Source organism: Chrysemys picta, chromosome 3 (assembly GCF_011386835.1).
Source record: "Chrysemys picta bellii isolate R12L10 chromosome 3, ASM1138683v2, whole genome shotgun sequence".
Lineage (NCBI taxonomy): Eukaryota > Metazoa > Chordata > Testudines > Emydidae > Chrysemys > Chrysemys picta.
This window is the reverse complement of record NC_088793.1, coordinates 88,444,314-88,998,922: the sequence shown is the minus strand read 5'-3', so window position 1 is coordinate 88,998,922 and position 554,609 is coordinate 88,444,314. Positions and strand designations below refer to the sequence as shown.

At 42.2% G+C, this 554,609-nt stretch overlaps 2 protein-coding genes and 2 long non-coding RNA genes across 28 annotated transcripts; 3 read left to right on the top strand and 1 right to left on the bottom strand.

Moving 5' to 3' along the window:
• Positions 1 to 12,198: 12,198 nt before the first annotated feature.
• Positions 12,199 to 25,647, top strand: LOC135982310 (uncharacterized). The gene is made up of 3 exons (XR_010599582.1): positions 12,199 to 12,335; positions 14,246 to 14,313; positions 18,404 to 25,647. It is a non-coding gene; the product is annotated as an uncharacterized LOC135982310 (long non-coding RNA).
• A 68,651-nt stretch (positions 25,648 to 94,298) lies between these two features.
• On the top strand, positions 94,299 to 357,705 carry HS3ST5 (heparan sulfate-glucosamine 3-sulfotransferase 5). Of its 23 annotated transcripts, none has more exons than XM_065588339.1 (6): positions 94,432 to 95,056; positions 124,376 to 124,410; positions 215,891 to 216,092; positions 279,271 to 279,359; positions 351,402 to 351,540; positions 355,937 to 357,705. In XM_065588339.1, the coding sequence occupies exons 5-6, from the start codon at positions 351,434 to 351,436 to the stop codon at positions 356,865 to 356,867; spliced, it is 1,038 nt and encodes a 345-aa protein (XP_065444411.1). In that variant the 5' UTR covers positions 94,432 to 95,056; positions 124,376 to 124,410; positions 215,891 to 216,092; positions 279,271 to 279,359; positions 351,402 to 351,433; the 3' UTR covers positions 356,868 to 357,705. The 23 variants fall into 23 exon arrangements, with proteins under 23 accessions (XP_065444405.1, XP_065444411.1, XP_065444408.1 ...); XM_065588347.1 differs by lacking the exon at positions 279,271 to 279,359 and adding an exon at positions 127,665 to 127,888 and having other exon boundaries at positions 94,586 to 94,912; XM_065588348.1 differs by lacking the exon at positions 279,271 to 279,359 and adding an exon at positions 127,665 to 127,821 and having other exon boundaries at positions 94,710 to 94,912.
• A 67,552-nt stretch (positions 357,706 to 425,257) lies between these two features.
• Positions 425,258 to 429,081, bottom strand: LOC122174435 (uncharacterized). Its single transcript, XR_006176225.2, has 2 exons — positions 428,921 to 429,081; positions 425,258 to 425,927 (listed from the first exon to the last, which is right to left on the bottom strand). It is a non-coding gene; the product is annotated as an uncharacterized LOC122174435 (long non-coding RNA).
• On the top strand, positions 428,021 to 475,590 carry HDAC2 (histone deacetylase 2). 3 transcript variants are annotated; one of them, XM_065588330.1, is made up of 15 exons: positions 428,189 to 428,194; positions 428,435 to 428,644; positions 440,636 to 440,748; positions 441,366 to 441,483; positions 443,220 to 443,294; positions 443,739 to 443,877; positions 448,378 to 448,519; positions 453,897 to 453,989; positions 454,079 to 454,187; positions 456,938 to 457,078; positions 468,087 to 468,195; positions 469,600 to 469,730; positions 470,836 to 470,991; positions 474,875 to 474,932; positions 475,206 to 475,590. In XM_065588330.1, exons 2-15 carry the CDS (start codon positions 428,593 to 428,595, stop codon positions 475,234 to 475,236), a joined length of 1,467 nt encoding a protein of 488 aa, XP_065444402.1. In that variant the 5' UTR covers positions 428,189 to 428,194; positions 428,435 to 428,592; the 3' UTR covers positions 475,237 to 475,590. The 3 variants fall into 3 exon arrangements, with proteins under 3 accessions (XP_042713639.1, XP_065444402.1, XP_005287640.3); XM_042857705.2 differs by lacking the exon at positions 428,435 to 428,644 and having other exon boundaries at positions 428,021 to 428,342; XM_005287583.5 differs by lacking the exon at positions 428,189 to 428,194 and having other exon boundaries at positions 428,374 to 428,644.
• Positions 475,591 to 554,609: the final 79,019 nt, after the last annotated feature.

Genomic DNA, 554,609 nt, shown 5'->3' with positions numbered 1-554,609 from the left:
TTCCTATCCTTCTCCAAGGTTCTTTTTTTTTTCTTTTTTGTGAATAGAATGTTGACCCATAGGGAGTGTGACGAAGTGTCTCGCTGCTTCTCTCTGGGGATTTGAAAAGAAATAACATCTTATTTTTATTACTATTATTTCACTAGCACACACTTGGTTTGGGGGTTCTCAGAAACTTGTTAGTTGAGATTTCAAGTTCTGTAACAGAGAGATTGTAGCCCACCCCACATAGCTGGACAGAGAGTGAAGGAGAGTAAGACTCCCTCTACTGGCAAGGGCTGCTACCATGTTACTCCCTTCCTCTTTCACCTGGGAAAGTAAGTTAAGGAATTGAGTCTTTTAGGGGCATAATTCCTTCCCTGGGCTGCTCCTTATGTAGTGTAGCTATGTGCTGCCCCTTACTGTGAGCTAGAGGTAGACGGACTACTTAGACCTAAGTAATTTTAAATTAACATATGAAAGATCTCCTTTATTAAGGAGAAATCATCATGCAGGTGTCACTTGCACCTCAACTTTTTGGGATTTAGTGGGTTACAAAATCTAATAGAGTGGAGGTAAGGAGAGAAAAATACTGTACAAGAGTCAGCTTCTTCTGGTGTCCGAATACCTTGCTGCTGGATTCTCCAGGCCCAAGGGAGGAAGAGGAAACGGGCCATTCTGTCTGTTTCTTCTGGGCCTTTTAGCAGTTCTCCTAATGGGTTCTTTGGGGAGGAGACCCCAAAACTCTGTAATAGTATCTAGAACATTTCAAAATGTAGCCAAGGAAAACATGTGGCTGTTTGGTTTTGCTTGGGGTATATTTGCTTGAGACATATTTGTGAGTGATCTAGTGCTAATGAAATCAAGGGACCATTAGCATTGACTTGATCCAGACAGAGTGTGAACTGGCCAGGTTCTGTACAAGATTCCCCACACTTCTGTGCTAAGCCTTGTCAGTCAAAATATGGAACACACTCCTGTTTCAGGATTAAGCCTCTTTAGCACAGACTCCAAACCATACCAATGCTAGTTTTGTGCACAAAAGAATAACTAGGATGAGACCACACTTATTTTCAGAAAAAAAGTAAGATTCTAATCCAGCTCACTAGAGGCGAAAACCCTAGTACTAACCCATGGTGTCACTTGCCCACGTTGTTTAAATAATTTTGATCACTCCTGGAGATGGAGGGAAATTGTTTTGCTTGAAAAAACAAAACAAGGCTGCCTGGGGGGGGGGGCAAGTGGGGCAATTTGCCCCAGGCCCCGAGCCCCGTAGGGGCCCCCACGAGAGTTTTTCGGGGCCCCTGGAGCAGGGTCCTTCATTCACTCCGGGGGCCCCAAAAAACTCTCGTGGGGCCCGGGCCCCCGGAGCTTCTTCCACTCTGGGTCTTCGGCAGCAATTCGGCGGCAGGGGGTCCTTCTGTTCCGGGACCCACCGCCAAAGTGCCCTGAAGACCCACGGCGGGGGGTCCTCCCGCCCCGGGACCCGCCGCCAAAGTGCCGGGTCTTCGGCGGCAAGAGGCCCCCGCCGCCAAAGACCCCAGGCCCCCTGAATCCTCTGGGCGGCCCTGAAACAAAAGCAGTCCCTGTGTGAAATAAAACATACCAAATAGCCAATAACTCACTAGCTGCAGTTAACCCAGAAGTTTCGCAATGTGCTATAACAGCTGTGTTGCAGAGCAAGAGGGAATTTATGTAACCTTTTAAGCAAAGAAACAACTCAGTGGGTTTTGTATCTTAATAGTATTTATATGTAAAGTAAAAATCTCAAACAAATGGATACTAGCTTTCAAAACAGTATGTAACTGGTCCTCTTCAAGAAAATATATGATATATCAGATCCTAAACTGGTGCAAGTCTACATAGCTAAATTGACTCTAATGGCAATATGCTCATTTACACTTACTGAGGATCTGGCCCATCATTTTATCGACATCATAGCAAAGAAACAGTACTATTAAAGTCAGGTGCTGAAGTACTACATTCAGCCATCAGTCATTCAAGCCTGAGAACTAAAAAATGTGATATAACATGGTAGTAATTCCAAACAAAACAAAACAGAAAATTAGTGTAATTGTCACTGAAGCAAATCAAATGTTTTTCAAACAAAATATGTAATAAAGAAGGAAGAATACAAAATATGGCTACTAATATTTCAATATTATGGAGGAAGGGGTAGTAACTAAAGCTGAGTAAGGCCAGGTCTACACTACAGACTTATATCAGTATACCTACGTCACTCAGGGGAATGAAAAATCCACACACCTGAGCCCAGTGTAGACAGCGCTATGTCAGTGCGTGGCTTCTCTTGTCAACATAGCTACCACCTCTTGCAGAGGTGGATTAACTATGCCAAAAGGAGAAACTCTTCTGTCAGCGAAGGTGTATCTTCACTTAAGCAATACAGAACAGGAGTACTTGTGGCACCTTAGAGACTAACAAATTTATTTGAGCATAAGCTTTTGTGGGCTACAGCCCACTTCTTTGGATGCATAGCTATCTACACTAGCTATGCATCCAAAGAAGTGGGCTGTAGCCCACGAAAGCTTATGCTCAAATAAGTTTGTTAATCTCTAAGGTACCACAAGTACTCCTGTTCTTTTTGCGGATACAGACTAACACGGCTGCTACTCTGAAACCTGTCATTAAACAATACAGTGGGTAGCCGTGTTAGTCTGTATCTACAAAAACAACAAGGAGTCTGGTGGCACTTTAAAGACTAACAGATTTATTTGGGCATAAGCTTTCGTGAGTAAAAACCTCACTTCTTCGGATGCATAGAGTGAAAGTTACAAATGCAGGCATTATATACTGACACATGGAGAGCAGGGAGTTACTTCGGACTTGCGAAGTAACTCCCTGCTCTCCATATGTCAGTATATAATGCCTGCATCTGTAACTTTCACTCTATGCATCCGAAGAAGTGAGGTTTTTACTCACGAAAGCTTATGCCCAAATAAATCTGTTAGTCTTTAAGGTGCCACCAGACTCCTTGTTGTTTTTATTAAACAATACAGGGGCATATCTGCATCAACGTAGCTGTGTCGATGCAGCATTTTAAGAATAGACCTGCCCTTAGATTTTGCTGGTTAAAAGGAGAAAAAAAACCTTTTGATCTTTGAACACAGTGCCTCTTAGTGTCTGCATATGAGCTCTTACAAACTGACTAGTTCTTAAAGCAATTACCAAAGGACTGACTTGTGTCTTAAGGTGTGATCTTTAACTTCTAGTATTGCAAATTCCCCGAAAATCAAAAATCATGAGTCAGACCATCATGATTGGTCCAAAAAGCATTGTTAAAGACAAGGTGATGTCATCGTGTTGGTTTTTTTAATTTTTAAACTCCCCTCACTCATCGTGTGTGTGAGTACACAGTTACTGTTGTGGACTCTGCCATGTTTGTAGAGTAAGGTGAATTTGTCCTCTACTGCAGGAGCTTTTGCTGGAAGACCCAGTGAGATCAAATTACAGAGATCTGTACAAAATGCTGCCAGGGGGTGCAGAGCTCCCAGCTTCTCCGCCAGCCCCAAAGCTTTAATTAATTAATTCTGTCTCCTCCCAGCCCAGCAATTCATTATGCACATCTGTTCTGTCCCCTGTCAGTCATCTGCCCCTTGTTCCTCTGTACACCTCTGCCCTTCCTGCGGCTGTGGGGACTCTTCACCTCCTCATAGGCTTGGGACTCCAGGGCTGGAAAAGGGAGGGAGGTGAACCCATGAGGCGTTAACCTGTTGATGACATGGAGTGGGGAGAAGAGGGAACACAACCATCCTCAGTAGAATCATAGAAAATTAGGGTTTGAAAAGACCTCAGGAAGTCATCTGGTCCAACCCCCTGCTCAAAGCAGGACCAACCCCAACTAAATCATCCTAGCCAGGCCTTTGCCAGCCTCTAAGGATGGAGATTCCACCACCTCCGTAGGTAACCCATTCCAGTGCTTCACCACCCTCCTAGTGAAATAGTGTTTCCTAATATCCAACCTAGATCTCCCTCACTGCAATTTGAGACCCTTGCTCCTTGTTCTGTCATCTGCCACCACTGAGAACAGCTGAGCTCCATCCTCTTTGGAACTCCCCTTCACGTAGTTAATGGCTGTTATCAAAACCCCTCTCACTCTTCTCTTCTGCAGACTAAACAAGCCCAGTTCCCTCAGCCTCTCCTCATAAGTCATGTGCCCCAGCCCCCTGATCATTTCCGTTGCCCTATGTTGGACTCTCTCCAATTTGTCCACAATCTTTCTGTAGTGGGGGGGTCCAAAATGGAACACAATACTCCAGATGTGGCCTCACCAGTGCTGAATAGAGGGGAATAATCACTTCCCTCGATCTGCTGGCAATGCTCCTACTAATGCAGCCCAATATGCCATTAGCCTTCTTAGCAACAAGGGCACACTGTTGGCTTCTCATCCACTGTAATCCCCAGGTCCTTTTCTGCAGAACTGCTGCTTAGCCAGTTGGTCCCCAGCCTGTAGCAGTGCATGGGATTCTTCCTTCCTAAATGCAGGACTCTGCACTTGTCCTTGTTGAACCTTATCAGATTTCTTTTGGCCCAATCCTCCAATTTGTCTATGTCACTCTTGACTCTATCCCTACTCTCCAGCGTATCTACTTCTCCCCGCAGCTTAGTGTCATCCGTGAACTTGCTGAGGGTGCAATCCATCCCATCATCCATTTCAATAATGAAGATGTTTAACAAAACCGGCCCCAGGACAGACCCCTTGGGCATGCCGCTTGATACTGGCTGCCATCTAGACATTGAGTTGTCAATCACTACCCATTGAACCCAACAACCTAGCCAGGTTTCTATCCATTTTATAGTCCATTCATCCAATGCATACTTTTTTAACTTGCTGGCAAGAATACTGTGGTAGACTGTATCAAAAGCTTTGCTAAATTCAAGGTATATCATGCCCACTGCTTTCCACAGAGCCAGTTACCTCATCATAGAAGGCAATCAGGTTGGTCAGGCATGACTTGCCCTTGGTGAATCCATGTTGACTGTTCCTGATCAACTTCCTCTCCTCCAACTGCTTCCAAAATGGTTTCCATGATTTTTCCAGGGACTGAGGGGAGGCTCACCAGGCTGTTGTTCCCCGGATTCTCCTTCTTCCCTTTTTTAAAGATGGGCACTATATTTGCCTTTTTCCAATCATCTGGGATCTTCCCCGATCGCCACAAATTTTCAAAGATAATGGCCAATGGCTCTGCAATCACATCAGCCAATTCCCTCAGCACCCTCGGATGCATTAGAACTGGACCCATGGACTTGTGCATGTCCAGCTTTTCTAAATAGTCCTTAACCTGTTCTTTCATCACTGAGGGCTGCTCACCTCCTCCCCATACTGTGTTGCCCAGTGCTGCAGTCTGGGAGCTGACCTTGTCTGTGAAGACCAAGGCAAAAAAAAGCATTGAGTACTTCAGCTTTTTCCACATCATCTGTCACTATGTTGCCTCCCCCATTCAGTAAGGATCCCACACTTTCCCTGACTTTTTCTTGTTGCTAACATACCTGTAGAAATTCTGCTTGTTACTCTACACATCCCTTTAGCTGCAACTCCAGTTGTGTTTTGGCCTTCCTGATTACACCCCTGCATGCTCGAGCAATATTTTTATACTCCTCCCTAGTCATCTGTCCAAGTTTCCACTTCTTGTAAGCTTCCTTTTTGTGTTTAAGCTCATCGAAGATTTCAGTGTTAAGCCAAGCTGATGGCCTTCCATAGTTGCTATTCTTTCTGCACATTGGGATGGTTTGTTCCTGCGCCCTCAATAAGGCTTCTTTAAAATAGAGCCCGCTTTCCTGGACTCCTTTCCCCCTCATATTAGCCTGCCAGGGAATCCTGCCCATCAAATCCCTAAGGGAGTCAAAGTCTGCTTTTCTGAAATCCATGGTCTGTATTTTGCTACTCTGCTTTCTTTCTTTTTGTCAGGATCCTTAACTCAATCATCTCATGGTCACTGCTGCCCAGGTTGCTACCCACTTCTACTTCCCCTACCAATTCTTCCCTGTTTGTAAGCAGCAGGTCAAGAGGAGAATGGCCCCTGGTTGGTTCCTCCAGTAGTTGCACCAGGAAGTTGTCCCCAACACTCTCCAAAAACTTCCTGGATTTTCTGTGCACTGCTGTATTGCTCTCCCAGAAGATGTCAGGGTGATTTAAGTCCCCCATTAGAACCTGGCCCTGTGTTCTGGAAACTTCTGTTGTCTGAAGAAAGCCTTGTCTACTTCATCCTACTGGTCCGGTGGCCTATAGCACATGCACACCACAACATCACCCTTGTTGCTTTCACTTCTAAACTTAACCCAAAGACTCTCAACAAGTTTTTCTCCAGTTTCATACTGGAGTGCTGAGCAATCATATTGCTCTCTTACATACAGTGCAACTCCTCCACCTTTTCTCCCCCGCCTGTCCTTCCTGAACAGTTTATACCCATCCATGACAGTGCTCCAGTCATGTGAGTAACCCCCCAAGTCTCTGTTATTCCAATCACATCATAGTTCATTGACTGTGTCAGGACTTCCATTTCTTCCTGCTTGTTTCCCAGGCTTCTTGCATTCGTGTACATGCACCTAAGATAACTAGCCAATTGCCCTACTTTCTCAGTATGAATCAGGAGCCCTCCACCCTCCCTCACCCTGTTGCAGTAGCTGGACTCTTTCTGCTTCCTCTTGTGAAAATAGTATACACTTCTTTCCTCCCTCCCTCCCCAGGAGCCAAAAAGGAGATTGTGCAGAGGGGAGGGGGAAATCTCTGCTTCCCTCCTGGAGAAGCTCTGATTGGCTGCTCTTACCCAGAACATGAGAAAGTGGGCAACCAATCCAAGGGCATTTATGCATAAGCAGGGCTCAAAATTGCTTGAGGTCTGTACCCTTTTCTGTCTAGCTTCAGCAGGGCTAAAATCCTGTTATTTCCAATTAAATCTAGAACTGATAACACTGGGCTTCTATCTTCCAGAAAAATCTCTCAACAGCTACGAACATGAGACAAATGGCAACATAGCCATCATGTGGATGGACTTGGTGGGCACCATAGTATATAGAGAATATTGTGGTAGGCCCTACAACCACTTTTCCCATAATTTCACCTGGGATCAAGGTGCATGCACACTCTGTCCCTTTTGCATGACTTCTAATCCCTCTGCCAATACTTTGTATGTTGAACCATGGTGAAGATTTGCATAAATTTCCTTGGAAGATGATATTGTGAATCTGGCTGTTCAGTCTTCCAGGTACTTACATTCGGTTGTCTGCTTTCAACATTAAACCAGGGAGTAAGGTTTAATAGGCACTTACTATAAAATAAACTCTAATATTAGGAAAAGTTATGGCTACATTTGAAACATATTTCAGTGCTCACATTTCTGTATTCCTGCATCTACACTAACCAAAGTGAGCACTTTCAATAAGATATGTTTATAGTGATTCTTGGAAGTGATGCAGCTATAAAAGGGTAATATTATTTGGGCCATTCAAAATTTACTCTGTGATATCTCCTCAGTATATTATAGAATCAGTTACAGCTGTAATACAACCAAGATATGATTTGAGTTTAAATGAGAAGAGTTGAACTGAGTAGCTTACTCCATTCCATCCCACACAGCGTCTTGGTAGGATCTCCTCTGAGGGAATCTCAGACAAGAGTGTTACCATATAACATAAATGTAATGAATTCAGACTTTTCAAGAATCACTTCCGTCACCTCTTGGGTGGAACACAGCAGCTATTTAACAATGCCTAATGCAGTTTAAGAGAGGAAATGAAGAATATCTTCTGATTTGAAATTAAAGGGGTGGTAGGGTAGGTAGAACGTAAACATCAGATATTGCCCTGGCCAACATTCTTACACTTTCATGGGATATTTAAGTTCCATAAGGACATTGTTTTTACATAAATGATTCACTTTCATAAGCTAAATGTTTTCCCTGTTCAGATAAACCACGGGGCCTGATTTTCCACTGTGCTGCTCTTGTTGTACACCAGCATAGCCCCACTACAGTCAGTGGAGTTCCACCAGCATAAAACTGGTGTAGAAGTGGAGAATTAGGCCAACAGTGTTTGAACATTGGTTCAATACTATCTCTGAGGGAATATCACCTAATGAACTACCAGCCCCACTTTTTGTAACACTTTGGGTCACATCCTCAGCTGGGGTACGCAAGCAAATGTACATCATCAGATCTGGCCCTCCATGTTTCCCATGGTGGTCTCCTATGCAGGTACTGATTAGATCCAAACTTTCTTAGCTTGTGAAAGCTGATGAGATCATAGCCTAAGAGGGTCTGGCTGCAGGTCATCAATAAATACTATTTACACTGATTACATGGTCATCAGGTTTAGTATCGTTTTCATAATCATGACTATACTGGAACTCAATAACTTAATCATATGTTTTCAGAAAAATGTGTGTCCAGTTGTGTGGTCATCTGCATGTGCAATTACTGCAACTGGGCAATCAGACAAGGTACATGTGGTACACATTTTTTTTTTCTGTAAATGTAGGCCTTGGCATCCTTCACAAAGCATTTAATATAATCCTTGCTGAAGGCACCATAAGTTGAAAATGAGATTGAACAGACAAATTCTGTTCATTATTAGGCTAGATTTGCTTTTGACAAGTTTCACTGTTACGGTAGGTTTCTACCCTCGTGTAAACCTTATGAACCATTACAAGATCTACATACTCATCTGATTTTATCCAGCAGGAATATTATTGGGAGGACCTGAAAGTGATGCACTCCTTTGACAGAGACTGAGTGGCTTCATAGAGAGTTTGGTTTCTCTGATGTTGCAAGACAAATTACAGGATTTTGTTTTCATTTAGATGTTCTTTTCTGAATTTAGTGATGGAAATTAATAGTGGACAAGCAAAACAAAAAAATCCACCAAACAGACATATACATTTTGAGCTGAATTCTCTGCTTGTGTGAACTGATGCAGCTCCAGGCATTTGGCCCTTTGTTTTTATGTAGCAATTATATTATATGAAGCTCGGTGTAAATATGTTCCTACTTTTTTTTTCTTTTTGGCACAAAGACAATATTAAGCTGACTTAGGGCAAGCTACAACTCTATGGCAATCTAAATGGGATATGTAAATAAAACATGATTCTGAATCTTATACAGTCTTTACTTTTTATGTTTGAGTGTCATTATTATGTTTATGGAAAATGGGTGTATTAAAACACTGTGAAGATACAAAAAAATCTGCTGCCATTTTTCATATATTTGTTATGATACTGCTCTTGGTTTCCTCTAAACTTGGTACTTTTGTTTAATATCTTTATTAATGATCTGGAGGATGGTGTGGACTGCACTCTCAGCAAGTTTGCAGATGACACTAAACTAGGAGGCGTGGTAGATACACTAGAGGGTAGGGATCAGATACAGAGGGACCTAGACAAATTAGAGGATTGGGCCAAAAAAAACCTGATGAGGTTCAACAAGGACAAGTGCAGAGTCCTGCACTTACGACGGAAGAATCCCATGCACTGCTACAGACTAGGGACCGAATGGCTAGGTAGCAGTTCTGCAGAAAAGGACCTTGGGGTCACAGTGGACAAGAAGCTGGATATGAGTCAACAATGTGCTCTTGTTGCCAAGAAGGCTAACAGCATTTTGGGCTGTATAAGTAGGGGCATTGCCAGCAGATCGAGGAACGTGATCGTTCCCCTTTATTCGACATTGGTGAGGCCTCATCTGGAATACTGTGTCCAGTTTTGGGCCCCACACTACAAGAAGGATGTGGAAAAATTGGAAAGAGTCCAACGGAGGGCAACAAAAATGATTAGGGGTCTGGAGCACATGACTTATGAGGAGAGGCTGAGGGAACTGGGATTGTTGAGTCTCCAGAAGAGAAGAATGAGGGGGGATTTGATAGCAGCCTTCAACTACCTGAAGGGGGGTTCCAAAGAGGGTGGAGCTCGGCTGTTCTCAGTGGTGGCAGACGACAGAACAAGGAGCAATGGTCTCAAGTTGCAGTGGGGGAGGTCCAGGTTGGATATTAGGAAAAACTATTTCACTAGGAGGGTGGTGAAACACTGGAATGCGTTACCTAGGGAGGTGGTGGAGTCTCCTTCCTTGGAGGTTTTTAAGGCCCGGCTTGATAAAGCCCTGGCTGGGATGATTTAGTTGGGAATTGGTCCTGCTTTGAGCAGGGGGTTGGACTAGATGACCTCTTGAGGTCCCTTCCAACCCTGATATTCTATGATTCTATGATTCATGTGTATAAGCTAACTGAAGCTATTGCATTCTTACTGTACCTTGATCATACTATTTCAGTACAAATAAATGTGGGAAGGAGAGAAGGAAAGATAGGGTTTTACTGAGATGAGATATAGGGTGCAAAAATTACTTCAGAAGCATGAGAAAGCGATCTAGATTAAACAAAGGAATGCAAGTGAGAGAGTCCTTCCACCCCTATTTTAACTGTGGTGTCTCCTGGGGAAGGGTACTGAGAAGGGCAATATTGGAGGTGTGGATTTAGCAGGCTTTGTTAGAGAGGCAGTCTTAGTAGTTGTACTTCCATTGCTTCCAGGTTTTCTTGGTAAAAGTAACAGCACAGCATGTACAGACCTGTAATAGCTTTCAAAGGCTCCATTGTTTATGACTCATCTGAGAAAGGATGAGCAGCTTCTGAAGGGAACCACAAAATGAATATCTTAAAATTGTAATGGGATGGCCTGTACCATTTCTTCTCTTTGTTACTGGCTGCCAGGAGAGTGGATTAATGTTAGCTTATTTTCTACTCTTGTTGCAATCTTTGCTATAATAATAAAATATCAGAATTTGAATGTCTAGTATGTCCTTGGAGTCTGGTAGCATTTGACATTTTCACGTTTAGTACTTAGCCATTCCTTGCCTTCCTCAGAAATGGGTAAAGCTTAAATAGGAAGGAATAGGATGACTAGCCAACCAAAATAAAGAATATTATAAAGGTCAAAGTAATTTACCACTACCATTCTTAAGATATTGTATTCTAGGCATTAAATTCTGATACTTCATTCCCTTCACAAAGTCTGTTACAAGAAAATAGCACCGTTTTTCTTGACAAAGATGATGCTGATGCTGATGATAGCAAATAGAGGAAAATCAACCCACTTTCCTTACAGTCAATAGATTGTAATCATATAGTCTTTTTTGGATACAGTGCTGGAGAACAGCTTCCATTTCCTTTATATGCTAGCAGTTTCAGATGTGGAGCACAGCTGAATGATATTTAAGTCATACAAAAGCATCCAAAGCTAAAGACCTGGGACTGGAAATCCTGATAAAACAAAGCTATTCTGTCTGCAGCACTTCATTTTAATATTGCAGGGGGTGTTTAGTTTTTATTTGTTTGCTTCACACAGCATCAGAATGGAAAGTTTAATGTAACTGCAGCATCCCAAGGAGGAATGTAGAAATGATATTTGTCAAGCTCGCAAAAAACCGTTGCAGAGAACTTGTGTAGGTTCCCACAAACTCAGTGGTGATATTTGCCATAAACTGGATTGAATCCAAACTGTTACATATAGTTTTAATGACAAAATGCTAACCACTCCTTAAAGCTTACGCAAAAGCATGATTGCCTAAAACATTTTGTTCTCATCAAACCAGACGAAACAGCTAGATGTCTCTGGACAAAGCTTTTTATTACTTGATCTAATCTGTCTACCCATTCCACATTCATTGCTGTGCTGCCTGAGCAGTCCAAAATGGTTTGAGACAGATTTTTTTTTATAATAGAAGTATTTATTGACACACAGGACTGGGAAAAGCCTTTAAAAACAGTGTGCGATTGCAAAAGAGAGGCATACTTCAGATAAGGTGTGGATCATTGAAGTTCCCACTTTGACATTCTCCTGCAAAGAGAAAATCTCAGTCTTGGCATGCTATGATTTTAGACTATGCAACAAATAAAAATTGAAAGTCAGCTCATCCCCCCACCCCAGCCCCGCTATTACAATTAACTTACCAAACCATTTCCAAAGCCAATAATGTATTTCTGAAAGAATATTAAATATTTGATATGAGGCCTTAGGATAAATGGTACTTGTGATGGGGTGAATAAGACCCTGAGGCCCCCTGCTAGAGGCCTTGTGGCCTTACCACACCCTGCCCCAGAAAGGACAGTAGAGAGGTCCTCCAAGCTGGCAAGAGTTGCTGTGTGGGAAGCAGCCAATCAGGGCCCAGCAGGTCTGTATAAGAAGAGCTGCAAGGCCAGAGTGAGTTTAGTTCCTTTGTGGAGCTGGAGGAGAGTGGATGGTTAGCTGGCTGAGGGAGTTGCAGGTCCTTGGTTGAGATAGTGCTGCCAGAAGCCAGGGAGAGTGGGAAGGAGCCCTGAGCTAGTTGTGGGGACTCCATGAGGACAAGGCCCTGCCTGAGGTAAGGGTGAAGACAGTACAGGGCTGTGGGGAAGTGGCCCAGGGAATTAGAGCAGCAGTGTGATTTAGATAAAGGGACCCAGCAGACAGCTGCTATCTACAGGGGCCCTAGGCTGGGACCTGGAGTAGTGAGTGGGCCTGGGTCCCCCCTGTGCCCCTTCATTAGTCACAGTGGGGAAGTGGCTGGAACATTGAGGCATGCCCAGAGCAGGGGGGAACTGAACTGTAGTGGCCCAGCTGGAGAGTTGTGGCCAGAGAGGCCCTAAGATTGTGAAAATATTGCCTCCAGGGAAGAAGCCCTGGGGCACTGCTCTAGTCTGGAGTAGGGACAAACTGAGAGAAGCATTACAGAGGGCACTTAGAGGCCCCTGTTGGACTTGTACCCCAAAAGGGGTTTGCTTGTCTTTTATCACAGACAGACTGTATGACTTGGCCAAGGGCTGAGTCAGCAAAGACCCACCACAAACTGGTAGAGAGAGAGCGAAGGCGCACACACACCGCCAGGGATCACTCGTGAGAGGTGAATGCACCCCTGTTACAATAACATTCTGAGCTGTGCTCAACTGTACATACTAACAACCTTTTAAAATTAAGAATTAAAGCCCATTTATCTTTTTACAACAAAAAATGGTCTTACTATACAGTATTTAGTGATTTCTCATTAATGTTCCACTGAGAATAGACTGAGTAGGTTTTTATTAAGTTTATACAAAGGTTGAATTGTTTTAGATGTGAATAACAACCTCAGACAATATTATACAGGTTCAGGCCCAACTTTCTGCTAGATCATGTCTTTGTTTTAATTGAGCAGTGTTCTATTCAAAATTGGTATAGAAGACAATGCTAGCAAATTTAATTTGTGTTTATACAAATAAGACTTTGTGGAGGTCAGATAATTATTGCAAACAAATATTACCTAAATAAATGATGTTGTGTTGTGGAGAGAGAATGCAAAAGAGTCCAATTTAGCACCAGTTTTGTGCTGGCCAGGCATGTGAGAGAACAGGTAACTGTCCAGAGAGGTCATTTTGAAACATCTAACATATTCCCTATTAAAAGCCATGAAAGGATTTGGCATAGGGATAAAAAATATAGACCTTTTCTCAAGAGAAAACATATGATACTGTACTAACAATTGCCCTGTACTGTAATTCATAGACCTTCATTAAGATTGTGTATGAACAATAAAATGTTCATACATCTGTTGTGACCAAAATTACAAATACCTACATAAGTGTATGTAAATTGGGGAACTGTATTCCTTAGCTGCCTGTCTGAACCTACAGTTCCTATATATGTGTGCAATCAGTGAAGGATTTCCAGGAACAAACAACTTATCTAAAATTTGATAGCCTTGCTCTTCTGAGCCTCGCAAGATGTTTTTATGGAAACAAAGTACATGCGTTCCAGTCCTTAGAGGCATTTTGTTTGTGGAGCACACAGGCAAGGATAATGCTTCTGCAGCACTGGAATGATTATGTTGAGAGATGGCTTCACCATTTCCTTTCTTTGAAAGTGTAGCATGTGTCCCCATTGATATGACTATACTCCACCATGATTTTGCAAGTCTTCTATTACCTATGGGATATTAGTGACAGGTGCTAGTATTGACACCCCTCTAGCCTTTGAGTTGAAGGAGGATGAGGACCAGGAGAATTGCTTTCTTGTTCCAGTTCTCCCTAATTGAATGAACACCCATGCAGAATCTGTCCTTAAAGAAATAGAAGCTTGTGAAGGAAAGGGTGGTTTTGTGTCCAACTTATTAACATCTGAGTTCAGGTCACCAGGTTTCGTGTAATGGTTGCTACATTAAAATGGCCTGATCCAACTCCCACTGACTTTAGTGGGAACTGGATCAGGACCAAACATCTCATTCAGTGCAAAGAACTATTTCCTGTGTTCTTTCCACAGGTTCTCATTGTCTTCAGGTGTAGCAAAGAAAATATAGAAGCCTGAGGGCTGAACTCAAGACTTTGAAGGTCAGTGAACAGATGGAAGTCAACCTTAAACAATTTGATTTGCAAATTTATATTCAATTAAAGTGTAGTTGTAGCCATGTGGGTTCTAGGGCATTAGAGAGACAAGGTAGTTGAAGGTAACTTCTGTTGGTGTGGGAGAGACCAGCTTTCAAGTTACACAGAGCTCTTCCTCAGGTCTGGGAAAGGTCTTCTCAGCAACATGGCAGGTAGAACAGATTGTTTAGCATAAGTAGTTAGTACGTATTGTAAGGGACTATTCAAAGTAGAATGGTCTGTTAACAGACACTAAATTTATATCTTATTACAACAGTCAGTAACCCCCTCTTTTTCTCCTATGACTGCAGAGGTGTTAACCTTGCATTTTGCGGTGATGTTGGGAATACCTTTTCCAGACCTGAAAAAGAGCTCTGTGCAGCTTGAAAGCTTGTGTCTCGTACCAAGAGAAGTTGATATAATAAAAAATGCTACCTCACCCACCTTGTCTATTCAATTGAATATATTCAATTTTTTAAAAATATTAACATGAAATGCAAATATAAATAATACAGTATTAAAACACATATTTGGGTTTCTGGAAAAAAAATCATGTAGATAAACTTAACATGCTTACCATCTATTTTGGACAGAGATGGAGCCAGTCTGAACTCCCCAAAGTACAAGGCCTGGTGCTCAGCTCCAAGGGTTAGGTTAGTCCCATTATAGAAGTAGGATGCACACCTCAAAGTTTTGATCACCTCATATTTTAGAGCCTTCCGTAATTAGGTGAAAACATTGTGCTTAAACCATATAATCAAGCATTAAACTATAGTATGACCAAAAGTAAACAAAAGAAAACTATAATATATAAAACATTTGGTAGGGAAAGACTTTATATAAAGTATGTTCTTCAAGTCTCAGCCTTAGTCAGGATGGCAAAACTTCAACCGATGTCTACACTACTAATGTTGACAAAACTTGTGTTGCTTAGGGGTGTGAATATTCCATCCCCCTCAGCAACATAAGTTACACTAGCAAAAGTGCTAGTGTGCACAGCACTATGTTGGCAGAAGGGTCTCCTGCTGACATAGTTTCCGCTGCTTGTGGTGGTGGGGTTTTTATGCCAATGGGAGAGCTTTCTCCTGTCGGCATAGTGTCTTCACCAGCTGTACCAGTACAACTACACCACTGAGCACTGTAAGTGTAGACATGTCCTTAGACTGAGTAGTACCTTACTATGTGGTTGATCACACATTTAATGACAAAACTCGGATTGGTCAGAATCAGAGCCTGTGTGAGGAGACCCAATGGGACTACTTACAGAATAAGACCTTACTCCACCTGAATAAGGGTGACAAAATTGGATCTTCAAGGATTTGGGATCTACAATTGTCTTTATTTACACATTTAGTTTTGTAAAGTATTTTAGTTCCTTAAGTAGGATGGTGGTCAGCAAAAAGTAGCAGGTATGGGTAGGAAGAAGCATAAATATGGGAAGGAGTTCCAGATCTATCATATCTTCTCCTTGATCCCAAGCCTTGTGGAAGAAGGGCAAAGGAATATATTTGCTTTCTGGAACATCCGCTCATCCTCAAACCTGCAGGAATACTGAAGTTAATGTTGATCCTGCCACTTCTTACCTACATGGGTTCCCCCACAACAAGGTTCATTGTCCATACCTGAAGAGATTTTCAGAGGTAGTGGACTCCAGAAACATTCATTTGAACATGTCTTCTGCAGAAACTATACTGCCATGAGTCTAAAAGCAGTGTGAAAGCACAGGAGTCATGTGACATTCTCCTCAGGGCAGCCCGGAACAGTAATCCACTGTGTTAACCAACTGCCTTAGCAAGAGTGAACTTTGCTAGAGATTACACTGTGTCAGCTCCCTGCCACATCAGTCTATCTGCTTCACCAGCAAACTCCTCAAGACTGTCAGTCTTAACCTGGCCTTGCAGATAATAATCTGTGAACCCCTGTTTCCCAGAGATTTGTCTCTGCAGTGTCCAGTCCTTCTCGCTGGACACTCACAGAAATAATTAGGTTTGCTGCTTCCAAAGAGACAATGCACACTGCAGCCTATCGGGTTAAACTGAGGACTTGCACTTAATTCAATATAATAGCACCGAGATGGTTTATAGTAAAACAAAAAAAAGGTTTATTAAGAACATAAATGTAAGTGACAGTAAGCAGAGATTGTAACCAATTTCTGTTTCAGCTATCAAAATAAAACGCTTTCCAGTGCCTACGACTTAACTTTAGCAAGATTTGCCTAAGCGGTTTTCTCACTTACATCAAGACACCAGCACCTACAGCCCTTCCAGCAAGAGGATCCAGTATTCACAGAATGAGGGTGCTATCCCCTCAATGATGGATAACTGTGGGTGTCTCTCTCCTTATTTTTTATAATCCAGTAAACCTTTGAAATGTAGTCTCTGCAAAGTAGACCTAGACAAAGTTCCTCACCCCTGCTGGGAAGCAGAGGCCATGCTGTCTTCCTCATCCTCTGGTCAATTTGCCTTTTTGATTACCTTAGTCAGTCTTTTTACCTTGGATATAAATGTACTTCCACTGTCTCTGGCCATACCTTGCTTAAGTTACATTGGAGACACAGGCAAACAGATAAACAAATTTTTCAACAAAGGAATGTTGTTTCATCTGCTCTACTCAGATTGCTTGGTCAGAACATATTTTAAGAACACAATTCTTTATACAATGACCATACATTCATTGTGCAATAATCTTAATTATCAGTGTGTCTGTATTCTTATGATACCTTACAAGACACTGTTTGGCTAAATATCTGTAGTCCTGTAATGAATGCAGGGACCTGGACTAGATGACCTCTCAAGGTCCTTTCCAGTCCTATGATTCTATGACTCTATATTCTGATAACAGAATATGTGCTGTGCTGGGTGTGCCCTTTTCCAGTTGGCATAAAAGGGGGCTCTTAGGATCAGAGTCCAATACAGATGATCCTGGCATTTAAACATGAGGGGAGGGTAAATTTAGCTTGTCCAAGGGAATGATCAACTTAAAATCCTGTGAATCCAAATTCATCATTTTAATGGACCATAGGAAGAAATAGCCCATGCTGGTAGGGGACAGTTTGTCTCCTAGTTTGAGTGATTTAGTATCCTTTGGTGTGAAAATAAAACTGTAAAAAATAATTATCATTCATTACTATTACATTCTATGCTATCACATTTTCCTTTCCCAAAGAGCATAGTGATGGCTATGCTGGTATTTCTTTCACTAATCTGCCCCCTTTCGGGGGCTACAAATGGAGAATTACAGAATTTGGGAGACTCAGGAATTAATGTATAAACACTTTTCTCTCTCTCTCTCTCAGCTCTAGAGAGGGGTACACAGACATCTTTCTTAATATACTTTGATTAATTCTGTGCCATACTCCTTTATATTAATCTTCCTATTTGTGCATAATAGTAGGATGCAATTTGTAATGTTCTTTGTATATGACAAGAGTAGAGTTTTGGAGTGTAAACCACTCATAGTTCCTTTATTGAAAAGGGAAGGGGCAGAAGGTAAGCTTTTTTGTTTTTTCCTCCGCCTCTCTCTCTCCCCCATCCCCTGTTCCTTTTTTTCCTTTCTTTCTCTTTTTCTATTGCCTACTGTTGTACATAGTCCTTGGTATTTTCCTACAGCAGAGATGTTTAAATGTGGTAATTGTGTTTCTAAAGTCAGGATATATCACTTTCTGCTTAAGATGCAGAGAGGATCTGGGAGATAAGTAGTCATAAATGGATATTTCATTTCTTTTATTTGAAATCCTGATAGGCTCTTCTTTTTGACAACCTTGCTAATGGCTTTTTGGATGCAAGGGGGGGAACCTTACTTTTAATATCATCCATACCTACTGAAGGTTGACATAATCTGCACTCTTTCAGCCTGCAATGTACTGTGCTGCTTACAATAGCGGTGTGATATTTAAAAATGTTACCCCTGCCACATTTTGGATAAGCATTTAAAAAATGGTTTTTTGTTTTGCTGACATGAAAGGAAGAGAGAAATTACAGGAGGGTGATGATTGAGGACAGAGGATATGTTTATATAACTTCTCATTGAGGTCCGATTTTCCTTCACCTCTTCATAGATGCTGGAAGGAGGTACAGGAGAAGGGCTTCTTCATTTGGATAACCAATCTACTTTAACCACATCTTTAGCTAGAAGAGAAGAGTGTGCAGCATCAACCAAGCAGGAAGGGAAGCTGCAAAGAAGTGCTGTTGATTTTAGCCCAGGAAAGGAAGAGGAGCTCTTCTCCTTTAAGCAGAAATCAACTCTCCCATTTCCCTTTACGTTAACTCTCTTGCTATCAGTGAAGGCACCAGACTATAACATTTCTTTTTTCGTCTTGTGTAACCAAAAATTGTACATTGAGTTGGCTAGCACTACTGAGAAGACAGAACAATGAAATGAATCCAACCTACTAGACTAATTTACAGTTACAATAGGAATTCTCAATCAAATATGGGCTATCAAGTAAGATAATTTATACTACAGTATTTTGCTTGTCTATTAACAATGGCCTGGATACACAATACTGGGGATTTTTACGGGGAGAGCAACATGACAGTTGAAGTGACAGTAGTAGTCAGAGTTCTCCACTATTTGGAGCATTTTGTCAGGGATTTAGATTCTATTTCAGACTCTGCCATTGATTGCACTGTCTGACGCTAGTCATGTCACTTTAATTCTCTGTGCCTCGATTTTTCCTTTTCTCAACAGGAGGTAATAGCTATCCACCTTCATAAACCACATTGAGATCCTCAGATGAAAAGAGCTGTACAATTATAGAGTATTATAAATTTAGACTATTGATTCTATTTACCAATATTCATACAAAAACACGTCTTTAAAGATAGCAGTGAAACAAAACTTGTGAAACAACTGAATTTGGCCCCTAATGAATCAGTAGCCAATTTGTTTCTTGTGTTTGATTTATGGTTACAGTGATACAGGGCTCCTTGGGAGGAGTCTAACAATTTTTTTCTATAATGATTTTAGCAGGGCCAGCAGCAATTCGGCGGCAGGTCCTTCCCTCCAAGAGGGGCTGAGGGACCCGCCGCCAAAGAGCTGGACGTGCTGCCCCTTTCCATTGGCCGCCCCAAGCACCTGCTTGCTGCGCTGGTGCCTGGAGCCAGTTCTGGATTTCAGACAACTTGGGGGAAATGACATTGGATTGCAGCCTTACGCAGTACTGTTTGCTGTTCCCCCCTCCCCCCAATTGCATCCTCCCAATTTCCTCTCTGTTCCCTGTCATCTTTGTAGTAAATAACACCAGTTCAGATCCCTAACTACCCCCCTCTTACCCCTCTACAATTTTGTTTTGGAAAGATATAAAAGTTTGTGTAACAAATTATGGGCCAGTTTCTGACTCTCTACTCATGCTTATGAAACAAAAAGGGATACTCATGGAATAAGGCTCTACACAATGAAAGAATGAGTGGAAGAACTGGGATTTTCAAAAAGTACAGTGCTGGCCTAAGTCTGCTCTCTTTGACATCAACAGTAAAATTGCCCCTGACATAAAAAGCAGTTAGGCCATTGCTGAACATTCTGATCCCACCCTAATGTTTACTAGTAATAAGTCAAATGTATTTAAAAAAAAAAATCAGGTCCCCAGTCAGTTGTTTTTTTTAATAGTGAATGGTGCCATTATGGTTCAGGTATCATCCTGCACTTACTATAACACAAAATAGCAATTCTTCATATGTAGTACCACAAACCTGGATTTTTTTTCAGTTAAATGGTTTCTTATTGAAAAATTCTGATTCATCAAATCCAAAACTGTACAGTAAAGGGTTGGTTTCTGACCAATTTTTCAATTTGAAAAAAAGTTTTGAAATTGAAATGTTTCATTTCAACATTTTCTGAATGAAAAAAAATCACTTTGGAGGTTGTTTTTAAATTTCAGCTTTTTATGGTCAAACATATTACAAAATATAAATCATCAAAACAAAACATTTCAACTCATCTCAACTTTTTTTTTCAATTTTCAGTTCATAGAAATGTAAAAGATTTTGACTTTTCAGCCCAATTTGGGATGACAAAAATGCTTTACATTGAAAATATTCATGGAAGGAGAAAAGTGTATCCTATCCAGCTATAATGTTATGCATGAGAATATACTGCAGTACTACAGATATTCTTATTACTTATACTGACTTTTAAATGACAACCTACTGCACTTAAATAGGCAGGCATTCTGACCACGGCTACTTAGTATGTCTAAAATTCTTGGAAGATATGGATCCAGTGGTCTCAGTGGGTAATGGATATTAAATATTTTGATTATGTCTAGTACTCTAGGCCTGTGGGTTCTCCCAAGTTCTCACCTATCATCACTAATGACACCATAATTATGAAATGCTCTCCTTGATTCTAACTTAGAGTGAGTATCACCTCATCACTGACTGGGGAAAAATGGCTTTAGCGATTGAAAAGTTGACCTGCTCCTGAAAATATTGTATAAAAAAATCATAGAAACTGCTGGCTTTCCCCCCCCCCACCCACCCACCCTCCCAGCCCCAAAACATGGAGCAAGATCAGTAAGTCTCAGGCCTTTTGTTTCTCTGGCACTTTGGATGACACCCAGTACCACATCACATGCTTTTCTATCATGCATGCTAAGCACCTGTGTATTCTACTGAACCTTTTGTCTTCTCCCTTTTTTTTTTAACATGCTGATAATCAGAACAAATTGATTTTTGTTTCTTGGATTGCTAAAATCCTCCCAACACTTTCTTCAGCACCAGTGCTGAATAAATCATTGTAATGTTCCCCTGAAGTGAATTGAAAATTAATTTACACAGCCAAGATGATCCTCCTAATAACAGGGTACATGGAATGGGGAAATTGGAAATCATTACCCAGCAAACATTATCTGCATTATTTTTGTAGCTGCTTTAGATTGCATTGTAATAGAAAATTAGGAGACTCTGTGAAGAAGTTTAAGAGGGTCCCCTGAAGAGCTTCTGCTTCAAAATTGATTCTTTAAGAAAGCATTAAAAAGCTATTGGAATTGATTGTCTGCTAATATAAAGGAAAAACTCTTTGCCACCATTTGAGTTAAAAAAGAGCATCTTCATTCATGCATGTTATTAAAACTACTGGCCTGAAAGCCCCTGTAGAAAGATAAAGGATATGGATGAGATATTAAAACAGCAATCTTTACCTTATCTGGGATTTAAAGTTAATATGTCGCTTTTATTAATTTAGCAGGAACCATTAGTTAGGATGTCAAAGAGTGGATTTACAATTAAAATGCCATAGGATAGACGTGTCTTTAATAAACAATGAACCAAGAATTCTTCATTAATCTTCCAAGCATGAGGTACACCCCTGCAAAGAATAAATCCTGAATTTACAGTTTTCTTTATTGCTAAGTTTGCTATGCAGCAGCAATAAAAGTCATAGCTGATAACACCCCTGATCAGCTCTAGCAGCTTCCAGTGAAATGGGATGATGGCCAATCAGATTGTCAGCAAGCGGCAAGATGGGGAAACAACATTCCCTGGTTTAAGGGGAAGTCAGATGAATGACCTTTAGAAGATGTCACTGTATTTAACATGGGTGCTATTGTTTTTAAAAATGAATATAGAAATGTAATTGTTTCCTGACATTAGACTATTTCAAGTTTGTCTTTCTGCTTTCAAACACATTTGGAACAAAATTGCCTTGTCTCTTTTTTCATTTGTGATAAAGGTGAATATTTAAGAGCAATGAATAATGAGCAGAAAGAACAATAGTGACCCTATTTTTAATAATATTTTAGCAGCTTTCATACTTTAAAAAAATTACCGAACACAGCAATTTAGCTGCATATGTTCTTTTCAAAACTTCTTTAAATTGAGAGAGAGGGTGGGTGTGGGATTGTGGGTTGAGAAATTTCCCCAAGATAATTAATGAGGTGAAATCTACTTAGGTAGTACTGCAACAGGCTACAAGTTGATGAAACTTCATGTTAATTGCAGATGTGGGCAGAGAGGGGATGGAAAAAGAAGAGCGACAGACTAAATGAGCAGACAATATGGAGATAAAAGCAATAACTCTGGCAGTGAAGTGGCAAGCCAGCAATAGTGCTAGGGCACCCAGTTGATAAGCCAGTGTTTTGTTTATTTTGGATTTTAAATGCCAATGAATGAGAAAATAATCTAATGAAATAAAGGAAAAGACACAGGATGAACTAGCTAAAATAGGGGAAAAGAAGAAGAATCAGGGCAGATATTGTTTCAGTATACAGTAGCAATGGCAGCATTATACTTCTCATACATGGTGTTAACCCATACCATATATGTGGGAGCAGGCACTACTCTACAGTTCTTTCCTCCTCTGGGCAGTAGTAACTCTTCCACTGAGTAGCGCCAAAGAGGGAAACAAGAAGGCTAAGAGGGTCTATAGAGGGTGAAAGCATCTGTAACTTCAGCTGAAGTCAGTGGGAGCCGTTGGTGCTCAGCACTTCTGAACATCTGGTCCCATATAAATGGAGAGTGAAAAAAGAGATATAATGAAATGCTGTGTGACTGAATGGATATGTTTAGAACATGGCATAGTAGTTATTGGGACTGGTTAAAATTCAGAATTTCCATCCTGAAATTCTGAGATCTCAAAACTTGGTTTCATCCTGAATTGGGACAAAAGTCAGTCTTGGAATTTTTCACAAAATTAAATATTTATTTAATTGTCATCTGAATGAAATGCTTCATTTCAATAGCCAAAATGAAATTTTTCAACCTTTATATAAACATTTTGATAATTTTGACAATCTGTTTCCATAAAACGTTTCAAATTTGTCAAATCAGCACTCTGATGAAAAACTGTTCAGTCCGAAAATTTTTATCTGGCTCTAGCAGTTACATTATTTTTATTCACCATTTATTTTTCATTTTTTTCTTATTTCTCAGAAGGGAGAACTGCAACTTATAGGAGCTGAGGAAGGGATATGTTATAAGGAGGGAATTGAAGGAAGAGGTATATTGAGGCCTAATAGAGACAGGGAAAGCCTTCTATACCCAAAGTGGCCAAAAAAGAAACTGCCAGTCCGGAATCTTAAATGGTCAAGGACTATGTGCAAGAGCTGTGTTATCCCCTACAACATTATAAATACTGCTCTATTGGCAGGACCAGAGGCAGATACAGCCAGTTCTGAACATTCTTAAAATGTAACAAAATAGCTGCTCACCCTCAAGCACTTAATCTAAGCGTTTTTTTTCCAGTGCTGAGGTTGCTGTCACTGACTGAAGGATTCACCTGTTAAGATTAATGTTAAAAAACTGACATTCATTGATTAGCAAACACGTTACCTGCAGGATACACCTTGAGGTGAGCTTGCCATTCACGAATGTGGAGTAGGATGACAATGAGGAAAAGGCAGGCTCTCTGTCACCCGTGATAGTTACAAATTAAAAATAGTAGCTAATCATCTGTAGCATTTGCTGTGTAAATATGGATAGGGAGACCAAATTGCTGGGTTTGTTTTGTTTTTAAATTCTTAACCTGTTGTATTTCCTGTTTAAAACAAACCACACCTGCACTGTAGATGTTATAAACATTGGGAAGTAAATCAAGTAGCTTTCGAGTAAAAAGAAACTGGGTAGTGTGTTATATTGTTAACAGGTGATACAGTATAATAAATACCTAGAGTCCCCAACCACGAATGGGGCTCTGGTATGCTAGGCACAGTGAGAAACAGTTCCTGTCCCAAACACTTACACCGTAAAGAGAAAAAACTACTTTTCTTCTATCCTTGGTTTTATCGTTCCCATTTTACAGATGGGGGAACTGATTCAAAGAGATTAAATTACTTGCCCAGGGACACACATGAAGTCTGTCACAGAGCTGGGTCTTAAATCCAGATCTGTTGACTTCCAGATCTCCAGTGTATTAACCACAAGACCATTCTTTCTCTCCTCACATGTACAGCTCCCTTTAACATACATCCTCAGCAGGTGTGCTATAAATTTGCCCTAGCAGGTTCACTTTGGACAATACTGTAATTCTGTGATGGTCCTGTATTTAATGTTGAAAAGTTAATTAAATTGATGGTCACAAGTATGTCCAAGTTCAAGGACATCATAAGATCATTGTGAGAGGGTTTAGGGACACTACCTGGTCCCTTATGAACAAGTGGTTAATTCTGGATCAGCTTTCCCCTGCAAGCAAGAGGATGCTGCATCAGTATGTGAACTGCAAGTGGAATATGACTATTTCCAGTGTATATTTCAAATATTAATTCTATGCAATGTTAATCCAAAATTTACAATTGTATCTGCACAGACACTTCAATGAGAGTTGGTGTGGGCACAGGTCTCATCCCACATAGATCATATTGCATGGTTAGGGCTGTTTTTGTAACATCCCTGTGTTTAGTCATATTTGTATAAAAAGAATTAAGTTTCTGATTGTTCTGGGTTGCTAGTAGAATTAGTGCATATTGAAACTTAGGGGACTAAAGTTATGGGTGTGGTTTTGTTCTGGTCATGTAAAGAGCCACTGCACTGGGGCAAAGATTGTTCCCTAATACCTTGCCTATGGTCAGCATGCATATTTTCCTGATACATATTTGGTTGGTATTCTGTAAATCAACAGTAAAATGCCCAAACTGCAAGAACTTGCAAAACAACCCAACATAATACCATTCTTTTTCTTTAAATCAGGCCCCAGGCATCTACTACATTTGCTATTGTTTTATGGCATTGGGGGGAGGGGAACTTTTAAACACTTAGTATCTGTATATTTTCTCTTAACCCCCCCTCCTGTGTTTAAAAAAATATTTTTATCACAAAGTGATCTGTGTTAAGTTATTATGGCACATACCCTAGGAAAGTGATTTTACAGCTTTCTGCTTCCCTTCCTGTGTCTTTTATTCTTGTGGCTTAGTTAACTTGGTGGAGGTGGATCTAGGTCTTCCAAAATTATAGGAAGAAGTCATCACTGTTCTCTTCTCCTCCTCTGTTTGGGGTGTCTAAACAGCCCTCTTGTTGGCAGCCTCCACTTCTATTGAAAACTTACATCCAGAGTGTCTTTCCATGCATATCTTGGACTTTCAACAACAATGTAGCTTTGCAATTACAAAGCAAATCAGCACCCCCATGTAATTAAAATAATAACATAGCATTGCCTCTTGCTGGTTCCTAATGCCTATCTCTCTCTCTCTCTCTCGCTTCCTCTTTTTTCTTCAGTTATCACTGTGAACAGCTGTGGTCATACATAGGATACACCTGGCAGCTATAAGTATCCAGATGCCAAGCTCATCTTCCCAGCTCTGGCATTCATTTCTGAGAGTAACTGTTATTCAGAGTGGGGGTTTTGCCTAGGAAAAATGCTTCAAGAGTTGATGGTGGGAGAGGGGGCTTTGCAGGAATAACTAATGTCCCATGTGGAATCTATTTGTGAGAGGTGACAGGTGTCCTGATTAAAAGTGCATGTGAATTATTGGACTAAGGGATTCCTTGCCTCTCTGGAATCCACTGATGAAGTCTTTATTAGTTAGCATACCTCACTTGAGAGAACCTTCAAGCTGAGTTTTATTCCTCCTCCCAACAAACAGAAATGACACCCTGATCAAATCTTTACTAGTGGTCAATAGGTAGGAGTGGAATAACTGAAGAGGTAATAATAATGTTTTCTTTTCCATAGCATTTTCCTTCTTAAGGCACTTTTAAGCCTCATAACACTTCTGTGGGGTAGACAGATATTACCCCATTAGAGAGAGAAGTAGGCAAAGAGAAGTTAAGTTCCTTGCCCATGGACACAGAGGAAGCCTTTGGCAGAGGTAGAAATAAAACATACATCTCCTAACACCCAACCTGTGCGTGGCATCAGGACCATTCAACAAAACTCAAACTTCATATAATTTAGCAATGAGGAGAACATGACAGTAAGTGTTCTGTGCACCACTAAAACCAGGAAGTTTTGCACCTCTTGAGCCAAAAATGACAGTATCTGATAAGTAGCTGAGTAGTTCTGAAATTTTTTGAATAGTTCTGAAATTCTTCAGTTTTATAACTATCAAGCACTGCTCATTAATACATTATATAAAATTATATATGTACTGTATGACTGAAGAATTGAACAATATGTAAACTGCAAAGATATAGTTCAAGTTGTTTATAATGGCTATGAACTTCATGATTGAATTATAGCAAAAGTATGGTATATATAATCTAATGACTGTGGTGTGCATTTTTCTTCTGGCCAGCTTACATCTGATTTTTTCCCTGTGAGATATCCTAATTTTAGCAAAAAAGAGAATGTAGTCCATTCAAATTATGTCACCTTCAAGAACATGGTGTTCATTCACAGGAACTCTGCACAGAAAATGGTCGGGGTGCACCCATTGATTTATTGAAATGGATTATAAAACTATTAAAAGTAACTTGTCCAAAAGAAAGGCAGACAGTGACTTTTATCCTCCAGGTTTCCCAGAGGACTTTAAAAAGTAAAGCTAAGCAAAATTCCCCTTTATTGCTTTACAAATATCAGAAACTTTCATGAAAAATTATGACTGATGATGACATCATGACAGGGCAACTTTCTGCACTATCTGTATATTAAGTGTGTGAATGGTTTATGTATTATGGTCCAGGGATTTTATGCAGTCCATGTGTGGGGAGGGTTACCACAGCTCCTCCAGGAAGTGAAAACAGCAGGGGATCATTTAGGCAAATCACTCGGGTTATAACTGCTCCAGAGAGAGCTGTTATATTCTGGCTCATACATGATTCTCTGTAGGCTAGCAGACAAAAAGAGGACCTTTGGATAAATAACCCAAGCTTTAACTGACTTGGGGTCTTTGTCCTGGTTTCTGCTTTAAACACTTACATGAACTTGTAACCACAAGGAAAACCTAGGTGTGGGTTATGAAGGACTGATGCCTTCCAGAGCTCGAAGTTCGGAGTGATCTCTGATAATCTTTTTAGCATGTGTATAGGTTCTTGTATTGTTTCTATATGCTTTCTCTGTAATGCTTAACCTTAAGGGTAAATGTGCTTCCTTAGAAGGAACTGTGTGAAGGAGCCTTATAACTACAGGCAATACACTGGTCATAGACCCTGGAGAGAAAGCAAACTACAGGTACTGGCCTTTTATGCAGACTGGCTTGCTGAGGTTATCGCAGTATAACGCAGGGAGTTGTGCAGCCTTTAAATTCCTGGTCAGAAGGAGTGAGACTTGGGTTTATGCTGGGAAGAGGTGATGGCTAGGAGCCAGAAAACTTTGAGTGTCCTTGAGGGGCCATGGAGGAGGAAATACAGGTGCAGTTACCCTGAAAAGGTGACAGACATTGCCTTTAATTCTCTTTCCCATCATCTCTTACACATTTTACCTAACTGTCAGAAGACAAATATGGGGCTGTGACTTCTTTGCACCTCATCTGCCTGCCAACATAAGGGAGCCATAAAGCCAGCAGTCCAGCAGCAGGGGAAATCCCTGAGAGTAAGAGGAGTATCTGGATGATGTAGAACTATCTTAACAGCTCTATGCCATGTTGTATAGTAGCCATTGCAATAGAGATGTGTCAGAAGCTTTCCCAGGGAAATAGGACGTGGCTGGAGCAATGGGCTATAGACAGATGGGTGCAAGTTAGGGCAGTGCTGCAGTTACTCTAAACTACACCCAGGAACATATTGGATCCCAGTCACTCCTAAAATAGGAGAGGGGCAAATGTGGCATGAAGCAACCTTTGTACCCCTGCTACATCTCTCTAGAGCCCTGGCACTTGCATCATGCTCAGCTTGGGAGCAGAGATGAACCTGGCCCAGAATAGGAGGATTTGTAAGCCTGGCTCTAAATAAATAAAACTCCTTCTCTGAAGGCCTCTTTCTAGGATTTTACCTTGCCCTTTTTGAAGCCTAAACTACCTGACAGGGCACACTGGGATATCTTTCCAGCTGGTATTCTTCCAGGGATATTCCAGCAACTATTCCAACCTCTGGTCAAAAAGACAGCTCACCACAGGAGCGGGTTTAGCTGCATTGTGTTCCATCTATTCCCATGTAATGTATAAGTTGTAGGCTTCATATTCTGCTGAATGGGAATATGTCATCACTGCTTGAAGACTAAGGTCAACTCCTGTGGTAGACAGCTGCTAAGGGTCGTGCACTGTGTTGCCAACTCTCATGAATTTATTGTGAGCCTTGTAATATTTGATGTGCTCCTTCCCCCCACAATTAACGTTTTTGCACTAGATTTCGTGCTGGGTGTATGAAGTACAGAATGTCTCCTGGGCCTGGCTGTTGTGGAATTTTATGCTCACAAAAGATGAGGGGATGCTGAAGACAAATATCACTATTTTTGCCAATTAAATGGTGACATTGCGCCATAAGCCAATTCAGGCAAAAAATGTGTATTTCACCAGAAGAACTTTGTTCAAACAAAAATGGGGGATTCAGCATAACTGTAAGTAACTCATTGCTTTTTTTTAAAACCCTTCAGTAAGGGAGGTGCTGTAGAAGACCAAATTCTGTTCTAATTCTTCAGGCCAGCTCCTCCCCTTCAAAACTTTTTTTCCCAAACTTCTGGTGATGTTTACTTTCCGCATGCCCCATGCAAGGTTCTGGACTGTTTTTCATATGGGAAAGAATGTATGTGTAATTTGAATGATGGCTAAATTGTTAGATATATGTGTGTGTGTGTGTGTGTGTGTGTATTCATTTTCAGCTGTATGTCAGATTCTAAGCTAAGCCACACAGAAAGAAACACTAACATTTTTGCTGTAATGAAGCTTGGCATTTGACTGCCGTTATAAAATATGTGAACTGTAATGCCTCTATGCCATGTTGGTCCCTCTAATAGTGCCTCTAGACATTTTTACCTTGTGAATCTGGCATTGATATAGCAGATTACTAGAGCTCTTGCTGACCTTGGTAGCTCTGAAGGGTACATACTGTATTTTCATTTAGCTGAGTTGATTTTAAACAATATCCCACCTATGCACATCCATATCAGGGCAAAGTTCAGCATGGCTCCTGCCATTATGATAAGGGGTTTAATCGGAATTTCATTATGCTTTCACAAAAGCAGATTTGCAAGGGTGTGACATTAGCCAGCAAGTCTGTTTAAATGCCCTATGTTACAAACCTGCAAACACTTACAGCATGTCAGTACTTTAGGCACATTGTTGGGTTCATTGGGAGTATTCGTGTGAGTAACTTGCTGCATGTACTTAAGGGATGACAAAAAAAACAATTAACTAGCTCTAAAAAATAAAAAAAAATGTTAACCAGGTTTTGCTCATTGAGCATGTATAATTCTGACTGCCAAGCACAGAATGCGCCTTCTAGTCAGTTCATTACCTGAAATTATGACCATCTTCTTGATATGGAATAGTGTTCACAGCTGAGGATTCCCCCTAATGCAAGAGAATCTTCAAATAATGCAAAGTTGGCATTCCTGCTGTACTACCCATCCTCTCCTCTCTCCTCAGAAGGGTTATGTGAGGGTGAGGAGACAGGGAGGAGATGTGCTAGAGGTGGGAGGAGGCAGGTCAGAATGCACAGTTGTCACCAGATTCTAGGCTTCTGGGAATGTAACTTAGAGCAGCCCTAAGGCTATTTAATTACACTGGAGACATTTTTGGCCCTTGGCCAGCCCAGAATTGGAGGAGTAGAAAGGTAGCTTAGAGCCATTTACTCCCCATCTGTCTTCTCAGCTATACCAAAAGCCTGAAGCTTCACTGTTTGCTAACACCACCCACTGGTGTCCAAGATACCACAGTTTTCCTTTATCCTAAGAATAAGAAAGAAATGTAACTGCATGAGCTCTGTGTTAACAAATGTTTCATTATTCAATGGCAATCAATGTAGCACTATCTGAAGCAAATGTGTTTTTCTGCTCAAGGACTAATCTCCCAATGGCTAACCCAAAAAACCCTAGGCCATATTTTGCAGAAATTTCACATATGACAGGTAGATCAAATATTCCTAATTCTTTTGCTGGCTCCTGAAATGTCATGTTTACTGACCTCAAAGAAATAGACTCAAAAAGAAATTGATAGGAGTTGCAAAATTTTATAATATGCATGTCAAAATATAAAGACTGCCACGTGCCTGCATAATAGCTGTGGCATGTAACCATGATGTGCTGTGTCGGTGATGCCAAAGCTGAAAGGCAGCTATGTGACATGCCTTTCAATTCAACAGCAGGCATGTTACATGCTGCAAAATGCTGCAGTCATCCTCCTTACTCCCCTCACACTGTAGATAAGTCATTCCATCCTATTTTGATTTGCACATGAAGTTACCTCTTGGAAGTAAATTTGCACCTATTTCTCTAATCTGTCTAACGTATAACATTTCAAAGGATGCCAGTTTCTTTTCATACATATTTTCAAGTTTATGCATGCTAAGTGACGGTTCTGATCTTTTGTGACTTCAGAATGTTTTTCTCAGGCAACTTTAGACATAATTAATCACACAGAAGTATGATAATATGTTTAATAACTTTATTTGATTTTTGATCACTCAAATCCTCCAGAGATTGCCCTATTTTCAGTTTAGAAACATTTTACATAGGAAAACTTCTTATATTAGTGCAAACACATATAGTCATCCAGCTCCTCATCAGCTCCATAACACAGAAGAATGGAATGTAGCTCCACTGAAGCACACTTCAATTGAGCAGGTTTTAGATGATAGAAATGGAATGAGTGATTCTGTTTGCTAACACCTCATTATGGCTCAACTACACTATATTGCTAGAGAGAAGCATGCAGTGTGCCTAATTCATAGTGTACCAAATGGTATTTACCGTGACCATAAAAAGACAAAATTTAGCCTTTATCTGTGTCTGTCCTTTTGCCCATCCCCAGCCTCCTTCAGAAGTTCTTTGTTCTTGAGGAGCTCCGAGTACGTATTCTTGCAATTCCTGTTAAATTGACACATCTGGAGCTCTGCTTTCATGCTCTCTACATAGAATCATAGAAGATTAGGGTTGGAAGAGACCTCAGGAGATCATCTAGTCCAACCCCCTGCTCAAAGCAGGACCAACCCCAACTAAATCAACCCAGCCAGGGCTTTGTCAACCTGGGCCTTAAAAACCTCTAAGGATGGAGATTCCACCATCTTCCTAGGTAACCCATTCCAGTGCTTCACCACCCTCCTAGTGAAATGATGTTTCCTAATATGCAACCTAGATCTCCCCCACTGCAATTGATACCATTGTTGCTTGTTCTATCATCTGCAACCACTGAGAACAGCTGAGCTCTGACCTCTTCAGGTAGTTGAAGGCTGCTATCAAATTCCCCCCTCACTCTTCTGCAGACTAGATAACCCCAGTTCCCTCAGCCTCTCCTCCTAAGTCATGTGCCCCAACCCCCTAATCATTTTCGTTGCCCTACGCTGGACTCTCTCCAATTTGTCCACATCCCTCCAGTATTGAGGAGACCAAAACTGGACACAATACTCCAGGTGTGGCCTCACCAGTGCCGAATAGAGGGGAATAATCACTTCCCTCGATCTGCTGGCAATGCTCATACTAATACAGCCCAATATGCCATTGGCCGCCTTGGCAACAAGGGAACAATGCTAATTCATATCCAGCTTCTCATCCACTGTAATCCCCAGGTACTTTTTTGCACAACTGCTGCTTAGCTGGTTGGTCCCCAGCCTGTAGCAGTGCATGTGATTCTTCCTTCCTAAATGCAGGACTCTGCACTTGTCCTTGTTGAACCTCATCAGATTTCTTTTGGCCCAATCCTCCAATTTGTCTATGTCACTCTTGACTCTATCCCTACTCTCCAGCGTATCTACTTCTCTCACCTCTAAACTTAACCCAAAGACTCTCAGCAGGCTTTTCTCTAGTTTCATACTGGAGCTCTGAGCATACAATGCAACTCTTCCACCTTTCCTCCTGTACCTGTCCTTCCTGAACAGTTTATACCCATCCATGACAGTGCTTCAGTCATGTGAACTGCCCCACCAAGTTTCTGTTGTTCCAATCCCATCATAGTTCCTTGAATGTGCCAGGACTTCCAATTCTACCTGCTTGTTTCCCAGGCTTCTGGCCTATTTTTTTTCATTGCTCCAAATTGTGGTCATCAGAGAGAAAACCTTCTTTGTGTGAGTAGTGCTGCACATTATTGAAAAGGCGTAAGAGCTGATTTTCTTGAAGTTGCCCTGTGCTTTGGTGAAAATTTTCAGGTACCTCTCCTCATTAGTCAGGCAATCCTTTAATGTAGGAGAAGAAATTGGGCTTTTTACAGTGCCAGATTCTTCATAGAGTTCATCCATGTCCACTTCTTTCATGCTGCAAGCATGAACAGCTTCAGAAACTTTTCAAAGCTGATGGGCTTTTCAAGAGTTGACTTGGACACTTTGCAGTGTGAAAGTTGTCTTCAGAGAAGTCATACTTGTCATGAAGATACTTCTTTGCTTTTTCATAAAAGGTCACAAAGTCCTTTTTTTACATTCCAGCAATACCCTGAGAGAATTTCCTGAGTTTACAATTCACGGTGTAGCCAAAGGACTAGCCCCTAATCCTTCTCTCCTGTTTCATAGTCAGTCCATTCATGAGCTCACTTGCTGACAGAACGCTATAGCACATGGTTTCCAAAGCCTCAATACAATCCATGAGTAGCTTCAGAGCTTGGCTCTTTGGGGGAATAGGCCTGGCTGGCCTCCCTTGCACCGATCAGAACATCGGCGAAGACTCGTCATATAGGCCTGCCCTGCAGGCCACAAGCCTGAACTAGGCTAAGTGACACAGCCTCCTGCCAAACTCGGTCAAGGGTCATGACCAGAGGAGGCGGGGGGGGAGGGCAAGGAGGGAAAGAATAAAAAGTCCCACCAGCAGCACTAATGAAATATGTTCATGGCTGTTGAAATATGATAACCGCTTGTGTGAAGAAATTAGTTCTAGCTAAATGTTAACTTCTCCTGTAATTCCAGCTAAATGCAAAACTAGCCAATTAGATACCTTCTTTAGGCATCCTGTCAACCCCTCACTGATCATAACACCCCAGAAGGTACCATGCACTCTTCCGAGAATGTACCCTAGCTGGTGCCAAGTTTTGACCACATCAGATTTCTTGAGAAGCCTCCCCCCCCCCCACACACACACACCCAATATGCACCCAATTCTTGGAAAAATAATGAGGAAGGTACTGAGAAAGGGAACAGACCCCAACTCTTTTATTTTTGTAAATGACGTACTATGTTTGCGGTTTGTAAGAATAAAGGCAGCTTGCGAGCTGTGATCGGGTGTGGTAGTTTTCAGACTTACTCCAACACATTGGTATGTATTGCAATAAACGGGCCTTAGGCTTGAGTCTGTGAACTAAAATTAATGTGCGGATGACTTTTTCCACAACAGTTCAGAAAGAGAAAATATAGTTCAGTCATCTCACTGGCAGTCCCCTCATCCCCCAAAGTATTTTCAAATTACTTTTGGATACTCTTCCTTTCCTAAACTTCTGAAATAGCTAATTAGTCATTTCTGGAACTTCAGTAACCTATTGATTTCTGGAAAAAGCAACACCGACTTGGTAACAACATGTCTCAACGGATGATACTCTTCTACCTCAAGGAACTCACAAATTTCCTTTAATTGTTCTATTCCGGAAGCAGAAACACTAAGGTGGGAATAAATCTTTAGAATTAAATATTCTACATCAAGTTTCCCTGTAGCATACTTCATTGTGTTATGAAGAACATGTGCTAACCAGTTGGTTACTATGATGTCTCTGGCATTTTTAGGCTTCTGGCAAACACTGTTATGCTTCCTGTAATTTACACTGGCATAATCAGCTGTATCTCCAAACTAAGGTCACAAGCCTTGAGTTTCCCAAGCATTTCCATGGGAATGACTTGCACATTTTCCTGACTATCACTGTAAGAAACCAAGAGAAAGTGCTGAATCTCTTTTTCAAAATGTAAAGACCTTAAGACTAATGGAAAACACTTTTTTGCTTCCTTATTTGAAGCATCAATAGCCAAAGAGAAATACTGATAATTAGCCTTAATATAGTCTATGCGTTTCTGAACTGAATATGGGACTAAAACATTCTCACTCAATGTTTTTGCCTTGGTTTCTCCGCAAGTCTTTAGCCACAGATGAGTCATAGTAAATATTCTTATCAATATTTATGCTACATTTGATGCTTCAGTAAGAATGTTGATGTGTAACAGCATGGAATACTTTGCAAAGTTCCGCAGCAGTCACATTATTGTCATGAGGCAACACACTAGCTTTGAAGAAATTCTGTATATTAATTGAAGCATCTGCACTGAATTCTGTTTGTGCTTTTCAGAAGAAACATGGTGATTCAAATCCCGTTTTCTACATTACATATACACCTGCTGCAGAATGCATGGTGCTCTCCTTTCCTACTTTTATCAATGAACTCATATTCTTTTGACCTTTCGGGATTGAACAATGTCTTGCATTTTTATAATCATGGTGACTATAAACAAATTCCAATACGATGTTGACTTTAGAGAATCATAGGACTGGAAGAGACCTTGAGAGGTCATCTACTCCAGTCCCTGCACTCAAGACAGGACTAAGTATTATCTAGACCATTCCTGACAGGCGTTTGTCTAACCTGCTCTTAAAAATCTCCAACGATGGACATTCCACAACCTCCCTGGACAATTTATTCCAGTGCTTAACTATCCTGACAGTTAGGAAGTTTTTCCTAATGTCCAACCTAAACTGCCCTGGCTGCAATTTAAGCCCCTTGTTTCTTGTCCTGTCCTCAGAGGTTAAGGAGAACAATTTTTCTCCCTCCTCCTTGTAACAACCTTTTATCAGTCACAGTGCAGAATAGTTTTATCACGGTTTGAGGGAACACTTTATCTGTATGAGAAGTGGTGGAATCCTGAATGAGAAAAGTACTGGTACTTCTAGAACAGCATGGGGCTGCTCTGGCCTGTGAGATCCCAAGCCTGCTGGAGTGACCTCAGAGGACGTCATTTTGCAAAGGTTTAACATTCCTATCCAATAATAGTGAGGGGGAGAGAGAGACATGAGTAATCACTAGCAGTGGCAATGGCTAAGTACTCATACTCTTATGGAGGAAAAAGCACGTCCTTTTTAAGACTTTTGGACGAAGAGGAATTATTTAATGAAATAAATGGCTCTAACTAGAAACAAAGGGGTTAAGCTAAGGAAGAGAGAAGCTAGACTGAATATCTAGAATAGGTGACCTTAAGTCTCTTCCATCTCTAGATTTTATGGTCTATACCCAAAACAAATAAAAATGCTTTTTCAAACCGTTGCAATCTCACATGCAGCCCCCATGCTCCTTTTATTTGCAAATGCTCCACTTTGAAATGAAACCACAAAAGTGTTAATATCACCCACACTGAGGTGTAAATTTCTTCTGATAAAAGATTACTATCCACAGCCACAATTACTCACTTAGTGGCCCAGTTCTATAGTCCTCATTCATGGGGTTAGACCTGCATTGAAGTTTGACTTTGTTAGGGATTGCAGGATGTCATTTGTGGAGGAAGTAATTTTGTTTTTCCAGGTTATTATATGTAGCAGTTTAGCTTTCCACTAACTTATCATAGAATTCTACAGACCACATGTCATCTATGTATTTTGCAGATCTTTGGAAAACCTTCTGCATGTTTCCAGATGGTGTTTGGCACTCTGTACCTCAGAGTAGCATCCTGGCACCCCCATATTCACCATAGTGATATGATCATGATATGGTTTGTACAAAGTATGCCTTGGGAGGTATCGTTTTAAAAGTCTTGATCTATTGAACATTAATATCCTGTTGGTTTGTATGGGCTGTCATTGTATGTGGAGTTATGAAGTTTTGCTATGTGTGTTTTACTGAAATATGTGGTGAGGTTGGACATGCACAACTAGCCTTTCAGGTACAACAATGGAGTAACCAGACATGCTGATGGCCCATTAAAGAGAATCCACTATCCCAGGAACTGTATACAATGGACACTTTTCATAGAGGGCATGTAGACAGTGGAGCCTGCTTGACCCACATCATAGCAAAAGATCTTTCCAGCAAGCTGGAAGAAATCTCACTCCCCCCACAACTCAACCCCTGGAAAGACATCTGGAGGACAAAGATTTTGAAGCGGGATGAGTGGTCCCAGGCTGGAGGAGAGTTCCAATCTGTCTATTGAAGATTTGTGACCTGTTTGTGCTATCTATCAGGGTGAAGCACTGCTTGATACAAATCCTGTTTAGTTTATAGGACTCAGATTGCACATTTAATTAAATTTCTTAGGTAACCAACTTTGCTCTCTATGCCTGCTACTTATAATCACTTAAAATCTATCTTTCTGTAGTTTATGCATCTGTTTTATATTTTACATAAAACAGTGTGTTTTGGTTGGAGAGCTTGAGAAATCTCACCTCAGTGTACGAAAGCTGTGTGTCCTCTCCACATCGATGGAGTGGTGGACTGGGTAATGAACTTACACTGGTCCAGCTTCTGATCAGGGCAAGATGGTATATTCTGGGGATGCAAGTCTGGAGAGCTGGGGGAATTGGCTGGAGCTTCTCTATTGTTGGTTCATAAGTGGCTGGGAGAAGCATTCATGTAACTCAGTTGGGTGTGTCCCTGCCTGTGGATGTCTGTGTAAGTGCAGTACCTGCCAGAGGTTTGTAGCTTGTCACAGCATCACACCATCGGAGGATTACCTCAGGTTGGTGGGACAGAGGGTTCAGTGGTCCCACAGTTCAGGTTGCACCCTGTAAGCCCCTCCACAGTGTGGATGTTATGGATGGCAGCACACCAAGAAGAATTTTAGGCTTGTGGTTTTGAGGCTCTTTTTATCATTTAGTATGATATCCCCCCCCCCACACACACACACACACAGTTTCTGGCCCCTTAGTCACGTGGGAGCCTAAGACCTATAAATCACACTTCTGAAATAGGCATGGGACAATCTAACACAATGTTGACTTAGTTAATTTGGGCCTTAAAGGGGAGCACAGTAAACTGGGTACCATGGGAGATATATGAAAAATCATTGTATCATTTTAAAAATTATTTTTTTCAGCAAGAACACCTAAATACTCTTTAGAAACAGTGACAACATAATGGATTAGTTTCCCATGTGACTTAGTTACTGTGACCAACTCCTGCCTTTCCTAAAAAAAAAAAAAAAAAAATCTTCCCATCATGAAGTTCTTTAAGTCTCACACACATGAACTTAAAAGTCTGTGGGTGTGGGTGTGGGTGTGAGAGAGAGAGAGAGGAGGACTTTGTCTTTACATCTTAATTACAGCTGACTTTTTCTTCTCAGCTCTGAGCCAAGCTATACCTAGAGAGTGGGGAGATAAATGTGTGAGCTGTAAGTTTGACGTCTAATATCTGCTACTGAAGTTTTGGGATTTGATTTAGTGCCTCTATTGGAGGGTTTGAAAAACCTAAGTCTTTCATCTTCTTTTAATAAATTCATTTTCAGCTGCACAATTTACCTTTTTGGCAGTTTTATGATTTAGAACAATGGGCTTTTTTTACTTGTATAAGTTTTTTGGAGCTGTTTCCCTTTTCTTTCACATTTATAAACACCATGCTGCTGTTCAGTAATTTGCAGAGTGGTGAAGCAGGAGTCATTCATAGCTCCCAAGTCGAGTAAGTGCCACCATGATTCCTGATTACAGTGAAGGAGACTATTTGACTTTTTGAATGTGATAAACTGCAACTTGAGCATTACCCAGTCACATTATATTATATGTAATATACTTCTACTACATACTGAAGTTTCTTTAGAATTACTAGTTGTAGAATTATGTATTGTTGTACTGTAAAAGGTATAGCACTAAAGAACTGGCAATAGAGAGAAGGTAGAAACTCTCTAAAGAGGAATAATGAAGTATGACTTTACCTTTATTCAAAAATAATTTAAAAATAAGAGGCCTTGAGCAGGAAACACAAACCTCATGAACAGAGAATTTACTTCTATTATTTAATGGAATGAGCGTTTAATGAGACTGGTGTCAATCTACCTACAGCAAAATATACCAAGAGTCTATACTATAACTTTTTGTCAACACCTGGGTATATCAAAGGAAATGTATCTTTCTGACAGCCAAGCATAATTCAGAAAAGGTATCAGCTTATCTTGATTTCAAATATTTCAGATTCTTTAATTAGTCAGTTACCTTCATGTTTTGCAAGCTGTTGCAAGTTGAAGGAAGCTGGTTTTATCTAGGATGTACTCACTCCTTTGTTCTTCCAAGGCTAGATCTATTCAGGTACTTCCGTGTCTCTCTCTATTCTACAGTAGGCTGGAATCTGGATTCTGAAAACGTCTTGTTACCTTTAGATACCACAAAACAAGTGTGGTCAAGAGTGGTGCATATCAAGTAGTGTACACCCACAGTCACAGATCTGGTCAAGCTTCCCATTCTGGACCATCACCTGACTGCTGTGTTTGGGTCCTACACACTTGACCTGTGTGCTTTTAAGCTTTCTTGAGTCAGAGCAGAGTCCAGGTATTGCCTTTAGCTCTGGGTTTCTAGGCACATTCTCTTTCTAATACCTCCTGAGAACTGAGACCCCCATGGTCCAACTGCTTAAACTAGTGTGGGTTCCCATGACTCCCCCTGTCGCTTAAGCAAACCCTTCCAAATTGCCCACAGAACTGGAATACAAGGTTTACAGTTTACCCCATCAGGGATACATGATAGTTGAAGCAAATAGACATAGGTTTTGAAAAATGGGTTTCTAAAACAATTACTCTTTACTGTAGACAGCAGAGATATGGAAATCTAGGTAAAAAAACAACACTTATATGCTAACCCCTTGCCTCAGTTTGCCCTCAAGTCTTAAGTGTTCTTTGGGATTTGGTCAAAGTCTAGGAGGTCCAGGATGCACCTCCTGAAGCTTATGGCTTCTCCTCTGACCATACGAAGTCTGTCTCTCTCGTGCAGCCAGCTTCCTTCAAAATGTCTCCTTTCCCTCCAAAAGCCTGTCCCTTTGTTCTTCTCTCCTGCCCCAAGCTTCCTTTGTCTCCGTGACCCACCCAGTCTCTGTGTTTAAAGGCCTGTACTAATATCTCCTCCCTTTGTTCCCTCTTCTGGGAGAATTCTGTTCCTTAACCCTAGAACTCTGCAGAGAAGTTGGAAGAAGCTGGTTTTACTAGGATGAATTTACTCCTTTGTTCTGCCAGGGCAAGATCTAATAAGATGCTGATAGTCCGTTAATAATTATCTTATTCATAGATGGCCACTCCAGCACCAGTGCCCCAATCCCACCCCTTCACACAAGGAATGTGAGATAAGAATAGAGTGAAAGACAAACATAAGGATATAGAAAGTTCATAAAATCAAACTGGAATTCATAATTGATACCTAGACAGAGTCCCTAAATTGTCACATACAATCTGTGTTTAAAAAAGAGTTGTTTGACCCAGAAACTAAGAATTAACAATTGCTTCTGAAACACCTCAGTGTGAACTAATGTGATATCTTTTAGCCTCTTTCCTCTGAACATGTTGTGCACATGGTATATCTAATCATTATACATTGTTGTTGTTTTTTAAAAGATAAACTGTAAAGGAAGAGGAAATGGTCTTTATTCTGTACTGCTACTTTATGGTATATAAAGATAATGTCATGTATTCTCTTTCCTCACAACCAAAAGAAAACAAAAAAAACTACTGCGCCTGATTAGATGAATCAAATCGAAATAACAGAACACCATAGTGAACCAGGAACCTTATGTTTGCTTGCTATACTAGAAATTTCAAACTCTGGGTACTCTGTTGCTAGAGGACACTTCCCAGGACTTTGATGAGCATTGATGATGTTACTTTAGGTTGAAACCTTCCCTTCAACTTCAGTCTTCTATTAAGCTTTACATAGTCCAAAACACCTTTAAATGTCTATATTCTCTGTGGTTTCAAAACAAGAAGATTTTTAGTTAGAGTGAATGTGTGTGTTTGTGTGTGTGTGTGTGTGTGTTTATGAGGAGGAATTATCTTCAGTGTAAAAGAACTAGTGGTGGGAATAAAACTCTGATATTTTTTTTAAATTCAAATTGCCTGTGGGCCCATGAATCGAATGTATCACTAACTATAAAATGGATTTATTTCCAGAGATCATTTTAGTTTTAGCTGGAGGAATTTTGGACTGATACAGTGCTTAGCAAAAGCTAAATCAAATCATGTTTCATATAATAAAACATTTCTCTGCACTTTTCCCACATTTCTACTGTAGTTCACCACATATGTAGCAGGGCAGCATAATCACACTCATATTTAAGGTTCTATTCATTAACAATTAGACTTAGGGTAGTATTTTGACCTTCAGTTTTTGTACTAGGCTTCCATTATAGTAAATGACACCACCACAGGGCATCCATGGGTGAAATTAAGAACTCACTATACAAATATTTCTCAACTAATAAGAGTGGAAGATTTACTCCTGTCTAAAAAATTAATCTAATTCTAAGCAACATAATGAGGACTTTTAGGGGTCTACTCTCCAGTCAATGCACATGCATAACTCCAGTAAATGTTATTGGGAAATATGTACTCAGACTGGAGAATAGGTCCTTTAATCTTAGAGAACATTGCCCTTTTAGATGAATGAAAACTTTTTTAAAAAATCACATTTAAGTTTATCCCACAGCAGCTATTTTCTCTTTAACCACATATTTGAAGCTATTTTAGGCTTAGGTACTGTAGGAGAAATAAAATCTAGGCACAAAATTCCCTACTGAATTTGAATCTCAAGTTTAAAGAATATCCTGAAAGTAATTGCTAGACATGTAACTATTTCTGTGTTGTTCCACGCATACTGATGTAAAGTAGATTGCATGGATGTAACAGAGGACAGAGTTTGACCCATTATGCTCCCTAACACAACTTCACACAGGTATGCTCTGGGAGAAAAAGGGCTGGCAGAAATGTAGGAAGTATTTTTATCCCTTTGTTTTCTAAAGTGCCTCTTCATGTTTAAGAATTAATCTACATATTGTTTCCATGTCTGTGTTTTATCTTATTTTCCTAAATAAATAAAATAAAAACAACAAATCTATATCCAGGGGAGTGAGTGAGAAAAGAGGCATGTATAGAAGCTTGGAAATGAGCCACTTTTCTTCTCTTATGAGAGAGGATTCCTAGCTTAGCAAACTGCGTACTGCAACAATCTCAAAAAACTATTTCATTAGCTTACATCCCTCATATCAAGTGACAAGGAAAATAAAATGAGGTTTTGCAGCCTCAGCAATTTTTGTGGGCAAAATGGTATGCCTCCCTCATAATATACCATCATGCAGTCCTGCTCGCAAAAACACTTTAAGCAGGAAAGTGCTAGAAGGCCAATTAAGTTCCATATCTCTGTGTAGCTAGCACATTCTGAACAGTTCTCTCTTCTATGCTGGTAGAATACATAGATATTTGTAGCTTACTGCATACACTTGAAGGCCATTGAGTTAAAAAAAGACACATTTCTGCACATACCCAGAGAGACTTTCCATTGATTAGATACTAGACTCTGTAATTCAATTGTGTATTTACAGTTCAATATCTCTTGTATAGCTCTGTATGGAGTCTGTTATCTCTTCACTAAAAATAAATGTGCCAAATGCTGATAGAATATGATATTGTATAGAAAGTTTGCTGAGAAAAGAAAGTGATTGAATAATGGGAGTGAAGGCTAGAAAGGCTAATATACTCTATAGTCGTCTTCCAGAAACAAGGGTCTGAGCCAAAGCCCAATGAAGTCAATAGGAGTTATTCTCTACAGTTAGGTTTTGTTTGTTTTTTTTAGTTTGTTTGTTTTTTAAGGCCGGAAGGGAACAGATAATCTATTTGTACATCACAGGCCATTCATTTTTCATTCACTTTCCCTTGTGTTGAGTCCAATACTTCGTATTTGAAAAAAAGTATATCTTCAAGAAAGGCATCCAGTCTTGATCTGAAGACATCAAGAGATGAAGAATCCACCACTTTTCATGGCAGTTTGTTCCAATGATTAATCACCCTCACTGTTAAAACATTGTTTCTGATTTCTAATTTGAATTTGTCTGGATTCAGCTTCCAGCCATTGGTTCTTGTTATGCCTTTCTCTGTTATATTAATCTTTTCATGAAGTGACTTATACATTGAATGATGACTGGATTACAATCTTCTTTTTCCTAAACTAAACAGAATGAGCTCTTTGAGTCTCTCACTGTAAGGCATTTTCTCCCTCCTTCAGATCATTTTTGTGTCTGTTTTCTGCCCCCACTACAATTTTATCAATTTCCTTTTTATAATGTGTACACCAGCGCTGTACTCAGTAATCCAGTAGTGGTCTCATGAATGCTGCATTCAGAGGTGGAATCACCTCCCTACTCCTCCTTACTGCTCCCCTTTTTAAACATTCAATTAATGCATTAGCCGTTTTTGCCACAGCGTCACACTGGGAGCTCATGTTCAGTTGTTTGTTCACTAAGGCTGTTATAACATGAAATATATGCAGAATGCAGGTAAAAGAGCAGGAGACATACAATTCTCCCCTCAAGGAGTACAGTCACAAATTTAATTGACGCATTATATTTTTTAACGATCATCATCAGCATGGAAGGATGTCCTCTGGAATGGTGGCCGAAGCATGAAGGGATATACGAATGTTTAGCATATCTGGCATGTAAATGCCTTGCAACGCCGGCTACAAAAGTGCCATGCAAACGCCAGTTCTCACTTTCAGGTGACATTGTAAATAAGAAGCAGGCAGCCATATCTCCCATCAATGTAAACAAACTTGTTTATCTTAGCATTGGGCAGAATTAGAAGTGGGACTGAGTAGATGTGTAGGCTTTAATGTTTTACACTGTTTTGTTTTTGAGTGCAGTTATGTAATAAAAAAATCTGCATTTGTAAGTTACTTTCACAATAAAGAGATTGCACTTCTGTACTTGTATGAGGTGAATTGAAAAATATTATTTCTTTTTATCATTTTTACAGTGCATATATTTGTAATAAGAAATAATATAAAGTGAGCACTGAGCACTTTGTATTCTGTGTTGTAATTGAAATCAATATTGTAAATGTAGAAAAACATCCAAAAATATTTAATAAATTTCCATTGGTGTTCTATTGTTATAAGTGTGATTAACCGCGATTAATTTTTTGAGTTAATTGCGTGAGTTAACTGCAATTAATTGACAGCCCTACTAAAAATATTAAGAAGCAATGTAGTAGATGATATATGACTTCATTGTCAAATGTACAGTGCCAGCAGCAGCTGGGAAGAGAACAGGGTTCTAATTACAGATTTCGTCAGTCTGTGCTAAGCAGAAGCAAGCCTCATTCCCAGCTTTGAGAGCTGCAGCTTGTTTGGAAGAACATAATGAATTAGGGTGGCAGCAAGACATTATATGATGCAAGCAGATGTTGCACGTTAAGGCGTTCATCAAATGCACTTTAGCTTTTGACATGTTCATGTGGAAACATCAAAACTTTGAATCTCTAGTGTGACTCTTCACAGAGCGATGCATGTGCATAATCAGACTTGTCTTTTCTTGGCATGTATAACCTATAGGAAGAATCTCTCAGTTCTCATCTTCCTTCCTCTGTAGAATTATTAGGATTTTAGACTAGATACTGCTTTTTTAAAGGAGTGATAAGCATACCTTTTTGCACTCGGTTACAAACCAAAAAATGACGACTGGTATATACCAAGTGAAAGTGTAAGATTGGAATATTAGCAATTTATTTGTTACAATCCATAACATTCTTCTTGATTGCTTGTCTATATTTAAAAGACCATATTTTGGGGGATGGGAGGGTTATACAAATTCTGGTATCCGTAGGTGGAGCCCCAAGAAAAGGCAACACTATTTTAGTTTCTTGTCCTGATCTGGAAATTCCTCTTTTCCTCTCTACTGAGGACCTGTTCTGTTGTTTTACCTGATGGGCCATGGAAATAATAAGCATCACCGTTAGGCAGCCCTAACCTTCCACAAAGTTTAAGGTGTTATAATACAAAGCTTTTGTTCAAGTCCATCTCTAATTATTGTTTTATTGTTGCTACTGCTCTAGCATCATCACCTGATATCTCCGAGAAATTCAGATTTTTCATCAGTTTTTAGAAGTTTCTGCAAAAGCCCATCTACTCTTCTCTAAGTGATATATAAAATCAATCCAGGAGGTAAAGTGGAAGTTGTCTCCTTTTCCATTACCTTGCTTCCATTGTTTTAAAGCTTAATGCAGGTATGTGTGTCTCAGTGCTACTGGTGAACATCTCCAGGTGTTCTATAGTCTATGCACAGTTTTGACTGCTGGTAGCCAGGCAGATGTTTTAGGAGTATAGGACCAGATTCTTAAGCCAGGTTACAACCCTTTCACTCCCCTCAGATGATGTAAATGGGACATATGCAATAAGAACTGCCTAGCAGAAAGTATAAATAGCATGAGGACTGGCCTACGGAATCAGAGATAAATTAAATAAATTTAAATTAAAATTTAAACTTTTTTTATAAATAAATAAATTGTTTTTATAATTTATAATCAGAGATCCATAATCATTTCCTCTCTCTCCTGTGCAGAGTGGAGCTCTGCTGCAAGGGAGAGTCTGTCTCATAGACCATATGAAACATTTCCTGCTTGTTTAGTTTGTAAATTAAATTGTGTTTTTGGAGCAATAAAGCGAAGCGCACAAAACATGAAGACCTCTTGCTTGCTGTGTTCTGTGGGAGGAGCTGGAAGGAAGCAGAGAACATCTTAGTTGCCATATTAGAATCGGTTTGTGATGCAAGACTATCTGCCATGGTCCATGATTAATATGCCTTCTCTTTCAGGAGAAAAGATTTTTTAAATAAGGAGTCATAACTTAAAAATCAAATTTAAAAGTTACAAACAAAACCTTTAAAAATAAAACATTTAAAAATATTTGGAAACAAAAGCCCTTAGCGTGGTTTTATGGTACACTGTAGTATGCTGTATAAAAACCTCTTTTTTTTAATCCGAGACAATGCAGATGAACACTGAATGCTCTAACCACCTATTAGTTTCTTCAGCAATTACAGGCAGCTATCTATCTATTCCTTGTAGAACAGTCTGAGTCGTGGAGTGCTCCTCTAGCTACTAATAACAAATTCCCAGGGTGCCTCCTGATACTGCACTTGCAGGTTACAGATGGGGGGAAAAAACTAATTAATGAAAATCAAATTGATATAGTTTTTTTTAAAGAGATGGTTCCTGAATCTTTATTAAAAAAACAAAACAAAAAGAAAAACCTTAAGATGATGCATCCAGTATTTGCTGTTTCTTGGGATTCATGTACCAAACAATTGCTTTAGTGTATTTTGAGATGGAGATACTTAAAAGCTGTGCTGTTCAGATGCATGTAGATTTTGATTAACAAGGATTTTTTTTAATTTAAATAAGTGTAACATGTTTATCCTTGGAGTTGGGTGAAACTAGTTCAGTGACATTCATTTATTTATGGTCTGACTGCCCCTTCTGTAGAAATAACCAGGAAATACCAAGGAAAACTCTGAGGATTACTCTGTGGAGGTCTGCTAGGATCATTATATTGGAGGGGAAGGATTTGCCCACCCCTAACTATTCCTAGTATGGGCAATGGATTTGAGCTACAAGACACACAGGAGGCCCTGTGTGTCCCTGATGGCTCTAGGGCCCACTGTTTACCACACACAAACACCTGCTCCCCAGCAGCATGGCTGTATCCTTACAGATGGTCCCCAGGTGTGTTCTTTTCCTTATTAAGTCATGGAGAGCTTGTATTTAATGCTAAAATTATTTTTATTTAAACACTACATAACTCAAGCAATAAGAGAATGGTGGTGACGCCAGTTTGCATACCAGAGATCTGCCATCCAAAAATGGAGGATGATCCTTTGTCCCTGAAGCCACCTCCAACCCCCTTACATAAAAATAACAGCTACTTTATAGAATCATAGAAATGTAGGACTGGACGGGAACTCAATAGATCATCTAGTCCAGTTCCCTGCAGGACTAAGTATTTTCTAGACCATCCCTGACAGGTGTTTGTCTAACCTGCTCTTAAAAACCTCCAGTGATAGAGAGTCCACAACCTCCCTAGGTAATTTGTTCTGGTGCTTAACGACCCTTACAGTTAGGAAGATTTTCCTAATGTCTAACCTAAACCTTCCTTGCTTCAATTTAAGCTTGTTGCTTCCTTTCCAGTCCTCAGTACTTAAGGAGAACAATTTATCACCCTCCTCTTTATAATAACTGTTTACATACCTGAAGACTTTATGTCCCCCCCTCAGTCGTCTCCAGACTAAACAAACCCAATGTTTTCAATCTTTCCTCATAGGTCATGTTTTCTAGACCTTTAATTATTTTTGTTGCTCTACTCTGGACTTTCTCTAAATCTTTCCTGAAAGTGTGATGCCCAGAACTGGACACAGTACTGCTGTTGATGCCTTATCAGTGCTGAGTAGAGAATTACTTCTCATGTCTTGCTTACAACACTTCTGCTAATACATCCCAGAATGATGCTCACTTTTTTTGGGAACAGTATTACACTGACTCAAATTTAGTTTGCGATCCACTATAATCCCCAGATACTTTTCTGCACTGCTCCTTACTAGGCCCTCATTTTGTATTTGTGTAGTACTTTGCGTTTTTCTTTATTGAATTTCATCCTATTTATTTCAGACCATTTCTTCAGTTTGTCAAGATCATTTTGAATTCTAATCACTGTCCCTTGGCTAGTGCACACAGCTCAGCGAGAGTCCCAAATATGGTGAGTTCGACTGCAGGGGAGGAGGGTTGGGAAGGGGGAATGGGCAAGAAGGGACAAAGGGTCTGGGTGGTTTGTGAAGAGGGTCACAGCAGAGCCTAGGGAGAATATTCTGAATATTGGAAATCTTTTCCACAGGCTGGGGTAACTGAACCCAATATCTCACTCCTGAGGGTAACCCAGGATTCAAGGGTGCATCTCCTGCATGTGTGTGGCTTCAGATTGGGTCTGTATGCTGCTTGCCTGTGTACTGCTTTGGCCCTTGCAGAAATAATTGTTGGTTGGCATGGCAAAGTTTACTACAGTGGGGGAAGAAACAAGGCAGCTCTGCCAAGGAACAGAGGATTGCAGAGTACCTACATGAAAGTTTTCTAGAGATCTCTATGGAGCATTCCCAGATCATCCCGGTGTACATTAACAAACTTTTCTGCAATATCAATATGCAATATCAAGGCAACATGCCTGCTTACCAGAGTTTACCTCTCCTGCTTCACGTGTGCCAGAGCCAGAGTGCTGGAACTGGCTAGACCCCCTCTAGAGTCAAAAATAGGTCTTAGCTTGCCATACCACTAGATGACCTTGTCACATGTCCCAAATCCTCCTTCAACTCCACTTCCTCATCCACCAGTTGGCCCTCAGGGTTGACTCCACTGGTCACTGCCTCCAGTCCCCCCAAAGTATCTACGGAGCTCTTGGTGGTGTGGTCACTGCCAAGGATGGTGTTCAGCTCCTCATAGAAACGGCATGTCTTTGGTGCCACATAGAGGACGGTTGGCTTCCCTTGCCTTCTGGTATGCTTGCCTCAGCTCCCTGATATTAGCATGGCATTGCAGTGTGTCCCTTTCACGTCCTTCCTGCTGCATGCCACAGACCCAGCAGATCTAACAACTCTGGTGTGCTCCACGTGGGAGAGCATCTGCTGCGGAAAGCCGGCATGGATAACTAGGAAGATACTGTGTGAACAGTCCATGTCGAGCAAACAGGAAGAGGAATTTCAAAAATTCCCAGGCCTTTAAACGTGGAAGGGCCACATACCTGTGTACCTGCATGGCACCAGAGTTCAAACTGTTGACCAAAGTGGTCACAATGGGCATTGTGGGATACCTCCTGGAGGCTATTTAGGGTGACATAGAATCATAGAATATCAGGGTTGGAAGGGACCTCAGGAGGTCATCTAGTCCAACCCCCTGCTCAAAGCAGGACCACACAGTCTACACTGATGCTGCCTCGCTCTAACTACATCACAAAAATCTCTATGCTGAGATTGTCGAGGTGGTTTTATTTTGTCAGCATAGCAGGGGAGTTACATTAGCGGGAGGAGCATTTCAGTGTGTACACCTCCCCTGTTTTGTTGATGAAAGCTGAATTTTGTCAGCAAAACTGTGTAGTGTAGACAAGGCTTTATTTTTGTGGGAATGTGGGGAGGGACTACATAAGGTGAGTCTTTCCCTCCCCATTCACACAGTTTGGACAGAGGTCAGGAAAAATTGCAGTCCCAGCACTTGGACGAGCACAGACACTTCTCCCACTGGGGCTCTTTACTGGCACTGTGGTGGGAGTAGGATGGTTTAGGCTGCCCTGTCCCTCCATGTAGCATGGAGCTTGGATGGATCATGTCTACCTGAGGCTCATTGCCTCAGGGAACATTTCGTGAGGGAATGTGACTCCATCCTGCTCTCTTTGCAGCAGAGTGCCTAAAAGGCATGATCTACCTCTGGAAATTTGTCGTCTTCCTCTAGCTGCTGTAACTTATCTTACAAAGCCTATCTCTCTTTATTCCTCTCTGCAAATACTCCTTTTGTCTACTATTAGTTTATTTTCTGTCCTTTTTCACAGTCTTGTCACCCTTGATACAAGAGCCTTCGCCACTGTGGCCACCCCCGTCAGGAACAATATTCTTCTCTATCAGCTCCTCATCTATTTTCATACCTTATCTAAAACCATCTCTCTTTTCCATTCTCTATTCTACTTAGGGTAATCTCCCCGCCCACCTGCCCTGAACCCATGTTATGCTTGGTTTTCCAATTGTTTGACTGAGTTCTGTTTACCTCTGTGGTGCTCTTTAGGATTCAGCGTGAGTTAAAGATGCGATGCAAAATAACATTTCATTGCACTGGATTTTCAATGTTATTTGTTGCCTGCCTTCTTATGTCAAACTTGTCCCTTTTAAAAGCAGCTAATCCAGTAACCCGCTAGTCAAGAGGGTTTCTTGTTCTCCCATTGAATTGATTCTATCATACTGCCAACCTTATAGCAGCAATGCCTGGTTGCACAACTCTACTTAAAGGTCAGTCAGTATTTCCATTATAAATCCCATTTTTCTTGTAACTCAACCATTTCAAATTGCATTGGGCTGAAATTTGGCACACAAGTACTGGCCCACTTGCATTTGTTTTATTCATTTATAAAAGGAACATATTTAAGGAGTTCTCATTATTCCAAAGCCAAATAAAAGACTGACACAGTAATGGCTAGATACCAGCTGTTACCTGCCACTTCTCTCCTTTCCTATACAAAGATATTACTATTCCACATAACAAGCACAGCACTGTTTTGAAACCTCATCCTTAATTCAGAACTGCCTCGAATTTGTCATCTTAAGTCAGAGCTTCCACATTATTTTTATGCACCTTTTTTTTTTTCGTATTTAACGACAAGACAATCCATTGTGCTGGAGAGAAGTAAACAAGCTCACTGCAAGATGCCAGTTGGGAATCGCAATGGGAAATAACTGATCTCTAGTGTGACATTAACTAAAATGATGTGTCCTACAGTCAACCTTGAGACTTGGTAAAACAATGTTTTGTGACAGATTATCACACATGAAAGCATATTACTATAATACAAACTGCAGCAAAAACTCATACATTATCAGATGATCCGTATTTTAGAACAAGTTTAATTTGTTTTTTCAAACAAGCAAGCATATGTAACTATTCATAAATATGTGTGTGTAATATATGAAAAGTACAACACTCAACCCAGCATTAACTATAGAGCTGCAACGGGTGCATTGGTTAATTTAAAGAGAATATACAGGGCCAAATTCACCAGTATGCTCTGATAGCTTTTAAGTCTGACAATATAAAACAGCTACAAATGAGATTGTGTCCATCTTTTGTTTGCAGATGAAAAGGTATAAGAAAAATACCTCCGCTTAAATTTAATAGCCAACAAACTAAGCTATTTAATCTTTGTTGTTTTTGTTTTCTCAGGCTGTAGAGGAGGGATACAAAGATAATGCAACACAGGCAAAACAAAATAAGAAAGAACCCTGACTTATAGTGTCTGAGTAACAGTTCTCGTGTAAATAGGTTAGTTGGGGTCTGTTGATTCACCAGTAAATTGCACTTTCTTCAGCAGATAGGAATTGCTAAATTTTTGGAATTGCTAAGTTTCAGCCCTATGCAATTTGAAATGGTAGCATTGCAAGAAAAATGGGATTTATAATAGTTATTGTGGACAGATGCATTGCTAAGGAGGAGTGCAAAAATAACACAAACATGTAGGGACAAAATTAGAAAGGGTAAGGCACAAAATGAGTTGCACCTAGCAAGGGACATAAAGGGGAATAATAGGAGGCTCTTTAAATACCTGAAGTGGTAGTGGAGCACCAGGTAGCAGCCTGACTTTACTGTCTCCGACACTGATTTATACAAGAATAAGGTCAGGATCAGGCTCTTGACCCTGCTTATTTGCCAGAATGAACCATTCTGATTAGCACACTTTTTTCACATAGCTCCAGACCAAAGGCAGTGCCATATACTCTGCCATCATGTTACATGTATATAACTCCACTGAGTCCAATGATTCCTTCAATCTGTATCAGTAATAAGCGTTCCCTTTCACCCTTGCATGAGCTACCCACTTCACAGATTACAGTGTGGGAGAGAAAACGGGCTGTGTGAGGCCTCTACCTGCCCATATGGGCAGTTGAACAAACAGGGCAAGGGAATGGGTAGGGCAAGCACAGCTGCATCTGTACAGAGGGAAAAGTAATCTGTGCCAGACAACGGGCTAACACAGATTACTTCCCACAGCAGCCAGGGAGAAACCAGCAACCTGGCCTGCTCTTGGGGCAGCACAACTATTCACCACCTCTTACCGAGGTCTTGTGGTAACTCCACAGTTGAGGACTGTGTTGCTGTTGTTTTCCTCCAGTAGTGCTCAAAATATGGCAGACTCTGAATGAACATAGAGGAAGGAACTGCCCCTTATGCCACTGTATGCTGAGGTTTTCTTTCTTCAGTAGCACGCATCAATCCCATCAGTTTGGGGCAATGGTGTAAAAATAATGTTGCTAATGGAGCAGTGTGATCCCACAAGGCTCTGAAGACCCCAGCCAGACACAAAAAAACCTTCTTTCATCCAACAATCTTTAAAAGAAAGCGGTGTCCCCCAACCTCATTATTTTATATGAAGTAATCAAATATGCTTTACATGTAAATTATTAGCTGGGACACATCATGGGAAGTATCAGAGGGGTAGCCGTGTTAGTCTGGATCTGTAAAAAGCAACAGAGGGTCCTGTGGCACCTTTAAGACTAACAGATGTATTGGAGCATAAGCTTTCGTGGGTGAATACCCACTTCGTCAGACGCATGTCATGGGAAGTATTGCTTACTTTCCATTACTGAGCTTCTATTTGGAGGGAAGGAGAGGTTCATTACCCTCTTCTGTGTCTTATACACTGAATGATGTATGCTGAGAAAAGAAGGGGTCTAAAGTGTATATCTGTACATTCATGAGTTCCAATGATATTAAGAGTGCTGCAGCAAAATGCCCTGGCTATTGAGTGCTCACACTATCTAACCTCTTAGAGTTAATCCAGTAAACTCTTAAAACCAAACTGAAGTTCAGAGGGGAGTCTTTGAAATAGGAGATTCCTGGTAAAAAATGCAAGGATTTGCATGGTTCAAGTCAAGCATTGTAATAAAATAAGGTCAAATAATGCTGAGAACTGTTATTGACCTTTCGGTGGTTTCTCTGAGTAAGCACTGGGTAGCTCACAGGAGCTGGTAATTAAAGTTTGTACATATTGTACAGCTTTCCAATATCAATATGATTTTCCTTTTTCTGCTCAGTTACAGCCAGAGGCAGCATGTTAAAGGTTGTATCTACCTTACATTTGAACTTATCAGTAAATATTTGCACTTGAGCAGGTTATGGGACTGGCAGCCTTGTAATAAGTGGGCTTTCCCCCCCCTCATTGAATACAAGTCACATATTGTACGGAGGAGCCAGCCAGAGTTCAAGCTCATATCCAACCCAACTCTGGCATATTGCTGTTATCTGATCTGAAGGACTATCTGACTCATTTGTATGTTGCTTGAGCGAGGGCTTTCCCTCAGCAGATACTCGAGTACTTCCAATTGTCCTGATCATTCAGATGGTATTTGTGGTATTTTTGTGCCATGATAAGGACTATTGTAAATATTGCACACTGCCAACACCCCTGGCTCATTTCTCTTGAGCTGCTAAATATAATCACACCAGGAAGCGGAGGGACATGACCAATCTTCTTGTCCCCAACGATATCATATCTCAAGTTGTTGTAGTAGTAATATGTGGTAATGCCTAAGAGGTATGATTACACTGATGCTGGTAGTGTACCACCCAGCCCCCATAGACACCCACTCACTCTGCTGGAGCTAGCATACTAAAACTAGCAGTGTGGATGTTGCGGCCTGGGTAAAGGCACGGGCTAGCTGCCCAAGTACGAGCTTGCCTGACCCCTTGGGTCTGTACTCAGCCAGTTAGCCCATGCCACCACCTGTGCTGCAGCATCCACACTGCTATTTTTAGTGCTCTGGCTCGAGCAGAGCTAGCTTATGTCTGTCTGTCCACCCTGGGAGGCACGCTCCCAGCTGCAGCATAGACGTTCTCTTAAGTCTCTAATCAGGGCCTCAATGTGCTAGGCACTGTACAGACGCATAATAAAAAAGTCAGACACAACCCCAACGAGCTTACATTGTAAACATATGATGAGAAAAAAAAAACAGGTAGAGAAATGCAACAAACAGAAGAGGCAAACGGTGAAATAATCACGTCTGGTAGGGAAAGCAGCAGTCCTGGCACACACACTGCCCAATGAAGTACATTTCAACAGTGTCTCTAGTGGTTAGATTAACAAAGGCGAAATGAGAAAAGGAGCATAGAGTTGGGATTCAATTGTGTTTTAAATCTGTCTTGCCTCATTGCATAGCTTTGGACCAGCCACTTCCAGTCTCTACCTCCCTTCCCCCATCTGCTAAGTGTGGATAATAATAGTTACCTTACTTCAGAAGAGTGATATTAAGAACAAGTTAACTGATATCTATATTGAACTTTAAGAAACTTAAGAATGGAACAGGTAGGTACAGCAATGCTGAAGTGAAAGTAGGCAATTATATTCAGTCTAGGGGAGGGAAATCAATTCCCACATGATAGGGAAGAAGCAACACTCCTCTGGGTCTGATTCTAATCTGCTTTACATGAGTATAACAAAAGCATAATCACATTTACTTCAGTGGAGTTACTCCTAAATTATGCCAGTCTGTGAGAGCATATTCGGGCCTAATGAGTCCATGACCAGGAGCGGTGCCAGGGTTTTTGCCACCCTAGGCGGCAGCGCTCCTCCTCAAAGCATTTGGCGACGGGGGTCCTTCCGCTCCATGTCTTCGGGGCGCTTCGGCGGCAGGTCCCGGAGAAAGTGAAGGACCCACCGCCGAAGCACCCCAAAGACGCAGATCGGAAGGACCCCTGCCTCTGAATTGCCGCCCCCCAAATCCTGCCGCCCTAGGCGATCGCCTAGGGTCACCTAGTGGAAGCGCCGGCTCTGTCCATGACTATGTGGGTCCACTAGTTAAAATACTCTATCTGGGGTGGGAAGAGACAGTGGAGGATGGCAATCGATACGGAGGTAGTAGCATCTGAACTGGTACTCTATATCTTGTGATGGGAAGAATTCTAGTCCTCCCCTTTCCCGTGTTTCATTGGATTTCTAACAAAGATCCACAATTGTACCTTTCAGGACAGATGTGTGTAAAAATTTCACCACAAAACTGAAAATACTGACAATGTGAGTGTGTTGCATTTCATTACAGAATCCAAATTTGCCCAGCTTTTGGACCAGCTCCTGAAGCATTCTCTCAGTCATTGACTTCTGTTAAAGTTCTGCCTGAATAAAAACAGAATAGAAATGCATAAATTGGCCTTTCAAAAACAATTCACAGATTCTTCACTGGAAAATAGGGTTTTTGTTTTTGTTTTGTTTTGTTTTTTTTTCAGGGAAAGTGTACTTATTTTGTGGCAAAAAGTGTAGAATTCACTTTGATTCTATTTTGAAAAAATCTTAGACCCATGCAAAAGCAAAGGCAGATTTGCAATGAAACATGCAAAAACTGTGGATTTCCACATTTTTTATGGGAGTGGGAAGATATCTCTGACATTTTATGAAAATTCATATTTTTGCAAATATGAAATTGTCTAAAATGAAATTCAATCTGGACTTATTTTCATTGATAGGGCCCACTTTTTCAGTCCATTTCAGTTTCTTTGTTTCACTCTGGATGTACAAAGGGGCTCTTGACTTGTGGCACCCACAAGTTTTTTGTATTAGTTAATGTACAAATACAAAATAAGCCTTGAAAAATTGTTGGCGCCCGCCACACTCTTCTGAAAACATGAATGTGCTACTGGCCACAAAAAGTTTGGGGACCACTGCCCTAAAGCATATGGTCATCTTTGCTCCTCTCAGATCTTGTGTCAAACACATCTCATCTGGACCCATGAATTGGGCCTATGCTGTTCAACATACAGTATTACTATTAACAGATTTCTTCATGGATAAAGGTGCGTACAAAGCTGTGTGCACGTATGTTCTGACAAACAAGGCTATTGGGAATTACTAGATAATACTTCATGTCAAGGCCAACACACACAAAAAGATCCATTCTCAAATTTAATCTGATCACTAACAGAATCTGTGGACCTGCACCAATAATGAAATAACACATTGTAAATGTGTTAGAATGCAGGTAATAGTATGACAGGATAAAAAAGAGGCTACTCATTTCATGTAAATGATCTTTTGATTTCATTGTGAATAATCTAACTGAGATTTCTATTTTGTTGCTTCTCCTTTTGCTGTTGTTGGATACCAGGACTTGCAATTAAATGTTAAGTGAAAGTTTTTGTTTATTTTGCAGCAGTGTTCTTAAATATTTATGACAAATCTTAAGTCTACCTTGCCTTGAGGAAATATAGATGAATTAATAATGTATGTGGTTGCTTTACAGAAAATTAAAGGTGTTTAAAAATTAAATCAACCACAATCTAAGATAGCAGATGTTATTTAGTTAAAATCTTGCAGACAAAAAAGGACCATGAGGTGTGTTCTTCTCTGTGGTCCAAGTGAAATCTTAATGAGCCATTACAATTGCACAGATTCTAAAGCCTGAGGGTAGCTAATGTTGGGATAATAAAGAGGAACTTCCATTACACAGTTAGAACGTTTTGCTGTTTGTTTGCTTGTTGGTCCCTGCATTGAGGGAGCCTGTGAATCTGAACATTAGAATATTGACTTGTAAAATGTTGCAGCAAGTAAAAATCCTTTTGCATGTTTCAGTAGAACTCCTGGATTGGAAACCTTTCCTATGAAAGCGTGTGTGTGTGTTTTAGAAAGAAAAATATATCTAGATTGTTATTGATGCTTTTATTAGTATTAAATTATGTATTTGTATTGCAGTGGCAGTCAAAGGCCCCCATCGGTTTCAGGGTCCCTTTGTGCTAGATCCTATTCTAATCTACGGGAGGACATGGTTACTGTCCTAAAAAGCTTCCAATCTAATCTGAAATAAGATTGAACAAGACAATGTACCAAGCAATAGGAGGGAAGATTATAAAGTCATGCAGGTACGTAGCCTAACAGTCTATATAGTTTGATGGTTCTGAATTATTTTTAAGGTATTTTTTTATTTTTATAAACAAATGTCCGTTATCTCTGATTCCCACTCAGCCCAGAGTCATTAGTGGTCGATGACTTGTGGGTGCCACAAGTCAAGAGACTATGCAGGTTGGCCTTCATGCTACGTCTCTAGTGCATAATGGCTTTCCTTTTTTGGTGGAAAACTCTGGTTCTGGACCTGTACAGCAGATATGTTAACAAAATTCACTTTTATGTGCATCCCCATTGAAGTCAAAGCTGAACAGGTGTAAATAAGAACAAAATGTGTCTCACTTCAATTAAGTTCTGCTATGCAGCCCTATGTCTTTTGGGATTCTTGTTTAGGGTAAAATTTTCTTCACAACCAGTGCGGATTTCTGAATCACAGTCTAGATCTCTATTCCATACTAGATTTGTTCCCTATATAAAATGTCTATTAAGATAAGTGGAAAACACATACACAATGAGTTCACAGTATTTAGTAGTGATCCATTCTGCAGATTAGAGTTCCACCAGAGGATCTGAGCAGAGATTTTTGCTCTAAACAAGGATCCAACGAGACCAAGGGCAGAATTCTCCTCTCATTTTGACCCATGGTATCTTGACTTCAAAATAATGCTCTCTCTCAATTGCGTGTGTAAAACGTGGGCACTCTAGCAATGTAGAAAGAGCAGAGTATCCGTTTATAACCACAGTGCAGGTCTAAGAGGAGAATGTGGCACTGCACGTAAGAGTCTGCACCATGGATCATCTGAGAGAATTTTGTGCTTATATTCCATCTAATAAGAATCCAAAAGAGTCAGGTTTTTACCGTCATTCGTAAAGTAAGTTAAACAGCAATATCAGGTTAAATGAAAAGTGCATCCTACGAAGAGTAAAATCACTAAGGGGTGCTCTTTCAAAGTACTGTACAGCAATTTAGCTATGCGACTCCCATCATGTGAATAGAAGCAGAGGGTGGGTCTACACTGCAATTAAAATCCTGCGACTGGCCCCTGCCAGCTGACTTGGGCTCGCAGGACTTGGGCTAAGGGACTCTTTAATTGTAGATGTTTGGGTTTGGGCTGCAGCCCACCTTGCAGAGTCCTAGAGCCTGGGCTCCAGCCTGAGCTTGAATGTCTACACGGCAGTTAAACAGACCCTTAGCCTGAGCCCTGCGAGCCCGAGGCAGCTGGCACAGGCCAGCCGCGGGTATCTAATTGCAGTGTAGAAATACTCAGTGTCTAAATCTCTGTGTGTTGCTTTGATAACATAATTCAGTTCAGCAGTTTCTTTCTGTTGCAGAGAAGCCAAGTATTGGCAATTCATCTATGCTGATACTAAATTACAGTTGGTTATAGAAACTGAAGATTGTAATTGCAGAGTAGTAATATATGGAAAACTTTACACAGAGACTACATATATAGCAGTATATACACTCAGTCAGTTCTATTTTCTTTCTAAATATTCAGCTTCAATTAAGGGTCACAGTTGGGGAAATCAATCTTTTTTGTTTGTCCTGTTCAGTTTATAAGTTGCTGTTTATGGGATTGGATGTTCTTGGTGATTTCAGAGGGATTTAGCACACACATTTTAATAATACGGCAGCACCACTCTGCACAACCTGAGTGCTTGAAAGTAGAATTAGTTTTCTAAATATTAAGTGCAAGGGACATAATGTGCAGATTGATTTGATAGTTTTAGGAGCTCATGTCTGGTGGAATTCTCTAAATGTGCATTTCCATATATGTGATCTTTCCTTTTCTTAATGTTCTTTTGCTGGGCAAATCAATCCAACATTCCTACTTCTAGAATTCTTTTAATCATTTATGGTGGCACTGTTCTCAACACAGCCAAAACATGAATCTAATATCTTGTTTGTAAAGGTCCATTATGTGATGTAAACATTTTGTCCTCCCTTTTCAGACTCAAACTGCAATTTATGCATATAATCAAGTTCTAGATGCTCCCTGTGCAATGCAATACAACACTGTGACAAGTACTGGTTTTATATAGTAAATTAAATAACCAGATATGGCATCAAAACAGATGGCCTGATTCATCACTACATTATTCCATTTTTATGCCAGGGTAACTGTATTGATTACAGAAGAGTTAGACCATTATAAAACCGGAGTAAACCTGGCCAAAGACCAAATCTTCTATTAGTGTAGAGTGTTCCAAATCTTCTATTAGTGTAGAGTGTTGTGGTTCCATGACTTCAATGGTGCTATACCCATTCAGACCAGCTGAAGATCTTGTGCTCAGAGCCTCCATAAAAAGAAGAGTTTCATATTTAATTATCATGAATTGAAAATGTTTTAAGACTACATACTAGAAAAGTAAGGATGTGTCCGTTCTAGCAATGTTTTGAAAAGTTTAGAACATTCCTGTCAATACTTTACTTTCCAAATGATTCAGAATTCACAAACAGCTGGCTTGCATACTATCTACCAGCATTTCAGATTAGATACAAGCTATCACATTAGACAAGGGTAGCCAATCTGAAAATGTGTTCTCCTTTACATTTTAGCAGTCATGTCTCATTACACAGTTAATGTTCTATTACTCTGTCTAATGTAACATGACATGAGTGGTAAAATTTGAGAAAGAAAACAATTTTTCATATTAGATACCCACTCTCAGTTTTGGTAGCAGATTCCATTCCATACTGAATGCACCAAACAGTAGCTTTGCCTAAATCATCTGCATGTGTGAGCTAGCTAACATAGTAGCTAGCTTATTAATGGGACAAAAACTGAACAGCTTGGCACATCACTTTTTTTAAAAAGTGCATGACATATGATGTTTTATTGCTTTCAAACTACTTTGAAAGACTCTTATTCTAGAATACCAGTTTTTTTCCCCACTGTTTATATATACCACCACCTACATGCAGAAAATATAATCAGGTTGTTCTTATTTAATTAAGATACCTATTCATCACATAGATATTAAGGAAAACATGTTGCAAAGATTGATTCTCTTTATAAACAAGTCAAATGCTGAAAGGTGAGTTCAAATGGAAGTACCCCAGTCTGTTATATGTTAAATGCATGGGGCCAAATTCTGTGGTCCTTAGTCAAATAAAACTCTCATTCTCTTCAACAAGAGATGTACTTGAGTAAAGACTGCAAAATTTGCCCCATAATGAACATGTAGGGGGGTTTTACCACAATTTGGGAAGTGCTATGAACTAAGTAAATCGCAAGGTTACAAGTAAGCATAATGGGCCAGATACTCAGCTGGTATAATTTGAGGTAGCTTATTAATTTCAACAGATCTATTGTGCTTTCCATCAGTAGTGGATCTGTCCCAATTTCTTATTTATGTCTTCTAATGAATGAGGGGACATGGTTTTTGACAAGGTTTTTACTCCTGCTTGCACTGCACAGCCAGTGGCTCCAGCCCTAAGCATGAGAAATGCTCATGGGGTTGGGTCTACAAGTTTTCTAATTGATCACAGCAATTTCCTATTCTACACAAGTGTTGTAGATAGAAAAGTTATCTATTTATTTATAAACTCAGCCACTTTGATATGGGAGTTGTTCTCAATGACAGACAAACACAGAACCCCATAGTGCTGTGTTTTAGAGTAACTTTTCAGTGTAACTAAACATTAATGACCCAGAAGTAGGCCTTTCCCAGAATATTTCCTATACCAGCAACCACTATGGCATAATGCTTTGTGTAGCATGGGAGAGTATGCTCATAATCTCAAGGTAGCCCCTTCTGACTCTGGTCAGTTACTACAGTAGGTAAAGAGATCACATGATTAGTCATGGCTAATCACAAGTACCTATTATTTACCATTGTCACCTGCCAATGAAGCAAAAGTAGGAGCAGTGGCCCCCTTTCAAAAGTAGATTCCAATAAGTAAGGCAAACATAGATATGGCTAGATATTAAAATGTCATGCCCTGGTAAGAAAAGCACAAGCAGTACTCATCTACAGTTTTCAGCGAACAGCAGCTGTTAACAACAGTGTTCCATGCCCACAACAGAGTTCTATTTCAGGGCTTTATAGTCCATACCAAAATGGATTTATGCTCTACCTGTGATGCCTAATACCTCCTCCTCGCATTATTTATTTGTCTACTAACACACCATCAGTCACAAGCATTTGGAGGCTTGGTTGGATGACACTTGGGCAACATCATCTAGTGTGTGAGAAGCCAGTTTGGATTTGGTGTATTAAAATTGCTCAGTAGTTAGAGTGGGGCACAACCTCTCTCTTTCCATATACATGTTAAATCCTGAAGAATTTGGAAATTATTGGTAGTAAAATAAAAACACATTTCTTTTCTTATTGATTGACTTTTTTGTTGGTGGGGGGAGGTGGTTCTTTGCTCCATACTTCTTCCCCTGTCTATCGATCAGTGATTGTCTCGCTTCTCTGTTTAAGAAATGCAGTTCAAAGGGTGGAGACAGTTTTCCACCTTAAGTGTACCCCATGGCTCACTATGCTAATTGCTGTGTTTTTGTTTTTAGAGGAACTATCATTACACCCCCCTCCGCTGCATAATTAGATACCCAGAGGAAAGCCACTCATGTCCCAGTCCTACAATGAGTGCCACATAAGCTGACTTCTTCATGTTCCTATTGACTTCACAGTGGCCCCACATGGTTGCAAAATCTGCCCGCTCAGAGCCTTAGTCTTATGCTAACTCTCTCTACTTACAAAAAATATATATTTTTTTTCTGTTACTAAAACATCCCTTCCCTCCTCTTACAGGATGCTAAATTGAAACAAAATGCATGGGAAAACAGAAAAAGCTAGGAAATTTCACACTGTGCCTTCATTTTCATATTCAGCTTTTATTGCGTGTTTTCTCATCCACTTTAGAATATATATTTTAAATAACTATTACTAGAACATACATTGTTCTTGCACCACATTCTAGGAAAGCTTTATTTATTGATCTTCCTATTCATTGCCTTGTTAGAAAAACAAAATGTAGGGTACCTTCCAATATCTTCTATGTAAAGACTATTTTTCAGTGGATCAAAATGACCTTTTCAGTAAGGCAACAGATATGACTGCATACTGTAAATACACAGTATTTTAATAGCTAGAAGGCTGTCAACCTTTCTAAGATGTCAGGTTCAATATACTGTACTTCACAAAATTATTAGTCAATTGTACATTTTGATGAAAAATAGGGGAAGAGTCATACCAATCAGATGAGTCTTAATCAGAAGCGTAGTTAATATTTTATATGCAAAATGATACTCGCTTCTATTGATTGTCCATATATAAACTGCTAATAACAAGAAGTCATGTTTCTAGACTTTGCCTTTCTGTAAATATGTGTCATCTTTCACTTTTAACAAATTTTTCACACAGGAAAGTTGCCTATCTACACGTAATGTGTCTTTTCACACTTAAAATAGAGAAGAAAATAAATAGCATCATTGGCAGAAACTTGTATAAGTCACCCTGCAACCTTGTTAGTTTGGGGAAAATATGGGAGGGGTGAGGAGAGAAGAAAGAAAGAAAAGAGAGAAAGTTTGATGGTGGTTATGCCTAAAGTATTCTCTTTAGCAATGTGTGACAGGGTGACTTGCCCCATAGCCTAGAGATCCTGGGTCTAACCATATCACTAACCATATCAAAATCTTTGCTAAAGTCAAGGAATAACGCATCCACTGCTTTCCTCTCATCCACAAAGCCAGTTATCTCCTCATAGAAGGCAGTTAGGTTAGTCAGGCATGATTTGCCCTTGGTGAATCCATGCTGACTGTTCCTGATCACTTTCCTCTCCTCAAATTGCTTCAAAATTGATTCCTTGAGGACCTGCTTCATGATTTTTCCAGGGACTGAGGAGAGGCTCACCGAGCTGTAGTTCCCCGGATACTCCTCCTCCTCCCTTTTAAAGATGGGCACTACATTAGCCTTTTTCCAGTCATCTGGGACCTCCCTCAATCGTCATGAGTTTTCAAAGATAATGGCCAATGGCTCTGCAATCACATCAGCCAACTCCTGTAGCACCCTCAGATGCAGTGCATCCGGCCCATGGACTTGTGCTCGTCCAGCTTTTCTAAATAGTTAAGCCAAGCTGGTCGCCTGCCATATTTACTATTCTTTCTATGCATCGGGATGGCTTGCTCCTGCAACCTCAATAAGGATTCTTTAAAATACAGCCAGCTCTCCTGGACTCCTTTCCAGGGCCAGCTCCAGGCACCAGCTTACCAAGCAGGTGCTTGGGGCGGCCACTTCAGAGAAGGGCGGCAGATCCAGCTGTTCGGCGTCAATTCGGCAGACGGTCCCTCACTCCTGCTCGGAGTGAAGGACCTTCTGCCGAATTGCCGCTGCAGATCGTGATCGCGGCTTTTTTGTTTGTTTGTTTGGCTGCTTGGAGCGGCCAAAACCCTGGAGCCGGCCCTGCTCCTTTCCCCCTCATGTTATTCTCCCAGGGGATCCTGCCCATCAGTTCCCCGAGGGAGTCAAAGTCTGCTTTTCTGAAGTCTGGGGTCCATATTCTGCTGCTCTCCTGTCTTCCTTTTGTCAGGATTCTGAACTCGACCATCTCGTGGTCACTGCCTCCCAGGTTTCCATCCACTTTTGCTTCCCCTACTAATTCTTCCCTGTTTGTGAGCAGCAGGTCAAGAAGAACTCTGCCCCTCGTTGGTTCCTCCAGCACTTGCACCAGGAAATTGTCCCCTACGCTTTCCAAAAACTTCCTGATTTGTCTGTACACTGCTGTATTGCTCTCCCAGGAGCTATCAGGACGATCGAAGTCCCCCTTGAGAACCAGGGCCTGTGATCTAGTAACTTCTGTTAGTTGCTTAAAGAAAGCCTCGTCCACCTCATCCCCTGGTCTGGTGGTTTATACCAACTTTGAGCCTCACCTAAGAGGAAGCACTATAAAAAGAGCAGGAAGTTGCAGTGAAGGGGGAAAGCTCAGGAAGTTGTGGCAGAGTCTGCAGAGAGTGAGGAAAGCTCTCTGGGAAGGGAGTAGGGTGACCAGACATCCCGATATTTAGGTGTTTGTCCCACGAAGATCAGTTGGGACGCAATTTGTCCTGATATTTCGCTCTGGCAGCACTCCTTTTTTTGTTGTTGTTGTTTTTTTTGGGGGGGGGGGGGTTGGTTTTTGCTCTGCTGGCAGCACTCAGCTGTTTTTTTTTTTGTTTGTTTGTTCCGCCGGCGACCCCTACCACCACCACCCCATGTGTCCCAATATTTTCTTCCTCTCATCTGGTCACCCTACCAGGGAGTCCTGGGAGAGACCCTGTCTGCACAGGGGAGAGACTGCAAAGGAATGGAGGCCAAGGAGGAGAAGGAGAAACCTTGGGTTGTGTGGATTTATGAATGGACTTTGTTTTGGTGTTTTAAGTTTCATTTACAATTTATTTATATTAATAAACCCAGTCCCCAAGGAGAGGTCTTTTTGACCAGAAAAAAACTTGAATTAAAATATATTTGAACAGTCCAAAGGGGGAAATTGAAGCAGGCTGCCTGTAGTGTGAACCTGGACTATGAGGGTGACCAAAGGAGTCATCTGGCCCAGTTAGGCAATGGAAGAAGCCTTCTTTACTTAGCCATTGATATACACTATAAAGTTTCACATAACCAAATAATACTGACGAGAACTGGTCAAATAAATAAATAAATAAATTACATTAAATTACTTTTGCTCTGCTGGCTTTTTGAAACTGACCAATTTTCTATTTTTCTAAACTTTCTATAGATTTTTAAATTTGTTTTCCTACTTTTGATCATCATTTTTGAAAATGGAATTTTTCCATTTCAGAATCTAACCTTTGACATTTTTACATTTGGAAAAATCCTACCCACTGGCTAAACCTGAGAAATCAAAATCGGTAATAGGAACAATCAACCCAAAAGAACTCTCAAACCTGGAAAATGAAAACAAAAAAGTTTGGAAAAGAAAGTACTTTGAAAAATTTAAAATGACTACCTTAAACATAAGTTTTGTTTTCAACTGCTTCCTAAGGGTTGCAGAATCAGATCTGAAATTAGGAGGACTGTTGGAAATGAAACTGTCTGTTAGCTGAAGAACTTGTCTACACTGGGAATTTGCCCCAGTTCCAGCAATTGTTGCTACTAATGCAGTTGCACAAATCCCAAGCCTAGTCAAGGAAAGATGAATGCTCACCCTCTGAAAATCAACCCCATATTTCAAGTTGGGCACCCAAAAATTGAGGCATCCAAAATCACTACTCGCTTTTGTAAATCTTGGCCTTTATCTGTTTTTTTTTTTCACCTCAAAGTGCAGAATTCAATATCCCAATAAGACTGCTGTTAGTCTCCTAAAAGTGTACACACACGGACAATGGGTTCTTTACAAATGACAAGAAGATGTCTGTTCCTCAAATCAGTGGAGAGCAGGCACATGGTGGAGTTATTAAAGCACAACCTGTTTGGTACAAGACGTTCTGATCACTCCAATCTTTCAGCTTCGCCTGTTGGTCCATACATGGCATGGCATGAAGCTGTGCTTTTTGCCCTCACAGATTTTGGGCAGGACACTATTATAGGGGGAACCTGCAAGAGAAAGAGAAGCAAATGAGTGTGAAAAGGCATTTTCAGATGGAGTGATAATCACTGCAGTTCACTGGGGAGTGTTATCATCAGAAACTTTTTTTTTCTTTAAAAAGAAACTTTTATCTTCAATCTTTTTGGATCCATTTCTCTATTTTTACCTTCCTCTTCCAGAAACAGTCATAGAGTTAAAGGCCAGAAGGTACCGCTAAATCATCTAAATTGACCACCTGTATAACTCATACCACCAACACACCCAGTACCAGCACACTAACCCAACAACCAAAATGAATTATTACAGCTCCAGTAGCCTTGTGCATTTACCAATTTCATGTTTCTTATTCTTAATAGCTTTCTAACCTCATAGATTTAGTTATTTCAAACATTCGAACACTGAAGAAAATATCCTTGACATGGTGTCAGTGTGCCAGCTGAACAGTATTCATTCTTTGGAGCCAGGACTGTTACAATGAAATTGTCTCCACTTGTGATCTCACATTATAAAGCGTTCTGCAGCTCTAACAATTCATGACATTATGATATACTCCTCTTACACTGTTAAAGCAGACAGGGAGAGCAGAGTTCTCTGTAGAGCATAAGTAAAGATTTATAGACATGGCAAAAGAACACTTCCCCAGCTCCCTTCTTTAAATAATTATGGCTTTACATGAATCTCTTTCTAAATCAAGTGCAGAATGACAAAGATCTGGGCCAAAAAAATAAGCCACCAATATCATTCACAGTAAGCTGCAGCAGATTTTTTTCCCAGCAGCACAATACCAAATCCTATGTTGAAAATTCTGTGTATAATTCACTATGGAAGACATCCTGTACCTTTATATGTAAAGTATGTAATTATTGGGCCTCCAATTATGCTTCAAATACCTTCTTCTTGTATCTAAAGCCTTCAATTCCTATAACACAAGTGTCTGACCTCTATGAACCACCCAAAGAGTGCATAGGGGTAAAATGATGGACAGCCAGGCAAAAAAAGGGAATTGTATTATGCAATGTAAACCTAATATACTGAGAGCTTTCAAAAGTTATTAAGAAGCACTCATTTTTTTTGAAAAAAATGTCACTTAAATCAATATAGCCCTTAATTTCAAAGAGACATTTGATTATTAGCTCACTCTAGAAGAAAAAGCTATTGTGTCTGACCTGTCAGCAGCCGTGGTGCTATGCAGCAAGATACACATGGATAGGTAGCAACATCCATATTTTGGAGTACCCCAATTTTTTAGAATCCATTTTATAATAATATATATTTATTATAAATGTACATGCCATTTCAAGGGTCCCCTATTGTATTATCAACTTAACATACTGGGAACATGGCAGAGATTCTATAGTGGCTTTTCATTCTAAGTCCTATTTTGATTCCCTCTCCTCCAACTTCCTCAAAATATTCCTTTCTGCCTGAAATCTGGCAAGCTGGGACTCTGGTCTCTAATTAGGGTACAATCACAGATGATAAATATCCTAGAGAGTAGACTTTGAAATATGAGGTACCATTAATTCATTTTGGAAAAGCCTTCAAACATTATTTTCACAAACTGGCATTTCAAAAAGAGTTCATCTTGAACTCTTAGACTTGTTTGGTACATGAATCTTTTATAAGGACATTATTTTGAAAGATAGGCGTCACATATTAGGAATTATCTGATACTTTAATCCCAAAATGCTGGATCAAGACTAGGCACAATTTACACAGTTTGCCAAACATTTAGAGACATTTAGAAGCTCTGCTTGCATATGATTATTCCAACTGCACTTGTAAACCTGGTCATACTTTCTGGAATGGCTCACAACTGAGAGTGCCAATCTCTGGTCAAAAAGAACGAGGAGTACTTGTGGCACCTTAGAGACTAACAAAGTTATTTGAGCATAAACTTTCTGGGGCTTAAACACACTTCATCAGATGCATGCATCCTGATTATGACTACAAAAGTTTTTTCCTCCTGCTGATAATAGCCAACCTTAATTGATTACTCTCGTTACAGTTGGTATGGCAACACCCATTTTTTCATGTTCTCTGTGTATATATATCTTCCTACTGTATTTTCCACTGCATGCATCTGATGAACTGGGTTTAAGCCCATGAAAGCTTATGCTCAAATAAATTTGTTAGTCTCTAAGGTGTCACAAGTACTCCTCATTCTTTTTGCTGATACAGACTAACACAGCTACCACTCTGAAACCAATCTCAGGTCAGATTGTCAGAAAATGGGGCAGAACCCCCAAATTGGTGGTATATTCGTTAATTAGATTTCACCAAGCCAGTAATAAATATGAACTCCTGGCTCACTAAATCAATCTTAGCATGGAGTCACAGATAGGCCCCTTAGGCTCCAGCCTATCTTGCCACCCAGACAAACTGGACTTAGTGATTATTGTCACATAAACCAAAAATCACACCACATCTGATTGCTCCCAGTCCTAAAGGACTAGCCATTTATGCCAGATCAATTGGTACAATGCTGGTAGCCAATTCTATAATAAACTAACTACAGATTTATTAGCTAAGAAAAGGAAATGAGTTATTTAGAGGTTAAAGCAGGTAAATTTTATATGCACAGATGAGTCACAGTTTGTAATTCCAAATGGTAACATTACTGCCTATTTACCAAAAGTCATTCAGGGTACCTAGATTGTCTCTGGAGATCTCAGCTTTGTATCTGGTACCTTCCCTGTAAGAGTCCAAGCAGTCAGAGAGGATGGATCACTTCTTGAATCCATATTTATAGCTCCTTTACACAGAAAGCAAGCTGACAGTGTCTGTACCCATGTGGGTTCTTTCTCTGATGATGGATAGTGAGGAATGCACTTAGAGTCTTTGACCTCGACCATCACACACAATGACCATTTGCTTTGAAATTAGCATTTTCTGTTAAAATCCTTCATTAACAGTTCACGGGAGTTCTTTGATGGGTAATTTAGTTACAGGCTATGGACAATATGGATGTTTGCTGTTACATTATAATATGAATAGATATGTAATAACAATGCAAGTAATAACCCATTAGTTTTAATGAACTTTAAACACCTGAATACACACTTATACATTAACAATCACTTTGATCTACATTAACACAAGTGAATTGGCTTGTGGCCCTGAATGCACCTGGTGTGCCAGCATCACAAACCCTATCTGCTGAGTCACTCAGTTGCTAGGAAGTTGTGGGCTCTGCTGGCACAGCTGGCCTGGCAGTGGTTTGTAAACTTTATCAGCAGAACTACTCAGCTCCAAAGAGGTTGCAACTGCTGGCACATTTTTGGCTGTAGTACATTCTGGAAATAACAAAAAAGACTATACTGCAGAAAAAAGATCTACAAATACCATCCTCAAATATAAGATCCACCTGTCTCAACACAAACTCTCCTTTAATACTTGATATTGACAACAAATTCCTGTACCAATATTCCTCCACCTTTTATCCCTCCATAAACAATCCAGAAACACTTGTCTCATAAAAAGCCTCACTTGCCTTACATTCACCACTAACATACAGCTTCAGGGATGGAACATACCCACTGTCTGGAATTGCACAGGAATACTACACGGCAGCTTAGAGTAAGGAGTAAAGAAGAATACTGCAACCAACTGAAATAGCCGGGGGGAATTAAGGTAGACAGAATAGTTGCCCAAAATGCATTTTGGCCTGTATCTTGAAGATCACTTCTCCATCCTTGAAAAAACTGTCATGGGATCTTTAATGACCGTTAAATGGTCAGGACAATGCCCATTTTACATCTACCCAAACACTCAGCACCTCTACCACACAAGCGATGTAATTGTCAATCAATTCCTTTTATAACTTTAGTTGTACTTTCTAAGAGCACATCTTCACTACCCGCCGGATCGGCGGGTAGCAATCGATCTATTGGGGATTGACTTATCGCGTCTAGTGAAGACGCGATAAAATCGATCCCCGATGGCTCTGCCGTCGACTCTGGAAATCCACCGCGGCAAGAGGCGGAAGGAGAGTCGATGGCGGCGCAGCAGCGGTCAACTCGCTGCCGTCCTCACAGCCAGGTAAGTCAACCTAAAATACGCAACTTCAGCTACGCTATTCACGTAGCTGAAGTTGCGTATCTTAGGTCGATCCCCCTCCCCAGTGTAGACCTAGCCTTAGTGGCCTTTCTGAATTGTGGGGGTTTAAAATACAGTTGTTTATTTAGGGCCCATGCTCTCTCCAAAGTGTGACACTCTTTGTGACATCTGCAGGCCTCCTGCGTTTTGCAGTACTGGAGAAGATTTGGAATCTTAAGTGACCCGCTGCCCCTTCATCAATTGTTATGTGACTACTTAAAACCCAGCCACCCCTTCTCCTTGTACGGCAGTCATGGTGCCAGTGAATGCTGATGAGTAAGAGTGTTTCTTCTGAAGTCCCAGCTGGGGAGATGAGAACTCTCCAGCTGAGTAAGAGACAGGAAGATACTACACAGACTGAAGTTTGAAATGGAATAGTGAGTCAGGAAAGAGGGGACGTAGAACCACTTTCCTCCCTATACCACAAGGCAATGAAGGGGGAAGGCTGATTCATACTTGAAGCACCATGAGGACAAAATCAAAGAGGGAAAAAGGGTTGAGCCCCTGTGTGAGACTGCACCCCATATTCATCATAGTAATATTATTATGATTTGATTATAGCATTTCCAGTGTTTATGTACCTGAGAAACAGACACAACAGTAATTCATTTCTTGTGTATATGCAATCAACTAAAAGTGCAGTACCCAAAGGATGCTGAACTGCAAATTTAAAGTGATTTGAGTAAAACACTAGTCCAAAGCATCACAACAACAATTGTCCCATAGTGCTAGTTTACATGTAAGGCCACACGTTTTCCTAAGAAAGAACTGTGAAATTTCATGAAATTCAACCCACAAGACTTCAACTGTCTCTATTGCAAAAAGTTTGTAGTTTAAATTCCATTTCTTCCTGGCAAGTGTTTGGGCCAATTTCTCTTTTGTTATACTCACTTTGGCAGGGTGGAGAAGGAGAGGAGGAAGGAGAACACAGATTGGAAGTCTGAATAAGCCAATGCTGGTCTGATGTGGGGAAACCTTGCAAGGGAATAATGCTTAAGAAAGCGATTCCCAGATTTGCAAAGCATGAGATGTGCAAAGATTCTGCACAGGGGTTTTGGTGAAAACAGAAGAAGGCAAGGTATGCCCTGTTGACTTGATATCCTTTTACTCACTCGCTTCGAACAATATTTGCAGCAAAGAAGCTGGTTTCTTGGTCCTTTCATACACTCTGTGGCAAATGAATAAATGGAAGGAAGATTCTGGACCATTGTCTTGATTGTAAATACCATAAAATCCATCTAGTCGATGCATGGATTATTGCAGCACATTAACATGTGTTGGTTCTCACAAGTAGTTTCAAGTGTTTGGGGGAGCATGGCTTTTTAATATTAAAATGTCGATTAACTATCCTCTTAGCATTTAATTGTCCTTTTGTAGTTTTATCGCTTGTCACTAGAACTTGTTGGAAAATGGAATTTCTGTCCCACAGGAAATTCAGACATTTCAAAATTGCTTTTCATACTAAATCAGGACAAATATCACAATATTTAGCAGAATAGAAATTCTGAAATATTTCAATTCAGAAACATCAAAGCAATCATCAAAATATTTTGGTTCAATAATGTTGAAACATATTAAATAGATAAATATAAAACAATAACTAGCATATACAGATACTTTAATATTAAAAATAATAATATACTGTAGTATGAAATATAAGTAGAAAACCGAAATAAATCATTTCAAAATTTTTATTTCAAAATCAACATGTTCCCATGAAACATTTTAATTTCATGGAAACAGCTATACATATAGTTAAAATATGAAGAAATGTTGCCGTGCATGAATACACAATCTGTAATTATATTTCACATAAACTTAATTGAGTTTATTTATTTATTGTTCCATAGTACATCTCAGTGTAATTTTATTTTCTCAGATGGCTTCATTGCATTACTAATGTTAATTTTTACTTCCTTCTGGGATGCACTACTGTAAGAATTATATCACACTCAATCAAATCAGATAAATGTATAGTAAGCATGCTTTACCAAAGGAAATCTTTTATGCACCTTTGATCCAATTCTATTTAGGCTTACTGATGTATGACAGATATAAAGTACCCCTAAATGCATGTCCAGTGCTAATAATTATACATATTTTACCATAATTTATAAATCTGAAGCTATATATAAAGATTTTACTACTGAATAAACATAACTGTTAATAATTGTCACTTTTCTTTCAACAAAGTGACATTGTACTAAATATGTGATCAGAGGCCTCATTGTAGGCATCCATAAATGAAAACATAAAGTACCCTGGGCCAAATTCATCCCTGGATTAGCTCCTTTGATTTCAGTGGAGTTGCATCAGCTATGACTTTTGCCCATTGTACAAAATGAATTCTCTACACATTTATAATGGCAGCAATAAGGCTGACCCCAGGGGAAAAGGAAAAACAAAGTCTCCATTTTTGTCCATTCCCTTTTTCAGCAAAAGTTAATTTTAGTTTATTTTCAGAGAACGCATCAACTTTTGCATAGATTTACTCTTAAAATGCAGACTTGTGCTTCCCCTTTGATATTTTACTCATTCATATGCAGGCTTAGGGTAGTCTTCTAGCACATTTTCTACTATGTTCCATATTAAATTCACAACACATGACTCTGATGGCTTTTGTGTAATTAAACTTGCTACTCTTGACACTCATGCAGAACCCATTCAAATTTTAATGGTAAGTGTTGTGTGGATGAAAAAGACCTATTTGTCATCATTCATTATGTCAATTCAGACATAATAAATTAACAGGGATGGAGTATTCTCCATATTTCCACTATACTGTCCAGAACTCCCACACTTAAGCTCTACAACTAGCATGTTGAGAGATGGTGCTCTTTAGGGAAATGGTGTGTATAATGTGGGAATACTTAAAAGCACTTTGCAATCTGGTGCCAGAGTGGCAGTGATCTGACTCATCTTCATGTCAACTTTGTTTGGGATGGGACTAATATGCAATTTTGTTTTGAAATGAATCTTCAAAACTTACACCTGTAAAAATGCATATTTAGGTTAGGCATGAAAATATTTATCTCATTGTGAAACACAAGTATGTTAAGCTACAAAAGAAATTTTGGACTAAACAAAAAATAAACTTGGTGATTTAGTTAATTTATATTATTGTGTACAAAACCAAGAGTGCAACATACACAATTGTTTTAATAAACCATTCCAAAACTTTGGCACTGGTTGCTTTTGTTTACAAACAAGTCCATTCCCACAATAAACATTGATTTTAATTAGGTTGATATTTTTCTTGTATTCAATATAGGATATGGAAAAATTATTCCATTAAACAAAAGAAATAGTATTTTAAGCCAATGCTAAGGTTATGTGATTGATCATTTGCAGGTGTAATCTTAACCCTGCCAGCATGTGAAGATCCATTATGATAGTCTTCAAAAGCATGACCACTACTATTTTTCAAATACAATTTTGTAGTACTGTATCTACCACACGTTTCATAAAAGCCAGCTAATAACAAAATGCATAATGAATTAGTGAAAGGACGCCATGTAAGATTTGCCTGATTAATTTGCCAATGCATTGTACAGGACTTTGGAGAAAAGTTTTATGAGATTAATACATATTGTATGAGAGCTTTAGAGAGGCAACAATCTATTTCCATGCAAGATTACAGCTACCTACAGGTGCTTCAGTGATAGAACTCTTAAAAAAAGGCAAGATTTTTGTTTGTTTGTTTGTTCTTCCCTCATTCCTCTCTCTTCATATCCAGGAATGGCTGGATTGTTTTTGTTCACATTTTCAAAAACAAAATTTCCTCTTTGGGTAGAAACCATGAGTGAAATCGTGGTTGCCATTGACTTAAACAGATATTGAGATTTCACCCTAGATCTGGAAAATTTCAGCCCTGAAAGGTAACATTTTAAATAAATTATGAACAGTTGAAGATGGGGCTTTAGAATGGACAAGTTTAGGCAATCTTAGATTCACAGATTTTAAGGCAAGAAGGGATCATTAGGATCATCTAATTTGAACTGCTGTATAACACAGGCCATATACTTGTGCTAGCTAACTAACAACTTTTAGTTCAGTTCTTAACTATAGTTGTGATAGCATTCTCATTATAATAAAGCCCGTGTGAAAACATTGGCTACCCTTGTGTCCCCATGGGAAATTATTCTAAGGCTTTTTCTCATCCAGAAACTGAATATAATCTTCAAAATGTTCTACAGGGTTCTAAATTGGAGAGTTCATGAAGTTATCAGTGATTCTTAATTACGAATTTGTCCTGAATATTAAGGAACTGAACCCAGATCCTTGGTGATGTATTTACATATGTGAAGGTGAAGATTGAATGCCTAGCCTATAGGGACCAATTCGAGGGGGATGTGGGGTGAATCTGTTAGGATTCAACATTGCAGAAGATCACTTTACACTGGATGTTGGATCACACTTTATAATAAGGGTACTGTGATTACAGCGTAGTTACATTGTAATTAAACTGTGATTATGGCTTTATTTTTTATACCTGTGACTTCATGTAACCAGAAAGTTCACTACATGATTGAGAATAATTCTAGTGTAAATATAATGCTGTTAATATATATGGGTTCCAAAAGCATATATGAGAAGAAGAAGAATATTAAAGCAGCAATAACTAAATCAGTCATGTAGTTAATCTTCCTAGTGTATGAATTAGTGGTAATTATATAGTGAAAATCAAAAACACATTGTAACTACTCTGAAATTTCAGTATAATACAATGTGCCTATATTTATTAGCAATTATAAAAAATAATTTCTTACATAAATATTTTTAGACATTTGCTTGAATAAAATTTCCTAGTTTCTATAGGGTCTCTACTATTTTTATCTAGACGATTTCCTGAAATGTTGGCATAGTACTAAACTATTTATTATTTCTAGAGAATGCATATTTTAAGTGTTTGAATTGTATTAGATGTTCATGTCTCATCTGTGGCCTCACTGTAAAAGCAATTCAATTTCCCACATGTTCAAGATAATAGGATCCTACCATAGTTGCTTTAAAGAATAGGGCGTTAACTGCTGTATTTGACTGACAACACCACAGTATCCAGGATATAAAATGTGTCTCTCTACTATTAGATAAGAATACTTGTAGAAAATAGAAATGTTTCCAATTCTGTGCAAAGGTTATTAATTTTAAGTAAGGTGATCTATTCTCCTGATTCAAAGTATAATCAACAGCCAACTTACACTTGTGAAGATTTCTATACTAGTAGTAGATCCTTTGTAGATCCAAGGGCCAGATTGGCAAGTATGAAACCTAAGGCCTGAGTCTAATTTTCACATGTACATGTTAACTAGTGACAATTTTAATTAGAGATAAATATGGACTCTTATTTTATCTATACAGTGCTGTGACTACATACAGTACAATACAAAATGTACAGAAGGATAGAGTATGTTTTAAGGGCTTCGGAGAAATAATATCACTTCGAAGACAGGCACTGGTTTCCAGAGACCAGCTTCTCTATGGGTATGTCTACACTGCGAATACAGGTTGTGCTGTTAATTCTAGAAGCATTCACAAACTTGGGTTAAAATAGCAGTGAAGACAAGACAACCCAGCTTTTAATTCAGGTTAGCTGCTCGAGTTCAACTCCAGGCTCTCCTATGGGCTTTAACTCAAGTAAAAGGTGAGCCACCCTGTTTGTACCTGAGTTAGCTAACCCTGAGTTAAGAGCACACATTTTTTTTCGCAAGGCAGATATAACGTCAGTCCAGTTTTATCTCTGATGTGTCCACATACATAATAGAGCATAGGTTTGAGTATATGAGGTGATTGTGGGTGTTTTGACTTGTTTGGATTCATTATAGAAATGGTCTACTAAAAATATACCGTAAGTACTTTTTAATAGATGGTAACAAATAGCAGCCCTCTTATGTAACTCTATCAGTGATTTTCAACCCAGGGGCCGCAGGCCACTTGTGGCCAATCAGCACACAGTTGCAGCCCATGTGACATCATGAGAGCCATACGGTTAGTATATATATTGTGTGGATGAGGCCCACATAATACATAGAGACTACATATGCGTCCCAAAATGGTAAATAGATTATGAGATGTACCACTGCGAGATGTATAACTCAGCATGCATGTATAGAAATTCAATGTTTCCTTCACAAAGCCTTGTAGCCCCTTGGTCTGTAGATCCCATTGTGGAGTCTCTGCTTTTTCAGGTTCAGTGGAAAATGAGTCTGCAAATAACTGGACCATTTTTTTGTTGATGTTGTTCCTTTGAAAGCTTCTGAACACTTAATCTAGCAAAAGAAGTTTCTGGATCCATTCAGCAAGAATAGTCACACTTTTCTATTTCTTTAGTATTTGTTCTGAGTCAGAAAATAGGAAAGGTCACAAGGTTACAGTCACAAGCAAAAACTTCTACCCCTAGCAGTTATAAGCAAAGATTTAAACTCTCCCTACCTCCACTGGTATCTGAAAACAGATGTCTACCCCCTGAATATTTTTAAATACATAAAAATAATACACCTCTACCCTGATATAACGCTGTCCTTGGGACCCAAAAAATCTTACCACGTTATAGGTGAAACCGCTTTATATTGATCCGCCGGAGTGCGCAGCCCCACCCCCCTAGACCGCTGCTTTACCGCGTTATATCCGAATTCGTGTTATATCGGGTTGCATTATATCGGGGTAGAGGTGTAATTTGGCAACTATCAAGAGTGAAGAAGTGATTTCAGATTTGTCAAGTGTGGAGATTTTACAGATTCTTGCAGTGAATAGTGAGCCTTGCAGAGCTCATTATAAAATGAGCCCTCAACAAACTTCTGAGGAGCAGACCATTCCAGAATTTAGATCTTTCACCATCCCTTGAAGCTCTAGCAACCAATTAGGGGTCTAGGTCTAAGGTACAGATAAGCCTAGATTTAAAGCCTGATTTTCCAGAAAGTGAGCTCTCAAAGCCAATAGCTCATTGGTAATATAATTACAAAATATATTATACATAAATATATATAATTACGTTATAGGTGAAACCGCTTTATATTGATCCGCCGGAGTGCGCAGCCCCACCCCCCTAGACCGCTGCTTTACCGCGTTATATCCGAATTCGTGTTATATCGGGTTGCATTATATCGGGGTAGAGGTGTAATTTGGCAACTATCAAGAGTGAAGAAGTGATTTCAGATTTGTCAAGTGTGGAGATTTTACAGATTCTTGCAGTGAATAGTGAGCCTTGCAGAGCTCATTATAAAATGAGCCCTCAACAAACTTCTGAGGAGCAGACCATTCCAGAATTTAGATCTTTCACCATCCCTTGAAGCTCTAGCAACCAATTAGGGGTCTAGGTCTAAGGTACAGATAAGCCTAGATTTAAAGCCTGATTTTCCAGAAAGTCAGCTCTCAAAGCCAATAGCTCATTGGTAATATAATTACAAAATATATATGTCCACTAAGATCATTACAGTATGTGTATAACTCCCACTTACGGAAGCTTGATCAATAAATCTCCTAATCTTGAAAGGAAGAGGAAATCTGCAAGATAGTTTCTATTTCCTTAAATATTCTTTTGACTTTAGTAGAAGTAACACAGAGGTTTGATAAACTTGAAGAGAGAAGATAGGTATAAAAAACTTCAACACTTCCCCAATATTTTCATATTCTTCTTTTGCTATTCTTCAAGGCCTTTATGTTTCGTATGGGCTTCGTCTGCTTCAGTCTGCAGTTAACTCCTAATCTTAAATTTATGAGATAAAACTGTTGCTATGTAAATTCTGATGATGTCTTAGTTCCACCAACATGCTTCTACTGACATATCAAATAGAAAATGGGCTGTGAAGTAGATGCCTACTTTAAAGCACAAATACTAATTCGTATTTACATAGCTTCAAAAGTGTGCCTGGTGCTTCACAAACAAATAGGAATGCCCTAAAAAGTTTATAATCCTACAAGGTGAAGACTGTCTTCTGCATGCTGCTCAGCATCTTCAAATCCCATTGAAGTCAATGGGAGTTGAGAGCACAGAGTAACTCACAGAAGTAAGCTTCAAATAACAGACACTTTATAAATTACTGTATATACTCGTTCATAAGCCAGATTTTTTTAGTAAAAAAGGGAAGCACCAGAGAAGGGGGTTGGCTTATGAACAGGTATAGAGAGGGAGAGGTGGGACACAGCCCCTCCCCCCAACAGAGGGAGCAAGGAGAGGCAGCAGAGCCAGAAGGGAAGAGGCGGGGCCAGAGTCTCTCTGCTTCTGGCCACTCTGCTCTCCCCCCAACTTCCGAAGTAGCTGCAGCCGTGCCACTTGGCCCTGCCCCCCAGAGCAGGCTGTGGCCGCGCTGCCTGGCCCGCCGGAGCACGCTGTGGCTATGCCGCCCGGCCCAGCCCACTGGAACTTGCTGGGGCCGCGCTGCCCGGTCTAGTCCACCGGAGCAAGCTGTGGCTACGCTGCCCAGCCTGCCGAAGCAGCTCCAGCCAGGCCAGAGACATCCTCCCTTGGCCCTCCCCAGATAAGGTGGGAAGGGATGGGATGGGGAGAGTGTGGGGGTCCCATGCTAGGGGTGGGGTCATGTGGGGGGTGGTCACAGGGGTTACTCCCCTGACTCCCAGCTTCTCCCCCCCCAAAAAAAATTTCCCCACCAGTTGCTGTCCCGGCCCATCAGGGTAAGTAGCTGGCATGCCGGGACACTTTGTTTACTTAGGTTTACCTCCGTGCCTACAGACTCTCGAGGTAAACAAACCATCTCCGCCCACCAGTGGCTTATCCTGATGGCCCAGGAGCCAAAGTTTGCTGACCCCTGAATTATAGGGTCGGCTTATGAACGGGTTATAAAAAATTTCCATTTTTACTTATCCATCTTGGGGGGGTCGGCTTATAAACGAACTGGCTTATGATCAAGTATATATGTATACACTGAAAACTATGTTAAAAGAACAATAAGGTTGCAAAGTCAAGCACACTGCAGTTAGGAAAAGCCAGAATTAAGATTAACCTTAATTCAACCCCATTTGTGCATATGGATTTGTGACACTGGCAGACTAGGTACCAGCTCATGCCAAGGCTCCTAGGTCTCAACTGAACACTAACAAATACATAGCTGGAGACCAGTCCGCTCACCTGTGAGTTAGCATTGTTAAGAGGTATTAAAAAGTTATAAAAATACGTTTAGTGTTTAGACTTTATGAAACACTTGTAGGATGCTGCATGTATTGATCTTACTTTTAACATCTGTACCCTCTTTAATTAATTCTCTATAATTGTGTAAGTCATCAAACAGGAAAGAACCATTAATTAATGCAAAATGCTGACTTACTACAGAAAGTATTAGGTCTTGCCCACCAAGAAGTCCCATGGAAATCAAATGAGACATTGTGAAACATCAAAGAACAAACACTTTGTTAATTGCACTTCTTCCCCGCCCACAAACAGGGTGTGTGTGTGTGTGTGTGTGTGTGTGTGTGTGTGTGTGAGTGATTGAGAGAGAGAGAGAGAGAGAATTCATCACATCAGCTTGACAAAACTGTATCTCTATGCTGCTTTGACTTCGGGAGGGCAAGATTTTTAAGCATAAGCAAGGGGGCCGCAGTTGCCTTGGCTGGCTTAGCCCTAAAGGACAGATAGAACTTGCATATTACAGCAGCTTCTATCACCTGTTGGAGCATAAGAAAATAACTCATTTGTGTGTGTATGTTCACCTGCTTTAACCTTATAAATTTCCTTTTCCTAGTTAATACATCTTTAGATAGTTTATTATAGGATTGGCTACAGTGTTGTCTTTGGCATGAGATCTAAGGTGCAACTGACCTGGGGTAAGTGACTGGTCCTTTGGGATTGGGAGTAACCTGAATATTGTTGTGATTTTTGGTGTAAGGGATCATCTATCACAAAAGCAAAGTTACGTGGGTGGTAAGATAGACCCGAGTAAACAAGGGGACTGTTGGTGACTCCATGTTAAGGCTGTTATAGTTCTCAAGGAGTTCACACTTGATACTTGGTTGGTGAAATCTTAGTATATAATTCACAAACAGTTTGGGGTTTGTGCCCTACTTCGTGACAGTCTGCCCTGAGGATGGCACTCATGATCTTGAGCCAGTGCAGGACAGCTTGACTGTATTATGATACAGTCTTTAATTAAATGATCTCATGCCCACCTTGAACATCCCCTTTTGTGTTCTCCAGGAGTTGAGGGCAGCCTTGCCTCCTGCTTCTCTTGCTTTTCTCAAGCAGGCCCTGCAGGGTGATGCTTCCCACCCACACCTCACCCCGGCCCTCCACAACTCTGCATCAGGCCCTGCCCTGTGAGCCTCCCTGACAACCCATGACATGCCACCTGAGCCAGCTTCATAACATCCAACCAGTCAGCCTCTGAACTGCATGCCAAGAACATCTGTATGCATTGGTGCTTCATACCATCTACCTTCTCATCCTTGTGACCTGCCCCAACACCAGGTGGTGGGATCTGTCACCATCTGCGGAGGGTGAGGAACCCTGGTGGGCCAGTCTGTACTTTACGCTGGTTCCATGGCCCACCAGGGATGTTAGTTGGTGGCTCCTCCATGGAGCTGTGAGCACAGGCACGTACTTGGCGCAGTTCATGAACTCCTCCAACACCTCTCCCTTTTGCACTGAGGAGACCTTGGTGCGCCTTTTCTGGCTCCTCCAGGACCTCTTAATGAGATTCTGGCTGCACTTCTTCCCCATCCCCTAATTCTTGCACCCCCCCATCCATAGCCACACAAAGTCACAGAACCCCCTCGTCAACCTCCTCCTGGTGCTGGCCAAGATGGCCATCCATCATATTTGGAGGAAGCTGGATGGGGATAGCTCTGCAACTGTAGGGCCTATTTCCAGTCCCTCATCTGATCGTGCCTTCTGGGCAGCGTCCAGTGACTCCTTAGCCACCTTTGAGGAGTCATGGGTGCTGCTGGGGGTTCTCTGCTCAATGACCCCCTCTGCCTTCCTTATTTTTAACCTTTGACCTCATTCCCATTCCTGTTTTCTCTTTCAGTGTCCCGCATACTCAATTGGGGAACTGTGGGCTTAGTGGTTCCTCCCCCGAAGTTGAGGGGGTGGAAGCATGGCCAGTGCTACCATTAAGGCAAACTAGGCGGTTGCCTAGGGCGCCAAGATTTGGGGGTGCCAAAAAGCAGTGCCCCACATTTTTTTTTACAGCGTTCCTGGGCTGGGCTGCCGGCGGCGCGCTGACTCGTGCGGCTCAGACTCCCTCTCTCAGCGCAGTGGCCGCTGCACTTCTCCCGCCTCCCAGGCTTGCAGCGCCAATCAGCTGTTTGGCGCCGCAAGCCTGGGAGGGGAGAAGAATTAGAGCAGGGGCGGCGTGCTCGGGGGGAGATGGAGCAGAGGTGAGCTGGGGTGGGGAGCTGCCGCATGGCTCCCCGGGCGGGGGGGAACTGCCACGGCGGGGTGGGGCTCAGGGCGGGGGAGCTGCCGCGGGTGGGGGGGGCGCCTCAGAGCAGAGGAGGGGGAGAGGGGCGCAAGGTGGAAGTTTCGCCTAGGGCGCGAAACTTCCTTGCACCGGCCCTGGGTGGAAGTTAAGTTTTGGGTTAGCCTAGACCCTCCTGCGCCAGTCCTGCCAATAGTACACACCTTCCAAATTCTGTAACAAATGATACAGGGGTCCTACAGAAAATGGTTTCCTTAATTACACAATCCTGATTCATCCTCAGATCACCATCCATCTTGAGCATTGAATGACATAGGAAAAAATAGTAGTGATCATGTAATTAAAGACTTTATCATAATGCAGGTGCACAGACAACCTGAATTCTGGCATTTCCTAACTTCTGAGTGCTTGACTTTGCAACCTTAATAATGTTCTTTTAATGTTGTGTGTTTTATGTGTAATTTTCTAGGTTTTTAATAAAGAAGACTGGAAAAATCAGAAATTCCATCATATGGCATCATATTGACACCCACATGGGTCATCTGCAGAGTTGACATCATTAAATCCACAGCACATACCCCTGCCACTTGAGCTAACAGAGTAATTTACAGAAGTTGCAGGTGTCTCACACTGTGTGGACCAGTAGTTGAGGGGAATGAGACACATCCTTTAACAACTGGTTTCACAGATATTTGCTTGCAGCAGAGGAATGGTTGCATAGGTTAAATTCCAGGTTCTGGAAGTTAATGTGCTCTGTGAGTACAGACTCTTCGGTTCCTGTTCCCCACAATCATGACCTCTTCTGTCCCATCTTTTCCAGCCTGTTTCTGTCCCAGTCCTGTCTTTTCCCACCTAGGGCTCAGCCCAGTAATGGCCTCTCTATCAGCTTCTCATCTCAGTCCCTATCTCAGCACCGAGCCAGTCACAGTCTCCACCCACCAGATGCCTCTTCCTAGTCCATGTCTCTTTGCCCAACCATTCCTAGTCTCCCTCTTGAGGCTTCTCATCTGAGTTCTAGTTTTCCCTCAACCTTGGCTTCCAGGCCAGGTCAACCTCCTCAGGTTCCTCATCCCAGTCTCTGCCTTTGTATCCTTCACCACCCTGCCCTCCCAGTCTCCTTGCCCAATCATTCTCAGTCCATTCCCTCAATTCCTCATCCAATCTTAACATCCTCTCCCCCTGCCCCAACTCCCAGTCCCAGTCTCTTTGCCTGGTCCATCCTAGTCTCTCTCTACCACCACAGCACCTGGTCCCTGTGTCTCTCTCCCTGATCCTTCACCACTTCCTTGTCCCAGTCTTTCTCTCCACACACACCCAGGTCTTGTTCTTGTCCACACTGCATTCGAGTCAGGCAGCTGCCTGGATGACAGCTTGTGAAGCACTGAAAGCATAGGAAAGACAGGCTCCATGTTCTCAGTCCCCATGCTCCACAGAGGCTAGCAGCAATCTGGAGTAACAATTGCAGGGAAACACTTGCTTAAAGCCCCTGCAGCCCCAGATTGGAGCATACTGAGGGTAGATGGAATCTTTGGAGAATTCTACAAAACTCTAACCAGTCTCAGAGCATGTGAGAACTGAGATTTTTTCAAAGGCTTATATTTGGGTGAATTTTCATGAGGATGGCAAAAGGCCCTTCCTTGATGCAAAGGCCACCACCCTGCCAAATTCAAGTATGTGCCTCAATGCATGGAGTTCCTAGAGCTTTAAATAAACACAACCAATTTAACATGAGCAAAGCAATGTATTTCCCCCTAATCTTGTTCTGAGAAGCAGTTGGATCATTTGTGCTGAGCTTTCCAAAAATATTCAGCCTGAGGCAAACACCTGGCATGGAAAATTTCAGCCCAAACATCTTATGTGTAGCAAAAATATAAGCAACTGACAATAGGGTCTTATTATGGGAAGTGTCAGGCAGTCTTCAATATAGGTGCTATCTGTGCCATTCATAAGGAAGTGAAATACATTGAAATTTTATATACATCTTGTTAGATATACACACACACACACACACAAGCTATTTTTTATACTTATTTGAGGAAAGGACTAGGGTTTGTAGGCTTCATACAATAGTTTGACATTTAGTAAAGAATTTAGAAAATCATAAATACATGTAAAGGGCAAGTGGATCTGTGTTTAATGGCCAAATTCTGCCATTGGGTACACAAAGATGAGGGATCCCATTAAAGTCAGCATTAAGTCTCTGCACATCTGATTTTTCTCCAAGTTGGAGCCATTTATGGACACCTGAGGGCAGAATTTGGTCCAAAGCCTAATACCTTTGAAAGTTTTTTTTTTATCCCCAATATGAAACTCTCTCTTTAACATGCTAGTCACATTTCACCATGGTTTTAAATTAACTAGTCCTCCACCTATTATAGTGTAGCATAGTTGTTTTCCTATATTTTTAAAAAGAGTTTTCAGAACTCCCAGGTGTTGTAGATGAACCTGGAAAGCACAGTCTCAAAAGGATAAAGAAATACATGCTGTAAAATGTATGAATGTAAGATTACCCTTTTTGCTTTATTGTATGTCTAGGATTTGAATTGATTTTTTTTCTAGTACCCAAACAAAAAATAAGGGAGAAGCCAGAAAAGTCGATAATATACAGACAGCTCAAAAATATATTATTTACCAGTTTCACTGAAGCATGTTGTTAGCCAGTTATGACGGCAAGCTCTAACCAAACAGAAGTATATTAGCTAGGTTAATTATGAATTATAGCTAATTTTATATAATAGCTTAAAGAATCCTTTAGGATCATAAAGCACCTTGCTAAACAAATAGAAATAAATACTGATTTTTGTGAAGTTCTTTAGGGACACCCAAAACTTTTGTAAATAGAGATAGCATACAATAGAATCTATAGACTAATATCAGGGCTGGGTGCATGGAGATGTTTTGGATTAAACAGAATTTTACAAAATTGGAGTTTGTAATATTGATGTATAAAAACCCACCTCTGTGATGGAGCAGGTGTTTAACAGAACACAGCAGTACTGCACAGCAGTCACCAAAACTGTTAAGAAAAATACAATGTCAAACTGAAAATTCAGGAAGTCTTTAAAGTAGGCAATGTAATTACCCACACAGGCCTTTTTGCCAGTACAGAGGAGCTATCACTTCTACTTGTGCAAAAAGTGGCTTGAATCTTTAAAGATCATAGTTCAGATACACCCAGATTTTCAAAGGTACATAGGCACCTAAGTCTGGGGTTTAGGTGCCTAAGTCCCAGCTTTAGGATCCACAGAACTCCTGCCAAACCCTGTAGGTGCCTAACTCTCAGGGTACGTCTTCACTACCCGCCGTATCGGCAGGTAGCAATCGATTTATCCGGGATCGATATATCTCTAACTCCTGAGCTAAAAGGATGTGGCACCACTTCTCCTTTGGCTATGCTGTGTGGTGTGAGCCAAACTGATTTAGGCATCTTAGCACTAGTTCCAGGAGAGGCTTTCTGGTTGTGGATTGCTAAGCAGAGCTAGGCTCCTCCCTGTAGCTGGCACTTAAGTGCCTAACTCTATGAAAGGGATGGGGCATAGGCCACACCCCTTTTGTCAGCAGCTCCCATTGACTAGCTCAGATGGGGAGCCATGTTGCATGCTGGCTTTTGTGGATTACATTCTTAGGCATCCATTTCTTTCCATGCTTTGTATAGGAAGCTTAGGTGCCTAACTCAGGCTTTGTAGATCATGTTGTGTCTGTGATTTTCTAGGTGCCTAAAAAGTTAGGTGTTACAATATTCAGTGTGTCAATGCCTAAGTCACTTTGTGGTTCTGGGAACTCAATTTCACCCCAGATGCCATTATTCAGGTTACAGTGTGTCTGCCTTCTCACCATGGTGGGGCATTCGTTCCTTACTGTTTCAGAGGCAACAGTAGTAACTGCTTAGTCACCAGCACCATTTCCTGACTTTCCTATCAAATATAGCTCAACCCTTCTTAGCTTGAAAGAGCCAATGTTTCATAAGCCAAGATAACTTTGTTGCAGACATTATCAAAATACGTGGTTTTAAATATAGTTCCTTTAAACATACAAATACTAGGCATGTAGTATTTGTGTGTGGGGTGCAAGATTTTTAGGTGAAATAGTTAGAAATGAGTAACCAATACAAATCTTTATAAAATGGGATGTTCCAATATGAAGATATTCAGAGGAAAACTTAAAATTCCACATTTTATTTTCTTAAAACAATCCACGGCTACCAAATACCAGCTGTTTTTTGTTTGTTTTTTGTTTTACCAGATGGCAGATAAAGAATCTGAATAGCCAGTGACATCACAATCTTGCATTACCAAGTAACAATGTGATGCCATCCAGACCAAATGTGCTTTTGTAACGCTGACAGACCCTGGTCGTCAGTGGGCAGGATTGAACCGGGGACCTCTGGAGCTTAGTGCATGAGCCTCTATAGTAGGGGTATGCAACCTATGGCACACATGCCAAAGGCGGCACGTGAGCTGATTTTCAGTGGCACTCACACTGCCCGGGTCCCGGCCACTGGTCCAGGGGGCTCTGCATTTTAATTTAATTTTAAATGAAGCTTCTTAAACATTTTAAAAACCTTATTTACTTTACATACAACAATAATTTAGTTATATATTATAGACTTATAGAAAGAGACCTTCTTAAAACGTTCAAATGTATTACTGGCACGCAAAACCTTAAATCAGAGTGAATAAATGAAGACTCAGCACACCACTTCTGAAAGGTTGCTGACCCCTGCTCTATAGCATGGGCTAAAAGCTAACTGTCTGTTAGCTAAGGCTGTAGAGCAGACTCATATAACTCTCTCTAAGTGGTCTCGGTGCCACTAGATGGGACAGAACACCACACCCGAGAAGTGTGTGGGTTACACTTCCACCAGTAAACAAGGATACCAGAGTACAGGAGGAAAGTCAGCTAACTTGAAGCCTCTTCAAGTGCAGAAATACTTATGACTTATTGAAGGTCTTATGATAAAGAAAGCAGCCAAGTGAAATTTGCTGGTGTCCATTTGAAAATGGTGATGTATTTAGGGTTACCATACGTCCGGATTTTCCCGGACATGTCCGGCTTTTTGGGCTCCAAATCCCCGTCCGGGGGGAAATCCCAAAAAGCCGGACATGTCCGGGAAAATCGGGACATGCGGGGCCGGCCGTGCGGGTGCTCGGGGGCCGGGCCGGCGGGGCCGGGCCGGGCCGGGGGCTCCGGGGCCGGGATGGCGGTGCCTGGCCGGGGGCTCGGGGGCCGGGCCAGGCCAGGGGCTCCGGGGCCGGGACGGCGGTGCCGGGCCGGGGGCTCGGGGGACGGGCCGGCGGTGCCGGGCCGGGGGCTCGGGGGACAGGACGGCGGTGCCGGGACAGCGGTGCAGTGCCGAGGGCCGGGCTGGGGACCGGCGGTGCGGTGCCGGGGGCCGGGGGTGCTCGGCCAGGCCCGGGGCTGGCACCCCAGGGCTGGAAACGCCGGGGGGGCCAGCCTGGGCCGCGTCTCCTCCCCCCACAACCCCCCTTACCTGCTTCAGGCTTCCCGCGAATCAAATGTTCGCGGGAAGCAGGGGAGGGGGCGGAGTTGGGGAGGGGGCATGGGCGGGGCTGGGGGCGGGGCCGGGGCCCCGTGGAGTGTCCTCCTTTCGGAAGCACTAAATATGGTAACCCTAGATGTATTTCTATAAACTACAAGCTCTTCCTTACTTTATTACTAATGGCTGTTTTTTCTCTGGAAAGATCAATAGATAACAAGGTAACTTTCTCACAATGATGATTTGCACCTATTCTCCCATTCCAGCTGTCTACCCTTCAACCAAATGTCCCACCTTTAATCAACTAATGCTCTCCCTGGACCTTGATCTGTACACTACAGTAATGTAGAATATTTATTTATTGTGTTACATTTGCAACTGGAGGCCACAACTGAGACTGGGGCCCCATTGTGCTGGCTGTTGTACTAACACATAGTAAAAGATAGTCCCCATATGCCTAGACCTTAAATTCAAAAAGAGAAAACAGATGGGGGGGGGGAGACTGGCTATGATATTAGCCCCCTTTTACAGAAGGGGAACTGAGGCATAGTGAGAATAAGTGACTTGCCCAAGTTCACATGAGAAATCTGTGGTAGTGTTAGGAATGTGTCTCTGGGCAGCCTGTGAGCACAGCGGAGCCACCTAACTGACCAATTGGTCTGATTGTCTGAGGAAATCAGCTAGCCTCCTTTTAAACCCAACAATAAAAACTGATCTCTGGCTGCTCAACTCACACACCTACAGCTGTGATCTCTCCTGTGCCTTCCTTGTTCATAGCTTTTCTCCAACCTGATGCCAGCTCTGACCTTCAAGTCTGTTCCTGTACTATGGTGCCAGCTCCAGCCACTAGGCATGACTGCACATGTGCAGTCAGTGAGAGTAGCTTAAGGAGGGCTCTCTATATGCACTTTGGCCCACTGGAACACACTTACAAACTGGGGCATTAACCAGCTAACAAGGGGATTCAGCTTGTCAGCTGGGGGCTGTTAAATGGAAGACAGGAAGGGAGAGGTGGAAGGCTGGAGGGAAGGGCAAAGAAGCTCAGGATATAAGACAAGTAAGACCCCTCTCCTTCATCATTCTGTGCCGAGGAGGTACATTACAGCTGGGAAAAGCCTTAGGGTGATGGGACAAGAAGCCTGCATAAGATACTGTAAATATAGTACGTTGAGGTGAATTTACATGTCTGTGAGGACTGCTTGCAAAGAGAAATCCAGAGTGAGTGCCTACCCTGTGACACGTGGGGTCTCAACTGGATTTCCCATTCCAATGTAGGCAAATGACCAGAGAGGGGAGCTGCTGAGATGATGTGGTGGACTGAACAATATGGAAGAACTCCTGTGCTGGGTGGTTGAGCAGAAAAAGGAGTTACAGAAAAGCCCTCCAGGAGATATGACAGACACTGCACACACACAGCCAATCCTTGTTATCCTGGTAAAAAGAACAACAATGCCTACAACAATTTATTGCAGGCCAGGTCCAGCAACTGCCCTTGGGACTCATCTGCTTCTCATTGATAAGGAGTCATAACTGAGTGGTGCTGGGCAAAATGGGCCTGACAGATGACCCTGATGCTCTTTTGTTGATGTTTGAGAGGACCGCTTTCAAGATCCCAGTGGAAAAAAGAGGGTATGGACCCTCTGATTTCCCCCCTTCGTCTCAGGAGAAGCTTAAGCTGCTTGTATGGCACTAAGCGACGAACAAGCCATGGATTATGATACCATAGTGACAGCCATTTTAGATCAGATGTCTGTCACAGAACAATAGGAAAATATTTCAAGCAGCAAGGTGGTTGGAGGGGCATGACTTAGGGCCTTTGCACAAAAGTTATCTCACTGAGTCACTAGGTGGCTGAGCTCAGATGACCAAAGAGTTGCGGGAGATCATGGACTCCATTATTTTGGAACAGCTGTTGCAGAGTCTCCCAAGGTTATTAGGGTTTTGGTGCTGTTTTAGTTTGTCAGTAAGATACTGAAATCCCGGAGGCTTTTCAATAACAGATCTTTATTTCATATGAGACATTACAAACAGGGCTGCAGCACTGACTGCTTCCTTGTCACTGTGACCTGCCTGTGACCTGGTGCTGACTGTTCTATGTCCTGTTGTTCAAGATATTGCACAGCTCAGGCCCTTGGAGGTTCTAGCTGCAGCTCCCTCTTGTGGGTGAGAAGCTGTTGCTCATAACATCCCCTTTACTATGTTTGTTTAAGACCATATACCTGAGTAACAAAATGTGGTTCTGTAATGTCACAACACAGTACTAGAACAGTACTTAACAATTTATGTAGCAACAGTTGATGTAGTTTGAGAGGGTCAATGATTTACTGTTCACTAAGTCTTTGCATCTGGATGATGGTTTGATGTCCATTCGTGTGCAAGTACTCTTTTATGGTGCCAGGAAAGGCTACTGTTTAGCTTGTTATTGGTCCTGGTTTTGCTTGTCCTTTCCCATTGTTGGGTGGCGTGTTCAATTGGTTCCATGTCTGTCATGTGTTAAGGAGTGAATTCATTGCATTCTATTGATCTTTATTCGGAGGGATCTTGCAGTTCCTCACCCTGCATTGGGTTTCCATTGGCTGTAAGATATTGTATTTGAATGGATTAATTTATGGTGCTGGAGATATGTAGGTCCATCAACCACAACAATATGGGAGAGTATGTTTATCTGCTCCATCATGTTGCCCCTTTCCATGTGTAGGATTTGTCTTGAAGAAATAATCACACTTTACTGGCTATCCAGGTTGTGTATCTGGACTGTCTGCCATAGTTGGTTGTAGCTTTGTTGCACTTCTCTAACTGATCTGTGATTCCTTCAACTACTTCAGGTTTTAGTAGCACATTGGCTGTACCCATGTGAGTGTCTGAACATTAGAGGCTGCACAGGGCTGCTGGTCAGGCCTTCAGTGGTAGTGGTGGTGGTGGGGGAGGCGGTATTTCTTCACAGTAGGATGGCTTGCCATGTGTTTTTTCTTCTTTAAAGTTTTATTTAAGAGAATTTTTGTGGGTGTTTTTTTTATAATGGCTGATTTAGCTTTGCCATTGGGTTGACTCTTGTAGGTGGGGGCTGTGATATGGTTAAATTCCAAGTCTTTGGCAAAGTGTGCAAATTCTATTATCTGAGATGACACAATCTGGTATGCCATGCCTACTTAAGTGTCCCATTGCTTTGTCTATTACTACTGCTGCATGAACTGTCAACTAGTTCATCAGTGTGGGTGCTTAGGACATCTGAAAAGGGGTTGCCCTTATATGGACTGTAATCTTGCTGAGCTCTGTGGGAGGACAGAAACCTTTGGGAAGCAGTTAAAGCAAACACGCCTGGTCTCTGAAGGTTGGGTGGAAACAAGGGATGGGCCTTGTTGACTCTACCATCAGTTGTCATTGGTTAAGACTAGGTGAAGCCCTACTACATGGTTGTGGGGCAAGACTGAGACCCAGGTGCTTCTAGAAATTTGGGGAACACTTGGTGGAAGTGGGTTGAGGTAGTCAGGTCATTGCCCCAACCTGTATTAACTGATGGATTGGAGCCTTTTTCCTTTGAGGATACTGAGAAATGCCTACAGAACCAAACCTCTAGAGAGGGAAGGAGCAGAGCAGATGAGGCCACAAGGAAAAAGGCCAAGAAGTCAAAGGGGGGTTAGAAAAGGGAGAAATGGAATAGACTATACAAGAGACAAAAAACCCAAAGGTATAGGGAAATGAAAAAGGGGGCAGAAGTAGAATAAGCTTTGACAGAGGAGGAAGGCAAAGGAGGTATGTAAAAAGGTTGAGAGAGCCAGAGCAAGGATAACAGTGTACTGAAATCCAAGGTAACCTGAGTGAGATAGTAGAAAGGGAGACTAAAGGAATGGAAGAAGTCCAATGATGTAAAAGGTTGCCCTGGTGTGAAGACAGGTGGGCAGAAACAAATATGGGAGTTATCCCCTCCCCCATTTCCCACCAAATGGTGCATTCTGATGAAGGCTCCTACAGGGATTTTAGAGAGCCAGTTTAAAGACACCTTGCTAGTGGGAGGGGATGGCAGTCCCCAGAGGAAAGACACAGTGCAAGGCAGGAGAGAAAAGGTCCTGGAAGGAAGCAAAACAAGAGAAAAGAGGAGGAGGTGTGTGATAGTGGGAGTAGCCTAAGTCTTTGTAAGCAACCTGCCCTCATTGGTCAAACTGGGAGATAAGACTAGATAGTTAATCAATTAATAAGTGGATTCAGCTTGTCAGCTGGGGGCTGTTAAATGGGAGAGAGGAAGGGCAAAGAGGCTTAGGATCTCAGAGGTGAGACCTTTTCTCCTTGGGGAAAGCCTTATGGTGAGGGGACATGAAGCTTGCATAAGACTTTGTAAATAAAGTATACTGTAAACATACATAAGAGTGCGAGAGTACTGCTTGCAAAGAGAAATCCAGGGTGAGGGAGTCTCCCCTGTGACATGTCCTGGTTTGACCAGTAGAGATCCATACTTGAATTCAGTTCTCCTGAATCCCAATCCAGCGTGTAAATGGACTATAAAATCTCCCAGGCAAGCACCATCATCTCTTTTATGCTATGTCTAGCACAAATAGGCTCTGGACTCAAGGTGCTACTCTAGTACAAATAATAAACAATAACAGTGCCTGAGCCATGTGACCATCTTAATCTTTGTAGAATCTTTGTGGTTTTCTTAGTCTTCCTGTCAGTAGAGTCAAAACAATCATAGTCATTCTTGCTGATGTGTGCACTATTTCTACTCTGTAGCATTCCTGGGTTCTTTCCTTTCCTGTCTCTAATTGCAATATAATGTATCAGTAAAACTCCCATTCGTATTTAGAGTTGTCTTTCAAATTGAAGGCCAAATCCTGGACCGATGTTACATAGGGATAAGAAGCAGCCTTATTCCTGTTTTTGTTACAGCTTTTCACTAGTTTGAGCGATCCTGAGGACATTCAATATAGTACCTGGACCTCAAGAACTGTGCTCTGACACAAGAAACTTATGCAAATCAGATCACTGGGCATCCATGGACTTTGGTCCATCTCTCCCTCTGGGCAAAGGCCACCAAGTTAGTTGCAGTTTTAAAGTTGCATTAATCCTCTCGGAAAGGTGAATTAGGGAATAGCAGGTCGAAGGGTGAAGACAGGTCCCTAAGAATTTTCCAAAACTAGAAAATACTTTTGCAGACAGATGTCCCAGAGATTTTGATGGATGTCATCATTGTCGTGCCTCCTGTTACCTGTCTGCTCTGTGTTCTTGGGGAACCAGAGTGAAGTATCCAGCCTGTCTGACTCACGAAGGACACCCCCTTTCCCCCAGCCTCTGATTGAACCAAAGCCAATCAGAAGAAAGACTTACAAAAAGCAATGAAAAGCCAGGGAGAGACACACTTAAACCCCTCTGGACAAGGATGACAGGATTAAGGCAACTCCCTTAGCCTCATTTGCATCAAAGATGGGACAAGGAGACATCTCTGTTAACATACGGAATGGAGAACAGGGATTCCAAGGCAAGAACCACACTGAACTACGGGGCCAGAAAAGCAGAAAAGCACTGCATGATGTGGGATCTCTGCTCAAGATGTTAATGAACCCATGCCTGCACACACCCAGCTTAGTAGTTATCAGACCAATTCTAGTAAAATCTTTTATTGGTATCCAAAATACTGAAGCTGCCTAATTGCATTGTGAGCTATCTCGAAGGAACACCGCCCATAGCCAGGAATGATCAGTTCCTATTGTCTAGCCTGAACAAAACAACTTTGGTATACTCTCTTGAGCCATCAGTTTGCCCATAAACAAATCTAGTGTCCTTCCTTGAACCATTGTTGTTTCCCTACAAAAATCCCTACCCGTGCTCAAGTAAGTGTTCTGATGCCTGGATCCAAAATCTGCATCAGTTCCATTGGGACTTCATCTTCTCCTGACTGTGCACAGGGCTCTGCCTGTCTCCAGCACTCTGGACTCTCAGCTACCACCACCACCTGGGAACCCTGACCGGCTCAAGCTTCTCAGAGTTGTGAGAACCCAACTCTCTCTCTCTCTCATTTTTTTTTCTACTCTAGGTATAGCTTTCTAACCCTGACTTGTGTGATCAGGTATAGTTTTCTAAACCTGACTTTTGTAATCAAATTTAAGCTAGATTTAATATTGTAACTTTTTTGTTTGTCTCTCCTTATGTGGTTACCTGGCAATAAATAACTTTTTTTATGGTTAAGCTGGTTGCTTCCCTCCCTCCCTTTCTCTTGTGTTTTCGCTTCCCCATTTGCTCTGCAGCAACATTCATCTTACCTAAGCAAAAGATCCCTGTAGTGCCCAAAAATCCTGTGGAGTTTGCTCATCAAGTGGGTTACTACCAGAACAATTGTAACGTGAAAGTGGGGATAGGGACATGCTCAATCTGTGGCATAGGAGGGTGCTGTTTGACCCAGCCTGCTGAGTCTAGGGGAATATAAGGGTGGCACCTTGGAAGTGCTGCTCGACCCAGCCTGCTCAGTTGTACTGTATTCCAGTGTGGTGCCCATGGCATATGAGTGTGGCAGCTGGGAAGTGCCGATTGACCCTGTTCACTCAGACACGGTATGTATGTGGGTTTGTGTGTGTTCATCTGATTCTGGGGCTGGAGGAACCCAGCCCTGGGGAACCTAGGTCCTGCAGGATAGCTCCATTGGGAGGGAACTTGCAGAAGGGAGAAGTAGAGCTCCATATGAAAACACAAGTGACACAAGCAGTACATTGATATAATTACAGACACTCCCCTCCCCAGAAGAGTAACCCTAATAAATGCGTGTACCCCAAAATAATGGGCAAATCTGGTAACACTCCCCAGTGTTCAGTGTTCTTCCTTATATTTTTTTTCTCCTGTTTTACTTAAATGCAATCCCAAAGGGCCTGTAAGGGAGGAAAATTATTCACACATCTGTAGCACCCACTGAGCAGTGGGAGGGGTTTGGCAGTACTTGGCTACACCTGGGAAAAGCCCCTCTCTTAGGATTTGATCAAATGTTCAGAAAAGATTCCAGATGTCTCCAATGAGAGCGATGGAATTTGCCCGTTAGAATACAGACCTTCTAAGATGGACACTTCAATCCATGACAGCCATGTTTGGATGGAGACATAGTATCCCTATCAATGATTTTTTCCTTAAGTCCAGACACCAATTTGTTACTGTTGTGTTGAGTGCTGTACTTCTAGTACTGATTATTCTTACTTATTCGGGGGGGGGGAGAAATCTTTGAAGTATATGAATAACATTCTCTGTGTGTGCAATATAATAGATATGGAATAAAAAGGAAGGTAGTGAGGGAAAAATAGATACATGTTCTATTTGCATATTTTAATTAGCAAAACGTTTTCTACCACATTGGGCTTCATTTCATATCTCTGTATAAACAGAACTACAAATAAAACTGATAACATAAATATAAGTTTTAGTGCTGAATATTAAATTAGCTAAAAGGTTTGATGTAAAGTATGAATTTTTCATACACTATCATTCACCTTTGCTGAATATATTATCATATCGGACAAGCAATATTTTTTTTTATCCCTGGGAAACAGTGTAAACTACTTGCATCATTTGTTCAGAAAAATGCACTGTATTCCTTCCTTATTGCTGGTATTGTTAAAGGCTTCTCTTAATCTGTTATGCGTGGATTTTAGTGAAGGGGAAAAAAAAAGACTTGTCTTTAAAATATAAGAATTTGATTGTGTGCTATTGTTGCCTGCCAACAATGAGCTAAAGAGGTTAATGGATCATAGATTTGGCAAACAGCCACATTTCTTCCTGCTCAGTACATTTAACAACATAATTTTGTTTAACTTTTAGCATTGAAGGAGTTGTTGGTAAATAGAAATCGGATTTTTATACAATTTTTCCCAGAAATCCTGCAGCTTTTTCAGTCATTCATGGTGAACATTTGAGTCCTATAGTTGGATGGGTGAGGAATGAAAAATAGCAGGCTCCTGAATCTCTTGTGCCCAGCACCTTGTGTAGTCTTACACTTGTGTAAAGTGGATATAAATTGTTATCAATCTGAATGGTAGCAGGCTCTTGCTGTTTTTCATTTATCATTCTTCATACTCTGGGACTCATGTCACTATGAATGGCAAATATATATGCATTGTAGCAGACTGGTAGCATTTTTACAACCACTTTCTACTGGTGCAAATAACTATACAAGTAAAGGACCAGGAAGAATCAGGCCCTCAGTTGGTATTTTCTGCTACTTGAGTTACTTTGGGCCCAATTCTTTCCTCAGTGAAGTGATTGGCCACCAGCCTGCTCACATATGTATGAACCAGTTCATACCTGGAACTATTCTTCATGAGACCACTTTCCAACTTTTCATTTGCAAGTATCCAGTTTACCCTAGTTCCCTTCACCTTCCCTCAGAGACAATAGTTGAAGCTCCTAAATGTTGTAGTATTTAAAAAAACAAAACAAAACAAAACAAAAAAAGCTCAGCAATTCAATCTGAAACTTGCATTCAAAAGCCCAACCCCTTCCCAATCTCAAGGGTGGGACACCTTTAGAGCAGGTTTTCTGGCGAAAACGCCAGTTAGACCAGGTATAGCTGCCTCTCTCCAGCCTGGTATATCCGCTGGGGAACACTAGTGAGACTCCACAATAGGACAGGCAGCAGCAGTCGAGCTTAAAATGCAAATCAACAAGGAAACAACTTGACTATTTTTTCCTCTCCTGAGAACGGGGGTGGCTGGGGTTTTTAATGTGTCAGTAAGTAAATCATGGCACCTAACTCCCGAGCCGATCATTCCGTTTGGGAAGAAGGTGAGCTGGGGGTGGGGGGACGGTGCAGGCATCAAATCAGGTATTGCAAAGCTGTCTCGGCGATGCTGCTGCTGCTTCCTTACTCTGCAGTGGAAATATTCGGCAACAGTTCAGAGAAGCAAGCAGCAGCGCCCCGGCCGCTCCTTCCCCGCCTGCTGAGCCGCGCTCCCCTCCCCGCTCGGGTCCCCTAGGGCATCCTTGCACCTTCCACATGGTGCCCAGTGCGTGGCTGAGCCAGGCCGGGGCCCCGCGGTGGCGGCCCGGTGCTCAGAGGGACCCTGCTGCTCTTAGGCTGTGTATCTGCGCAGGGGACACCTGCGCTGCGCTTCCCAGCCCGCGCGGCTGCGACCTCGGGGCGGGGCGGGGGGCTTCTCCGTGCTCCCGGCAAAGAGACTCTCGCGCGCAGCTGGGCACATCCCCAGGCAGCAGCAGCTGCGGGGCGCTCCGCACTGGCGGGAGGGAGGGGGGCGCTCCGGGAGCGGGAGCGGCGCCGTGTCTCTCCCTCACAGCCACCGAGGCTGGACCTCCTCTGCTAGTCCGGCCTCCCGCAGCAGCAGGGGGAAGGCAGGGGAGTGGGGCTCTTCTGTGGGAAGCGACTCCTAGCTCGCAGCTGGGGAGCGCGAGAGAGTTTGTGTGTGAGAGACTGGAGGGGGCGGGGGTGCATCTGCTGCTGCCGCTCCCGGGCACAGGGGACTGGCAGTGCAGGGACTGGGGCTGCTGCTGCTGTGCCCGCGCCGCGGGAGCGCGCCCTGCTGCACCTGGCCCCAGCCTCTCTGGGATGTGCAGAAAACGCGTCCTGAACTCCGCGACTTCTCCCCGTCTCCAGCAGTGCGTGTGAGTCTCTCTCCCACACGCAGCAGATCCACTCACTCTAGAGTCTCCTGCGCGGGGCTGAGCCGCCCTGTGTGCCCTGGCTGCTGAACGGCGAAACCCGACCCGCTGCCCCCGCCTCACCCCTCCTGCTTTTCAGGATGCCCGGTAAGTGGTGGTGACGATCAGGAAGTCTGCCCGTGCCATCATCTGCTGGGCTAGCGATAGCAGTGCCCGGTCTTACCGCACGCGCGGCGAGGCGGAGGGGGAGAGGAAGCGGCTGATGTGATGCTAAGGTGAAGCTTTAGAGAAGGACTTTTCAGCTGCCGGGCTGGATCTCTCTGAAATCGCTCCGGGTACAGTAGGAGGGTTTTTCTGTGCATTGCTGGGGCTCCTGCTGTGAGGATTGTGCATTTCTTTGGGGACACTTTGGGGTTTCTGTGAGCGTGCTACCTGCCACACCACAGTGAGTGCAGTGTGGGGGCTACTCTGTTCATTGCTGAGGGGCTTCCCTGCTTGTTCTGGGTACAGTGGGGGCATTGTGGGAGTTGCCCGGGTGCAGTTTTTTGGGGGGTTGGTTCTGTGCATTGCTCTGGTACAGGTGTAGGGGGGCTGCGTTGCTGAAGACTATGTGCCTTGCTCTGGTACAGTTGTGGGGATGGTCTTATGCATCAGGGTACAATTGGGGGTGGGGTTGGTTCCGTGCATTGCTGAAGGGATGGTTCTGTGCCTTGCTGGGGTAAGGCTGGAGCTGGGCACGGGGTTCTGTATTGCTGAGGGCACGCTGGAGTTGTTGCTAGAAATTAGCCCATAACTGGCTGCCAGAGGCTTGTCGTTTATACGTTACTGTTAAAGTGGCCCCTATTTAGTGATGATGCGATTCAGGGCTGTAGAAGGGGAGTGAGAGGGTCTGTTCTCCCGCCAGCCGCTGTAACCTGCGGTGGGAGAGGCTCCGCTAATGGGGTAGGTGGCATCGCGCCTCCTGTCGCCTGAGTCCCAGCTTGGGTCTTCCCCACTCCCACCACGGGCAATTCAGCTCTTACTCAAGGAAGCCGCCTATGGAGTTGATCAACTACTATCCCTTCTTCCTGCCAGCCCATCTCTTTTCATCATGTGCTTCATAGAGGGTTCTGGCTGCAAAAATATTGTTCCCGTAGGGGAGGTTTAATATTTGCAAAATGGTTGATATAAAATTAGTGCATGGCTGCATTGAACTAGAGATTTGTGCCTGGTGACTCCTCTCAGATGGCTGGTACCTCCGGCTGTCAGATGTCAGACTCTCTAGAGCAAGGGGGCTGTTTGTTCTTTCCCACAAATCAGGCAAAGCAGTGGGAAACAGATAAAGCTGGTGATTGCTGGAGAGTTTTAAATGAATTCTTGCTACACGATTTCAACATTTTTCCTGGTTTTAGAGGCACACTATGACGAGCATATCTTGTCTCCGTTTATTTGAAATGCTGGGTCTGATCCTGCTCCCATTGAAGTCAATGGCAAAACTCCCATTGACTTCAGTGAAAGAAGGGTAGGGGTCATATTGAATTCTGTTCAAAGGAAAAGGATAAGAGAGAGCAGGCTGAAAGAGGTACAGTAGCAGAGATTAGTGAAAGAAGTTCATTCTAAGAAGATAAGAATAGCTGTTACCAAAGAGATTTTTAGCTGCATTGTGTCAGAATTATCTTGTAGATTTCCATTTGGACTGAGCGAAGAAAAATCTAAATGATTGTCTTCTCTTCAAATGTTTGCTAACAAAAGAAAGACCGAGTCACTTTATACACAGACTTCCTCAAAATATCCAGGGGGTCAGAATGGTGTGGGGTTTTTTTTCTAATGCTCTACTTTCCCCTGCCCTTCCCCTACTATAAAGTTGTTAACCAGAGAGGGGCCTGATCCAAAGCTCACTGAGCTCAGTGCAAAGGCTCCCATTGAGTTCAATAGCCTATGGATCAGACCCTAAGAGTAAGCAGTGGGAACAGAAGATTAACAAGAGAAATGTAATATCCATAAGGAAAGGTGTTGCATAATATTCAATTCATGAACAGTTCCCCCTTCCCCTTGGGAAAACATAGTACATGTTGTATATTTTTTATTTCTTCTTCCATTTTAAGAACTCCTGCACAACATACACACAAAGAAAAATGAACAGGAGTATGCATCCGAAGAAGTGGGCTGTAGTCCACGAAAGCTTATGCTTTAATAAATTTGTTAGTCTCTAAGGTGCCACAAGTACTCCTGTTCTTTTTGCTGATACAGACTAACACGGCTGCTACTCTGAAACAAAGAAAAATGCATCTTAATAATTAAAATGAACATCATATAGATTACAAAGCATATTTTATGCAAAAAATAGTAGATGGAAGTTTTAGTTCATAGAACGTTGTCTGCATCATGGAGTATCAGGGTTAGAAGCAGTTCAATATAGTAATGGGACCCCAAATCTTTAATAAACCTTTAAGGAAAAAACCTCTCATTTGCATATTCTAACCACTTTTTAATCCTCTCCACCTACTCTAAAAGGATAGAATGTTATTTGTACTTTATAGATATATTTGTCAATTCTCATCCAAAAGAATAATTTGCGCAAGCTCTGTAAATAGTGACCTTACTAACTTTTCTACAAAGTGTTAAAAAAACTCCAAAACACTTAATATCCTTATACAAATATCTAACTACTACTATCAGGGTCATGCCAGTAATCCAATATGCTTACAGATATTTAATTGTTAGAAATAGGATGCTTCATAGCAAAGAATAATAATAATAAAAAAGTCACGTTAATATGTGCTGTACATACAATTCAAGGTACTGGACCTAGCTGTCAGTTTTTTTCTATTCTTCCAGCAGAATTGTTGTTAAATTGAATGTTTCCATAATATTTATTTATGGACAGATGTTCCTATTAGAGCTGAGAGTGGGGGGAAAACAAGGCTTTAAAGAAGATAAATGCTTTTCTTTTTATCACTTTTTCTCCTTTCTCTTGCAACCTTCATATTATGGGGAGGAGGGTCAGACTTAAATGTCACACTGCAGTTTCTACCCCTAACTTTACTGAAACATCCTGAATTTAAATTGTTTTAAATCAGGTACTATAAATTTGGGGCTCAGTTAGACAGAATTTTGTTGAGGTTTTTCTTGTCTTATCTAATAGTTACTGATAGGCATCATAATAAGCTATTTTTACTATTTTACTTTTCATTTAGATAATGAATATTTTTCCATATTAAAAACTTTGGCCTGATTTTTTCCCCCAAAGCTGCCAAGCAACTGCAGTTCCTGTTGATTTCATCTGGAGTTGTGGATATTCCGCAACTCTGAAAACAAGGACATTTATTTGCACAAATCTTAGCATAAGCCCTGTAAGCCATCAGCTATGCTGTGTTGTACACCTTTTTAGATTTTGTCCCAATGACTTCTCACATATACATTAAGAAATCCAAGTGATACTTGAAACATTTGTGTATTCTGAAATTAGGAAGTGTATACTCATTGTTGGCATTTTAGTTTATCTATAAATGAAGTGTGTGTGATTTGGGGAGCAGGGATGGGGGGACAGGGGTTCCTAGATCAGAGATTGTAGGGAGTGGGACAGGAAATTAGCAAATGAAGAATCTACATTTGAACCTCCTTTAATCACTTTTAACCTTCTTGTCAGTATGATCTGCTGAGGAAAAAGTGTTGCTTGATCCAGATATTATTCTTGTCTAAATTTTTCATTTAGGCTTCTGAAAATGTACTATAAAGTATGTTAATTTGAAACGTATTTATAAAGTCTTGTAATCTTCCAGTGTGTTTATCATACGAATGATACTGACAGATTACTGGGCTCATATAATTAGACTGTTCTTACCAGGATTCCAGCAAACAGACCCTTTACTTTTTTCTGACTTCTTGTCATGTTTATATTTTAAAATCAATTGTATGGTGTCATATCTTAATCTGTAGAGCAAATTCTTAGAAATAGAAGAATATAGTTCTTAACTCATAACCCATCAATTTAAGAACAAAAACATCCATAGTATCTCAAATCCATCAAAATATTGTATTCAGGTTATGCATTCTACATATGGAATATGACATGTAAAACAGATGGTATATAAAATTATGCATAGCATGGCTGGAGAACTACATTATCTAAATTCAGTGCAACAGAACAAGGAAGGACTGTCATATGTAACTTAATGTTTTAGTGGCTTGTGTGTACTGGCTTAGTGTTTATTCCTGGTTTAATTCATGAATTTTGTTTTCCTTTGTTTTAATCATGACTCTCTAGAGACAACAATCTGGGTAGCCGCATTAGTTTGTATCCACAAAAACAACAAGGAGTCTGGTGGCACCTTAAAGACTAACAGATTTATTTGGGCATAAGCTTTCATGAGTCCACTTCTTCAGATGCATCTGAAGAAGTGGTTTTTTTACTCATGAAAGCTTATGCCCAAATAAATCTGTTAGTCTTTAAGGTGACACCAGATTCCCTGTTGTTTTTTTAGAGAGAACAATCTCTCTTAGAAATGTATGAGTTTACCACATAATAGAGTCTAGTGTCTAAATAACATGAAAACATACATCAAGGGAAATACTGTTATATCAACTTTAGTCCAAAATGTAAATTATGTAAAGACAAGCTTTCACAAAATTCAAGATTAATAGAAACACTCTTGTGTATTTAAAAAAACAACAACAGTTTTTTAACCAAATAAACTGCCCCTGCTATATTGCAACCCAGATAATGTTTATTTGGAATTTTGTTACTCATCCATACTGTTTACCTAACAAAGTAGCTGGCAATGGATGACTAATGAAGTCATTTTGGTCTGTGTAAATACTGTGCTAGTACCAAATCCTAGCTTTCTTTCTCAGGCATTGGGAGTTTTGCCTCAGTAAAGACTGCAGGATTTGGCCCTGAATCAAGGGTTTGTAACTATGCAAAATAGTGCTTATTTTAAAATCAAATAAAATGGTTATAACAGAAAGACTCACATTCAGGAAAACACTAAGCCCATACATATTTTTAAGCATGTACTTAAGTTCCATTGAAGTCACTGGGACTTAGGCATGTTCTTAAGAGCTTTGCTGGATAGGGACATTTTCTTGAAGCAGGGCCACAAATATCGACAGTGGTTGGGCTATACTATGTAATGACTGCTTGATACATTTTATTAACTTTTTGGGGGGGGAGGTAGAGGGGGGAAGCACCTTAAACAAAAATCTACCTTTTTTTTTAGTTATGAATCTTTTTTTTAAATGTTCAAATGCATTTTAATTACATAAAACTATATAATGATTCTGTAGAGCTGAGACATCTTATACTCAAACCCAAGTGAATTTTCAAAGATGAAGTATGAAAGAACAGACTTTATAATTAAAGTAGCACAAGATGAACTTTAGTAATACTAACAGACACCAATTTAACATAATACAAAACAATCTTGTTTAAAGCTTATAAGATCCAGCTATTATTGAATAGGTAAATTAAGGAAAGGTGCCACACTTAAACTATTTAATAACCCAGAGACCCTTTAAGATATTTGAGGTGACACACTATGCTTCACATTGCAAAAACGGATAATGTTAGCTCACTGGTACCTGTGGTCATGATGCATCTTGTTGCTAGCAATGGGATGCTTCTTGAGAAGATCTGACTTTCTATTCAGAGGGATTAAGATAACATGTCTGTCATGGTGTGGTATATAACAGTAGTGTCCAATCCAATTTTTTTCTGCATGATATCAAGTTTATCTATTCAAGTTGCTGTACTAGTACAGTATCTTGTATTATTATGTCTTGAATAATCTTGATTGTGTGCATTTGTTAGAGTCTCCAAAGGACTATCATAAATAAAACTGTTAGCCTGCATTATAGTAGAGACTTTTGGAGACTACCAATGGATAATTGAATATTACATTTAGGCAAACTTATTTAAAAAACAGGAATACTTGTGGCACCTTAGAGACTAACAAATTTATTAGAGCATAAGCTTTCGTGGACTACAGCCCACTTCTTCGAATGCATACAGAGGAGAGAAGTGGGCTGTAGTCCACGAAAGCTTATGCTCTAATAAATTTGTTAGTCTCTAAGGTGCCACAAGTACTCCTGTTCTTTTTGCGGATACAGACTAACACGGCTGCTACTCTGAAACCTGTCGTCATTTAAAAAAGAAAACTAAATACCAAAATGATTGGTTAGAGGTCTTTATGGTCTTTGACTCAATGTATAAACAAAGGGTATATACTCTTGCTTTTAAAAGTCATAAAGGCAATGCCAATATTGGTTTAATCCTGCATAGGATTAACTGTGACATGAGTTGAAGAATAGGAGTTTGTCCTCCAAAGCAGGTGCTTAAACTTGCTCAGCAGATATATAAGCTTTCTGCACAAGCTGGATTTAGTGTACATCCACAATGCCTCCCACTAACTAGCTTTGCTACTATGATGATACCTTAAAAAGTGACATCTCTGACAACTACAGTGGGCTTGTCTTAATGGCAATAGCCTTGTACAGCATCCTGGGTCTTGTGCAAATGGGCAACTTTTGTTTTTTGGTCTTACGGCTATTATGTTATACATAATACATAAAAACAAATAGCACAGAATTTGTTTAAATAAACAAACCCAAACCATTTGCCAGTATTTTTCAACTTGAGACAGATGCTGTTTTAATAGAAGTTTACTTAGTGGAATAACATGAGACAACAGAACAGGCCACTTTAGTCTACTACTCTTTTACTCCTGCTTCTCAGAACTAAATTTACAACAGATTTGGGATTGACTAACACAGGAAAAACAAGCAGAAATGTATGAGGATGCACTTTCTCTTCAGACAGAGATAAAGTTTGTTCTCTTAAGTCTTGATAGGACTATTCACATGTGTAGAATTATGCATTTGCTTAAGACTTTTCAGGATCAGGGCCTTCCTAGATACAATTTTGCAGAAATCTCACTGTTTCATTGGATAGATAACACTTTCTGACCATGCATCAGTGACTATACTTTTTGTTTTGTGAATTCACAAAACACCAGACCAATACATTTTTTTATTTTGTTTGTATTTATTTAACAATAAGATCCAGTCTGTGTCTATACCTTGCTGCTGTTGCTTCCTACATTACAACTAAGATCTATCTTTCCTCTCCATCCACACATCTAAAACTCTCATCCCGTTTCTCAACTACTGCAACCTCCTCCTCTCTGGCTCTGACAAATCCCATCTTGTTCCACTGAATCCATCCAAAAAGTTGCTGCAAGGATCCTTTTTACTAGCTCACCACTTGAGCCGTGTCACTCCTCTCTTTGTGTCCCTCCATCGTCTCCTTTTTGCCACTGCATCAAACAAACTCCTTGTCTTCATTTTCAAGGCATTTTCAGAGTCTATCCCCATCCTACCTATCATCTCTAAAACATTTAATTGACACGTCGACAACAATGCCAAACTTTATTGTCTACAGTATGTGGTAAACTTTCAAACAAGCATCTTCATCCTTTGTCCCATGCTGTCCATTATGGAGTACCTCATAAACATGTGCAAAGCCACCTTCTTCATTCTACTTTAAATTCTCCTCTGCCATGATGCCTACAATATCCTGACAATGGTTTGGCAGTTGCTTTTCTAAGACCCCCCTGCTTATTACCCTGGCAAGTATGACCTTACTGTTTCCTTGTGCTCCCTGGGTCTGTTTGTTCTGTCCACCGGGTGCCTCTGATTTTATACACAGATTATAAGATTGTTCAGGAAGGAATCATTTATGTGTTTATACAGCACAATGGGGCTCTGGTCCACGATTAAACCCCCTAGACACTAATTTAATAATAACATTTAATAAATGTGCTGGGCATTTCACAGTGCAGTCTAGAATAGAGAGAAAGGCAAGATGCACTGGGAGAGACAGAAAATGGTTACCTTAAATATCTATATATAAATTTCTGAACTAATTATTTTTCAGTTGTGTTGAGTGTAGACCACACAGAAGTGATGGTGAAATCCTTGTCCCCTTGAAGTCAATGGGAATTTAGCCACTAGCATTGATGGGGCCAGGATTTCACACTCCTTTAGGAATTATGTAGAGGAGGAGAAGATTGGTGACCTAGCAAACTCAGCTTTGCAGGTAGATCTTTGCTTAGGGATCAACACTGCAGAAGGTTTGGAGAAAGGAGTGTGGGAGAAGGAAACAAAGGAGGTGTTGATGCTAGCAAAACTGGCAGACCAAGAGGGTGAGTGGAACATGATGTATGTAGGCCAGAGGTAAATTGTACTGGGCCTCAAAGGTGAGACCAAGAATTTTAAAAATGATAGTGACGGGAAGCCAATAGAGCTAATAGAGCTATTCAAAGAGCATTTGATATTGTTTGACTATCAAGGAAGATAACTTCGGCTGTGACACTCTGGATTAGCAGGAAAAGGGTTTGGGGAAGGATTTTGATTAAGGGTTTGGGGAAGACCTGAAATTAAATAGTTGAGATGGCAAATAATAAGGGCATGGACAAGAGTTTTTGCTTCCAGGACAAAAGAAGGCTTCAGGGGGGGTGAGGAGGGGCTTGGTTTTTTGTTTTGTTTTTTAATCTTGTAGAAAAGAAGTGAAAAGGTTTAGCGATGGCCTGGATATGAGGCAAGAATGAGAGGAAGGAGTCAAACATGATTCTGAGATTGTAAACCTGAGAGATGCAGATTAAATGAAGCTGATACTTTCTTACTAACAAATGAACTCCCTAATACTGATGTTAATCCATGGGACACAATGAAACCTGTATCAAAAGGCAAATGAATATCAATTGTCTTGTCTTGCTTTAAAAAAAAAAACACTTTAAGAACAGCTAAGATTATAGTTAGGAGCTTTGCTACTACAGCATAAACTATATAAAAATGAGAATAATCAGGATGAAATAAATTTAACTGAGATCAACAAAACAATACAAAAGTTATCTAAAATGTTTCTACTGTTAAGTAAACAATAAATCTGATGCATTGCTGGAATGAATGCTTAAAAGAATAAAGTTAGAAGGGACAATTAGCGGATTAAAAATCCAGATCGACAGTAATTAACACAGATTATATTTTTAAAGTATTTTTTGTATCAAAATCTAAAATGGTTTCTACTTTGACCTTTTCTGGTTTCCCTGTCACTAGTAGGGATCTGCTTATTGTCAGACAGGAAAAACAATGAAGATAAAGGAAGATATGACAGCACAATAAATAATTTACTATAACTTTTTCCTGAAGGTAAAACAAAACAGCAGGGCCCAGTGGTTTTTCTGAAGAATGTTTTAAACCTATAACCAGAAATTAGCTCCTGTACTGACAAACTGTAGATTGACAAAAGGGAAAAAAAATCCTTCACCTCAGAGTTTGAGGCAAACATTGTATTATATCCTAAAGAAGAGAAGCCTGAAGGTTGTTTTGTCAGCAACAAACCGATGTCACTATCATATACTGACTTTAAAAATCCTGCCAGTAAGACTTGGATCAGCAACCCAATATCTTATACCTAAGCACCAGGGGCCTGATCCAAAGATTAGTGAACTCAGTGAAAAGTCTCTCACTGAATTCAGTAGGGTTGAGTCAGATCCCGGGCCCAGGGGTAATGTCCATAGAGCATTAGGAGTGAGCCGTTTGATGAAACCATCAGATAAACTGCATCTAATATAGCCTCTTGATGCTGAAAAGGTAGTTGACTGGATCGAGTGGATCCTTTCTTTGGCAAGATGTCCGAAATGGAATTTACTTGGAATTTATTTTAGCTGAATCATTGCCATGCATTCTCATCTATGTGCTGCTATAAAATTATTAAGCATGGTAGAAGATGGGGTGGTAAGCATTTTCTACCACTTAATTTCATATTAGTGCCTGTAGCAAAAGGATTGATATCAAGTGCAAAATCAGATTTGCAATTAACACTCTCCATCTATCCAAACAACAAACATGCTTTTATTTATACTCTAGGCAGAAGAGTCTGTTCCAGAATTATGATTCAAAATCTAATTTCAAAGCAAATATTAAAATACCTGCTGTTGTGAACTTGCAAATTATTCTGAAAAATAAAAAAAAAAGTCTGAGTGTGGCTTTCAAATATTCCAAAGAGGTTACACCTAAGCAGAAGAGACTTTGAGTAAATCCTGCCTCTAGGGTGACCAGACAGCAAATGTGAAAAATCGGGACAGGGGGTGGGGGGTAATAGGAGCCTATATAAGAAAAAGACCCCAAAGTCGGGACTGTCCCTATAAAATCGGGACATCTGGTCACCCTACCTGCCTCATTGAAGTCGGTGGCAAAACTCCCATTGACTTCAGTGGGGCCAGATAACTGTTGTAATAAACTGTATTTAGCAGGTGACATCACTAGCCCACATTTAAAAACTATTAATTGGTTTGCTTCTTCTCCAAGGGAGGAATTCACTCCACTGGCATGAAGTGCAACTGTCCAGGCTCCATGTGGGTGGAGTGCAGAGTGCTTGGGCAGATGAAATCTACTCTACCTCCAACCCTGGATCAGAATGTGGGGCTGCTGTTTAAACCCAACCTCCTTTTCTAAACTGGAAGAAAAAATCCAATAGGGGAAAAAAGGAATATTTTTGTTTTTTCATTACAAACATTTAGTTTATTTGAAAAACTGCAGTTTTGGATGAAATTTTCCATATATTTTAGGTTTTTTTTTTTTAAATAAAACTAGTCTTTTGAAAAACTTTTGACCAGGTATAATGGCATGCATTAAAGCTGAACAGGAATTTTTGACTAAACATTTCTTTGTTGGAAAGTGCTGGTTGTCAAAACCAAAACTGTTCCCTTGTTGAAAATTTTTGCCATATCCTGTTTGAGGTTTTTTTTTTTTTTTTTTTTAAGAAAATGTTTTTGTTTAAAAAAAAAACTTTAAATTTAAAATTAATATATAGTAAAAGATATGAATGTTTAATTTTAAAGTTATGAAAACAACATGTTACAGTTGACCTGATCTAAATTATTTTTTTCAGATTATCAATCCATGAACATTTGAGAGAAACTTTTTGTTTCAATTCGAGATTGGAAAATTGTCATGGGATGGGGAAAATGTTTCCCGCCAAGCTCTACTAAGCACCTAGTGACAGAGCATATGAGCTCTTCCCAATTCCTTACTGAGGTATAATTTTATCCTAAGTCTTCCTCCATAGCAGAAAGGAAGAAGTGGATGCTTGGGGCCCCACACAACAGCTGGGGAAAGAGGAATAACTAAACGATCCCTCTAGGTTGCTTTTTGGCTGCATATGAGTTGATTAATCCTTTCACTTGGCTCTGTTTCTGACCAACTTTCAAAGCCAGAGGGTGAGTGGACTTCTTATTGCTGAACTGGATTTAATCTATGGGAAGGCAAGACCTGATGCTAAATGGTAATTGGAAGGTAGCTTGAATGGAGCCAGGGTAACTTACTCTTCCAACAATATAAGATGTAATATTTGTTCTTTGTTTGTCTCTGTCCTTAGGGTGCACCAATAAGAGCTGTCTATGAACTAGACATCTTGCCTTCTGGATTCTGTTACCCAGAACCCACAAGGCATGGTATATGCCCCACAATCAGTGCATTGGATCAATATGGAAAGTTAAGAATCAAGTTACAATAATATCCAAATATGCCGTAAAACTGTAGCTGTCCAGTCATTGCTGGTGACTCTAGCCATTGGGGATAAAATCCACGAGAAAGAGGACCTGCAGGAATTGTTTTCTTATTTCAACAGATAATCATAGCTTAATGTGTGCCCTAATTCTAAGGTCTGATCTGCACTGAAGTTCTGTACTGGTACAAATATACTGATTAGGGATGTGATTTTTTTTTTAACCAATATACCAATAAAACCCATTACAGTGGATGCAGTTCTACTAGTGTAAAGCTGCCATATCCTGGGATCCACATTAGTTGTGGGGTAGTACTGCTATAACTATGCTGCTACCATTAAAGCAGCCCAACTCTCGTGAGTAGACCAGCCCTAATTGTCTGAAACCAAACAGCGTTCTGAAAATGTGAGCCATTCATAGAGGATTGCTGATGAAGATATACAAAAACAGTAGTCATTTCTTGCCCATTTTTCAATACCTACAGTTATGTTGCTCAGTGAATGCAACAAAGGTCAGTCTGCACTAACTGTTAAAATCCTAGGACTGTTTATTTACAAGTTCATTTTCAAGCGTTTATAAATAATTGAAATCTGTATTAAAATAAAGGGCACGAGTTCCAACATTTGTGCTCAGATAGAATGCAAACATGTACATACATAATCTTATATGGTGAAATGTATTTTGACACACATGGCACTGAACATGTCAGGGTTTTGTCTTAGTTCATACTCCTGCAAACTTTCCAGGTACATAAATCTACTCTGAGATTATTAGAAATTCCGCTTTTATAAGGTTGGCAGAATGGACTAATAATAGGAATATACATAACACTGGGCTGATTGTTTATATTACACAAAGATCTTTCAGCTCATCATCATGGGGAAGAAGAAAATGTGTTCAATTATGATGTTATTATACATGAGGTGTCAATTTTGGGTATTGTTTAAAGTTAGCATCAATGAACTTGTAGCTTCTATTTCTCTTTGGAGCTTATCTACAAATTCTAATGGTGAACTATTACTAGGGTCTTTAATCATCCCATTCAGACTGACAGAAACACTCTACAAGTGAAAATGAATGGCTACCTAGGATTTGGTTAATAAGAACATATACAAACGCATGTTATGTATGAAATTTATATAAACTATAGGAATGGTTCTGCTTCCCACTCTGATCCTTGTACACTGCTCTAGTGACTTATGAGGTCTGTAAAAAGATGGCAAAATGATTGGGGAGAATTCCCCTGGCACAGGCCTTATGCTGGGTTGTCTTAAGAAGCCCTGCACTGTCCATCTTCACAAACTGGCATAGGGATTGGGTTCTGGGAGGGCCAGGAGTGGGGCCATAGAGAATGTTGGGGTGGATGCCCTTACTTAGAGCAGTCCCTTTAAGTTAGACTGGTTTCAGCCCCTTTAGCAGGAACCTTTGCCCTACCTTCCTTTGCACTCTACTTTCTGACCATGCCACTGTTTATACACACATGGAAAGAACTAGGATGGGCCCAAGGTGCAAAATTTAGATCTGACTCTGAACTTCCCCAAATTTGGACAGTATGTGAAGTCTGGCTGTGGTGGAGGGAAGCATTTGTTGGAAAATTCCAGCCTTTATTCAGTACAGGGGTGTCTGGAGTTTCCTCTAGATAGTGCAGGCTGAGATGAAGGCTGACATAAAAGAAGTTCAATCAGACCCATTCTTGTAAAACTGAGCATTGCCTGTTATAACTCATCATGTTTGCAAAATAATGTGCAGTATGCTAGACCAGACCATAGTAATGTATAATAGATGTTGCAAGACACTTGAGAATAATCTGAGAATGGTATTGAGTGATCAATATATTATATACCTCCATGTATAGATTTCTAATTTGTTCTATTAATTTTATATTACATGCACTTTCCCCACAGTGTATATTTGAGTTTATTTTGAAAAGTATAAACATAAGGAAAAATTATGCTGCAAAGCTGAACTACTGTATTATTATAAATAACTATATATAAAAATAAATAACTCTGAACCTATCCTTATAGTTCCTTTCATGTGAGGGAAGCATATTAACTAACAAGTTACACGATTGGGGTATGGGGCAGGGGAGAATCTTATTCCTACTCTGGAATCGTGCATGCCTCTGCCCCATCATCCTTTCCCCCTGTTCCTGACTGTTTTGTGGATTTTATTAGATTTACTAGTATCTTTTGATGCCATGAGTCCACTACAGGGCATGATATCCAGAAGTACAAGGAAATTGCTCAGCCACTGTAAACTTGTGGCCAGCCTCAAATCTGGTGACTTCTGCACAATTCACACATACTGGGATAGTAAGTGTTCTTCCGATGGTTTACAAACCTTCCGTCACAGACTCCAGTCTCAGATGGTCTCAACTTCCTATCTGGTCAAGATTTAGCCATATGCAAACTAAATCTTTAATAGGTCTCCAAAGTTATGTCATAGTGCTGCAAAACTCTCTGCAGCTTGTCTTGATTTTAAAACATTGTCCATTGTGGTGAACTATGCACATCAATTAAATCATAGAAATGTAGGGCTAGAAGGGACTTCAAAGTCATCAAGTCCAACCTCTGCCCTGAGGAAGGACCAAGTAAACCAAGGCCATCCCAACAAGCATTTATCCAACTTATTTTTAAAAACCTCCAATGATGGAGATTCCACAACCATCTTTGAAAGCCTATTCCAGACCTTAGCTATCCTTATAGTTAGAAAGTTTTTCCCAATAACTAACCTAAATCTCCCTTCCTACAGATTAAACCCATTACTACTTGTCCTACCTTCAATAGATGTGGAGAACAATTGATCACAGTTCTCTTTACAACAGCCCTTAACATATTTGAGGACTATTATCAGGTCCCTCCTCACTCTTCTTTTCTCAAGACTAAACATGCCCCTTTTTTAACCTTTCCTCATTAAATCACGTTTTCTAAACCTTATCACTTTTGTTGCTCTTCTCTGGACTCTCTCCAATTTGTCCACATCTTTCCTAAAGTGTGGCACCCAGACTTGGACACACTACTCCAGCTGAAGTCTCACCAGTGCCAAGTAGATCAGGACAGTTACATTCTGTGTCTTACATACAACACTTCAATAAAGATTTCAGACTAACTCTCTAACTTGTCCAGGTCATTTTGAATTATAATCTTGTCCTTCCAAAGTGTTTGCAAACCCTTCCAGCTTGATGTCATCTACAAAGTTTTATAAGCATACCGTCCCCTCTGTTATCCAAGTCACTAATGAAAATGTTGAATAATACTGGATGCAGGACTGGATGGGGAGGAGGGATAGCTCAGTGGTTTGAGCATTGGCCTGCTAAACCCAGGGTTGTGAATTCAATCCGTGATGGGGCCATTTAGGGATCTGGGGCAAAAATCAGTACTTGGTCCTGCTAGTGAAGGCAGGGGGCTGTACTCAATGACCTTTCAGGGTCCCTTCCAGCTCTATGAGATAGGTATATTTACATATGCCCTCCAGTTTGACAGCAAACCATTGACAACTCTGCTCTGAGCATGGGTTTTTCAACCAGTTAAGCATTCATGTTATGTTAATGTTCTGGCCACTGTTTCATCTTCCTCTCTCTACTGCTTTCCATGTGCAGTAGGCCTGACAGTGACCTCAGTTAACTAACCTTGTGGCTTCTGCTGTACCATCTATTAGCCAAATTCTAAAATAATCTGGGAACAACTTTGCAAAGTTGCTTCAGCCTGCATGTTTCAAATGTGTAGAAGGAGTCTTGGGCATCAGTGGCACCTGGGTGTCCCTGTAGCACAATTTCTCCTGAAGACTGAAATGCTTTAGTCTATCTCAAGTCAGAGGTATCTGGATTAAATTTAATGGAGGTCAGACTTGATGATCTGATGGTTCCTTCTGGCCTTCAACTTTACGAAATTATGGAGTGTTGAAAAGTGGTAGCATTAACCCTTTCCATCTACTTATCTCTATGCTCCAGCATATCAATGTCCACTTCAATATGTTTCATGAGATGCCGTCTTACTCTACTAATATTTTAGTCTGTGGGTCCCTGGGGTCAGGTAAAATGTTACAGTAAAGCTCAATTTACTTCCTGATATTCTGGACAATCACCTGCATTTTAAATGGTGCATCCTCATAAAGCCAAATTTTAGAAACATGATACCTAATTTTGCACCCACAATTTTGGGTTCAGTCACAATTGTGTTTATAACTTGAGTCTGCACTTAACTGTGAAATCTAGGGGCCAGATCCTTTCAAATGATGGGAAAATGGCATAGCTCCATTGACTTAAATGCAGGTACGCTGATTTCTACCAATTACAGATCTGGTCAGTGGATAACAAACTATCTGACATTTGGGCTCAGTCTGCTAGTTAGAAGTGCTAACTGTGACTTCTTGGACACCTTAAGTGTGCCTTTAACTGGACTTACATTTGACTGCTGACCCAATATCCTAGGGTGTTTGGAAGCTATTATAGAAAATGTCCAACTTCAGACTGTAAGGGGAAAAAGTGAAAAGTGCAGACCCATATTCCCACACAATGGTACTTCCTCATTTGTTCATAGGTATTCAGGAAGGAAGCAAGGTTACCTCCCTCTAGCACAAGGAAAACAATTTAGAATATTCTCACTACCCTTTGCATAATACCAATGGCACAGCTGCTTTGGTTACAGCTTTTGTTGCTTCTCCTGCTGCTTTAGTATGATGATGATGCTGCTTCTCATTGTGCTGCCCCTGCTCTTCATGCTACACTCCCTGCTTTGTCTGCTTCTCATACTTCAGCTTCTTCCATTCCAGGATTCAGTGCAATACTGGGTTGTCTGGCCTGACCTGTCTGTTTCCTCAGGCCCTCTGCCTTGTCATCTAATTTGATGTTGTCTTTACCCTCTGATTCTCTCCAACCTACAGATTGCAGTGGGCACCCAGCCATGGAATGGAACCAGCTACTGGGCACAGAATATACCCCACTGCTTCTGGGCATGGATTGCAACCCATTAGCCATCTGTTTGCCTGATCATTATGAATAAAGGCTGCCCTGAGCTAGTCCTTAGCGAGGCCTTTAACATCCTTACCTCTGTCTTCACACAGCCTTACTAACAGAGCTTTCCTGAACTCCCTGCAATTAATTGGCACCGTGCCACTCTGAATTTAACCTTCCTTATCTTGAAACTAGACTTTGAAAGGAACTAAACAGTTCTTTGTTCATTGAACATCTTCTGGTTCAGTCTGACTGCTCTTTTTGTATGTGTGTCAGAGAGCAGGGTGTATGTGGGGGATACATTCTCTAGTTCACCAGCTGCCACTAAGTGTATCACTTCTCTCTTGGGCACCACAAATCCATGCCAGTTCAGCGTTCACCCCATTGAGACAGCCTGACATGTTTCTTCATGTGGTGCAAAACCACATGTTTTGTTTCACTTGAACTTAAAATGAAGAGATTGGCATAGGTTAATGGTGCTCTAATACAAACACTGTTCTTTTTATCCCACCTAATGAAGGCTGATATAACTGACATGTTTTGGGAACATGTTTTTAAGAGATGTACACTACAGGCAAAGAGCACTACAATACAATCATAGGGTGAAATCCTACACTATGCTATGTGTGAGTACTGCAAGGTGAAGAAGCCGCCTCTTCTCTCTCTCCCATGTAAGCAGAAGGGAAGGGTCTCTGCATAGCATACTAGTAAGCAGTCGGAAGAGGGCCTATCACCAGCACTCCCATCACACTGTAGAAGAGGCATAGTCTACTAACTAGAGTGTGTCTCCAGCCCTTTAGCCAGCTAGCACGTGCTACTGCTGCTCCTGTTAACATCACTGCTCCTTTTAAAATAAGCTGTCAAGTGTGCCTGGCAGTATTTTCTCCTAGCCAACCGTGAGCTAGTCGGTCCTGCAGCTGTAGGATGGCTTTTGTGCTAGATGCATGTCTGCTCCATCTGGAGCCCTCTGACTCCACTCTTTGACTAAAATAATGGCAGGATGTTGTCATTAGAATTTATTTTATTGTACAAACTTAGATTGTCAGCTCTTTGGACCAGGGACTTTTTTGTTCTTGTACAGTGCATTGCACAGTTGGGCCCTGGTCTATGATGGGGGTGGGGGAAGGCTTCCAAGTGCTATCGCAGTACAAAAAATAAATTATTTTACAATAGTTGCAGGCCAAAATATTAGTGGAAACATGAAGATAATTCATTTATGTGTGTAAATTTGTTTGATTTGAATGAATGTATTAAAAGGTTTTGTTAATGCCCACAAATGTTTTCCTAAAAGATAAGTAAAGATGTATTTATTAAACTTACATGGTGTCAAGTATCAGGAGGTAGCCGTTTTAGTCTGTATCCACAAAAACAACAAAGAGTCTGGTGGAGGTGCTACCGGACTCCTTGTTGTTTTTATTAAACTTAGTTTCTTTTGAGATCACATCCAGCCCACTGTTTCCAGAGATCAGGTCCTTCATGTAGGAATCTACATAAAGACACCCTTTAAGTCTATTCTGCTTAATTAGTTGTCCATTACCTTGTCTTGAGACCCACCCTTAATGCAATAAGGATCAAAGTGACACTTAATTGGAGAGAAGGGCTCTTCCTTCCTTCTGGGAGTTGCATGTGGACTGTATCACTCTTGCAGTGACTGCAAATGTTGTTCAATAGATTAAGGCCTTGCCTTAATGAAGGACTATATTACTAGCTCTCCTCACTTTGAGTGATCCCTCTCAATTCTTTGCTTAGTCCAACCTCTCAAGGATAAAGATAAAGCATAAGCCATGCTGCAAACTCTCTCTCTCCCTAGTTTCATTTGGAATTTCATAAGAAGAAAATAACAAAATTACAAGTAACTCCATTCAAAAATATTCACCCTATCACAAATTGGTCTGTTACAGCATACAATCACCCATCTCAAAATTAGATACATCAGTAACTTGGTATTTGTTCCATTCATAGTGAGGAAACCCTGACTAATTACAAAGTGAAATATTGCCCTTTTTGTGACTGAAATTTGCAAATACTAATGAGATTATATAATTGTGCTGTCAATTAATTAACAACTGTTTATGTATGGTTTTTGGCATGTATTTAGAGAGATGTTGCAGTGTCACTATGAGTCTGTTAGAATTCTGACTGAGTTTGGCTAATTAACTCAAATCCACTCGAACCTCACATAAAATGCACTTGAGTACAAAATTTAAAACTGTTGCTTGACAGACAGAGAAGCCATTCTGACACCATTGTTGCCCCTCTGCTAAGCAGTAGCAGAAGACTAGGACATTGCAGGTTAGAGTCCCAATTGTAAAGAAATGAGTGGCACTGAGCCACAGTGTATTCTAAATGTAACTCGTTTTTATTTACGTGTGTATATCAATCCTAGAACAGAGATGGTCAAACAGCATTCGTGGCAATATATCCTTTTGGGAATCTCAGCACAACAATGCCTGGGTCACAATGAGCAACTCTTCCTTGACAATTGACTCTAATCAGACAGCAAACTCTCCTGCTACTCATGCAGGTACTCCTTTCAAGGACCACTGCCTCTACATAGTTTTTGTTGTATAAAGCCATGTCTTCTCAAGACAGAACATACATGCTAAGAGACCATGGAATGCTGTATCATAATGCCACCTGATAACACCTACCATAATATTGGTTCAGCTAAATTCAAATATATGTTCTACCTCTGTCTTCCATGGTTTGTAACTTTCTGAAACATTGACCTGCTGGACTGAAATTTTCCAAGCTTGGTCTCTGCCTGAAGGAGAGCTTGGTTGGAAAGTTTGACGAAAAATGATCAAGTCATTACTTTTAGTATAAGGAAAATTGAAAATGTTTTTGCTCACTATAAAAATAAAATACTTCCAACCTTTTTTAATAGGAGTTCCATCTCTGAGGCACAAAAAACTAGGACATTTGGAATGATCCTGAGCCCATAAAACTAGCCAGCTGACAGTGTTTAATGAGCACCCTTACAAATTTCCCAGGAGAGCTACCTCAAAAAAGGGACAATCCTGGGGAAATCTGGATAGGTAGCAACCCATTTTTTTTTTTTTGAATAGGCATGTAACCAGAATGTCTGGGTATAGAAAGCTGAAATTTGGTATCCAAATAATCCTCACTTGAAGTGCTTTTGAGTAGTCTAGTGAAATCTTGGTTTTGGTTTGACTGAGTTATGACCTGTAAAAAATTGTATGCTGGGCATCTGTCCGTATTTTGTATATCTTTTTGTGTATCTAAATGAAGGCTGTGTTGCACTTGCTGTGTGACTAATTTATAAGTTTATTGAGTATGCAAAGGGGTGAGATAAGGCTGCTCACAATTTGTACAATATGCATGATGCTCTGATGTACCTTATCAGCTCTTCATTGGAGATGGGTATTCTGTGGGTCTCCTAAGGAAAATGGGATAGTACATTTCAGTGGTTTGTAATCCAATAGTTCCAAATCATGGAGTTCACATACTCTATCACCACTTTGTTTCAACTTGACAAATCTCCAGAGTTCTAAAGAGGTGAAGCTCCTTGTCATTTCATTGCTTTTCCCCATATTTTTTTCTTTTTTTAACAAACATACAAACAAAGAAACAAAAAAAAAACACCTAGGAAATCCCATATAAAATCTGTTAGAAGGTTAAGGTCCTGATCTTGCAAAGCCTTATGCATAGGAAGAATAATTCCCTCTACTGAAGGAATTACTGTTTGAAATTCTGCGGTCTTTGTTATGCAGAGGTCAGACTAGATTACGGTCCTTTCTTCTGTCCTTAGAATCTATTAATCTATGTATTTAGCTTTCAGCACATGAGGAATCCCCATTGAAATCCAGCACCTGGCATCTCTCCACCACCTCTCTGAAACTACTATCGTGTTCTCCAGAATTTCATCTTTTATTTAAATAGAAAAAGTAAATCTCTAGCCATTATGATTTTGACAAAAACCTCAAATGTGAATGAAGGGTATGTCTTCACTGCAGTGTGATAGGCACTTGGGCTAGCCTAGCTCAGATGTGAGCAGCTGCAGTGTAGAGCCACCCCTGACCACTTTCACATTGTGTCTGTACTCATCTGTGTGAGGTGGTAGGACTTTTGCAGGCATGTCCCATGGTTTTTAGCACTCCATGTTTTTCCCAGTGGATTGTGGGAGAACTTGTCTCTTCTGGGCATGCAGGGGAACTGTGGGAAGGCATTGGAGGGTTATCCTCACTGGAGTGATTTAATATGTGTCCTCACAAAGGGGGTGGGTTACAGCACTTGGGCTTTAACATGTAGGCCAGGACAGGACAGTTAGCCTGGGTTGAAAGCACTGATGCATCTGGGAAAGGCTTTGTTTGTGGATGGGTGTCAGCTTAGCAGCATGGTCTGGGTTGACTGAAGTGAAGATAAGCCCTGAGTGTAGCCAATACAGGGATATCTATGTGACTCTGCCAGGAGCCTACAGCAATATCTCAGAGGGGTGAGAATTGCACCATTCATCACAGTGAGGTGTTGTTTCAGATGCCCAGTGATGACTTACATTTGACACTTAACGGTTTCATTCTTTGTGTAATAAAGGAAAGGGTAAGTCACACTTCTACACAGTTTACTGTGAGGTCTCATTTTTTTAGTGTCAAGAGTAGGTGGTGGTTGTGTAAGCTTAATCACTTGTCTTTTCCCCAACTGAGGAGTCGAGTCCAAAGAACATAGCAGAGCCCATGGATATACACCTCTACCCCGATATAACGCGGGCCTCGGGAGACAAAAAATCTCACCGTGTTATAGGTGAGACCGTTATATCAAACTTCCTTTGGCCTTCCCTGTTCCTTGTTCCTGACCGTCCCCTCCAAAGACCCCCATCCCGCCGTGTCGCTTGGGGGAGGGTGGGCGCTGGGGAAAGGTCCTGCACTCACCTGCGGCGGGAAGCGGAGCACTGGGACTGGGAGCTGGCAGAGTGGAGCTGGCTGAAGCTGGGCTGCTCCGCTTTCTGCCACCAGTGAGTGCAGAGAAGTTGGGTAAAGGCCCCCCCACCCCCCCGCATTCACCTGCAGCGGGAAGCGGAGCGATGCGGCCCCAGCCCGCTCCACTCTGCCAGTTCCTAGCCGCGGCGCTCTGCTTCCCGCCACAGGTGAGTGTGGGGAGGTTGGGGAAAGGACGGCCCCCGTACTCACCTGCGGCGGGAAGCGGAGCGCCATGGCTGGAAGGTTGCAGAGTGGAGCTGGCTGGGGCCGGGCTGCTCCGCTTCCGCTGCTGCCAGTGAGTGCGGGGGGGAGATCCCTTCCCCCAAACCCCCTCCCCCAAACGACACGGCTGGGGAAGCAGAGCAGGCTGCTCCCAGCCCCCCGCTAATCCCCAGGGTCCACTCTGGGACTGCGGGGCCCCCAAAAGTGCCCCCCACACAGCTCTTGCCTCCCAGACTCTGGCGGGGGAGCCTCTGACCACCCCCGAGACCCTCTACCCCTTATCCAACCCCTCGGCCCCGGCCTGGCCTGGCACCCTTAACACGCTGTTCAGAGCAGCGTGTCAGAGCTTTGCCACCTTGTATGCGAACCCGCATTATATCGGGACGCGTTATATCGGGATAGAGGTGTATTCAGGTCCCATCAAGGGGAAGTCCAGTAAAGCTCAGAATATGGATGATGATCTTTGTGCAAATAATCAAATCTACAGCAAGTGGTGTATTGTGTTAGAAATGTGGGTGGTGCTTATTTTGGGATGGAACTTGGAAGAGGACCACAACCTTTCCTCTGCCCCCAGTCTGAGTCTGTCTAGAAGGAATGTTAAAATAAAGTTTTTGGGAAGCCCTGATCTGGACCACAGTAAAACTATAATGTTCAAGAAAAAAGGGGGATGGCAGGAAATACCTGATTTTTTTTTTCAATTTATTTTTTAACTGATTATTTTCATATTTGTGCATCTGAAAGGACTGATATTTGGAAGAGGAACTCTTTAGGGACAGTTCCTTAGGTCAGATATAATGTAGAAATATTTCCCAGGTCTGGAAACTTCTGCGGATGAGCTGGGGCAAAATCTTGGATATAATAATTCAGATTTTGTACTAAGAACCATGATACAACTTTATAAAGTGCTCCCTAAATTTAATCCAGAAAATAATTTAGTATGTGGAATGGCTGGGATCTTCCCACCTTTTCCCTTATTTAAATACCATTAATCTGGCCTACCTCATTTTCTGGCAATGATGCATGAATGCAACTAGCTGGAGCCTGTCAATATATCTTCAGAGTTGCTGAGTCTGTTAATTAGTTTGACTTTAAAATAGGAACTTTAAGTATTCCCAGTGTATGACCTTTTCTTTGGAACCCTTTTGCTAACTAATGGCTGGTTTGTTATATTTCAAAGTTTCCATCTGGTTAAAACTTATTGAATTATATTTTTGAGTGTTTATATGAAGTATCTAATAGTAATCTAATAACATTATTTTTTTCCTGTCCTTTATGTCTATAACTTTCCTTTATTTGGAATGTCTACCATTTCCCATGATTTGCAATGGGACATAAGTTGCCTAGTGGGATTGAAGGTGTTCATGTCTTGGGTAAAAAATCACCATTACATCAATAGTAGGAAGGAGAAATCCCCACTAGAGATGGCTGCTGTCTCCTGATGTTTTTAATGGGACTGAAGCCACAGGCTTCCCTCTGAGAAGATGGATACCAATTCACACAGCCATCCTCAAACCTACCAACATGTGACACAAGCGATTGAAATGTGTGAGCAGTGATTAAAATGTGGAACACCTGTTTTTTGTTGTGCATAGCATAGTAATTGACAAAGTATAAAGTGTTAAGGATTTTGTTCACAATGTGAATTAAATCTTTTTTTATTAAAGAAAACTGGAAAAACAGGGACTTTATCATCCAACATTAAGGACCCCACATTCCCCAGGTCATCCACAGGACTCCTCAGCCCAGGCATATACCTCTTGAGGAATAATCATTAACCCTCCTGTAGACTAGCCATTAGAATGGGATGCACACTTAGTTGTTTACTAGACAACAGTAGGACACCAGATCTCATGTTTGTTTTCCAGCTCTGGGGGAGGAGTGTGGGATAGTGATTATAGCAAGGTGGTGGGTCCTATTCCTGGCTTTTGGAGGAGAGTATGGTCTAGAAGTGTCCCATAGCTTGGCATTTCCTTGCCATTTTAGACTTTGCATTTGATATCACACTTAGCCAATCTTATTTCTTTTAAAATGAAGCTTTTGTTTATAGGAAATAGGTTATTTTGTGTGTGTAATATTTCCCTGACAGATCCACCAACTGACTCTTTAAGGATCTATAAGCATACTTGAGTAACTTCTCACATGTGGGTAGTCCTTCTTAGTCACTTGGGTGAGTGTTTGCAGTATCAGGCACTAATTTTGTAATACATGTATGACTTCTGATTATCATTTAAATGTATATTTATAATTAAACATGACTATTATGATAGTGCCTAAGCACCACCCAAGGATGGGGTCCCATTGTGCTAGGCACTGTACAAACAGTAGTAGATGGTCCCAAAAGCTTACAATCTAAATAGGCAAGACAGACACAGGGTAGGTGAAGGGATAGAACACACCGACAGAATGTGATGGTGGTAAGCATCATGTTAGTTTCATGATTTAATTGATTTCCTGGTTTAGTTCGGAGGGGATCAGCTAAATGGAGAGGGAAGGGTGACAGGTCAGGGGAGACAAGGATAAAAGGGGCAGGTGTTGAGTAAAGAGATTGAGGAAGGGGGAGGGGAAAGGTTGGAACAAACAGCCAATCAGCATGGGGAGGAGAAAATCCTGTTCTATTAATCTGACATACCATTAAATTTGATATTTTAACTATGACCAACCCATGAAATATAATTATATCAAAATATTGTCCCTGTCATTCTGTATAAAGAAGAAATATACATGCCCACTTACATATTAACCATGATAAATTTATTAGGAGAGATCATAAACCATCACATTACATTTTGGTTTAGTGGTCTTCTTCACAGCATAACAGGAGTAATTTAAAGGGAGTTCTGAAGCTGTCAGTTGAATCACTTAGTAAACTAATTTTGGTTCTCTTAATCTTTTTTTGTATTGTGTTTAAATAAATATTTCTTTTTTTTTTACAGTGATGTGAAGTACAAAACATTTTATGAAATACTTTGCCAGTTGCGCTACCTGCTTGTCTCCGTAATGTAAGCATTTCAGCCAAATTTTCAGAAGCACTTTGTAAGTGCTCAAACCTCAGTTAGGCACCCAAAAATTGAGGTAACCAAGATCAGTGTCCATTATTTGAAACTCTTGACTTGTCTTTTAACTAAACTCGAAGAAAGTGTTTATGTAATTCTTGTTGTATAGGGGGAAATATAGCTACATTAAAAGAAAATTGTCAGGGTTGCTAAGTAAAGACCTCAAAAGTTAGGAAACGCCAACATATAGGTTACCTGTGCAACATTAATTTGCCCCCCTGGTGCACATGCATCATTATACAGTTTTTAATCAGATAATCACATACTGTTTTTCCCCCATAGGCCCCCTGCCTCGTTCAGTGCATAGAATGGACAGTGCTCTATTAATGAGCATCTCTTCAGTATTTTGTTTTCTTCTTTGAGTTGGAGGCCTCATGCCTTATTTACTTCACACTATTCTAAGCTGTGAAGACAGAATTATTAATTTCCTCCTGAGCTTCTCTATGGCACTTCTCATTATAGTATTTCAGTGCTTCATGAAAATTAATGAATTTATTTTCACAGAACCTGTGAATGTGGGGGGTGCTTATTATCCCTGTTACAGTTTGGAACTGAGGCAGAGGGATATTAAGCTCAAAAGTACCCACTGATTTTGGGTGTCTAATTTGAATACCTATTAGAGGGTCACAGAAGAGGAAGTTGGAGAAGGGTGATTTGAGCCTGTTGGTTTATGTAGGAAGAAGGAAGTCCATTATCAGAACCATTCCATAGTTTTGTAAGCTCAGGTCCAGTGCAGTGATGGGGTTCACTTTCAAGCTGATGATTTTTTATTAAGAACAAAAACAAATAACTGGTTTGCCTATCTTTGCCACAAACCAAGAATGAACTATGACTCTCTCTGGCAGGGTGTGAATGGCAGAAAAGTTGAAGGGCACTTCTTTCATAATGTCACAACCAGTCCAGTAAATCTGTTTTTATATATATCCCATTAGTTATACTTAAACTTCTGTAAAGCGTTTGACTAGGTAAGGCACTACATTTTGATGAAAAAATTAGAATATGAAATTAATATTGTACACATTACGTGGTTTAAAAACCAGCTACGTGATATACCTATCTCATTGGGCTGGAAGGGACCCTGAAAAGTCATTGAGTCCAGCTCCCTGCCTTCACTAGCAGGACCAAGTACTGATTTTGCCCTAGATCCCTAAGTGGCCCCCCTCAAGGATTGAACTCATAACTCTAGATGTAGTAGGCCAATGCTCAAACCCCTGAGCTATCCCTCCCCAATCTCAAAATATAACTGTAAATGGGGAATCGTCATCAAGCATGTGTTTCCCGCAGGGATTGATTCTTGGTCCTATGCTATTTAACATTTTGTCAATGACCTGGAAGAAGACATAAAATAATCACTGAAAGCTTGCAGATGACCTAGAAATTGGGTGAGTGGTAGATAATGAAGAGGAAAGTTCACTGAGAGCAATCTGGATCACTTGGTAAACTGGGCACAAGCAACCAACTTGTGGTTTTAATATGGTTAAATGTATACAGCCCATACTTATAGGATGGGGGGCTCTATCCTGGGAAGCAGTGACTCTGAAAAAGATTTGGGAGTCATGGTGAATAATCAGCAGAATATGAGCTCCTGGTGCAACACTTTGGCCAAAAGAGCTACTGGGATGCATACATGGGAATCTCAAGTAGTAGTAGAGAGGTTATTTTACTGCTTTATTTGGTACTGGTGCAACTGCTGCTGGAGTACTGTGTCCAGTTCTGGTGCCCACAAATCAAGAGGATGTTGATATATTGTAGAGGGGGGCAGAAAAGAGCTGTGAGAATGATTTAAAGGATTTAAAAACATGCCTTATAGAGAGAGCTTGAGCTCTTCAACCTATTTAGCTTAACAAAAAGAAGGCTAAGGGGTGACTTGATTAATCTAAAAGTATCTACATGAGGAACAAATATTTAATAATGGGATCTTTAATTTAGTAGAGAAAGGTGTAACATGATCCAATAGTTGGAAGTTGAAGTGAAGCAAATTCAGGCTGGCAATAAGCACTAAATTTTTAGCAGTGAGGATAATTAACCATTAGATCAACTTACCAAGGGTCGTGGTGGATTCTTCATCTCTAATCATTTTAAAATAGAGATTGGATCTCTTTCTAAAAGATGTGCTCTGGGAAACATTTTGGGGAAGTCCTATTGCCTGTGTTACACAGGAGGGCACACTAGATGATCCCAGTGGTCCCTTCTGACTTTGGAATGTATGAATCTAAGAAGTGGTAGCATAATGTTTTAAAATATGGATTGAGTCATTAAATTTTGTGACTTACTGCGAGTCCATAAAAGTCATAACTAAAGAACTTGCCATGATAAAGTATATCAAAGCAAATATGTCCATCACCAATCTTTGTCATGTTTTATTTTCATATTAGTGACATGGCTTAGAGGTTATCTATGGAGTAGATGTAATCACTTCTCTGCTACCAAGGAGCCCAGGTCCCACTGTCTCTTATCTCTTTCTCACTTCTGTCTAGACCAGGGGTCAGCAACATTCGGCACGCGGCTCGCCAGAGTAAGCACCCTGGCGGGCCGGGCCAGTTTTATTTACCTGCTGACGCGGCAGGTTCGGCCGATCGTGGCCATGGTTCGGTGTCCCGGGCCAATGGGGGCGGCGGGAAGCGGCGTGGGCGAGCGATGTGCTGGCAGCGGCTTCTCGCCGCCCCCATTGGCCCAGGATGGCGAACCACGGCCAGTGGGGCCCGCGATCGGCCGAACCTGCCGCGTCAGCAGGTAAATAAAACTGGCCCGGCCCTCCAGGGTGCTTACCCTGGTGAGCCGCGTGCCGAACGTTGCCGACCCCTGGTCTAGATTCATTGGTCTCTTATTAGTCATCCGGTTTGCAAGGAGTGTCCCTCTTGGTTTACAGTAGTGACAGCCTAGATATTAAGAGAGCTATACTTCTCCATTCTCTGACATGCTTTAGGCACCTTGAATATTCAAATTTCTTTTCAAAATTTGGTGTTTCGACGGAGGCTGTAGCTAGCTTCCGCTCTCCCTACTGCAGGAAACTTCCTTGTCAGTGATAGTGGTCCTTAGCCTGTTTCCCTCAGCTTTCCTTGCTCCCCCATTATCCTTTGTCATGTCATAAGTAACAAGTATTTCTACTCCTAACAATAAAATAGCATTACATTTTTATTATTCAACTTAAGAGGAACCTGAGTGACTGTTTCAGATACAATGCCACCAAAGAAACCTGGCTGAGAGTAAATTAACTCCTGTCATGTATGGAATATGATTAGTTTCCCAGGTTCAGCTTCCTTCATCAAGCCCACCTGGTCACTCCATGGTATAAAATGTTACAATCTCAATGTTCTTTAAAATGTTTGCAACACTTTTTTCCTTCTTCATATGTTGAAGGAGTATCTCCTTGATGCAATTCATGATTACAATAAACATTTTATAATTTTTGTCTCCATATGTTGTTTCATTGAAATAGCTATTGTATTAATCCTTTCCACCCTAAAATGTACTTGGCCTTCATGGAGCATTTTATCATACTATTTTAATTTCCAGTTATTACTCGCTTTTCTTCTAATTCAGAATTCAAAAATAGATGCTGCAAAAAGTTTAATGGTGATAGTTCAATATGTGGCAATTTTTGGTTTTGGTTTTAAACGGGCATTGAATCAATATATACTAGTTGTATGGTACTTTATGTCACTGCTTAGCCTGAAGTGCTGGCTTTTGGTTGGGGCACTAAATTGAAACTAAGGTTCTGACCTCTTAATTTCATTGGAAAAAAGATGGTATGGCACTCTTTGCAAGGGTAGGGATGTTAATTCCGGTGTCCTGGCCAGATTTCAATTTGAATAAATATATTCTGCCTACAATTCCTGCTGAAGTTTCAAATGAAGAAATTATTGCTTTACTTCCCCTCCTAAGAACTGTTGTACAGTGTTGTAGGCACAGAATGAGTGCTGCATGGCACCTCACAGAAGACACCTTTGTGTGTTGGGAGCTTGATCCTGTACTTTGTACTGTCAGTAAAGCACTTTATGATCTTTGGGGATGAAAGCAACTGTATAAACATCATATTATTTGGTCACAAGACTGGGGTAATTCGTTGAGTAATATTGGCCAGTTGGAAGATGCGTAGGATGCAGTAGTGCATGATCAGTGCAGGTGTGAATTGCACCCTCAGAGCTAAGATGTGTGGGTTGCTATTATTAGTGTCCTCAATTACTGAAGTATGCAAGCAAGAGATGACTAAAAATCATGCTACACATTTTTTTGGCCTTTGGTTGCCACTGTCTCGAAGAAGATAAATAAAATGGTATTTGATGTAAAAAGCCAAAATGTCAGTATGGTGGAAATATATAAATAATTTCCATTAGAAAGACACCCCAACCTATACTGACCCCATGTAAGAGCCAGGAACAATCACAGTACTTGAGTACTGATGAGGTTAGTGATTAGGTGGGGAGGAAACCGCAGAGCTGGCCAGTGCAGATGAGAACACATGCTACTTTCTCTGAAAGGGTGTCACAATAGTCACATTGTGTCTGTGTGATATGGAGCTCTGAGAGGCATTATGTCTGACACACAATGCTTCCCAGAGCTGGCACTTGGTTAGTGTACCTTTGGACTGCCCCAAGGCAGGGCAGCAATTCCAAAATACAAACCAAACCCATGAGTTAGGCTGATATACTTCTTATTGCTTTACAATCAAAGGAGTCTGTTAGTTACCAATGTACAAGTAGAGCTCAGATTTAAAAGAAAAAAAAACAGATTTATTTTATTTTGTATTGTAGGAGACAACAAAGAATAGGTGCACCTTCAAAAAAAAGTAAGTGGTCCTCTTTTTTTACACATAATTGTTCAATGTAAATATGCATTCATTTAATTGTGATAAATTTTAAGGTTGTTGTTGGACCAAAAGTGTATTTTCAGTTATTGGCACTTATTCTGGGATGCAAGTGGGAGGTAGGCATCCATGGGAGCTTTAGAGGGGCACTGGCAAAATGTGATTGAGCATGCAAATGGGTTAGGTTCTGGTTGTAGTGCTAGGGGATAGGTGCTTTCAGCTTATTTTCAGAATTGTGCAAAGTGCAACCATGCCCAAATAATCAGGGCCATCTCGAGTGAGAGCGAGGTGGTGTGAGGAGTAAGATAGTGGGGGCACTGGCCTCACCCATGCTTAGTGGGCTTGGATGGGGATCAGATTGGGGTACCCTCACCAGTCAGTGTGGCGTTCTCAGCTTTTTAGCAGAGGACGAGGACAAGGAATCCTATCACTTTTTATAGTCAAGTCATGCTGTTGCAGCCTGTTATGCTTTTTAGTGGGTGTTTTTGTGCCTGTAGGACCAATTAGAATATACTAATACGAGAGCAGATGGTGAGGCCATGCAGCCTAGGGCTTCCTGCTTCTTGGTTTTGAGAATTACTTTCTCAAGTGGCCTTACTGGTTTGTCTGATTCATCTCCAAATGCAAAAAGATTATTTTTAAATCATCATTATGCAAGCCCAGGGTCCTTCCAGCTCACCTATGTTAGCACAAACAATTACATGGCCTCCAACTCATCCTCCAGCTCCCCTCGGAACCACCCCAAACCCCCGTCAGTTTTACTCTTACCCCTTTCACTAAACATCCCCTAAAGAAATGTCATTTGCAGGACAGCGGCTTGCTGGAGAAAGAAAGAAGGGTAAGGAAATCAGGACATGGCATGGTACCAAAGCTCACCAGGAGCTAATTGCTGCTCTTATTGGAAAATGAAACCTAGAGTCAGTTGGGAAAGGTATAGGTTGTTTCATAGAACAGCTCTGGGTTTTTAATGTTTTTGTGTTGCTCTGGAGGGTGGGGAAGCCATACTAGTGCAGCAAAACTGGCCTCACTGAGCACCACCATATTTGTTCTGGTCATGATATAGTTAACAGTCAGGGTGCAAGGTGCCCAGCATTCTACACACCCATTGCCTGCAACAGCTGACTGGGACTAGCCTCCAAAGCAGCGCTCATGAACAGCACAGTTAAGAACATGTTTCACGTACAGTATACTGTTCTTTGAAAGGAGGGTTCAATTGCAACAACTGTCTTGGCTTTTATCTCCCTCCCTTCTTTCTGTCAGGATAGGAAAATGCTCTGCAATGTGCTCCTCTAGCATAGTTCTGAGGACCCTATGCAGTCCAAACTTGATATAGTCACTGGTATAGCTGATCCAGCTGATTCACAGCTCAAGGGTATCAACAGGAATGATGGTGGGTGGTGTCTACACAGGGTCCTCATTCAGATCACAGAACCTATTTGACTAGCATGAGAAATAATGTGTTATAACATGACTGGGTCCTGGTCCCCATTAATCTTTTTCTCCCCCAGATAAAACAATAAATACAGTTGAAGTTCAAAAAGCATATTTAATATAATTTTCAGGCATAGTTAGATTGTAAGCTCTTTGGGGATCTCCCCTTTTATGTGTTGCTGTAATGCGTATATGTTCACCTAGTATTCTCTTGGGCACTGTAATCCAATAACAGATACCGGTATCACTGTGCAGCAGCCATGGCTCGTTGTCTAGTTCGGAACTCAGGGCCTTATCTATGGGAGTAGTAGTAAAAGAAATTCAGTATAATATAGCCAACACTTACAGCCTGACTCAGCCCACTGAGGACCCTACTACAGGGTAAATAACCCTTCCTTATTGATTTTCTCCACACCATTCATGATTTTATAGACCTCTATAATCTCTCCTCAGTTGTTTTTATTCCATCAAGACCCAGAAAAACTGACTACCATTTTGAAGGGTAATAACATACACATTTATAATATCCTTTTTCATATTATGCCTAGTTTATAGGAATCTCATAAGTAGTTTTAATAGTAACTAGGATCACTTTATTGCATTATGTATTCAGTAACTGTTATGGATTACTGTGTGCTGAATAACTTAAATCTGAATGATGCATTATGAAAGTACTTAATATGAAGCAAATAAAATTGTAGATGCGCTCATGTACCCTTTCAGGTTAATCTGTGACAGGGTAATCTACAAAACAATTCTAAGACACTTGACAAATTTGAGTACCCGGTATATTACTTCACTTCTTACACCTATGTAAAGTTTGGATCTTTGTTTTTACAGAATTTCCCCTCATTTCAAAAACAAAAACCCTGCTGTGTAATGGCCTCTCTATCCAAATATGAATTTTAAAAGTGGGCAGAGAAGTTCCTCCTCTTTCTGAATGGATACAACGACTGTTTGAAACTTAACGCTGTACTCTGCATTCATCAATAGAAAAGCAAGCTCTATCATTTTGTAACGAACAGGAGCAGATTGGTTAAAAACCATAGTAAGGTCAGAATTTGTTACAATGTAGAATGATGTCATTAGCTCTCCATTTTCTCTTGTATAATTATGGAGTGTAAAAAGGAAAGCACTCTAGTTCTTCCACTGTTTAGACACCAAGAAGTGAGGATGAGTAGTGAAGCATATGGATCTGTATTGGCAATGTACAAGAGCTAGACTTACTGATAAGTATCCTTCTTTCTCTTAGTAATACTGTCAGAACAGATCTGCATTCTAGGGTGATAGCCTGAGTGAATCAAACTTTCTTTACAGATCTGTTGTAACCTTGCTGGTATCACAGTACTTGAAGATTGAGCACAGCCTACCATCATCAAAGTAGCTTCTACAGTGTGTTTCGGGAATGTTTGCATTATTGAGATATGCAAAGCTGCTGTCTGGGACTTTATTCACACAATTACAAAGTTGTTTCTTGACTTGGCTTCTTGACCAAATACCTGTTCAATCCTGCTATCTAACATCCCAACTATGGATCTTCACACGCTAGATGTGAAAAACATATTTTCTTTCTGAAAAGTTGGTCTCTCTGATGTAACAAGACATTAATCACTAGAAATTGCTTTATATTACTGCTGTCTTGAAGACTGATTTTTTTTTAACAACAACAAAGAGGTACTGCTTCTATGGTTAATGCATAAGATTGGAGTGAAGGAAACCTGGGTTTAGTTCCCAGCTGTACCACAGACTTCCTGTTTGACCCTGGGAAAATACTTTTCTCTTTCTCTTTTGTCTTGTGTATTTAGATTTTTAAGATCTTCAGGGCAGTGACTGTCTCTGGCTGTGTGTTTGACTCCCCAAAGTCTCGACCCCCTCCCCTGCTTCCCGCGAACATTTGATTCCCGCCGGACAGGGATTTGGAGCCCAAAAAGCCGGACATGTCCGGGAAAATCCGGACATATGGTAACCCTACTTTGGTAGTTCCTAAAGACTTTGAAGAGTGCACACCGGAGAGGCAAGGCGTGAAGTGGTGAGGCTGTAGAACTAAGTTGGGGAAGACTGCTTTGGAGCTAGGGAACAAAGACACTTACAGGGCTCCCTGCTTCCCAGTGCCCTTTGGAGTTTAAGCTCTCTGCATGATCCTCTTATTTCATTGCTGCTCCCTTTAATTAGCACGCCTGTGTACATACTGAAGTCTGTAGAACAATGCCTCCAGTCTGAACTGGGTCCAGCAAAACTTTCACTTTTTATAAAGTGAGCATGATTGATCATTATTACTGTGAACTTTAAGAAATCCACCAGGATGGCAATTTTTTCAGGAGACTCACAAGCCATGGGGCTAGAAATAAAGTGGGAAGCTGTGAAATTGGAAAGACTGATTGGGAGCTAAAGTAGGGTTACCATACGTCCGGATTTTCCCGGACATGTCCGGCTTTTGGGGGCTCAAATCCCCGTCCGGGGGGAAATCTCCCAAAGCCGGGCATGTCCGGGAAAATCGGGAGGCTCGGCCGGGGCCTCTTTGTCCGGGGTCGGGGGCATGGTGCTGGGCCGGGAGCGCGGTGCCGGGCCGGGCCCGCGGGGCCGGGAGCCGGTCCGGGGAGCCGGTCCGGGCCCGTGGGGCCGGGTCGGGGAGCCGGGCCGGGGGTGCGCCGGGCCCGCGGGGCCGGCAGCCGGGGTCGGGGTCGGTGCGCCGGGGCCGGGGCTGGGAGCCGGGGGGTCCGCCGGGCCCGCGGGGCCGGGAGCCGGGCAGGGGTCGGTGCGCCGGGCCCGCGGGGCGGGGAGCCGGGGGGTGCGCCGGGCCCGCGGGGGGTGGTCGGTCGGGGCCGGCACCCCAGGGCCCGAGCCAACCCAGGCTGGAGCCGCCGGGGGGCCAGCCTGGGCCGCGCCTCCTCCCCCCCGCCCCCCTTACCTGCTTCAGGCTTCCCGCCAATTAAATGTTCGCGGGAAGCAGGGGAGGGGGCGGAGACTTTGGGAGGGGGCGGAGTTGGGGCGGGGGCGTGGGCGGGGCTGGGGGCGGGGCCAGGGCCCCGGGGAGTGTCCTCCATTTGGAGGCACAAAATATGGTAACCCTAGCTAAAGGGCAAGGGATTTTGCAGGCCTATGTCTTGATTTTCAGTAGAGCTAAGCCATTGAAGTCAATGGGAACTGTGGGTGCCCAGTATCTTTGAAAATCAGGCTATATGAGCTCAGGAGGGTTCCTTTCTTCTCTTCTTCTCCTGGTCCCCAGTGTCATGCAGACCTCAAGCTCCACAGGGTATTTGTTTGCCTCCCACTAGTTCTTGGTGTCTTATGCACTTTCTCCTCCTGAAATGTGCATTCTCACTGGTTTGGAGAATGCCACCTCATTTAGTGGTGGTGTGTAAGCAGCTGCTGTTGAGTTTATCCAGCAACGTGCACATGTCTGTACAAACTTCAGCCTCCTTCATTCAGCATCTTGAAATGCTTATGAAAAACTTTAACAGATGCAGCATAACTTGCTGTGCCAGCTCCAGAAAGCCATGCTTGCTCCACTCACTGTTTGCGTGGAAAAGATTCTTTGAACATTTTATCCAGCATCTGTTATTTCTTCTGTTGGTTAGAATGGTGACAATTTATGCGTGAATTAAGAATTTTGGGCCAGATTAACTTGTTGTTTAAGATTTATTTATGGCTGCTTTGCTTCACCAGAGTGACTCAAAGCAATTGAAGCATACCAGTGAATCTGGCCCATTCCTAATCATTTATTTGCTTTTTTGTTTTTTGCTAGAAATGATTTTTGTTCACCAAGTTGTAATGGAGACTAAGTAAGTGTGATCCTATTTTGAATAATGACAGTATAAATAATGTCTCCAAACTCAACAGACTTTCTCTTTGTTTGCATTCAGAGTCACATCAGTTTACTTGATTAACAAAATTAAGTTTCAACTACTTTTTACTTCTGCTAGTTCTTCAGAGCCAACAGCTGATATTGAATTAGCTGGATTCTGTGTCTACTTTGTTCATCACCAACAGAACTGTTTATTTAAGTTCCAGTCAATTGCACCTGAGCAGTCCCATTGAGGGCTTAATTTAAAGACAGTGGGGTGCCACACTATTAACTGAGGGCTTCATTTGGCCTTCAGAATATCTACTATTGGTGGTGATGTGTGAAAAGGAAACACAGCTTGGCTTTCAGATCCAAAAAAAGTTTGGAAAGAGAAAGGTGTATGGAAGGCTGTTTTGCTAAACTATATGACATATGTTTTAGAGGTAGCATAGTGGAACCAAGATATAGTTTATTTTGCAGATGATAAAAGGAAAACCTTTTTACATTTATTCTTTCCACAAATGAATCTTACCTTACAATTGTGGCAAATTGTTGAGTGTCTGTGAAGAAACCTCTCAAAAGCCACAGTGTGAAATTCCTGGTTGTTTTTTTTTTCTTAAAACAAACATATCTACATTTTAATAGGTTGAAAAAATTCTTAAAATAAAGCAAAAAAAAAAAGTTTAAATGAATGTTCCCCATGAAAAAGTAGAAAGAAGTTCAGCATTTTTGTTTAAAACAAATAATTTTAAGAAATAATTCTATTCCTTAAAGTGATATTTACAGCAGACTCTTTAACTTATTGTACTTTAGAAAAATCAGCTGTTACAGTCCTGTTAAAGAGCAGCTTTCCTATGAAACCATTTTATGCTTGTCTCCTGAGTGGTCACTTATTGCACATATACATTCATTCAATAAATATGTGCCATCTAGTTGAAAATGTGTCAATATTTTACCACTTCCCCTCTTCACTTCTACCTAGTACTGTGAAACTATTTAATAATTTCCGGTATATTGTTTTGCAGGGCCGCCCAGAGGATTCAGGGGGCCTGGGGTCTTCGGCGGCGGGGGTCCTTCTGCTCCGGGTCTTCGGTGCACTTTGGCGGCAGGTCCTTCAAACGCTCCGGGTGTGTTCAGCAGCACTGAAGGACCTGCCACCGAAGACCCACTGAAAACTCTCGTGGGGGGCCCTGAAAACTGTCATGCGGGGCCCGGGGCAAATTGCCCCACTTGCCCCACCCTCTGGTCGGCCCTGTTGTTTTGTCACTTTGTATGACTTGACAGTATCTAGACATACATCCCACACTACCTCTTTTTCCCTCTTTGCAGTGGATGGGAGCAAGTCAATTACTTATCAGGATACTGTCATGTTTAATTCTTGTGGATATTTAGCATCATGCTATGTTAAGGTCTTCCATAGATGGTAGGTAGGTAATATATTGGTAAGAATCATAGACATGACTCAAATTTGAATCTGAGAGGGCCCTAATGCAGGGACTGGCACACAGTGCGTCAGGGAAATCCGCTGGTGGGCCGGGACGGTTTGTTTACCAGCAGCGTCCGCAGGTTCGGCCGATCGCAGCTCCCACTGGCCACGGTTCGCCGTTCCAGGCCAATGGGGGCTGCGGGAAGTGGCGGCCAGCACATCCCTTGGCTCTCTTAGGGCTTGTCTACATGGGGAAATTATACCAGTATAAGTTAGGATGTGAATTTAAACAGCTGTAACTCCCTATGTGGACACTCTCTTATTCTGGTATAAGAGCTTGTCTAAACAATAAGTTACTGCATGGCAAGCCAGGAATGTGAATGTACAAAGCACAAGCTTCATGCACAGTAAAATCCCATGTGGACACTGCTACAGCACAGTAAAAGTCCCAGAGTGCAGCTTGTCAGTTACTTCTTGGAAGTGTAATAAGACAAGCCTCACTTCAGGGACTTTTATTGCACTGTAGCAGTATCCACATTGTGCTGTGGGTTCACATCCTGGCTTGCTACCCAATGACTCGCTGTATAGACAAGCTCTCAGAGTATCTTTTTCCAGTGCAGCTTCTGTTGCTTAGAAAGTGGGTTAAACTAAGCTGAAAAAAGCTACTTTTATTCCAGAATAAGTGTCCACACAGAGGAGTCATACTGATATAAATATAGCAGTTTAACAATACCAGTGTAATGATAGTGGTATAACTGGATAAATTTCCTGCTGGTACTGTATGTATTTGAAGAGGAGTTCCATCTTGCTGTCTAGCCCTGATCCATTAGGAGGTGTTTCTTGGGCAGTTGTGGCCCACTGGCATTGTGGCCCACTGAAGCACACTGGAAGTTGTTGTATTAATTTAGATGGAATATATGGGCTAAAGATTTTAATATAACCCAGTCACTGCCCAACATTAAACGGGTTGAACAAGGTTTGGGGTTTGATTTACGGAGACCTTAGCCTGCTTAGTACCCTGGCAAACATAGTTTTTAATAAAGGGTTGAAAGGATTTTTAAGGATACAGAAAAGAAGGAAAAACAGTTAAAGCATTTGCAATGTAAAGAAAAAAGGCTTTTATTTTAACACCCCTTGTTCCCTTTCCCTTTAGCTGGAGAGAGTTTTAAGCAACATGCTCTACCCCAGTTTGACAGTCTCTTTGATACATCTAAGATGGTAAAAACTGCCCTTCTGGTTAGAGAAAAGAAGTTAGCTTAGATGGGTTGGAGCTGTTGCTGCTGCTGTCAAGACCAATCTTGATTAATCTCGGGTGGTATTTAGGAGTCAGCTGGAACTGGTAGGGGTGGCAGTAGAGTTGCCAACTTTCTAATTGCAGAAAACCAAACACCCTTGTCCCGCCCTTGCCCTGAGGCCCTTCCCCGAAGCCCCACCTCCTGCTCACTCCATCCCCCTCCCTCCATCGCTCTCTCCCCCACCCTCACTCACTCATTTTCATTGGGCTGGGGCAGGGGAGTTGGGTGCAGGAGGGGGTGCAGGGTGCAAGCTCCAGGAGGGAGTTTGAGTGTGGGAGGGGGTTCCAAGCTGAAGCAAGGGGTTGGAGCACAGAAGGGGGTTTGGGGTGCGGACTCCAGGCGGCACTGACCTCAGGCGACTCCCAGAAAGTGGTGACATGTCTCTCTGGCTCCCAGGTGGAGGGGTGGCCAGGGGGCTCAGCACTGCCACCGCCTGCAGGCGTTGCCCCTGCAGCTCCCATTGGCTGTGTTTCCTGGCCAATGGGAGCTGCAGAGCTGGCGCTTGGGGTGGCGCCTGCAGACAGATGCAGCACGAGGAACCGCCTGGCCACCCCTCTGCTTAGCTGCTTCCTGGGAGCCATGTGGTGCTGGGCACGGAGCCTACCTGCCTGCCCCGCTGGCACTGCGGCCAACTGGACTTTTAGTGGCCCACTCAGATGTCCTGACCAGAGCTGCCAGGGTCCCTTTTTGACTGTGCATTCTGATTGGAAACTGGATGCCTGGCAACCCTAGGTCGCAGCGTCATCTGGCTCCCTCTCTCTGATGGTCAGGACATCTCTCAAGGTCCCAGGAAATGGTTGGGGTGGCAGCCATGATGTATCCTCTCTGTTCTTCCCTATTTTCTCCCCCGAAGTCTTTCTGTAAGGACCCACAAAGGGAATGTGGAATAGCCCATCCTCTCCTTTTGTCTGTCAATTATGCCTAGTTTCCAACACACCAATTTTGATTCTTTAGTTTTTGGTTCCAATCTTCTGCTTCTATCAAGCATGATTTCAGCATAGTCCTCAGACTATATTAGTAGGCCTTTCTGTTTAAACTACTTCAGTCTGTCTCTTTTGTATCTCTTCCTATCAATGTTTGTTGCTATAGGTTATTGTGGCATCATGTGAAAGTTAACACATTTACAGTTGATCTTACAATTAGGGTAAATATGCCAACCCAATTATCACAAGTGTGTGTGGATTTAGAATTAACATGGAGGCACAGCAGATCCAGCTAGTCCTCTAAGATTTGCATATATGTCAGGGGAACCAAAAATGTTGGGGTATAAACCTAGTGCTCCTTCCATGGACCATAGGGGGGAAGAAAAGTCTTACACATGACAGAGTGATGTGGTATAAATCCAATAAAGGTCATTTATTAAGTTCTCTCTTCTAGCTGTCTCCTGCACATTTTTTCTGTGAGGGGTGGGAAAATGACCTTCAGCTGAGCCCTGTCCCTTAATGCTAGTTGGGAATTTGACTATCATTACCAAACATTGAAACGTTCATATATATTTTTAGTGGACCTATTCTTTGCAATCCAACACCTAAACATATAGCAGATTCCTCCCACCTTCATCCTTATTTCACCTGTTTTCACTGTGTTAACTCTTTTATGTATGATAATGTTTCCTACAGAGGTAGTTATTGATTACTAAAGTTACTAACAGCATGACTCCAAAATATTATTGTTACTAATCTAGCAACCCAGCGAGTCTGAGGAACTTATTCTTGGACACATTGGAGCGAGTAATGAGAATTGCTGAAGTTAAAAATGTGTATGTATTAATCTGAGATGGAAGGTTGGCTTACCTCTAACTCTATTGCACAGAAGAATAGCTGTACAAACATCAGATATCTGCTATGTTGGTGCTGGCTAGAAAAACGGAGAACAGAAGTCTTGCAGCAGCCAGTGTTATGTCTTGGCCTGTGGTGCTTTTATTAGTCAGTAGACTGAATTCATGAGATCAGACCACAAGAGGAGACTGCTCTGATTCTCTCATTCTTGTGGATAAAAAAAAGTTAAGGAAGTCCAGGTAGGTGCTTGTGACTTTTTTCAGTACACAATAGTAGGCCTATTTTTTTTTTCAGATTAACCTGAACTTTTTATACTGCATTATGGCACACTTAATTGCAGAATAGTGCTTTCTGTGGCAGTTGTTTAGGAAGGTACACTTGCTATTAAACACAAATGTGTTCCTATTTGTGCAGTCAGTCTGCAAAGGCAGTTACCCTATAATTGCACACACAAGTAGCCATTTCTACATTCAGCTGATCATTTTCTGCATGCACTTGCTGTGATTAAGCTATTTTGTCAACTGGGTTTTGGCTCTTTAAGCAAGTTCTTAAACTGCTTTTGAAAGAAACAATAGTTAAGCCCTTGCCTAAGAATTCATCACTTAACATTAGGAATCCCAGCTAATTATCATCAATCTGTACTTCCTTCTTTTGAAAGGGAAGCTTATAGAATGAGTGGTGGTGAGGCAAACTTGGCAATAACTGAGTTCTTAGGTTTATTTAAAATTTGTCAAATGGTTTTAGAACTTGGAATGGCACTTGGCACAGATGCTGCACCGGTCTTAATAACTGATCTTCCGGTGGATGATGATCAAATGCCCATGCTGGTGAGGGGCTTGTGTGTGTGTGTGTGTGTGTGGTTTTTTTTACAGCTTTTGCCATTTGATATTGTTAATCATGAGATTTTTCACATGGCTATGAACCCTCATGAGATTGCTCTTGTGTGGCTCGGCTGTTCTCTGAGAGGACCTAGAGAATACTGTTAAATGATCATCCACTGTAAATACTATTGAGGGGCAACACCTAAGAACAAAACTGTCCGTTGATACTAATACCTCTCTCTTCCTATTGTATTTTTTCTCATTTACACTTGAACACAGGGGTTGCAAAAGTCTGCCATAACTGATATGCCAATTGCTACTAAGGTGAAAAGTGAATGCAAAACTGGTTGTAAAATGCTGTTATATCAGAACAGCAGACTTTTGCAACCACTTTGCTCTAGATTGCTTGGTAAACTGGGCAAACAAACAATATGCATTTTTAATATGGCTAAAGGTATACACCCAGGCCAACATTCTTTGTTCCTTACTTACAAAATGGGGGACTGTATCCTCTGAAGCCACGACTGAAAAAGATTTGGGGTTGTGGTGGATAATCAATTTGAACATGAGCTCCCAGGGCAACACTGTCAAGAAGGCAAATACGATCCTCGGATGCATAGAGGGGAATCTTGAGTAGAAATAGAGATATTATTTTACCCTTGTATTTGTTATTAGTGCAATTTCTGCTGGAATACTGTGCTTCCCCCTTCTTTGTGTCTATAGTCGCTTATGCCCCCTCCCCACAATTACATATACCGCCACCAAGCTCTGAAGGCAGACCAGAGAGCAGCAGCGGCTGCTGGCTGGGCGCCCAGCTCTGAAGGCTGTGCTGCATAGGGTTGCCAATTTTCTAATTGCACAAAACAAACACCCTTGCCCTGCCCCTTCCTTGAGGCTCTGCCCCTGCCCTGCTCCTTCCTGGAGGCCTCGCCCCCTTGCTCAGTCCCTCCCTTCTCCCTCTGTTGCTCACTCTCCCCCACCCTCACTCACTTGCTCAGTTTCAACAGGCTGGGGCAAGGGGTTGGCATGTGGGAGGGGGTGAGGGCTCTGGCTGGGGGTGCCAACTCCGGGGTGGGGCCAGAAATGAGGGGTTCAGGGTGCTGGAGGAGTCTTGGGTTCCAGGGGGGTGAGGGCCTGGCTGAGGGCATGGGCTCTGGGGTGGGGCCAAGGATGAGGGGTTTGGGGTGCAGGAGGGGCCTCCGGGCTGGGGTAGAGGGTTGGGGCATGGGAGGTGGTGAGGGGTGTGGGTTCTGGGCTACGTTTACCTCGGGTGGCTCCCTGGAAGTGGCAACATGTCCCTCGGCTCCAAGGTGGAGGCATCGCCAGGCAGCTCTGTGCGGTGCGCACTGCCTCCGCCCACCAGGGCCTGCTCCAGGCACCAGCCCACCAAGCTTGTGCTTGGGGCGGCACCTGGAGTGTGGCGGCGTGGCGCTCCGGCTCCCGCCACTGGGAAGAGCGGAGCCGCAGTGGGCTCACCACCCTCCCCGCCGCGTTCTGGCCGCCGGGGAGAGCGGAGCCCCGGCCGGGCTCTCCGCCCTCCTCCTGGGGCTCCGGCCGCCAGCGGAGCTGTGGCAGGCTTGCCGCCCTCCCCACGGCACTCCGGCTGGTTGGGGAGAGCGGCCCGCGGCTGGGCTCGGCGCTCTCCCCTGCCGCGCTCCGGAGGGGGAGGGGGCTGTGCGCGGCGGGAGGCTTTTTTGCCTTGGGCTGCAAAAAAGCCAGAGCCGGCCCTGCCACCCACAGGCACAGCCCCCGCAGCTCCCATTGTCCAAGTGACATGTCTCCGCTTCCAGGGAGTTGCGCAAAGCCATGGCAGGCAGGCAGCCTGCCTGCCTTAGCCCCACTGTGCTGCTGACTGGACTTTTAACGGCCTGATCAGTGGTGCTACTGAGAACTACCAGGGTCCCTTTTCGACACCTGACAACTCTAGCACCACCAGCAACAGCGCAGAAGTAAGGGTGACAATGTGAAAAGTGAAATTTGTCAATATAACTTTTCACAGCAGATTTAGCATGCACCTCATTGCCTCCCTTACTTCTGTGCTGCTGCTGCCATCCCATGGCTGACAGCTGGAGCCCTGGTGCCTCCTCCTGGTGAGGAATTGGTGTGGGGGGAGAGCCTGAGAGTGGGGCTCTGCTGTCAGCTCCAGGGCAACAGGGATCCAGCAGTCCCCTTTATCCCATCTCCCGAATGTGCATGGCCAAGCTCCAACTGCCTGGGACTGATGGCCAGATTCTTTTTAAAAAACAAACAACAAAAAGTCAACCCCCCCCCCACCCCATATAGCTTGTGCCTCCCTTGACACATTCCCACACGTCTCTTGGGAGGCTCACCCCATAGTTTGAGAACCACTGCCTTATAGTGATAGACTCAAGGAGCTCAGTCGATTTAGCTTAAGAAAGAGAAGGTTAAGAGGGACTTGATTACAGTCTTATAAGTACCTAGATGCAGAACAAATATTTGATGGGCTCTTCAATCTAGCAGAGAAAGGTATAACATGATCCAATGGCTGTAAATTGAAGTTAGACAAAATGACAGGAAATAAGCTGTAAAATTTTAAATAGAATTGGAACAGTTTACCAAGGGTCATGGTGGATTCTCTGGCAATTAATTACTGGTAATTTTAAAATCAAGATTAAAGCATCTCTTTGAAAAACCTCCAGAAGTTATTCTGGGGAAGTTCTATGGCCGGTTAAGCAGCAGGTCAGACTAGATGATTGCAATGGTCCCTCCTGGCCTTTGAATCTATGAATCTATTAAATTCATCTTATTTCTTTTGGGCATCCTATGGAATGAGAGCAAATGTTTATCTGTAAAAGTGCACATGTAAGTATTACATATATCATTACCCACTGATGAATGGAGAGTTAAAGCAGAAATTTGTTATAGTTCGACTCTTTAATCTTATTGCAGAAAATATTTACAGGGTTTTTTTTTTGTTTTTTTGGGGTTTTTTTTTTGATGAACATTACTAGATGGTTAATATATCAGATGCTGGCTCCTGGTAGTTAGGCCTAATGATTGGAGTGGAAGTCTAAGCCGGATGCAGGGTTGGGACTGGGCTGAGGGCAGCACTGAAACCAGGATCTGGGGACAGGCCGGGGTCAGAACCAAGATCAGTCTGTAGACAAGCCAAATCAATACTGTAGCTGGAGTCCAGGTGTAGATTGAAGCCAGGTGGTCAGAATCTGAGGGTCCAGGGAGTTGGGAGGCAGGGAAAGAGCATGTCTGTAATTGGGCTGGAGCAAGGTCAGAGTAGGACAAGCCTGGAGCAGGAACCAGATCATGAGCAGACTGGGAGTCTTGAGAGCCTGATATGCTGTGAGGCAGTAGGAAGGTTCCTGGCTTCATAGTGGTGATGCACAGACTGACTTGCAGCTCTGCTGAAGTTGAGGAGATGCTGAGCTTAGGGGTCATTTGATCCAGGCTCTGCTTGGGGATAGGCTTCTGCCACATGGCTAAAGTCTGAGTCACTGGAGGTGTAACACATGCTTGCTTGGTGTGGTGCTCTGTCTCCTTCTAGTGGCACTTAGCCTAGCTAGAGATTGAGTCTGCTACAGCCTTTAGCTAGCAGCCCTGGGGCTTTTAACTCATGCAGTAGCAGCTCATACACTATTCTGGAGGTCCCAGCTTCAATCCCACCCACAGGCGCCAACTTTTTTCTGTGCCGGTGGGTGCTCATGCCCCCCGCTCCACCTGACTCCGCCCCTCCCTGCCCCTATAGGACCCCTCCCCAAATCCCTGCCCTGGCCCCACCTCCTCCCCCAAGCGCCCGCATTCCCCTTTCTACCCCCTCCCTCCCAGGCTTGTTGCATGAAACAGCTGTTTTGCGGTGCAAGCGCTGGGAGGGAGTAGGGAGAAGCAGGATGTGGCGGCACGCTCAGGGGAGGAAGCGGAGGTGAGCTGGGGCGGGGAGCTGCTGGTGGGTGCAGAGTACCCACCAATTTTTCCCCGCAGGTGCTCCAGCCCCAGAGCACCCACAGAGTCAGCGCCTATGATCCCACCCACCAGCAGAGTTACACAGGCTCTGTTAGAAGGGTAAGTCCCTCAAGATTTTCTAAAGTGAGGCACCTTAAAAAATACACTACTCACTTTTTGCATGCCCACCTTGAAATATCATTCCGAATGTGACATTTCAGAAAATGCCAAGTATTCACCCTCTAAAAATAGAGCTCCTTTAAGGTGTTTCAGTTTAGGCACCCAAAATCATTTATCACTTTTGAAAATCTGGAGCTATAAATGCAAAAAGAGTTTGTCCCAAGTAAAGAAGATTATATTTCTGCTTTTTTGTCATGCAAAGTTTAAAGTGCTCTAACTTCTGGTCATAATTTCAATCTTGGTTCAGGGCTTTTAACATCCCTGAAAAGAAGTCCCTTCTTCAATATTAAAAATACTGCAATCTTATCTACTTTTGAAAACTACAGACCTACTAGCATGAGCAAACTTCACTTTCCTCTTGATATGTACAATGCATGAAGTGTGCAGCTGGTGCTCCAAGGGGACATTAAGAGCATATCATATGCTTTAAAATGCCTGCTTTATTCATTTATTTATGGATGTAAATGACTTATTTTTATAGCAGTGTTTATTAATTTAAAGTGAAGATGTACATGTTGTGCTGTACTAGCTCTGACAGTTCTTTCTGAATCCCTACAGAAGTTATTGCATATTTCATTACTTAAGCCACTCCACTTCTCTTCTGTTCAATGTTCCTCCATCAGTCTGAGAATTCATGATGTCTCTGGTGTATTAACTTGAATACAGGAATCTTTTTCTCTAAAGGGGGTCTTCTCCACCTTTTCTTGCTGATCACAAATATGGGCCCAACTCCAGAACTGGTGTAAAGTAGCCCCATTGAAATCAATGGAGCCAGGCCAAGTTACACCAGCTGAGGATCTGACTCGCGATTTTTCCTGTTCACCACAGTTTCATCTTTAATAAGTACAAACAAATCCATCAGTTAACCCCCTTCCAACCAAAATCCATTGTAAGTTTGGATAATTAAATAAACAATACCACCTAGATGATGAGGTAGGGTTACCATTCGTCCGGATTTACCCGGACATGTCCTCCTTTTCGTGCTAAAAATAGCGTCCGGGGGGAATTTGTAAATAACTCACAATGTCCGGGATTTCCCCCCTCCCCCCCCCCCCCGGCAGAGCAGAGCGAGCGGCTGGGAGGGCTGCAGAAAAGTCCCGGGCTGGATTCCGGAGCAGCTTCCTCCTCCCTGCATTCTGAGCCGGCAGCTCCTCCTCCTGCAGCCCAGTCCGGCAGCACTGTGCAGGGCCAGGGACCGGGTTTTGTTGTGCTGGGGAGCTCAGCCATGTGTCCGGCTGGCACAGAGCCCAACACCCTGTTCTGAGCAGCAGGGTAAGGGGGCCAGGGAGGTTCTGGAGGGGGCAGTCAAGAAACGGGGGGGGGGCTTTTTGGGGGGAGTGGAGAAAGTTTTGGGCAGTCAGGGTACAGGTAGGGGGTAGGGTCCTGGGGGGCAGTTGGGGGGGGTCTTAGGAGGGGGCAGTTAGGGGACAAGGAACAGGGAGTCTTAGGTAGGGGGTGGGGTTCTGGAGGGCAGTTAGGAGCAGGTTTCCCAGGAGGGGGCAGTCAGGGGACAAGGAGCCGGGGGGGGGGGGGGTAGGGGGCTGGGAGTTCTGGGGGGGAGCTGTCAGGGGGCAGGAGTGGGGAGAGGGATCGGAGCAGTCAGGGGACAGGGAGCAGAGGGGTTTAGATGGGTTGGGAGTTCTGGGGGGAGCTGTCAGGGGGCAGGAGTGGGGAGAGGGATCGGAGCAGTCAGGGGACAGGGAGCAGAGGGGTTTAGATGGGTTGGGAGTTCTGGGGGGGGGGCTGTCAGGGGGTGGGGAGTGGTTGGATGGGGCGTGGGAGTCCCAGGGGTCTGTCTGGGGGTGTGGGTGTGGGTAAGGGTTGGGGCAGTCAGGGGACAAGAGGCAAGGAGGCTTAGATAGGGAGTGGAGTCCTGGGGGGCAGTTAGGGGCAGGGGTCCCAGGAGGGGGCAGTCAGGGGACAAGGAACGGGGGGAGGGTTGGGGGTTCTGGGGGGGCGGGAAGTGGGAGGGGCTAGGGCGGGGCTCCTCCCGTCCTCTTTTTTGCTTGTTGAAATATGGTAACCCTATGATGAGGAGAAGGTAAAGATACCTTTTTCCCCTCCCTCTCATTTGCCAAAACGCTTCCTTGTGCATGCTTCTGAACCCTTACCCCTTTCCGACCCTTGTCACCCTTCCCACTGAGTTTTGTTTTTCACTTTGACATTCTGGATATGCTGTCTCTATGTGACCTTTGCAGCTCCGGCTTATCTCTGCTCCATAGCAGCAGACAAGCTAATTTGTTTGTTTCCATTTTCAGTTGCTTAGGCTGTTATAATGTTCTAGATTTGATAGTCAAAAGCCTGAATTTTACTGAATTCAAAATGAGCAATGGACAGTGTTTGTAGGGATTCTAAATAGTAGCACTGATTAAAATGTTGTTTGTTCAGTGCCTTCATTGTTTAAGTATCAATCTTTTATAAGGTATTTAAAATAAACTGCAGTTCTTGGTAAAATGCAAATTCATTTTTGTTTTTAAATATAAATGCAAATTTCTTCTTTCCACTTACCTAAGAGGGCAACTTAACATGTGATTGTTACCTACAAGCCTTCCATCACCTGTTGTCTTTGTCTACGCAGGAATGTTGCACCGATGTAACTTAGTGTGAATTTGAACTGATATCGTTAAACTGATATACATGCCTATGTGGACACTGATTTCAAGTTTGAGTGGCTTTTTGTCAGCTTAGCTGAAGTCCATTTGGAACAGGTTTTAAGTCAAACTAAAATAAGCTGCTCCTACATAGATGTAAGGCCATATTCACACTGCAAACTTATGTTGACCTAAGTTATGTTGGCAAACAGCACAGTTAGTAAATCACTTGTGCATGTGCATACTTGGCTCCTTGTGTTGGTGGTGTGTGTACTCACCAGGATCACTTGCATGATGCAGAGCGCAGTGCATCATGGGTAGGTATCCCACAGTGCAACTCACCACTATCCAACGCAGTCTCTTTTGGGAAGCTTCTTTGCAATGCCTGACAGGGCCAAAACAAGTGTCACAAGGATGACTTGGGAGCATGGGGTCCGTTTCCCTTAATAAAGTGATCTCCATCCCATAATTTCATCTGCATCCCATAATTTTCACTCCTTTTTAAAATCCCACAAACCCACGCACCCCCCCTTGCTGTTCGCCATCTGTGACAGAAGCACGGAGCCTGTATAGCTCAGCACGGTTGTCATGAACATTGCAAGCACAGAGTGCATGGTCCTGCAGTACTGGCAGAGGCACAAGAGGAGCTGCAGGGAACATGAGGATTCCTTGGAGGCCATTTTGCTACGGGGCATAGAAAGAAACTATTCGTGGCTGTTGTTGTTCACGGAACAGCTGGAGATGGTGGAGCACTGGTTCTGGGCCTGAGAAACAAGCAGTGTCTGGTGGGATCACGGCATCATGCACGTTTGGAAGGATGAGCAGTATCTGCAGAAGTTTCGGATGCACAAGGCCACATTCCTGAATCTGTAGCAAACTCGTCCAGGCCCTCCAGTGCAGGGACAGCAAATGAGAGCTGCACTGGCAGTGGAGAAGTGGCAATTGGACTGTGGAAACTTGCAATGCCAGATTGCTACCAGTCAGTCAGGAATCATTTTGGAGTTGAGAAATCCACTGTGGGGGGCCATTGTCGTGCAAGTGTGCAGAGACATTAATTGCCTCGTGCTGTGCAGGACTGTGACCCTCAGCAATGTGCAGAACGTAGTGGATGGATTTGCAACAGTGGGGTTCCCAACCTATGGTGGGGTGATAAATGGCACAGGGGTAAGGGGGTAATGGGGCTGAGGCTGGGGCCATAGCTGGGGGTGGGAATGGAGCCTCGGCTGGGGCCCCCAGGCATGGGATGGGTGGCCGGGGGCCATGGAGCTGGGCGGCGCTCCTTCCCTGCCCCTTCCCTGGAGGCTAGCCTGGGTCCCAGCTGCGCTCCCTGTGAACGTTCCTCTGCACCCCCGTAAGGGACCTCGAACATTAGTGGCAGCACACTCTCTCCTGTTCTCTTCCTGTAGCACATACAAACTTCGTCTTCAGACGACTGAAATATTTTAATCTAACACAAGTTATTGGGCTCAACATAGGGTGAAGTGTAATGATCTGCTATACAGAAAGTCAAATTGGTCTAACTGTCCCCTCTGGCTTTAAACTATATACAATATGAGACCAAATAGGTAGCAACATAACAGTGAGTGGGTAACCTGAGTCGCACTTTTAATAAAAGTAATACAAAAAATGTTCCCATTGTCCAGTGATACAATTCAAGGAAGGTATAGATTTTTAAAACCTGTGAGAATTATGTCCTCTTTAATTCAAATTACATAAAATTTAACTGCAAGATAATTTGTGAGCCCAAGTAAAGGTAAAACATAACCTTTAATCTCTTAAGAATGTTTTCAACAGTTTAATGGTATATTCTGCCCTCTACTATTTCTGCTCATCCAAATACTTAACCTGCTTTTTGGCCATATTCGTCAATTTTATAATAATGGTAATGGCGGCCGGGGGTGGGGGGGCTGTCCTTTTTATTGTTGGGTACTGAGCTATTAGTCTTGTAAAAAGCCAAGATGCCACTACTATAGAAAGTCTTTTTTAAATCATATTGATGTACTTTTCATATAATACGGTACTCAGAAATTATTTTTGGCTGGTTGCATCACCAGGAAAAAAAATGCTCAGATATAAACATGCAGAAGTGAACTGCTGATCATCTTTTAAGATCAGTCATCTTAGACCAAAGAAGTGGAAAAGAAGTCACAAGCTCAACCTGTTCAAAGCAACTACAGTTTTTGAGATGACAAGAAAAAAGGTCTTACATAGAGGTCAATAGGACTTTTGTGATCAGACAGCCATAATTTGGAAGGATACAATTCACCAGTTGAACCTTTTTCTCATAGACTACTCAATTTATGGTAACCTCTTTTTACTGTTCAAAGGTAGTAAAGTCTGTCATTGCAAAATACTTACATGTTTCTCAACTTTTAACCATGATATTACTGGGTAATGGGGCAGATCATTAGTTTCAAAGGAGGCAGGCTGATTTTCTAAGAAGTCATCTGATTTATGGCACCACTACTTATGGTTTCTTACTTTCCAACTTATGTAAGTGTAAAAATTCTTGTAGCTCACATAGTGGTGAGATCAATTGACTTTCAAGACACCAATGTGATATAAGACATCACGACACATCTGTTACTTCAGTTTACTCAATGGGCATTGCACACAACAGATCACGATACCGTGTATCATATTATGAAATAACTTGGAAGTTATGCTTTTGGGATTGGCCACTTTACCACATGCTAAAAAACATCCCTATACTTGATTAGTCACTAGACTGCATTAATTAGTAAATAACTGGAAATGTATCCCTGCCAGGTATGGAAAGGAGGGACATAATTAGGACAAGGTGCCCATTCCTTTTGAAATGTTTTTCTGATTTCTGCTGTGGACTACCATTACATACCTGATGCCTTGAAGTTTTGAAATATATATACTTTACAACCTTAATGTTCTTTTAATGTAGTTTTGTGTAATTTTACAGATTTTGCCGTTTGTTTTGTTCCTAAATTTTTAATTCTATCACATGGTATTATATTGACACTCACATGGTTCATCAGCAGGGCAGGAACCTTTAGATCCCTCATATAGACTTTTGCCACTAGAGCTAACAGAGTAATTGATAGCAGTAGTAGGTTGCCATCCTCTGTGGACCAGCACTGGAGGGGGGATAGGACACAGTTTGCCAGTGGGTTTCACAGATATTTGCTGATAGCAGAAGAATGATGACTCAGGATTCCTGGGTTCCATTTCAGGCTCTAGGGGCACAAATAGTTCTGCCCATTCCACCTCCCCTCCCTCCCACAAACTTGACCCCTTTTGTCCCATTCCCTCCAGTCCTGTCACTTCCCCACCTGTGGCAGCTCCTCCAGTCTGATTCTCCTTACTTAGGGTACGTCTACACTACCCGCCGGATTGGCGGGTAGTGATCAATCTATCGGGGATCGACTTATCCTGTCTAGTGTAGACGCGATAAATCGATCCCCGATCGATCTGCCGTCAACTCCTGTACTGCTCCGCGGCGAGAGGTGGAAGCAGAGTCGATGGGGGAGCGGCAGCAGTCGATCCCACGCCGTGAGGATGCAAGGTAAGTCGACCTAAGATACGTCGACTTCAGATACGCTATTCTCGTAGCTGAAGTTGCGTATCTTAGGTTGATTTCCGCCCCCCCCTCCAGTGTAGACCAGGCCTTAGACAGTCCCTGTGCTTCCTCCCTCACAAACTCCTAGCTCCTTGTTACCAGTTTCCTTGCCCAGTCCCAGTACCCCCCACTCTCAGTTCTTCATCCTATCTGCCTCTCTCTCACACTCTCTCTCACATTCACTCTCTCACACACTCTTTCTGTCTGTGCCCACATTTCCTGGCTACTAGCATTGTAGGAGTATAGGCCCACATTAGACCTAGATGAATTATGATTTTAAACTGAGTTTGGATGTTAATATGAGTGATAGGCCCAAAGCATGTGACCAAAAAGAATGAGATCATTAGAAAGGGGGATTGTTTGTTTTAAACTTGTGATGAACCTGGAAATACCAGTGTTATCTCATTTTAGGTTTGGGTTTAAGAAACAGAAATAAAGAATGGTTAATTGGGCACCAGGTGCAATAAATAATTGGTTTGTTTAATGTGTAGTGAGATAGTTTAAGAGAAATATGGCCAAATAAGATCAGTGACTGGGCCTCTCTTCAAGATTTCCTTATCTTGTCTTGACTTGGCAGAGGGCATGGTTCAACCCTGGCTGCTTCATCTGGCCTTAGCTAAGGTCTGACAACAAACAGGTGATGTCATTGTTAGTTACAGTGTAGAAGAAAGCAAGATTTCCTAGGTGGTCTTTGTCAGAGCTCTTCCTTACCCCTCTGGAGAATGCCATGATACCTCCTGTTGGTTAGTAAGATACCTCCTGGCCATGATCCTGTTGTTAATATTCTGGCCAGTACGTATAAATATATTGCTATTGGGTATAGAATATAGGTATATATGCTCATGTTTGTACATTGTGTGTAATTATCACCAAGAGGCCTTTGAATTAATAAGGGAATGCTTGTGTGGAAACTGAGTCATGGTAAATCTTAAACTTATTAGGAAAATAAATTTCCAACAGATTTTCAGTTGCCATCCTGGGTTCCTCTTCCATCTCTGCCTGGCTCCTTGTCCTAGTCCCTTTGTCCAGCCAATCCCAGTTCTACTACTAATAGATCTGTCTCCCCTCCCCCTCATATTGTTTTCCCCCCACCCTATTGGTACTCAGACTCCTTGCCCAGACTGTCCCAGTCCCCACCCCTCCAGCTACTCATCCAAGCTCAGTCTCCACTACACCTTCTGACTCCCAGTTGTCTCCTCCACCAATTTTGCCCTGTGCCTGCCAGTCTCCTTGCCCAGTCAGTCCCTGGTCTCCCCTGTGGCTCCCAGAGCCAGTTTCCTTTTTCACCCAGTCCCACCCTCCTGGTCTGGTTCTTGTCCCCTTCTGCATTTGAATTAGGCAGCTTCCTCCTCCATGCTACTTGGGTGCAACAAGAGCGTTTTGAGACACAGAAGAGTCTCCCTGCTCTCGGTTCAGGAGTGTAGCCCAGCTCCAGCATGGCTCTCAGCAGCCAGGAACTGGAGTAATCCTTGGAGAACTTAGCTGCTAAAATCTAATATCTCTACTGAGCATGTGTGAATTGAGACTTTTCCAAAAGCTTATAACTTGCCCAAATTTGAGCAGATTTCCATGGGGTCAGGAAAAGGCAAATCCTTGACACAAAAACCATGCGTCTGCCAAATTTCAAGTTCCTGTTCCAAAGCATGGGGGCACTAGAGTTTTCAAAGAAAAGGTCACCAGAATTTTTTAACATGGGCAAAACAGTATATTTTCCCCTAGCCTTGTTCATGGAAATGACTGAACCATTGTGGCAGAAATTAACCAAAACAATTCAGCCTGAGACACTTGCCCTGGATGGAAAATTAAATGGTCTTATAATGGGAAATGTCAGTCACCCTTAATAAATAGATGGTGTTACCAGCCCTGCCCATAATATTGTTGTGTGACCTCTTACTACTGTAAAAGGATAGAGGCAGCTCCCCTCTGGCTACAGGTGCTGCTGCCCAAGCCCTTCTCTCCCCCAGCCAGGAAGCATATCCTCTGATCTTCCTGTCGGGTTACTTCCTAATTCTAGAGTTGTCCTCATCTGGGAGGAGCTATGTTCTTTAGGGCCTCACTGGATGTGCCCCCCACACAATTAGCCAGCCCTGGGACCCCGTTACGATGTTCTGCTAGAAGAGAAATCACATATTCTTTATTTTTCTCCTACCTGCCCCCATCCACAACACGGATATCTGTGAAAAGTTCTCTTTTGTTTTTAAGAATTCATCTGTTCCTGGTCTTTTTCTTCACTCTCTAACTTAATGAATAATACTATGTTTGGAATATCACAATGTAATTTGTTGCCATAAAAATGACTATGATATCACAAATGAAGAGCTGTGATTTCAAGCAAAAGATAAGCAATAGCAACAGAGAACAAAAGTGTCTCTCTTTCAAAGACTGAAAATATGGAGGGTGTGTGTGTGTGTGTGTGTGTGTGTGTGTGTGTGTGTGTGTGTGTGTGTGTGTGTGTGTGTGTATAATTGATTACAAATGATTTATAAAATATAAATGGACATGATTTGTCATCTCCTGGCTGATCAATAATACCTTATTGCTTGTCCTTTTGGTGACACTCTTAATAGCCAAAAGACACTAAACTGCATCCATTAATGTTTATATATGAGGACCATTGTTTCATAGCTGCATGACCAATTTGGCATTCAGAAATGACTTTTGGATATACAGTACTGCTGAAACAATGACTTCAGTATTCAAAGTAGCATTAAGTGATCAAATTTGTTTCACCTGCAAAATAAGTCAGTCATATAAAGATTTGCTATCAAGAAAAACAGTCAAGTTAGAAATGGATTAGCTATTTAAGCAAGACGCAATTAAGGCTAAATTGGAGGTTCTTCTATAGTTCATCAACCCACATGCAAGAGCTATGAATTGGAGAGTGGGTGATCAAATTAGTACTGATTTCATCATCTTTAGCTTAAACATCTAAAATCTAACTCTTTCATAATCTGGCTGGTTTTTATAACTTTTCCAGCCCATAATCATGTTGAGTGCCTCAATTGTTGGAATTGCTAACCGCCTTACTTTCTGAAACTCAGGGCCTGTGCAGGGTGTACCATTGGTGCCCAAAAATCAGTCTCTTTTAATGCTCTTAGCCTTCATTTTTATTCGAATGAATAGTTCTTCTAGACTGGCTTTTTTAACATCTGAAGGTATATGTTGTCCACTCCAAGTTACACTTGTCTTATACCAGTGAAACTCCAGTGAGTAGAATCAAACTGGAGTAAATCTATTCAAGAATCAGGCTCAAATATTTTGGATTCTTTTTTCTTAAAGATGAAGTACAAATTAATTATGATTCTGTTATCCAATGGTTGGTAAAAGTTAGAAATCTAAATAAAAACAAAGGACTAACCAGAATGGCAGAAAATTGTAGCACTAAAAATCATATATCAGATATTTTTCTATTTTGTTCATATAAAATTCTAACAAATTGTTAATGTATATGTAATCATAGAAATGAAGCACTGGAAGGCACTTCAAGAGGTCATCTAATCCAGCCCCCTGTCCTGAGGCAAGATGATTAAGTCTACCTAACCATCCCTGACAAGTGTTTGTGTCATCTGTTTTTAAAAACCTCCAATGATGGGAATTCTACAACCACTGGCAACTTATTCTAATGTTTAATGTTATAGTTAGTTTTTTCCCTAATATCTAACCTAATCTCCTTTGCTGCAGATTTAGCCTATTACTTCTTATTGTACCTTCAGTGGACATGGAAAACAATTGATCACCATCATCTTTATAACAGCCCTGAACATGTTATCGGGTCTCCCCTCAGTCATCTTTTCTCAGGGCTAAACATACCCTTTTGCATTCTTTGTTTATTTTGGGGAGCAGGGGCATAGGTGCTGACTTTTATTTTTACCGGAGGGTGCTCCACACCCCAACGCCCTGCCCCCACTCTGCACCCTCCCCTGAGGCTCCGCCCTCACTCCACTCCCTACGCAAGGCCCCCACCCACATGCCGCTCGCTGTTCTCCGACCTCCCCCAAGCTCCTCCTGCAGCCGCCGAACAGTTGTTCTGGCAAGGCCCCACCGAACAGCTGTAGCTGATGGGTGCTGAGCACCCACTTTTTTTTGTTTGTTTTTTTGTTTTTTGTTTTTTTTTTGGTGGATGCTCCAGCCCTGGAGCACCCATGGAGTCGGCGCCTATGGACAGCGGGGCTAAGTTTAGAATTTGTTAGGTGCATCTGACTCTCACAATCCCTCTCTCTAAACTGCCTTGTAACACTTCCCTGTTTGCTAGCTCCTCTGGTTGCTTAAGAGCTGACTCTTTAATCACATGTTCTACCTGATTTAGCCTCACCCTTTTGTCAAGGAATCTTAAAGGCATTAAGAATCAAAGGATAGCAGGCTAGATCCTTGTTAGGAAGCTATCAGCCTAGCCTAGCCTAGCAGGCCAGGTAGGTCAGCGCACAGCCCCCCAAACACACCACACTATACATTTGACAGGCAAGCAAGCACACAACAAACTCCTCACCCCAACGATCACTTAGTCGCTCATCCTTAACCTGAAGAACTCCCTTACAAAACTCCTGTTTGCTGCGCCTGTTCACAAGTATGCTCTCCATTGTTCCACTCCATTGTTGCATGTCTGAATTCATTATGATTCAAGATTGTCAAATAACAGGGTCCATTAAATAAATGGAATTATTTAATCAAAGATTTTCAATCAGACATTAGTACATCACTATACAGAAAGAATAGATATATTACTACCCTTTGATGTGGCGGTGTGGTGGTGGTGGTGATTATGATGATAAAGAGCTGTGTGTGTGTGTGTGTGCGCGTGTGCACATACATATAGGGTTTTCAAACAAAGAAAATTTCTTTCCCACAAAAAACATGTTTTGATGTCATTTCTATACATTCTCAGTTTACCTGATTTATATGTGAAGGCATGATTATCTACAACTGAGAGGAATAACAAGATATATTTCAGTGGGTCTTTCTTCCCCCATAATTATTATTTTCTACCTGCTGTAATAATTATCCCTTATCAGTTTCCCAGGTTTCTATATGCATATGTAAGCAATATATATATATATATATATATATATATATATATATATATATATATATATATATATATATATATATATATTCTGGGAATGGTTTCCCAGATTCTCTGGAGTTCTATGGACATAGAGCCACCCAGGATTATTAAATACAGTCAAACACACAATTTCTGAATAGGGTTCTTATCAGTCAAGGACCAGTCTCTGGGGCCTTAGAATTCCACATACTCTTTGTTAATATCCTAAAGATTCTAAAGAACAGTTAATATATAAATGAATCAAATATACAGAAGGTAAAGAACTAAAAGGGTTAATATTTACTAACAGGTACTAACACCATTATCCAGGTAATTAATGAAAATGTTAAATAGTACTGGAACCAACACAGACCGCTGCAGGACCCCACTAAATACCTCCTTCCAGTTTGACAGGGAATCTTTGAGAACTACGCTTGGAGTATGGTCTTTCAACCAGTCCTGCACCCATCTTATACTAATTCTGTCTAGACCAGTGGTTCTCAACCAGGGGTACGTGTACCTATGGGGGTATGCAGAGGTCTTCCAGGAGATACATCAACTCATCTAGATATTTGGCTAGGTTTACAGCAGGCTACATAAAAAGCACTAGCAAAGTCAGAACAAACTAAAATTTCATATGGACAATGACTTGTTGATACTGCTCTATATACTATACACTGAAATATAAGTACAATGTTTATATTGCAAATAATTTTATAATTATATGGTAAAAATGAGAAAGTAAGCAATTTTTCAGTAATAGTGTGCTGCAACATGTATTTTTATGTCAGATTTTGTAAGCAAGTAGTTTTTAAGTGTGGTGTAACCTGGGGGAACGCGAGACAAATCAGACTCCTGAAAAGAGTACAGATGTCTGAAAAGGTTGAAAGCCACTGTTCCAGACCACATTTCCCTAGTTTGCTTATGAGAACATCATGTGGAACAGTGTTAAAAGCTAAGTTCCCTGTAAGCTGCGCAGCTGGGTGGCCGCCCAGCAGGCTATCAAGTGCTGCACAGTTCAGGTGTCCCTCTCCCCACTGCCATGTGCTGCTTCTGCCCTGTGCCTTGGAGCTGCTCCTGGGAGCCTCTTCTTGCTGTGCAGAGCTGGGGGAGTTGGGGGGCAGGGGTGCTGATGTCAAGGTGTCCCCATCCCCAGAGCAGAGGCGGAGGGGACACGACAGTGCTCAGGACAGAGGGAGTTTGCTGGCAGCTGCTGCTATGTCTGAACTTGCTGATCTACTTAAAAGGGCAGCGTACTTAAAGTGGGATCAGTGTACTTAAAGGGGAAACGCACACCTCTGTCTCTCTCACACACACAGTCTTGTTTGTTATTTCTTGATACTTCTTTCAACATGTTTTAGTTTTTTGACTGATCTATGCATTTCATAATTTTTATTTCTCTCTTATGCTTAAATTTAATTCTTTGAGTAGTGAGTTCTAAAATGCCTAACCTGTCCTGGCTGGAGTAATTATCCCTATGGTAACTTTTAAAAGATATATATTATATCTAGGTTTTTGGTATCCACTGGTGATGCACATCTGCACATTATCTCCATATGGTGCACATAACAAAATTCATTCCACACATGGATGGAAAAAATTAGAGGGAACACTGGTCAAAAGCCTTACTAAACTCAAGATAACTCATGTCTACTGTTCCCCACCTCCCCATCCACTAGGCTAGTAATATTACATATATACTCATTCATAAGCTGAATTTTTTTAGTAAAAAAGGGAAGCACCAGAGAAGGGGATCAGCTTATGAACGGGGATAGAGAGGGAGAGGTGGGACCCAGCCCCTCCCCCCAACAGAGGGAGCAAGGAGAGGCAGCACAGCCAGCAGAGCCAGAAGGGAAGAGGAGGGACCAGAGTCTCTCCTCTTCTGGCCACGCTGCTCTCCCCCAGCCTTGGAAGCAGCTGCAGCTCCAGGGCTGGTAGGCTGCAGCCATGCTGCTCGGCCCCGCCCCCCAGAGCAGGCTGTGGCCGTGCCCCACTGCCTGGCCCGCCGGCCCAGCCCACTGGAACATGCTGTGGCCGCACCACTCGATCTGGCCCACCGGAGCAAGCTGCGGCCACGCTGCCCAGCCTGCCAGAGCAGCTCCAACCAGGCCAGAGACATCCTCCCCTGGCCCTCCCCAGATAAGGGGGGGAAGAGATGGGATGGGGAGAGTGTGGGGGGCCCGGGTTAGGGGTGGGGTCATGTGGGGGTGGTCACAGGGGTTACTCCCCTGACTCCCAGCTTCTCCCCCCCAAAAAAATGTCCCCACTAGTTGCTGTCCCAGCCCGTCAGGGTAAGCAGCTGTCGCACCAGGACACTTTGTTTACTTAGGTTTACCTCCGTGCCTGCAGACGCTTGAGGTAAACAAACCATCTCGGCCCGCCAGTGGCTTATCCTTATAGAGTTTGCTGACCTCTGAATTATAGGGTCGGCTTATGAACGGGTTATAAAATTTTTCCATTTTTACTTATCCATCTTGGGGAGGTCGGCTTATAAACGAACCGGCTTATGATCGAGTATATATGGTAGATAAGGCTGACAGAACATACCTAGAAGTTGCATCCATTCCAGACTGAATCAACCTCCATCCAGAGCAGAACAGCTAGATGAAAATACATCCCTGTCTCCTCATTCAGTCAAGGATCCAATTCTTTCTCCTTTTCCAAGCCATCAAAAAATGCTGCCTCCTTTCCACTGTCAGTAGAGCATTATGACCAACAGGTATAATAAAGCTGTTAGTGCCAGGGAAACTGATAGCACTAGAGACCAGGTTTAATTGCTGAAGGGTATGTTCCTGGAATTCTGACAGGGAAAATCAGAATGATCTCATGTCTCCTTCAAGGTGCAGTACAAGAGTCACTTTCTTGCACTAACAATTCCTTATAATAAAATAAAATAATAATTAATAGAGATATCCTATCTCTTAGAAGAGACCTTGAAAGGTCATTGAGTCCAGCCGCTGCCTTCACTAACAGGACCAAGTACTGATTTTGCCCCAGATCCTTAAGTGGCCCCCCCAAGGATTGAACTCATAACCTGGGGTTTAGTTGGCCAATGCTCAAACCACTGAGCTATCCCTCCCCCTTAGTAAAAGTGGCCACACAGACTCTGAAACAAAAAAAATATCTTTGAGTGAGCAGTCACCAAAGGGTGAGAACTTAGTTCTAACCACAACCAGGCTGAGAATTCCTGTATGTGGTGCCAAGATACTACGCAAATGGCATGATATATTTATGTAGATAAAATGAGAGACTGGTGATCATGGGGAAATTGCACTTAAGGCATTTTCTCACAATATGATGAGCCAGGCTTTATTAGTGATTGTTTTGTTTGTTGCTTAAATCCTCACGGGAAATATATAATGTGACAAAAATGTCATTACAATTTAAAGATTCAGTTCATACATGTATTCATTTACCATTATTTTATTAAGCTTTTTTTATACTGAAAAGATTAAAATCTGTCTCTGATGTGTGACTTGCTCGCCAAGCCCCATGTTGCCTAACAATTTCATGAACCGAAATCCAAAAGCTAAACTCTACCCATGGATGCTCATATGGCTCCCACTGAATTCAAAGGGAGCTACCCACCTACATCCAAGGGCCAAGTTTTACTATGTGTTTAACCATTCATTAACCAAAGGATTGTTCCATTTATTTCATCTACTTTAAAATGCACAAAAACATCAATCAATGGAAGATCATCTTACTGGGAATAGTGTTAATTTATAGGTTCATTTAATAGAAGTACCCAACAGGATATCAATGCATGCCTCTGTTTGCTCCATAAGATTTAAACAACTATTAATATCTTTCAAAGGAAACTTGACTTTGTGTTTCATGCTGTCACTCTTTTTCTAGAAGACTATTGAGAAGTTGCAAAAGTAATGATACTCAGTAATTCTGACTAACTGGTTTAGAAATAAAAATGGATTACCAATGAGCCTGTACAACGAAAGAAAGCTTTCACATTCGTTAAGATACACCATATGGCATTAGTTAAGGGATGCCATCTGGCACTGCGAATACCTTTAATTATTAAAATGAAGTGCCAGGTACATTTTTCATAGGTTTATAGATGTACAACCATGTATATCAGTGAGGTATTCAACAGACTGGCTTAAAAGAAATCCTTTCATGCTTACTGTCTCCTATCTGATACATTCTAGTAAAAGGAACACATTGGTCCAGTTTTCCACTGCTATTGAGGTGAAATGTATAATTTGTAGAAGTTACTTAGAATGTGACTTTATTCACATAATAGTGCTTTTATAATTATGTCTAGAAAAAGCTCTGAATTCTCCTTTTTAAATGTAATCAACTGCTCATTATTCTGAGGCTGCAAAAAGAACAATGAATTGAACTATTTGTCTTTTTAAGCTTGCAGTACTGTATGCAGCAGTGATTGTATTTGGTACATTGGACACTTTTTTAAAAGCTGATTCATGCTGTGTTTAGTGCATCTTTCAGGACATTTTTTGTATGATAATTAATGTGAATCTAAAATTTACTAGTAATAGCAAATTTCAGGAGAAATTATATGCATTTTTTTCATCATGTTGAGAGTGTAGACATGTATGCAAGAGAGAAGGGCAGGAATGGAAAAGTGAAGGATGATTTGCATTTAGCTATTGTATTTCAGTAACAAAGGTTTTTTAATAAGATCAGAAGCCACACTCTGCTACGCTGAAATTATGTAATCATAGTGACTTTATCAAGAAGTTTATCATTTATCTTTTTTAACATAAGTACTGAGAGATCTTTGCAACTTCAAAGTGATAGCCAAAAGTCTGTCTGTTCTGAGCACAAACTAATGAAAATAGCAAATTTTGAGTTTTACAAAAGGAATTCAAAAGCTCAGGAGAAGAACAGGAAATTTCAGTTGTAGTCCATTTAGTCTAATACTCATATTTAATTCAGCTAGCTCTTGGCTAGTTACTACTTGCAAAAGAGGTCATTTTGCTCTAGTACAGTGAGCTCAGCAGCATGACTAGACTCTGGTGGACTAAGGAGGAAATGCTTTCCATGGTTAAGGGCCCCTCTCCAAGAATTTCTTGCTGCTTTTCACTCTTACTTTCAGCTAATTCCAACTGTTGCAGTATTTCACAAGAAAGTAGTAGTCTTGAAGTAGCCAGGACCCAAACTACTTATTTCCTTAAAGTCCAAACTAAGCCCCTTGAACTTCACCCAGAAGTCAACTAGTAGCTTGCGAAATTATGGCGCCTGGAGATATTATGGTTCCTATAGGAAGTACCACTTAAGAGACTGTCAGCCACTTGCTGTACTGGCTGCATTTTCGGAGTTATTTTAAGATGTAGCCCAGTGTTGGGGCACATTACAATAATCCATGCTAGAGAATTTCATTTGAATCAAATGCAATTAAAGTTTCAAAAGTCTTTGACACTTTTTTGGCTCATTCAGACAGAATGCTAGGCTTGATTATTATTACCACTCTCCAATATAGCTGAAATAAAAAAAAAAGTCCCAGCAGTCTGAGTAAGAAGGATATCTACAGGGATATTCAGGGAATTATGAAACTGTAGAAGTAAAAGGTTTGGAAGACACTAGAATAAAGAAAATAGAGGAGGTGTCATCTATTAATTATTAATACTCACTCAAGGGGTAACTTTCCCTTTAAATTCCAGTTCTGCTTCTGTTGAACATATTGGGAGCAGGACCTGAAGGCGTGATTTCATTGTATTGAAGATCACTGGTTTATAGTTGAGTCAAATCCTGAACTCCCCTCTGTCTTTAGTTACACAAAATTCCTATTGGCTTCAGCGTGAGTTTTGCCTGAATGAAAACTACGTAAAGACTTCCAAATCTGGCCCATGGTTCGTGAAACAAAAATCATCACTACAAGCGGTTGTCTGATGTTGCTGTTTGATAATACTATACTGGTGTTTTTAATGTGTGACAGAGCATATGTTAGAGTCTTCAAAACTCTTCATACTGCTTTCCTATGGTATCCCATCATATTTTATGACTGTATTGTGTTTGTCAGTGCAAGAATGTGGGTCTATTTTAATATTTCAAGTTGTCAATACTAATACGAGTTGTATTGGTCAATATGTTCATTAATGACCCGATGAACAGGGAGTTGATACTGAATTTTTTGACAGGAGTTTGTGATGAACACCAGTCAAAAAGATGGACAGTATAATTAGAGGCAGTGCAACATAGACACTTGTTTGCTCTCTTTGCATGGGTGAAGGGTATGGGAGCATCCCACCCATAAATATATTCAAATGACACTATATATAATTTGTGATATCTTATAACCTTGAATCATGTTCAGTTTTGATTATCAGAAATAACACACTATAAGAGAGTGGAAATGTACAATTTTCTAACAAGAGCAGCACAAATTAATGGTAGTAGGGGTAGGTGGAGGGTACGTAGGGATGAGCCTCTATATGAAATATTTAAAAGTTCAGGACTATTTTATTTGGGGGGAGCGGGGAGTGTAGGAGGAGCTATAATAGAGGTGTGCATAATGTTAGATGATACAGACATGGTCATTTGGACGCTCCTAGTTACAGTTTTCCATATTAAAAGAAGAAGAGGGCAATTGGTAAAATCAAAAGGCAATAAATTTTGAGTGGGAAGCAGAATACTCTTTTAAAGATAGAAAATCTGTGCAACTCACTGCTACAGGATTTTACTGAAGCAAATACCCTAATGAGAATCCAAAAATAGACACAATAATATCTATTTACACCAGCTAAAATAAAATTACCAGGGCTATCATTCTGATTATTTTAGGCATAAAGTAATCCAAAGCTCAAGGTGTGAAGAGGAAATGTATCCTGTATTATTGCACAAGAATGCATTGTTGAAGTCTAATATCTTCCTCCTAAGTATTTAGGATTGATCACTATCTAGGATACTGATCTGTTCCAGTACAGCAGCTCCTATCAGTATGTTCTTAGAAAGCACATTGATGGTTTGAGTTGGATGGTTTCTGTTGTTTGTGTTCACTTCCTAAGTATTACTATAGAGGGTACAGCAGTCCAAATACTGCTATTTTTTTCTACTGAAAAGACAAAACATCACTTATCTAGTCTCTTATCAGAGATACCTGGTATATAGAGATGACTTGAGACTTGTCTGATGGTGTATAACTCCAGTCATTAATGACCCCTAACATCCTCTCCAAACAAACCTCTTGATCTCTTTTTCTGTGACTCAGGTTCTTATTCCAATCTCCAGAAGTAAGATGCAAGGAGTTAAGATCAAGATTTCTAAGACTTTCTTTCTACATTAGATCATATAATTTATTTGTTCTTTGTTGTTGGTGAAGTTAAAGTCTAGCCATCATAAAGTCTAATTTTGTTCCTCTTCGTTTTTGGCTGCCCTCTCTCTCAGGTCATTATTCTGATTTTTAGATATCTGTCACAGGTTACAAAACAAGAAAGAAAATACAAAATTATTTGTAGTATTTGACAGAATAGTAAGTTGTGCTGTAGTACTAGCCATGGTGGAAAATTCTTTCAATAACTGGAAAACAATTATTGGAGGGTGGTGCTTTTGGAGGTACATTTTCCTTTTTTTTTTCTCCCCTGCACATTCAGATCACAGTTCAGAGAAAAAGCAAAACAACTAAAAATACATAGAATTTTCTTTTTGATTTTCCTGTCACTTGGATATTCAGTAACAAACGGCACTGTCTTTACCACTGCTCACTTCTCAATACTCATATAACTTACAGAGATGAGTCACAGTGGAATGTGGAATGCAGACAGTTCTGTGTAGTGTTTATGGTGGAAGGAGTTGCAGGGAAAAAGGGCTGGAATAATAAGAAACCCCAGGAGAAGCAATTTGACTTCCTTGTTGATCCTGTTCACTTGTTACAATTTATTTAATTTGGTATATACAAATGAGATTTAAATTAAATTACCTGTAGCCTGAAGCAATAAGCATTTATTTTAATTAGTAAAAGGGTAAACCATATTTGGCTGTCTGCTTAGTGCTGTATTATCTGATTTTTGGTAAAGTATTGACTGATGAAAGCATTTCAATCCATTTTAGTCCTCCCCGCTCCATCCCTTTTCTTTACTGCAGGTCCCCAGCTTCCCCCTTCTAACCTGGCTAGGGCTAAAATAATATCAATCATTTTACCTTGTTTTCAAAATCTAATCTATGGTTCAGTGTTCACTAGCTGCATATAGAAAATTGCCTATTGGTGATTTGCTTTGTAATTTAGTTTCTACAAGCTAAGTCCCAATTACACTAGAGAAGTCTAGTTTGCAACTGTCAGGAATTTGGATTGATATTCTACTTACAAAAATGATGTGGACATGATTTACTTCATTTTGGAATAGAAAGCAACAATATATTACCATCCAAGGAGGCAGTAATACAGAAGTAAAGTTGCATATTTGTTCCAGTGAAAGAGACTAGAGCTATTGTTGTGACATAGAATCATAGAATATCAGGGTTGGAAGGGACCTCAGGAGGTCATCTAGTCCAACCCCCTGCTCAAAACAGGACCAATCCCCAGCTAAATCATCCCAGTCAGGGCTTTGTCAAGCCTGACCTTAAAAACCTCTAAGGAAGGAGATTCCACCACCTCCCTAGGTAACCCATTCCAGTGCTTCACCACTCTCCTAATGAAAACGTTTTTTCCTAATATCCAACCTAAACCTCCCCCACTGCAACTTGAGACCATTACTCCTTGTTCTGTCATCTGCTACCACTGAGAACAGTCTAGATCCATCCTCTTTGGAACCCCCTTTCAGGTAACTGAAAGCAGCTATCAAATCCTCCCTCATTCTTCTCTTCTGCAGACTAAACAATCTCAGTTCCCTCCGCCGCTCCTCATAAGTCATGTGCTCCAGCCCCCTAATCATTTTTGTTGCCCTCCGCTGGACTCTTTCCAATTTTTCCATATCCTTCTTGTAGTATGGGGCCCAAAAGTGGACACACTACTCCAGCTTCTTAAGGGGGGGAGGGATAGCTCAGTGGTTTGAGCATTGGCCTGCTAAACCCAGGGTTGCGAGTTCAATCCTTGAGGGGGCCACTTAGGGATCTGGGGCAAAATCAGTACTTGGTCCTGCTAGTGAAGGCAGGGGGCTGGACTCAATGACCCCACACCCCAAGGTCCCTTCCAGTTCTAGGAGATGGGATATCTCCATTAATTTAATTTAGATGAGGCCTCACCAATGTCAAATAGAAGGGAATGATCACATCCCTTGATCTGCTGGCAATGCCCTTACTTATATGGCCCAAATGCCGTTAGCCTTCTTGGCAACAAAGGCACACTGTCGACTCATATTCAGCTTCTCGTCCACTGTAACCCCTGGACAGAATGGTGTAGGTTCTCAGTATTCTACTAAGATAGTGAGCAACCTATTGGTGCTTGACATGCTCTATTCAAAGAAAAGGAGAGCTCCTTCATGGAGGCAAGAAAAAAATATGTGCCTACATGTCCATAGGATACTAAATACAAATTTGTAATAGGAGAACAGTTGGAAAGTTCATCATAACTAAATATACAATGCACTTCTAATTATTTAGAGGAAATACACTGTAGGACACAAGGCAGAAGCTTACAAGTATTGTAAGAAACAAGGAGCAATAATGGAGACTTCATACTCTACTACACAATGTAGTAGGTAGTAGAACTCTGAACTGTTCAACTTAAATTTCAAGTACACAAAATCAGCCTATGTTTACATATAAAATGCTGCCATAAACAAGCAGTGGTTTGCTCATATTTGTTTAGTGTGCCCAATGTAGGCCCCAATCAGCCAAAACTCTTGACCATATGTATAACTTTCAGCACATAAAAAGCCCTACTGAAGACATATGAACAGTTCACAAAACTCTACTACCTTCTATACTGCCTCTATCAACTGCCTGCAAATATCATACTCCTCCTACTTACTCTTGCGTTTTTACCAACCATCGTCCTGCTGCTCATGACCTTGAAGTAGTGGACAGAGAAAAGCTGTGAATCTGCTACTCAGGAGGTTCATTACTAGAGTTGGTCAACATTTTTTCATCATAATTTTTTTCCCTTCAAAAATGGCTTTTTGCCCAAAATGCATATTTTTATGGCAAAATATTGTTTTGGGGAAAAAATCAGTAAAAATGTTCAGTCTTTGGTTGAAAAGAATCATTTTTTGAAAACTAAAACCCAAAAACTCTTACTGAAATGCTTTCAGTTTCCAGTTTTTCAACAAAATTTATCAGCATGTCCAAGCAGATATGTTCTGAAGGCCACGACTATAACAAGGTTCAAAAAATCAAACACCTCTCCTTCAAGGATCCACAAAGCTTTGCCTCAGAGGTCCCAATCGTGCAATTAGTTTATGTGAAAGTCTTCATGGATTATTTTATATAACTAAAATTCCTCAGATGTTTCTGTGTCAGAGAATCATCAAGATGCAATGCCTGAAAGTAGCAGTTACAAAGATTCAAACTGAAAATAAGCCACAACTTTTGAAAAGGTAATTAAGTGTTAGACCAGATTACCAAGATAAGTGGGTAGTTGAGCATTGGACCAATATTGCATATCTCTCTAAAATATATACTTTAATTATCTCACATGTTATTGAGCTTGATCATGTTCACGTGAATAGTAGGGAAGAATAATTCCCTCCACTGGAAAAATCTGGGCTTGGGTGGTGTGAAAGGAGGAATGAGTTGAGGACCCCTAATATAGAACACTCTGCCAGCAGGCTCCTTCACCATAAACTGAGGAGAATTGAACATCTTAGCTCAGGGGTGGGCAAACTTTTTGGCTCGAGGGCCACATCTGGGTGGGGAAATTGCATGCAGGGCCATGAATGTAGAGTTGGGGCAGGGGTTGGGGTGCGGGAGGGAGGGAGTGCGGGGTATGGGAGGGAGTGCAGTGTGCAGGAAGGGGCTCAGGGCAAGGGATTGGGGCAGAGGAGGGTGCGGGGTGTATGAGGGGGCTCAGGGCAGGAGGTCGGGGTGCAGGAGGAGGTGCAAAGTTTGGGAGGAGGCTCAAGGCAGGGGGTTGGGGTGCAGGAGGGGTGCGGGGTGTGGCAGGGGGCTCAGGGCAGGGAGTTGAGGTGCAGGAGGGGTGAGGAGGGGGTTGGGGTGCAGGAGGGGTGCAGGATGAGTGCGGCAGGGGGCTCAGGGCAGGGGATTGGGGTGTGGGATGCAGGAGGGGTTCGGAGTGCAGGCTCCGGCTCTCAGCGCTGCTTACTTGGAGTGGCTCCGGGATGGCAGTGGTGCGCAGCAAGGCTAAGGCAGGCTCCCTGCCTACCCTGGCCCCGCTCTGCTCCCGGAAGCGGCCAGCACCACGTCCCTGTGGCCCCTGGGGGTGGGGCACAGGGCTCTGCGCGCTGATGTCCCCCTGTGGGTACCTCCCCCGAAGCGCCCATTGTCCACAGTCTCCCCCCCCCCCCGTCCCCAGGAGCTGAAGGGACGTGGTGCCAGCCACTTCCGACAGCAGCGCGGGGCCTGCAGCACCATGGGGGTGGCAATCCTGCGGGCCGGATCCAAAACCCTGATGGGCTAGCCACAGGCCGTAGTTTGCTCATGCCGTCTTAGCTGATCACAGCTGTTATGGAGGGAGAAAGGCAGTTTCTCTAGTAATCTAGCCCCAAACCTTTTTAAAGCTTTAAGAGTTAAAACCAACATCTTCAAATTCGATGCAGAAACTAACAGGCAGCCAGTGCAGACTATCACTGTTATGTAATGACACTGCATCACCACATAAAATGAGGGAAGCAACATTATGCACTTAGTTCAGCTTCCAACTGTTCTCAAGATGTAGTCCCACATAGAGTACATTGTGGCAGGCCACTCTCAAGATGACAAAGGCATGGATAACTGAAGCAGAGCTCACATTTGAAAGAAAATTTTGCCCTTTCCTCACCAGGCAAAGATGGAAAAAAGTGTTCTCAGCTAGTTACCTTTGCTGCCACCTGAGCACTTAGGGAGCAGTAAAAGGTCTAAAAAGATCCCCTGAGTTGCAAATCTATGTTATAAATGAGAACTGCACAACCAGAGAGTGCAGATATCATGTTAGTCAACTCTTCCCGTTGCTTCCTCCATTCTACCAACATTACTTCAGGCTAGCCTAGCCCTCATCCAAGACCCAATTTCCAGAATCCCTAGGTCATCATCCATGTTATGGTCACAGCATACAAATAGAGAAATTAGATAAAAACATAAAATATCCTTTCTGGAAGACTGCAACATTAAACTACTTTATATTTTAGAATCCAGCACTTCGATAAACCTCATGTACATATGTGCTAGAACTAAGGATGCAGGGGATGCTGCAGCACCCCTTAACTTGAAGTGGTTTCCATTATATACAGGGTTTACAATTTGATTCAATGGCTCTCAGTATCCCCACTATAAAAACTGTTCCAGCACCCCTGCTCATATATACTTTGAACAGGAGGGGAACTCAATTTATAGTGGAGGTTCTACAACTAACTTTAAGGTTGATTTTACCATATTATTAAGACACCCTTCATCTATATCCCTAAAATATTTTTACATCCATGCTCCTGTACCTCTTCAGCATTTCCAATATAAGCTACATACTCAGAACACAATTCCACAGTCTACATACTAATGTACAAAACCACAAACCTTCTGATTTACCTTCCCTTTATAAGTTAGCTACACTAACATCACCTCTGATTCTCCATACACCCATGGAAGATCTACTCCTTCCTTATTACAATATCCCCAGCAGTCAATACACCATAGCGTTTTCACAGTTTACCCACTACATATAATCCACAAACAACACTTTCCCCTACCAACCATGTTATTACAAGCCACAAAGTCCTATTTATCTCACTGTGTCTACAGACTAAAAATGTTTACAGACTATTCTCATCTTAATCACACTTCCAAAGCAATTCTCAGATTACAGGCAGGTGGGTCATCAGCTAAAGGCAAGTCATCTATCCACATTGAGCCAGCCCATTTGACAATTATGAGCTGCAAATCCCAGAGTATTTCCTTCTTCAAAGCAGGATAGATAGGCTATGAACTTGTCTGTGCCACATACAGAACAGAGAGAAATTGATGTGAAAACAAAATATGGCTGTTTTGACTGCTGTTAATAAACAACTGAAAGTCATAATACTTAACATACTGTCCCATTTCTGGATTGTGCAGTGTGGAAAAGTAGTAGTGGGCAGAGTTAAGGTTGTTTGTGGAGATTTGAGACCGATCCTTAACTGGTGCAAATTGTCATGGCTCCTTTGGAGTCAATGGTGCTGAGGACCTGCCTCTTTAAGTCTGAGTGTCAAATATTTGGGGGGAAATTTTGAATCACAATATTTTAATAATATTCTTTGTGCCTCATCCAGAGCTCACTGAAGTCTTGGAACGTTTAGCTGTTGCCTGCAATGTGCTTTGGATCAGACCCTTCATATTTAAGTTATCTACACTGCAATTCAAACCATAACTCTCTCATAATGAAGGTTTTTGTTTGGAAATATACCAGGTTCTAGGATGTACAAAGAGATGCTGCTGATTAACAGATTTTACATCATCTTATATGTTCATATGTCTGAGACTTTCTCAAATGTCCTCATCTAGCCTTCAAAATGTTGGTATCACCTTACTCAAACCTTGTTACTTTTCTGGTCACCATTTTTGATAGAAAATGCCTATTTTTCCTTTCTATCTAATACTGTGCCAGTATTTTGTTGACAACTCCTCCATTTTCTTCAGTGAAGATGCTAATTGATATACTTCTATTTTTTATTTTTTTATTTTTTGCTGTGTTTTCAGTAACATGGCATATTGGTAATACATAGTTGTGTCTCACTGGGAGGAAAATAAAGCTTAAGGCTCCCTGCGGGATTTCCCATCCTGCCTGGGTTATGGATTGTGGGAAAGACCTAGCATAACATGATCAGTTCTTTCTACATCCCTCTTGCCCTTCTACTGATAACAGAGTTAAAAGCCTGCCCCATTCCCTTCCCTCCTGGAAAGGGCGGGGAGTTGCGGGGGAAGGGTTTATTGCACTGAGCTGTTTAAAGGCTGCCTAGACCTCTGCTTTGGTCTTTCAGGGAGACTATTTACCCTTTTGTTGACAACTTTTAAAAACACATTAAACTATAAAAGTGCAATATAAAAGCTAGTCATAGTGCCACTTCTGAAATGTGGTTGTATTTTGTATATAATATAAAGGTTTGGGACTAATTTCTAAGGCTGTCAATTAATTGCAGTTAACTCACGTGATTAAATCAAGAAAATTAACTGTGATTAAAAAAATTAATCACACTGTTAAACAATAGAATACCAATTGAAATTTATTTAACTATTATTTTTGGATGTTTTCTACATTTTAAAATATTGATTTCTATTATAACACAGAATAAAATGTGTACAGTGCTCACTTTATATTATTTTGATTACTAATATTTGCACTATAAAAATGATAAACAAAAGAAATACTATTTTTCAATTCACTTCATACAAGTACTGCAGTGCAATCTCTTTATCGTTAAAGTGTAACTTTAAAATGTACTTTTTTTTGTTATATAACTGCACTCAGAAACAAAACAATGTAAAACTTTAGAGCCTACAAGTCCACTCAGTCCTACTTCTTGTTCAGCCAATTGCTAAGATAAATAAGTTTGTTTACATTTATGGGAGATACTGCTGACTGCTTCTTATTTACAATGTTAGGCATTCACATGGCACTTTCGTAGCTGGCATTGCAAGGTATTTATGTGCAAGATATGATAAACATTCATATGCCCCTTCATGCTTTGGCCACCATTCCAGAGGACATGCTTCCATGCTGATGATGCTCATTTAAAAAAAATGTGTTAATTAAATTTGTGACTGAACTCCTTGTGGGAGAATTATATGTCTCCTGTTCCATATTACCCACATTCTGCCAAATATTTGATGTTATAGCAGTCTCGGATGATGCGCCAGCACATATTCGTTTTAAGAACACTTTCACAGCAGATTTAACGAAACGCAAAGAAGGTACCAATGTCAGATTTCTAAGGATAGATACAGCACTCGAACCAAGGTTTAAGAATCTGAAGTGCCATCCAAAATCTGAGAGGGATGAGGTGTGGAGAATGCTTTCAGCTGTCTTAATAAAGCAACACTCAAATGCGGAAACTACAGAATTCAAACCACCAAAAAAGAAAATCAACCTTCTGCTGGTGGTATCTGACTCAGAGGATGAAAATGATCATGCATCGGTCTGCTCTGCTTTGGATCGTTATTGAGCAGAACTCATCATCAGCATGGACACATGTCCCCTGCAATGGTGGTTGAAGCATGAAGAGACATATGAATCTTTAGCACATCTGGCACATAGATATCTTACGATGTCGGCTACAACAGTGCCATGTGAAAGCCTGTTCTCACTTTCAGATGACATTTTAAACAAGATGTGGACAGCATTATCTCCTGCAAATTGTAACCAAACTTGTTTGTCTGAGCAATTAGCTGAAGAAGGACTGAGTGGACTTATAGGTTCTAAAGTTTTACATTGTTTTATTTTTGAAAGCAGTTATTTTTTGTACATAATTCTACATTTGAAAGTTTAACTTTCAATATAAAGAAACTGCACTACAGTACTTGTATTAGTTTGTAATCAAAAATAAATATAAAATGAGCAATGTACACTTTATATTCTGTTTTCTAATTGAATCAATATATTTGAAAATGTAGAAAACATCAAAAAATATTTAAATAAATGGTATTCTATTATTGTTTAACAGTGCAATTAATCACTATTAATTTTTTTAATTGCTTGACAGCCATACTAATTTCATAATAAGTATCTGAGTAATAAAATGAACAGAACTGGAGCTTATTAATGCTGATACATTTTTAAACTTAGCATGAAGGTGACACTGACACTTATATTAGAAGTGGTTGCAAACTACTCTCTTAACATTATTTCAGTTATTGCCAAATTTAATATGAATTAAGGTTTTTAGAACTTCAAAAAGCAACTCTGAAAAGTCCCTCTTCTGATAAAGGAAATCTACTGTGGCAGCTGTGATTGTCCTCTGAACCAGCTTTGAAACTAGAATATCTTCAGTGTTATTTCTAAAAAAACCTCTTTGAGTATAAAGAAAAGAGAACATTTGAAGTTTCTAAACTCAGTGGGACTCTTCACATCCACAGAGGTTTTCAGGAGTGGGGTGATAGTCTACCCCTGAGGTAGGATTGTGAAGTAAGTCTGCTATAGTTGCCTGATTTCAGCATACTGGTAAAATTCTGTGTTTCAGAAGTAACATTTGTAGGCAATTCTGCTTAGTTGTACACTGCTTTAAATAGAGCTTGACCGTTTGTAACCCATAGTTTATTGACCCACATGGCAATATTTTTCAAATACATTCTTTGACTTTTTCCCACTCTGATTCACCCAATTTTAAAGAACATTATTTAATTTGAAAATATGTTCATTGAATACATGGGGAAAGAGACAGGAAACAATAGTCCTTGTTCCCAGTGCATTTTCTCTTTTGGTATTAAGTAAGGCATAGCATAAATTCTACAGGTAGGAACATAACCTCATCCTCGTTATGTTCAATCCAAAAGGAATCCTCATAAATGGATCTGACCCATTGGTAGTCCTTCGTATTGCCTGCAGGCGACCAGATGTGATTTTCTTTCCTGGGCACTCAGTCCTTGTACCAACAGAGTTTGGTGGTTTCCTCAGCCCATACAGAATGAATTACGCTTTTAACAATACTCTTTTCAACTCTTTAAGATGATGAGTTACCAGGCTTTGAAGGAATTTCAATCTAGTCCCTCTTAGCTGGAAGGATTGAAAGGAGGAGGGCAGGCACTGAGAGTGTGATAAGTGAATGGGGGGGTAGCTCCCTTTTATAGACACCCAAATAGGCAGTTAACTATAAAGTCCCTTTTGGTGGCTGTTCTCTGCTTGCTTTGTTAACCCTTTGCAGGTAAAGTCCCCCAGGTAAAGGAAAAGGAGTGGGCACCTGACCAAAAGAGCCAACGGGAGGGCTAGAACTTTTTAAAACTGGAGGGAAAACTTCCCTTTGTCTGTGTGTTGTGGTTCTCTGGGAAAGAGAGGAGTCACAGAGCAGCAATGCTGTAAGCAGCTTTAAAACGAGGTATGAAACCCCAAATATGTAAGTAATCAGGGAATGTCTAGGAAGACGCTATGAGGGTTATTTCTTATTGACTTGTGGACTCCTCTGTGCTATCCCCAGATGCTTTTGTTTGTTTGTAACCTTTAAGCTAAACCCCCAAGAAAGTTATTTTGGGTGCTTAATTTTTAGAATTGCTCTTTTAAAATCTAGCAAAAGCCTAAGTTCCAGTTGTATTTCCTTTTTTCCCTCCCGTTTTTAATAAAACTTACCTTTTTTTAAGAACAGGATTGGATTTTTGGTGTCCTAAGAGGTTTGTGCATATGTTGTTTAATTACCTGGTGACAGTAGCTAATTTCCTTTGTTTTCTTTCTCATCTCTTTCCCGAAGGGGGGCGTGAAAGGGCTTATGGGTACCCCACAGGAAGGAATTTCCAAGTGCATCTTCCTGGGTACTAAAAGGGTTTTTGCATTTGGGTGGTGGCAGCGTTTACCAAGCCAAGGTCAGAGAGAAGCTGTAACCTTGGGAGTTTAATACAAGCCTGGAGTGGCAAGTATTAATTTTTAAAATCCTTGCGGGCCCCCACCTTCTGCACTCAAAGTGCCAGAGTGGGGAATCAGCCTTGACAGAGAGTAATGGGTATGACAATCAGGGTAAACCTGAAAGATCTTTAATACTCCAACTGGGGGACACAAGACAATCTCTCCCCTGCCTAAATCTGCCTACTCCAGGAGAAGAGGAACCACCAGAATTATGGCTGTGATTTTCAGAAATCGGTCCAGAGACTGATTTGAGCCAGCCACTCTAACCTGTGCCATCTGGCTACAGTCTCCATGGAATTGTATGCAAGCTGGAGACTGCCAAAGTACTACGACCACGTCCCCTTCCCTCCAGCATGCCCCCTTAAACCAGTGGCTGCAGAAGGATTTGGGAGAAGGTGTAAGTGTTAGCTCTGTGTTAGTGAGCTAAGGACTCTGTCTTACTGGGGAAATCCTCAACGGGGGGTTTCTCTTCACGTTGTCCAGCAGTAGTGGTGCAAAGATAGTGAAGGGGAAGGGACAACAAATATGGCCCTGGATGTCTTTTACAATATTTGACAATTTCAGTATCATCAAAACCGTAGCCCAACACAGTTACAAATCTGGGATTTATCCTTTGCACTCTTGCCAGTTTAGCAGTTAACACAGGATCAAAGCAGAGTCACTGTGCTGTTTGTTTTGCCAAATGTTAGAAATCTGATCCCCTAGCTAAACCTGAGATCCCATTACTATTCAAACCCTGTATGTATGATTTTTTCTCATGCCTTGATCCTCTGAGTTTCGCAATGCAAGAATAAGGGGAATAATTGCTTTTGTGTATTTCCTGAATGAGCAGCTTCATATTCTAACATTATAGCATATGCAATCTGATTTCCATTTCACCTGATAGTAATGTGTGAAAACTAGCAAGGGGATATAACCATTCCATACTCCTCCTCATCATTATACACAACACTACATACTCTGCAGTAAAGAGTAGGGCTAGATTTTGACCCCTGAGGGGTGATTCATAAGCTGCTCCTCCTGAGAGGCATTTCTGCTTCCTCCTTGGAGGTGAGAATTAGGAAGTATTTACTACTGGGAGGTTAGTTCTTCCTCCCTTGCATGGGTCCATAGCTCAATTACAATCTAACCCCAATTATGGTAAAAATTTTCCTACACAGAGGAAACTGCAACTTCTTCTTTCATATGGCAAGAGGTGATGAGCAACGTTCAAATAGTCAAATCCAGATTAGTAAAATAATGGGTAGTTTTGGAAGTGTCTTGGCATAAGCCTGAGATGCCACTGGCAAATGAAACCATGCCTCAACAATCTATTAGAATCCTTTGAGGGTGTCAACAAGCATGTGGATGAGGGTGATAGTGTACTTGGACTTTCAGAAAGCTTTTGACAGGGTCTCACATCAAAGGCTCTTAGGCAAAGTAAGCAGTCATGGGATAAGAGGGAAGGTCCTCTCATGGATCAATACCTAGTTAAAAGATAGGAAACAAAGGATAGGAATAAAGGTCAGCTTTCACAATGGAGAGAGGTAAACAGCAGCGTCCCCCATGGATCTGTACTGGGACCAGTGCTGTTCAACATATTCATAAATCATCTGGACAAGGGGGTAAACTGTGAGGTGGCAAAGTTTGCAGACAATATTATATTACTCAAGATAACGTCCAAAGTTGACTGTTCAGAGTTACAAAGGGATCTCACAAAACTGGTTGACTGCGCAAAAAAATGGCAGATGAAATTCAATGCTGATAGATGCAAAGTAATGCATGTTGGGAAAAAATTATCCCAATGATATATATAAAATGATGTATTTAATTTAGCTGTTACCATCACAGATAGTTCTCTGAAAACATCTGCTCAATGTGCAGCAGCAGTCAAAAAAGCTAACCAAATGTTAGGAACCATTAGGAAAGGGGTAGCTAATAAGACTAAAAATACCATAATGCCACTATATAAATGCATGGTATGCCCACATCTTCAATACTGCATGCAGTTCTGGTTGGCCTATATCAGAAGAGATTTATTAGAATTGGAAAAGGTAGCGAGAAGGGCAAGAAAAATGATTAGGGGAATGGAACAGCCTCCAAATGTGAAGAGATTAAAAAGACTGGAACTGTTCATCTTAGAGAAGAGATGACTAAATTGGGGGGAGGGGAGGAGAGAGATACAATAGAGGTCTCTAAAATCATGAATAGTGTGGAGAAAGTGAATAAGGAAGTGTTGTTTACCCCTTCACATAGCACAAGAACCTGGGGTCACACAATGACCTTAATAGGCACCGGGTTTAAAAAAAAAAATACAAAATTACTTCTTCACACAATGCACAGTCAACCTATAGAACTCTTTGCCAGGGGATGTCTGAAGGCCAAAAGGATAACTGTGTTCAGAAAAGAATTAGGTAAGTTAATGAAGGATAAGTGCATCAATGGCTATTTTCCAAGATGGTCTGGGACAAAACCCTATGCTCTGAGTGTCTCTAAGCCTCTGAATGCCAGAAGTTGGACTGGATGAAAGGGGGTGGATTACTTGATAATTGCCCCATTCGGTTCATTCCCTCTGAAGCATCTGGCACTGGCTATTGTTCGGACACAGGATACTGGGCTAATTAAATGGACCATTGGTCTGAGCCAGTATGGACATTTTTATGTTCTTATGGCATTATACATTTTTGGAGGCATTGGGATGGAGCTTCCAATATTGAAAGTACAGACGCTCCCTGGGTTACGCAAATCCGACATACACAAATCCGCACTTACGGAAAAAGTTTTGTAAGCTTCTTTTTTTTTTTGCGTAATTGTCGGGTATACGTTCCCAACTTACGCAAAATTCGACTTACGCAAGGCGTTCCGGAACAGAACGCTTGCGTAAGTTGGGGAGCATCTGTATTCCACCATTACCTTCATGTTGGTGGAGAGGATGTTGCTGATGGTCAAAGTCTGTGTTTTGTACTGCAAAAGCAGTGTTATCAATGACAAGCAAAAATGTGTCAGATGAGTCACTAATGCAGGTGTTGAATAATGAAGGAATCAGCACAGATCCTTGAGAAAAATAATTGAACATATCTGCTCATTCGAAGTCTCCGTATCTGTTTGGTTGCTCAGCATTGTGGCCAGGAGTCGTGTAGTGCTACCACATTTGATGCCTTGAGCAATAGCCCATATCTCTATACCATGTCACAGGCAGTGGATAATTCTGTCAATAATGTTCAATTTTTTAGATTTCACTGGAAGCCAGCCTCAATGTGGCTGCAACTAAAGCTGCAGTACGCAAAATGGGGGGAGAAAATTGATAGCAAGTCTCCACCATGGCAACACATGCATTTTGCCCTGAATTGGAGGGCACTAGTTTAAAAGGGGCATAACTGACTTTGAAAGTAGCAAGGGTGTATGCTACCACTCAGAGCAATACTAATTAGAGGTTTGTGAGTAACTGATTTTTCAACTCTTTGTCTGTTCTGAAAAATTGGTTTGGGTCAATAATGAATAATTAAATATTAACTGTCTCAAGGACTGGAACCTAGAGAGGTATATGAGGTATCCCTTATCAGTGCCCTAATCACATGAGTCATTTTCATGCTCTCTGGCCTAATGAATACTGTAGTACAGCTTGAACAGGCTGCAAGACACCCACCTTGGAATACCCTATAACCTGGTGGTTAGAACAGTGTAATGAGGTTAGCCGGAGCTCATCTCTCTCTGGGGCGGCAGGGACCCCCACCGCCTCACTAAGTTCAGGAGGAGGTCTAGCAGGGAATTAGTCCGGCCACAGGAGTCTTCCTCCATGGCCTTTGTGAGGGCAAAAACAACACAGTTAGTCATCAGCCAGGGCCCTAGATCAGGGCGGGGCAATGTTGAGTCAGGTGCTCAGGCCCTCAAGCAGGGGCGGAACAAGAACAGTATATACACAGTGGGCCCAGGCCCTGGGTCCGAAGGCCTGGGAGAGGGGGAGACTGTCACCTGCAAGTTGGGTGGCAGGGGGGACGCAGGCCCTCCCACTTCACGCCATCCCAGCCCAGAGCCCTAGCAGCAGCAGAAGACCTGCTGTGGTATCAGTGGGGATCCTGGCCGCAACACATTGACATGGGTTCTGGCAATGCTGCAGCCAGACTAGGGTCAGCTGCCCCTGGCTACTTTGACTCCCCCTCTTGAGGTACCTGGGTCAGGGTGGTGTCCTCAAGGGGCTCCAACACCATGGGTTCCTCGGGATAGCTGGCATAGGGCAAGCTCGGCAACTCCTCTGGTTAGCTGGTCTGGGGTAGGCCCGGCCAGCCCTTGGGTCCACAGGTGGTCACTGGGGCTTTCCAACCAGGAGGTAGACCAGAGGCGTCTGGTCTTCCTGGCAGCTGCTCTCTCAGTGAGCTCTGGGGTTGGGCCTTTATATTTCCTGTGCCATGCCTGACCCCCTGGGGGGAAGGTTCAAAGCTCCCTGGCCCCGCCCACTCTGGTGTCCGGAAGGACTCATCTCTCTCTGGAGCGGCGGGGACCCACGCTGCCTCACTACAGGCAGTCACCCAGGAAAGAGTAGACTGGTTCAAGTCCCTGCTCCAGAAGAGGGATTCAAACGCAGGTCTCCTCCACCCCAGGTGAGCAACCTAACTAGTGAACTAAAGATTATAACGGGGTCACCACTTCCTGCTCTGCCAGTGGTTTTGTGATGGTGCCTAAATCCCCTTGCGATCCTAGGCTGAAAAATCAAAATATTTCATTTTGGTAATGTCCAAATGGTTTGATTCAACATTTCCAACATTACTTTCTTTTTTCGTTTTGGTGGAGACAATTAGCTGAAATCAGCATGAATTCACAAAATGTTTCAGTCAACCTGAACCCACATCTTTCAGGGGGTGGGGGGGGGGAAGGAATGGTTTGCCTGAAAAAATTTCTCCCAGCCGAAGTGCTAGTCAGGCTCAGCAGCACTGATGTGTTCCACAAGAGAGCAACAGCAACCTGCGCCCCACTGAGCCTGCCCCATGCTGTGGCACCTGCCCAGTGACACTATATTCGCTCGGTTAGTACATCTGTGCATTTGCTGCTGCTTGTGACATGTGACTGCTTTTGCTGATGGCTGGAATTTTCTGAGGTGGTGTATTCTCAAAATACTTTAGGATGGTGTTTCAAGACAAGGGGCCATGTAAATAAGCTTGGTCTCTGATACAGGTCTCATAGTAATTAACTGTTCATTATCCCAAACACAGTCAGATTGTGGTACTCTCCCATTTCATACCTCTCTTTCTCCTCCTCTTCGTATGGGTAAAAGAAGCAAATTAAATGTCAAACAAAATATATTTTTGCAATAACTTTTGGCTTTCTCACAAGTTGTGAGCTTTTTCCATGACTGCTAAGCTACTGGTGAGCTATTTGGATTGCCTTGTTCTCTGCAGGCTGTTTCCTATTTCTTCACCTTTCATTTTGAGAAATATGAAAACTTCCATCTGTTTCTTGAACAGAATCCTTCTGAGAGGTATGTATGCAAGAGCTTTCATGCTGAAGAGGCATGTTTCCCAAGACCATGCCTTTTTTATGTAAATGTGTTTTGACATTAACTCTCTACCTCCATATATTCATCCCACCTGAACATAGTGGGGTATTTTTGGTGCCACTCAATGAAATCATGAAGTTTCTATAGTGTTTATCATTCCAGTTGACAGCAATGTTACGCACTAGTGAGAGCAGAGCTGATCAACAATAAAATCTCAGGTTGCTGTATTCAACCAAGGCAAGACTCCATAGCAGATGTTTCTGCCTTTAAGGCAATTGCAGTACTGGGTTATTTGAAAGGCAGATTATTCCACATGAACAACTAAAATTATTATTAATTCTACTTTCAACTTTTCAAGATTGTTTTTGCCATTGACAATAAACAAACCAAAATTCCTAAAAGTGAAATCTATAGATATTTATATCATTCTTTGTTCATCTGACAGCCTTTCAGTAGTATTAAAGCAATTCACACAGCAGAAAGTGACTGTCTGGGTGATTATTAAATGGCCCTATCAGGTAGTATGTGAGATAGGAAACTGAAGACTTTATTTTAAAACTCAGGAAATTCAAGTCTAACCTTCCCATATATCACTCCAGAAATATGCTGCTTAGAAAATCTTCTTGTTGTTCTCTCTCCCTCTGTATCCCCCCAGACTGAGATTAGCTTGATTCTCTTTTTTTTTTTTTTTTTTTTTCTCTGCACAATGAGGTTCTGAATTGAGGAACAAGATCTTCTTAGTTCAGGGACCCTGTCCATGGAATTCCCATTCTGGGCTTGTCTGCCAAATACCCTCTGTAGCTGTCTTAGGGTATGTGTTAACTCAGGTGGTCAGCACCCAGGTCTGATTATCCAGGTTCTCCTGCCTCAGGTCTGAACAGCCTCCCTGCCAAGGCATACCCGAGTTATCGTGTCCTCACTGGTGCTGTACTCACCCGTGTGTGTTGCTAGGACTTCTGGGACCATATCCCATGTTGTTTTGTGCTGCAGTAAGCTGAGCTGTCCTATGACTTTTCCTAGTGAATTACAGGAAAACTTCTCTGTCCTTCTGGCACATGAGGGAATTGTGGGAAGTCATTGGAGGGTTTATCAGCATTTGTATGGTTTAGCCTACATCCTCATTGCAAAGTGGGTGCATTACCATCCTGAGTGAAAACCTCATTTGGGCTTTGGCCTATATCATCAGAAGAGCTAACTAGCCTGGGTTTAAAGCACCACCACTTTGGGTGAGATGGTTTTGTGTGGACACATGCGGGGTTAGAATCATAGAATGTCAGGGTTGGACTAACTATTCAGTTAGTCCAACCCCCTGCTCAGAGCAGGACCAATCCCCAGACAGATTTTTGCCCCAGATCCCTCAATGGCCCTCTCAAGAATTGAACTCACAATGCCAGGTTTAGCAAGCAAATGCTCAAACCACTGAGCTATCCCTCCCCCGCAACTAAGGGACAACACCCAACTAAGGATGTGTCTACACTGCAACTGGGCGGTTTAACTCCCAGCTCGGGTAGACATACATGTGCTAACTCTGACTGAGCTAGCATACTCAAAATAGACATGGCCACACTGCTATTTTTAGTGTCCTAGTTCTATCAGAGTTACCATGTGTACATTTATATGAGCTGGAAATTACACTTCCCCGCTGCAGTGTAGACATATCCTCAAAGCCTGGATTAACTCTGCAGAGAAGACACTTAAAGGCTTGATGCCAGGCACTTCTATTCAGGTCTGCACGTTTGTCAACATTTATCTGTTCATTTTCACAAGTTCTGTCCTTTTGGATTATTTTCTTTTTTGTCTAGTTTTAGGAATTAGAGTGACCTTTTTTTCTTTTTAAGGGCTATTGGGCCAATCTAAGCTTAATTATTATTTTAAATTTTGTACAGAAAACCAGATGGGCCTAGGATGGGCATGTTAGAAACTTACTCTCGCTCACTGGGTAATGTCTACAGATTAGACTGTTAGCACCTCAGGGCAGGGATCATGTTATTTTTTTTCCTGTGAGGTGCATAATACAGTTGCAGATATGAGCTTTTATGCTTCAGGGCATAAACCAAATGCTAACTGACAGTGATTAGAAAAAAACTTACCGTATGAGAAGGTTATCCCATAAGTGTCCCCTATCTGGAATTTATTTTTTGCATGTCCCTCTGTATCATTCAGTACTGCCCACTGTCAGAGATAGGATATCAAAATAGATGGTATGGCACTTCCTATGCTCCTTTGTACTCTGCTGATCAGTGTTTCAGTAACTAGTAGTAATAATACTAAAAGAAAAACTCTGATTAGAGCATTTACTGGATATTAACATGGGAGTGAAAAGAGTGGCAGTCAGTCCAGAGGTCCTGTTTACGTCCTGAGTTCTGAAAATATTTCAGATACAACTTTTGAAACACTATGTAATAACACAGTTTATTCTTCACTCAGCCTGGACCAGAGGAATGCAAAATTAAAATCTTTGCAGCAAATTTGGATGTTTTGACCTGAATGGGGTGGGTAGGTGGAGAATTAGCTTTTGTCACTATCTCACCTTAGGATACTATTGCAAAAGAAGAATACCTCATAGCACTCAATTCTGTGATCTTCATATAGGCCTATGTGCAGCTTTACAGGGATGAGCAGCAACCTCCAACCTCCTTGCTTGGCTGTATATAACTGCTCCTATGTCCCCTGGAACAAAAGGGCTGCTTGCTCCTGCCCCACCCAGGGAATGTTGCCATACCTCATGATTTTGTGTATGATATTTGGTGTGGGGGTTTTCCCACTTAAGTTCCTGAATCTAGAATTAAGTGAGTTTCTCAGTTTTCACTTAAAAAAAAAAAAACTTTGTAGCTCTCATGGTTGCAAAGAAAAGCTTGGAAAAGCCTGAGTGCACCCTAAAGGCTAAACCCCAGGAGTTAAATTATTTTTTTTTTAATGTCACAATTTTTAATCCTGTCCGAGGATTTTGGGGGCCTGACTCATGATTTTTTGAACATTTGAGATTGGCAATGCTGAAAGTTCTCCTAAAGGACACTGGAAGGAGGTAGGGTCATGGACCTGCCTCTCGCTGAACTGGCCTGGAGTGAGGCTAGCACATACCAGGGGGAGCAATATGCTTTATTGAACAGATGCTGTAGATTGCACCCACCTCTACCCCCGTGAAAGGAGCAGCACTGGGAAAGATTGTGCTTCGCAGTCTTGGAGCACTACGTTTGCGCCACAGCTCAACTCTCTTGCTCATAGGCTTTAAGGCCAGAAGAGACCATCATGATCAGGAGCGTCGCCAGCTTTTCTGCTGCCCTAGGTGGCAGAAGATCCCGCCCCAAAATGCCGCCCCCCACAGAGGCGGCGGAAGGTCCCGCCGCCGAAATACCGCCGCGGTCACCGCCCCCCAAATTGTAGTGTCCTAGGCGACCGCCTAGGTCGCCTAATGGGTTGCGCCAGCCCTGATCATGATAATCTAGTCCAGGGATTGACAACCTTCGGCACCTGGCCCATCAAGGTAATCTGCTGGCGGGCCACGAGACAGTTTGTTTACCTTGACCGTCCGCAGGCACAGCCCCCCGCAGCTCCCAGTGGCCATGGTTCGCCCTTCCTGGCCAATGGGAGCTGCGGGAAGTGGCGCGGGCCACAGGGACGTGCTGGACGCCGCTTCCCGCAGCCCCCATTGGCCGAGAATGGCAAACCGTGGCCACTGGGAGCAGCAGGGGGCCATGTCTGCAGATGGTCAACATAAATAAAATGCCTTGCAGCCCGCCAGTGGATTACCCTGATGGGCCGCGTGCCAAAGGTTGCCGACCCCTGATCTGTTCTGACCTCCTGCACATTGCAGGCCACAGAACCTCACCCACCCACTCCTATAATAGACCCCTAACCTCTGGCTGAGTTACCTAAGTCCTCAAATCATGATTTAAAGACTTCAAAATACAGAGAATCCACCATTTACACTAGTTTAAACCTACAAGAGACCTGCACCCCATGCTGCAGAGGCAGGTGAAAATCTCCCAAGGTCTCAGCCCTGGCTCAGAACTCCCATTCACTTTAGAAAGCCTTTTGCGTGGGTAAAGAAGAGACTAAATAAATATTCCACAAGTTTACACTGAAGTGTAGTTAAATATATTTCTTCACGTTTCACTGTATTCTTTGTTATGTAGAAGAATGAGGTTTCATGCCACACAATTCATCACTACAATAAGTTGTTTCCTCACTCTTTGGCTTGAATGACAGATCATTGCTCTCAAATAATAACATAAATGCTATTTTTTTACAATGATTATCTCCAAAGCATAGTAAATAACTTATACCTAATTTAGAATGGCATATTTAATCTAATGAAGTATCTGAGGGGGACTAACCCAGGAACCTAGTTGATATACAGCATACTTCCAAACAGGGCAATTTAAGCTTCAGGTCTTGAAATTGATTCTTCTTTTGCTGGGTCAGCAGGGGCTAGTGGTGCTGCAGAGTCTGAAAAAGCAGCCTCTAAGGAAGGTAGAAAACTTTACTTATGCTGACAACAGGAGCAATTGCTCCGCATGACCTAAAATTGATTGATGTAAAAGTCTAACTGTTTTCTTGCTCCAATTTTTTACAATGTAAGCATTCCTGAAAAATCTATGCTTTGGAGCAAAGCTACATTTTTGAATTATGAAAAAAGATATTTTTGTCTTCTGCAGCCAAAGCATAAAACCTCATGTACCATCATGGAAACATAAGTGGAATATAGCTGTTTCTGAGACACATGTATATGTTTTAATTTTTTTTTCATCTTTCACAGTGATTACTGATGAAACTTTATGTCTAAAGGCTATAGGAAGGGGTAAAAAATAGAAATACATTATCAGGTGTTAGTCCAACTTTTTTGTGTGTGTCAAACATGTCTGCTCACAGATGTGTTGTACATCTTTAGCTGCCCTAGCTAGTAGGGGATTTCGTCCCAATATATACAAATAAGGGGAAAAGCAATTAATTTATAGGACATAGCTAATGTTATGCTGGCCACAGCTTCCTTCCTCTCTGTCAACTTTATTGTAGACTAGAAGTTAACAAGGAGACTGAAAGGGAAAAAAGAAGCAAAAGTATTTTTTGAAAATGGGACCTGCGTGTCTGTTCATCTGTAAGCCTGGAAGTGAAAATTACACCATATTTTATTAAATTTGTGCTGTAGAGAACAAAGCAGAAAATGTCATACTTAAATCAACCAAAGTATATCACTCAGAACACTTTACAACAGTCTAATAGTCTTTGCTTTCTATTTTAGAAACCTGCTGTGACAGCCCATGGGCTAATCCACTAAAGCATCCATTTGCCCAAATGAAATCTGTAATAATAAAATGAATGATTTTCAATCCTTAGGAGCTGAAATGCAGAAAAGAGTGTATGGACTCCTTTCATAGAATCATAGCTAAACATTGTAAACGCTATGTTTTGAGAGCAGCAATTTGACCTTTGGGTTTCTTGTTTATTTCTCTTATTTTTTATTTTCCTTTCTTTATTTTGGCTTATATTAAATGCATTGACAAAAATATCCTGTGCAGAATACATTGGGAACAGTATTGGGTAAAATTGACAGGTATTCCAAAAGCACTTACTCCACTCCAAGTCATGTTTTCCTCACTGCTGTTATGTCTATTAAAAAATTGAACACCATAGGTTGCATTTCATAACTAATAATGAACCTTCTTCACAGGTATATAAACTGTCAAAAATGGAAGAACATTATACAAAATCTCTACCTATTTAATATTTCTAACCCTGCCAGATTCCATCAACTTTTGACATTCAGTCATGTTATGTCAATTTTAATGTTGTTGAACATGGTGGAGAGTTTCCCTTGGCACTGATGCACAAAGCACATGCTTTCTCTGTTTCTGAGTCAACTTTTCTATAAAATAAAGAGTTAGAAAGATGTTTATATATTTTGTAGCTTATTCTTTTTACCTTTTTGTTGTTCAGATCCAGGTTAATTTTTGACCACGTTTTCCCTCTCATTTCATAGTTATTCATTCAGGGTGGGGAGGAATTAAATTTCATTTGAATTTAAAATTTTACATGGACAAGATCCAAATTAGCTTGGACAGAAACAAGATTGAGCCCCAATTCAACAAAGTCCTTGAGAATGAGCTTAATTTTAAGCATGTACTCAAGTTTCATTGACTTTGGTTTGCTTTTCAGGATTCTTTTAGAATTTGACCCCAATTCAGCAAAGCACTTAAGCGTGTGCTTAACTTTAGACATTACCCAAGTCTGCAATATTGTCAACCCTGCATGTTCAAAAAATCATTAGTCAGGCTCACAAAAATCATGAGATTAAAACAAACAAATACATTTGAGGTTCTTTATGTCTTCTTGTTTCTGAGCCTTTAGGATATACTGAGCATACTGTCTCAGTTGTTTCAGTATGTTTCTAGCCCTCATGGTTGTGGAGAAAGTTCAGATTCTCTTGTTATCACATGCTTCCGGCATGGGAACTTTAAGGAAAATATCAAATAAAATGAGACTCACAATAAAATCATGAGTTGTCAACACAGTCCCATTATGTAATTTGAGGGAAGTACTTATAGCTGCATTGGGACCAAGTCTAATAGCACAGTGAACATGTGAATGTTTTACTTGTGCTACTTTTAGTTAAACATACTAGTCTCACCAAACTATTCTAGGCTTCCTGAATCTTCCATTAGTACAAATTAGAGAGGTTTGAACGCAGTGAACATGGAGTATATTCAAATTGTAAAATTTAGTAACCCACAACATGTCTTTAATGGAGCGCAAAGAGGGTCTGTTTACACACTACTACAGCATGCTCCAGCAGCACCCTAAGTTTGCTTCTCTTTTATTTTAAAATGGGTGAAAAATCACCATGGTCAGCAGCCTTACAAATGGCTAATATCTTGCTGCTATCTCACAATCCTCAGACCTACCACTGCAATATCTTGCCTTAAATGTATAGTACAGTATATGTTATACCCTATGTATACACAGAAGAAAAGAGGGAGGGATAGCTCAGTGGTTTGAGCATTGGTTTACTAAACCCAGGGTTATGAGTTCAATCCTTGAGGGGGCCATTTAGGGATCTGGGGCAAAAATCTGTCTGGGGAGTGGTCCTGCTTTGAGCAGCGGGTTGGACTAGATGACTTCCTGAGGTCCCTTCCAACCCTGATAGTCTATGATTCTGAAAATGATATGATGTTGCACACACCTATACTTAAAGTTGCAGGGGGAAAAACCTGTATAGTATATTGTATTCATTGAGAAATATATGTAATTAAGGACTAGTGGTCATGGATATTCACCAGGAGAAGGAGTTAAGCTTAAGCATTTATCCTAACCTTTCATATTTCCTGATTTTTGAACACTTAAATTCATAACCTGAAACTTCCAACAGCTTTTTTCATATTAATTTCCCCATTTGATGTTGATGCTAATTTATTTTATAATGTTCAAGCTGTGCTAAGCATCTGAGATTACAGATATGAAAATAGATAGTTTATAGTCTGGGGCTCAGATCCTGCAATGATTTACACATGTGCTTAGCTTTAGCCACTGTAATGGTCCCATTGATTTCAAAGTCTTTTCAGGTCAGGGCCTAATTTCAGACTAAATGCAACAAAGGAGTGACAAAAGCCGGAGCTGGGGGGATAACTGATTTTTTGTTTTGTTTTGTTGGTTTGCTGCTAGTTCCAAAAAAATAAAATATAAAAAAATTGTGCAAACCAAAACTGACCTTTTTTAAAAAAAATCCATTGAATCAAAAAAGTTGGGGGGAAAAGTTTGGGATCAAACAAAACATTTTGTGGCCAGGTATATATACCTTTTTAAAATAAAATCAAAGGGCCAGATTTTCTAGACAGGTGGTGTCTCCCCTAGAGCCCAGTGGCTAGGGCACTCTCCTGGGAGAGGGAGACCCAAATAGAAGTGCCTCAAATTACTGTTTAATTACTTATACAACATAGAACAGCTTCAGCAGGAGAGATTGAGAGAGACCCACCCCAGAACACCCTATAACCTGGGGTGGTCAACACACTCACTTGGGAGGAGGAAGACCCAAGTTCAAGCCCTTCTCCACAGTGATGATTTAACTCTGGTACCCTCACCACTCTGCTATAGAGAGTAAGGTGTGTTGCTGTCACTGCTACAGTTTTGTGTATCTAGACCCACCCAAAAAATCATCCAAAACTATTTGGTCAATTTGTGTTGAATTTTTGGCAAATAAACTATCTGTCAAAAAATTTCACCCCCCAGTTCCAGTGGGGAGGGATTAGAAAGGATGGAAAAGAAACACAGAAGTGAGCTTGTGCTGCACACAGGAGAAAAGGCTAGAAATAACCAAAAATCAGGCATGTTAACAAGCTTGGGCTCATATTAGCTCCTCTCAGCTCAGCAGTATCTAACAGTCCAATGATATATAGGTTGCTACATAATGCATGATATTGACATATGTTCATACAGTTAATATGTGGTAGTAAGAAACTGAAGCCTGGTCTACACTAAGAATTTACTTGGGTACACCTCTCAGGCATGTGGATGAAAATTCTTCTGTTGACTTATCTACTGCCTCTTGGGGAAGCGTAGTATCTATGCTGGTGGGAAAAGCCCTCCCGTTGGCATAGGTAGTGTCTACACTGAAGTGCTACACTGGCGCAGCTGTGCCACTGAAGCATTTTAAGTGTAGACAAGCCTCAAGTATGGCTCCAGGGACTTCTAAACTAAGGCTGAGGTGCTCTTAATATCACTTTCATTCATTTGAATTTCCAGGGTTAACTTTAATTAATAGTTTCTAACAGAAAATGTTTTGGTATCAAATTTACAGACTTTTCTTTTGCATGTTAAATTGATTTTCTCTCTGTCATCAAAGACTAAGGCCTTGCTAGTACCCATAATTTGTACTACTTTTACTATCCAAGTAGCTAATTTCTATAGCGTGGAAGGCACCTTTGTACTCCTATTACTGTGTTCATGTTATCACACTCTTATTCAAAATAATTATACTGGTACAAAATCTCTGAGTAGACCTGGCTTAATAAACTAGAGTGATGATTAAATTCAGTATTTTTGTTTTTCTTTCCCCCAGCCTAAACCAGTTTATCAGTTTATAACTCACCTCCTTCCATCAAATGGTCTTTCAAAATGAGGTTTTACTCATGCTGATTATTGTTCAACTAACAGCTGTAAGGTTATTCTGATACACCTCCCTTTGCATGGCTACTACTTTGAAGATCAGACCTCTTCACCTGGGGCTAGAAGATCTAAGAACGTCCTGCTGTTCCAGCTGTAATTTGGAGCTCGGGCAGCAGCAGGCATAAAGCTAGAGCCCTGCTTGCAGCACACTTTTTACACTAACCCAAATAGATTGAGTTGTCTCTGCTGATCCTATCTTTTGTACTGCTTATCTCTGATTCTGTTAAATAGCTGTTCCTCATCTTCTCCTGGGTAGCATTACATTAAATTGTAACTCACACCTCCCATCATGCACCCGCGCACACACACAAACATGCTCACCAGCACACGATTCTGTTCTTGCATCTAGGAATAAAGCTGTGTCAGTCAGACTGACATAATCGGTAACCACCATACAAATCACTTTTAATGTAATTCATGATGGCAGTTTCTGTTCGCCAGGAATATGTGTTTTTATTATAGGTGCATTCACTGTTTCTGTCAGCAGTGAGACATATGCCTGGTGACCAACAGTGAACTGCATCAGTTTGGTTGAAATGTAAAGACATCATCTCCAGCTGTTGTAAAATGGCACTTTTTCAGCTTTTTTGCCTAATAGTTGTCAGTTTAGCAGGTACAAAGATTTAACAAAAGTGTTTTTTGACAGTTCAGCTGAGTTTGAAAGCATCAAGCACCAGCACTTAGATAATGACATTGGGAATGTTTTTATTGCACTAGATGCCAATGAAATTACTGATTTCATAATTATAAATCAGCATATTACAGTAAATAATTAATGTTTTCATACTCAAGCTGAATTGCTGTACGTAAGCATAAGTCTTTCCTCTGTTAATTTGCTAATTCAGGAACTAGAAAACACTGCACACCATTTTAATTTTTTTATATCTTTAAGGACTTCAACAGTTTATACACACAGCAAAAGCAACCCATGCTGTTAGATCTGACTAGCTAAGCCAGATTGGGCTGGGTCAGTATTTGGATAGGACACAATGACCTCCAGTGAGAACTGTTAATGTAAGGTTAAGGTTGCAGTTTTAAATACTCCCAAGTAAGGAAATGCAAAAGTCTCATTGTAACCTCAACTTGCCATATTAGACACAAAGGGCCCATATAACAATGAAAAATGTCTGGAAAGCCAATGCAACTGGAATGTGTTGGGTTGGGAACAAAGGGGCGCTCTCCAATGTGCTGTGGCTGTTCCCAGCTGTAGTGCCATGGTCAGTCAACATAAGGCTGCTGTAAAATATGCCAGAGTTGGTGTAGAACTGGCACCAGGATAAGGTTCCTGCCTAAGCCCTTTTGGTGTCCCCCGACTCACTCATCATATTGAGCACATTTGAAGACTGAGCCCATGAAGTATTTTTTGGTGGCCAATTATACTGCTAAATATATGCAGAACCTTAATATACAACAGAGGGCAAATTCAGCAGTGAGATTTGCATACCCAGCTCCAGTTGACTTTAGTGGAAATTCATAGATGTAGCTGAGGGCAGAATTGGATCCAATATATAAATCCATACTTTCTATTTCTTGGGTCTCAGAGTGGAGGGTCCAAATAGCCATAATGTAATTTTACTGATATCTGGTCAGACTGAATCAAAGAATCAAAGCAAACACATATTTTTAATTTCAAATCACAATTCTGTTCTGTTGATCCTGCCCATGTATTGGAGCAAAAGACATCCAAAAAACTTCTCACGGTAATTTTTTTTTCATCATCTACAACTCCCAGTGCAGTGACCTTGCACCTTTCCTTGCTACTTCATTCCCTGCCTCCCCTCTCAGATCCTCTGCTCCTTTTTTTAAAGGTACAGTGCTAATATGATCACTCTAGGATACCTGCATTGTGAACAAATGTAAGATTGTGAGAGATTTTTTTGGGTATTTAAAATTATGATCCAAATTCTTTGCTGCTGTAAACTGGCACTGCTCCATTGACATCTTTTTATACCAGCAGAGAATATGACTCTGAACACTAAAAAAATTAACTTTAAAAAACATATTTATAGGCAAACAAGGGAGCATACCACAAATGTAATAGTGGAAAGTGGGATCTAATTAATCAGATTCTCCTCTTTTTACACCAGTCAGCGCAAATCTGAAGAAAAGCCATCAACATCAAAATAATTACTCCAGGTTTACACTGGTGTAAATTAGAGCAAAATTTGGCACAGTATGTTTAAAACTATACTTCTTCATGGTGAAAGGCCATGAGTTTGAAGAGGCAAAGAGTGAAATTAGATCTGGTCAGAAAAATTTCATTAACAATGTTTTTGATGAATAAAATAGGGAAAACACCTTGATTCTTTTTGTGAAAAATCTTTCTATGTTTTTTTGACTAGCTGTAATGGAGAGTGAGCTCTGATGCCTCAAGTTTTGAGTGAACAAAGAGGACAAAATGTCCATACCGCTAGTCTCAATTACACCATACTTTTGTTTTTCAAAATAATACAGCTTTAAATATACTTTTTGGACACTTCCACTTTTTCTACATGCCTTTAATGGTTCTGCAGCCTAGCAGCTTTAATTTTTAAAATCAAACCCATTGTTGGTTAGTGAAGCAAAAACAGCATTGAAAACTATTCTCTCTGTATAAATATGTATATACAACCGATGTTAATCAGTTCAGTGTTCTGGAATTATCTGACTTGTTTACCTTGGTGTATAGCCAATTAGCAAGAAACCAGGGATTCCATTATTTGACAGCTGGAAAGAGATCCCTAACTCTGCAGCATAAGGTCTTCCATGTTATACAAAACTGTGAGCTGATAGTATTGGTGAATGAATATTTCTTATTACAATTTTCATCAGTAATCTGTCTATTTTTAATAAGCAACATTTATTGACGGAACCTTGAAAAGAACTGTGTTCCCCAAATTAGCATTTATTTAAGTCTCCAAAACCAGGTTGCTCTTTAACATTTCACTTCGGTAGGGATGAGCTGAAATGATTCCAAATAACTTGGAGGGTGTTTGGAGGCCTGTGCTTAGGGGGAAAAATGGGGTGGAAGGAATGTTAAGGAATTTTAACTATCCACCAATTTCTTTTTCAAAAAATCCTTTAAAATGGATCACATGGCTTGTTCAAATGGCTAAATCTAAATTTTAGAGCGAAATACCAAGATTTTTTAGTCTCAGATTTTTATTTTTTCTTAATATAGTTGAATTTGAGGCTCAAAGTAGATTTAAAAAAAATCAGTGATAAATATGATGATTGTCCATTTTTATTTTGTAACAGAAATCTATGTACATTTGTGCTGTCCATTGACAGAGCTGGTGTTGCAGAGGAGCACAATTTTCTTCTCTTAAGATTTAAAATAATCCCAGTTAGTTGTTTGTGGTTTTTTACTTTTTTTATTTCTCCCCAATCTATTTGTACTTGAAAAATTGAATAAACAAAGCAAAACAAAATCACCAAATGGGATCAGAAAGTTAAGCCCTGCAAGAGTCAGCAACACTGAAGTGATATTACTTATTTACAGTTGTTAACATTATTCTGTCTTTAAGAATGGTAGCACTTAGCACTCTTGAAGTCACTAGCATGATTCAGTAACAGCAGCCAATCAGAACATAAGACGGATGATACAATTGAAATGATAAGTAACAGCTCTGTTAGAATTACACACCAACATTTCAGATTAGTTTTGATCTATTTTTTCATTACTTACAGTTGCCTTTGAGTCTGTGTGCATAGTTATAATGGAGCTAGCTACATTAGGATACAAGCTAAATATCGTATTAGGGGCTCCCCCAGGGAGAAAAAGCTTTTTGAGGAGAGCACTAATGACAAGCACATAGCTAAGGAGCGCTAAACACTGCTGCATCACCTCACATGTTGTCTGCCATTTGGACTAATTCATAACTGAGTAAAGTAATAGTTAAGTGTTGATAAAATACAAGTGTAAGTCATATATTGTAGTTGATAGAATAAAATAAACATCGGGTATGTAAAAGTTTTAATCATTGATTAATGTGTGTTTGAGGAATAATAGAATTTGCTGCAAAGTTTCTCTGGAAGAAGAAAAAAGTGTAGCAGGAGAGAATGTCCTTGCATGTTTCACTAGCTAAATAAGCTAACACCAGTGGAGATCTGTTGAAGGGCAGTGTAAAAATCCTGCTGTTATCATCAAGGATCGTACTCAATATCACAGAAGTTGTCATATGCTGCCTGAGGGTGAAGCTGAGAAAAGGGGAATCTGGAATCTGGAATAAATGTATCTGTCAAGAAAGAAGAGCTATCAGTGAGCTGGAAGATTTTGAAATTTGTACATCCCTTGTTTGTGGTCTGGCAGGTTGAATACCAGTTCAGTCCTGTGACCAGAACTGCTAAATGTCAGCATATGCACTGAGGGAGCTACAAAAAAGAGAGATACCGCATAAAAATAATATACTCTGCTGTAGGTAAAAGAGAAAAATGTGCCGTGGAATGACTAGGTGCTTGGATGCAGCTGACCTTCACGCAGTTCAGGTCAGAGGTGCGTGTACAAGGGAGGCTTACAGCATACCTTTTCAGTCCCCTGATCCTGGTGCAGACTGTACAGGGCTATTCCCTCTGCAGCAAAATGCAGTCAAAGGTCAAAGGCATGGCACAGGCATCCCAGTTATGTCCCCTTCTAGCCACACTGTGTTTTTTCCTGCTATGCCAGTAGCAAGGAGGGGGAGTGGAATAGAGCTCTTACACTGGCTCTGTGCCATCAGAAGACTTTCCTTACATGGGAATAATATTCTCCAGGCCTATTATGTTGGGTTTAGGGACAGGTTCTGCTGGTGATGCAGTGCAATACGGCCAGAGCGTACCAGAGAATCTAGCCTATTAAGTTGATATATTGGAAAAAACTCAAATTTACTAGGTAGATCTATGAGACTAATTAGCGTGGGTTTATTAAAATTCTTTAATAACAGATCATTAGTGAATAATTAAGTGAGATACAAAATATAGTGAAATTATTAGCAGTACATTTTATGGCAGCAGCATCATAATGCCAGTGAAAGTTATCTGAAACAAATAGAACCTTGTTTTATTACAGAGGGTATATCTACACTACAGGATTAATCTGAATTTATATAATTCGAATTTTGGAAATAGATTGTATAAAGTCGAATGTATGTGGCCACACTAAGCACATTAATTCGGCGGTGTGCATCCATGTACCGGGGCTAGCTTCGATTTCTGGAGTGTTGCACTGTGGTAGCTATCCCATAGCTATCCCATAGTTCCCGCAGTCTTTCCCGCCCATTGGAATTCTGGCTTGAGATCCCAGTGCTTGATGGGGCAAAAAACATTGTCGCAGGTGGTTCTGGGTACAGCCTCACCACTCCCTACATGAAAGCAACGGCAGACAATCATTTTGCGCCTTTTTTCCTGGGTGAACACTGCAGACTCCATACCATGGCAAGCATGGAGCCCGCTCAGCTCAAGACAGCAGTCGTGAACATTGTAAACACCTCGCGCGTTCTTGTGCAGTTTATGCTGAGCCAGGACCAGAAAAACGAGGCGAGGAGGCGGCGGCGATGGCAGCGCAGCGACAAGCGTGATGAGGACATGGACATGGACACAGAATTCTATCAAACCGCGAGCCCCGGTGCTTTGGAGATCATGTTGTTAATGAGGCAGGTTTTATCCGTGGAACGCCAATTCTGGGCCCGGGAAACAAGCACAGACTGGTGGGACCGCATAGTGTTGCAGGTGTGGGATGATTCCCAGTGGCTGCGAATCTTTGGCATGCGTAAGGGCACTTTTATGGAACTTTGTGACTTGCTGTCCCCTGCCCTGAAACGCCAGAATACCAAGATGAGAGCAGCCCTCACAGTTGAGAAGCGAGTGGCGATAACCCTGTGGAAGCTTGCAATGCCAGACAGCTACTGGTCAGTCGGGAATCAATTTGGAGTGGGCAAATCTACTGTGGGGGCTGCTGTGATGCAAGTAGCCAAAGCAATCACTGAGGTGCTGCAACGAAAGATAGTGACTCTGGGAAATGTGCAGGTCATAATGGATGGCTTTGCTGCAATGGGATTCCCTAACTGTGGTGGGGCGATAGATGGAACCCATATCCCTATCTTGGCACCGGAGCACCAGGGTACCCAGTACATAAACCGCAAGGGGTACTTTTCAATGGTGCTGCAAGCACTTGTGGATCACAAGGGACGTTTCACCAACATCAACATGGGCTGGCTGGGAAGGGTTCATGATGCTCGCGTCTTCAGGAACACTACTCTGTTTAAATGGCTGCAGCAAGGGACTTAGTCCCAGACCAGAAAATAACTGTTGGGGATGTTGAAATGCCAATAGTTATTCTTGGGGACCCAGCCTACCCCTTAATGCCATGGCTCATGAAGCCATACACAGGCAGCCTGGACAGTAGTCACGAGCTGTTCAACTACAGGCTGAGCAAGTGCAGAATGGTGGTAGAATGTGCATTTGGCCGTTTAAAAGGTCGCTGGCGATCGTTACTGACTCGCTCAGACCTCAGCCAAACCAATATCCCCATTGTTATTTCTGGTTGCTGTGTGCTCCACAATCTCTGTGAAAGTAAGGGGGAGACCTTTATGGCGGGTGGGAGGCTGAGGCAAATCGCCTGGCTGCTGATTACATGCAGCCAGACACCAGGGCGATTAGAAGAGCACACCAGGAAGCGCTGTGCATCAGAGAAGCTTTGAAAACCAGTTTCATGACTGGCCAGGCTACAGTGTGAAATTTCTGTTTGTTTCTCCTTCATGAAAACCTGCCCCATTTATTGACTCATTCTCTGTAAGGAACCCACCCTCCCCCTTCCCCCAGCTTGCTTTCAAAGGAAATAAAGTCACTATCATTTAAAAATCATTTATTCTTTATTAATTGATTATAAAAAGAGGGAGAGAACCCGGGTGGGGTTTGGGAGGAGGATCGGCGGGAAGGAAAAGGCCACTAAAAAAGGTTAAAAAAATGACAGCCTTTTGCTTGGGCTGTCCACTGGGGTGGAAGGGAGGGTGTACGGAGCCTCCCTCCCCGTGTTCTTACACGTCTGGGTGAGGAGGCTATGGAACATGGTGAGGGGGGAGGGGCGTTATACAGGGGCTGTAGTGGCACTCTGTTATCCTGCTGCCGTTCCTGAAGCTCCAGCAGACGCTGGAGCATGTCTGTTTGCTCACGCAGCAGCCCCAGTGTTGCATCCTGCCTCCTCTGATCTTCCTGCCGCCACCTCTCATCTCGAGCATCTCTCCTCTCCTGACGTTAGTCCCTCCTGTCCTCATGTTTGTCCCTCATGTCCTCACGTTGGTCCCTCCTGTCCTCACGTTCACTGGCTTCTTTCCTATACTTTGAAACTGTGTCCTTCCACTCATTCAGATGAGCTCTTTCACTGCGGGTGGATTCCATGATTTCTGCGAACATCTTGTCTTGCGTCTTCTTTTTCCAACGCCTTATCTGAGATAGCCTTCGGGACGGAGGAGGGAGGCTTGAAGAATTTGCAGCTGCTGGAGGGAGGGAAAAAAAGAGAGAATTTTTTAAAAAGATACATTTTGCAGAACAATGCTTATACTCTTTCATGGTGACCAACACTATTCACATTACATAGCACATGTGATTTCTGTGCAAGGTCGCATTTTGCCTCTTAATATTGAGTGCCTGGATTTGCTGCTAGAGATCAGACGCAGGACCGGGCAACAGAATTCGGCTTGCATGCGGCCATGGTAAGCCATTGTCTTTTGGCTTCTGCGCCCTCCTTTCCCACATACCAAACAAAGCCCATTGAGTGCTGCGTTTTTCCTGTTAACCTTCAGCAGCAGAAAACAAACTAACCCCCCCCCATCCAATTCTCTAAATGATCGCTTTATCCCTCCCCCCACCACAGGGCTGGTATCAGGGAAGATCCCTGCAGGAACCAAACTAACACCCCCCACCCCGCCATGAATTCTCTGGGATGATCGCTTTACCCCCTGCCTCCACCACGTGGCTGGTATCGGGGAAGATCCCTGCTAGCCAAACGCGAAAAGCTCTGGGCCAATTCCCCCCCCTCCCTCCTGCGCTTGGCTAACTGCAGGGAAGGATTTCTTTTCAGCCACAGGCAAACAGCCCAGTAGGAATGGCCACCTCTATCCCCTTAATTAAATTCCTGTATTTCAACCAGGTTACCATGAGCGATATCACTCTCCTGAGGATTACACAGCGAGATAAAGAACGGATGTTGCTTGAATGCCAGCAAACACCGGGACCATACGCTGCCAGGCTTTGTCATGCAATGATACCAGATTACTTGCTGCAAGCATGGCGCGGTCAAGTGTCCTACCATGGAGGACGGAATAAGGCTGCACTGCCCAGAAACCTTGTGGCAAGGCTTTTGGAGTACCTCCAGGAGAGCTTCATGGAGATGTCCCTGGAGGATTTCCGCTCCATCCCCAGACACGTTAACAGACTTTTCCAGTAGCTGTACTGGCCGCGAATGCATCCCAAGTCCTCAGGGCAAAGTAATCATTAAAAATGCTTGCTTTTAAAACAAGTTTTATATTTTAAATGGTAAACTCACCTGAGGTCCCTTCCATGGGGTCGTGGTCTTGGATACTGGCTTGGGAGGGTTGGGAGGGTACTTCAGTTAGGGTAAGAAAAAGATCCTGGCTGTTGGGGAGAATGGAGTGCTGGGTGCTCTCCGCAAGCTCGTACTCCTCCTCCTCCTCCTCCTCTTCCCCGTCCGCAGAATCCTCAGGTGTAGCTGATGAGATTATCCCCGCCTCGGAATCCACGGTCAGAGGTGGGGTAGTGGTGGCGGCCCCCCCTAGAACTGCATGCAGCTCGGTATAGAAGCGGCATGTCCACGGCTCTGACCCGGAGCAACCGTTTGCCTCCTTTGTTTTTTGATAGGCTTGTCTGAGCTCCTTGACTTTCATGTGGCACTGATCTGAGTCCCTATTGTGGCCTCTTTCCATCATGCCCTTGGAGATTTTTTCAAAAGTTTTGGCATTTCATCTTTTCGAACGAAGTTCTGCTAGCACTGAATCCTCTCCCCATAAAGCGATCAGATCCAGTACCTCCCGTATGGTCCATGCTGGTGCTCTTTTTCAATTATCGGCCTGCATGGTTACCTGTGCTGATGAGCTATCTGTGGTCACCTGTGCTCTCCACGCTGGGCAAACAGGAAATAATATTCAAATGTTCGCGGGGCTTTTCCTGTCTACCTGGCCAGTGATTCCGAGTTCAGATTGCTGTCCAGAGTGGTCACAATGGTGCACTGTGGGATAGCTCCCGGAGGCCAATACCATCGAATTGCAGCCACACTAACCCTAATTCGAAATGACAATATCAATTTTGGCGCTACTCCGCTCGTCGGGGTGGAGTAGAGAAATCGATTTTAAGAACCCTTTATTTCGAAATAAATGGCTTCGTTGTGTGGACGGGTGCAGGGTTAATTCGATTTAACGCTGCTAAATCCGAATTAAACTCATAGTGTAGACCAGGCCGGAGATATTGATATGATGCGGGGAGGGAAGGGAAGAAAGAGCAAAACGTAAGTTTCAAGATGTTCTTTATTTTGATCCAAAGTAGGGCACTCTGAATGCATATGGAACCTATGTATGTGTCAAATTAGGGGTTCTAGTCAACATGTGGGCATTCATGTTGGCACTTATATGTCTAAACACAGAGCTGGGCATCCAGATGAGGGATTCTGATATTTTATTACATTACCAACCTTTGAAATGTGTGTTCCTTGTGTCATTTTGTTTTCTCTTCATGCCCATACTCATTTGTTTTTCAGCAGTTGAGTATTTAAGATCTCTGCAATATCAAGCTCTCTCACATCATTAGAGGTCAGACCATAGACTTGTGAGAAGTCAAGTGTCCCTCTATACTGCTTTCAAGCAACATAGACAATGACTCAAGCAAGTGAAAAAAATCAATATTTTAAGCCTGGAAAATTGTGACAATCAATCTGAATTCTAACAGAAATTCAGGGAAGCATTTTCAGCAGTTACAGAAGCTTCAGTAGGTGTTGAGTATCAGGGGGTAGCCATGTTAGTCTGTAGCCACAAAAATAACAAGGAGTCCAGTGGCACCTTAAAGACTAACAGATTTATGTGGGCATAAGTTTTTGTGGGTAAAAAACCCACTTCTTCAGATGCAACATGCAGGTGTTGAGACAGCCTCGAAACATTTTCAGGACACAACATATAACAGGGCTGTTTAAGTTCTCAGCTTCGTTAAGAGGAAATATCAGGACTGGTTTGGTGAGAATGAGCCTGAAATATGTCAGCAGTTGAACTCACTTCATGCTATCCATCGAGCCTACAGAGCATACAAGGATTCAGCAGCTAGGAAGGCTTCATATCATCAAGCAAAGCAGATGGATCAAACCAGACTTCAGCAAATGAAAAAATAGTGATGGGAAAAGAAAGTAGCAGATTACTCCTGACCGCAGACTGCAAAGAGACCAAAAGCTTTTTTGCTGGACTTCATGCTGTGTATAGGATAATCTCTGTATGCATATTGGACAGCAATTGACTCTTCATTGACAAAAAAGAAATATTTGACTGACGGATGGAACATTTTAGTTTGCTTCTTAATCACTCTTACATTTCTGAGAAATCAATTAATGTTCTTTCACAGCATCCTTTAAAAAGAAAACTTGCACTAGCCCCCTTCTTATGTGAGACCATAACAGCAATCAGGTAGATGTAACAAGGGAAAGCACCTGGACCAGATGGCATTCCAGTGGAGATCTATAAGTATGGTGGCTACCACACCACAAGGCGCCTCACCTGGCTCATCTCCATTATCTGAGAGCAAGAATCAGTGCCACAGGATTTCAAGGATGCCAACATTGTTCACCTCTATAAACGTATGAATGATAGAGCGAAGTGTAATAATCACCACAGCATTTCCCTGCTCTCTGTCGCTTGGAAAATTCTTGAACAGGTCATATTGAATAGGTATTAAGTCTGTCTTATGGAAACTGTCCTCCCTGAGTCTCAATGTGAAATTCAATCTAGACAGGACTCTATAGACGTGATCTTTGTAGGACATCAGCACCAGGAAAAGTGATGGGAGTAAAAGCAAGACCTTTGTATGATATTTGTTGGCAAAGGTTTTTGTGAAGGATTCTGGAAATTTTGGATGCCCTGCAAAGTTTATTTCTATTATTTGTTCTTTCCATGATGGGATGATAGCCAGTGCAATGGAAAATGGTGGGATATTGGACCCCCAAACAAGGTTACGTGCTGGCTCCCAGGCTCTTTTCCATCTTTTTTTTTTTCATCTGTGCTTATGGATGCATTTCATGACATTGACAGAGTAGTATTTTCCAATTCCTCATTGAAAGGAAGTTGATCAATCTGCAACACTTCCATGCTCGCACAAAAGTGGCAGATTTACTCATTAAGAAACTTTTGCTGATGACTGTGCACTGGTTGCTCACTTGATTGATGACATTCAATTTATAATTGATCGCTTTGCTCATGCCATCAATTGTTTTGGTTTCATAGTCAGCCTAAGAAAACTGAAATACTGTTCCAACCTGTGCCAGTACATGCTTATCTCTAACCAAATATTAAGATCAACAATGCTCCTCTCAAGTCCATAGAGAAGTTTTGCTACCTAGGGAGTATGCTTTCACAGAATACCAAAATTGATTATGAGATTACCCATCACACAGCCAAGGCCAGCTCTGTCTTTGGAATGCTGTCACAACACCTATGGAATGATAGGGGTGTCAAAATAAGCACTAAGCTAAATATCTATCAGACAGCCATGCTTACAATGTTTCTCTAAAGTTGAAAGACATGGACAACATATCGCTGCCACATTAGGCAACTTGATCAGTTCTAGAGGCACTGTCTTTGGTCTATTTGAAGGATCAACACTGGGACCGGATTCTCAATATTGAAATCCTTAATAGTTGTTGGCTGTCTGACATTCAAAGCATGCTCACAAAAGCTCAGCTGTCTTGGTCTGGGCATCTTGTTTGTATGGTAAACTCAAAAATTCCTAAGGCCATCTTTTATGGTCAGTGAAAGCAAGACACCCATTCTCCTGGTGGCCAGTACAAACAATATAAAGAGACACTAAAGCAAAACTTGAATGCATGTCAGGTTGACCCCAGAAACTGGGGAGCAACAGCCGATGACAAAGCAATTTGGTGGTATTTTTATCATGTTGCTGTTAACCACTTTGAAGCAAGACTACACCTTACGTGAACAATGTAAACAGCGCAAAGCAAGGATACAACAGCCTGTAATGGTCATGGACAATTTTGTCTGTTTCACATGTAACTGGTTGTGTATTGGTCTGACCTCACAAATATGTGTTCACTTATGGTTACGGCCCTACCAAATTCATGGCCATGAAAAACACATCACAGACCATGAAACCTGGTCTCCCGCATGAAATCTGATCTTTTGTGCACTTTAATCCTATACTATACAGATTTAATAGGGGAGACCAGCATTTCTGGGGGGCCAACCCAAACCAGCGTTGGGGTGGGGTGGGGGGTCGCAAGGCTATTGTAAGGAGTCGTGGTATTGCCACCTCTACTTCTGCACTGCCTTCAGAACAGGGTGGCTGGAGAATGGCAGAGCTGGCCGGCCACCCAGCTCTGAAGACAGTGCTGTAGCCAGCAGCAGCACAGAAGTAAAGATTGCAATACCATGACCCTTATTTCTGCCCTGCTGCTGGCAGTGGTGCTGCCTTCAGAGCTGGGCTCCCAGCCAGCAGCCTCAGAGCTTCCTGCAATCGGGGGAGGTTCCTGGACCTGGGTCTGACCCAGCCCCAGGAGCAGCTTCTGCAGAACAAGAGGAAGTCCTTTCCCTCACCAGCCCGGCCAGGACCAGCAGCTGGAACCTGGCATACGGTAGGAGCCCTTCTCCACCCCTGTGCTTGGGTGAGGGCCTTAAGCAGGCTGTGTGTGTGGGGAGGGGTTGTACCACGGAACCACCCCCCAACCACGCGCCCTGGGTGGTCACCAACCTGTAGGGCAAGCCATTCCCCCCCAAAAGTGAGGACCCTTCCCATACCATACCACCCTCACTTCTGTGCTGCCACTGGCAGAGGTGCTGCCTTCAGAGCTGGGCTTCTGGCCGGCAACCGCTGCTCTCCAGCCGCCCAGCTCTAAAGGCAGCGCCACTGCCAGCAACAGCGCACAAGTAAGGGTGACAATACTGAACCCTCACTACAATATCCTTGAGACCCCCCATGACACCCTTTTGAGTTGGGACCCCCCACAGTTACAACACCGTGAAATTTCAGATTTAAATATCTGAAACTGTGAAATTTACAATTTTAAAAATCCTATGACCGTGAAATTGACCAAAATCAACCACGAATTTGGTAGGGCCCTACCTTGGTGTTTGCTGAATCCTTGTACATTGACATTGATGTGAGACTCAATCATTACTCCAGCTAAAAACACTTCTAAATGAAACACATAGACAATGAAAGTTAAAAATATGGTATTTGAGTGTCCTAAATGGCAATTTAATGTGTTTACCTTTATGCACTTTTGCCTTCATGGAAATGTCACTGGAATGTAAAAGATTGGGCCCAGTCTGGCAGGGTCAGATACTGTGGCGAAGAGCAGCAGTGTAAAACCTTCAGATAGGTGTGTGGATGATGGTTGTGCAGTCCCAATACTGGTGCCCTAGAAACCAACAGTAAAATTCCTATTAAATTCTATGGAACAACCTTGGGCTTTCCAAGCGAGTTGGGTTGAGCCAATGGTCCAACTGCTGAGCATGGTGCTTTGTTACAATCCAATAAGGTAAAGCAAATTGAGGGGAGCAGGTGCTTGAGTCTGGAGCAAGAATACTATGCCTAGTCCGTGTGAACTCATGAACCGTTGGACTCTCTCCCTCGCAGCCAGCTTCTTTCTTATTCGAAACATAACTGTCATCGATTGACCCTCGTTGTTGCTATCAGTTCATTCTAAGACCCCTGTAGTCCTTCACCTTCCATTGTCAGAGCAAACAAAATCCTGGGAGACATTGCATGGGAGGCATGAGATGGGGAAGTACTGTCTCTGCTGCATCATTTCCCCCTTTCCTTGACCCCACAGAAAGTCCTCCATGGGGATTCCTTAGGATTCAAATTATTGAAAGGCGAGGGCCAGAGCTAGGAGGGGACCAGGCCTAGGTAACATGCTCTCACAGGAGGCAGTTAATACTGACACAGTCAACCTTAATTAGGCTTGGATGGATTACATTTTTATTGGTAGATGTCAATTTCACTGTACATACAAATTGATGAAAAAATATTTCCATCAACAATAATAAACATTTACAGATGGGCTAAGTAAGGAAAATGCTGCTTGAGAACTTATTAGAGTTTGTGTTTTAATGGCTATAAAGCTTTCACTTTTTGAATCTCAGTGTTTACTGTCATTGAATAATTATTGTCTGACCCCCACACCATAATTTCCCATAATTTTGAACATTTAAATAGAAAAAATGCTTGAAAATAAACATTGATATTATCTGTTGAAATTATAAAAAATGAACTTTGAATTTTGCCAAGCCTAACCTTAATTTATCCACTTCTCGGCTGTGCTGTGGAAACTTGCCTGAGGCTGGGGTATCCCTAGCAATGAGGATCTTAAAGGAGAGCCGCATTGCTAGTAGACCAGAAAGGGCTAAGGCAAATGGAAACATGGGAGCCCACAGGTCTAGGAGAATTACTGGTTTAGGGAGCTGAACTCCCTTCTTTCTTATGTGGGCAAACCAACCAACAATATAAGTACAAAGAGGAAATTCCATGAGATGAAATTCTCTTGGGAATAGCCCTATAGTGGGCAAGCACTCTGGAGAGAACCATGACTCCTGTTTGGCAGGAATAGCTGAAAATCGTTAAAATGGCCACTATGCATAACACTTGCGTTCTCTGGATTGGAATTAAAGCACTGATGCTATTACTACCCTCTGTCTTTATTGGTCACACTCACTTTTCCCCAGGGGTGAAAGTAAGTTAAAGGACTTACTAGTACGCTGGAGTCCTGAGCAGGGGCATGGCCTCAACCGGAAGAGGCGGGGCCTTTAAATCACCCCTGGAGCTAGCAGCTGCAGAGGCTCCAGGCCCTTTAAATCACTGATGGAGCCCTGTCGCTGCTACCCCAGGTCTCCGGCAGCGGGGCTCGAGAGGCAATTTAATGGGCCCTGGGCTCCAGCCGCTGTGGGGAGCCCTGAGCCCTTTAAATCGCCAGCCTGGGGAAGCCGGTCCAGCATGGCATACCGGCTCTTGCTGGTATGCCTTACCGGACTGTACCGGCTTACTTTCACCTCTGCTTTTGCCTCTTCTCAGTACTCAGCTCATTGAAGGTATGGAGGTTTGCTTAAATTGCTGAGCACCACTGTACACATTTTTTCTGCACTGTGTAGTATTTTCTCTGAACAGATGCTGAGCAGTCACTGCATTAACATTGTTAGCACTCTGACTCTGTATTTCTTTCAGCAGCACTCAGACATCTGTAGGGTTGAACCTGTAGTCTTGCTTTTCATGTAGATCCCCCCATTTAACCCCAAAGTCAGCACTGTATATCGGAGGAATATTGCTCATATGTTCAGATTATAGAGATGAGTAACTTCACTGTTACTTGGAGAAAAAAGATGATAAAAAAAGATGATCCACAAAAATATTAATTTAATTTTATCCAACTTCTAACATGCACTTACACACATGCACAGACACACACACAGTGTCGGCACAATGGTAAGTGATCTGCTCTTTTGGAATGAAGCAGAGAAGTATATGAAGTATTGTATACTTTCAGTTAAGTACGTCCTCTGCTAGCTTTTCTGCTATATTTATTGTTTTCTAAACATGTATCAACTGTTAAAGTATAATCCACGGGAGGGCTATCCTGGAGGCCTTATCCTGGAGTCCTCATGAAAAGCAAAATTCTCATGGAAGTCTGTTTTGTTTTGTTTTGAATTTTGTCTAGGTAGCTCTCCAAGCTCTCAGGTTTGAAAAAGCTGAATATGTCAAGGAGGTCATACTGCTTAGATTATTAACTGTCACCAAAGATTTTTTAGATTTCTTTGTATAAGATACTAAGCTGTCAATTCCATAGAAGTGCTTTGAGGATTGCATTTGGAAATGCTTAGAGGTCAGACTAGATGATCATAAAGGTCCCTTCTGGCATGAAAATCTATGCATTCCTTTCTATGCATTATTGATAGACAAACAAAGGAAAGGAAAGATAGAAGAAGCTGTCTACTATCTAGTACTATTAAGTCAGCCTACTAAAGGGTTTCTGTGTACAATTAGACCATACTGTTCAAAAAAATCAAATAAATGAATAGATACATAAATAAAAAAAAACGTGGGTTATGCTATTTATTTATTTATTTATTTATGAGAAAAGTTGCTTCTGGTTTGTTTGGAGGAGGAAAAAAAGAAAAGATTTGATCATAGAAGATATGAATTATTTTATTACTCGGTTTTTGTCCTGCGTACAAAAGTGGAATCGAGCAAAGACCGAGCCTGTAAAATCAGCACATTGCACCAGCAGCTGTGTTCTGAACTAAGCATTTCCTCTGGGGAAAGGATCCTATATCTTTGAGCACAGAATGTAATTATGAATACATCTGCTCTACCTGTGCTTCACACCCTCATCCCCCCAGCCCTACCTTGTGTTTGAGCCCCCATGTAGCTTTGCCTCCCACCATGCAGCTGGGTGTCCAACCCCTGCCCAGCTTCCTAAATCCTGTTTTCTTTTGTGCTGTAGAACTAGCCTTAAGACCTCAGACACAGCAGAGGTGAATTCCTGGCCCTGTGGAATTCTGTGGCAATATTTCATTGACTAAGACCAAGATTTCACCCAAAATTTGCTCTTATTGGTGATACGGATGAAATGGTTTCTAGTTTAGGCCAGCTTAAGTGTCTGATAGAGCAGATTAATGTGTTAACAGAACGCACCATGGGCATTAGCTGATATCTTACTACCAGTTGCATTTCACAACTATAAGCCTGATATGATGAATTCCCAGATCATAAGCTCTTCCAGATAAGAGGTCAGTATTTTTCATGATGCAAGGAGCTGTGCAAACTAGAATACTGTTTCTTCACTGCTTATCTACCTTCTAAAAATATGGATGCTTGTCCAGAGAATACATAATAGAAGTAGATAAAAGTGTGAATGTTATTTTAGAAGTATCATAAGAAAAGGAAAGAGAGTAAATCAGTAAATGTTTATCTGCCCACCCGATCAGACCAGCAAACAGCTTTGAAGAAAGTTTTAACTTTTCTAGCCTTTAACTCTCCCAGAAAGATTCATCACGGCCTTAAAAACTTTGTCCTCTGGAGGAGGTTAGGTATAAAAGGACACTGAAAAAGTTTTAGAGATGAGGTCTTTTCTCTTTTGAGTAATATAATTTTGATATTAAAAACCAAACAAAATACAAAACTAAAACCCCCCAAAACTGTTTAAGAAAGTGAAACAGCTCTCCTTAAAAGCTACGAATCACCACAAAAACCTATTGTATTGCTTATTACAAGCGGTTTCGGGATGATTCACAGCTTTGACTATTCAATCCATTGATATCAAAACCATTCTGGTGCAAATGCTTCTGTGCTCCTTGACAATGTGTGAAGACCCTGTTACCCGACTTTGAGGATGCTGCGCTTTGTGAGTTTTGAACATTCCTAGCTCCAGTCATTTGTGTAATCGATAAATTTCATAAACCAATAAATGCTTCAAGATGAGTTTGTGGAGTTTCAGACACCGTTAGTGTGGAAAATGACAATCGTTTAGTGGCTTTTAGCTTTAAAATAGTACTTTTGGCTAGCTATCACTGAAAATGACAATTACACTTCTTCTGTGTTTACATTCTGGCTACTTTAGAAAATGGCTATAATTACATAGAAAAGAAAGTGAAAATTATATGGTGGCCTTTTTATGTTTTAAAACTATAAAAAATATAATAGTAACATTATATGTCTGAATTACCCCCAATTTGCTTTAAGGGTTTAAGACTACATTTCTGACCTTAATTCAGCCTCCTGTGTGTCTGGCTGTTTGTGGAACATGTAAGATCAGCCACTTAAACCGTGTAAGGGGCTTGCAGCTGAGTCTAGGACCAGGTAGCTCCATCTCCCTAGTGAGCAACAGAGGACTCGCAGCTGAATCATCTGATTGGAGGAGCCAACAGGCATGCTCTCAAGTCCAGAAGCAGCAGTAAGCCATCAGCGGCTCAAAGCATTTGTCCTTGGGTGTGTTAGCTCCTAATTTGTTCCTGCTTTGCTTCATTCCACTAGGCATGATCCCCACCACCTGATCTCTGACAAACCCTTCAGTATCTATGTACATAACACATGGGGTTAATCTAGGGACAGAACTGGAATGAAAATAACAATAATTGGGACATGAGCTCCTTCTATGAAGAGCTCTAAATAAATGCCCAAATCTAGCATCTGGAACACTAAAATTTGTCCTAATCCACATCCGTAGTACTACAAGATATGGGCAGATCTGACCACCTGCTAGTGGGTTCAAACAAGCAGCACCTTTTCAGCATTAATCAAGAAAGACACAAGCATAAGCAAATGCTATATTTGTGTGCATTTATTTTGTACTTTTGAAGTGTTACATGTACTGTATATACTAACTAAATTAGCTTTTGCACTTCTGGCAAGTTGTCAATGTGCCCTTTGCTGTTATAAAGTTCAGGCACCTGTGATATTGAGACAAAGAACCTTAATTAAATGGTGACTCATTGGATTTAACTGCAGGGCTTGATGCTGGTAAAAACTGTGTGGGGCCCCCAAATTAGCCAAGGAGCAGGAGTAAGTCTAAAGGGTGAAGTGTGTAGTGAAATGTCTTGTGAATACCGAGGATCACACTTAATCCTGTGATTTATAGGAATACTAGTTTCCCACCCTTTTTTATCCTGTGTCTTTGAGAATAAAGGAAAAAGTGCACAAAGGGATGGAGACTTTGTTCTGCTGAGTCTGGGGGACTATGCCTGGTATTTAAACTTATTGCTACAACCTGGTGAACTCTGCTGTATACCCTGCAAGGGCTTCTGGATACAGGATAATCATTAATTATATAATTTTAAATAACTTATTTGTCATCATGTAGACAATGAGCCATTTGTTTGTAAAACAGAATTTTAAAAAAAATGCTACTTAAGAAGAAAATTACACTCCCAAAAAGTTCTCTTTATGGAAATCTTGTCTTAAACCTCTTTCTCATCACCAGCTTGATTTTCCCCTTAAATAGAGAGTTCAACATTTTACAGGGCAGGGAACCCACAGAAAAGCCTCTTTCCTAATGTTAAACTAATCTTTTAAACATAAAGCCCAGAGGATAATGATATGAATACTACTGCAGAAACTGGGACACCAGCCACTCAGTTTAAAAAAATTTGTACGCCATGCCTCTAATCTTCTATCAGAAGCATATTTGTAGGTTTGAAAGAAGCAAAATATCCATGCTAGAGCAGCAAGTTATGTTATAAATTGTGTTAATTGTGCCCATCTCCTTGCTACATAAAACATTTTCTCCTAAAAGCATCCTTTATTTGCTGGCAAATCTGGGCATTAATGTGAAAGTTCTTCTTCTAACCAGGGGCCAGTTTATTCCCATCCACAGGGCTTTCTATGAGAGGGAGTAAAATGCATTGATAGCTCTTCTGCTTGTACCCTGGCAGAGTCAAAAGAGCACCTATCCTCTTTCCCTAGACCTTGTTGCCCAACAGGAAATCAGCCAGAGCAGCTTCTCCATAGCTCTCCCCGATCTCAGGGACTCAGACTGTTCTTTTCCCTAGTGTGGGATGCACAAGGGAAGATGCCCTATGCCAGGGGCGGGCAAACTTTTTGGCCCGAGGGCTGCATTTTGGAAATTGTATGGAGGGCTGGTTAGGGGAGGGGGGCGTGGCCCTCTCATCCCCCCCCCCCCCCCCCCGCCCTGCTTCTGGCCCCCTGGCGACCCCCCCGGACTCCTGGCCCATCCAAACCCCCCTGTTCCCTGATAGCCCCCCTGGGACTCCTGCCCCATCCACCCTCCCTGTCCCCTGCCCCTCCCCCCGGAACTCCTGCCCCTGACTGCCCTGCACCGCCCCATCCAACTCCTTCTCTCCTTCCTGACTGCCCCCTGGGACCCCTGCCCCATCCAACCACCCCTTCTCCCTGACCACCCCCAGAACCCCTGACCCTGACTGCCCCCCACCGCCCCATCCAATACCCCCTCCTTCCTGACTGCCCCCCTTCGACCCCCCTGTTCCTCCCGACCCCTATCCACACCCTGCCCCCTGACCAACACCCCAAACTCCTCTGCCCTCTATCCAACACCCACTGCCCCATGCTCCCTGAAACCTTACCGCACTGCTTGAAGCACTGGTGGCTGGCAGCGCTGCAGCCGCGCTGCCCGACTGGAGCCAGCCACGCCACGGCGCAGCACAGAGCACCGGGTCAGGCCGAGCTCTGCAGCTGCACTGCCCCAGGAGCTCGCTGCCCTGCCGCCCAGAGCATTGCACCGGCATCGCAATGAGCTGAGGCTGCGGGGGAGGGGCCGGGGGCAAGCCTCCTGGGCCAGGAGCTCAGGGGCCAGGCAGGAGGGGCCAACGGGCTGAATGTGGCCCACGAGCCGTAGTTTGCCCCCCTCTGCCCTATGCTCTCCTTCCTGCCTATGCACAGTCTGGACCAATGCTTGTATTTTGAGTTAATTTAAAGACAAATTTGATTTCTCTGGCACCACATATAAATGAAGAGAAAAGAGAATAAATAGCTTTGGCAATCAAATATTCAATTATTTTGTGTCCTCATGCCACATTCTGGATCTCCAGCTGGTGTAAATCAACATCTTTCTATTGACTTCAGCTGAGGATCTGTCCCTAGCTGTACTGCTCATATTTGCATTCATAAGTCTTAGTCACTGAATATATTAATAGCATACTCTTTCTTGTACAGCTATTCTACAGTATGTTTTATTATGGTTGTTCTTTTTGGATTGCTTAATTAGCATTACTAAGCAAAAACTGATTTAAACACAGATGGGAAACTGTTTCACTCACAACCACTTTGCACATTTTTAAGTGAATATACACCTCTACCCTGATATAACGCGACCCGATATAACACGAATTCGGATATAACGCAGTAAAGCAGTGCTCCGGTGGGGGCGGAGGGGTGGGGCTGCGCACTTTGGTGGATCAAAGCAAGTTTAATATAACGCGGTTTCACCTATAATGTGGCAAGATTTTTTGGCTCCCGAGGACATTGTTATATTGGGATAGAGGTGTATGTAATCACAGATTCATTGCTTTCAAAAATTAATTAAATGACCACATCTGTTCCATGTGAATTTTGGGATTTGAAAGTCTGTTTAGCACATTTTCATTTTAATATATTTACAATGAAGGTTATTCTTCTGGCTTTTAAGCAAGGCTAGTTGGACAAACTTGAACAAACTTGAAATTTTGACAAATGGAAAAAAAACTTCTCCTGAAAAGCTTGTCCTCTCTTTCACCATCTCTGCTTTTAAGTTTATTTCAATGATGATCATTATTTAGCCTGTAAGTCACTGTGTGGGTTTGCAGCAGGAGAGCAAAGTTGTTGTGCTCTGCTGCAAGCATGAGTGGAGGCTGTGTCTGCATCAAGTAGAAATCATTCTCACGCCCCTTGCACACCCTCTCCCTTAACTATTGAGAGAGCAGAGGGCAGAGTATGGATGGGCATGTCTGGCAGGCATTGTTTAAGTGTGATCTTCACCATGCAACTGAGAGTACTTGGCTAACTTTTTTGCAACTAGGCAGGAATATCTTGGCAGCTGATTACTTTTTAGCATTTTCTTAGACGTGCATGAGTCTCCACCTAGGCTTTGCAAGATGAAGCCAAATGTAGCCTTATATATCATAAGATTTTTCTTAATTTTCCAACCACTGCCATAGACATAAGAATGGTCTTCCTGGGTCAGACCAGTGGTACATCAAGCCCAGTATCCTGTCTTCCGACAGCAGATGATGTCAGATGTTTCAGAGGGAACAAACATGGTAATTTATTGAGTTGCCCCACCTCCTCCTGCCCCCTGCCCCCCTTAATTGTTCAGTCTCAACTTCTGTCTGTCAGAGGTTTAGAGACACTCAGAGCATGGGGTTGCAATCTGGCCATCTTGGTAATAGCCACTGATGGACCTAGCTTCCAGGAATTTATTTAATTCTTTTTTAATCCAATTATACTTCTGGGCTTCACTACATTCCCTGGCACCAGTTCCACAGATTAACTGTGCATTGTATGAAGAATTTCTTCCTTATATCTCTTTCAAATTTACTACCTATTAATTTCATTGGGTGATCCCTGGTTCTTGTGTTATGTGAAAGGGTAAATAATACTTCTTTTTTTCCATACCTTTTGTGATTTCATAGATCTCTATTATATCTCTCCTCAGTCATCTCTTTTCCAAACTGAACAATGCCAATCTTTTTAATGTCTCCTCATATGGAAGCTGTTCCATACCCCTAATCATTTTTCTTGCCATTCTCTGTACTTTTTCCCAATTGTTATGTATCTTTTTTGAGATGAGGTGACCTGAATTACACACAGTATTCAAGGTGTGGGTGTACCATAGATTTATATTGTGGCATTATGGGTTTTTTTTTTCTGTCTTATCTATCCCTTTCCTAATGGTTCCTAACATTCTGTTAGCTTTTTTGACTGCTGCTGCACACTGATCAGATGTTTTCAGAGAACTATCTACAATGACTCCCAGATCTCTGTCTTGAGTGGTAACAGCTAAATAAGACCCCATCATTTTGTATATCTAGTTGGAATTATATTTTCCAGTGTTCATTACTTTGCAATTATCAACATGGAATTTTGTCTGCTATTTTCTTTCCCAGTCACCCAGTTTTGTGAGATCCCTTTGTAACTCTGCACAGTCAGCTTTGGACTTTATCTTGAGTAATTTAATATCATCTACAGACTTTGCCACCTCACTGTTTACCCTTTTTCCAGATCATTTATGAATATGTTGAACAGCAATAATCCATAGGAGACCCTGCAATCTACCTCTCACCAATGTGAAAACTGACTTGTATTCTTACCCTTTGCTTCCTGTCTTTTAACTAGTTATTGATCTATGAGAGGACCTTGCCTCTTATCCCGTGACTGCTTACTTTGCTTAAGAGCCTTTGGTGTGGGACTTTGTCAAAGGCTTTCTGAAAGTCCAAGTACATTATATGCACTGGATCACCCTTGTCCACATGTTCGTTGACCTCCCTCAAATAATTTTTAGTAGATTGGTGAGGCATTGATAGCACCAGTGTAGCTCTATCAGTTGCTAGCAAAGATGGGAACAGTCCTCTTTTGGGCGAATGTTCCTCATCCAGTACTGAGACAAAAGTGGGACATGGTTTTGTCTGGTTTCAGACGGGGGATGCCATTTTGTAGAGTGTGCCACTCCAGCCCTGCAACATTGCATGTGGTGTATGTGTAAGATCATGCTGGCATGGGCCCTGCAAGGTACTCTTCAAAATGGTGTCCTCCATGTGTCACGATCTCATACACACCATGTCATGCCAGTGTGGGTGGGGTCACACGAATGGGAGCATGCTCATGCCATTCCTGGAAGTACTAGAATGCCTGCTATTTGGGGAATGTGTGAGTGGCCTCCTGTATTATGCCAGTGCGTACTGTGGGCTTTAGGATTTGGGGAATAGCCAGTGAGATGTTTTTCCAGGGCACCTGTTGTGACAGATTTACCCTAATCTGTCAATTCATATCTGATACAGAGGAGAAGAGGGTTAAGAGGGAATTGTAAGAGAATATGAGTGCTGTCTAGCTTACTGCCTGCTTTAGAAAGACTGTGTTGTTGCTGGTGCATTTTCACTCTCGTGATTTCATTGTGAGACTCATGACATTTGTTTTTTCTTAAAGCTGTGGAATGAAATGATTACATTGAGATACTCAGCTTTCATTAAAAAAAAGTGAATTTCTAAACCTTAGAATTGCAGAGAATAGCTTGCCCTGAATGCACGTAAGGGGTCAGAAACCAGAAGACAAATAAAAAGAACTCATATAAAATCATGTTTGAACACTTAGTGCTGGCAATACTGATTTTTTTTTTTTTTTGTCTCTCATCCTGGTCCCTAGTAAACTTGTTATGTTTTATTCTGCAAGCTCTCTGTGTGCAGAATTCCCATTTATTTCAATGCAAGTCCTGTACCTGAAGAGCCTCTGAAGGATTGGGCTCCAAGAGTATCAAGCCCACAATATGCTCCACAGTTTGGCATAATAATTGACAGTTTTTCGACAGCTGAGATCCAGAGCTGTAGAAACAGACTTATGAACAGAGTTTTTTGCTGGGGAGGTCTTGTACACAGTACGCCAATGCAATATTCCTATCCGCTGTTAATTCAGTGTACTTACAGTCCAGCTCAGTTGTAGTCAGGCTTTTATACTGTGATGATCATCATGGTAGTTGAGCACATTCCAATAGTGTATTAAATTAAATTACAAATCTACCATATATGAAAAATAATATGGTAATTCATTAGCACCAAATAGTTTACATTAACCCAGAAACTGCTCCCAGTAATGCTGGCCTTGACTATTTTCAAGGGAAGAATGCAAATAACATTTGTCAAGGGGAAGGCAACTGTTTCTTCAGTTATCCATCTTCCTTCCTCAACAAGGAGGCTTCTGTCACTCACCTAGCTCCACATGACACTCTGACAGTTCTCCTTCCTTTTATTGTCTTCCTATGAAAAAAAACAATTGCTTCCCTTTCAATTCCAGAAGTCTGCAGGGTGACAGAATGCCACAGGTAGGAGATGTCAAGTTGTGGACAGATTCTTTTCAAATCCCTTTGTTGTGACTAGCACAAGTCAAAAAAATGGGGGGAGGAGGAAATCATGGAAAAAATCCAAAATTTTAAAGATGTTTCCATTTTCCAGGTTTTTTTTAAATCTTCATTTTTCTTAGATCAAAACATTACCTACTTTTTTAAGAGCTGAAAATGTTAATTCCCATAATTTTAATGATTATTCATAAATGTTTATTTTATCATTTTAAGAAGTCATAAACATAAAAAACTGGAAGTTAAATAGTTTTTCATGAAAACTTTCCTCTATCAAAAAAGATATTATTTCAGTGGAAAAACCTTTTTTACTTGGAAAAAAAACCCTGACCAGCTCTAGTTTTGTCTCTAGTTCCTGATCAGAACTGTAAAAGTAATCATTGGAACTAATTCTGACATCTCACTGGTTTTAAAGTGATCTCATTCTACTGAACACAGTGGTTGTACACTCAAATAGTTGAAAGCAGAATCAAGCCTACTCTGGACATAGGATGTTATATGAAAAATTCATTAGCAATGTCTCTTTAATGGGCTTAAGTAAAATATGCTCTTGGGGAGTAGCTTGTGTAGTTGACCCAGCCTGATTCTGAACTTACATACACCTGGGTAAATCGAGAGTAATTCTACTGAAGTCAGTGCAGTTACACCTCTGTAAATCTGGTGAGAGATCAGAATAAGGCACGGTAGGTATCTCTATAAAGCAATAGTGAAACATTTCAACAGGGATTGTCATGCCTTTGTATCTCTGCAAGAAATCAATCAATGCTCATATTTTAGGTAGATGAATACAAGAAATGGTGTCCAGCTTTAATTAGCCAGTGCTGAGTTAATGAATGTAATGTGACAGGAGAATACTATGAAACTTCAGCCTGGCTGTTTGCAACTGGAATAGATACTTTGGCTCTGGAAAAGGACTAAGTTTTCAAAATCTGCTGTTAGAGTAATTATGGTTGGCAGTATTTGGGCAGATATGAGATTACGACAAAAGCAAACTGGAGGTAGAGATGATTGTGCTAACTCAAACACTGCTGTTACGTAGTAAAGAGCAATACTTCTTTTGGGAAAAAAACAGGAAACAGCTAGTTAATTTTGTTAGCATGGGTATAACTTATTTGCGATCTCAGTGGCCAGGAATTTTTTAGACACAAGACAGGTGAGGCAATATCTTTTATTGGATCAACTTCTGCTGGTGAGAAGGAGACAAACTTTGGAACTCTTCTTCTGTGTAAGCTCCAAAGCTGGTCTCTCTCACCAACAGATCCAATAAAAGGTATTACTTCACCCACCTTGTCTTTCTAATATCCTGGGACTGACATGGCTACATCAAACTACATACAGGAGGTTTTAGTTCCTATTGCAGTTCAGAAATTTTTGTTTAGAATGCTGAGGACACCGAGTAGTTAGTGATAAACTAATTCCATGTGTTATGGATGTAATGCACCCACAATGCTACCACATGTACCTGGTAGTTCTTCTTTGAAATTCCTGACATGCCAATGGAAAACACCAATGCCAACAACAAGTATTACCATAGCAAAGGTTTTCTGTAGCAGTCAATAGGGGAGTAGTTAATACATAAGTGGTTGAGATCAAAAGATGGAGTTTTGCTTTAGAGTGAATAGAATTGTCTGACCCCATGAGGTTCTAGATAGGATTAGGTTCTACTATCTGCCTGCATGAGAAATGTAGTAAAGCCTTTCTCAGTCAGCTACTCTGACCAGATGTGAAGCTGCGGAAACAAAGGCTAAAAGAAATAATAAAATAAACAGAGAAATTAGAGTTGGAAAAAGAGTATTTCATCAGTATTAGAGTCTTCCGTAAGGTACATTTTTTAATGTTTCCTTCAGTCAACTCTTAAATATCCCAATTCATGGGAGCTTCCAAAACTTCCATGAAAGAGATAGGAACAGGAGGTGAAAGTTAACATAAGGCTGCACCTGAGTTCTCAAACAGAAAAATAAAAAAAAAGTTATTTATTTTAGGCTTGCCTATATTGCTGATGTTCAGGGTTTGGGGGTGCAGGAGCCTGGATGCCCATGGCATGGGGGCAAAGAGGCCTGCTTATACAAGTTCCGTAGCTTATCTTTTTAGCCTACAGACTGTAAGATTTGGTAAGATGGGCTGGGTTGAATGGGTAGCTGATATTTATCTTTATGCATCTCCAGAGGCAAAATGTGAACAGCCCATGCATATAACAGTAAATACAAATATTATCCTCTGTGCACAGCCTAGAAAGCATTTAGGAAGTATGACTATATGGGTGAAATCACTTGTTATGGATCCTACAAAAAGGACTACATTTTTTTAATATAGACATATAAATTGCATTCTCAAAATACTTTGGGCCAGATTGTCAGTTTGCAATCAAGCTTCAGTTAAGGGGCAGTGTGGTAGTGTGCGTTGGTGAGTCACTGTCCCTTCTGATCTCCCCATTGCTCCAGGGAGGGAGTAAACTGAAAAAGTTCTGTATTTGCTGCAGTGTAACATCAACCCATTGGTGTAACTAGGCTGCCAGGCATGTTGTGGGAGTGGAGTCAAGATTCCACTCACTCCCTGTCTGTCCTGCTGCTTCCTCCCTCCCTCTGCCTGCATGAGAGGAACACATAGCAGCCCTATGGCACATGCTTCCCCCCACATGTAGGAGACAGTGTTTTGTTTTAATTTTTTCATTTTAATTTTCCTTTCTCTGTTTCTTTACAAAAATGAGAAAATTAGGCTTCTTCCACTTACACAATATTCAGGTTACACACTTAAATCAAGGAAGTTAGGAAATGCAAAAGTTAAATTTTCTGCAGGAGCTTTAACGTAGCTATGTTGTACGTACGGAGGGACAGATTCTGAGATCCTTACTTGCACTAAACAGTACCCTACAGCATGAGCCATCCTATTGAAATGAATGAGACTAATAGTGAAATAATCCAGGTGCCATTCAACATAACGAAGGATGGCAAAATCCAGCCCGTAGTATTGTCTAGTCTTGTTTTTTTCTTAAATGCATACTTTAGTACAGTAGAACCTCACTAATTCACACTGACTTGGAGACTCTGCAATCTGTAAGTGAACAAAAATATGTAATGTTCATTTATTTGGACAACTATTCTAGTTTCAGTTTCTGATATTTTATTATGTACTAGCACATATTCTATATTAAGATTTCATTCTTAGTAATATAGTAACTCACTGTGGGACTCTGCTTGTATTTCTTTTATGAGAACATGAGGAAGACTGCCCCATTTGTGTGAATTATAAAGTATATAGATTAGCAAAGTGCAGTTAGCAAACTTCTACTGTATATTGCTGTAACTGGGCCTGATCTTCCATTTGACCCACTGAAATCAGTGGCAAAACTGACTTTAGTGGGACAAGATTGGGCCTTGTATTCCTAAATATGTAAGTACAGTTCAATCATCAGACTTCTGCTTGCTTGAATTTTGGATTGTTTGAAATCCACTTTGGCCCTTGAATCAAAATTTAATTTAGACACTGAAATTAATTTATCCAAACCTCAGATTAGCAGAAGGTTTCACATGTTCCTGAGACATATGGATAATCAGTTTACCTGTACATCATACATAGCATATACCACATATGTGATGTGCTTAATGGGACACTATTTCACTTACCATACAGTAAGTGTGATTCTTTGAGATGTGTTATCCACATAGATTCCACTCTTGGTGTACATGTGGCCCTATGTGCACAAGATCTTTCTTTGGCCAGCAGTGTGTAGGCCGAAGACGTGGCCCCATAGATGTCCTTGCACCTCCCCATCCAAGGACATAAAAGGTGAGTGAGCCCTATCATCCCTCAATTCTTTGGCCTATACTGAATCCCAGAGAACTCTGTTGTAGCAGAGAACAAGGGTGAGTTGTGGAATTCATGTGAACAGCTCAAAGAATCACACTTCCTGTAGGGTAAGTAGCCATTCTTTCTTCTTCGAGTGATTGTCCATATGGACTCCAGTTTTGGAAATGAGCAAATAATGTCTGTTTCCTTGGAGATGGGTACTAGGAGTCCTACTTAAACAATGACAGCAGTTCAGCCCAACCAAAATGGACATTCTATCTGGAAGCCTCTAGCAATGATTGTATAAATGTGTAGACTGAGCTCTACATGGCTGCCCTACAAATTTCAGAAATAGGGACATTCTTCAAACAGGCAGCGGAGGCTGCCTATGTGCTACTGCGATGAGCTCTAATGTGGCTAGTTGGTCTAACCTGGCTGGCTGGTAACATGTTCTTATGCAGTGGGAGACCAATTCTGATAATCTCTGAGGCTACTGCCTGAAGCTTAACCCTCTCTGCAAAGGTCATGAATAGCCCAGGTGTACTCTTGAATGGTTTTGTCCTGTCAGCTTTGTAAATCAATCTAATAGAGATTTTTCTGTTTTGAGAGCTGTCATGAACTTCAGCAGAACAGCTTCAGCACAACCCAGGCTTCCTACGCCCTGGGTTCAGGTAACTACTGCCACTACTAAGCTTTGCACTTGGAAATTTTATACCATGTCACCCTCACTCTGCTCCCTTATTCCAGTGACCCTGTCCCCAGGAGTGGGTGTTGCCTAGGAAAGCTACCTAGTAACAAAGTAACATTAATGCTAATACCCTGTGGAGTGGCAGGTTCCATCTCACTGCTGTAAAAAAGAACTGAGGGATGGTTGGGGCCGCTCTACCTTTCATGTCCCTTGGTTAGGTTGTGTGTGAGGGTATCTAGGGCACAGGTGTGATACCAAAGGACACTGCTGTCCAAAATCATGCACCTGGGGTGCAAGAGTGGAATCCATGTGGTTGGTCACTCATATCTTTTGTATTTCTTGAATTTAAAAATAAATTAAATATACATTCTTCATTAACAGGAGACTTATTTTTTTCATATAATAGGTACTCATTTTGATTGTTACAAATACATTGTTTATTTTTACTTACATATATTGATATGCTTCTGCATACCTTTCAGATGCTGAATTGTGGCTTTTATTGGTGTAATATATTGTCATGATAGTATGTCTCTAAATTTCATCTTGATGATAACTATCACAAACAGGAACAGAAATTCTATTCACTCTATCACTTATGAGAAGAATCTATCGTGGGCACAGTACATCAGCACTTCTTTCAGAACTGAACAGCACACAACTAATAGGAAAGTCTGCATAGATGCATATAGTTAGTATGATATTAATATTGATTAGTTTCAATATATTTAGTAGGAAACTGGTTCATCCTCCAAATAGAGTCCTTGAAGTCATAGTAACCCCACAGCACCATTATTCTCATATATGAAGCGGGGACGGATCCCCTTATTGTTGTCTTGGAAAGCTTTAAATTACTCACTCTATACTTCTTTTAATCTCCTTATGGGGGCCCACTATTTCAGAACTGCATGTCCAGTTTTCCTACATATCACATCAGATGTGAATACCCTTCGTCCAGCGCTTTCCATTCCCTTCTCCATCTTCGTGATGAAAGAATAACAACACAACCTTTTGTATTCTTTGCTACCAGTTTACATAGAACCTTGTCCTTTTTTGTCTCTCAACATATACCTTGTACATGATGAGATAAGACCCTTAGGGCCACATCCTAAGGTTTAGCACATCCAGTTCTCTTATCATTCCCTTGTCTCACATATGTGTAGGGCCCTACCAAATTCATGGTCCATTTTGGTCAATTTCAGGGTCATAGGATTTTTAAAATAATAAATTTCATGGTTTTAGATACTTAAATCTGAAATTTCATGGCATTGTAACTGGGGGGGGGGTCATGACCCAAAATGGGATTGTGGATGGGAGGTCGCAAGGCTATTGTAGTGGGTTCACAGTACTTCCACCCTTACTTCTGTGCTGCTGCCTTCAGAGCTGGGCGGCTGGAGAGCGGCGGCTGCTGGCTGGGCACCCAGCTCTGAAGGCAGCACCATCGCCAGCAGTAGCACAGAAGTAAAGGTGGCAATACCATACCATGTCACCCTCACTTCTGCACTGCTGCTGGCAGTGACCCTGCCTTCAGAGGTGGGATCCCGGACAGCAGCTGGCACTCTCCGGCTGCCCAACTCTGTGAAATCTGGTCTCCCCTAAATAGCCAGATTTTATGGGGGAGATCAGATTTCATGGTCTGTGATGCGTTTTTCACGGCCGTGAATTTGCTAGGACCCTACATGTATGCTAGTTCAAATACTGTTTTGGGTCTGATCCTGCGCTCTTTACCTGTAGTCTGTGTATAACTATTGTTAAAGTCAATGTGAATCAGCCCCTCATTATTTCTGGGGTAATCTTCATTAGTCTGAGATGAATTTACCTCTTTTCTTCTAGCCCATTTCTAGATGTGAACATGTGTATTAACTTCCATTAGTGTTCAATAACAAGTTTTCACAGAAGCAATAAGTCTCCACAAAGCAATAAATGAAATGGGTTTTATTAGATGTTTATTCTGAAACATTTACAGTGTGGAAAAAACAGAGCTTTTGGGACATTAACAGTCTAATGCATGAGATTCAATTATTATATCCATATAATATATGGCCTTGTGTCCTTTTTCATTGATTTGCCTACATTTTTAAAATGCTCAATCTAAAACCATTTATCTGCTGAATTATTAATAAATAAATGTTTCTGATGAAAAAAGACATTCAATATTGTAAGCCATATATCAAATAAACAATAGCATAACAGCCAGAAATAAACTATTATAGATCCATGTGTAAGTGATTTATGTAGTATAGATAAGAGGATTTTAATAAACACTTTTCATTGCAAATAAAAGATGGAGAATAGCTCACCGAGTGGTGTTCTGTTGTCCACTGCTTCATGAGTTCTAATCTGTATTTTTCCAGTATCAGATTCAGGGATGTCTGTGTTGTACCGAGGACAGTTTACATAAAATCGACTAGTCTACTATTTTATGTTTGTAGTGATAAAAGCCAGTGGTATTTCTTGGGTGCTGTTAGGTTCCTCTGACTAGAAGGATGAAAGGAACTCTAGCAGACAGACACTTCTTGATGTTGCTGAAGCAATGCCTTTCAATTTAACTTTCGTTCTGAACTCAGAACTTGTTCTTCCCTGACAAGCTTATTGTTTTGGCAGCTGACGTTGGCATTGATGGTTTTTGAGGGCTTTGCTGTATTCCAGAGTACATGGGGCTTGATTTGCTTTGAAAGAAAGTGGCTGTGTTCATGCCCAAAGCTAGGAATGGTAATATAGGGGGTGCAATTAGATGCCATATTCATATTCACATCTGTGTTACAGTTCTTGGATATGGATGCCTGGCTACATTTATAAATATGCATGATTTATTGAGGAGAGAACAGAAAAAGACAAGGATAGTCAAACAACCCCCTGTATGTTTTATCAGCCTTTACTCTAGATAAGCATCTGACATGGTAATCCCATTGTAAATGCTGGGTTCTTTTCTAGGAGTTATAAAATGGCTAAAAATCACTCTTTCTGGCTAGTGTTCGGTGCGGAAGGCAACACATACAGGCATAGTCAGAAGGAGGTGCCTCCCTCCGCATTGGATCTAGAGTCATGAGCCCTCTCCTGGAGCTGGGTGCCTAAGCCAAACAAAAAAAAAGTGGAACTTCCCCTCCTCCCCCACTGTACCCAATAGCCCAGTGGTTAGAACATTCAACTGGGATGTGTGAGACCTGGGTTTAGATCCCCAGCTCTGCCTGGTTTGGAGCAGGGACTTGTACACAAGCCTCCTGTATCCCAGGATAGTGTTCTAGCTGCTGGGCTATGTGGTATTGGAAAGGGGAGGGGAGCTCTCTCAATCTCTTCTGTTAGAGCTGTTCTACTTTGTGTAAAGTACTGAAATATTACATGGATCAGGGACCGGAACCCAGTTCACCTCTTTCCTACCCCCGAGGTGAGTGCTCTAACCACTAGGTAGTAGAGTCATTCTCGCTCTCTCTGGCTCAGTCACTATTTAAGTATTTCATACAAAGTGCAACAGCTCCGACAGCAGAGACTGAGAACAGCCTGCCCGCCGAATACCTTATAGCCTAGTGGCTAGGGCGTGCCCCTGACATGGGGGAGACTTGGGTTCAAGTTCTATTTCCCCATTAGGCAGAGGAGGGATTTGAACCTGAGGGCCTCACATCCCAGGCGAGTATTCTAAATAGTGGCCTATTGTGAAAAAGAGGGCGCTGCCATCTCAGTGCAGGGCCTGATCCAGTAGGCATGCTTTTAGGCGGCCTCTGAAAATGCCTGCCAGACTGGGCTTCACAGGTGAGAATCTGAGGGAGCCTAGTTTGTGAAGGCTACCAGAGCTTAGGCATGAGTTAGGCACTAAGCAGCTTGACTTAATTGGCTTTGTGCTGCCCACGCTTAGATTTTTAGGGCATTTTATTAGTTGGAAACTTAGGTGCCCAGGGAATGCAGGCACATACCAGGTTAGCTGGCAGCTGAGGGGTTTTCTGAGGAGCTAAAGTTTGGACTTAGGCACCTGAAGTGGTAGCTAGGTGCTTAAATTGCTTTTGTGGATATTAGCTTTCTGTGTTTCAATAGAACGTCTGAGATTTTTTAAAAGGGTGCATGAGGTTGCTCTAAGTAGTAACCCTGTGATGGAGTGGGCTCTGTTGTAAAGTATTTGTTCTGAGATTTGAACAGTAATCTTTCTTTTCAGAATTTTGCAAACGGCTTTTCTCTGTTTTTCAGAGTCAACAAGTTGCATACCATTGCAGCAGAGATGTCTGATTTTCCCATCTGCATATCTGGAATCGCTTTATCACTTGGTTAGTCTCATTAGTAAGCACTGAAGACTTCTGGGTATTGAAGACAGATGAATTAAATCCTCTTTGAATGTTCATGATCTAAGGTAGATGTATTGGATTCTCTGGATGTGCATAAGGACACGAAGGTTGGTGAACTCTCTAAAAGCCTGAAGTTTCCAAATTTAATGTAACCATTACTAATATAGAGTATATTAGTTATATACAGTGGTGATTAATATTCAGCATGTAAATATTTGAGAATATTGAAAAATCTAGCCAGATTTATGTTGCCACAAAACACAGTGAACCAAATTTACCACTAGGTTAAGCAGGTATTCCTTCATTAGATTAAATGGGACTCCACATGCTCATGAATTTGGTCCATCTAGATAATGTGAGATATCACACTTTAGTGAAAAATTGGCCACATTTCTCCCAAATGGAAGTATGTTATCTGTATAATAAGCTAGCCAAAGTACAGAGAAAACAGTTAAATGTGGTAGAAAAACTGAATTCATTATAAATTGCATTTATTCATTTCTCTGGAAGCTCTGTGATGATAATCAGAATTTAATTAAATATTTGTACAATACATGAATTCTAGATGATCAACACCCAATTCAGGAAATCATCCCTATTCTGGACAGCACTTTAACTCATGTTCAAATGCAATCCTGATTACAGATGGAATTAAGTACGTGTTTAAGTGCCTTTCTGAATAGGACCCTCAGTTGCTTAGAACAATTCAATTTAGCTTTTTTCCAACCCAGCTGCAGAGAATCATAGAAATAAAAAAGTCCTATTTGGTCAAGTATTCCATCTCCCTGCCTGTGCAGGACTGCTCCATACAAGTGCCTTGTCCAGTCCAGTTTTAGGTATTCCAAACAAGGGAGCTTCCAGTTCTTCCCTTGGAGAACAATTGAGGTAGGTCAGGATGAAGGTGTATTGGCAGGGTTTGAGCAAACCACCACAGATACATTCCTACCTATTCAATGGTTCAGCTGCTATCTAATTTGTAAGTAATAGTCTGAAGTATATGTGCAAAAATCTACATTTATGAACACTAACCAGTTAGCTCTTCATGTGTGCATGAAAATGACTATTTGTGGGATCCTGCAGTAGCAATAGGTACATATGCATCCTTGCAGGGCCAAACAGTAATGAGCTATTTAAATCTTTCATGGTGCTCCCAGCACAAGTCATAATATCATAAATAAAGGACAATTAAATTCCACAGCAGTTTTCCACTGAATTGGAAACACTGCTGAATGTAACAGAGAGAAGGAGTAGATGATTCTGACCTTGACTGTGTCTGTGATTGCCATCATTTTTTTCCTTCTTTTGCCGAAAGTTCTGTAGGAATTTTCGGCAAAATTATTTTCTCCAACTTCAGATAAAAATACTCGATGGACCACAATCTATTTGCCCTGGCTGTTTTCCTAAATAAATAATTTTGTGAATAATATCTGTTCTTCTCCATATGCTGTTACAATGGTTAGGGGGAGGCATATTGATTAATAAAGATACAGCTCAAACTTAGCGTTGTGATGACATTGTAAACTATATGGATTGAGCTTTCCTTTCATTGCAGATGATATCACCAGGCTACCTCAACTGAATTACAGCCTTGTAATCAATCTCTCTGTCTGTTACTTTGTCTATGACTACTGCATGCATACTGCATATCCATGCTCTGTATACAAAGATGCACCGAAAATAGGAGACAGAAAACAAGCAATCCTTTGTCAAAGGAGAGTGCATCCCATTGGCACTAATTACCTATTCCAAATATAAAAATAAATGGAGAAATATAAAAATGCAGCCAAGTTCAAAGTATACTTCCAGTCATGTTCTAATGAAGTCAGAGTTTTGTTATTGTGTTCAATGGCAGCAGGATGAAGTATGTATATAAATATTAATATCAGTTTGGGGAAGAGAAGGGAGAGGATTGCAACATTTTGCAAAAGTCCTCCTCTTCCCTCCCTACCCGTTTTAATTAAGATTTTGTCAAATTTTTGAAATTTGATGTTGCCTAGTTCTATAACTGGTCATAAAAACAACCATTTAGAAATACCGTAGTTAAAATTTAGGGGGCGGGGGTGTTTGAAATTTAACATTCAGCAAGCTCTAATATAGAACTTTAAAGCTGATTATTTGATACAAATATTCATGATGACTATCATAGCTTGTTGACTGACAGATTGTTTTGCAAAACAATGTGAATTCCTGTAAATGATTGTAGTCTGCCATGAGAATTCTCTCATGCTAAAGGGGACTAAAGATGAAGTTCCTTGTCATAGAAACTTGTCCCTAGTTGTCCCAAACTTTATATCAGGTTGTGAGGCCAGAATCTAAACTCTGGAGTCTGTTGTGGGTCCATTCTGGAGACAGAAGGACAGAGCAGCAGTCTGTTAAGCCTTAGATTTTTTTTCATAGAGTCTATCACACTCATATGAATGTTTGCAGAAAACTAATAAAGGATTATGGAGAACATCCAAGTAAAATAGCAGTTTCTATTCAAACAAGAGGTTTGTGAACACTTTTTTGTGTAGTATTTGCCCAGCTCTATTCTGCAGTATGTGGTGCCCTGGTATTTCTAACCTCCAGTCTTTCCTATTTCTCCAACTATTCATTTTTTGCTTAATCCTGGTGTCCTCTCTCAGACAAAAATCTCATTGAAGTGAATGGGAATCTTCCCTAAGTAAGAATGGGTAAGGACTTTAAGATTTGACCCAATATCAGGAACCACCAGATTAATCTGATTAGGTATTTGCATGGTGAAATGGTCTCTCTTCGTTCAATACCTGCAGAGAAGAGGAGAGGGAAAAAAGCCAAATGGCATCAGTCTGAGGCATTCTACAGTGTGCGTGGTGCAAACACAGGCAAAATCCCTAGAGTGTTGGGGCCAGCAGGATCCCCAGCACCCAACCACTACCTCTCCTGTGAAAAGGTGTAGCACACAACCTTCTGTGATGTCAGTGAACAGCAGGTTTGTGAGAGGTGCCACTCCAAGGCTAGAAACATCTCTTTTTTTTTTTTTTAAGGGATTCGAGCACTACTGTCCACACAACTATCCCCTTTCCTATTCACCCTACAAAGCATTTGCCTTGGTCCGTACCCACGTGAACAAAGGATGGGCAGGAAGATGATCTCTATGCTTGCCTCCCCTTCCTTTGCACACCAATGTGGGAAGCACTGCAGTTTGCCCCACCACACGTATTACTTGAAGAAAGTAACAGAAAACAATTGTTAGGCAATTTCAGTTCTCTCCAAAGCTTAGTAATCCTCAGGCTTTTTTACTTATACCCTCTCCCATTATTCTCTTAGCTAAAGGATTTGAATGGCTAAAACTATTTTCCACTTTTTTGTTGGTGAAGATCATTTTCTTTCTGTTTGCTAGTTCATGGTCTTTTTCTTTATTTACATGATCTTTTCAATACACTATTGCCATATATATTTGGGTTTACTGATGTGTGCTGTATCATAACTGCTAACCACTTCAGGGTAGCTATTCAGATTACATTTTCCCTTTATACAGACTAAAACACTCTTGCAAACATTCAACTTATTTCAATGTCAAGGCAATAATTTAACAAGGAAGTTTATGATAAGCTTCACATGTACCACCTATTAAATAATGAAGACCATAGTGGGGAATCCCAAACTAATTCTATGTAGTGTTGTTATAGCTGTGTAGATCCCAGAATATTACAGAGGTAAGGTGGATGAGGTAATATCTTTTATTGGACCAAGTTCTGTTAGTGAGAGAGAGAGACAAGCTTTTGAGCTTACATAGAGCTCTTCTTCAGACAATAGTGTATTAAAAAGATCATATAAATAAAGAAAAAGACCATGAACTGGTGAACAGCAAGGTCTCTGAAAAAGACCCCTGTGTAAGTTCCATAACTTGTCTCTCTCACCAACAGAAGTTGGTCCAATAAAAGATTTTTACTTCACCCACTTTGTGCCTCAAACAAATTCTAGTTTTTGTAGATACAGACTAACACGGCTACCCCCTGATACTTGAAACAAATTCTAGTCATTTGTCCCTAACTGTCAAAAAAATGTGGACATCAAACAGTTTTCACTTAAAAAGGGATGATAAGCAGCTTTCACTGTTTTAGTAATTTAACCATATATGATTTTAAAGTTCTTTGATTTAAAGAAATGTGGAAATTTTCACTTGGTTTAAAAAAAAAAACCACCAGCATTTTAAACAGCAGGACACAATTTCAGACTATTTGCTGTCAAGAGGTTACTGCTGAGCAAAATGCTCATTCAATTTAGGAATGCAGATTATAATAATTTTCCTATCTCCCTCACAGCAGGATTCCTGCCATCATTTTGCAGACTCATAAGTTGCAGCACAATATAACTAGCTAACTTCACTTCCAGGTAACACACACTTCAAGCATATTCTCATTAGCTCAACTTAGTTATAATGCAAAGCTGCTTAGTTTCACCAAGTGAAATGGGATACACTTAAATGACCTCATCTAATGTAATACTCGTTTTCAATACATGCAAAGTGGTTTATTATGGCAAAGCTTGTAGAGCATGAAAATTGGTGGGAAGGGGGAAACTAGGTTTTCGGACAACCTCTCAAGAAGGAGTCATTTTATACCACTTCTATTTAAAGAAGCAGAACAGAGAAAAAAGCAAAAAGAGAAATAATCTGTCTAGAAAAATGCAAATTTAATACATTAACCTTTCTAACACACCACAAGAAAAGTATTAAATAGAGAAGTTATACTTTGAATATTGTCCTTTCCATGTAAGTAAAATGAAAATGTTTAAAAATGTCAGTTGGCCAAAATTCACTGGAGAAAGAAACCATTTTTGTTTTTCTGTTATCTGTACTGAGATGTGGGATTGTGGTAGCACTAAGACTGTTTTATTGTGCATTAATTTTCCACTTACTAGTACCATTAATTCAGGTTGTTCCTGGTTATACTAGTTCACAAGGATTTTTTGTTCTTTCGGTCACTGAGGAGAATATTTTTTGTTTTTGTTTTTCTCCCAACACTGAATGCATCTGGCCTGGTCTTGCAGTCCTTCCACACACAAACTGATTCCAAAAGAACCCAGAGAACAGTGGTGGGTAAATTGCTCCTCCTCCCCATTAGCTTCTACCTGCAGCATCCCACGGGTGATCTACCATTTCTCCTTCCCCCCCCCCTCCATTTTTCCCCCCTAATCCTTACAGGAGACTGCTTGGAGAGGTGGTGAATGCTTCTGTAGATTACTATGTATGTAATTTTCCACAGATTAAATCAGAGCCTTCACAATATGTAGAGGAGAACAGCTCCTGGAAGAACCTCTAGCTCAAACTGATTCTGGGCAAGACCCTGATCATATTAGGGAAATGCTTGTTTCCTGATTCAGCAAGGCTTAGGTATGTGCCTAGCTTTAAGCACATATCCTCAATTAGACTATGCGCATACATAAAATTGGGTACATGCTTAAGAACCTTGCTGAATTGTGGCCTCAGACTGAGCACTAGAACCCTTCTCTCCAGGGCTTAAATTCTCATAGATTATATCCCGGAGTCCCCCTTTCCCTCCCTCCCCCAAATACACACATAACAATTCAAGGCTTCAACTGGGGAGGGGGGGTCTCAGGCCTTTCACCCCCTGAGGAGGGATGTGACGGGGCTTGGAGTTTCAACCCCGTGGGACCCTGCAGATCCCCTGAAACCAGCTTGTGGTCCCCGCTAGGGGGTTAAAAATATTTACCAGAGCTCCGCTCCAGACAGCTATGGTTGAATCCCCTTCCACTAAAGGCATCTGAGCCTTGTTCAGCAAAGTAATGCGAAGCCTTGCAGTCTTTTCAGCTTTTCGTTAAGCCTAGATAATGAGGCAGCAACACTGGTGAATAAAGCCTTCTTCCATTATAACTCACTAGGCAGTTTCATCATTTTCTCCCAGAGGAGGATCTAGCCTCAGTGAACTATGCATTCTCCACACAGGATCGTTGCAATTCACTATAACTAGAGCTGAAGGTGGATGCAAGGTAGAGACTCCAGCTTTTACACATCACACCCCACCCCCTCCATAAAACAGGATATTGTCGATTAGTTCCTGACCATTGGCTTTGGAGAACTGGACCAATGTCCAGTTGCCATTTATTCACTGAGCCTGAATGGATCTCAACCTATCTATATCTTTATTTGTCACATGCATAGGCAGCTGCGCTCCTGAGACAGCATATCTTACAGAACCAGGATGAAGTATGTGACAACTAGAGATGTAAGAACATTCTCTGTGGGGGGTTGGTTATAAAAGAAGCTTCTGGGGGAAATCAGACTAATGCAGAGTCTGATCACCTTCTGAGTACAGTACCAGAGCCCCCTTCCATAAGGTATTTTGACATAACTGCCATGATGTTGATTTGTACCTATATTGATATGTATGTACCCCGAGTAGAGCCTTTTTTACCTGGGAGGAGAAGAGCAGGTGACCCAATGAAGTCATTTAGAGACCTCACCATACAGATGTAATTTACCCTGGAAATCTTAGCTATAGTGACGAATGCTGTAGAAAACTGATGCATGGTTAGGAAAGTTGGAATTGAGTATGCATAAGGACTTAGGTCTTATAATAATATATGAAGACGTATATCTCATAGAACTGGAATGGACCCCCTGAAAGGTCATTGAGTCCAGCCCCTTGCCTTCACTAGCAGGACTAAGTACTGATTTTGCCACAGATCCCTAAGTGGCCCCCTCAAGGATTGAGCTCATAAACCTGGGTTTAGTAGGCCAATGCTCAAACCACTGAGCTATCCCTCCCCCCTTGCCAATCATACTTTTGGGGGAGCCAGGGTTTGCCCCTTTTTGAGGAACAGACTGTATATCCTGCCTCCAAACTCTAAGAAGAAACCATCTTCATGGAGGAGCAGTGTCTACACAGCTGTTCTGGCTCTCATCCTGTGCACAGTCTCTTGCAGAGTGGCTCCACTGAACAATGAGTGAAGGACATTTTGAAGACACAGCTATCTCTCTGATAGTGTCCAAGAGGTCTGTGCGGAATAAGGCCATGTCTACACTGCAAGTTTCAGTTGATGCAGATTATGTCAGCATAAAGCTGCTGTAGTTAGTATATCATTTGTGAACATGCATACTTGGCTACTTGCATTGGTGCTGCATGTACTCACCAGAAGATGCACAGTACAGTGCTCCATGGATTGGTATCCCAGTATGCAAACTGTCACTGTCCAGCACACTGTCTTTTGGGAAGTTTTGGTAATGCAGGGTGGGCAGAAATGAGTCCTGCAGGGGTGACTGGGAGCAAGGTGTCAACTTCCCAGCATTCAACTGTCTTAAACCCATAATACCATTTATATCCATAATTTTTGCATGTTTTTAAAATATCCCATGAATCCATGTGGCCCTCCTCACTGTCTGCCACCTCTGATGGAAGCATGGAGCCTGCACAGCTCTGTACTATTGTCATAAGCATTGCAAACACAGGATGCATGATCCTCTGGTATTTGCAGAGCCATAAGAAGAACCAAATTAGTGCAGAACATGATGATTTCTTGGTGGATGGATTGCTGTGGGACATAGTGAGAACAAATGCAAGATTGTTGCTGATGCTCGCGGAGCAGCTGCAGATGGTGGAGCACTAATTCTGACCCAGCAAACAAGCACTGACTTGTAGGATTGCATCATAGTGCAGGCTGGGAATGATTAGCAGTGGCTGCAGAACTTCTGGATGTACAGGCATGAGGCTGGATCTGTGTGCTGCACTCACCCAGGCCCTCGCACTCAGGGACACCAAAATGAAAGCTGCACTGACAGTGGTGAAGCAAGTGGTGATTGCACTGTGGAAACTTGCAATTCTGGATTGCTACTGGTCAGTGGGAAAAGCTTTTGGAATAAGAAAAGCCACTGTGTGGCCATTGTTATGCAAGTGTGCAGGGCCATCAGTAGTCTTCTACTACACAGGACTGTGACTCTCAGTAACCTTCAGGATGTAGTGAATGGATTTGCATAAATGGGGTTCCTGAACTGTGGTGGAGCAATGGATGGCCCTCTTTTGGCACCAGACCACCTTGCTACACAGTACATCCACAGAAAGGGTTACTATTCTGTGGTTATGCACGTGATGGTGGATCACTAGGGATACTTCACCAAGATCCATGTTGTCTGGTCAGGAAAGGAACATGAGGCTTGGATCTTTAATAACACAGGGCTATTCAGAAATCTACAAGCAGGGACTTCCTTTCCCAACTATGGATTACCATTGGCAATGTTGAAATGCCAATAAGTGATTGTGGGAGATCCCACATACCCTTTGCCCCATTGGCTCATGAAGCCATACACCAGCCACCTCGACAGCACCAAGAAAAGATTTGATTTCAGCAGGTGTAGAATGACAGTTGAATGCCCTTTTGTCAGACTGACGGGATGCTGGTGGTGTTTACTCACAAGATTAGCAGGTTAGTAGCAATTGGACGTCTAACATAGTGAATGCCAGTGGAAATGAGGCAGGATCTGGGGCTAAAATAGGGAAGGAACAAGTTGAAAAATATCTAGAACAGTTAGATATCTTCAAGTCACCAGAGCTTGATGAAATATATCCTAGAACACTCAAGGAACTGACTCAGGAGATATCTGAGCCATTAGCGATTATCTTTGAAAAGTCATGGAAGATGGGAATGGTTCCAAAAGACTAGAAAAGGGCAAATATAGTGCCCATCTATAAAAAAGGAAAGAAGAACACCCTGGGAATTACAGACTGGTCAGCTTAACTTCAGTACCCAGAAAGATAGTGGAGCAAATAATTAAGCAATCAATTTGCAAACACATAGAAGATAATGTCACAAGTAACAGTCAGCATGGATTTGTCAACCTAGTAGCTTTCTTTGACAGGGTAACAAGCCTCGTGGATGGGGGGGAAGTGGTAGATATGGTATAACTTGACTTTAGTAAGGCTTTTGATACTGTCTTGCATGACCTCATGAACAAACTAGGGAAATACAACCTAGATGGAGCTATTATAAGGTGGGTGCATAACTGGTTGGAAACCCATTCCCAGAGAGTAGTTATCAGTGGTTCACAGTCAAGCTGGAAGAGCATATCAAATGGGGTCCCGCAAGGATCAGTTCTGGGTCTGGTTCTGTTCAATATCTTCATCAATGATTTAGATAATGGCATAGAGAGTACACTTATAAAGTTTGTAGATGATACCAAGCTGGGAGGGGTTGCAAGTGCTTTGGAGGATTAAAATTCAAGATTATCTGGAGAAATGGTCTGAAGTAAATAGGATTAAATTCAATAAGGATAAATGCAAAGTACTCCTCTTAGAAAGGAACAATCAGTTGCACACCTACAAAATGGGAAATGACTGCCTAGGAAGGAGTTCTGCAGAAAGGGATCTGGGAGTCATAGTGGATCACAGGCTAAATATGAGTGAACAGTGTAACACTGTTGCATAAAAAAGCATTCTGGGAGGTATTAGCAGGAGTGTTGTAAGCAAAACATGAGAAGCAATTCTTCCACTGTACTCCATGCTGACACAGCCTCAACTGGAGTATTGTGTCCTGTTCTGGGCACCACATTTCAGGAAAGATGTGAACAAATTGGAGAATGTCCAGAGAAGTGCAACAAAAATGATGAAAGGTCTAGAAAACATGACCTATAAGGAAAGATTGAAAAAACTGGGTTTGTTTAGTCTGGATAAGAGGGAACACGATAACAGTTTTCAAATGCAAAAAATGTTGTTACAAGGAAAAGGGAGAAAAATTATTCTCATTAACCTCTGAAGATAGGACAAGAAACAATGACCTTAAATTTCCAGCAAGGGTGGTTTAGATTGGACATTAGGAAAGATTTCCTTAATGTCAGGGTGGTTAAGCACTGAAATATATTGCTTAGGGAGGTTGTGGCATCATTGGAGATCTTTAAGAGCAGGTTAGACAAATATCTGTCATGGATGATCTAGATGATACTTAGTCCTGCCTGAGTGCAGGGGACTGGACTAGATGGCCTCTCGAGATCCGTTCCAGTCCTATGAGTCTATGATTTTAAGATTGGATCTCAGTGAAAAAAAACATCCTAATGCTCATAGCTGCCTGCTGCATCCTGCATAATATCTCTGAAGCAAAGGAGGAAAAGATGCCACCAGGGTAGAGGGCAAGAAGCTGTCTGTTGAATTTGAACAGCCAGACACAGGGGCCATTAGAAGAGCTCAACATGGAGCTATATGACTTAGGGACTCTTTGAAAGAGCACTTTAACAGTGAGCCACAGTAGTGCATTGTGATGTACTGTGCTGTACCTGACCTTATGGTTTCGAGGCTGTTAGGAATTGTATGGCACATGGTGTATGTCTATGAATATAACACTGCCAATGCACATATTAATTTTGTGGTGCTTGCTCTACTTTTATGATTATTACAGTGTGTTTGTCACTGGTCCTATGAGTTGCCACACTGTATAGTAACAAGTGGGTGCTTTCTAAATGCTAGGCACTTTGCAGCATATGTTGTGAACTAATAAAGAAGAATAGTTTTCCAGATAAAATAATTCTATTCAGTAACAAAACCAGTGAGGGGAAATCACCTGTGCAATTTAAAAGCAACTACATTAAACACTAACATATATTTATGGAACAGAACTTAACAAGGGGAAAGAACATTCATGTCCATTTATCTACACATACAGCAACCATGGCTCTCATAAATCAGTGTATGTGAAGCTATGGTTGTCCTTAATGTTCTGTAGGGTGGAGTGGTAGACGTAGGGATGCCAGCCCTTGTTGCCATGTGGTATGTTGAGGTGGGGTGTAGGAAGGTACTATAATGGAGTTCTTCATGGACTGCAAATGGAGACAAGCCTGTGATTATTGAATCTGTAGGTCCACAAAAGTTTGCAGCATCTGTTTTTGCTGCTGGAGAAGCCTCATTGTATCCTGGGTGCATCTCACTCTCCTTTTCTTACTGGGACTCCTGGGCCTTTCTCCTCTCTGCTCTTTCCTTCTCCAGGTAGTCTGCAATATTCACTGCAGCATCTGCAGCACTGGCTTGCAGATTTCATTGAGCATGTCATCCCGAGTCAGTGGTGCCGGAACAATTTGTATAATGGGGGTGCTGAGAGCTATTGAACCAAACTGTAAATCCTGTATATGATGGAAACCATTTCAAGCCAGGGGGTGTGGTAGCACCCCTGCACCCATAGTTCCAGCACCTATGTCCCGAGTCCTTTTATTTCTCCTCCTTATCCGGCTCAGGCATTCCACAGGTGTGAAAGGGAACTCCTCAAGGCTGCAGTGGCACCAGCTGCCAATAAAACACAGAGATACCATTGTTGGTATATTCACAATGGAAAGCAGAACTTAAGATTCAGAACTTCCTTCCCTTGCTCCCTTAAAGTTTTAATTAAGACATGCTTATTGCCATTTCTGCTTGGGAGTGCTTGTGCACAGCACCAGACATAGTGAATATTGCCCACCTGGGGTGAGGGAAATGAGGGAATTGCTCAGTTGCATGAAACTATGGATGTAGGGCAATGGCACTGGATACTGGCACTGGTTTCCACAGGATATCTCACTCCTGAGGGTAGCAAAGGCAGAGAAAGCACAGCTGCTGCTGGCATCCCAAAGCCACCAGGCCCATATGCCAGTAGGCTGTGTACTTCAATGGTGCCTGCTGAAGTTATCGCCAACTGACAAGGGAAAGCGTCCTACCATGGAGGAAGAAATAGGAATGGCAGCCATAGAAACCTTCGGGAGAGGATTGCAAAGGACCTACATGGAAGTTTCATTGAGATCTTTCAGGAGAATTCAAGGGACAGCCCTATGTACATAAAAAAACTGCTCCACATGGTCCCACCTGCCTAACTCTACAGGGGAATGAAAAGCAGATAATACTAATCTCCTTGATGTACCTCAACCTCTTCTAGTACAAGTAAACTAATGAAAAGCTAATAACTGTGTCCTGTTTGGGGTACCATCATTATAATGGGAAATACAATGACACACTTACACAAGGTTCCTTCCTCTCTGTTGGGCTCACCCAGTCTCGAATGTCTGGACTGTGATGGAGTCTCAAATTGGTCCTGGCTCACGGCATAGCTGGACCCCCCTTCCTGCCACATGTCTCCCATCCTCCTCCCATTCATCTTCACTGTTCACACCCTGTGGCTCAGGCTACTCAGAGGTATACACGGTGGTGTGGGGGTGGGGAGGGGTCTCCACCAAGTATAGTGTGCAGCTCATTGTAAAAGCAGCAGGTCTGTGGCTTGGCACTGGATCGACTGTTGGCCTCCTGGCATTCTAGTATGTCTGACATGGTTCTTTCATTTTCATGCAGCACTGCTGCTAGTCTCTTTCATAATCCTTCTTCTGCATTCCCCAATGCAATCTGCATTTCTATGGCTGGTCGGTAGCTGTGCTTGCACAGCCTCTTCTCTCCACAGGCTCAGGGAGATCCCATATCTCTGGTCTGTTCCAAGCTGGAGCATGCCTGGAGCCAGCATGGTCAGCTGGGCACTTGCGCACAATAATGGAGATCTGTTAGATGTGCTCACCAAGGTGGACAATCAGGAAAAGGCATTTCAAAAATTCTTGGGGCTTTAACGGGGTGACCTTCAGGTCTCTGTGACCCCTGGACAATGCAGTTCACAACTGTGACCAGAATGGTCAGTGTCAAGCATTGTGGGACAGCTATTGGAGGACTATTAGGGTCAACATAAGTAATGCAGTGTCTACACTTGCACTGTGTTGACCTCAGTATATTGACCGTGGCTCAATGCCACTCAGAGAGGTGGTGCTACTGCATCGCTGTAACAGGGTCCTTACATTGGTGGAAGACCGATTTAAGGGTAGACACATGCACAGCTAGGTTGATGCAAGGTGGCTTACATTGACCTAACTTTGTAGTATAGACCAGGCCTAGAATTAAATGATCTTCTAAATGGACTCTCCATATAGAGGACATACACAATCCCTTGGAGCACTTCTAGATGGTTCCGCAGACCAGAATGTGAACTCAGTAGGACATCTACATTTCAGTGTCTGTACTAAATGCCATTTACATTTTAAGAATGTCTCAGCAAAAATTTGAATATCTATCATTACCTGGCCTGCCTGGCTTACAAATGATTGAATACTGTAGATTTTGGTATTTATTAGAAAACCTTCTGTCCCAAACCTAGGTATTTTCAGGATGATGTAGAGGTATTGCATTTATTTTACCATGTGCAGCTCATTCACCTTAATTGGAGCCACACATCTACCAGTTTATCTTCTATTCCTGTTCCATCCTAACGTCTCTGCATCTTCTCACGTACTGTTCATAGCAGCATCTCACCCTTTTATGAAAGATTTTTTAAAAAACTACTTCCATTAAAAGCAGGGCCTAGTTCTGAACAGCATCAGTTTGTGAGGTGGAGTTAGGAAGATGTAGCTATTGGGAGGAATGGTTTGGGTCTTGTTATAAACTGTTTTAAACAGTTGGTATGTGTGCTGTGATAATATTGTTGTTGGAGTCAGGAGTAAAACATTTGCTTTCCCAGTCTGCATGTCTATTCCTAGGATGTGTATTTAAGGGAGAAAGTTTTCCTGAAGAGGGCTTGTTATGTAATGCATGAAAACAATATAAATTTTCACAATTTTACCTTTTGTACTTAAATCCTATCCTAATCCCTATACATAGCTTGTAGCTGAAAGGCACTGTCACCATGTACAAGGACTTCAGTGTTTTGAGTATTTCTCCCCACCTCGCCTCCATGGGATGGAATCATTTGTTAATCCACGTAGTTCTGTATCTGCTTGCCTCAGCCTTGGTTGTCTCTAGTCCCAGAGCACTTCTGCATGAGGCCACAAGGAGTCCGAAGCAGAGCATAGTTCCATGAAACGAGGGCGCAGTGAACATCATAGAATGTTGTCTCCCCAATCTGTAGTGCAACCAGTCGTTCCATTGCTGTCAGAGCTCTGCAGGGGTTGGAACCTGAGCATCCACCCCTACACTTTTTGGTTGGTTTACTTGGCAATAGCATGCTTTGGTTTGCTGGAAAGTTGTAGAAGCCATTCTCTACTCTGGGATGATTCTTAACTCTTGGACATGGCTCTAAAATGATGGGGTTTTTTGTTTTAAATCTAAATCTGCCTCCTTCCCAGAGATGAAGTTATAAACTTAGACCATCTCAGCTGCCATATTTATAATTCTAATTAACAGAGATATCCCATCTCCTAGAACTGGAAGGGACCTTGAAAGGTCATCGAGTCCAGCCCCCTGCCTTCACTAGCAGGACCAAGTACTGATTTTGCTCCAAATCACCAAGTGGCCCCCTCAAGGATTGAGCTCACAACCTTGGGTTTAGCAAGCCAATGCTCAAACCACTGAGCTATCCCTCTTCCTTTTAGCAGTCTTTAGACTTCTGCTTCTAACATTATGTAAATAAACACAGTGCAAAGAAATCTGAAAACAACTCATGTGATATCCAATATCGTATAATATCATTTTCACGGCAAGTGTCTATACCATGAAAACAGTGCCCTTGGGATCCATGTCTATTGCAAGTTATGAAGACTGCATTTATATATTTTAAGATATAGGATACTAGAAGAATTTCTGCATATGTGTTTGTATGGTCAACACTAGATCTGATTTTCAGCTTCCCAATTAAGTCTGTTGGAGTTATGCGTGTTCAGCACCTCTGAAAATAATTCCTGATGAACTTTTAAACTATGGTGAGAAGTGATACTGCATTATATGTATTTCTATATAATTATTTGTAGACACACATGTATATGAACATACATTCACCACATACGTGGATGTGATAACTATAAATAAATTGAAGAGCTAGGTGATAGATAAATGTAGCATGCTCCTTTTGATCATTCCACTTGTCTTCTGTCCACTAATTCATCTCCCCAGGTGCTTATTCTAACATTACAATTTCCTGAAAAGGTTCAACCAGCTGCCATTCAAAAAAAAAAAATCTGTGGGAAAATTCTTCTTTCCCCAAATCAGAAGTTTTTTTACATCAAAATCACTCCTACACTTCACCCACGTGGGCAGGATTCACCATTTAGTTTGTCTTGTAGCCTAAAAATGTCATGAATTCGAAGTCGGTTATCTTGCAGGCCAGCAGCGCTAGAAGTGGGAGGTTCATGTGAACAGAAAAGGACAACTCTCACCTACCCAATTGTATTTTCCCAAGATATCTGAATCTATAGGGCATATGAAAGATGTTTCAGGTCAGTTTTAGAAGATTTTATGCCTTCAGCCAAGCCCTTTATATTTGGACTCATGTTAAGTAAGGGACCTGGCATTACATGCAGAGGGCTTTGAAAAATAGTCTCATTAACTTTTATAAACTCAAAAACATTGTGGAATTGTTTTTCTGTAGTATGTGTTGCATTGAATCAGGGCGTACAGCAGAGCCAGTTTCCAGGCAACCTAGCAAGTGCAGCTAGCCGCTAGTGGGCTGCCTGACTGGCTACACTGCCTGATTGGTGGGAGGAGGTGATCTGCTAACTTTTCACGCCAAAGCCTAGCAGCACCTTGGGGTCTGCTCAAAGCATTTACCTAAGGCTGTGATAGCTCCTGCAGCTTCTTGTTCTAGCCCTGCTCCTACCTCTGACCCATGGCTCTGATTTCTGACTCCGGCTCTGGCATCTGGCCTCTTCTCTAACAATGGGCTCCTATTCCTGGCTGCCTGAAGCCTGCTCTAACTCCTAGCACAACTGCCGACATCCTGGTCTCTGACAGTGTTACTCAGGGATGGCAAAGCCATGAACTAACAAAAAGAATTGTGGGATTGTGGCCATAACCAGAAACTGCAGGTGGTTTTTCAGTCCTGGATATAGATTGGTTTTAGCATGTTATTTGTAGAGTTAAAGATCAAGGCTTTTTCCATTTGGTCTAGAATATTAATATAACTCAAACATAAACCAAGAATAGAAGCAGGAATTTTTCCACCATGAAAATCTGCCCTTCTGCCAAATCTTGTAGGCCCAATTTGAATAATACAGAGAACAATATAATATAGGGCATTTGGACCCTGGAAGAGCTGGAGGACAGGACAGCACAGGGCTGGTCCACACTAACCCCCCACTTCGAACTAAGATACACAACTTCAGCTACGTGAATAACGTAGCTGAAGTCGAAGTATCTTAGTTCGAACTTACCGCGGGTCCAGACACGGCAGGCAAGCTCCCCGGTCGACTCCGCGTACTCCTCTCGCAGAGCAGGAGTACCGGCGTCGACAGCGAGCACTTCCGGGATCGATCCGGGATCGATTTATCGCGTCTAGACAAGACGCGATAAATCGATCCCAGAAGATCGATTGCATACTGCCGGACCCGGAGGTAAGTATAGACGTACCCACAGTGTGACTTCCCAAGATCTATTATACTTTTGATGAAATCCTGGCCCTACTGGAGTCCATGAGATTTTTGCCATTGACTTCAGTGGAGCCAAAATTTCACCCTAAGCCTTGGTTCAGATCTAAATTTCATGGCAGGATTTTTAATGTTTGAAAATAAGGACATATGGAAATACCATGACAGTCATAACTGCAACAGTTTAAATGTGTCCACTGTAACATGTATCAGGCTTGCAGCTTTGCCGTAAGAACGGAATGATGCATTAATCAGTGAGTACAAGAGAGGTCTTTTTCTTTGAAACTTCAGTGGATGCTCTCTCAGCAAAGATTAACAATATTGTATATATAGCTCTTTGTCAGTGTCACTCACAAAGGCTTGTTTACAAACACTTCAGGCTCACACCATGCAAATAAAAATTGACAGGCAACATTATAATTGAAGGTACATGATGTGGTGTTTTTATGTGCGCAGCATTGTGTTGGGCTGTGCCAAATGCAGTGCAGAGAAGGGACCATTGCAATCATTTTAACAAGTCACTTGGCTGCATGCACGATGTAATTTACTCCTGGGCCTAGCCGATGCATTCAGCTTTATTTGTTAACCTAGCAGAACATTATTTATTAATGAGTTCTTCATGCTTTATTAAGCCTAATGTCAAAACACCTCTGTGGGACTCTAGGCATGTTCTTTCTTTGTGTTAAAGCCTTCTAAAGAAAATGAAAAAATATGCAGCAAAGCTGCAGATAAAACCCAGAAGATATCAGTTCAATTACTCTTGATCTTGGCAGATGATGTTTCTGAATATTTGTGAAAGAACAACATCTGATTGTGTGCTGGCTTCAATTAAAGAATTCTGCACTCTGAAATGTACATAATTAGGGTGCCTTAGAAACCTAAGAAGGCTACTCTGGTCTCAAAAAGCTGTGTGGAATGCTCAGATAGCAAAGCCTGACAAGTTTGGCATGGAAGTATAATCATGCTTTTTTTCCATACTGCTCTTTTATAATGGGGAGGGAAGTTTCTGTGTGAGAACATTAAAATGATTGAACGTGATAACACAAGGCATTAACTGCAATTTTCTGTTACTCAATAGAACTAATGTTGCTCAGGAAACCAATACTGGAGTTCAATAAACTTCACCAGTGATCTGACTGAACAGCCTCTCTCTGGCATTGACATGTAATTCAAATCCATTCATTCTTGGGCAGTTTCTAGGCTGTAGAGTTTGCTCTGATATGCTTTTGAGTCTATTAGGTTTTCAACCGTGTCTCAGTGATGCTAACTTTAACATCACAAAAACAATGACAATGAATTCAATACTTGATTTTATTCAGTGGAAAAATATCTAATATTCTAGGGAATTAATGTTTTCCCTGGCTTTGCACACTGAACCAATTAATCCTAGTAATATTTACAAAAATGGGAAGCATGTCAAAATGGCTAGTTTGATATCGGCTTATGTTTTGTGTTTGAAAATGTGTGCTATAATGAAAGGATTTCCAGTACCAGGCCTGAAAATGGCCAATCAGAATGGCTTGATTCATCATAACAAATACATGTAGTTCTGTAAGGATCAGAAACAGTTTAACTTGGGTACAAGTCAGTTCACTTTGTGAGCGTATAAAGGAGCATATTTACCATCTGGCAAATAGCAATTTAACTTTTACAGTTTACAGGCTGAGGTATTTTGGACTTAATCATGCTCCCACTGAAGTCAGAAGTTTTGTCATTAGCTTCAGTGGAAGCGGAAGTGGACCCACAATCAGGTTCCCTTAGCAATATTTCATCACATGAGTCTATGTTTATTGGTTTTTCTGGGCTTTTTAGTATTGACTAGTTAGATAATAAAGGTTTCTTCATCCACAGTTTTTCCCCAGCCTAACCTTGAAAGCAGATGCTAGAATAGCCTAATGTGAACAATAGTCTCTATAGACAGCAATTAAGTTACCAACTTTAAAAACAAAAAAACAGTTTTTGTTCACAGAGGGGCAAATTCTTCAACCTTGACTCATGTTGATTAGTGCTTACTCACATAGTAGTCCCATTTGACTTCAATAAGACTACTCAGGCAATTACTTACATTGAGTAGTACTGACAAAGGTGGCAGACAGAATCTGGCCAATAATTAAGGTCCAAGGGATTTTTTTCCCACCCCATCCAAACTATTGCAACAAAAATCCGTGCAGAAAAATACTTGGCGGGTGTTACAGATGGATGGCTTTGGTGCTTCATAATTTCTTCTGCTAATATGGAATTTCTGTTTCCTATTTTCTGTTTATAATTATTATCAGTAATGAATATTTTATCTAAGCTTGTTTTTCAGCCTTTCCATTTTCTTTCATCTTACCTCTTTCATCCCACTTCTCAACATTTGACAGATCAATCAGAGGCAATGAAATGGCTGAGGACCATATTGTAGAGGCACCGTGTCACAATGAACATAAATAATTGGAGGGCCAGATCCTTAGCTGGTGTAGATAAGTGCGGTGAAACCATGCTGCATTACTCCAGCTGAGGATCTATCTCAGAGACTTGCAGCCATAAAAGATGTTACCTTATTTTACTATCTGACTATTTTCTCTCTCTAAATGCCTTTGATTAGGGATGGTAAATCTAAGGTAAAGGGTCCATAAGATTCTATGAACTCCCAATGAGAGTTTTCCACTGACTTCAATGGGCACAGTATCTGGCCCATAAAGTGATACAGAACTGTCACTGATCACAGTGCTTTGTTTTTAGGCTTGGAAGGATTCAATTTTTAATGGTAAATGTCAATTTCAACACACACACACACAAACAAATTGTATTTGTGATAATCAAGTTGCCTATCTGGAACTTAAAGTTCAAAATCCAAGATTTCTGCATTAAGGCTTGTTACAAATGGATTAGTGATTGAATAGTAAAAACAGGTCTGATGGATTGATTTAAGGATGTTTACTTTATATGTTTTGACATGTGATATTTGTTTTCTAACAGTTTATAAAACTTTAACTTTTTGAATCTCAGTGTCTGTCGTTAAGAAATTGTCTGACACCTCCCCCCAATAGGTGGGAGTTTAGAGTGGGAAACTGAGTCACATCCACTCAATTTAGGCTTACTACCACTTCAGTTTTGCCTTTATTTAATACAATTTTAGACATAATTATTGTCATTTATAGAGTCTGGACATACATTTATGCCAAACAAGACAGATCAGTAAATGGGCCCACGTTACTGCATTCCAGGGTGCCAAGAAGTCAGTCCTTCCTCCATGGTGGTCGTCCCCTCCCCAATCTCTTGGTCTAGTCTCATTTGTCAGTTTCTGATCCGGCATTTCTCCAGCTTTGGAGTCATTTTTTACATGTATTCGTCTACATTTTCACATTCTCCAGTACTTAATTTTCCTCAAATCAGAATTTATCCACTGAATTTTGCATAACGCAAATATTACTCATGCACAAGCTTTAATCACCCAATCTGTACAATTATCTTTCTGAATTTACAGTTTCTGGGTCATGTTACCCTGGGTCATGTTACCCTAGGTCACCCTGTTTCTAAGTTTCCTAGAAAAACAGAATTTTTGTTTAAGTTTTTACTTCTTACTTACATTTTCCAACACAACACATTACTTATCTTGCCAACAATAATATTTTAAACAAAGCAGAAAACTATATCAAAGAAATTAACAAAAATACCCTCATGCCAGGCAAAGTCTTGGCCTGCGTGTTATCTAATACTGTCTCAATATCCATAATTGCAATTTATTAAAAATATAGCTAACAACGCTGTTAATGTTATCATTAGCAATCCTTCATTTCAATGTTATAGATCAGTATGTGTATATCATAAGTATATTATCCTCACCCATCTATTAGAAGGGGAATTTTAGGGCACATACTATGATTCCTTAATGTCAACATTTCTTAGCTTCTGCAAGGGGATTTTTATTTAACTCAAAGTCCAAACACTTTGTACTTTCATATAGCTAAATCTTATTGTTTTTCCTGTTACAAAATTTGAGGTGCTCTGGTTTTTAGGCCATGGTTTTTGGACAATTTTAATGGTACCCCAACACACATGACAGTTTAAATTGATAAAACTGAAAAATATGCTTAAAAATAAACCTCTATATTAACCATCAAAATTATAATAATTCTGCCAAACCTAACTCTTTTGCATATCAATGATTCATGCAATGATTCTGCTGTTTTACAGCTATTATTTGCAATTTTTCTAGCCAAGCCTGTCTTAGGCTCACACTAATAATTAAGTGGGTTGCAAAGAAGCAATCACAATGTGTTTTTTTTCTTGATTTTTTTTTTGTCAATATTAAAAGGACACAAAAAAATTAATTAAGAAGCACGTACTTGCCCCTATCTCTACTTTAGCATAATTTAACATTCACAGTTCTGGTCCCCCCATCCCCCCAAAAAGATATATTAGAATTGGGAAAAGTACAGAGAAGGCAACAAAAATGATTAGTGGTATGGAACAGTTTCCTTAAGAAGAGATTAAAAAATTGGGAGTATTCATTTTAGAAAAGAAGATCAAGGGGGAATATGATAGACACCAATAAAATAATGAATAGTGGGGGGTGAACAAAAAAGTGTTATTTACCCTTTCACGTAACTGGAACTGGGGTCACCCAATCAAATTAATAAGCAGCAGGTAGAAAACAAGCATACGGAAGTACTTCTTCCCACAATACACAGTCAACCTGTGGAACTCATTGCCAGAGGATGTTATGAAGGCCAAAAGTATAACTGGGTTCAAGAAAGAATTAAATAAGCACATGGAGGATAGATCCATCAATGGTTATTAGCCAAGATGGTCATAGATGCAACCCCTTGCTCTGGGTGTCCCTAAATCTCTGGCTGCCAGAAACAGGGACTGGATAATAGGTGATGGATTATTCGATAATTGCCCTGTTTTGTTCATTCCCTCTGAAGCCTCTGGCACTGGCCACTGTCAGAAGACAGGATATTGGACTATATAGATCATTGGTCCGACCCAACATGGCCATTCTTATGTTCTTAATACTGAGCAGAGACCAGCAACTCTGCAGCGGCTTGCCCAAATCTAAGGGAAATGGTTGAAAGCCTGCTAGGTCTCTAGAGATTATAGAGAAGTCAAGGGAGCTTGCCTTGTGTCCTCTTGGGAAGACCGCATGATCAAACATCATTAATTCAGCAACCACTTTATATGCTTTTGTTTTTAATTAAGCCCTTTGAGACAAACAACAACTTACTGTATTAATCTGTTCTTGACCAGAATACTGTACCTACACAGCTTCATCAACAGAGTTTGTGTCACCTCCTATCTCGCTTGTCATACTTTCTCCTTTAGGATTTACTGTCAAGTTGGCAATCATAAGTGGAGGGTCACCTAACTCTGGTACTTCAGTACAAATGTATTTTATTGTAAATGCTGTTTTTATTTTAATTTTTAATGTATTCTGGCACTGTGACTTCAGCTATTTAGGCATGTGCAAAATATGTATTTTGCACTAAATACTTCATTTCTGCAAAATGCATGTGGTACATTTGCAAACTAATTGTGGTTTTGAATTTATAGCTAACAACAACAACGAAAAGCCAAAATTGTGCTCTGTTACAGTACAACATAACAAATATGGAATAAATCCAGTGATTTCAATGGGCTTTCTCTGAGGACAATGGACTTACTCCTAGCTTAAATAGATATATCTGAGCTAAATTTTTGCCCAGAATGAACTCTATTTGTTTGAACCATTTCTCGGCCTTTCTGTATTCTTTGAGAGTTCTTAGAGAATTATCTGATTTCTAAATAATGCTTTGTTCTTCTGCAGCACTCACTGTACATGAAACTGTGATCCTAATTCTAGGGCCCAATGTGGGTGCAGGTTTCTACCCACACGTGAGCTTTCAGGATCCAGGCCGAGGGGCCTAACCCCATGTCAGGAAAGTTAGTGGGAGATTTGTCTTTCACTTCAGAGCAGGAGCAAGCCCTAAGACCCTGGAATGCTATTCAATCTGTTCTGAAGATAAGGTAATTGTACTTAAAGATACAGGGTGTCTCACCAAAGGCTCTTACATGGGATAAAAGGGAAGGTCCTTTCATGGATTGAGAACTGGTTAAAAGACTGGAAACAAAGGGTAGGAATTAAGGGTAAATTCTCAGAATGGAGAGAGGTAACTAGTGGTGTTCCCCAAGGGTCAGTCCTCGGACCAATCCTATTCAACTTATCCATAAATATCTGGAGAAAGGAGTAAACAGTGAGGTGGCAAATTTTGCAGATGATACTAAACTGCTCAAGATAGTTAAGACCAAAGCAGACTGTGATGAACTTCAAAAAGATCTCATAAAACTAAGTGATTGGGCAACAAAATGGCAAATGAAATTTAATGTGGATAAATGTAAAGTAATGCACATTGGAAAAAATAACCCCAACTATACATACAATATGATGGGGGCTAATTTAGCTACAACAAGTCAGGAAAAAGATCTTGGAGTCATCGTGGATAGTTCTCTGAAGATGTCCACACAGTGTGCAGAGGCAGTCAAAAAAGCAAACAGGATGTTAGGAATCATTAAAAGGGGGATAGAGAATAAGACTGAGAATATATTATTGTCCTTATATAAATCGATGGTACGCCCACATCTCGAATACTGCGTACAGATGTGGTCTCCTCATCTCAAAAAAGATATATTGGCACTAGAAAAGGTTCAGAAAAGGGCAACTAAAATAAATAGGGGTTTGGAATGGGTCCGATATGAGGAGAGATTAAAGAGGCAGGACTCTTCAGCTTGGAAAAGAGGAGACTAAGGGGGGATATGATAGAGATATATAAAATCATGAGTGATGTGGAGAAAGTGGATAAGGAAAAGTTATTTACTTATTCCCATAATACAAGAACTAGGGGTCACCAAATGAAATTAATAGGCAGCAGGTTTAAAACAAATACAAGGAAGTTCTTCTTCATGCAGCGCACAGTCAACTTGTGGAACTCCTTACCTGGGGAGGTTGTGAAGGCTAGGACTATAACAGCATTTAAAAAAGAACTGGATAAATTCATGGTGGTTAAGTCCATTAATGGCTATTAGCCAGGATGGGTAAGGAATGGTGTCCCTAGCCTCTGTTTGTCAGAGGATGGAGATGGATGGCAGGAGAGAGATCACTTGATCATTGCCTGTTAGGTCCACTCCCTCTGGGGCACCTGGCATTGGCCACTGTCGGTAGACAGGATACTGAGCTAGATGGACCTTTGGTCTGACCCAGTACGGCCGTTCTTATGTGTAACTTTTGCTTTTCATTATGTACAAGAAACCCTCTAAGAAAGCAGACCACGAGCTAAAATCTTCTGCAAATTACGATCTGCAGATGGGGTTGCCAGATGTTTGGTTTTCGACCAGAACACCTGGTTGAAAAGGGATCCTGGTGGCTTCGGTCAGCACTGCTGACTGGGCCGTTAAAAGACTAGTTGTCTGCCTGCGGCGGGAAGCTGCCGGCATCACCCTCTGGCTCCTAGGTGTTAGGGCGGCCATGGGGGCTCCATGCGCTGCCACCACCCTGAGCACCAGCTCCACAGCTCCCATGCCCCAAACCCTGCCCCAGTCCGAAGCCCCCAGCCCAGAGCCTTCTCCTGCTCTCTGAACTCCTCATTTCTGGCCCCACCCCAGAGCCTGTACTCCCAGCCCAGAGCCTATACCCCCTCCCATACCCCAAACCACTGCCCCAGCCCAAAGCTCCCTCCTGCAGCCCAAACCATTCATTTCCAGCCCCACCTCAGAGCCCTCACCCCCTCTCACACCGCAACTCCCTGCCCCAGCCCGGTTACAATGAGCAAGTGAGCAAGGGTGGGGGAGAGGGAGCGACGGTAGGAAGCAGGATGGAGTGAGCGGGGAGCAGGGCCTCAGAGAAGGGAGGGACAGGGACATGGCCTCAGAGAAAGAGGCAGAGCAGGGGTGGGGCAAGGGTCTTCCATTTTGGTTTTCTGAAAATAAAAAATTGACAACGCTACCTGTAGATGTAGATAACAGAAAAAAAAAACCTGATTGTCACATGACCAACTCAGTGGCGTTTTGCTCGGCTTTGCTTATTTAGATGAGGAAAAACAGCATGTACAGAAGGCTCCTCTCATTCCTCCATGACTGCTGCCCTAGGATATTTGCTCTGCTGTAATCATTCTCACAAATCCATAGAAGAGAATGGCCCTTTCTTGGGACTGCAACTTTGTTGAGTATTTCCGCAACAGCACAGTGATGATTTTATTGTGTGATGATGTATTCTAATAGTCAATTATAATGCTAACTGAATTTTTATAAGATGGGCTTAGGAACTTCTGAAGACTAACTGGTTAAAAGTACTCAGAGCCTGTTCTGATAATCACTACCACTGCACTATTCAAAACTAAATTTTAAAAAAATCAAACCTCATTACAATAGAAATAGTGAGCCAGTAAAATATGTAATAAAAGAAGCCCATTGTTGGATTGTCTCATTCTGCTCTGTCTGTGTCTCCTTCCCCTTTTCTTTATCCTCTATCTCCCGCCCTCCCCCCGTCTCTAGTTTCTTTTGTCTGCTTTTGCCTAACTTCATTCTGTTTTCTCTCTCTTTCATCTGTCATCTACTAATAATAAATGCCACATTGCCTTGTGTGAGGAGGGGTTGAGGGTGATAACAAGTCCTGTAGCCAGGTTTCAGGGGCATCACACTTTAAAAAAAAAAAAAATGTGGTTACAGCCTGCAGGTAAGAATGAATAAAATTAACAAGATAGACTTTGTGTATGTATGTAAGTAATATATATATACAGAGAAGCATGCCTTTTCAAAGAACCTTGAGTCAATCCAGCTCCTTGATAGCTCAGTGTTGCTGAGTCCCATGATTTTATCTCAAGTCTCGTGATATTTGGGATAGCTGTTGGAATCAGTGGATGCAAATCTCAGCTTTCATTTAGTACATTTCTATCCCTTGCAGAGAAATGCTTGAAAACACCAAGCAAGTGAATACTAACGACTCAGAAACTAAAATGCAAATAAAGGGAATGCACATTTATTATTTGTGTATAGATATCATGATTTTTGAGAATAGACTCATGGTTTGGGGGGGTATGGAAATACTGGTTAAACCAGACTGACTGCACTCAGTGGTGTATGTAGTTCCCTAGCACTGTTCTTCCCTAATTAGAAGAAGCTCCTCCCTCACTATATAAATGGATTGTTCTCCATTTTGGATTATTTTCACAAACCAAATTCATCTGCTGATGCACACAGCAGCTAGCGTTAATTACAGTGTAAGACATCAGGGAACAAAATATCAAAGGGAGAAGTGAGATGGCCAATGTTGAGTCTGAAGGAGTGTACTTGCGTCTGGGCCTGGCATAGCGTTCCCCAACGGGCTCCCCATTCCAGCAGCCAGTCTGGCCCTGGCATGGTCTCTCATCCCAGAGCTCAGTCTTCCATCCAGGTCACGCTTTGTTTCCACCCCTTCTGGCAGTAACAAAGTCCAATAAAACAAAAGGTACCATTGTCCTCACAAAAGGTCTTTGGCCTCATCTCTGGGCCCCAGGGTCCTCACCCTTCTCTCAGAGCTTCAAGTGTCATTATTCTTTTGGTGAGAAATGGGCTTCACACCACCTTTTGGGGGGTCTAGTAGTAGAACCCAAGCTTTCCTGCTACACTGGTTCCAGCCCAGGGACTCTATAACCAGCAGACATGGTCTGCTCTACAAAACTCCTTGCTGCTACCTCCCTTAGGGTTACCATATTTTGAGCCTCCAAAAGGAGGACACTCCACGGGGCGCCGGCCCCGCCCCCGGCCCCGCCCCAACTCCGCCCCCTCCCCTGCTTCCCGCGAACATTTGATTCGCGGGAAGCCTGAAGCAGGTAAGGGGGGGTGTGGGGGGAGGAGGCGCGGCCCAGGCTGGCCCCCCCGGCGTCTCCAGCCTGGGTCAGTTCGGGCCCTGGGGAGCCGGCCCCGGGCCCGGGCCTCGGCCCCCGGCCGAGCACCCCCTGGCCCTGCCGGCCCCCGGGCCCCTGGCCGAACACCCCTGGCCCACTCAGCACCCCCCAGCCCGGCCCCCAGACCCCCGGCCGAGCACCCCCCCGGCTCCGCCGGCGCTCTCGGCCCCGCTGGCCCCCGGCGCTCGGTGCCCCCAGTCCCCGGCACCGCCGGCCCTCGGCCCCGCCGGCCCTGGCCCCCCTGGCGCTCGGCCCTGCCGGCCCCCGGTCCCCGGCCCCGCCGGCGCTCGGCCCCGCCGGCCACCGGCGCTCGGCGCCCCCGGTCCCACCAGCGCTCGGCCCTGCCGGCCCCCGGCGCTCAGCGCCCCCGGTCCCCGGCCCGGCCGGCCCCCTGCTCGGCCCCCGACCCCCCTGGTCCCCGGCCCCGCCGGCGCTCAGCCCCGCCGGCGCTCGGCGCCCCCGGTCCCCGGCCCTGCCGGCCCCCGGCCCAGCACCACTGCCCGCATGTCCCGATTTTCCCGGACATGGACGGCTTTTTGGGATTTCCCCCCGGACGGGGATTTGGAGCCCAAAAAGCCGGACATGTCCGGGAAAATCCGGACGTATGGTAACCCTAACCTCCCTGGTCTTCTTCTTATCCTGCCTTCTCAGGCCTTCTCCCCACCAACATCTCAAAGTTCACCATTCTTTCAGAGCCAGGGCACTCCCCTGGAATCCCCAACAAATATAAACTGTGACAGACCCAGACCAGTGGGGTACAGGAGTCTGGTAGAGGGCAAATATACTGGTCACTGGATGAGTAGTTTTCTGTTCCCTGAGTGACCAGAGCAGGGGCTGCACTAGAGTAATCAGGAACCTGCTAGAACCAGTTAAGGCAGGCAGGCTAATTAGAACACCTGGAGCCAATTAAGAAGAAGCTGCTAGAATCAATTAAGGCAGGCTAATCAGGGCACCTGGGTTTTAAAAGGAGCTCACTTCAGTTTGTGGTGAGAGTGTGAGGAGCTGGGAGCAAGAGGTGCAAGGAGCTGAGAGGGAGAGGGCATACTGCTGGAGGACTGAGGAGCACAAGCATGATCAGACACCAGGAGGAAGGTGCTGTGGTGAGAATAAGGAAGGTGTTTGGAGGAGGCCATGGGGAAGTAGCCCAGGGAGTTGCAGCTGTTACAGGAGGCACTATAGACAGCTGCAGTCCACAGGACCCTGGGCTGGAACCTGGAGTAGAGGGTGGGCCTGGGTTTCCCCCCAAACCTCCCAATTGACCTGGACTGTGGGTTCTTCCAGAGGGGAAGGTCTCTGGGCTGTTCCCCAACCCACATGGTGAATCTCTGAGGCAAGAAAATCTGCCAATAAGCGCAGGACCCACCAAGATAGAGGAGGAACTTTGTCATAAAACATAAACACACTTCCACCCTCTTTGGGCTTGACTTTATATCCTTCTCACCTTTCCCAGGATTTGTCCCCAGTTAAATGCTTCCCAGGGCTCTCTTTTCCTGGAAGTACAGTTCTTGCCCTTCTTTCAGGGCACATCAATAGAGACTGTGCCACCCTAGTAGCTGATCTGTCTCTCTATTGGTTACTTGCCAGTCTTCTCTGCTTATGAGAGGATCCCAGGGCTTATTCTCCTCTTTAGCTTCCTCCTTGATCTTCTCAATTTCTCTACTCTGTACTCCCAGAGAGGAACTGCAGGGTTCCTTCCTCTCCTCCCTATGGCCTCCTTTTTGTTTCTTTTCCTCTTATTTTATGATGCAGCAGCCTCAGCATATGGTCTATAACCAGCACTTATTGCAGTTTTCATATAAGCAAAAATATTCATCCTCTCACCCAGTCCTGTAGCCTCAAAAATAGCAAAATAATGCTTTTTAATGCTACCACACTTTCCTGGTAATCTCGCCAATCCTTTCAGCCTATATTCTTTCACCTTGAGGCATCTCAGTTCTTCATAAAGAATCTTTCTTTCTCTGTAATTCTCCCTGCATTGCCACTGTAGATGCTCAACTGTTTCATGGACTTTGTGTGTGGTGCACAATCTGTCTTTGTGCTTGTCTAGTAAACACACACTACCATTCAGGTCACAGTGACCTGTTATCCTTCTAAATATAATTACTCTGCTTCTTCTATCATAGCTATTAAGGATACCATTATCCTCCAAGTTTAGGACACATTGCAGAGAACTTTTGTCCTTTTCTCTTTGGTCCATAGTTCTTGCCATTTTTCTTAAGATCTCTCAACCAAACTTTTGAAGTCCTTCCTATTCAGAGGGATCTTTATATCAACCTCCTCATTTTCTATGGCATTTTTCACTGCTTTGTCTGCCATTTCATTGCCTGGTATCCTGACATGCACCAGAATCCACACTATTGTTATATGTATACCTAACTATACTATTTGTGTAATTAAGAACAGCATTTAATTTATTAAGTCATTTCCTGCTTTCCTAGGCTCTCTTTCTAATTCCTGTTATACCTGGTAAAGAATCAGATGAGCTAGCTGTCATAATTGGGCATATACCCCTTATCCAGGTCAACTAGATACTCATAGATGTCTTAATCCCAAATTCAGGGATACAAAAGGACATTCCCACTGGGCCTGTGTTGTTATCTCTAGGGACATCAGTATAGATTTGGCAATGCTGACAAAATTTGCCCTGTATAAACTGATAAATCTTAGTTGTCATATTTAATGGTCCCGCTCTTCCCTCTGTTTTATTATATAATTCCAGATCCACATCTGGAGAGACATCCATCCAGTTATAGTCTGATTTTCCATGACTAAAGATTTTAATTTCTTCCAACTTTCCTTTTCACCCAAGCCTCTTACCCACTTTTTGACCCTGTTAACATGTGGGAGTTTGTGGCATCCAGTTACTTTTTGTCTACTTAATTTCCAGCAGTCCTCGTATATTTATTTAGTACTCTTCTCTTCACAATTTCCATTACTTAGCCCAAGAAGCTAGATCTAACAATTTCCTCACATTTATTAGCATTTTTCTGGTTGCTATCCGCAGCATACATAAGAGTTGTAATACTTTCACCACATGCGAGTCACAGAACTTAGCTTCGATTGGGTCTAATGTTTTAAATGTTGATTTAGAAGCTGAATTAACGACGTGGCATCCATAATGTATAGCTGGTCTTATTAGTACCCTATAAAGCAGGGATCAGCAATGTTTGGCATGCAGCCCGCCAGGATAACCACCCTGGCGGGCCATGCCGGTTTGTTTACCTGTTGCATCCACAGGTTTGGCCGATCGTGGCTTGCACTAGCCACGGTTCACTGCTCCAGGCCAATGGGAGCTGTGGGAAGCAGTGGCCAGCACATCTGTCAGCCCGTGCCGCTTCCCGACTCCCCCATTGGCCTGCAGCAGTGAACCGCAGCCAGTGGGAGCCGCGATCAGCCAAACCTGCGGACGCGGCAGGTAAACAAACTGGCCTGGCCCGCCAGGGTGCTTACCCTAGCGGGCCGCATGCCAAAGGTTGCCGATTCCTGCTATAAAGTATCAGCAATGTATTCTTATCTGCACCCAATTGTTGCTAGCAATCCTTTTAAGCAGCTTCAACCTATCTTTACATTTAGTCTTTATCATCTATATGACCCTTCAAAGTTAGTTTATCAAACATAACTCCTAAAAATGTAAAAACTTTGAACTATCTGCATTTTTTTCTTGTATAGAGAGATATAGGTTCCATTCTTCCTTACGGTGGAGATCATTCCTTTTTTAAGCTAGTGAGAACTTAAATCCCCAACTATCTGTGACAGGATACCTTGTGCTCATACCCTACACACTACTGTAATAATTTTGATTTAAGTTATGCCTTGTAAGATATGAAAAATTTGCTGGTCAGTGTTGTGCTGATAAAATGTGTGGCAATACTGTATGTGAAGTTAACATTTCCTTGTATGATGCTATTAATACATGTTCCAAACCCCACAGCCCCGACAAAACTGAGGTTGGCAAAGAGGTCTGTCCTAAACAAGGAACGTATGTTCTGCTTAATTTGCATTTAAGCAGTAAAACAGAGTCATCAAGCAGGGAGGGAAACAAAAAAAGTTCAAATGGGTGAGGAAAAAGCAGCAGGAAACATCTTTCCACATAGACTTTGTCTTCTGGTGCCCAGCTGGAAATGTTTTCTGAGAGAGGGACTGAAACTATGAAAAGGAGGGATAAACACCCCAAAGCTCCCCCCACCTCCTTGCCCATTGTATTCACAGACCCTGAAGCAACAAAGGAAGCAGTTGTCGGACTCTGGGAGAGAGGGTCCTGACCTACAGGGTTTGGTCAGTAAGACTGCTGAAAGCATGTGATGAAAATTTTGCTTGAATCTGATATAGTTTAAGTTGGGTATTAGTAGACATCTTTTTTTCTTGTAACTATTTCTGACCTTTATCTCTCATTACTTGTACTCACTTAGAATCTTTTTGTAATTGTTTTATCTATTATTTATCCAGTGTGTTTAAATCGAAGTGTCTGAGAAACTCCATTTGGTGTGACAAGGTGTATGCATAAGTCATGGCATGCAGCCCTCTTCACCAGACTGGCGCTTCCTCCTGGTCATTCTGGGGATTAGCTCAAGGCAGACGCCTATGTCCAGGGTCTGCACACTGGCACAGGCCATTGCTCTTCTCTTAGCTCCCAGAACCGCAGTGTCCTCTTCTCAACTCAGCCCTCTGGCTAGGTCGTCATCTGTATTTCCCCCTTCTGAGGGAGGGTATCTCTATCCAACAATCCAGCCACTTCCTCACTGACAAGTGTGGGTGTGAGGGAGTCACCCAAGCCCACCCACTACTCGGGTCCCCAGCCAAGGACCCTGTAAATAGCAGCCTCCTGTTTCCCCTCTGTCGCCTCTGTCAATGCTGCTCTATTTCCCCCTTGGCCCCAGCACCTTCTTCAGCTTATCTCAGGGCCTCAGTTGCTCAGTGCCAGGAGCCAGCCACTGCTCTGTTCAAGGTATTTACAGTGCTCACAGCCCCCCACGGGTGCAGTTCTTAATCCCTGGGCTCTTATCAGTGAGTGATCCTACTCTGCCCCGCAGCTCCCTTTTATCTGAGCCTGCTGGGCCCGGACTGGTTGCTCCCTGCAACTCCTTCCTGATTGGTTGTGCTTCACTCAGCCTCTCTGGGCTGCTTGGAGGACTCCACTCCATCGCTCCTTCCAGGACAGGGAATGATTAAGCACTTCTAATCCTGTGTGGGGTAGGCACCCTATCAGAACATATTATTACTTTTAAAGAAATAACTGACTTAATGTAACTTGTATTGTCCAGGAGAGGGCTGGGCAGCAAAGGATATACATTTCTGGGGGTAAATCTAAGACTGGGGGTTATTGGGGTCACCTTGCTGTATAACTAAGGCTGGTGGGAGCCAGAGTGTAACCCAAATGTGGTTGACAAGCTGGCAGGCTACAGACACTCAGGGTATAGCTTGCATGCTGGAAGACTGTTTGTGAGTGGCCCAGGTGGGAGCTACTTCAGCAAGGCATTGTAAGGCACCCAAGGCTGCAGGGCAGGGGTGGTATGTCACAATCTCCCCTTTCTGAAATCCTCCAAAGTGCCTCATTGGTTCTCTCCACAGCTATCTTAAGTCTTTGGTGTTTGGCCCATATTGCACCGTCGTCCGCATATACTCTCTGGGAGATTATTAATCATAACATTAAACACGGCTCGGCTGAGAACACTCCCATTTGCAGTGCCATCAGTATATTTTGAAATATTCAACAAAGCCGCCCCCCACACCATGCCTTGTATGCCTTAAGAGTCTCTTATTCCAATTGTAGCTATTTTATACAGCAAGACCTACAGTGCATGTCATTCACTTTTTCAACGTCCAAAAAGACAGGTATCATAAACTCTCTCTTCCCTAGGGTTTTTGTATTTTGTATTACAATATGATCCACTCTGCATCTTCCTTTTCTGAAACAACTTTGTACACAGTTTATAATTTCACTTCCGAGTGTGCTACTAATCTTTCATTTATCAGTCTTTCCATAATTTTGCTCACACACAATGTGAGGGCAATAAGCCTCCATGCATCTGGTCTTGGTTCCATTCTGCCTGTAGTATTCCTTTTCCCCATTTATTATTATATAATTTCAACAAACCTCTTAAACTCCCCTCTGGTAGATGCTTGAGCATTGCATTACATAGGCTATCTTTACCTGGGGGTGTGTTTTTACTTTTGTCTATAGCTTTTTTTGAGTTCTTGTATGCTGAAATTTTCATTTAATAAATCATCTTTATATTCTACCTAGCCATATAAGAGCTCACAATTTTCTTCAGCAAACATTCATTTTTTGTTCACAAAACCTTTACTTTGATTTGTATTGCTCCTACTAATTTTTTGGAGCTCTTTTGCTAAAATGTATGCTTTTCCTAAGTTAAAGTAGAAAGTTCTATCATTCCATTATAAGACCAGGTATACATTTTATTTTTACTCTGTATCCCATTGATTTTAACTTGTTTATATATCTCTAAATCTTTAGAATCTTTGTTCATTTTCCCATAATACTTTCTCTAACTCTTTCTTTGCCTTAATAATTCTTTGTGAATTTAAATCTCTTATAGTTCATTGAGTTGATGCTATGCATTGTACGTTTTGCTTATTTGTATGCTTAACAATTTTCATTCCACCAGGAAACTGGATTTCTGAGTTTGTGGCCATTTGATGTCCTAAGTGCAATCTAGCTATAACTCCCTTTATTATATTATCATGAAATTCCTCTGGATTATCGCTTAAGCAATTGGTACTTAGATATTCAGCACATTTACTCTTAAAGATTCCTCATTTTGCTTTTCTAAGGCTCGTGGTAGGAATTCCTTCAGTGTTTTCAAGTGATCACTTCCAATTAAATCTTTATAGATTTCCCAACTGCATTTACAGTAAAAGCTGTGTTATCCGGCATTTTACCAATCAGAAAGCTCTATAAACTGGCATTTCTGATCTTCATTGAAAGTCTGGTTTATAGTCCAGTTGGTGCTAGACTAGCAGGCTTCCTTTCTGGCTCCGCATGGCTCCCTGGAAGTGGCGACAGATCCCTGCTGCTCCTAGACGGTGGAATGACCACAAGGGGTTCGACGTGCAGGAGGGAGTGCAGGGGGTGGGCTCTGGGACGGAGTTTGGGTGCAGGAAGAGGTTCAGGGCAGGAGGTTAGGGCGCAGGAGGGCGTGTGCGGTGCCGGATCCGGGTGGCGGTCACTTTGGGCGGCTCCCCGCAAGTAGCGACATGTCCTGGCTTCTCCTAGGTGGAGGTGCAGCAGGAGGCTCTGCACACTGCCTCCACCTGCAGGTGCCGCCCCCGCAACTCCCATTGGCCACAGTTCTTGGCCAATGGGAGCTATGGAACCAGCGCGCAGGGCAGGGGCAGCACATAGAGCCGCCTAGCCGTGCCTCTGCCTAGGAGTAGCAGGGACATATCACCACTTGTGGGGAGCCGCCCGAGGTGAGTGCCATCAGGATCTGGCACCCTGCACCCTAACCCCCAGCCCCCGTGCCCCCTCCCACGCCCTAATTCCCTCCCTCTTAGTTAACCGGAATTTTTTACTTACCGGCACCCCCCTATTCCTCCAACATGCCAGATAACAAAGCTTTTACTGCACTTGCTATATTACTTGTTGCAATTTCCAGATCTAAACATGAAAAGGTTTCATGCACCAAATTCAACCTAGTAGGTGCTCCAGTATTGAGCAATAACAGGTTGTGCATGTCAATGAACTGTTCCAAATATTTGCCATTATAATCCCTTTTCCTTCTTCCCCATAATTCATTGTGGCTATAAAGGTCTCGACAAATATACAGGCCTTTGACACCCTTAGCTAACTCTTCCAATTCTAGATTGTCTAGATTTTTACATGGGTTGTAAAATTATAGATCCATCTAAAGGTGCTATTATTCTCCAAAGGAATCTCAACAGTGTTTTACTTAAAACTTAAGTCCTGTACATCTATTTCAACATAACTAAGACAGTTTTTTATAAATATACAGACCCCTCCTCCTCTTGTTATTTCTATCATGCCTGATTACATCATATCTTGGAAGTCTAAACATAAATTTCTTGGTAACCATGTTTCTTGTACCCATCACATCAGGTTTGTTTTCCACTTCAAAAACAGTTTTTTCTCTAATTCCTGACCATGTGTTATTAAACAAAGTGCATTCCAGCAAAAAATATTAGAACCATGTTATTTAAGCTGCATTATTATGTACATTTAAAATTGCATGAATGTAGTCTATTGAGAAATTGCCTATATACAAATATTTTTCTGATGCTTTTGTTATAATTTGTATTCTTTTGCTTCCCTGTCTGTAAAGTGCAATTAATTATTTGTATGATTAATACTGTAAATTTCTCTTTGCCTACAAGCAGTACATCTTCATCTATTCCCCTTATATTATCTTTCCTGCCCTTATCTGTGTGGTGTTGTATCAGTGGTTCTTTTCCCTTAGTGGCATTTTTCATCTTCTCCACATTCTGCTGTGACTATCTTTTGATTGGTTCTGCATAGGAAATTTTATGGATAGCTTTAATTGTCTGCATCTCTAGCTTGTTCTGCTGTCACACACCCTTTGTATGCTGCACTATGCTTGTCCCAACAATTGCTGCATTTTAGTTCTCTTCCTTCAGAACAGTCCTCATATGAGTGCTCTCCTCCACATTCACCACTTACATTCATTTTCCGCTTACAGACAGCCATCACATGCTCAAATCTTTGACATCTATAGCATCTCAAAGGTACTAGTATATATGGTATAACACAGAAGAGCTGATATCCTATATTAACCCTATTGGGTAGCATTGTATCATTAAATGTTACTCAGATTGCTGTGGGTGGTGTTTCTCCCCCACTCCTGCTAATCAGTTGCTTAACAAACAACACTTGGTTCTCACCTATACCCCTTTTAAATTTCATCCTCAGTCATGCCTAGTGGAACCCCATCTGTTACCCATCTTGCTTCTGTCATAAATTTAGGTAATGGCAAATTACTTTTATTTTCCCTACAATTGTTTAAGACATTTCCCATCCTGTTCTTTATGTGTATATTCCACTAATAAATCTCCACCCTGAATTCTTTTAGCTCCTAATAAATCTGTGATAATTCACCTAATTCATTCCACTGTTTTCAGGGGATTAACATCTCCTATCTTTACATCTTCAGCTAGTGATTTGATAATTATAAGATGTCGGTCCTTTTCCTTACACTTTTTTTTTCCATCCTTGTCTGCTCCCTCTTCTTCGGATACAGATATTTTTATGATTTTTTTTTCATCTTCTTCTTCCTACTCTGAAGGCATTCCTTATCCCTTGCTCCTTCTCTCTCATTTGCCAACATAACTTCCAGTCTCGCTCTCTCAGCCTGTATTTCCAGCTCTGTTCAGCCAACCAGCTGCCAGCCAAAACTGCCTCTGAGTTCCAAGCCCCAGCTCTGTCTCTCCCAGCCTGCATACCGCAGCCTGACCAGCTCGGTTAGTTAGCCAGCCCCAGCCCAGCCTCCTCCTTTTTTCTTTTTTCTTTTTTTTTTAATGGCAAATCAGACTTGGCTGAGTACTCTATAGCTGCCACCAAGTGTAATTCTTCAATATTTAGCTGTTTTTATCCTCTCACTCTGCCCTGTGTCTTTCAAGTAATGTAACAGCACCTTTTTAATACCCCATTTCCCTGATGTTTTTACTAAATAAGGTAAAACAAATTACATTATGTTAAAGACATTCAAATTAATCAAAAAGCTTTTCTTTCTTTATCAAAGCCCTTACATACCCATACAAGATAATCAATTTTCTTTCATCTTACAGTGTACATAGCCCATCTTTGTCTATTGATTTGAAAAAGATTTTTGCTTAAGCCACAATGACCAGTAAGTACTCTAAACAAAAGCACTTCATTTGTCCTATCCAGGCCCTGAAGTATGTCATAATCCTCAACTGTAGGGCACAATTCAAAAAATCTTCCTCATTTTTTAGTCATCCACATTTTCTGCCATTCTCTTTTAAATTTTTTCTGTACTAGGCTTTTGAATTCCTGTTTACTCAAGGGTATTTCTATGTCAATCCTTCCAATTTTTACAGTGTTTTTTGCTGCTTTGTCCACCATTTCATTCCCTATTATCCCAATATGCTCTGGGATCCAGGCTAATGCTACATGTATCCCCCAGCTGTACTAACTTATTAGAAATATAATTTCATTGATTAAATCACTTCTACTTACTGAGACACCCTTTTTTATCACCATAAGGCCTGAGATTGAATCTGAAAAAATGACTGCTTCTGCTGGGTGTATATCCCAGATCCAGTTTAATGCTAGCATAATTCCTATTAGTTCGGCTGTCATGACAGCTGTATAGTCAGATTCTTTGATGTACTGATTCCCAATTTTGGTGTACAATATGACATCCTTATTCTTCTTGGTTTTGTTTTTTCTTTTTTGAAACCATCTGTACATACTTGACAAAACTGACTCTACTTTTCACCTATATACTGGTACACTTAATTTTTAATATGTACTGTCTTTTTTACCCTTAAGTTTATAAAATTAATCTAAATCCATGTTTGGACACGTGACTTTGAATGAAGTCAAAACTTTTAGTCATGGGAAAATTAGTTTTGGGTGCAGTTTTACCTTGTCCTTCAATTCCTGCATCCACACTTTAACTCGAACGGTATGTGGAGTTCTAACATTGTGTGCTATAGTTCGCCTATCAAATTCCCAACAGAAATCCCCAGAAATTTGTCTGGTACTTTCATCATTGCAGTTCCCACTAATTTTGGCTCAGAATGTTAGGTCCAATAGTTTCATGTGTAGTATAATTGGCATTTCACTAGAAGCTACCTGTAATGTGCACAGAGGTGTTGCAATAAATGCACCACATGCACTTCGTAGTGCCTGGTCTTGTATTAAATGTAATTTTGTAAATTCTGATTTTTGTCCCAAAAGCTGGCCAGCCAAAGTCAATAACTGGTCTGATTATGGCTCTGTATACCATCAGCAATGTTTTCTTATTTGCACCCCCTCCCCCCCTAATTAGTCCCAGGAAGACTTAAGCAGGTTAATCCTTCCTGTACATTTCTCTTTAACCTACTTTATATGATCTTTCCAAAGTAATTTACCCCTAAGAATTTCAATCTTTTAACTATATCTATTTGTTCTCCTTACAGATTCAGTTTACATTCCTTTGTAATTTTCCTTTTTGTAAGATCAGTCCTTTGGCTTTAGCAATGGAGAACTTGAAACCCCATGCATTTCCCCAGTCAGAGGTCTCTCATAACACTTTGTCAATTCTTTTTTCTGCCATCTCAATATTCCTGCTCATAACCCACAGAGCACAATCATCTGCAATTAGTAACACCTACCCAGGCACTTACTTGTTTTGAGAGATCATTTATCATAATATTAAATAAGGTTGGGCTGGTAACACTTCCCTGTCGTGTACCATTTTTAATATTATACATATTTCACATAACTTTTCCAATTCTGACCTGTACAGTCCTTTTTACTCAAAAATTCTCTAATCCACCCATAGATTCTTCCCCTTATCCCTAGTGTATCTACTTTCTACAATAAGCCTTGCATCCATAATATGTCATACACCTTTTCAGTATCTAGAAAGACAGCTATTAACATGAAACCCTTGCACCTCACTTTTTTTATTTGTTTCTAATTTAGCGATGTGATCAATGTTGCATCTTCCCTGCCTAAAGCTGCTCTGGACTTTATCTGTAATTCCACTATTTTCTAAATAGGCAACCAATTTTTCATTCACCATTCTCTCCATAATTTTACCCAGACAGGACATAAGGATGTCTTTACAAGAATCCGCATATGTGGATAGTTTGCCTGGTTTTCGTATTTGAATTACTACTTCATGTTTCTGCCCTACCGGTATAATTCCTTTTTTCCATACAGGGATAATTCGAAGATCTCTCTCTGAAAGAAGTTTGAGGGTTATTTAAACATTATTACATGTATTATCTTTACCTGGAGATGTATTCTTGCTGATATCAATAGCTTTCTCAAGTTTTCACATACAAAACCATTCAGTATAGTATCTTCATGTTTACTCCGACTGCATAGTAGATCATGATTCCCTTCAATGAATTGTCTTTTAATCTGATGGAAAACTTCACTTAGGTTTTCATCATTACTCACCCATCAGAAAGATGCTGCTAAAACTTTTCTCTTTATCCAAACTTCTAACTATGTTGTCAGTTCCAATAAGACCTGGGATGTGGCTACTCTTAGTCTGAATTCCATTCATTCTTCTAATTGGCCTGTGTATTTCTGATGTCTTCATATCTGTTTGTCCACTCATGGTACTTCCTTCAACTTTTTTTTATATATATAATTCTTTGTGTTATTGCCTTACTTCTATAGATCTTCACTATTCATGGTATTTTTTGCTTGTTGTAGGCGTTGTTCATTTCTTTAACAGCTATTTTGCACAACTAATTCCATCATGGAGGTGAGTTTTTAGTTTTGGGGTACTTCAGTATGCTATGAATCCCTTTATTATATTCTCATTGAAATTCTCTGTCATCGTTCACACAATGATTATTCACAAATTCAGTACATTTACTTGTAAATAGCCAGCTAGCTTTCTTCAAATTCCAAGTGGGTAATTTTCCATTACCTTCAACCTTACTTTGCCCTTGAAAAGTAATAAGGATAGGAAAATGATCACTCTCCATTCCTTCTTCTTTATATTTCCCAGTTGCATTTACTTGCAATATCTGCTATTATAATTCCCAGGTCTAAGCAGGAAAAACTATCTTCTGCTGTATTAAATCTACCTGGAGTACCATCATTTAAAACCACTAGATTGTTTTCATCAATGAACTTTTCTAAGCATGTACCATTTTTATCAGTCTTAATTTCCACAATTTCTTATGACTGTTTAGGTCAGCACATAATATATTGTCTTTTAGCATTCTTTACTATTTCTTGTATCTCCAAACTTTGTAATTTCCCACATGGGTTATAGATGTTATAAATCCTTAAAGAAATATTACTCCTCTGCATTGGGATCTCAACAACCTTCCTTAGCATTTTAATTTTTAGCAGCATATCAGCTTGCTCTTTGTTTTTTACATTCAAATAAAAAATCACCATCTTGCAGCCTCCTAGCTCTTACATTGACCCCTATGATTTCTTTTAATCCAGTCAGCTACATTCACTGGGTTAACATCACCTAATCTTATCTCTTTGGCTAGGGATCTTACAACATTCCTCAGCTTTGCTTTTTGCTTGTATATCAAATCCATCATCATCATCATCATCTGATTCTGATTCTGCTTTCCCTGCCCCCCTTGGTATCCATTCTACCTCTCTCATAGACTCTTCTTCAGTTTCTAGAGTGACTTCATTTCGGGGTCAGAAAATCCTCCATCTCCCACCAGCCCAGCTCTCTGGCCTGGCCCCACTCCCTTCTGCTCTCGACTTTCTGCCTCCATAGCAGCCACCCAGCTTCTCCCTCAGCTGGGACTCCTCTTTAATTGGGGCTGGCCCACCCGACAAGTGCAGCCAGGTATGTTAGTTGACCTCTCAGACTCACATGAGACAGGAGACAACCCACTCCTTGTCTCTCAGGCAATGCCTCCCAGTAATCAGGCCTACTAGTTGGAATGGAGGTCAAAGCTGGATGTAGAGTCAAGATTAGTGCTGAAATCAAGATCTGGGGTCAGGTCAGGGTCAGAACCAAGATCAGAATACATAGAGAAGCCAGGGGTTGAAGCTGGGTGATCAATCAGAGGGCCAGGAAGCAGAGGCAGGGCTGGAGCAAAATTAGGGTAGGGCAGGGATTGGGAACCTTTGGCACACGGCCCATCAGGGAAATCTACTGGCGGGCCGGGACAGTTTGTTTTCCTGCAGCGTCCGCAGGTTCGGCCAATCACAGTTCCCACTGGCTGCGGTTCGCTGTTCCAGGCCAATGGGGGCTGCGGGAAGCTGCGTGGGCCAAGGGATGTGGCTGGCCGCCACTTCCCGCAGCCCCCATTGGCCTGGAATGGCGAACTGCGGCCAGTGGGAGCTGCAGTCGGCCAAACCTGCGGACGTTGCAGGTAAACAAACCATCCCAGCCCACCAGCAGATTTCCCTGACGGGCTACGTGCCAAAGATTGCCGATCCCTGGGGTAGGGCAAGGACAAGACTCGGGCAAGGCTGGGGAACGAAACTGGATCTAGAGCAGGTTAGGAGTCTGAGAACATGATCACACTGTGAGGCGGCAGAAGAGTTCCTGGCTGGGTAGTGCTGTTGCACAGACTGATCTCCAGCTCTGGTGGGATTGGGGAAATACCTGAACCTGGGGGAGGCGGGGGTCACCTGACCCAGGCTCAGTTAAGGGATAGGCTGCTGCCACATTCCTGAGGACTGAGTCACTGCAGTCTCTGTTGGAAGGATAAGTCAGTGCAGCTGAGTTGTTGCTGCATGCTTGAGTGGGGACACACCTCAGCTTTGTTAAAGTAGCATGTATTGAGGCTCTGGGGATGGGTGGTGAAAGTCTGTCCACAGCTAAAGCCCTTCAGCCTAAGGGGAGGAGCTACCAGACCCAGTCTCAAATGATCTGGGGGGACAACAATTAAAAAAAACAGGAATGGGAGTGAAGGTCACAGGGACAAAATCAGGAATCCGGAAGGGGATCTGTTAGAGGAGCAGCTGAGCCAGCAGCCCTGGTTTGGCTGTGGGTTTGCCTCACATTGTCTGTAAGAGGTACACATCTCATCACACTGAGACAGGCCCTGTTATCTGGTTGTGCTCAACATCAGTCTGGAGATTGGGAGTGGTATATCAAATTAATACTTAATAATAATTAATAAGTAACATTTTCATTTCCTCTCCATCCTTCCAACTCCCTCACTTCTCTTTTTCTCCTCTTCTTTTGTTCCTATACCTCCTCCCTAGGCTTCTGTATCCCCACCTGCACATACCTCTGTCCTGCCCCTATAGCTCCCACTCCTATCCTCCCTCTTCCCTAGGTTCTTATCTGTCCTTCCCTCCCACTGCCCCCCTCTTCCTTTGGGCTCCTACCTTTGTCCCCCCATCCTCTGTCTCTGCCCACACACACAGTTCCTCACCCCTCTGCATTCTAGTCAGGGAGCTTCTTCCTCCTCTGAGGCTACATCTACACTACAGGGGGGAGTCGATTTAAGATACGCAAATTCAGCTACGTGAATAGCGTAGCTGAATTCGACGTATCGCAGCCGACTTACCCCGCTGTGAGGACCGCGGCAAAATCTACCTCCGCGGCTTCCCGTCGCCGGCGCTTACTCCCACCTCCGCTGGTGGAGTAAGAGCGTCGATTCGGGGATCGATTGTCGCGTCCCGATGCAACGCGATAAATCGATCCCCGAGAGGTCGATTTCTACCTGCCGATTCAGGCAGGTAGTGTAGACCTAGCCTAAACTGCCTGGGCACCAGCATGGGGAGCACTGAGAACCCAGGGTAGACTTTTTCCCCACTCTCTGTTCCTATGCCTCGTGACACAGCTGCCCCTGACACTTAGGAAGCACAATTTCAGGAAAGTCTTGCACAGCCCATGCAGCTCAGAGTTGGAGCGTGCTCATTTGGTGTGCAGGGACAGCATGTGCACAGTCTGGTCACATATAGGAGTTGTGAGGGGCTGGAGCATGCTCAGGGTAGATGGAGAATTTAGCTGCCAATTGCTAGCAAGTCATTACTGAGCATGTGGAAACTTAAATGTGTTAGAAGCTTATACTGTGGCCAAATTTGGGTCAGTTTTTCATACGCGCAGCAAAAGGCACATCTCTAATGCCAAATTTCAACTCCTGCTCCAGAAACACTAAAGATTCACAAAGAAATGCTTATGAGATTTTTTTTTTAAATCTGGGTATAACGTTTTTTCTGTAACCACATTCTCAGAAATGGCTGAACCGTGTTGGTTGAAAATTTCCAAAAAATAATTCAGCCTAAGTCAGACATCTGGCATGGAAAACTTGGACTGAAAGAGTTAAAGTTTTGGAAAGTTATAAGCAACTGAAATCAGGGTCTTAAAATGGAAAGTGTCAGGCTACCCTAACCATAGCCATCGCTACCTGTGCTGCTTGTAACTGGGTGTGGACAAGGAAGCTGAAGTATATAGCAAACTTTGCTACATATAACTTCCCTTAATATTTTTCACTAACAGCCGTTAAATAAATGGTAACTAGGAACTTACAGTAAATATTTAAAATGTTTCAAATTCATAACACTATGGAATAGTATACTACATTGAAATAATATGATATGCATAATATTAATAAAAAGTAAGGATCTCTCCCAGGCTGCATTCCAAATGAATTGTATTCAGATCCACAGACTTTTTTTTTTTTTTTTACTTATCACTGAAGCTACCAGGACTCAGATATTCACAAGATTTGTTACATCCCTGATGCCATCATGAACATTTTATGACTCCCCACAATACTTATGGTCTTTTCCACAGAAAGCTGTTTTCTGTGGATATTGTTTCATTACTTGAAATTTGGGGCATTAAGTCAATTCTTCTGGTTCATCTTAAGACCCAATTCTGCAAAAACTTGCATGCTTGATTTTGTACAGTGTGAATAGCTCCATTAAGTTCAGTGTGGCTATTCACAGTAAGTAAAATGCAGCATATGAGTTGGTCTCTGTAAGATCAGAAACTATATCTGGATAATCTGGATGCCTTTTGTCTGATAAAATAAGCCATGTGCAATCTAGTATGCAAATCTAGAACACACTTTTAATCCAGAGCTATTTACTTTTTCAGGTGTCATCAGCACTTTCCCTTGTCCATGTTATGATAATGTCCTTTGTGTCTACAAGGCCTTCCCCTACAAAGTGGTAACAATGTAATATAGTAGTGTACCACCAGATATTTTGTGGGATCGTGTTCATAATATTAAATATGTACTTCAATTGCTCCATACAGGAAGTATGCCGCATGCTTTACAATCAGACTTTGTAACCATGATAACTATGGAGAATGAGAAAGTTGTGGAAAAGCTATAATTAGGAAACTCAACATTCAAAACACAAACAAATCCTTAGAGGACAGTAAGACTGCTGTATGAGGGAATAATAATAATTTTAGCCCTTTGAGAAGACAAGGGCAGACTGAACTGCAGACACTACTCCCCTTTCTAATTCTATTGCCTCTTGCCTTCTGACTCTGCACAGTGTATCAATGAAAGTGAATAACACTTTTAGACTCCTATATTTTTAGTATTTTTGTAGTGGCATAGTTATGATATTAATGTGCATTTTTAAATTTCAAGACACACAAAACTGAGAATGGCTTATATGAGAGACTATAGAAAATAAGGACAGAAATAACTGAGGGAACAAACAAGGGCAGGGCTGGAAGCCAAGAGGGGATAGGAGTAGGATTTGGGGTGGGGGAGAGTTGGTGGGATAGCAGCAGAAAAGGGGACAGGGTCAGAAGCTAGGACAGAGGGATGGGGAAGCAGGGGGGATAGGGAAGCAATGGGGAACAGAGGCATAAGGGTCCACAGCACACTCCCTAGAGAACCAGGAACTGCACCCATTATTCCTCAGTCTCAACATTTTTTGCTCTTCAGCAGCTAGTTGTGAAACCCCCTTGTAAAGTGTGTGTCTCATTCTCTCCCCCCCGCTCCTCTATTGACAAGTCCACAAAGAAGATTAGAGCCTTCTATTGCTATTGGTTGCTCCATTCACCTCAGTGCTTAGAGGACTGTCCTGTGGATCTATAGGTCTGAATCCTGCTGATGAACCATGTGGGTGGTCTGTATGGTTCTACGTGATGCAATTTTTTTTCAATGTTTACAATTAACAAATTATAGTTTTTTATATATATGTTAAAAGAAAATTAAGATTGCAAATCCAAGCACTCAAAAGCTAGGAAATGCTAGAAATAAGGTTGCTCATGCAACCTTAATTCAAGTCTCTTGTGAATAAGCATTATAATACAGTTTTCAGTTACATGATCACATACTATTTTTACCACAGGGCCCCTGCCTCATTCACTGCACAGGATGGTCAGTGCTCTCTGAATTAATGAGGTTAGTATAGTGAAGGATGTTGTTGTCTGTAGAACAGACAAGGCTTCTGTTGTAGAAGCTGGAAAGTGTGTGGTGAGGCAGGGAACTGCAGGAAGACAAAGGATGGTCTCATGGTTAAGTTAGGCCTGGTCCCCACTTAGTCCGGACTTCGGACTAAGGTACGCAAATTCAGCTACGTTAATAACGTAGCTGAATTCGAAGTACCTTAGTCCGGACTTACCGCGGTCCAGACGCGGCCGGAAGTCTCCCCCCATCGACGCCGCGTACTCCTCTCGGCGAGCTGGAGTACCAGCGCCGACTGTGAGCACTTCCGGGATCGATTTATCGCATCTTAACCAGACGCGATAAATCGATCCCAGAACATCGATGGCGTGCCGCCGGACCAGCCGGTAAGTGAAGACTAGGCCTTACTTTATTGTATCCCTGCCTGTGCCAAAGAGTTCCTGTGTGATGCTGTGCAGGTCATATGTACCAACATTTTTATAGGTAGCCACTAACCGTGTCCCCAGTTTCCTAGATTACCGATTTGAGATGCTTGATTGGGGTCAGACTTGCAGAAGTTGCAGCTGCAACTGACATTAGTGGGAGCTTAGCTCTGAACATATAAATTGTAATAAAATGCTAAGTATCATAAAAAAAATTAGGTCCTAGTCTCAAATTGAGCAAAATATGACAATTTTGGGTTTAGTCTCTGTGATTCAGTTTCCCGTGCTTAAAATAGGGTTAATACCACCACCTTGCCTCCCAAGGTTGTTGTGGAGATAAATTCATTAATGTTTATAAAGAACAAAGATACTATGATGCAAATACAATAGAAATGCCCATGAAGAAATTAATGATTCTGTATTCAGTGCAGGGTTTGGATGTTGTGCAGTAAATAAGGGCTGGGCCACACATTGAGTGATGAGGACAAAAAGAAATACAGAATAGCTACACATTCAGTGAGCACTGCCCATCCTGTGCACTGAGTGAGGCATGGCCCCCTGGAAAAAATAGTATATGATCATGTAATTAAAGACTGTATCATAATGCATATGCACAAGGGCACAGGCAATCTTAATCCTGCCATTTTCTAACTTTTGAATGCTTGATTTTGAAACGTTAATGTTCTCTTTCATCATTTTTTGCAGTCTAATAGATAATATAGGTTTAAGATAACTTTCCTCTTCTTTTAGAGATACAGAATGGAATACATTTGAACTATCATGCCACATTGCTTGATTTTCTCTTTGTCTTGTACTTATGAAATCCTTCAACATGACTAAAAATAAAGTTTAAAACAAGCCACCCATTATAACTTGACTCTTGAATAGGAATTATCCTTGTCACATTTTCACTCTCTTAGTATGTGAATGAAAGGACAGAAAGGTCTGTCTTTCATTCTCTCAGATTTTTTTCCTCAATATTCCAGAGTCTTTCACTGTCTGTGTTCCCTGCACTGCTTATCATTATTCTGTCAGCCATATGTAGTGTTGATTAGGAAATTGATATAGTTACTAACAAGCCATATTTCACATGCAAGAATCCAGTCATTGAGACACATTTTTCTGGGTACACATTGAGCTGATGATGTAATAATGCACAGTAAATTAATATTTTGGAAATTTGCTTTTTAGTGCCTAAAGAGTCACCATAGTTATTTATGTTCATGTGATCCAAAATCAATACAGTGGGAAAAAAACAAGTATCATCCATTTGGCCATTCTTGTGTGCTCTAAGAAGTGATTCTATGTTTGTGATGAAGAAGCCGTACTACTAAATATCTCCTATTGATATGCTGTTGGCATCCTTGCATCTGCAAGAGACGGTGGGAATTGCAACCTATGATATAGATGGTTTGCAATGTCTCATGTGACTGAATAGTCCAATCCGAGGTTTACATGATCTTTGGCAGTTATTACAAATGCATGTATCTTGGTTGGGAGCTGCTTGCTTCCTACAGGCTCTTTTCTCTTCAAGCTGTAGGAGCCAGCTTCTGTCATGGACTTTGATACGCTGATGAAGACGATGGTGCCACTTGTTATGATCACTTGCCAAGATTTCCCATTGGTCAGGATCAATTCCAAATTCCTTCATAGCTTGCTTGCATGTGTCTTTATAGCGAAGGTTGGGACATCGTGGTGTTCTTGTTCCCTCTGATAGCTCCCTATACAGCATGTGTTTGGGTATGCATCCATCTTCCAACCTACTCAGATGGCCCAACCAGCACAGTCATCTTTCCTTGAGCAGGGCCTATTGATAGTGCCAACAGCAAATTGGAAGAAGTCCAGGTCTTCCTCATTTTAAAAACATTGCTGAGTTTCTTTGTCTGAATATATGAATATATATATTGTGCTTATTTGAGCAGGGAATGTTTCTTTTTCAGTTGACTGTACCTTCTTTTTATAGTATGTATTTGTTCAGAGGTAGATCAGAGTTTACCACATGCACTGAGGTGGATGTAAGGGGAGAGGAGAAGATCTTTTGTGCTTAACAAAAGCACAGATTGTAGAGACCTAATATTTTGTTTTTGTTTTGGGGGGGGGGGGTTCCGGAATGTATTTTGTAATTTGAAAAAAATAGGCAACAACTAGATGCTATGTTATTTGAAGTGGATTCTTGTTTAAACTGGAATGCTGATTATTGAACTATGTAATGTATCCGTAAAAAGCCTTGGAATGCATTTCTGAACTAAAGACGCTGCTTGTATAAGTAGGGACAGATGAATAAGATAAGGATACAGGCTCTTGGCTAGGGATGTACGTAGAGGAGAGCCTTTGGTCCCTATGTTTATCTGCCTCTTAGGTAACATTCTCTCTGCTATGTGACTGGGACATGGGCATTCAGGCCTAGTGATTGGAACAGGAGTCAGTAGCCAGGAACCAGTGGCCAGAGCCAAGGGTCACAGCCAAAGTGAGAAGTCAGGGAATAATCATAGAGGGTCAGAATTGGGTTACCTGGGGTGAGGCAAGGCAGGGGTGAGGCTGGAACAAAGCTGGATCAGGACTAGGACCAAGCAGGCAGGTGCAGGAGCTATCCTAGCAATAGACAAATGCTTTGAGGAGCTGCTGAACTGCTGTAACTGAGCCCATCTGCTGATCATATCTATCAGGTATCATAGCCAATCTGTCAGCCTACTACAGGCCAGCTGAGCTTACTAGTTTGCCCAGAGACTGACTCTGCGGCAGGTCCTGATTTCTGACATTCTCCTTTCCCTCTGATTCTGCAGAAGCCCCTTCCCCACAGGGGTTTTTCAAGGTTCGGGGTCTGCTGATCTCAATCAGGCAGAAGAGAGAAAGCAACTAAGGCTCTTCCAGTTTTTGCTCCCCACCAAACATGCAGAGGAAGCCAGTGTATGTCAGTTCTTCAGTTAGAAGATACATGGGTTGACTTTTCACGTACCCACTGAGGAATAAAGGACTCTGTGACTCAGGGACTCCTTGGTGCCAACTGGCAGAGGGCACCAAGGGTGCATATGGTTATACGGGGATCCTCTGGGTCAAATATATACATAACAGTTCACCGAAGGGTAGCATGTGAGGTCTATACTGAGAGCCAGTAGCTTACTGGTTGTCATAATCATTGTGATATGTGTATATGGATAATATATAAGGAGTTACATAGCTATACCTAATATTATTCTCTTAAGGTCTTGGAGTTAAGGCTGGTCACCAGGAGGTGCTTATCTCATGAAAGGAGGTTCACAGCTAGACTGGCTGTAAGGTGCTGCAAAGATTTGTGGTGAGCAATACTTTACAAGACCTGGGAGTATCTAGTTAATTAAGTCTAGGGTCTAGAGTGTGTGTTAAGATTTAATTTTTATATGTATCCCTTTGTTTCCAATACTTATGCTAGCTGCTACTTGAATCTCTGTTCTGTTAAATAAACTTTTATTTGATTTCACTATAAACATATCGAAGTGCTGTGTGTTAAATGTAGTGGTGATCTGAGGAGGAACTGGCAAGCTGGGATATACTGTTTTTTTGGAAGCAGCAAATCTGTGAATACTGTGACTGTCCAGTAGCCTAGGGGCTGGCCACTGTGAGGACTAGAGGAGTGTTTGTGTTGCCTGTGGCCAGTGGAGTTGAGGAGCTGAACCAAGGCAGGCACAGACAAGGCTTCCTCACGCTCAGGGTAGATGGTAGATAGGTCCCTCATAGCCCTGGGTACCCCCAGGAAGCATCAGAGGCTCATCAAGTTTCAGCCTTTCTTATCTTTCAGATATTTCCACTCTTAAGCACAAAACTCTGCAAGATTTCAGAGGATGGAGTGCTAAGAATGGTATTTGTATTGTAAAACATGTCAGTACACTTGGATTTAGCAGGATCTAGACTGTGGGGGGATGTAAGCTGAAGACATGCATGGAGTTGAAAATGGAGAAACTGAATTTGCCACAAATTTTCTGGGTGGGAAAGAAGCTGTTTTTTTTTTCCTCCCAGCCAATGAGCTATCATTCACATACAGAAACTAGAAAGTGACATTTATGAGCAATAGAAACCAAAGAGGAGGAAGTAAATAGGTTGAAATCTGGCCCCAGATTTGAAGCATATGCATATTGGATGTGTGTTTAACAATTTTATTGCTTAGTGAGGAGGATTTCACTGAGATAAAAGGCAATAAGCACGGAAAGATCTCTGGGCAAATGTTAGTCTTTACTGTGACCCGAGAAAGCTCAATTTTATTGTGATCCATGTTAACAAAATGTTGAGCCTATAAGCCTAGTAATAATAAGCAATTAATGCAAAGTGGGGGCAGTCGTCATCTCATGGAATCCAAAGAAAATGCAGTCTTGTAGGCAATTAATTTCGAAAAACATATTGAAAAGCATTTGTGTAAAAATGCATAAAGACCTTTTTAATAGGCGGTTAATAAGTAAGTCATGAAATAAATATAATGGTTGTGATCTATGTAGAACAAGCAAGAGCTTATGGGGTTATAATTCTGAGTACAACAGAACACTTGATGTAATGACTACAGAGCTGCTGTAGTGACTCCGTAGTTGAAGTTTAAGTTCTCAGAAGTATGAAACTGATTTCCAACCTCTCCCCTACCATGCCTCCAATTTTTCCAAGAAGAAAACTGTCTTTCTGAAAAATGACCTGGTCTGGGAACATCAGATGTGTTTTGGTCTTTTGACCATGCTGAAGAGAAGTGCCTTTTAGTATTTTTCAGGTAAGTCAGTGTATTGAAAGAGAGGCTTAAATTTTCAAAAGTGACTAATGATTTTGGGTGTGTCTGTTTTTGGTTACTCAATCTGAGATACCTTCAATGGGCATCATTTTCAAAATGTGCAGTTACTGATCAAGATCAGGCTCTTTTAAGGCCTATGAAATTACGCACCCAAAATCATTAGTCACATTTGATAATTTAGGCATAAGCATTATTAGTTTTTACATGAGTAAAATGAATCATTTCACCTATTGACATGCAAAATATTCATTATGGTTGAGATTTCAGAAGGAGCCTTAAGAAGTTAAGTACTGATCTGACATTGAATTTCAATAGGAGTTGACTACCTCACTCCCTTAGGTTCCTTTGAAAATCTGCTTTTCTATCATTGTCTTATAAAAGACAATAATATACCTTATCATAGTGCTGGTCAGAAAATGATGATGACTCAAATGACTTTTTGATCAAAAAATTGACAGAAAATTCTGTCTTTTTCCCCATAATATGCCCTGTTCTCTCAGTCATTATCTATACTCAATACAAACTGTTAGAATGTGGTATTGGGTTTGCTGTTATTGTATGGGTCACTAATGGAGAAATAAAGGCTAGCTGGGTTTTAAAGTGCAGGATAATTTAGAGAATGAGAGGAGGTGGGTTGTAAGGGAAAGAACACATACTTTTTTGATAATAATTTAATATTGAATTGCTCCTTTATGAAGCAGCTGCTATCACTCGATAGTTGAGACTGAAGCCAAATCATCATCTTCTCAAAGAAGAAACTGATCTTCCTAAAATTTTTCATACCACTTTCATCCCAGACTAGTTATTCTTGGAAGTTTGGTAAAAAAACAAAAACAAAGTTTTTAAATTAAGGCACTTAGAAGTTGCAGTTGTAGTTTACTTTTTGAAAATGATTTGAATGCATTTTTGAGCTGACCATACTTCTGAAACTCCGAATTTGCTTTGTTTTGGAGGCCTTGCTGAAATGATGGGCCTTCTAGAATTCTGAGGAAGGTTGGCCACAGTGCTGGTTTGAAATGTATAGACAACAACATTTATATCAAACATTTTGAACATAAACTGACCTTCTAGTTCCAGCTGTTGGGGTGGGTTAAGGGTGAGGAATAAGAGCCCTCAGATAAATGTTGTGTGGTAGGAATTTGCAAAGGATTGTGGAATAGGGCATGAAAGGGGGGACATGGGCCAAGTGGGACATAGATTGGAGGGAAAGAGATTGGAGTGCATGTGGAAGGACAGCGTGAAGACATGCTTCCCAGTCTTGGAATGATGGTGGCTTCTGAGGGAGGCAGGTGGATCACAGGGAAGCGGTAGAACACTAGTGAAACATGCATGGAGGGATGAAGGGGGGGTAGAGGGGACCCAAGGAACATATAAAAGTGGGCATTGAAGGGCAAGGAATAGGTTAGGGAAGAGGGAGCTGAAGAAGGTATATAGGTGTATGTGCAACAGACTTGGAGGAAATATATAAAGTCTGTAGACCCCTGCTTTGGCAAACCTTATGAGGGCCATGAAGCCAGAGCTTCCTTCCTCCAAATGTTAGCAAGTCCATAGAAAGAGGATGTATGTAGCAGGAGTTATACATGATAAAGTATGGAGGTAGAGGAGGAGATGGGGAGGCTTTTGTTTACATAGCCTGGAACCGTCTGCTTTTTTAACCAGGAGAGGATTCCACCATTTAAAAACAAATTTGTGCAGTTTAACAGCTGTTCATTTGATGTATTCAACTGCCTCTTCTTTCAGAGGACAAAATAACTACACATCCCAACCCTGCCCAATACATTCTGCTTAGCTATATAACACATCATGTGGAAAATCCAGGTTCTATTATCCACTGAGCTCAATACAAAGAGGAAGATTATTTAAGTAACCTAGTCTGTTTTATGTACTTCCTGGTTCATGTCCTCAAACTCTTTTGTTCCATAGACAAATAGCTTTATTCTAAACAAAATCTGAAGGGATTTTTTTCTATATTTCAACATTCAAAACAAAAGCCATATTTAGTTAATCCCTAGTAGTTCCACCTGATTAAGAAGAGATTATTGCTAACATGATTTAAGCTTGGGTAAAATGTTGGTTACCATAATAGATGGTCTCAAATTATGTATACTTTACAGGTAGCTTGCTAAATGGACAATGCTAGAAAACTTTCCCACAAACAGATCTCGCTGAATTAAACTGTAACAGCATTTTAAAAGGTCACATGTTTTGTAGAGGCATATTTGCCCTCCAAAACATTTATTATTGACTAGAATAGTATAGAACAAGAGGAAACCATTTGTGAACTAAAGTATAAACTTTCCTGTTTGCAGTGTTGTCTCTCTAAACACTCCTTAATTTGTTCCATCTCAATTATTATGTTGCTCTTAAAACTGTTTTCTGTCTTTGTCTTTCATGATAGCCACTGCATACCAGTGAAGGTGAGAAAATGTATGTTCATGAGCTTTCCTGGTGAAATATTTCAAAATTTTAAAAGCAATAGATTTCCAAGAAGATGAAGGAACAATGAAGACAGAAGATTAAAAAAACAAAATTTATTTTAAATATTATCACTCTAAAGTGCCAGTGCTAATCCTTAAACAGAGTGATAGTTGTATTAAATGATTTATATAAGTAACAGAAAAATTGTTTCACATTCCTTTGTGAAGGAAAATGTCTTCTGTGCTAACCACTTTTCTCTTAATCATGATTCCAGGAAACCTGCTGCTATGACATTTTTCTAAATAGGGCCTTTAAGTAGAGGTTTGAAAAGTTTCATAACATTAGCAAGCTGTTTCTTAAAAACATATAATGTATTCTTTTTCATAATCAGTCATACAGCTGTGGGTGAGATACTATTCCATTTCAGAGATAAGCTAAGTGGATCAAGCAGATCCTAAAAGTGAGGATTTTACTGATAGAGTAATTGATTATATCTGAAATTATTGTAAATTGTGTGTGTGTGTGACATACATACATACATACATACATACATACATACATACATACATACATGAGGGTATTTTCCTTTTACCTCTTCCCCCCCCCCCCCACCCCAACCCCACATGTTGTAGGACTTCTAAAAGATAGAGTATGAGAAATCAAACAGTTGAAGGGATTTTTTTAATATAAATTTTTACACAGCCCTTCCAGTATTAGCAAAAAGAAGAACAGGAGGACTTGTGGCACCTTAGAGACTAACAAATTTATTAGAGCATAAGCTTTCGTGGACTATAGCCCACTTCTTCCGAAGAAGTGGGCTATAGTCCACGAAAGCTTATGCTCTAATAAATTTGTTAGTCTCTAAGGTGCCACAAGTCCTCCTGTTCTTCTTTTTGCGGATACAGACTAACACGGCTGCTACTCTGAAACCTTCCAGTATTAGATTTCCCTGAACTCTGCATGGCCACTATGTCAGCTTTATACCTCATACAGGTTGACACCTCTCAGGGTTGGGACAGTTGCTTTGGGTCAGGAATCTGAACCCTGGTTATCTGGGAAGATGGGTCAGTCTTGTACCGCTGTGAATGTTGTAATGTTTTCTTTGCATAACCTTATTTTTGCTGCATGTTTTTATTTAACTTTTGTTCAGTACTGACAAAGTGCTCGGCACTTTAGTAGACAGAAAAATAATCACAGCTCCTGCTCTAAAAGGCAGATACAGAGAAAACAGGATGCATTGGGAAATCCAGAGGTGGAAATATAGGAATCATGTCACCATGACTCTCCTCCAGTTCTTGGCTGAGTTGAGCTGTCTCTGGGGCTCTGCTATTTAATACCACTCCTGATCAGCCAACAAACATGAACTTTCACACCCTTCACCAGCTTCAGAAGCAAAACAGTGGGTTCAGTTCAGCCCTGTTGTAAGTCAGTGCAGCATCACTGCCCTTATGGGTAAATTTGTCTCCCTGACTCCAAGATATGGATCAGGGTCTTTCACTAGATCACTACCCTGGTCCTTTAAAAGCTCACTTGATCCTGAGATTATTGTGACTGTTTAGCAAATACATGAGACAGGTTTACGGCTCTTTCTGAAGACTACGGGCTGGTTTATTTGGGAGACTTGAGTAGCAAATAATTTGAAATGGTTGTTAGGTATAACTCAGCCACTCTTCAACCTAAAGAGATTCCCACTGCAGTTTCACAATTATATAAATATAAGAAAATATTACTGCTGCTCTGCTGTGTTCTTACATATCATGTTTACCTGTGTCTGTTCCATATATAAAACTTTCCAACTGGAAGTTAATAAAATTCAAACTTTAATGATCTGTCAGCCTAGTGGAGTGATTAGGAATGCACAAATAAAGTGTAAACTGAAACATGGCATCAAAAGAGACTTCTGTCTGAAAATAGTTATCCATTCGATCATCATTTTTTATTATATTTACTGTGATCAAATTTGAACAAACAGCTGGTGCTGAAATAATCTGACATACTCTGGATACTGTATATATCTAGGTGGTCAGACAGATATATTCTAATATATTAAAAATGACAATAAATCAAAAGGTCTTTCATGGAATATGTTAATACTAACTAGCATTTTTCAACCATTATTCCCTGCAACACTTGCATTAGAGCGGTAGGTGATCATTATTATAATACATACTTTATATGTGTGGAAATTGAGGCACACACATTTTTTAAACCTCTCTATTAATTTTTAACATCTCAGTATTTGGGTGCCCAACTTTAGACCCTGTAAGACTGCTTTTCAGAGGACCTGACCAACTGCAGCTACCATTGAGTCCAACTAGAGTTGTGAGCACTCAGCATTATAAGAGTGTTCTATATAGAGAGATTCTGCATATAAATGAATAGATTATGTACTAGTAGATGACACATGAGAATATGCAGTTGCTCCTGGATTTTGTAGCACCAGTAAAACTTCGTTATGCATTGCAAATGGCACACTGGGTGAAACTCTTTTTATGTAACTCAACACCCAGCACCTCTGAAAGTTGGTTCTTAGGTGTCTGAAGTTGGGCACACTAACACAGAAGTTCCCCCAAACTAGTGGATACATTTGAAAATAATTTGCCCATGGAGTGACTTCCAAACCAGCATTAGAACTCAGGAGTTCCTGGCTCCCCCTCCTAAGTTCAGACCCCACACTCTGCCTGTCTCTGAACAAAAACGTAAGCAAAAATTATACAAACTGAATATTTAATATTTTAAAAGGAGAGGGGGAGACCACACACACGCAGACTGAGATCACTCACTGTGCCAGTCCCTATTACAGATCCAGATTAAAGACATTTGTTTGTTTGCACTGTTCCTTGATCTCCTACACATCTCCTCGTTATTTTACCCAGAAAGCACAGTCTTTCTAAAAGCATATTTAAAAAAACATTGCGAATCTGATTTGAAATCGTTACTTTGAAAAAAAAATAAAGAAATTTGTTTCACTGTGCTCCAAGCTTGCACAGAAGAAGTAACAAATGCCTCTGACCATTGGAAAAATGGGTTCTTGTCAAATGTGCTAACTGTCCTAATAATGTGATGATATGGCTGTCTCTCTGCTAGACTCAGCTATAGAAACAGCATAATTATGAGAGTAGGACAATTTCCTTATCTATTATGAACACTTGCTGCTTAACTGCATTTCAGTGTGTTGAAGATTGAAGCAGAGAATTAAAATTTAAACCTAGTTTTTCCAGAAGTAGTTTTCACACATTCTAAAATCTGCTAAAATAGACCAGGAGTGGGTGATGTTTTGGGGTCTTTGAGTTGTTATTGCCAAAGGCATGTCATTTGCTCATTTTAAATATTGTTTACTTCTTCAGAAGAGTTCTGCTCTAGTCCTGCTTACTTTCTATTATATTCAGTTTCTGATATGACACTGATCATCATATTTTCAGACATTAAAAAACTGATGAATCATTTTAAAATGATAGACTCAGTCACATTTTTCAGTTCCGTCAGCCTTCATCACACAGGCATACATGTTAGCTTTCAAGTATTATTGGTAAATCAACACAGACATACTCCCATTAAAATCAATGACATTGTTGCTGTTGGCATCAATATCAGTTTGATTAGACCCCAAGGTCCTGGTCATGACACCACAAAAGCCAATGGGAATGTTTCCCCTGACTTCAGTGGGCTTTGCATTAGGCCCAAAATGAGGCTATTACACTAATAATGGAGCAGCTGCTAACCCACCAGAACCACAAAATACCAACATTCGGATTATTTTGTAAAATCATAATCTACAACAATGAGGCAATGAATCCAGATTTATTATAAATTAGCCAGTTTGGACAAAGAGAAAATCTACTACCATAAACACAGGGAGCAGTTACTTTTAAAACATTCTCATAAAACTACTAGAGGAAGGAAGAATTTTGAGAGAGGAAAAAAAAATACTTGTGGCTAGTGTCTGGAGGACTGGTGACAATCCTACCAACAATGTTAGCCTAGATGCAGTGTAGATTGAGCAGCCAAATTATAATCATTATAGTTTTTTTCCTCAATGCACAGTTGATTAACATTTCCAAAACAAATGGAAATTTCCATACTACAATCATTGTAGTTGTCTAATTCTGCTGCATATTAGCTTCTTGGAGCACTACGATAGTGTCTAATATAAACAGATTATTGTAGAAAATCACTAGATGAAAACAGCAGAGGCCACATTTCTATCTAAGCCTTTTGATGATCAAAGCTTTAATATACGGTACATGCTGTCTTAATAAATAATGAATGTGAAATAGCTGTGGTAGTAATATCAAGCCTTACATAATGATTATTTTAAAATTAAATATAAACAAGCATATTTAAAATAACTATTTTCATTAAGTACAAAGCCCAGGCAGCCAACCACAAAGAGTAGAAATAGCTAGGATGAGATTTATCATCCTTAAGTCATTTGTACTAGATTTGTACTAAGTCCTTTCCTGCACTAAAATAAAGGGCTAAAAGTATCTCATAAAAGTGGCATTTAGTAAAAGATAACTATTTCTCAGGTCATGATTTCCAATTTGCTGCTGAGCTTCAGAAGGAATCTGCTAGCACTAGAATTTTTTTCTTGGATTTAGTTTTTTGCTGGTCTTACTTAAACTGTACTCCAGCAGCCCTGTGAAAACCAAAGAGATTCTGTTGACTACAATGTTATCAGCAGTTCAAAGCATCTTTTTTAAAACGTTGCTGTCTTATTAGAGTATATGTTTGGCGTTTTTTTTACATCACATAACTTGTGTTCACATTAATATAAACAAGTTAGATAAACTGAAATTTTAAATGTACATATGACATCTAAGATTGCATACTCGAGTCATCCACTTTGTCTTTACCTGAAAAGGAAAGAAAATTAGGATTTTCAATGTGTTGCAAAATAATTGCATGTGAAGGTTCAACTATGTTAATCATCCTTGCCTCAATAATGAGAAATTAATACTCAAATCATCTGTATTTTATATAGTATGCATTCAGTAGTGTCAGTTGAAACTTAAACCTACAAGAATTATTGGACCTCTCAAGAGCATATTGATCTGATTCTTGCAGTACGATGACTCTGTCAATGTCTTTATCCTTTAGAAGATAACATGATGAGTAGGCACGTTATGAAAACAAGAAATTATAGTGGAATCTTCTTAAATTGACAGAATGTATTTTCTATTTGCAACTGGTTCAGATTTGAAACTAAAAACATTATAGCTTTTCCTACGGGAAAATGAATAAACAACTTTTATATGTCAACTTTAACTTATTGAGGAACATTAAATTAAGCTATAATTAAAATACAAGCCTATATTTCAATATTACAAGATGGGATTAAATCCAGGAACCATATCCTATTGTTGACCTTTCTGCAAATCTATTGACATAAATGAACAAGGATGGAATATGACTACATGTTATCTGCTGGTTATTTGATTCTCTTGGCATAATCAAAGAGATTCAAAGAGAGAGAGAGAGAGAGAGATTTGTTAAATGCAACTTAGTTTGAAACTGACTAGAAATGCTCTTTAGCACATTTTTCTGCAGTGGTAAGACCTTAGCAAATTGAAAGCTGTACTTTCTGGGAATAAGTGTTACCATATAATGAATGTTGAAGCACCCTCATGAGCCTAGCATTTTAACTGTTCATAAAAAAGGTCATATTCTTTTGATTCCTATGGCTAAAACTCTTGTTCAGGCTCTATTCATTTTTCCCCTTTAGATACTGTGACCTACTCATTGCTGGCCTCCCTGACATCTTCCCCCTCAAGTTCATACAAAATGCTATCACTAAGATCATCTTTCCATGTCAGCCCCTTTGAATTACTCAACTGTCTTCCTTCTTCCTCTGCATGAAGTTCAGTCTTCTTGTCACTACCTTTATGTTCCTCTCCATGTTCCTAAAGACCCACTTTTGCCATGATGGCTAAAAGACATTTCCTGACATAATTAATATACCTAATAACATAATTGTGTCAACATAATTTAGATGTAGCCAATCTCTATCTTGACCATTCTGCTTATATATTAGATCCCTTTTTCCTACCTGCTGACTGTGTGTCTTTACTGTGAGCTGTTTAGGTAAGCACCATACCTTCCTATCTGTTTGGTAAGTTCCTCACACGTGTGTGCTACCAAATAATCATAATAATAGGAATGAGTCAAATACATTTGGGACTCTAGTGAAGTTCCTTTTTTACCTGAAGTATCTGACAACCTAGTAAACTTTAGTGTTGCCAGTAATTTCAGGAGATGTGCCATGAAAATGTTTTGATTAGATTTTTCCTCATACACAAGTCTGGCTGCCCTGAGAACCTGTGGACCACAACAGGAGTACATGACTGAAGCTGACTACCACAACTGTGTTATAGACAGATGGCTCTCCATTTCCTTTGTGAATGGGACCACAGAAGGGCATAATGGGGGCATAACTACAGAAATTGAGTGTGGTCTGCCTATATGTGGAAATGCACAAGCAATTGACCTGGCCAAGGACTGTTCTTAGAGCACCTGCAGAAATTATTTTTACTATTGTTGGAAGTAAAATGGTTGAGGCAGCTGTGCATGAGGTCGATCTCAGGCAACGTATGAGCTCATAATGCTATTTTTACCTCAAATGCGTGTGCCCTTTCTGGGGGGTGAGGAAGGAAGGTGTTGCCACTTTCCCTACTTTTTAGCTAAGATGTGTCAGTCTGAGGACTAAGTTATTCAAAAGTATTTTACATAAAAGAACATCAAAGGATGTTGGCCTTTATTGTCAGTTGTGCCAGGGAATAAATAGGGTTACTATTCTATATATTATTTGAGTTGTTTTATATACTCCTATATATCTTGTCATAGTTATACCACACAGCTGGTAACTTTCTTTGGTACAGTATATCTCAATCAGCATTTAAAGGTACCATTCTAGCCAAAAATTAAGATGGCAAAGCACTGGGAGTTATTATGAGGGGGAGATTACTCAGTGGGTCTCCTTTTCCTCTAGAGAAAGTACATCTAAGATTCTGTTCCAAAAACAGTTGAAACACAAAAAGATCAAGCATGCTACAAGATATATGATCAGGGAATACATATGGTGATAGTGGCGACAGGCTAGCTATTTATCTGTTTAAGTCCATAAAAGCACAGATGCTAAATATTAATGTAGACATACATCTGGGATTTCACTACATTTCTACTAGAAACCCCATCCTTATCTTCTATTTTATCTGCTTGCCCACCACAGACAGACAGACACTCTCACTCTCTCTACAAATTTAAAACAAAATAAGTACCACTACAGCTGGTGGATGTCTCAGGTCTTCTAGTGACCTTTATGCTACTTAGAAAGACACAACAGCTGCTTTCTATACTCAAGTAGGATTGGTAAGAATGATTGATGTTGATAATCTTCTTAGAGTCCTGTAGGGGTAACCTGGAGAACACACACACATCTTAGAAAGTGAGTGAATTTAGCTAATTGCATGTAAATATTTTAAATAAGTGACCAAAGGACTAAACTGTTTGAGGGGGGGAAAGAATGTGGTATAACTGACAGTACCGGAAGGAAGACATACCAGACTTACCATGGTCAGGTTATTGGAGACCACAAAGTGAAAATTGATTCAGGAAGCTGTAATTCGTAGGCAGCAACTCTGCACCTAAGTCAAAGAGTCTCAGATAGTAAGCAAAGGTGTAGTGCTCCAGCTATAAGATAAAGACTGGTGAACCTGTTTAGACTTAAGCTTTTCCTGAGTTGTAGCTTGTCTGATAATTTTTGGCTTTTATGGATAATTGGTAGAAGTCAACACTGAAAATAGATAATGAAACTTTAGAAGCTGAGTAGCTGATGTCAAGTCATCCATTGTATATTCCTGTATTCCATCATAGTAAAATATGGGTCTCCTTTATGCTTGTTGACTTATTTACTAGCTCACGTTTCACATTCTCTACTGTTTTTTTTGTTGTTGTTTATTTGCCCACTTAATAGTGGATATCAGATGCTAGATGGGAATTGTACTGGAAATTGTAGTCTGATACCATCTTCTCAAGTATTCTGTCAGGCAAAGATGCCTTTATGCTTACCAATTATTGTGGAGGGTTTTGTGTTTCTCAATCTCTCCTTTTCTAAAGAATGATTGTAATAGTCCATTACAAGCATGTTTTTTGTTATTCAGTGTGAAAAGTCTGATGCTACCTTTTGTCAAGGGCAAGCTGCATGTCATATGGGATCATGGGCTCCTTAGAGTTTGACATGTGATGTTGTGAGCAAATCAGACAGTTTAGAACCTCTTCTTCAATTTGCACATTCATTCCAGGCCAAAATAACAAGTCTCTAGCCCGATGTTTGCACTTCTCTCTTCCCAGGCGTCCCAAATGAATTAACTTTGTCATTTCTGATCTTAGTGATCATGGCACCACATCTTTCAACTTCAAAATTAGGTCATCTATAACTGTTAGTTCCTCATGAATGACTGTGACTCTGCCATTGGGGAAGACACAAACATTTTTCTTTTGGCCAACCAGCAGTGATTGTTCCCAGCAAGATGGATAACTTAGGATCCTATTTATTTACAGAACTTAGTTCTGTCAGTTTCTTGTCTGACACATGTAAACTGGTCATGACTAAATGAACTTGTGCCTCAAATGACTCTGCGATACTGTCATCTCTGCCAGGTATCATCTGCTTAAGTGTACCAGTGACTGGTACATCCTTTTCTGGCTGCATTTGACCACAAAATTGCATTTCTGTCAGTACAATATAATTCTTTATAGCCTTGGTGATGCTGCCACAAGATTTTTTTTTCCTGATTGCCTCCAAAGGCTTATGTGTCAGTGGCTTTCCTCCCATATGCATATTAATAGAAGTGCTCACAGTCAAATACTATTGCATACGTCACTTTTTCAGTCCGCGTATTGTTAATTTCCATGGATGTGAGAAACTTCAGTGTATAAACGACTGACTTCTTTTCTTGCAGTGGCACAGTCCTAAGTCCTTACTTGGATGAATCTGTATGAACTTTTACCTCTTTATTTATATCATAGTATGCCAATAAGTCTACACTGACTAATAGCTGCTTCGTTTTGGTGAAGGTAGAATATTGCCAGACAGCCCATTAAAATACAGAGTCTTTCTTTATAACGTTCAGTGGTTCCAAAACTTCTGCAAGGTGTGATATAAGCATAATCTGTGATATCTTTTCTAGCTCAGCATCATGACCTGGAAATCCCATTTTAGCGATTGCTGCCACTTTAGCAGAGTTGGGCTTGATAAGCCTGATAGAATATAGCCAAAATACTTTACTTTGGCTGCTATGAAGATTCAGTTGACCAGGTTTAACTTCTCCTTGTGGAACATGTCATATAGCTTGGCATCATTATCTTACATGAAGTTCTAAATATACATATATATATAATCATCCACAAAATCTGCAATTTCACATAGCGTGCAATATGTTTCATCCACTTTAATTTGAAACACTTGTTGGGCTGAATGTATTCTAAAGGGCTACATGGGTGAATCTGTACCTCCTTTGTGAGGTATTGAATGTGGTTATCAATAAAATTTCTGTGTCCATTTTTATTTCACAGGCCACTCGGGTCTGGCATCAAAGACACTAAACAACTGGGAATCTGTCAGTTTAAACCCAGATCTTGTGCATGCCTCCCTCTATGCAGGCATCCCCAGTGAAGTCAGTGCAGCTTTTATAAGGGATCTAAGCACAGTTGTAGCTCTCTAGTTTGTGGTTTCTTTCCTACCACTGTGAGGTTTAATTACTTCATAGGATCATCTCTTTGACAATTGTGTCTAGATTTTCTAATCACAAAATCTCTTTAGCCAATCAGCCTTGCACTGCAAATGGGATTTTCTGTGGAGTATGTATTTTGGGGTATTAAGTGCTACCATCTTTAATATTTTATTGTCCAGAAAACTGCCTTAGTCCATTAACTATAGCTTTGTGTTCCTTTATTAGGTCATCTGTCTTGTTTTGTCTTCATGGAAATGGAATTGGGATGTCTCCTTCAGACATTACTGATTTGATTAAAATAATATCCAGATATGTTCAGAGACTGAATTTAAAGTCTGGACCTTTTAATGTTTACAATGTTCATTCTCTGTTGCGCTTATACATTGCAGAGTATGTACTTTGTACACCCAGTGGCTTGTCTCCTTTCTTTTCTGATTGGTGTGTGCAAGAGATGGTTTTGAGAGCATTAAATGTTCACACAGTTTTGACAGTATTACGCTGACTTGTGCACTAATCTCCAGTGTGCTGATATTTCTCCCCAAAGATAACCTTTGTGAACACTTGGTATAGTTGGGCCGCTGAATCATAATTCACTACTGCTCCTTATTTTGCATGGATGAAGGCTCCCACTAACCTGTCATCTGTGCTGTATTGTGGCTGTTTAACCACTCCCTCCATTCTTTTGAAGTTGCATAATTTTGCATAATGATTTTTTTACATTTGTGACAGAGCTGCCCTTTGTTGGCATTATATGACTTTTCTCTGCTCCCACTTTTGCCACAGACCCTCCTTTTGTTTACAGGTTTGTATCCTGCCTGCTTGTGTGCACTGCAATTTTTTTTTCTTTGTGGCTGTCTGAAATCATTTACTACTGCACTGACTGCCTCCTTTTTCTACGCTCATTTTGGCTGAGCTTGCCATTTCATATGTTCTAACAATGGGAAATGTTTTATTTCAATATAGCCTCCCACATTTATCAACCTTTCATGGATTTTTGGTGAGTTTGCTGCAAACACTATGCTGGCCATAATCAGTTTGCTCATATAATTAAGTGCACAGTCTTTAGCCAGCAACTCTGTCACAAACTGTTCACCTGCACCTGTTCGTAAAATTGATAGTATGCAACCCATGACACTAGCTCTTGGAGGACATATGCCTCAAATTTATTAAAATATGCCCTCAGCTCTTTCTCATCTTCATCTGACACATCTATCCAGTATTGTACGTGCCTGTACCTTCTTTTCCACTCAGATTAGCCGACAACAGCATTTTTTTTCCTCATCTTTGTATTTTAGGGGACCCTTGAAAATGAGTTCTGTGTGCTGCTTGAACCTCTTCCGCTCCTCAAGAAAGTTCGTGCTTTCCCAGTTAGCCTGGGCAACTGGACTTCAGCAGATCCCATAATCCTGGCCAGCTGTTCTCTTTGGAGCTCTAAAAATCCACCTCTCCTACAAAAATGGACGTTTCTATTTTCTTAACAGTGACTCAGTGTTATTCAATGGAATGCACTCAGCCAGGCAGGAAATGCTCTATAGAACAATGGGATTTTAAGGATCCGGGACATTGTATAACATCCCAGGCCTTTTTCATTAGCAGATAGCATCATTTTGAGTCTGTTTCGAAACAGTCCACATACAAGTAGCTAAAGTGAAGTTTGGGTTTTCTTTTGAAAGGGTAATGTGTGTATCTTCGTACAATACAGTATGTCAAATTCGATAGTTGCCATAGCTGATATCCAGTTTTAACTTTGCAGGTTTTTGATGGAAAAAAAGTCTGAGTTCAATCAGTCATTAATCGTATGCTTCAGTGATTACCAGAATGACAACTTTTTCCTACAAGAATGTGAGTGACAATAGTTGCTATGGATTTCCTAGCTCACCTAATCTGATTTCTTCAGAGCTGTATAATTATTAAGTCATTAGACTGAACTTCAAATGGTATGACAGATTTATTTTGAAATTAAAAGAATGTCCAACAGGATTTTATTTCTCTGTTATTTCTTTTACACATCTGTGCTGAGATGCACTAGAAGCAAAACAGTGCAAAATTGTTGAGAGGTCAGTGTGATATTTGGAAATGGGCTGGTTGACCTAGTTCTTGGCAGTGGCTCAGAAAAGAAAGCCCACTAAGGGAGGATATGAGAAGCATCTCCTTTTGTTATGTTTTTCAGGGTTGAGGTGAATGTGGTGGGGAAGAGCAGGCATAGCTTTGCAATTATATAAAATAGCTGCTCATCTATTTAGGTTGTTAAGTACACAAAAGGATTATCATTGCATAGGAAGGGTTGGTTCACAAAAGGAGGAGAATAAGGAGATAGGCAGCACCTGCAGAACAAACAAAGGCATGCAAACAGCATGAAACTTTAAAAGGCATGTTATTCGTGTATGTGTAACCATAGGAATTCAGAATACTTCTCTTTGTCCAGGTAAAATCTCTGTCCTTTCTTAGACACTCTGCTGTGCTTTGGAATTACTCAGTTATTATGAAACTGGCAAGAATTTGCCTAGAAAAGCAATCCTAATGTCATTTGCTACATGGGTGTAATCTGTGGTTATGATATTGGTGCTCTCCAGGATGTTTAAAAGGTTCAGGTGATGCAGTTAGGCATTTTACACTGCAAATCCATTTTGATTTGTTTTAAAGATAAAATCTGTTAGTCTGGTTTAAGGATAAACATGTAAAACAAACACAAGGAGGTGTTTCTCACTTTAAGCTGCTTTTAAAAATTGTGTCCTCACTTTGCATCAGTTGATGGGGAAATGGCTGATACATATGCACACAGTAACTGCTTAATGATTTTCAACATGCTACATGCCAATACATTTTGATAAAAGTGTCTAAAGACACATTAACATAATAGATTTTAAGACCCAGCAGATGCTCAATAAATGATAAGAAGAGGCTAAGGGAGAGGGGCGGCTGCAAAGGAGGTCTTTGCAGCTCCCTAATTCTGGGATGCATTCTGGCCCAATCCCCAGCATAGTACAGAGCAACCTCAGTGCTCCTCTAAACTCTGCCACCAGGATATGATCCTGGGGGCCAGAATGGGCAACTGGGACTTTTTGGAACACCACAGTGCTCTAGCCACAACTCCTTTGTGACCAGTGCCTGTGCAGTGAGCCAGGAGGAGACTCCTTGTGCCTTCCTTGCTTACGGTCCCTTCTCTCTCCTTTGTGCACACATGCAATAGCGCCCACAGTTTTATCCCAAGTAGCTAATTATGCTGGCCCAAGTGAGCAAGTTAAAGGCAGCGTGCTATATCACATCATCTATTTCTAAGCAGATACTTCTAAACTTCCCACTGGGTTCAATGAGGAATTCCACTTCAATATAAATGGAACAATATGGCACAGAGTTGCGGTCTTCACCTTGAATTTTCTTGTTTTTGTTTTGTTGCTGTTGGTTTTGGGGTGTTGTTGTTTTTTTTCTCCAGTTTTTGCCACAGTCTTAAAGAGGGACTTTCATATTGGGGGAAAGGTGAAGACTGAACATTCAGCAGCAACTTTCTGAATTCCTATTCCCATTTTAAGATCTTGGTATTTAAATAAGAGCATTCTGCCACACAGCCCTAATCTCTCTTTCTCCTGGAATGAGAGCTGAAGTCTGAGCCTGTGTTTATAACACCATGGGCTGTTCTCATGGACAACAGTGACTCAATTTATCATAAACCGTGACTTCAAAGCAGGAACAATGGGAGCAAAGACAACAGTTGTTTAAACACAAATGTCCTTGATATATATCTAGAGGAAATGTCAATGAATGTTATGAAACGAATAAGGGAAATAGAAACTGATACATTATTAGTATCCTATATCAGTTTTCTTCAATCTGAATGCCCCACCCTAATGTTACTAAACCTATTCTTTCATTGTGTTACTTGAAGCATACTGTAGTCTCCAATTTTAGTTTATCAATTTAGAATTAGTAAAACTATTTATAATATAGAACGCACAGCAAGTTCTGTTATACAATTCCTGCTGCTTTGAAACAGAATTCCTTATTACGTTCTTCAGCTATTTGGCACACAGGAATATCTTCAAAGTTTGATAGTAATTTATGTTGTCAGTCCATTAAGTTGATTTTACGACAGCCAACACAACCATTGCCCATTTATGTGAAACCTGAAGACTACTTCAGGTCTCTGTGAAGGCCGTTTGATACCAGCACCCTCATTTATGGCTGACCTTGAGGGGAGTTCAGTTTGGTAATTTATGGCAAACCCCATCTAGGAAGACCCATTTGCAAGATTCACTGTCATTTAGCGCTAAACGATTGTTCCTGACTCCGAAGACAATCTGAGTCCTGACAGGGCAATCCCATAAAAAATATTGCCTGGCCGCCCAGGTGTCTTTTCCAATTATCTGGAGTAGAAATTAATACTTTTAAAAGCTGCTAGTTTTTGAAAGGTTATTACAATTTATTCCAGGGGTTTCTTTTGCACATTATGATGAATTGGTTTATTATGCAGTTATTTTCTATGTCAGCTTTTTAGAAGATTGAACCATAATGTTGAAACATTAGAGTGAATGCCAAACATATTATTTTACAACTGAGTAATATATATCCTCTAGAAAAGTGTGCTCTGTTTTTAATAACAGGTAATTTTATGTTTATGTTCCCTAATGCTGTTGTCACACATTATTTATTTCTGTGTAGTAAGGACCAGAGAACTTTATTTTAAAATGTTACTGGATAGCATGGACAGATTTTAGTGCAATATGCTAAGAATATATTCGTTAAAAGTACAATACTATAAATTGTGAATGATGCTTTCTAAAAGCAAAGAATTTCTATGGCTTTCTCAATATCAGTTTAATATATGCAGCAATTCCAGGGAGAATAAAAGTCAACCTTACTTCCCCCCCACACCTAAATTTAGAAGCAAGAAAAAAATTGGTTCTCTAATAGTCAGCATGTTTTCTTCTATGACATTTTTCTGGAATAATCTCTGGATGTTAATTTTGTTCCCAAAGTCTTCTCCAGCTGATCTATAAAAGGACAGTAATTAGCATTTTAATGGAAATAGTTGAATGTTTGCCTACTGTGAGCATATTCCTCCTATTTGTGTGTAGCTCAACAATACTAAAAGACATAAGGCATTGAATGTTTCATTTCATTTTTGGGGGCAATCAGATTAAGACTCCGGTCCTGCAGTAGTACATGGCAGGGATCGCTGTGCCCAGGCAAAGCCACATTGAAGTCAGTGATGCTCCCTTTGGGCACAGCAGTCGTCTACTCTCATGCTGTCTATTGCAGGATATTGGAGTATCTCCTGCTAACAGAAAGTGGCTTGCCAAGAAACAAAGGGAAAATATGAGTTTTGCCTATTTGGTGAGCTCTGCATAGTAGTATAGTGGTCTACTCTAACTAGTTTTAACATAGCTTCCGCACTTCTGGCTCTCTGACATCAATCCTGCAGGTGGTTAACTACCCTCAATTCACATTGACTTCTTTTGCAGCGTTAGAGAATAATATGGCTTCCAACCTCAGGTGCAGTGCCCTGTATAGTTTTTAACTGGAACAGTTATCTTAAAATGGTTTAGTATCTGGTATTATTTCAAAAAGACAATTTCCTGTGGGTAAATGGTGTTTATTTCAAAAATAGCAGGTTAGTGCTAATGAGTGCTTGACACTATTTTTCAAACAAGCAGAAGCAGGAATAAAGATTTGGCATTAAGCCCAAATGTTTTAAACATGTTTTTAAGTGACTAAAGCTGGAAAGTAGAGATAAAGGCACTTTAAAATATTCTCCTCAGAGCAAAAAATCCTTAAAATTTTCTGTCAGCACCCTATCATCAAAGTATCTGAGTACCTCACAAACATTACTGCATTTAATCCTTCATTCCATTATGCTGGAGAAACAGGCCCTCATGAACTTACCCTCAGAACACCACTTGTGAGACAGGGTAATAACATACTGATTTTCAAGGCATATACTACTTTGACTCCCAGTTCCGTGTCTTAATCACAAGACCTGTATGATGCAATAGGATAGTTTTGTGGATAAGGCAGAGAACTAGGATTTAGGAGATCTAAGTACAGTTGCTGACTCTCGAACAGGCTTACTTTGTCACTTTGGACTAATCACTAAAGTTTTGTGAACCATTCTGACTCATGGTTTAAGTCAGTAAAATTCTATTATTTACCAAATGAGAGGTCAGTAATACTGAGGCTTGCAACAATGTTAACCAATCTAATCATGCATACAAATAAGTCTGATTGGCTGTACTGTATTCTGTTTTTTGTTTTTTCTGGACTTCGGATATTTTCTCCACCATACGCCTTTACTCTTAAAGGAAAAACTGTCACACTTCTGTAATTCATTCTCATAATGGAGAGATTTCCAGATATTTTTGATAAAAACATTCACAATGTATGTAACAATGCTTTTGTTTTGGTGAACATCAAGGTTTATTGTCCCTCAAGATAAATATTGACCTGAGCTTTAACTGGGTCAATATTAATCTCTCGGTTCAATAAATCCAGGTGTTCTCTTCTACGTAAATCAATCCCTACTTAATATATAATATTACTGAGTAAAATTAATACATTAATTTCCTTTTGGAGATTTTCATAAGTGGCAAACAAGTCCAGGTTATTGGGGTTCTACAAAAAGGTTTCACATCATAATTAGTACATATTAACATTAGGACATTGCTGTGTAGTGCATTAAATAAATGACTGTATTGCTAAGAGAGTTACAATAAGGTCTATTAAGTACTTATTTCAAGGCTTGGCAAAAGTGAACAACAATAAATAATTCAAGTAGCACCTCTAATCTTGTTTGCTTTCTTCTTAATTGGTTTTACAGCATTGTTTTGACATTTACCCTTGAATTAAAAAAAATTACTTACAAAGAAGAAAATGCATGCTGTGCACTAATCCAGCCGCCAATAAGATACTTGCATATTGATGCATCAGAGCACAAGATTTACAGTCTGTCTTCATGGCTGGCGAGGTCTGTTACTGGTATGAAGTAGCATGGATTTATAGCCTTGCACATATACTGAATTAAAGAACTCTGTTTGTACACATGCATGAATTCTATTTAAGAATTCTGTTTGATATATAAAGACTACATCCCCTCCTTAGGGTGAGATAAAGGATTCCTTCTTCAGAGTTAAGAAGGTATGTTATAATTCACCATTAGTGGCAAAGGCAGGGGTTTTATACAATTATATAGCTTTATTTTTATTCTATTTTTTTTTCCAACTAGAAGTGTTAGGATTGTTTGTATCACACAATATCTCTGTCGTATTAATTTTCTGTATAAAACATTTGTGTGTGTGTGTCACTGTGCCTCAACTGCTAAGAAATAGGGCAGATTTACACAAGCCAGTAACTAAAGTAAATATCTGTCTCACCACACTAGTTAGCAAGAAGTCAAAAATGCAGTCTCCTTAGGCATTCCAGCGCTTGTTTCACCACCCAGACACTAGACTTTATGATGAGTGGTTATTGAAAACCAATTTCATCAAACAAAGGGTTCTTCTGATCTCAAGAGATCAGCCACATATCCAGGTCAATATATAACTCTGGTCTTACCTAATAATCATACTGCTGTCAATCTGTTAGTAACTAAAATCTAAAGATTTATTAATAAAGAAAAGGAGAGAGTTAAAATGGTTAATAGATCATATATATACAATAATGGCAGTGTTCTTATATGAGGTTTGTAGCACTGATGTTATAGACTGCTGGCTTGTAAAGTCTCCGGTAACTTCCCAATGATTGGAAGGTCCTCAGTCCTTAATTCAATCTGGTCCTTTTAGTTGTAAATCCACAATACAGAGAATCAGAGCAGGAAAGAGGCAGCAAGGGTCTTTTATATTGTCTGCCATGTACTTAGAATTCTAATATCCCAAACAAAGCTCACAGCACAGTTTGTAAAAAATTACTGGCACAAGATGGACTCCAGGGTCATATGAGCATGTCACATACATGGCTTGCTGACTCACTGGGGCAGCCATTGGCCACTTGGAGGCTAAGGCATCTGCAAGAAGAGCTGTCTGGGCAGAATGAGTTTCTTCTATGGATCATTGTGAGAGCTGTGTCTTTGATGGGCCATCAACTTGAATAGTCTATTCACAATGAGTAGGCTAGACTGGATGTAAACTACCTTGTGGGTGTTACCCCAGGAACAAACACAATGGTGATACAGGTATAAAGTCAATATTCATAACTTTAGATACAAAAATGATACATGTATATAAATAGGATAATCATACTTAGCAGATCATAACTTTTCCATTGACAACGTACATGATATATTTTGAACAAGATTTGTTGCAATTGTCTAACAGTGGCAATATCATTGATATAAATGCTCATATTTCAATCATACAGCATCACAGTATGAGTGAGAGAGAGAGAGAGAGGCATATTCCATTAGTGAAATATGGGCAATTTCCATATGTAAGTATTTCTCACAGTTATCATTACATTAGTCTATGAGGAAGAGGGGGTTAAGCTAAGATTATGAATATGCTTCATATAACTATGGTGAAAAGAGTCTTATCAACACCTTGACAGATAGTTAGAAAGTACACAGACTTGTTTAAAATGTATTTGCATTCATTGAATTATAACTATTTTCTGTGGATGAAATTCCATAGCAGGTTCAAGTTATATGATTTAGGCACAACCCTGACCCACAGCGGGCAGCTACACTGGAGGGAGAATTCACTATTTATAATAAGAGTTCCACAAATAGAAGCTGCCCAAGGAGGGGAGAGGCCGTAAATCAGTATTTCTCCTAGCCAGCCTGCCCCCCAAGCCCTCAGATGCATAGGTAGGTAAGATCCCATGGGAAGCAAGTCTAGGGGGAAAAACAGGTCAAGAGAGTTGGCAGTTTTTCAAAGAGACATTATTAAAGGCACAAGAGCAAACTATCCCACTGTGTAGGAAAGATAGGAAGTATGGCAAGCAACCACCCAGGAGATATTCAATTATCTGAAACTCAAAAAAGAGTCCTACCAAAAGTAGAAACTCAGTCAAATTACAAAGTATGACTACAAACAAATAACATAAGTATATAGGGATAAAATTAGAAAGGCCGAGGCACAAGAATTGAGATTAAATTAGCTAGACATAAAGGGCAACAAGAAAACATTTTACAAATACATTAGAAGAAAGAGGAAGACCAAGGACAGGGTAGGGGAACAATAACAGAATATGTGGCAATTGCAGAAGTGCTAAATGACATTTTTGTTTCAGTTTTCATCAGAAAAGTTAGTAGTGATTGGATATCTAACATAGTGAATGCCAGTGAAAATGCTGTAGGATCAGATGAAATACATCATAGAATACTCAAGGAGCTGACTGAGGAGATATCAGAGCCAGTAGTGATTATCTTCGAAAAGTCATGGAAGACGAGAGAACTGGAAAATGGCAAAAATAGTGCCCATCTATAAAAAGGAAAATAAGGATAACCCAAGGAATTACAAAAAGAACAGGAGTACTTGTGGCACCTTAGAGACTAACAAATTTATTAGAGCATAAGCTTTCGTGGGCTACAGCCCACTTCTTCGGATGCATATAGCTTTTATGCATATGCATCCGAAGAAGTGGGCTGTAGCCCACGAAAGCTTATGCTCCAATAAATTTGTTAGCCTCTAAGGTGCCACAAGTACTCCTGTTCTTTTTGCGGATACAGACTAACATGGCTGCTACTCTGAAACCAAGGAATTACTTTTAACTTCAGTACCCTGAAATATAATGGAACAAATAATTATGCAATCAGTTTGCTGACACCCAGAAGATAATAAGTGATAAGTAACAGTCAGCATGGATTTGTCAAGAATAAATTGTGTCAAACCAACTTAATAGCTTTATTTGACAGGGTAACAAGTCTTGTGGATAGGGGGAAGTGGTAGATGTGGTATATCATGGCTTTAGTAAGTCTTTTGATACTGTCTCGCATGATCTTCTCATAAACAAACTATGAAAATACAACCTAGATGAAGCTACTATCAGGTGGGTGCATAATTGCTTAGAAACCTGTTCCCACGAAGTAGTTATCAGTGGTTCACAGTCAGGCTGGAAGGGCATAACGAGTGGAGTTCCACAGGGATCAGTTCTGAATCCAGTTCAATATCTTCATGAATGATTTAGATAATGGCATAGAGGGTACATTTACAAAGTTTGTGGATGATGACAAGTTGGGAGGGGTTGGAAGTGCTTTGGAGGATAGGATTAAAATTCAAAATGATCTGGACAAACTGGAGAAATGGTCTGAAGTAAATAGGATAAAATTCAATAAGGACAAATACAAAGTACTCCACGTAGGAAGGAACAATCAATTGCACACATACAAAATTTAAAATGATTGCCTAGAAAGGACTAGTGTGAAAAGGGATTTGAGGGTCATAGTCGGTGACAAGCTAAATATGAGTCAACAGTATAATACTGTTAGGGTTGCCAGGTGTCTGGTTTTTGACTGGAACGCCTGGTTGAAAAGGGACCCTGGAGGCTCCAGTCAGCACCTCTGACCGGGCCGCTAAAAGTCTGGTTGGCGGCACAGCAGGGCTAAGGCAGGCAGGTTCCCTGCCTCCCCTGGTTCTGCGAGACTCCCAGAAGTGGCTGGCATGTCTGGCTCCTAGGCATAGGGGTGCTCACAGGGGCTCACTGCCCGCGCCCCAAGCACCAGCTCTGCAGCTCCCATTGGCCAGGAACTGTGGCCATTGGGAGCTGTGGGGGCAGCACCTGCGGGTGCGGGCAGTGAGCAGAGCCCCCTGACCTGTCTGCCTAGGAGCCGGACATGCTGGCCACTTCCAGGAGCCACCTTTTTTTAAGTTTTGTTCTACAGATTATATATCAATAGATACATTTCTCCTAGAAAAATAACTGGTATTTTCTAACCAGTTTTAGTTTCATGATTTATTTGTATAATTCCAAAGGAAACAGTTTAAAATAACTCACAAAACATTCTTGCATTACGCTAGGGCATGAAAACCGGACAGTGAAACTGACTCAAACTTGACCATTAATAAACATAAAACTAAACAATATATTTTTATTGTCCAAGCAGAGAGAAATGGGAAAAGGCCCTTTACTTCCCCACCAATTCCAAGCTCTTCTATACCTTCCCCCTGACAGTATGGCTCCATTGCAAGTGTGCTAGCAGGGGCATCCTTTTAGCCAGAGCCCCTGAAACACGTCCTTAAATAGGAGTTCTCCTGAGTGAAAGAAGGGGGGGGGGGGGTTTCTATAGTGTGTGGAGATTGGATGAGTGATGCTGAATATTCCCACCCACAACACAGCAACTGGTCTACTCCTTCCTGTTGCCTGGTCCCTGGCAGATCTTGGACCCCAAAAGATGTTCATCCAACTCCCTGTTCACATGTGCCTTTGTGAAGTTTAATATAATTCACCGCATGTTTAATTCCTTCATGTATGTGCTCTTTATTTTTTGTACTTCACATTCAGCACGAAACATGAAAATAGATTAGTCAGTTTCAGTTTTGTTTCTAGTCAATTATTATTATTTATTTTTGTTGCAGTAGTTTTTAGATGCCAGGGCCCCATTGTGCTTGGCACTGTGCAAACATATAACAAAGAGTTCTTGCTTAATGGCTCTTATGCACAAGCACAATTCTGTAGTGCTTGTTGGACTGGAGAAACAGCTGAAAAATGTGTGTGCGCACACAATTATTTTCCTTGAAATTAAAATGAAGACTATAAGAAAGCATTTCTGGTATTATTAGGCTGTGTAAAACATTTTATTTTGTGTGTGTGATGTACCTGTTACGAATCCTTTAATACATAGCAGACTTTGTCTGGGTAGTAAAATCCCTCATCAGTAATGTAACTAAAACAAGTACTACCCCATGGCTTAATCTCTATTATCTTGATGAAGTTTTTTACTCTGGTTTATTTGTTAACATGTGTGTAATTCAAGTGTTTGCAGAACATCTCTGAAAGGAAATAAAATCAAATAGTATTGATCTAATTTTGCATTCCAGCCTCCATCCCAAGAAACCAAATAATTCCGGGGGGATGGGAGAGCGGGGGAGGAGGAGGTGAGGGTGGAGGGGGTGTCATATCACATAGTTTAGCCATAGCTCTTGACATCTTAATTCCATAAAAATATAGATTGACCTCAAATTGACTTTGAAACTTGCAAGCTCGAGGGAACAGTTATGTAACCAGAGCAACTACTACCTGAGAGAGCAAAACCCGTCAGCCTGGCAGATACCGTATAGTTAGAACCAACTGAATCATAAAGCGATAGGTTTTGATTGCATTTTCAAATGAAATCACTCGAGTTTTACACTGCACTCACACTCCATGTACAGGTGGGCGGGGGCAATTTTGTCTTTGGGGTTTTAGATTCACGATAAACAATCTAGCACTTCTGTTTTTTAGTTGGAGGGATGAGTTGATATCTTGGCAAAACAAGACATTGAAAGGATGGTTCTCTCCAAAGGCCTAATTCAGCAACTATTAAAGTCCATTGACTTAGGAGGAAGCTGGATCAGGGCATATATTCTCAGTTAGCAAATCAATATAACATTTCCTGAAAGAAAAAATGCCAAAATGTAATTCACAGTAAATCTATCAGAATTTACAGTTATAAGAATTACATAGAAGAACCAAGGCATTTAGGCTATCAGTGGAAAAGATGGTACACTCGTTTTTATATGTGAACATTATATACATAAACACTAATATATTTCGGCCAGAGTACATGTGATTTGGTAGCACTTTTATGGATCATATTGAAAGTAACTCAAATATTTCCTGTACAATACAAGATCACAATATTAAAGACTGTGTAACTTAACTGTATATTGCACTTCATTCTGTGATCCATCTCTTGTTTTATTTTAATTAGTTTTTATTTATGGTTCATTTGTTGTAGATCAATCCTGATTGTTTATATATAGGTCAGAATCTCCAGTCCAATCTGGCCTCTTTGTACCACTCAGGCAGCTCAAAGTCTCTGGATTCTGACCATAAGGGGCCATCAGAGAATTCCCATTGCAGAGAACAACTCCCTATTGGCATAAACCTGGAACAGGTGGTACTCTGCACTACCTGCCCTTCCCCACCTCCACCACAGAGACAGCAGAGCTTCACTACACAAGGTCCTCTGTCTCTTGGCTGCTCAAATAGATGCCAGGGTCATTGCAGAATCAGGGAGCCATAACTGTCTCATTGATGACTTGCCCCCTGCCCCTTTGTTGTGCTGGTGGGTGCTTGGTTCCAGGGGAGAACTGAGACTTCTGTATTTGCATATATTACTTGACCAAATTATATTAATAAAGAGACGATTGAGTGGTGCCTTGATTACAGTCTATAAGTGGGAACAAATATTTAATAATGGGCTCTTCGATCTAACACGATACAATGGCTGGATGGAAATATGGCATAAATTTCTAACAGTCAGGGTAATTAACCATTGGAACAATTTAACAAGGGTCGTGGTGGATTTTTAAATCAAGTTTGGATGATTTCCTAAAAGATCTGCTCTGGTCATTATTTTGGGGAAGTTCTATGGCCTGTGTTATATAGGAGCAATATGTAGAATCTGTGTTTGTAATGTGCACTAAAAATCAACAAAAAGATGTATTGCTCACTAGGGAGGAGAGGACATGTTCTTTAAAAAGGAACCAGGCCTGAACTTTGACTTCACCCTTGCACTGATTAACAAAATGTTTGGAAGGTTGGAAGAAGTTCAATTATGAACCCCAGCTACCTACTTCTTTTTACCTCCAGAAGCAAATCCTCTGTGGAGGGGGAGGTGTGTGCACACATCCTACCCATCTGCCTCCAGCAGGGAGTTTCCCCTCACTCTTGTATTTACAGGTTGAGCCAGTGCCTATTTCTTCACACACAAATCTTGAGTCTTCAGGAGCATTGTGCTCTGTACACTGCAATCTTGCTTCTTCCAGGGGCAGCCAGATGGCTAACTCACCTCTTTCCAATGAAACAGGACACAAACTTCTCTCAGTTGGACATTCAGATCACACGGGCTTGGGCTTTAACATTTGAAAAGCACTTGATGGCTTTCCTATACTGTAACTAACCCCCCCCCCCATCAGGGTGTGGCTGTGAGTGCTATTGTATGCCAGTCCCCTCTAGATATCTGGTAGAATGTTCTGAGACGGTGAGCTCGGAGCCAGGTGATGTAGGCACTCCAGGCACTGGGCTTTAGGGGATCTAGCCCTTGTTGGGTTCCCATAAACACTCATACATTTTAAATAAGCGAGGAGGATTCCTTTACTAAGGCTGCCAGAGCTTGTCTCCCTGGGGAATTTTCACCAGTCACTCTGATAGTTATACAGGTATAGCCTCCCCATTATAAAAGAGGCTTTTTTCTGTTTAGCTTAAGCCCCTTACCAAGTGGCATAAGCTAAACTGAAAAAGTCCCTCTTATACAGAAACAAGATTGTCCACCCAGGGTGTTATATCCATATAACTATATCAATTTGAATTCACACCTTAAATTATACACGCCACAGTGAAAAGCAGGCTGCGTCCCACTTTTCACTCTGGTGTGTGGCTACACATGGCAGTGAAAGGCTCTGGCAGCAGGAAGACAGCAGGACACTGCACTACTAAAAATAGCAGTGCAGGTGTGGCAGGGCTTGGCCTTTTAGAGAGACATGTAGAGTATGTAACCTAGGGGCTTAAGCATTTGGGGCACTCTACCCCGCTAAGCTGTACTTCACTGTCTATGCTGCTATGTATACCCATGCTAGCTGGGCATGCAGTGTCTGTACGCCACACACTGCTGTAAGCGTAGATATATCCACTGTTGTGAGTTCTCCTACCTCAGAGTATTGTGAAATTTGAAAGTAGTAGGAAAGGTGGACACAATATTGGGGGGATTTGGTCCTGCTGTTTTTGGGTGGGGAGCAAACTACCTTCCCTTCTCTCTCTAACAAGATAATAGAGGTGTGACTGGGGTCCCAGCTGTGGTCACTCAATTAGGGTGAACTGCAAAGAATGGGGCAAACAATCCTCAAAAAGCTGGTGGATATTCCAATACTTAGGCCTGGTCTACACTGGGGGAGGGAGGGGTTGATCTAAGTTACACAACTTCAACTCTATGAATAAAGTAGCTGAAGTCGACGTACTTAGACCTACTCACCACAGTGTCTTCACTGCGGTGAGTCAACTGCTGCCGCTCCCCCGTCAACTCCGCCTGCACCTATCGTGGCGGTGGAGTACAGGAGTCGACGGGAGAGCGCTCAGGAGTCGATTTATTGCATCTAGACTAGACGCGATAAATCGACCCCCACTGGATTGATCACTGCCTCCCGATCACAAACCCTTAGTTTTACCAAGCCAGCAAAAAACAGCTTCTTTATTACCTTACTGGTTACTCAGAAGTCCAAACAACCCCAGTTCCCTTAAAAACAATGAGGAGTCCTTGTGGCACCTTAGAGACTAACAAATGTATTTGGGCATAAGCTTTCATGGGCTATAACCCACTTCATCAGATGCATGGACTGGAAAATACAGTAAGCAGGTATAAATATACAGCACATGGAAGTTGCTTTACCAAGTGGGGGGTCAGTGCTAACGAGGCCAATTCAATTAGGGTGGATGTGGCCCATTCCCAACAATTGACAAGAAGGGGTGAGTATCAACAGAGGGAAAATTATTTTTTGTAGTGACCCAGTGACTCCCAGTCTTTATTCAGACCTAATTTGATGGTGTCGAGTTTGCAAATTAATTCCAGTTCTGCAGTTTCTCGTTGAAGTCGGTTTTTGAAGTTTTTTTGTTGAAAAATGGTGACTTTTAAGTCTGTTATTGAGTGTCCGGGGAGATTCAAGTGCTTTCCTACTGGTTTTTGAATGTTACAATTCTTGATGTCTGATTTGTGTCCATTTATTCTTTTGGGTAGAGACTGTCCAGTTTGGCCAATGTACATGGCAGAGGGAGTTAGGAAGAGTTCTTTCAGAACTAGTCCATAGGTTATAGGCCAATTTTTGTATTTCAGGGCGATCCAGTTAGAACTGGGATCTCAGTCCTTGTGGCTTAGGCATCCCCTGCAAGAAACCTTAAGCAGATCTGAGATGAAAAAATCAGGATGCAAAGATATTTTATACAGTGTTCTAGCATTCGCTTGACCATACAGTCCTGGGTAAATAATAGGTTTTTGATGTAACCTTTTGCTTTCTAAACACCACCAGTAATTAGCTACACCAATTAACATAGGGCAATTTATCCGTTAGGCAGTCTATTACAAACTTCAAAGAGACATATAGACAATGACATTATTTTATCCAAGATTCATCTAAATGTTAATATTCCTTTTGATCTCTGAATTAATAGTTATAGTGACAGACAGGAACTGTCTGTTTACATGCTAGCATCAAAGATACACACAATTAGTATCACTTCTAACTTCTTACAATACAGGTTTGCATTTCAAAGTTCTAGCCTACTTAGCATGAATGGCCCTAATTACCATTCACATACCTTTCTAACATGTCTTTAAAGGTCACTTTGGGTTAGTTAGCCTGCAAGCTGTTTAACCCTTTCTGGCCATGAGTTATATTTTGTATAAGATTTGCTGCACTTATATAGCAGTGATAGCAATAATGATTTTCATGATTATCTTTTAATCAGACAATGTCACAAGAGGAATTAAAGAGCTGGCTTTATTGGGGATCATGCGGTGAAAGGGTAAAGCCTGTGTCAGGGCTCCCAACGTGTTTTAAAACTTTTGGATAAAAAATCCAAATGATCAAGTTGTTTAAAAAAAAAAAAAGAAAATATGAAAGATAACAGCAAGGGAGCTAACATAGGGAATAATACATTAGTTACTGAAAAAGCACACAGATCACTCAGGTGGGTCCCTGCAGGAAGCCATTACAACAACAAAACTCTTCAAGTTACAATTCAATCTAGCAGACTTTAATCAAAAGCACCATGAACCTTAGGATGCTTCTTCTACCATTGCTGTGATTAATGTAATTTTTTCTTTCAAGCAGTCAAGTAAATAAATAAAATAGGCTTAAATGCTCTTGTCTGTAATGTGAGAAATATGCCCTGCCAGCTTCCTGCGGAACAAGAGAACCTTCCCTGCAGGGCCCGAGCAATCATGGTGGACTAACCTCAAAAGGTGTCGAGATTTGTTTCAGTTTATATCTGCATCTAAAAGTTTGGAATCCTACACATTTGCTTATTAGAGTCAAACAATACTGTAATACTAGCTTATCTGTCTCTACACAGTCAATAAGCATTAGCGATCCATGTCCATTGCTACAGTCTAGAATAGTGAAATACTTTGCTTTGTACATCACTGAAACATATTAACATAGATCCCATAAATGATTTATTCTGATTTTACTTAACGTTCATCCAATAAACCATGAGCCAAAATCATGTTCCTTGCCCTCCGCTACTGCCCTGTTGTTTCATGTAGGTGGTTTGTTTCACACACTGCTGTGGTAACTGGCTACTTTGTCACATTCTGCTCACGTCACCCTCTCCTTGAGTCCTCGCATTTGTTTCCAATATTCCTGTGCTTCAGATTCAAATGTCTCATTTTCAGGGCTCTGGGTAAAATCCTATCTCCACTGAAATCCACAGCAAATCTACCATTGTCTTCAATTGGATCCTGATTTCACCCTATCTTTACAGTGCTGTCTATGCCTGCATCTCATCTCCTAATACTTCCCCACTTGCCCTACCAACACTGCCAACTTGACACATCTTGACAATCCTTTGGTCTCCTCCCATAAGCAATTTTAAGCCTTTTCTTCTGCTGTCCATATACCTGGAATGCTTTCACGGGTCTGTAAACTCTGTATTCAGTTAACCCTCCAAAACTACAGCTTTTGCACCTGCAACCTCATCTTTCCTCTCAGACATTTCTCCTTTAATATAATATATTCATGATCATTAAAAAATGACCAGTGCAAATTGTGACAGATACAGCAATTTCCTGCAATATCTTTGGGAGATCTTACTGAATTAAGTTTCATTGTGGCCGGGGATTGTATACAATTCCATGGGGGAGGGTGACCACAACCCTCCAAGAACTAATAACAATCTGTGGGGGTGGTGATTAGGTAAATTTATTCAGGTTGTAACACTTGCAGAGAAGTACCACTACTTGGAGAGGCTCTTATATATTCAAACTGATTCTCTGGGGACCAACAGACAAAGAAGGGTCGTTTGGATAAACAGTCTGAGTTGAAACTGACTTGGGGTCTTCTTTCTGATCCAGCAAATGGACAGAACCTTAGGGAAGGGTTTGAAGGACTGACTGCTGCCAGAGCCCTTGCTGAAAGTGGGTTGTGGGGAGGAGCTAATCGCTGGTTTTTAGTATATGTGTGTAGTTTCTTGTATTGTTTTTAATGTTTTCTGTGAAATGTTTTCACTTTAAGAATAAATGTGCTTGCTTTGAAAGATCTGTGTGGTAACTTGTAACTGTTGGCTTACATTGTTCATAGACTTTCAAGAGTAAGCAAAGTGCAGGCGCTGGCTGTTAGGCAGTCTGGCTTGCTGGGGAACTTATGCTATATGCAGGGAACTATGCAGCCTCAAAAAACCATGGTCAGGAAGGGGAGAGAGACATAGCTGAGGAGCCAGGAGTCTAGAGTGGGTACCCTTGCTGGACTACAACGGGAGAATACCGATGCAGTTACCCTGAACTGTGACGCAAATCATTAAGAAAAAACAAAAATGTGTAACAAAAGCATATCTCATGAACTATTACTGTATTCCATATCCAGTCCTTTCCCTGCAACATGACTCTGTCATCTGTTATTAACCTAATATAGGGTGTGATACTTCAAAGTGATGAATACTCTGAGTTCCCATTGATGTTTCTGACCTCATGGGGGCAACACCTGGCAGGATTGACCCCTTAGAGAGTAAACTCTAGTATAAAATTCCATGCACAATGATGGCATTGTAGAAATAATCATAAGAAATAATATAATACATTTCATGTATCTGCTGGTGTGTTGAGGAATGCTTTGAAGTAATTGTCTAACGGAAAATAAAACCAGAAAATATTTGAATTGTTTGAATTTATTTATGCTATTTTATATATAAAATTAATATTTTCAGATTTCTAAAATAATGTCTCACACCATTATATGCCTGGGTTAAAATAAAAATCATTAGAAGCAGCAGTGATGATGAGAAAGTCAAGGTTTAGTTGTGATTTTAATCTTTCATTATCCTCTTTAGAATGATAGTTGTTGGGCTGCAACAGTACATCTGAAACCTTTTTCAAACCAAATCTCTCTGTGCCACAAAGATGAACAGATGGCAAGCACAGTGCAGGTGGAGCGTTCGGCAGTCTCTCGTTTGAAAAACGTGCACATTTTAAAATGCTCAGGAAGTCCCAAGTCTGCAGTGACATTTCCCATGAGCTATTCCTATTCTTCCCCTCTTTTGACAAGTCATAGGTTTGCATTGTGTGTCATGCCTAATGGCGATTCCAACTCCTTGTAGGTAGTGGCAGCCAGTGTTTAAAAAAAATATTTCAAAGTATCGCCGTGTAGCTCCCGTGATTTCAGTGTTTTAGAGCATTAATCAAGAAAAAACTTTAATACTAAGAAAACATTTTCATGTTAGTAACTTTAAAATAATATTAAATGGAACGTTCCACTTCTTTGTATATAATGTATGTATTCAACTCACTTCACAGAGACTTCTTTTGAAGATTTTTATCCCCTGTCTCACATACGAACTATGAAACACAAGCAAAGCTAATAGACACAACTGAAAATGGCTCAGGTTTTCTTGGTAAATATTGCAAGATTGTGTGTGTATGTGCGTGTTTTGAAGTAAAATGAAATAATTATCCTTATAGCTATATGAGTTATATAGTTGCACAAATCCAAAAATTTGTAAAACTTAATATCTGTCAATGAAAAAGCAAAGAATATTTTATCGAGTTGCTACATATTGGGCATAATTCCGAAAGAACTGACTCATGCTTAAGGGTGTAAACCAACATCTAATTCTTGTTGGTTAGGAAGAAACTTTCCTGGGGGCATGGCAAGGCCGTCCCTACCCATATGCAAAATATGCAGCTGCGTAGGGCACCAGGAAATCTGGGGCACCAAATTTCCTGGTGCCCTATGCAGCTGCTTGCTGCTTCAGCCCCTGCTCCGCCTCTTCCCACCCCTGCTCCGCCCCAGCCCTGCCCCCACTCCACCCCTTCCCCAAAGCCCCGCCCCTGCTCTGCCCTCCAACCTGCCTCTTCCTGCCCCTGCTCCACCCCAACTCCATCCCCACGCCATCCAGCTCTTCCCCTGAGGACTGCAGGAGGGGTCGGGCTCCCTGCACTCACCAGTGGCGGTAAGTAGAGCGACCCGTCTCCAGCCTGCTCCGTTGGGAGCCAGGGGAGCAGAGCAGGCTGCGGTCGGGTCACTCCACTTCTTGCAGGGACATGGTATCTAATAATTGATGAATTCAGCATTTCTTGTACCTTCACTGCAACCCAGACAAAATACTGGATGGATAGACCACTGGTCTGAGCCATTATTGCAGTTCCTGGGTTGCCAATTTTGGTTGGATGTATTCCTGGAGGTTTCATCAATCTTTATTTAATGAAGATTATTTTTTTCATTCCTGGAGACTCCAGGGAAATCCTGGAGGGTTGGCAACCCTATATTTCCCTGTGTTCCTAATGCATAATACCTAGGTTCACTTTGTCCTATAACCTGAAAAATATGTTGTTATATTCCCCACACATAAAAAAGCAACCATATACCTTTAGGCTGCATGACTCAAGTTAAAAGACCAACAAAAACAATAAAGAGCAAAAGTAAGCTCTTTGGGGCAGGAACTGTGTTTTAATGATGTGTGTGTCCATTGCCTCGCATAATGAAGGCTGCATTCCAGAGTGGGGTGTCTAGGCACTCTCACAATATAGATGTGCGGAAGAAACAATTTGATTGCATTGTGTCAAATTGAATTAAAAATAATAAGATAACTACACCCTGTTGGGTTTTTTCCCCCTTTTGTAGCAGTGTGTCACCTGTGGTACCAATTTGATAAAAGACTGTGCCTGCATGGATTCATTTACCAGCCTCATGTTGCACCATAGTGATGGCAGCCATAACATCACTGTTAATTTTCATTTTTTGAGTTCACAGAACTGTCCTTCTAGATTCAGTGTAGATGTTTTTTTCCTATTTATAACTGAGGACAGATTTCAAATTCACTGTTACCTAAATTGTCTTCCCAAAGCACACAGCTTTCAATTATTAAAACATTCACAGGCAGCTCTGTTTAAGCAGCTGTTGTGGCTAACAATTTCTCTTTTGACAAGCCCTAATATTTGTCTGAAAAGGGAAGAGCAGTTTATTCATAAACATTAGTTCTCAAAGTGAAAATTTAGCAAATTGAATAGTTTTAAAGTCAATGTGAATGCTCTCTGGGAAGCTTCTTTTTTAACTCAAAGGCTCAATTATTACCAGTTAGGAAAAAGGCTTCATTTCTTTTGAGATACAATTTTGTAAATTTTAAAAATTTTCAATTTGCTTCTTGTTATCTTATCTGAATTAGAGCTTCCTGCATTTCACCAATATCTGTGGTGTATGTGTTTAAGGGACCACCTGATACAAGTTATACAAACCCTGTAGATTAACGAAAAATATTTTTGAATTCACAAATGCTGCTACGAGTCCATAAATTCCAAATAGCACCTGAATCTAAATCACTACTCTATAATTGTCTGCCCTCTTAAGATAGACAACATTTTAAAAATTTATCTGGTACAATAAGATGCAATCAGATTAACAAAAGACTTGTGTTTGGCACAAACAGTGAACGTGTTGGAAAGCAAGACTAGATGTTAGGTATGCCCCATCCATGCCTTAGTTAGATTTGTGATGAGGTAATTTCAATATACTGTACATGGAAGACTAGATGTTCACTAGAGATGGTCAGAAATTAAATTAAAAATTAACATGAAAAACAGGACATTTTTGCTGAAAATGTCTACATTTTCCCATATTTTTTTGATCAGTTGTAATGCTATACCAGAAAAATGTAATGAACATAAAACAAGAAATCTTAGGTTAGTATACATACCTTTTTTTGTACTTTTTTTTTGTTCTATCAGTTAGAATCCAATATAGTTATAGTAGTACAAAAAATGGATAGGCAAGCCCTGGAGAAGGGGAAAAGAAAAATCTCTGTTAATGTCTGAACTTAATGTCTTCAGGTAATCCTACAAACATTAACTAGCTGGTCAAACATTTTTGAAATTCACAACTTCAACAATTTTTTGGAGAATTTTCAAATTTTGATGAAAGAAAGTGTTAACATTTTCAACATTTTCAATAAAATGTTTACAAAAACTTTATTTTTTTATTTTTTTCATGAAAATTTTAAATAAAAAAATTAGGGAACAGTCTTTTGTGAAAATTTAAATTCTGTTTTAGACCAGCTCTAATATTAATATTTTGCTCTAATATTAATTATAGGCAAAATCTACACTTGTCAAGGATTCATGTTAGGTGCAGGACCAGAGGGGTAGTACCATACATGGGAGAAACGTGTAGAGATGTTTTTTTTCTGCTCTTCTCCCATATTGAACTGACACTTCCATGCAAGTTTAGAGCCTGAGAAACTAACAACTAAAACAGTCTCTGCTTACAAAGCACTTTTCAATGGCAGATATAAATAATATTGCATCCATTAAAACTATGTTAAAAGAATGTTAAGGTTGCAAACTCAACTCAGGAAGTGCCAGAACTGAGGTTGCCTGTGAATTAATCCAATTCTCCAGAGTGATATTCAGCTTCTTAACCAGACCACTGTTTCTCTTCCTCTATTGTCCTCTGCCACATTCACTGCACACTTTCCAACTTTGGCAACAAATGAGGCAGAAGGCCTACAGACAATAGCCACATTCACTACACAACTAGAGCTAGTCAAGGATTTTCTAGTAAAGAGTTTTTACATCAAAAAATACAAATTCATCTAAACCGAAACTGTTCATGGGAAAGGGTTGGTTTTGATGATCTCCTTATTCAAAATAAATAAATAAATAGGTTTTGAAATTGTCAAAACATTCCATTTTGTCATTTTCAAAACAAAAAGTTTTGTGTTTTGCTTCAACATGAGTTTTTGTTTCAAAATTGTTAATTATACTAACTTTTTTTTTAAATGTTGAAATCAAAATGCAAAGCTTTGAAAGTATTAAAATAAAACATTTTGATTGAACTGATTCCCCCAAAATTTTCAGATTATCTGTTCATGAACATTTTCAAGATTTCAACTTTTCGTCCCAGCTTGGGATGGTGTGTTGTTTTGTTTTGTTTTTTTGCTTTTTAATATTGAACATTCTGGCAGGATAAGAAAAAACATTTCCTATCCAGCTCTGTGCACAACACTGATTCATTCTATGCGCACCATCTGACCTGTGCCCTGAATGAGGAAGGGATCCTGTGGAAAAAAGAGCACGTGATCATGTAATTAAAGACTGTATCATAATGCATACGCACAAGGAGGTCAAATTAAGGTTGTATGGTCAACCTTAATTCTGGCATATCCTAACTTTGAAGTGCTCGAATCCCAGTTCTAGAGTCCTTTGCAACCTTAATATTCTTTCAACAGTAATATTAATGCAGTTTCCTAATTAAAATACATTGAATTTTGTTCACCTGGAACTATATTAACCCCCAACTTGGGTCATCAGCCTAGTTCAGACCCTTATGTCTACCACTTCTACTAATGCAGTAATTGGTGGCTGCAGAAGGCTGTTATCCTGTATGTTGACCATTCACTAGAGAAGAGATGACACATATTTTGCGAGCTGATTTCACAGCTATTTGCTGACAGCAAAGGAATGTAGAGACGGAGGACTAATACATTCTGTAAGGGAGTGCTCTCTGGAGATTATAGACACTCCTGCCCATGCTCCTAGCCTGTCTCTCTCTCTCTCTGCTCCGATCCATACAACCCCCATCCCAGTTCTTGCCTTCCTCCTCCTGTGCATCTATTCACCCCCTCCCTCACAGCTCCTCCTCCCCCCCCCCTTATCCTACCCACTGGCTTCTGCATCCCCTTTTCACCCTGCTCCCCCACCCGCACCCCCAACACACACACACACACACACACACACACACACACACACACACACACACACACACATTTTACAGGAAGGAAACCAAGGATGAAATCCTGGCTACATTGAAGTCAAAGGCAAAACTCCTGTTGATTTCCATGGTGTCAGGATTTCTCTCAGAGAGATCACAGGATCCTGAAAGATGCTGAGTGATCTCTAGTCCCACTGACTTCAGTAGGAGCTGAAGGGATAAAACACCCCTTATCTAACCAGAGGCAGGAGTCCCTGGTGTGGGCATGGTGGAAGACAGCTGTAATTCTGTCTCTCACAGACACCTTTGCAAGACCTGGTGTAGGGGGTATGCCAAGAGTGGGGCTGGGGGCAAGAGAGACCATAACATATAATACTGAGGAGACACCAGTCAGTGTGGCAGCCCATAGGGACAGACCCCCAGGGATGTCTAACTTATCTCGAGGCATCTCCACCCCAGGGGAAACAGTCCAGAATCAGGAGGGCACAAAGATGGCGTATGGCCACCTTAGCTGTGGGCACAGCAAAGCATTTCACTCGTCGTCAGCCTGAATCTTGTTCCCATATGTATGTGAAGCTGCAATTTTGCATGTGCACAAGTGGATCCAGTTCTTTCTCTCCTACAATACAAATACATCGTATGACTGTACTATATCCCTTATTCCGATAGGTTTAAGATATCGTTTATTTTCTAGTCCCTGTCTTTGCATTTTAGTAACAAACATAAGTTATAATGCAGAGTTTATTTCTCTGACAAATACTAGATTACTTCTTTTTTGGTAGAAAAAAAATATTCTAAGTTTGCATAAGCTCAGGCAGCTGAAATTTTGAAAAATGTGAAGGAGTTTTACAGACCAAATAGTCTGACGTATCACTCAGCTGTAAAAGGTAATTTGAAACAGAAAGTTGCATACATTATTTAAAGTTTTATAGATTTGTTGTTTCCTAAGACCATTCTAATTTCACATATTTCAGGATGCCTTGCTGTTTGCAGGAATTTTCTCAATGCCAAAGTCTTATGGATTTGTTACAAATATTACACAAATAGTAAAAACTGAAGAAATTGATATGGGAAAGTCAGAGGATTCTGGGCTGGTAGGGAAAAAATGGTGGGGATCAGTTGCACTAAACAAAGGCAGACTTTAATTTCTGTAGACTTCAAAAATATGTCAGAGGTTTGAACTATTGTATTGTCTTTGAAGTCTAAGAAAAGTCTGTCAATCACAATTTTAATTCAAAACTGGTCCTTATAAAATAACAGTGTAAGGCCAGGTGACTTTAAAGCTTCCGATACCACTTTTTTATTTTTTTACATAAAATGTAACACATTTAATTTTGATTTTAGATTCTCTATTCCTGTGAGCTCCAGTACATTTTCCCTTAATCAAGCATCTTCTAAATGATGATAAGGAGGTTTTTCAGTTCAGGGGATTGTTTTTTGTTCTGAATATAATAAGTAAAGCCCTGAATGCACCACTGATATAGTGGGGCATAGGAATACCATTATTACTATTTATTTGTATTAAGTCGCACATAGAGGCCCCAAACACCATCAAGACCCCAACATGCAAGATGCTGTACAAAATCATAGTAAAAGTTCTTGCCCTCAATAATTTACAGTCTAAGGTTCTGCTATATCCTGCAGAAACTTTCACATGTAATTCACTTTTGACTTCAGTGGAATTGCTCACATGCAAAAGCCTTTGCACGATCAGAGTCTAAATAGACAACAAAAGTATCATCATCCCCATTTTACAGATAGGGAATAATTTACCCAACCGAACACAGAAAGACTGTGACAGAGCCAGGAATTCAACAGAGTATCTGTGAGTCACACGTCAATGCCTTTACCTCTCAATGCCATCCTTTCTCTCAATGCAAAAAGGGAACATACAGTCAAATATTCATAGTGATTTTTTTTTAATTCCTCAGCTAATAGGAAGTACAATTGCCATAAAAGTGACCTTCATCTTCCAGGGCATAATACTGTTCCGATACCAGAGTGGCCTCCATAGGAAAGTATTAGGTCATGCCCTGGACACAATAGAGTCAAGAACTAGAAAGCTTTTGCAAAGGACCTGTATTATAATATAGAAGTCAGAATGAAGCACAGTATACTTTTAATATCAGTGGTTAGTATGAAGATCATTGGAGATAATGAACTCATTTGTGAGCTGGTGTATACACTCATGCAGAGATGTAAGGGGGCAAAAGGTGTCCTTCTCACTGATTGCTGGAAACAGTCAATGTGAGTCACATTGCCAGGATGGTTGGGGAGAATGGCTCCCAAAGACCATTACTCCCTCTCCTGCACTGGTGAGCAAGAAGTGGGTGGGTTGGTGGGTAGGGGCAGGAAGTGGGTGGAGCCTTGGCTTCATTCCCCCAAACAAACTGGCAGCACAGCTCAGCTGAGGGGGGTTCAGGGAGAAGTAAGGTGGGCCAAGGAAGGGCTGGTGGAACTTACTTCCCCTGTGGCGTGAAGCGATAGCAGAGTAGATTGCAGGGTGCAAATTTAGCCCGGTGTGATTTGGTAGTAAGTTTTATTTCATTAGGCCTGGGGATTCCTCACTGTCCTTAGTAGCATGTGTGTCGATTTTCATAGCTGCTTCCTTTTTTTTTTTAAAGAAGTTTTCTGCCTTGAGCTTTTTTGATTGGAAAATGTCAATCTTTCCCCAGCAATGTCACTGGGGATCTAAAATGACCTTGATAAAACATGTTAGCATCAGGTGAATAATTCTTTTCCTTTGGCTTTCAAACTTATATACACTTTTTCTGCTTGCCTGTAGATACTAGAATCTCCTCTAAAAAGCTTTTCCCCTGGAAAAACCCATTCATTCCCCCAAAAGATGGCTCCAGAATACACACCAAGGTACTGATTCTCCTCTCACATTGGTTTTTAAGGTATCTTCATTGATTTCAACCGAGTTGCTCCTAACTTACACAAGCATTAGAGCTGAATCAGGTACCTAACATTATGTTTATGCCTTTTTGTAAATTTTTTATCTAAACATGTTTTCAATAAAAAGCAGGGGAAAGTTACTGATAAAAATGTTCATGATTGTTTTTCATATAAACTTGGTCTTGTCGTGTTTATTTACACTTTCTCTCTGCTCTTAGACAAGAGGTGGTTAAAAAAAAACAAAATATTTTCCATTTTAAAAAATGAAAAATATGTTGTTTTTTCAAAATTTTCATGGATTTCTTTTTAAATCTCAATAAATAAGTAAATAAATAAACAAATAAATAAAAGGGTATTGGTTTTCGTCAAAAAAGCAGTAAATTTCAAATGAAACAAAAATTTTCCATAAAACTTTTCATTTAGAAAAAAGGCCATTTTTCATCAAAAAAATTGAATGACTTTTTTTCTCCTGTTCTAGTCCAAATATCTACCTGTGTACAAGGATGTAGGCGATATTGCTCAAAAATACACTTACCTGTCCCACAAAGCAGATAAGTGCACCCAGGTACTTATGCAAATATTTCATCTCATATTTGAAATAGTTTACTTTTGTTCTGTGAGCAATGCATTTAGCATAGAGTGATAATGAGGATCTGCTCATGCTTTGCATGTGCATCTTAGCCCCTTTTCACCAAATTATGACCACCCCCATACCTTTTCCCCCCTTATGCCTCAATCTCACTTGCAGATGTTGGTTTCTGCTGTCTTTTTCCCAGTCACATCACAGTAATTGTTTGGTATGTAGTAGTTTTCTGGTGTGTTGTCATATATCTTTTTGAACTTCCTTCAAAAATTTGGCCCCATTTCTGTGTGTGTGTGTGTGTGTGTGTGTGTGTAAATACAACAAATAAAAATTGCATCAAGACTTACACTGACTGAACAATAAAGGTTTGATTTATTGTTCTATCTTATTAAAAGCTTTCACTTTTTCTTCAGTAACAGGTAGGAAAATGCCATGCATTTTAGCTTACTAACAAAAGATAGCTGCTTACAGTTAATGAAAGGCATAGGATCAACTCAACAGTGCTGTTAGGTTCAGAGCATGAAAGATCATAAATCATCCTAACCTATCTAACCTTCCCTGTACTAAATGACAAACTGCTGGAAATAGCCTTTGGGTCAGGTCACATATGCACTAAAATACTTGTCCTTCAGCTGAGGACTCTGTTAAACCCATATATCATTTAGCATCCTAAATCACAGAGACTTGCACAAATGCTAAATACTAATTAGGATTATAAAATTTGGTGAAAGATAATGTCCATGAAACAGGTCAAATCAAAGGTTAATTGTTTAGAATTTTTTTAGGTGACCTTAGGAAGAGTTCAATATGCAACTTTCTTAGAATGTTTTATGTTGCTGAAGTATTTTATATTGCAACTAGAAGTTTCACCTTTAGATTACATTCAAACTGCAGTTTCTTGGTTTCTGGATTTCAAGTTGATCATTTCAAGACACAGCATAAGGTAACATGGCTGTGGTGCGGTCTGATGGATGAGAGGGTTTGGTTTGGTTTCCTTCTCTAGCTTTCAGAGTAGCAGCAGTGTTAGTCTGTATCTGCAAAAAGAACAGGAGTACTTGTGGCACCTTAGAGACTAACAAATTTATTAGAGCATAAGCTTTCGTGGACTACAGCCCACTTCTTCGGATGCATACAGAGAGCATGAACAGGTGGGAGTTGTCTTGGCCTCTCAGAGTTGGTAAGACAACTCCCACCTGTTCATGCTCTCTATATGTGTGTATATATATCTCCTCAATATATGTTTCACTCTATATGCATCCGAAGAAGTGGGCTGTAGTCCACGAAAGCTTATGCTCTAATAAATTTGTTAGTCTCTAAGGTGCCGCAAGTACTCCTGTTCTTTTTTCTCTAGCTTTGTTAATGGTTTTCAGCAAATAGTTCTAAACACTTTTTTTTCCACACAAGACAGCAGCTGTTGGAACCTAAAAATCTTCAAGAAGTAATGTGCAAACCTATTTCAGAATGTACCAGATATTGTGGATGGGACCTTATATGCGTCAGTAAAATATAGTTGATGTTATTATTTCAGTAGTGCTCATGGTGTGATAGGCACGTTCCAAACACTCAAGAAGGATAGTGTCTGCTTTGAGAAGCAGACAGTCTAAGGAGACTGTGACATTTCTTAGGGCACCTAAAACAGTGACAGTGAGTCACGTTCTTACTCCCTGCTGCTAGCAAGAGGTAACCTTGCTCATGGTGGCTGGGTGTTTATCTCCCTAATGCTATAAACCTTACAGCCATGCAAACACTTTCCTCTGGGCTATGCCAGCTCTTCTTCACCTAGCAGGTTAACAATAGGTGTACCCCAATCCCCATGGCCCTTGCAGCATTCCTCTGTGATATCGAGTCCCTGACACTGGCTACTCACAGAAATCCCCAACACTCTGCACCCAAAGGGGCAGCGTACACCAGTTTACTAGTTTTATGTTAAACCACCGCTCCTGTGAACCATATAGCACTTGTGAGTACTTACAATAAAACAAAAGTAGGTTTATTTAAGAAAGAATATTCCACCAGAAACAAGTCATGGAAACACTCCACAAGATGAACAGGAGTACTTGTGGCACCTTAGAGACTAACAAATAAGGTGCCACAAGTACTCCTGTTCTTTTTACTGATACAGACTAACACGGCTGCTACTCTGAAACTCCACAAGATGTTTCCTCAGTGAATGCATCCAGAGTGCTTCTGCTTTCTCTGTGTTATACTGAAACAGCCCTTTGTCTTCTTTGATAGATGGGTGATCCCTTGTCTGTTATAATGTTCCATTTTTACCTCCACATGGTTTCAATTGTTTGTAGGTGTCTTTGATGATTTTTCATTGATAGTCTTGGGATGGAGCAAGGCTAGACAATTGAGCCTTGCATAATGTCACTGGCTCACCAGGGAGGGGTGACAACTTCCTCCTGCTTGAATGGGCTATCACCGAGACATATTCGCCCCTGGTGACTGATTATTACTCCAAGTTCAAAAAGCATACTTCCAATATACTGACATTATTCCTTAAATATTACCTGTACATGCATCTCCCAATGATTGAGCCTTGATAAGATATAAGCTTTCTATAGATACCTTACATGTTACCCTTTATGGATAAATACTCTGCAAGACAGGTTTTTGGTGTAGCGTGTTTGTTGGGTCTGAAAGAAGAGTTGTTTGCAAAGAACAGTGGATCCTTTGCCAAGGGGCCTCTGTGACACAGGTAAACAGACAAGAAAACAGAGGCCAAGGGAAGAACAACAACAACAGGCAGTTTATCTATAAAGCCAACTCAGTTCCTGGTAAATAGTACAGCAAAAGTGGATTTTTAAGAGGGACAGGATAGAATGGAGGCTTGTAGATATGGTCAGGGAGGTCATGTCATGAATAGGGGACTGCACAGAAAAAGGGAGCCAGATGATTGTAAGAAGCAGCTTTCATACAAATTGTACTGCCGAACTGAATAACACAAGACAGTGGAGAGTCTGTGGTATAAATTATGGAAAACAGAAGAGAAAAAACATTGTTTGATATAAAAAGCAAATAAGGCATTGAGTCATGATGCCAGTAATGGGGGGACAGATGAGTTCATTAAGAGGACTAGACAAGGGAGAAAAGACATGTTTTGAGATTGGATCTGAGTAGTGGCAAATGAGATATGGAAAATTGTTCCAGATGAAGCTGCAGAGAAGACTCATACCTCAGAAGAATGACTGGAGAGGAGAGTACAGAGAGAGAAGATGTGAGAGATACAGCAGGCTGGAAGAAGTGAGGGGAGAGTTATATAAACACGGAAAGCAATTTTGAACTGGATCCCAAAATAAATGGAGCAGTTAGTGAGTATATGTGAAAATAAAAGTGAGAAATGGTTTTCTCTGTCCTGTTGCTGTGGAATAGACCCACACAAAGAAAGGATTAAAAGGCTAATTAATTGACCATAAAATGGAAACAGTGAAATTCAGACAGTGCAAAAGGAACAAAAACCAGCTGCAACCAGCTGGTTGGGAATTCTTCTGACAAAGGAGAGTTCCCCCAGGGCCATTCACACAGTATAGCTAGCTCTGTCTTCACCTCCGCCATCCTTTGCTAGAAGCACAGCTGGAACTAGGGTGACCAGATGTCCCAATTTTATAGGGACAGTCCCGATTTTTGGGTCTTTTTCTTATATAGGCTCCTATTACACATCACCCCCTGTCCCGATTTTTCACACTTGCTGTGTGGTCACCCTAGCTGGAACATGTGTCATGAACGTGGTCACATGCCTCTCTATGCCTGCTCTGATGTGACTTTCTTACTGCTCTTAGGGTACTACACGTAGGACAGCGTGCAGAGTGCATATACTGCTCACCCCGCTAGCACAGGTGTCAATAGAAGTATAGGCAATGAGTAACAGCTTAAGTAAGTAGAATGCTTTACATGCCTGAACCCTACATGGCTCTCTACACACCCAAGCAGTGCCTCCCCTGTATACGCTGCCATTTGTAGCTATGTAGTGTCCTGCTGCTTCCTCCCACCAGAGCCTTCCCCGCCCCCAGTGAAAGGCTCCAGCAGCAGAGAGGCAATGGGGAAAGGGTCTGGCAGTGGAGACTTTCCCGGCTGCCTCCCTGCTGCAGGAATTTTTCACTGCCACATGTAACTACACATCACAGTGACAGGTGTGGATGCAGGAGCAGCGCCAGGGTTTTTGCCGTCCTAGGCAACAGTGCTCCTTCTCTGAGCATTCGGCGGCGGGGGTCCTTCCGCTCCGCGTCTTCAGGGCACTTTGGCGGCGGGTCCCAGAGCGAGTGAAGGACCCGCCGCTGAATTTCCGCTGAAGACCCGGAGCAGAAGGACCCTCCGCCGCTGAATTTCCGCCGAGGGCGGCGAAATGCCACACCCCAAATCCTGGCGTCCTAGGCGACCGCCTAGGGTCACCTAGTGGAAGCGCCGACCCTGTGTGGATGCAACCTGCCTTTCGCTACACACCACAGTAACAAGTGTCGAGGCAGCCTGCCTTTCACTGCATATGTAGTTCCTGTACTCTACATGCTGCCATAAGTGTAGGAATAGTATGAGCTTGTGAACCTTTGCTGTTTAGCTCACACTAGAATGGCATACACTTTTGTTCTGGAGGTCCCTGGTTCAAGCCCTTGTGTCAGCCCAGATGGCAACTGTTAAACATTCAGTACTCTTGTAGTTCCTAGGAGACTGCTACAAGCTAGTGGAGATTAGAGTAGCTCCCAAGTCATTCTAAACTCTGTTCTTGATGTGGTTGGTACAGGAACACACCACAGACCAAAACGCTATGACCAACACTATGATACTCCCCCTTTTGTTGTACGGAGTGCAGCAGAGAATCTGGGCCAGTCTTTGTTCCTTCAATCTCCTTACATTACAATGATTAAGTGTGATTTTTAATGATAGGAGGTAAAAGAAATTCAGAGACATGTGATTTTTAGGTTGCAATGTCTCCTTATACTGGGCTTTTTCTGTAATTATTTGTACAGCAGAATGATTGCAGTACACAATTTCCTTGTATCAGCATAACAATCTAATCATGTCTGTATAACTTATGACCTGCTTTATTTAATTGGTTTTGAAACAGCCCCTAAATATAAAAAATAGCCTGGAGTGATTACACATTCATTATTCTCTCTCTGAGTCAGAAAACAAGGAACAGGTTAATCAAATCCATCCCAATCTCTAGCCTTTCCCATAAGTAGCTATTGTTGCTTTTACTGAGAAGAAAATCACTCCTACTCTTTCCCCAAATGATTGCACAATATTGATCTCAAAATGTTGACATGGAAGACCTACAGTATGCTACCTCAGACTTTGTGGATAGGAATTAATGCATAGCAGATGCTCTAAGTTTCATGACATATGTGTCCTTACATAATGAAAATAATTATTTAACTAACAAGCATGCTATTCTCTCCCTCTCTTCGCCCACTCCCTCGCAGTACTATCCTTTTGACTCGGAGCACTGTGCGTTTTGCCTTGTGGTAAGAAATGGTGATCATTAACATTTAAAACATTATGCTAATCAAATAATGTAGATGAGGGTCAAGGAAGCCTGTGTCTTTAAATACTAAGAACATCCAGTAAATACCATCGACCAGCTCCTCAACTGGGGTAAATCAGTATCACTCCATTGCAGACAATGGTACTGGGTAAGTTTACACCAGCTGAGGATCTGGCCCATGTCTTTAATAGGAAAGAGAAGACTATATATTGTATTTGGTTTGTTTCAAACACTTTAGTATATATGTACACTGTCAACATTACTGTATATTGAGCATTATACTTATTACTAGTAGCAATATTTAGTGCCTCCTACTTAGATCAGGGCCTGGTTATGCTCAACACTGTACACTATAAGAAAGCCCCTGTCCTGAAAACCTTACAATTTAAATAGGTGAGGGGAAGAAAGAAAGTACTTTTATTATCCTCACTTTCTTGATGGGTAAAATAGGCAGAGAGAGATTAACTGACTTGCCCAAAATCACAGGGGAAGTCTGCTGAAAAATGGGAAATTGAATTCAGCTCTCCCGAGTCCTATTGCAGTGCCTTCACCATATGGCCACCTTCCCCAAAAACGTCCTTCGTGTTCTGGTATTTCCTGTTGCAGTTCGGTTTTATGCAGTGCTGTACATCATTTATTCAGGCCAGGTATACACTGGACAGACACTGGTACCAGAAGATAAAGTCTTCATTAAGAAATCAGATGAGGACAGACACTAATATTAAACTATTTACCTTAAAATGTCTGTCAAAACAATACCTCATATAGGCCCAAATCAGGCTTAAATTTGGAGTGTTCTATGGGCATCAGGTGGGATTAAATGCTGCCCCGAGGCTACAGAGCCATTCCTCAGTGGTTGTCCATAGCCCCCACCACCACCACCCTCTTATGCTGGGGTGTTGCCAATGGATCAGTGTAGCTGTGCATACACTGACCATTCTGCATTCCTCCGCCCTCATTCTCAGTCTGCAGATTGGAGTTGTCCTCTGTGTCATACAGAGGTTAGGGGGCCCTCTGTATAACTGGTCCCCACTCTGCTGCTTTCCCCATGGCAGAAACCTGCCAACTCTGTCATAGTTTTGGCCATCTGCATGGCTTTCTCATGCCAGAGGATTTGCTTGAAACCAGTGCTGCCAACCACAAGGGTTCAGAAATCAAGAGTCCGGCCCCCAAAATCATGAGTGGCTTAAAAATCATAAGCTATTTTTAAAATAAATTTGGGAAGAGCTTTTTAGTTGCAAGCTGTTTTTGAGCCTTTAGGATGCATGTGAGTCAAGGTTGTACGTTTTTCTCCACAACCATGAAGGCTAGGATCCTCCTTCCTTCCTTCATTTATTTTATTTAATGAAGGTTGAGATTCTCTCAAGATCCCATGAATCTGAGAGCTGTGGCTTTAAGAAAAGTGCCGAATATCATGAGACTCATGATAAAATCATGAGAGTTGGCTACACTGTAATAGACAGTCGTTATTGGAGTTAATGGAAGTTTTGCCCCTATAAGGGCGGCGGGATCAGGCACAGTGTAGGCATATCCCTAATTCTGGAATGTGATCTTACTTTTTAAAACTGCTGTAGCCTTTATTTTGGACACACAAATATGAATTAGTTCTCTGTACAATTGATAATTGACAAAGAGCAGGTTTTCTGCTGCATTGTATCCAAAGACAGTCCATCTGTTCTGTTCTATCAAAATAAGCACAAAAAGAATGGCACAGAACATGGTTTCCATGTCATGTTAGTAGAACCCCATTATGTCTCACTTGTTATATGGACATCTTTTGTCAATGCAGTTAATAATGCATGAAAGCTAGAGTCCAGAAAAGGCATATTCTTCACTGTAATTTGGACGTTCAATTAGGGTGAGTATGTGTCATGTTGGAAAGTACAAGGAAAGATAATGGCTGGAGAGGCAGAAGGAAAAAGTGGACAAGAGGTGCAATGCTGAAAAATTTAAAGAAAATAGAATGCACTTCTTGTCATGATGTTATCAAAAGCCAAGAATTTGGCCTACTATATTCCTTCTAATGAGATTTTTTTTAAAATGTGTGGCTTTTTAAATCACTTAAAATATGAAGACGCAAATGTCACAGGTTGAAATCTTCTAGCAGGACTTGAATGGAGTTCCTCACCTAAAATCAAATAAAAGAGCTCTGATGTTAGGTTATTTAATAGGTATAATAATTATCATAGCAATTTTATTAATTAAATATATTGATTAAGCCCACTACATCAGAGTTTATTATTATGTGTATTTGGGGATAATGTGCTTTCAGAAGCAGCCTTTACAGATACATCCATATGCTTTTGAAAGCAAAAAAATTAAACCACAATCTATGTGTGACAGAGTGCAGGGAGCGAACAGGTGAGCTGCACTCTGATCACTTAGAGGCCAAATATTTCCCCAGAGAAAGCTGATTGAGGTAATTAGATAATCAGGCTAGTGGTCTGGGTGGGATAAAGCGCTAATTAGTTCATCAGCAGAGCCCAGTCACACAGGGTAGGTTTACACTGCAATTAAAAACCCTGGGCTTGCAGGGCTCTGGCTAAGGGGCTGTCTAACTGCAGTGTAGATGTTTGGGCTCAGGCTAGAGCCTGGGCTCTAGGACCCGCAAGTGGGGACTCCCAGAGCTCAGGCTTCAGCCCATGCCTGAATGTTTACACTGGAAGACATGTTTGCCTCAGGGACTGATAAGAGGGCCAAAAGCAGCAAGGATATTATAAACAGACTGTTGCATGGGGACGGTAGTGGTAGAGGGAACTCAAAATAAATGGCATTGTGAAAGTACAACTGGTAGAGTCTGGGCAGTTTCTGTGGGACAAGAAGAAGGCGGATCCCTGTTACTCCACAGTATGCCTGATGTGGGGCTTTGTGAACTCTGAGTGAGTGGGCAACATCCTGCAGAGTGGCTGCGTTACACCTGGCACACTTGTGCACCTCTCCATCAGCGTAAGTGGAGGGGGGCAGAGGACATGTCATCTATGTTTTCTACAGCAGAGGGCATATTAGTAAATAAATTATAGTAACCTTAAAAAAAATCAGAATGATCAGTGGCCTTTTGAGCTGCAACAAGTTGCAGGTCCAGTGTCAGTTCCACAGTCGGCCGACCCGTTCATCATCAAATGCAGGCTCATAGAAACCTCTTTTTTTAAAAAATGTTCAGTCCCTGGGTTTTGACAACAAAGAGTTGTGTAGAGATGGAGAGCCTACCCGAGCTTCCGACCACCACATATACTTAAACCAATTCCTCTATGGCAAAGAAAATTGTGTTTTCCCTAATCCACTCCCACTTGTGGGAAAAGTAAGGAATTTAAAGCCAGTGCTTGGACTCTGAAGAGAGGATGTCAGATGCATTCTCTCCAGTACTCCACAGGGACCTATTACTCAGGGTTGGTTTCTTGATTGTTGATGTCCAACCTAGAGTTCTTCATACTGTGTGGCTTTTAAAGGCTTTTCCTGTCTGTTAAATTAGCCTAAGCCCCCTATAAATCCTGCAATACATCCCCTGAGATCCCGATAGATACATAGATAGATTAGATAGACACAATTATGTAAATAGTATGTAAACGTATTTGTTACCTTTCTTTAAGCTTTAAAACTTACCAATTTTACCTTCAATAAGTAGATGTAGTTACCTCATCAGACAGAGCACCTGCAATATTCATTTGAATCTATCGATCTTGCCCTCCTACCATAGTGTCTCAGGGACAGATTTTTAAAGATATTTAGGTGAAATCAGTGGTATTTAGGCACCTAGGTGCTTTTGAAAACCACAGTAGGCACTTATCTGTATCTTTAGGTGCCTAAATACCTTTAAAATCTGGTTTTGTCAATGTCTTGCCCTTACTATAAGAAATACTTGGAGCTGCAAATACCAAGGCAAAGTTATGCAGCCAATTGGCAAGTTTTTAAGGGTGACCATAGTACATACAATATTTAAAAAAAAAAAAAAAAAACTTCCCTCAGAAAAGTAGCCTTCCTTGCTATTACAACCATGATCTCTCCCTCCTTAGGCCTCAGATGGCCAAAACTTCTGAGTTGTTCAAATCCAGTGCTTCAGTTGACCCACTAGAGAGATGGAGCCAAATGCAAAATTTCATTCCAAGTTCAACTTCACCAAAATTCAGGGCTGTTCAAAAATGTGTTTTCGGTTTGGCCCATTTCTGCTTTTGTGCTAGGGTCAGATTGGCTGCCATGTATGTCTTATGAGATGATTCTCTTCTATTTCAGTTGCATGCTAATGAAAGCAAAAACTGACTTAATCCTACTGTTATTGTAGGATGTTGAATCAGCTGAATTAGGAGTAAATAATTAGCCTATGGAACTCTCTGTCACAATATACATTGAGGTCAAGAGCTGAGTAGGATTTAAAAAAATAGACATTTCTAACAAAAATGAGAACTGTTAATATTACATTAAGTAGGATTTTAAAGTACAATAGGGATTAAACCTTCATACTCCAGGTCATAATCCAGCAACTAACTGAAGGGGTTAGAGTAGGTTATTCCATAACTGTCCACTTCAGTTATACCCTTATTACAAGCAGCTGCTATTTGCTGTTTTTAGAGCCAGGGTACTGGATTAGGTAGATCACTAGTCTGAACCAGTATGGCACTCTCTCTGTTCCTGTCAAATATGATTTTGTTTTTAAATATGAAGAATTTTAATAATAACCCTGATTCTTCTCTCACTTATGCCAGTACAAATTTGGAGTAACTTTTTTGAAGTTAATGGAGTTATATCCATGTAAAACTGGTGTAAGCAAAAGAACAAGCTGGTCCACTTATTTATTTTTTATTATTTTAAACAGTTCACATTAAACAGAACCTAATTCCAAAGTCAGTGATCAGCAAATGCTGTACAAGTTAATTCATATATATCTAATAATGATTTTAAAGCATATTCATAGGAAATGTTGGTGAAAGAGACAAGCATTTTTGCTACACAGAACTCTTCTTGAGACCTTTCAAGATCATGGATACTACACATGCTTATCACGTGTTGTGTACCTCACCCAGTGCATCAAATGCCCCAACAGCAGCTGTATGGGTGAAATTAGACAATCACTATGCTCTTGCATGAACTCACACAGAAAAATGATAAAAGACAAAAACACCTCATCACCTGTGGGCAAACACTTTTCACAAAATGATCCCTCTATATCTGAACTCTCAGTTCTCATCCTCCAAGGAAACCTTCCCAACACCTTCAAAAGGCGCGCCTGGGAGCTTAAATTCATGACTCTGTCAGACACCAAAAATCAGGAACTAAAGAGAGACACTGGTTTTTGTGTCTCATTACAAACCCTATAAAATATTAACTCTTCTTTGTCCAATGACTGCAGATATTAATTGCCCACTTCAATTTAAGTGAGTTTTTGCAACATATGTTATCCCTTAGGTTTAACAATATGTTCCATCTTGTATTTAGGTGGTTATCTTTTGTAGACCTGAAGAGGAGCTTAGTGTAGGTCAAAAGCTTGTCTCTCTCACCAACAGAAGTTGGTCCAATAAAATATGTTACCTCACCTACCTTGTCTCTCTCATATCCAACAACAACACTGCAAACATTCATAGAAAATGATGAGAGGATCAACAAGCATGTGGACAAGGAGATCCAGTGGATATAGTGTACTTAGATTTTCAGAAATCCTTTGACAAGGTCCTTCAGCAAAGGCTCTTAAGCAAAGTAAGCAGTCATGGGATAAGAGGAAAGGTCCTCTCCTGGACTGGTAACTTGTTAAAAGATAGGAAACAAAGGGTAGGAATAAATGGTCAGTTTTCAGAATCGAGAGGTACATAGTGATGTCCCCCAGGGGTTTGTACTGGGACCAGTACTATTCAACATATTCATAAATGATCTGGAAAAAGGGGTGTGACGCGTTGGATCACAGAAACCCCCTTGAGAGCTGCCACGTGATATACCAAGACTACCTCTGCTCCTGTTTTCCCTGCCAGCTCAGAACTCCAACACCCTGTCTTGCTGAGCCAGACACTCCCGTCTGCTCCAACACAGACCAAGGGTCTGAATTACTTGCCCCAAAGCTGCAGGTTTACCTGAAAACAGCTCACAGAAGTATGCTTGTCTTTAGCACTCAGATGCCCAACTCCCAATGGGGTCTAAACCCAAATAAATCCATTTTACCCTGTATAAAGCATATGCAGGGCAAACTCATAAATTGTTCGCCCTCTATAACACTGATAGAGTGATATGCACAGTTGTTTGCTCCCCCAGGTATTAATACATACTCTGAGTTAATTAATAAGGAAAAAGCGATTTTATTAAATACAGAAAGTAGGATTTAAGTGGTTTCAAGTAGTAACAGACAGAACAAAGTAAATCACCAAGCAAAATAAAATAAAATGCGCAAATCTATATCTGATTAAACTAAATACAGATAAGATCCTCACCAGTTCCAGAATGCTCCCTTTTACAGGCTAATCTTCTTTTAGCTTGGGTCCAGCAATCACTCACAGCCCCTGTAGTTACTGTCCTTTGTTTCAGTTTCCTTTAAGTATCCTGGGGGAAGTGGGGGGCATGGAGAGACTCCTTCTTTAGCCAGCTGAAGACAAAATGGAGGGGTCTCCCAGGGGTTTAAATAGACTCTCTCTTGTGGGTGGAGACCCACTCCTCACCCTGTGTAGAATCCAGTCACAAAATGGAGATTCGGAATCACATGGGCAAGTCACATGCCCATGCATGACTCAGGACTTGCAGGTAGCAGCCATTACCCACATGCTACCTTGAACATCCTCAGGTAGACTTCTTATGTGGATTGGAGTCTTCCAAGCTCTTTTGTCTGTTAAGTGCTCCCTGATTGAGCACCTAATTTGCACATTCCTTTCCCAAGAAGTGACCAAATGTTCTAACTAAGGCTACTTAGAAATCAAGCAATTATACAGCCAATGTTCATAACTTTGAACACACAAATGGTGCCTGCATACAACTGGGATGAACATAACCAGTAGATCATAACCTTTACATAGATATGTTACATGGCATATGTAGCAAAACCCTATTCCAGTTATATCATACATACATTTATAAGCACCCCCCCATAAAGCCCTATGGGGTACACTGTCACAAGGGGTAAGCTGTGAGGTGGCAAAATTTGCGGATGATACAAAACTTCTCAAGACAGTTAAGTCCCAGGCAGACTGCGAAGGGCTACAAAAGGATCTCTCAAAATTGGGTGACTGAGCAACAAAATGGCAGATGAAATTCAATGCTGATAAATGCAAAGTAATGCTCATTGGAAAACATAATCCCAACTATACGTATAAAATGATGGGGTCTAAATTAGCTGTTACCACTCAAGAAAGAGATCTTGGAGTCATTGTGGATAGTTCTCTGAAAACATATTTGTTTTCAGAGAACATTCAGTCAAAAAAACAAACAGAATGTTAGGAATAATTAAGAAATGGATAGATAACAAGATAGAAAATAGCATATTGCCTCTATATAAATCCATGGTACACCCACATCTTGAATACTGCGTGCGGACAGGGCCGGCTCCAGGCACCAGCCGACCAAGCACATGCTTGGGGCAGCACCTTGTAAGGGGCGGCCAATCTTGGGATGGCAGGGCAGCGCTCAGGTTTTTTTTGTTTGTTTATTTGTTTGTTTGTTTTGTTTCAGCGGGGCGGTGCTCAGGGGTATTTTTTTCTTTCTGTTTTTGGTTCGGCAGGGCGGCGCTCAAGGGGGGTTGTTTTTATTTTTGGTTTGGTGGGGCGGCGCTCGGGGGGGTTGTTTTTGGTTCGGCAAGGCGGCACTCAGGGGGGTTGTTTTTGGTTTGGTGGGGCGGCGCTGGGGGGGGTTGTTACGGCAGGGCAGCTTTTTTTTTTTTTTTTTTTTGCTTGGTGTGGCAAAAAAGTTAGAGCCGGCCCTGCGTGCAGATGTGGTCGCCCCATCTCTAAAAACATATATTGGAATTGGAAAAAGTTCAGAAAAGGGCAACAGAAATGATTAGGGGTATGGAATGGCTTCCATATGAGGAGACATTAATAAGACTAGGAGTTTTTATCTTTGAAGAGAGACTCGGTGGGATATGACTGAGGTCTATAATATCATGAGTCGTATGGAGAAAGTAAATAAGGAAGTGTTATTTACTCCTTCTCATAACACAAGAATTAGGGCTCACCAAATGAAATTAATAGGCAGCAGGTTTAAAACAAACAAAAGGAAGTATTTCTTCACACAATGTACAGTTAACCTATGGAACTCTTTGCCAGAAGATATTGTGAAGGCCAAGACTATAACAGGGTTCAAAAAAGAACTAGGTAAATTCATGGAGGATAAGTCCATCAATGGCTATTAGCCAGAATGGGCAGGGGTGGTGTCCCTAGCCTCTGTTTGCCAGAAGCTGGATATGGGGGGGACAGGGAATGGATCACTTGATGATTACCTGTTCTCTTCATCCCCTCTGGAGCACTTGGCATTGGCCTCTGTCGGAAGACAGGATACCGAGCTAGATGGACTTTTGGTCTGACCCCGTATGGGCCATTCTTATGTTCTTATTTTATATTCTAGTATATTTCCAATAGTTGTATAAAATCTCAAGGAAGACTGGGCTGGACAACAGTAGAACCAACTTTTGCACCTTAACTTGGTTTTGTTCTATAATAGAAATGTGCTGCTGGATGTGTACTGTTCAAATTTTTTATTGCTTATTAAAAATAGACTAAAAATTTTAAAAGGGTATAATTTGGGGGTATAGTACATCAGAATATATTTTTTCTCATACTGTTGGTGGCACTGAAAAGTATTTTTATTAATGGAAAGTGAATGTTTTATTTATTTGATAGAATCAAATATGTTGATAACTTGGTGTTGTACAATTCTGTGTGGCTGTATATTGCTTGTAACTTTGTATTTTTAACTATATTGGATACCAGCTAACTTCTTGTGGGCCAGATTCACAATGTGACATAAAGCATCAGTAAACCCATTTTACCTGGTATTGTCTGAGCAGCATGAAACAGCTGGAGTGTATTGGTAAATCTGACTGTTGGTGGTTTTGTAGTGAGGTATGCTGTACTGTGTGTGTAAATGTTATAATCTTTTGGGAATGGGTCCCTTGCACAGGGAATCTGATTTTACAATCTCCGAATTTACTTATAATTTGAGATTTTCATATATTTTTGCAAGTTTTAGAGAACAAAGTTTAGTGGGGTGGGTATTGTAAAACAGGCCAGGTGACTGAGTGGCGAAGGATTGTATGGCACAGAGGAAATGACTGAATCTCGTTCCAGACTCTCTAATGTTTAGGGTTTGGTTTATTTTTTGAAGGTAAACATTTTTGGACAGAGAGAAGGTGGGAAGGTGTTAGCTGAAGGATACTGTCTCGTTGAACTCTTTTTTGATAAACGTTTGTTTTTGAGTGTAGGTAATATTTCCTCTTCGTTCTGACTCACACATACTAATATTATTATCTATAAAAAGATATTAGCGGTAGGCAAGTACACTTTTGAATGGACACTTATATTCACTTTCTTCCACTTCAGTGTGTTATAGTCTGGTTTAAAAAACAACTGAATGTGAATTTCTGGAAAGCTTTGGCAAATTTTCTTTGTGAATTTCCTTGAAAGCACGTCTTTATCATTTTTACCACTTTTATGTCTTCCAATGGGAAAAATACGTTGTCCTGTAACTCTAAACTCCTGAAAGACCAAGGTCAAGAAAACTTGAACTATTAAATAAAATTGATTTGCACAGTGTGAGACTGAGAGCTGCTTCATATAATATGGGCCAATCAATTGAAATTTTGCTAAAGCCACAAACAACTACATCTGTATATAGAGGAAAATGCTCACAGCCTATTTTATAAATGCCTTCCTTCTATGGGATGCTAATTTTATCCTTTGAAAGTAATAAACTCCTTAAATCGTGACATGAACCTTGGCTTATACTGTGAAAAGTGTAATTCTTTTGTTTAATAATATGATAGGGAAAACAATGGCTCCATGCTCACCAATGGGCACTTTGTGTTATTATGCATAGTTCTATGATTATATGTAAGGATAAAATTTTGTCACAGAGAGACCTCTGTGACATTTTCAGCTTCAGCTTCAGCCCCGGGGCAGCGGGGGCCCTGCAGCTGCCAGTCCCCACACCAGGTGGTCAGCCCTGCTCCCTTCCCCCGTTATTTTTAGTAAAAGTCACAGTCAAGTCACAGGCTTCTGTGAATTTTTGTTTATTGCCCGCGACCTGTCCCTGACTTTTACTAAAAATAACTGACAAAATCTTAACCTTTATTAAATGTATCCATTTAGATAGTTAAGATATAGCCAGTTATGGGCCTGATCTTGTGAGTGCTGAGTTGCATTTGGCACAGGACCAAAAAAGGACAATGGGGGCCAAGATGACTCTAGTCTATGCCATCCTTCTGGCTCCCATATCCTGGGGTAAGTCTGGTCCCCAGTGAAATTCAGAAAAAGTCCCAAAACTGTTCTGTCTTACACCCAGCTGCCCACAGACCCAAGGGATGCTCCATCAGCCAGAGATAGGCAGAGCAGTGAGTTACTCTGTCACATCCCAGATCTCTTTTTCACATCCCGAGAATTCTCCCTTCATCTGGAGCTGGGGCAGAGGAGGCATTAAGCTGCTACACTCGGCTCTGTGCCATCCAGGGATTCCCTTTGTGCAAGGAGAATCCCCAACGAGGCCATAAAGCCAGGCGTCAAGCTGCTTTATATCACCTGAGTGGTGCAGAGCAGTCAAAAGATGGGGCTAGAATCTGGTCAGGCATCTCTAAAATGTACTTTAAATAAATAGTCATGATGGACCATTTCATGTATCAGGCTTCACTAGAAGTTTACGCTTAGTGAAAACCAATTCTAAGATATCACATTCAACTAATCGATAGTCTGGACTCTTGTATCCAATGGTTCATACATTCCTTTAGTGTGAAAAATCCCTGTGGCGGCTTCATGAACTACAAAGGCATTGACAGCATATTTAAGTACTTGTTAAAAAATTAATGATTTATTGAGCAAATGCATACTTGTTTATCATTTGGATAACATTATTGGCTTGGTATTTGTTTTGTATTTGTACTTGTTACTCAAGTAAGGTTTGTCAATGTATCTGGAACACAAGGTGTCAGCTGAACATGTCTGTCCCCAACTGAACTATGAAGACAAGTTAAATGAAACTAAAGAGTTGATAAAGCCGCACGAGTTGGAGAAACTACCTGGCCCCTTGATCCCTTCTGTAGATTTTAGACTGAAGGGGAAAAGCATAATTTGAGTGCATTTGCACCTTCAATGGAAGTAACAGATGTGAGATGATGTGGATGCCATACCTCTTTGGTGGAACTTCAGTAAAGACACCACCATGTTCTGCCTAGCATGCAAGCAACAAAAATTCACTAATAGCACATCAGCAACATGATAAAGCACCCAATGAATATCTGGCATGGTTTCAGCTTTAAAGGCCATGTACTGTATGTTTTGAAACTAAATCTTTCTTCTTCCTATTGACTTCTTGCCCTCTAGAACATTGAGTCGACTGCTTCAAACACTTTCACTAAGTACAAAGTCAATTGACTGTAAGTAGTGATGAAGAAAATATCATGTGATTAATGCTACAGTTCAAGCTCTTCTGATCAGTCACAGAAAGAACAGTTAAGTAAATTCAAACTTCCTTCCCAAGAATCACAGTGTGTTAATGGTGGATAGTCGGCCTGCAGCCCAGTGGAAAAAACAAGCCACTCAAGGCAAATCTCTCATCTTTTACATAGAACAAACTAGTTGAGCAGTGTTAAAAGCTGGCTATTGATTTGTGCCCAGACTGAAAGCCAGGCGCTGATGTAAATGAAAATGTGTCAAGAGTCAGTATTGATTTTTTTTAAAAAAAAAAAACAAGGCCGTCCCATGGGAAATACTGCTAGCCATACGGCTGTGCTTGTCAGTGAGTGAAATAAGACCTTTTTCCACAAGGCTACACATGTCCAGACATAAAATTTCCTTCTTTAACTGAGGTAATATGGACACCATGCTGCGTGCAGCTGATGTTGACAATTTCTTCTTTGAGAAAATTGGTCAACGGGAAAAGGCCATGGTAGAAACAGGGAATCAAATGTTAAAGAAGACAAATTTGCAGAGCTGAGCTTGTATTCTTAAATGTATTTTAAAAAATTCAAGCACAACAAAACTCTGTTACAATATAAGCTCAATTTTACAAGAACTGGGGGGGGGGGGCGGCGAAGGAGGGAGGGAGGGAAGAATGGGGAGGGGATCAAGCCCTGCTGCCCATAAAGAAGTACCATTGATGGGGTCAAAGGAGTTCCTCCAAAAGTAAGATGGTCATAAAACAAGCTTTGAGAGCAAGGAAAGGGCTAACAGAATAGAAATCAGAGCGTCTTGGGGGCTACTCTGTATATGCTAGTTATTGTGTTTGCATAGTTAGTAACTAGTAACGTGGAAGACGGTTCAGAAGAATATAAGAACTGGCCTAAACTTTCTTCCATCATGGAATTAAATCCAAACCTGAACTATTTTTCAAGCTCAGACTCAATTTAACTCTTCATCTCTCTATCTGATTCCAAACATCAAGAGGGCTCTTTGACTCATTCTCTTCCTGTCTCTGCTACTGTGGATAATGCAATCATCCCAGACCTGACAAAGACCCATACCATTACTTATAATCTCTAAAAGACTAATAGAGGCCCCGATCTGCACTATGTCATCTCGTGTCCCTTCGTTAAAAGTGGCAATAGGACTTAATGGAATAGTGGAAGAGACTATTGTAGCTCAGACCCTCAAGATAAGAAGAGAATGGGATGAACTTTCCTGGACGACAAATAAGGTTTATATTTAGCCTGAAAGCTGGGTGAAGTTTCAGGAAGGTTCTTATCTTAGATCTGGTTTCATTAAAACATCTCTGTGAAAGACTTTTTGTGAGCACTTTCTTAAGGGCTTCATTTATTTTCACATCTTTTTTGCTCCCTGTTAGAGTCACTAGAGCTGTGCATCCTCAGACTGCTAGCTGTGAGAGTGACATCACTCCTTCTGTGAGAATGGCTTCTCTGTTTCAGATCCCTACACACAATCACTGTGCCCTTCTTCCACTATCTGCTACTTGTTCTCCATGAATGGCAGAAAACCCCTGTAGCCCCTGATGTCCTCCTGTCTCCATGTGGGCTGGGAAATACTCCTCAACCCCAGCTGGAGTTTCCTGGGGGGGAGGAATGAGTTATTTCATTTCACGTACAAAAACTTGGAAATGAGAATATTAAAAATATCGCTGTAACAGGCCTGGCACCCAGAACATTACATCAGCCTGGCAGCACTTCTACTTCCAGTGCCACTGTGCCAACTGCAAAGCTTGTCCCTCTACGAAACTTGCTGGGACAATCCAGGAGCCTGATCCTAAACCTATTAAAGTCAATGAAAAGACTCCTGTTAACTTCATTGAGATTTGGATCAAGCCCCATGTGTGTAAAGAGCAGCTGCTGCCATAGTGGGAACTGTAAGCACAGTTATTTCCTTTTTAAAGAGCGAAAAAAGCAAAACAAGCTCATCTCAGACATGAATGAGATTTAAATACCATTATGGTTCTCATGCAATCCGACAAAAGGAAAGGAAAGCACAGTTAAGATGAAAATGTACCTTGCTATCTTAATATCCTGCCCGATATTGCGTGCAGCTTTTTTTTTTCAATTTTGTATCACAACTTTGCAGCATTAATATTACTAAAATTCAGAGTTTCTTATAAAGGGGAAAACTAAAATTACTCCACCACTAGCTTCTGTACATAATCCTCAGAGATACTCATTCAATGAAGTTATCGAGAAATATGAAATGCAAAACGCTTACAACTGATACATTTTATAAGTCCTCTGAAAAATACATAAATGGCAAAAAAAATGTACAAAAGACATTAACTATTTATCGTGCACTTTACTTGCCTCACAATAATGTTTTTGCATACACAATTTTAGTTTGTCTACACCAGTTTCCAGCACTGTCTCATACTTCTCTCTGGCAATAACGGGGAGTCACAGAAATGACTTGAGCTGAACTAGGAACAAAAAACATTCCGCTTATATACCTGATGAACAGGTACAGTGTTGGGAGGAGGCATACAGGATATATAGCCACCCCAAAATTTGCCTTAGCCCCTTCCTCCCCCGTAGCCGCTGCTGCTCTCTGGCTGCCCAGCTCTGAACATAAGAATTAGGGTGGGATCCATGAAGGTAGCTGGGTCTTTAAGTCCCATTTTGAAGCACCACTGCAATACACAAAACCCCCATTTGCCTGCCCCCAACTCTGTGTGCTCCTAACCTCACTCGGCATCTAAGAATTTTCCTCTGGGCATGCATACTACAGCCTCTCTCTAGGCTCCCAGGCTCGTATCTCCTGCCAGACCATGCACACTACTGCCTCCTGATAGGCTTCCAGATGCCTATCTCCTGCCTAAGCCTCAGAGTGCGTCACAAACCAGGAAAGATAGGCATTCAGCCATACAAGGCACGTGCAGAAGCATGATCCAGTAGGTGACATATGAGCACGTACACTGGATCAGGCCCTTCACAAAAGGGGTTCACACAAAAGGCCTGGCCTGGGGAGAGGAGGACCTTGCCTTTAACCTAGTGGATAGGGTATAACTACCTACCCTGATTCAAATCTCCCCGCCACCAGGGATCTGCCACCTTTTAGGTGAGTACCCGAACCATTAGGCTATGGAACATTCCGATAGGGGGCACCCTCAATCTCTCCTACTGAAGTTGTTCCACTTTCAATGAATAATTAAATATATATTGGGTCATTGAAAGAGTTAGAATGACTCTATAGCATAGTGGTTAGGACATTCACCTAGCATGCTGGCTTTGCAGATAGTAGTCTAAGGCACTATCTCTTACCAAGCATTGTATTGGGAGTTGAGACACCTAACTCCACTCTCAGTGTTGTTCCTGTGATTTTCTAGGTGCCTAAAAGGTAGGCATCATGTTGCTTAGCCTACGTCCTTCGTGGATCTGGGCCTTAGGCCTTAGATCTGGTAGCATCCCACTTTGCATGATATACATGAGTATACAAGGGACTGGGGAATGGTTAATAAACCCTGGGATATCTATTTTTAAAATGCCAGGTTACAAAAGGTTAGCTGCTTAAATGGTTGTAACAAACAAAAACACAATTAAGGTTCACCTGGTTCCTTGTCACAAACAACCTTTCCACCACAGCTCATAAGCTCACACACTGAAGCTCTAATGATTATTTTCTGCAACCGCTCCTAAGGGTAATACCATGTATAGTCCCGGTGAGTTCAGTGAAACTGCTCATGACAATAAACACTATTTGTTAATTATTATTATTTGTCTTGCAGTAGCATCTAAAGGCCTCAGTCACGCATCAGGGTCCCATTGTGCTAGGTGCTGTACAAACATAGAACACAAAAATGGTGCCTGATCTCAAGAGTTCACAGTCTAAGATGGAAGACAACCAGTGGATACAATAAACAGATGGGGAGCACAAGGAAACAATGAGGTGATACTGGTCACAGCATCCCAGCTGCTGGCCCACTGAGAAGAGTTTTAAGGAGTGTCTTGAAGGAAGACAGTGAGGCAGCCTTGTGGCCGGTAGTGTGGTGTTGGACCCCAAATAAGTAATGGGGGAAACCAAGTTATCTCTGAGGTGTCTTGTTTAAATTAATCATTCAAATGATCCAGCATGGCCACTTTTCTAGGCAACACATCTTTATGTGCCAGTAACTTGTCCCTTTTGAAAAGGAAAGGCTTTGAATCCAGGACAATGGTTGGTGCCTTCTGTAGGCACAAGGCAAAGAGAGCAAACATAATAGTCTATCTGCTTTTATTACAAACAGAAACTATTTAAAAAGTCTTCAAGATACAAAAAAAAAAAAGAGAAATATATGAATGAGGTATCAGTTGTCTTGAGAAAACTGCCCAGCAGCTTCATTTCATTAAGCAAAATCTTTGGTAAAAACAAAAACAATTGTGCCTCTTAATGTGTAACATCTTTTAGGTTATGTTCAGGAGAGAATGCAAAAGAGGAGCAGCCATCTGACTTGGAGGAACTAAAAAGAAAAGGTGGCTGACACTGTGGGGAGAGGTGGTGAAGAGAAATATACTATTCAGGCTCTTCCTATTTCAGGCCTCAAGTCAGCAAAGCTTTTCAGCACATGCCCAAGAGCTATTAAAGTCAATGTGCCATTTGTAACAATATGAAAGTGCTAGGAGATACATTCAGTTTCCTGAGGTAACATTTGGGGAGCAGCCTGAGAAACCATGTTGTAAAGCACCCACAATAATGCTGGAGGTTGTTAATTAACCCTATGTCAGAGTGAGATCTTACATGGCAGGTGATCCAGCCACAACAAAGCATAAAACAGCACTGGGTCTTCACCTGTTCCATCCATACTTGGGAGGAGGGAAAAATGAGTGTCAGACCTATCATCTTGGGGGCATGGGCAGGAGTGACTGGAGAGGAGGAAGAGATTTATGTGATAGGTAAAGGAGAAAGAGAAAGAAGCTGTAGAGATGGTGATGGATAGGAAAGGAGATATTGTGGGGGAGGAGGGAAAGATTATTCAGTTGAGTAACCCACCACAAACTCTTCTCCCCATAAAATTTTTCTGTCTTTGATCCCAGCCTTCTCTCTGTGTGTGCTCAGCAATATAAATATGTAGCCCATGAAAGAATTGGTCCAGGACCAGTCCCCATTTCCTCCCCTATCCAGCTCATATCATAACAAGAAGCTGCTTGGGAAAGGAGTGTTCATGAAATGTATTTGGGCTACAAATACAGGAATAGTTTTCTGTTAACATTCATACAAACAAAACTTCACCTGTGTGACTATTTGGAAAAAGACAAATAGAAACATAGAGTGACCATGGTTAAAATTTGGTTTCTAAATCACTGAAATGTTGAGGAACATGTATTAACCCCATTCATCTTGCTCTACACAATTCTTGTAATCTTGTGAACTGGTAAGAATCTAAGCAACGTAAATACCTGTGCCTTATTGTCCTTTACCCATGGAACACTGAATCCCTTCTACTCAAAGAGTACTAGGGTAGCTAACTGGTTTATTTACTTTATAGATTATATTACTGTTGTGGTTGCTTTTTTATGTGCTAAAATTTCTCTTGACCATGTATAATAAGCATAATGCTTCTTTCCATATGTACATGCAGCATAAATAACTACACCAAAATGACTTACAGCTAAGCATGGAGCAGAATCCGAACTACTGGCAACCTACTGCAAATGTCTACAGCAGTGGCTTTTCACTGCTTCTTGTGATCTATGGCATGGAGTGTAATGAAACTCAAGGAATAGTCTATTATTGGACATGGGTCTGAGGACGGCATCAGTCTAATGGAATAATTAACTCAACCATTCTGCAACTCTTGATCTGCAGAATTTTGTTTTAAGATTAGAATGACAAGGTGAAGATTAACACCTCTGGGTCAGTGGGGGTGATGAGACATGACTTATTAATCCACAAAGAAAACTTTAATTGGACACTGGAGCACACTCCTTGCTTCATTGTTAAACACTGCCAACTCTCTGGGTAATTAGAGTAGATGGTGCATATGATAGAGATTGTTATTGTAATTAGACACACCAAAACTAAGGCAATGACTTTTTTTCCTCTAGGAAAAGCATATGTCATTTTCTCTAAATAACCCAAGGTTGATATTTGTGAACAACTAAAACAATCCAGTATAAATAGCCAATGAATAGCCAAATTACTAGCATGAGGGAACTGGGAATAGGATTCATCAGAAAGAATCCCTTGATTTAGAGGAATTGTCTTAAATTCTGAGCTTCAGTGCACAGAGAATTTAATCTGCCACCAGGTTCATGTACATGTTGATTTATTCTTAGTATTTACCTGTTGTTGCTCACTCTTTCATCAGGCTCTTTCCATCAGGAGGCACCAATTTCCAACAAGAAGGGCTTATTTAATGAGTTTGATATGTTTTGAATTCAAATATTGGAAATATATTCTTTTGAAGGGGATTTCTTTTCACAGACAGTTTTATCGCAGCACACTGCTAAAAAGTGGAGGAGAGGCTTACAGTTCCAGATACTGTAGTCAGTGCTCCAAAACTGACAAAATAGGATTTGAGGATTCATTAGTATCTTGGTAAAGTGCAGAGCTCATGAAATACGTTAACATTTTCATTAAGGGGTTGGACCAATCATTTGGGGAAAAAAGCATCTTTATTACTTTCTATGACACGGTAAACAATGCATACCCTCAATCAATTGGGATAATCATTGTCAGCATCTTACATAGTTACAAAGCAAACAAATAAGCCAGATTGTTGCATTATGTCAGTCATGTCTAAACATCAACACACAAATTGCCTTAGGCAAATGGGAAACTTGTAAAAAGCCCAGCTAGTCAATATAGTGTAAACAGCACATAGTCTGACTTATTGATTTAGCACTGTTATTAAGGAGAATCTGTTGTGGTCTCCCACAGATTGCTATGAAGTTGGATCAGCTACAATATTAAAATAGTTTTAAAGAAACTTCAACATGTGGGGAGTTGAGGGAGGAGAAGCCCTAACTTTTAAATATTAGCTCCTGGCTCTCTCTCACCACCTTCATCCACAACCAAACCACCATACTTGCATCTCAGTTCTCTCCCTATTCCCTTTGCTAGTGCCCACAGGAGTTATTGCAGCCTAAAGGTAGGAGTGACTTCCATAAGTCTTCAGCAAAGGAGAGAGGCAGGAAAAGGGACCAACTCCATTCAGGTTTTTTCTATAATGATAAAGGTAAATCTTACACCAGATATCACTGAGGAATCCTCTCCCTCAGCTTTGATATTTGGGGTAGAATGTTTTGCCCAGTGGTCCCAAATTTGCTTCCTGAGTGACAACTGCAGTTCACAGTTGTCATAAGGCAGATATCTTCAAGCTATACAGTCCATTCAGTGACTGGCAGCTTACCAGCTGGGGAGGGACCTGCCTGTGATTGGACATTGCTGAGAACCTCTTGTGATGTCATCCCCAAAGTCTCAGTTGGTATATAAGGTACAAAAAGAGCAGGAAAGTGCAGAATGAGTCTAAGAATATCTAAAATAGAATAAAGTGAAGATAACACAAGAAGATAAGTTTCAGAGTAGATAAGACATATTTCAGCTATAGAAAGAATAAAAGGTCCATTAAATTAATCAATAGGGCTTTTAAGGCAGTAAGGATAATTCAGTCAAAGAAGATGTAGGCTATGAAGAAAGATTGTAATGAATTCTTTACCTCATTCACAAGGAAGGATGGGGGAATGCACTAGTGACAGATATACATGGTCTTGGATGCAAAAAAACCCAACAACCCTTATGGCCAGCTCTTCAGTGAATGTAAATCATGCAGCTCCTCTGATGGCAATGGTGCTACAACAATTTACAGTGGCTGAGAATCACCTTCCTCAACTCAGAGTCACACCAGTGAGCTTGAATAAGAGCGGTGGAACATTAGTAAGCACTGAAGCTGATTTATCTCTGCTTCAGAATTCTGAAGGAGGTGGCAAGAGGGAGCTATATGTGGTATCATTCACCAGAGGTTTTTCACAGTTTGCTGGGAACCTAGGGAGTTCCTGTAGAGTAGAAAGAAATTAATGCTCCAACCATATTTTTTAAAAAATTGCTTACTCAGGATAGCAGAACTCAGCTGCAGTATCTGTTTTATAATGGAATTCTGCCTTTTCTTTTTAACTCACAAGGGCAAGTGACTTGTCCAAAGTCACCTACAACCTGATCCTGAGAAATGCTGAGCAGGCACATACCTAATTAATTTCAGAGCTGCTTCCTACTGATTATGACTAATTACCATTTGGTTTGGTAGTTTATTTTATTTTCCATTATTAGTAAGTGAGGCAGGGTTTCAGAGAGGCTGTCCTAAAGGGAAAAAATACCTAATAGTTTAGGGGTGATCTTTTCTGTACCACTATTGCCTTTCTCATAATCATTACTGTCAGAGACAGCTCCCCATGGACCCATTGTCATTATGTTTGGGATTTCTTTATTTATTGTGGTATAATCTGTGAGGATCTGGCCTTTCTCTGCTTACTGCTGTCTGGAAACACATAATTTTGAGGTCACATAGTCACAACTTTCTTCTCCCTAATCCACCTCTGAAACAGATTTGAGCTAGCAAAGACCTGGTAATTTGGAGCCTCAGACTTCTTTAAAAGTCTTCCATGCCACTGTAAAGGAATCAGCCCCACTGTTACCAGTGTCATCTTCCCAAGTGCCTAATTGCCATTTCCTTCATACAGGCACCTGTTGCTTACCAATGCTGCTAACAACTTGGGGGCTGAGAGAGTCAGCTGCAACAAGCTAACCTATTAGATTAACTCAGGCAAACAAAATGGCTGGGGATGGATAAATAAATGAACCTTATTCTTTTCCTGTCTGAGTGGAGCACCTTTGTATAAATTAAAAGCTGAATTAGCAATTTGGGCTCTTTGACATCCACTTACAATATTGCAGAGCTAGAAAGGGGGAGCCAGAAGAACTTAATCTGTCATTCTTCAGAGAGGAGATGGTTCTTCCTCTTTACAATATGGAATAGCCTTTGCAGAGCTGGAATTTAGGAGGCCCACAAGGTCCTTGGAGAGCCAATAAATTCATTGAGAATCTTTCTTTCAGCACAGCATTGCGATAAACTTCTATGGGATCATGAATCTACCTCTGAAATTCTAATTAAAAATAGTTTCCTTTTTTAAAAAACAGAAATTTGATGAAAAAAACTGTTTATTTTCAAAGTCTCCCCCTGCCCCTGAAGGATGGGTATTGGGAAACAGATAGATTTTATGAAAAAATATACACATCACTTGATTTTTTTAAAGTAAATTAGACATCATGTTTGGGTTTTGTTTTGTTTTTGTTGTTTGCTTTGTGTACTGTTCCCCGAAACAGAATTACACTTTCCCTATGAATTTCAATCAGATCTGCTGTTAGGGAGTGGAAATATCACAGCTGGTTGGCATAGCTCAGTGGACTGCTGGTCCTAGCTAAGGATTCAACTCAATCACTTGTGTTGTCTGGGTAGGAGGGAGGTGCTGGTCTATTTTTCTTGGTGGTGAGATGGCAGTTACCCCTGACAAGAGGAAATAAATGTTATTGGAGTGATTTTGTTATCCAAGCTGATATGTGTGTAGTCTGAGAAACAGCCATTGACACAAGGCACTGAAAATGGAAAACTTTGGGGGAAATGTACAGGAAATACATATTATAACAGATAATGAATGCATTGGAATTCACATTAGTGAACTGGTATCAAATATACTCATCCACATTTTAATTTAAAGCATTAGACATCTCTCTGAACTGACCGTCCTTTGCCAAAAGCAAACTCAATTGCATTATCTTCTGTTTGTTCAAAGGATCAGCATAACAGCTGTTATTGTTATGTAACATTTATCGTCAATCCTTTACAAAAGAAAATAATAACAGTGATTGTCTTACTCTGGTGGGAATAGCCCTTTCTATAACTTCTACAATAACAATGCACAGAAATGTGCAATGAAATCACTACGGTTTTTTATGCTATAAACAAAATATTACTCTTCAGAAATGCTGCCCATAAATATTGAACTCAGACAATATATTTCAAAGGCAAGCATTCTGTGATTGTTGGAGATGGAAAGAAGCTGTTACAGTTCTAAGAGATGAAAGAGTCAGATCATTTTCTTGCCTGGTGCATCAAGAAGTACAAACTCACTGCTAGCTGTATGGCTGCTTTTGCATGTGTGTGTTGATAGGAGCTGTAAGAGTGCAGGAAAAATGTTTTGTTTTGTTTTGTTTTTAAATAAGTCTAGTTCCCCAGGCTTGCAGATGTGGGTGTGCATAAAGTGAGAGGCAGGGCACAATCAGAATTGGCGCTGTTTGTTAGCAGTCTCAGCTATTGAACTATTATTTATTATTACATTACTGCCTATGGACTGTACACACTGGTCAGAGCCAAGTTACCCTAGACACTGTAGAAACAAACAACACAGACAGCCCCTGACCCAGAGATCTCACATTCTAAGATTTAGACAAAATGGAGCAAGTGAGTCAACAAAAAGATGGTGGAAAGGGCAGTGGCAGGACAAAGTAACAGTAGAGGCAGGTGAGTTTGCATAACATTGTAGTCACAGGTATCAGAGGGGTAGCCATGTTAGTCTGAATCTGTAAAAAGCAACAGAGGGTCCTGTGGCACCTTTGAGACTAACAGAAGTATTGGGAGCATAAGCTTTCGTGGGTAAGAACTTCACTTCTTCAGATGCAAGTCACAGGTCTCTCAATTCTAGAGGCGGTCCTTTTAGGGCAGGTTTGAGGTACATTGGGGAAGTAGTTTGGGGAAGCTTATACTGGAGCTGTCTGGGTTGTACCTTGTGTGCAGCCAGGGATATGATATCTACATCTTTCACAAGCACTAAACTCCCGCCCCTCCACACCCCCCCCCAAAAAAACAATAAGGGAGGTGGGAAGCAAAGTGAAAAGGAAAGGCATATTTAAAGGTGTAGAGTGAGCCTTAAAACATGCAATTTGTGTTTTCTGTGTTTAAAATCCCAACTCAGTCCTAACTTTGTGCCAATGTATATATTACACGTGCATTCATTTTTAAACACAAGATGACAACTCCATTAGCACACCTAAAACATTGCCATGGTGTCACTTTAATGTATTCTGAGAGCTGAATATTAATGGCCAGCCTTAAGACCGGTAACCTGGAGGTGAAAGACTCCCTATGCCATTAGCAATTCTCTAGAGGCCAGATTCCATTGATGACAGTGGGAGCTTTGCCATTGACTTTAGCGGTGCCAGGATTTCACCTTAGGTTCTTAACCCCTTACTCATGATGAGTAGCACTCAGTCAAAAATAGCTCTATTGATTTTAGTTGTGTTACTCACAAAAGTAAGTACAACTTGTCATGAGTAAAGGATGCAAAAGTGGGCTTTGACTTATCTGTGTACCCAGAAAACATCATTATTTCTAATGGAAAAATAAAATAGATAGGAAATAGCCACAATTTGCATGGAGAGATGAGGAGAGAAACAACTTCAGAGGCTGAAAGATTGAGATGATCTAAAGACCTGTATAGAAGACAAAGGAAATAATTTACCAGAGGCCATTAGTACTAACAAAGTTTCAGGCAGTATAGTGATTATTGCTGCTATATCTAGGTCATGACGCTACACTTGCAGAGAATGAGGTCTGCTGTGTAGATGTAAGGTAAATGGCCCATCTGAGTAGAAGGCATTGCTGCCTATAATGTGTACTGACAGCTGCCTCCAGTGAGAAACACAGTCCGCTGCTGCTATGGGGCAGGAGTAACTCTCTCCAGCACATTCCATTCCAGCAAAGCTCTTAAGCATGTTTGTAGCTTCAAACATAAGAAGAGTCCCTTTAAAGTCAATGAGATTTCACACACATTTAAAGTTATGCACATGCTTTAGTGCTTCGTTGGATCTGGGCCTCGGTGCCTCATCATGAGCTAAGGACAGGTAAACCCGAATCAGACACAGATCACCCACTCTCCAGCTACCACCCTTTCTCCTCTTTCACAGGAGGACTCCAGATTGGGGTGTGCCGGGGCAGGGGTGGAATGCCTGTGCCCCCAGGTGGGCACTTCCACAAGTGTGAGCAGGCTGGTCTGCATCAGCAGAACTCTGAGCCCCTTTCTGCAGCATACAAGACGAAGCTGAATCAGGCCGCTGCTGCAATACATCAGCCTGTTATTTTAGATGCAAAACTACAAATGCATGTTTTTTAAATGGAAATCTCCAGCAGCCACTGGTAACTCGAAATTATATTGGTGTCAGTGATAGAGCAGTGTAAGAGGAAGAGGGAAGAGACATAGCTACAGCACGAGAGTAATAGGAGAGGAAATCAACCAGAATAAACAAGATTTTCTCAAGAATATTTTTTATTTATCGGAGTGAGAAACAACGAGGTGCCTCTTTCACATGCTTTAAGAGGAAGTAATTGAGAAACAGTTCTATTCAGATACTCCTGAGACTGGGGTGCCCTGAGTGGAACTGCTTCAAAAATTACCTTCAAGGAGAAGCCTGTTCTAAATTTACCAGCACATCATTCAGTGAAGCACTAATGACAATTTTATGATGTGGAAAAAACCTATTTCCCACCCGATCCCTCTTTTAAAAAAATGGAAAAGAGAAATATTTCTTATATAAACTTTAGTTACATATTCCAATGAAACGGCAAGATTAAAAGAGTAATTAAGATTCAGGGTCAGAATGAAATTCAGTTCACATCTCAGTCCTTAACACATCGTTCTGCTAAATGAGAGCGCTGAACAGAGGAAGAATTAACTGATTTCTTTTAAGTTTAGTAATTGCAAATGCAGAGTGAATATCATTCTGCAGACATGGTGCCAGAGGACAACTCAAGCTAACGAAATAATGGTAGCTATAATAAATAATGTATGCACAATATCAAAAGCAGAATGAGATAAAGAAATGGAGAGCCCATTTGAAAATTTGGAATTTGCTCAGAGCTGTTCCTGCAATGATTCCCAAGAGGATGAGTAGAGATCAGTAATAAACTCTGTGACTGTGTATAATTCATAAACTTTCCTTCTGTTTTATTTTCAGCACTTACACTTTGTGGTTAACAAAGGAACAAAGAGCAAAACAATCCTGATAGATAGAAGTAGATAAGCTAGTAGTTTTCTTTCCACTCAGTCTTTTTATAAAGGGTGTCTATTTCCCCCAAAATTACAAACATATCTCCCATTAAACCTAGCACACTGAAGGGAGAACAGACTCCAGTGCTCACATCCACAGGCCTCCTTATATTTTTATGACAGCTGTTATACTCTGAGATAATAATACAACATAAGCAATTCCTTTGATTTTTATTAATGGCAGTCTGCTGTTGCTGATGGTTATTGTTCAGGTTGGATTTGCTATGGCTTTGTTGAGTGGCGGCAAGGCAAACTGAAAGCAAACCAGTGAAATATTTTCTACAGTTGTGGCATATTTTTACAAATCTCAGAATGCAAGTGAATTTTTCCCCTCTACAGCCACGTTTAAAGAAGATGCTGTTAAATTAAACAAACCTAAACATTATTTTTTTAAAAGATTGTCATTGGAGTTGGTGCACACTAAGAAACCTGAGAACAGGAGTACTTGTGGCACTTTAGAGACTAACAAATTTATTAGAGCATAAGCTTTCGTGGACCTGAGAACACGTGCAATGAGAGGAGAGGGTGGCAAGGATTTATTTACCTTTGAATATGGGTGCTTTCTAACCACTACAAGAATCAATTTCATAACCGAACTTGCAAGATATGTTGTAGATCTTATTAGCTTGTTGATGTACCCGTTGAAGGCTTTAAATTCTACAGCTGCAAAATAAAATGTGTTTTTATTTTCATGCGCAGCAACTTCTTATCAAAGATATTTTTCAGAGAGGATTTTGTTTTACTTGCCTAGAAATATGGGACCAGATCCTGTAGCTTACTGAGCCAAAACCTTTGCCTCGTAGTTCCCCACTTTTCATGGGTATCTAAGACCCAAAATGCAGTGACCAACTTCAGCTCAGCTGTACTGGAGGACAGGAGTAGAATTCAAGGTGATCCTGATAAATTGGAGAAGGTCTGAAATCCGTAAGATTAAATTCAACAAAGACAAGAGCAAAGCACTGCATTTAGGGATGAAAAATCAAATGCACAAATATAAAATGGGTAGTAACTGGCTAGACAGGAGTACTGTATCTGGGGGTTATAATGGATCACAAAATGAATGTGAATCAACAGTGTGATACAGTTGCAAAAAAAAGAAAAGAAAATGTCATTCTGTGGTTTATTAACAGGAGTGGGGAACTGATAACAGTCTTCAAATATGTTAAGAACTGTTATAAAGAGGATGGTGATTAATTGTTCTCCATGTCCACTGAAGGTAGGACAAGAAGTAATGGGCTCAATTTGCAGAAAGGGAGATTTAGGTTAGCTATCAGGAGAAAAACTTTCTAACTGCAAGGGTAGTTAAACACTGGAATAGGATACCAAGGGAGGTTGTGGAATCCCGGTCATTGAAGGTTTTTAAGAACAGGTTAGACAAACACCTGTCAGGGATAATCTACGTGTATTTGATTCTGACTCAGCACGGGGGGTGAACTAGATGAACTCTTGAGGTCACTTCCAGCCCTATTTTCCTAGGATTCTCTGACTGAAGTGTTGGCGACTGAGTCATGGGTGGTTTGATGTACTGGTTGGAGCAAGATTCCAGCTATCAATTAGAGCTGAATCCAGATGTGTCCAGGAGCAAACCAAGGATCATAGCTTGGTGTCAGAAACCAAAGCCTAAGCTGAAGGCTAAACTGGACTCACAGTCAGAAGGTGTAGTGGCGGTTCGAAGGTGGGAGTCAGAAATTAGGAAGAAGCTGGGGGCTGGAGCAGGAGCAGTTACAGGGTGGGGCAAGGCTGGCGATGGTGTAGGCAGAGACAGGACCATGCACAGCTGTAAAGCCGGAGTGTATTGAGAAGTCTCTCAACTGCTGCTTCTACTATCAGCCTGCTGACTTCTGCAATCAAGCAGGTGGTGTAGGCCCACAGAACTGCTTCTATCAGGGCCAACTGCACTCAGTGGGCTGTTGGCACACTGAGGGCATGTCTACACTATAGATTTAAGTCTACCTATGTTAGGTCGACTTACAACCCCTGCTGTAATTACTGCCGTGGCTGATGTCCACACTACTCTCCTTCTCTTGGCGGTGCGTGTCCTCACCAGGAACACTTCCACCGACTAAAGAGGGGCAGTGTGGGGGGGCTGAGAGCCAGGGCTCTCAGCTAGGCTCAGCTTGCTGCTCCCAGGAGTGGGGGGAGGGCAGCCATCCAGGCTTCTCGCCTCCCTGCTGGGAGAAGGAAGCAGCCACCTGGGTGGGCTTCTTGCCTCCCTGAGTTGGGAGCCAGGCAGGTGCAGCCTGGCTGGGAGCAGGAAGCTGGGGACAGGCAGGCTCTAGCTGCCCAGCTTTCTTGTCAATTTCAGGATTCCAGCATGGAGCCCTGAAATTGACAAGACAGCCAACAGCCACAGCAAGTAATGCAGTGTCTGCACAGACACTGCCTCACCCTAACTACACCGACACAAGCCCTAGGCCTCTCGTGGAGATGGGGTTATTATGTCGCTGTAGTAGGGCACTTACATCGGCTGGACCAGGCTGTAGTGTAGACACTGACATAATTAGGTTGATGTAGCTGCCTTATATCCATCTAAATGTGTCGTGTAGATCAGGTCTGACTCTGCTGCAGGGTAGGCCCCTGACAAAAGATGTTAAGACACTGAGTGTACATCTAGATAGCAATTGGAACGAGGCCCCCAGCCCAGGTCGACAGACTCAGGCTAGCGGGGCTTGTGCTAGGGCTCAAAAAATATCTGTATAGACAGCGCTTTGAAGCTGCGGCTCAGGCTGGAGCTTGGGCTCTTGCCTAGGAAGAGGGGTTGGCTTCCGAAGCCTGAGTTCCAGCCTGAGCCACAACTTCAAAGCCGTGTCCATACAGCTATTTTTACAGCGCTAGCGTGAGCAAGTCTGTCAACCTGGGAACCTTGCTCCAAAATGCTGTCTAGTTGTTCCCTGGGAAGCTGCACGGGGCCTCTGTAACTACAGTGTTCTGCGGAATACGGCTATGTGCTAGCATGCTCTAGAGACCTGATGCAATGACACTGAAATCAGTGAGTCCTGCTATTCACTTAAATGGGTGTTGGCTCAGGTGCCAACCTTGCATAGGTAATGGGGGAACTGGAAGAGGTGGTGTGGCCACATAAGTTCCTAACAGCTACATAGATCCATTGACCCAAACCCTCACATGCTGGGACAAAAGGAATGGATGCTACTGTACTAACCATAAGCTATAGTAGAAGCTGAAAAACAGCTGCTCCGTTTGTTGCTCCACAGCCTGCCCCCAAGTTGGGGAGAGAATTCCATGTCCTCAGCTCCTGTGTTGGTGCCCTGTTTAGCTGTCTCTGACTGAATATAGTTTATTTCATTAATTTCCAGCCCTCCCCCCGCTGTCATCAAATGATGAATAAATTATTCACAAGTAAACTGATAAATTATTCTCCCAGCTCTATTGATGGTTGAATAATATTGACCTGATAAATAATTCACAATTCTTTTCCCCCCTCAACTGGCAAATAAATTATTTGTGAATGTTCTTTTATCATTTCTAGACCAGCTCTTCCATCTGTTGAGACATGTACAGGGTATTGAGCATCATGGTATCTAAACACCACATATCTAGAACCCTTGCACAAATCTACTTTTTCAGGGGAAACAGGATTTGGCCCTAATTAAGGATTTAGGGTTGTGCTTTTATTCCATATTTACTGAAAGTATAAGTGTCTATTTGGAAATGAGTATTATATAAAGATGTCTGCATGTAGCTCAAAGCCAATGAAAATTAAACTTTTAATTAATGTTGTGTTGATTCCGATTTTCATCCACACTCCTCTCTCTTACAACATAATCATTACTAAGGCCATCCCATAAGCCCAAAAGGAACTAGGATTTGGGTTCTGAAATGCACATGAGCCAGGAGCAGACAAAGCCAGACCAGATGGATAACTTGACTGATGTCCACTGCAAACACAGACTGCATAGCTCCAAGGTTATTCCAAGTTCCTGCATAAATTATATGAGTTTTACAACTAGAGCCACTCTGTCTTTTTCTTTTAACTGGCTCACTGCTCACTCATGCATCTTGTGTTTGATGACCATTGAGCATGGTATCGTATACCACAGTGGCAACTGTCAGCAGGAAAGAGGATGAAGGAACTAAACTGAGCTGAAGAAATTAAATATAACAAATCGCTGTGTAAATCAAGTTGTGTCACAAGCTAGCAATTCTCTTAATTCCACCAGCATCAATTGGGAGTAACGCCATTGTAATCAATGTAAAACTGGTGTCAGAGACGAATCAGGTCCAGTTAATTTAAAGGTGTCACATGCTGATGACAGGAGAAGGATGCTTTCTTCCAGTGGGGGTACATCCCCTAATGGTTTTTTAAGTGTGGCTCCCACTATCACAGTTGATCAGGAGCAGAAGAAATTACCCCTTCTGGCCTCTGTTGCCAACAGGTTTGTTCACTTTTTCATTTAACACAGGCGCAGGAGCACATCTGTCTCTCCTCCAAGCTGGAGCCGTGTAAGAGAGATGATAAAGCCCAAGGCTGTAGTAACTTTGGCAGCCTGCTCTACCACAATGGGAGAACAACAAATGGCTCAAGAATGGGAAGGAGTACTGCTCAGGGAACAGAGAGCTCATTTGTAAGAGCTCTCGGGCACCATGCAGTTCGGTAACACCAAGCTGCAGAGATGAGCTCCCCCTCTCCCCCTCTTGTTTTCCTCTTGCATGGGGCCTGAGAGCTGTCACTTGAACAGTCTGGCCCAGTGAATAAGTGTGTTCCTGGCTTTCAGAGCTTATACACAGGGCCGGCTCCAGGCACCAGGCACCCAAGCACATGCTTGGGGCGGCACCTGGTAAGGGGCGGCGGGGGGAGCGCGGCGCGGCATTCCGCGGGGGGGGGCGCTCCGGCGGCGCGGCAGTCGGCGGGGGGGCGGGCTCTGGCGGCGTGGGGGGGGGGGTTCCGGCGGCGCTCGGCGGGGGGCGGGGGCGGGCTCCGGCGGCGCTGCGCGGCACTCAGCGGGGCTCGGCGCTCGGGGGGGGCGGGTTCTGGCGGCGCTTGGCACGGGGGGGCGGGCTCCGGCATGCGGCGCTCGTTGGGGGGGGTGTTCCGGTGGCGCTCGGCGCGGGGGGGGTGTGGCCTCCGGCGCTCGGCGGGGCGGTGGCGCAGGGGGGGCGGTGCTCTGAGGGGGGTTCTGGCGGCGCTCGGCTGGGGGGGCGGCGTGGTGCTCGGCTGGGGGGCTCGTGGGGGCTCGGGGGAACGGCGCTTTTTTTTGCTGCTTGGGGCAGCAAAAAAGCTAGAGCCGGCCCTGCTTATACACCACAGAATGTCACAGATCTTTGAGTTTCAAATAGCGCTCTGAAGAGGTCTTCTCCATAGGCACCGACTTCATGGGTACTCTGGAGCTGGAGCACCCATGGGAAAAAAATAGTGGGTGCTCAGCAATCAGCTTCTCCCCCCCCCAGTGCCTCCCACCTGATGGTGAGTCCTGCCAATCAGCTCCTCCCCCTCCCCCTCAGAGCCTCCCATCCACCCGTGATCAGCTGTTCAGCAGTATGCAGGAAGCGCTGGGGGTGGGGAGAGGAGCGGGGATAGGAATAGGCAGAGGGAGGGCGGGGTGTGCTCAGGGGACGAGGCAGAATCAGGCAGGAACATGTGGGGTGAGGCCTTGGGGGAAGGAGTGCAGTGGGTGCAGAGCCCGGGGCAGAGCAGGGGTTGATCACCTCCGGGAAAACCAGAAAGTTGGCGCCTCTTGTTCTCTATGGAGGGGTTGGTGACAACACCATAGCTAAATGGACTCCGCACTCCTCGTTGTTTCCATAGCTAAAGTTGCTTTGAAATTTTCACTTAACAGAGAAATAAAATCCCTCAAAAATGGCTGGCATTAGCTGGAGAAGGGTTGTGGTCAGGAATTACCAGGGATCCTATGGCGGGCCCTCTGCATAAGCACTATTACCCAAAGCTTATTCAGTTCATTAGGTTGTGGATTAAGCCCTTAAAGCTGGTCTTCCCAGAAGAAACCCCTGGGAGCAGTGGCAATAGAAGTACTGCCCATCTTGGTCTGTTGATCACATCCCCCTGTGCATAACAAGCTAATTTGGTACAAGGATATTAAGGTTGGGATTGTCAGTGCAACCTAAGAGAGTTAAGTGCCCAACTCCCACTGAATTTCAATGGGAATTGGGCATCTAAATCCCCTGGCACCAATGAAAATCCCAGCCTAACTTTGCCCATCCCTGCACGAGCAGGGTGAACATGTCTTGTCACATGCTGTTTTTATTTGTCTGATCCATAGGTGATATTTTATTTCCTGTGTTTTGCTCGTTTATAATTTTTAATGAGGGAAAAACACAGTTAGCCTGGAGAAATAATTATATTTGTCTGCAAAAAAAAAAGTGTGTAAGTGAGTGAGCAAGTTATTTATAGACAGAAATATCTTATTTGCCTTGTCATGCCTTCATTTTTCCATGTTTTGCAGATATATTTCTTTAAATGCACCATGTGAGCAGTGAAAGAGTCATTCTGAATGATTATGTGCAGGTTAAAGCTGATTCCACACTTCAAATCCACCCTGACTGAGCAGAAGTATTTACTGGTTTGTGTTGACAAAAAAGAGGCCACTTCCTCATCATTGTAGTGCCTTGGAGCCCCAGTCCCATTATACTCGGTGCAGGATAGACACAGAACAAACAAATGGTCCCTGCCCCCAAAGAACTTACAATCTAAATATAAGACACGAGACAACAGATGGATACAGATAGATGGGGGAACACAAGGAAGGAGCGAGACAACATTGGTCAGCAGGATAGGCGGTGGTATCAGCATAGCAACAGCCTCGCCACTCTCAACTTTTTTGTAGGCATCACTGCATAAGACAGTTTGAAGGAGGGATCTGAAGGTGGGTAACGAGGTAGATTTGCAAATGCTTACAGGTAGCTCCTTCCAAGTGTGAGGTGCAGCATGGGAGAAAACACAAAGATTCTTGTTTGAAAATTTAACAAGTGGACGACGAAGGTTGGCATCATTGGCAAATGGGAAGCAAGTGTTGTCATCTTGAAAGTGAATGAGAGATGATAGGCTGGATGGAGATAGGCCATGAAGAGCCTTGAAAAAGAAGACAAGGAGTTTATGTTTGATAACATAGAGAAGGGGGCAATGCAAGGAAGGGTGACATGGTCAAAACGATGGGCTAGTAGAATTATCTTTGCAGAAGCATTCTAAATGGATATGAGATGCAAGATTACATTTGTCAAGGCCAGAGAACAGGATGCTGTAGTAATTGAGATACGAGATGATGAGAGCAGGGATGAGAGTTTTAGCTGTCTGGATCTGGATAGGAAAGGCTATGTCTTAGAGATGTTATGTAGAAAGGAACAGCAAGATTTAAACATAGCCTGGATATGAGAACCTAGATGGAGGTCCAAGTTGAAGATGAAGCACAGGTTATGGGTCTGAGTGACAGACAGCATGGTGGTGTTGTCCATAGTAGTCAAGAAAGCAGGCGAGGTGGAGTGAGATTAAGAACTCTGTTTTAACCATGTTGAGTTTGAGCTGATGGCTAGACATCCATGAGGAGATGTCAGAGAGACAGGCTGAGATTTTAGTTTGGACAGGAGACAAGGCTGGAGTACAGAGGTAGGTCTGTGAGTCGTCAACATACAGATGATAGTTAAATTTGTGCTTGTGGGTGAGATTACCCAAAGATAAGGTGTAAAGAATAAAGATAAGAGGAAGAGCAGAAGGAAACCAAGGGGAGGGGAACTCCTACAGGAAGCTGAAGGAGTATGAGGAGGATCCTCCAAAGGACATGCTGAAGGTGCAGTTAGAGAGGTAGGAGGAGAGCCAGGAGAGGACAGAGTCAAGCCAAGGAAGGATAAGATTTCAAGAAGAGCACGGTAAAGACTTGTCTGCACTGGGTTTTTTGCACAGGGCAGCTACACTGATATAAATGCACCGATGCAAACCCCAACTTGCTGCACTGCTCCAAAAAAGTGGCTTGTACCAATGTGACTTACCTTGGTTTAAAAACTGGGGTAAAGCCACACCAGTGCAAGTCAATTTTTATACTGTTGCAGTACATCTACAACAGGGGTTCTCAACAGTACAGCTACATTACTGTAGCTATGCCACTGCAAAAAGCCCAGTGTAAACAAGGTCTGAGATTAGGTTGCAAAGACAGTGTCAGATTTACCAACCTTCTTTTGTGCAGCATGCTTCCACATGCATGAGTCTGTGTAAATAAATAAATAAATACTCCCATAGCCTGGAATTTTTACACATTGAAAAAGCAGCACAGGGAAAATCTACTTGTAAATTTCAACTGGGAGTGTAGTCTACTGGCAAAACATATTTCCAGCATGAATGGCTCTTTGCTGATGGTTTCTACATCAATGCTTCTAACTGCTTTTAATATTTTGAATTCCAGTGAATGCCAAGCTCTCTCCTTATTTAGATAAAATGGGTTTCACCATCTTCAAAATAGCTAAGAGGGTGGTTAGTTTAAATATTTTCCAAAGATTTAATTAATAGAAGAGCATCTAAGTTTCAGCAAAGAAGTCTTATTTCAGATATGAAAATATTATTCAGGGATAGGCAGCTTTGACAGAAAAAAATAATTTTAGAGCAGTTATCTATGCACATTGTTCAAAGCAATGGGAGAAAACTATTTTTTTAATTTCAAAAATTGCTAATGAGGTGCTATGTTCTGACACCTTTAATCACACTAAGTAGTACCTTATTCAGCAAGTAGTCCCTATTGAAACCATTCATGAAGTAACTATCAACAAAGAATCATACAAAAGAAGGACTGGAAGGGAGCATGACAGGTTATCTACTCCAATCCCCTGCACTCAGGGAGGACTAATTATTTCCTAGTCCATCACTCGTCCCCTAGTGCCCCTCCTCTACTTGCGCTACATTGATGACATCTTCATCATATGGACCCACGGAAAGGAGGCCCTTGAAGAATTCCACCTGGACTTCAACAATTTCCACCCCACCATCAACCTCAGCCTGGACCAGTCCACACAAGAGATCCACTTCCTGGACACTACAGTGCAAATAAGTGATGGTCACATAAACACCACCCTATACCGGAAACCTACTGACCGCTATACATACCTACATGCCTCCAGCATCCATCCAAGACACATCACAAGATCCATTGTCTACAGCCAAGCCCTAAGATACAACCGAATTTGCTACAACCCCTCAGACAGAGACAAACACCTATAAGATCTTTATCAAGCATTCGTAAAACTACAGTACCCACCTGGGGAAGTGAGGAAACAGATTGACAGAGCAAGACGTGTACCCAGAAATCACCTACTACAGTACAGGCCCAACAAGGACAATAACAGAACACCACTGGCCATCACATACAGCCCCCAGCTAAAACCTCTCCAGCGCATTATCCACAATCTACAACCTATCCTGGAAAATGATCCCTCACTCTCACAGACCTTGGGAGGCAGGCCAGTCCTCGCTTACAGACAACCCCCCAACCTGAAGCAAATACTCACCAGCAACTACACACCACACCACAGAAACACCTGCCCAGGAACCAATCCCTGTAGCAAACCTCGTTGCCTATTCTGTCCCCATATCTACTCTGGCGACACCATCAGAGCACCCAACCACATCAGCCACACCATCAAGGGCTCATTCACCTGCACATCCACTAATGTTATATATGCCATCATGTGCCAGCAATGCCCCTCTGCCATGTACATTGGCCAAACCGGACAGTCCCTCCGCAAAAGAATAAATGGACACAAATCGGACATCAGGAATGGTAACATACATAAGCCAGTAAGTGAACACTTCAATCTCCCTGGTCATTCTATTACAGATTTAAAAGTCACTATCATTGAACAAAAAAACTTCAGAAACAGACTTCAAAGAGAAACAGCAGAACTAAAATTCATTTGCAAATTCAACACCATTAATCTGGGCTTGAATAGGGACTGGGAGTGGCTGGCTCACTACAGAAGCAGCTTTTCCTCTCCTGGAATTGACACCTCCTCATCTATTATTGGGAGTGGACTACATCCACCCTGATTGAATTGGCCCTGTCAACACTGGTTCTTCACTTGCGAAGTAACTCCCTGCTCTCCATGTGTCAGTATATAATGCCTGCATCTGTAACTTTCACTCTGTGCATCTGAAGAAGTAAGGTTTTTACCCATGAAAGCTTATGCCCAAATAAATCTGTTAGTCTTTAAGGTGCCACCAGACTCCTAGGTGTTTACCTAACCTGTTCTTAAAAATCTCCAGTGATGGAGATTCCACAACTTCTGTAGGTAATTTGTTCCAGCATTTAACTATCCTTACAATTAGGAAGTTTTTCCTAATGTCTAACCTAAATCTCCATTTCTGCAATTTAAGCCCATTACTTCTTGTCCTGTCCTCAGTGAATAAAGAGATTTAATCAACCTCCTCTTTGTAAAACTTTTTACATACAGTTTTCTGTTGTCCAGACTAAACCATATTTTTTCAGTCTTTCCTCATAGGCCATGTTCTCTGGACTTTAATCATTTTGTGGTTCTCCTCTGGACTTTTTCCAGTTTGTCCACATCTTTCCTGAAGTGTGGTGCTCAGAACTGGACACAGTACTCCAGCTGAGGCCTTATAGGTGTTGAGTAGAGTGGAAAAATTATTTTTCATGTCTTGCTTACATCACTCCTAATATATTGATGAATGATGTTCATGGAGGCTAGGTCCATCAATGACTATTAGCCAAAATAGTCAGGGATGCAACCCCATGCTCTGGGTGTCCCTAAACCTCTGACTGCCAGAAGCTGGGAGTGGACAACAGGGGATGGATCACTCAATAATTGGTCTATTCTGTTCATTCCCACTGATGCATCTGGCCACTGTCAGAAGACAAGATACTGGGCTAGATGGACCATTGTTCTGACCCAGTATGGCCGTTCTTATGTTCTTATCAACTGCCCTTTGATGAAAAATACTGTTACTACTCATCATATGTGTAGTAGTTCTCTGTTAATGCAATTCACCAGCTTCAGTAATGTTGCTGTAGTTTAATTGCTCAGACATGGGCACCTGTGGAGAATGCTACACTTGCTGCTTAGTTTGATTCCATACTAGATCTGCTTACCAGCCACTCAGCACAAAGTGGGTGTTTAGAGTACGCCAAGGGAGGGGCAGGCCATAGCTAGTGTGTCTGCCATTGTGTGTCTCCAGGGACCACAGACCCTCATATAGGAGGGGTTGCAGACACTATTCCAACCCAGGCCATGAAGGGGATCAAAAACTGTTCTACAGCATGTGCACATATGGGGGGAGTGGATTCTTTCCCTTTCCGGCCACCATATAGCTCCTCCCACAAAACCAATCTACTTGAAGTGTATGAATTTTACTCACAGTGAACAACTAGCGGAGCTGTGTGTCTTTATAATTAAAAGAACACAGAAAGTGAAAGGAGAGAGAGAAAGGTATTGAGGACTTTGTTCCATTTCTTATTAACCACATTTTAAACTATCAATAGATTCAAAGATCTGTCTGTAATATATGCGTGCAGTGTTGGTCCCAGGATATTACCTCACCCACCTCGTCTCTGTAATATATGTAGGCAGATATTTATTGGTCAACGGATGACCTCTGCTGGTGTGCAAAAAATCTGTTTTAGCTAATATATAAATTTGATGCAAAGAAATCCTTTAACAATAATAGTAAAATTACTTTCATGCTTTCATCATGAAAAATGCTGATGTTTTTTCATTACATAATTTGAAATTTTATATCACTTTTTATGTGTGACATGACTGTTTCATGAAAATCCAGTGAATGCCTTTGCTTATTTCATTGTGATTAAATCCATCTCTCTGCATATCTCTCTAAATATATGGGTATGTCTATACTATAACAGCCTATATGAATATATGCAATAATATCATACAGAAGGGTAAGGGCTTGGTCTGTAAGTATAATTTCGTCATGTTCAAACTTGCCTTTGGCACAAATTCTTGAGCTCAGTTTTATCTAAGGCCTTACACTGTGCCATCAACATAATATCTAAGACCTCACAAGATTTTAAATACTAAACACAAAATCTCTCTCTTCCATTCCCAATAGGTAGGAGTAGTTTGCTTGGATTTTAATGTCCTCAAAATTATTAAGGAAGGCTAATCTGCAGCAATGGGATTTGCATTTAGTTCTGAAACTGCTGAGGTTCTCTCTTGTGATAGGAAGTTCCCCACTCATGGTCCAGTTGCTGGGAAATTCTGTCTGTTACATTCATGTGTCTCTTCTAGTTGTAAACAGTTCCATTCTCTCATTGTAATGTAGCTGTGATGGGATTTTATGGTCACAGCGGGAGAGTGCTCCTTCAGGTGGACATGGATAGGGAGGGCTTTGATTATAAAGGTATTTCCCCAACATCCTCTGTGATAAAGACTGATGTAGAAAAATCATTTAACTTCTCTACAAAGTTCTTATTTGTTCCCTTTACTTCTTGGGGGAACCACCACTTTTCTTGCAGGTTTCCTGTTTCTGATATATTTAACCCACTTATTGTTAGTTGTTTTTATGACATCGGTTGATTTCTCTTCAAGATCCTGCTGAGCCTTGCTAATTTATATTTTAATTGTCACAATTTATGCTTCTTTCTGTAGCTTCCAGTAACAAATTCTGAAAGACACTTCTTTGGTTCAAATACCCACTTTGCCATATCTCCTTTCTTATCTTCCTGTTTTCTTTTTAGTTGAGGGTGTGCATACTTTAAGTATCAGAGGGGTAGCCGTGTTAGTCTGAATCTGTAAAAAGCAACAGAGGGTCCTGTGGCACCTTTAAGACTAACAGAAGTATTGGGAGCATAAGCATAAGACATCTTGCATCTGAAGAAGTGAGGTTCTTACCCACGAAAGCTTATGCTCCCAATACTTCTGTTAGTCTTAAAGGTGCCACAGGACCCTCTGTTGCTTTTTGCATACTTTTAAAATTATGCAGCTTCCATGGAATCTGAGGGTTTTAATTTCTTCACTTTCAAAAGTTAAGTGCTGCTATATTAAGTTTTTGTAACATTCCTGTCTGAAGGATTTTTTTACCTTAATTGTATTTCGGTTGGTATTACTTAGTGGTTTAACTCTAATTAATTCTTGAACCCATTCCTCTGTTGCATAGGACTGCAAATAACTTTTATATGCTTAGAACTAGTTATTCCAAGATGCAGTCATTTCAGATGTCAAGAAATTACTTCTCTAAACCTTGTTCCATTGTAAAAATCATGGTGGTGATATTTATTTAACTACTTCCCAGTACTTTTTTCAGGTGTAACTGTAATTTTATGGAGGGGGTTTTAGAAGTCTAATCCAAACCTCACTGCATTCAAGTCAGCATCAGTAGTCTTTGAATCAGGCTCAGAAAGTGCTAACATACTGCTGAACTAGTCACCCGCAGAGGGAGAATAGAACTCAAGACTACTTGGTCTATGCTTCTGAGCCACATGAGGTTTAAGGGGCTACAAGGGCTTTCATTACCATCACTATCCAGGGCTTCCTGATGTACTTACAAGACAAGGTTTATAAATTAATTATTCATTCTTTTTTCCATACTAACAATGATCTTCACACTATTAAAAAAATTAATAAATAAAGACGTGCTTCCTGTTCAAATGAATTTGTGAGCCAAAAGGCAGACAAAGATTAGACAGCAATGCACCATTCAGAGGAAGGTAATAACTTTGAAATTATTTTTAAAAATAAATGGAAGTTCTGATGGTGTCATGTGAGTTAGCATTTTCAGGCATTGCTAGAAGAGGGGTTTTAGGGCTTTAAGGGGCAAATGATCTCTGCTCTAACTCTACTGATGTCAAGGGAGTTACAGCAGGACTTAATTTGGCCTTCAACGTTTTTGAAAATTTATATTATGCCTGATTGCTTCACAGTGCTCCTAATATTCAAAGCTACAGTACACTGAGCAGACAGACCTAATAACAAAGACTGTTATGCTTGTGTTCTCTCCTCCCCCTGCAAGTTTCTAAGCTGCCGATTGAGCAAAGAAACATAAAAGACGAAACTGTTACTCATGCGTGAAAAAGGTCAGCTCTTATAACTTCAAGACTACTGAACCAATTTCCTTCAAATTTGTCTGGTTCCTTTGGTCTGAAGGAGATCTGCAAAAAAACAAATCAAGTATGAGCAAAACTCATTCTACTCTTTAGATAGGCATGCACCGCATTTCTGATCGAAATATATGCAGGAAGTGGGATTTTTGTTTTAATACATGCAAAACTCAAAACTGGCTGGACAAATGTTCATGAAACTTTAAAAATAAATCACCTCTGAGCTGAAAAAAATTCACCCCAAATGAATTTGTTTGCAAACGTTATGAGAAATTCATAAGTGGTGGAATGGGAAATGGGGTGTATGTGTGAAATGTAAATACGTAAGCTGCCATTATATTTCACCCTGGTTGGTAATGGATGCAACCGTTTCCTCTATAACTCTCTCTTGCACAAACACATAAAACTGGTACAAACATTTTAAAGAAATTGTGAATCCCAATAAGCCTATATATATATATGTTAAGGACAACATGATTACTGAGAGAATGAGACCCTATGGAATCTATGTTCAGGAGCCAAGTTATCTGTAATTTCATTTCACTATGTCCTGCATATCTCCATAATCACTGAAAGGCCTGCAGATATGACTTAACATGACTAATCCATTGGGATCCAAGTGGCTAGACAAGGGAGGACATTTGGACTATGTTTTATTCTCATATGGAGAGGATTGTGTATGTTTCTTGAGAGCTGAAATTTAGAACCAATTACTGTAATAGTGAAACCTTTCTTTTATCTTCAGAAAGCAGCAGTGTAGGATTTAAGACTGTAAACCTATGGAAATTTGCTCTCATTATCATCATCATTTCTTGCCCCTTCCCTATTTCTTAATTAAAGGAATTTAATTAAAGTAGTAATTAGTAATAATGTATCTACACAGAGATGTAATATCATATATTTTTTCCTCACTTTTAAATTGTTCACATATTAAGCTCCAGCCATGGATTGTCTGCACTGCTTAAAATCTAAAATTCATTATTTTGGGAGCATTTTTGTGTTTTAACTTTGAAAGGCTAGGAAAAAATATAATAATAAAGAAAAAGGAAAGAGGAAAGATGGTTTTGTGGATACGACACTAGGCAGCAACTCAAACTTCAGTTCAATTCCCATCTGTGCTATAGATTTCTTCTGTGACCTTGGGCAAATCAGTGAATCTCTCTGTACTGTTGTTCCCCATCTCTTTTTTCCCTAAGAGAACAATAATACTTCCTTTGTAAACTCTTCAGGACAGGGACTTGCTCTTACTCTGTGTTTGTGCCATGCCTAGCACTATACAGCCATGATCTTGGGACTATTATTGTGGGGCTCCTGTCATATAAATAAGAACGAATTCAGTACTACAGGCTAAATGAAGGCTTGGAGCCATGATCTGCTCCTATATCTTTACCAGACATTATTATTATTATTTATTAGCATTACAGAAGCACCTTAAGGTATGTCTACACAGCCCACATCAGCGAACCTCCCAGCCTGGGCTGACTGACTCAGGGCAGTGGGACTTGTTCCAGCACACTAAGTTTAGCTCTATAGGCAGCACTTTGAACATACTGCTTGGGCTGGAGGCTGGGGCTTGAAGCCCACCCCCTTCCCTAGCATTCAAAGCCTGAGCTCCAGCCTGAGCCAAAACTTCAAAGCTCTGTCTATTTTAAGAGTGGTAGTGCAAACCTTGCTGCCCCAAGTCTGTCAGCCCAGGTTGGGAGGCTGTTTGCCACAAGCTGTGCAGATGTACCAGTAGATGCTTCAATCAGGATCAGGTGCCCATTGTAATAGGCTGTGTACAGACACTTAATGAGAGATAGTCTGTGCCCCCAAAGGGTTTACCAGCTAAACAGACAAGACAAGCAAAGAGTGGGAAGGGAAACAAGATACATAGGGAGAAGAAGTGACTTGCTTTCCTGACTCCCAATCCCCAGGTTCTAGCCACTGGACACTGCCTCTCCGAGTAATGGTGGACATAGTTAAACTGGCTCTTAAATAATAAGTTTCACTTCCTAGATACGTTGCTTGGCTTTATTATGAGTGGCAGAAAAAGAGCAAAATAAACAAGGTTTATCTAATACCAATGCCGCTTGAAAAGATTTTTGCAAGTGAGGCTTAATCACTTGTAAGAATTGATTGCCTGCCTGTTAATAAACATTAGCCAGTGTATTGCCACTTGCTGATGAGTGGTTTATGTGTTCTGGTCCCTGCAGACTGAAGAAGTCCTGAAGATTGATGGAGGGCCATGCTATTCAAACAGCAGGCGTTGCTGAGACAGAAGCTCTTTGTGCTAGGCAGCCTTGCTATTGGAAGTCTCCTATATCTAGTTGCCAGAGTTGGGAGCTTGGATAGGTAAGTAATTAAACAACCAGGTATAAGTCACAGTCTTAATTATAAATGGATCTGGATTTATTAATTATAACAGTTTTTTTTCTCCTCTTTTGCTTAAAATGTATAGTTCTCCAGGGTTTTTTTTCCCCTACTGATGTATAGAAAGACTATCCACCTTAATATTGATTTTCATTATTTCTTCCTCCTTTTTGTGGGGAGGGAGTGGGAGAAGGGAGAAGGGTGCTGCTTGTCCAAGTCAAAGTATTTCTATCTGTCTATTTGTATTCTGTGTGCATTGGTGCTTGTTTTCAGAGGAAGAATAAAGCAGCATACAGTACAAGTGTCATTACAGTAGCTCATTTTTGTATGTGTGCATCTGTGCGTTGACCTCTAGTCTCAGCAAAACAGTTATGATGTATTTATGTATCTTCTTTTCTAAATTTACGGAAAAGCAATTAATGTGCGACAGGGATAGTTAAAATTATGTATGAGCCTGCAGAGTAGCTTATCGAGTTTTGAATCCTATTGCACTTGAAAGATTGCTGCGGGGTTTGAGAATTTTAACTATGTTAATTAGCCATGATGTTCTGGAGCTGAATGCACCAGACAAGGAGGTTGTGTCTGCAAGTGATTTCCTTGAGAGCAGTGGAAAATCCACAGAGAGGAATTTAGAGAGTATTTGGCACTCTTGACCAGGCACACCCTTGAGAAACTATTTGGGATGTAACAGACCTATCCCTAACAGCTGATAATGTCTTTGAGACCTAAGAATGACGTGGGATTGCTTTGATATATGCCAGCTTTGGAAGCATGACTGAAAACAGAGTTTGGGGTTCCCTGTGGGTAAGGCCTAGGTCTGAACAGCTTGGGGTTGTGTACACATGTCAATGCCAATGACCCTGCTTACCCCACCCTGGGAAAATATGGCCGAAGTGTAAAACTGTGACACGCTTCTATTCAAAGTAGCTAGAGCATGTAAAACTGCATAAGAACAACATGGGAACTGCAATATCAAATCAGACTACTGGCCAACCTGGGCCCCATCCCTATGTGGTGTTGATGCCTTCCAAGGTGATTAGGTCCCTTCCTCTTCCATTCACTTCAGTCCCACTATTGAGGAAGGCATTCAATGCTATCAGGTGGACTCAGTGCCTCACAGGATCAGACCCCTAAACTGGTATCTTGCCTTCAGCTGTGACCAATGCTTGATGCTTCAGAGGAGGTTAAAACTATAGATAGCCAATTATGTGATTCTGTAGGTGGGGTAAAAATTCCTTCTTGACTCCTTTAGGAGTTTATCTTATGCCCTGAGGCATGAAATTTAATTAACAAACCTGAGCCATTCTTTTGGGGTGACAGATCTGAGGAACTGTCCGAAATTGAGGTGTCATTAGAGGAGGTTTTGAAACAAATTGATAAACTGAACAGTAATAAGTCTCCAGGACCTGATGGTATTCACTCAAGACGTCTGAAGGAACTCAAATGTGAAATTGCAGGACTACTAACTGTCATTTGTAACCTATCATTTATATCAGCTTTTGTACCAAATGACTGGAGGATAGCTAATGTGATGACAATTTTGAAGAAGGGCTCCCAAGGTGACCCTGGCAACTACAGGCCACTAAGACTCACTTCAGTACTGGTCAAATTGATTGAAACTATCGTAAAGAACAAAATTGTCAGACACATAGGTGAACATAATTTGTTGGGAAATAGTCAACATGGTTTTTCTAAAGGGAAATCATGCCTCACCAATCTACTTGAATTCTTTGAGGGGGTCAACAAGTATGCGGACAAAGGAGATCCAGTGGTATAGTGTATTTAGATTTTCAGAAAGCCTTTGACAAGGTCCCTCACCAAAGGCTCTTAAGCAAAATAAGCAGTCATGGGATAAGAGGGAAGGTTCTTTCATGGATTGGTAACTGGTTAAAAGATAGGAAACAAAGGGTAGGAATAAATGGTCAGTTTTCAGAATGAAGAGAGGTAAATAGTGGTGTCTCCCAGGGATCTGTGCTGGGCCCAGTCCTATTTAACATATTCATAAATGATCTGGAAAAAGGGGTAAACAGTGAGGTGGAAAAATTTGCAGATGATACAAAACTACTCAAGATAGGCAGACTGCGAAGAGATACAAAAGGGTCTCACAAAACTGGGTGACTGGGCAACAAAAGGGCAGATGAAATTTAATGTTGATAAATGCAAAGTAATGCACATTGGAAAACATAATCTAACTATACATATACAATGATGGGGTCTAAATTAGCTGTTACCCCTCAAGGAAGAGATTTTGGAGTTATTGTGGATAGTTCTCTGAAATCATCCACTCAGTGTGCAGCGGCAGTCAAAAAAGCGAACAGAATGTTGGGAATCATCAAGAAAGGGATAGGTAAGACAGAAAATATCATATTGCCTCTATATAAATCCATGGTATGCCCACACCTTGAATACTGCGTGCAGATGTGGTCGCCTCATCTCAAAAAAGATATATTGGAATTACCCCAGTAGTGAAGATAAGCCGAGAGAGACAAGCTTGTGCACACCAGAATGTGCATGAATCATCCCCACAGAGGATTTGAGCATGCTCCAGCCTAGGCTACAGGGAGAACTGGATTTTCCCTGTAATGGCTGCTCCCAGGTGCTCAAGGCAATGGTGGAGCCAGACATCAGACCTGAAATCAGGGAGCCTGTCCTTCCTGTGCACTCAATGATGCCCACCTACTGGCATCCAGGCAGCATGGAGGAGGATGGACTAGATGACCTCCTGAGGTCCTAATCTTCTATGATTCTGATCTTATTCAAATGCAGAGGTAACAAAAGCTGGACCGGGGGTGGGAAAGGAGTAGATTGGGAGAAGGAGTGTGGTGAGACTCGGACTCGAGGGGGAAGAGAAATTTGGACTGGGGCTGACTGGACAAGGATGTTGGGGCTGGGAGTTGGGGGGAGTAGAGGAGAGCCTAGGTCTGGTTGGGCAGGGAGGCTGGGACTGGAAGCCAGTGAGAGAAATGGTGGGAGACTGGGAGCCAGGTGGTTGGGGGGCAATACAGATCTGACACGGAGCTGGGGTGTGAGGGACAACTGGGACTGGCTGGACAAAGAGTCTGGAACAAGGAGCAGGGAGCAGGAAGACTGGGACAAGGATCTGGGGAGGGAATGTGGGGGAGACTGAGAAGGAGAGAGAGGAGTAACTGAGACTGGCTGGGCAAGGAGGTTGGGGACTGAGCATGTGGAGGGGGTCAAACTTAGATTGGGAGAGATATTGGGACTTGAACAGAGAGCCCAAAGGGGAAAACTAGGACTGGGACTGAGACTGAGACAAGAACCCTGATGAATAGAGACTGGGACTGGATAGGGTGGGAAAGAGACAAGACTGGTACACAAACAGGCTGGAGGGAACAGGACAGAAGGAGTCAAGCTTGGGGCAAAAACACAAGAGTCTGCTCATTAGAGCACATATCCCAACAGAGGCTGGAATAGAACGCAGGATTACTGAGTTTTACTATTCCTCTGCTGTCAGCAAATATCTGTGAAATCTACTGGCAAACTGTGCTGTCTCTTCCTCAAGTGCTGATCCACATGGAGGATAACAACATACTACTGCTATTAGACCCTCTATTACTTCAAATGATAAAAGTCTCTGCAGTGATTCTAAAGGTTCCAATTCTGCAGATGAACCACGTGGGTGTCAATTTGATGCCACATGATGGAAATTCTGCGTTTTCAGTTTTCTTTTTAATAAAAACCTAGTAAATCACACACACACACACACACATTCCATTATTAGCAGTGTGTAAAATATTATATAAACATATAAATAATGACTGTATCATAATGCGCACACACTTAATTCTGGCATTTCCTAACTTTTCAGTGCTTGACCTTGCAACCTTAAGATTGCTCTTTTAATATGGGGGTTGGGGGGGGTGTAATACTCATCTATAGATATAGATAGCTATTATGTGCAAACTTGAGCATTAGTGTTTTCAGGGATTATGATGGATTCTGTAGCATGGAATCCTGACAATTGTCTCATTATTCCGTAACTTAGGTTATTAATAGCATTTTGAAAGCATAAATACCTTAAATGGCAAGATATTATTTCCAAAAATAGTACTACACATCAGAATTCTGGAATCAGTTTGTTTGTTTCAGGATTTTCTACTAAAAGCACATTGCCCAGATCTGTCAAATATCTAGTTGTAAAGCAGGTGCTAATATGACCCAGGCCATTTGTTTTTCTTATGCTGTGAACATGCTGCTATCAATTAAGAGCTTGATGAATAGGAATTTGGAAGAATATTAAAAATGCCACAGATTGTCTGCCCCATTTAATAAAGGGTGGATTAAAATAAAATTTGCAAACAGATGTTCATTATGCTTTACAACAGGACAAAAATCTCATCTGTTTTGTTGATTTCAGGCTGCAGCCCATTTGTCCCGTTGATGGTCGATTTCGACCCCATGGCCAAGACGAGATCCCATTCCGAGCTCTGCAGTTCAAGCGTGGGCTGCTCCATGAGTTCCGTAAGGGCAACGCCACTAAAGAGCAAATCCGGCTTCACAATTTGGTTCAGCAGCTCCCTAAGGCCATTATAATTGGGGTGAGGAAAGGAGGCACCCGTGCACTGCTTGAGATGTTGAACCTCCATCCTGCAGTGGTCAAAGCTTCTCAAGAAATTCACTTCTTTGATAACGACGAGAACTATGCCAAGGGTATTGAATGGTACAGGAAAAAAATGCCTTTTTCTTACCCTCATCAAATAACAATTGAGAAAAGCCCTGCATATTTTATCACAGAGGAAGTACCTGAAAGGATTTATAAAATGAACTCATCCATCAAATTACTGATCATTGTCAGGGAACCCACAACAAGAGCTATTTCTGATTACACTCAGGTGCTGGAGGGGAAGGAAAGAAAGAATAAAACCTACTACAAATTTGAGAAGCTGGCTATTGATCCTAATACCTGCGAAGTGAACACTAAGTATAAGGCAGTGAGAACCAGCATCTACACAAAACATCTGGAGAGATGGTTAAAATACTTTCCAATCGAGCAGTTTCATATTGTAGATGGAGATCGGCTCATTACAGAACCACTGCCAGAACTGCAGCTGGTGGAGAAGTTCCTAAATCTTCCTCCAAGGATAAGTCAGTACAATTTATACTTCAATGCCACCAGAGGGTTTTACTGCTTGCGATTTAACATTGTCTTTAACAAGTGCCTGGCGGGTAGCAAGGGACGCATTCATCCAGAGGTGGATTCCTCTGTCATTACCAAATTGCGCAAATTCTTTCACCCTTTTAATCAAAAATTTTACCAGATCACTGGGAGGACATTTAACTGGCCCTAAACTAAATTTCATACGACACTATGTGTTGCACCTGGAGACAAGCAGTAATGTCTCTTCTAGAGTAAAAATATGCACTTTTCATAGACACAACTATCAAACTAACTTTTTTTCATGCATACGTGTACATATGCAGTGTGTGACCAAATATAAGGTGGGATCAATTTTTCTACAGAGTAGTAACTAACATAACTTTACTCTCTACATAGTTGCATCATTTTAAGCTATACAAATAAAGGACAAGGTAGTATTTAGGGGAATAAATTCAGATACTGTGCAAAAGGGTCAGTGTTCCTCTTGCTCAATAAAATTTCTTATGTGACACATTTATAGACCCAGACAGAATGTTAGTTTAGAACATGCAAATTCACCTTGGAATTGTGTGTAGCTGTGAGGGTATATTGGAAAGTATAACGTTCAGGCTATATTAAGTATGCACCTTGCTAAAGGAATACTGACACTTTAAATACAATGATGAATTGTTACAGTGAAACTGAATAATACTATTTTCTTATTATTTGAAAAGAATATCTTATCTCGTACAAACAACATTGGTTCAAAGTTCCTGTGGTGAGTTTGCACTATTGTTTTATTGTATGGACCATAGTGTCACTTGTAGCATGTCAATCATGTGTCAAAAAAATCAAATAATTTTTTCTTCTATGCTTGTGTGTCAATAAAGAGAAACATGTATATAGTGTATATTGTTTGTAAATACTGGTTTCACACTAAGTAATTCTATTTTGTAAACTGAATATGGCTATTTAATTTATTGTGAAAATTAAATTTATTGTGGTATTTAAAAATGGAATGGATTAAAATTACTATATGTGCAACTATTTTCCACCTTTTGCTGTCTGATGTATATTGGTGTGATCCCAGAGGCAAAAATGTGTGTGTGTGTGTGTGTGTGTGTGTGTGTGTGTGTGTGTGTGAGAGAGAGAGAGAGAGAGAGAGAGAGAGAGTGACTTGCACTTGTAAACCTGATTTTCTGGACAGTTGAGAAAACTGATATATGAGTTGAAGTTCAGTTTATTAAAAAACTCACCCATCTGGAAATCTGATGTAATACACACCTCAAAGAACATTATTGCTGTTCAGTTACAGCGCTTTGCAATAATTAATTCAGTTGCAGTTGCCCATGAGGGTGAAAGATGCCTATAACCAGGTATATCAGAAGAGCAAAGCAGTCATTAGAAAATGAAATGACAGAGAGACAAACAGGCTTAGAAGAAATCAGAGAAAACATTTGTGGTATTTCTGCTTTTAAGTGAAAATATATAGGTTTGCCTAGAAACAAACAAGCCATAGAGCTGCTACCGCTCACATAAACATATAGCTCAAGTGTTCATTCAGGAAATGAAGGAAAATTAGCTCTGAATTGGCTATCTTCATATTATATATACACTATAGTGCTCTTAAGCATTTATAAGAAAAACAAAGGCAATTAAAATAGTATTTTTTTTAAAGAGAGCTTTTTAGAACCATTGTGTGAACGATGTATAGGGACAGCTATTTTGGAAGGTATCCAGAGTATTAAAATCTTGTGAGTTCCGGCAGTGGTGTATTTGGTAGCTCAGTTCATAATAAGCTAAAGTTTTCCCCATGGGCTGTTTATCCTGCTCAGTGATGTGAATGAATCAGTTTTCTAAACAAGTGATTTTTAAGTCTTCTGTGAGCGATTGCTAACTGTCTCACCATACCTTTAATCATATGCGCTAGTGTTGTAAACAACATACACTTTCTTCCCAAGCTGATTGGGCAGTCTTCTGAGAAGGCTGGATGGGTGCAAGGTTTAAACAGCAAAAGCACTCAAGGCTTTATCTAATGAACTATCTCACTTGCCCAGGTACTGAAGCAGAATTAGGGGTATGTAAACAATCCAGCAGATTAGATACATAATGCTCTATCCATTTTAAAATTTACAAGGCCTTTTTAGAGGTGCAAGCAGGTCCCAGAAGGCCTCGTATGGGGGCTGCTCATTGGCCTGGCCTAGTCAGGAGGCAGGTTGCTGTTGCCCTGATGCAAAAAGGCAAAGAGAAGAGATCCGTTTGTGCCTGGGAATTACTGCTCTGCTGAAGCACTGGGATGATCATGTAATGAAGCAGCTGTGTCACCCCCAAACTAGTCCTACATGGCCTCCTCTGAACAGGAAATACACTCTTGAAATACAGAGCATTCTTGTGGCTGCATTCCCCAGGAAGCTCACAGACAGGGTTGGCTACTTACCTTGGGCTACTAAGACACTTAACTTCAATGAGCTTTGGATCAGGCCCCTCATTTACAAATCTAGAACAAGTTCTTGGGCAAAACTGGTTCAAAAGAGCATACATGGATGAGGGCTGTGATGTCCAAAGGAGCATGAAATAGTAGGGCACCCAAAGCCCAGCTGAGAACATTAACACAACTGAATTGTTGGTATTGGCTGGTTAAAAGTAAAACAGCAGAACTCGTTCTTTTAAAAAAAAAAATCCATAACTCAAACCCCTATTTTAATTGAAGATTGTGCTGAAATATTCATAACTGGTTTGAGCAGCTCTGACCTTATGGTATTTACCTCTTCAGGACCAAGGTGTGAATAATTCATTTTGGCCACTTCGATCTGTTCCCAAAGTTCTGGGTGAATCATTTCTATTCAAATTGATCATGAGTGTTCATCCTGGAAAGAGCGCTTTTTGTTGTAGCTTATGATTGCAACGTGATGTACAGTTAAATGAAGCTGCAGCTGCTAACTCACTGCACTGGAGTCCCCTAGAGAAACTGTATAGTTCATATTTTCTAAAAGGCTGTAAAATTGAAGGCTAAACAATCCATAAAACAAAAATTCAGATTAAAACTTCTAATGTAGTTGTGCACTTTTAACAAGATTGTCCCCGCTCCTGTTGATTCTACCCAGCAAAACAATTTGCAACATAAAAATAGACTTTAACTATGTACGTATCCCTGTCTGAAAGTGTAAATTAAACATTTTAACACTTTGAGTGCATTGAGTCATTTAACATTACACATTTGCACTATCTTTTGGGTGGTGGGGGGGATGCAAAAACAGTCTCTAAACTCACCAGACTGAAGACATGCCATTCATGTTTAGCTTGGGCTGCTGCACCCTTTTCAACTGAATGATAGGTATGTCTAAGTTGTCGATCATGGTCTGATAATCATTACTAAAATAAATCTTCAGGAGGCCCTTGTGCCTCTCCCCCTCTCTCTATCCTCAGTACAAGTCTAGGGGCCTCGAATTTACCTGGTTGATATTGACAATTGATAATGAGTCATCTTTCTATCATCCTGAACACCCAAAGGTACTGAGGCTCAAGTAGGAAAAGTGCAAGGCTCCTCTAAAAACATTGGTTGGAGGTTTGGGCTTTTTCTCCCCAAATTTTTGTAGTCTACACAATTTTATTCTTAAATTTTCCTGTGTTTAGGAGTTCAGTTTTAGGGCCCAGAAAGTTTGTGAATTGTAAGACTGTGAGTCCACTCACCTGTACCCAAACATTTTAAATTGATTCTATATACCCAATTTTCAAACTTGGGTGCCTAAATCCCACACCCAGATCAATATATCAAATTAGTTCACAGGCAAGATTGCTCAGATTTGAGTGGTTTGTCTCGGTGGTAGCAAAGCTGAGAGTTAGAGAGAACAAAAACAAAGTCCCACGTTGTGTGAGTTTTTGCTGGGGTCATGCACTGTTGTTTTGGAAGGGCTGGGAGTTGTGCCAGCTGTCATATATCTGCTTGGCTTATTAATGCCAGTGAGTCTTGGATCCGTTATTGGAGTGTATTGTCAATACTGCCTTGAAAAAGGGCAAGACCCCAGCTTCTCCATTGGAGCAATGAGTACCAAGAACCCATCTTTTGACAATGACAATCTCACAAATTATTGCCCTGTCTTGAACTTTCCCATAGCTCTGATGAGCTGGAGGAGGTCTCTTGTTAACAGAGTCAGATTCTGAGTTCTGTACAGATGAACTGCAGCTTTCATTTTTAAAATATAATATATTTCTGTCCCTTTTCCTTGTGAAAGTAGCCATGCAAATGTTAACTAGTAAAAACTGATTTAAACTGATTGCCAAGACAGTGAGGGGTAGGCAGCTGGGCTTCTACAGCTAGAGTTTGGAGGCACTAACGAGCCACTACATCAGCTCACAAACAATTTGCATGTGAAATGAGCCAATTGAGTTTGGGTTGTGTCCCCGAAGAATCATCTCAGTCACTCTCCCCAAAACCAGTGTTGAATATTGTGGTGTGCTAATCATGAACAGGACCTGTTTTTTAGCAAGGTGAAGCTTTTTTCACAACCCACTCAAAAATGCTAAGGCGAGCTCTGCTTGGTTAGTTCCTTCCCAAGATGGTGGTTTCTTCCTCTCAAAGACTCTAGCAGCATCTTTAGCCCTTCAAACTGCAACACTCTGAATGGAACTGACTGACCCAACTGTCTCTGCTGGCTAAGCATGTTGATAAATGGAAGCATGAATATAAAATAATTGGAATGTGTCTGTTTTTATCTTCTTTAATAAAGAGTGTGTTTAGGGTCAATGTATAAAGGGAAAGGGGCTTCAATTGGGCTCTCAATGAAGCTAGTTATAACAAAAGATGTAATTTTTAAATTACATTTAGAATTTAAATTCACCTAAGCTTGGGCCTTGTAGAGTTGTTTTTACTACTACAGGCCCTGCCCCTGACTTTTAAGAGCTTCTTTTATAACTGCACTGTAGTAGCACAAGTAGTTTTTAGCCTTTTGATTGTTTATTTAAAGGAGAAGGACTGGCTCATGGACTGGGTAGTGGGCTACAGTGTCTTTTTCTTCTCTGTCACTCATTCAAAGCCAGCCCAGGCCAGCAATGACTGAAAGTTATGTTCTGATGGCTGTGTGTTCAGTGGTCAATGTAAAATGAGTTCATGGTCCTAGTCCAATTATGCTGTCATACTTCATGCATGCAAAATAGACTTCAGCTGGCTGAATACCACATTTTTTCTTCTGTTTCTTGCAAATGGGCTTGGAAGCTAGTTCTGCAGTAAGAACTATGCACCAGGAAAGTTCTGACTGTAAAGTCAAGTCAAGCTGCTGTTGTGACTGCAACAACGGTGTTCTTTTTATAGCAGAAAAATTACACATTTTCACTGTTATACCCTAAAATATTAGGAGTCAGTGTAGGGAGACCTGCTTCATAATGGAGAAAATAGAATGAAATCATTATATAAAATAGCTGCTACAGGAGTAATGTGTCTCAGGGGGTCATATAATGAACTTCATGATGCTACTGAAGATCCAAGCATGTTATTAAATGTTAAGGTAGACATTGCAATGGGAGTCCCTAACTATTATTGCTAGCTATTGTTAGATTTTTCCTTTGCATAGAAATTCTATCCGTATTATAAATCATTCTGCATTTCTATAACCTGATCAACATCTTGCTGTTTTGTATGTTGCCTGAATTCTGATCAATATCATGACCCTTTCAGACAAGCATTTGCAACCAGCTTTAGGAAGTACCAATCATTGCTGAGTGTATTTATTTTTTATAGGCGGAAACCTTCTATGACCTTCTGCAATATTACACTCATAAAAGTAAACCCTTTAGAGAACATGCACATGTTATCAGTCTGGGTACCTGCCTTTTTCCTAAGGGTTAGATTGAACAGAGCAAGAAAAAATGCGGGAAAGGCAGAACTTCCAACATCCATCTGCTGCACTCTGCTTAACATATGGTAAGTAAGATCACCTGGTGTTCAGAGGCCCCTGCTAAAGTTGGCCCAGTGGCATGACTTTAGGACAGAGAGTTGTCATAATGTCAAGCTCAGTTTCATTTTATCAATTAATTCTATTTAATTTTGTTTTAATGAAAATTTTCTCCAGATGACCAAAGCTTTCTTTGAAATGTACACCCTCTGAGACAACAAAGGAGGCAGTAGTTTAAATAGCCAGACTTTCTGCTTGCGTTGTGGGTTCAGATCCTGATGCCGTGGAATAGAGCAATATTTTTTGCCAGTTGAATGGCTTTATATTTTATTGAGTCCATGTTTTAAAAATACATGCACCCAACACTGGTCAGTGTGTCCGATGGCCTGTTGCTAACACCTGTATGAATGGTGCATAGATATCAATCAAGATTCAGGCAACGTCTAAAATATCTAGATTTGGATCAGGTCCTAGAAACCCAGTATGGAATATCAGATTACATAACAGTAAAACAATAAAACTTCAAATCTTTTCATTTTATTCCTAAAGCTGATTAAATAAGCAAAATTAAAAGTGACAGAGACTTACACACATCTTATTTCAGGCCTTAATTGCAAAGAACTGTGTTTTAATGTATGAAACTCTTGACATTCAATTCCTTGACTGATTTTCTAATGATGAGAGACTTTCCCCTTCATTGAACTGTGAAGGTACCATCTCTATCCCTAGCCCTTGGAGAAATATAAGAATTAATGTGCAACAACTTCAGTATATGAAAAAGGAGATAGAAGTGTCACAACGGGTGGGACGAGCCATAACAGTGCCTGTAACTTCATCTTCAAAAAACAATCCAGCTGACACAAGACCTTCTGTGCAGGCCAGTAATAATGCAGCATGAGGAAGCAAAACATTATTCACATGGAATGTCTCTGGTAGATGGCAGTTGCTCATAAAGAACCATTCCACTCTACTGGAGAGATGATACACAGATTTTTATTTTCAAGGAGGAACGGTAGTTTCAGATTTACCACAGTAACTGAAATGGCCGGGATCTAGCTGGGAAATCATCTTTATTTTATACTTTATTTTCTTCAAAAAAAAAAAGAATATAAAATGTTAAAATTCTGCCCCAAGAGATGTAATTCTCATTGACATCAGTATGAGTTGCATATGCATATCTAAAGACACAGCGCTCTTTTTGAGGTCATGACCAAAAATGAGAAAAGCCAGAAAAAATAAAATTGTTTGTTGAAGTAGCTTAGGACCAAAATGCAAGTTTTGTTACCAAAACAAAAACAAAACAAAACAAAAAAAAGGGACTGTTCCCTTTTTTAATGTAGATTATTTTGTTTTCAATCCCCCTGCAATGTTGGAAACACAAGCACAGCAGCACTGTGCTAATGCATAACAATGGGAAAGTGAAAACAATTATAAACAGAAATAAAACGGACCTGTTCAGTTTCATTGTCCAAAGCGGGTGAAGTGCAAAAGTTAATAATCAGCTTCAATAGTGAAAGGTAAATTAGATTTATTTTAATTCTTTCCATTTTAATAATAATAAAAAAGTTTGTCGCTACCAAGATAGGGAAACAAAATATGATTTTAATCTTGAATGTTAATGGTACATTCTTTTGGTTACATATTCTATCTAATCAACCTCCTACGAATGGAGTTATCCAATGATAATAGGGAATTGGGGCTAAGGAATTCTGAGGGAAGGATTCCTACTTAGGTGAATCAGGTTAGCCCGCTTGATGCTATTAATTGTATAGCCACTTTCAGAATGAAATATTTAATATTCACTTTTCTAAAAGTCCACTGAGCTGGCACACAATATACATAATATGACACACTCATACATTGGCTACACTTGGTTACACAGAAATAGTAACATCATTTATGAATTCCATCTCATGGGACATTAATTTTACTTTCTCAAAGCCATTTAATCTGAAGGTCCACCAGATTAACGAGAGAAAAAACTACCATTGTCTTGTATCAGAGGGGTAGCCATGTTAGTCTGGATCTGTAAAAAGCAACGAGTCCTGTGGCACATTATAGACTAACAGATGTATTGGAGCATGAGCTTTCGTGGTTGAATGCCCACTTCATCAGATGCATGTAAACCATTGTCTTCAGAATCTGGTAAAAATGTTGAAAAATTTCCATCCTGGAGGATAGTAGAATTACCAAGAGCAGCACTTGTGAGGCAACCTCCCCCGGCTTGTATGATTGGCCCCATCAGACTATCTATTTGTGAAACAAAAGATAAACCATTCAAATTATTTCCTAGATTCCCACTATGTCTGAGGTACTGGTAATACTTCCTTTGTAAATCTTCATACCAATGCTTTTGTCTAAGCATCTGTCTGTGCTGCCAAAAAAGATGCGTTTGTAACCCGTGTTAGCTAACCTTGGTTAAAAGAGCAGCGAAGATTCAGCAACTCAGCTTTTAACTCAGGTTAGCAGCCCAAGTTCAATCCCAAACTCCCCTATAGGCTTTAACTCGAGCAGCTAACCCAAGTTTAAAAGCCAAGTTGCTGTGTCTTCACTGCTGTTTTAACTCGGGCTAGTTAACCCGAATAAAAACACACCAGGTTTTTTGCAGTGTAGACATACCTTAAGCTGGTCCAGGCTAGAGCAAGCTATTGTTGAGTACATAGTAGCTGACATGTTGTCTTCCAGCACTAATAATTAACTATAAAGCCCCTGGAGTATGTGAATGTAATAGGAAACCAAAGGCTGTGCCTTTAAGCAGAGTAAGCATGGTCAGTAGAAGTTGGCAGCCAGTATGAACTGAAGAACATCCTGAATACAACTATGTGCAGCAGCCTTGCCAGGAAATCTAGCTACTTTTATATCAGGGAGGGTGTGTGGACCAGGTACGCTTCTGCAGTACAGGATCTCTCTGTATTGAACGGCAGTGTCAGCACTGTGTAAGATCCCGGATCCTACTGTAAAACCTGACTGCTTTGGCCCTGCTGGTCAAGAGGCAGAACTGCCATGTTACCAGGTCTGAAGATTGCTCACTGATAATGCATTATAAAATAAGCATTAGTGCTTATTCAAGTCACCCTGGCGCTCTCATTTCATTTTCTTAACTGCTCTTTATTAGTTACAACTCAGCAGACGCGATGCCCTTTTAACTCTCACAGCTTTTCATGTAATCAAGTTGGAGGTGCAGTAGCACTTTGTGTTCAATTAATTCCATATATTTTCCAGTCACTACTGGGAAACCCATTTCAAACTATTGAAATAGATTTCTCTCCCCCTCCCCCGGTAAATAAAAAAATTCCCCTGTGGGATGGAAGTCGAGTCCATGGGAATAAAATATAGTGTTCTTAACTTAACAGAGGCTATGGTGGAAGGAGGCGCCACTGAAAAGTGTTCTCTAATAATAATAATCTCCAGGGAATCTGCATAGGGCCACAGTGGGTACTAATGCGCTGCATCCCTGCCAGCCTCGTATCCAGTCTGCTCATTCCTCTCTCCAGTTCACCTCACCAATTCTGCCTCTAGCTTGGGCCCCAGACTTATGAAGAAGCCTCCACAGGATCTGTAGAAAGGGGAGGGACGGTGCCACAGAGGGGGCTGAGCCCCATTCTATTCATGTGGGTGGAGGTCTGCACAGATCTTGGGGTGACAATCCATGCCAAAATGATTAGAGAAGCTGGGAGCATGGCAAAAGCTTCCTAGAACTGAACAAGGATTAGCTAAGAAGGATCACATTGTATGATATGCATATTGAATTGGATCCACAAAGAGTCTTAGTTGTTGTGATGCTATTATTAGTAGAGCTATTAAGGCACTCCCCTACCAGACTATCTCATAGCTTAGTGGTTAAGGACACACACCTGAAAGGTGGTAGATCCCTGTTCAAATCTCTCCTGCAGAGGAGGCTCCTAAATCTGGAGATTAGGCAACTAAGTGCATTTGAGCCATTTCTAGGAACTGTTTACTAAAAGGAAGTTGTCACAGGGTAGAATGGGCCCTTTAAGGGGGAACAGGTTCAGTCCACCTATGCCTCATTAACAGCCTTGTGATGGAGCCTGATAGAGGGCAGCTGGTCTCCATAAAGATCCAGAGAAGAAACTTTGGTGGAGGGAGTTAGAAGGTTGCTCAGAGAACAGAGGGCTACAGGGGAAGCAGACTCCAGCCAGCTAGGGCTAGGAGTGGTCTGCCAAAATCAGAGGATTGAATTGGCCTCTGTGGACTTTAGTTTGGGACTTTGAGTTTTGCTTGCAACTTTGCTATTAATAAGCCCAGGGGTAATCGGCGGCACACATCAACTTTTCAATGCTGAAGGAGAGATGGTAGGCAGGGTGGGAATAGGTTGTGATTGTGCCACTCATAGGCTCCAAACCATTTTACAAGTCAAGCCAGTTGCAGAAGGAAACTGAATTGGATTGATCAGTTTCATCCTGCAGCTATAACCCTCAGGTGTCAAACACTTCTGCACCTGAGCATAGTAGCTGCAACAAAAATAAGATCCTGAAGAGAAATGGGAATAAAATAAAAAAGAATAAAAAATATGTAATGGAAACAGCAAAAGTGAGGTGGGGAACAAACAAGAACATACAGTCAGTTAGTGCTTGTGGGGAAAAGATAAGGACAGTAGAACAAGTTAATACTAGCCAAAAGGACTAAGAAGAAGAAGTCAGGCTTTTACAGATATGTCAGGGGGAAAGGAAATACTAAAAAAAAAAAAGACTCATAATGACTTTTACATTGATGAGGTGTTGAACTTTTTTTAAATCTGTCTTTAATGAGAACCATAAAAAATATGATAAAGCACGTGTTCACACACACACATTTGAGTCTGCATGTTTCTGTTAGCTGCTCTTCCTTCTGTACTCCCCTTCCTCCCTGTTGCCATGTAACTTATACAGGTCTGACTCTCTACTTCTGTGTACACCAATGGTGGGCAACCTGCAGCCCACGGGTAATCCTCTGGCAGGCCCGTCAGGGTAATCCGCTGGCGGGCCGTGAAACAGTGTTTACATTGACCATCAGCAGGCACGGCCGCCTGCAGCTCCCAGTAGCCACAGTTCGCCATTCCTGGGCAATGGGAGCTGTGGGAAGCGGCGCAGGCCACAGGGATATTCTGGCTGCTGCTTCCCGCAGATCCCATTGGCTGGGAACAGCGAACCGCAGCCACTGAGAGCTGCGGGCAGCCATGCCTGCAGACAGTCAGTGTAAACACTGTCTTGCCAGCCCGCCAGCAGAGTACCCTGACAGGCCGCGTGCAGCCCGTGGGCTGCAGGTTGCCCACCACTGGTGTACATAGTGCAGTGAATGCAAAATGCTATCAAATTTGATTGGTAGCATTTTATACTAATGTTGCACTGGTGTAAATGAATCCATAAGGCCCAGCCAAATGGATGTAGGCTAATTTCTCTGGGCTTGTGTACATGGTGCTGCAGTGTGCACTGCAAGCCTCAATCTGGGACAGTTCCTCAGATTTGTCATTAAAAAGAATGGTTCAAGTGTGGGACTCTCTCTCACATCCTCGGCAGTGATGACCAATTCAAAGAATTCATTTAGCTTCATCTCAACATCCCTGTCTTCCCTTGGTGCTCCTTTAGCACTTTGATCATCCAGTGGCCCCACTGATTTGGCAGGCTTCCTGCTTCTGATGTATTTAAAAAAATGTTTGCTGTTAGTTTGAGTTTTCTTCTAGTTGCTGTTCAAATTCTTTTTTGGCCTGCCTAATTATACTTTTACATTTGACTTACCAGAGTTTATGCTCCTTTCCATTTTCCTCCGTAAGATTTAACTTCCAATTTTTAAAGGATGCCTTTAACTACTTCTTTTACATTGTTATTTAATCATTGTGGCACTTCTTTGGTCCTCTTACTATGTTTTTTAATTTGGAGTATTCATTTTATTTGAAACTCTTATGGTGTTTTTAAAAAGCTTCCATGCAGCTTGCAGGCATTTCACTCTGTTTTTAATTTCCATTTAAATAGCTTCCTTGCTTTTGTATCATTTCCCTTTTTGAAGTTTAATGCTACTGTGGTGTGCTTCTTTGGTGTTTTTCCCCTTACAAGGGTGTTAAATTTAATTATATTATGGTCACTACTATCGAGCGGTTCAGCTAGATTCACCTCTTGGACCAAATCCTGTCTTCCACCTTGGACTAAGTCACAAATTGCCTTGTGGGTTCCAAGACTAGCTGCTCCAAGAAGCAGTCATTAATGGTGTCTAGAAACTTTATCTTAGTATCCCGTCCTGAGGTGACATGTACCCAGTCAATATGAGGATAGTTGAAATCCCCCATTATTATGGAGTTTCCTATTTTTATAGCCGCTCTCATCTCCTGGAGCATTTCACAATCACCATCATCTTCCTAGCCAGGTGGTCAGTAGCATATTCTATATTCTTATTATTCAAGCATGGAATTTCTATCCATAGAGATTCTATGGTACACTTTGATTCATTTAAGGTTTTTACTATATTTGACTCTATGCTTTCTTTCACATACCGTGCCACTCCCCCACCAGCACAATCTACTCTATCATTCCTATATATTTTGTACCCTGTTATTACCATGCCGCATTGATTAGCATCATTCCACCAAGTTTCTGTGATGCCTATTATATCAGTATCCTCATTTAATACCAGGTTCATCCATCTTAGTATTTAGATTTCTTGCATTTGTATACAAGCACGTATAGTGGTAGATACGCTGGAGGGTAGGGATAGGACAAAGAGGGACCTAGACAAATTAGAGGATTGGGCCAAAAGAACCCTGATGAGGTTCAACAAGGACAAGTGCAGAGTCCTGCACTTAGGATGGAAGAATCCCATTCACTGTTACAGACTAGGGACCGAATGGGTAGGAAGCAGTTCTGCAGAAAAGGACCTAGGTGTTACAGTGGACGAGAAGCTGGATATGAGTCAACAGTGTGCCCTTGTTGCCAAGAAGGCTAACGGCATTTGGGGCTGTATAAGTAGGGGCATTGCCAGCAGATTGAGGGACGTGATCGTTCCCCTCTGTTCGACATTGGTGAGGCCTCATCTGGAGTACTGTGTCCAGTTTTGGGCCCCACACTACAAGAAGGATATGGAAAAATTAGAAAGACTCCAGGGGAGGGCAACAAAAATGATTAGGGGGCTGGAGCAAATGACTTAGGAGGAGAGGCTGAGGGAACTGGGATTGTTTAGTCTGCAGAAGAGAAGAATGAGGGGGGATTTGATAGCTGCTTTCAACTACCTGAAAGGGGGTTCCAAAGAGGATGGATCTAGACTGTTCTCAGTGGTACCAGATGACAGAACAAGGAGTAATGGTCTCAAGTTGCAGTGAGGTAGGTTTAGGTTGGATATTAGGAAAAACTTTTTCACTAGGAGGGTAGTGAAGCACTGGAATGGGTTACCTAGGGAGATGGTGGAATCTCCTTCCTTAGAGGTTTTTAAGGTCAGGCTTGACAAAGCCCTGGCTGGGATGATTTAGTTGGGAATTGGTCCTGCTTTGAGCAGGGGGTTGGACTAGATGACCTCCTGATGTCCCTTCCAACCCTGATATTCTATGACTCTATGATAAAATTTGTCACCTTTTTAGCTGTCTGCCTTTACGTGATGTAATTGAATTGTATTCTTTTTCATCTGACTGTTCTCTTCAGTTCCTACCTGTTCTTTAACAACTTCTATCCTCTCTATAGAGAATCCCAGTTAATAGATCCTCCACTAAGGGATGTTTTTGTCTGAACCGTGTGCCCCTCTGCACCTGTCAGCTTTCCCCCAGCCCTTAGTTTACATCTAAAGAGCCTGAGCATTCTCTCACTTGCAGCTGCATAAATCAGAACTAACTCCATTGGTGCTGATGGAGCTATGTTGGTGTGAAAGGAGAATTGGGTCCAGTTGTAACTAATAGAACTGTTTATATCCCCATTGATTCTGATGTTGTAGGATTAACCTCCTCAATGTAACCATCCTTGCAGGCTTACAGAGAGGAAGGATGGTCCACTGGTTAAGACACTAGCTTAGGATTTGGGAGACGGTAGTTCTTTTTGCTGTGTGACCTTGGGCAAGTCTCTTAGCCTCAGTTTCCTATCTGTAAAATGGGATAACTATAATTCCCTCCCTCACAGGGATTTGTGAGGATAAATACACTAAAGATTGGCAGGTGTTTGGGTACTACAGTAATACATATAAGTAACTTAGATAGGAGTGACAATGACGTCATTACACGGCCCAAAGTAAATGGTGGTGAGTATATGCCACCGATCTATTTAAAAGCCAAAGTGTGTACTAAGTGATGGAGGCATGGGACATGATGTTCTACAAATATTTAAAGAATGTAAAACAAAAGGAGGAGAGAAAAGAAGCATTTAGCATGTTACTTTAAAAAAAGAGAGGGGAAATTTAGGCAAACTGTCAGGACACAAAAAGTCTTGTTAATAACATTTATAATGTTTGAAACCACAGGAAAGAGCACAGGGAAATCTTATGTAAAAATTACTAAAACAATGTAATTTGCCTTTTCCAACTTCTCTCAGGCAGTGGGGTTTTATGAAATCAGCTTGGGAATACAGACATGAATACAAATTCTGAAGTTATTCCCAGCAGATAACATGTTCTGCAAAGAAGTCATAGTTTGCTCTGATTAGGTTTTGGGGGAAGCTTCAAAAGTAGCCAGCTAAATAATTTCTTTTCTTTGCACTATTCCGACATCTTCAATCATAATTTCCATCTGCAACCAATTCTGCTTCTGTTTTTCATGCTTGCTCTGTGCCTCAGGTGAATTTTTCCACAACATTTCAGCAAAAATAGTTCAGCCACTTCTAAGAGTGAAATGTAGGGGCAAATAGGTAGTTTTGCCAATATTAGTTTTTCCCTTAGCTGTTTCTTTGAAGAGCAGTAGTGCCTCCAGAATTTGAAGCAGGAACTCCAAATTTTTCAGCAGATAGTTTTTGGATGAAAGATGCCTGTTACTACCCCTATAAAAATGAACCAATATTTGGATAATTTATAAACCTCTGAAAAATTGTCAGCTGAACATGTCCAGTAAATCTTTTTAGAGGGTAAAATCACTCTGCACATTCCATTTGCATAGAGCGTCCTTTAATTGACAAGCACGAATTATTGGACAAAACACTTGTTTATTTTTTAGTGAGGTTTTACAGCTTTGGTGCGGTTTTCACTCTTGGATATGTGCCCAAAATATGAAGAATGAATCTTCTGAGCCACCTGTGCCTACTACCCAGCCATGATCATAATATAAGGCGATGGAAGGCATTAAGCATGGTTCCAAAGGTAGCGGAAAAAGTAATGAATTTTAAAAAGCACACATTGAAGGAATGTGAAGTCAGATGAAGAAAATGGATTGTAATCAATTATTTTATTTTCCTCTAATCCATCTTTGAGTGACGTGTTTCCAGTTCTGTTGTTATGAGAGTGGCTGCACCAACCTTTGTAAAGTGCTTTCTCTCGCTATTCTACCTTGCAGTGTGCAGCATTTTCTGATGCTTCGTATGAAGGATGCTATGTAAAAATAAATTCATATTATGTGCGGGTGTGTAGATATTTATATATGTATATCCATATCCACACAACAGAATATAGGGAGAGAGCAATTGTATATGGTTAGGGAAAACATGGAAAATGGGAGGATTGTGTAAATTATTCATTCTATTTATCTAGCTTAGGGTTTTCTATAGTGCACATCACCATGGTATCTAAGTGCTTCCCAAGCAAATAGAATTGTCATGATGAAGGCCCTAGCTGATCCAAAAAAATGAAGTGATAGCAATCTGAAGGGTGAAAGCGAGAAGTAAGATGTTAATTATTGTGGCATTGAAAGAGAAGTTATATCCATTTGTGCAAGCAGAGATGGTAGGAAGTGTTTTTCCTTTGATCAGAAAATACTTTTACAGACAGGGAATCACTAAGTGCACCCAAACTGATTTTTTTTCATGTGAGTATAAGGCCAATCCTTGGCCCTGGCATGTTAGGACCTCCATAGTTCACTTGTGCTTCGCAGCCATGGAGGCCTTCTCTGAGCCTGAGAGAAAAGAAACCCTGCCTCTCCTTGCACTCTCAACCCCCTGCCTCTCTGTCTCTCTTCTCTTTCTTACCTCACCTGCCCACCCACCCCATAGCTAAGTAGTGACAATGTGGCTACTCAACCTCTCCCTTCTCAAGGGATAGTGTCTGTCTTCACCCTGCACCACCACCACCCCTCCCTCACCATTATTCCCATATACAATATGGGAATTAAGTCTCTGGAGATGACATTAGGAGAAATAGTCCTTGCTTCTTGATATCCCAGCAACAGGCAGAATTCCAAGGATAGCTTGAAAGATTGGTCACCAAGTGAAATTAATAGGCAGCAGGTTTAAAACAAACAAAATGAAGTATTTCTTCACACAACGCATAGTCAACCTGTGGAACTCTTTGCCAGAAGATGTTATGAAGGCCAAGACTATAACAGGATTCAAAAATCAAAGGGGTAGCCGTGTTAGTCTGAATCCTGTAAAAAGCAACAGAGGGTCCTGTGGCACCTTTAGGACTAACAGAAGTATTCGGAGCATAAGCTTTCGTGGGTAAGAACCTCACTTCTTCAGATGCAAGTTACTTGCATCTGAAGAAGTGAGGTTCTTACCCACGAAAGCTTATGCTCCGAATACTTCTGTTAGTCCTAAAGGTGCCACAGGACCCTCTGTTGCTTTTTTACAGGATTCAAAAAAAGGATTAGATAAGCTCATGGAGGATAGGTCCATCAATAGCTGTTATCCAGGATGGACAGGAATGCAAAACCATGCTCTGAAGTGCCCCTAGCCTCTGTTTGCCAGAAGCTGGGAATGGGTGACGGGGGATGGATTACTTGATGATTGTCTGTCTGTTCTGTTCATTCCCTATGAAGCACCTGGCATTGGCCACTGTTGGAAGACAGGATACTGGGCTAGATGGACCATTGGTCTTACTGAGTATGGCTGTTGTTATGGTCTGATGTTCGTACTGAATGAACCAGCATGGCCCACAGAGATTTCTCAACTGATATGTCTGAAACAGAGAAGTCAGGTAGAGATGCGAGACTAGGAATGTAACTAGGATGAAGACACTTTAGCAAAAGGGGATCTATGAGGAAATAGGACAGAGCCCAACCTAAATAATTAAATATTCAAGACCCCACTCTCCGACCTCATCCCCAAAACTCTATTATGGAAATGTCCTATAAAACTTAATAGAAAATAATCATATTTATATTAGTGCTCATCAAAAATCTGAAGTTTTTTATTGAAAACTTGATTTTTATAAAAATTACTCCTTTTCCAGAATTTTTTTTCAATTAATATCTTAATTTTTAATTTAATATTTTAATTTTTCAAATGTTGACAGGGAAAATGAAATATTTTTGGTGTTTTCAAATTTTTGAAATTCTGGGGAAATGTGCACCTTCTTTTTCTCTCTTTTCCCCCCTGTAAAAAGGAAGAGGGTACGTTGGTTTATTTGAATCTGGAGACATAACAGAGACAAGACCATGAGCTGCATTGTCTGATCAGTGAACCAGGAACCAATTTGCATTATTTCTTGATTCCCCTCACCCTACCCCACTCCACTCCACCAATGAGCACTGCTCTACCATCCACCCACGAGTGTGTTTGAGTACCTTATACACCAAACCAATCATCTGCACAATCAGTGAGCTTGATGCAAAGCCAGTTTTTATGACTGGCTGCGGCTAGTACTTCCCACAGTGCTTCATAAATAGACCTTAGGATTTGTCTCTTAGTGCTCATGAAAGACACTGGCTTGGCAGCCCCAGAGACTGAAATCCTCTGTTAAGCTGCAAAATAGATATAGCATGCGCATCAGCAGTACAGGTGTCCCCATAGCCAACCAGTAGGAATCAAACCTGGCCCAGATCCAATTAGGGCAAGAGGCTATTTTGACCTCCGCACCCATTCATTCTTTTGCTTCCCTGCTGATTTGTGTGATGTCGACACCTGTGAACAAAGAGTTTTATTTTATCAAATAAATCTGGTGTAAGGACCTAACCTACCTCCATATCCAAGGATTCTGATTGTGAAGGATATTATTAACTGGAGAAAAAAAGAGCTACAATTTTAAAAGGATCGCTTAATGTAAGTTCAACAGAGACCCCTGAAGATAGGAAATTGGCTAGCTAAATGTCATAATTAAAAAAGTCCTGTGGGTACTCCAGAAGATTATAGCCCAATTAGTTCAACTTTAATTTTAGACAAAATATTAGGCACTGAGTTTTTTAGAGATCATTTGGGAACACTAGCAAAAAAGGAGATGGAGGGGAGTCTTGATTAAGGAATGGTAGCCATGTTGCAGAGAAGCATGGTCATGTTTCACTAATGGAGATAATAAGAGAGGTCATTTGAAGATATTAAAGCTGGGATGGACAAAAGGGATGCAACTAGAATTATAATTAAATTCTCATGAAGTATATAAAGAAGTTTTACATTAGTGGTGAAGGTCTAAAGGGCAGTCAGAGAAATATGTCTTGGCAATGAGTGATGTCTTAACATGTGACAAATGCATAGCTGTCAGTGGTTTGTTGTTTTTTTTCAGTCTGGAAAACTAGCAAGGGAGTACAAAATCAGTATTGGTACCACAGCTATTTTTAAAACTATAAATAAAGAAGTTGTAACACTATTTTGATAGGTGCCTTTCCTAGTTATTACACTAAGAACGTAATATTACATTATTACATAATACTACATTCAAAAATCAATGAAGTCTCACTGGCAGGGTCTTGTCTGAACATTAAACTGCTTAGATAAGTACCTAAATATGGACGTTTCTAATTTTAGACACCCAAGTTAGGCCTGTCTTGCAGTTAAGGCTCTGCATGGAGACTCAGGAGATGTGGATTAAATTCCTGGCTCTGCCATATTCTCCCTAGGTGACCTTGGGCAAGTCACTTAATCTCTCTGTGCCTTAGCTCCTCATCTGAAAAATGGGGATAACACTTTCATACATTTTGGGGTTTTGCCAAGGTAAATTCATTAATATTTATGTTTGAATACTGAAGTAATGAGAAGCATATAACAAACTAGACAGATATCAGAGCAGTTTGCTAGTGGTTATAAAAGTCTGTGTTAGTTTAAGAGAAAAGCACTTTCATAAATACTTTCTTTCCCTGAAATTTAGAATTACTGCACTTATACCAAATGGCAAAATGTCTGTAAGCTTCAAAGTATTATATTTATCCTGATAAGGTAGCAGATGCCATGTTAGAGATGGCCCCTGTTCTGCATCTTTTCTGAATTAGGTAATTATTTATAATAAAACTCATACAATCCAAAAGTCAAACCATCACCTCCATCAACATCTTGACCTAACTGTGGCAGTGAATCAGTTGAATTTCATTCACTTCTAAGTGTATCTTCTCTACCAAATTAAACTTATATTAATTCTATCTTCCTTACTAATATATCAGCTGATAATTTGGATGGAACTATTGCATTTCCACACAATGGATTGGGGTCATATGGTTAAATCTCATAAATTCAAGAGGTCACAAGGTCAGACAGACAAACATAGCTGAAAGGCTAAAAAGTCATGTAAGCCAGAAACTGTTATCACCAAAAAGCAGATATGAGTGTTTCTGCTAGTTAAGAAAAAGGTTGAGGAAGTTGATAATGACCCATTAGCAAGCTAGAAACCAAGATGGAAGCTTCTTTCCCATCTTGCAGACCCAGAATTGTATGTGGATTAAGTATAGTGCAGGGGTGGCCAAACTGTGGCCAGTGAGCCACATGCAGCTCTTTCAACATAAAAGTGCGGCTTGCGGAGCCCCCCTACCCCATTGTCCACCTATCAGAGTGGCGGGGGAGGGGGAGGCGAAGTTCAGGACCTCTGCCTTGCAGCAGGCTGGTGAGGTAGAGGCTTCTGCCCAGCGGGGAGAGGAGTCTCGGGGCTTCAGCCCTGTGGGGTGCACCTGCCAGGGCTCTGGGCTTCAGCAGAATCAGGGCTGAATCCCAAACCCCATCAGGTGCCTCCCACAGGGCTGAAAGCCTCAACAGATTCGGCCCGACTCTAGAACTTTTGAAGATTTTTGTATGCAGCTCAGAGGGGCAGTAAGTTTGGCCACTCCTGATATAGAGTTTATTTTGCAAATCAGAATGACTGTATTCAGAATACTTTGTAGTGGCATGCTACCTCTCCTCCCTCTTCTCTGAGCCAGCAGATACCTTTCTGCTGCCTTTTCAGTGGGTTAAGCGTTCCGACTTTTTGACTCTTTTGCAATGAAACCTTTTCAGCCTTTTTCTCTCCTGTTGATGTTTATAAGGGTCTTGCTGGCAAGCGAGAAATTGATTTTTGATAACAGTGAAACTGACTATAAAATTGGCCTTGCACTTACGCTGTTATGGTGAAAGGTGCAAATGGCTTGCACAATAGGGTTCATTGAGATATAAACACCACAAACTTGTTAAGGAGATTGAGTGGGTTAAAGTACTCTTCTCTGTCCAGCAGTTAAACCCCTTTGTATTGCGAACAACAACAGTATGCTTAGCAAAGGTCTGCAGCACCAAGTGTCTAATCACATGATGCGTTGTTTAAGTAACTTTCACATCCATAGAAGAGTATCAGAAGTATGCAGGTTTGATAAATTTGCACTTTTGTATATACTCTTACCTTCTGGCTCCATGGTCCTTCATTGCTGAGGCTGCTAAACAATTCTCCTTAAGATGTCTGGCTGGCAGCACCCATTTGACAGCTTACTGCATAGGTAGATTTAGTCATCCACTATTTCCATAGTTTGTTGCGAAGCACAGATGTCTTGTATCACAACTTTTGCACCAACACTCTGGATATTTGTTTTTGCCCAAGAAACTCTTAGTCCAAAGACAGCTGTCTCATGTTGGAAACTCTCCAGTGCATCTTTGAGATTGTTCGCATCCTAACCAAAGAGGACAACATTATCCTCAAAACCCAGGTTGGTAAAAGAGGTTGAATTGACAGTTATACTGACAGTTATACTGATATTTGCAGAGAGTTGTTTTACTGGTTGGGGCCAGGATACATCCCTACTTTACCCCAGATCTAGTATGAAGCCTGTCAGACTCCTAGGTCCCCCAGAGCGCACCTGCCCATGAGTCTTCGTGTAGATCTGGAATTAGCCTCAGAAGGGTGTTGGAAACATCAGTGCCCTGTACTTGTGGCACCTTAGAGACTAACAAATTTATTTGAGCATAAACTTTCGTGGGCTACAGCCCACTTCATCAGATGTATAGAATGGAACATATAGTAAGAAGATACATACAGAGAACATGAAAAGGTGGAAGTTGCCATACGAAGTCTAGAGGCTAATTAATTAAGATGAGCTATTATCAACAGGAGGAAAAAAAAACTTTTGTAGTGATAAAGTAGAGCCTTCTACAGGACAGCTCTATTGACAGAATTGAAGGCTGCCTTTAGGTCTATATATGCTTCTGTCAAAGGCTGATTAAATTCACCATTTCTCAGATAAAAGACAGAGCGAGTATAGCATCCATTGTAGATCACCTGCCAGTGGAAACCAATAGCTCTGGGTGATGGCATTTCACAAAGAGAAGCTGGAGACAGGTGAGTAGGACATATGTGAAGACTTTTCCAGGGACAGATAGCAGAGTTATTGGCCTATAGCCTAAAACTACCACATTCAGTGGGCCTTTCCCTTTATAGAGCAGGATAACTATCCCTTCTTTCCACTCTGCTGGTACCTTCCCAGTTTTGCAAAGCAGCTGCTGAAAGGTGAGCTGATGCTGAGACTCATCTATGAAGTCCATGTGGTCCTAGCAGAGAAGTTTTGGGCTATAGGATTTCCCAGGAGTAAAGATGATGGGTTGGGGCTGGGGCTGAGGCTGGGGCTGGAGCAGTGTGATGCATGTTAAACTGTGAGATTAAAGTGAGATCCACAGGAAAGACAGAGGCTGAAGACAGCTCCTTCTGATTGGGAAAGAACAGAGTTGCCTGACCTGAGGTTCCTCCAAAAGAGAGTTTCTGAGTGCAGCATGCACCCATTTGTGGTCAAGGAAACAGGACTTGTGTACATTTTGTAAGTGAACAAATTACGCTAAGAAAATTCCCTGATTCCATGTCACCAATTTCTTCTCCAAATGGGAAACTGACCTGCAAGGTGTTGAAATCTACTTCCTCTTGGGAAAGGGGTGGCAATACTTTAAGAAAGAGAGAGAGCAGACAGGCTGTAAGTTTAAACTGCAGAGAGGAAGAGAGAGAGAGAGAAAGAAAGTGGTAGAGAAGTGAGGTTGGGGGATGGGAGAAGAGGAGCACGTGGTGGAGGGAGATTTAAACTCAGGGAGACACAGAACAGACAGGCTGCAAGTTTAAACAGCAGAGAGACAATTATACAAAACACAGCAAAATCTTATCTATGATTTAACTTAACCAAAACTACACAAATTAGCAAGTAACAAAACACAATGCAACAATTCTTTAAGCCTAACTTACAGGGTACAATGCAAGCAATTTTCTAAACCTAACTTATCTACAGCTATGCAAAATGAAATTACAACTTATCTAGACTAAAGGACAAAATCTAACCTAATGGGTGCACCTTATACTAGGGGTAGTTCCAGAGGGCAGAGTGGTGTGTGCCCAGGATACAGCTCCAAGGGGGGAGGGGGATTTAACTAGTGGTGGCTGCAAGCGGGGGTGGGTGGCTGCAAGCTGGCAGCCCAGGATACAGTCCAGGAAGGCACAGGCTTATTTCTAGCAGCAAAGGCGCTGCAAAGCAAGAAACAGATTACAGATACAGACCAAGGAGTTTAAGAGAGGTTTTAAGACACAGACCAAGGTTTAGCTTGAGTCTGTATGCTGGGGAAACAGAGCCAGCAGCTAAAGTAATAAAAGTATAGAAAGTTTCACAGAGGGATTCTTACCAGTCCCCAAGGCAGCAGCAAAGGCAGAAGCAGCAACAGCATCAGAAGAAGCAAGGAGGGCTCGGTACGGTCTTGATAATCAGGAGGTCTCTCAGGCAGCAATTCGTTCTTTGTGGAGGTGGGTTAAAAACAGGGGTACGCTCAAAAATAAAACAAGAGCGGAGAAAGGATCCCCCAGAACCCCTGGCTGATCAGACCAGGTAGCAATGCAGGAACCTTTCTGATGTTTGTTTCAAAAATGCCTGTTCTTAAAGGCAATCTCAGGCAGTTTCCCCACCTGTCCCTGATAGGCTCCTTCTGTCACAGGGGAGGAGATACAGGGAAAAACTGCAGGTGAGCATAGAGATGTGCCTGGGCAGAGTCCTGGACCATAGGCGTGAGTTCACACCTCAGGACTCAAAAGCACATGAGGCCTATGACTCATGCCCAGGATCTCAAAAACACATTAGGTCTTGCAGCTCTGAACATTGCTTACCCTACACCGAGTCCAGGTTTAACAAGGTGATAACAGGACCAACCCTTTGAACAGGGCAGTGGTCCCACTTAGCACGCAGCACAAGTGGCCATCCCTTTGAGAAGGGCAATGGCTCTTGGTAAACAACTTAAGGGGCCCTCCCTTTGAGAAGGGCAGTGGCCCTGGTAAACAACTTAACAGCCAGGGAGGGGCGGCCACAGGAGGAGAACAAAAACAAAACGGAGTAAGGGGACAGCTGTAAGAAACAAAATGGAATAGGGGGAAAGCTGTAACAGACAATAACCATAAAGATCTTCAGCAATTTAAATCAATTAAACCTTTATTCTCATTGGACACTAGCACGGAACTCACACTGGGTTAATTGAAGTTCTTGTTTATGTACTTCTTTAAATTGGAAAGAGTGGACAACATGGAGTCAAATAAATTCTACACTTGCAAAGAACACAGAATGACAGAGCCACTAGACACCACTAAAGGCAGTACAGAGATTCAGATTGCATATTATTTTTGTGCGTATTTATTTAGAAGGCATATTTGGAAAGGCTGTGCATAAGCTAGGGAAAGTTGACTTGTTACATGCAAGCTAGAGGTTCTTCCAAGCAACTCATTGGCATTTTTAGAGAATATTCTTTTTCTGTATGCTGCTTCTTCAGTGGCCTTCCCCCTGGCACTTTTCTTTTACTGGAGCTCCCCCACAAGGAATACAATGGAAAGTTAGCTTTATGATAAACAAAACAGATTTCCCATTTTGAGTAGGACAATAGCCATTTCCTCAGATTTTCTGCAAAGCATTCACTCATTTTTGGCTGATTTCCAAACATGATGAGTGCTTATGTATCCCACACACCTCCAGGGTCTGGTGTTCTGTCCCCTCTAGTGGTACCGATACCACTGAAAGATTAATGAATTTGCTCTATAGCCTTAGCTAAAAGCTCATGCATTTACCTTCAGAGATCCCAAGTTTGATCCTGTCCGCCGACGACCGGGGTCTGTCAGTGTTATACTTATGCTCAGAAGTGGAAAGCTGTACCTGAGTAAAGAAACCTAGGCTGGAGAGGATTACTGCATTGATATGAGTAGCTTTCTATGCATGAATGTAATGTTGCTTGAGGAATTTTAGGGTAAGAAGAAAAATAATTAACGTATCATATGTGCACTGATCTGCTCCAGCACATGGACTCCTTCTTTTGGGCCCAATGCTGCCCTTCTTGCTTGAGCAAATCTCCCTTTGACTTCAATGGGAATTTTGCCTGAATGGGAATCATAAGATTGGTCGCTACTATCAGAAACTTTTAATTCTGATACCTCCTTATTGACCTTAGTTTTAGATTAGCACTAATGTATTTAGGTTAATGTATCCCAAGCAAAGGAGATATGGGGCTGCAGCAGAACCCAAGCTCTGGGCCATCAGTAGCAAAGTTTTTCAGGAGAGGGGAGTACAGCGGCACAAGCCACCTGCACCCACCAGTCTGTCAGGGAGTCTAGAGCAACCCAAAAAGTGAGTGGGGTTGGCTGGGAGAGGTGCTGGTTCAGTGAACTTAAATCTTCTCTCCTTTAGTGAACTTATGTTCTTCCTTCTCTGAGCAACAGGCTTTCATAGAAGTTGTTCCAAGACTGTGGAATGAACTCCCACAGGATCTAAGGCTCATCGCAAACCTCACCACTTTCCACTTCAAGTGCAAGGCACATTTCTTTGACTTGCCTTCTGTCACAAAACACATAGCTGTGAGTACATTAAAAAAAAATCAAAAGAAAACAATGCCCCTACCAAAATAAAACGCTACACAGCATACACAATTCTCCCCCTGGGTATAAGATGAGAGAAAGACCAGTGCTACAAAGTTCTACAAGAAGCGTAAAGATGCCACACTTGCAGTACCCTCTAAATCAGAGATCGGCAACCTTTGGCATACAGCCCGCCAGTGAAATCGGAGCTGTGATTGGCCGAACCTGCGGACACTGCAGATAAACAAATCGTCCCGGCCCGCCAGCAGTTTTCCCTGATGGGCCGCATGCCAAAGGTTGCCGATCCCTGCTCTAGATACAGTCTTTGGTTTCCTTGGACACACCTCCTGCTGGGGAAGAGAAACAAAGCAGCCCAGGACAGGGCAGGCACAGACTGCAGCTACACAGAATAGTGGAAAGTTTTGGTACCTTTGTCTGTACATCTCTTCTGTTCATAATAATGGGTTTATATTGAAACCAGTCTCCTCATTAGAAGATACTAGAAGAACAAGCCACATGTGACAGATGCTAGTCACATTGCCTAATGCACTGCTGGAAGGCATTCAGATACTATGATAATGAGGGGAGAATACAGAGCTGGCACTAGACATAAGCAGAGTAAGCAATTGCTTATGGCCCCGAGCAGCTCAAGGGAGCCCCCCCATGCACTTTTTATTATGTGTTGGGGGGGGTGGAATATTCATGCTTAGAGCTCCCAAAGGGCTAGCACTGCCACTAGGAGTCTATAAGATCTATACAGAGTAGAATAGACAGTGTGAATCCCCACTCATGAGCAGCCACTAATGTGGGCATCACCAGGCAGTACACCAGGATCGCTGGGTATGGGAGAAAGAAGGTCAGGATTGGCAGAGACATGGTGAAGGAATATGCAAACTCTCTTTCATGGGCTTCCTGATCCTTTTTTGGGCCTCCAGGTCCAAACCTCACTCTCTTACACCTACTTGACTGTCCTCAGGATTGGTCAGGCAACTGTGTAGCTACCTTTTAAAGAAGTAGAAGGTCTCCATGCCCCTTAGGATTTGGTCCCACACTCTCCAGTGCTTGAATCCTGTATCTACAGTGATTTGTGATTTGCACAAGAAAGCCACACAGATGTAACCTAAGGTGTGAATATAAACCTAGAGAGTTAAATTGCTGCAAACCTATGTGTAAACACTCTTATTTACATATAGGAGTGTCTTTTCCTTGGTTTAGTTTAAGTCAATTGGGAACTGTTTTAAGCTAAACCAAAATAAGTCACTTCTAAACTGATATAAGAGTGTTCACACAAATTTGAGTTAAACCAGTGCAACTTTCTTGTGTAGACAAGGCTTCAGTGTGCTTTGTTATTATAATACAGTACTTATAATGATAAAGAAATACTCTGCTTGTCTGTTTCTCTCAAGGATTAGCTTACTACCCACACTTAACAAAGCAAGGGCTTGTCTTCGCTGCGTGATTAACTTGAGTTCTTACTCGGGTGTTGCCTCTAACCTGGCTCCCGTCCAAACACAAAACCCTCCGGCCTGCATGTTCTGGAGCTTCACAACCAGTCTAGCTGGCCCACCGTGGCCTATAGGCTAAAGTTAGTATGCTACAGACACTCGGGCTGTTAACCTGCTCACATTGCAGTATGGGTGTAAGCTAAACCACTTGAGTCCTGATAAACTCAAAATGCTTTCCCACAATTCCCCCCAGCTGCCCTGAAGGACAGACAGGTTCTCCCACAATTCAGTGGAAAAGTTGCTGTGTTAAGATCCCTGGGATATGATTACAGAAGTTCTAGCACCTCACATGGGTAAGTACAGCACTAGTATTGGTGCAGTAATTCAAGTCTGGCATTGGAGCGTGGCTGCTCATGCCTGAGTTAGGCCAACCCAGGTTCTCAGACCTGAGTTAAATCTGAAGTGAAGACATACCCTAAGGGTCAAATTCACCTTTACTCATATTGAAAAGTACTTTACTCTGGACTTTTTATGATGTGACGTACTCCCCGGCAAAAGGGTATCAGAATCTGGCCTTAATACAGTAGCATAACTAGCACATACCAACATTTTAAAAACCTTTTTTTCTTAACATTTGTAACAAAAAAAATTATATTTATTTTTTCTCCTTTTTCCCTGTTGGCAAAGTTTAAGTGAAATCTTTCTCCTGTCTCATCAATAGATTTAGTCCCTGGGGAAATATAATCTACAGAATTCTCAAACACTTTTGTTTCATTATCTTGACACTGCTGCCACCATTTTCTCATTGCTGATTGCCTCCATTTGATTGGTCACTAACAATGCAATGACAACGTAAACATGTAATACTGATCTTCATTTGGCATTCCTATTCATGCCTAGATGTATCATGGTGTGTACTGTGCACACAGCAATTCAAATAGCTTTGTGGTTTAGGAAGGCAGTTTTGTTATCATGGACTGTTTAGAAAAGAAAGAAGGAACACAACGTATACTTCTGCCACAACTGCACCCAGCTGAAATGAGCACTTTTCATTTGTCTTTGTAATTACAGTGAGGATTCTGGAGGAATATGTGCAAGGGAGGGTCCCTGAATGATGATTAAAGCTTTCACCTCTCTCCAGATCTCTCCTGAGGAGGGATGGATGAATTCTGCTGAATCCATAAATGGGGCCAGGGAGATATTCCATATGATTCTGGTTACCTTTATGTTGGAGATCATAAAGAAAACTGTCTGAAACTTGACTTCAGTGGGAGTTATTCAAGTAGTAAAAGGGAATTTTGGGTCCAGGATCCAGGGCCGGCTCCAGGCACCAGCTTAACAAGCAGGTGCTTGGGGCGGCCAAGGGAGAGGGGCGGCATGTGCGGCAATTCGGGGGTGGCAGGTCCCTCACTCCCTCTAGGAGCGAAGGACCTGCCACCGCCGATCGCGGCTTTTTTTATTTATTTTTTTCCCCCCAATTGCCGCCACCGGTCGCGATTGCAATCGCGGCTTTATTTATTTATTTATTTGTTTGCTTGGGGTGGCAGAAATGCTGGAGCCGGCCTTGCCAGGATCTAACTCACTGCAAGAAAAAAGGGACACAGAACACAGTGTTAATTTTATTTTTTAAGCCTTATGTTTGTCTTATGTTTGTAAGTCTGTTCTAGAAACAGGATCATCTATTCTGTTAAAAACAATTCGTAATCTTTTCTCTAACATCCCAGAAGCTGCTGTTGGTGTATTGTAAACTAACAAACAACAGAGAGACACTCTACAGACAACAGAAAAGCTTATTTTAACTGCAGACCATATGCTCAGCTATCACCTATCTTTCCATATTGGTAACTAAACTACTGACATCATTTTGATTTGTTGAATAAACAGATTAATTAATCTAAGTGGAACACGTTATGGATCCCTATTATCCTCCATACTATGCACAAAAAAGAGCAATCACTACATGCATTTAAATTAAATTTTGTCAGAAAAATATGCTTTTTTGATATTGCAGGCATTTGTATTTTATATACTTCAATTACTATCTGCGAATGGTAATTTAATCATTCAATAAACAATACTAAAAAGAGCAAACAATTAAGATTGGAGGCATTTTTAATACAATGAATAATTTTTGTTCTATTTTCTGAAGGTTTCAAGTGCAGCCAGTAATAAAAAGGATAATCAATTAAAGCTAGCAAACAACAAAGAAAGTTGTAGATATGGCTCTGGCATGGTGGCTGACCAAGGGGATTATAAATACCCAAAGAACGTCTTTTCCTATATTTTACTACACAATAAAGTACAAAGCATTATTTATGGATGGAAGGGACCACACTGGGGACTGTGCAGGGTGCATGAGCCGAGCAGAAGTTCCTGCAAGCCTTGTACTCCAAGCAGGTACAATGTCTCCTGTAGTGCAACATCCTTTAAAAGGCTGCAGCATTTATGGTCAATTCAGGAAAGCAACCATATTGGTATTAAGGACAGCATGTAAGCACATGCATAACTAAGTTAACTGGGGGGGACATCTCTAGTGGGGTCCTGCTGGGGTGTGTCTTCAGTCTGGTACTAGTCAATATTTTTAATTAATGGATAATGGAGTGAAGAGTATGCTTATAAAATTTGAAGATGACCCCAATCTGGGAGGGCTGCAAGCACTTTCAAAGACAGGATTAGAATTCAAAATGACCTTGACAAATTAAAGAATTGGTCTGAAATCAACAAGTTGTAATTCGATAAAGACAAGTGCAAATAAAGACATTTAGGAAGGAAAAGTCATATGTGCAACTACAAAATAAGAAATAACTACCTACATGGTAGTACTGCTGAAAAGGAGGTTATAGTAAATCACAAATTGAAATATGAGCCTACAATGTGATGCAGTTGTGAACAAGGCTAATATTCTGGGATGCATTTCTAGCAGTGTTGTATATAAGACATGGGAGGTAATTGTTCCTGTCTAGTTGGTACTGATGAGGCCTCAATTGGAGTAGTGTGTCCAGTTCTGGCCCTATATTTTAAAGAAAGATGTGGACAAATTGGAGAGAGTCCAGAGGAGAGTGCTAAAAATAATAAAAAGTTCAGAAAACTTGACCTCTGAGGAAAGGTTAAAAAACTGAATGTGTTTAGTCTTGAGAAAACTTGCGAAGACTGAGAGGGCACCTGATAACAATCTTCCAATATGGTAAGGGCTGCAGGGCCGGCCCTAGACCAAATGGTGCCCCAAGCAAAGAGTGTCTTCAGCACCTGCCCCCCCGTCCATTTGTTAAACTTTGGAATACCTTATTTTTATTGCATTTGTAGCTCATTTCACAACTTTGATGTATGATTTTCATGCATAATTTATCCCTGTCATATAAGATGATAAATGTGCATGATAGGATCTGTAAATCTGTATTTATTCATGCCATATATAAGCAAATAAAAATTAGTTTCCTCTAAGCTTATAGAAACTTCTTAAATTTTAAGAATAACTTAACCAATTCCATCAGGGCGTTGTAAACCTCAGTCACTTGGTACCTGTCAATCCAGCACTCCCAGTGAATGTCACTTAGTGGCTTCATGGTCAGATTTGTAACGTTGTCCATGAGGATCTTCAGCCTGATAGTTGATGCTGAAAACCGGGCATATGTCCTCTGAATCTAATGAAGATGACTTTGCATCTGACACAACCAGGTTGAGGGAATGGCAGCTACAAGGCACGAAGAAAGCTCTTGGATTTAGTACAAGGATCCTTGCCTGAATGTCATTGTTTCTTCCCTTCGTGTTCACACAGTTGTCATAGCCTTGGCCGCAACAGTCCTAAAGCTTTATTTTATTCTCATTCAAAACATTCATAAACAGTTATTTTAGACCTTTTCCAGTAAAGTCGTTCACAGACTGGAAACAGGTAAAGTGTTTCTTTGCTTGGATTCAGCCATCCTTGTCGTCAGCAAATCTTACTATAAATGACACCTTTTCACTCTGCCTAATGTTGGAAGTGCAGTCCATTATTATGGCATAGTACTTCGCTTTGCTGATCTACATCAACATGTTATCAAGCACCTTCCTTGCTATAAAGTTGTTTTGACTTGTTTTGCTACAGTACAACATAACATAACATAGACGCGCTCTCTATATTGCAGTGACAAAATCCCTTGGACCTGACCTAGATGGACCATCTCTCAGCAGGAGAGAGTGGGTCATTTTCCATGTTGATTCAATGCCTGGTCTGTGTGCTAAACTGCCAATACGGTGGCCAATGGTCATGGTGTTTTATTCTGTATTTGGAATGTTCTTCACCTCCTTTTAGTTTTGTCTGTGAGGTGGTGGCAAAAAGCTACCATTTTCATTTGTGTCCGTTTTTTCCCAATTATTTATTTATTTATTTGAAAACTGAAAAATCAGTATTTCACTCGGCTCTACAAATGACTCTCTAAGCTGGACTGAAAAGCAACCTGGAGCAAGGGAGGCAGCTGAAATCCTGTGGTTATGGTGACGTGATTGTGGCTTACTTGTGAGCAGTTTGGCAGTTTAAAAAAGCAGAAGCCGCGTGTGACTTGAAGAAGGCAGTGGTCAGTCCAAAACAAGGGTGTAATCTCCACTCCACCCCGGTATGTCCAATTTCAGCCAAAAAGCAAGGGACTAGAGTAAATTAGCATACCTCTGTTGAAGTCGACGGAGCCATGCCAGTTTATACCTGCTGAGGATTTGCCCCAAAATTTGGAATGTAGCTGTCTTTATGGTCCAATCCATAAACCAGCTAGGAAGTCATGGTTTGCTATGGCAGTTTTAGGGTGACCAGATGTCCCTATTTTATAGGGACAGTCCAGATATTTGGGGCTTTTTCTTAAATAGGTGCCTATTACCAGGGCCGTCTCTAGGTTTTTTGCTGCCCCAAGCAAAAAAAATTTTGGCTGCCCCCCCGCAGCCCTGAGCTTCCCCCCCCCGCCCGCCCACCAGTGCCCCCCCCGCACCCCATGCCACCCCAGCACTGGACTCCCCCACAAATGTGGGATCTGCTACCAGCACACGGTGGCCAAGCCCTGGCCCAGCCGTGACTCTGTCCCCATGCGAGTGGAGCTGCTGGGCGGCGTGGAGCGGGAGTACTTCCAGGTGGCGGTGCGGCTGCGGGGCGGCGTGGAGAACACGGCCCCCTCCCTGGGCTTCGCAGCGCTGCTGGTGGCCAAGGTGGATCAGTTCATGCTCACCGCTCTCACCCCTGACATGCTGGCAGCCGAGGACCTGGAGAGCCCCCCGGACCTGCTGCTCTTCAGCCTCACCGTGCCCTGGCCCAGCCTCGGCGGGCGAGAAGGCGAGGATCTCCGGCTGCGGGGCTACCTGCTCAGCACCAACGAGCCCAGCCGGCCGCTCACCTCTTCACACACTCTGGGAGCCCCTCTCGCCGCCGCCGCAGCCCGGGCTCAGCTCCAGTTTCCCTCCCTCCCCAGCTCCTCACACACTTTGGGCAGGGCTGCCCAGATAATTCAGGGGGCCTGGGGCAAAGCAATTCCAGGGGCCCCTTCCATAAAAAAAAGTTGCAATGCTATAGTAACATTGTTTGGAAATGTAAAAAATAACTAGTGAAATACATTCAAAAAATAATTTGTAATAATTTGAAAATACACTAAATACATTATTTAAAAACATTAAATGCTTTAATGGTATGTATACATTTGCAATTACATAATGGGCTGTTGCTGGGTGATGGTTGGTGCCGGGGGGCTGTGGGGGTAATGGGGTCAGGGGGGGTGTCCGGCTCAGAGGGGCTGGGCTCGGAGCTGGTGGTCAGGGCTGTGAGGGGGATGGGGTTGGGGGGTGTCCGGCTCAGAGGGGCTGGGCTCAGAGCTGGGGGTCAGGGCTGTGGAGAGGATGGGCTCGGGGGGTGTCCGGCTCAGAGGGGCTGGGCTCGGAGCTGGGGGTCAGGGCTGTGGGGGGGATGGGCTCGGGGGGGGTGCCCAGCTCAGACGGGCTGGGCTCGGAGTTGGGTGTCAGGGCTGTGGGGGATGCCGCTTACCCCCTCTCCCAAACATTGCTGCAGCCGCCTGGTGTCTCCAGCGGGGTCTGAGCTCCCATCGCTCGGCCGCAGCTCGCAGCCCCGCCCCCTTACCGGCTGAGACGCCGAGGGATGGGGGAAGACAGAGGCGGGGGGGAGCCTTGGACATACAAATTGGCAAATTGCCCCATTTGCACCCCCTTCCCGGGGTGGCCCTGACTCTGGGAGCACGTCTCGCCACCGCCGCAGCCCAGGCTCGGCTCCAGTGGACTCCGCTTCTCTCCCTCCGCGCTCCTCACACACTCCGGGAGCCCCTCTCGCCACTGCCGCAGTCCGGGCTGCAGCAGCCGTGAGAGGGGCTCCCGGAGTGTGTGAAGAGCGGGGGGGCGGTGGGATGCAGGGAGGGAGATGGGGTCCTGCTGCCGCGCCGAGTCTCCCGGCAATGCCACCCCAAGCAAAAAAATAAAAAATAAAAATAAAAAAGGGGGGCCAGAGTGCCGCCTCTTAGAAAGTGCTGCCCCAAGCACATGCTTGGAGGGCTGATGCCTAGAGCCGGCCCTGCCTATTACCCCCCACCCTCTGTTCCGATTTTTCACACTTGCTATCTGGTCACCCTAGGCGGCTTGGAAATCCTGAACTAACCAAAACAAGTCATCAACTATTTGGACACAGAAGTCATCCAAAACAATGCATTTGGGCAACTCCAGCAGCACTGTGGAGGGATACTCAGTTCCCCTCAAAGCAGCTGTGCTGTGGTACAGCAGGGAGACCTGTGCACACCATCACCACCAGAGCCATCTACCTACCAGCCCAGCACTCATACACCTCAGACAGAACAAAACATTGGTGGAGTAAATAAATGAATTAAGAAACTACATTTTAAGATCTTAAGCATGTATGCACTAGTTTACTGTTAGAGAATTTTATTCACTGAATGATACTTTGAGACATTTTAACAGGCGTGTGTATTCCTAGCTATCCCATGTGCCATCCGGAAGGGTGAGATAGCCCACTGCTATTCTCTGCACCGCCTCATTACAGACTCTCCAAACAATTCTAACAGGCCCCTGCTTTAAAGCCAGCTGAGCCAAAAGATCACAAACAGCAGTTTCTCTAGAAAGCCATACACAAGCCAAGGCGTTCTGTTGGTAAAAATAGTAGCATGTGGCATTTGGATCCTGCCAAGCTCACATCCCATGAAAGATGACAGGCAAAAAGCTCTTAAATAGATGAACAATGAGGACAAAGGACAAAGCCAAGAAAATAGTACATGCTGCCCTTCTCTCAGGTGAGGGGAAAATGCTGCCTTTATGTTATCTTGCTGTCTGTGGGGTTTTTTTGATTTTGGGGGGTTTTTTTTACTTAGAAATGTGAGTGCAAGTACAGGGTTACTCAGTCAGAAGAAAAAATTAGGCTATGATTGCTGCTTCAGCTACTGTAAATCAAACACTTGTTTTATTGTGTGAGACTAAAGGAAAATGTAAAGTAAAAGGGAATCATTTGGGGGTCAAAGACAGAAAGAAAAAGAGCTCATGGCTATACAATGATAGAAATAAATATAAAAGTAAAACGGCAGCACTGGAATGCTCAAGCATATTCCCTCTATACATTTTGCATGAAAAGGGGACTTAAAAAAAGGTCAAAAGAAAATTAGGTTCATTGACAACTGATCACATTCTCACTTCTGATAACAAGTAGGCTAAGCCTCTACTAATAGACATTCAGTAACTTATTCTGTTGGTTAAGGTTTGCTGATTTACAGGGCCAAATTCATCTCTGGCATAAGGAATTAAGGGTGTTACACTAGGGGTAAACTTAGCCCATTATGTTTACAATGCTCCAATTTACCAAATTTTCAAATACATATTCTATCATGCTTTCATTAAGTAGGAAATATAAACTGAAATAGTATTTTGTGTTTGTGTTCATGTTCTTGGAAACGTATAGTGAAATATTGTGCATGAGCAAACAGGATGTACTGCACCACTGAAAAAGCATTGATAAGAAGTGGAAATGTTTCCTATGGTTACCCTTACAAAAATATATATTACAATATTCTTCTGCAATTATTCTAAATGCTACAGTCGTAGGTTCCATCATGCATTCCTTACTCTTTCCTCATTTGGGCAAAACTCACAGAGGAGCTGAACAGAATGGCAAGATTTGTCCCAGAATGCTTTGGGTAATTACTGTAGAATTCCTAAGGGTTCCTAGTGGTTGCTCCAGTATACAGCGTGATAATGGAAGAGAATCTGGACCTGATTAACCACCATTATACCAATTTAATCCTGCTGTAATTACATTCATGACAGTAGAGTTACGCTGGCATAGAACTGGAGTGATATAGTGGCAAATCAAACCCTCTGCCTTTATTTTGCTAAAGGCTTGGGCCTGATTCTTCTCTCACTAATATCAGGTGCAACTTCATAGGGATTAACCTGGTGTAAAACTGGTATACATAAAAAAAGAATCAGGCTCTTGGTCTGCATTATTGGGCCTTTTCATTTAGTGCCAAATTCAGCTTCCAGTTATACCAGACAAAATACAGAGTAACTTCATTGATGTCAATTAAATTACTACAGATTTAGACTGGTGTAAATGGGAGCAGAATTTGGTGCGTTAGTAATTTGACCACTCTTTTGAAGACACCATTGTCTCTATGACACCATCTATCAAAGTCATAGGATATTTATTTATTTATTTATAATACATTGTAAGGTAGTTTCCTAATTGGACCAATAATACATCCTCTGAAGTCCTTTTATTATCATGTTCAAAACTGCCTAAAACAAATGCTGAAGCTTTAAAACAATCAACTTTACCAGCTGTTTCAGTCGCATCACTGCCCTTGGCATCATTCCAAAGTCTACCACAGACTCAATTCAGTTCAGATTGCCTTCATTACCCTGAATTCCAAAAGAAAAGGGGAAAGAAGGAAACATTTTGGAACAGGGCTTAGTGGGTGATTAAAAAAAAGGTTTGTGATATACAGAAAGAGCTGACTGCCCAAGGAAAGACTGTTACAGAAGTCTCATAGAAAACTAAACTTGTAGAGTCAGATTTGACATTAAGGACAACAAAGAGAATAAAAAATAATGGAGTAGTTTTTCTTTCTCCAGATGAAAAGGAAGGCAAGAGAACTTTAGAATTTTCTTCTTAAAATGGCTTTCAGAAACTCTAAGAATATGTGGTCTTGCATCCATGACATTTCCACTTTCAGAAGCACCAGAACTATAGCATTGTACCTCTTTGTCTAATTACATTGTCAAGGCAGCAAAAAAACGCTTATGATATTATGTGAGTGTAAGGCTGAAAACGAATAAAATTATGGCTCAGCTGTTCCCCAGACAAAAGGAGTTAGAAGAAGATAAACTAAGACTGAGGATCTCTGTTTGGATTTTGTTCTGTTAGAGCCAAATCCTAAACTATGCTGTGTTATCACAGAATGCCCAAAGTGGAATAGATTCTACTGCAAAAATTGGTCCTGTAGTGACCACATAAGGCAGTTTTTGTGTGTGCCTACATAGGAAGCAGAAAGTTTGAATAGAGGAGTTCCACACATCCTTATTTAATGGGAGGGCAGAGCTGTATGGTGACTCCCCACACTGCAAAGAGAGACGGGCCTATTGGAGCGTGGCCAATGGCTCAAAGCATACAATCTTACCAACCTTCAAAATGTTATTGAGAGTCTCACAATATTAGATGTTTTATGTGAAGCCCCAGTTCCTGGAGACAATTGATTATGTGAGAATCTCAGTTTTCATTTTTTAATAAAAAGTAAGTTTCTTGTCCTCATAGTAGCAGAGACAAGTTTGAAAATTTCACCCGAGTGCATCCTAAAGACATAAAAACCATTAGATAAATAAAAAGAACCCAACATTTACTATTTCTTTAAAAAAATCTCATAATTTTTAAACCAATCTCATGGGGGTTTTGGGACCTTACTCATGATTTTTTTTAATATTTGGGGTTGGCAATACCATATACACCTCTACCCCGATATAGTGCGACCCGATATAACACAAATTCGGATATAACGCGGTAAAGCAACGCTGTGGGGGGGCGGGGCTGTGGGCTCCGGCGGATCAAAGCAAGTTCGATATAATGCGGTTTCACCTATAAAGCAGTAAGATTTTTTGGGTCCCAAGGACAGCGTTATATCAGGGTAGAGGTGTATATGTGTATTCAGATTCCCTTGTGGGAGAGTTGTCCCACAAGAGCATACATGATCATATGTACAATCTACTGGGAGTAGCATCTCACATGGGAGGAATTTAAAGGACTATCACTACCTTTCTTTTGTCCAATGTCACCTCTCGGTAAGAGAAGATATTTAACCAAACAGATATTTAAAAAGCTAACAAATGTTCATGAATGCTATTTTTGCTCTAGTTGCCCACTTCCACCAACTGTTACAACAACTTTTACTCACTTAAGGACAAATCCTCCAGGTTTAATGCAAACAAAACTCCCAGGGAAAAATTCTGCTTTCATTTACACCCATCCAACCTCATTGAAGTCACTGGGGTTGCACAGATATAACTGAGCCTCATTGCTGTTGAAGAGAGAAGAAGCACAGAATTTCTTTAGAATTCTTCTTTGGGAGCTGTAGTTCGACCCTCATCTCCCTCAGAAGAAGCCAGGGGTTCCATCCAATTAACTTGCAGATTCCCTCAGGACCTGCAGAAGCCATCCACACAAATACATGTTGCCTCTGTTCTGCCTGCCTACCCTTGAACAGCATGGCAGCTGCAGGAACTGTGTAGCGATTCCCTGACACATAGCTTACCCCAGAACTCTGCCCTCTCACCACCAAGGGCTTGTCTACACTAACAAGTCACGCTGCATTGGAACATGATCCTGAGGAGTCCTTGTGACTGATACGATGATAAATATGACTTAACACTTGGTTTATTTAACATTGTATCTGATCATAGTTTAACCATGATGTGGTTGTGTAATTTTGTGAAGTGTAATTTTCACCCACTATTTTACATCCACATTAAGAGCCCTTTACATGCCAGACCAGTAAGCCAGGGCCTGAGTGTAAATTAGAATTGGGCCCTAGGTGTCTTATTGTTGGTTGCATTCTAACACAATTATATTTTCCAGAATCGACACCCCCCAAAAAGGGGTATACAGTACAGATGGGAAAGTTGATTTCCCCCAAGGTTTGTGGCAGCCTGTCATTTCTTACAACTGTGAGACACTGCAATGTCTGGAGTCTCCAGGAGTGGTTTCTAAAGGGTTCAGGAGGGCATGTGGATGGGGGGAGGGTGTGTCAGGGATGAGACAGCATCATGTTCAGATAGAACCCTCTTCTTTTTCAGGTGTAGCATCCAGGGCCGGCTCCAGCATTTCTGCCGCCCCAAGCAAAAAAAAATAAAAAATAAAAAATAAAAAAATAAAGCCGCGATCGGCGGCGGCAGTTCAGCGGCAGGTCCTTCGCTCCTAGAGGGAGTGAGGGACCTGCCGCCCCCGAATTGCCGCAGGTGCCGCCCCCTCCCTTGGCCGCCCCAAGCACCTGCTTGTTAAGCTGGTGCCTGGAGCCGGCCCTGGCAGCATCGTCTTCGTGTGCAGACCTGAAGGGGTGCATGGGACCCTGAATAAGGATTGCACTATTGGGCTCAATGAGTAGCTTCAACCAGTTAATATGCTGAATGTTGTCTTTATGTTCTGTAGTTAAGAAGGTGAATCAGCTAATTGTCTCTGTTCCTCTGACACTTCTGAAGTGTTTCTGCTTTGTGTTTTGTCAGGGACATATGTACACAGAGTTCTTCTTGTAGGCCAGAATATAGTCTGCATACTAAAACGGGGCTTAAAACAAAACAAAAACAAAAAAAAACCCATCCTGTTCATTATTTAAATTTCCATTGTCTCTATCCACTTGATGTAGAAAACATTCCACATGGAGAGTCACTTCAAAGCTTAGAATAGCTGCTTGAAACAAGACTGACCTTGTCTTTATGTACCAAATGAATGTGAAAGAAATGGAATTTTCTCTAAAAACCCTTCAAGGAAAAGCGCTTTGCTGTTTTTCTCTCTTCTTTCACAAAAGGTAAAACAACATTCTGGTACAAGGCTCTGCCGATCTCTGTCAACCATCAAAAGTTGGACAATGTAGAGAAGCTGCGCACTATTTAGAGTGGCATAGACATGCCATTTGCTATACATAGCCGTTAAATTAACTCTCTGTTCTCTATAATATTATAAGATAAGTTAGCAGTTTGCAAATATTTCTTTCCCCACAGATTTTGTCATTAGCCACTTATCAGACAAATCCATTAGTATTTCTCCCCTACCTTTGTAATGAGGAGTGGCCAGAATTGCTCCATCACTTCCCTCGATCTGCTGGCAATGCTCCTACTAATGCCGCCCAATATGCCATTAACCTTCTTGGCAACAATGGCACACTGTTGACTCATATCTAGCTTCTCGTCCACTGTAATCCCCAGGTCCTTTTCTGCAGAACTACTGCTTAGCCAGTCGGTCCCCAGCCTGTAGCAGTGCCTGGGATTCTTCTGTCCTAAGTGCAGGACTCTGCACTTGTCCTTGTTCAACCTCATCAGATTTTTTTGGCCCAATCCTCCAATTTGTCTAGGTCACTTTGGACCCTATCCCTACCCTCCAGCATATCTACCTCTCCCCCCAGCTTAGTGTCATCTGTGAACTCGCTGAGGGTGCAATCCAGACCATCATACAGATGTTGAACAAATAATAAAGATGTTGAACAAAACCAGCCCCAGGTCCGACCCTTGAGGCACTCCGCTTGATAGGGCTGCCAACTAGACATCGAGCCGTTAATGACTGCCCGTTGAGCCCGATGATCTAGCTAGCTTTCTATTCACCTTATAGTCCATTCATCCAATCCATACTTTTTTAACTTGCTGGCAAAAATACTGTGGGAGACTGTATCAAAAGCTTTGCTAAAGTCAAGATATATCACGTGCACTGCTTTCCCCGTATCCACAAAGCCAGTTATCTCATCATAGAAGGCAATTAGGTTGGTCAGGCAGTGTGGGGTCGATCCTGGGGACTCACCCAGTCGATTGCATGTCCGGTGGTGTAGCGGGGCTGCCGCTAAGGGAGCCCCACACCACACCCAGAAGTGCCCAGCACACCCCTGTGGTGCTGGGGGGTGGGAGGAGAGGAGTCTCCAGGTGCTGTTCCTGCCTGCAAGCACCACCCCCACAGCTCCCATTGGCCAGGAGTGGGGAACTGTGGCCAATGGGAGCTTTGGGGGCAGTGCCTGCATAGAGGGGCAGAGCCACGTGCCCCCTGTCTCCCCTCCCAGGGGCTGAAGAGGCACACTGGCCCCTTTCAGAAGAGGCGTGGGCCAGGGCAGGCAGGGAGCCTGCCTTAGCCTCACTGCACTGTTGACTGGGAGCCGCCCACAGTAAATGCCGACCGGCGGGAGGCCGCACGCCAACCCCCAGCACTGAGCCCCCTCCGGGAGCCAGCTCCCCATACCACCTCTTGTACCCCAACACTCTGCCCCAGCCCAGAGTCCCCTCCTGCACCCAAACACCCTCCCAGAGCTTGCACCCCTCACCCCCTCCTGTACCCCTTCTCCAGGCTCAGCCCAGAGCCTCCTCCCACACTGCGAACCCCTTGGCTCCAGCCCAGAGTTCGCACCTCCTCCCTACCTCTACCCCAACCCCAACCCCATACCCCAGACCGGTGAGGGTGAGGGAGAGCGAGCGATGGAGAGAGGGGGGGATGGAGTGAGCGGGGCAGTGCTTTGGGGAAGGGGAAGGGCCTTGTGGAAGGGACAGGGTAGATCCTAGGTTGCCCTTAAATTCAAAAGTGATCTTGGGCATAAAAAGGTTGGAGACCATTGCTCTAGAAGATGGGAATGAAGTGAGAGGCCTCTAGTTTGGGTCTCAGAAAACATCAGAAAGTATGTAGTGCGTGATGAGGAGGGAGAGCCTGGAGGGAAAAGGGATTCTTCTGCAGTTGCAGCTGAGACCTGGGAGAAATGTACTGGACAGGGCCGGCTCCAGGCACCAGCTTACCAAGCAGGTGCTTGGGGCGGCCACTTCGGAGAGGGGCGGCACGTCCAGCTGTTTGGCAGCAATTCGGCGGACAGTCCCTCACTCCGGCTCGGAGCGAAGGACCTTCCGCCGAATTGCAGCCGCAGATCGCAATTGCGATCGCAGCTTTTTTTTTGTTTTGTTTTGTTTTTTTTGTTTGGCTGCTGGGGCGGCCAAAACCCTGAGCCGGCCCTGGTACTGGACATTTGGGATCTCTGTTGTGGGTGGGAGGATATATTACCTCAGACTGGTGCTTAAATGCCTGGGGCCCTATATAATTTGGGGATTCTGTGTGTGCAATTTATTAATTCTGTGTGAGATTATGAACTCTCTGTAGATATCTTTATCAAGCTGTAAACTCCATTTTGCATGTGCAACTCCTCTGCCTTCTCTATTGTCTGTTTGCCTCCATGTTGGACTGAAGTTCCAAAGGCTGGTGTCAAAGAGATAACAAACAAGGGTCCTCTTCTGTTATTGCTTTGCCATCAGCCTAAATCACTGACTGTCTCCCACCCGCACCCCCTGCCACCCCAAGCCTGGGCTCTCCCCCCCACCCCACCCACACCGCCTGCTGCCCCAGTGCTGGGCTTCCCTCCACCAACGCTGACTCCACCCGCTCCCCCCTCACCTCCAGCCGGTCCAGCGCTGGCAGGGTTGGGGTAAGCAGTGGAGCTCCCAGGCTGCGCCTCAGCCCAGGCTCCCTCCAGCCGGGGCTCCCGCCTCCAGGACCGGCCAGGACCGCGGAGGACAGAGCAGGGGGACCGCCCCAGCAGGGGGCTGAGAGCCGGGGCAGGGCAGCCCCAGAGGGAGCGGAACCCCGGAGAGCGGAACGCTCCTGCTGCTGCTCCTAGCTGCCCTGCCGCAGTCCCTGGGCGGCTCTGGCCACTTCGCCCAGCCCCGGCTGCGGCGCTGGGGGGCGGCCGCCCTGCAGCACCTGCAGGCGGCTCCGTGTGCCATGAGGGGCGGCCCCCAGCCCGAGTGTCCCGTGCTCGGAGCCCGCCCGGCCATAAGGTGCGGGCACTGCTCCCCGACATGAACCGCAGCAGCCCCAGGGCACCCTCGGTGCAGGACGCGCTGCTGCTGCCAGGGCCAGCTCTATGCTTTTGCCGCCCAATCGCCCAAAAAAAAAGAGGCTGGCTGGAATGCCGACCCAAGCACCTGCTTGGTTTGCTGGTGCCTGGACCTGTCTGTGTGTTGTATGCCACACTTACCACATGCCTCCTGAGAGAGTTAACATCTAACTCATAAGGGTCATGCCTGGTGAGAGAAGTATGGGAGAGAGTGTGTTGAAGCTATGGGTCAGTCTGAGGAAAGGATAAGAAATTGGACTGTGGGTTCCATCTCTCGGGGGAGGGGGGGGTGCTAGAGTGTGGGTGTGTCATGGGAAAGTACCTAGGGACTCCAAGATGAGGCAATGGCTGGACTGTATAGACTCTAGAAGCTTAAAACACCTGGGACTCCAGAAGCTGGGACCTCCCACAGTAATCTGGTGAGTGGTAGAGAAGAGGCACTCAACTCAACCAGATTTGCGACTGACCCTATCACAGTTCAGGGATGGCTGTACCTCTGTCCTCTCTTCTGAGTGGATCTCCTTCAGGTCTTAGGCTTTAAGCTGTCACCCCTCTGAGACAGAATCCCATGATTCTCTGACTCTTAGACTAGGGCTACTGTACCTTGTATACCAACCGTGATTTCTCAGACATTAGGTTCACGGCAGATATACAAAGTTAGAAATTATATACTACTGAAGGACCCAGATCACTTCCCTACACAGCCCTCCAGCCTGCAACCAAGACCAGGAAACCTGTTGCCACTTAAAGTGATAGCTTGTAATTTTCATACAGTTTTCAGTACACCACATCACCAGGTCTGACAGGGCTTGGCAACATGCAGTTCTTCAGTTCAGACGCTGTGACCCTTCAACAGCCTTTTTAAAACAAAATATTGTTTAATTATACCAGTAGAAACACAGCATAGAATTAGAGAAAAGGATTCTAAAAGCACTAAACAGTCCATATGTGTATCCATCTGACCTAAAGGCTTATGTATGCCTATCTTACCCCAGGGTCCCAACCGCCAATCTGGGAGTCAGATTATTCCCAACATTCTTTGCCTCCGTCTCCTCCTGGCCTCCTTGAAAGAGTGTCTCTGTCTTCAAACCCTTCTGGAGCTTTGCTCTTCCTCTCCCTTCCCCCTTCACAAGGCTGAGCTGTTCCTGGAGAAACCTATTTAGCAAGTCCAATAGGAGGTTGAGCCAGCACCTCACAACCCATGGCTCCAGCATTGTGCTTCAAGTGTTGGAGGAGAGGAGCAAATCAGGATTCACCTCCTCCTCATGGAGTACGTATCCTGACAATATTGCTAATAAATTATCACAATATCTGCATATGGTACACAATACAATAACCCAGTCAAGTTGCAGTGTTCATAAATTATTACCCGCAGCTGCACAGCTCATAAGGCCAAAGAGGTTAGCTAGGCATCTCATTTGCATGCTGCTCATCTCCTGGGACACATCCGTTCTCTGCCCACTCTCCTCTTTTACCTTGCTCTAATTCAATTAAATTAGAGGGCAGTAGTCTTGCCCTCCCCACTGTGAACTATCTACAGACTCAAGGGATTCATGTATTTTAGTTTACCTTGTAGTGGCAATTTACTGAATCACATAGGAAATTTGAACTGATATGCTTCAATTGGCTACATGAGTGAGCTGCATCAGTTTAATTTAAACCAGTTTTACAATTGATGCAAATGACTCTGTGGACAGTCTCTTATTTCAGTTTAGCTTAAATCACTTGAGAATCAGTTCATATTAAAGCTAAATATGCCACTCTCTGACATTAAGCCAGGAAGGGTTAAGCAACTAGCAGACTAAATGACCCAAATTCAACCTTTAGAGACATGTTAGAAAAGTGTGTAAATGGTAGTTAGGGCAACTTCATGTTAGATAGGCTAGAGCTTGGAAATGTAAACTTGTATTGTTAGAGAATTGGAAGAAGATAGTGATTGCATTGGTCTGTGTTTACCTACAGCTTATTAGAGATTAACAATGTAACCAGATGATTCCTGTCTGTTACTATATCTATTGATTCAGAGATCCAAAGGGAATATTAACAATTAGATGAAACTTGGGTGTAATCGTGTCATTATTTATATTTCTCTTTGAAGATTGTAGTAAATGGTCTATGAGCTGCTTATGCTAATGAATGCAACTAGTTACCTGTGTATACATTGGAAATAGGTAATTCTACTTCAAAGGCACTATTCTTCATCCAAGGAATACCTGCTGTCAAGAGGCTATCATAGCCTGCCAGTGATCTATAAAAGAAATTCTTGGGCTCTGATCCTGTTACCTCAGATATGCTTACACTTCATCAGGGGAAGTTTGAGTCACAAGTCCAGTTCCATTCTGGATCGCCCTGATATTGGACTAATTCTGAAAGGACTTTTTGCAACTCTAAAGCTCACCATCGCTACTATGAAACTGACCTAAGAACTTTATTCATATATGTATGTATAATGATCTTTTAACCCATACTCTTTTCTTTTTTAATATATTTTAGTTTGGTTAATAAGAATTAGCTGTAAAAGGTGTATTTGGGTAAGATCTAAAATATTCATTAACCTGGTGGGTAATGTGTCGGATCCTTTGGGATTGGTATAACTTTTTATATGATGAACAAGATTTTTAGTAATCCTCATCATATTTGACTTGGTTATCTGGGTGGGAGCTCAAGGCTGGGTTGCTTTAAGGGAGCTGTGTTTTGTTTTTTCTGGGTAACCAGTAAGGTATTGTAGAAGCTGTTTTGTTGCTGGATTGGTGAATCTAAATGTTAGAATAACCACCAGTTTGGGGGATTGTCTGAGCCATTCTTTGCAGTTTTCCCTGACTGAGCAATCTCAGTGTGAATCCCTGGGATTCTGGTCACACACTCTTAAATGGAAGTAAGTGTCCACACTGGGGTTTGCACCAATTTAATTACATTGATTTAAAAACTGATAAGTTAAACTGGCCAATGAGTTTCTGATTTATTTCATTTTACATTTAACCCACTGTTGATTGGTCAAGGAACCAACAGTTGATCAGAAATCAGGAGGAAAAGTGGCTTTGTTAAGATCATGCAGTCAGTCAAACACAGAGTCAGGCCCATAGTGTTTCCTGTGCTGAGATTTGCTCAGTGCAAGAGCGGAGGGCAGGCCATGCAGATGCTAGTTACCGCTACCTTATCCTCTGGGCTCATCTGTTAGTCCCAGTCCTTGCAAAGACTAGAGCAGCTGTTACTACTGGCAATATTCCCCAAAGGACTATCCTCCAGTTGAGAATTGCTGGAGAGTGGTGCTCTGGCTAGTCTCCCCTCGTATCCCTGTCATGCCCCTTACACTCCAGGCTCCTTGTAAGGGGCATGGGAACAACTACACTAGCTTTCTGCCCACTGGTTGCTTTCTGCTACTGGGAAAGTTACCTGCTACAACAGTGGTTCTCAAACTTATTTGATCATCCCCATGCCCTTCTTTGTGTCTGTAGTCATCTGTGCCCCCACCCACCCACACACACACAAGTACATATACCACCACCCAGCTCTGAAGGCAGAGCATAGAGCAGCGGATGCTGGCCAGATGCCCAGCTCTGAAGGCAGCACCGTGCCAGGAGCAGCACAGAAGTAAGGATGGCAATGTGAAAAGTTGTATTTGTCAATATCACTTTTCACAGCAGACTTAGCGCCCCATTGCCACCCTTACTTCTGTGCTGCCACCCCGGTGCTGACAGCCAGAACCCTGTTGCCTCCAGGTGAAGGACTGGAGGGGGAAAAGACAGCCCGGGCTGCCTCCTGGAGAGGGATTGGGGCCAGGGGAAGAAAGCACGAATGGCGGGGCTCTGGTTGTCAGCCCAGGGGAAGTGGGGCTCCAGCTGTCCCCTTTATGCCCACCTTGCAGGTGTGCATGAGCCCCAGCCACCCTGGGCTGACAGCACACAGCTCATGCCTCCCCTGGACACATTCCTGCACCTCCCTTGGAAGGCTCACCTCATTGTTTGAGAACCACTGCGCTAGACAGATATAGCCAGTGTCTAGCAGCTTTGTGTAAAGGGGTCTGATCTGGGGAGAGAATCTGGTCCTCTGTCTCATAGTGGTTTAAAATCAAGTTATTTCTAATTGCTGGGCTTTTACATCTATGGGTATGTCTACACTACAAACTTAAGTCGACTTCAGTTAAGTCAACATTCAGCCGCTGCAGTAATTAAGTGAGTAGTGCATGTCCACAGCATACTCCTTGTATCGATGGAGCGCATCCTCACTAGCAGCACTTGCATCGATGAAGACAGTAGTGCACCATGTGTAGCTATCCCATGGTGCAACTCACTGCAGGGGGTTTTGGGAAGGGCTTGCAATGCCTCATGGGACCAAAACATTCTCACAGGGGGGACTGGGAACATGACTTCAACGTCCCATGATGCAGTTTTCTCCCTCCCTCTCCTGCTTTCAACTGCTGCAACCCATAACATTTGGGGCCTTTTTTCAAAAGGCTGGCATAGCTGCACGTATGCCATACCCCAAGAAGCATGGACCCTGCTAAGCTGTGCACTATTGCTGTGAGCATTACAAACACCACACACCGTATCCTGCAATATTTCCAGAGCCATGAGAGGAGCTGCCATGCGTAACAAGTCAGTGTCCTTCAAGCAGCCCTGCTGGAAGCCATAGAATGTAACAATTCCCAGTTGCTGCTGGCAGTTGCGCAGCGGCTGAACACGGTGGAGCACCATTTCTGGTCCCAAGAAACAAGCACTGACTGGTGGGATCGTGCAGTTATGGGATGACGATCAGTGGTTGCAGAACTTTCAAATGCGCAAGGCCACTTTCCAGGAACTGTGAGCAGTGCTCTGCTCTGTCCTGCCCTGCAGCACAGCGACACTAAAATGAGACCTGCTCTGACAGTGGAGAAGTGAGTGGCGATCGCTCCATGGAAGCTTGCTGTTTTAGTAATCACCCATAGTAAAGTGTGCTGCTTCTCTGTATTGTGCCTTCGCATCGTGTGCACCTTGCTGTACCCGCTGGGTTTTTGTCTCCAGCACATTCCCTTCATTGCCTGTGTCCCTGTCCGTCCTCTCTCTCCTCCCATTTTAAATTAATAAAGATTTAATTCTCACGACATGGACTTTTATCACACAAACATACTGAAATTTTAAAAACACAAACAGAATTTAACCTTTGATACATGGTAGAATAAAATTGGGAGAGGAAAACACATTCATCTTGTCTTTAAAAGCACAGTGACCTTGCCTGTTACATTTCATCATAGGTGTGGCTTTTATTCTTAGGACCCTTCCCTGGGGTTGAGTGGAAGAGACATTGAATTCCCCCTCCCTCCCCCACCTTGCCTCCTGGAATGTTTGGTAGAGTGGGAATACGGTGATGTTGGAATGCCGTTCTGCGGGGGCTGCAGAGGGAGTCAAGCCTCAAGATGTTTCTCCTGAAGTTCAACCAGCAGCCTCAATATGTCTATTTGTTCCTTCAGAATCCCCAGCATCTCCTGCTGCCTGCAACACTCATGATCCTGGGCTGCTCTTCTGCTCACAATGTCCATGTCCTGTTTTTCAGAGAGAGAAGTCCTCCATGCTCTCTGCTTGGTGTCCGCTGGCCCAGAGGTGTTCATAATCTTATTAAATTTGTCATCACATGTTCTCTCATGCCTTCTTTTAATCTAGGACAGCCTCTCTGCTGGTGTGGAGGAAGAGCTGAAGGCCACGCTTTCAGCTGTAAGCCATGGAAAGCACAAAGCAAGCATTGTCAGTGCAGACCCAGGGTCTAGTGTAGTGATGCTATATAAAATCACTCCCCTTGTTTCACAGAAGTACAAGGAAGAACATTTTCATTTACACAAGGTATTCATTGAACCGGTTTGCTGTACCAGGCATGGTAAGTATGGCCCTGGGGGTTGGGTGCCAGACCATCAGCAACAGTGGGTGGGCAGCCCACGGCTGTAACATGGACATTGTCTGGAGATCAGGGACCAGCGTCAGGGCCGGCTTTAGCAAGAGCGGGGCCAGATTCCTGGGGGCGGGGCTTGCCTCGGGCCGCGTTCCGTCCAGAGCTCCGGCCAGGGTCGCGGGGCTTGGGTCCGGCCCAGAGCCGAGCTGTGGGGGCCGGAGCCGAGCCGCGCCGTGGGGGCCAGGCCGGGCCGGAGCCAAGCCGAGTCAGAGCCGCTGAGGCCGGGGGTGCTCGGCCGGGGGACCAGGCCTGGCTGCGGGGGCCGGGCCAAGCCGCGCTGCGCCGCGGGGGCCGGACCGGGCCGAGGCGCGCCGCAGAGGCCAGGCCAGAGCCGAGCCGCGGGGGGCGGGCCGAGCCGAGCCGCGCCGGCCTGGCCGGAGCCAAGCCGCACCACGGGGGCCTGGCCAGAGCCGAGATGCGGGGGCAGGGCCGGAGCCGAGCCGGGTCAGAGCCGCTGAGGCCGGGGGTGCTCAGCCGGGGCCGGGCCAGCGCACTCGGACAGAACCGGGGCCAGAGTGAGCTGCTTGGCCGGGGCTGGACTTGGCCGCGCCACGCCTCCCCGGAGCCCTTCTCGCGCCCCCCGCCCCCCCCCCCAGCTTACCTGGTGCTGCCTGCCTGCCCCTGCTTCTTTTCAGACTTCCCGCGAACCTCTGATTCGCGGGAAGCAGGGGAGGGGGAGGAGCAGGGGGGCGGAGTGTTCAGGAGAGGGGAGGAGGGAGAAGTGAGCTGGGGGCGGGGTGGAGAGCTGCGGCACGGGGCCCTCTTAGCGCGGGGCCCGATTCAGCCGATTTGGCTGAATCGGCCTAAAGCCAGCCCTGACCAGCGTTGACCATCCCAAACTGCAAGCCTTGGCAGAGGCTGAGCCGGAGAGGCAGGGTTGCTTGCAGCAGCAAGCGGGCACTACAAAATTTCCTTTTCCCGCCCTGCCCCCTATCCCAGTGTCACTGCTGCTAACTGTCACCCGAGGCTTGCAGTTACAAACGTCAATGGTGACCCCTCCCACCCAAACTACAGCCATGTTTTGGAAACCAGGGGTGAAGGAGCAGAAATGCCCAATGGCACTATTGTTTGAGATCTGAACAGTTGAAATGAAAACTACCACTGTCTCCCCTAGGTGACCCTAACTCATATTACTCTCCTAAGGGTAACAGAGGGGGTAGGGGAATAGATAGGGGTAGGCAACCTATGGCTCGCGTGCTGAAGGTGGCACGCGAGCTGATTTTCAGTGGCACTCACACTACCTGGCTCATGGCCACTGGTCCGGAGGGCTCTGCATTTTAATTTAATTTTCAATTGAGCTTCTTAAACATTTTTAAAACCTTATTTACTTTACATACAACAATAGTTTAGTTATATATTATAGACTTATAGAAAGAGACCTTCTAAAAATGTTAAAATGTATTACTGGCACGCGAAATCTTAAATTAGAGTGAATAAATGAAGACTCGGCACACCACTTCTGAAAGGTTGCCGACCCTTGGAATAGATGCTGCAAGAATCCAGGTACAGGCCAAGTTGTTATGCTGTCTACTGCAAGGATGCCAGCTGAATTAATACGGGAGTGGCATGGGAAAGTGTCCTACCATGGTGGAAGAAATAAGGCAGCCCTCCCCAGAAACTTTCTGCAATAGATTCCAGAGTATCTCCAGGAACGTTTCCTGGAGATCTCTCTGGATGATTCCCAGGCCAGCCCTGTGTACATAAACAGTCTTTTTTGTGGGGCACCCTCTGCCTAGCTGGTATGGCCACTGGGGAGCAAATAGCCACACCACCTGACCTTGTTAATTTTAATTTAAAAATAGAATATAAGGACACATGACCCCAAAATATTACTTGGAATTGCATATTCACATGATGTTCCTTCCCCGGAATCACATTCGGACATGTGGCTGTTCTGCAACTGGGTGGACTCTCCAGGGTTACAAATTGCTTCTGGCTCTCCGGGACAATGGATCCCCGCTCACCTGTCTCCCATTCTCCGCCTCCTCCTCCTCTTTCTTGTCCAAGACCACCTCCTCAGCATTGCTTGCGCTAGTCCAGGATTCCGAAACCTCAGAGGTATCCACACTGCTCTTGGGGATTCTGGTGGGGTTGCCACTGAAAAATTCCATCCAACTTCTTATAGAGCTGTTCACCTCCCTTGCCTTCTGGTACACCTGCCGAAGTTCTTTAACAGGGGAGGGGCTGTTTATTGTGTATCTGGCTGCTGTGCAGCAGAGTTAAAAACATTTACCAGAACAGTCACAGTGAAGCATTGTGGGACGAAACCTGGAGGCCAGTAAAGTTGAAGTAATCAATGCAGTGTCTCTGCTGCCTCTGTGTTGACCTAACAACATCAAATTAAGCACTGCGCCTCTTGTGGAGGTGAATCAATCAACATAGCAGGTGAGTAATGTTGGCGGAGGGACCTGGTAGTGTAGACACATTCATTATTAGGTCAAATGTAAGGCAGTTTATGTCAACCTAACTGTAGTCTATGTCAACCTAACTGTGTAGGGGAATGACATGGGAAATAACAGAACAGAATTTCTGGGGGGAGGGATAGCTCAGTGGTTTGCACATCAGCCTGCTAAACCCAGGGTTGTGAGTTCAATCCTTGAGGGGGCCACTTAGGGATCTGGGACAAAATCAGTACTTGGTCCTGCTAGTGAAGGCAGGGGGCTGGACTCGATGACCTTTCAAGGTCCGTTCTAGGAGATAGGATATCTCCATTATTTATTTATTTAATTTAATTTTAGTCCATGGGCCAGAGCTTTGGGTTCAGCAAAGCCGTGCATGGCACAACACCCAAGGTTTTAGGGCCACCTTTTTATTCTCTCAATCCTGAGGGCCGGTTCATCTGCTAGTACAAGTTTCAGCAGCCCAAGGGCTGCTCTAACTTTTACCCGCTGTAATGACCCCTTGGGGCTGTTAATCAATTGGAGATTGCTGGAACACAAGGTGCTCCAACCAGTGACAAATCTCTTTCACTGTGGGGCTGAGAACAGAGGCTATAGAGCTGACATATCCCCAACTGCCTTGTTAGGACAGTATAGTGGCCCCTTTGTAGTGCGGTCAGAGCAGAGGCCAAGGTTCTGCCTTTGTGTTCATAAATCTGGTGAGATTTAGAAGATAGGGTTGAAAGCAATAAAAGTATTGTCTGCTCACAATGGACTTCTGTCCTTCATGATGGTTATTAGTAAGAAGTTGAACTTGTATGTCTTTCCTTAGGGCCAAATCTGACTCCATTTAGTTAGAAACAGGAATGCCAAATACAAATCCAGACAAACTGGATGGAGATAGTTAATGGTTCAAAACATTTCTTCCCATTAAAAATCAAAACTTCCAATGTCTAGTCTTACTTGCCTGCCTTTCAACCTCTTTCAGAAAGTTAGCTGCCTGCTCAGAAAACTATCATCTAACACTAGTGATTGTCAGGTAGTGGATTTTTGGAAATTTGGTTTTTACATTGAGATGATCAGTCTGGCCGTTTTCCCACATGTCCCTTAGTCTATTTTTCCCCAAATCTGGTATATAGCTTGAGAATAGATAAAACAAAGCAAAAACAGAAATAATAGACAATATAACAAGCTTTATATGATGATCTCAGGCTCTGGGAAAGAGATGTTATCTGATGGATAGTTACTTTTTGTAGATCTTTCAAATCACACCCATCTGCAAGGCTTCCTAATTTAAAAACATGCCTACCTTTTCCCTGAGGCATCATCAGACATAATATCATTCATTCATTTTGTTGAAAGTCAGCATAATTTATAGCCATCTTCTTTAGCAATCAAGTAAACCATCTTGGAAGATTTAAAAATATGGGACACTCAGATAGTTATTGAGAGCCATTATTTTCAACCTCAAAAGCCAGCAAGACCCATATAAGTCCTTATGAAAGTGACTTTGCCCCATTTCCTAATGGACTGCTGAAGTTTTCTAAAGTCATTTGAGGAGACAAATTACAATACCCTGATTATTACTATAGTGTAACTTTATCATCTTGGTTTTTCAAATCCCACCTGCCTGTTGGATCTCTTGTCTATTCACTTTAATATTAATTTTAAAATGGTATTTATTAGTGATCACTATGCTTTTTAAAACACTTATGCTGAAAGAGCAAAAAAAAGATGCATCAGGGCTTTTGCAAACTATTTCACTGCTCTGTATAAACACAATCTCTGAACTGTGCTGTACACTGCACACAGACTTTTCTAGGCCATCAGACTGTCAGACACACAAATGTACAGGGAACTGGCTTCAGGCAATTACAGGAGCAATTCAAGGGGCAGATATTGTGGCCCCTAGCAAAATATACTGTTGATGTATCATGTTGCCATACACAAGCAAAAACCACCAGGAAATATTAGATATGTAAGGGAATATACTAGCCTACCCTCAAAGAGAAATCATTGAAATCCTCACCATAGACACAAGAATTAATGTGTTCTGTTAGCGCCTGCATTTGCACTAAGCTATTGTTACAGTATTAAAATAACATAAGACATACTTTCAGATTGTGACTAAGGGATAAGGCCCAACAGACTAGTCTCTTATTAATCCAGTAAAAATGGTAGCAAGTACTGTATTTACAGAAAAGACAAAACTAACATGCAGGACTTTATCCTTTATAATTTTTCTAATGATTGTTCCTCTGACTTTTGATATTCAATATGTAATGACTTCATTGGGGAAATGGCTGTACAATGAAGGCCTCATTTCCTCTTCATGGGACCAGTTTCTGTTATCACTGGCCCCATAGTCCTATTAAGAGAGGACCATTTGTTTTCCAGTGTTCTCCTACAGTCCAATCTATGCATTGTTACTTCCCATTTCCTTTGCTGCCAGTCTGTCCCCTGCCCTGGGAGAAGGTTGACAACACTGTGGTCTCAGGCCCTGGCTACACTACAAACTTTGGTCCATGCAAGTTGCATCTGCATAAAGCTGCTGCAGTTAGTACATCGCTTGTGCATGTGCATACTTGGCTTCTGGTGTTGGTGGTGCACATACTCACCAGGAGTGCTTGTATCAATGCACAGTGCAGTTCATGATGGATAGGTATCCCATCCAGTGCACTGTCTTTTTGGGTAGTGCATGCCGGGGCTGAAAAGAATCAAACAGGGACGACAGGGAGCAAGGGGTCATCTTCCCAGTGTACAACAATCTCCATCCCATAATGTCATCTCTAGCACATAATTTTTTTGCACCTTTTTTTCAAAATCCCACAAACCCATGCGGCCCTCCTCGCTGCCCTCCTCTGATAGAAGTGTGGCGCCTGCAGAGCTCTGCACTATTTGTCATAAGGGTTGCAAGCACAGGACTCACGATCCTCAGGTATTTGCAGAACTGCAACAAGACCCGAATCAGCAAGGGAACGGAAGGACGGAGGACAGAATGCTGTGGGACATAGCGAGTATCAATTCAAGGTGGCTTTCAGGGAGCAGCTGCAGATGGTGGAGCACTAATTCTGGTCCCAAGGAAGGAGTACTGACTGGTGGGATTGCATCATAATGCAGGCTTAGGATGATGAGCAGTGGCTGCAGAACTTCCAGGTGCGCAAGACCACGTTCCTGGATCTGTGCATTGAGCTCACCCCAGCTCTCCAATGCAGGGACACCAAAATGAGAGCTGCACTTACAGTGGAGAAGTGAACGGTGATCGCACTGTGGAAAGGTGCAACACCAGATTGCTACCGGTCAGTGGAAAATCATTTTGGAGTTTGAAAATCCACTGTGGGGACTGTTGTCATGCAAGTATGCAGGGCTCTTAATTGTCTTCTGCTACACAAGACTGTGACTCTCAGCAATGTGCAGGACATAATGGATGGACTTTCAGCAGTGGGGTTCCTGAACAGTGGGGGAGCAATAGATGGTGCACACACATCCCTATTTTGGCACCAGACCACCTTGCCACAGAGTATGCCAACAAAAAGGGTTATTTTTCTGTGGTTACGCAAGTATTGATGGATCACTGGGGATGCTTCATCAATATCAATGTGGGCTGGTCAGGGAAGATGCATGATGCTCACATCATTAAGAACACAGGACTTTTCAGAAAGCTACAAGTAGGGACTTTCTTTCCTGATCGGTGGATCACCATTAGGAATGTTGAAATGCCAATAGTGTTCCTGGGGGACCCAGCCTACCCCTTGCTCCCCTTGCTCTTGAAGCCATACACCAGACACCTCGACAGCACCAAGGAGAGATTCATCTGCCAACGCAGGTGCAGAATGACCATTTAACATGCTTTTCGTGATTAGAAGGGATGGTGGCATTGTTCACTCACAGGACTGGATCTCAGTGAGAAAAATATTACAACCATTATAGCTGCCTGTGGTATTCTGCATAATATCTGTGAAACAAAGGGGGGAAAGTTGCTGCTAGGATGGAGGTGGAGAGGCTGTTTGAGTTTGAACAGCCAAATACAAGAGCTCAACACGGAGCAATACAGCTCAGGGAAGCTTTGAAAGAGCACTTTAACAGTCACAGTAATGCATCATGGTGTACTGTGCTCTGTCTAGCCCTGTTGCTTTGAGGCCTATTAGGAACTATGTAATGTTTGGTGTACATGTATCACTATAACACTGTCAATACAGCTATTAATTTTGTGGAACTTGCTGTACATTTATGATTATTACTATGTCACTGATCCTATGAGTTGTCACACTGTACAGTAACAAGTAAAGTGGGTAATTTCAGAACGGCTAGGCACTCTACAGCATATGTTGTGAACTAATAAAGATAAATTATGTTCCAAATAATAGAATTTTATTCTGTAACAAAATCAGTGAAAAGAAAAAAGTATGCAATTTTAAGCTAATCCATTACAAATTCAATAAATTAATAGAACAGAACTTATGAAAGGAAAAGGACATTTATGTCCATTTTAGCTACACATACACCCACATGTGAAAACCATGGTTGATGTCTGTGAAGCTGTGGTTGTCTTTAATGTCCCCTGGGGTGTAGGGGTAGGGCAGTAACCCCTGATGCCATGTGGAATGTTGAGCAGGAATGTAGGCAGGTCCCACAATGGAGTTCTCCAGGGACTGCAGAGGGAGGTGAATCCTGGATTGTTCAACCACTAGGTCCACAAGAGTCTGTAGCATTTGCTGGCTGCTGGAAAAGTCACATTATGTTCTGGTGCATCTCCCTCTCCTTTTCCTGCTGGGACTCCTGGGCCTTTCTCCTCTCTGCTCTTTCCTTCTCCAGGGTATCTGCAATATTCACTCTCCAGGCCCTTTGCTCATGGTTTGATGCAGCACTAGTTTGCAGGATCTCATTGAACAGGTCATCCCAGGTCCTTTTCTTTCTCCTTATCTGGCACGGGTGTGGAGCGGGAATCCCGCAAGGCCACAATGGCAGAAGTTGTATATAAAACACACAGAGGTACCATTGCCTGTATAGTCACATCACAAAGTGAAAGTTAAGATTCAGAAGCTCCTTCCCTTGTTCCCCTAAAGCAGAGGTTCCCAAACTTATTTGGCCTACCGCCCCCTTTTCAGAAAAAAAATTACTCAGCGCCCCCCTGGAAATCTACCTTCTTTAAGTGAACAAACAGAAAGATGCGGTGACAAATTTGCGTTCTTTTATGTATCTATATTTCTACCTACATCCTACAATATAGTAAAGAAAGATGTGTTATTAGAATATCGCCCACGACATCTGGTATACAGCGTTTTTTGCGTAATACGGCAAAAGACAACCAAACTAAAATACTAATGAAACTAATAAACTGGGTTTTGTTCTTTGCTCAGCAATAGATATATGTATTTGATATTAAATTGTCAAATATCAAACTAAATTTATCAAGAAATAATTAATTTAAAAATAATCAATATGCAATTAAAAATCAGTTAATAGTTTTAATTTAGTTTGCCCTTATTTAAATAATTGTTCCTTATTAACACACGCCTTATTTACCAATTAACACAGATGATTCGATAGATATAAATAAATGTTAACAGTTTTTTTACGATTTCATTCCCCTGTTTTCGTTAATATTGTAATAAAAAATATGACAAATATATTGACTATACACTTCAAATAGTACTGTACCGACACAAGCCTGCTACGATTTTATTATTAGTAAGCACTAGAGACACAGAACCGTACGGTAGATATGTACGAAAATGTATAAAAATACTCGCGTGTAAATTGATGTTTTATTGAAACAACAATAATACAATTTGCTTTGTGTGTGATCCGTAATCCGTAAAGATCGAAGGTATCGAATATGAATAAAAAATTTTAAATTCTTATTGCACTATTGTTAACTGCTTTTTACACAATTCAGAAACAATCTAAATTAGATTTCATACATGTCGCCTATTTATAGTATCGTATTGTAAACAAGTCATTACACGCACATATTCCTGCCGATGCATGCTGGACTTCCCGACAATGCGCGACATGCTCGCCTGCCAACACTTGCTTGTTAAGAGTTGTTGGTGGACTTGACAACTGATCGGTTATAATTTGTGAATTTATTTGGAAAATAAAGTAATCACTACAACTTTAACTCTATGTTACACAGCAGATAAAATATGTACGAACGGTTTTTCAAAATTTTCTTATATTCTTTTCTTTCTTTATGCTTCCACCGCCCCCTTATTTTTATTCAACGCCCCCCAATTGCACCCGAGGTTACTACTGCCCCCCTGGATCGTTCCAGCGCCCCCCAGGGGGCAGTATCGCCCACTTTGGGAACCTCTGCCCTAAAGTTTTAAACAAGACATGCTTATTGACACTTCCGCTGCAGAGTGCTTGAGCACAGCACCATTCACAGCATAAGCCATGGTGAGAATGGGCTGCCGGGGTGAGGGAAATGAGGAGGGAATTGCTCGGTTGTGTGAAATGAGTATAGGGCAATGGCATGGAATACTGGTGCCATATGCAACAGTGATTTTACCTGAAATCTGACTCCTGAGGGTAAGAAAGGCAGAGAGAGCACAGCTTCTGCTCGTGTCTGTATACTATCATGGTGCCTGCCAAAGTTATCACTGACTGGCATGGGAAAGTGTCCTTCCACAGAGGAAGAAATAAGACTGCCATCCCTAGAAACCTTCAGGAAAGGATTGCAGAGTACCTCCAGGGAAGTTTCTTGAGATCTCTCAGGAGGATTCAAGGGACATCCCAGTGTACATAAAAAAACTGCTCCTCATGGCCCCCTTTGCCTAACTCCACCGTGCAATGAAAAGCAGATAACTCTACTTCTCTGCGTTATGCTGCTACTTCCTCTAGTACAAGTAAATTAATGAAAAGTCAATTGTTGTGTCCTGTTGAGTTGGGGGTGCCATCACTGTAATGGGAAATGTACACACTTATGAGTATCCTTTCCCTGCATCAGGCTCATCCATGCTCGACTGCTGCAACTGACTGGAATGTGGTGGAGTATCATACAGGTCCTGGCTCGCAGCATAGCTGGACCCTCTGGTTGCATGTCCCCCATCCTCCTCCTCCTCCTTGTCCTCATTGTTTTTGCCTGTGGCCTGTGGCTTGGGCTCCTCAGAGGTATTCACAGTAGTTTGCCGAGTAGTGGTGGATGTGACACCCTAGTACCCCAATATTCACCACTGTCATGTAATTAGGATAGGTTTTGAACAAAGTATGCCTTGTGAGGTATCATTCTAAAAGTCTTGATCTGTTAGATATTAATATCCCATTGGATTGTATGTGTTATCATTATATGTGACGTTATGAATTTTGCCTATGTATGCGTTACTGAAACATGTTGTGAGGCTGAAAACTCCCACAAGCAGCCTTTTGGGTACAACAGTAAAAAGGCCAAACAATGTTAATGGCTTATTGGGGAAATGCACACAAGCACAAGGATTATCCCAGGAACTGTGTACAAGAGAAACCTCTCAGAGATAGCACTACACAAAGGGAACTGTTTTGACCCAGGTCACAGCTCTTTTGCTGTGGGAAGAAGATATAAAAGAGGGGAAATGACATCATGATGGGACCTCACTCTCCCTACATCAACACACCTGGAAACACCTGAGGAATAAAGACTGAACGGGGGCAAGTGATGGTCCCAGGCTACGGGATTGCTAGCCTGTGTACGAAAACCCAAGCTGCAAAGCCAAGGCAGCTTGTGCCTTAAGAATCTGCTAGCCTGTTTATCACTCAGGGTGAGAATTTACCAATACGTATCTTACCTATGTAGTATGTTAAGCTCAGTTTGCGGTTTTGTTTATTTACTAGGTAATCTGCTTTGATCTGTTTGCTATCACTTAAAATCTATCTTTTTAGTTAATAAACTTATTTTATGTTTTAATCCCAATCAGTGTGCGTTTGACTAAAGGGTCTGGGGAAAATCTCAGCTTGGTTACCACAAGTGTGCATGGTCCTCTTCACATTGAGGGAGAGGCGGACCGGGTGTTTAACTCATATACTGTACTGGCCAGATTTGACCAGGGCAGGACAGTATTTGACCAGGGGAGGTCCTAGACTGGGAGGCTGCTGGTTAGAGAGCCTGCATGTGACTTCAGCTGGGGGTATCCCTACCTGTGTGAATGCTAGTGAAAGAGCAAACTTGGAGCGCTTTGCAACTTGTCACAGCAGCACAGTGTGAGAGAGAGAGCCCAGCCTGATGGGTCAAAGAGCTCAGTGGTACCCCAGTTCCAGGTGGCATCCCAGGGCGAACCCATCACAGTGGGGTCTCCACCAAGTATGCATGCAGTTCTTTATAAAAGGGGCAGGTCTGCGGCCCAGCACTGGATCAACTGTTGGCCTGCCTGGTCTTCTGGAATGACTGACATAGTCCTTCAATTTCACTCAGCATTGCTACTGGTCCCTGTTATACTCTTTTCCTGCATCCCCTGTGCAATCTGTTCGTAGATGTCCACATTTCTATGACTGGTCGGTAGCTGTGCTTGCACAGACTCTTCTCCCCACAGGCTCAGGAGATCCAATATCTACTGTCTCTTCCAAGCCAGAGTGTATGTGAAGCATGTAGCCAGCATGGTAAGCTGGGCAGTTACACACAATGATGGAGAGCTGCTAGGTGTGCTCGCCAAGCTGGGCAATTGGGAAAAGGCATTTCAAAAACTCATGGGGCTTTAAAGGGCAGAGGGACCTTCTGGTCTACATGACCCCTGGAAAGTCAAGGTCACAATTATGACCAGCGCGGTCAGCGTCAGGTATTCTGGGAATGCTGCTGAAGGACTGTTAGGGTAAATATAGATAACACAGTGTCTATAGTCCTGCTGTGTCGACATCAGTACATCAGTCCATTAACCAGGGCTGAATGGTGCTTGGGAAGGTGGTGTTACTGCGTCACTGTAATGGGGTACTTATATTGGTGGGAGACAAATTTAACTGTAGACACATGCGCAACTAAGTTGACACAAGGTGGCTTACATCAACCTACCTGCTGTAGACCAGGCATAAGGGGGTCATTTCAGTACTCTTCCTTTAACTTCCCTTGTTTTCTGTGTTTACAGTATGTGGGTGTGAGTGAGCCTGTTAGGTAGCACCTGAAGAGAGGTGATATCCACCCCCGGTACAAAGGGAATCTGTGGAAAAAGCTAGGATTAGTGGAGGAGGTAAGAGACATTTAGGGGCCCTTTAAAACCATTCCCCCACCACACTCCCCCCAAACAGTCAGTGTGTAGAAGATAAAATGGTTTCTGTATAACAGGGGAAGTTTGGGGGGCAAGCCAGGAAAGAAGTTTGGGGTTTGATTATGGATTAGTTTTATTTTAAAAGTAATTCCACTATGGCCTGGGAATAGGTCAACAGGCTCACTCTGGCTCCTGCTAGTTTGTGGACTGTTATCCTTAACAGGGACAGTGGGCAGCTCTGTTTACAGGTGGTGATGGTGGTGGGAGGGGGTGTTATCAGGGCTGACGCAACCCATTAGGCGACTAGGCGGTCACCTAGGGCACTACAATTTGGGGGGCGGCGACCGCGGCGGTATTTCAACAGCGGGACCTTCCACCACGTCTGTGGGGGGTGGCATTTCGGGGCGGGACCTTCCGCCACCTAGGGCGGCAGAAAAACTGGCGGCGCTCCTGGGTGTTATATTGATTTAGCTTAATCTGGTCAGCTACTGAATTCAGATACATTGATTTAAGGCAGCTATAAACAGTTTTAAGTGTCTATCCAGGGGTTTGCATCATTTAAGTAAAGGATTGGCTAACTAGTGGCTGGCTTTCTGGATGTTTTTCCACTACTGTAAGAGGTTGAGAGGGAGAAGAAGGAGATCTGCCTATAGAATATACATGAAGTCTGACTTTTGTGGCATATATTCTTTGCATTCTTCTTTGATGTAATTGGGCCTAAATCCAACAATTTATCCACAATGTTTTCAATTTTCTACTTCTGGTTATTGTCGGGGCTGACCTCTGATTTTTTTTCAAACAAAATCAGAATTTGTTTTTCATCAAAGAAAGGAAAAGCTTGAAAAGCCCAGTGTTTCTGGAAGATTTTTTCCAGTTTACTTGGAGCATTCATGACCATTGTGCCTTAGGTGAAACTTTTCACGTCACTCCCGCACTCCCTGTTGTGAAACTGACTAGAAGCAGCATGAAGCTGGAAGCCAGGAATACATTTATTTTTGCCAATAAATATAGGCTTAAAGCTAGTGTAAAATCTGTTACTATAAACATCCTAGCACAATGAAACACTCTGGAAACAATTATAGTGTTAATACAAAAATATGATGAAATGAGGAAAACATTGTAAGAGACTTTGTTAATAATAACTGCTATCCAGTTAACAGGTAGTAGACTAGAGGTAGAGCATAAATTAAAACCTACTGTATGCTATTGTATCCCCATATAATCACATACTGACATAACAGAATGGCCACCTTACCCATTTAATTGCACAGAGTACAATTTTCCTGTTAGAATTGCAGAGTGGATCTCAGATACCACAGCTGAAACTGTGACTTGTCTGTGTTTCTAATGGGGAAAAAAAAAGGGACCCTTCCCCATCTTTCATGTAATCAGTTTGACTTTATGGCAGCTTCACTACACGTAACATAACATGTTGGGACAAAAGCTTTAGGAGAAGAAGATATGATGTCTCAAAAGTAGGTAAGATTTTACCTGAATGATTCCCCAAATCTTAATATTTCAGACCTGGCTGAAATAAAGATAATATCCAGCACCAAGGCTGTCCTTTCTATAAAATAGAATAATTGGTGCGCAAAAAGTCAATGGGAAGCCCCTATGGAGATACAGATGTATAAAATACTATTAAAGCAGAAGAGTAACATTTTATACCAACACTCACTCACTTCTCTAAGATGTAAATAAATACACAGGTTGCAAAGCATCAAAAAATTGGGCCCGAAGAGGTATTGCCATGAAACAGGGAGACTGAGGGTTTGTGTATATGGGAATATAGTGGTGTACGGTACAGTGTGAATTTAAACTGATATAGTTATACAACTATAACTCTCAATGTGGACACTCTTGTGTCACTTTGGAAGGGGGTTACACTAAATGAAAAGAAGCCACTCTTATTATGGCGGAAGAGTGCCCACACAGCGAATTACATTGGTCTGTGTAGCTAAGCCTGTTTTGACTGCATACAGCTTGGGGTGTACCAGAAAGCCCCACACAGTAGAGGTAAAAGTACTCCTTACAACAAACCATTGATTCAGCAATAGTCAGTTACTGTGCACTATTGTTACATTCATGATTGTTGATAGAAACACAGTGTGTATATCAGGCAATTATTGAACCAAATAATTGTCTCCTAGACTCATTCACATATGCTTCTGACATGGAACTTTAAAGGGATCTGTGACAAAATGCATGTTAATAATGTGATCTGTGCTGTGTTTTTAGGTGACACAAGGCACGGTCCGTCCACATAGGCATCCAGGACTATTCCCTAATGGCCTGTGCTGGTATGAATGGATCCTAAGCTGGAATGGAAGAAGCAGAGCAGTGGGAATTACAAATGATCACAGGCTTCATTTTCTCATTGGGGAGGAGTTGCACTGTATGTAAGAGAGCAGAATGACTGTTCAGAGCTCCAGTATGAAACTCCAGAAAAACCTGAAAGTCTCTGAATTAAGTTTAGAAGTGTGAGCAACAAGGGTGATGTCGTGGTGGGAATCTGCTATAGATCAGCAGACCAGGGGGATGAGGTGGACGAGGCTTTCTTCAGGCAACTAACAGAAGTTACTAGATCACAGGCCCTTGTTTGCATGGGGGACTTCAATCACCCCGATATCTGCTGGGAGAGCAATATAGCAGTGCACAGACAATCCAGGAAGTTTTTGGAAAGTGTAGGGGACAATTTCCTAGTGCAAGTGCTGGAGGAACCAACTAGGGGCAGAGCTCTTCTTGACCTGCTGCTCACAAACAGGGAAGAATTAGTAGGAGAAGCAAAAGTGGATGGGAACCTGGGAGGCAGTGACCATGAGATGGTCAAGTTCAGGATCCTGACACAAGGAAGAAAGGAGAGCAGCAGAATAAGGACCCTGGACTTCAGAAAAGCAGACTTTGACTCCCTCAGGGAACTGATGGGCAGGATCCCCTGGGAGAATAATGTGAGGGGGAAAGGAGTCCAGGAGAGCTGGCTGTATTTTAAAGAATCCTTATTGAGGTTGCAGGAACAAACCACCCCAATGTGTAGAAAGAACAGTAAATATGGCAGGCAACCAGCTTGGCTTAACAGTGAAATCCTTGCTGATCTTAAACACAAAAAAGAAGCTTACAAGAAGTGAAAGATTGGACAAATGACCAGGGAGAAATATAAAAATATTGCTCAGGCATGCAGGAGTGAAATCAGGAAGGCCAAATCACACTTGGACTTGCAGGTAGCAAGGGATGTTAAGAGTAACAAGAAGGGTTTCTACAGGTATGTTAGCAACAAGAAGGTGGTCAGGGAAAGTGTGGGCCCCTTACTGAATGGGGGAGGCAACCTAGTGACAGAGGATGTGGAAAAAGCTCATGTACTCAATGCTTTTTTCGCCTCTGTCTTCATGAACAAGGTCAGCTCCCAGACTACTGCACTGGGCAGCACAGTATGGGGAGGAGGTGACCAGCCCTCTGTGGCGAAAGAAGTGGTTCAGGACTATTTAGAAAAGCTGGATGAGCACAAATCCATGGGGCCGGATGCTCTGCATCCGAGGGTGCTAAAGTAGTTGGCGGATGTGATTGCAGAACCATTGGCCATTATCTTTGAAAACTCATGGTGATTGGGCGAGGATCCAGATGATTGGAAAAAAGCTAGTGTAGTCCCCATCTTTAAAAAAAGGAAGAAGGAGGATCTGGGGAACTATAGGCCAGTCAGCCTCACCTCAGTCCCTGGAAAAATCATGGAGCAGGTCCTCAAGGAATCAATTCTGAAGCACTTAGAGGAGAGGAATGTGATCAGGAACAGTCAGCATGGATTCACCAAGGGCAAGTCATGCCTGACTAACCAAATTGCCTTCTATGAGGAGATAACTGGCTCTGTGGATGAGGGGAAAGCAGTGGACGTGTTATTCCTTGACTTTAGTAAAGCTTTTGATATGTCTCCCACAGTATTCTTGCCAGCATGTTAAAGAGGTATGGGCTGGATGGATGGACTATAAGGTGGATAGAAAGCTGGCTAGATCGTCGGGCTCAACGGGTAGTGATCAATGTCTCCATGTCTAGTTTGCAGCCGGTATCAAGCGGAGTGCTCCAAGGGTCAGTCCTGGGGCCGCTTTTGTTCAATATCTTCATTAATGATCTGGAGGATGGCGTGGATTGCACCCTCAGCAAGTTTGCAGATGACACTAAACTGGGAGGAGGGGTAGATACGTTGAAGGGTAGGGATAGGATACAGAGGGACCTAGACAAATTAGAGGATTGGGCAAAAAGAAATCTGATGAACTTCAACAAGGACAAGTGCAGAGTCCTGCACTTAGGATGGAAGAATCCCATGCATTGCTACAAACTAGGGACCGAGTGGCTAGGCAGCAGTTCTGCAGAAAAGGACCTAGGGGTTACAGTGGATGAGAAGCTGGATATGAGTCAATAGTGTGCCCTTGTTGCCAAGAAGGCTAACGGCATTTTGGGCTGTATAAGTAGGAACATTGCCAGCAGATTGAGGGATGTGATCATTCCTCTCTATTCGGCATTGGTGAGGCCTCATCTGGAGTACCATGTCCAGTTTTGGGCCCCACACTACAAGAAGGATGTGGAAAAATTGGAAAGAGTCCAGCGGAGGACAACAAAAATGATTAGGGGGCTGGAGCACATGATTTATGAGGCGAGGCTGAGGGAACTAGGGTTATTTAGTCTGCAGAAGAGAATAATGAGGGGGGATTTGATAGCTGCTTTCAACTACCTGAAAGGGGGTTCCAAAGAGTATTCTCTACCCAGATCACATTTAATTAGATATAGGGCCATGCATTGTTTATATGGCAAATATGTAGCATACAGCATTTGACCATGGAATGACACATTGTGTTTCCTTTTTCTACAGCATGAAGTAAAAAAATCCAGGCCCCACTGCTACCCCAGTGTGCCTTAGGTTTATATTTAACATACATCTACAGTGAGGAACTTTTGTTAGAGAATGCTGTTTATATAACATGGCTGGTGGTTCATAATATTTTTATGTTGTAACTGGTTTGCATACATTGTGGACAGCTATCTTTTGGTGAACAAGACCTAACTAGGCCTCTGTATGGATAAATGAGATTTAACTAGGGTAACTGTAGCGAGTCGGTATTGGCGAACCGGGAAGTGGGCGGGCTCACCCGCCTACTACTAAAGGCCCCTCCCCCAGCCTAGCGGGAGGGACCACTGGACCCAGTACCAAATGATTACTTGGGACAACTAATAAAAAAACAGGGAGCAAGGTGACGGTCAAAGGTTCAAAATCAGGGAACCGGATGGGGACACCGAGCAGAGAACCCCGGACAGCGCCCACTGCTCCTCGAAGGTGGCAAGGGAGCCAGCGGACGCTGCCCAGTGGAACTCCGCCCAGAGACGTGAGACCAAGGAGGTACGGAAGTAGGCCCCACAGTCGCAGAGCACCCCCTCGTCCAACATCCTCTCCCTGGTATTGTAAATGGTAAGTTTGGCCAGGGCCAGGAAGAGGTTGACGAGGAGGTCTCGCGACTTAGTGGGGCCACGGATAGGGTGTGCATAAATAAACAAGTGTGGGGAAAAGTGCAGCCAGAACCTCAACAAGAGGTTCTGGAGGAGCCGGAACAGGGGCTGCAACCTGGCGCACTCGAGGTAAGCGTGCGCCAGGGTCTCCCTTATGCCACAGAACGGGCAGGCCTCGGGAATAGGGGTGAACCGCGCCAAGTACACGCCCGTGCTCACGGCTCCGTGAAGGAGCCGCCAACCAATGTCCCCGGCGGGCCTTGGAACTAAGGTGGAATAAAGGCTGGCCCACCGGGGCTCCGCACCCTCCACAGGTAACAGATAGTCCCGCCATTTGGTGTCGGGGCGGGACACGAGGGTGAGGAGATGCAACGTGTGGAGCACGAGCGTGTACAGGTGGTCTCTGGGCGCGGTTCGAAACCGGACCGGCTGCAGACCGCGCAGCCGGCTCGGATTATGGGAGCGGGGGAGCCGGGGGGGCTCACGGAACAGGGGCCCGATAAAAAGATCCGGAGGGCCCGGGGTGAGGGGTGGGCGGGGAGCGCCCTCCCGCAGGGCCCGCCACAGGAAGCCGAGAGCAGGAGGTGACAATGCAGCGCCCACCTCCTGGAGTACACGCAGAGGGGTCGCGAGGGTGGAGAGCCCCATGCGCCGACCAAGCGCGCGGGGATCCACCCAGTCCCCTCTGGTGTAGTCCAGGAGGTCTCCGACCCTGGTGGTTTCCGCCAGGACCAACCTCCGGCTCACCGAGGGTGACTCCGCCACCTGCACACGGAGATCAGGATTGTGCAGCAGGGGCTCCGCGAGGAGATCCGCGCCCTCGGTGGCCACAGTGGACCTGGTCGCCGAGAAAAGCTTCCAGGTCCGGAGAAGGTCCTGGTAGAAGACCGGCAGCTCCGAGAGGTCTCGCGGAAGACCTCTCGTGTGAAGAAAAAGGAGCTGCCGGTCGTATCGGAGCCCTCGGAGGCGGCGGAGGAAGGCGTGCGCTAACGTGCTCCATGCCGGACTACCTGCACCATAAAGGAGCCTCTGCAGGGCCTGGAGGCGGAAGACATGGACCTGGCTACGAAGGCAGACCAGGCCCTGTCCCCCCTCCTCCAGGGGAAGACTCAGAACCCCTGCAGAGACCCAGTGCAGTCCAGGCCAGAAGAACTCCAGGGCTATCCTCTGGAGCCTGGCCAGGAGTCCCGGGGTCGGGCTCAGGGTGTTGAGCCGGTGCCAGAGCATGGACAGGACGAGCTGGTTCAGCACCAGCGCCCTCCCTCGCAGGGAGAGACACCGGAGCAGTCCCGTCCATCTCCGCAACCGCTCACCCACCCTGGCCTCCAAATCCTGCCAGTTCTCCGGCGCAGAAGGATGCGTGGCGGAAAGGTAGACGCCGAGATAGAGCAGCGGACCCGCGCTCCACCGAATGGCTTGAAGCGTGGGCGGGAGGGAGCTGGCCTGCCACCCGTCCCCGACCACCAGGCCAGAGCTAGCCACCAGGAGCCGCCGGGCCTGCCCTGTGCCCGCTAGCTGGAGGAGCCGCCGGGCCTGCCGATCAATCCCTGCCCTGACGAACCCATGGTCCTGCATCCCCCAGAAGCTGACACCAGGACCCAGGTAGGCCCCGAGGGGGAGTGTGGAAGTAGCCCGGGGGCAGCCGACCCCAGTCTGTCTGCAGCACTGCCAGAGCCTATGTCAGTGTGTTGCGGCCAGGATCCCCACTGACTAAGCAGTGGGTCTTCTGCTGCTGTTAGGGCCCCGGGCTGGGACGCAGTGGAGAGGGAGGGCCTACGTCCCCCCTGCCACCCGACCCGTGGGTGGCAGTCTCCCCCTCTCCCAGGCCTTTTGAGGCTTGGGGCCTACTATTGTTGCTCAGCCCTGACTGAGGGCTTGAGCTCCTGACTCAGCATTTGTTGCCCCGCCCTGACCTAGGGCCTGGGCTTAAGTACCTTGTACTATTGTTGCTCAGCTCTGACTGAGGGCCTGAGCTCCTGACGCAGAGTTTGTTGCCCCGCCCCGACCTAAGGCCTGGGCTTAATACTTAGTGCTCGTTTCTTGCTCAGTCCTGACTGAGGGCCTGAGCTCCGGACTTCGCATTATTGCCCACCCTGAGCAGGGCCGGGCTTACCGTGTTCTTCCGGTTACAGCAAAAACTGCCGAGGGAGACCCCATGGCCGGACGAATTTCCCTAGCTCACCAGTGTCTAGCAAGCCGGTGTGGCTCCCCGCCACCCCGGAGAGGGTCGAGCCCCGGCAAACTCTTGTACAGTAACACTAAGATCTTATTTCTATTTGAAAAGCTATACATTTTGGCGGGTGATGTGTCATCTAAGTATCCATGCAGGTGCCTTTTTAGGTACTGTTGGCATCTGAGAATTACATTGTGTTCGTTTGGATTACAGAATATTTCTCGTACCTGTTCTGTGTCTAATCAATAAATCAAGAAACCCTGACAAATAACTTTAAAACTGGCTGCCTAAATTTAGGATCTTAAATCCTTATTTAGGCTCAAGATCTATGACCAAATTTTCAAAAGTGCTGAGCACTCAGCAGCTCCTATTGACATCAATGGGTGTTCAGCACTTCTGAAATTCAGGCTCCTCATTTTGGTGACTAATATGAACTCTTAAGTTTGGATTCTTAAATTTAGTCAGCAATGCTCAGATCCACAAAGGGACTCAATGTCACGACACCTAACTTTTAGGCATCTAGAAGGGGGATTTGGGCTTGAGCCTGAGTCTGGCTTACATTGCAGTATAGACAAACCTTAAGGAGTCTATCTCTGGGAGAGGGACAGGGCTTAAGACACACCTTGTTATCATCTCCTATTGGCTTGCTTAGGCAGAGAATGGCTTTTTATGGCTCTCATTCTTAGGCACTTATCTCTCACCATTCATTGTATAGGAAGCCTGGACGCCTAACTCAGGCTTTGTGAATCACTGTGATTCACAAAGTGGAGTATCTTAAATCCAGTCCCTCTCCTGGAGATAGGCTCCTAAAGGTATGCCTACATTGCAATGTCATTTCAGGCTCAAGCCCAAATCCCCCTTCTGTGTGTACACAAGTCTGTCAGACTCATGCCAATATGCCTTCAGGACCCGGTGGGGAGAGGTCTGAGCCCAAATCCCACTGGGACTCAGGCCAAACTCCATGTTAGTGTGGATGTAGCTCGGGCCCAGGTCCCGAGACTTGTGTCCTGAGAGTCTGCCAATGCTATTCCAAGGAGCCAGTGTTCCTTGCCATTTCTATCCCAATACTGGCCAATCGACTCCCAGGAAATGGAAGCAACCCCCTGGTTCAAGTTCAGCTGCTCAGTATGTAACCCTTCCATTTTATTCTACCACTGAAGTGCAAGCAGAATGAACCTTCTCCTGAGTTGGCTATGTCCACCGACAAGAAGTTCTTTGCGACGCGTGCTGCTACCTGGTCATGGGACTACAGTCAGATACCGGTAAATCTTTGGTGTGAGGTGAGCAAAATGTCCAACTTTGGTAAGAGTAGAAATTACCTGTGTAACAAGAAACAGCCGACAAGCTAGCAGCATTGGGGATTAAATGGACTGGTGATCAGTGCAGGGAGCAAATTATGTGGCTCAAGAGTGACAATCGGAAAGCCAGGGATGAGAACCACACCTCTGGGAACTCCCTGTCATCCTGCCTCTTTTATGAGGACTTTGCCCAGGTGCTGGGTACTGCACTGAGCCAACAACAGTTCACAATAGCCTGATCAACCAGGATCAACCTTCTAACCCCCAAATCTAATACACCACAGTGGAGCCAGCAGCTGCTGGATCAGGCTAGCAAAGTGACTGGTGCTGATGCCAATGACCAATGAAGCTTTACCACTGGAGCAGCTGCAGCCCATCCTGGGTCCATACATGGAGTAGCTGTTTGATGACCATCCCCCTCCAGAACAGAAGCCCACAGCAGAACCACCAGGAGAAACAGAAGAATCAGAAGTAGTCCTGGAATCTGATAAGTTTCTGGCTCCATGTCCAGTGTTATTAATACACGAATAAGAGGGATTTCCGGTTTATGACCCAATGCAATTTTGTTTACATACCACCATAGCAGCGTGTAGCCACTCATGGCAGAATGCATGCTAGCGCCTTGACATCTCCCACCCACCCCCAACACGATGTCGAATTCAAAATGGAGACCGGGAAGCGCAAACAGCAGTAACACAATCATATACAATGACATTTTTACTGGATACTCTCACATTCTTACAAAGATGTGCTTTGGTGTTAAAAGTAAGAACTTTTATATTGCTTTCTCTTATAGTAAGCCGCACTGTACAAATTGATCAAGCTACACTGTAAACTGTATGGGGGAGGGGAAATCCTGTCTGAAATATGGCAGGGAGGGTTGTATGCAGTCCAGAAATGTGCTGGCAAAGGGGGGAGGGGTGGTGATGGCTGTTCTCTGAGAGTCTGTATTGTCCCGTGTGTGTTTGTGGTCCATAGGTAGATATAGTCTGAGCAGGTGATATCATAAGCCATAGCTGCACCCGGGTAACTGCATGAACCCAGAGAGACTTCAGCAGCTTACAGGGAGGCAGTAAACCATGTGGATGCTAGCACAGCACCCTGTTAATCCCCCCAGGAATTTTGACCCAATGCTGGGTGCTGATAGCTGCAAACTTTTTCCCAGAGTAGGCACTCCAGATGGGTAGTAACATTTCGGGAAAGAGCATGTCTTCCGGGCCTCCATCCGTAAGTCACCAGCCATTCCATTTGTAGATATGTTGCTCAGTTACCAGGAGCTTGGAAACATCTTTGGTATACATGGGTGGGTTGCTCCTATGCCCCTTTGCAGTCAGGAACCTCCAGGATTGTTATGTCCTCCAGAATGTGGCATGCCTGAAAAGATTAAGAAACCAAGGGTAGTAAACCACAGCAACTGTATCGCCCCAAGCTAAAATGGTCTGCAATTTTTAAACAATATCACTTGTAAATTTCATCTTGGCATTATGTGTGAAGGCTGTGCATTCTGCTTAACTCTCAGTCCAGGGAACAGGAGTCCTATATCCATGGCCCTGGCGCAGGTAAGAAACTCCATTCACTCAAAACCATCAGTTATTTCAGGGATATTGTCTATGCTCACCACCTTTGGGTAAATCACATGCCTGAACACCTCAGAAACCTCCACCATCACAGCCCCCACCCTCAATTTGCCAACACCAAGCTGGTTAGCAACAGACCTGTAGTGGTCAGGAGTGATAAGCTCCAAATGGCTATAGCAACCTGCTTCTGGACCTCTATGGCCACCCTACTGTGTGTCCTGTCACCAGAGGGTTGGGGCAAGTTGATCACAAAGTTCCAGAAATGGAAAATTTGGCTGTTTCGATCTTGGCTGTGCAACGTTTTACTTTGTAAAATCATGCCTACTGTGCATACAAGTAGGGATCGTGCTTTTCCTAGGTATAAGAGACATTTATATGCTCTTACATGGGAATAACAGCAGTGTCAATTACAATTATCATATCGAACAGCTTTTATGATAGCGTTAAATGCACTCTGAATGGAAAAGCATAAAGCACCCCTCTGCCTACGTGCAGTTATCATACCTGGAAAAATGTTAGCTAATACACTACTCTGAATGAAAGAACCACTTAATGCTTTCTTATATAAAATCATCACATGTAATTTCATGTAGCATGGTATAAGCAGGGCACCCTCATGAGTAATTATTCTTGCTGGAAAACATGTAAAATAGTGACATTCATGAAAGTGAACAATATTCACATGTTGAAACTGAAGTGTTTTCATGAATTCACAATAACAGTATACTTCAAAAGAGAACCACTCATGCATTTTGGAAAGGGACACTGCAGATACAGCTTGTGACAGTCACTGAAGTAAAATCTATACTGAGATTTTTATTTTATTTCTTTGTTAATTCCCTAGAGTATCCTTTACCACTTGTGTGCATATATATATATATATATATATATATATATATGCACACATCTATTGATGGCTGATGTTACACACTAAGGTCATCTGAGTAAAGTTAAGCACAGCTCGTAGGCGCCAACTCTGTGCATGCTCCAGCCCAGTAGCACTCACGGGGAACAAAGTGGTGGGTACTGAGCACCCCTTGCAACCCCCTTATCATCTCACCTCTTCCCCCCCCCCCCAGTGCCTTCCACCCACCTGCCTGGCTGATCAGTACTTCCCCCTCTCATCCGCCACAATCAGCTGTTTTGTGGCATGCAGGAAGCTGTGGGGTTGGGGGGAAGAGGGAGGAGAAAGGACAAGGTGTGCTTGGGGGCAGAACAGGGCAGAAGGAAGGGGGGCTTGGGAAAAGGGGTGGGGTGGGGGCATGAAGAGGGAGGGTGGAGCTGGGGGTGGGAAGAGGTGGGGGGTCAACCACCCTCCAACACGTTGGAAAGTCGGTGCCTGTGGCAGAGCTGTAAACCTTTTGCCAGACTTAATGACCAGTCTGTACAACAGGTCACTCTGAAGTAAATACAGTGGTGCATGTACAGCTGTTTTGGAGATAGCAAGTGTTGCGTATCCCTAGTGCAGCAGTTCTCAAACTGTGAGTTAGGACCCCAAAGTGGAGCATGATCCTATTTTAATGGGGTTGCTAGGGCTGGCATTAGACTTGCTGGGGCCTAGGCCTGAAGACCATGCCCCACCACCCAGGCCCAATGGCTTCAGCCCTGGGCGGTGGAGCTCAGGTTACAGGCCCCCTGCCCAGGGCTGAAATCTTTGGCTTTACCACACCCGTCCTGGGGGCGGCCCCGCTTCACCCCATCCCAATCCAGGGGCTGTGTTTTGCTGCCGACCCGCACGGCTGGTGCCAGCCCAGATCTCAGGGGGTGGCTCTGCCTCCCGCCGACGGGCCAGGGCGGGGTAGGCAGGGAGCTGGACCGTGTAGCACATTGTTCCAGCAGCTCTGTCTACCGGGGCCACCTGCACCCCGAGGGGTTGGTGGGGCCCAGCCCGGGGGGGCGCTAGACGCGGAGCTCTGAGTGCAGCGGGAGCTGTTCCCCCGGGGATGGCGGGTGAGACGGGGCAGCCGGCGGGCGATGCGCAGACCCCGCCTCCTCCTGGAGCACGAGACGCGATTCAAGCCGATGGTCGTAGGGGGGCTTCGCGCATGCGCCAGAGCAGAGGCTGTCCTCATTGTGGGGAGGGGGAGAGCGCGCGTCGGCCGCTACCTCGCGCAGTCAGGCGGGCTGTACCACTGTGTAACGCGGAGGGTGGAGCCCTATACCCATTTCCTTTGTAACGGGGGCGCCTTCCACCGCCTCCCGTTCGGGCCAGGTGGGGGGCTCTCTCCGCGCGGCTTCGCGTCCAGCGCTGGAGGGCGGCGGGCGAACGGAGCGAGGGACGCGGGGCGAGGGGACGCGCACCAGCCCCCTCCCCCCAGCCCAGCCGCAGAGTGGGCGCGCCCCCCTTCCCCGCTGTTGATGGTCGGGTCGATGCGTTGCTGCTGCCGCTGCCCCTGGCGTCGCGAGTTCACGCTCGCTCAGCTCCCTCCCGCCCGGCTCGGCCTCAGCCTCCCGGCGGCCCCATGGCGTACAGTCAGGGCGGCGGCAAGAAGAAAGTCTGTTATTACTATGACGGTGAGCGGCGGGGCCGGGGGGGGCGGCGGCACCACGAGCCGAGGGACGCGGAACGCTGGTTCCCCGGCTCCCCCCGGCTTCTCCGTCTCGATCGCAGCCCCTGGGCCCCCCGGGAGCTCTCCCGCCCCCCGCGCAGCCGCCCCACCAGCCCCGGTGTGGGGTGTTTGGCTCCAGGCACGGCTGGGTCTGAACGGCTGGTGGCGGCTCCGCCTAGGGACCGCGGCTGCGGGCTGCTGGGGCCGAGCGCAGCCCCTGTTATCGAGGCGACGCTCTTACCGCCTGGTGTAGCAGCTGGGGAGCCTCCCGCTGGGGGCCTCCGTGTTTCATACGGAGAAGCGGGTGGCTGAGGGCGATGGACCGCAGCGGCTGCCCCTTGTGTTGTGGCAGCCTCCCGGCCGCGGAAAAACACCATCGCGCGCACGACCGTTTGCTGATGTGTCTGCACATCTTGGCTCGGGGTGCTCCCATGCTCATCGATTCCGCAAACCACGTCTTGTGACTTATCTGACCAATAATACATAGCTAAGCCATGTTTGAAATTTGGGCTGCTTTGCATTGAGGGTCATGTATTTGCAGCACACCGTAAGGTGGAAACCTCCCTGTCTGCCACCCCCAAAAAATCCCCACTCTACACAGAGCAGGAAAGTTCCCTTTGCTCGCTGACTTTCTGCTCGCAGCGTGAGGCTAAAGTTATTGGTCAGATTACTTGCTTGGGGCTAAATTTCTGCATAAATAAAGATGCATGGGGTAGGTTTTACTCTTGACGGTTGAGAATGGGTGGCATGGATGGGGAATTTTGATGTTTGAGGTAGTGAAGAAAGGTAATGAGACTGCTTTGTAGTTCCTATTATATGCATTGTCATAATTTGAGATATGGAGAGCAGTGTCTCCAGCCTAGGATGCCAAAGGTGCTACTGCTGTGGTAGATTGGTTGGTCAGAAATCCCAGACCTGAAGAAGAGCTCTATGTGGCTCAAAAGCTCTCTTTCACCAATAGAAGTTGGTCCAACAAAAGAGATTTCCTCACCTACCTTGTCTATTCAGAAAAATGGCAGATTTGTTGGGGCCTAGTCAGGGTTTCTAACATACTGCCAAGTCAGGCAGAGTTGTGTGGTTGCCGCCCCCTTCTCTTTGTCCTTCTCTCTGCTTCTTTGTTCAGCATAAGGGGGAAAGGAGGCCCCTATTAAGGAGAATTTTGCTGAAACTGGGATCTGACTTTTCTCTGGTAGAAGATTAGGCACTGTTAGTCTTGCTTAAGGGAAGATTGCATTGATATTTGTTTATATTTGCCTGTCTTGCAACTAAAAATGTAGGTATACAGTTGTGCCAATGTATCAGAAAAAGCAAAGTCTATTTGATAAATATAGGTACCATTTCATTAGAGTGCAGTACTCTGGCATTTTAATAGTAGCATAAGAATTGTAAGCACCATTGCTTGGATCTCTACATAGCTGAAAAATTGCACAGGGGGGGGGGAAGAAAAAAGCACTGGGTTAAGGAACAGTTCTGTGTTGGCAGGGTGATGAACTAGTGATCAAATTGATCTCAACCACCTCAGATTTCCATGAAAATGGATGTTCCTGTGGTCAGTTGGAAACTCAGTATTTTTCTCCATGACAGTTCAGACTCCTCATTTTTTAACATTTTTCTGGCTCTGTCAGAATGTTTTTCCCATTGTCTACTGTGATCATCAATATTCCTAGTATTCATCTGGGTTAGAACATTTCAGAAGACTTTAAAAAAAATATGAAACCAACATTGAATAAAGTGCCAAAGTTAATGGTTATTTTAGACTTTCTTTCCAAATGTAATAGGTCAAAACTGCACACTTAGGAATTAGCAAAGCTCATCAGAGAAATTTTTAAAACTAATTCTCATACCTTTGGGAAAAGTTCCTAATTCGCTTACAGTTCATTCAGCATTTCTTCTAATTTCTATGCTGTGTTGTACCCACAGAGGTTTGTAAATATTCCTCCTACTCTATGTAAAGGGAAAAGGGCTCACAACCTTAAATGATATAAAAGTTGTAATATGAAAATACTACAACAGATAGGGAAGTACATCTGTGGGTGGATGCAAACTTACACATAACTGACAACATCAAACTGGAGTTCATTAAAGATTTCTTCGCAGTTTGTTGTGTCAAAGACTTTTGTATAGAAACATGGCTCCTTCATTTAAGTTTTGCTTCTAATTTTCACTTAGTTTCTCTGAAAATATGTAGAAGTCAAGAAGTGTACACTAAAAATTCCAGTATAAAAGAGGCACTGTAATTCAATGTAGTGTGTTTTAAGTTGTAATCTAGTACCTTCCCTGCTTTGTAATAATTTTAGTATGGTTATTGGCAGAGAAAAGTTACTATTTCAAATCAGCGTTTCACTTTGAAAATCTGCTTACTGTATGTATTGAAATTAACATCTGCCTGTCTTATTGACAGTTTTGGTACCTTTAAGTCTTGTTAGTACGGCAAAACTCAGCAATGGGAGAACTAGCTTGATTTTACTCCAATTTATGGTTGTAACAGAGTTGTTAACTAAGTCCATGTTGCAGAATTTTTATTGCTGGTGGTGATGTGTTGAGCTAGAAAGAACCCTAGCTTGACTTTCAAATCGTAGGCTAACTGCAGTGAAGGGAACATTATTTTACTTGAACTGAGGAAGTATGTTACAGAAATTCTGAGATAAATGCACAAACCCATGATGCTATTTTTAGAGTAAATTCATTCTATTGCCAGCCTTCAGAATTGGTATGTGTGGGCTTTAAGGGTATGTTCACACGGCATTGTAAACTCAGGTCTATGGGACCTGTTCTTGTTCAATGTTCCCAAGCCTGTGTTTAAGCATATACCTTATATTGTAAACTTGGCCTGACAGTTGCTGGACCTGGATCTCACAGCCATGCTAACGTGTCCATGCTGCCCCATGCAGACCTTCAGACTTGGTTCTGTGGGTTCAGTTGCATCCACAGTGCAAATACGGTGAGGCTTGGGCTCTGACTCACTCCAGCATGGTCCTGAGTGCTTGTTGACCTGAGTCAGACTGATTTGTGTGTGGAGGGAAAGGAGGTGGAGGGCTCAAACATGAATCAGAGCTGGGGAATAGTGTGTGATGTAGACAATATAGTATATTAAAATGGTATTTTGTTGGTTTATAAGTGTCTCTTACGTCCATGTTTACGTTGACTAGAACAGTGCTTAGATACAGTTTTGTAGAACCATATTGTACAGTTTTCTAACAATACTGTAACTAGCAGAGTTGCAGCTGATGAGTAGATTCATAGACTCCAAGATAAGAAGGGACCTTCATGCAGTCTGACCTGCATAATCCAGGTCATAGAAGTTCCCCAAAATAATTCTTAAAGCATAGTTTAGAAAAACATCCAGTCTTGATTTAAAATTGCCAGTGACCGTTGGTAAACTGTCCCAATGGTTAATTACCCTGTTAAAAATTCACATCTTAATTTTCTTTTTGAATTTGTCTAGCTTCAACTTCCAGCCATTGGATCTTGTTATATCTTTGCTAGATTGAAGAGTCCTTTAGCATATTTGTTCCCCATGTAGGTACCTATAAACTATAATGAAGTCACCCTTTAACCTTCTCTTTGTTAACCTAAATAAATTGAGCTCATTGAGTCTCTTACTGTAGGTATGGTATGTTTTCTAATCCTTTGATTTTTTTGGCTCTTCTCTGAACCCTCTCCAATTTATTAACATCCTTCCTGAAATGTAGATATCAGAACTCGATGCAGTACTCCAGCAGCTGTCGCACCAGTGCCAAATACAAGAGGAAAATAACCTCTAATCCTACTTGTGTTAGCCTTTTTGGCCACAGCGTTGCACTGGGAGCGCACATTCAGCTGATTATTCCCAAAAAATTTTGAGTCACTGCTTCCTAGAATAGAGTCCCCCATCTTGTACACACTCAGGAACAAGGAATATATGCCATACTTTGTTTTAATATGGCTAAAAGTAAATCTTACATTGTTGGCTTGCCTCCCAGTTTACCAAGCAATCCGATCACTCTGTCAGTGACCTGTCCTCTTTACTATTTACCCCTCCCCCAATTCTTTTGTCAGCTTCAAACTTTATCAAAGATATTTTGTTTTCTTCCAGGTCATTGATATATTGTAGGCAAACATATTACAAGTAGTTTTATATTATCTTTCTTATATATATCTTGCATAATTTAATATGGATGTTTAAAAGATCCCTTCTGCACTGATATTGTAGAGATCTAGGCTGGAATATGTTCCACATAGGCAAGACTAAACCCGTTTGAATTATGAGCAGGGCACTACTGTGCTCAAATGCTGTTTAAATACAGTAACATTTGTAATGTAAATCAGCCACAGTTCAGCATGTTATAGGCATATGTAAAGTTTTCTAAAACTGAAAACTATTTCATACATGTTTCCAAGTCTTGCGCCTAATAGTCTGGAAACCCATACATCAGCCTCCGTGCTGTGTTTCTATAATGGTACTAGGCTGGTCTTCGATTGTAGTAGTGGCTATGCTGGCAAATTTGACATGCTAAGAAAAAACTTTGGACACACAACTAGTAGAAAAGACTGAAGTGAATGTGCAGATCTTAGGATTGGCTGACTACCTTTCCAAATATTGCACCATGAATTTATCCCCTGCTTTCTAGATACATTTGTGATTACTTTAGTAGAAACCATAATATTTTCACATAGAATTGAATGTGTGGGAGTAAATTATCACTTGGAAAAAACAGAGTAATAGTTGCACAGTTACTTCAAGTGTAATGTTTTGGAAGTACGTTATGGTAATGTAGTGGCCAAATTTTTATTTCAGTTGAGCAGATGTGTATTGTCTTGTGTTGTGCATGCATAATAACTTTTTATATGTAGCTTAATTTACAAAATGTGGTATACTCACTTTGGCTCTGATCCTACTAGTGTAAGACTGACTTCTTAATTGTACTTGTTACTGAACTGACTTGAAAAACTTTATGCTACTGCTATAAAAATGCTTACTAAAGATGCAGCCTATTGAAGTGCTTCTACAGGCACTTGGCTGCTTTGTAAGCTTGCTAGTAGCTACTGAATACGCAAGCTACATTTTTTTTTTAAGCTTGATTTTTTTTATTTTTTTTATAGTTAACAATAGTAGATCCCATTGAATTCAATGGGAGCTATGGGTATTTAGTACTTACAGTGAAATAAAGAGTTAATCTAAAAAAAAACCAACCCAAAACCTGTGCATACCTTTTAATTGTGGCTAACTGTTCTTTTAAATTCAGGACCATATCTACTCCAAAGAGAGCAGTGTAGTAGGCAAGTATAATGTGCAGTTTAAAGTAAATACATCAGAGTTCAGAATGTGGCAATATACATATAGTAACTTTTTGTAAGTTTTGAAATATTTTAATTTCCGTTAATGCTATGAAACAAACTGGGAGAAGCAAAAAAAAAAGTTGCTAGGACATCTGATCTCCATTGGTATTCCATTTTTATAGCATAACATGAGGACAATGTAGGGACAGAAAACAAACCTTATTTTTGAATTTCTATTTGGTTTGTCTCAGTTTATGCTTAGAAGAACTCTTGTGTATGACAGTGTCTCAGTGTTAGTGCAGTTATTTGTGACTGACAACCATATAATTGATATTGGCCAGACTTGGAAGCAATTGCTCGGTATCTTTCTTTGCTGAAACGCTCTTGTGATTAAAGTGGTGGATTTTCCTCTTGAGCCCCTTATGCCTTCTCCCAGAAATTGCTATCTTATTTTTTGTCTATTCTCTTTTATTTTACTGTCTCTGTACTTTTTTTCACTTATTTTTTTTTCTCCTCTTGATTTTCTTACTCTCTTTCCTTCCCCTCTATAGTTTTTGCCAGCTTACCAGAGATTCACATACACTGGCAAAAATCAGATGTGCATAATTCATCAGAGTAGTTGTGATAGAATATGTGGTCTTAGGGTAGTCATCAAGTTATATGTACATTTACAGCAGCGTGTAAAGTACAGAGACTTTTACGCCCAGCTATGATGGGTATAAATAGCAATGAAGATTGTGCAGCTTGGCTTAGATGAATAAAGTGCCCTGCACACTTAAACGCTAAGGTAAATACCTTACACTCTCTCTACACACCTAAGCAGTGGCTCCCATTTCTACACTGCTATTTTCAGCAGCGTAGTGTCCTGCTGCCTGCCCCTGCCAAGCAGTTCCTCGCTTCTCTGGAGCCTTTTCACACTGCCTCCCACATTGCTACAATCTTTTGCTGCCACGGGTAGCCACGCTTGTCACTGAAATGTGTAAGTGCAGCTGACTTACTGCAGGCATGGAGCTACACATGTAATGCCTATGCTCTAGATCAGTGGTTCTCAAAGCTGGTCCACCGCTTGTTCAGGGAAAGCCCCTGGCGGGTCAGGCCAGTTTGTTTACCTGCTGCGTCCGCAGGTTCGGCTGATCGTGGCTCCCACTGGCCACGGTTCACCGCTCCAGGCTAATGGGGGCTGTGGGAAGGGCGGCCAGCACATCCCTCGGCCCATGCCGCTTCCCACAGCCCCCATTGGCCTGGAGCGGTGAACTGTGGCCAGTGGGAGCCACGATCAGCCGAACCTGCGGATGCAGCAGGTAAACAAACCGGCCTGACCCGCCAGGGGGGCTTTCCCTGAACAAGCGGCAGACCGGCTTTGAGAACCACTGCTCTAGATGCCACTGTAAATGTAGACGAGGCCTCAGGTATTTGTCCCCTTGCAGTTTCTAATGCTGTTCTTTTACCTCTAAAAGGAAAATGCCATTATATTCCTATTAGTCAAATATGCAAACTGCTTACATTTCACATATAGGTGCTTAAACTGACTTTGTAAAATTTATTATAAATATTTTCAAGGAAAGGAGGACTTCCTTGCAAATTAAAGTAAAGGTTGATAGATGTGATGAATACATCTATGGCGGATACCAGGACAAGTTTTTAAAATGAAAACTTATATATTTATCTTGACTAAGTTTCATGAAGGGAGATGTGTGATCAAAAAGGTGTTTCTGCTTGCTGTTTTGTCGTGCATTTCTGAAATATCCCAGGTTTCTTAAACACATCTTTTTCAGAAGGACTTGAACGCTGAAAATATATTTAAAAGTTGTTTCTGTTACAGAGGCTTTAAAAAAAAAAAAATTAGGTGACTGAGTAAAAATACTTAATTTTACTGAATGACTTGGAATGCTGCTTTTAATTCTGTTTGTCTCTTTTGGGGGGGAAAAAATCAGTAATACGGTCTCTATTTTAAACACTGCCCTAGTTACTAATCTCCGAAATGTTGTTTTTAAGTTAGAAGATTGGTAGGAAATGTAAACTCTTTTTATGATGCATAAGTAACATTCCAAAATGCATTTTTTAATACTTGGAGAAAATATACTATTCAAAGGCTTTATTGTGCAATAATTTGGCTCCTTAAGTGCCAGACTGTATTGCTGGCCCAGAGCCTTATGATTTAGTGGTTCAGCAGTAGTTTCATAAAACTAAATGCTTACCTGCTTGGCTTTTCCACCTATACTTTCAGCAGCATATATTGCTCTGGAGGATGCTTGCCTGATTACCAAATGTTACCATATTTGGTAAGGTGTGTTAGCCAACTCCAGCAACATCATACTGTCTAAAGTATCTTATAACCCAGTCAAGCTTCAGGCCTGGATATGATTGCAGTGGTGGTTGATCTCTTACCAGTGGAATTTTTTTATTAAAATGATATTGCATTGTTATTGGTAGACTTTGACACTGATTATGATGTGTTGTTTAGTTGCAGGACCTAGTATAAATGGAATGGTTTGCTTTAAGGTGATTATATTCAGTCTTCTCAGACAACCTATAGGGTTGTGATGTGCAGCTGTTTATTTTCCCTTGGGGCTCTTGCTAGCATAATCCTTGGTACATGGTTATGTCATCAATATGGTAGTAACATACTTAGGCAGTTCACCTAGCCATCCCCATACCTGCGTACTTGTCTGTATGTACATCCACACATACAGTGGCATGTAGAGTACAGACACTGCACGTCCAGTTAGTTCATGCATAAATATCAGTTTAGACAGTGAGACTTAAGCAAGTAGAGTGCTCTCCATGCCTGAACCCTAAGGTATATATCCTACACGACTCTACATGCACAAATAGTGTCTCTCATGTCTACATTGCTATTTTTATGCCAGTTTGGTACAATTTCCTGAAAATGATTCCTATCTCTAATACAGACCTAGTCACAATAATATCTAAGTTTGTCACCTATCAACTGTGGGGGTGTTCTTTACCTGGGGGCTGGCTGGGAGCCATTGGAGGACTGACCTGGCACAGAATGTGTCTGCCTCCTCCTCAGTGGAATAGTCTGAGCTTGTCATTTTGGCACTCCATAGTTGCAGTGGCTCTTCTCTTTGGTAAAAATTCAAAGTGTTGGGTGTCATCTGGTAAGCAATAACTGCATTATAAACCATATATATTCAAGATTAGAATTTTCTCTATGCCCTGCCATGGTCTCTAGTCTGCAAGTGCACAAATTGTCAATTACTAAAAAAAAATCTGGTGCCATTGGAAGCAAGCCATTCTCCACTGTGGATTGTTGTTGCTTTTGCAGTTGCTCCCACTGGCTACTTTCTAAGGTTCACAACTGGCAACAGTTGCACAAGAGACAAGCCAACACTTTTTCAGGTTAAGTATAAATAGTTTTCCACCCAGCCTTCACCTACTCCTGCCAAAAAAAAATGCCTGTGGACCATCAAATAGGTTTCTTGTCCTTGATAATAAAGTGGCATATCTTTTTTGTGCTAAATGCCAAAATATGAGAACTAAAAATATATGTAATAATAGTTATAGTAAGCACTCTAAATTTGAATTATCATTAGTCAGTGGTCTCAAAATGGTTGAGGGAGTCGATGGTCCACAGTACAGAAAGTTTTGAGAGGGGAGACGGGTCCATGGGGTTCTTTCTTACTAAGTGGCCTGTGAAATGTGAAAGTGGGAAAATTATCGATCTTAACTTCTGTCCAGAGTTAGTCTGATCTGCAGTCAGAACTAAGGTGGTGACCTTCATATAAGAGAATTATCTATCTAGATCCTTAAGAACTAAAGAAATTATCTAACTTTTCTTTATCCATTAAACTTGTTGAGTAAAAACCCTATTAATTTTATGTAATGCCCTAGTTACCTGAGTAGCGGTAGTATGCTTATACAGACACTCCCTGGGTTATGCAAACCCGACTTACGGAAATCCGGACTTACGGAAAAAGTTCCGTAAGTTTCATAAGCTGCTTTTTTTAGGGGTTGGGGGAGGGGGTAGTTGTCAGAGATACGTTCCTGAGTTACGCAAAATTCGACTTATGCAAGGCGTTCCGGAATGGAATGCTTGCATAAGTCAGGGAGCTTCTGTATTTTCAAAAGCTGATCTGTGTATTGAACTAAAGGAAGGTGGTAACACAAAGGGTAGTCCTATCCAGTCAGTGAGCTGCTCACGTGCTAATATTAAGGTGAAACTTCGTACAGCTGAGAAGTCCAAAAGAAGCTAGATTCTGAAGGTGAAATGACACACTAATTAGAGAAAATAAAAACATTAATTTTACTTTTTTTTTAAAGAAATAGCTTTTGAAAAAATAAGCAATGTGCAGGGGAATGTTTCTGAATGCAACAGACCATATGTAAAATATGCATCCTAATGGGCACTTTGTGACAGACTTTTTTTTTCTCAAATACCTCTATCTCATGTCTTTTCAGGAATGATTTTTAGGATGCACTCTGAAACTTCTAATTGGCACCCCAAGGCTATTCACTTAAGGGTGTCTTAAATATTTGACAAAGGGGCTCCCTACACATTAGAATTGAATAAATTAAATCAAAACTAGTTTCTAACATTTGTAACATTTCCTCTATCTTCTGTCACTGAGAATCAGAAGCCTCAAAAATAAAATGGAATCCAAGGTTATAGGCATAACATTTATTTTACACAATGGACAGGGCAAAAATATTATAGAAAACATGAAACAAAAATAGGTGATACAGAAAATTCATTACGCAGAACTATCGGGTTTATTACCTTATGATAGCAAGGTTACAAAGAAAAGAAAACAACTTTAACAAAGCTTAAATTTGGAGTTCTCAGGAACTGTAAGTCATCTGACAATTAAAAAGGTGCCTTTTAGATCCAACTCCCTTCCTGTTTCAGGCAGTAACTGACTGTGTATCTCTTTCTAATTCAAGCAACAAGTTCATGTAAGCCTGTTTGGCTTAGCTGAGTTACAGTAATTGAATCACAACATAATAGGAAGACTAAATCACCAGTGGAGTCCTCTTCAAAGTTTCCTGTCTCCCCTTATTCCTCCGTTTGGGCCTGTTAGTTTCTTCCCATTCTGTTTCAGTCCACAGCTATGGCCACCTTCTTTCCCCACTCAGCTTTCACGTGAGGGTTCCTGGCTCTGGCTACCTTTCTCCCTCTGCTTCTGAAGTAGTTCCCTTGGTTTTTTGTAGGGTGACTAGATGTCCCGATAAAATCAGGACTGTCCCGATATTCAGTTGTTTGTCCCGCGTCCCGACAGATGTATGGTCGGGGCGTCTTTTGTCCCGATGGCTTGGGGCACTTTTTTTGCTTTGGCGGCACTCCACCTTTTTTTTTCCGCTTGGGCCCTGCCCCCCCATGTGTCCCGATATTTTGTTCTTGTCATCTGGTCACCCTAGTTCTTTGTGGGGTGGATTGATTTAAATCACCAAGCAGAAATCCTAGATTTAAGTAATTGATTTTAATCAATTTTTCTATTTGTATTTCAGTATTGTCTAAACAAATGTATGTTCTTATTGATGATTGGTATGACCATTAAAACATGTTCATTTACACCTAAATAGAACCTTTACACTAGATTTGGTACATCATTTTGCTACCTGGGAGGGTACACTACAGCAATACACATTTATTTTAGCAATTATGTATCTTTAATATTTTCAGATTCATATGAATTGTACATTTTAGTATGTTGGTAAATGATGTATTGCTTGTTTACGAAATAATTAACTTTTTGCTCATAATTTGTGTCAAGCTGCATAAGGACGGTAACTGGAATTCAATTAAATGCACAAAACAACATAGAAATTTTGTTATTAAAACAGCCCTTAATACAGTACATGGCCTATTATGCCATATTTATAAAGCTTGAGCTCAAAAGTTAGTTTCTTCTGATTCTTTCTTTATATAGAAAAGCAGCCTTTAATTCAAAAGTTTTTGATAGGCTTGTGGATTCAGTATATTTATTTTTTATTTAGATGTTTTAAGAGATTATATGATAAAGCCTTAACATATTTTGTATTAAATTCAAATTTAAATTTAAGCAGGCTTATTTTTTAAACGAAAAACTTAAAATAATTTAAACAGAATAAAAAATGTCCGCTGCGTGTCTCCCCCCTCCCCCTCCCCCCCCCGAAATCCGATTTGTATCTATCTGGTTGCCTTTGACCCAGTGGCTGGTTCTCTGAGGGTTCCTCTGGCTGCTGGCCTTGGCAGTATTGATGGTAGTCTCTTTGACAGCACCAGTAGCTACGGTTGTAGATAGTTGCCACCATAGGAGCCTATCTGGAATGGTAGTGGGTCTCTCAGGTGGCAGCTGCCTCTGGTGGGTTTCCTTGGCAGTTGCTTTGGGAGTGGCTGCTTCTGGAAGGAGACAGACCCTCTTATGGAACATTGCCCCTGATGAAAGCTCCATATCCATCTTTTCCGGTGCCCCCAGTGGACCCAGTAACATCATGTGGCTGCCCAGCTCTTTTGCATGTCATGCTGTAAAACGTCTGTGTTAAACAATAGTTTTGACAAGATAATTGAAGATTCTGATCATACCTCATACACAGTGACCCCTCCCAAACCTGGTTGGAGAAATTTTAAAAATGAACCCTTTTATGTCTGTCTGCAACTAGAAGAAATAATTAACAAATAAATATGGGGGATGGGAATGCTGTGAAAATTTATATCTTAAAATATTAATTAAATATAATTGTTTATCATTTATAGGTGATATTGGAAACTATTATTATGGGCAGGGCCATCCCATGAAACCTCATAGGATCCGTATGACTCACAACTTGTTGCTAAATTATGGCTTGTACAGAAAAATGGAAATTTATGTGAGTATAAGCAGCAGTCTGGACACTGAAAATGTTGAAACTACTTTTAAAAGATACAGCAATTTTTAACCTTCTTCTCCCCCCCAACCCCCATTACAGATGAGGAATTATTTCTAGAAGCTGATATTTTCCTCTTCTATGTGGGAAACATTAATTAATCTTTGTTCTTTCCCCCCAGTCTTTGGTAACTTAAAATGAAGCAGAACTTTTCAACTTACACAGGAGCCACAGCTTGCTACCCATATGTGGCAGAAAAGCTGGGTTAGACCCATGGGGGTAGGGTGGGTAGTTTGTTTTTTGTTTTTGTTTCAGGGTAATATATAATATTTCTGCCATCATTAATTATGTCAGCACAACAATTGGCAAAACATAATGGAGGCTGCACTAAAAATATTTTGCATGTTAATTTTATTAATGGAGTTGTAGCCACTTTTGCTTTCTACCCAAGTATGCTTAGAATACAGAGTTTTTCCAGTGTCTGTTTATAACACCTTTAAGGTAGATCAGATTGGTTGCCTGAATTTTGTCTCTGATTTAATCTGATTTGTTAAAACTAAGATTTGTTGCAACATTGTTTTTTTGTTAAAGTAAAATTAATTTTACTTTCTTGTTTACAGCGACCCCATAAAGCTACAGCTGAAGAAATGACCAAGTATCACAGTGATGAATACATCAAATTTCTTCGATCAATAAGGCCAGATAATATGTCTGAATATAGCAAGCAGATGCAGAGATGTAAGTCTCCAAATTGGACTATGTCTACATTATTTATTCATGTACTGGATTGTTAAGTACTCCATTATATATAAAGTGAACATGCATTGGTTGTCTAAATATTTAACAGTGAGTTCATGGCATTGTTTCTCCTTTACGTCAGTGTATAAAGAGCTTCTAGTTTTTGTCTCAAGACTACTCAGAACACCAAATGCTCTTCAAGTATACAGTTATTAGTATGGGGTCAAATTCTCCCCAATACAAAGCCTGAGGAAGGCCTACACCCCATTCTGAGAACTTAAGTGGGAGGTAAGTGCTATGTGTAGGTCCATTGTACTCTGGCACATTTCACTCCTAACGATTGTCGGTTCTTAGTTGCTTGTAAAAATTAAAACACATTCTAAGATGAGAGCTTTACGAATAGAGCAGAGGTTCTCAAATTGTGGTCCATGAGCGCCATTCAGGTGATCTGTAAATAGTTCCCTCTAAGGTGCGCGCATGGGCGGCCGCACACAAGAGAATGAAGGACCGCTCACCTAATTAGTGGAGCCATGCAGGCGTGGCTCCGCTAATTAGGTGCCTGGACCCTGGAGAAGATGCACATGTAAGGTGATGTGGTGGCCTTGGGGGGAATAGGGGGTAGGTGGGAGGGGACATTGGGGTGAGAAGATGGATTGGGGGGAAATTTGGGACGTGCAGGGCTGCGGTGGCCAGAGAAAGAGGTGACTTCCCCCAGCTCCAGGGCTGCAGCTGCAGGGGAAAGACAGCCCTCTTTCCCAGCCTCAGCTCTGTGGCTGCTGTGGGGGGGAGGGGAGGGAGGGAGAGACAGGGAGAGATCCTCCTCTTTCCCAGCCCGGGCGCTGCCATGGTGGGGGAGAGAGGGAACATCCATCGCATTAGAAAGGTAAGACTACTGATATGAAAATATGAGTTGTGTGCTTTTATTTGTAGAACAAAAAAAGTTTATTATTAAGGGTTTTTTATATATAGTGCTTTTATCCAAAGCGCTTTACAATAGTTAGCTAACAGTACAAACAACATTTGGAAAGATCATTAAGTGGTCTGTTGAGCCCCTGAGCAATCTTCAAGTAGTCGGTGGCAAAAAAAAAAAAAAAAATTTTGAGAACCACTGGATTAGAGAAATGTTACTTCCCCTGCCTTTGAAGAAGCATTACAGAAATGAGTGGGAGAAGTAAAAACTACTGGGTGAAAAGAAGACTGAGCTGATTATTAGAATTGGCCTTTATTAGCTGGAGGGAAGTTGGCTAAGATTAAGAATTAATTTGAGGGAAATAGGCACATCACAAAGTGCATATGAAATTGTTCAATAAATAAACTACAATACTTGAAGGTGTCATTTATGATTCTCTACAAAGAGGGTATAGTACATTGCAAAACTGTTATTATACATATATTTAGTCAAAGCTCTTCCTAGAAGTGTAAAAGATTACTCCATCTGACTTGTGTGTAAAATTTTAAATACCTTAAGCAACAGTTCAGGTTCATTCATCTACAAGCAGTTCTGGTCCCTAAAAGTACATCTATATGCTGAAAATGTCAAGTTTCAGTATAATGTAACTTTGAACAGTTGAATCACTAAACTGCTAAAAACATGGAATGCAGTGAAAATGTCAACTGAACTTGAACTATAACCATACTACTGGTTACATTTGAGTGTTTTTGAGTAATATGTTTGTAATACTTCTGCACATATTAGGACTGTGTACTTGAAAACTAACAACATTTTTCTTACAAAGTTAATGTTGGAGAAGATTGTCCTGTGTTTGATGGACTGTTTGAGTTCTGCCAGCTGTCAACAGGAGGCTCTGTTGGTAGGTATATGATGATTACCTGGGCTTTGTGGTTTTCTTAATTTTTTTTAAAATATATTAAAATGGCAGTAGCAATTAAAACCAATCAGTACAATGCTTTAGTCGTAAGCAGCCTTGTTTTAGCCATGTCAGTCCCAGGCTAGTAGAAAGACCAGGTGGGTGAGGTAATATCTTTTATTGGACCATAGTCAGTTGATGAGAGAGACAAGCTTTCGAGCGCTTGATCATAGTAATGTGTGTGGTATGTGGCTTTGTGTGAAGCATCAAATCTGTCAGATTGTTTAATACCAAATATGGTAATATTTTAAAGTTTTTAAAAATTGCAAGTCCAAAATAGACTTGAAAGACATGGCATAAAGAGGTAATCTTGTTACAAGAAATGTTATCAGTTTTTCTTCCAGTACTTTCAAAGACATTTAACTTTTTTTTTCTTAATGATTTTAGCTGGGGCAGTAAAATTAAATAGACAACAGACTGACATGGCTGTTAATTGGGCTGGAGGACTCCATCATGCTAAGAAGTCAGAGGCATCTGGTTTCTGTTACGTCAATGATATTGTGCTTGCTATCCTAGAGCTGCTGAAGTAAGTTTACCCTTGTGATCTAAAGATGTTAGAAAACTTGGTGTTAAGATGTTTAAAGGTTACTATGAAATGCACAATAATCAAGGTGGCTTGAATTTTCATAGCATACATTGAACCAGCACAATATGAATTTAAAAAAAATTCTGTCCCCATTTGGGTTACAAGAAATCCATACTAAATCACATTCAAGCAAGGAAAATAAAAGTTTAAGCAGGGCTTAATTTAGAGGTACTAAGCCGACAGGGACACCTACCTTTTCCTGTAAAGTGACTTTCTCAGTTTGAAGTTGACCATATTTTAAAAAATACAATTTTCCTACTAGAGCATATTTCCTGAGATTAAAAAAAATAAAAATACAAGGTTCTTCTTCCATGATCCTTTTTAAAATAAGGATCTTTTGTGGGAGCATGAGGTCAACACCACTACACATAATCAGGACACTTCCCCCCCTCCCCCCCTTTGATTTCTCTCTCTCTGCATGCCTGCTTGCTGCCTCTTTGGTTCCAGCTTTGCTGCTGCTATTGGTGGGCACTCTCTTGGAGAAGATCACACACTTAATCCCCTACAACAGTACAGGAGTAATGTAAGTGACCGTTAACAAAACAGCGAAAGTGACTGCGCAGAGTGCTTTCCAACATACAAATAAACAGACTGGGAAGAAAGGAAAAATAGAGATAAAATTACCTTTCACTTACCAGTAGCCTTTGGGGTTACTTGTAACAACACTAAGTACAGAATTTTCAGATGGAAGTATATAGATATATTTTTAAGTTGACTCTGTCCCTTTATTTAAAATATAAACAACATCTCTTAGGAAAGTTAACCTCTAGGTACTTGATTGTCTTTCTTCAACTCAGAGGGCCTCAATCTGCCAGGCACATCAAGCTGAGATGGAAAGGGAAAGCTGTAATCCAGGGATTTCAAACTCAAATCACCACGAGGACCACAAGAGGACTAGTACATTGGCCCGAGGGCTGCATCACTGACACCCTTTCATGTAAAGATACAAAAGCCCGCCCCCAGCCCCGCCCCCACTCCATCCCTTCCATGAGGCCCCGCCTCTTCCCACTCCTTCTCCATCCCCATTCCAAACCCTTCCGCAAAGTCCCCACCCCAACTCTGCTCCCTCCCTACCCCAAATCCCCACCCCTGCCCCGCTCTTCTCTGCCTCCTCCCCAGAGCGTGCGGATCCCCGCTTCTTCCCCCCTCCTCCCCCCTGGTCCCTCCTGGAAAGTGCTAAGCGCCTCCAAACAGCTGTTTGGTGGCAGGAAGCACTTGGAGGTAGGCAGAGGAGCGGGGATGCGGTGCGCTGGTGGGAAGGGGGGTGGGGGAGGGGAGCTCAGGGGCTGCAGGAAATAACTCCGGGGGGGGCGGGGAGCTTGGTGGGCTGCAGCAAATAACTCCGTAGGCCACGTGTTTGAGACCCCTGCCGTAATCTGTGAGAACACAGTAAAAGAGTGTTTAAAAAAATTAAGGAGAATGCAAAGAGGATATCCAATATCCAAACCTCCCACTCTGCTGAATCCTTCACATGCACCCAGGACATGAGCCCTGCATTCCAGCCCCAGCAATAACTTGGGCTCCAATCATCATCTCATGTGACTGAGCAAAGTAATCTTGTTTATTATACCCATAATGAAAGGAAACTTTGCTTTCTGCCTATTCATAGGAAGCTTCAGTATATAGCTTCTCAGATATCACTAATTTACATTATTCCACAACAATATTATAAAAAGTTGTGTCCCCAAGGGTTGAGAAATATTAGATTATTTGAAACTCTATTAGTAGGTTTAAACAGGTTTCCAGTTGTATAATATTTTATGTATTAAGTTAAATGAACTTGGAAGTATAAACACTTCATATTTGAGGATGTGGGGAAAGGGAGACAAACTACAAGATTAGGAGTTCACAGGAACTGTATCGTTTGAACTAAAGTAATTCTCTACATTTACTGGCAGTGTGTTCTTGGAAAATTCCTTTAGCTCATGCACCATGAGAGGAGCTTTCTATTGTAAAATCCATGCTTATTGAGGAGATTGAAAGAAAATGTCTGAGATTGACAGAGTGAACAAAATAGATTATGACTATGAAAAGGAAAGGGAGAAGGAGGGGCTGGAACAGATCTCAGTAAGAGAGAGAGAAAGAAAAAAGTAGGGGGAAAGGGCAGATGAGTGTATTAATTTAGATGGAATATATGGGCCCAAAGAATCAAGGATGTTAACATAACCCATATGACCCTGTTACTGTCCAACATTAAACAGTGTTAAGCAAGGTTCAGGGTTTGGTATACAGAGACTCAGCCTGCTTAGTATCATGGCAAACACACCATTAAACATCATTTTAACCTTTTATTCAAAATACAGAAAAGAAGGAAAAAGTTAAAGCATTTGAAATGTAAAACATTAAGCAAGGCTTTCTCTGACGTTCCCCTCTGGTGTTATCTGGACTGGTGATCTGCTAGGTCACTACAATCCTTATCCGGCTCTGCTGTGAGAACCCCCACTCCTGGGCTGTTCACGCACAGCCTCTGGCATGTAAGCTGCTCCTTGGATTGTGCAACCAAATGACACTAGCCAATATCTCTGGTCCCAGACACAGCCCTAGGAACCTCCGTCTTGCAGTGTCCAGTTATGCCCACTTTTATCATGTCCTTTCTTCCCTCTTGGCTTTGCTCTCACCCCTTCCCCCTTCAGAGTCAGGTGAGCATACTACATCGTAGTTCCAAACTGACCAAAGGATGGGGGGGTGACTCCCTCGAGAGTCTGACAGATTCTTTTGTTGCTGCCTAGGCCAGTGCCCTTTGTTCCTGTGAGGCTGGGCTGGGTTTGTCCCATCCACGCCCTGATGAGGTGTGAACTGCCCCTCTGCTTCTGGAGAGTTTTTGTCTGAGCTTGCTTTAAGCCATGAGGATACATTTTCAGCATCATAACTATATAAATGAAATTATAACCTATAACATTACTATAACAACAATGCTCAATACATCATGAGCCTTCTGAAGACACCTGATGTGACAAACTTTGTATTGAATACCACACAATCATTTTACAAGGATGAACATGGGGGTTCTGGGGGTTCCTCCAAGGTACAGAGCATCACACTTTCATGTTAGCAACATCCCTTGTTCCCTTTCCTTTTAGCAGGAGAGTTTTTAGAAAGGAAAAAAAAACTTTTGTCTGACAGTCTGTTAGATAGTATTAAAGACGTTAATAACTGTCCTTTTTGGGGAAAGAGAAATAGTTACTTGGGATGGCCTCGAGTTGTCGCTGCTGCTACTGTAAAAGCCCAATCCCATTTCCAAAGAAGACAAACCTAGACAAGTGCATACAAAAGGAGCCGGGGGGAGGGGGAGAACAGGAAAGAAGGAAATGCAGCTTTTGTCTCTCATGTTTACTTTTATGTACAACCTCACTGCTAGAAAAACACAGGCATGGCACGCAGTCTAATCAGCCACTCCAAGCCATGGCAAATTTGTGCTAGCATCATGTTTTTTGGGCTTTGCATTTATTTGCCTTTTTCTGGTCACAAGTGTGCAGTGGTGTTGCAAGATTATAATCTTCCCCAGCTAATCTAGACTTTTATTAGAGGGATAAGAAAGAAAAGAAATAAGGTGGGAAAGGAAAAGGACCTAGAGGGACAACATACAAGAGACCGTCTCCCTTCCAGGCGGTGGCCAGGATTCCACAGGAGGTAGTGATGTCATCTGGGTCCCTGTCTCAGTCCCAGTCTTATCACGACATTTCTCAGGATTATGCCAAAGGAGGTCCAGGGTCTCAGGAGATTGTGGGGGAGGCAGCCATGATGGTGGAACTTGCTCCTTCTCCTCTCGTTTTTCAGTTAGTGTCACAATAGTGTGCTTCGAAGCCTACCCCAGCCAAAGTCTCTTTTTGAGGGCTCCAGAACGGAGTAGTGGGTGTCCTCTCATTATTTTGTTCACCAACTAGGCCTAGTTTCCAAGCCACCAATTTTCGTTCACTGAATTCTGGTTCCACACTTTTCTTGCTTATCAATACTTGAGTTACATCAATAAGCTTTTTTTGTTTGCACTAATTCAGTCTTTCTATCTTGCTTTTGCACCTTTTCCCATCAACATTTGTTATCAGTTATTGTGATACTTATTCTCTCTTTACAGTTGAGCTCACAATTTGGGTAAATTTGTAGGCCCAGTTATCACAACAGTGGTGGTGATTGGGCGGGGGGGGAGTGAGAGGGGAGGAATGTGGGAAGAGAATGCAAAATGTAGATTCTTACTGGGTGACAGTGAGGCTAAATATAGAATGCTTTTGGTGTTGAAGAAATGAATCGATCTTTGTTTTTACATTTATTTTCTTTGAATGGATATGGTAGCTTCAGTTATTATCATGCTTTTGGTTAGATAGTTAAGATTTCATTTTCCTGTGCTATATTTACATTCTGATTGCTGAATGTCATAGCACTGACTTAAATCACGCCACTTTTTCTTGCATCCTTTTTTCACATGTATGTGTGTGGTTTTTCCAGATATCACCAAAGAGTGTTATACATTGACATTGATATCCATCATGGTGATGGTGTTGAAGAAGCATTTTATACAACGGACCGTGTCATGACAGTATCATTCCATAAATATGGTGAATATTTTCCTGGCACAGGGGACTTAAGGGTAAGGTCAAATGTGAATTTATGACTTGATTAAACTAGCTTTTACTTCTCCTTTTCTTGCAGATGTTCATTTTTAGTGTTTGGTCATAATTCCTTCTTCTCACAATAATTAAATTTGGGGGGGGAAATGCCATATTCTCTGGACTAATCAGCTCCCTGGGAAATCTTCAGGACTTTTTTAGCAAATTAACTCAACACATATGGAAATGGACAAGCTGCTTACTAAATAGATCAGTTTCAAATATAACTGACTTAAATCATCTAGACTTTGGCACTTCTGTAGGAAAAAGATGTAGTGTATTTGATGATGGCCTCTGCATTTTCAACCATGTTACATATAGTAGGAAAAATAGGTGCTCTTTGCAGATAACGTTTTTTGACATGTGAACATCTTTTATCTGTCACAAACAATCAAAATTTCATATTTACAGTACAATACTATGTGTATCTGAAAAATGCCAACTGCGTTGGAAGATATTTCTCATGTTGCTTAGTGTTAATGCTTTGCATTTTTATAGTGCCCCCCATCTAAGGGTACCAAAACGCTTCATAGATATTCACATATTAAGCCTTGCACTCCTGTGAGGTTGGTAAATACAGATAGAGAACACAGGCACAGAGATTGTATATTGCCCAAGAGGTCACAGAATCTATTGCAGAGCTGGGATTAGGCACCTGATCTCCTGGCCCTGCATGTTCACTTACTAAACAAACCAACAACAACAAAAACTTAATCTATACTTTCTAGGCTTGGTCTAGTCTAGAAAATTAGCTTGTTTAACTATGTCAGTCAGGTGTGAAAAATCCACACCCTTGAGTAGCAAAATTAAGTCGACCAAAGTACCCATGTAGACAGCTCTAGGTCGATGGAAGAATTTCTGTCTGGTTTCTAATGTAAACTATATACTGTAAAAATGCAAGCATTAACACTTAATTCTTCTGTTGACCTAGCTACAACCTCTCGGGGAGGTAGGATTACCTATGCTGATGGGAGAATCCCTCCCATCCACAGAGGTGGTTTCTACACTTTAGTCTTAAGTGTAGACATACAAATCTAACAAGTTTAGGGGTGAGTGATCTGAAAAGGTGTCCCTTTTTACCTCTAGAAATGTATGCTGAATACCTACAGTAGTAAGACTATAGTATATTATTGGCTGTAAACTCTTTAATATGCAGATTAATTATGGATCAGTTTCTTGCTCTGACACCCCAGTGTGTGCTATGTCAGTGACATCAGCTGTGTTTGTGGAGTTAATTGTGACTTTCAAAAGGGCATAAAATAGTTCTGAAAGTTTTCAGAACTACACAAAACGTTGTTGTGAAAGGTAGGTAGGCACCATCATTTTCTTGCCACCTTTGCAATGCCTCCTGGAGATCTTGTTATGTGATGCAACATCACCAATATTCCCAGGGTGGAGCTGGGAGTAAGAGTTGATTATTCACGGTGATATTGTGGAGACTAATAGTTAAATGTTGTCACTAATGCGCTGACTGTCCATCTCAGTCTGGCTATTGGCGGCAATTCCGCAGTTATAGAGTTGCTTGGTTTTGTTAAATTCCTTCTATATCACTTGTTATAAAAATCAGAGGTGTGTATTTTTATGACATAACTTGACTGGCCACAAGGTGGTACTGTTGATTCAAACAAAAAGCAGCTAAAACGGGATTATTGTAATGGCAAAACGCTATCATTATTTAACGACGGCACATTTCTTCTGAAGGCTTGGGTAGTTTGCAGTTGTCGGTGAGAAGTCACTTCTCATGAAGTTTCCTGTATTCTTTAGCTAGCCACCTTGAAGACAAAAGGACTTAAATGCTTTAGATGGCTGAAATAAAATAAAACAAACAGAAAAGTATCTTCTCTGTTCTTAGTATTTTTTATGGTGAACCTTCAAAATGACAAATGATACCTCAACTGTAATAGACTTCCATCCCATATAGTCATAATCACTGCTTGTAAATAGTCTTTTGGAGTGAACTGTAATGTATATGGATGCAGATGTTTTCTTAAGAGTTCTCCTCTAGCTATCAGATCCCAATTAGAAAAGAATGTCAGGCTTTCGCTTGTTCTGTTAAAAGGGTCTGTAAGGCTAACACAGAAGGAAGGCTTAAGGAAGCATTAACAAACGTTCCCCCTCAAGTCAGGATTCTGTGCTGGAGCTGGCTGCTTAGTATAGCACCACCTCGTATATTTCTCTTAGCCCCCACAGACTGCATCAAAAAACAGTCAGCTTCTGTTTGTCAATGTCCATGGGCTCTGCTCAGGTTTTAATTCCCTCTGACACATTCTCTCTAGTTAATTTCCAAAATTGAGGTGGTGTCTCCATTGAAACGTAGAACAAAGCTTGTGTCCATCAGAAAAAAACATCTTTCTACTTTAGATGCCCTCTCTGTAGAGCTGTGCAAATAATTGATTGTTTTTGTTGTTGTCTGATATCTGAATGAAAATGTTGAAGAGAAATTTGGTTCATCCAAAACAAAACAAAAATTTCAGTTTATTCAACTGAACAAAAAACTGGGAAAAAAATATTTCAGGTTGACCAAAACACTTCAACACACAATATTTCATTTTGATTGCTGGCATTTTAACTGCTTTTTTATTAAAAGCAAAGGAAGCTTGAAAATGCCATTCACAAAACCACTGAAGGAGGTGTTGCCCCCTTTATACCCAGTAGTTAAGGCACTTACCTAAGATGTGAGAGGCTTAGGTTCCAATCCCTGCTCTGCCTGATGTGTGACAGGAACTTGAACCCAGGTCTCCCACCTCCCAAGTGAGTGCTTTAACTACTGGTTGAACAGCTTTAAGGGGGGAATGAGAGAGACTCATCCCAGAATATCCTATAGCTAAGCCCCTTCATTTTCTGTTTAAACTAATTTTTACTGAAAAATTCCCAGGTTTTGCACAAAAAAAAAAATCCCTTTTTTCCAATTTTCACCCTACTTCTGTATCATTCAAATATATAAAAAATAGCTTGTTTTATTAGGAAAATACATTGCATAAGATTAATCGATCTCTTTCTCTATATATAGAGAGCGATATTACGATAATACATTAGTCTGTGTGTATATGCAAAGCTGCCTGTTGGAGTAAGGCTATGTATTAGTCTAGAAGATGCACACAATAAACAAACAGACACCCATGCAAGCTCTGAAGTGCATGTGCATCTGAATGGACTGATGAATCTCATGCCCACCACATACACGTTTCAAGCTGTTAGCAGATAACGGTTTAAAGATTTGATACACATTTTCATTTTCTTCTCCTTTTAGTGTATCAGAATATGTTTCAGAACATGAAGTATTTGAAAGTTTTAAAAAAACAAAAACAGGAGAAAAGGATGAAGTTGAGTGTATGCTCTGCGAATGTTGTGGCCCAATTATTGAATGTAAATATTTATGAGCTAATAGTTCTGAGTCTACAACAGTAAACTGTTTGTTCAAATGAAAAGTTTTATTTTGGGATTAGAGAGAGATTGTTTGTTTTTTTAAACTCAGAAGTGGCATTCTGTTTTAGTTCTGCAGCAAACCACATTGATGAATGGAATTCAAAGCATTAATCTACTGAATGCTTTTTTTCCCCCTGTCTTTCCATCCACCAAAATAAACCGTGATATTTACCCAGAAAAAATAGTTTTTTTGCACTGATTTTTCACCTGTTTTTGTTGTTGTGGTAATAAACACTGATAAATTCCTGGGAAAAACTGAAAACTAAGGGCCCTACCTATAGCTCAGTGGTTGGGGAATTTACCTGCAGTGTGAAAGACTCAAGTTCCACATCAGGCCAAATGGGGATTTGAACTGGTCTCCCATAGCTTGGGTGAATTCTCTAACCACTTGGCTATTGGGTAAAATCAGTACCTCCTGTTCAGATTGACCCAAAACTGCATGTTTTGATGAATAAACTTTCTATCCAGAAAACTCCTCCCAGTTCTGTTCTCCAGCTTTTTGAATTCTTGAGGCTTCTAGTTCAGCCACATCAGCTCCCTTGGGGTTAAGCCTACTTGAGCTTCTGTTCAACTTGGCAGATGCCTGCATAGACCCTCTTGTTTCACAGTGTGCCTTGATAAATCAGTTGAGAATCTACCTAGTGCTGCATACACAGATGCGCATATTTGTGACCTAGGCTGATGCAGTTGAAAAAGATGGTAGCTTTTAGTATTTTCAGTGTATACCAACATAGTCCTCTGAAAATGTTAGTCTGACAGTCACCAAAATGAAAATCTGTGTCTTGGGTGCCATGGACAATATTGTCTAGATGTCGGTATCCTCAGAACTATTTATATAAATAGTTGAACTATTGATTTTTTTTCAGACTTTTTTAACCTGCTTTTTTTAGATGATTTGTTCTTGTGACTTAAGTAAGCATCTTGCATGCATGATTATCACTTCAAGTTTAATAGTGTAATTAAAACTTGGGGAAATCAAAAGGGAAATTCATGCTGATGGTGAAAGAGAGTGGGGGAGGGGTTGAGAATCATTTACCACTTAATATTCTATGAGTTCACCTCATAGTTTTTGGCTCTTACTTAAAAAATAGGCAGTTTCTCCAGGTGACAGATTGCTATCGTACTACCAATAAAACTGCTCAATTACAAAAAACTGGAAAATACTCAAATTGGCTTACTGTAAAATTTGCCATGTGTGCAGCAACAGTGTTTTTTCAATTAACCCAGTAAAATTTGGACCTGGGTCAACATACTTAAAATAATAACTGATTGCTGTATTCTGCTCTCCAGTAATTGACCAGTGTTAAGCCAGTTACAAAAATCCTCTGGCTTATTATGGTTTTCAGACCTATTAGTAAACTTCCTTTTATTTTGGAATAAAAGAATTCACCACTTTTTACCTCCTTAATTAATTGAAAGCATTTGTTTAGGGGAAAGGAAGCATCTATTTCTTGTTGCTCATATCAATCACTTAATAGACCCTTATGGCACATTTTATATCGATGTGAATGTATGGCTTATTTTTAAAGGTTTCATTGTTACTCCATGCATCAGCCAACCGGGGGATTGGGGTGGGAGAGGAGGGGGATTACTGGCCATATGGCTAGTTACTCCCTTCCAATCTGCAAGTACAGTTTCTCTTCTATTTTAAAAGCTTCCATTTCTATGGAGGAACATATAAAGGTACTTCTGCTCTCTTAATCATTAAATTTTTTTAAAAAATCAATATATTGGGGATGGTACACTTTTTCTCCATTTTAGTTTTGGCATATACATTTTATGCTTCAGCGTGATCTTGTAGAAGAATAGGGAATTAAGCAAGCTGCTTTTTTTGTTCTGAATAATAGCACATATTTTAAGACACGTGGTTTACTATGATTTGGTAAGCATTCTCTTCTTTAGTAATAGTGTATTTGTCAACTTCCTTTGTAGGACATTGGAGCTGGGAAAGGCAAATACTATGCGGTTAATTTTCCAATGAGAGATGGTATAGATGATGAATCATATGGGCAGATATTCAAGCCAGTGAGTATTGTCTAAACCCTATTTGAAAAGCTGCCTGGTTGTTGTGAGGTTGAATTTAAGATTTGCTATTTTATATTGTTTATATATAGATCATATCCAAAGTGATGGAAATGTACCAGCCCAGTGCCGTGGTATTGCAGTGTGGAGCAGATTCATTATCTGGTGACAGGTTGGGGTGTTTTAATCTTACTGTCAAAGGTAAACAATAGAGAAAATGCTCACAGATGCACAATAATGCCTGTTCGCTAGAATGCATGGGTTTGATTAACTTTTATTTAGGAGAAGGGAGCCTTCAATCTCCAAATCACTATCAAATAATATGTTTGAGGGAGAGAGGTTGAAGTTGGCAAGTTAAGTCGGATATTCGTTCTCTTCTGGCCACCAGTCAAATTCACCGCCTGTCATCATGAATGAGACTGGTAGCCAAAGAGATCGAGACACAGTTGTTTTTCTCTCCCACCCACATCCATTTACTAAAATTAAGCATCTTGCATTTCCGCCTTTTCCATAACCATTTCTTCTTTAGATTTTGTGCATTATCTTATTCTTCCTAGTCTCATTTCTTCCTCCATTTTTGTTTTTTCATTATCTCTTTAGTTCCTTTTGGTTTGGAATTCCTTGGGCTTCCCTCGTTTTTGCATAGCTGTGCAGCTCAGTTTTAGATTGTAGGGTAATACACCAAATGTATGATTTCCACAATCTGATGCTGGATTTAAATTTCTGTAATGTACATAGTCTACAACCGTGAGGTCACTTTGTGATGTGACTAGCTGTATTTAACTGTGAATACTTTTTCAGTATGCCAAATTACCCATCTTCTTGAATTGACAATATTAGTTGCAGCACTGAATTTGCTAGTAAACTAAGATGTGCTGTGCCTTCCTTACTTTAATATTCATCCACATTATTAAATTTCCCAGAACTCTCTTGATTTTAATAATTAAAAAAAATCTTCCTCAATCTGTACAACTAAAATTATATGTTAGTATTAGCAAAATGGGGAGGAGAAGTAACATTCTTTTGATACTTACTGAATTCTGTCAGTACGCTTTTCTAAAGAAAGGAAAAAAAATACATCGATTGTTTCATTGTAATAGTAGTCACTAACATATTCTTCGAACTTATTTGAATCATCACAATTTTCTTTAAGGTGACAGTTCTTAAAGGTTTAGCTAGAAACGTACTTAGGAACACAAGTTCCCTTGAAAGATGTAAGTCTCTTAAATCGGGGGTTCTTAACCTTCTCTTTCTGAGGCCCCTCAACATGCTATAAAAACTCCAGGGCCCAGCGGGGGATGGGGGAACTTGGGAGTGGGGCTGGGGGGGAAGCGCCTCGGGCATAGGCATAGTTTGACTATTTTCGGGGGGGGCAGAGCTTGAGTAAGAAACGACACCTTCAACCCCTGACTCACCTCAGCAGGCCACCCCACCCATTGGGGTTTTGGCGGGGGGTGGGGGGTGGGGGGGAGCAACCAAAAATTATAACTCAGATGTGGGGAGCGCAGCTCAAAGAGCTTGAAAACTGCTCAGGGTGCAGGCAGGAGGTAGCTAAGTGCCGTGTGCAGGCAGGGTGCAGGGAGAGGGGTAGCTGGGACTGTGTGCAGGCAGGGTGGTTGCTAGGGGCTGTGTGCTGGCAGGGTCCCCCCACTTGTGGTCACTGCTCCATGAGGACTCTGTCAGCCCTGGAGCTGGGTCCCCCCACCTGGTTGGCTATTACTGGCTGCCCGAGCAGTCAAAGGAAGCTGAGGAGCGGCCACAACCCCAGGGACCAGGAGATGGGGGACCGTCGTGGCTGCCCACTCCATGGCACCCGCCAGAGCAGCAGATGCCCTGAACTGCCCAGCTCCAGTTTCCAACCTCTGACTTGGCCAGGACACAAGTGGAGAGAAGGTGGGCGGGGCATGGAGCTGCCCCTGGAACTTTCCCTCTCTGGGTATGGTACTGTAGTTTGTGGGGTGGGGCATTGCCCTCCCAACTCTGCCCACTGGGTTTGGGGTTTCTGCCCCACAGGAGCACCGCGGCTTCAGCCCTGCAGCTACCAGCTTTAGGCCCGTGGGGGGCACTGAGGTTCGAACCCCATGGTGGCACTGGATCTCGGGGGCTCCAAGATTCAGCCCTGCAGCTCCCAGGTTCAGCCTTGTGGGGGCGCCAGGGCTTTAGCCCCCACCAAAATGGCTCTGCAGCAGACCCCTGGTTGAGAACCATTTTCTTAGATGCTTTTGAAAATCCCACCGCAAGTGACTTATCTAAGGTCATACATAAAGTTTTCAGGAGAGCTGGAACTGAGCCCCCATCTCCCAATTCCCAGTCCAATACCCTAACCACAAGACTGTCCTCAAAATAATCACTGAGTGAAGGCCAGATCCTGAACTGTGATGTGGTCCATTCTGTGACATTCGAGCAGCACAAAAGATGTAGAAAGTAGCTCTCTCTCCCTAGATGGAGATTTTGTCCCCATAACTAATGCTCTCTCACTGCCATATGGCTCATTGAGGATCTAATCAGCTAGTATACTCCAGAGCAGCTCAAGGGCTGCTCTAAAGTGTGCTGAGGTCAACATGGAACCAGGGAGGATTGGGTAGCTGCAGCCTGTTCCATTCTGGCTCCTGCACTGCGCTGATCCAAGAATCTGGCCCAATATTTGTCCTTGCATGCCTATGTAAGTTATAAAAAAGACAACATTTTGGAAAAGAGAGAATTGCGAAGGCGTTAATGCAAAGTAAGAGAAAATGTTAAGATGGAAATATTGTGCCTCGGGTTCTGTCCATTTCTCATTTACTAATCCTGACATCTGTTTTTGTTCAAATGAGATTAATTCAGTTGAGAACTAAAAGTGCTGTGCTGAAGCTTAATTCTAGCACTTTCATTTTAATTAGGTTCATCTGACTTTTTGAATAGAAATTAATAGCTTATTTATTTTTTAATTTGCTTTTAAATCTTTTTGGTAGGTCATGCTAAATGTGTGGAGGTTGTAAAGACTTTTAACTTGCCACTGCTGATGCTAGGAGGAGGAGGATATACTATTCGTAATGTTGCTCGATGTTGGACATACGAGACTGCTGTTGCCTTAGACTGTGAAATTCCTAATGGTAAATATTAATTCTGAAATATATTCTTCTGTCTAAACTCTCATAAGGATTCTGAAGTTGCTTTCTATCGCATGTTATCAGAACCAAACTTGCTCTTAAACTTATTAGTCCAGTTCATGGTGGATGGGTAGCAAATAAATTTATCATCCCCTAAAATACAACATCCCTCAGGAACTTAATATAGTTCTGGTATGTGCAACTTTGTTTTAATCTCTTAGACCTTGAGTCTTTGTCAACAGGGGGTATGCATACCCCTGGGGATATGCAGTGGTCTTCCGGGGGTACATCAACTCATCTAGATATCTGCCTATTTTTACAACAGGCTACATAAAAATCACTAGTAAAGTCAGTACAAACTAAAATTGCATACAGGCAATGAGTTGTTCATACTGCTCTATATACTATACACTGAAATGTAAATGCTATATTTATATTCAATTGATAATTATATGGTAAAAATGAGAGTAATTTTTCAATAATAATGTGCTGTGACACTTGTATTTTTATGTCTGATTTTGTAAGCAAGTAGTTTTTAAGTGAAATTTGGGGGTACCCAAGACAAATCAGACTCCTAAAAGGGGTACAGTAATCTGGAAAGGTTGAGAGCCACTGGTGTAAACAAATATACTGTTTTTCACTTTTGTTAAATTAAGCTACCTTTGACCTTAAACCATAAATTTCTTGATTGCAACTCTTCCATTGTACCCAATTTTTGAATACGTAAGTCCCTATTAGGGACTTTACTGTTGGTATTGATTTTTCATGGAAGGCACTCAGATACTATGGTGATGAGCGGCAGTATAAAACCCTGAGATACATACCCCAGAAGTTTCAACAGTCTTGACTTGGAACTATATATCTTTCAGACCACATTTGAAATGGCTTATAGTAAAATTCTAAAATTATGTGTTGGCTTGGTCGTTTGCCTTTTTCCTTGAAGATTTTGCTAATTCCAACATTTTTCTTACTAGACACTAGATTCTCTCATCTCTGTTCACTGTCTTCAGTAGAATTATTCTTGACTTAGTTATTCCTGAAAGCAGATTCTGTCCTGTATCTTCTGAAGCCTCTAGGAAACGCACTTTACATCCTACTCTTCCTCTGCGTCCTCCTCGGTTACTCAAAAGCAATTGAAGGAACAGAATGATTACTGTTCTCTTCCGTTTGAGATTTTTTTTGTTGTGTTGTCTCGGCGTGTGAAGTGATCCCATTCAGCCAGTATAGGCAATGCAGTCTTCCTTCACATTGCTCTTAGCTTTTTTTGACATTTGTAGTCCTCAGGTTCTTTTCACCTCAACTTTTCTTTGCAGGTTAATGCTTTTCTAAATGCTGTAATAGTGAATCTTTTTCCTTTTGGTAGAAAAGGTAGTACCACTACAGAAAATATATGCAACCTTACCCACACTATCAGAAGAGTTAAAGGAATGATGCATGTGTACACAGCTCTGAGTTCCCCTTTCACAGACTCTAGGAGCCCAAAATGCATCCTATCCACGATCTCCTTCAACCTTGTCCTTAAAAAGATTTGCTTTCTCCCCTCAAGCTTCCCAAACACACTCATACCCCTTTGTTCCCTTTCTACGCAAACAGAAACAATTGATTTCAATGCTTTTCATTCTTAAGTGTTCTGTGTTTCATTCTGTGCTGACTCTCGTTGCCCAGACAACCGTGATTCCTACGCTGCGGGGTTGTAGATTCATTGTCTGGCCATGCTGGAAGAAAAGCAGAAGGCAAGGGATGTGGTTTAATTAGGTTGCAACTTTATTCACTTAAAATATCTGGGATTACTAACAAATAAATTGTACAGTGCAAGATCATAATAGTTTTCCTAATCATTGCTGCATAAGCCTCAGCCTGGTCCCAGCTGTCCTCCCTTATAAGAGGGTTAAAGGGGTAAGAGCAGGAGAGGGGATTGGGTCCCTGCTGTAACATGTAGGAGCTCCAACCCCCACCTCAGTTCCCTTAAGGGATGCTTTCCTTTACATCCTTTTCCATTCCCTTTTATACAATGATTGTACCTCTTCCATAACAAGTTCCTGCACTGGACATGTGCAAGTTATGCTTGGCTACCTCCTCCAACCTCTGGCAGGTTCCTAGATATTCACTGATTCCTTCCTTAATATTGGACAAAAATAAATCTGCCTTCCAATTGGATAGGTGTACCCCATCCTCCCTGAATCACATGGGCTCCCAGTAAGATATGTCCAGATGTGGAATAACCAAAGGGGCTTGTTCATGTATGAATTTAGCCACCTTCTTACTAAGGGTATGTCTACACTACGAAATTAGGTCGAATTTATAGAAGCCGGTTTTATAGAAATCTGTTTTATACAGTCGATTGTGTGTGTCCCCACATAAAATGCTCTAAGTGCATTAAGTTGGCGGACCGCATCCACAGTACCGAGGCTAGCGTAGACTTCCGGAGCGTTGCACTGTGGGTAGCTATCCCACAGTTCCCGCAGTCTCCGCCGTCCATTGGAATTCTGGGTTGAGATCCCAATGCCTGATGAGGCAAAAACAGTGTCACGGGGGGTTCTGGGTACGTCGTCAGGCCCCTCCCCCTCTGTCACAGCAACAGCAGACAATCGATTCGCGCTTTTTTACCTGGGTTACCTGTGCAGACAACATACCACGGCAAGCATGGAGCCCGCTCAGCTCAGCTCACCGTCACCATATGTCATGTGGGTGCTGGCAGACGTGGTGCTGCATTGCTACACAGCAGCAGCTAATTGCCTTTTGGCAGTAGACGGTGCAGTATGACTGGTAGCCGTCATCGGCTATCTGGGTGCTAGCAGACGTGGGGCTGCATTGCTATACAGCAGCAGCTCCTTGCCTTTTGGCAGTAGATGGTGTATTACGATTGATATCCGTCATCGTCATATTCCTCAGTGAGTTCGGTCAGAGGCACCTGGGCAGACATGCTTTGTCTCCTGGAGACTCAGTCCTGCCAGCAGTCCTATTGAACTGTCTTGACGATGATGGCTAGCAGTCGTAGTACAGCATCTTCTGCCAAGCACCCAGAAGATGCCGATGGCTAGCAGTTATGCTGCACAATCTGCTGCCAGCTTAAGATCTAAAAAATAGATGGACTAGATTTGTTCTGTATTCATTTGCTTCCCCCTCCCTCCATGCAATCAACGGCCTGCTAAACCCAGGGTTTTGAGTTCAGTCTTTGGGGGGGGGGGGGGCATTCTGTGTGACAGTTGTTTGTGTTTCTCCCTGATGCACAGCCGCCTTTGCTGATTTTAATTCCCTGTACCTGTAAGCCATGTCGTCACTTGCCCCGCCCTCTGTCCGTCAGACAATAGTTTCGCACCTTTTTTCAGCCCAGACGCCATAGCACTGGGTTCATGGAGCCCGCTCAGATCACCACAGCAATTATGAGCACTATGAACACCACGCGCGTTGTCCTGGAGTATATGCAGAGCCAGAACATGCCAAAGCAAAACCAGGCGAGGAGGCGATTGCAGCGCGGCAACGAGAGTGATGAGGAAATTGACATGGACATACACCTCTCACAAAGTACAGGTCCCAGCAATGTGCAAATCATGGTTTTACTGGAGCAGTTTCATGCCATGGAATGCCGATTCTGGGCCCGGGAAACAAGCACAGACTGGTGGGACCACATCGTGTTGCAGGTGTGGGACGATTCCCAGTGGCTGTGAAACTTTCGCATGCGTAAGGGCACTTTCATGGAACTTTGTGACTTGCTTTCCCCTGCTCTGAAGCTCCAGAATACCAGGATGAGAACAGCCCTCACGATTGAGAAGCGAGTGGCGATAGCCCTGTGGAAGCTTGCAACGCCAGACAGCTACCAGTAAGTCGGGAATCAATTTGGATTGGGCAAATCTACTGTGGGGGCTGCTGTGATCCAAGTAGCCAACGCAATCAAAGACCTGCTGATATCAAGGGTAGTGACTCTGGGGAAATGTGCAGGTCATAGTGGATGGCTTTGCTGCAATGGGATTCCCAAACTGTGGTGGGGAGAGAGACGGAACCTATATCCCTTTCTTGTCACCGGAGCACCAAGCCACCGAGTACATAAACCGCAAGGGGTACTTTTCAGTGCTGCTGCAAGCCCTGGTGGATCACAAGGGACGTTTCACTAACATCAACGTGGGATGGCCAGGAAAGGTACATGATGCTCGCGTCTTCAGGAACTCGGGTTTGTTTCAAAAGCTGGAGGAAGGGACTTTCTTCCCGGACCAGAAAGTAACCGTTGGGGATGTTGAAATGCCTATCGTGATCCTTGGGGACCCAGCCTACCCCTTAATGCCATGGCTCATGAAGCCGTACACAGGCAGCCTGGACAGTAGTCAGGACCTGTTCAACTATAGGCTGAGCAAGTGCCGAATGGTGGTGGAATGTGCATTTGGACGTTTAAAAGCGCGCTGGTGCAGTTTACTGACTCGGATAGACCTCAGCGAAGCCAATATTCCAATTGTTATTGCTGCTTGCTGTGCGCTCCACAATATCTGTGAGAGTAAGGGGGAGACATTTATGGCGGGGTGGGAGGTTGAGGCAAATCGCCTGGCCGCTGTTTACGCGCAGCCAGACACCAGGGCGGTTAGAAGAGTACAGCAGGGTGCGGTGCACATCAGAGAAGCTTTGAAAACAAGTTTTGTGACTGGCCAGGCTATGGTGTGAAACTTCTGTTTGTTTCTCCTAGATGAACCCTTCGCCCTCCCGGTTCACTCTACTTCCCTGTAAACTAACCACCCTCCCCTTCCCCCCTTAGAGCACCGCTTGCAGAGGCAATAAAGTCATTGTTACTTCACATTCATGCGTTCTTTATTAATTCATCACACAACTAGGGGGATAACTGCCAAGGTAGCCCGGGAAGGGTGGAGGAGGAGGGAAGGAAAAGGACACACTGCAGTTTAAAACTTTAACACTTATTTAACACATATCAGTTTGATGCTCCAGCAGCCGGAGCATCGACTCTTGCCTTCTGTCAGCAAGCTGACGCCACCTATCCTCTTCAGCCCGCCACTTGCTCTCTTCAGCCTGCGATTCAGCCCGCCACCTCTTCTCTCTTCTCGTTCATATTGTGCTTTTTTGCACTCTGACATTGACTGCCTCCATGCATTCTGCTGTACTCTGTCAGCGTGGGAGGACATCTGGAGCTCCGAGAACATATCATCCCGAGTCCTCCGTTTTCTCCTTCTAATCTTCACTAGCCTCTGTGAAGGAGAAACATTTGCAGCTGGTGGAGAAGGGAGAGGTGGTTAAAAAAGACACATTTTAGAGAACAATGGGTACACTCTTTCACGTTAAATTTTGCTGTTCACATTACACAGCACATGTGCTTTCGTTACAAGCAGTAGCCCCAACTTCGTAAGCCCATTTCTTAAAACTATAACAAATTGGTATGTTATGCGGGGCCGTCCATCCCCATGAATAAAGAGGAGCCTGTCTCCAACTGGTCTCATTGCTATACAGTTCCTTCAGTGCTTCTACTAGGCAAATCTTTGCCTCACTGCCCTTCTGTAGCATTATGGACTCTCCTTGCCTGCTCAGATCTGTTTTTGACATCTTCAAGGTTTGAATGACCTTTCACACCTCCTCCTGTAAATCCTTTCATTCAAAATCCTTCCTGGAGTATCCCTCACTGACTCAGGCACTCATTTTCTCACTAAAAGCTCAAAAAACAACAACCCACCACTAGGAATTCAGCCTTGAACAAGGCCACCTCCTGTCCATTTTTGCATATTTTGTTGAGAACTTGCCCCAAATCTCTTAAGTGTCTGAATAGTGATGTCTTGAGACCACCCCATTAAAAACCTCTGAAATCAGAATCCATCACAAACATTTGGGTAATCCCTAATCCTACTGGCAAATATAAGGCCTGAGAGGTGACTGGAGATGGTAGATGATGTCAAACCACAGGTTGCCAATGACCCCATGTACTGAAGTATCTGGTCCTCTAGAATGTGCCATATCCTAGACAGGCCCTCCCTCCTCTGAAATTGCACAAAACTGCTAAAACACCTGTCATAAAGCCCTAAATGTTTGTTGCGCTACCGATCTTCGTACACCCCAAGAGCTATCATACACCACAGTACCAGAGTGCTACCAGCATCTGCGCAGGTACCTTGTGGGCTCCCAGTGGCAGGTCCGAAAGTTAGGACAGTGAATCTGCTATACCATGGTCAATCTCAGGTACGTGTTTTGCAGCATGTTAGAATTTAAGCACTAGTATAAACCTTTAGACTCGTAACCCTGGACGACGTAGGGGACTGGTGTTTGCTATGTACCTCTGCCATGTTGCCGCTCCACTTTTGGAGAAACAGTTTGTAAAATCCATTCCCCAAAGAGCACTGCCACTAAAATGGGAAAGAATTCAAGGAATGTTGTATCGTTTACTATTCCAGTTTGTGTCCAACTGGGGGGATGTTTGTGGGCACAGCACCTGCGTTGGTAAAATACCCCGAAGTCTATTCCTCCCGGTGCATCTGAGTGAACCTTTAAATCTGCCCCTATTATCCGTTCCTCCCTCCAAAGAGACACTCTGTTAAAATTACTCAAGCTTTTCCCACACACCTAAATACTCCATTTTATTAACTCTTATAAAACTGTTGGCTTTTGATATTCTTATGGTGGCCGCTGACAGATGCAAAATGCCTGCCCTGAGGCCACCGCTCAGCATGCAGAGTTAAGATGCCCATTAACAGATTGCAGCTCCCACAGTGTAACCTTCCTGGCTACTCTTGCCTTGACAATCAATCCCAGAAGTTCCCTCCACTTATCTTAGGTGAGTCTGCATATACCATAGTCCACATATCTAACTCAGGCCCCAGGTGGGTCAGCTTAGTAGAGGGGTCCCTCTTTTTTCAGCTCCAGAGGTACCCTCGGTTTATTAGCCAGGGTCTAGAATGTGGCCAGCAGGCTAGTGCACACTCAGAATTTGCCCTGCCTGCAAACAAAAAGTTATCTAAGTAGTATATCACCTGCTGTAAATCAGGCTCCTGTGCAATCACCCATTCCAATATTGTGCTGAAATTTTTCAAATGCCAAGCATGGAACATCCCATAGGGAGCTACTTACCAAAATAAAACTCAGAGCAAAATCCAAAAGGAGCATCTTTCCCATTATAACTAGTAGTAATAGAAAAGGTGACTTGATGTCAGTTTGCTGACAGCAACTCCTGTGCCACAAGTCCTAACCATGTGCACAGCCTCATCATAAGGGAAATAGTGTACTGAACATAATCTGTCACTTCATTAACTGAACTATCCTATGGATGTGACAGGTGATGAATCAAGTGATATTCTCTAAGTATCTTCTTGGGAACCAAGCCCCGGGGAAGACCGTAAGGGTTTCTCAGATAAATGAATGAATGGCCCTGCAACTCTATTAGAACTTATTTGCTTTTTCTTTATAATGTGACCCAACTCATCTGTGGACTTCAAATTTTTGGACATTACATGACTTCTTAGCCCATATATGGAATAGTAAACAGCAAATACTCTTCCATCTGTCCTGTTAGGGTAATCCCCAGGGAGAGTACCCTTAATGCTTCAAGCCTAACTGAAAACCAAGCTTTTTCCAACACCCCACTGTCATCTGCTCTGCTCTCTTTTCCTGGTCCATCACTTTGCCCTCTGTTCCTGGACCTGGAGGTACGTAAGGCGAGCCCAACTTACCCCCCAGTCTTTTGCCATACTGGGGATTTCCTTGTAACTTGTACCAGTTGCAGGCCTTGGGGGCCTGAAGCACATCTTGCAAGCATGTCTAAATTTGCAGATGTTCCGAAAACAACTGTTTTCATTAAATGCCCGGCAAATGTTATTACAAGGCTGGGGTCTCTGGGCTTTCAGAGGACTAAATAGGCCACTGTCAGTTTGAACACCTGTCCTCTGTGGTGTCATCCCCTCTAACCACAGTGTATGATGTGGTATGTCCAACCAGATTCCTGTCTGCATTGCAGCCCTCAGTCCAAGCTGCTCATCCCAGTTAAAACAAGCTATATCCCCAAATATATTAAATGCCTTTCAGATTAAGTCCATATATTTGAATAACAGTAGGCTTTTTCCAGATATGTCTCCTAAATAACACCTGCATAGATTTTTTAAAAAGCGACTTCCCAATTTTCCCAGGTACTAGCATTCCCTTGGCCATTCAGATTTCTCATTGCCATGCTTGTCCTGTCCCTACTTACTTTCTGTCAGAGCTTCCCTGTAGCAGTGATGAGTCAGTATATTCACCTCTCAATATCTTTTCTTTAGTAGTGCAGAGCTGATGAATTCCCATGGGTTCCAACACTCCTGCATAATCAGACTCTGGACTAATTACTGTGGAATCCTCAATGTCCTGAGGCCACCTGGATACCTCTGGATGCTGTTCCTATCTGATGAATTTACATTCTCTGTCGGGGTGTTGGGAGGAGGTTGTATTTTTAATGTCCCCACTCCCCCACATTAGTGCACACTCCATGCAATGGGGTTGGAGTCATTATCTGATTATCTTCTGTATCCCAAACCTAAACCTATGCCTGGTAACTGAGACTACCTCTACCAGAAGCCCCCAACTTCTGTAACAACTGAAGTTAACCTGCAACAGTTGTGTACAGCAGTTGACCTCTGCTGTACACATGTTTACACTGGACCCAACCCCCCAAAGAGCAGATATTTCCCTCTCCCCCTTCTGAGCCTTGTGGCTAAATCTGCTGGCCCACTTATTTCAGTAGCTCCTGCTGCTAGCCTGATGCCTGGAATCAATCTGAGGGGTTCTTTACCCAGAGCTTTCTTCCAAGAATCGGTCCCAAGGATTTGATTCTCATGAAGCAATCAGGGGCATTGGGAGATAGCATACTGCTTCATTCCTAAATAGGTCTCTTATGAACTTAACGTAGTTAATACAAGAAAATGTGACCATTGTACACAGCAAATAGAATGCATCGTACTTTCTTGATATTCAAGACTTCACCTGCTTCTATGGAGGCGCCTGGGCAATAAGTTCTCAAGAATATGAATTAAATTACCCATCAGGAGACCTTTTAGTTTTCACAGTAAACCATTCCCTGTTACTGATGCTGTGGGTTGATACCCATGTTAATCAAGTTGTGATCTTATGAGCAGAAAAATCTCTATGTGCTTGGTTGAGAGCACTCTCTGATATAGAATCATAGACTTTAAGGTCAGAAGGGACCATTATGATCGTCTAGTCTGACCTCCTGCACAGCGCAGGCCAAAGAATCTCACCCACCCACTCCTGTATCAAACCGCTAACCTATGTCTGAGCTATTGAAGTCCTCGAATCACGGCTTAAAGACTTCAAGGTGCAGAGAATCCACCAGCAAGTGACCCGTGCCCCACGCTGCAGAGGAAGGCGAAAAACCCCCAGGGCCTCTGCCAGTGTCCCCGGAGAAAAATTCCTTCCCGATCCCAAATATGGCCATCAGCTAAACTCTGAGCATGTGGGCAAGACTCACCAGCCAGACACCCAGGAAAAAATTCTCTGTAGTAACTCAGATTCCACCCCATCTAACATCCCATCACAGGCCATTGGGCATATTTACCGCTAATAGTCAAAGGCCAATTAATTGCCAAAATTAGTCTATCCCATCATACCATCCCCTCCATAAACTTATCAAGCTGAGTCTTGAAGTCAGATATGTCTTTTGCCCCCATTGCTCCCCTTGGAAGGCTGTTCCAGAACTTCACTCCTCTGATGGTTAGAAACTTTCATCTAATTTCAAGTCTAAACTTCCTGATGGTCAGTTTATATCCATTTGTTCTTGTGTCCACATTGGTACTGAGCTTAAATAATTCCTCTCCTTCTCTGGTATTTATTCCTCTGAGATATTTATAGAGAGCAATCATATCTCCCCTCAGCCTTCTTTTGGCTAGGCTAAACAAGCCAAGCTCTTTGAGTCTCCTTTCATAAGACAGGTTTTCCATTCCTCGGATCATACTAGTAGCCCTTCTCTGTACTGGTTCCAGTTTGAATTAATCCTTCTTAAACATGAGAGACCAGAACTGCACACAGTATTCCAGATGAGGTCTCACCAGTGCCTTGTATAACATCTCCTTATCTCTACTGGAAATACCTCGCCTGATGCATCCCAAGACCGCATTAGCTTTTTTCACGGCCATATCACATTGGTGGCTCATAATCATCCTGTGATCAACCAATACTCTGAGGTCCTTCTCCACCTCTGTTACTTCCAACTGATAAGTCTCCAGCTTATAACAAAAATTCTTGTTCTTAATCTCTAAATGCATGACCTTGCACTTTTCACTATTAAATTTCATCCTATTTCTATTACTCCAGTTTACAAGGTTTTCCAGATCTTCCTGTATGATATCCCGGTCCTTCTCTGTATTGGCAATACCTCCCAGCATTGTGTCATCCACAAACTTTATTAGCACATTCCCACTTCTTGTGCTAAGGTCAGTAATAAAAAGATTAAATAAGATTGGTCCCAAAACCGATCCCTGAGGAACTCCACTGGTAACCTCCCTCCAGCCTGACAGTTCGCCTTTGACTTTAACTATAGTGAAGATGACTAATGGGAAGTTGTCCTCAGTTAATCACCTCTTTCCTCCCAACAATGGGAATCTTAAGCATTTTTTCTGTAAAATATTACCTCATGTTGCAATGTTCCAATATTTGTTTCCTATCTTACGGCTAAAGAAATCAAATCTCATTTTGTCCATGGAGATTTCCTATACTGCATTCACTCGGATTGAAATCTTTCTCTGCTGAGTCTCATTACCCAGACATCAGTGTTTCTTATGCCTGGGATGCAGATTCAATCTCGGATTCTCCACCAGCAGACTTTAGTTCATCCGTCGTCTTTGTTGAGCAACTTGACGGGAAAACACTATATAGTGGTTTTCTACTATACTTAAAAGCGTTCTAAGTTGTATATTCATCCAATATCTGAAGTTTGCCAGTATGTTTGACCTGTTATGCAGCCTATGAGTTGTATAAAAAGCTGTCTAAAAATGAGCTTTTTAGGTGGCTGAAATCTTTTTTTTTTTTCTTCTTTTTTTTTTAATAGAGTTGCCATACAATGACTACTTTGAGTATTTCGGACCAGACTTCAAACTGCATATTAGTCCATCAAATATGACAAACCAGAACACACCAGAGTATATGGAGAAGATCAAGTAAGTAGTTGTTCCCTACCTTGAGAATGGAAACTCTGAAGATCATAGTCTTTTGTTGGTGAAAATACTTTATAAATTTCCTACCTAATCAAACCTCATCTTTCTCCTTTTATTTATATAGTGTACTGTTTTAGGATCACAGTGTTTGCAGTGATGGTGGTTTTAATGACTTAGGGGGAAATAGATTTGCTTTGCCTTCTTTTTGAAGCATAGATTCAGTTTAAAGTCATAAAGTAGTGAGTAGTCTTTATCAATAAGATATTGATTTTAAAGAGTAAGTACCATTAGTCTTGATTGTTTTTGACAAGACTTGTGCCAGCACGAAACATGAGTTGCAGACACTGCTGAGAACTGCATTCAAATCCTATTGCTCTCCACTTCTGGTGCAGAGCTGTTTTATTTCCATTAACATGAGGCCTTTCATGCTTGAACATAGAGGGAAGATTTGCTATGAAAGGTATAAAAATGTAGGAAAAGCTTAACTGCCGTGACATGAATTCAGGGTTCTGTTTCTATGACGCCAAACAAGTGTAAGCAGAGTAAAGTAGAACTGCTTTAGGAATTTGTAATGTCCATTCTAGCAGAAGAAACCCAGAACACTGAATTAATCACAGAATAGGAAGAGAAATATTTTCCAATATTATTCTAAAACGTATTTGTAATTTTAAGTCTAGCCATGGTCTGCAAATGGGATGTTAAAAGTAGTTGTAAAGCACCTTAGGTCAGTGTTAAAGGGCTTATGTTTGTATTCATAGGAAACATCCAGCATTTTATTCTGAGTAACAAACTGCAGAAGTGTCTTTTTGTGTCATTCAAATAATTCATGTTATATGTAAGGATTTATGAGTCATTAATGTTTTGTTCTTAATTCAACGATAATGGCAAAACAATTTTAAATATCTGTAAGAATGAAAAAGTCACCTCCATTCTGTATAAGAAATCAGTAAGTGTTGGTTTTCCTTCTTGAAAGGTAGTTGAGCTAAACTTTTTGTGTACATTGTTGGGACAAACTAATAACTGTGGACATGAGAACATGTTTCTTATGACCACTCCACAGAGCAGGTGGTGTTATGATGTAGCAGAATGTTAACATCTGAAATCTGTCTGGTGGTGGCCATAGTTTCAAGAATTAAACTTTTGTGTAAAACATCCTTTGTTGCAATGAGTAAACAGTATGGTATGAATTTACCACTTTTCTGGCCAGCCTGTAATAAGTGGAGCCTTGCTCCCCTCTTAAAAGAGAAAACTCACTCTTTCCACAATAGAACTGGTTTAACCAGAAGAATTATAGAAAAATGTCAACTTTAAAATTGTTGCATTTATGATTAAATATCCAGAAACAGCAGGAAAAGCTACATCTCTCCCTATATTTAACAACTTTTCCATCGGCTACTTCACTTGCAGACAGCGTTTATTTGAGAACTTGCGTATGTTGCCTCATGCACCTGGAGTACAGATGCAAGCCATTCCTGAGGATGCTGTTCATGAAGACAGTGGAGATGAAGATGGAGAAGATCCAGACAAACGCATTTCTAGTAGGAAATGTTATCTTCAGGTGTCATGTTAGAATATGCCCCCAGAATAAGGCCACGTTAAACATAATGGGCCAGATCCTCACCTCTGGTTAGCTGTTTTCTGCCACTCCAGTTGAAAGATCCAGCCCATAGAGATTTCCTTCCAGTAGCTGAATGGGGAGGACATGTCCAGAACAGCGTGTTTCTATTGTCTGGCAATCCCCAGATGCTGACATATGACCCTTTGGGCCTATAGGTAACTGGTTACAAGTTGAGCTCAATAGGCTGTTCTGATATATGCCAGAGCCTAGGCTAACCTGGCTTCTAGCTGGATCAACAATCTGGAGCATCGAGGAGGCTCCCTTTTATTCTAAATTTGCCACAAGAACAGTTTGGCCAGGCTGGGACATCTGGCCCCAGAAGTCTCCCCAGAACAACAGCAAACCCAAAGGAAACATGGGAAACATGGGTTACAGCCTCTTAAAAATTTGAATGCCATGTCCTTTCAGAAACAGTATTATTAAGTGAATCAATATAGCTCCTGCAGTGAAATGAGAGCATTTTTCAAAAATCTAAAAAGAATTCTTGGATACTTGGTAGATATGAGATGGGTGGCCAGAGCACTTTCTTAATTAATCACAACAGGTTTAACTTGTTTTTTATTATAAGGTTTAAGTTGTATGGCTCATATGATTGTAAGGACTGATATTTATTGTTTCTAAATCATACCTAAGAGACAACTGCGTCATTTAACCTTCCATGATATCAGTAGTGGTAGCTGCACAGCTTCTTCTTGGCATCTTAATCTGTTGCCTAACTGCTGTAATCAGAACACTTTTCCCTGCTGCAGTTAATCACCTTGCTTCGGAATTTGTTCGGTCCTTACTAAGCAATACCAAATAACTGGATTTTAACTTGTCTTTGTAACATTTCTTTATAATTATGTTTTAAGAAGTAACCCCAGAGTCTCCTCAAATGTTTTGGGCATAATTCTGTTTCCCCTGATTAGAGGACAAATTGCTGTTGGTCTCCTAACCAGTTGCTCAAAACCAGTTTCACTGTAATTCCTTTTTGAAAGACCTATTGCAGTAAAACTGAGTTCCTTTAGTCTCTTTTTAAATACTAGTTCGAGCATCTGATAAGCGAATAGCCTGTGATGAAGAATTCTCTGATTCTGAGGATGAAGGTGAGGGTGGACGACGAAACGTTGCAGATCATAAGAAAGGAGCAAAGAAAGCCAGAATAGAAGAAGACAAGAAAGAGACAGAGGACAAAAAAACTGGTAAGAGCGTAATTTCGTATATGACTGTGTTCTCCCTTTAACTCATTATAGGATTGCACCTTTCTTAAAGTGAATTTTGTTAGCAGTGTGATACCCTACAACCATTAGCACAAAGAGTTAATGTGCTGTTGAAACGTTTGTTCTTCTTCGAGTGTTTGCTCATGTTGATTCCATTCTAGGTGTGCACACATCCATGTGTGCGGCTGTCAGAGATTTTTGTCTTAGCGGTACCCATAGGGCTGGCTGTGGGGCCCTCTAAATCAGGCTCCGCCGGCCCTGCGCCCTCTCAGTTCCTTCTTACCGCCCAGGGTGGTCAGTCAGATCGCCTTTCTTGCTTAGCAAGAGCGACACCCCAGTCAGTCAAACGGATCCTACCCATCTTTTCCTCAACGACCTCTCTCCCTACAGCTTGGCCTGGTCGCGGGTTACATCGGACCACTGGACATAGTAGCTTGGGGCTAGACCCTATAGTTCTTGGCCGTCTCTCCTTCCCATCTCTCCACCTTCCCGTCCTGCTTCAGGGACCCTTTGCACAAACAACTCCTGATTCAGGAGGTTGAGTAGCTCCTGGGCTTGGGGGCTGTGGAGGAGGTTCCTCGGGACATGGAAGGAAGAAGATTCAGACCCATCCTGGACCTGCATTGCCTCAACAAGTCTTCAAGAAGTTGAGGTTCTGCATGATCTCCCTGGCCTCCATCATTCCTTCCCTGGATCCAGGGGACTGGTATGCCGCTCTCGACTTAAAGGATGCTTACTTTCATGTCTCCATATTCCCGGGGCACAGGCATTTCCTGCATTTCATAGTGGCTGGGCACCACTTCTGGTTCACGGCGCTAACCTTTGGACTGTCCTCAGCTCCCAGCGTGTTCATGAAATGCGTGGCACCGTAGCAGCTTTTCTGAGACGTCGAGGGGTCCAGATCTTCCCGTGTATCGATGACTGGCTCATCAAGGGCAGGTCTCCAGAGGAGCCTCAATCTGATGTAGTCCATCTGCAACGATCTGGGCCTGTTAATAAACAGAGAAGTGCACATTAACGCCAGTTCAACGCATAGAGTTTATCAGAGTGGTTCTCGACTCCACACAGGCCAGGGCCTTCCTTCCAGAAGCACGTTTTCAGGCCATGTCGGACTTGATCACCCACATAAAGAGCCATCCGCTCACCACGGCCCACACATGCCTGCGACTGATGGGCCACATGGCCACGTGCACATACCTGGTCAGTCATGCCCGACTTCATCTGCGGCCTCTGCAGGCATGGCTGGCCTCAGTCTATATCCCCAGCAGGCATGCCCTGGACTGAGTGATCACGGTACTAAGCCATGTCCTCTCATTCTTGGACCAGTGGCTGGATCCCGAGTCAGTGCTGGAGGGGGTTTCCTTCGTGACCCTGTCTCCCTCCCCTGGTCTCGGACACTTCGGACCTGGGCTGGGGAGCCCACTTGGGCAAGCTCAGCACCCAGGGCCGCTGGCTACGATCTAGCCCTTCATATCAAGGGAGCTCAGAGTGGTTCGCCTGGCCTGCCAGGCTGCTTGCCCCACCTGAAAGGTGGTGCAGGTTCCGACGGACAATACAGCCGCGATGTAGTACTTGAACAGGCAGGGCGGCGTCAGATCTTCGGCCCTTTGTCGGGAGGCGCTCAGCCTCTGGGACTTTTGTGTGTGGCATGGCATTCATCTGGTAGCCGCCCACCTGCCTGGAACCAGGATTGTCCTGGCAGATCGCCTCAGCAGGACCTTCTCGTCTCACCTTGAATAGTCGCTTCATCCGGAGGTGGTCAGCCTAATCTTCCACAGATGGGGGACACCCCAGGTTGACCTGTTTGCGTCTAGGCAGAACAGAAAGTGCCACGTGTTCTGTTCTCTGCAGAACACGGACAAGGGCTCCCTGTCCAACGCCTTCCTGATCCCATGGTCGGGAGCGCTGATGTCTGCCTTCCCGCTGGTACGTTGATCCACAAGATGCTGCTAAAGGTGAAGCAAGACAAAGCATCTGTTATCCTCATAGCCCCAGCGTGGCCCCGTCAACATTGATTCAGTATGCTGCTGAGCCTTTCGGCAGCCATCCCATTGCAGCTACCTCTTCGGCCGGATCTGCTGTCCCAGAACTACGGCAACCTGCTGCACCCAAACCTGTCATCGCTGCACTTGACAGCTTGGCTGCTGCGTGGACAAACAGGAGTGCTCCGCTAGTGTCCAGCAGAAAACCTTCCACCAGGGCTACCTATGTGGCAAAGTGGAAGCGGTTCATGTGTTGGGCCTCAGACTGACACATTCGTGCGGAAGAGGCCCCGCTGCAGGACATCCTGGACTATTTACTACACCTTAAGCTCCAGGGCCTGTCACTATCTTCGATCAAGGTACATCTGGCGGTCGTTTCGGCATTCCACCCTCCATTTCAAGGCCGGTCGATTTTCGCCCATCCCATGACGGCATGGTTCCTGAAAGGCCTGGAGCACCTTTACCTGCATGTCCAGGATCCAGTTCACCCTTGGGACCTGAATCTTGTGCTGTTGTGGCTCATGGGTCCCCCCTTCGAACCCTTGGCTTCCTGCTCCCTCCTGGTTCTCTCTGGAAGGTCTCCTTCTTGGTTGCTATAACGTGGGCTCGTAGGGTGTCTGAAAATAGGGTGCTCACGTTGGAGCCGCCGTATACAGTCTTCAATAAGGACAAGGTCCAGCTGTGTCCGCACCCGCCTTTCTGCCTAAGATCATTTCCCAGTTCCACACTGGTCAAGACATTTACTTACCAGTCCTTTGCCCAAAGCCTCATGTGACAGATGAGGAATGCAGGCTGCGAACCCTGGATGTCAGACGGGCTCTGGCCTTCTACATTGATAGAACAAAGCCATTCCATAAGTCAACACAGTTGTTCATTGCTGTTGTAGACAGGATGAAATGTTGCGTGATGTCAGCCCCGAAACTCTAGTCTTGCATCACAGCCTGCATCCACTACTGCTGTGAGCTTGCAAAGGTGCCCCTGCCAGCAGTCGTGACGGCTCATTCGACTAGGGCGCAGGCGTCATCAGCAGCCTTCCTGGCGCAGGTGCTGATCCAAGAGATCTATCAGTCTTCCCCCGGTCGTCCGTCCACACGTTCGCGTCTCACTACGTGCTGACCCAGCAGGCTCGAGACGATGCTGGCTTTGGCAGAGTAGTGCTGCAACTGTGAACTCTGAGCCCACCTATGTTGATTCTGCTGGTGAATCACCTATAATGAAATTGACATAAGCAAGCACTCGAAGAAGAAAAAACGGCTACCTACCTTTCGTTAACTGTTGTTCTTCAGGATGTGTTCCTCGTGTCCATAACATTACCCGCCCTCCTGCCCCTCTGTCGGAGTTGTCGGCAAGAAGGAACTGAAAGGGCGTAGGGCCGGCAGCACCTGAGCACGGTACTCCAGAGGGCGCCACAACCGGCCCTGCAGGTATCACGAAGGCAAAAATATCCGGCCGCACACATGGGCGTGCGTACACCTAGAATGGAATGGACCTGAGCAACACATCTCACAACCGTGTTTTTTCTGTCACACTGAAGAAAAAAATCGAATAAAATCTAAAGTTCATGTTTGTATAGCTACTGAAACAAAACTTACAGTCCAGGAGTGGTGTTCTAAATGCAGATCTTTGCCACTGTGCTTTCAAATCCTGAAGCCAGTAATTTGTATAGGTCTAATGAAGTGTGAATGAAAAAAGTTCTGTGTAGCTGATGGCATAAGGTATGATATGTTGTTTATTTAATAAGATATAATTTGCAAATAAGCAGCCTAGGTTCCTGATTCCTTTCACTCCCCACCCCCAGTCTTAAAATTATTTTAGATTGTGTTTCTGGAGTCTTCAAATAATTCATGTGTGACACTGTTTTTTTCCTTCTTAATTGCTTTTAGACGTTAAGGAGGAAGATAAATCCAAGGACAGCAGTGGTGAAAAGACAGACACCAAAGGGTAAACCCCTCAATATTAAACTATAAAATGTTTGTGCTTTGGAGAACATTCATTAACTTTCAGTGCTTTTCCACAGTTAACGTATCTTCTGTACAGATGGCTATGTATCCATGTGAGTTATAAATCAGTGTCCGGAGTTACTAAAATACTTCAAAGGCTTAAAATGTGTGATGGGTAGCTCTAATTGCATCTTTATCAACAGCTAGTCTGAGACACACTCTCAAAATGAAATTATGCCCTGTTTAATAGTTTACATTTTTTGCCTTTGAACAGAGCGAAATCAGAACTGCTCAGCAATCCTTGAATTAAAGATGGCCTCACACCAATTACAGAACACAATACTAGAGTGGGAAAATACTAAAAGAAGAAAAGATTTTTTTCATGCTGAGAGAGACTGTTGATTTCATTTTGTACTATTTGGCATGGACTGTATTTATTTTCATTCGGCTTTGTTTTGGTTTTTGGCAAGTTGTATTGTGAGTTTTCTAATTATGAAGCAGAAATTCCTTTCTTCACCATGCTTTATGTAATAGTATTTAAAATGGATGTGAGTTATTATGTTAAATGTCTAAACTGATCTATTAAAGTAATTTGCCTTTCCTGAGCTGATTTTACCTTTTTGTAATTATATCTTTATTAAAAAAAAATTGTACTTGTTTCTCTTTTGTCCATCATTGCATTATATAGAAAGCACTTCCATCTAAAGTAAAGATAAACAGTCAGTTGCTGGGGGATTTAAGAGGACAGTCTGTATGTACATGCGCTGATCTGTGCACGTTGTAATGACTCATAGTACATGGACTGTGAAACAGTGACTGATGTACCTCTTATACTTTTCCATTATTTCCTGTATGGGGACATTGTGCCTGGATGTATGAGCATATTTGGAAGCAGAAGGTTAAAACTCTGAACCTCCTGGTTGGATTGTATAACAGGACAAATACCGTATACTCTAGCAGCAGAGTATATAAGGTATTTGTCCTGTTATGGATTAATTTGATAACCAGCAACTAAGTCCTGGAGATAGGATTGGGTGTACTGCAAAATCCATTCTGGCCCTTAGAACTTCAAGCTGCAAAGAACCATATCCCTTTTTTGAACAAAATCTTTTTTTTCCCCCCTCCTTTTGAACAATTAGTCAACCCTGGCACCTGAATTTGAGATCCTGTTTTATAGGTTCCTCGTTCTAGATGAATAATCTCCATACCAGCCAGCTTGAGAGAAATGTGGTGAAACTGTATGGACACTTTATTCACTAAGAGTAGCGTTATCCTTTCTTGCAAGGAAATACTCATTATTAGTGTTGGTCTTTTCTTTCCTTTCCTTTCCTTTTCCCCATTTCTTCCCTCTCCTGTACAAAAAAAAAAGTGCAGTTAAACTGTGTGGTCTCTTTCCTGTTGATTCAGAGTTCAAGGATTTCCACTAATAAGAATTATTATGCATTAGTCCCTCTTCATATTCATGGCATCTTTAGAAGGTTTATAGTAAAGACAACATAACCAAGTAATCTATCTCCTTTCCTTGTCACTAACGAGAAAGCTGAGAATTTTTGAAGGTTTGAGGGTGAAAGGGTTGAGGCTGTCTCCAAGACTGGAGTACTATAATAAAAGGGCTCATATTAATCCGTATTTTCCTAAAAAACTCTTCAGCTTAGTACTGTGGTTAGTAATTCCACTTTGAGCATTTGTACACAGTGGGCCAAAATTTAACCTGATGACGTGGAGATGAAACTGCAGAAAAAATATTTGTATAGTAAGTATAGTTTAGCAAATAGGATGAGCTGTTATATGGGAGAACTCAGAGAAACTGATTTACTGTTTTTACTGGTATTTGTAAATGCTTTCTTGCATTTAGCTACAAGAGGGTGAATTTCTAGATATTTGTCAATTATTTTCTATTAACTTCTGGACCTATTGTGATTTAAAAAAAAATACTATAACAATGTTACCAGGATGCTTGTATTAAGTGGACAAATTAATCTATAGATGATAACTTGATACTTTGTTCCTAGAATCTGTTTTACTTAAACTTGGCATAAGTATAATGGGTTTGGTCTCATCTTTGTTTTCAAAGGGACTCCATTGTCCAAGTTCTTGGCACTGGTTGTCCCCCTTGTGGTCTAGCAAGGGCACCCATTCTAGGGTCCAAGTTCCTCAATCATCACCTCTTGGGTGGATACCCGCATCTCTCTGTCCTGGGGGGAGGTTTCTAGGTTGCATAGCTCCCTGTTTATATTGTGATCTCCCCAGCAAAGGCACACTGCCTAGACAGTCTGCTTAACTTTTTCTTCTCAGAGATTGTACACAGTGTAACTGCCACAGTTAAATTACCTAAATGTGCTTGCTTAGAAAGCACTGTTTTTCTTAAAGTAAAAGCTGTACAGAGAAATCATGTTAAAACAATAAAGAACATACACCCATGCTAACAAGCTTATCAGGGATTACCCCCTGACTTCAGTAAGGCTCTAGTTAGAGGTTTTCTTGTGGCCACATTCACCCAGGGGTTTTCCTGTGGCCACATTCATCACAGCTTCAGCTCAGAACCAGCCCTCTTATGTTTAATGGAGCTAAGACAAATTACGCCAGCTGAGGATCTGGCCCCTGAGGTTTATCAGATAAACTTGGTTAGTGAAACTGAGAAAGTTCAATGTAATTGTATTTGCTAAAATATACAGGCAGCAAAGCCATTACAATGGAGCCAAATTTTCTGTAAATTTCCAATCTGTCATTTAACTACAAAAGTAAAGCATCAATCAGTGGAAGAAATAGTGAACTGCGGTAATATTGCCAAAAAGTCAGGGACAGTGATTAAAAATCTAGGATGCTACCTCCTAGGTCAGCATTACGTCTACTTTTGCAAAGTGTGTCAAATCCATCTTCATGTACCACCAGTGATAGGAGCTATGCTGGCCAAGAGGAAGTCACTTGTGGTACCCGGAAGTCTAGTGCTAACAGTAGTCTTACACAAAATTGCTCCAAGAGTGTAGAGTGAGATGATATTCTTTGTGTGTTGCAGGGTGCAAAGTTTTTGTTCCTCGTCTGTCCAACCTTTTATACCCGCTAGTATAACAGAAGTTGCTGGAAGTAATGACAGCAATACGTTGATCAACTCACCAAGTGTCAGCAAATGCTATTCATTTTTTCCTTGGGATGAGAGTAAAGGAGATTCTATTTTTAATATACAAACTGCAGATGGAAGTAATCCAATACGGGAAGCAGTTCAAGAGAGCTATAAATGTATAAATAGCTCTCCTGAGAGCATAGGCTGTCTTGTGCTGAACACCCGTTTCTGCTCACCTGTATAATATATATCTGTCTTGTATCTGCTGGAGAACCATGTTGAGTAAATGAGCAATTAGAGCTCCCTCATGTGAAAATGCAGCTATTTGGCACTGAAAGATACTATTAGGATCACTCAACCCTCAACATGCCATGTTGCTATCTAAACAGTATATTCTTGCATATACTGATACTATACTCAGTCTTCCTACTGTAGACATACTGGGCACATAAACCCCAGACGTAAAAATGTGCTGAATTTGTGAAATGGTTGCAATATATGCACAGATACAATTAGAATACACAGTAGATGGAAGAACTAGAATGATTTGTATATATTGCTGGGTTCTAAATTAACTGTCCCCACTTGGGGGAAAAACAGGTTATTACTGTAGACAGACCAGTTCGGCAGTCAAGCAAACACAACACGGGGTTCTCAGGACTTCCAAGCTTCCTGTGGAGCCAGGAGAGTGGAAACTTTGGGGACTGCAAAGGCTTCCATCCATCTGGAAGGGAGCCTAAAAGCTCAGGGAACACAGATGAGCTTGGATCCCAGGTTGAATTTAATTTTTGAAATGAAATATTTTGAAACAATTTTTTTTCCTTCAAATTTCCCTTCCCGGGTAAATTTCAAAAATTCTACTTTTTGTTCCAAAAAAGAACTTTTTTTTTTTTTAATTTCTTGCAGAATGGAAATTCTGAGTTTGGACCAGCTCTAAAGCAGACGTACAAACTTTTGCCTTTTAGCCTGTAAAAGGCCCACTCTTAGCCAGTATGGGTTTCACAAACACAGTCACGGAAAAAATCATGGGCCCATCTCTAGTCTTCAGAAGCATGGTCTAGTGATCTATGCACATGAGTGAAAGCCAGGCATTCTGAATTCTAATCATGGATCTTACTGACTTCTTTTGTGGCCTAGAGCAAATTGCTTCATCTTTCTGCCTCAATGTTCCCATCTGTTAGTCATACTCGTCTAGTGAAGATTAATGTCTGAAAAGTTAAAGATTAAATATAATGAATAAGTGGTGTCCTGTGTTTGTCTTCTGTAATGCTTCTGTATTTGTTTGAAATTTTACTCTAGTCTGCAAGCATTGTGAACATGAAGAATTTTTCTTTTAAAAGCTGTTGCCTCTTGCTCAGATTTCTGTAGCTTGCCCAACTATACATTTTAGTGCTTTACTAGCTTCTCTGGTCTCATCTATAAAGTCATTGCCCAAAGGTTTTACCTCATTCTTAATGTTTATGCCTAAGGGAAGAAGGAAACTTCCCCACCCCTTTAGCTTTCAGAGATTCAGCCTAATTGATGATTTGCTCAATTTGGCTTTTAGTTCTACCTGACTGAGAAATAATTAGTTTTTTCCTAAAATACCTAAATATAGTTTTTTTCTAAAATACCTAAAAATATTTTCACAAAATACCAATTATCCCCCCCAAAAGCTTCATTTCTTAAAAAAAAAAAAAAAAAAAAAATCAACCCCAAAACCATACAACTAATTTGGCTGATGTTATACTTTCACTAACTCCAAGCCCGTGCTTATGGTGATTTCTCTCTTAGCTTCTCTGCTACAACTCAGATGGCATATTTTAAACCCTACTTTGTTAGTAAAGAATGTGAGAGTCTGATTGTGAGGATTGAACTCAGTTCTGATCAGTTCTAATAGCTGATGATGATTAATATTTTGCAAAACGCACTACACAACTTTTTGTGGCATTAATGTGGACAGATTAAGTTATGCATGTAAAATATAAAATATTTCTATGCTGTAAACAGCAGATCCTACAACTGAACACCCTCTGAAGTTCAGTTTTCTGCTACAGCTCTATTTAGTGGTAAAATTCTCGCATGTATTCTGGTTTTTTGATAGATCCTGCTGATGACACAGCAATTGAATCCAGTGTTCTTGCTAATATTTTGCATTTACATTGCTTTACATTTGTTTTGTATGATCAGACAAATTAAATAGTTCCTCTTTAGCTGTTGTATAGCACCCTAACTTAAGCCCAAGAAAGAACAGCACACATTTAGGAAGAAAAGTCCGACTTCACCAGTAGGAAAAACAATTATTTTAAATGGTACATAGGAAATAATGCCCATCAAGTTCAGTATTCTGCTTCTGGTGATAGCTAATACCTGATTATTTTTAGTAGAAGACCAAAACCAAAAAAAATCTTAATTGTACAATGGAGGTTGGTGGGTGGTGGGGGTGTGTTTTTTGTGTTTAGCTTTACTTAACTTGCAGGTACTCTACAAGGAGGAACTCCTAATGGGAGGGAAACCAGCACATTGCCAACCACACTGGTAGCTCCCTGCGCTTTTAGTGCCACACACCAGACAGGCATCCTGACCCTGGAGGCTTCCACTTAGGCACTGGTCTTGACTTGCTGGGAATGTGGACATGTAACCACCCAGTATGAAAGGTGTCTGCTAGTGGAGTCTCTTAGAAATCAGGTAAGAGCTGTAGGTTGAGGTGGATCATCTGCGTAGCATGCAGATGTCTTCAACAGGACACACACAGCAACATCTGGGAGGAGGACGCTAGATTACAGATGACTATAGCAGTACCAGAGGAGGACTGAGAACTGGCTGCTTTTCAGGGAGAAGATTGGTTGCTAACCACTTCAGGCAGTAGACAGTGCTACACCCCCACCCAGGTGCCCCATTCATGAGGTCAAGAACAAGCACACTGTACACTGGCTGCAGGAAGTGAGAAGGAGGAGCTACCAGCCCTAAGGCTGGGAGGCTCACTGTCACCACACTCAAGAGGAGGCGGTGAAGGGTAGTGGTGGCGGTCAAGGACTCCCTTCTGAGGGGAACGAAGGCATTCATCTACCAACTTGACATGATGTTCCGGGTGGTATGCTTCCTGGAGCCTGCAGCTGAGATGTTAAAAGTTGCCAAGGCTCATGGGTCACTCTGACTACTCCATGATGTTCATCCACTTGAGCACTAATGATACTGCCTGAGCAGATCACCAGTGACTACAATGCTCTGGAAGTGAGGGTGAAAAGCTTGCGGGGGCAGGTTGTGTTCTCGTCCATCCTTCCAATTGAGTGTAAGGGCCCAGCCAGGAACACATGCATCCTGGAAATTAATCCATGGATGCACAGATGGTGTCTAGGGGAGGGCTTTGGCTTCCCTGACCATGGCATGCTGTTCCAGGAACAAGGTCTGCTTGGAAGAGATGGGCTCCATCTGACCAAGAAGGGGAAAGGCATCTTCATGCACTGACTCACCAACCTAGTGAAGAGGGTTTTAAACTAGGTTCAAAGGGGGCAGGTGACCAAAGCTCAGAGGTAAGCATTAAAAAAGATGACCTTAATAGAGGGCTAGAACTTGGGGAGGGGCTGGAGGGAGGGGAGACCTGGAAATTGCAATAGGGTCATAGAAGCAACAAGAGGGAAATTTGTGTGGGAATCTGCACAGCATCTTAAATGCCTCTACATAAAGGCAAGGAGTATGGGGACTATAAACAGGAAGAACTGGAAATATTCGTACATAAGCTAAATAATGACTTAATTGGTATCACAGAGACTTGATGTCATAAATCTCATGACTGAAATATTGGTGTAGAGGGGTATAGCTTGTTCAGGAAGGACAGGCAGGAAAAAAAGGAAGGAGGTGTTGTATTATATGTCAAGAATATATGTAGACTTGTTCTGAGGTTCAGAAGGAGGTGGGAGGCTGAAAGGCTCTGGGTAAAGATAAAGGGGGAAATTGGGGTGATGTCTTGTTAGGTGTCTACTATAGACCACCAAATCAGGAAGAGCAGGTGGCTGAAGCATTTCTAGAACAAATAATAGTACTGTCCAAAACACAGGACCTGGCAATAATTGGGGACTTTAATTACCCAGAAATCGGTTTGGAAAAATAATATGGCAAAACACAAAAGTTATTGGAGTGTATTGAGGACAATTTTTTTCTTTCAAAAAGTGGAGGAAGTAATCTGGGGACAGCCTTTTTAGACTTGATTCTGACCAACAGGCAGGAATTGGTAATGAAGGTGGAAGACCATTTGGATGAAAGTGATCATGACATGATAAATTTCATGATTCTAAGGAAAGAAAGAGGTAAGAGCAGCAGAATAAGTAAAATGGATTTTAAAAAAGCAGCCTTTAACAATTTCAGAGAACTGGTAAGTAAGGTCCCATGGAAAGAAAATTTAAGGTAAAATGTAGTTCAGGAGAGCTGGCAGTTTCTCAAGGAGACAGTATGAAATGTACAACTGCAAACTACACAATACAAAGGAAAGATAGGAAGACTAAAAAAGGCCAATATAGCTCCATGAGGAGTGCTTCAATGACCTGAAAATCTAAAAGGAATCCTCCAAAAAGTTGAAACGTGGACAGCGAACCAGCTGAGTGGCAAACAGCAGAGGCTAACAGAGGGAGTTTGCCTGGGAGCTGTCCGAGAGGAGGTACGCTAAGTGCTGCATTGGGGGGCTGTGTTGGTGAGTATCTGAGTGTCTGTTGCAGGGACAGTTTGTCAGTTTGGCCATGTGCTTGATTGTTTGAAAAGTGTGAATTGGGTGTGCTTTGTTCCAGGTGGGCCTTGAGTGAGCCTGACTGTTATAAAAAGGTAGTCAGCTGTGAACCAGCTGAGCAGCAAACAGCGGAGGCTAACAGAGGGAGTTTGCCTGGGAGTTCGCCTGGGTAGAACGCACTGAGGCTTTCATCTTGCAGGCTTCTCTGAGTAGTTACTGCAACAGCTGAGGAAGCTCTTAAAAAGCAGGAAATATGGATGGTGAGCGTTCAGCTGTTGTTACCTGCACAGGATGTGCCATGTTTGTCTTTCTTCCACAGGACAGAAATGACTGTCTGTATAAAGTGCAAACTGACCTCCATATTGGAAGAGACGGTTCGAGGTCTGGAGAAACAAGTATCGACCCTGCATTGCAGAAGAGAAAATGAAGATTTCCTGGAGAGATGTCAGGATATGCTTCTACAGGCACAATATTGTGAAGAATCAGAGCAGGCTGCGCAGTGGGGACAGAAGGATGGTGAAGAAATTTGGCAGCATGTGACCTCCAGAAGAAGAAAGAGGAGCATTCATGTACCAGCAACGCAAATACAGATGAGCAACCGTTTTCATGTTCTCTCCACAGGTACTAATGCAGAGAGTGGACTGATGATACATCTGAGAGAAGGGAGCAGAAGGAGACTCCACCGATTGGAAGGCATGAGATGCACTGTCCTAGGGATGGGGGTTCCACGACCACCGCTCCCAAGAGAAGGAGGCGGGTGGTGGTGGTCGGGAACTCCCTCCTCAGGGGGGACTGAGTCATCTATCTGCCGCCCTGACTGGGAAAACCGAGAGGTCTGCTGCTTGCCAGGAGCTAGGATTCACGATGTGATGGAGAGACTGCCGAGACTCATCAAGCCCTCAGATCACTACCCCTTCCTGCTTCTCCACGTGGGCACCAATGATGCTGCCAAGAATGACCTTGAGCAGATCACTGCAGACTACGTGGCTCTGGGAAGAAGGATAAAGGAGTTTGAGGCGCAAGTGGTGTTTTCGTCCATTCTCCCTGTGGAAAGAAAAGTCCTGGGTAGAGACCGTTGAATCGTGGAAGTCCATGAATGGCTAAGCAGGTGGTGTCGGAGAGAAGGCTTTGGATTCTTTGACCATAGGATGGTGTTCCAAGAAGGAGGAGTGCTAGGCAGAGACAGGCTCCACCTAACAAAGAGAGGGAAGAGCATCTTTGCAAGCAGGCTGGCTAACCTAGTGAGGGGAACTACAGGCCAGTCAGCCTCACCTCAGTCCCTGGAAAAATCATGGAGCAGGTCCTCAAGGAATCAATTCTGAAGCACTTAGAGGAGAGGAAAGTGATGAGGAACAGTCAGCATGGATTCACCAAGGGCAAGTCATGCCTGACTAACCTAATTGCCTTCTATGATGAGATAACTGGCTCTGTGGATGAGGGGAAAGCAGTGGATGTGTTATTACTTGACTTTAGCAAAGCTTTTGATACGGTCTCCCATAGTATTCTTGCCAGCAAGTTAAAGTATGGGCTTGATGAATGGACTATAAGATGGATAGAAAGCTGGCTAGATCGTCGGGCTCAACGGGTAGTGATCAATGTCTCCATGTCTAGTTGGCAGCCGGTATCAAGTGGAGTGCCCCAAGGGTCAGTCCTGGGGCCGCTTTTGTTCAATATCTTCATTAATGATCTGGAGGATGGCGTGGACTGCACCCTCAGCAAGTTTGCAGATGACACTAAACTGGGAGGAGTGGTAAATATGCTGGAGGATAGGGATAGGATACAGAGGGACCTAGACAAATTAAAGGATTGGGCCAAAAGAAATCTGAAGATGGTCAACAAGGACAAGTGCAGAGTCCTACGCTTAAGACTGAAGAATCCCATGCACTGCTACAGACTAGGGACCAAGTGGCTAGGCAGCAGTTCTGCAGAAAAGGACCTAGGGGTTACAGTGGATGATAAGCTGGATATGAGTCGACAGTGTGCCCTTGTTGCCAAGAAGGCTAACAGCATTTTGGGCTGTATAAGTAGGGGTATTGCCAGCAGATCGAGGGACGTGATCATTCCCCTCATCTGGAGTACTGTGTCCAGTTTTGAGCCCCACACTACCAGAAGGATGTGGAAAAATTGGAGAGAGTCCAGCGGAGGGCAACAAAAATGATTAGGGGGCTGGAGCACATGACTTATGAGGAGAGGCTGAGGGAACTGGGATTGTTTAGTCTGCAGAAGAGAAGAATGAGGGGGAATTTGATAGCTGCTTTCAACGACCTGAAAGTGGGTTCCAAACAGGATGGATCTAGACCAGTGGTTCTCAAACTTTTGTACTGGTGACCCCTTTCACATAGCAAGCCCCTGTGGGCGAACCCCTTATACATTAAAAACACTTTTTTTAAAATATATTTAACACCATTATAAATGCTGGAGGCAAAGCAAGGTTTGGGGTGGAGGCTGACAGCTCGCAACCCCCCCCCCCCCCCATGTAATAACCTCCCAACCCCCTGAGGGGTCCTCACCCCCAGTTTGAGAACCCCTGATCTAGACTGTTCTCAGTGGTACCAGACAACAGAACAAGGATGTTGCAGGGGAAGGTTTAGGTTGGTTATTAGGAAAAACTTTTTCACTAGGAGGATGGTGAAGCACTGGAATGGGTAACCTAGGGAGGTGGTGGAATTTCCTTCCTTAGAGGTTTTTTAAGGTCAGGCTTGACAAAGCCCTGGCTGGGATGATTTAGTTTGGGATTGGTCCTGCTTTGAGCAGGGGGTTGGACTAGATGACCTCCTGAGGTCCCTTCCAACCCTGATATTCTATGATTCTATGAAATTGTTAAGGAGGAGTACAAAAGAATAGCACAAGAAGTTAGGGACAAAATCAGAATGGTTAAGGCCCAAAATGAGTTACATCTAGAAAGGGACATAAAGAATCTCTTTTTATTGCCTTTTAAGTACATAAAGAGCAAGAAAAAGATGAAGGAAGGTGTAGGACCGCTACTTAGTAGGGAAGGAGAGCTAATAACTGATGACATCAAGAAGCCTAAGGTGTTTAATGCCTATCTGCTTCAGTTTTCACTAACAGAGTTAATGGTAATCAGATACTCAACACAATTAATATTAACAACAAGCGAAGGAATGCAAGCCAAAATAGGGAAAGAACAGATTAAAGAAATATTTAGATAATTTGGATGTATTCAGATTGGCGGGGCCTGATGAAATTCATCCTAGGGTATTTAAGGAACTAACTGAAGCAATCTCAGAACAGTTAGCAATTATCTTTGGGAATTCTTGGAGGATGAGGATGACCCAAAGGATTAGGGAAGGGCAAACACAGTACCTAGCTTTAAAAGGGGAAACAAAGAGCACCTGGGCAGTTATAGGTCTGTCAGCCTAACTTTGATGCCTAGAAAGATACTGGAACAAAGTATTAAACAATCAGTTGGTAAGCACATAAAGGATAATAGCATTATAAGGAACAGTCGACATGGATTTGTCAAGAACAAACCAACCTAATTTCCTCCTTTGACAAGGTTACTGGCCTCATGAATAGGGGGCAAGCAGTAGATGTGATATATTTTGATTTTAGTAAGATTCTTGACACAGTCCCACATTGAGCAGGGGGTTGGACTAGATGACCTCCTGAGGTCCCTTCCAACCCTGATATTCTATGATTCTATGACATTCTCAGAAGCAAACTAGGGAAATGTGGTCTAAATGAAATTGCTGTAAGGTGGGTGCACAACTGGTTGAAAGACACCCAGAGTAGTTATTAATAGTTCATTGTCAAATTGGAGGATGTATCTAGTGGGGTCCTGCAAGGGTCAGTTGTGGGTGCAGTACTAGTCAATATTTTCATTAATGTCTAGGGAATAGAGTGGAGAGCATACTTACAAAACTTGCAGATGACACCAAGCTGGAAGCAGTTGCTAGCACTCTAGAGGACAGGATTAGAATTCAAAATGATCTAGAAAAATTGGAGAATTGGTCTGAAAGCAACAAGATGAAATTCAGTAAAGACAAGGGCAGGGTGCTTCACTTAAGAAGGAAAAATCAAATGCACAACTACAAAATGGGGAATAATTGGCTAGACATTAGTATTACTGAAAAGGATCTGGGGGTTACAGTGGATCACAATTGAATACAAGTCAACAGTTTGATGCAGTGGTGAGAGAGGGTAATATTCTGGGACATATTAACATGTGTTGTATATCAGACATGAGAAGTAATTGTCCCACTCTACTTGGCACTGGTGAGGCCTCAGCTGGAGTATTGTGGCTTTAGGAAAGAAATGGACAAACTAGAGCATCCAGAGGAGAGCAATAAAATGATAAAAGGTTTAGAAAATCTGACATATGAGGAATGTTTAGACTTGAGAAAAGGGGACTAAGGAGAAAAGGGTAATAGTCTTCAAATATGTTAAGGCCTGTTATAAAGAGAATGGGAATCAATTGTTCTCCAGGTCCACTGAAGGTAACACAAGAAATAATGGTCTTAATCTGTAGCAAAGGAGATTTAGGTTAGATATTAGGAAAAACTTGCTTCTTCTAAGGATAATTCAGCTCTGGAATAGGCTTCCAAGGTAGGTTGTGGAAGCTCCATCATTGGAGGTATTTGAACAGGTTGCACAAACACCTGTCAAGGATGGTCTAGGTTTACTTGGTCCTGCCTCAATTTGATGACTTCTCATCCTTTCCAGCACTACATTTTTATGATTCTGTGTTATGGGGAGAAAAACTCCTTCCTCACCTTTCCAGGTGAACAGTTTGTGTCCAAAAGCACAAAGTTTTATTTCTTTCATTATTGTTTAAGATTGATGAAACTGTCAGTGTTGTTAATTGCATACAGATAACCAGTCTTCTTGTTAATCCTGCTAAACTAAGGGCCAAATTTTCAATCTGGCTTCCATTTGCATGTATGTAAGCACCACTGCACATACATTTTAGGCACTAATACCTTCATAGCTAGTTGACAGTGTTCCACTTTTTCAGTTTTAATTTGTAAAAAAGGAATTCTGGGAATTTTTCAGTGTTTATTTTCCAAACATTAAAACCAAGATGAAATCGGTTAAAAAAATAGAAAAATTGGAGAAAAAAGAAAAAAAGATTTTCATAATGTACACATTTTACTACAGTGTAACTGAAACCTTTTTTTATGTACAAAGGTATTTTTTGTCTCTCTCAGAGCTAGTAGTTTTTCCAAAATCCAGGTTTGTGTATACTTGAATATTTTTTTCAAAGTATCCTCAGTCATGTTGAGCCTCTTGATGTCTTGGAAGTAGTCCAACTTTGAAAATAAGTGCTCTGCATCAATAGATCCAGGGGATACACTCAAAGTTCATTTATCTGAGGGGTAGTCGTGTTAGTCTAGATCTGTAAAAAGCGACAGAGTCCTGTGGCACCTTATAGACTAACAGAAGTGGCCCGCATCATGCGGGAGGTCAGACTAGATGATCATAATGGTCCCTTCTGATCTTAGAGTCTGAGTCTATGAGAAGTATTGAAGCATAAGCTTTCGTGGGTGAATACCCACTTCGTCAGACGTCTATAAAGTGCCACAGGACTCTTTGTCGCTTTTTTCAAAGCTCGTTGTGTCACTTTGCTGAAGTTGGGAAGTGTCTCTTGATGACTGTTCCAAAAAGCAAGCATATCGAGTTTCACATTGTCAGGGTAGGCATGTTCATATAAGTAGTAAATTCCCCTTTCGGATTTGAAATTTCATCTTTAGTGGCAAATGGTTGAAACACTCTGGCATAACGGTTGTAGTCTGCTGCAAAAATTCACCTTGAGGAATGGGTGCAACACCTGGATGATATTCCAAAAAGAATATTTGGCACCAAACACTTCAGGTTCAGATTACGGACCACGGTCATCTCCCATTTTTCACTGAACATTGTGTTGAAGGTTTTGAATGCTTTTTCGGTTCTCTCGATTTCTGGGGTTCGAAGAATTTCCAGAACCAGCTGGGTTTTCTTGTCATGTTTCTCCTGCAGCTTTTGTGCTCAATTCAGCTGAGATTTTGGCTGTCAGGAAACATCTGTGTTGGGAAATGTGTTGGCCGTAGTCAGAGAAAACTCCAGTGTTTTCTGTGTGTCATACAGTGATTCCAAGTTTCCAACAATGAACATTACTTTGGTGTGCAGAATCTGATGGTCATTTTGGTTATTTGCCATTCTCTTCAGAGTTTCGGTTTTAGAACCAACAAGTTCTGGTTGATTTAAAAGACACAATAGCACAGTCCACATATTATTTACATGTGAAGTACAAGCTCATCCACCGGTGTGGCACAACAGGGGTAGATAATGAGCACTCAGCTCTGCACTCATGCACAAAGCCTTCAGCTTGTTTGCATGCTTGAAAATGGCCCTGAATCCAATGATGCAAGATTTCACATCTTCCATTTCTTCTGCTGACAACACAATGTTAGTCAGATGACCAGGACAGGTAATACATAGCAGCTCTGGTTTCTGACTGAGTTTAATCTCCTGTGCAAACTTAGCTATGTAGGCAACAGAATCTGTGTTAGTTGTGGCCACATTTTCCCAAGTTAGTTGGTACATCTCAAACACATCAGTCATTACTGTGTTGACAAAACTGGTGTCAGCAGAGGGGATGAATGTCTCATCAGCACAAAACAATGCGGTTTTGAAATAAAAAAACAAAAGGCCAAGAATTGGATGGTCCAAAGCATCAGGAGACTTGTCAGACTAGACACCACATTTCCATCAATTCATTCCATCAGTTTAGATACTAAAGCATTGCCATTTTCTTTCAGATGCTTATGAGTGAGGTTGTCTGCATTAGGAAGGGTTTTTACTGCTGGATAGTATTGTCGCACAAAATCACCAATACACCCCTCTGCAATTAACAGCGGTTGTCTGGCAAAACAAAGAGCACCCACAAATTCATTGACATAATCGTGCTGTGTCCTCTCTTTCATTAAAGCCCTGGTGCAAGTTCCTGACTGTTTATCCCAAAGTTCACTTTGCTCTTTAAGCTTCTTGTGTTGCTTGCTTTCGACATGCTCTTTGATTCTGTCAGTGCGAGCCCTGGCCTCGATGCTGCAGTACTTGCAGCGCAATGCGTCCTCTTCATTCCCATCTTTATTTTTCTTGAAAATTTTTAAGCACTGATTTTTTTTGTTGGCATTCAGGCATAGATTTCTTTTTACCTTATCTTTATCTGTGGAGCATTGATTGTTTAAATTCAGTCGCACTAAATGGACTCAAAGAAATAGGCAGGCAGCATCTCCTTGTGAGTCAATCATAGCACGATATTAATGTTTCATTTTCCGATCTCCACCATGTGTGCATTCTTTGTTTTACAATGCAGAACTGCTTCAGTCTCAGAGCTGCCGGACACAACAATAGCATAAAGCATTAATAGTTAACAAAAATAAGTACCTGAAAAAAATAGTGGATTGATAAACAAGTGTTAATCAGTAAAAAAACAAACTCCTTAAATTACTAGGTTTTTTTAATTAATCAGTGAAAATCTGTAAAAACTGGAATGCTATAGATACTATAATATTTTAATGACCACATAGTAGATTTAATACACACCAAAACTAACTTAGACCAGGTAGAATTTACATGCACAAACCCCAGTGCTTTTTTGCACAGGTTTTAAAATCTGTGTTCACAATTGTTAGTGCTTGAGAAGAGTGATAGGTTATTTGAATCTGGACCAATGGGCCATATCTAGTTCAGTTTTTTGGAGTCACACTTTATATTAACTTTATATTTCTAAATGGTTCTAAAGGGTTAATAAATGGTTAAGAGCTGTTATAAGCATGTTACAAACATGAGTAATGTGTGTTACAGCTGGCTATAAGCACATCAGTAAAAGGCGTTATTGATGGTTATAAGCCACAGTTATAAGTAACCTGTTGAACTGTATAACAAATTATTACAACTGATTAACCATTTAAAAAAAAATCAGCCATTTATTCATCCTTTATAAACAGAACCAATATAAATTGTAACTATTTTTGGTCCTATCATAATTCAAGTGTTTGCCTTGACTTGAATTAATTAACACAATTGTAAATGCAAATATAGACACTCCACTAACGTTTCTTTCAAGACGCACACATTTGTTACTGGTCCTGGCTGAAACACAATCAGAAACAAACAGCTGTAGACTGTCTGTTTGCATTTACAAGTGTGTTAGCTTGAGTTAACTGGCAATCATATTGAGTTACAACGCAGCCAAAAACTCTAGTCTAGTTAGGGCTAGGGATGTCACTACTGATGACCTCTGTGACATTCTGGGGTACAATCCAGACCTGTGAGTGGCTGTGTCACCACCTGCCTTTCAACTGGCAGTGTCTCATGATGCTTTGCTACTGTAAGTGCCAACCTGGGCCCCTCACAAACAGCACGGCCGTCACACCCTGAGTGTCTGTATGTAGCTGCAGCCTGCCAGCACACTCCAGTCACATTCTAGTTTCTACCAGCCTTGGTTACCACTTACAGGATGACCCTAACACACTCCCTGTCCCAAATTTTCCACAAAAACATGTGTTCCACACTTGTCAACCACTCTCCTGGACAGTTCAGAGATTTTAGGTCCATTGCCCTCTAAGGGGATCAATATGCAACAGTTTACTACTTTAAATGGAGTTACTCATGTTGGAGCGCACTGCTAAGCCTTTCCCTGTCAAGGCAATAGTGCCCCTTTGCGGGTTCCTCCTGCTACCCACCTGGTTTGATATCCAAATTCTCGAGTCCTCAGTGAGTATTTTAAATAATAAACTTTATTAAATAAATGCAAGTAAAACCATAAGCCCTGGAGCTCTGTTGGTCAGGCAGAGTCACAGTGAGACAAACACACACATCCTTAGCTAGATTGCCTGCCTGCTTGCCAAAGAACTGGTAACAATGTACAATATATACAGATTATCAATTGACCAAGCAATACAGAGAAACAGGTTATCAAATCAGAAACTGTTACTGGGTAAGGTAAGAAACTGGTGCTAGGCAGAGAAGGGCTAGTAACCTTCCTTGAGTCACAATCACAACAGGACCTGGGGACCCGCGCTCCTCCAGCCAGGAGTCCCTTCTACATATGTGCAAATAGGCAAAGGCAACCCAGTGGACACCTTGATTGACAGCCCCTAGACTGCACTCGCTATACTGGCCCTATGCTGTAAACACAGTCTACAACCCACACAACTCTGGATTAGTTTTGATTAGAGAATAAAACAAGTGTATTTAACCTCAGAGAGAAAGAGCTTTTAAGTGAGTACCAATATAAGCCATTAAAGTCAGAAATGGTTACAAGAGAAATAAAGATAAAATGTTTCTTTGTTCTGTAGCCCCTTTGGGGTTTAGAGAACATGGCCCTTTAAATTTTTTTTAAGGGGGAGGGGGAGAATAAGAAAAAAGGAGGGAAACTTTAGGGGGCAGCACTGGAGCTTTAAGGAGAGGGAGAGGCAGCCTGCAGGCCCTGGAAAAGTGAAGGAAAAAGAACCTGCCTGAGGCCTGAGACAAACGGGGCCAATTAGGGACATCCCAGGACAGAAGCGAGGAGGAGTACTGTGCCAGGGAGGAATTGCCGAGAAGGACAGGCCGGAGCTGGAACCAGTATCACTGCTGCCCAGAGCTGCGTGGGGCTGTGAGTACTGGGGCTTTTAACTTTGCATTGGGAACAAAGAGGGAGGTTGCTAGATAGTTAAGTGGGGAGGTGGTTGCTTTGTGTGGCTTTGCAGAGAGCAGCAGAAGAGGGCACCGGAGGGGTTTGTTGGGAAAAAGTTTACTGGCGCCAAAGACGACCAGGGGCACCCAAGACTTACCACTGAACTTTTGCTTAGGACATTTGAACTTTGTGTGCAGACACGTTGCTTAGTGTTTGCCCTTTTAGACTGTGCTACCACTGGGCCTGTGGGGCCTTGGCTTGGATGCAGCCCTGTTTTACTGCTCCCCCTATATTTCCACTTGTTGTTTTTCTCCTCTCATCCCTCTATAAATAAATATGTCCCTTGTTATATCCACTGTACTTTTCCTGTGGGTGTGTGTGTTCACTCTGGGGGGTTTGGAACAGGTGCCCCTGGGGTGGAAGGGATTTCTCCTGCTGCATTCCTGCCTGCGCCGTCTCTTGGCCAGAGCTGCCTGCAGAGCAGACTCCATCTTGGCCACGACGGCGCTAAAGTTACAGTTCTAAAACTTAACAAACTAGATTTGGTTCAAGGTGAAAGCCCTTATCACATGTTCCCAGTAACATTACTGACCAAATTCTCATGTCAGGGTCTGCTCCCAAAGTCCATAGGCTCTTTCTTTTGTTTTGAGTTGAAGGAGAGAGGGAGGTGTATAGGGAGAGAGAACTTGGGATGTGTTTGCCCCCTCACTTTTATAGTTCAGTCACCCTTTGAAATGCATTTTCCTGAGGATTACCCCTAGATAAAGTTCATTCTTGCTGTGAGGACAGAGACAAAATGTCTTGTGGTGAAAGAGGTTCCATGCTGTTTGCTGAGATGCAGATCTGTTTGTTCCTGCCCCACTTCCTTGCCAAAGAATGGCCACTTGACAAGTGATTGCCCATCAGCTTTGCTGATACCTGGCTAGAGACGTCAGTTTGTCCTTTGCCTTTAACAAACAGGTTTACCCACTCCCCAGACTTATCTGGTAAACACACCTCAGTCATGATTTCTGTTCATGTTCATAACTTTATGTATAGTGTTGCTACACACATTTCACCATGATATTATTAACCAATGAGTTATTAGTTTTCAAATGATATTTCACAAGGCATATTTTGTACTAAGATTACTACAATCGTATGTACGGTGTGAATACAGGGCTGCATTCAGTTACAACCTCCTATGACAATTTCAGTATTTTACCGGAAAGCATTTCTAATAATAATATAATAATAATACAGGGTTTTTTATTTAATTTTCACTCCTGCTTAATTACATTGGCTTAATTGTATGTGCAGATGAGAAGACAAGTGCAGATGGCACCATTAAAAGCTGGATATTTACCACCTGCGGTACTTAAATTTACTGCAGTACTTGACATATTTTTAGTTTAACTCTAGGGAATGCTATATATTTTTAATGGCATTCACTGTACATTGATGTGCTGGCAGAACTAGATAGCTGAGCTGGCCAACAGCGGGCAGCAATAAAAATGTAACTTCCCAGATTGGAAATATGAATTAATAATAGTCTAGGCCTAACAGTCCATGATTGCACTGCCAAAAAACAAAATGTGAGTGAGCTATGGGCAAGCCTCTAGTAATTCCATGTCACATTCACCAAACCATCTCTACATGGATCATTTGTATGCTGCATTGCTCCCTGATTTTAAATCTACTTTAAAGGCTTTTTGTACGTGATGCTGGTTTTGTCAGTCTTTGATTCTATAAAATGTCCCCCAGGACTTACTTGGTAGACGAAAAGATTCTATATCACTATGGATTGTATTGTACAGTACTGCTTTATTATGCTTACTACAAAATAGAGCCAATATTTTAAGCCCAGACTTTTTTTCATGTTGGCAACCAACTGAAGGCAGACAAATCACCATTCTGGGAGTAAAGGAACAGCTCAGAGAAAGAGAGATGATGAGTCAGGCAAGTACTCTGCTGTGGTGTGATAGATTGAGAAATTATGGAAATTTCACAGATTTTGAATATTAACAAGCACCGTAGTAACATTATTTTGAAATGCTATGAATCAGCAATTTTTATTTTTATTTTTTTTTCATTAGCACGTGTTTGGCTGGTGATTGAAATTGTGACTCAAAAGTCTGACAACAGCTCAAATAGAAGCACAAAAGACTCCAGCACCTTGGATTTTAAAATGCCAGCCTTTTTTCATTATTATTATTTTCAGGTACTGATATGCTTTTTAACCTTTCAGGATATGAGTGGAAGGACGGTTGAGCTGAAATGGACATGACTGTGTAGGGATGTTCCGTTTCTGGCAGTTTTATTCCAAGGTCAGCGAATGTTAACAGGCTTAAAGAATCCTTGAAAGGACAGTGCTGCTGGGATTGTGCAGATACGGAATTGCGGATAGACCCGTTATCAGCATAACAGACTGTGATATAGACATAAATGTCAAAACCACTGGCCGTTGTTTAAAAAAGGTAAACAGCATCGAGGGTACAGCATGCAGAATTTGTTTGCATTTCACACATTCCTTGTATCTAAATTGAGAAAGGTTTCAGAAAAAATTATGAATGTGCCACAGGATGGATTCTAGCGACTGGCAACAATAAAAATAATAGATCCATTTTGCACCTGTGCCCTGCCTCTTATGTGGACTGCTCAAGGGCTAACTACACCAGCAACAAACACTGTACGTCTCGAGTATAAATAAATTAATCAATCCATTTGTGAGCAAACCTTTAAAACATCAGCTTTCTATTCTACTTTGCCTTGCTGGATGTTTTTCATTCCCAAGTCAACAGCAAAGCCTAGTGTAGCCTACTTCTTCAAAAGGGACCTTGGATGCTCATCCTGAAACTGTTTTAAAGGGGCCTGATTTTCAGAGAGTTGGGTGCTCAGCTGTTCTGAAAATCAGGTCCCCCTGGTCTCTCAGCTTGGACAACCCAGATCACAAGTCACTCTTGAAAATTTAGGATGAGATCTGCAAAGGGGCCGAAGGGAGGTAGGTGATGTGGGCAGCCTTAGTCTATTCTAGCTGTGTTGCTTCCTTAATTTGCATAAGGAGACTATGAAAGGTTTTCTAAAAACAAAGTTTGTTTACATTAAAAATATCTATATATTTTAATGTGATTAAAATAATGTGTTTAGCTAGTGCTCTGTGTGCATGAACACTGCCTATGAGGGGACTCTGGAGAGTGGTGGGGGTTTTTTTATTGCAGGCTTTCAGGGGTTGTTGCAAGATTAGTTGGGAGACCTTTGCAAGTTCTTTCCCTTCTTTTAGCTAACCCCTTTCCTTGCCAGAGAATAAACCAGAGGTCCCAAATCTGTGCCCCCATCCCCACATGGAGGAACGTCTGTGGGGGTGCAGCAGGGCCCAGGCCAGTCCCCACAGGGGGCGGGAGGGAGCACCACCCTGCCCCTCCCCATCCCCAGCCACATCCTTGGCCCCATCCCCAGCCTTGGTGTGGCTCTGCTCTGCCCCAAACTCCACCGCTGCCATGGTTCCATTCCTGGCCCAGGTCAAGGCTGGGGTTGGGGCTGGGAGCAGAGCTGCACCTGGCCATAGGCCTGGCTGCTGGCCCCCACCATGGCCCAGCTGCAGCTCTGACCCCCCTCTCCTCCGACCTCGGCCCCTGGTCACAGCTCGCTCCCACCCCCAGCCCTACTCCCCGGTTGCGGCCCCAGCCTCAGCTCCCTTACCCCTGTCTGTGTGCCCTCCCTGCAAGCCCTGGTTAGACTCATAGACTCTAAGGTCAGAAGGGACCATTATGATCATCTAGTCTGACCTCCCGCATGATTCTGACTGTGTGTGTGTGTGTGTGTGTGTGTGTGTGTGTGTGCGCAGAAAGGGGTAAGCAAGGGTGCAACCCTCAAAAGTTTGGGGACCACTGGAATAAACCGTTTGTTCTATGTGGTCTTTGACTTGCTGTATTATCTTAAAGGTCATAGAGTTGTTAGCCCTTTGTTCACCTAGCTGCTAGGTGGAGGCTCCAGTTGCTAGGATCCCAGGGCCTAAGGAGGGGGTGGGGGACAGAGAGGCCCTGAGGCAGGAGGAACAAAGGACACTATCACCCTTGGGATTCAGGGGTGCCCTTGGAGGTGGCACATTAGGAATATCTCAAACTCCTCCTTCCACCATCTTCTACATAAAACAAACATTTCCCCTTCCAACCCATCTTCTGATTTAAAAGTCCAGGAAAACAGCCAGCCCTGTCAGGCTGCCTTATATGGATATGTCTATCGTGAATTGTAACCCCGGACTCAGACTCAGCCCAAGCCCTCCTACCATCCACACACACGTCTGTCTGACTCAGGCCAGCAAACACTCAGGACCCAGGACCCACCCAGGGGGGTGGATCTTAGCCTGCATCCAGATGAATGATGCCAGGGCATCTCTCTGTGATACGTTGGATCAGTCCTTTGTTCTTCATCTGTAAACAGGGTTCACACACACACACACACACACACACACACACTCTCTCTCTCTCTCTCTCTCTCAAAAGTGGAGACTTTTGCAGCTCAAGCTGCAAACCAAAGTCAGAAATTCTGGATAGTGCAGTATGGATGCATTACTGCAGTTATGAGACCTGGGTTCAGCAATCGTAAACCCAAGTTTTACAATGTGGTGCAGCATGGGCTTAGAAACACTGAATCCACAAGGTGGGACCCACAGACCCCGGTTTACAATGCAGCGTAGTCATTCCCTACGTGAACATAATTGGGCTTTACAGGGCCAAACTTGGAAATGAGTTTCAGAGGACACCCTTTTAAACACAGAACTGAAAATTACTCTTCAATTGTAAACATGGCTATTTGTAAATAGTACAATTCATAAGAGAGTGTAGATGGGATTCTGACCAAAATGGGACTAATGACACTTTTCACGTATATTATAGGCGGCACAGGTAGCAATGCCTATACCCGTTTTCAGTTTCTTATAACTTTGTCAAATTTGAATCATTCAGGCTGAAATTTTCCAGGCTTCTGAGTGCTTAACATTACAATCTTAGTGTTTTTTAACATATATTTTATGTAATATGATATAGCTATTCAAGGCCTAGGCCTATTGGATGGGTGTGACCCAAGGACCTCTTGATGCCAAAAAGTGTCATATAAGGTTTCTAATGAAAACCTATGTCACACTGATCATCTTAATCTTTGGGAAATGTATATGCAGATAATATGTAAGGATATATATATAGAGAGAGGAAATTATGTTCTTAAAGCCTTGAAGTTAAAGTTAAAGGCAGGTCATCCAGGGATGGTATATCTTAAGACAGGTTCCACCAGACAGGAGGTTCAAGACATTTATGTCCCTAGCTGTCCATTGTATATGGTGTGTCTTACATTGAAAGTCTATTAGCATGCTGAGTCAAATGCTAATGAAGAGATTGCAGGGACTTTAGGAGAAGAAATTAACAGGAAGAGGTGAACAGTGTGTGTGTGTGTGGGAGTTGGGGGGAGAACCCTGTTTACAAATGAAAAACAAGGAACTGGCCTAATGTATCACAGAAAGATGCCCTGGCATCATTCATCTGGGGGAGAGAAGCTGCCAGTGGGTTTGATCTCATGAAAAGAAGCTTGGCCTTCGCCATCCTGGTTGAAAAATGCTGTGAGAAGGACTTTGGGTGAGCAATGCCTTCTTAGACAAGAGGTCATCTTGCTAGTTAAGTCTAGGCTCTAGAATGCATGTAATGATTTTATTTTATATGTAACCCTTTGTTTCCAATATTGCCGCTTCCTATCATTTGAATCTGTTTTTCATTAAATAAACTTATACTTGTTTTCTCCATAAACAAATCTCAGCCCTGGTCTACACTGTGGGGGCGTCGATCTAAGATACACAACTTCATCTACGTGAATAGCGTAGCTGAAGTCGGTGTATCTTAGGTCGACTTACCTGGCCGTGAGGACGGTGGCGAGTTGACCGCTGCCGCTCCTCCGTTGACTCCGCTTCTGCCTCTCGCGAGCTGGAGTTCCAGAGTCGACGGGGAGTGCGTTCGGGGATCAATTTATCTGCGTCTAGACGAGACGTGATAAATCAATCCCTGATAGATCAATCTCTACGTGCTGCATGTTAAGCATTGCTGGAGTCTAAAGGGTAACTAGTAAATTGTGGTGTACTGTTGCTTTGGGGACAGCGGCTCTGGTGATTCTGTGACTGTCCAGTGGATAAAGGGGTGGACACCACAGGATGCTTAGAGCCTATGTACACTGAGAGAGGAGTACTCGAGCTTGTGGGGTATCAGGGAGCTGACCAGGGCCTGCACACACAAGGCTTCTTCACAGTAAGGACAGGTGGTAGCGAGGTGCCTCACAACCCTGGGTACACCTGGAAAGCATCACAATGAAGTTACAGGTATCTAAAATTGGAGAATCCAAAAATCATTTAAAGAGAGAGAGAGAATGAAAACCTTCCCCTGTATTTTTAAAAGAAGCCCTTCTCCTTCCCCCATCACACCAACACTGCTGTTTGGATGATGCAGGACTCCAAGAAGGCCACTATGCCAAGGCAACCCTAGCAGAACAAATCAGATAATACAGTAGCGGGGAAAGGGATAGTTTAAAGCGGGCTGCTAGTGTAACCCATGCGACTAATGGGGAGATCTCTCTTTAAGAGATCTATTGAGAAGTGGGGAGGGGATAGGAATGAGTTGTCTGGGTCATTGTTGCTAGGCAGATACACAATTAGTGCTCCACATCCAGAAGTTTCTATAATTGGGTGTGGTAGTTTTGGGCAAATAGGTTTCCTGTAACTGGACTCAGACTCTATGAGGGCAAGTAGTCAGAGCAGCTGCTTTACGTGGGTTGGGAGAAGCTGAGGCACGGGAACAAAAACTAGGTGGTTTCCCCCTAACTCTGAAGCATTTTACAGCAGGTTAGTAATATTGTTAACCTTTCAACAGGGATGCCCTAGCAGTGTTAATTATAGAAAGGGGAAATTGGAAGGGAAAACTGTTTTATTTCATTTTAATCATATACTTTGAATATTGTTTGATTTTAGCCAATCTGTTTTAGTTAAATTGTTTCAACCAGTATGGTTCACCAACGCTTTTTTTATTTAAATCTGATTATGGGGAAAAAGTCATTTATATTTTGCTGTTAGGGAAATACTACCTAGATGGAGTTACTATAAGGTGGATGCATACCTGGTTGGAAAACTGTTCCCAGAGAGTAATCAGTGGTTCACAGTCATGCTGGAAGGGCACATTGAATGGGGTCCCGCAGGGATCAGTTCTGGGTCCAGTTCTGTTCAAAATCTTCATTAATGATTTAGATAATGGCATAGAGAGTACACTTATAAAGTTTGCAGATGATACCAAGCTGGGAGGGGTTGCAAGTGCTTTGGAGGATAGGATTAAAATTTCAAAATGATCTGGACAAACTGGAGAAATGGTCTGAAGTAAATAGGATGAAATTCAATAAGGACAAATGCAAAGTACTCCACTTAGGAAGGAACAATCCGTTGCACGTATACAAAATGGGAAATGACTGCCTAGGACCACAAGCAATGTCGGATCTGGGGGTCATAGTGGACCATGAGTCAACAGTGTAACGCTGTTGTATTAGCAGGAGTGTTGTAAGTAAGACACAAGAAGTAATTCTTCTGCTCTACTCCGCATTGATTAGGCCTCAACGGGAGTATTGTGTCCAGTTCAGGGCAACACATTTCAGGAAGGATGTGGACAAATTGGAAAGAGTCCAGAGAAGAGCGACAAAAATGATTAAAGGTCTAGAAAACATGACCTATGAGGGAAGATTGAAAAAATCCGGTTTGTTTAGTCTGGAAAAGAGAAGACTGAGAAGGGACATGATAATGATTTTCAAATATGTAAAAGGTTGTTACAAGGAGGAGGGAGAAAAATTGTTTTTCTTAACCTCTGAGGATAGGACAAGAAGTAATGGGCTTAAATTGCAGCAAGGGGGGTTTAGGTTGGACATTAGGAAAAGCTTCCTAACTGTCAGGGTGGTTAAACACTGGAATAAATTGCCTGGGGAGGTTGTGGAATCTCCATCATTGGAGATTTTTAAGAGCAGGTTAGACAGACACCTGTCAGGAATAGTCTAGCTAATACTTAGTCCTGCCATGAGTGCAGGGGACTGGACTAGATGACCTTTCAAGGTCCCTTCCAGTCCTACGATTCTATGATTTTCAGGCTTGTATTTTTCTTGTAACGGGTTTTTTTATTTATATACTTAATCTGAGTGGCATACTTAGTTGACTAGTTAACTGAGTGATTTCAGCAGAGGAGGAGAAAGAGTCTGCATGGAATCCAGTTGGAGATTTCTGCAAGCAAGAGGAGGGAAGATATTGTTGCAGCCTTGTTATTGTAGACATTAGGTTATTGTTATGTTTCTTCATCAATATAAGATTTTATAAAGTTGGTACTTAAGAATTAAGTTAATTCCTTTTGTTTTGGACTTGATTGTGGGGAGACTAACCCGTGCAATCCTTGTTGAAAATGCTCAGTGATTGTATGCTGGGTCTCCATGTGCTTTTCTATGGGAGTAGTTTTTAGGCACTAGCAGCAGGGCAATGAAGTAAACTCTAGCCCACTGAAAGGTTACACAACTGTTCACATAAGTATGTTACTTAACAACACCTTTGATTTCCTATTGTGACATTCACCTTGTCTGTGATACTATTGTCAAGATAATTTCCACCACTAATTGTGTTGTGGAGACTGAAATAGTTAGGGAAATTGAGGAACGTGCCCATGTAGTTTCAAATTCAATTACTGCATAAAACAGTGCTTAAAGTATGTTCAACTGTTAAGAGTGACTTACAGTTAGGGATGGAGGGAGTCTAAAATAACTAGGCTTGGCAGTATTCAATTGTTTTATTGTTAAATGTTGGTAAATATCAATTTCACGGTATACAAACAAACCCACACACAAAATATTTTCACCAATAATTAGGCATGACAATATTAGATATTTATTGGTAAATGTTGACTTCATTGTTGGCACACAAACCAACTAAAAATGTTTCCATAAATAATAATTGAAATTTACAGCGAGGTGAAGCAAGAAAAATGCTGCTTGAAAGCTTGTTAGAATTTGATGTAAGCATATTTACTTTATATATTTTGACATGTGATCTTGACAATTTGTTTAATTATAATTATTAAACAATTATTACAAAGCTTTAACTTTTTAAATCTGTGTCTATTATCATTAAATAATTATTGACTATCACCTCCCATGATTTCCCACAACTGTGGAAATTTAAATCAATCAATAAAATTTTTTTTAAACCCATCATTTTGAGCAACTGTGAAAGTAAAAATTGATAAAAATTGGAAAAATGCTTGAAATAAACATTGGTATTTCCACTGATACTATAAAAAATTAAAAATCGAATTCTACCAAGCCTAAAATAACCAGTTACTGGTGCAGAGTGGGGGTGGGGGCCAGACCTCAAACTTAGAGTATTATAAGAGAGTTACCGTGCTGGCTTTGTCTGCATGTGACACATCCACAAACAGCCCCTAAACTTTGGATGTGGCTCCCTAGATGGGAAAGTTTCCCCTCTCAGGAAGTAACCCTGAAAAGAGCTTCAGGGTGTGGATGTGCTGCTTCCTGCCTGGCAGAGAAGGTGGAAATGGTTTTGAATCAGCAGCAGCAGTGAGGAGCAGCCTCTGTACCCACTTTTAATATATGCTCTGTCACTTACTGCGTTCATGCCAGTGTGGTCATTCCAAGGATTCTGCCTGCTGTGTTAGTCCACCAGTATAGAGACCAAAAGGCCATACAACAGTATTTTGTGGCTATGAAAGACCATAGTCCAGGCCTGTCAGCAATGACAGTTTATATTAATAAACAATGGCTAATACAAAAGATGTATAAGACCTCTCTAAAATTAGTCACCAAATAACATCGTGCAACTAAAACCAAATGCACCATTAAACAGTATTTGAACAGGAAAATCCTAATTTGGGAACTAAAGTGGGCACATAGCTAATAAACCCAGCCTAGTGTTTACTCAACCAGCTAACACTTGTTTCTGACTGCCTTGTCTAAGCTAGGATTTTAATTGAATCACAGCCCACAGAAGGACGACTGGGAGGCCCTCAAACCAAGGAGAAGAAGTGTGTGAGTCCAAGGAGGGCTCCATGATGCTGGATACTGGTGGTGTGGTGAAGCCAACAGGAGAGCACTCTCCCATCAACTTGATTGCTCCACCTCAACAAGAGGCAGAAGCTATTTCAGCGGGAGAGTGTCTCCTGCTGAGACAGCGTGGTGTAGACACCGCTTTAAGTCAATGTAAGTTACGTCACTCAAGGGGATGGTTTTTTTCACACCCCTGAGCAACGTAACTTACATCGACTTAAGCGGTAGTGTAGATAAGTTCCTAGTGTAACCTCACTAGAAATGTGGGGGAGGAGACAGTTTTTCCACCTTGTGAAACTTTCTGTGATTTTTTTTTTTTTTTTTTTTTAATTTTCCCATTCTGCATCAGGATGAAACTGAGACCCTCTCAAGTTTTTCACAAAAAAATCAGAGAGACCCACTCGCCCCACAGTAGCCAATAGTTTGGTAGTTAGGGCACTCACCTGGCATGTGGAAGACCCAGCTTCAAGTATCTGCTTGGAATTGGGCACACCCGTGACACATTCCAAGTGAGCATCTTGACCACCAGGCAGTTTTGGGGTTCGTGTCTCTATGAATTAGACCAGAAGTTCCATGATCCTGGACCTGAGAATCCTCTCCTGACAACAATCAAAACCATATGTTCCCACAAAAAGTTGTGGTTTTTAACAAATTGGCATTTGCTGATGAAACATTTTGTTGAAAAATTCTTGATCAGCCCTAAACCTCATATCCTCTAACTTTCCTACTCAGACTCCCTCAGTCAAACTCCCTTCTCTTCTAATTTTCCCCCAGGCAGATCTCCAGTAGCCAGATTCAAAACTTATTTCACTATGAATCCATAAATACCTAATCCTATTACATTCTAAAATAAATGTGTACAAAAAAGAGAAACATTTGTGTGTGGTACTTCAAACATTGTTTTGTTATTTTTAAGAAAGTGGTATGCAAACCAATAAAGTTTGGGAATCTGCCCTATTTTATAGAATCCCCAGTTTTGTGGTACCTTCAGTATTGCAGCCTTTCTGCTTAGAGCGTTGTCTACAGATTTGATACCAGATGGTGGGGCTGTTGATATGTTGTTGTAGATTCCTTACAGCGTAACTAGGGTATTAGTTTCCAGTTGCTTTTGTTGCAGGCAGAGAAACATTAGTTGCGGTTAGCTGTTGTTGTGATCTGGTTACTATGCGTGGTTCTGTTCATCACCTCTGGTCTCACTTCTGCCTGTACATTTTTTGTGGGAAGAGGGCTGATTCAGTTTTTGTTGTTTCTGTGTAATGTTCCATCATTGTATATTCTTTGATTTTCTCATGTTGGTGAGGTCTATAGTTGGTTTCCTTCAGTATTTTCCTTTGCCAGAAACTGAGATGTTTTTCAAATGTCCTATTGTCTCAGACTTTGCAGTGGTGATTCTGTGGCATGTTTGCTTATTTATGAATTTTCCATCCTCTCTTTTTTTCTTTCCCATCATGTAATGTTCTTTCCTGAATCTTTATGGGTTCCCCAATATAACAGAGAAGTGTGCAGTATTACCTGCTTCCTCTTCTCTATACACACCTTATCTTTAGTTGCACTGCTGATTTACTAGATCTAGTGATAAGACCTAGTACTTGAATATTTACAAAATCTCTGTGAGTTAGGTAAGTTTCCCAATGGGCAAAGTGAGGCATAAAGCTTAAAAGCCTGATTCAATACTCATTAAAGCAAATCTCTTGATTTTTCTATCAAATTCAGTATTTTAACAGTGGCACTCTTTTTCTAGCTTGTTCTTCACGGCACCACTATGACTCTCATTCACGGTTAAAAACAGTCCACAGAAAAAGATCCTAAGGAAAATGGTTTTGGCCATGATATTAAATTCCAGACACTGAAAAGACAATGCACAATGTGTGGGACAAAATATTAACAACTGATACATGTACAGTGAGGTTCTTTCTTTATATTTTTGAAAATTATTTTTAACGCCTCAACATGAGGCTCAATAATTTCTGCCAGTCTCGTTCCCTGAAAGCAAATAAGTCAGTTACAGCAAAATCAGCTCCTGGATGGCTGCTGGAGTTTGCAGGCTGAGGCCCTGAGGCAAGGGCAAAGAGGATGCTGGGGCCATGAGGAAGTGGCCAGACAATTCACTGCAGTAGCCACTAAGGGGAGTGGCTGCACAGCAGACTGCAGCTCCCCGGGAAGGGAGGAGCACAGTATGTGGCACAGCTGGAGGGCTGTGTCACTGAGGAGGATGCTGCAGTCCTTGGAGAGACATGGGTCCTAGAGCAGGAGTGACAGTGGTGAAGCACCACCCAAAGAGGGCACACTAACACACAGAGCTAATTCCCAAGACAGCCAACAAGAGGTGCCAGAGTGGTGAGTGAACCGTCTCACATCAAGATATAAGTCAACAATCTATTAAGTCATGTCTAGACCAGGAAAAAAGGGAATGTTTAAAAATGTGTTCACTAACACAGTTCAAGTAATGTGCATCTGACTACTAATGTTGATAGATTTTAAAGATGTTAAATCCTGTTAGTTCGTTGAGGTCAACCCTAGACTCATTCTAGGATTAACCATGAGTGGCTAACATATTTTTAAAGGTGTTAAACCCGATCGGCATTGATGTTTTAACTTGATCTGTTTCCCTAGTTTAGACAGGGACATAGTTATGCTACATTTAGAAGTTAAATCCACCCATACAGGCTATATACTATTTTCAATATGCCTAACTTAACTGATCACTTTTGAAATAGTTTGACTGTCTTTTTCTGGACTATTCACTGTGAACAATCTGTTCAAAATAAAACAGAAGAGTAATAAAGAAACTACAACAAAACCGATCTCACTTTGAAGATCGGAACCTTTATTAACATGAGAAAGTGCCTCAGTTCAGGACGTAAGGTTAAATGCACACTGGAAAGAAGTCTGTGAAGAAGATTGTCCATTTGTGTAAATCAGCAGAGCTCCATTGAAGTAAGTGGATCTGCAACAATTTACACCAGCTGAGATTTGGCCCAATATCTGCTGCAGACTTTTGCACTGGAGATGACGATAGAGAGAGGTGATGTGGAGGAGAAATGTTTGCACAGAAATTTCCAGCGCAATCTTTATATTTACATGTTGAAGACCAACATCTTGGAAAAAAATAAGAACTTTATCACTGGTAAAATGTACATATAATTTGATATTGTCTCTACTGGAGAACACTACACTCTTAGTAAAGAAGGTGTGTATTTTTGAGACACAATACCTGCTCGGACATTTTTCATTTATCTTCATGGTGATCCATTAGAATATGGGATTTCCAAGGGATGTGAGATTTGCAGTTGAAATAACATTTTCCTACTGGGCTGCGACCTCTCCAATGGAAGTGACAGAAAGAGCTTCTGTCTTTATAGTTAGCCTATCTTCCTGCTCCACGTTGAAGAACACATTTCTGGAAAATAGTTGCACGCCAAGCTTAACACAGAAGGAGAAGCACTACTTTGTATGCCATTGTACCCTTCAAATGACGAAGCCACTGCTGGATGTACAATGGCTGTACAGTGGAGATGCTGGAGGAGTTCAGTGGAGCAACTCATGCCTAACTAATGTAAGGCAGTGGTGACGGAAGTATCAAAAATGGCTTGGGCCCTATGGCTGCAACCAGAACTCCATCCCTCTCTATAAAACAATTCAATTACCAAAGCTACATTCTAACGAGGACTGAAACGACTTTCTGCTCATGTCATGTTATCAGGAGAGTACAGGCAGGAGGGTGATATACAATAATTAGAAAAGTAATGATTGATTAATCAATCGATCCTCATGACCTGCCTGCACACATAACCAAGAATGGGAAAGGGCAATGGAGATGGTGAAGATGAATGATTGTCATTCTGGCCTGGATTATAGTTGACTCTTTGTGAAAGTTACCTAGTGCCACAGTGAACAAGGGAGAGCATCCCTGGGCAGCATGAACATGAAACCAAAAGAAGCCATATGGGAAAGTGGGGCCATGTATTAATATTTGTCCCTGTAGGATTCTTTGTAAAGGCCATAGGCCACATCCTCCCCTGCTGCAAATTGATGTGAACATTGTTTTGTTCCTTGTAACCATATTACAACTATTATAAAACCACCATAACAATGATGGCCATCAACTGTTTTTTACCTGCAGTGTTGAGAGGGCATGTAAAAGCCATAACTCGGCAAAAGAGGTAGTGGTGATCCTGATTCAATAGCATCCCAGTGCTGTACATTTCTGATTATGAATATAGGAACCTAAGTAGTATTAGTAACAAAGAGAGGCCTTCTGGTCCAAAATGCCTGCCTAACAGTCTAGACATATTTTTAGTCTATTCACTGCTAAAATGAACACTGTTAATGTTGAGCATCACCACACTAATTTTTAGGTGCCTAGGAAATCACTGGGATTCACAAAGCCTGAGTTAGTTGCCTAGGCCCCCCTATACAATGAATGGGAAGAGATACACAAAAGCCAACATGCAAGGTGGCTCCCTGCCTAAACTAGGCAATGGGATGTGCCCAGGTGAGGGGTGTGTCCTAGGCCCTGATCCTCTCAGGGAGTTCAGTACCGAAGACCCAGCTGTAGGGAGGAATCTTCTCTGCTAGCGATTCACAGCTGCAAACCCTCTCTTGGCATTAGGTGCCTATGACATTTTAGCAAGGAGGTAGTTAGGGGTGGGAGGAGGACGACAATGACCTAATTTGCAACTTTTAGCCCAGTGATTAGGGTACTCACCTGGGATGTGAGAGCCCCCCCAGTTCAAGTCCCCCCTTCACCTAAGGGGGAAATGGGATTTGAACAAGGAGCTGTCACCTGTCAAGTACATGCCCTAGCTACTGAGCTATGGACTATTGTGAGGTTGGGCTCGCTGTGTCTGCTGTTGAAGCTGTTCCATTCTGAAAGAATCATTTGGGCAAGAGAGCAAGAACATGAGCACAAGAATGGTGCTGCAGCCTGGTGGTTGGAGCATTTACCCAGTATGTGGGAGACCCAGTATCCACTCCCTTTGCTCCAATGAGGCGAACTTGAACCAGGGGTCTCCCACATGCCAGGTGAATACCATAACCATTTGATTAAAAGTTACGAGAGAGCACCTGCTAGCTTGCTTAAAAAGGCCCAGTCCAGATTGGGCTGCCTCCTCCCCAGGCGAGTTAAGTGGAGAAATACCTATCTTTCCCTGGTTTGTGCGTTACTCTGGGGGCTTAGGTGTCCAGATGCCTAAGTGAGGCTGCAGTGTGCAGAGGAAGAAACATGGGCACCTAGGGAATTTTTACTGCAAAAATTTAGATGCTGAGTTAATTTAGGCACCTACAGGTTCAGTGGTAGCTGAGCAGGGCTCTTGTGAATCCCAGTGGGGCCTGATGCTGGGATTTAGGTGACTAATATGGCAGTTAGGTGCCTGAGTCCTTTTGTGATTCTGGCCCTATGTTGTTTAGTTTCCCCTTCTCTGAAATAGAGATTATAATACTTACACAAGTGAATTGTGAAGATTTAATTACGTAACAGTATATAAGGAGTTAGTAGTAGTTTGCAGACCATATTAAAGTTTATGAAGGACTCAGTGACCAAACTACTCTTTGAGGTCTTCAAACTGTTTAATTAGGGAATATATATGGTACAAAATGAGAGGGAGTTATAGATTATCCAGTAATAAGAACGAGCCACGTTCTGCTCTCATATTAGTGTAAAAGCAGAGTAACTCCACTCAAAATTATGGACCAAATTCTCAGAGGACATAATTAGGCAAACTCTAATGACTTCCATTGAACTGCACCCATTTAGATCAGCTGAGGATCTGGTTCAAAGGAGTTCCTGGATCTGACTCATTACTCTCTTGTCAAAGATATAATATATTAGATAGATCATTATACTTCTTTCCCTCCGAGAATGAAATGCCATCCTCCATGAGCTTCCATAAGCACAGAGATTAAAAAAATGAAACCTATGCTTAAGGCTTCAACAACTCCTTAAGATAGTGTACAGCACTTACAATTCTAGCAGCTAGTCTTGAGAATCCTCCTTATATTTGTGACCAATAATTAAGCATTTAAACTACACATACAGACCATCCATTGTGAGAATAGTACAACAGAGTTTTTTGTGGAAAGATTTCCAGATATAAGTGGCTGGAATCTTCCCCCCTCTCTGCAAAAACAGCAGAGTAAGACTTTAGAGATTTCAGTAACTATTAAGTTTCCCTCAGTGGTGGTCTTTAGAATGTCAGAACTCCCTGACCTGGCTGAAAGCTGAGATCATTGAGGCTGGACACACAAAGGGATGGTTCTTCCATGCAGGAGACAAAAGACTGGTGTCCTCTCTCTGGCTTTTTCACTCAGAAACTGAAGCAGTTCATATTTCATGAAGTATGTCCTATTGGATTAAAACCATTCCACTTTGGAGCCACATGAACAACAGACTGAGATTTACATGCCCAAAGAGTTCTGAGAGGGCTTTTATTTTCTTTAATTCCAGCCGTGCACATATAGAGGTCGGTGGGGCCACCACTACTTGAAGAAATGGCTTAGTTCCAAAGCGGGCATAGTTCAAGAAGCTACATTATTGCAAGAGGCCCATAAGAAGCCTGCTTGTTGTCAGGAACTGCCACTGCATACATTTCAGCCTGTTTTTATATCTTTCTGTCTGTAATTCCCAGAAAGGGATGGTAATTAGCCATAACAATAACACCCAGCAAATGATGTCTCCCACAGAGGAAAACAATCTGGACAAAGTCCTGATAACATCCATGTCAGGTCATTCTCAAGGCCTCTAGCTCCACTCCAGTACAGCACAGAAATTCCCTAGCATGGATCTTTTATTTAGGCATCCATTTTGTGAAGCAATATTGATTTTTTTTTTTAGGTTTCTCTCTAACACAGAGTTCCAGAGCTTCAAAGAAAAATTCTCATGGAAGCAAATCAAAATACCATGGGTTTTTAAAAAATGTTATTGTTGAAACATAAAATATAAGAATGCCCTGGAAGGGAAGTTGTCATTTTAAATCACATTTTCTAAAATCACATTTATGCAGGGCTTTCAGCATATTCAGCCATGCTTAAGAATGGCTTAAACTTGGATATGGCTGAACCAGTTTCTAACTCAGTTTAGCTGGGCAGTATGGAGAGAGACAACATATATAACTAGGTTAAAAAAACATGTCTCTTTAATTTGTGTATTCTGCTACAGAATAAAAGTGACAAGGTTGGGAGGTAATAGCTTTTACTGGACCAACTTCTGCTGGTGAAGGAGACAAGCTTTTAAGCTTATACATTTCTTCTTCAGCTCTATGTAAGCTCGAAAACTTGTCTCTCTCATCAGCAGAAGTTGGTCCAGTAAAAGCTATTACCTCCCCACTTTGTCTCTCTAATATCCTGAGGCCGCCACAGCTATAATAACACTGCATACAGAATAGAAGTGACTCTTGGAATTGCAAGCAGCCTTGCAAGCATCTACCCTGCTTGTAACATACCTCCACATGCAGTAGTTCCTGCAGTAGTGCACAAGCATTGGCAACTCTGTTGCAGTAACACTTGCTCAGAGCAAGGCTCACCTCCATTGTATCCTCAGATCATTCTGTGCCAGTGCACAGAAAGTGAGGTAATTGCAGCAGCCCTGTTGACAGGGATCCTCCCAGCACACCACCACAAATGCTTCTGCAACCCTTCAACAATTATTCTGTGCAATTTGCAACATCTCCTTTACCGATTATTTTCTGTCTTTGAGTAACTCCAGCCTGTAATTTCATGGGATAGGTATCCACAATGCAGAGAGAGTGCTGTATGTGGACATGCCAAAAAGATTTAAACTAGTCAGCAGGACTAGTGTGGATGCACTTCCCACTACAGGTCACAGTGGTTCAAATAATGATGAAATTCTCTGCTGTAGAGAATGCAATGAAGTCAATGTGAGTTATTTGTATTGTGCAGTGGGAGAGTCAGGTCCTTGGGATAACATACATTATTAACCCTGTACCAACAGTTTAGCTCCATCCATGCTGGTAGGCCAAACTTTGTTAGAACCCTGTTGGGACACAATCATGTTTGAAGCATGCTTAAGTAGGGTTACCATTCGTCCGGATTCCCTCGGACATGTCCGGCTTTTTAAGCTAAAAATAGCGTCCGGGGGGGATTTGTAAATGTCCGGACTTCCCCCCCATGCAGAGCACGCGCAGCTAACAGTGCTGCCGGCCGGACGGTGTCACTTACATGGGGCTCCGACACTCAGCCAGAGAGGGCTCCTCCTCCTCCCTCCCTCCCTGCATCGCAGATCGGCTCCGGCAGTTTGGAGCTCCTCCCCCGCTGCTGCCCAGCAGCTCAGGCAGTTCCTGAGCAAGTTCACCAGACATTAGATGAAGAAAGGCCAACAACAAGGGGGCCAGGGGGTCGGAGAAGGGGCAGGGAGGTTTTGGAGGGGGCAGTCAAGAGACGGGGGGGGGCGGGAGTTCGGGGGGGCTTTCTGGGGGTGGGGGTGTGGATAAGGTTTTGGGCAGTCAGGGTACAGGTAGGGGGTAGGGTCCTGGGGGGCATTTGGGGGGGGTCTTAGGTGGGGGCAGTTAGGGGACAAGGAGCAGGGAGGCTTAGGTAGGGGGTGGGGTTCTGGAGGGCAGTTAGGAGCAGGGGGACAAGGGGGGGGTTGGGAGTTCTGGGGGGGGCTGTCAGGGGGCAGGAGTGGGGAGAGGGATCGGAGCAGTCAGGGGATAGGAAGCAGAGGGGTTTAGATGGGTCGGGAGTTCTGGGGGGGGCTGTCAGGGGGTGGGGAGTGGTTGGATGGGGCGTGGGAGTCCCAGGGGTCTGTCTGGGGGTGGGGATGTGGATAAGGGTTGGGGCAATCAGGGTACAGGTAGGGGGTAGAGTCCTAGGGGGCCAGTTAGGATGGGGGGAGGGTCTCAGGAGGGGGCAGTCAGGGGACAAGAGGCAGGGAGGCTTAGGTAGGGGGTGGAGTCCTGGGGGGCAGTTAGGGGAAGGGGTCCCAGGAGGGGGCAGTCAGGGGACAAGGAGTGGGGGGAGGGTTGGGGGTTCTGAGGGGGGGAGTGGGAGGGGCAGGGGCGGGGCTAGGGCAGGATGGGGCGGGGCTCCTCCCGTCCTCTTTTTTGCTTGCTGGATTATGGTAACCCTAGCTTAAGTATTATTGCTAAATGTAGCTACCAGCACTATGTAGACAGGCCTAAGTTGCAAATGTCAAACTTCAATAGTTAGTGAACATTATGAAGCTTTCTTTTTAATGTGCATTAATGATCACTGGCAGAAATAGTTGCCACAGTCGACAGTCTGTTAATGGATGTGTGCTGACAAGTCTGGCAGACTGACAGTTGACAAACAGGAGCTTGGAGGTCAAGGTAAAATAGTGAGTCAACACCAGAGCTGGAAAAATTATAGAGTTCCAGTGGTTGGGGAGAAAAAATGAAATCAGTCAAAACCCAACTGTATGTGATGACAGAGTGCTTTTCTCACTACCCTCTGGTGACATGCCATCTCGTTCTAGGGGAAATCAGAATATTTAATCATCATAGGCATACTAACCCTAAAATATATTTAACTTTTAATTCTGCCTGTTGTGAAGGATGAGTAATAGGTATTTGGGGAACACAATGCTCCCGTTCAGTATTCACTATTGAAGACAATCTGCATTCAGGAATTTTCAGAGGTGAGGTGAGGATTCTGAATGAAAACACTGTATGGCGACCTCTATCATATTTAATGATGTGCATTAAAGCTTTAACTTCTTGTCATTTCCGTCACTAGCCATATAAGAAACTCCGTATTATGGATGAGGTTTTAGGCATCTGCATTTACAAATTAATACTATCCAAACACAGTAGAATTGTAAATGTCAACTTCAAAACATTATATTTTTATGAGAAAACCCTTTAGGTGAGCAAGCTCATGTTTTGGGAGTGGAAAGCAGGGGGGAAGCTGAAATAGAGTATTACATTATCAGATGTCAGTCTGGAACCTTTCTCAAGCACTAAATTAACATGAAAATCACTTGCTGATTTGATATTTGTAACTGGTATACCTCATGAATTGAACCTTCTCCTACAGAGTTAGTTTGGGTGCTCTGTCCACTGTCTAGCAGTGATAGAAATGCTAAAGCTGGAGCTCTGAGAATATAGTACTTTTATTTCCCAGTTTGAGAATACAGTTATAGAGCTGGATCATAGGACTGTACCTTTAAGGGTGATATTTCTTATGAGCCTATAGAATCATAGAAGTATAGGACTGGAAGGGACCTCGAGAGGTCATCTAGTCCAGTCTCCTGCACTCCAGGCAGGACTAAGTATTATCTAGATCATCCCTGACAGGTGTTTGTCCAACCTGCTCTTAAAAATTTCCAATGATGGAGATTTCATAACCTCCCTGGACAATTTATTCCAGTGCTTAACCACCCTGACAGTTAGGAAGTCTTTCCTAATGTCCAACCTAAACCACCCTTGCTGCATTTTAAGCCCAATGCTTTTTGTCCTATCCTCAGAAGTTAAGGAGAACAATTTTTCTCCCTCTCCTTGTAACAACCTTTTATGTACTTGAAAACTGACCTGTCCCACCTCAGTCTTCTCTTCTTCACACTAAACAAACCCAATTTGTTCAATCTTCCCTCAGAGGTCATGTTTTTTAGACCTTTAATCATTTTTGTTGTTCTTATCTGGACTTTCTCCTATTTGTCCACATCTTTCCTGAAATGTGGCACCCAGAACTGGATACAATACTCAAGTTGAGGCCTAATCAGTACAGAGTACAGCAGAAGAATTATTTCTTATGTCTTGCTTACAATGCCCCTACTAGTACGTCCCAGAATGATGTTCTCTTTTTTTTGCAACAGTGTTACACTGTTGACTCATAATTGCTTGTGATGCACTATGACCTCCAGATCCCTTTCTGTGGTACTCCTTTCTAGACAGTCATTTCCTATTTTGTATGTGTGCAACTGATTGTTCCTTCCTAAGTGGAGTACTTTGCATTTGTCTTTATTGACTTTCATCCTACTTACTTCAGACCATTTCTCCAGTTCGTCCAGATCATTTTGAATTTTAATCTTATCCTCCAAAGCACTTGCAACCCCTCCCATCTTAGTATCATTCACAAACTTTAAGTGTACTCTCTATGCCATTATCTAAAACATTGATGAAGATTTTGAACAAAACTGGACCCAGAACTGATCCCTGCGGGACCTCACTTGATATGCCCTTCCAGCTTGGCTGTGAACCACTGATAACTACTCTCTGGTAATGGTTTTCCAACGAGTTTTGCACCCACCTTATAGTTGCTTCATCTAGGTTGTATTTCCCTAGTTTGTTTATGAGAAGGTCATGCGAGACTGTATCAAAAGCCTTACTAAAGTCAAGATATACCACATCTACCACTCTTCTCCCCCCCCACCCCCATTCACAAGGCTTTACCCTGTCAAAGAAAGCTATTAGGTTGGTTTGACATGATTTGTTCTTGACAAATCCATGCTGACACTTATCACCTTCTAGGTGTTTGAAAATTGATTGCTATTTATGTGCTCCATTATCTTTCTGGGTACTGAAGTTAAGCTGACTGGTCTGTAATTCCCCGGGTTGTCCTTATTTCCCTTTTTATGGATTGGGACTATATTTGCCCTTTTCCAGTTCTCTGGAATCTCTCCTGTTGTCCATGACTTTTTGATGATAGTCACTAATGAGTCAGATATCTCCTCAGTCAGCTCCTTGATATGCCTATTAAAATAAATATGTGAATTTAGTGCTTGTGAAAGGAAGCTGCTATGCTCTGTCTATCTACAGAACATCTATAAAAGAGATAGGATGGAATGGCGCAATTGCCACTGAACTCTAATTTGAAGAGACTGGGCCCAATTCTTGGGACCACTTAGGTGTTTTTTGCTGCTCCAGCATTGGAAAAAAAATGGGGTCACCAGCTTCTAGTTGTGCAAGGGGACCCCCAGGCAGTATAGATCCCACATGGCAGCACTACACCTCTCCTCTTGTCCCCAGAGAAGGGAGCATTCTTAGGAGAAAGGGATAATGGCTTGAGTGTCCACACCCCAGTGATCTGCAAGCATTTGTCTCCTGGGGAAAAGTACAAAAGATTAAAAAAAAAAAAAACGGGAGGGGGGTATGGAGAGAAATCACAAGCTCCCCATCTCTCCCCAAGAAGTCAGTACAGAGAAATGATCACAGTTATGTTAACCACTTACAATGATATAACAATTTGTTTTAAATCAGAAATATTTATTATAACTGAAAGTTAATTTATCTCAGAAATTACTAACTATAGAACTAAAAAAATTTGATGGATGGCAGTTCTCAGCTTAAGGAATGCTAGAGGAGACCATTAGGCTAAATACATGGTCAGTAATTAGAAACTGCATTATATAGCCAGTTCTGTAAAAAATTTCCCCACAGTTGCCACAACTGGTTCATCTTCACTGGTGCCAGCAAGAGCCTGTGTTGGTGTACACACGACTGCAGGCAGCCGCCAGTATTTTAATTATGCGCCTGATCAAAAATCTATTGAAGACAATGGAAAGACTCCCACTGACTTCAGAGGGCTCTGGATCAGGCCCTAAATTGGCTATTTCTGCTCAGGAGGCTTTTTGTTCCATGTTGCTTAAAGCCGTGGTGGAACCGGAGCACTGCCTACACTAGTGGGTCCACTATTGCTATTGGAAGTGGAGTGAAGCTGGAGGTTGCAAAGCTAGCAAATTTCAGCCTAGTGTAAACAAGGTCCAAGAATGAACCCAGAGATTATCCAGGGCTTCTTAGCCCTGGTCTACACTACGAGGTTAGGTCGAATTTACCCGCGTTAGGTCGATTTTATAAGCAGTGTGTCTACACAACCAACCCCGTTCTGTCGACCTAAAGGGCTCTTAAAATCGACTGCTGTACTCCTCCCCAGCGAGGGGAGTAGCGCTAAAATCGACCTTGCTGGGTTGAATTTGGGGTAGTGCGGACGCAATTCGACGGTATTGGCCTCCAGGAGCTATCCCAGAGTGCTCCAATGTGACCGCTCTGGACAGCACTTTCAACTCCAAGGCACTAGCCAGGTACACAGGAAAAGCTCTGGGAACTTTTGAATTTCATTTCCTGTTTGGTCAGCATGGCGAGCTCAGCAGCACAGGTGACCATGCAGTCCCCCCAGAATCACAAATGAACTCCAGCATGAACCAAACGGGAGACACTGGCTCTGATTGCTGTATGGGGAGAAGAATCTGTGCAGGCTGAACGCCGATCAAAAAGAAGAAATGCTAATATATATATGTCAAAATCACACAGGGCATGGTGAAGAGAGGCTACAACAGGGACACACAGCAGTGCCATGTGAAAGTCAAGGAGATCAGGCAAGCCTACCAAAAGACAAAGGAGGCAAACGGTTGCTCCGGGTCAAAGCCCCATACATGCCGCTTCTATCATCAGCTGCATGGCATTCTAGGGGGGGACCCTACCACTACCCCACCACTGTCCGTGGACACCTGCAAGGGGGGAGTCTCATGCAACATGGAGGAGCATTTTGTGGATAAGGAAGAGGAAGAGAAGAAGGAGGAGGAATGTGCAGCAGGCAAGCGATGAATCTGTTCTTTCCGGCAGCCAGGACCTTTTCATCACCCTGGAGCCAATACCCTCCCAAAGTGGGTTCCTGGACCCTGAAGCCAGAAAAGGCACCTCTGGTGAGTGCACATTTGTAACTACACTACAGGGTTTAAAAGCAATTGTGTTTAATGTTTGATTTGCCCTGAAGACTTGGGATGCATTCGCGGCCAGTACAGCTACTGGAAAAGTCTGTTAATGTGTCTGGGGATGGAGCGGGAATCCTCCAGGGACATCTCCATGAAGCTCTCCTGGAGGTACTCTGAAAGTCTTTGCAGAAGGTTTCTGGAGAGGGCTGCCTTATTTCGTCCTCCACGGTAGGACACTTTACCACGCCAAACCAGTAGCAAGTAGTCTGGAATCATTGCAGCACAAAGCATGGCAACGAATGGTCCTGGGTTTTGGTCGCATTCAGGCAACATTCAGTCTATATCTTTCTGTGTTAGCCTCAGGAGAGTGATATCATTCATGGTCACCTGGTTGAAATAGGGGAATTTTTGTAAGGGAACAGTAAAATTACCCTATTCATGCTGGGCTGTTTGCGCTTGGCTAAAAGGGATCATCTCTGAGAATAGCCATGCGGCGGGGGAAGGGGTGAAGGGATCATCCCAGAGAATAGCCACGCGGTGGGGTGGAGGGAGGTGTGTGCTGCACATCCACCTGAAAACCACAGCCCGTCCTTTTAAATGGCAAACCCAACCGGCATTGCTTACTATGGGAAAGGAGGGTGCTGCAGTTTGAAACCATTCCCACATGTTATGAAAGCGTTAGAAGCCAAACCCGCGTACCCTTTGGCTTACCATGGCTCCCTGGAAACTGAATTCTGTTGCCCAGCCATGTGTGATGTGTCACTATACCAGCAGGCGCCCAATATAAACGGCAAAATGCAACCTTGTACCTAAAGCACATGTGCTGTTTGCTGTGAATTGCTTGATTCGCTGTGAAAGAGTCTTCCTTTTGGTTCTCAGAAATGTCTTCTTAAATTCTACTCTCCCTTTTTATCCCCCCTACAATGTGCAAATGTTTCTATGCTCCCCCTATCATCTCCATCCCAGAGGCTATCGCAGATTAGAAGGCAAAAAAAACGCACTCGCGATGACATGTTTTCTGAGCTCATGCAGTCCTCCCGCACTGATAGGGCACAGCTGAATGCATGGAGACAAACCGTGACAGAGGCCAGGAAAGCATGCAGTGAGCGCGATGAGAAGAGCAGGAGGCGATGCTGAGGCTAATGGGGGAGCAAACGGACATGCTCAGGCATATGGTGGAGCTGCAAGAAAGGCAACAAGAGCACAGACCACCGCTGCATCCACTGTATAACCGCCTGCCCTCCTCCCCAAGTTCTATATCCTCCTTACCCAGACGCCCAAGAACACGGGGAGGGAGGCTTTGGGCGCACAGCCACTCCACTCCAGAGGATGGCCCAAGCAACAGAAGGCTGTCATTCAAACAGTTTTGATTTGTAGTGTGGCTACAATAAGCAATGTGGCCTTGTCTTTCCCTCCTCCCCCACCCGGGCTACCTTGTCAGTTATCTCACTTTTTTTTAATTAATAAAGAAAGAATGCATACTTTCAAAACAATAATGACTTTATTTCCTTTGCCAGCTGTGATCAAATGGGGGAGGGTGGTTGGCTTACAAGGAATTAAACAAAGGGGGCGGGTTTGCATCAAGGAGAAACACACACAACTGTCACACCGTAGCCTGGCCAGTCATGAAACTGGTTTTCAAAGCCTCTCTGATGCGCAGTGCACCTAGCTGTGCTCTTCTAATCACCCTGGTGTCTGACTGCTCAAAATTGGCCGCCAGGCGATTTGCCTCAACCTCCCACCCCACCATAAATGTCTCCCCCTTACTCTCACAGATATTATGGAGCACACAGCAAGCAGCAATAACAATGGGAATATTGGTTGCACTGAGGTCTAACCTAGTCAGCCATCAGCGCCAGCGAGCTTTTAAATGTCCAAAGGCACATTCTATCACCATTCTTCACTTGCTCAGCCTATAGTTGAACTGCTCCTTACTACTGTCTGGGCTGCCTGTATATGGCTTCATGAGAAAGGGGTAGGCTGGGTCTCCAAGGATAACTATTGGCATTTCAACATCCCCAACAGTAATTTTCTGGTCTGGGAAGTAAGTCCCTTCTTGCAGCTCTTCAAACAGCCTGGAGTTTCTAAAGATGCGAGCGTCATGCACCTTTCCTGGCCATTCCACGTTGATGTCGGTGAAACATCTCTTGTGATCCACCAGTGCTTGCAGCACCATTGAGAAGTACCCCTTGTGGTTTACATACTGGTTGGCAAGGTGGTCCAGTGCCAAGCTAGGGATATGCGTTCCCTATCACAGTTAGGGAACCCCATTGCAGCAAAGCCATCCACTATGACCTGCACATTTCCCAGAGTCACTACCCTTGATAGCAGAAAGTTAGTGATTGCCTTGGCTATTTGGATCACAGCAGCCCCCACAGTATATTTGCCCACTCCAAATTGATTCCTGACTGACCGGTAGCAGTCAGGTGTTGCAAGCTTCCACAGTCCTATCGCCACTCACTTCTCAACTGTCAGGGCAGCTCTCATCTTGGTATTCCTGCGCTTCAGGGTGGGGGAAAGCAAATCACAAAGTTTCAGGAAAGTGACCTTACGCATGCGAAAGTTTCGCAGCCACTGGGAATCATCCCATACCCGCAACACTATGCGGTCCCACCAGTCTGTGCTAGTTGTCCGGGCCCAGAATTGGCGTTCCACTGTATCAACCAGCCCCACTGCTGCCGTGATGTCCCAATTGCCACATCCCATGGTTTCAGGAACGTCTGTGTCCATGTCCTCCTCACAATCATCCTCGTGCTGCCGTCTCTTAGTCGGGTTCTGCACATACTGCAGGATAATGCACGAGGTGTTTACAATGCTCACAACAGCAGCAGTGAGCTGAGCGGGCTCCATGCTTGCCATGCTATGGTGTCTGCACGGGTAACCCAGGAAAAAAGGTGCGAAATGATTGTCTGCCATTGCTTTCACGGAGGGAGGGAGGGAGGGGAGACTGATGACATGTACCCCAAACCACTCGCGACAATGTTTTTGCCCCATCAGGCTTAACCCAGAATTCCAATGGGCAGTGGAGACTGTGGGATAGCTACCCACAGTGCACCGCTCTGTGACTCGATGCTAGCCATGGTATTGAGGATGCACTTCGCCGACTTAATGCGCTTAGTGGGGACATACACAATCGACTGTATAAAATCGCTTTCTAAAGATTGACGTCTATTAAATCGACCTAATTTCATAGTATAGACATACGTTTTGGGGCACTATTCAGTATTGAATTTCTATCATCAAATGAGTAAGTATCTATTCAGAATCAGGGGCCAGATTCTCACCTAGTGTAAAATGGTGTAATTTTATTAATTCCAAGCTGCACTGTCGCCTAGTCATTACCCTTACATGCACCCAGCCCAGCCTCTGGAGCAACGCTACCAGTGATTCCCGCTGGCTTTACCTTCCCCTGCAAGTCAGTAGTGTGGGGGAAGAGGGGTGGTGGAAAAAGTACAGTGCCAGACTTTTTTTTTTTCTTCCCCTCTTGGGACTCCTCATGTGATTGGAGGGGACAATGGGCAAACCACTCTTGTTCCCAGTTAACTCAGTTTCTGCCACTCCTCCAGCATGGAATGCTGGGCGTGGGAACAGATAGTATGCAGTCCTCCATTCCTTGAGTGTGGTCTTGAGCATTTGGGCAATACAATGTGCATTGCAAAGTAAACTACACACAACATCCAGTTGCTTTTGAAAGTTTGTCGTCCTTTTAACATTGTTCTGATATAGCTTGTCTCTGTAACTGCCATAAAACTGCACTTCTAGATTCCCCCTGCTTTAAATGTTAACTGTGACTGAGCATCCAAGTCAAAAATCCCTGTAGAGAAGTAAGAGCATAGCTTAACCAATATCAGTCAGAGAATTCTGCATGTCTGGTTAGTGAATCCTATGAGGAGGCAGAATGGTGCATTAAACTTCCTTGGACTGAGCCAGTGTTTGCTGACAAAGAGTACTTCATTCATTGTAAATAAACTGGAATCTTACCATCAGGGGAAAAACATGAAGAGGGGCATTTGAGCAGAATGTTCCTCTCCATATATATATGTTGGTTAAGTTTAGTCTATGACTTGCTTGAAAAAAAAAAAAACTCCTTTGAGAAATAGTCTGTGAAAAGCAAGCTTACGTGAGCAATGTTTTAATTCTGAAATATGTATTAATACTCACCCTGCAGAATACCAGTTACAAATAACTCAGTCAAAAAAAGGGTAATCTGTTCAAAACCAAAATACAGATTAGCTATTTACACTTTTAAAACATGTAATCATATTTATGTGGCACATCCTTGCAAATGAGAATATCAGGCTATGACATACGTACCCAACTGCATAAGATTAAATACTTTATCTGAGTTTTCTCTTACCAAACATAGTAGTGAAATGGTTAATAATTTTAGCATTTACATTGTCACCACCAGACTTCATTGCTAGCATCCCGCTGAGATGAATGAAGACAGCTTACTTCTAGTGTTATTGTTTCCATGTGTTTGGCTCCAGACTTAACCCAGCATTCCATTATTTACATTCTAAAGGTTATCTTCAGAACCAGAAGGGATAGAAACTTTATGTAAATACATATATAGCTAAAGAGAGGGAGAAAGAAAGAGGGGCAGGTTAACCCAAAATATATAACCCCTGATTAATTCAGGCAATGTATGGACAACTGTATTAAATGGAATTTTGTTTATACAAAACTCTGCATGTCCCAAATGCCCCTCACAACATCTGACTATTCAGATTTAACTTGTACTAGATATGTAGGAAACAATAATGTAATCAATAGTTGTGGAATGCTCTGTTTTATTAATTTCCAGCATCATAGAACAATGACTGAAGCATCCTGTAACAATAAGTAACAGACCATACAACAAGGAAAAAAGGAAGAGAAGGAATAACATTTGTCCATTGTTTGCAGGGAAGATGTGAACAATTATACCGAATGTAAAAGACAAAGCTGTTAACAGTGTAGGTCTAAAGAGAACACATACAGAGAATGAAAGCACATCGGTCAGTTTCATCTTCACCACATGGCTCTGGCCAGAGTCTGTGTTTAGTTTCCTTTTTTCAATAGTAATGGACTTCTGAAGTTTCTGGTCTGAGGGCACATAAACTAGAAAAGCCTTGTTATTGTACATTACCCAGAGCTTCTTTGGAAACAGGCTGGATGTGGAAATACCTTCTGCAATCATTTTTATTTAAACTCACTGAAAATTATACTCCTTTGCTAAGTCGCAAGGCTCAAAACAGGAATGAAGTGTTTCTCTTTACCCTAGAGATTAGTAAGAGTGGCAAACAAAGAATCTCTGGCAACAGATTTACTTCTTCTTTTTTTAAAGCTTTTTGCAGAATCCGATAGCCTCTTCCAACACATGCAGTATCATCCTTGATATCCAGACACCACATAGCATGGACTTTTCTACAGTATCCAGCAACAACTCAGTATCTTTCCTCTCTGGCCTGTGAGATTTTTGGTTTTGAAATTGTTTTATGCAGTTACCATACTACAGTCTCTCTTTTACCAACATCCTTTTAATTGCCTAGGTCTCTGTCTCCATCTTGTCACTTCCCCCCATCTCAGGTACGGTGGATGGACATTGTTTATGGGGCCCAGAAATTCTACAAGGTTTACCTTGCAAAATATCCTTGAAATTCTCCTCTTAGGTGGGAGTGTTAATGGGCTGTTGGGGAGTAGAGGGATGCTTCCTACTAATCACATTGATACCTGGGAATCTCCAGGGAATGGAACCTCCACTTCTTTGGATGGACTGCCCCTCACTCCTGGTAACATGAGCCAATACTGTCAGTGGATAGGCTACCCACTCCCATGCAAAACCGCTCTCAGTGAAATGCAAGTTTGATTTAGACAATGAAGTCAAATCTACAGACACAGCTGGGCCCTATTCTGGTTAAAACATTCCTGCAATGTTTTCTGGTTGTGCTCCAGTGCTATGAGCTATATTGTGGCATGTCACAGGTTCCTTCTTCTATAAAGAGGAAAATCTCCATAAACTCTTATCCTGATTCTCTCCACAAATGCATAAACCAGTTCTGGAGAAAAACTGGAATTTTTCATTTAAAAAAATGTCAAAAGTTTTACACCTTTTTTCAAACAATGTGTTGTTGAAAAAATTGTCAAAACTGACCCTGTCCTGCAAAAAGTCCCTGTTTTGACAAATGGGCATTTTCCAGAGAAAAAATGTTTTGTCAAAAAATTCCTGACCAACTCTGGTGGACTGTAGAGCTGGCCAGGCATGCTGGGGAGCAGAGCATCGTCAGTCGTTCTCCCACAAACAGAGAATGATGTGAGGGATAATTCTTCCCAATGCCAGGGGAACGATTTTGGGGGCTTTTTTTTATATAGGCACCTATTACCCCTGTGACGGGTTGGATCACAGAAACCCCCTTGGGAGCTGCCACCCGATGCGCAAAGACTACCCCTGCTCCTGCTTTCCCTGCCAGCTCAGGACTCCAGCACCCTGTCTTGCTGAGCCAGACACTCCCGTCTGGCTCCAGACACAGACCCAGGGTCTGAATCACTTGTCCCAAAGCTGCAAGTTTACCCGAAAACAGTTCACAGTAGTGTACTTGTCTTTAGCACTCAGATGCCCAACTCCCAATGGGGTCTAAACCCAGATAAATCCGTTTTACCCTGCATAAAGCTTATGCAGGGCAAACTCATAAATTGTTCGCCCTCTATAACACTGATAGAGAGATATGCACAGCTGTTTGCTCCCCCAGGTATTAATACATACTCTGAGTAAATTACTAAATAAAAAGTGGTTTTATTAAATACAGACAGTAGGATTTAAGTGGTTCAAAGTAGTAACAGACAGAGCAAAGTAAGTCACCAAGCAAAATAAAATAAAATGCGCAAATCTATGCCTAATCAAACTAAATACAGATAATCTCACCCTCAGAGATGTTTCAGTAAGTTTTTCTCAGACTGGACACCTTCCAGGCCTGGGCACAATTCTTTCCCCTGGTACAGCTCTTGTTGCAGCTCAGGTGGTAGCTAGGGGATTCTTCATGATGGCTTCTCCCTCTCTCTGTTCTCTTCCCCCCTTTATATATCTTTTGCATAAGGCGGGAACTCTTTGTCTCTCTGGTTTTCCACCCCCCCTCACTGGAAAAGCACCAGGTTAAAGATGGATTCCAGTTCAGGTGACATGATCACATGTCACTGCAAGACTTCATTACTCACTTGCCAGCACACACATATACAGGAAGACTCACAGGTAAATACAGCCATCTGCAGACAATGGGAGTCATCAAGATTCCAAACCATCATTAATGGTCCACACTTTACACAATTACAATAGGCCCTCAGAGTTACATTTTATATTTCTAGTTTTAGATACAAGAGTGGTACATTTATACAAATCAGATGATCATACTCAGTAGATTATAAACTTTGTAATGATACCTTACAAGAGACCTTTTGCATGAGGCATATCCCAGTTACGTTACATTCACTTATTACCGTATTTTCTCTAAAACTATCTCAGTTACATTATATTGACTTATTATCAAGTTTTTATAAAACCATATAGACTGCACAACGTCACAACCCCCTACCGCCTGTCCTGATTTTTCACACTTGCCCTCTCATCACTAGGGAATGAGGAGATATTTCAGGCATATGACCTGCATTATTAAAGCTTCAAACTGTGGCAACTTTAAGTGCAGACATTTGGCAAGGAAGAGGAGAATCATGCAGAGAGACGCTCCACTTTCGCTCCATCTCCAAAATCCTGCAGAAAGCCAAGGGGTGTCTTCCATGGAATCTAGAAAGCAGGGAAAGATCACAAATGATTTGGAATATATGTTTTTATCATATGTCATGATCTTAATAAGCTGGAGAAATAAGCTGAAATCAGTCAAATGTAAAACTGTTATAGGCAAATCTAGAGGTATTTACAAAGGAAGGAATAGTCAAATGCACAAAGGTCAAAAGAAGGTGAGTACTGTATCATATGGAAGGATCTGGAGTTACAGTGGAAATGATCCTCAATGGAGTTATACTGGAAAGAAAAGTTTCATCTGGTACCTTGACTGTAAGGCTAGGTCTACACTACCGGGGGGGGGGGGGGTGTCAACCTAAGATACGCAACTTCAGCTACGTGAATAGCGTAGCTGAAGTTGCGTATTTTAAGTTGACTTACCTGGCTGTGAGGATGGCGGCGAGTCGACCGCTGCCGCACCGCCGTCGACTCCGCTTCCGCCTCTTGCCACGGTGGATTTCCGGAGTCGACGGCAGAGCCATCGGGGATCAATTTTATCACGTCTTCACTAGACGCGATAAGTCGATCCCCAATAGATCGATTGCTACCCGCCGATCCAGTGGGTAGTGAAGACGTGCCCTAAGTCAGTAGTGTAACACTGTGAGGCAAACTCTACAGTACATTTTGGCTGCGTTAATAGGAACATCTATTATTCCCTTATGTGGTACTGGCCAGACCTGAAGTAGTGTGCTACATTCAGCTTTGGGCACTGTCTTTTAAAAATTATATTCACTATTTAGACACAAATTCAGAAGAAAGAGGGGCGGGGAAGAAAAATAAATAAATTGGGAACTTTTAAAAGTTTTTTACCAGTCAAGAAGCTTTAAGAGAACTGGATGGGTTCAGTCTAAAGAAAGGAAGACTGGAGAGAAATATAACTTATGTAAACATATAAGAGGCTGTTACAGAGATAGTGACTCGATTGTTAAAGTTATGTTGTGATTTCCACTTTTAAAAGGCCCTTCTTTTCACAATTTGCTGACTGAATTTAGTCCCCAAACTTACCCTAATAACTCTTGAAGGGTCAGTTGAATTCCCCATGTTTACTAACTTTTTGCAGAAGAAATATTTTTCAATTGTCCAATTTTGAAAATTTTCTGTTTTTTCTTGCATAACTTTGGGTTGCTCTAGCTACATAATCAAAGCTCCACAAATCCCAACCTTCACATACACAGACATTCTGATAATATCACGCACAAAGGTCACTTTTGAAATTTCAAAATTAAATACATACGGCCAAGTCCCCATCTAGTGTAAGCTGGTATTGAAGCAACACTGATTTACACTAGAATACATTCCTTAAAGAGTTATTCCTTTATTGGGGGTAGTTTAATTGAATCTTTCTCAGAAAAAAAACCTGTTCAGATCCATCAACTTCCATTTTCCAATGCCATCTGCTAGACAACGGGCTTAAACAACAACCATCAAGTAAAACTGTACTGCATGCATGAATCATGTACTTCAACATAATACTAATTCAACAGACCACACAAATAAAAACATCCACTCCACATTGTTAAAATTATAAGGTGTTTTTTTGTGGAGATGGAAAGAGGAAGTTTGTGAGCTATAGGTTGTAGAAGAGGATGAGGTAATGTGGAGAAGACAAAATCATGGTTGCAGGTTACAAGGAGTGGTTGAGCACTTAACTACAGATTTTCTTGCTTTTTATGATTGTTTTGGTGGAATATTTGCTTGAGCAACCTTAACTGGTTTTTAATGAAGGTTCTTCTTTTTTGAACTAGACAGAGAATAGTTCAAGAGCAAATCGTTCTCATTAGTCAATGACAACAAAACAAGAAATAATGAGCTTAAACTGTAGCAGAGAAAAGTAAGTTAAATGTTAAGGGGAATCTTTATAAGAACAGTTACACAATAAGAGAAATTCCATTGGAAATTCTGGAATCACTTTCATTAGAACAGTAAGGCTTAGATAAGATACCCATCTATTGAAGATGGTTCAGAAATAATGAAATCATGATCAATGCAATACAGGATGCACTAACTGACCCATCAGGTATCCCTCCCAATCCATGTTTTTCTATGTATTTCTACTTGACTGTCCTTGATTGAATGGCCTCCCACAAGGATCAGTATTATCTCCAACATTATTCAATTTATATTCAAATGACTTACCATACACCAGGTCTCACAAGTTTATTTATGCAGATGTCATGCCTCAGGACTCAGTCACACTCCCTTGACTACTTGAGAGTGTTCTGAATGCAGATATGGCAGCTATGGCTGATTATTGTCATCAGTGGTGCCTGATACCAAGTGGAAGTAAGATTGTATCGAGTGTCTTCCACTTACATCATGCACAAACAGGCAGAGAGCTGAACATAGTTCTCAATGGTCAGCGAAAAAAGCATGCTTCACACCCTGTCTATCTAGGCGTTACATTGAATAGAATTCTCACATATTGTGACCAATTTACAAGGTCAAAATGTGCAGCCACCTGCTTGGAAAACTGGCTGGAATGATATGGGATACCAACGCCCAAAAGTTACGCACTTCAGCCTTGGCACTCTGTTATTCAGTGGTGGAATAGTCTGTAGCTCTCTATCATATCCTCCCTCAGTCACCTCTTTTCTAAAATGAATAATCCCAGTCTTTTTAATCTTATCATTTTTGTTTCCCTTCTCTGTACTTTTTCCAGTTCTATATATGCATATTTTTTAAATGGGCAATAAGAATTGCACACAGTATTCAAGTTGTGGGTGCACCATTGATTTATATAATGGCATTAGAATATTTTCTGTCTTATTACTGGTCCCTTTCCTAATGGTTCCTAGCATTCTATTAGCTTTTTTGACTGCCAGTGCACATTGAGCAAATGTTTTCTGAGCGCTATCCATGATGACTCTGAGATCTCTTTCTTGAGTAGTGACAACTAATTGAAATCCCATCATTTTGTATGTGTAGTTGGAATTATATTTTCAAATGTACATTACTTTGCATTTATAAACATTGAATTTCATCTGCCATTTTGTTGCCCAGTCACCCAGTTTAATGAGATCCTTTTGTAACTCTTTGCAGTCAGCTTTAACTTAATTATCTTGAGTAATTTTGTATCATCTGCAGACTTTGCCACCTCACTGTCCATTTTTCCAGAGCATTTATGAATATGTCAAACAACACTGGCTTCACTATAGATCTTTGGGGGACAGTGCTATTTACCTCTCTCCAATGTGAAAACTGACCATTTATTCCTACCCTTTATTTCCTATCTTTTAAACAGTTTTCATGAAAGTACCTTCCTTCTTATACCATGACAGCTTACTTTGCTTGAGAGCCTTTGGTTAGGGATCTTGTCAAAGGATTTTGCAAATCCATGACCACTAAATCCACGGGATCACCCTTGTCCATTTGTTTGTTGGCCCCCTGTGATTGGATGTTCATCCCCACAGGAGGCAGAGCAGGGTAAATTAGATTAATTAACCAGATCGCCTGCACCTGGGAGAGAGCCAGGGATTGAAAGGTTGGTTGATGAAGTAGCCCATCTGATAAGAAACAGGTAGGGTCAGGAAGTTGGCAGCAGACAAGGATTGCAATGAGGGAGCCTGTAACTACTCTCTGGTCATTAGAGAGGGAAAGAGGGAAACCTATGGGAGAGGGTGTTGAAAAAGGCTGAGGGAAACAGCAGCAAGGTTTAAAATGGTGCAAGGCCTTGGCTGCTGATTAGAGGATCCCTGAACTGGAATGTGGAATAGAGGGTAGGCCAGGATTCCCATAATAGCTACTGGATGAGTGGCACAGTCAAAGCAGTGAAGGAAAGACTGCCCTTTCGTATGGAGAAACTTTGATATGCTGAGAAGAGAGAGCACCCTGAGTCACTGAGAGAGAGAGGTGGTAGGGTACACAAGCAAGTGACAGAATGGGGCATTGGACCTGGAAGGAGCTAATTCTAAGAACAGCTGGGAGGAGGCTCCCTAGCAGTGAGTTGACCCCCTTACATCCCCTCAGAGAATTATAATAGGTTGGTGAGGCATGATTTCCCTCTAGCAATGCTGTATTGACTCTTCCCCAACATATTGTGTTCATCTTTGGCTGATAAATCTATTCTTTCCTATAGTTTCAACCAATTTGCCTGGTACTGAAGTTAGGCTTACTGACTTGTAATTGCTAGATCACCTCTGAAGCCTTCTTTTAAAAATCAGGGTATGACAGGCAGCCGCATGGCTCCTGATTGGCTCCCCACCCTATATAAATCCAAGTGGTGTTCCAGGAAATATCCAAGTAACAGTGTGGCTCCTCTGTAACTGCCATGACCATTCCCGCTTTATGCTCTTGAACTCCTGGTTTCAACCTTGCCTTGATTTGTACCTCGTCTTCTGAGCTGGATCCTGAAATCTAGCTTGGACTCTGATCTTTTGTATCAACCTGGCTTAGAACCTGACTATGGACTCCTCTGCTACTCTCAATCGCTGGTTTGACCCTGCTCTGACCATTGGTCATGAGTGCCCTTTTCAGGATCCTGACAAGTTATGAGTGTAATAGTAATTAAGTAATACTTCTGAAGTTATGTATGAGGGAAATCTTTTTGTATCTCTCCTGCCCTTAGGCCTCAGGTACTCCTTTAGACGTACATACCAAACAAAAGTATATTCCCAATGAGATTATGAGCACAATAATTGCAGCCTCTGAACTGCAAGGGCTTCTCTATCTCTACATCCCTAGGGACCTATGACCTGATGCCCCAAAGGAGACCGTGAAGGACAAAGAGGAGGTAGAGCCATAGACCCTACCCTCTCCATGCTGGCCCTTAGAGGAGGAAGGCTGCACAAATGGGCATAGGGAGCACTCCGTAATGGCAGTAGTAGGGGAGCTTGGAGAAGGACCTTGCCTGTCTGAGGGTACATCCATGTTAGGAAAAAAGGTACGTTCTTGCTTTGTGTTACTTAACATGGTAGCTAATGAAGTAAAATCCTACTGAAGACAAGGCAGTTTGTAGTTATCACTCATGTTAACAGATTGAGGTAAACATTAGAGGAAGCCTAAGGTTTACCTTTGCCAGCCAGCAACATGTATTAATACTACAGCTGTCTTGTCTTCACTCGGATTTTATCTCATATTAGCTAACCTGAGGTAAGAGCACACCTTTTTACCTAATGAAGACAAGGCCTGAGGCTGAAAGCCTCTGGTCTTCCCTGAGATGCTACAACTTGCCACTATCTCTGGCCTAGTATAATTTTCCATCATTTTTTGTTTTGGTAAACAGCTGTCCTCCTTTCAACACATATTTTGCAGGTACTTCTTTTCTACCAGAATGGCTAACAGAATTCAAAACTCTGGTGAATAGTATGTTGCCATTCTTATGTGTCCTGACATTTATGGGGAAAAACAGTATATTTTAAAATTCAATTAATGGCTGCTGATGGTGTGGGGACCTTTCAGTCTAGAGGGAAAGGAACTGCCATGGAAGCATCAACACTGGGAGCCTTTGCAAACCCCTTCTTCCCCTGTCAGGCCTAGGAAGGAGGGAAAATGATAGCCTCCTCAGTTCTCAGGCCTGGGGAGCAGGCAGGAATCTGGTCACACAACCTGGCCTGGGTTTTAAGGGATGGAGTGGGAGTTATGCCTGGTCCATTTATTAAGGGAGGAAAAAACCCTCAGCATATGCAGCAGCTCTGATTGGCTGTTTTTTCCCAGGAAGCAGGTAAAGGGAGAAGGCAGCTAATCAAAGGGCATTTCCTCATAAATTGAAGAGTTTTCCTCACTGACTGTACAAAATCTGAAAACCCACTTTTTACTGGCCAGTCTCTAGTATTGACAGCCTTATATGTCCTTGATTCATTTCCCATGAAAATCAATAGTCTTTCCATGGACTTTAATGAGAGTGGGTTGGGCCCATATTCAGTAGTGAGCCCTCTCCTGTGGGTGATGGGCAGGCTATGGTGCTATCATGAAGTGTATAAACCCCTCACTAACTAACCATGTGTTAACAGGAGCCTGAGCCCAATTAGACCACTTGGTGACACTTGAAGGGAGTGTTAGGCATAATTGGTGATCAAACCCAGCTCGGTAGGAACTGGGTCTTCATGAGGGATGGAGCACAGATAATGGAAAAAAGGCCAGAGAGGAGACCCAGCAGAGAGATAACTAGGTGTTTCCTCTCTTGGGCTAAAGGGAGTAGAAGCCTGGAGCCGGAGCCAGAACCAGGAGGTCCTGAGCTAGCAGCAAGCCTCAGAGGCAGGGGGCAGTGAAGCATAGTGTCAGAGGCAGGTTGTTCAGAACCAGAGGTAGTAAAGCCTAAAAGGCAGTGATGGTAAAGCCTCAGAGGTGTTTAGAATGAAGTCTGAGGGGCTGCAGGGAGACAGGGAAGAACTCTGCAGTCTCTCTCTTGATAGCAGAAACTGGAGAGAATTGTGGGAAAACTGCAGAAAGGCTCCTGCAGGGCAAAGGGGAAACCAAGGGGGGGTGGGGTGGGGAGGGGTGATGGAATACCTGGAAGACACAGGATTGGAGAAAGTTCCTGTGACTGATCCTGATGCAAGGCAGGAACCAGACCTCTGGGGGGGGAAGCCCTGGGAGGCGCTGTTTGTTACAAAGGGCCTGGGGAAAAGGTCTGAAGAATACTACTGGGAAGGTACATGAAGCCACCCTGATGTAGTTGGATAAGGATGATTTAAAACCTGGAGAGAAGGGTGGGAGGATCATGGGGCCAGGAGTTGGTGCTAAGACCAAATATAAGGATTGGAACTATTATTATTTGTTGGACTTCCTGTTTCCCTGGAAGGGGTAGAACTAAAATAAGCCCTGACTCGAGGACTAAGTCGTAAAAAGGCCACCACAGAACTGGAGCTACTGTCGATAGAGAGTGCTAGAGAGGAAAGATTTGCTATGCCACGCCCAGCCAACATGGGGCACACACCACTCTTCTACAGGTGCCACTCCCCTTATCTTGGGCCAGCCAGCCATTAGGCCAGATCCTGACAGATTGTGACACTGGCTAACTGTCTCAAGGTGCCATTATATAAGCAGGGTTTCACCAGGGTTGATCCAGCTGGTCTATGCCATCTGCACTAGTGGAATAAAACCCATATATGAGGCTCCCCTGGATGACGCCATTGGCTGGCTAGACTAGGTGTAATTGCACAAGGGTAATGAGACTAATCTATCATAGAGCACCCCCAGCATCTGACCCACTGTTTTTTTTCTGGCTTAGATAACACCTTCTATCTGTAATTGTTTTTTTTTTTTTTTAAACACCCTCCATTTATAATTTATGCTCTAGCTGTTGTTTTTTATGTGAGAAGAACACTGTTATAGCTCCCTTTAGATTTTGTTGCTTATAAATTATAAGTATGCTCTTCAAAATAATGGAGCGAAGTCCTTATTACTTTGTGAGCTGTCATATATCCTGTATGGAGGGAGACAGTTTGACTGCTTTGGCTTGTTAAGCTTTACATAATTAGAAATCAGAAAGGTTTGACCCTCCCCCTTCTAGAATGTCCAATGTGGGGAGACTGATAGAGTTGGAGTCCAGTGAGTATTTGTGTCAGTAAAGCTGTTAATTTGTTGATTGCTTGGCTCTTATGCACACAGTTTTCAAAGCATCACATAAAATTCCTTTTGCTGTGTTGTTCCCTTAATATCTAAAATGTTAATAAAATTCAATACCTCTCTGGGGAAGGGTAATTACTTCGGTAGATTTTCTGTATCACAAGACCTAATAACTCATAAGCACATTACTTACTCATTTTAGCATAATGAAAGAATGACAGTATCTACACTTCAAAGGTCAGAGAGAGTTGTATTGTATAAATTTTTATTCAAACTTCTAAGACACTACATTTTATTATTGTACAATAAAAATATCAATAGTTATATCATCTTTAGCAACAAATCCCATTTTGGTGTTTTTGTTTTCCCTTGTCCTAAGAGCCTGATTCACCCTTGCATTCCTGATTTACAATGATGTAAACTCCATTCAGAGGACAAGCCAGACCTTCTGGCTTACATTTTCAAAGGTAACTAGTGATTTTGAGTGCCTCCATTTTTGGGGTGCTCAACTTGAGATATGTTTAAAGGGGCTTGATTTTCAGAAGACGGTGCTCAGGACTTCTTGAAAATCAAGCCCCATAAGATATCTTATATGCTGTTACATGTGTATAAACCCATTTGCTGAGTGGATGTAACTGACAGCAGAAAATAGTTCAGTGTTTTTAAGTGGGGGCGTAGAAAGTGTGGTTTGGGAAAAAAAAACATTATTTAAAAAAGGAACTAAAATCAGTTTCTGCTGATGCTTCCTAATCTGTGCGGACAGAATGTTATGAATTTTCCATATTACAGTTTCACTTCCGCATAGATAGTGTTCTGTGATCAGCACAACAAAAGTTAAAAGCCTTAGTAAAGATTTCTGGATGTTTTATAGACAAGACATTCCCTCTAAGCCTTCATTTAGACAACACTAAAAACAAAAGGAGCTAAAGAATTAAACAGCAATAGAAAGGTCTTATGGCTGTTGTAGTTATCACTGAAAAATATTCCCAATTTATTTTTTTCATAAATGACTCATCATAGAATCATAAAAGATTAGGGTTGGAAGAGACCTCAGGAGGTCTCGTTCATTTTAGAGTGGTTGTTGTTGTTTTGTTTTTTTTAAAGGTTTTGGTTTATTTGAAAGAAATATCAAGCACAATTTTTGTCAATTTTACTGATAAATCAGGTATTCTAGACATCCACTGACACCTTTTGCACTTTGAAAGGTGTTTGGTTTATATCACTAGCTTGTTAATCCATACAATGTCCAGTTCAATTGTTTTCTTTATAGCAGAATGATAGTGCCACTATAATTAAGGCTGCATCAAGACATCTGTTTAAAGGTTAAAATTGACATGTGTAGTTGGATTTCTTTTAAATTTGGTGCACCACAGGAGGGTGCATGTAAGGTTTAGTGACCCAGATTTTAGGTCATATGAACTAAGGATTCCAGAGATGATAAGCTGGGGAAAATAACCATTTAAAAAAGTTTCTGGTGGAGTGTGGGTTTTTTTGTTTTTGTTTTTTCATGGAGCTAGAGATCAAGCTATTGATGTGATGTGGCTCAAAATGGTCTCAAATTGGTCAGCACCCACTAAATCTTTGGAGGACCCAAATTGAGAACTGCATTTAAGAAAGTGTACATTTCCTACAGAGCACATGTGCCAATACAGGAAAAAGGCTAGAGGGTTTCCATTCCTGCTATTTTATATGCTTTAAATTTGACCCTTGTAAATGCTCTAAAACTCTAATGGTTAATCAGATTGCTTTGAAATTTGGTGTGTCTCATGGGATGTGGGGGTAATGTTAGTCCAAATTTGGGGTCATTTGACCCAGTGTTTCCTGAGGGCAAGTCTACACTATAAAACTAAGTCAATCTAAGAACCGCTAAATTCTCTAGAGCTGCTAAATTGCTTGCCAGTGGATCGATCTCAGAGCGTCAATCCCGGCTATAGTGTAGACCTGTCCTCAGTGTAAGTAATGCAGTGTCTACACTGACACTGTCTCAACCTAACTACATTGACTTAAGTGCTATGCATCTCATGGAGGTGGAGTTATTAAGTTGGTGTAATGGGCGACTTACATTGGTGGGAGCTACATTTTAGTGTAGACACTTATAGAGTTAGGTCGACATAAGATGCCTTACTCTGTAGTGTAGACCAGGCCTGAGTTTTGTACAGGCTTGCAACACTCCCCCCCCCCGCCACACACACTGTTTCCTTCCACTGTCTTGTACTGTTAAATTGTGAGGTACTAATAATTGGATGGATCACAGGTTTCTGGATGGCCTTGAACTCGCCCTTCACTTTAACATAACTAAAGATAAGTTAATCATGGACCTATGCCCACTATGACCACATAAGACAAAAGGAGTTTTGGACTCAGGGCGTGGAGGTCGGTATAATTTGTGAGTGACAATTTTTTTTTGGGTGGAATGTAATAAAAGTCCATGGGAGGGAAATTAGACATGTGAATGCCTCTGGGAGGAGAGAGAGAGGTGTGTGAGAAATAGGAGGAGAGGGTCTGGGGCTGGAGTGAGGGGAGGAGGTTATGAGGAGGGGGATACATAGGTTGGGGGCTCAGGTAAGGGAGGCCTGGCACCCCCAGCTCTGAAAATGCACCCTAACCCCACTGGACTCCACAGCTCTGCTTCTTGAGAAGGGACTTGCTTGATTTTACAAAAGCATTTGATAGTATCCACAGCAAAGCCCTCTAGAAGAGTCCAGCAAAGATTGTGAATTGGATAAAAAGCTTTGTGTGAAGAGTTTGTGTGCTGCATCAGGACAGAGAGTGGAGACATGGAGGGGCATTCTATTCCAGCTTTTCTTCTTCATTGTCATAGACTTTGTGATAAGGAAAGGGATGACTACTGCCAAGGACACTGGTATTGTTTGTTTGGGGAAAGAGAGAGGCTGCAAGACTTAGGCCTGATGAAAACTTAAAAATTAAATTGGCTTGGCTACTTCACTCAGTGCTGTGTTTTTTTTGTTTTGTTTGTTTTTTTAATCATGCCCTGAATGCTGTAGTGCATTGCATGGGATGTGTGTGATGGGTTCCCCTGGGGTGCCACCTGGAACTGGGGTACTACTGAGCCCTCTGATCCACCAGCCTGGGCTCCCTCTCACACTCTGCTGCTGTGACAAGTTGCAGACATGCTCCTGGTCTTACACTTCTACCTGCATACACACAGGTAGAGATGCACCCAGTTGCAGTTACATGCAGGCTCTCTGACTAACCACTGCACAAACCAACAGTCGAAAGGCTAAAGCCAAGGTAACTCTCAGTTCCCCAGGCATACACCCCTTCTGGAGCATAAACCCAAAATTATACCCACTGGCGTTGCACAGAGAACTGTATAATGTAAGCTCATAGAGTTCATGCCTCTCCCTCTCCCCCCCGCCCCAGTGTGGAGAGGAATATGCAACAGCCCATCTGAGCTAAGATTCCCACACACTTCACTCCAAACTCACTGGTTTAGATAAAGCAAAAATAAGTTAGATTTTAAGTGCTTACCCAGTAAAACAAAAACACAAACTCAGTCTAAGATACTAGAAAGATAGGATATGAATTAGCAAATTCTCACCCTGGCTGATGATACAAGCAGGCTGCAGATTCTTAAGGGACATGCTGCACTTGCTTTACAGCTTGGAATCCCCAGGTCTTTCATTCACAGGCTAGAAATTCCTTTAGTCTGGGTCTAGCACTTCCCCTAGTCCAGTCTTTGTTCCTCAGGGGTTTCCAGGTGTCTTCTTATGTGAAGAGTGAAGAACAACCAATGATGTCACTCCCTGCCTTATAAACATCACAATTATGCTATAATCATATCATCATCATATCACTATGGAGAATATGGGGTGCAGTGTCACAGGGTGTGGGTGCCTAACCCCACCATTGCTCTTAAGGATATAAGTAGTCATGGAATAGGAGGGAAGGTCCTCTCATGGATCAGTAACTGGTTAAAAGACAGGAAAGAAAGAGTAGGAATAAATGGACAGTTTTCAGAATGGAGAGAGGTAAATAGGGTGTCCCCCAGGGATCTCTACTGAGATCAGTGTTGATCAACATTTCCTGGTCCTCTGCCCCAGATGGCCTCATTTCTGAGGCACAGATTTCCATTTGTTAATTGGATGGATGGATGGAATGATATGGAAAAGGGGGTTAACGGTGAGGTGTCAAAGTTTGCACATGATGGAAAATTACAAGAAACACAAGGTGGGTGAAGTAATAGTGTTTATTGGACCAAATTCTGCTGGAGGAAAGTAATAGCTGTTGAACTACATAGAACTCTTCTTCTGGTCTAGGGAAGGAAGCGGGGAAGCAACCCTGAAGAACTTTGTGTAGCTTGAAAGCTTGTACATTCCACCAGCTGAAGTTGATCCAATAAACATTACCTCATCTACCTTGCCCCTCTCATATCCTGGGACCAATATGGCTACACTAACTGCAAACAAAAGTTATTCAAGATATTTAAGTTCAAAGTTGGCTGTGAAGAGTTACAGGGGGATCTTACAAAACTGGGTGACTGGGAAACAAAATGGCAGATGAAATTCAACATTGATAAGTAATCTACAATGGAAAAAATAATCCCAACTACCCATCCATAATCATAGAATTGTAGGACAGGAAGGGACCTCGAGAGGTCATCTAATCCAGTTCCTTGCACTTAAGGCAGGACTAAGTATTATCTAGACCATCCCTGCACAGGTGTTTGTATAACCTGCTCTTAAAAATCTCCAATGATGGAGCTTCCACGACCTTCCTGGACAATTTATTCCAGTGCTTAACTACCCTGACCGTTAGGAAGTTTTTCCTAATGTCCAAACTAAACTGTCCTTGCTGCAATTTAAGCCCACTGCTTCTTGTCCTATGCTCAGAGGTTAAGGAGAATAATTTTTCTCCCTCCTCCTTGTAACAACCTTTTATGTAGTACTTGAAAACTGTTGTTATGTCCCCTCTCAGTCTTCTTTTCTCCAGACTAAACAAGCCCAATTTTTTCCTCATAGGTCATGTTTTCTAGACCTTTAATCATTTTTGTTGCTCTTCTCTGGACTTTCTCCAATTTCTCTGTCTTTCCTGAAATGTGGTATCCAGAACTGGACATAGTACTCCAGTTGAGGCCATATCAGCGCAGATAGAGGAGAAGAATTTCTTCTTATCTCTTGCTTACGATGCTCCTGCTAAGATATCCTAGAATGATGTTTGCTTTTTTTGCTACAATGTTACACTGTTGACGGAGAAGGTCATACGAGATAGTAATAAGAGCATTACCAAAGTCCAGATGTACCACATCTACCGCTTCCCCTCTATCCACAAGTCGTGTTACCCTGTCAAAGAAGGCTATTAGGTTGGTTTGACATGATTTGTTCTTGACAAATGATGGATTCTAAATTAACTGTTACTGTTACCACTCAAGAAACAAATCTTGGAGTCATCATGGATATTTCTCTGAAAACTTCAGCTCAATGCTCAGCAGTGGTCCAAAACGGCTACCAAAGGTTAGGAACCACTAGGAGTGGGACAGAAAATATTAATATGCCACTATATAAATTCATAGTGTGCCCACTCCTTGGATACTGTGTGCAGTTCTGGTCGTCCCATCTCTAAAAGGATATAGTGAAACTGGAAAAGGTTCAGAGAAGGGCAACAAAGATGATCCAGGGTATGGAACAGCTTCCATACAAGACGAAACTAAAAAGATTAGGGCTGTTCAGCTTAGAAAAGAGATGATTGGGGTGGGGGAAGGGATGTGATCTAGAGCTGTAAAATCATGAATGGCGTGGGAAAAGTAAATAGAGAAGTGTTTACCTTTTCCCACAATAGGAAAATTATGGGTCACCTGATGAAATTAAAGGCTGCATGTTTAATACAAACAAGAGGAAGTATTTTTTCTCACACAAAGTACAATTATCCTTTGGAATTCACTGCCATGGGATTTTGTGCTGGCCAAAAGTATGAATGGGATCCAAAAAAAATTAGATAAATTCACAGAAGATAGGTCCACCAATGGCTACTAGCCAAGATGGTCAGGGGTGCATTTCCATATTTGGGACAACCCTACTTCTGGCTGCCAGAAGTCAGGAAGGGAAAACAAGGTGGATCACTCTAACTGCACTGTTCTGTACAGTCCCCAAGAAGCTCCAGTACTGGCCACTGTCAGAGGCAGTACTGGGTTAGATGGACTATTGGTCTGACCCAGTATGTCCATTCTTTTGTTCTCTGTCATTACTTTAAGTGGAAGCTGGTGTTGGTGGATAAATTAAGAATTTTGAGCCACTGAAGAAAGACAGAATTATTGTTATGTGTTCACCTGAATCAGCTAGCTATTCATTTGACACCCCTGAAAATATAAGCAAATGTATTTCTGTGGTTCAAAGGTGCTTCCTGCTAAATAGCTCAGTGGGGCAAAATAACCTTATGCAAATTTCCATGAGTAATTTTTGCTGACTAAAGTAAATAATTCAAACATGAAAATAATTATATGAAAATATAAGTAGATGATTTCTCTCCCCCCCCCCCCCCATATGTGTCTAATATCCACTCCTGAAATATGTTTTTAAGAGGTTTTGTAATAAACAGAGCTGATCAAGTAATGGGAAAACATGTTCATTAGCTCGTTTGCTACATCTAACTTCTTGTGATTGGATTTGGCAGTATTTGTGCTCCTTTTGATTGTTTTGTGTTCATTCAGATGACCAGTTTCTGTTCATATGAATGTTTGTGGACACACTACTTATTCAGCTCTGGGGTTTTGTGTGGAAACAATCATGTTTACACAGAGTCATAGCTGTTCGATCCAAAAGTGTACGCCTGCCCACTGATCAGGATGACATAAAACAGAGACTAGTGGATTTTTAATCCATGCACTGAACAAATATAAATATTGTGCTACTGTTTGTTGAATGTGCGAATTCACAGCAGTTCCCCCAAACCCAAGGCAAGAGTGCTGACACTCCTGCAATTAATCAAATGTGATGTACAAAGATAATTGTTTGCATCCTTCCCAAATAGGATAGATTATGCATAGGTGACTACTGAGTTATTAATTAGGGGAGAACACCAAACTGAGTACTATACACCCTCCTAGATATACGGTTATATATGCTGTGGAACACCTAATACAACAGTAAGACAGTGTTCCTCAAAAAGAGAGACCTTCCTCAGTTAATGTGTATGTTAATACTTTTTCCATGTAGAGCTGCACATGTACTTCTGAGTAAGGATTCTGAGGTGAATGGAACTGTTCTTCAGTGGTTGAGGACCCTCCTGGAAGGGAGGTCTCAAAAAGGGATTATGAGTACTTGCTTGTCTTTGCCCATGAGTTTCTAGCTCTGATTTGTCCTCTCTGACGTTCAGCATGTTAGTGAATATGGGCTTGTAGCGGGGCGGCTTGGCTCCCAGGCGCCCCAGGAAGGGACGAGCCAGAACAGCCGCCAGAGTGGGCGGAGCCACCGCGGCCTGTCCCCGCCCCCCGGAAGTCAAGGGGCGGGACAGAAAGTATAAAGGCCAGGCCACAGCGCTCAGTAGCTAGCCGGCAGCGGGAGAGGACAGACGCTGGTGCCCGAGCTCCCGCGGCCCTGAGCCTGCCGAGAGCCCGGTATCCCGAGGAAGACTGGCCGAGCCTGCCGAGAGCCCGGTATCCTGAGGAGGACTGGCCGAGCCTGCCGAGAGCCCGGTACCCTGAGGAGGACTGGCCGAGCCTGCCGAGAGCCCGGTATCCTGAGGAGCGGTCTGAGCTTCCCCCCGCCGAGGGCCTAGAGGGAGCGACAGACCTACCTGGTGCTCGGGGCCCGGAGGAGCCCATGATCTGCGACCCAGCAGACGGAACTCAGGAGGAGCAGGTACCCATGGAGGAGGAGATGGGAAGTGGCCCCTGACCTAGGGCCTGGGCTAACCCAAACTGACCCAGCCCCTGCTACAGGGCCTGGGCCACTGACTGACTATTGGTTTGCTGCCCCGCCCTGACCCAGGGCCGGAGCTGTTAATTGTGTGCTCAGCCCCTGCATAAGGGCCTGAGTCCTGAACTGCTAATTGTGTGCTCAGCCCCTGCACAAGGGTCTGAGCTCTGAACTGCTAATTGTGTGCTCAGCCCCTGCACAAGGGTCTGAGCTCTGAACTGCTAATCGTGTGCTCAGCCCCTGCACAAGGGTCTGAGCTCTGAACTGCTAATTGTGTGCTCAGCCCCTGCATACGGGTCTGAGCCCTGAACTGCCAATTGTGTGCTCAGTCCCTGCACAAAGGCTGAGCTCTGAGCTATCAATTGTGTGCTTAGCCCCTTCCCAAAGGTCGGGGCCCTAACTGTTATTCGCTTTGTAGCGGGGCGGCCTGGCTCCCAGGCGCCCCAGGAAGGGACGAGCCCCACCCCGGAACTACTACACGTGGCGAGCCAGCCAGGAGACCCGCCCAGGATGTGGGCGCGAACCCTCGACTCCGGGGAGAGAGGGGCCGGGGGAGAAAGATCCCCCTCCCGAGAAATGGATCTGTCCCAGCTCTTGGCCCTGGTGACAGAAACCCAGGAGCGGCAGCAGGCGGCCCAGCTGCAACAGCAAAGGGAGCAGCAGGCCGCACAGCTGCAACAGCAGCAGCAGCTCATGGAGCAGCTTGGAACTCAGCGGAACCAGTTCGTGCAAGACCTGGTCACCCAGCAGCAGGAGTTCCAGCGGGAGTGTCTCCAGCAACTCGCAGCGGCGCTGGCCCGACCCGGAGAGGCACAGCCTGGAGGCACAGCCGGGACTACGCGGTCCAGCCTCCCGATCCGGCTGACGAAAATGGTCCCCGGTGATGACCCTGAAGCCTTTCTCATCACCTTCGAGAGGGTGGCCGCCGTCGCCGTCTGGGTCCCGGAGCTATGGGCTTCCATATTAGCCCCATACCTGACTGGGACGGCGCAGATGGTCTACCGAGGCCTGTCGGTGGAAGCCGCCCAAGACTACAGCCAAGTAAAGGCTGCCATTCTTGATGCCCTGGATGTGAGCCCCGAGACTTTCCGCCAGCGGTTTAGGAGTCTGACCTACCCCACGGGGGCCCGACCTCGGCAGGTGGCCCAGGAACTCCGGGAAACCTGCAAGCGGTGGTTACAACCCGAGCACCGAACATCGGAGGAGGTAATGGAACAGGTGCTGCTAGAGCAGTTCACCCATGTTCTTCCACCACGGGGGCGGGCCTGGGTCCTCCGCCACTGACCAGCGACCCTGGCCGCCGCCGTGTCACTAATGGAGGACTTCCTCACGGCTGACACGCCGATAGGCCCGGGACTTCGAGGGGCCCCACCCGGGGCGGAGCGCCCTACCCCCGAGAAGAAAGGGACACCCGCTCGAGCGGATTCACGGATTTCCTCCCGGGAAGCTGAGGGTTGGACTCGGGCCCCGGTGGCACCCGGGCGACCCGCTCGGATCCTGACCCCCACAGGGCAAAAAGACCACCGAAGTCCGACGGGACCCCCCACTGGCGTTCGGCCCCGGACGGGACGGGCCACCCTTGGGACCCTGTTTCACCTGCGGGGAGTACGGCCATCTCCAGCAGGATTGCCCAGGGCTGGAGTGTACCTTTGGCCAGGTCTGTGCAGGGGAGGCTCGGGCCCGTCCTTCCCAGGCGACTAAGATCACCGTGCCGGTGGTCCTTGAAGGATACCCGACGGTGGCCCTCCTCGACTCGGGCTGCGGACAGACGCTAGTCCGCCAACGCTTCGGTCCCCCGGCTGACGCCCGTTTGGGTGAAATTCGCCTGCAGTGCATCCATGGGGACGTACGGCCCTACCGGAGTACCCGGGCCCAGCTGACGATCGAGGGGGTCACCCGATCAATGGTGGTGGGACTTGCCCCACGACTGGCATACCCCGTGATCCTGGGCCGGGACTGGCCGGAGTTTCCAGCCATCCTCCGCCGGCACGCAGGAGACGACCCGCGGGCCATGCCCGCCTTTGAAGGGGAGGCCCCCGAGAGTGAAGGAGAGGAGAGGGAAACCCCCGAGCCAACCAGCTCGGCCGCAGAACCAGAGAACGCTCCCCCAGGGGCGGCGACCAATTCCTCGCCCACCACGGACTTCTGCCGGGACCAACGGGCCGACCCCACACTTCAGCAAGTATACGAACAATTGGCCATGGCGAATGGGACTGTCCTCGACCCCGGTCGAGCGGCCCGGTGGCCACACTTTGAGTTGCGGCAGGACCGCCTGTATCGGGTCGAGCGGGACCCCCACACGGGGGAGATCCGAACCCAACTCCTCGTTCCCCAGCGTCATCGACAGTCCGTCATCAAGTTGGCCCACGATGTCCCCGCGGCTGGACACCTCGGTCACGAGAAAACCCTGGCCCGGATTTTGGGACGCTTCTTCTGGCCAGGGGTGTACCAGGAGGTGAAGAATTACTGTAATTCCTGCCTGCGCTGCCAGTTGGCCGCTCTGGCCCGGACTCCCAAAGCCCCGTTGGTCCCGATGCCCCTAATTGAGACACCCTTCGAGCGCGTGGCCATGGACCTGGTGGGGCCCCTTCCCAAAAGCAGTGCAGGGTTTCAATACATCTTGGTGATGTTAGACTATGCTACCCGGTTCCCTGAGGCAATTCCCCTCCGGAACATTACAGCCCACACCATCGCTGATGAACTGGTGAAGATTTTTGCCCGTGTCGGCCTACCCCGCGAGATCCTCACGGATCAAGGGACAAACTTTACTTCGCGGTTGCTCCGCCAGGTGTGTGAGCTTCTGGGGGTCAAGCAACTGCGAACGTCAATCTATCATCCCCAGATGGACGGGCTGGTCGAGAGGTTTAACCGGACCCTAAAAGACATGCTCCGTAAGTTCCCCCCAGAGGACCTTCGCCGATGGGACCAGCTACTCCCACCCTTGCTCCTAGCGGTCCGAGAGGTCCCCCAGTCGTCGACAAAATTCTCGCCGTTCGAACTGCTCTACGGCCGTCGACCGCGAGGCCTATTGGACCTAGTGAGGGAAACTTGGGAGCAAACCCCCTCACCGGCCCAGGGCCTCTTAAAGTACGTGATCCAGCTCCAGGAGCGTCTTAAGCAGGCTGGAGACCGGGCCCAAGAGAATTTGAAAGCCGCCCAGGAGACGCAAGCCCAGGCCTACAACCGGGACGCCCAAACACGGGATTTCTTACCCGGAGACCGGGTATTACTCCTTCTCCCCTCCAGTGAGTCGAAGGTTCTGGCTCACTGGCAAGGACCATATGAGGTGGTCCGGAAAGTGGGCCCGGTTACATATGAGATCGACCAGCCCGACCGGAAGAAGCGGATACAGCAGTACCACATCAACCTGCTCAAGCCCTGGCGGGAACGGGAAGGGCTTTTGATTAACCCCTACCCACCAGAGCCCGAGCTAGGGCCCCAGGTAGCCCATACCCGGGACCCGGAGGAACCCCAACTTGGGGAGACCCTGACGGAGGAACAACTCAAGCAAACCCGGTGCCTCCTACGAGCGTTCCGTCACACCTTCACTGCCCAACCAGGAGCCACCTCCCTGGTGTACCATAGGATCCAAACGGAACCGGGGGTGGTGATTCGCGGCGTGACCAGACCCTTGCCATATCACCGGAGAGGCGCCATGAATGAGGAGGTACGGGCGATGCTGGACCTGGGCGTGATTGAACCATCGCACAGCGAGTGGCGAAGCCCAATCGTGTTGGTACCGAAGCCCGACGGCTCCCAACGGTTCTGCATCGACTTTAGGCGTGTGAATGCCATCTCCAAGTTCGATGCCTATCCCATGCCCCAGATAGACGAGCTGTTGGCCCAGTTAGGAGGAGCTCGTTACATCACGACCCTGGACCTCAGCAAGGGGTATTGGCAAATCCCCCTGGATCCTACTTCCAGGGAGAAAACTGCGTTCGCGACCCCTACGGGCCTATACCAGTTTACTCGAATGCCCTTCGGCCTCCACGGAGCCCCGGCCACGTTTCAGCGCCTGATGGACCGCCTCCTCCAACCCCACCAAGACTATGCGGCGGCCTATTTGGACGACGTAGTCATTTACAGCCCGCAGTGGGAAAACCATCTAGAACAGGTTGCAGCCGTCCTGAGGTCCTTGCGGGCCGCCGGGTTAACAGCTAACCCGAAGAAGTGTTGCATCGGCCGACAAGAAACTAAGTATCTGGGGTACGCTATCGGGCACGGACAGGTGAAACCACTGGTGGACAAGGTGCAGGCCATTGCGACCTGCCCCCCGCCCACCACGAAGCCGCAGGTATGCCAGTTTCTGGGGCTAGCAGGGTATTATCGACGCTTCATTCCCCACTTCGCGGCGATCGCAGCCCCCTTGACGGGACTCTTGACGAAGGAAAGCCCCCGGCAAGTGGTCTGGACCCGCGAGTGTGATGAAGCCTTTCAAACCCTCAAAACAAGCCTCTGTCAAGAGCCAGTCTTGTATAGCCCCGATTTCAAGCAGGCCTTCGTCCTGCAAACTGACGCTTCGGAGGTGGGTCTCGGGGCAGTCCTCTCCCAAGAGGTTGGCGGCGAAGAGCATCCGGTCCTTTACATCAGTCGGAAGCTCTTCCCCCGGGAAAAGAACTATGCAGTGGTGGAAAAGGAAGCCCTAGCCGCGAAGTGGGCCTGCGACGCCCTGCCGTACTATCTCCTAGGAGCCCCTTTCATCTTGGTCACCGACCACTCTGCTCTCCAGTGGTTGGCCCGCATGAAGGACCATAATATGCGGCTACAGCGGTGGTACTTAGCGCTGCAACCTTATGCCTTCACCGTTCGCCATTGAGCTGGGAGAGACCACGCGAACGCCGACTTCCTTTCCCGCCTAGGAGGTATGGAAGGGTCTGGCCCTGGTACCCGGGAGCCAGCCTTGAGGGGGGGGGCCGTGTAGCGGGGCGGCCTGGCTCCCAGGCGCCCCAGGAAGGGACGAGCCAGAACAGCCGCCAGAGTGGGCGGAGCCACCGCGGCCTGTCCCCGCCCCCCGGAAGTCAAAGGGCGGGACAGGAAGTATAAAGGCCAGGCCACAGCGCTCAGTAGCTAGCCGGCAGCGGGAGAGGACAGACGCTGGTGCCCGAGCTCCCGCGGCCCTGAGCCTGCCGAGAGCCCGGTATCCCGAGGAAGACTGGCCGAGCCTGCCGAGAGCCCGGTATCCTGAGGAGGACTGGCCGAGCCTGCCGAGAGCCCGATACCCTGAGGAGGACTGGCCGAGCCTGCCGAGAGCCCGGTATCCTGAGGAGCGGTCTGAGCTTCCCCCCGCCGAGGGCCCAGAGGGAGCGACAGACCTACCTGGTGCTCGGGGCCCGGAGGAGCCCATGATCTGCGACCCAGCAGACGGAACTCAGGAGGAGCAAGTACCCATGGAGGAGGAGATGGGAAGTGGCCCGGGGATAGCAGACCCCGAACCCATGTCAGTGTGTTGCGGTCAGGATCCCCACTGACTGCGCGGCAGACGGACTGCTGCGGATAGGGCCCCGGGCTGGAACACAGTGGAGTGGGTGGGCCTGTGTTCCCCCCTGCCACCCCGCGCCGGGTGGCAGTCTCTCCTCCTCCTTGTCCAAGGGGCCTGGGTCCCTGACAGACTATCTGTTGGCTGCCCCGCCCTGACCTAGGGCCTGGGCTAACCCAAATTGACCCAGCCCCTGCTATAAGGCCTGGGCCACTGAATGACTATTGGTTTGCTGCCCCGCCCTGACCCAGGGCCGGAGCTGTTAATTGTATGCTCAGCCCCTGCATAAGGGCCTGAGTCCTGAACTGCTAATTGTGTGCTCAGCCCCTGGACAAGGGTCTGAGCTCTGAACTGCTAATTGTGTGCTCAGCCCCTGCACAAGGGTCTGAGCTCTGAACTGCTAATTGTGTGCTCAGCCCCTGCATACGGGTCTGAGCCCTGAACTGCCAATTGTGTGCTCAGTCCCTGCACAAAGGCTGAGCTCTGAGCTATCAATTGTGTGCTTAGCCCCTTCCCAAAGGTCGGGGCCCTAACTGTTATTCGCTTTGTAGCGGGGCGGCCTGGCTCCCAGGCGCCCCAGGAAGGGACGAGCCCACCCCGGAACTACTACAGGGCTGTAACAATACTCAGCTATATACCACCTTTACTACAGATAGATTGTAGACTGTTCTAGATGGTTGACTTTCTGGCAGACATTTTTGTTTGAATGAGAGACATTTGGTTTGATCTCAACCTGTACATGACTGAGGTGATATTCATAGCATAGCGTTAATTCCATCTCTGTAAATGAGGGTGATAACACTTGTATTCTCCAATACTTTTATCCATCTTGTCTTTTTAGATTAAGGCTCTGTAAAGCAGGGATTGGCTCATGCTATGTGTATATTCAGTTCCTAGCACAATGGGGCCCCAGTCTTGATCAGGGATTCTACCTGTGACCATATTAAAATAATAAATTATATTAACATTTTATAATAGTGCTAAAATCAAATTTCTTATTGCCAAATTCCATCCTTTGATGTATGTTTGGGGTTCCTCATTGTTCCAAGTTAGCTACATGAATGAGCACACTCAAGAACCAAATCTGGCACTATTAATGGTATGTGTATATGGAACAGGTGACAAGGTAAATTATGTACAACTACTATTAGATAACCTTTCCTGCACCTCAGTTTAACTTTTGCTGAAGAATTTCTGTCCTTTCGGGACTTCTTGGAAAGCATAGGAGAGTCAGAACCCTGAATGTAGGTGTCAGAGAATACTACACAATTGCTTAGGATACAAGCATTGACATCTGATGCACACAAACACATTGTAAATAATATTTTAAATATTTCTAACATAACTTTTAAAACTACAACCATTAGATAGTAAATCTACTAATGTTTCTTCCTATACAGAATTCCACAACTCTGTTGCAATTGTTACACACGTTCATGATTGTTTTTTTAACATCTGCATTACAACATAGTGTTTTAGCATAACACTAACACTTCTGTATTTTATTGAACACATTTAAACACATTCTTTTCCCTCTGATCTTCTTTCTGAGATGATTTCTCAGTCTGTAATGTGACCTAAAATGTAGTATGTGTCACCTGAATTTCTTCAGGGCTTGAAAGGAAAGGACAGCATCTCAGTCAGAAATCTAAGTGCTAGTCTTGTCAGCAAAAGTCTGATGGCTCCTTAATGCTGGCAACTTTCAGTTGTTTAGTTAATAGGTGACTTGCTCTCATCAGCCTGTAGTCAGATAAGAAATCTGTAGCTAAAATGTTACAGGTGCTGAGATCCGGCTGACAGCAAACACCTCTCTTGGTCTTGCATTGATTACCCAGGAAAATTTCAATTGGATGTTTCTGGGACCTTCTGCCTCAGTTGCCCTGATCTGCTCTCTGGGTGTGTGTAGACACACAGATAGTTTGAACCAGTTTGAATCACCAGTCCAAACTATGCTTCCTCCCCACTGCTCTTCTCCCTTTCTTTAGATATAAAAACAATAAAATGCTGAAGTATAAAGCAGATATGGCTTATCTGCATATATGTGTGTAGGTGACAGCCATGCAATAAATTGCACAGCTATGTGATAAATGTACCTTTGACTGCCTCACCTGCCTTTTCCCCTCTAATCCATTTCCCAGGCATTTACTCTTAGAGTCCAAACCTAGAAGCAGCTTTAAATTGCTGCTGGTTATTTTTAAAATCAACCTGCCAGAGAAAAAATTCTTCCTTCCACCAAATGTAGAATTTCCCCTCAGAGAAACAGGCCCTACATGTAGCCCACATTTTTCGTATGGTTTTTTTTTTTTTTTTTTTTTTCAAAGTCTGTATAATTCTTTATATATGTGATTTATTTTCAAAGCAAATTCTTTCTGACTGTCTTTCTTTTTCTGGTGGGGAAAAATGTCTGTCACCTGGAGACTATTAAAAATCCCTGACCTGATATTGTGTTTACTTTAAGATTTTCAGCTTTGTTAAACAATGTGTGTCAAACATAGCTCTTCATGCTCCCTCTACAAAAGTGTCCCACTGTTGTGAATAGACAACTCCAACACACTTTGCAGCAAAGCATGCTAAATACCTCAAGGGCTGATAGGCACAGCCAATCATGACAATTTTAGGAAAATGCTCCACTGTTGCTCTCCAATTATATTAACAAAACCGAAAGGATTAATATACATCAGCCACCAGCATTTTTACCACTAGAGCAGGCTTAGACAAAACATGGTGGTAGAAATGCCATCAGACAGCCTACACTACCACTCCTACCATTGCTAGCATCAGAGGAACTTTATCTTAGTGGTGCAAGAGCGGTGGTGGGAGAATTTCTTAAAATTGTTACTATGGATAAGACCATTCTGTCAGAGTCCAGTAAGGTTTGCTAGAACCAGTGTCTAACTCAGCTAATTGTCTAAACAGGTGGGACCATCATTTTCAATATCACGTGAAATGGAGCAGCGAGGATAGCTATGTTCCATGCTTGTTTATCAGATATGGCTGAAAAGCCTAGTGTGGCAACAGCCTAACAAACTAAAGGTCATGTATGCATAATAAATAGCTGAGAAAGCATGTTTATAAAAAAAATTCACTTTCATATTTCCAGGAAGCTTTTACAACAGCTATATATACACACACACATACGGCATGGTGGCTGAGTAGTTTTGGTGCTCATCTACAATCCCAGGGTCATGGGTTTGCATTTCACTTGATCTCACACAGAAAGGCCACTTAGATGTAAATGGGTACCTAATCCATTAGGTTAGGGAGTCAAAGATGGTGCTAGCCACATCGTTCCATTGTGTATCATTGGCTATGGAAACTGAGGTGCCTTAATCATTTCAGCCTGATAAGCCAAAATGCAGCTCAGGGATGACTTTGATATCTATAACATGAAAAATGCCTTGATAATATCCTTTTAAAACCCCAAATCATGTTAGATCTTCAGTTCAGTTATAGAGGGGTTGAGTAGTTGTGTCTGAAGCAACTTCAGTTGTGTCCCCAGCAAATTCTGTTGCTTTTTATAATGTGTTGGTTAGAATAGATATTTAAAGCAAGCATGTGTCAGAGAAAAAGCATAACTTGAACTCACCAGACTAGACATTACTGTTCACGGCTAAGGGTGAAAATTTTTCAGGGAACCAATTAGATCCTTAAAACACCTTTTTAATCAGGAAAAAAAGAGAGGAAAAATCTCACCTTCCAACATGTACCTTTTTAATACTACATCTTTCAATCAACTGATTGTATCATCATCAGGTAGCTAAAACATTTTTCTAAAAAGGAAAGGTTATATCTCTACATACAAAAGAATCCCTCTGAACCAAAACAAACAAAAAACACTGATCATATTAATTTCTGATTGATAGTGTGTGAAGCAGACAGATTTAAAAGTAAAATTTATTTCAATTGCGTTACATCAAAGTGGCCTCATAGTGTCACTAAAGAGCTTTCAATAACGTGTTTTTTTCCCCCTTCATTTTAAGGGTTTCCCCTCAATGGCCAATTCCAATTTAATCTTATCTGTTTCTATCATGTTCATCACTGTTGAATCTATGAAAACATCCATGGCTATCCATGCACTGAGTAACTCTGATGATACAGTCTTTTGGATCATGGTTCAACCTTTATGAAGATAAGCAGCATTAGGTATGAAAAGAAAGGTGCAAGCCAGTCTCACATAGTGCTTAAAAAATGGAAATGGATAGCAGAACCCCCTCTAAATCACAATCAAGCTATAACACAAACAGGAACTGGTGACTTTAACAATAGTAGGAAGTGAAATAGACTGACCTTTCTGCATTCAGATTGCAAGCCATCCAGGGCAGGGATTGTCTGTTTTCTGTGCTCCTGCAGCAGCCAGCAAAATAAGGCCTTACAGTTGATTTGGGCGTTTGGGACACTACAATAATATAGGTATTTTCGAATAATCACTTTTAAGAGAGTGGAGGTGACTAGGCTGGTTTCAGAGCCAACCCTTTCAGATGAGCCAGTGTTCAGTTGCCTTCCACTACCACACCCTCACCATTAATCCGCTTTAAGAATTGGGGATCTGACCACCATTCACTGATTTATTATCTTCATTTTTAAACTATCTCATCATTACAATGTGAATATTCCAATGAGTCGATGCAAAATGTAAGAATCTCATTTGCAACTGGTCCGCCCATCACCCCTTTGCATCTCTGCTCCATGCCATGGGAAATGTCTAGCATTCAAGTCTTCCTCCGGTGATACCCTTGTTATGCTTTGCACTAAGCTGTGAAATTTGAACCAGTTGCTTCTTCTTAAACAGGGTAACTCCAGCTACCTGTGCTCCTCATCCCAGCGATGCCACAAATATAAACAACTATATTATTTCTCCTGAAATCCCAGGACCTCTTTGGCATCTCCCATATTTAGAGCCATAAATGATACTTCCTGCACTTGGTTGCTCTGGACTATACATAGTAAGTGAATTATAAAGAAGTTTTTTATGGGACAAACTTCTAAAGAATGATTTTCAATAGGGCCTACATGCCTAAGCATACACCTACACAGCAAAAAAACAAACAAACAAAATAACCCATGGCAGTAGTCTCCAAACCTGGATCAACTGACTTGAACTAGCACTGCAGAACTAAAAATAGCAGTGTAGACATTCGGGTTTGGGCCCAGGCTCTAAGACCCTCCCCCTTCACCGAGTCTCAGAGCCTGGGCCAGAGCCCAAATGTCTACACTGCTATTTTTAGCCTTGCTGCGTGAGCCCAAGTCAGTTGGCCCAGGCTCCAAGACTTGCACCGTGGGTTTGTTGGTTTTTGTTGTTGTTTTTTTCTGCTGTGTAGACGTACCCTTAGTCATTTTGAAAAATGAGACTTAGGGTGTGTCTACACAATAGGCGCTCCACCTCCCCAAGTGATGGTAGCTAGGTTGACAGAAGCATTCTTCTGTTTATCTTGCTGTGTCGATACTGGGTGTTGGGTGCCATAGCTATGTCAGCCTAGGTGTGTGGATTTTTCACACCCCTCAGCACTGTAGCTATATCAACCTAAATGTTAAGTGTAGACTGAGCCTTAGGTTCTTTAATTAGTTTAGGCATTGCAATGTTGAGCAGATCAATGCCTAAATCTGGGTTTAAGTGACTATCATAGCTTTGGTATAACATAAGTGCTATGAAGTCAGAAGTCCTTCTTCAAGCTTCTTTAGATTATATCATGTTTACTTTGGGGATTCTAAACATCAGACTGGGTAGACTTGAACTCCTTCCTTTTGGACTGGAGGGGAGTGTTGACAATCCTGCTCTGTCTTTGGAAAGGTGACTTTCCCTAGCTTTACAATAAAATTGGTGGTTTCACCTATAATCCTGAAATAATATGGTGTCACTTCTCTCTACACCGGTAGCATATAGGCAAGAAAGTATATAATTTTGGAGGGAATTTCTAGACATTCTATTTTAGAAGGTTAGATTCAATTAAATATCAGCAATTTATTAAAATTTAACTTATTTTATGTAAAATATACCTAATTGCTCTGGCAAGTTATTATAGGGTTGTTTTTTTTTAAGATACTGTACTTTAGTTGTCAAGCACTAAATTCATTTAACACAGGGGAAAATATAGGAATATACGGCAGTGTCTTGTGACCCCAGATGCCGGTTCTAACCTTCACCCCTGGTCCTGTTGTAGGAATGAGTGTAAATTTTCATTTTCCTTACCAAATGGCCTTGTAACAGCAACGTGTGAAATTGCCCATTTAATGTCACTGCTTTGGTTGTGTGTGTCACGGTTTGTCAATTTACTCACATAGAATCATTTTCTCACATATTATATGAATGCCAAGATGTGCTGGTATATATCTATTAACACAAATTTAATTTTTATTTTAGCTCTAGAACTATTTAGAGTGGGATTTTTAAAAGCAGAGAAGAATTAGGCCAACAATGAGTGCTTTGGAAAATCCTACCTGTAAATTATTATACCTTTATTTGACATTCCAATAATACTTTATCTCTATCCAGCATTCAGTAATCTGGGGTATTAAACAGCCAGAAGTTCAGATGGTGAGATGTTAAAATAAAATTCTACTAATCTGCAGCAGTATCCATAGAAATAGTTTTAAAGGGTTTAGGAAGTGTTCTTTTCTCTATTTTTGCAAGTTTTCCACCTGGACTTTGATTAGGAACTGAACTTGTATATAGAGTGTTGAAAAGACATAAGAATGGGACCCAGTTCCTTTATTCACTAGAGGGGGAAAAAACACTCTTGTTCATTTATCTTTTCTAATTTCTATCCCATTGTTATACCACTGTGTAAGATTATGGAGAGATACCTAGTGGACTTTATTTGGTGCCCAATTTACTTGAAAAGGCAGTATTTACCAAAGCTGTCTAACAGGCTCCTGAATTACATAAACTGGTAAAGCAACTGTCTGGTCCAAATATTTTTCTTAATCTTAGCCAATTTTGGATTTTGCTTCCGCAATTACTTTCTAATGGGCTTCAAATAGGCACTGTAGAGGAGGCTCTGTGTCTTGTATTAAAATTGTAGTTTTCCTAGAGAAAAAGTGGTGGCTTCATGCCTAAAAAATTATGGTTTCTCTTTTCTACTCTGGTTCTAGCCGCTTAATCAGAGGGAAATCTAGTTTTCTTCAAAGGCTTTGGGTACCTTTTACCTTTGTGTATCAAAGTGCTCTCTCTTCCAAAGGGAAGCCTACTATTAACCGTCAGTTACTAAATGGACTTTGTTTCCTGGATCCTATAAATTACCTTTTCAGAGTATCTTTTCAGTTATCAAATGTAAATGCTTAGCCTGGTCTACACACAATTTGCACTGAGCTAACTAAATTGGTTTATGCTAACAAGAGTCACTTTTTGCAGTTATTGCAACCACTGATCTAGCATGACTTTCCTGACCAATGTATTAACATACCCCCCTCCCCGAGAACTATGTTATAAAAATTAAGCTATGAACTTTTTTGTCTATAGCAGCATTTGGCTAGTGCAGTTATCAAAAACAAACCTCCGTTCACACTGTCTCTACATCCACACTAGCAACATGTATTAAACGTATATTGTTATCAAGGTGTCTGATGTAGTGTGAAAAAGGCTTTAAGAAACTGTACTGATGGGCTCCAAAATGGGCTCCACTTTTCTAGCTCTCCTCAGGTGGAGGCTAGGACATGCACAGCCATGTGAGTGAGTGTAAGGGACTGAGGAAGAAAATAAATAAAAATTGGCGTGGAATGCATTCACAACCCCACCACAGTGCAAGAAAAAAAAATGGTACCCGTGTCACTCAGTAGGTTCAAAGAAGAACAGGAATTTTCTGTTTCCAAGTTAGCTCCACTCATACACAGAGATATGTGATAACTTAAGTGAGGTCTGGGATAAGTGATATAATAGCTAACCCTAGTAACTTTAATACCTCACTTCTGCAGGTTGCAACCCCTCTCTTGCTAAAACTGTTAAGCTTTCCTCTTGGAAAATTACACTGAATCTGCATTTCTTAGGCAAAATTGTCATTATCTCCTATATCCATTTTGCCTGAGTAATGATTTGACCTCTTTAAAGTTCTATTTAAACTTAGGGAGCTGATCTTCTATGGATCATATTTGTGTCTTTACTACATGGTAGTTTAATAGAAAAGTCCTGTTCTGGCCAGTCATGTTATCCCTTAACATGAAGATGGAGTAAAAACTGTATAAATAATATTTATAGTACCTTCTGTAACAGGATTTCAAAGCATTCTGAAAAGATTAACCTTCACATCACCCTTGTTCGTTATCATTATCCCCATATTATCACAGGCACTTTGACGTGAAGCCTCTTGCTCATTTTCACACAGCAGACCCAGGAAATGGAAAAACCCAAATCTCCTGACTCCCAGTTCTGCGCTTTAACAGGCTTTAGGTTCTCTTCTGTTCAAACTTTATGTGCCTTTTTATCCTGCAGCTGTACCACACAAATATCTGTAGCTAACTGCTTTGCCACTTGACCAAGAAGAAACAGTTGTCTGGGTAAACTGTTCATGCTAGAGCTGCCTTTTTCAGATCTTCAAATATGAACAGCCACTGGATATTCATAGTGCAGTGCCACCTTATCTGCATTAGCTAGCCTTTGGAGAAGTTATGACATTAACTGCAGCAATGACCTATGGGTGGTCCACTGGTGGCTTACAGGCCAGTTTCATGCAGCCCCCAAACACTTCCACCCTCCCCAGTAGCAGATCTGGTCTATAAAATAGCATCCTCCACAGTGCTCATGATGTCACACTGCACGGAGGATGCCATTTTTGGAACCTGTATTTCTGTATGTGGTCCAGAGGTGCCCCACCACTAGCATCTGTCCCATAGGACCAAAAAGGTTGGACCACCTGTAGTAGCCTGTAGCACCACCTCCTAAATTACTTTTTCAAGGTACACTGAGCTGCATATTCCAACAAGCATGTTCCATTTAGACTACTTATAGCTGCAAGAGTTCACCCTAATTAGGTGAACTCCTTTGAACTGTAGGTGATCAACATGTCAACCCTTCTGCCTACAGTTCATTATAAAAACATACTATTTCCACCTGCTGCCTACTTCATGAAACTAAAATATACTCCATTCTACCTTGGTGAATAGTGGTAAAAAAATAGTCATAACCTACAGCAAAGCTGCTTCCAATGACTGCATACTCGTATATGAAATTCATACTACTCAATCTCTTAAAAATTGACTTTCAACCAACATTTGAATTGTGGATCTTGAAAGAGGACATTTTGCCACCCTCACTGTGCAGTACATGTTACTATGCACTCAATTCAGTTACTATTGCTTGGAGGTGTTATTATAAGGGCAGCAGTCAAGCCTACAGTTGTATTCTCAAGTTAAAAGCAGGGCTGTACAAAATACCTCACTTCAAAAATAAAACCTTTGTTGAACTTAGAATGCTACTTGAGTTTTACTTCCAGAACAGCCATTTAGAATAAGCCTGTTATTAAAGTTTTTGCCTTTAAACCGTTTGGAAACAAATCCTCCCCCTCACAGAATGAAGGCATAAACTTAAGAGAATGTTTACAACCTATAGGAGGAGGGTTTTTTAGTGAGGGCTTAAGTGCAACAGCAGAAATGTTTATAAGCATTACTGATTTCCAGAAAACAATTGTATACACTTACATAGGAAGATGGACCTACTCTAATGGAGGACATAGTTTAAATTACATTTCTTCCCTCCCTCCCACCTGTTTTATTTTATGTGAAATCAAATGAATTAAGTCATTACACTTTCCCATTCATGAACTGGGGATAAATACTCAACTTAGATCACTTCACTAGAAATGTTGCTATTATGGAGACTTTAAAATGCAGCTTAGACATGACATTAGAATTTGAAGGGGGTTTTGAATCTTGAAGTCCTTGTTCAAGCAAAGCTGATTTTAGTAAGAATTTTGCCTAAGAAAAAAGCATTGTAATTTAGCCTAATAGAACTGTTTAACTAT

Excerpts from the sequence above, each read along its gene's own strand:
- HS3ST5 (XM_065588333.1), top strand. The coding sequence starts at position 351,434 with ATGCTATTCAAACAGCAGGCGTTGCTGAGACAGAAGCTCTTTGTGCTA. Across the intron at positions 351,541-355,936 it reads AGAGTTGGGAGCTTGGATAG|GCTGCAGCCCATTTGTCCCG; the intron begins GTAAGTAATTAA and ends TGTTGATTTCAG.
- HDAC2 (XM_042857705.2), top strand. The coding sequence starts at position 428,105 with ATGCGCAGACCCCGCCTCCTCCTGGAGCACGAGACGCGATTCAAGCCG. Across the intron at positions 441,484-443,219 it reads TAGCAAGCAGATGCAGAGAT|TTAATGTTGGAGAAGATTGT; the intron begins GTAAGTCTCCAA and ends TTTCTTACAAAG. Across the intron at positions 453,990-454,078 it reads ATGGGCAGATATTCAAGCCA|ATCATATCCAAAGTGATGGA; the intron begins GTGAGTATTGTC and ends GTTTATATATAG.